This window comes from Dipodomys merriami, unplaced genomic scaffold, assembly GCF_024711535.1.
Source record: "Dipodomys merriami isolate MVZ:Mamm:240054 unplaced genomic scaffold, mDipMer1.0.p SCAF_17, whole genome shotgun sequence".
Lineage (NCBI taxonomy): Eukaryota > Metazoa > Chordata > Mammalia > Rodentia > Heteromyidae > Dipodomys > Dipodomys merriami.
In genome coordinates this window covers 14352612-14865000 of record NW_027203048.1, presented here as the reverse complement: position 1 = coordinate 14865000, position 512389 = coordinate 14352612, and the positions used below count along the sequence as shown (strand labels likewise).

Sequence of the window (512389 nt, the reverse complement as noted above, 5' to 3'; positions counted from 1 at the left end):
CTAGTTTAGTAGGGTGGCATGGAGGGCAGAAGGCAGGTTTTCTGTATTTAAAATCTGAGCAAGAGAAGGGGAAATCAAGGAGGCCTGTGACAGAATGAATAGGGAGGATTCAGGATTCAGGCAGAGAAACCAGAGGCCAAATGGGTAACTGGATGAGGCAGCTGAATCAGATGGTTCTGGGTGGGGATTTTCATGTCTAAGGAATGTGGACAGCTGTAAAGAAAATGCACCAAATAAAGGCTAATGACTAGAAGTGGAGGTGTGAACTCAAGTGGTAGAGTACCAGCCTTGAGCAAAAAGGCCAGTGAGAGTCTTTGTGCCAGCACAAAAAATAAAACAACCAACTTCTCCCATATATATATATATATATATATATATATATATATATAGAGAGAGAGAGAGAGAGAGAGAGAGAGAGAGAGAGAGAGAGAGAGAGAGAGAGAATGACGGATTATAAATTAAGTATAAAACCTAGTTCTTTTCTCTAAGCCAGGTTCCCTAGTTTTCCCACCTTCCCTCAGGAGACCTGGGCAGTTCTGCATAAACCCCTTTCTTACATCACTAACATACTAGCCTTTTCCTTTTCCTTGTTTCCTCTTATCTCTCAGCCACTAATTATTATTTCCAGAAAAATCTTTCCCTATTGGAAGTCAAAAAGATCTTAAGCATAGCTACATATTAACAACAGTATTAGGGTTACTCCCTTAAAGAAAAATCAACAATAAAGTTTGGAAGTAAAATTAGACATGAAAAACTAAAAAGCTGTAACCCTTCTGTACAGTATTTTTCACAAAAATAAAAATAAAAAAAGAAAAAGAAAAAGAAATTAAAAAAAGAAAAGCTAAAAAGCCTTCTCCCCTAAGAGTCACATTCTTTTACAAAAGAATTCCATCTATTTCCTCTTTCCTCTTTTGTGAATTTGCTATCCTATCAGCCTGCATGGACAACATAATTTTGATTTATCTATTAGACTTGTCCCTATACCAAGCCTATTACTGGGGACTTCCTGGGGTCTCTACTAGTACTTGTTACTTTGGCTGCAAGATGATCATAAGTTTAATATATGATTGATCTAATACAGTTAACATCAATTGAGTATGATATATTGAACTAATGTAAAATAATACATTAATCATATTTCATTGTAAATGCTTTGTAAGAATTTACTAATATGTATTTAATAAGGAATAACTTACTAAGCAAGAATCTAATAAATTGTAAACACATATAGCATTGTAATAGCTTTCTTATAGACATATGGCAGTCTAGATACACAGACCCAGTCTCTATTTCTGGCTAGGTTTCTGTGGGGGAGAATGGAAAGTGAATTCAGACAAGCCAAGAAAACTCCTAAGGCTTTGGAGCATTACCAATCTGTAAATCATGCAATGAATGGTCATTATTTATATTTTAAAATGTTTTTAGCTTTCATTTTGATTGTGTTAACTCTAGCTTTACAATCAAGCACTCGTGGGATAAGAAATGGAACCTAGAGATGGTTGTTCCCGCTGGGAGACACTCAAGCCAGGCCTCAGAGGGCCGTACTTTCAGGTTGGTTCCATTGGCTGAAGCATGGAAGCCACAGGCTCTTGTGTTTCATCCACTTCCACCAGTTCTATTTTCGTGTCTCCACATTTAGCACACAGAGCTATGTTCATCACCCAGCTGACTGGCATAAGAGTCCCCAGGGCATAGTATTACAGGAGACCATTGAGCATGCTTCCTAGCCTTCAAGTACAACAATGTGAAATGTGTAACTCACATCAGCAAGCAGTCACAATGTTGCAAGTGTGTGTGTGTGTGTGTGTGTGTGTGTGTATTTTAATTGCTAAAGTTTTCTTTCATTGAATAATTTTATGACATATAAAAACAAGATACCTCAGAGACTTTCTGGAAATTACTTAAGCTCTTCCACCAAATCTATTTCTAGACTTAAATTCACTTAAAAAAATAGGATGATAAAGTGAAGTTTTTATAAGCATAGCATTCAAAACTGAGGAATTTTAATTAATTTATTTATTTTTGGTCCTGGGGCTTGATCTCTGGGCCTGGGCACTGTCCCTCAGCTCTTCAGCTCAAGGCTAGTGCTCTACTACTTGAGCCACAGTGCCACTTGTAGTTTTCTGGTAGTTAATTGAAGATAAGAGTCTCACGGACTTTCCTGCCTGGGATGGTTTTGAACTGTGATCCTCAGATCTCAGCCTCCTGAGTAGCTAGGATTACAGGTGTGAGCCACTGGCACCCAGCTCGGAATTGTTTTTTGAACATCCACTATTTTCATTTCAATTGAGAAGGCCAGAGCTAGTGGCCTAAACGAACAGTTAGATTGTTCTAAGGCCAAATCTCAAAAACAGATAAACCTTGGCTTAATATTCAGTTTTAGTTGACATCTGTAAGAGTTGCCAGCTCACCTAGGCCTGATGGCTCATACATATAATCCTAGTTACTCAGGCGGTTCATGATTCCAGACCAGCCCAGGTAGAAAGGTGAGACGTCTCCATCTCAATTAATAAAAATCCTGTAGTGCACATCTTATTCCAGCTATGTGGAAATGTAAACAAGAGGATCACAGTCCAGACAAGCTTCAAAAAATACATGAGACCCTATTTGAAAAATACTTATGCAAAACGGCTGAGGGCATGGTTTAAGTAGTATAACACCTGCCTAGCAAGTATAAAGCCCTGAATTCAAACCCAGTACCACAAAGAACACAAAAAAAGAATTGTCATTTCCCTATATCAGAACAGAAGAAACTGAATCCTCACAGCTCAAATTTCAAATGTTATAGATGTATGTATGGGTGAGCACTACAGTTCTGCTCATATTTACACAAACCAGTACAAACCAGTGCTTAGTAGCTTTGTGTGCAAAGGTAATCTGAACTGAGATCTTCACTTATACACCAGATTTCATAAAACTTTGTACAAAAAAGAGAATATAAAACACTAAAATGTTATTCTGATTACTTATTGAAACAATAATACTCTATATGTGTTTAGTTAAATAAACTTTATTAGTAAAATTCATTTTACCTGCTTTTTTATTTTTTGATGTGATTGTTGACCAATATAAATGAACCATGCAGCCATGCTTGTGGTTCACTTTACATTTCTTTTTATTGTTGTTGCTTGTTTGTTCACTTTGCCACTACTGGGGCTTGAACTCAGAGCCTCGACATTATTCCTGAACTTTTGTGCTCAAGGCTAGCACTCTACCATTAGCGCCATAGCTCCACTTCCAACTTTGTGCTGGTTCACTGAGATAAGAGTCTCATAGATTTTTCTAACCAGGCTGGCTTCAAACTGTGATCCTCAGATGTCAGCCTTCTGAGTAGCTAAGATTACATGTGTCCAGCTCACCTTCTACTTCTATTTCCAGGTTCTGCTCTAGGTTTCCCACAGTGAGCAATCAGTAGTCTTTGAAAAGCCAAGTATGTGCAGAATTTTTCTCCATATCAGGTGAATCTGAAATGAATGTGTCTTGGAGCAAAGGCGGTTAACCGCCTGTGCATGTTTAAATCCCCATCCATGGACTCTTTAAACTACCCAGCATGGCAACAACAACCCTTTCTGAACTCTTTGTTGGTTGATAATACAGTCCTTATTTTCATCAAAGTTATTAATTATGCTTATTCCATGACATGGGAATTGGATACTGAATCATGAATTGATTTGACTTGATTTTTTTTCTTTATTATTCTTTTCTTTTTGTCCACTGCTACTAAAATGAAGGGTAGAGATCAGGAATTTGATGGCTTCAAGTTTTAAAAAAGGGACAGATTCAGTGTCTGGGCCACAGGCAGCTAATTGGAGACAGTGATTTTGTACATCATTGTTTCTGGGTGTGTGAACATGGATCCTGAATGGTAATACAGATAAAACAGCCACAAATCCCTGATGGGGGCCCACCCCAATCAAAGACATACTGGGGGTCATTGTGCCAGTAAAGAATTAAGCAACTGCTGGCAGAAACAATAGTGATTTCAGGGATATGCTAAGAGGAAAACAGTAATATCGTTGTAACCTTCTGAAATCGTTGCCTGAATAGAGTTGAGGTTAGTTCCACTACATTTCCCAGTCGGATTTGCTGACCATCTCGTCTGCCTAGAATTGTTTTCTGCCATTCATTTCCTCCAATTGTCAATTATTAGGAAAACAATTATGAAAAAAAGTGTGTGTGTCTTTGTTTCCTGTTGCCAGTGAATGCAGTGAAGTCATAGACCGGGCCAGCACATCAGAATCTTTTCCATTACAATAAATTATGCTTGTCCCAAACAGGATATTGCCCTTCACTGATCAAGGAGGCTGAAAATGGCGCTGAATTAGCACAAACCTATTGGCAGTCACAACAATAAAGAAGTAGAACAGAGATCTGGCTCTCCAGATCTTACTAAGTATTCTGGGTTTTGTTCCTGATTATAAAGCAGTCCATGTTTATTCTGGAAACTAGTTAGAAAAGAATATTCATCCTTATGGACCAGAAATTCCTACTACTAATGTTTTGGTATATGAATTTTTACCTGTTTTTTCCTCTTGGTAGTACTAGGGTTTGAGCCCCCAGCTCTGATTTTTTTTTAACTCTTCACACACACACATACACACACTTACAGAGCGAATAAGATCACACCATGCTCATAATTTTATAGCATTTAATGTAATTTAATGACCATATAAAACTAACTTGTAGGACATTATCTAATAATTAATTCACTGATGTTTGTAAAATTTATCTGTTAAAAGCCAAGACCCTTTGTTTTTCATTGGTGTTTGAATTCAGGGTTTCAAACTTGCTAGCAGATGCTCTACCACTTGAGCCATGCCCTCAGTCCTTTTTTGCTTTAGTTATTTCTCAGCTAGAGTCTCAATTCTCCCCCTCCCCCCACTCCCCCTGGTTTGGCCTCAAAACGTGATTGTCCCTATCTCTACCCCCAAGTAGCTGGGAATATAGGTATTGACCCTGCAGATCGGGTCTTTTACATGCATTTTGGTCTGAATCCGTGACTCTTTCGTTAGGATAGATTTCTAAAAGACAAACTTTTCACTTAAACATATTTATTGTGAATTCTGAAGTAAACATATAGAATAACAGTTCTAGCTGGGTGCCAGTGGCTCATGCCTGTAATCCTAATTGATATCTAAGGATTGTTATTTGAAGCCAGCCTGGGCAGGAAAGTCAGTGAGATGATTTCCAATTAACCACCAGAAAACCAAAAGCAGTGCTGTGGTTCAAAGTGGTAGAGCACTAGCCTTGAGTGAAAAAGCTCAGAGACAGCATCCAGGCCCTGAGTTCAAGCCCCAAAACAACAACAACAGCAACAAAAGATTTCTAAGAAATTATCTTAACAATAAGGACTCATTGTGCATGCATCAAAAATTTATTAACGAATCATAACATATATGCTTTTTTTTCTTTTGACAGTGTTGGGGTGGATTCCAGGGCCTTGGACATGCTAAGCAAATGTTCTACCACTGAGCTACATCTCCACCTTCTAAAAACACTAAACAAGGGAACACATTTTAATAATTGAAAAGTTAAAGACAAATCTAAAGTTGGTCTATTCAAAATGCCCCTATGGGCCAGCCATCTTCAAGAGTGCGTGTGATTTCCAGAATCTCTTGGCATAAAGCAGCCTCTAGATCCACGGAACACACAGCTGAGTATGTAGACATTCTGTGACCTTTGGCCCTAGTCTAGGGATTCCTGAGGAGCTGGCTTTGTCTAGGGCCTTTTCTGGCTGCTGTCTCCGGCCTGAGCTGAATGTGTAAATTTCCACTAGAGGGCAGCCAGGGACAGGCAGAAGAGAGGAACACCCTTCCAGAACTCCCTTCTTGCTCATGTTTTTTATGGGAGCATGTAACCAAGGAAGTTAAGGCAGTGAAGGGAAAAAAAAATATAGGTAATGGATAAATAAGCAAATAAGCAAGAAGTAGTGTGCACATAAGGAGTAAAGCCTATGCATATAAACTATTAACATTTCTTCAGAGAGAACCAAAAGGTACCGAACACTGAGGGCTAAACAAATGAGCAATATGCAATCAGAAATCTAGTTTAAAATTGGGTTATAGCTGGGTATTGGTGGCTTGTGTCTGTATTTCTAGCTATTCAGGAGGCTGAGATCTGAGGATCAAGGTTTGAAGCCAGCCTGGGCAGGAAAGGCCATGAGACTCTTATCTCCAATTAACCACCTAAAATCTGGAAGTGGAGTTGTGGCTCAAAGTATTAGTGTACTAGCCTTAAGCAAACAAGCTCTTGGACAGAGCCCAAACCCCAAGTTCAAGTCCCATGACTGGCCCAAAAAATGGGTTATAACACGAATACCTTATTCCCTTAGATATTTTTGACACTGGAGCTAGGGAATCCCAGAGCAAGATATTGAACATTCTCTGGGGAATTAGCAAGAAAAGTTCTGTTTCCCTTAATCCCTCAGGAGCTATATAGTCAAGAATCATAGACAAGTTGCTTATGTTCTCTGAACCTCTGATTTCTCACTTCTCAAGTGTGCCTAGTGATAGGAGTCCCACAAAGATCTGTAAGCATTCAATGAGACAGTGCCGATAAAAGGTTTGATATATTAGTGTTCAATGAAGGTACAGTGCTATTGCTTCCAGTCCTCACCTCCTTCCTAAGCTACTTCCAATTTCCAGCTGTTAGCCTACTGTTCATTTCTACCTATTTCACCATCACCTCAAATTTAATATGTCGGTAGCCAAAATCACCATCTTCCCCACTAACTCCCTGACCACTGTCTTTGATTGGCTATTGCTCTGAACAGATCCTAAAACTTCACCACTTTCTCTAACATGTCCTCTCCTTCCAACAGCCAATCCTGGTTAGTATGCGAAGCAGGTCAGCTTGTTCTCTGATGTGGCCAGCTCTGGAATCTTCTCTGCTTTCCCCAGAACCCAGGCCTCAGTGACCTGCTCTCTTTACCTCCAAAACTTGTGCCTCACATCAACTGTGAGTTACTTCCCCAAATCTCTCAATGTGCCATGGCAACTTTAAATTCTTAGTCTGGCATTACAGTCCTACAGCCATCTGCGGCCCAGTCTCTTTCAGTCACTTCTCAATCACTGCACATGCTCATTCTCCTTTTCTTGTCAAGAAGCTTGATTCAGAATCCAGGCAGGCTTGCCAGACACAGGAAATAAAAAATAACACAGAGCACCTAGTTAAATGTGCATGTGAGATAAACAACAAATAATATTTTTATAAGTATGTCTCATGCAATAGGCCTCATACACATTCATGCAATAAAACACCCTTGTGCTAACATATATTATTTTTATCTGAAATATACATAAGCATCTTCTGCTTACCAATATTGGTAATCCCATTCCTATCACAGACATCCCTATCACTGCCCATGCAGAAAGCTCCATTCCTACCTTGGCTGCTTTCTGGTGCATGTGTGTGTTGGCACTGGGGCTTGAACTCAGAGCCCTGTGCTAGGCTTTTTTTGCATGCTGGCATGCTATCACTTGAGCCATGCCTCTAGCCTATCTTGACTGCTCTTCTCTTTCTCTCTCTCTGTTACACATCAGATCTGGTCTCCCAGACTCAGCTCACCCATATACCTCCATGCAGCCTACCTGGGTCAGGTCTTCCTTACTGGTACTCATTAGCTAGATGATTAATTGGTTCTGTATACAGGATTCCTTGTGTTCTATATAATTCCTGTTCTCCAACTTAATGTTGAGTTTATAAAGAGTAGAGTCTCTAGCATAAGTAGGAGAACTTAGCAATGTGGTGATACAGTTTGAGGGGGGAGAAGGGCATAGAACAGACATCTTTTGAGGGCACTGATCTAAAATGTAAGGTGATTTGAGAAGCGCAAAATCAGGATGCAACATCCGCTCTCCCCTCTCCAGCCTTGGCGAGATGGCAGATGGGAGCGGCTTCCTGACCTTAGCACTGTTCTCCCTGCACCCTCTTCTACATATCCCAGGAGTGACAGCTTGTATTTGGTAACGTCCAAGTACACGCATGATCTCTTCAGTAACCTGATTTCACTTATATTTACATGTGAGCGCCAAGTCTTGCTATACCACATCAATCAAACATACAGTGATTGTATTAGCTATACTGGAAAGGAGACATTGACATGCATTTTCGAAAATTAGCTAACTAGCTAGCTACTCTGGGAACCTGAAAATGTCTAAGCGGCTTGTAAAATTGGCCTTTATTGAATACATTTTGAGGTATACAGGAACACTCACCAATTAATAAGCAACTATAAGACTTCTGCAAATGAAAAAAAATCCAGTCTTTAAATAAAATATGTAGCTCTTAATTTAGTCTATTGCTTACACTTCAGTATGAATGCTTGTACAATACTTATGAATGTGTCAAATGCAACAGTTCAATTGTCAATGCAAAGGGAATGAGTTCAACAGGAAGTAGAATCATTAGGAGCCCTCGTAACTCCATCATCAGAATCCAAGGAATGACCATTGATATTGCAGATTTCACTCTCATGGGGAATAAGATGGATTCAGAACTGACTTGGAAATCCTGGGGTGAATGGGAAGTTTAGGCACACAGAGTTAGATCTGAAAAGTCAGATCTATTTATTCAGGTTCATTTTGCTGTACTCTTTTTCTTACAACTTAAGGCCAAGCAAGAAATGATGCTCTTTCTATTCACTAAGAGACCCACCTACAATTTTTATGGAATGAATGAGAAATAATCAGGAAAAAAATAACCCCTCAATTCTCCCAGGAAAGAAAAGAGCCAATAACCATTCACACAATGTGCCAGCACCACGTCCTGGCCTCTTGCCAGGTTCTGCAGGCTCAACTCTCTGCTCTCCAGCTTTTGCTATCTTCTTGCTACAGATTCTAAACCTATCAATGGCAAGCAGGGATAAGCCAGAATAACAGTAACAGGTTTCCTTTTCAATGAGCCACCAGAGCCCGGTTTCTTTGTTAGTCATTCTGGTAACATTAAGCAAGCTACTCCAGCTCACAAACCTGGATGTTATCTCAGTAAGGCCAAGAGGAGGCATCATTTAAACAAACCAGCTTGCTGGACGGCTGGGAATGTTTGAAGAATTTGGAATGTCCCTAGAAACGTTCCAGCTTTCTGTGGGCAGCAACCACCATTCTTGAATTTCATCTGCTTCCTTTTGGCCTTTCCATTTCTAAGCCCAATGACATTTTTTTTCAAGGCTCTCAGAAAATGGATGCTTAAAGAATGTTTTGAAATCCTAAGTTAAATGTAAATAATTACAATGAACAGTTTCTCTCACCGGAAACTGCTCAGTAATTTTTTTTAAAATTATGATTTCAAAGATTGTCCCCTGAAAAGGAATGATGGAGAGAAAAATCACTGCATTAAGAAAAACCTTGATCTTCACATAATTTTACACAAAATTCAGTTACTATAGCTTTGTCATAATTTGTTTGGAGACCTGTGTATTAAAATGCATTCTAACCCAGTTTTGAACCAAGAAATGGCAGATGGATCATGGGTTAGAACTTCAAATTGCACCAATATCAAGAAAACAAGCTCTGATCAAGATATACCACACACACACATGGACATGTTAAATTATAATCCCATGTATAACCATTTGCAGTTTTAAAAAACTGAATAAAAAGTGCTTAAAAAAGAAAAGATGCTTTTCAGAAATGATCACCCATACAATTATGACATCTAATGTCTTGACGATATTGAAACTGAAGAGTCTTCTTAAGGAAACAACTATTTTAAAACACAGTTGTTGTTAGAAACTGAAAATGTCATAGCTGGAAGGTGACTTGTACACTTCTTCAGAGACTCAAGCAGATCTCACTGAGAGGTTAAATGAGGATCTGCTTCCAATGACACATACTACTGAAGTGCATTAAGATATGTCAACACACAGGCTTAAAAATGCCTTACCTTAACTTGCAGTCATGCAATCATTTAAAGCTCATGCCTTTGTCTTTTCCGCCTGATCAGCTCCTTGCAAGTGTCTCTTCGATGTATTTGAACACCTAGAAATTCCTGATTTCCCTTCTAACGTAAAGCCATGATCGCCTGTTGCCCAAATGCAGTTCAATAGTGAAGAGAAAACAAACTGAAATTTGCAAGCTGTTTATGCCTAACAACCACTGTGAAGCCAGTAAGCTTTGAGCTCAATGAATTAAAGGTTGTTTAGCTAAATGGCAGGCACACTTCCTCCTATTCTTTCCCGACTTAGTTTTCCTGCCTCCAGTGGAGCTTTTTCCTTTCCTGGGCTATAAATAGGCTAGTCGTAAGAGTACTAAGGAAAGAAGAAGCAGGAAATGGATTTGATTTCAAAAAGCAGTCTGCGTGTGTGTGTGTGTGTGTGTGTGTGTGTGTGTGTGTGTGTGTGTGTGTGTGTGTGTGTGTGTGTGTGTGTGTGTGTGTGTGTAGTGAATGTGTGTGTGTGTGTGTGTGTGTGTTAAGTGAATACCAGTAAATAAACAAGAAAACTTGCCCTCAAATAATTCAACTTTGGTATGTGTTGCATAGATGCACATCCCTAAAAGTTCTGACAAGAAGTTGTCACTTCTCATAAGTAAATCTTTTTTTTTTTTTTTTTTGGTTGGTTGTGGGGCTTGAACTCAGGGCTTAGGCACTGTCCCTGAGCTCTTTCACTCAAGGTTAGTGCTTTACCATTTTGAGCCACCACTCTACTTCCTGTTTTCTGACTGATCAATGGAGATAAGAGTCTCAGGGACTTTTCTGCCTGGGTTAGCTTTGATCCTCAGATCTCAGCCTTCTGAGTAGCTAGGATTATAGGTGTGAGCCACCAGCACCTGGCCTCATAAATAAATCTTGACTTTGGAGATGTATCATTTTCTATATAAAATGCCAAGACTAAAACTTGCTCTTTGTTTCTTATAGCAGCACTCTATAAAGTGAGTTTTCAGTAGGAAATTGCGTGTGTTGGGCAAGGAAAGCAACGAGAGGCTGGACACTATTGCTTTCCTTCTCCCCTCTCTTCTCCTTCCCTCCTTCCCTTTTGCTTCTTCCCTCCCTTCTCCTATCCCTTTCCTATTTCTCTTCTTCCTCCACCTTTTCATCCTGTTTTTATTCTCTCTTTTTTGAACAGGGTCTTACTATGTATCCCAGCTCAAGCCCCTTCAGCCCTCTGAATGCTGGAATGACAAGAATAGGCTGCCAAACCCAGCAGGTTGATTCTTTTCATTCAAAAAGATGTGAAGCACATTTTGCAGTAGGGTTAAATGAAAGGAAGAGATGATCTGAATATGAGGGAGATTAAAAACAGTAGATACTTTTGCTTAAAACAAAGTACAATGTGGTCATCCATTTGTCTACACCAGGATAATAGCTGTTCCATTATCTTGCTACTCAAAGTTTTTCAACTTCTCTCATAACTACAGGAAATGTAAGCTAATGTAAAAATTAGATACCATTTTTTTTACATTTCAGAGAGGCATATAAAACTTTGGATAATGTCTGATACTGTTGAAGTATAGAGAAATAACCATTCATATAACAGGAGGTCGAAATATAAATTGGCCTATATTATTTCAAGGTCAATTTTCAACTCTTTCAAAATGTTCAGTCAGTATACATACTCTAAGGAAAGAAATGTGTTTGACTCGGTAAAATGAGAATGCAGGTCTGGAATGAGAAGATAATTTATGGCTTACCTATCTCATGCTTTTTAAATGATTACAATTATATGTGCCATGCTTTAAAAGTTTATTAATTTTGGGATTAGCGATGTGGCTCTGTGGGAGAGCTCTTGTCTAGAATGCACTGAGTTCAATTCCCATCATTGCAAATAACAGCAACAATAATAGTAGTAGTAGTAATAATTTTATTAATTTTAAAAAGAAAATTTTAAATTGTATTAATTAGGGACCTTTAGATGATTCTATCGAATACCTTTATATAATTCTACTGAGTATCTGTAGCCATTATCTCTGTCTCTCACTGTCTCGCTGTCTTTCTCTATCTCTCCATCTTTTTAAGTACCATTCTACACTTACTTCCTAAGCAACAAGCTGCTGTTTAGATTAGGGTAACCCTTGGAGAAGCAGTATAGGGATAGTATAGTGTTTTTCTTTTCCTCTTCTTCCAAGGACCAGTCTGGACCTTGCATCAGAATCTCTTAAGTGGATAATGCCAGGAACTTCTGCTGCTCACTGAAGTATGAGAAACACAGGTCTACAGAAATATTCTGGGTGCTTGCTTATTAATAACTCGCCTTCTAAACAGGACTTGAGGCTGTAGATTTTTTTTACTGCAAGACAAGAAAACCTTATTTTTTTGTGTTTGAACTTTTTACACTTTATGGGTCTTCTTACAAAAAATGCAGATGCTCACCACAGCAAAAGAGCCATGCATCAGTGGCTCATGCCTGTAATCCTAGCTACTCAGGCAGCAAAGATCTGAGGATCAAAGGTCAAAGCCAACCTGTGCAGGAATGTCTATGAGACCCTTAATTCCAATTAACTACCAAAAAGCTGCATGTAGAACTATGGATCAAGTGGTAGAGCACTAGCCTTGAGCAAAAAGTTCAGCTCAGCAGCGAGTGCTGAGTTCAAGCCTCAGAACAGGCACACAAACAAATGAACAAAAAAAGTGCTTGCAGAATCTTTACATTGGCCTCTGCCGTCCCCTAATGTGCTTTGTGCTGTTTCCTGCAGGTCCTTTCTTCTCACACAGGCCATGTCTTGTAAATCTATGTTTGGGCTCATTTTTCGTTGTGTAATCCAAGCAGTCATAAATCAAGTGAAAGCCATCTGTCCTGCCACTACCAAAATGGTTTTTGTACTCAGATATGAAAATGACATTTGGTATGATTATATAAGAAGCAACTTAAAATAGCTTTTTTTCTTTTTAACTGAGAAATATTGACTCCTGATTTGGTCTGGTGATTTAACTAGGCGCAGGATAATTATTAGACAGACCAGATTCCTCCATTTTCTATCTATGTCCTTTATCCAGAGCAGTCACTTTGCAGCCATCTTGGAATCCAGAAAAGGCTGTACCATGTGTCAGGCAGGTATCAGTGGCTCTTATTGTACATAACCAGGCTCCACGGGAGCAATCCTGGGACTAGAGAATGTCAGATCACCTGATACCACCTCTGAATGAGGACTGTTTTAACTTTTCTCACTCCCTGACTGCCAACCTAAAGCAAATGTCTGAAGATGTACACAAGTGCTAGTGCTCCGTGCATCTGTGTGATAATGTACTCCTTTCTCTGCCCTTCAACACAACTCTTTATTTGGCATACAAAGGGGAGTAGCCAGACTTGACATGTGGAATTTCTGGAGTTTGGGCCTGGATCAAAATGATAGTTTTAGCCTTTGTACATGTTGCTCATTTTCCCCCCTGAATTCATGTCTTCCCAGGCTGCTATTGGGTGCTGTTGCCTGCTCAGGGTGGAGGACATCGATGACCATTGCAAATGGTCATGAACTTTCTGGTCTGGATAATTGCAAGTGTCATTCATAATGATGGCTGCTACTTTAGCAGCAGGGAGGAAAAACTCAAACAACAACAACAATTCTTTCCACTAGTTACTCCTTTCTCAAAAACTGAAAAAGCTCCTATATATATTGATAAGAGGACACACAGACTTCCCAGCAGTTCCCAGGAGAGCTACCTGCATCAAGGCAATAATGCAGAGGAAAGAATAGCTAATGGTCCCACGTGGTAGGTAACTGCGCTAAGTAAAAGGGAATTCGAATGAGCTTTATGGATACATACATCTGGGAAATCTGAGTTTCCTGAAATGAGACAAAACCAAATAAATAGTGAAGAAGCTAAAAATCTCTCCTGGAAATAAAATGTACCACCTCTCTCTCTCTCTCTCTCTCTCTCTCTCTCTCTCTCTCTCTCTCTCTCTCTCTCTCTCTCTCTCTTTCTCTCTCTGCATTTTTTCTTTCTAGTGAACTTAGAACTTCATACTTTTATACTTGGTTTTTTTCCTAGAGACTGGAGTGCTACCACTTGAGCCAAATCTCCACTGCCAGCCTTTTGCTATTTAATTGGAGATGAGTGTCTTATAAACTTTTCTCTGCTTAAGCTGGCTTCAAAGAGTAACCCTTAGAGCTCAGCCTTTTGAGCAGCTAGGATTACAGGCATGAGCCACCAGTGCTCAGCCTATGCCCTGTGTTGGTTTAGTGTTGAATTACTGTTTGTTAACCTGCCATTTTCTCAGCCTTAAGGAAAGTCCTTATAATAGAAACAAGAGGTTGAGCTATGAGATTAGTAAGAGGAAGTCAAGAGTTCCATATCCATCACCCTGGTACAGATGGGAGTGGGGAGAGGAGAGAGGAAGAGGGAGGAATACACTCCTTGTAGCAGCAGAAAGGAAGAAGGGAGTGATAGCAGTCAGGAAATGACATAGGTAGCAGCTGCAGAGGACTGAGCTGGAGGGGAGATACAGGAGTTGATATTGGCATGGAAGTGAGAGACAATGGGATCCCATATTTGGAGGAGCAAGCTAGGATCCCATATGGGGAAAATGAAGGCTTCTAAGAGAATACAAGTACATTTATTTACCAGATTTTCATATCATCTGCATTTGTTCCTTGTCTTTTCACAGGGAACTATTTTGCTGGTCAAAAAGAGCAGCTTTATAACTCTCTCCATATAGCCCATCTCTAGCAATGAAGCATTAAGACATTCAAAGAAACAGACCGGCTCTCTATCCTTAATCTATAATGAATAGCAGAATCTTTCAAAAGGCAGAGGAGGAAAAAGTCTAAAGGCCTTGTCGGGAAAAGTAATGTGTGACCTGCTTCAACTATTTTGGCTCTGCTAACTGAAGGAGATGTTTCTTATTAGAGCCACCTAAAGAGAATTTCAATGTGTACAGGTCTAGAAGCAACTGCAGATAAAGTCCTCAAAGAAAACACAGAACATCTGTATGTGATTGCTCAAAAGAGCTGAGTGCATTCATTGCATGTATGTACCAGAACCTTTGGAATTTTTTTTTTGAATAATGGTTATCTTTGCCCACAAATCTATTGCGGGAGCCCTAAGGGGAATACCAAAATGGCGGGATACATTGAGATCCCTTGACTGGATTGTTGGGTGCATGTAATGAAAACAAGGGGCGCTGTAGGAATGACTAGTGCAGAGGACTTAGGTTAGAGACGGGCCTTTACACTTTAGCAGGAATGCTTGAAAAGATGGTTGAAAGTAAAGGGAAGTTCCCATTCTAAAACAAAATATCAGAACGAATGGAGTGTTTACGTTCCCTTTACAAGATAGGTACTGTTGTAGCTGGCACAAATACAAGACCCCATGGTATCTCCCAGGAGAAGCGTAGCCTCGGCACCACCGACGAACAGGACTAAGGCAGACTGTCTCTGCTGCCTTTGGCTTCTGTTGCTCTTCTGTCACTGTGCCATGCACCTAAAATAAAACACAACGAGTTTCTATGTAGCAACGAGAGCAACAAATTATCTCAAACTCTTGCACAAGGAATGCCCAGAACTCGTTCTGTTTGTCAAAGCTCAAACCTGATGTCATAAGAGCTACAGAACATGCTAATCAGTGCTGTGGGAAAACATTTCTCTATTAATCCTGAAACATGGACACTGGTTTCATTGCTTCTTGCCAGCTGTGGGAGCCTTTGGGGAAAAGCCTTTGGACTCAGGCATAAGGTCGGTGAGGCTAATCACTTGTGGGCCCCAGGAAGAGGCAGAGCCATCACAGAGTAAAACATTTAGGAAGGAAGACAGATGTGAGTGGAGAGACAGTGCATGGACGTGTGTGAAGGCAAAAGGGGAATTCCACAGGCTCCAAGAGCAAAGAAGCCTCTACAGCAACTTGCCTTGTGTGGTATTTCGAGGGAAGGAGGGAAAGACGGAGGAGAGAACATGGCAGTGAAATAGATTTGCCCCTCACTAATGAAACTGTATTGTTTTGGTGGTCCCTCTTGTCTAGTTTTAAAAAAAAAGGAAAGAAAAATCCACTGTGTAGTTTGCTTACTGATTTAAAAGTTGATCTAGGTCTTGCTTAAGCAATAGAATCGCTTAGATGGTTGCTACACTAGACAATATAGTTCCTGAACTTTAACTTTATTCGATTCATGAAAAAAAAATCTTTAAAAAGCTGAGTTTGTAAAGAGTGGCAAGGTGAACACAACCATAAGGTGTAAAATTTGAATACACCATGGGGTGCAAATTCATCCTGACTAGATGCAGAAAGTTGAAGTGAGGCCAGTTTTCTGGTTGGGCCAAGTATGACCAAAAGACTCTCCCGCTCTCTTGCTGACTTTGAAGAAACAAGACACTACGGTGTGAGCCGCATGCGCAGTCAATCCATGCCTCCCCTGCAGCAGCTGGCTTCACCTGACAGCTCCTAAGTCACAGGGTGCTGCAAATACCAACAAACACGGAGAAATAATCAACCCTTACGGAGCCTTCGATGAAACCAAAGCCCCAGGATCTTGCTATGTAGCCCAGGCTGGCTTGGAACTCACAATCTTCCTGCTTCTGCCTCCCAAGCACTGTTATAGGCATGTACCACCTTGCCCAGCATTTCTCTTTTGAAGAGTATGAAGCTGTGGCTCCAGCTAGAGAGATCATGTCTAGATCCATGATACAGAGACACATGCCTAGAGAGATGTCCTAGTAATGTGGTTTGCAATGTTGCATAAAGCAATCGTTTTCCTGGGCCTATGCACCTTGTGTCACCTTTGCTGCCTTCTATTGGCTAGAAGCAAGTTAGAGGTCCTTTCCATTCTCAAGGGGAGGGATCAGAGGAAGATCACTGCACTGCCAGATGCTCGGTACCTGTGGATAACCAACTTAGAAGGAAGAAACAAGTCCCGGTGATTCTGAATGAATTTAAAGACAGTTAAAGGTGCTACCCAAAAGGAGAGTAGACAAAACAACCCACTGCTCCCTCCTTCAGCTCAGTAGGGAGAACTTCCTTCCACAGGAGAATTGAGTTATTTCTCCATCACTCTGCCCTCTGAAGCATTTAAGTAACCTACATGTCCTCATGCTCCGGCTCTGAGGCCCTTTCAATTCTAAACCTCTGTGACTTTGGACCCTTTCTAAATCTTTCAAGACATTTTCCCCCCTGAATCCTGGCTGGACCTAAGCAAAGCATTTTGGCAATCACTGTGTTACTGCTGACATCTTGGTACAGAAGTACCTGGGAGAAAGAGAGTGTATGCTGTAGTCTCTGAGAAAATCTAAAAGCCAAATCTGTTGCATATTAACAGTCTGATCCAATTTCTGATTTTTCCCTTGGATTGTTTATATTTCTAAAACATGATATCATTTTTTAAAAATATACACAAAACTATTATGAAATGCTCTTTGTACAGGGAAATATGGGGCTAAAAACCTCTTTCCTCTCTGAGGAACAAATTAGCTTTTGCAAGACATCCAAATAATATGGCATGCATAAAGAAATGACTGTAGCAGTGTAAACCCTCAGGGTGAGTGAGGGTCTTTTTGGTTATCCCCTGGCCCTTCATCTGCTGGGGAAAAAACCATCTACATATGAAGACACAGTACCTCATTAATCTTTAAGTAAAAATGGGTAGATTGTCATTGTACATCCTTATGATGGTTTAGATATTAGTGAGCCCATTGAAGAGACTGTGGCTCAAACATAGCCTGTCTTAGTGAGTGTTGAGTCTTGAGTTCAAACTCCAGTACCAACAACCACAAAAAATGCTACAAATGAGATTGAAATTGAAAATCCTTCATTTCCATTTAGTGCCTGATTTTTTATTTTTATTTTTTTAAGATTCAGGAGGGGCTGGGCTGGGAAGATGGCTCAGTGGTAGAGCGCTTGCCTTGCATGCATGAGGCCCTGGGTTCGATTCCTCAGCACCACATAAGCAGGAAAAAAAAGCCGGAAGTGGCACTGTGGCTCAAGTGGTAGAGCGCTAGCTTTGAGGTGAAGAGCTGAGGGACAGCACCCAGGCCCAGAGTTCAGGCCCATGACCGGACTCCCCCCCCAAAAGAAAATGATTCAGGAGGGGGACTGGGTGTGGGGTGGGACATGCTTGTAATGTCAACCACAAACAAGGTGGAAGAAAGAAACTCAGGGTTCAAGTTTGGCCTAGGTAAAAAGTTAATGAGACCATATCTCAAAAAGAAGCAAGGTATCTCCAGGTGCCTGTGGCTCATGCCTGTAATCCTAGCTACTCAGGAGGCTGAGATCTGAGGATCACGGTTCAGAGCCAGACCAGGCATGAAAGTCCATGAGACTCCAATTTATCTTCAATAAACCACTCAGAAACCAGAAGTGATGCTGTGGCTCAAGTGGTAGAGTGCTCGCCTTGAGCTGAAGAACTGAGGGACAGTGCCTAGGCCCGGAGTTCAAGCCCCATGACTGACAAAAACAAACAAAAAAGGAGCACTCTCAGTCTTTATTGTTAAAATGAAGCCTCACTAACATTTTGCTCAGGCTGGCCTTGAACTGAAACACTCCTGATCTCTCTCTCCCAAGTAACTGAGATTACAGGCATGAGCTGGCTATCTTTAGAGGTTTCAAACAATGATAAAGCAAATTTTAAAAATGCCTGCCTTTTATCTTTAACCCCTGCGCCCGCAAACACGAAAGCCAGGGCTGGGAAGGTGGCTCAGTGGGAGAGTGCTTGCTTTGCATGCATGAGGCCCTGGGTTCAATTCCTTAGTACCACATAAGCAGAAAAAGACAGAAGTGGTGCTGTGGCTCAAGTGGTAGAGCACTAGCCTTGAGCTGAAGAGCTCAGGGACAGCACCCAGGTCCAGAGTTCAGGCCCCACAACCAAAAACAAAAACAAAAAACACCCAAAAAACAACAACAACAAAAAACAACTACAAAAGCCAGATTTCTGGGGCTAATATCATGCCATGGCTTCTTAAGCTGTTATGATTTTCTCAGGTGTCAAATATTAACGCACATCTGATTATAAAAAAAAAATCACATGTTACCAATTGTATCTGATCTGGATATGTCCAGCAAAACATTTGTTTTATTCTACTTCTTTTCCCCTTTTAGTTATGTGTAAGTTCTTACTAAGTACAAAGCTCAGGACTTATGCCATAAGGGAAAAAATAACATTAAGCATTTGATCTTGTCTCTGAAAGTAGAATTTTCTCTAAAGCCAAATTTTACAAGTTCAAGTCTAAGAAAAGTGTCAGAATAATGTAGACAGTGATTGTATACATTTCTGGACTCAGGACCAGGGATTTCTAGTTTAGGAGGTCTAGGGTAAGCCTTAGAGTGTGCATTTATAAATATGCCTATGATTGCTTTTGCACACCAAAGTTTCAGAACTAATGGTCTGGTGATATTGAGGTGATTCAACGGTCAAAGTAGACATTCATAAGTAACCCAAGACAGTGACCTGAGAGAGCCAGTTATGCAAGTACTGACTGAGTTCTGATTGTAGCCATGGCCAACATCAAGATTCTATCCTGGCACATGTGAAGTGCAAACTTCCTTTCAAGTCAGTTCAAATCTGTGTCTAATAGTGGCTGACCCAGTTTGAGATTCTCAGAAGAGTACCCCCACCCTGCCCCCCAAGTGGGAAGACTGTATTTTTTCCTAAATGTCAAAACAATTTACTTTTTGCTTTTAAAAATTTGTAACAAAAAGCATCTAACAGAACTGATTGTCTTAACAGTTGCTCGCAGAATGGTTCAGTAGCACTAAGGGTATCTACCGCATCATGAGGCAGAGTTCCAGAATGTTGCAAAACAAACTATATACTCTTGAAACCACTCCTCATTTCCCTGTCTCTGCAGCCCCCTAGAACCGCCATGATACTTTCTGCTTCAAGGATGAAGAGTCCATTTTGAAAGCCAATACATGACAAAGGGCCAGCCCTGAAAAAAAGAACCCAAATATCAACATCAGAGGTTTGATTTCAGAAATGCGATCATCCAGTAGAAAGAAGTATGGCACAGACCAAAGTATGCAGAGGCAGCTTTTAGAACACAGTAGGTAAGATTTTGGCCTCTGGCTATGGATAGTGGAGAGGAAACCATTGGGCCCTCTAAAGCCAACTATCTGTGAACTGTAGGTCTCTCTTAGGACATCAGATCGGTCTTCTTTTTATATCTTTGAGGGATTAATAACTGTAATTAAAGTAGATTGGAGGTAAAGGATGAAGACTGGAGCTTTTATTTTGTTTGCATTTTTTTAACTGTATGGTGTTCTTGGTGGTGGTCTTTTCTTTTTTGGTACTGGAGAATGAACCCAGGACACACAGGATGTTGTACTTGCTAGGCAAGTGCTTTGCCACTGAGCTATATCTTAGCCCAAGACTAGAGAATTTAAAGGGTATGTATTACTACCAAAATGTTGCATAGGGCAAGGTGGTATTGGGCTGTTATGAGAGCACTTGGAAGATGGAGTGAGGAGAGTTGTGAGTTCAAGGCTAGCTTGGGCCACATAACAAGATCCTGTCTAAAAGAAAAAAATGTTGTAGACATGGTTACTCACTAGGCTAGGCAAGGTTGAGGTAGTCCTCAGGGCCATGGTGGATCTTTCTGTGATCTGGACACAGATATAATATTACTAATATTTCAAAGGCCTCCAAGTTCTGGAAGTGTGGTTAATGCCTCAAATGAGCCATGATAACCCGGTAGTATAGGGAGATGGCCTTTAAAAGGCTAAGGACTTAGAGAATGGCATTTCCCAAGACACCAAACTGGCCAGTCTGGAGGACTGGACATCTATTGCATAAGTTGGGGTAATTCTGAACCTCAGCAGTCTCACACTAGAAATGGAAAAACTAGAAAGAGAGTAGGCTTTGAGTCAGACAAGCCTGGCTTCAAGTGTGATTGCCTTTTACCACTGGGAATCCTTCCAGGGGTGGGGAGCTTTCTTTCTGCCAAGGGTCATTTGGATATTTGAAACATCATTACAAACCATACAAAATGATCCACACAGGCTGACAGGCCTCAGGCAGCCGACAAGCATTACAAGCCTGTCTCATCAGGTACCAAATATTTCACTAGCCTCATATGGTCCATGGGTGGGGCATTCCCCACTGCATCATCTGCGTATCAACCTTCTGATCTATACCCCAAGTCAGAACTGAAGCTGTGCTTTAGAATTAAAGGTACTAGCACAGTGTTCTAGTACCATTGCTGACCCCAGAGCAGTCTGTATGTAGTTGCAGTGGTTATAAATTCCATAATTATGATCTTTCTCCCCCTTGCTCTCATTAGCCGAGAAGCCTGAAAAGTGATCTCTGCTACCTTCTATTATTCTCAAGTGCAGGATTAGAAGGTGTTTTTCCAGCTTTTTTTTTTTTTTTAGCTGTTTAGTCTATAATGATTGTAGGATTTAAAGATGGTGGGTAAGGAAAAAGTGGGAGTGAGTCGCATGTGATATATATATATATATATATATATATATGATTCATATGCATGTATGAACTAAATGTTCTTACAGTATCCCATGCATTATATTCAGAAAATGACCAAGACAATAAAATGATCACATCCATGATCAGACATAGATGCACCTAACATATAGCTTAAAATTTATTGTTTCTTTCATCTGTCCAAGCTTCTATAACAAAATAACCACAGAGCAGCTATGTCATAAACAACAGAAATTTATTTCTCACCATTCTAGAGACTGGGAAGTTTAAGTACAGAAAACCTGAATGCTCTAATAGCATTCACCTGGGTGCACTTATAGCCTGCTTTCTCATAGTGGTGCCTGTCCCACTGAGTCTTCATCTGGCAAATGGGAAGAAGGAAGAGAAAGGTATGGGACCTCTTTTTTTTTTTTTTTGTCAGTCATGGGGCTTGAAGTCTGGGCCTGGGCATTGTCCTGCAGCTCTTCAGCTCAAGGTTAGCACTCTACCACTTGAGCCACAGCAGCGCCACTTCTGATTTTCTGAGTGCTTTATTGGAGATAAGAGTCTCATGGACTTTCCTGCCTGGTCTGGCTTTGAACTGTGATCCTCAGTGCTCAGCCTCCTGAGTAGCTAGGATTACAGTCATGAGCCACTAGCACCCAGCTGGACCTCTTTTATAAGGACAGTAATTCAATTCCTGAGGGATCTATAGAAATGACCTAATCACCTCCCAAAGTTCTACCTTCTAGCACTACCACTTGGGTATTTTTTTTTTTTTTGTCAGTCGTGGGGCTTGAACTCTAGGCTTGGGTATCCTTGTGCTCAAGGCTAGTGCTCTACCACTTGAGCCACAGCACCACTTCTGGTTTTTCTGGTGGTTTATTGGAGATAAAAGTCGCACAGACTTTCCTGTCCAGGCTGACTTTGAACCATGATCCTCAGATCTCAGCCTTCTGAGTAGTTAGGATTATAGGCATGAGCCACTGGTGCCCGGCAGTAAGTAGGTTTAAACAAGGCAGAGCACAATTCAAAAATTCAAAATCTAGACAATGTTCCTGTCTTACAAAAAGTACTAGAGCGTAACGCTAGGTGTCAGGGACAAGGGTATGGATACAAGCATGTATTCAATTATCTGGGATAATTGGGATCTTTTTCTATTTCCCAGTCCCAGGGCTGGATCTCAGTTGCATGGGTGAAATCACTTTCTTGATATTTCATCTATATCAATTTCTTTAGAATCTGTTGCTAGATACCTCTGTTCTTTCAGAGACATCACATTATCTTGTTCTCGTATTTTTAGCGTTCCTTTGTTGATATTTGCACATCTAGTTGATTAAATCTCCCTACCACTTTATCTGAGTGGCCCACCTCCCTAACAAGCATCTTTCCCCTGAAGATGTGTCATGGGGTGCCACTCTGTTATACAGCAGGGTATCATAGTTTAGTCTCCTTATAGCTTCTTTGGCTGTGATCAGTGGTTTAGAGCACAATGTATACCATACTGGAATCAAGAAACCCACCATCCCTGGGCTATGCAAGAGGGTAATTACTGAGCAGTTCAGACAGGTAGGTGTGGAGTGGTCACTGTGTGGCTACTCCTACAATGGAAGAATTGCCCATTGTATGAAGAAGGCAGTGAGGGTTTCTTCAGGTCATGCAGGTGTTACCTCTGCTTCTAGAAAGGGCAGGAGGTTCTGACAATACCAGCAGTGGTGGGGACAGGAAACATTTGACTTCTGCCAATCAGTGACCAGGACTTAGATGCTGCATGGGGAGAGGTGGTGGCAGATACCATGTCTTCTACTCTGTGGCACACACACCTGTCCTGTCATTGACAGCAAACAGCATGATCAGAGCATACGTGTGGGCCACGTGGTGGGAACCACCAGGGTTCAGTAGTTAACCATGCTGTTTTCGCTCCTACACAGTGCCTGTGTAGGAATGGCGCTATGACCAGGTACAAGCAAAATGCCTTGTTGGCTTCTTTGTCTGGGTATGCTATAAGCAGAAAAACCCAGGATTTTTCTTGCCTGGGGTCCTTTGACAGTAATGCTTGTCCAGGAGCAGTTAGAAGAGGCAGACACTGGAGCCAGGCAAAGTTGCATGTCTTGACCCTTCCTATCTATGTGCTAGGGGCATGGCTGGAGCACCAGAATTACTCAATACTCCTGTAGCATTCACCTGTGGGTGCGGCAGCAGCTTAATATGTTTGTATTCCTTTTCTGTGAGCGACAGACCTCTGGGCACAGTGCAGGGAGCCCATGGTGGTGTGCACTGCCCTTAGTCTTGAGACCCAAGTGTGTCCACCTGTGGCTTCCCATACTCTTGGTCTCAGAGGGCAAATGTCCCATGCCCTGGTTCTCCAGGGTGGCACCTGCCCTGCTCTCTGTGCTGCAACAACACCTGTCTCCCTCACTTCAGGGCCTGGAGCAGGCTATGTTGCAGTCACTCTGTGGAGCTGAATTTGAGAGGTGCTTACCCCCGATTAATGCAATGGAATGTGTGTAGAATCCTCAAGACGGGGAAAGTGCAGGGATTTCGGACCTTTACAACAGACCAAACTCAGATAATAGCTGGCTCTCTCAAGATGGCCCTTGGTTGTAGCACCCTAGGGCTTTGCCAGGAGATGATGTCAGGTCTGTTCTCAAGCAAGGTCGATATTACAAGTTTCAGGTTACTTTTCATAGTGGGCTGCTGGCTTGTGAGAATTGTGAGACTTTCCAGTAGCTAGGATTGCCAGAGCCCACACAGAGAAATTGTTGACATTCATCCCTGCAAAACAGGGACCTCCCTGGCCTTGGCTATTGGAGAGGGGTGGCAAAGATTAGGGTTTTTTCTGTTTCTGTGGTTTTCTCAGGTCTTGGAATTTTTCAGGGTTCTTGAAGCTTACAAGGTTCTAGAACCTCTCCTTTGTTTCCAGTGTTCTACCTTAGTTGTCTACCCCAGAGTGCAGATATTTGCTACTTTGTTTCATTTTTGTGGAAGAGGATAGGGGAAGAGTCTAGCTCTATTCTGCCATCTTGGATGGCTCAAAGAAGCTATTTAGACTTGAATATTGTGTTCTCATATAGTTCATCTCCACAAACACTGTATAAGGTAACTTCCTGACTTTTTGACTGAAATGACACATTAATAAACCTCATGTTTTATACAAATCAGAATTTCTGGAGCCTGCATTTCTGTTAACATGAATATTTCCCAGAATTAAAGCACATTTTAGGGTCAGAAATTCATCTCTTCATGTGTGAAAGTTGTACAAATGGACATATATATATGTATATATATAGGGTTAGTTTGTTGGATTTGTACTTAGTACTCAGGTTAGATTTTGATAGCATACAAGGATTTCAAGAGGATAAATTCAAACTATAGAGGTTTAAGTCAGAAAGCTTCGTTTATGTTTTGTACAATAGTAGTTCAATTTATGTCAAAAGAATATGATCTTACAACAGCATTTGAAGGTACAGAGACCAATCCCATGAATGAGAAGAAGAGTCTAAGTGTCTCAGTGCTTGCGTATATATGAGGTACTAACATTAAAGGTTTGTTTGTTTGTTTGTTTTTTTGGTCATAGAGCTTGAACTAGGGTCTGGGCATTGTCCCTGAGCTCTTTTGATGAAGGCCAATGCTCTACCACTTTGAGTCCTCAGTAACTTCCAAAGAGAGCTAAGAAAATCATGAATGTTACCAAAAAACCCCCCAAAACAAAAAAACCCCACTACTTTCAAGGTCTGTGAGTATTTTGCCAACAGAACTCCTAAGTAGCTGTGGTCCTGGGCATGCATCTCCTTCATAATATGCTCCCTCTGGCAATATTAAGCTTCCTTATGAAAATGACAAGAGAAATTGATATGCGTTAGCCCAGATCCTTCCATTTCCTAAAAATGTAACTGAAATGTCCTAAGTCATTACAGTAGACTGTAAGATGCTCATTTCTTCTTGGGATGGGAACTGGTCACACAGTTCTACATAAACATTTGAGAAATTTTGGTATAGTTCTATTTTAGGCAGTAAGTTTTTATGAAGCTTTAGTATTGTGTTAGCTTTGTAGTGCTGTAAATTCAGTGGCATCAGGCAATACACATTTAGCCTAGAATTCTATGGAAGCTGGACTAGTATCACAGATTGCAATTGAGGTGTTCCGATGAGGATGGGGCTGTATGTATGTGCTTTTGGATGCTCTAGAGAAAGCCCGGCTACTGGCCTCTTCCAGCTTCCAGTTGTGTCCCACGTTCCTTGGCTCCTGCCCTCAGCCTGATTCCTCCATAGTGAAAACTGGGCAGGTTGAGTATTCCACATTCTGATTTTCCCCACGCTTACAACATCCTCTGAATCTGCTCCTCTACATTCTTCTTCCACTCTAAAAGGGTCCCCTTTCTTGTAAGGCCTCCTATGATTTCACTGGGCCCACCCAGACAACCCATGGGAAGATACTCTTCCCATTTTAAGACCCAGCTTCTTTTCCCCTGGGCAAGGGGATAAGAACATGAGCATCTTTGAGCGATCAGGATTCTGCTTGCTGATACTATAAATCGAAAGTTCATTTTCCAAGAAAAATGTAAACTAGGCAAACTTTCTGTTTAGTTTTCTTAGACATTGTTAAAAACAACAACAAACAACTCAGATGTTAGGCAAGCGGTGACTCACACCTGCAATCCTAGCTACTCAGGAGGTTGAGATCTGAGGATCACTGTACCAAGCTAACCAGAGTAGGAATGTCCATGAGACTCTTAACCAAAGAAAAGCCAGAAGTGGAGCTATGGCTCAACTGGAAGGGCGCTAGCCTTGAGCAAAAATGCTCAGAGACAGCAGCCAGGCCCTGAGTTCAAGTCTCAGGACCAGCACAGAAAAGCAAATAAACAAAAATCCTCATTAAGTAAGAACCATATTAAGTAAGAATGAATTCTGAGTGTCCATTTGTTATAAAACAATTGCATTCCTGTGGATGTATATTAGGTACGCAGAGACAGGAAGCTATTGGAAGTTTTTGTTCATTATTCTTGTGACATGTCTGAGTAGCTGGAGGTGCTATACAAAGTAGCACAGACTAGGTGGTTTAAACAACAGAAATTTATTTTCCTCACAATTCTGATAGGTAAAAGTTCAAGGTCAAAGTTTTGGCAGGGTTGATTTCCTTTTCTTCTGAGGCCTCTCTCCTTTGTTCATAGATGGCCACCCTGTGTCTTCCTGTGTGTATCTGGGCTCTGGTGAGTCTTCTTTTATGTAAAGACACCAGTCCTGCTGGATTACAGTTTATCCCCGGTGATCTCATTTAACTCTTAATTCCCCTTCTAAAGATCCTATCTCCAAATATAATCACTGGGGGTTAGAATTTCAATATATAAATTTTAAGAGGTAAAAATTCAATCCATGACAATATCTAACAAATTACTAACTTATAAAAAAGAAAGTAATAGTAATAGAGGAGCATTTTTAAAAGCAGGAAGATGAAGTGAGGAGCCAGATTTGTACACATGTACTCAGTGACAATCACTCTCAGGTAGATTATTTTTTTCCTACAAAAATGGTGATTCATTTTCACTTTGACATACAATGGCAACTATACTGGACATCAAGTTTTTGCTGGGTTTTCTTTACATAAAAGCTCATTTCAGTTCTTCCATTTTGTTGAAGAACAGGGATCCATTGGAAACCAGCTAGCAGCTTTGGCTAAGAAGGGGCCTTTAAAAAAATCAGAAAACATGCTGAAAATATAAAGTTTTTTTTTCTTTTCCTCATATGGTGTATAAAAGTACTGAAACAAAAATCACTGCCTGCTCCACAGGACAGACAATATCAATTTGAAAAAAGGCTCCAGACCAAAGAATCGCATAGCCCTGTGTCACAATACTTACTATACAGTTTAACAATATTTTATCAAAGACTTTTGCACTTGTGATTCAAAAAAAAAATCTGGAAAGAGAAAGAAAAAACAGGAGGCAAGGAACTGCACAACCAAAAAAAAAAACCAAGAGAAAATTATATAAAACATTTCCACCACTATTTAAATGCCAAACTTAAGCAATAGTTAAAAAAAAAAGAAACAACATAATAATACAACCTTCTGTTTAAAATAACAGCACTGTCCTCTGCCTCTCTCCCACTGAATTTTACATATGAACAGACTATATATACTGGCTTTTCAGAGAAATGTCCATTTGGTCTGTGACACCAGTCAGGTTCATACTGAATCTTCTCGTGGTCTTCAGAGAATATGCAACTCCATGCTGTTTCTGAGTTTCCAACATTCTGGGTTAGGTGCAATGTCTCAAGTATAATACATTTCTCCCTTTTCCTTTACACAGTGCAGAGTATATGGGCTTAGGTTATGTAGGTTCTCTCTTACTCCAGGTCACTGTCTTTCTCTAGACTCAAGGCGGTATTCAATGGAGTGCAGTAGTTGGGCTTGTCAGAAGGTACGAAGCCTGGCAGACACAAACATTTGTAGGAGCCTTCGGTGTTAATACACTTGGCATTTTTGCACAGGGACATCCGGTTGTTCAACTCATCACATTCGTTGACATCTGCAATAGACCAATCCGTGCAGGTCAACAGTGCGCACCATTAGAAAACACTCACTTGCACTCACTGATGCCCATAATCCTGACTGCTGGCCACTCTCTCCCACCCTCCCTATCCCCTGCCAAGTTGCACCAGCTTTGTTGTTAGTGCTGTTTCAGTCATATGCAAGATAAAGAGGAGCTTTTACAACGGAAGGAAAATAACATCAAGGAAGTTCTAGGTTTTCGTTCCCTATTATTGAATACAACATTGGCATTTTATAGCCAAACATTAGGAAAGGAGAAGCAGCATATTACTCCTGAATTCCTTCCACAGTTATAAAAGATCTACTAGATTTGGCCAAGCAAGTTAAGCAGATTGCTTGCTCTCAGAGCAGCTTCTGGAGAGCCTTTAGTTCCATTCTTAGATGTCCTTCACACGAGATCCATATAGACTTGCACCTGCTGGGGTTTCCTGTAAGAGCCCTTGCTTTCTAGTTCCCGAACCCATCAAAAACTGGGATTTGCAAAACCCAAAATGGACAGAAGACCAGCTAGAGGAGGGAGGAGAAAAATAACCCTTGAACACAGTCAAGGATCTTTTACAAAGCAGCAACATAGGAGTTCCACAAATTAGGTGGAGTAGAGGTCTGCCATGAATCATGGCAGAGGGAGGATGGACTCCAGATGGTTCTTTCCACACCGGTGACAAAGCAGGCTTCTATTTCTAGATGTCTGTATTCCTTTCTGCTGGTCACATATACAAGAAAATAACTACTTATTGCACAGTCAAAATCTACTTGTTTTAATTGTGGTTATAAACAGAACATAGCTGGGTGCTGGTGGGCTCACGCTTGTAATCCTAGCTACTCAGGAGGCTGAGATCTGAGGATCATGGTTCAAAGCCAGCCCCGGCAGGAAACTCCGTGAAACTCTTATCTCCAATAAACCATCAGAAAACCCGGAAGTGGTACTGTAGCTCAAGTGGCGGAGGGCTAGCATTGAGCTGAAGAGCTGAGGGACAGTGCTCAGGCCCAGAGTTCAAGTCCCACGACCGACAAAAAAACAAAAACAAACAAAAAAACATAGAACATAAAACTGACCATGCTAATTTTATATATGTGTGTGTGTGTGTGTGTGTGTGTGTGTGTGTGTGTGTGTGTGTATGTGTGTGTGCATCAATTGTGAGGCTTGATGAACTCCAGGGTCTGGGTGCTATCCCTGAGCTCTTTTTGCTCAGACTAGCATTCTATCACTTTGAGCCACAGCATCACACTTCTGGTTTTAAGTCTCATAGACTTTGCTACCCCAGCTGGCTTTTAACCACAATATTCAGAACTCAGACTCATGAGTAGGTAGTATTATAGGCATGAGCTACCAGTGCCTGGGCATCCTAATAATTTAAAGTGCATAGTCATAACACATTAAATAAGGATATATATGCATTTATGCATTTATGTTTGTATACATACATGTATGGATATGTGTGTGTGTTGCAGTGCTGCAGACCAAACCCAGAGCCTTGCAAGACTAGACCAACACTATCACTGAGCTACATCCCCTGCTCCTTATGGTGGATTTCTGCAAAAGTTCTCATTTCCCAAGTTGAAACCTCACAAAAATCTACCTAAAATGGACTCGGCTAACTAGGTCTGGCTACAGGAGATCTCAGGAAGAGACCTCAGGGACACGTTCACATTCCATTACTCTTACCGACACAGGTCATCTTGGCCATATCCAAGTGGTACCCATCAAAGCAGTCACAGGTATAGCCTTCCTGGACCCTCACACAGCGACCATTTTCACATCCGTTCAGGATGCCACATTCCTCAGCCTGCAGCTCCTCAAAGCTATTCAAAAATCCTGAAAGGAAAAGGCAGGAGCTAAGTTAGAAATATGTTCTTCCTGTACTCTTTAAGACTACATTAGGATGAGGAGTTCAAGACTACTAGCCTAGGCTATGTGATGAGATATCCAAAACAAACAAAAAAGGATACATTTATACTAAAAATTATGGATATAGTATATAACACATATATGTGTATATTTTATATAACCTTTATATATGTATATTTATTATCTGACATTAAAGTTAACATTAAAATTTAAGTCAAGTTGGGCGCCAGTGTCTCCTGAGAGCTGAGGACTATGGTCCAAAGCCAAGACCGCAAGAAACTCTGTGAGACTCTTTTCTCCAATAAATTACTCAAAAAAAACCCAGAAATGGCCAGGCACCAGTGGCTGACTAAGATCTGAGGATCACAGTTCAAAGCCAGCCCAGGCAGGAAAGTCCGTGAGACTCTTGTCTCCAATAAACCACTAGAAAACCGGAAGTAGCGCTGTGGCTCAAGCGGTAGAGTGCTCACCTTGAGCTGAAGAGTCCAGGGACAGCGCCCAAGCCCAGAGTTCAAGCCCCACAACCAACCAAAAAAAAAAAAGCCGGAAGTGGTGCTGTGGCTGACGTAGTAGAGTGCTAGCCTTGAGCAAAAAAAAACTCAAGGACAGCTCCCAGGCCCAGAGTTCAAGCCCCAGGAATTGGGAAAAAAGTAAGTGAATACCAAAAATATATATATGTATATACATATATTTTTTAATTCAGCATAAAAGTATTCAAACATTTGTAAGTGTTGTAGAGATTGGCCCCACATCTTGAAGTTAGGTATATTAAAATGCTATCAAAGGAAAGCAAGGATGGGTTCTGGTTTCTCTCTTCATTATGAAAAATATTTATTTATTCAGGGCTGGGAAGGTGGCTCAGTGGTAGAGCGCTTGCCTCACATGCATGAGGCCCTGGGTTCGATTCCTCAGCACCACATAAGCAGAAAAAAGTGGGAAGTGGCGCTGTAGCTCAAGTGGTAAAGCGCTAGCCTTGAGCTGAAGAGCTGAGGGACAGCGCCCAGGCCCAGAGTTCAGCCCCCACGACTGAAAAAAAAAAAGAAAAAACAATATTTATTCAAAATGCCGCATTTCCTGCAGGCCAGAGTTGGGACGTATTTGGGGATGGCAGCTATGGAACTGCAGTCACATTTCAGGTCCCCAAGAGTCTGAGGACTCTTCTTTTGGAACTGGACTTTGCAGGCCCAGAAAAAAGCCCGGTTGGCTTTAGCCTGTGAAGTCTGTTTGCTCTGGCTTTGAAATGAGCTTTATACAAGGGATCAAAGCACAAAAGCAGTGAAAAAGCCTCAAAATATCCTGATTAACGAACATGCATCACACTTGCGTTTAGAAAACCAAAAGGCTTTTGTTTTTAAGAAAACAAAGGATCTCTTGTTTGGTTCTTTTTATAGTTTAAGAACCAGCTTTGAATCCCTTGGACAACATTTAGAGTTTTACTGACATGTAAATAATATCACTGGGTATGGAGATTAGCCATTTTTCAAGGGCGGAGGAGGTTGTAAATACAAACCCATAATAACCTGTCATATGTCATCTATACAACCACACCACAAATTGGCTTAAGAAAATAAAAGATTCAGGCTGGGCATTGATGGTTCATGCCTGTAATCCTAGCTACTCAGGAGAATGACATCTAAGGATCATGGTTCAAAGTCAGCCTGAATCGCAATCCTCAGATCTCAGCCTCCTGAGTAGCTAGGATTACAGGTGTGAGCCACTGGTGCCCAGCTCAAAATACAATCTTAAATTTCCTATACAATCTTAAACTTCCTATATTATCTGGACTTTGCAGTAATCCTTCGTTGGAACTACAGGGGGCAGTAAGATACTATTGCTAGTCAGGGCAATAAATTTGGGATTTTTAAAAATTAAGCATGTCACCCAAGATGGCCCCTTGTCAAAATTTTAAACAGGAAATATGACCTATTCTCAAGAATATAATAGCAGATACCCAACACCAGCTCGAGAAATATTAACCTAAGGAAAGATTTTCTTAATTGGTGAAAACACTTTAAATTCCCATACATTCTTAACAAAAGCACTTTGACTTTATATCTAGGGATGTTATAGTTTTATTCACATGAAGGAGAGTTCTCAAAATACTTCTTTAGGACTATAAAACAGGGAGGCCTGCAGCTCCTGGTCTGAATCTGACCTGGGACTTATTTTGTGAATGGACACAGGCATATCCTTCACTGACAACAGTGTGGCTGGCTTTGGAGAGAGCAGGGAGGAGGCCTAGAGTAGTGACCACAGACACAGGGCTTACAAAACCTAAAGGTGTTACTGTTTGGATCTCTGTTGGAAAAAATGGTAATCTCTGCTCTCATCTCCAGTTGTAGAAATACTGTGTACACTGAAGTTTATGGAGGTGGTGAGTCACAGTGGCAAGGGGTAGCTACATCAGCCTCTCCTCTGTGTTCCATTCCTACCTGCTCAGCATGGCCAGGGACCTTGTTACTGGTCAGCAGCCTGGCTGGAACAGGGAGATGTTTATGACTCATAAGACTCTGGAAGCCATTAGGGAGTGAAAGTGGAGGTCTAACTTCCAATGTCGCTACACAGGGACCTTATGCGACATCAACATGTTGACTTCTTAACATTTGCAGTGAATTCAAAAAGAGCTTTAGAGCAATGTTGGTATTTAAAAGAGAGTATATAAACCAGGGCATTTCAACAGTCAAATTCCTGGACTCAGAACCATAATGCAATACAGGCTTTACCCAGCTATGGCTTAGGACAGTGTTACATACCTAGTGCTTATGGACTTATAGGGCATACCGGGATTTCCCCCAGTCTTGATATTTCTTTCTCTTCTTATCTTTTTTTTTCTCTTTCTTTCCTCTGTATTGCCACTTGCACCATGACTCTACCTCTTTTTACTTCATGCTTGGGCCTGTCTAGAGTGTGATTCTCCTATTAACACTTCAAGAAAGCTGGGATGACAGGTGTGGGTCACCATGTGCAGCTTTTCTTAGTTGAGATGGAGATTTCTCCAACTTTTTCCTTGGAGAGGCCTTAAACAGTGATTCTCCCACATTCTGCCCCCTGATTAGCTAAGATTACAAGCACAAACCACCAGACCCAGCTTCTTTTTTCTAAGTAAATGTTTGATGAAGTGTAGATATACAATGGTGAATACAGTATGAGAACATAGTTTAATAGCTGTGAGTACCTTCAGATCTCTTTTAGGAAGTGATGTGTGGTCATGTGTTGTTGGGTAAAACAAAGTGTTTCTAATCTATTAATGTTAGAAATCAATATGGTAGGTAATGCCCTTGGGGATGGGCAGCAGGAACTTTGCAGAGATTGGCCACTTTATTGATCTGGCTGGGGTGGAGGGTGAGTATCATTCACGTGTACTCTAATTGACCTAGCTGAATTGACAGAATATTGTTTTCCTTCATGATCATGTATATTTTAAAACTTTTTTTTGTCAGTGTGGGACTTGAGCTCAGGGTCTAGGCACTGCCTCTGAGCTTTTTCACTCAAGGCTAGCTACCACTCTATCACTTTGAGCCACAGTGCCATTTCCAGTTTTCTGGTGGTTAACTGGAGATAAAGAGTCTTATGGCTTTTCCTTCCAGGGGTTGACTTTGAACTGTGATCCTCAGATCTCAGCCTCCTGAGTAGCTAGGATTACAGGAGTGAGCCACTGTTGCCGGCTGACATTCTAAATCTTATAGATCCTTCTACCTAATTAAACATAACATCTTTTGAAGGTGTGATGGATATACCATCTCAAATGATACCAAATTGGCATCTGATTTCAGGCTGAAATCACTTGAGGAACTGTAACTTCATAACAGGCCACATGGCCCTGTCTTTCCCTATACCTAGAAAACCATAAAGATTCTTTAGGGAGGGACGTTCTCCACATACTATATCTAGAAGCCTGATCCCCAGAGACTGGTCCCCAGGGCTGCAGTGGCCCTGCATGAGCAAGCTCTATGGAGTAACCTCACCTTCCACTGACTTCTACATCCTCCCCCCCCCCCCAATAGGCCTAGTCCACATGCCTCTTGTCATTCTCCCAAATTTATTATCTAATATTTTTGTCAGAAAAATATAAAAGATCACCTTAGGCCTTCACTCTTGAGATGGGATAGATATTATGCTTTTCCTTTTACCTTTTTTTTTTCTCTTTCTCTCTGCACTAGTATTAATTTGGTCTTTAAATACAAAGAGTCAATGTAGGATTAGGAAACAGAGAACCTCTGTAAAAAAGAAATAAAGAAGGCAAGGAAAGAGGTGGGATAGAAAGAAGGCAAGAAAGAAAAGAAAGAAAAGAAAGAAAGGAAGGAAAGGAAGGAAGGAAAGAAAGAAAGAAAGAAAGAAAGAAAGAAAGAAAGAGAAAGAAAGAAAGAAAGAAAGAGGGGGGAGAGAGGGAAGAAGGGAGGGAGCAAGCATAGTCTACAATTGCATTCCCCATCAATAGGGTTTGTTTGTTTTTTTAAGCCCCTCTGACATTAACAACCATCTGCCCAGATCAATTCATTATAGGAAGATAAGTGTCTCCCAGGGAAAGCCTGGAGGGACCCGGATCACTACTTAAGGTGTAAGGACATGAACCGCTGCCCACACTGCCAGGGCCCGGCTCAGGGCAGGGGGGCACGTGGAGATGAAGGAGGAGGTTGCGCAGGCGCAGCAGGGCGCAGGCGCAGCAGGGCGCAGGCGCAGCAGGGCGCAGGCGCAGCAGGGCGCAGGCGCAGCAGGGCGCAGGCGCAGCAGGCGCAGGGCCCGTGGGCCGTCCTGGGGCCTGCACAGCTGCATCGTGGACAAGTGCCCCTGGAATATGTTCGGAAAGCATGGAGCCGTCTTTACAGAGCCTTGGTTTAGCTTCAAAGCAACTGAGCCATTTTGCTTACGGTCCTGGATGAAGTAGGGGTCGGCCTCCGGGGCGTACTGCTCGCTGAAGTCCACCAGGGCGTCGCGGCCGTAGGGCTGCCGCCGGCCGCTCACCGGGATGTTGCACAGCTGCGCGTAGTCGTCTGCGGAGGAGAGAGACGGGCCAGGGTGAGAGCCTGTCCCCCTGTCCCCCGTGGGCCAGCCCCAGCCCAGAGCGCCATTCCCGCCAGGGCCTTCCCTGCCTGGACCTCCTCCTACAGCCAAATGAGGATTCCCAGGTGAAGACCCCATCCAGCCAGACGATTCGCAGCAACACATCCTGGAGCATCGAAGGCCTGAATAAGATGGTCCTTTGGGCCTACAGAAGAACAGCTTCATCCAAACCTCTCCGGTGTTTTTCCTCATGGACAGGTTACTTTTCACACGTGGAAACAGGAAAAAGGGCCTGCAATCCTGGCTACTGAGGAGGCTGAGACCTCAGGATTGTGGTGCAAAGCCAGCCAGGGTGGGAAAGTCCATGAGACTCTGATCTCCCATTAACCAGCATAAAAGCCAAAGTGGAGCTGTGGTTCAAGAGGCAGAGTTCTAGCCCTGTAGTGGAAAAGCTTATCAAGAGCATGAGGCTGCATTCAAATCCAGCATGCACACACACACACACACACACACACACACATACACACACACGTTCCGATAAGGTGGAAGCAAATGCCAGATCCCTCTGGATCTTTTGCATGAAACAATGTCATTAAGAAAATATTAATTTTGCTGGGCACTGGTGACTCAAGGCTGTAATCCTAGCTACTCAGGCGGTTTGAGATCTGAGGACTGTGATTCAAAGCCAGCCCAGGCAGGAAAGGCTATGGGACCTGCATCTCCAATCAGCCACCAGAAACCAGAAGTGGAGCTGTGGGCTTACAGAGTGCTAGCCTGGAGCGAAGCAGCTCAGGAACAGTGGCCCAGACCCTGAGTTCAAGCCCCCTGGCTGCCACCACCACGATCACCCGCAACAACAAAAGAAAATATTAATTTCATTCAGGAAATAGCTGAAACTGAGAACAGCTCCTTGATTCAAAAAAGAAAGATTAACCTTCAGGAAAATACAAATGCTTGTCAGTTCTGTTTAGGGTTTGAACGCAGAGGCATTAAGCATTTCCCTTAGAGGGTAAGATTGCTCAAATGTTTGTAAGTCTTAGCAGTTGAGCTCATCTTCTCTCCTAGCTTTAAAATAAAAAAAAAAACATTTGTTGTACATCTGAAAAGAAGATTTTTGTCAGTATTTTATAGCCATGCCACAGTATGATCAGGATTAACTATGAAAAATGAAATAATTTGCCTATATAAGTCTGTAAAACTAAACCTAGAGATGGCTGAGCAGGTCTTGAGATGTCAAGAGGGTCAGAAAACTCTGGCCTCAATCCTGCGTGCTCTGTTTCAACCATAGAGAAACCATAACGTTTCAAGTTCTCACAACTGAGCAAGGCTGAAAGAGGGAGCGGATGGTGGAGAAAACAAGTCCTGGACCATGTCCTATTCATAAACAAGCCTTCCTGAAAGAAAGGCTGCACTTGCACTGCAGCAGATGACCAGGAATTATGTGATGGAGAAAGTCATGGATTAATTGTAAAGAGCTGATGCACTGGCACAGATAAAGGATGCTAAGTTGTGTCTGGAAAATGCCACAGGCTTCCTAAGGAAGCTTTGACTTGACCCAAGCTGGTCAAGTCTGCAGTTAGCAGAGGGGATTATGGGTACCTCTGGGGCTTGCTGCAGCTTCACTTTTTTTTTTAACTTTTAAGAGTCCTGAGCTTATTGTCCTTTGTGCCTTTGGTTCAGTTATCGAAGCCTCGTGGGGCATTACGTGTTCTCTTCCTGTTTGAAGGTGAGCTACATGGATCATCACAAAGACCGTGTATTCTGAGTTATTTTCCTGGGAGCCTGGACGGCTCTGGACGCATTGGTCTGTCCCACATCTCCTGTCACACACATCTGCTCTGATTCAGGGCTAGGATCAGAAGCTGGGGCTCAAGACCCGACAGCATTCCTCACTTTGCACCTTCACAAGTTGGGCCAGCCTCAGTTTTCACCTCTTTCATAGAGTGATAATAAATTCTGGCCTGTCTACCCCATTAGTGGCATCTGAAAAAGGACGTAGTTCACATTGGACATTGTTCACAAATTTTGAAAGGTTATATATTCTTTCTCACAGGCAAAGATCACTAAGACCCCTCGGAACAGCTAGAAACAGATGTTCATAGAAAGCCTTGGAAGATGGAAATGTTACAGAAATGTTAATTCTAAAATCCAAAGTTATCAATGGGCCAAGAGCATTGGAAGGGAAGTGTCCATGTGTTTTGTTTTTAATTTTCTTCTAAGAGTAGTTGGAATTTTACTTCATTTCCAACAACAAGGCACAGCATTGGCTTAGCAAATGTAACTTCCTGGTTGGAGTGTAATAAACTATAACCAACAGCATCTATAACCCTAGGCCAGTACAATTCATATCACATGAAAAGATGCTCAACAACTTTTAGCATAAGCTTGAATACATTAGAAAGGTTATGAGTACACAGTAAGTTAGAGGTAATGGGAGTTTTCTGTATCTTTGGGAGAGCAAGAGGTTGCACAGAACACTGTCATCAGTCTTAGACAAGGAAGGTATCCTCTTTAGGATCTTGATCTAGGCAAATTTCTATCCTGTGCCTGACCTCCAAGCATACCAAGGCACCAGAAGACCCCATTCAATCTTAAAGATGCTTGGCCTTGCTTGTCACTAGAGTTGGGTCATGCCAGAGTCTGGCTTGGGGAGCAGCAGTGAATTATGGTTGGTTTCAAGTACAGAGGATAGCAGATCTCTTAGCTATTTCCACAGCTTCCCCTGAGAACCCCTGAGACCCTTTTGGCGGCTACTTCCTCTAGCTCAGTGTGTGGCATGTCCAACTTATTTTCTGTCCTTAGAATCTCTTTCCTGTCCAAACCCCCTTTACTTACATACGTCAGCAACAATGAATCACCTGGCACTCTCAGGCTAGGTACAAAGGAATGGGCTTGTTTTAGCAAGGACTAGTCCTGGGAGGCGTACTCTGTACAGCAATGCCATTTCTGAGGCTCCAACCACATGTCCATCTGGAATCTAGCCGAACACCAATGTGAAATCAATAGGAAATGGAAATATTCACACCTCACAGCCTCTCTCCCAAAGCGCAAACGTTTAGCTCTTGATCAAAGCTACAAAAGGGACATACGAGGGGGTATGGGACACGGTCACTAACAGGGCTAAACAAGATCCAGGCCACTAATCACACTAATTTTCCTGGTGTGACAGATCCAAATGACAGATGGTGTTGCTTTGATTTTCACTTTAAATGGGGGGGAAAAAGTTTTTAAGTCCCCCCCCCCCCCCCCCCCCCCCGCCGGCTGAGGAGCTAACAGGCTCAGGGACCCCTGCTGTCAGAGCCATGGAAAGCACATGGCCGCATCCTGGCAGGAAATCTCCTGTTGATGACAGACACATCTGCAGGGCTGCACTGGGCAGTCACATGCCCCGGGCCCCTCTGGCGCATGAGGAGGACCACGAGGAGGGGCTCCCCTCCCCCTTTGGCAGATGAGGCTCAGCTGCTTTTAGAGATTAAGCAGCTCACTGGGGCTGCTACAGGGCGAGGCCGGAAACTCAGTGCTCCGGTGTTAGAACTCACACACAGAACAGCAAAGAACTCTTCCACACGAACAAAAATGGGTCCTGTTTTACTCAAGATTCTTCACCAGGTGTCTGGCCTACAGGTCTGAATGTGGATTATTAACTGATGTGGTGAGCTGTAACACACACACACACACACACACACACACACACATACACACACACACACACACACACAACTAGGAAGTCAGGGAGGAAATGGAATGGCAGACTTATTTATCCAGTGCCTAATTCTTTTCCTTTGTGGAAACTGGCAAATGATATACAAAATTAAAAAAAAAATGCAACAGATTTGATTGTGTATGGAACATTCCTTCCAGGATGGCTGGAGGAGGTGATCAGCTACAGATGACATCTATACAAGATGGTGCAATTGGACGTCTGTCTGTGTGTCTGTCTGTGTGACTCCAATTCTACTCTTGGCTACAGAATAAACTCCTACTACCTGTGCAGACCTGTGGTCTTATTACCTGTGCAGAATGGGTAGAATTGTGTACCTGTGAAACTAAAATGTGTAGAGCTGGAACAGAAAAATAGAACACAAACCAAAGAAAGGACTTTGAGTCTTAGGTTCTAGTCCTACTTTCTCCATTTCCTAGCTGCTTTGTCTGCATGTGTAGGAGTTTTGGTTCCTCTATCTATTGAGCAGGATCTCATCACTCTTCACTTCAGCTGTACGAAAAGTGAATCAAGCCAGGTGTCAGTGGTTCACGCCTAGCTATTCAGGAAACTCTGAGACTCTGATCTCTAATTAACCACCAAACAAAAAGCTGGAAGTCGAGTTCTGGCTCAGGTGACAGAGCACCAGCCTGGAGCAAAAAACGTGCAGGGACAGAGCTCAGGCCTTCAGTTCAAACTCCAGGACCAACAGTGCATCCCCCCCCCCCCCAAAAAAAGTAATTCATCCCTTGTCTCATAGAGTGATTGGTAGGTTGGTTCATTCATTCACAGACCCAGAAGCTGAGAATAGTCTGAACAGGGTAGATGCTGGGAGGACAGGAAAAATAGAAAAGATTGGGGGAAACTTCATTCTGTATGGATGAGTACCAGAGGAAGAAGAGGAGAAAAGGTAACAGAGAAGGAAAGAGAGTCATAACCATACAAAAGAGATCAAAAAAAATTCAGGGAAACCAAAGTCTCACACTATGCAATGCTGGCTACTGGAGGTCCTTGATATACAACAGTTGGCATAAGGAAATGAGCAGGCATGCCCCGTTAAACCCTGACATGCCGCACATTGCCCGCGAATCTCAGAACAACCCAAGAAATAACTGTAATTAGCTCTTTGATTTCCCATAAGAAAGCCAGGGTTTACCACATAACTGGCCTAGGTGAGGTCTGAAAGTCTTGTTCCGCCAAGCCATCCACATTCTTTCTATTCCTTGGCCACCTCCTGACACCCTCAGAAAATTATTAAATGCCTTCCCCAGACCTCAAGTCTCAGGTAAGCACATTGAGCATTTGTGACTCCAACTCCAGGGAGAGTCATAACTTTGAATGCTGATGAGCTCAGCTCCACCAGGGTCCACTCTATCATTAGCAGGATTTATGTTTATTGAATTTGCTCGATTTATTAGGTGAAAGAGATCAAATTGCTTAATGTTCAATTAAATTGTACTTGTCACGGACAGGGAAATAATGCAGTCTAAAGTCTTGGCAAGCGTTCCCGGGACTTTTGTAAACGTTGATGCTCTAAGGGAATGCATGGCCATTCACAAGTCAAGCTGTCCACCCCCAGCCTTCACCTAACGTCTCCCTTCCCAGCCCAGTCATTCCCAATCTTTCCCACCACATGGCTGCTTAGCTAGCCAGATGCACTGATGAAGATGTGTGGGGTACCAGCTGCCAAAATGTAGAGGATCCTTTTGTGTTCTGAAACCTGGATTCAAACATTTAGATGCTTGTAATAGTACGCCACACAGGAAGGTCCTAAAATAATGAGTGAGAGCTGGGAGTCAGTGGCTCATGCCTGTCATCCTCACTACTCAGGAGGCTGAGGTCAGAGGATCGTGGCTCAAAGCTAGCCTGGGCAGGAAAGCATGTGACATTCTTATCTCCCATTAACTACTAAAAGAGTCTGAAATGGAGCTGCAGATTAAGCAGCAAAGCACTAGCCTTAAACAGAAAAGCTCAGGTACAGTGTCCAGGCCCTGAGTTCAAACAACAGGACTGGTACACACACACAAAATAAAAACATTGAGAGCATGAATTTCCCATGAAAGAGTTCATGAAAGGATTTCTCCTCTTGTTTCTAAGTAACTGGGACTTTGGAAATATATGACTAAGTTTAATATCCAGACAATCTCAAGTGAAGAGTAAACCTAGATTACTTTATAGGAGAAGAAACGAAACGATGTAACACAGAGGCAAATAGGACTACATGCTAATTCTCTAAACTGATCCAGCTTTTCAGCTAAAGGACAGATAAGACATTTTTCCCCCTTTTCTTGCTCTTAGAAGTGAGTAAGAAGTCAACAATTAGGAAAAAAGTAAGGAATTTCCATAAGGACTATATTTCATTTTTTTTCTTTATTAACTATGTAAAAACTACTTCAGTGCTGGGTATGGTGATACACTCCTATAATCCCGTGGGGCAAAAGTAGGAGGATCACAGTCCTAGGTTGTTCCTGGGCAAAAAGTGGGAGACCTTATATGTAAAATAATGAGAACAAAATAGGGTTGGAGTAAGACTCAAGCAGCAGAGTGCCTGCCTATCAAGTATAAGGCCCTGACTTCATAGCCTGGTACCTCCAAACAAATGAGAGAGGAAAGAAAGATTCAAAAGACGGAATTGAGCATGAGGTTGTATCACATTGTGAACAGACTCTCTAAACTGTGAATGTTCTCTCTAAAATCACTGATTTTACTCTGTGTGAATTTCACCTCTATTTTTTGAAAAAGAAATTATGATACAAGGGAAAATGTGCTGTTTGTATGTTGTCTGGATTTCATCTAAACTTTCTATTTTTAACTGGTAAGCTGAAGAAACAAGACTAGGGGATCTCCAAGGACCCTTCAAAGCATGCATGGTTTATGACTCTAAACAGAAAACATTTTCACTACTAGGCTGGAAAATCCTGGGAAGAAAATACCATTGAAACTTTAGGCTGCAGTGCGAGGTAACTACCACTAGATGGTACTGTGCCTAAGGTGCTGTCATTTGGACATTAGGACTGAAACGGGCATTTATTTGACCGTCAGCACTAGCAAGCCAGCCTCCTGGGTCTTCCTCTATCCAGGGACTGTGGGGCTTAAAGAAATGTAATAGTTTGGTCAACTTAAATTCTCACTTTCCTTTCATTAAAAACAAACTGTTTTCAGGCACAGGCAGCTCACACCAGTAATCCTAGCTGCTTTGGAGGCTGAGATCCAAGGATCAAGGTTTAAAGCCAGTGTGGGTAGGAGACATTTATCTCTAATAAACTACCAAAAAGCCAGAATGAGTGGAGCTGTGGCTCAAGTGGGTAGAGCACTAGCTCAGGAATAGTGCCCAAGCCTTGGACCTACTCAAGCCCTAGGACCAACACACAAATAAATAAATAAGCTGGGTGCAGGTGGCTCACACCTGTAATCCTAGCTACTCACAAGGCTGAGATCTGAGGATCACTAAAGCCAGCCCAGGCAGGAAAGTCTGTGAGACTCTTATGTCCAATTAACCACCAGAAAACTAGAAGTGGTGCTATAGCTCAAGTGGTAGAGCTCTTGCCTTGAGCTGAAGAGCTGAGGGACAGAGCGCAGGCTCAGAGTTCAAGCCCCATGACTGACAATGAATGAATGAATAAGTAAGTACAAATAGAAATAAATCATAAGGAAAAGCCAGGCAACAGTGGCTCACACCTGTTATCCTAGCTACCCAGGATGCTGAGATCTGTATATTATAGTTTGAATCTAGCAGGATCAGAAAAGCCTGTGAGACTCTTATATGCAATTAACCACACACACACACACACACACACACACACACACACACACACATGCATACACACACACATGCATGCACACACACACATACACACACACACACACAATGCCAGAAACAGAACTGCAGCTCTACTTTAAGCTTTTTTGGGGGCAATTACTGAAGAGTCTCAAGGACTTTTCTGCCCCGGCTGGCAGAAATCCTCAGTACTCAGCTTCCTGAGAGGCTGTGATTATGGGCATGAAGCTACCGGCGCCCAACTACAAAACATTTTAACATTGCTTTAAAAAGTTTTACAGAAGAAAAACGATTCTAAGATTTGTTCAAAAACTACTGGAACCATTTACCATTATTTGAAGAGCAAGTTCTAAGTAATTAATGAAATATTAAAATGCCTCAAAATAGTAAATAAGAACATTCAAGAGCATGTATTCCATTCAGTTCTAGGAAGTAAGACATCATTGCTAAGGAAACAACTGGAACTGTTTTAAGATCTCTGATTTTATGCTTTCTCCATATGCTGGCTCTTTACCTTGATTTGAGATGACTTTCCTCTCCCCCCAGGGACTGTTCACAATCAGATGCAGTCCTAGCAGCTCTTACTTCTCGCTGGAATATCTCTGGCTGGCCTTGGGGGCGGGGGCGGGGAGGGTGAGGCTCATAGATCACCACGTGACTGGCATCTTGCAGGGTTGAGCAGTCTGCAACCATGATAGCTGTTCACGACAGTTCTGCTTGTCTCTGAGACTTGAAGCTCAGAAAGAAGCACTTTAAAAGGCTTCCTTGTATCTGCTGCTTCTTTCCTTAGGAATTGGCCATGGATGCTGAGCAAAGCCACGACCTTCCTGGGCTCTGTTCCCTGTATGTTTGTGCAGATACACAAACCTGGTTGTGTGTGTGTGTGTGTGTGTGTGTGTGTATGTGTGTGTGTGTGTGTGTGTGTGTGTGTGTGCATGCATGCATGCTATTTTTCTCTAGTGCTGGGACTTGAACTCAGGGCCTCTCACAAGTCCTCTGCTTCTGAGCTACATCCCCAGCCCTGGCTATTTTCCAGCCTCATTCTAGCTGCCTTTCCCTCAGTGAAAGGAGACAGGCCAGCTCTCCCTACCCTCTCCTCTGCCATGCTGGCCTGCTCCGGCCACGAGGTCAGCCTTTGAAAGGCACAAGCCGACAGCTTTCTTCTAAACCACAGTTCATTTACAAAAAGTGAATGAGGCAGATATCAAAACCAACTCAACCGTATCTGAATTCAAAACCTGAAATGCAGAACAAGGCTTTAGCATTCTTCACAATGACCTGTCTCCTGTCCCCCATTACAAGTGGACACTTACACCTGGTGCCTTTATCAAGGACAAAGAACCCCAGCAAATGTTATTTCAAACACACAAAAGCGAATTTCCCTGAAGGACAAAGGGCAAAGACAGTACAAGGTGGTGCTGGAAGGGCATTTCAAGAGAACAGAGTCGTTTTTCATCAGCTGATTTCAAAGCGGAAAACCAGAACAGCCAAGATGGTTACTTTCAAGGTACATTTGGTTACTTGTTAATTACAAACCAAAGAGATTTTTGTGTGCGTGTGTGTGATCAGATTATCTCCCATCACAACACCATTAGTTTCTCTACTTTAGCCCTAAATTAGATTCTGCTATGATGTCTGTGAGATTATCATCATAATGAAATTAATTTTATGTAACAGAATATGGCCAGATATTTTCTCACCATTTCCATGCAGACCAGCTTAGGAAAATGAACATGAATAACATGGAGACTCCAAAGTCCAGAATGTACCACAATTAAAATGTTGAAAGTGCTCCTGACACCAAGGTTGTCACCTGTCAATCAAATTCCCCTCCCTGGGAAGTGAAGCCTGATTTCTCTTCTCTACTGTCTTCTCTGTCTTATTGATTTTGATAGGATTGATTACAGATCTTAATTGGATAGGAATTAAGAGAATTTAATTAAGTTGGTAAATACCATTTATGTTTATTAGGGGATTCAGTTGGTTGTATTTAAGTTGACTTACTGAGTTCAAAAGAGTTCATTAAAGGCCATGTGCTGGCGGGGCACATCTGTAATTTCAGGTAGGATCACAGTTTAAGGTTATTACCAGCAGAAAACTCTGCACGACTCCATCTCTACAAGCCAACAAAAAGTAGGGCCGGAATGTATTCATTACCTCACTTACTGTAACCCCTCTGTACATCACCTTTATAATAACAATAATTTCTTTTTAAAAAGTAGGGATGCAGGCATGGTTCAAGTGGTAGAATATCTGCTAAGCAAGTATGAAGCTTTGAGCTCAAACCCCAGCACCATCAGAAACAAACCGATGAAAGAGAGAAAAAAAGGAAGGGAGCAAGGAAAGAGAAAAGAAAGCTGCTTAAATATTGAAGAAGAAAACATTTATAGCACAGTGGACCCTTTGAGGACCTTCAGAGAAAATCAAGCATGTAACACTTACCAATAAAGACCAACTGTTTATGAAGTTGCCAGAATATTGTATAGAGAAATAACTCAAATCTCTCCCTTGAGTAAAAATTGCTCTGTGTCATAGAAACTTAGTGAATTTAGGCCAACAAAGTGTCTAATGGACTTAGTATCTGAAAATCCAGGATTTCCCGTTTAGAATCAGATGCACTGGGTGTACATTTAAAACCCAACACTGGACTGTCCCTTCCAGGTGCTTTCCTTCTAGAACATGAATCACAGTCAGGGTCTGGAAGCCACTGGAACCCACAGAAGCACTTCAGAACTGCACAGTGCAATTAGGCTCCGCATTAGTTCCTGAACCCTGGCATCCTACATTGGTTCTGATTCTTGGCTGCCTTTGAAGAGACTCCTAGCACTGCATTACAGGACAGACATGTGGACTAAGCATCAGCTCAACTTATTCGTGTAATAGGAGTTATAATAATCTTTGCTAACATTTAAGAGCATTGACCAAAGGTCAACAATCTCCTCTGCACTACAGCATTTAATTGTGAGCACCCCCTGGGGGCAGGTGTTGGTACTGCCATTTCACAAAGGAGGAAACTAACAAGGCAGGTGACATGTGCATACTTCACTATTGAATATTATTTTATAAGAATCACTTTTAGGAAAAAACAATGTCATTCTCTGGGAAGAGTCAGAGGAAATTTTCTAAATCAATCAATCAATCAGTAAATCAATCCTTTCCATTGCCTATGATACTTGATTCCAATCTATTTCCATGGATACCAACACAGTTTCAAATTAACTGGCCTACCTGTTTAGAAAACACCTAGTTATGCACACAATACTCCATTCTGTCTGCAGCATGATAGCTACTCTACCTAGGAGGCCCCTTACATTTTCCTAGCTTAATATTCATTTCCTATTACAATTGCAATTTTTCTTTTATCATAAGGCCCAGAACTTAGGATAAAAAAGATAAAAGCTTCCATACTGAGACAGTGTGAATGACAACAGCTTCACACTGGGGTCTCAGCTTGGGATAATGGAGGTCGAAGGAACTTGCCCAGCCGCACCAGACAGAATCAATGCCAAAAGGACAATCAGACCGTTGGACTGCTTCAACCAAAGGCGGCCACTATTTCCTCAGTCTCACATGGAGGGTGTTACAAAATTATTATTAACATTCTTTGGAAACATATTTCTTGGAAAAGCCTTTAAAACTCTAACTGCTGAAAGGCCTTTTGCAGTAACTGCCCAGTTACAATATTATTTCAAGTTCAGTCCCCGAGTCAAATCCCCGTCTTCCTTCACACCTCTGAGGATATTACAAAACATTCTTACACAGACATCTCTGGGAACGTGTAAGGAATCACTGGCTCAGCTATCTTAAGGCAGACTCCAAATGCTTGTAGTTTTGCAAAAACTGGACGGGTAAAGATGGACTAGATCAGCTATCACAATGTCTGACACGTTTTTTTAGTATAGCAAATGGTGACTTCTTTAAACCAGATGATCGTGTGTTTAGAACATCGCATAATGTTTGTTTAGTCACAAAGGATCCTAGGTCTGAATTTCATCTTACATTCTGTTAAATACAAAACACTGGTTCCATCTTTTTTCTTTTTTTTTTTTTTGGCCCAGTACAGTAACAGGTGTGGACTGGATTGAACAGTGAAGGAAGGAATATGTAAATGTCTAAAACTGAAAACAGGTGAGCTATAAATATTCAGATTTCATTTGAGATACTTCTCTCTCCTTGTAAACCCCAATGTGTACATAAATGTGCACAGTGATCATCTTTAGCACCAAGAAGAAGATGAGTAGCCTCTTCCAAATAACTGCCATTCCAGAGAGTGGGGGAGTAAGCAGAGTAGAGGGAAGGCAGGCAATATGTAGTTACTTGCCCAGCAGGCCCCACTAGCTGCACAGTCCCAGCATGCCTTGCTGCTGCTTCCTTGTATTGGTCACTCATTTGACCCTTGTATGGAGGCAGTGATGGGACAGTCCTTGCCCAGTCAGACCCTTCATTTAATTGACGTGTTTCATACCAGGGGTGGAGCCATCCATCAGTTGCATTCACCTAGAACACTCACAACGGAGAGCCAAGTCTTGATTTCCTATCCAGAGCTCGAGAGCCTTCTTTGCATGAGTGATTCTAATGAGCACTTTACAAGTAAAACACTTTAAGCAGGATAAACATGAGTGAAGAGTAAAAGGGTATACGCACAGAGTTAATCTGCCTATTTAAAATATATTTTCCCTTCAAATTGTTGAGCAAGTGATGTTTTCTTACACTTGTTTAAGAAAATGTTTTTTAAAAATATATGGCATAGATATTATTTTATATAAATCAGGTGGATAGTTATGACTCTATCTATCTATCTATCTATCTATCTATCTATCCATCCATCCAAATATTATATGGCCATGAATGTGCATAAGTATGTATGTGTTAATACAGGAGATCAAAATCTGGGCTTCGTGTTCTTGCTTGCCTTTTTCCACTTCAGCTGACACTCTACTATACCTCCACTTTTAGCTTTTTTTTCTGGATAACTGGAAATAAGAGTCTGTTAGATTTGTACCGCACTCACTCTGAACTGCTGTCCTCAGATCTCTGCCTCCTGATTAGCAATGATTAAAGGAGTCTGTGATAAGTGGGCATGCCCACTTATCAGCCAATACCCAACTGAGGGAAGTTACAGCTCATTTTCCTTGTAATGCTGTCATTCAAGTACATCTAGTTCTGCTGAAGTCCTAGAATGAGGATTTTGCACCAGGTGTAGGTTACCTCTACATGTTCAAACCCTTCTCCTTGCAACATGGAAGGCACTGTATTCTGACTGGTATTAGGGTTTTACTAAAAATGGAAGACTTCCCAATTTGTTTTGTGCCACTTCCATTTTCTTTGGGACACACACACACACACACACACACACACACACACACACACACACACACACACACACACACACACACACACACACACACACACACAGACAGACAGCATATTTCCACATAGTCCAGGATGGCCTGAAACTTGCTATCCTCCTGCCTCAATCTCCCTAATGCTGAAATTATAAGCATATACTACCTTACCTCACTGGGACAGATTTGATACTTTTATGTATACTAACGAAGTAGGGGTTTCATTATTACATTCCTATATATGTATATGGTATAACTTCATCATAGTCACCCCTCATTCCCTTCCTCTCCCTTTACTTTTTTTGGTGCTGGTTCTGGGGTTTGAACTCAAGGCCATGAGCTCTTTTGCTCAAGGCCAGTACTCTATCTAACATTTGAGCCACTGTGTCACTTCTTTTTGGTGGTTATTTGGAAATAAGAGTGTCAAGGATTTTCTTGCCTGGGCTGGCTGAGTAGCTAGGATTACAGGTGTGAGCATCATCCAACTTCCCTATACTTTTTAAAAGCTATTCTTAGCTTGTTACACTGAAACTCTCTCAAGACTTTCAAACCTGAACATTGTCCTTGGTTGCAGTACATGGGCATACCAACAGGTGGAGCTCTCCCAACACATTTTTTTTTTTCCCTACAAAGTACTATAAAGATTCTCTCACTAGCTCATTCATTATGTTCAGCTTACTTAGGTCTGCAACAACTATTTATTAAAGGTAAAATTATTTTTACAGTATACCAACAGACACTAGTATCCCTGAATACTTTTGATTATCGTATTCAAATGTCTAATTTTCTTTCATGTAGATCAGAGATGATTATTTCCATGAGATAACCTTAAATTTTATTCATATTTATGAGACAGAGAGAGAGAGAGAGAGAGAGAGAGAGAGAGAGAGAGAGAGAGAGAGAGAGAGAGAGAGAGAGAGAGAGAAAGAGAAAGAGAGGGGGAGGGAGAGAGAGAAAGAGAAGGAGGGAGAGAGGGGATACCTAGTTCAACGGCTTGAACTGAGCTTCACATGGCTTTTTGGTTCACTGCTGGTGCTCTACTACACAGCCTGTTTGGCTTTTTGACTGGTTCATTGGGCGTAGAATCTGCACAGGCTAGCTTTAAACTAAAATCCTCAGATCTCAGGCTCCTGAATAGCTATAATTACAGGCGTGAGCCACGGGTGACCAGTTTAAGTTTATAGTTTTAAGAGTAGCAATATATGCAAACATCAAAAAAATCATTTTAAACTAAGTGATAAGCATCATCCACAGTTTTATTTACCAATAATTACTGGCTTGCTTTAGTTAACTATACAGCTGTGTCGGGGGGTAGGCACAGACTAGGGGGTGCACTGACTCTAATTTTACTATGCTCATCGTTAGCTCTGAAAAGGTAGGTGTTCTATCTCCTTACACATATAAGAACACATTTAAATTTGTTTTAATTCTTCACTTGGTTACTTTTGCATTCTAGGGGAGACTACTTATTAAAGATAAGCTTGGAGGTCTTGGGCAATGCGGAGGTGGTTAGATCACAGAGCCCGGGGTTGGGATGCTGGGATCCACCTTGCCGCCTAATGAGAGGTGTGAGCATTTCAGAGCTTCCGCCTACCACGCGTGACCCGTGTACAGGTAAGAGGGCAATCCTGGAGAACTAGATGGCTCCACACACAACTTGTGAGCAGCATCTGGGACTGTGCTACATAGACGTTCATCAAACTACCATCATTTTATTATAGCTGAAACTCAGCAGAACCAAGCTATAAGAAGTCTCCAATAAATTCCACATCCACAAAGATCTGAGATGCTTCTAGCCTGGTCCAAACTGCCTAGATACGTCAAGCAATGATCACCCTCTTGTTTGTGACATGAACAGAGTGATCTGCTTTGCTTGGAATTGGTTGACTTAAACATGTTAGCTTTGTTTCTCAGACACTCACGTGACATGATGATTTTTTTTTTAAAGACCAAATAGGAGGATCAGCTGCCAAAAACACCTTGGGAGTGGGCAAAAGTCAGGGGCATTGGGCAAAGGGGACAAGAGGAAGTGGCAGGAAAGGGAATAGAGCAAGGCAGGCTTATAGAGCTGTAGAAGGGGAGGGCTGTTCCCACCCATGACATAGACGCTTCTGTTATGTCTGTAGTATTGTCACAAATAACATAGTATGCTGCCAAATTAGCCTGCTGTTTGGCCTCTGTGACTTCAGCTGAGGACTGACATGAGATCTAACTGACCCAGAAATGTCCTGAATTAATAGATTAATGCTGGGTTACCCGAATGCAACCCATCCACCTGCACTCACTGCCCCAGCCCGTGGTCCCAACCCACAAGATGCCACTTAACCATTTAAGATGCCCCTGTGCACACATCCCCTTCCTACCAGTTCTCTCAGATAGACTTTGTCAAGAACAGATGCCCAAGGCCTACCGGACCAGAAGTGTGAACTCCTACTCTAGAGTTAGGACTTACTGAACAGAACACTGTACTTTAGTGTTCAAAGCTGATGAGCAGTGGTTTCTCCAGCACCATTTCCATCAGTGACAGGCTCTGCCCCACAGCAGCGCTGTGCTCCTGGGGAGCCGAGGAACAGCCCAGGGCTCAGATTCACAGATACCATGCAGTCCCAACTAATCATCAAGATGTCCATGTTTAAAAGGTTCAAAGACAAAAGTCATGAGGGAACCTGTTTTTACAATTCATACTCTCTTAGTAGGTTTTAACACAAAGGTTATATGACAATGTTATCTATCTATCTATCTATCTATCTATCTATCTATCTATCTATCTATCTATCTATCTATCTATCTATCTATCTATCTATCTATTTGAAGCAGGGTCTTGCTATATAGCCCAGCTTAGTTTTGGTCTACCTATCCTTTGCCTGAGTCTCCTGAGTTGCTGAGATTACAGAAGTGTACCATCACAATAATTTTTCTTATGCATTGATAGAAATGAAACCCCGAACCCTGCACGTTAGGCAAATGCTCTACCATTAAGCTTCATCCTGAACCTTTTCTGTGTGTGTTGGGGGGGGGGGCAGGTTCTTATTCTGTAGTCCAAGCTGTCCTCAAACTTGTCAGTCTCCAGTTTCTACATGGCTGGGATAACAGGCCTGGACCATTCATGTCTTTCTTACGTAACTAGAGTATTTCTTATCCTCACATGCTTAGGATCCAAAGTGTTTCATATCTGGGACTTTTTAAGAGTTAGGTAGACTTTACCAGGTAAGTATCTCAAATAAAAGAAAAAAATCCTAAATGCTGCAAAACCAAACCTTTTTGGAACATTCCAGGTTTCTGGATTTCCCTCTAAGGCGACCCAGCCCATCTGGCTCATTCAGAGGTTGACATACAAATCTGGATTTTGACCTACAATGATTTTTCTTTTTTGGTCTAGAGTCTAGGAATCTTTGTTCTATGTAGAAACCATGAAGAATGAGGGCTGCAGGGTGGTGAGGGAATGAAGAGTCAGGAAATATAAATTCTCAAGAGCTATGCCACCGATGGCTGAGTTAGGTTTCTTCAGGTCGTTTATCATTCTTTAGGGAAATGGAATAACAGTTTCAAAAATTAATGGCAGGGTCTGGCTTGGAGGTAAACCAGGAGCCAGATGTTTCTATAATCCAGTCTCCCCCCAACTTCCCCCAAACCTGCGACGAAATAAGATCTAAAAGAAGGGCCAGGCTCCAAAGATGGCGAGAGAGCTGTGTCCTGCCGGCCCCCTGCAGGCCAAACAGGCTCACCTGAGTCCTTCATGGGGCAGAGGGCACACTGCATGCCCCAGGCCTCGCCGTACAAGCAGCAGCACTCGGTGTACGTGGTCTGCTTGCCCACGAGAGGACGGCTGCACACGTACTCATCACTCAAATGCTCCCAGCACAGATCCTGGTAGACATCCGTTTCTTCTATTTGTTCTAGAAGGGAAGACAGGGTTCCATGACAATCCGTCTGTGACTCCTATGTCATCCATACTGGTAGAAGCCAGTGAGCCTCCGTTTCCATCCCTAGTTCTAAGTCTGCATCTAGCCTGGCCTTCCCGTGGATCAAACCAACCTCTGTCATCTCCAACTGAGAGTCACGCCTTCCCTCCATCAGCTGAAATCCAGCCTGCCCACCGCTTCCTGGTTGATTCCTTTCCTCCGTAGTGTCCCCTCATTACAGAAAATGCTCCTCACGCTTGTCAGTCCTCAGTGGACTTCCCTTTCTTCCAATCTCCACCTTTTCATATTTCCTGCTCGGTCATATCTATCATGGTTTTCAATACCACGTGTCTGGATTCACACACTCATCATCTCCTTTGACAATGCCCGGGACTCCTGACCATCTCTCTAGTTCTAACTCCATTCTAATTTGTCTGTCATTCAATTGACTTTATCCATAGCAATCTCCCGAATGTGATGATGGATTCATTTTGCCCATAATCCGTGTCACGCATCTCCCCAGAGAGGAGCAGAGAATCTAATCAATCAATGAAGTTCAAGGCTTTCTATCGCCTTGTTGAACTCCATAGTCTATGCTGTTAGCCTGCCTGCATCCTACACGAATTCCAGACAAATCATTCTCCCAGGCTGGAGCTCCTCCTCAGCTGTCCCTGAAGGTCAAGTGTGATGAACCCTCAGGCCTGGGACAGCTTTGCCATTTGCTCAGCCGCTCAGTATTTTGCTATCGGTTTAATCATACATGCAAAATATTAAATCTCCTGTATAGCAATCATACGCATTGTTTTTAATTACTTAGAGACATACAAGAAACTTGTCTGCCTATTTTTCAATGGTGCACAGTTAATTGAAAGGAAAACCTTAGGATCTTCATCTAAACTTAAATTTGTACCTCACATCTAAACCTACCATTTGATTCTGTTGGACGTATGCATCTCTTCTCTGAAGCATCCAGGACCATGGGATGGGTACAGAAGCAGTTGTAAGAACCTTCTGTGTTCACGCACTGGCCATCAACACAACTGTTGGGGTCTTGACATTCGTCCAGATCTTAAGAGAGGTAATACAATGACTAAGGAAGATCAGCAATCCATTGGACCTCATAGACATCCCAAGGCTAACACATTACCACATTGAATCCAGATTCCGGAGGCTGGCACTTTTCACATTATTTACACACCATCATCCAAACGAGAACAGCTCTGACTAAAGCCGCAAGTCATACTTATTGGGAAAAACCAGTGTTACTGCTACTGCTATTGCTATTAAATATGAAAGAAAACATCTACCCACAGGATACACTTAGAAATTTAAGGTCATGCATTTTTATGATAGTTTTAAAAGTGATTTCCTCTTGCTGCTGAGTATATATGGTTTTCTGCTTAAGTATTACAGCCAGTGTCAGAATTTTAAAATGACGTTCACTTCCATGGGATAAATGATGAAACAGGAGGTTCCGCAGACCAGCAGGTTCAGTCAGACCAGTGACCTGAATGAGAATTCCACACAGGGGATTCAAAGCAAGAGCTCTAAAAGCCATTCAAAGAGGAGACTGGATGGATTATTTCTCCTTCTTAAATCTTGCTCAAGGAGGCGACCCATAAAACATGAACGTATCTTTTGGAGACACGATTTAGATGCGAAGGCATCGCTTTTCTTACAGAGCATTCCTTATTTCTTCCATCTGGTCTTAGCACAGCACAGCACAGGACAGCCTCTTAGCGCTTACCGAAACACTGCAGTTTCACAGGATCATAGTACGTTCCCTGCTTACAGTAGCATTCGTACCCAGGCTGAGTGTTCAAACAGAAACCATTTTTGCAGATTTCCTGGCCAAACAGTACACATTCATCAGCATCTGTGGGGGAAAAAAGTATTTTTAAAAAGACAAAGAAAAGCTAGTTTTGATTTTCCACATAGAAAGAAGTCTCTAACCAATATTAGACTTCAAGTGAACAAATATACATCATATCTATACTCCAAAGAATCTTATAGACCACAGCAATATAAATGTGTTAAACTTAAGTCTAATTGGAAGATGGAGAAATGTTATCAGATGAGGTCTGTTTATGGAACAATGACCCAAAGGGTTCTGGAGAAGGTGTATTTGTAAGTAGGGTTTCTGAGATTGATAGAAATAGCCTATGGATCCATAGAAGCATCAACCACATTCTCTCAAGAATATACTTTAGCTGGGAAGGTGGCTCAGTGGTACAGCACTTGCCTTGTAAGCCTGAGGCGCTGGGTTCGATTCCTCAGCACCATATAAGCAAAAAGAAAAAAACCGGAAGTGGCACTGTGGCTCAAGTGGTAAAGCACTAGCCTTGAGCTGAAGAGCTGAGGGACAGTGCCCAGGCCCAGAGTTCAGGCCCCACAACCGGACCCCCCCCCCCAAAAAAAAGAATATACTTTATAGCTGGGTGCCTGTGGCTCATGATCTGTCATCTTAGCTACTCAGGAGGCAAAGAACAGGAAGATTATGGTTTAGTGGTAGCCTGGACCAGAAAGTTCATGATACCTCCTCTTCTCAACCCATAGCTGGGTATCAGGTATCCCATGCTACTTGGGAGGCTGAGATTAGAAGGATCATAGTACCAGGCCAGCCCAGGAGAAATGTTCAAGAGTCTCCATCTTCATTGAGGGAAGCTAGACTCCAATGAACACCTGTTGGGGAAGCTTAAAGCAGGTGATTACAGCTTCAGGTGCACACTTAGGTGAGAGATGAGACTCTACTCTTAAAACAGCCAGTGACAAACAGGGTTGGAGGTGTGACTCCGAAGTATCATACCAGCCCTAGCAAGCTTGAGGCCCTGAGTTCAACTGTCCAGTACCACCAAAAACGAACAACCCAGTTCCTAGTTGAGATGTACAAAGTATGAGGAGTTTTGACAATGCAATCAAAGGCAAGCAAAGAAAACCACAAGTTGTTAAGCAGGGTCTGAGAACTCATGGCCTTCCCAGATCACTCAGTGATAAATTGGATATAAAGGTACGCCAGTTCAATAAGAGTCAGAGAATCAATGGAGATAAGAAGACACTCCAAAGTTATTTATACCTCTATTAGCATCAGTGCTGGTGCTTTAGAGCAAATGCCATATAGCACTCACGCTAAAACTTGGGGACTCCACAGATGACTGGCTCAAATTTACACAGATGGAAAAAGGCAGAGCCAAGAAAAAAAACCCCATACAGCCATTTCAATCTGAATCCAATCTCCCAGCCCCTTTGCAGGAGTGTTAAGGCAGAGTAAGGAGGAATTTATTTTTATACAGAAGAGAAGATGGCTTTATGGTGAAATTGGGGTCCTGTTCATAATATGAAGCAAAATTTAACTACATTCCTGTAAAAATATAGTACGTGATATTTATGAACTTGAAAACCATTCAACACGTAGTACAAACCAAGTCTTCTTATGATTATTCAATGGTTCTAAATAATAGATGTATATTAAAAACACAAATGGAATTTCTTACTAAGCTACTGAATAATTCCATATTATTCAAACACTGCTTTTCCAAAAATGAGCAGACAATAAAACCGTATTTGTAGTTCTCTTTCCAGCCACTTAGCAGTTTTTAATATTAGACTATAACGGTAAAATGTCATATGTATACTAAAGTTTACTCTCATAAGAATAGGCAAATTAAGTAGTCACTGAGGAAATATTCATACATGTAAATATTTGCCCAAATTAACAGGCTGCACATTTTAGAATAGTATAGTAGTAGAATTAAACATTGAAAACATCTGCTTTAGGTTTTCTTCTTTTCCATTTCTCATTATGAATCTGCAGCCATTAAAAATGGCAAGATAACTTCTATAAACATAAGAACCGTAGCTTGATTGAGGATCACAAAAAAGACAGGATAATGGACAAGTCTTTATGGTCAAAACCTCTGTGAATTCTAATAACATGCCTTTACAATATCAGAATAAAGTCAAGTAATTGTTGAGGACAGACTTTTGTGGCTAGCAGTGTAACACAGAGGATCTCATTTAATCTTCATGTTAACCTTTAGAACATTATTCCTACCCCAGAGCTGAGCAGATGGGAAGTCAGAAAAATGAACTCCCAAGATTATCTCAAAGTTGTGATTGCAAGTCACGGATCTGTCCAGATTCCCTGTGGCCTCCTTCCTGTGGCAATTAGGGTTTTGCAATTCATTTTTTTTCTTTCTTTTCCTTTTTTATTTTTTTGTCAGTCCTGAACTCTGGGCCTGGATGCTGTCCCTCAGTTCTTCAGTTCAAGGCTAGAGCTCTATCAGTCGAGCCAAAGCACCACTTCTGGCTTTTTCTTCTTACATGGTGCTAGGGAATCAAACCCAAGGCCTCATGCATGCAAGGCAAGCACTCTACCACTGAGCCACCTTCCCAGCCCCTGCAATTCATTTCTATGGCCCAGAAGGACACCACAATTCTGTGTGACCCAAGCTATGCCACTACCATGATGTCTGAGGGGTGTTTCCACTTGATTCTGACCTTTGTAGTTCTCACCACCCGTGTTGTAGGATGATTCTCCTGCGGGGACAAATCCTTTCCCTCCAGGACACATTTCCGTGAACTCGGCTGATTTTAGGAGAGGGAAAAGAAAAGAGAAATACATTGAAAAAGGAGGGGGGAGGGAGGAAAAGTCCCCCACATCTTTCCCTAAACTCAGGTTTTAATTCAACTTTGCTTTTCCAGGTTCTGTCACTTAAATGCAATCCAGGCAAATAAATTCAACACAATCTCAGAGCTACAGTTAGATGCAAATATAGCCAATGACTTCATAATTTTACTTACACACACACACACACACACACACACAAAGTTCCTGCTTCCTCCACATTTTACTTGATGATTTTTATTTCTGTACTACCATGGTATGTAATATTTTTTTTAAAGGTTTAGTTAAGAGTCCATAAAGGAAAAATCTTAGCTTAACTATATTTCAGGGTAAAGTTGTGTCATACACAGTAAAGGTTGATCTTCATATAAAAATGAGAATAGAAATGAATTATCTTTTTTTCCCCTCTAAAATATCCTATGCAGGAACAGGACCTCCTGGGATGGGCAGAGTTTAAGAATTCATGGTGAGATGTGAGGGATGAGGGAGTGAAGCCAGCTCACCACAGAGGAATTTCGCCTGACCTCAAGTCCCTACGTTAGGCCATGTCAACCTCCAGGTCTCAAAGTCATAAAGTCTCAAGGGCATTTCCAGGCCCACGGCCACCCCATGTCCCCGTACCAACATGACCATCACACTCAGCAGATCTTACCAGTCCCCGGGACTGGACAGGGGAAGATCTCACAGTTGTCCCCCCAGCCAGCTCCTGATGTACAGCAGCATTCTTGTTTGGTGACGTTGGGGGCCAGTACATTATCACAGAGACTGGCGTCGTTGAGGTTATAGTAGCATTCTTTCTTTTCCTCTCTGGGTTGATCTACGTCTACATCTAAACAGAGAAGAGCAAGTGTTGACCAGACATCTCGGATTTACCTTATCCAACACACAACACAGTTTACAGCACAATGGGAAATGTGTTTTGAAAAATAAAGGGAAAAAAAATAACCACGATAGGGAAAAGAGCAATGGATGTGTCCCCAGCTTTTCCATTGTCAAGGTCCACCTCCTCCATTTCAATGTGAACCTCGAATATTGGTGGGTTTCTAATGCACACCAAGAGCGTAAATCTGTCAAAACCATTCCCTTTTACATTAACTGATTTCTTTATTCCTTCTAAATTTTGCTGTGAGGATAGTTTCCATATCTGCTTTTAGTGCCATTCTTTACAAAGCTGTAACACCTACTTAAATCAATGAAAATATTCCCCAACACTTGAGCAGAGATCTAGGGCTACACACAATATTTAACCCTTTGGTGGTTCCTGAAATTAACTGCATTCTCAATCCTTTCTGAGAAGGCCACAAGTAGGAAAATTCTTCAGTTAACTCAGAGACCATAAAACAGCAGATGATTGCTGAAAACCCAGATACTCAAATGACTGCAAAGAGCTGACTCTGAATAAAATAACATGGCTAATTGAACTTTGGAATAAAATTTCCAGTTGGGGTTCTGATCACTGTTCGCATGGGTCCTAGGAAAAACTTCTGCTAACAGACTCAGCCTCTTAGAAAGCACAGACTGGGGGCTTTAGAATAGGAGTGTAAAAAAACAAAAATCTACCCACTAGCAGGTAACACAAATGACCAAGTTCTATCCAACTTGACATTTTGAAGCACGCCTTTTGGGTCACTATTTGGGGATGAGGCTAAGAAAGTAGTCCAATTCGTTTTCTACCAAATGCTAGGGCCCAAATGACTGCCTATGACCAGTTACAACTTATTAATAGTTTTCATTTGATGATAAAACTAATGAAATGCTGACTACTGCTATCACAGCTAGGTAGACTAATTCTAATGAAACGTTTCATTGGCACTTTATTGTTTCCAGATTCTTTGGCCTGAAGGAATGACAGGGAATTAGGAAAGCACTTACCAGTGAGGATGAGGGAAGACATGCTATTTTCCCCCTCATTGGTAGATAAACATAGTTCAGAAATTCAATGAGTTGTTTTTGTAATAGTTTCCTGTATTGTCAATCCACTGTGGGAACTTGAGCAATATATTAAGTAATACAGACAAGCCAGGCACTGCTGGCTCATGCCTGTGATTCTAGCTACTCAGGAGGCTGAGAGGATTGTGGTGTCCCGCCATCCCAGGCAGGAAAGTCCATGAAACTCATCTCTAATTAATAACCAAGAAGCCACAAGGGGAGCTGTGGCTCAAGTGGTAGAGCACTAGCCTTGAATGAAAATGCCAAGAGAGAGTGTAAAATTCTGAGTTTAAGACCTAGTACCAAAAACAAACTACAGGCCTTTCTAAATTAAAAGTTCATAAAATTTAATCAGAGAAGCTACTAAGATTCTGTCTTTCCTCTTATGGCACTGAAAACAAGCAACGTTGGCAGCAGTAGTCTCATCTGACTCTCAGAATTCACAGCATCAATGAGAGCACCAAGACCCCCGTGCCACGCTTTATTTTACCTCATCCTCTGACAACACTGTTTTGGACAGCTTGGGCTTGCACTCCATAAGCTGGTTGTGATCAATGGGTGCTAAGTCCAAACCCAGGACAGGTGTCTCAGGAAACCAGGAAATGCTGACGTCTACACAGCAGTTTCAAATCATTTCCTCATGGTTCGTGAAGTGCCTAAGACACGCCACTGCACTCATCTGGCCTAGCTCCCCACCAGTGTGCATAGGACAGAATTTCACTAGGCCCTCTCTCGTGGAAGGCCCCTTTGTGAGGAGTGCCAAGCCCTTGTACACGGAGCTACTTGGGAAAAGTAAGGTACATATTTACATTATTATTCAGTCATCCCAACAGCTGCAGAAAGTTGTATATCTCCCTCCCCCAACATGGTATATACATTGCCCACATGCTAGGATAAACAAGTTATTATTATTGCTTTCATTACTGCTATTATTATTACTTTTTTAAGTTTTGGTGGTACTGGAAATTGAACTCGGGCCTTCACACTTGCTAGGTAGGCTTCATATCACTTGCGCCATGTCTCCAGCCCTTGTTTGCTAGTAGTTCTTTTTCAGAAAGGGTCTCCTGGATTTTGCCCAGGGTCAGCCTTAGATGGTGATCCTCCTTCCTAGCTAGCCTTCTAGGCACCTGCGATCCCATCACCAGACCTGAGTTACTAATTCAGACGGAGTCTTGCTCATTTTTGCCTCCAAATCGCAGTCCTCCTAATCTCTGCATCCCAAATAGCTGAGATGATGGTCAGTCTCTTCTCAATTATTTTAGTTTGCTGGAGAAATATAAGTCAAGAAAGCAACAGAGCGTTTTGTAAATCATGTTGACTTTATAGTCTGTGGTAAAAAAAAAGATCCTACTTTTTCCTTGTGCATGAAGATACAACTATGTTTGGTATGTATTACAAAATGTAATTCTGTGGAGTATGGGCTCAGTGAAGATGGCTGTATTCATAGGGAATCAGAAATCTTAGGCTTTCTTTCAATGAAAGCATGTCAAGAGCATTGCATAACACACGTGTATGTAACTACATACTTAGATATTTTATATATGGTAAATAGTGTCTTGTTTTTCTACAATAGTTATTAAATTCTCCTGGTAGAAACTGAGAAGAAATTACCTTTTTGTTTTTTGCCCTTTTTTGAGGGGGGAAAGGATACATACATTATTTTCATAAGGGAAATAATTGATGATGTATTTATATTATTCAGGTTTTACACTGTATGTGTGCGCATGTATGTGTTTTAAAGTTTTGCTCTTATTTTCTTTCCAATCTATTTTAAAGCTCCATGTTTACACAGCTGAAGTGGAGGCTAGGCAGGCTCTCATCCGTGCTTGGAAAAAGACACACATTCTTTTTTTTTTTTTTTAAATAAAACAATCCATAAAGGTCATTCTGGGAAAAACTATTTCCCTATTATCTCCCAAGCTTTAAACAATCAACTTCTTTGAGTATTTTTCCATTGGGGAAAACCTGATCAGTACATACACAAAATATAATTTCTTTGAAGAATATCTATTAGTTTGGGACAATGCTGCCAAGAATAGAGGATTCCTATTGGAAAAATCATTTCTAAAGAGCAAATCTATTGTTATGAAAAGTGTTAGAAATGGAAAAGAATGGAATTTTATTTCTGTTGAAGATTTTATGAATAAGATTAGCTATACCACATATCTTCTGCCATAGACCTTTAAGAAATAGATCTTTTTTTTTTCTTCTCTGGAATTTTCAGATTTTGTTCTTCAATTTATATTCAGAGGTTGGCTTAACTTCTGGGTATAAGCATCAGTTTGTACATTTTAATTCTATTGGCTATAACCAGTAGGTGAGTTTTAGCCAGGCAATTGTGGCTCAAGCTTATAATCCTAGCTACTCAGGAAGCTGAGATCTGAAGATCAGGGTTTGAAGCCAGTCTGGGCAGGAAAGTCTTGAAGACTCTTATCTCCAATTAACTATCAAAAGGCTGGAAGTGGAGCCATGGCTCAAGTGGTAGAGCACTAGCCTTGCGTGAAAAAGCTGAAGAACAGCACTCAGGCCCTGAGTTCAAGCCTCAGTGCTGGCATACACACAAAGAAGTGACTTTATATGTGGTTGTTCTTTCTTTCCCCTAGGGATTCCTTTCTGTGGGGCTCATTTTGGTGCTGGGAACGGAATACCAATACCATATCCAACGTATCACCCAACAAATAGGTAGGAGTACAACACAGCTGCCTGTCGTTCTGAAAAGAAGTCAGTTTCTAAAGCTCTGCAGTAAGCACCGTCACAGGCTCTACTTCCAACAGTCTCCCAGGAGGCTTGGTTCTCCTCTGTTTCAAAATACACAACAGGAACAAATGCTTTCTATCACCTCACACTTTTACAAGGGAAAAAAAGGATCCTAGAGTCATGCTTCAAGATGTAACATGGATCTTAAAAATTCACATGGAATTTCCCCCGCCACTTGTTTTCTCTTTTAAGAGAAATGTACAGTGAAGAACAATGTGTTATTTGTTTCTTAAAGTGGAATGCAGAAGAAAGCTAGGGTAAGTTCTAGGGTACCCATGCTGGGAATGGGCTGGATATGAAGGGCTGTGAACAAAAAGGGAGAGCACAGCAAGTTGGTAACTTTGGATGGTAACTAGCTGGGAAGACTAGAATGAAGGTGAGAGGGCACAGGAGTAAAATCCCCTCGAAAGAGGATGGCCCACACACTTCCTGCTCTGAGGAGCTCAGGAGAGTCACAGCAACAAACTGGGCATGCTCCAGACTGAACGGTCCACTCATGGACACATACCCCAACGTACAGTGCAGGGGGAGGTGGACGACAAGATAATCAAGGAAGGCTCCCTGGCAGAGAGGACATCTGAATTTCTGAAACATAGTAAGAGGGGGATAAAAGGCTAAAAAATGAGTTGTGAAGTGCATACTGAGGAGTAAACTTAAGTCTGTGTGGTGGAATGTGTGAAGGGTGAGGGGTCTCTGGAGGACTTAGTTATAACTAGGAGCCAGGGTCCCAATTAGGAGATCTGTTGGGTGGGCAGTTCCACGGTGTGGCGCTGAGACCTGAGTGTGTTGACAGATGAACCCCACGTGATGTATGGGTTTGGGTGGTAGACACAGGGGCTTCTGCCCTCGATGTTGGGGTAGGGGGTGATGTCATTCTGTACAAAGACAGGTTGACTTAAGGCTTTGCACTTCAAAAGTACATGTTAAGCTGGGTGCCAGTGGCTTTTGGCTGAAATCCTAGCTACTCAGGAGGTTCAGAGCTGAGGTCTGAAGCCAGCCTGAGAGTCCATGAGACTCTTACCTACAATTAACTACCCCCCCCCCCCAAAAAAAAAGAAAGAAAGAAAGAAAGAGCTGTAAGTATAGAAATGAAGGTGTAACTCAAGTAGTAGAGTATCAGTTTTGGTGAAAAGCTAAGGGACAGTGTCCATTCCCTGAGTTCAAGCCCCAGCACTAGCACACACACACACACACACACACACACACACACACACACACACACACACACACACACACACACACACACACACACACACACACAGAGTACATGATAAATACTCACCAGAGTGAACAAAACTTTATTTTTTAATTTTTCCTGATGAAGACATTAGCAGAAAATAGGGACATTCTAAAATGTTGGTCATGCTTATACAGTATAAAAGGATCTCTCACCCTGCTAACGGATCTGGACTTCTTGCTACAGACTTCATGAGACACACTTGGTTTTTTTGGTACGGGCCTTAGAAGAAAGGTGAGCCTGGGCTAGACAGAGGTTGGGGGACACAGTAAAATATGATCATATTGGTGGTTATACATTGTTAGACACTGAAAACAAAGTTAGCAGAAAGCAAAATGAACATAATAGATGCAGTTGGCTCCTGAGAGCAAAGTACTTCCGAGAAAGACAGCGGGGGTTGGGGTGGGGGTGGGAAGGTATGCTGAAGAGTAAGAACCAGACTCGGAAAGCAGCAAGAAAGAAGAATGAACAGACAGCGCAGCATTCCAGCCTTGTCTGTAACCAGAGGGCCATATGGCCCTGTAGGGCCTGGATGCTTGAGTGTGAGGTGAAGGACGTTTTTAACGTCTGGAAATGTTTAAAAGGAGGAGCATAAGACATTCCTTTTCAGGTCTCATTTACAGCTGCTCCAGGATCTACTCTGTCACTCACCCAAGGCATTAGTGTGTATGTACCTTACCGTATTAGGAATATACAAGGATTTATAGAGAAAATTGGAACCGGTCACTTTAACTGATGGGTTGGCTCATTAAAATATTGACAAGTCTTTATCTGAAACTTGAGCCTCATTTTAGATTCTTTCTATAAGTAGCAGGAAAAAAAATGAAAAGCATGGTTTGGTAATTAGTGATTTGTTCTATCCTCTGTGGATGTGGATGTAAGCTGATTTCATTTTTCAAAAATAACACAAATGAACATATTTTCTTCCTTCTCACCTACATTTATGGGACAGGTCCACTACAAATACACAGTCAGACCCCAGGAGTTTTCTGGCATTTTACAATGTTTGCATAATAAACACTGTGGTCTCACCATCTTTAACTTGTTTTTTCCTACCAAAGGTATTTGTGTGTGTGTGTGTGTGTGTGTGTGTGTGTGTGTGTGTGTGTGTGTGTGTGTGTGTGTGTGTGTGTGTGTGTGTGAGATCAAATTATCTTTCACAAAGTCTTTCAATGTCCATTTATTTTACAGGTTAACTAAACACATTAAAAAATCCCAGCTCTGCCAGATATAATAGCTGCCTGTTGTTCTATGTGGTTTCCTGTCTTTAAGAATATATGTTCATCCACCGCTCTGGCTTGTCCCTCTCCAGGAAGAGAACAGGAGTGCTGTTTGATTCTATTGACAGGTGTCCCCTAAGAAAAAGGAGATATTTCTTCCTTTCTTTCCTTTTATAAACTATGCCAAAATAAGCAAAAGAGCCAGTCCCCACACAGATCTGAGACTAGACATCTTCTCACTTAAGCATGTCTCTATCTTTCACAAAATGATAAAGTAGTTTCCTTCTAACAGAACTGGGTGGGAAAAGGATGGAAGAAAAGGACTAACTGGAAAAGAATACAAGGTGGAGCGTAGACATTTCCAGTAAGTGGCCATCAAGGGTCTTCTTTATGGCAGGCAAGGTCTCCTTTATGCTAGGCAGCAAAACAAGTTCCAGGGGACTAGGTACAGACAGAACCATGGCACCCAGATGGTGGGCCACAATGAACAAAGCATCATAAAAACCCCAAGGCAGAACCTAGCAGTCCCACCTTGGGACCAGTTGAGCAGAAGTTTTAGAAAACATGAGTAAGATTTTCAGAAGCACATCTGCAAGGGAGGGAAGGGTGGGCAGAAGAGTTAACAGGGCCAAGGCACAGACTTGAGAAAACATGGATTTCTCAAGAGCCAGGGCTGGCCAATAGATCTGGCGAGCATGGAAGATGATGCGATGGAGGTTGGTTACATTGGAAAACAAAGGCTTTGTTGATAGCTGCTATTGGATTTGAACTTTATGCAGCCCGATGAAGGACTGAACACCGGATTAGTCTTGAAAACAACTCTGACAAAGTATGGGACGAGAACTGGTGAGTGCAGCCAGGAGAGAAGTCAGGAGACTTGAGGAGTTTGGAAAGTCGTGCGGATGGCCTGGTCCATGGCAGCTGTCACAGGAGCAGGGACAGGTTCAAAGGACATTTGGGAAGTGGCATGGGCAGGGGTGATGATGGTGATGATGGCTTGGATATGTTGTATGACTGGGTAGAGAGAAAAGTGAAAATCAGTGCAAACAGAGGAATGAGAATCATTCAGTTTGGGATAATTGTCAGCTGCGGACATTTACAAGACCATCTTGCAGAAAGGTCTGATAGGTGGCGGAAACAGAAGTGTGACCTTCAGACAGATGGGTAGAAGCTCAGCAGCAGGCAGCTCCACTGCTGAGATAATTAACCGAGAGCAGATGAAATGCCCCAGCAGAACACAGTGCCAACCAGACGCCTAAACTCAGGTCGCCTGGGGACAGGATGATGTAAGTGGTGGGCAAGAGAAGAGCCTAAGGATGAGACAGGAACAGAGCAGGCCAGGGTAGGAAGACACAGGGAAGCATTCTGGCCAGACATCAATCACAGGGAAAAGAAAAGGAGAGAGTTCTGTGAAATGTTACAGAAGATGATAGAGCAGGCAACAAACATGGCCAATGGCTTTAGTTTTAACTGCACGATGTAAGGGAAAGCAGTCTTAAGATGTTAGAGGTTGCCTGGTGTCCCTTCAAAGTCTTGAGAGGCCAACATAGTGACAGAGGCTGTCCCTGCATGATGACACCGCAGGGGACTGCCATTCTGATTTAGATTTGTATTTAACATTTTCTATAGTGAAGGCAGGTGTGTGTGTGTGTGTGTGTGTGTGTGTGTGTGTGTGTGTGTGTGTGTGTGTGTGTGTGTGTGTGTGTATGTGTGTGTGTGTGTGTGTGTGTGTGTGTGTGTGTACTGGGACTTGAACTCAGAGACTGGATGCTGTCCCTTTCCCTTAGCTTTAGCTTTAGCTTTTTCGCTGAAGGCTGGTGTTGAACTACTTGAGCCATAGCTGCCACGCCGACCCCAGTAGAGTCTACTTAGCATGGGAAACCATCTATCAGACCATGATAGGGGCTTCGAGACCTATCTCTGAGTTTTGGGACTTCACCGAAGTCTACCTCAGAGAATGGGGCTTTACAGAAACCTATCTCCAAGTTTTGGGACTTCACCGAAGTCTACCTCGGAGAATAGGGCTTCTAAGAGGCCTACTCCTGGGAAAAGGCTGGAAAAACCCCGGGAAAAGATGTGTTTCTGTCTTTCTTCTCCTCATAAGAGTGCCTATCAATCTTTTACTGTTTCTGCTGTTCATTGTACTTACTCATTGTCAACGTTCCCTTATTCAAAGCTCTTTCTTAAGAGTGTTGACGACTCCAATATCTGATGAGTGTCTTAAAAATATGACTAACTCACCAGAGTTAAGTGCTACCCTGAAACCCCTCTTATGGAGGCTAGTAGACAAGCCATAAGCAAATATGAAAGTATTGGGGGTTTCACAAAGTCACTCCAGCAGAAGGAATTGTAAGAAATTTACAAGAAGCTGTAGGCGTGGCTAGAACAGAAGGAATGTATGGCAATTGCTGAGATAACTACTTAGGAGAAAGAACTTCCTGGTACTCTCATTTACTAAGAGACTTGCTAGATCTAGGCCTCCGTGACCTTACTATTAAAGAAGGAACAGGAAAAATCTTATGGGATAATTAAGGCCTCTATAGAAATAAGGTAATGGTGAGATGGTGACAAACGTCGAAACCCATTATATTTCTTAGAGATAAGCCGGAAACAAGTGCCTTTCAGGCGACCAGCTGGTGACCACCTAAGAATGAAGCCCTGCAGCAAGATTGTGTAACCTTTTGCCCCTTTCTTATGAAGACTTCTGTTATAAAAGTTTGTTATCCTCTGCATTAAATCGCACTCAGCACTCAGCATCCACTCCTAATGTGTGTGAGCTGTCTGTTTGCCATCTCCCCATCCTATTCCAGGTTCCTCCCCTAGGTATCCTCCGTCGTCCCCGACAGAACCCGGTCTGCGGCACATAGCTTCACTTCTGACTTTTTGCTGGTTAACTGGAGGCAAGAGTCCTCTGAGTTCCAGGGACTTTTCTGCTTAGGCTGGTCTCAATCTTAAACTTCAGATCTCAGCCTTCTGAATAGGCAAGATTATAGTGCTCAGCTTAAAGGTAAATCACTTTAATGATGGGAGAAATGTGAAAAAGAAGTCAAATTTTACAAGAATTTCGTGTCTTAGAGTCTGGGCTCTGATAAGTACAATTAAGATGAAAACTCCACAAATTAGTTTTCTGTGCCAATTCAGCCCCACATTTGGTATGTGACCCTAAGAACAATGTTCAAGACTTCAGCCTGGGCCTCGGTTTCTACCTATAAATGATGGAGCTTGGCTATAAAACTAGCTAAGCTGGTTTCTAAATGTGTACATTCAGGATTTGGCTCCTGATGCAAAGATCAATTCTGAAATAAACTAGAGAAATCTGATGAAGGGGGTCTATTATAAATTGTCAGGTAAAATGAAAAACTTCTTTATAATACATCATCCCAAACCTACATGCGTTGTCATTTCTGATCGTGTCTAATTTGCTTTCCTACAACCGTAACAATCACAATTTATGAAGTGGTGACCATCACAATTTATAATTGATATAATCTCTGTTGTGTTCTTTTCATTATACCTTCAGTTCTAAGACTAAGACTCCGGTCCTACCACAGAAGCTGCTCTGTCCACCAATCAAGAAAGGGAACAGCATTTTGTGGGTAAGGTCTGAAGGCTGCAGTTGCCAAGACTTTATAAATATTTACTACTTCCTCCAGAGTGCCCAAAGACATAAAGTTTTTATTGAGCAATTATCACAGGCACTAAGGAAATAAAAGCATCAGGCTATATTTCATATCCATTCCCTCTTAAATGTGATGAATGGGTATGGATTTTTTTTTTGTTATTTCTGTTTCAGATGCTTTTAGGCAATGTTGAGTAAGGTAAATTAATAGTTCCAGTCACAGGCAGTGAAAAATACTAGTTGAGACCTAAAAAGAAATTATGTAGGAGCCAAGAAGGAGTTAAAAAATAAACACTCTAGGCAATTCGAGTTTCAAAATACCTTAAAGAGGCTATCTGGGACCCCATCCTGTGGAAGGGTGATATCTTTCTGATAGTGGGAATTGCCACCTATTGGATCTCTCTGGAGGTCACCCACCTCATGGGACAGCTACTTGCTGACCAGCTTCTGGTAGCTGCTGGGTAGCCCTTCTGGGCACGGTTCTGATATCCGCCATTCTGAAATCCCATCCCTCAGGCCCCGTTCTGAACTGGACATAATACAAAATCCAGTGATTTTGCTACTGACTGTTGTTGCGATAGAGATTCTCCTGGTCAAACAATATGTCCGACATTGCACATCTTTCCGTTCCTAATTACTCATTGGGAAAGAGGACCAGTGAGTATATTATGTTTGTAATACAATTCATTTCAGTCGTACATTAAAACAGTTGCTGAGAATTTGGTACCAAGTGTTGAACTTCGTGAAACAGTAGATTCTTGGACTGATTTTCACTTAGCCAACGTGTTGGGGTTCAGTGATGTTCTCTCCTCTGAGAAATACCCGCTGTCACCCTAGCAGGGAGTAGCTCACAGGCAGTTTGGTTCCTGCAGAAGGACACACATCCCTGTTCCTGTAGGTTCCACAATATGCCAACCAAGACCCTGTATGTAAACCATATGAGTGTGAACACAGATTTGTTTCTAGAACAAGTGCTTTAGAAGGACCAGATGAAGAAAAAAGAACGCTATGGAACTGGGCATGATCCTCCTGCTTCTGCCTACATGAAACAAAAACTGTAAAAAATAAAAATCTACGGTGACTTTTTCGTTCATTTGCTTTGTAGAGGATTTAAAGCTGCTATTCTCTTGAAACTAGGCAGCTCAGATGATAATTTGTAGGCAGGGTTTATGTAAAACAAGCCATATCGAACTTGAAGAGTGGGCTTCTTCTCAGAAACAGACCAACAGATGCAGCTTATTATAATATTCATATTGTGCTTGATTAACAAATGACTTCATTTCAAATTCATAAATCTGTGACTAGAATTTTTCTCCCTAGTTCCAGGTGAGAACATAAGAGGTGGAGATAATGAAAGAACCAAGCTTACACAGCTAGAAAGTGGACCAGAACTCTTATCTTCCCATTTAAAGAATTACAGAAAGTTTGGAAAAGAAAGAAGGAAATATCAAATTTCCATGAAGCCCTACAATGACTTCCTTCAGTATTCCCATTCTCCCTGCTTCTGGAGACAATGATCACTAGAATACCTTGTTTTCACTTAACAGCATATCATATACGCTTTTTCCACAACTACCCAATCTTTACACACATTGTTGAATGACTCTATAATAGCTATTCAAAATACACGGTAAATGAACCACTACTCTTTGGAGCCAAGGATGAAGAAGAAAAATGGGCTCTTACTTAGACAGTTGCTTAAGACTACCAAGTTTTCATATAGTTTGTTATTGTGGTACAATAGCAAGATACAGAAAAACATGGCAGTTCTTTTTTTGGGGGGGGGGGTCTGGTCATGGGGCCTGAACTCTGGGCCTGGGCGCTGTCCCTCAGCTCTTCAGCTCAAGGCTAGCGCTCTACCACTTGAGCCACAGTGCCACTTCCAGCTTTTTCTGCTTATGTGGTGCTGAGGAATCGAACCCAGGGCCTCAGGCATGCAAGGCAAGCACTCTACCACTGAGCCACCTTCCCAACCCCAGTTATTCTTTTCTTTATAGCACAAGCATAGTGCCTTGACCACTTGAATGAACAGCAACCTTTCCTCAGCCACAGCCCACCTCTTCCTCACCAGACAGAACATTTCTCAACTCTGTTCACTTAATTCATTTTTGTACTGCATAACTGAGGGGAATAATAGACAAAAATGCTTTTATATTTTATTTCTTGTGACTTGCAAAAAATGTATCTCACATGTAGTGAGTGTTCTGTATGGAGTACTAGTAAAAGCCATAGCACATGTGCGGGTAACATCAAGATTTAGGAAGACAGTAAAATGTTTTATTTGGCGCTTTCATTTTACTTGTCTTTTTCTTAGAAAAAAAAATACAACCAAGTTTGTGCTACATGGCACAAACCTAAAAGGGTTTGTGAGCTGCATCTGCAAGCTGGAAGTTGATTAATTTGCCTGGAAATCCATTTCACTGTATGCAATGACGCACAGCCTCAGTCGAGTTTTCAATGAAGGCAAACAGGGAACTCCTGAGGCCAAAATTCTGGAAACACTCCTGAAGAATTCCAAGTGGAAGTCTTTGTAGACCCTGAGAGGCCCGTATGCTGCTTTTCATTTTGAGAAGTGTCAAGATACACATCTCCAAGGGCCAAGAAAGCGGGATTTATGCAATTTAACGAGGCCATATTGAACCCTGGCTGATTGTGCTCTGAGTTTTAGACAATCCTCAGCGAATGTTCTCACTCATTTGCTCCCTGTGCTCATGCTACAAAAGCATACTAGAGACTATTTAGCCCAACCAGTGATCACCTGCTTCCTAATTCCACGGCTAAAGCAGGCAGAGAGGAAGTACCTAGATATTTCCAGAGGCAGAAATAGGGCATGATATTTGGCTCTCTCTTACCATACTTACAGAGTGTCTAGGCCACACTTGGGCAGCCCAGATTCTGAGAAGAGCCCTCCACCCATCCCATGCACGGTGACCCTGGTACTTACCCTCAGACACCCGTGAGCGGCACTGCCCGGTCATGGGGCTGTACTCCTGGGTTTCGTCTGCACACACACATAGGAAGGACCCTTCCACGTTCTCACAGAAGGCTTCTCCACACACACCACTGAGCAGTTCACATTCATTCACATCTGGAAAAGGGAGCACAGATCAAGTGAGATAGAAGTCCAGCTCCTGATAGCTCTTTATTCTTACCAGGTATTTCTCAGTGAGCAATCAACTCCTGCCCCTCGAGGGAAGAGACGTAGGCCATACAAAAGGGTAGAGAACACAGAAAGCAGGGGTTCCAAATCCCAATTCTTGCTTTAAGGACACCCTGGAATTTTGCTAGAAGCATAGCAGGAGCCTTTGACCAACTAAGGTTTGCTTTCCTTGACTTCAAGATATCAGAATCATAAAATGACCCAACATTCTACTCTCAGTTCTTAATTTAAGGAGGAATTCCAAGCATGGGCACTTCAGTAATCACAGAATCGTTAAGTTCATTAAAAAAAAATTCTTTAAAAGGCTATTCACATGTCAGAAAACAGTTTTCTAGCAGCTCAAATGTCCATAAATTGACAATAGAATTTCGTTGAGGGTGTTATAAATATTTATCTGGGCATAGTAATTATTCATGGGAACTAAACTGCTTCAGAAATTAATCACTTATTTCACTACTTCTTTGCAAACTCTGCTGGTATCCACAGTGTAATTTCTATGTTGCTAAATATTTTTGTTCTGTGTTTAAATAACTATTGTTAAAATGCAGTCAAAGAGTCTGTTTTATGAATATGATTTATTCAGCATGGGGTCAGTATCTAGCCCTGAAGAAAGGTGTATTGTTCAGTTGACCTCACTCAGCAGTACTTTTTACCTTTTATTTAAAATTTTTTTATTAATAACTTTCCTGTCCAGCAAGGACCTAACTTTACTTTTAAATGTCTGTGACTCTTAGGTATTAAACATGTATAAACATCAGGTTTCATGAGGATATTCTGAGATGGTTTATACAAAGTTTAAAATGTGACCAATTATGCATCTCATTCACCCTTGATTCCCATTTTATTGGACAAAATATTCATGGATTATTGACTTACTTGGAATAATTATCCCAGCTTTCCATTTCATTTTATATATAAACAGACACAAACCCAAGGAGATGGTTTTGTTGTAACATCCAATAAAGTAGAATTAGGATATTTAACCAACACGGTCAGATATAATTTAGACCAGAAACGTTGACTTTGGAAATTTTCCAGTTCTTATTTGTCACTTTTAGGTAAATGTCACATGAAACTTCCTTGTTTCCAACTCCTATTATTTACATGACTATTAAAATTTCTCCCACCAGATTACATGCATTTCTAGATTACTTGTATGGCACAAACTATATGTGAGGACAGGCAAGCCCAACCTCTGTCTTCATGGAGCTTAGAGTCAAGTCAGGGTAAGAATAAAGAAATCTCACACACAGCCTTCAGCAAGCGCTTAGGATGAAGAGCACAGAGCTCTGTGGAAGCTGGGAACGGGCATCCTTCCATGCAATGGTGAGTTAAGAGTCTTGCCCTGAAGGATGTAAGGGGCTGGGTGGGCAGGCCTAAGCAGAGATGTAGCAGGGCCAAAGACTGGCCTAGTGACTGACTTATCTCTGAAATATCACACAATGCAGAGTATGAAATACATATGATAGCTACTCAGCTCATCTCTTTTGAAAGAATGACAAAAATCCAAGTAAAATAGCATTGGTTGAGTCCACAAAACAACAGCCCACAATCCCTTCTCTAAGGATGTGTTTCATGTGCTGAATGAAATCCCAACATGAGTCGCTTCTCTTAACGTGGTTATAGGTAGGTTGCAATGAGCATGAAGCAGGGACTCAAGTAGTACAACTCATGTTTCAACAGTGAATGGAATTTACTCTGTCTACAAAAGGCTACTTTCAAATCATGTGGAAGTTATGACTTTGAAGAGGAGGGCTGTGAGCAATACATGCATGTTATTAAACAATTCTCTCAAAGGTTGTAAGCACTACAAGAGCATGTGCTCAAGGTGTTCTGGAAGCAGGGGGAAGGTCACAGCCCAGCTGAAGAGCAATGGGACAGAGTAGGAGTGTCTGAGAGACAGCATCTAAACTCAGTCTTCAAGAGTGAGCGGGGTGGATCTGACACAGGGAAGATGTTCCCAGAAGGAGAAAATGCCAGCTAAGCAATTTGTCCTGATAGAAGCAATCCTAAGCAGCCAGATGTCACAGGAAGGTAATAGGTGAGGAAAGAAGTGTTGAAAGTAAGAAGATAAATAAGGGTCATATCAGGACCCATTTAGCTGAAATATAGCCCAATGTCAGGTAATTTTATCAGCTGAATTTTGGTGGGAGTTGGTCCTATATATTGGGACAATCATGACACTATTATGAATCGTGAATCATTCTTCTTGTGAATAATTCTTGAATTAGTTCATTTGCATTTTAGATGAGCTGATACTTGTGCTTTAAACTATGTGGCTGTCTTAATGAATAACATTTGGGATTAGGAATTAAATTTCATAATCGATCTCAAAAGAGCAGTTGATGATTCAAGTGATAGCAAACTTCTAGATTTTGTTTGCAAATGAACTAATGCTTTAATTGTGAATTTTCAAACCAACAAGTTACTGACTTCATCTCAAGAACCATCTGCTTTATAGAAAACATAGTTCTTTTTTTTGTATTAAGAAAAAAAAACCTTGTGACCTCTAAAGTTTTCAATTTAGTTGACCTTTCTTCTCTTTCCCATGAATACTGCTCTAATTGCAAGTGTGCGTCATGTGATTTGAAGTAATCACTGTTGATTAGAAAATGCAGCACAAGTTTGCTTCCTTATGACCATGTGTTGGACTTGATGTTAAGACATCTGATGACATTCAAGATTCTTTCCAGCCCCACCAATCCCAGAGCATACTGAAGAAATATAGCTGCACCCACAAATCTTCAAGGTTACTGGTGTCATTAATAGAAACTCAAGTGTTCTCCAACAGGTCTCATTCAGCGCACAGTGTGAGGAGGTACATTTCATACACAGAGAAGCTGCACCTCATTGCAGACTCTATTTCCTGCATAAGAGGACAACAGAGCTCTGCATATCAGCTGAACGTTTAAACAGATGTCTGATTACAAAGCCTTTCCAATGTAAGGTTGTGCTTCTAGAGTTCTTAATGTCCCTATCCATTTCAGAAGCCGTGAGATATGAAATTAGCCTCATCTTTAACTATGTAACCCAATCAGAGTATGATGAAATTCTCCCCAAGTCTCCAGCTTTAAAATTCTCCTGCTATTGACCAGTGTGGTTTTTTTTTTTGAAAGGAACCTGTGAAACACGTTGAGGAAGAGAAAAATCTAGAAACTCACCCACACACCCTTGCCCATCCTGTGGGGCTTGAAAGCCCTGATAACAGAGGCAGCGGAAGGAGCCAGCTGTATTGTCACAAAACCCGTGACTGTCACATATAGTGTTGTTTACACATTCATCAATATCTGCAAAAAAGACATGGAACATCAGACAACAAACACCGGCTGACACACACCAGGAACTAATGGGTAAACAGAGGCAGTCAACACATCTTGATTAGTATGAGATGACGATGTTGATAACAGGAAGGACTATGAAAACACTGTATGTATTAATAAAATAGTTCGATGAGAATAGTTTAGCAGTGACAATGCTGGACTCCATGAGAAAAACATTTGCTTTTCCTCAGGAAATGTTTTCACACTGAAGTGACTGCTAGCATGGCTCATATGTTTTCAACTCTTCATGTCCAAGGACTGTTATGTTCTCGCAGAGGTAATCCATGAAAATACTTTGACCTTTTGGGTTGCAGTAAATGCTAGAAACAGTTTTGACTGCAGAGTTATGGGTTGGAAGACAGAAAGGTTTACGCAACCCTGAAGATAACCTTGGCCTTATCTACACAAACTATGACCTCCCATGAATGGAAATCTGGTAAATTTGGAAGGGAAGGCAATCAGTCCCAATTACTCATGAAAAAAGAGATTATTTTTTTGTATCATCAAGTTATAGGCACTCAAGGCCCTAAATGTCAACACTGCTCAAAATGATTAGCTGATTTGGAGTTCACTCTGTTCTCTGTAAACTTGATGATAATGACCTTGTACTCATTTTTCCTCTCATTAATAAAATTGTTCTCATAAAAGAGATGTCTTACTTCTCCAAAAAAGAAGTATAAATAGTTAACCTCTTCACCCTGCACCTCTACTAAAAGAAATGCTCAACATCCCCTAGTCATAAGAAAATGCAAATCAAAATGACACCTACACACCCCCTCCCTTCAGTCAGAACAGTTGTCATCAAGAACAAATCAACAAATGTTGGTGAGGATGTGGAGACAAAGGAACCATCATATACTTCTAGTGGGAAGGTAAACTAGTACAACCACTGTGGGAATCAGTATGGCAGGTTTCTCACACATTAAAAGTAGAGATACCATATGACCCAGAAATATTGTTACTCTTGGATACTAATCTGAAGGAATGCAAGTCAGGATGTCACAAGAAAATTGCATCCTTAGGTTCACTGCAGCACTATTCACAAAAGCCAAGTTATGGAAATAGTCCAGATGCCCTACAACTGATGAATGGATCAAGAAAATGGGGCACATAACACAATGAACACATGGAATAGTATTAAGTGAAGGAAAGCTCCAAAGGACAAAAGTTACATGTTTTCTTTCCTCTGTGGATGTTAGATCCGAAATCCAAACCTATATGTGGGCACATAGGTAAGGATCATAGGTATGTGTGCATGATCGATCTAAGTATGGTATATGCATGTCCACCACAATGAAGCCCCTTTTAACAATAAACATGCACTTCATTTAACATTAAAGAATACTAGGAAGTTGAAACTTGTTTGGAGTACAGGGTGAAGAGAGGGAGAAAGAGGAGGCATATAGTCAGAACATTTTATGTCCATGTGTAAAAATAGAACACAAAAATTTGGAGACCAGTTTGGGAAGGATGAGGGAGAATGATAGATCTTGATCCTCAAGATGTTTTATACAGCCAGGTGCCAGTAATTCATGCCTGTACTAATTACTCAGGAGGCTGAGTTCTGGAGATCCCAGTTAGAAGCCAGCCCAGGGAAGGAAATGTCCCTGAGACTCTTATTTCTAAATGCCAAGAAACCAGAAGTAAGGCTGTGGCTCAAGTGGTAGAGCTCTAGCCTTGAGCACAAATGTTCAGGGGTGGCACCCAGGCTTTGAGTTCAAGCCCTAGAACCAACATACACACACAAGAAAAATGTACTATATGCAGAAATGGACATGTTAAAAAATAAAAGCACCTTGTACAGCTAATTAATGCCAATCTGAATGGGAGAGAAAGAGAGAGAGAGAGAGAGAGAGAGAGAGAGAGAGAGAGAGAGAGAGAGAGAGAGAGAGAGAGAGAGAGAGAGAGAGAGAGAGAGAGAGAGAGAGAGAGAGAGAGAGAGAGAGAGAGAGAGAGAGAGAGAGAGAAAGTTTTCCTGAAAAAGGGAGGGAGGATTGTAAATGGAGGCTAGCCTGGGTTAAATAGTCAAGACCATGGCAACCAATTAAAAAACTACATGGGAAGCATGAATAAAAGGGTTACAGTTCAGATTGGTCCTAGTAAAAGCAAGACTATTCAAAAATAATGAAAGCAAAAGGGCTAGTGCACTTGCCTAGCAAGTCCAAGGCTCTGAGTTTAAACTGCAGTAGAGAGAGGAGAGAGAGAGAGAGAGAGAGAGAGAGAGGAGAGAGAGAGAGAGAGAGAGAGAGAGAGAGAGAGAGAGAGAGAGAGAGAGAGAGAGAGAAGGGAGGGAGGGAGGGAGGAAGGGAGGGAGGTAATAGAACTCTGTCTTCCTCTCTCCCTCCTCCAACACTTCCAGTTCCTGGCCTTGTTTTCTCTGCCTCTGAACAGTCCACAAAACACACGTTTTCAGAGACACAAATGAAGGAAGTACACAGTATGTTAAAATAATGAAATCATAGCACAAACAATAAGAAAATTACAGGTTAGACTTCGCAAGACAAGATTTAACTTGGAGGAACTGCCCTTTTGCAGCCTGAAGAGAGTTATCTGCCATACTAAGCAGATCTTAAGAACTGCTGTATGCACAGTACTTCCCACCCTCCTTCACAGCCTTGCTCCAGGACCACAGGCCTGGGGATGAACCAAAGGCTTTCTCCTCAGCCACAATCCTTGGAGTATATTTCCTTTTCTTTCTTTTTTTATTAATAAGTTTTTTTATTGTGAAAATACCATACAGAGGGGTTACAATTATGTGAGCAAGGTAATGAGTACCTTTCTTATCAAGCATTGTTGCCTCCTCCTTTGTCTCCCCCTCCCATCCCTGCCCTCCCATCCCCCCCCCAATGTTGTAAAGTTCATTTTTCGACATAATGTCTTATACATCTCATTGTTGCAATGGATCCACTTGCATCCCTTTTGAAACAATTTGTTTTTTCCCTTCCCCTCCCCAAATTATACCAATTTCTTAATCATTTCTATTTGAACTTCTCTGGTATAATCTTGAACAGTTATCAAGTCTACCCCTGAATTCACTGTCAATCTCCTAACCCCCACTTCTTGTACTTAGTGACAAGTTCCCTCACTTCCAGTGTTTCTACACAAATGAATCTCCCTTGCAGCATCAAATACGAAGAAGACAACAAATTTGATCTGGATGCTTCTGAATGTAAGACAGGGATGATCAATAATTTACAGATTATTATCTACCAGGGAGCTATGTCGACAATGACTTAACTCAGATGATTGCTAATTTTAGACTTCCTGAAGAAGGGCATTTGTCAAAGAGATCATGCTAGTCTTTGAAACAAAGGCTTTCAGGGATACAAACTTAAAAAAACATTTCAATTACCAACTATGTACTAATGTTTATCTAATCTCTCTTTAAGATTGACCTGTGTCCTCTAGAAGTGCTCTTCTGGGACCGATGGAGATGTTCGTCATAAATTAATAGATTATCGCTATTGTCCTTGCCTTAACTCCATTTCTCCTATACACCCGTCATCAACAAATCCAGCCACCCCGCCAGCGATGTTGACATTACCCCTCCCTTTCTTCAACTTCCCTTTCCACTCTACTTCTGATATTACTCACACTAATTGCTCTCCCTATCTCCATCTTGCCTCTCCCTCTAATTCATTTTCCACCCACTGTTGCCAAGATACTCTTTTCAAAAGACAAATCCATCAGTGCTACTCCCTTGCTCAGAATCTCTTCTTGGCCACCACCACACTGCTTGATAGAGCATAGATCCTCCTTTGTCCTTTGGCTGCTTGCTATATATGTGTGGTCACAGTTCTCAGATAACCTCCTTCTCATTTTCCCAATGTTCCTTGAAAATCCCTAGTCTGGAATTGCTTCCTCACCTAGTACATCCTCCTTGCTCCACCCTAGGCCTTGCTCAGAAATGAATCTTATTCCTTCTGGAGCTAGCCCAAGATATTCCTCCTTGCAAGCACTATCTTCTGCTACTCCAGGCCCATTTTGGGGCCCCTCCTCTGATCCCAGGGCAGTTTGTGCCCCTGCTGTGCTTATGAAGGTTACTACCCAGGATGGGAAATCCTCTACAAATCCTTACCAGAAATTTCTCTACTACAATGTCAGGAGGGAGAGAAGAAAGCTACCAGAAATCTGTAGGTTCTTCAGTTCAAATTCAAAGTAAAATCTCTGGCAGAGGATAATGTTGTAATACTGTTCACCAGCACAGGAATGGAATAAATTCATCTGAAGGTGAATAAGCCCCCCAGCAGGTTATGAGTTCCTGGGCACTGTGCAAACAAGACTTACTGCAACAATGATTCACTGAGAAAGTTCAGATGAGCAATACTTTGGATTGTAATGATAAGGGGAAAATCATGTGAAATGTCTGCTGGAAACCAGCTCTTCTAATATTTTATGAAAATGATATAATATAACTCTCCACAGTGTCATGTTTTCAACAATGAGATGAGGTAATAGTGTAATAAAGAGGACATTTGTTTCCCTTCTTAATGACCATGGTAAAAACTGGAAACTAGATCAGAATGTTCTTTGATTGTATGAGTTCTCACAGATTGTTTTCTAATTGTTATTCTGGACAAGTGAACACCATGCTATTTTCCTAAAGATGAATTTGGAGGATGAAACTGCATTCCAAATCATCCAAATATCAAGTGGGTTTTTTCCCCCTTAATGTTGAAATTAACTAAAGCTAATTAAAATTAGCTTTAAATTACTTAATTAAAAGTAATTAAACTAAAGGGATTTGTGAAGGGCCATACATGACAGTGTTATCACGAAAAATACTTAGTCATCTGCTGGAGTGTCCAGCGATCTTTCAAATGATTGGTCCTGACAATTAGGTATGTTTTTATTAGACTTGTTCATTTTTCATGAGTGTGGTTGCTCTGTAGAGGTAGGTGTAGGGGTTGATGTTTCCATGAGGGAAAACATCAAGAAAGAATTGTAGAGCAAAGATAGTGGGTCACTGATGTGGATTTCCCAACCATACATTGCCTGAATGTCAGAAAGAGGAACAGACCTCACTTCTGGATTGTTGGAACTGCCTGTAATTCCTAGTAAGAGACAACATCATTAACAACCAACAAATCCATACTTTTCAGGGTCTTACCTGTTGGTCTGTTTCATAGGTCAGTTTTGCTTGTTTATGTGCCTTTTTTTTTTTTAAACTTACTATGCTTTCACAAAGATCTAAGTTTTTCCCAAAACCTAATGGTTGTTATCCATGTTTCTACATAGTAGAACAGAACTCAAACCATTCACCCCAATTCTCAAATCAAGGTTAAAGCCAGACTCTTGGTGTTTCCCTCTTACTTAGGTAAGTTAATTGGAATTTGAAAAAGTACGAACAACAGTCATGAATTTCCAGAAGGGGACAAATCAGGCCAACTTTGTGTAGTGATCAAGAGATTAAAGCTGTGACCAAAAACCTTGACAATGAAATTGATCACAATCATTGAAATCAAGGTATTTTGTGTCCATTTTGTTGGTCAAATGTCTTGTTTTCTTTTGTTGTTGTTGGTAGTTGTTTTGAATTTAAAAATAAATGCTTCTCTTAGTGTTGGGACCTGTTCTGAAAATAAAGTATCTTGAAATAATGAGGGAAAAACGTGCTTTTGCTGGGTACCAGTGACTCATGTCTGTAATCTTAGCTACTTAGGAGGCTGAGTTCTGAAAATTATGGTTTGAAGCCAGCCTGGGAAGAAAAGATTGTGAAGCCGGGCGCTGGTGGCTCACGCCTGTAATCCTAGCTACTCAGGAGGCTGAGATCTGAGGATCACGGTTCAAAGCCAGTCCAGGCAGGAAAGTCCATGAGACTCTTATCTCCAATTAGCCACCAGAGAACTGGAAGTGACACTGTGGCTCACGTGGTACAACACTCCTTGAGCTGAAGAGCTCAGGGACAGTGCCTAGGCCGAGTTCAAGCCCAATGATGGACAAAAAAAAAAAAAAAAAAAAAGAAAACAAGAAAACACTGTGAGACTCTTACCTCCAATTAACTACTAAAATGATGGAAGTGGAGCTGTGGTGCAAGTGTTAACCTTAAGCAAGAAAAGCTCAGAGACAGTGCTTAAGCCCTACACACACACACACACATACACACACACACAATTCATTTCCTCAGTTGCTTAATACCAACCCTTGTTTCATCAGTGCCCTTTTTCCAAATTAGGGCAGAACATATCAACCCATTAGGGGAAGGGGGAGTGACTTGTAAGCTCCTCTGTTGCCAGGACACCTGACAGGGGATTGTGGGAGTGGGATGTCATTTTTGGTCATGAATAATTGACACACATATTTGCAGCTACTTCACCCTTGGGAGAGACGTGGTCTTTCTGATGTCTGAACATTTTTAGATGAACCATACGGCCCATTTTGCCTTAAGGGAAATTTTTGAGGATTATCCTGTTCAGTATCCTTTTTTTTCTCTCTCTCTTTTTTCTTTTTGTCAGTCATGGGGCTTGAACTCTGGGCCTGCGCACTGTCCCTCAGCTCTTCAGTTCAAGGTGTGTGTTCAACCACTTGAGCCACAGTGCCACTTCTGGCTTTCTGGTGGTTTATTGGAGATAAGAGTCTCACAGACTTTCCTGCTCTAGCTGGCTTTGAATCTCGATCCTTAGCTCTCAGCCTCCTGAATAGCTAGAATTACAGGTGTGAGTCCCCAGCGCCCAGCTAGCATCCTTATTTTAAGAACCAGAAAATGGATGCCTAGAGAGGGAAACTTACTTGCATCAAGGTTACTCAGCAGTTAGTGGCAGAGTTGGCAAAGGACTGGTCCTCATTAAGGACAATCTTCTCAACCCAAGTTAGTCGGCTTGCCTCTTAACTAGTGGTGGTTATAAAAGATCACCCCTACCTTGGGGATTGATTGAACCACATACTGGTATGTGTTCACTGAGAGACGGAAGTCAGAACACACTGCCCGCGACCCATGGACTCCTCACATACGAACGGATAGTTTTGACAAGGACTCGCCTCTTGTCCTAAAAAAAGACCTCGCATCTTTGACCTTAAAGCATGAAGCTTCAACATAATTGATATCTAAGTAGAACAGGTGATGTTGCTCTAGGGAGACTCTCAGAAGAAAACGCATCAGGCACAATGGGCTGACAGAGTCAGGAAGACCCAGAATGCTATCTGGCATAAGCATTCTTGGTTGGCTTTATTCATTGTATATATCAAAAATTAAGATAACTAAGGGAAGGGGAGGGGCAAAGGAGGTAGTAAGAACCAAGAGGGTGACACTGATCAAGATGCACTGTATTCTTCAACTGCTTTGTGGCACCTCCTTTGTATAACTACTTAAAGATAATAAAAAATAAAATAATAAAATAAACATTAAGCTTTAAAAAAAGAGGAAATGACCTACTATTTCAGCTGCAATTGGTCCAAAATTTAGTGCCAAATGCTTGGAAAAACAGATACAAAAAAAAAAAGAAAGAAAAGAAAAGAAAGAAAAGGTCCTAACATTGGAAAGGATGTAGAGTTCCTGCTCAGAGGAAATGCAGACCTCATACTCCTGACTGAAAGGAACAGAGGCCTACCAGAAGACAGCAAATCCTAGCCAAGAAGTGGGACTGAAAGATGTTAAATGACTGCCCAAAGGAATTTGAAAATGGCATGGCTGTTGGCCCAACAGAGATTAAAGTTTCTCTCATAGCATAGCGGAAAAGCCAGCGTTAAGTAGAAGATGAGCACAAGACTGAAAAAAAGAAGTGAAGTGTAGCCAATAGGAAATTAAAAACTGGATTTGGAGATAGTCCAGACAATGCAATAGGATATTGTAGAACTTAAAAAAAAAAAAAAGGTCCACTGAGGTCTGGCAACATCCACAAGACTGGAAAACACAAGCCTATATGTTACAGAGAAGGACTTGGTTCTTATCTCGTCATTAATAAAAACATGATGCTCTTTTGTACAAGCTATCACGTCGTTACTTGACATAGATGGGAGAAATAAAGCCCCAAAATGTGAGAACCTGTGATCGCTTGTAGCCTAAAAGAAGCGGACCCATTGCAACCATGAGACATACAAGTCTTTATGTCGAAAATGAACTTTACAACTTTGGTAGGGGGTGGAGGAGGGCTGGGTGGGGGGGTGGGGGGCGGATGTGATGGGAAGGAGAAACAAAGGAGGAGGCTACAATGCTTGATAAGAAATGTACTCATTATCTTGCCCATGTAATTGTAACCCCTCTGTACAGTATTTTCACAATAAAAAGTAAAAAAAAGACTGAGGCCGCAGTCTTACAGCTTACAAGTGTATTCCAGAAAACAAAGATACTTGATGAGAGACAAGCATCTTAAGGTGCTCAACAGTCACAGAGGTTTATTTATACTATTCTCCAAAAACTAATGATATGAGCATCCCAGTTGATGTCTGTAAGCAGGTCTGAGTTCCAGAAAAATTAAAAGAAATAATCACTGTGATTTTTTTTATTTTTTATTTTTATTTTTGCCAATCATGGGGTTTGAACTCTGGGCCTGGGCGCTGTCCCTCAGCTCTTCAGCTCAAGGCTAGCACTCTACCACTTAAGTCACAGCACCACTTCTCATTTTCTGGAGAATTTAATGGAGATAAGACTCTCACGGACTTCCCTACCTGACTGGCTTTGAACTGCAATCCTTAGATCTCAGTTTCCAGAGAAGTTAGGATTACAGACATAAGCCACTGGCACCTGGCTCGCTGTGATTTTTCATTAACCATGAGCTAGACAACACGTTTTCTTTAGTCATAAAGCCATTCTACTGGAATTAAAAACAACAAACATCCCTAGTTAATGTCTTCAAAAAGTGAGTGGGAGGCCTCTTTGATTAGTTCTACACATCTAATCTCTCCACCCTCCTGATTTTCTCTCTTGGCTAGATCTCCACAAGACATCAGCCTCACCATTTCACATCTGAAGTTCTGCAATGGCTTTCTAAGTGGGTTTAGTATTTTCAGTCACCCATCTGAATGCCAACTTCATCACCCATAATGACAGAATGACTTACCCTTGAAACATTCCTATAAGTAACTCTCGACTATCAAGTAACACCTCTTTAGTGTTTCTCCAGAGATAGCAGAAGGGCCTAGCCACATGCCCTCTGGGCTTTGGCCATGATGGGGTTCTTAAGGTACTTGCTATTCTACCTGGCCCTCTTCTCTTGTATGTTTTACTTTCCTCCTTCTTTGTCTCCCTATTGGGCCATTCTGTCAGGACCAAACATTGCCTGTTGTTAATAATGGAGAGTCTCCTGCACCATAATCTTTTTAGTTACAAACAGATTTAGACCCCTTCATCAGCCAGGGTTCTTGACTTTTACACACATGCTGTGTTTCCTCTTCAGTTCTCATTTCCTATTGGATGGCGCCTCTATATAAGATGCAGCAGAACCAACTCTTGATAGAGCCAATACACCTAAATGATTCTTCTTGGTTGTCATCTTAATAGAACTCACAGAAGTTGACCACATTGTTTTTGAAGCATTCTCTCAGTTTTGGTGGTCCTCTATTTCATGGGTCTCCAATTAGTATTTGAACCATTATTTGATCTGTAAGTGCTGAGGTCTCTCAGGGCTTAGTCCTGTGATTTCATTTTTTCTCCTTCTATGATCTCTCCTGGTGCTTTTATCCATTCCCATGGTTTCTGATACCATCTATATTTGATGGTGTCCAGTTAATTGCTCCAGCCTAGACTTTTTTAAACACTAAACCCACTGTGATCCAATTGCCAACTGATACACACACACTATTTAGTAAACGAACATCATTCTTGATTTTTTTCTTTAATGCCAGTATCAGGGCTTAATCTTATAACCTTGACTTTACACTTACTTTTTCCACTCAAGGCTGGGGAGTGAAAAGCAACCAAGCTGAGCCAACCTTCCATATGGCATTTTGCAGGTTAATTACAAATGAAATATTACTGATTTTTTCTGCTTAGGCTGGCTTTGAACCGTGATCTACCAGGTCTCAGCTTCCTGAGTATCTAGGATTACAGGCATGAAACACCAACAACAAATGGGTCAAATCACTAGCATTAAAAAAAAATAATAAATTGCTTCACTTTTTTTTTCTGTATCAGCAAATACCACCACCAAATAGCTACTTGCTAAAGTCAGAACCTATGATTCGTCCATTTTCCTCCTCCTTCATGCCATACAGTTAGTCCAGGATTACCTTCAATCTAGTTTATCAGCATCTGCCTCTTAAAATATTTAGTGAGCTGGGTGCTGGTGGCTCATGCCTGTAATCCTAGCTACTCAGGAGGCTGAGATATGAGGATCACAATTCAAAGCCAGCCCAGGCAGAAAAGTCTGTGAGACTCTTATCTCCAATTAATCACTAGAAAACCAGAAGTGGTGCTGTGGCTCAAGCGGTGAAGCACTTGCCTTGAGCTGAAGAGCTCAGGGATAGTGCCCAAGCCCAGAGTTCAAGCCCCACAACCAACAAAACAAAACAAAACAAAATTTAGTGAGTCATTCATTTCTTTTCTTATCAGCACACTATTGGTACTGGAGCATCAGCACCCCATGTTTATCCTGAACTAACTATCCTGGCAATATCCTGGGAGACACTCTGTGATTCTCAATTGCTCCACTAGTCCCACTTCCAAACAGCATTTTGCATTAAATAAGCCTTTAAATATAAATGCCATCGATGCGCCTAGAAACTAGTATGTTAAGTGAAATAGTTACAGAAAGCCGAGTGCCACATAATCTCACTCATCGGTGGAATTTTGAAAAGTTGATTATGTGATGCAAAATTTTACTTCCAAAATCATAAAAACAAAATGGGGGTGAAGTGATGGGGAGAGGCAGAGCACTGCCTAGCAACTCAAGGCTCTGACTTCAAACCCCAGTGAAAAACAGAACAAAGGACTTCTTACAGCCTCACAGTCGCTGGCATGCACACCGCTCTCCCATGGTGCTATCACTACAAATTTTTTCTGAATCATTTGAGGCTAGTTGTAGACATGATGACCCTTGACCCTAATAATCGTCAGTGTGTGATAACCCAAAACAAGGATCATTACTGTGTGGCAATGATGGATTAACCAATGTCAGGAGCCTTTTGTGCATGAGCAAGGCACGCCCACTGCTAACAAGAACCTACCTCGCATGGCCAGAGAGCATCCACCAATGCCAGAAAGTCAACATGGATAGTGTGCCACCTTCCAAACCACACAGCTCGTCCACACATCTCCAGTGGCCTCAAGGTGGTTCTTTACGATCATATTGGCAAAGTTTATAAAAATTATTAATTACTCACATACCTAAGTGAAGATACCATAGTAATTCTTAACAACTGCAATTACAAACAAGCAAGCAAACAAAAATTTAAAAACCTAAGCCCCCCAAATCCCCACATAAATTCTTCCAAACGCTTCTTAAACTAGCCAAGAATTTTTGCATATAAAGGCATATTTGTTTTCATTCAGGAAACTCTGGAGATTCAGGCCCCAAAGTGAAAATTTCTGAATATCAATTCAGAGACTGTACTGAATGAAAATGAAAAGTACTTTGTTCCCAATCCTTTCCTGAAATGGGGAATCATCTGGGGGAAATGGGGACAAACTTTCTCCAGTACACACAGAGAAGTCGTCCACAATTCCTTTTTATTATGTGAAAGTCAATCCTGCGTGAATGTTTCAGATTCTAAATAGAACTTCTGGTACATTTTATTTCTTCTCATACATTGTTAAGTTAAACATCATAAATAAACAATGGGGGCTATAGTTCGAAACACTAAAAAAAGCAAAAAAAAAAAAAAAGGAAATGAAAAAGCACAAAGGACAGATAAAAACAAAGGGTGAGATTTGGACTTGACCCTCCCCCCCCCCAATACTAGTAATTATATTAAAGATATAAGATTAAATATCCTAATAACAAAGTTTGACAGTCTAGATTAGAAAACAAAGCTTGCAAGCTACTTAAAAAGAGAAAAAATCATTTAGTATAATAAGCAGGCAAGGTCAAGAGAAAGCAAGCTATAGTTTGCTATAAGAAGAAACAAACAAAACAAAAAAAGACAATCCCCTGGGGAAAAATGACAATTCTATAATTAAACCTATTGTTGGAAAACATTTAAAATTAAAGCAAGCCAACTGAAATAAGCAACTGATAAAGCTCCAAAACTAATTACTTATGTAATAAGTGGACAAAAAAAGATCAGCAGGGACACAAACACTTTTCAACTGTATAATTATGCAAATTGGCACCCTAATTGACCCTGTGCCTAGCCACATAATAGACATAATTTTAGGTGCAGATCTAAAAGTAATAGTGTTCTGAGCCCTAGCCAGTTTCATGGACTGAAGTTAGAAGACACTGACTAAGCACAGTACTAGTAAGGCAGAAATCAATAATGAAAAGGAGACTAGAAAGTCCCCAAATATCTAAAAATAAAGCAAAATATTCCTAAATAATTCAATGGTCCAAAGAAAAAAATAGATATGGATCTTTGGATTTTTCAAGGTGTGTATCAAGAACAATAGAGTGCCAAGATAGATACTGTCTGGATCCCAGTAACATAGACTGACACTATCAGCCCCTACACTACTGTGCTTCGACTGCTAGAAATCTAGTATAGGTAAAGTCATTATATTAGCAGAAATATTGAGACAATATAATTAGTTTAACAGAGGCAGAAAAGGCATCTATTAAAATTCAAAAGTATTCATGATTAATGAAGCAGAAGTGGAAAGAACATTTTATAAAGTTTCTATTTTAAAAGAATCTATGGAAAACATCACACTAATAAAAAAATTAAGTCCATGGCACAAAGGAAGTGTAGAGTGCTTTCTCTAGCAAGTGCAGAATCCTGAGTTGAAATCCAGGGCCATATAAGAAGTGGGAGATGAGGGAGGGAGGGAAGGGGGAAGAAAAGGGAAGAGAGAGGGAAGAAAGGAGAGAGAATGAGAAGGAAAGGAGGAAAGGAAGAGAAAGGAAGAAGGAAGGAAGGAAGGAAGGAAGGAAGGAAGGAAGGAAGGAAGGAAGGAAGGAAGGAGGAAGGAAGGAGGGAGGAAAGGGAGGTAGAAAAAGATTAATCTTTTCCTTGTTAAAAGCAGGAATGACAGACTCTGATTAGATATAGTAGAGATCCTAGACAATGTAGTAAGGTAAGAAAAGGTAGAAGGTATAATCACTAGAAAAGAAATACAAATACTATTACTTGTATAAAATAAGACTACATACAGAAATTCTAAAAGAATTTGCAGATAAACAAATAGAAAATAACAAGTAAATTTAACAAGGTCATATATACAAGACCAATGTTCAAAAATAAAATTTAGCCCTATTGAAAATTGTAAAATGCTATTCATAGTAACATAAAAGTACTGAATATCCAGGAATTAAGCTCTCCAAAACAATTTTACACAAACAGTATACCAAATGTCAAATAAAAAAACCTAATGAATAGAGAATATATCGTAGTTATGCATTAGAAGACTTGATATTTGTAAAATGTCAAATTATATCAAATCAGTCTACTGAAATAGATATGAATATTCAGAAATAGACCATACATATCAGACTACATTGTAAATCCCCAAGTCACAGATCAATGGGAAGGACACACTTGTCAGCAAATAATGATGACTTCCTGTGACATCCATTGATGAAAAAGGAAAGCTCAGCCTCTTTTTTATACCAAAAGCAAAAAAACTAATCAGCGCGTGGGGTAATAAATACGAATGTAAATGTCAAACAATATAGCTTTTAGAGTACAACATAAAGTAGTAGCTTATGGACTAAGGTTTGCAAAGGGTTTGGGCTAAAGTACTTATCTCAAACATCACCCCATTTGTTAGGAAATGGTAAGACTTGGAAAAAATAATATTAAGTGAAGTAAGCCAGGCCCAAAGAAACATAGGTCCCATGGTTTCCCTTATTTGCAATAACTAGCATCTGTGTGGGACAAGCAGAAAACATCAGATAAGATGATGTTAAGCGAAATGAACCCCTCAAGATAGAGACACAAGTGGTTTTTTCATTCTTGCTATTGTTTTTAAAAACAAACTTTACAACTTGGGGGGGGGTAGGGTTGGTGAGGAGGTGGGAGGGAAGGGATGATAGGGGGAAAAAAAAGAGGAGGCAACAAAGCTTGATAAGAAATGTACTCATTTTCTTGCTCATGTAACTGTAACCCTTCTGTACAGTATTTTCACATAAAAAACTTATTAAAAATAAACAAATAAAATATTGAACTCCCATTAAAATCGTAAGTTATACTGTTGAAATTGATAATGCCCCTGTTAACTTTGTCTGGTGGTAGTAGGTAAGTAACTAGTTATCTTGGAGATTCATCAGTGGCTTAATTTAGTTGGCTGACTTAAATTTTTAAAGTTTTCCAAAAGTAGAATTAAATATAGAATTTTCCTATCTCCCTGGTGGATTGCCCTTTTAAAATTTTATTGTCAAGATGATGTAAAGAGGGGTTACAGTTACAAATGTAAGGTAATGAGTACATTTCTTGTCAACCATTGTTCCCCCCTCCCTTGTTTTCTCTCCACTTTTCCTCCTCCAAACTCCCTCCCCTCCCCCAAGTTGTAAAGTTCATTTCCAATATAGTATTTTGTGAGTATCTCTGTTGCATTGGTTCACCCTTTGCCATTTGTCTCACCATTTTGTTGTTCCCCTTCCCTTCCCCCAATCAGATAAATGTATATACAAGACACAGAGTACCAAACCAAATAACAGTGACAACAGGAGATAAGCCAAAGGGGAAAAAAGAAAGAAAAAAGAAATAACATCTCACACACAGTACATTTAAAAAAAAAAAAAAACAAAGAAAACCCTCTTGTTTCCATATCTTGGAGTTCATTTGGCTTAGCATCATCTTTTTTTGTTGTTGTTATTGGTTGTCAGGCTTTAACTCTGGGCCTAGGCACTGTCTCTCAGCTCTTCAGCTCAAGGCTAGTACTCTACTACTTGAGCCACAGTGCCACTTCCAGTTTTCTGAGTGGTTTATTGGAGATAAGAGTCTCATGGACTTTCCTGCCCAGGATGGCTTTGAACTGCAATTCTCCTATCTCAGCCTCCTGAGTAGCTAGAATTACAGGAGTGAGCCACCATTTGGTCATACGTACATAGCTATTGAGCTATTGTGATCCTCTGTTAGGACTATACTAGACATATACTAATTATTAAAAATGAGGGAAACTATGAAGCCTATGTGTTTTGGGGTCTAGGCTTAATTCACTTAGTATGATTTTTTTTCCAAGTCTTTCCATTTCCTTATGAATGGGGCAATGTCATTCTTTCTGATGGAAGCATAGAATTCCATTGTGTATATAGACCACATTTTCTTGATCTTTTCACCTACTGAGGGGTATGTGGATTGGTTCCAGTAAATAATGCTACAATGAACACAGTTGTGCTGGGCTTTAGTATGGTCTTGTTTGTGGTCAATTTGGGTAAATGTCCAGGAGTGGGATTGCTGGGTCATAGGGGAGCTCTTTTGAGAACCTCCATATTGCTTTCCAGAGTGGTCGAACCAGTTTACATGCCCACTAACAGTGGTTTTCCCCTTTGGCCACATCCCTGGGGAGAAGATCTTCACTAGCCATACAACAGACAAGGGTCTCAGATGCCCCTCAGTAGATGAATGGATCAAGAAAATGTGGTATATATACACAATGGAATTCTATGCCTCCATCAGAAAGAATGACATTGCCCCATTTGTTAGGAAATGGAAAAACTTGGAAAAAATTATATTAAGTGAAGTAAGCCAGGCCCAAAGAAACATAGGTCCCATGGTTTCCCTTATTTGTAATATCTAGTATATGTATGAGTCAAGCGGAAAAGGTCAGATAATGTGATGTCAGGAAAATGAACCCTTAGATGTGTATTTTAATGTTTTTTTCTTTCATGCATGTGTTTCTAACGCATTTATAAGATTATCTCTTTGTTGCTTTGTATGTCCCTCCCCCCACAATATAACCCCTGCTTTCACTATATTTGATGTCAGTATAACTTGTGGAGGAGATGGGGAAAAACCAGTTGTTTAAGGATACAGGTGGACCTGTTGCAACAATGAGAAGTACAAGTTGTCATGTCCAAAACTAGCTTTACAATGTCTGTGCGGGGGGGGGGGGGGGGGGGGAGGGGAAAGGGGGGGAAGGAGAAGGATTGGGATGGGGGGGAGGGGGGAGGCTGGGAAGGGATGTGAAGGGTAAACAAAGGAGGAGGCCGCAATGCTTGGTAAGAAATGTATGCATTATCCTACCCACGTAATTGTAACTCCTCTGTACAGTATGTTCACAAATAAAATAAAATTAAATTTAAAAAAAAAATTAAATCCCCTAAAAACAAATTCTCAAAGAAACAGCCACCCCCTTAACAAGTGGGCTAAAGACTTAAAGAGAGACTTCTCTGAAGAGGAAATAAGAATGTCCAATAGACACATGAAGAAACGCTCAACGTCTCTAGCCATAAAAGAAATGCAAATCTAATAACAACAGATGTGGATTCCTTTTTTAATAATCTTTTTTGGTCCCTACCAACACATTTTGCTGTCTCTTCTTATTGCGGCTGTCAGTGCTTGCTTTTTCTTGACTCATTTTCTCATTATATTACATGATTTTTTTTCTCTTGTAAGCAGCTCTCAGGTTTTGTTTTCTTTCTTTTTTTTCTTTTCCTTCCTTCCTTCCTCCCTCCCTTCCTTCCTCCCTTCCTTCCTTCCTTCCTTCCTTCCTTCCTTCCTTCCTTCCTTCCTTCCTTGCTTCCTTCCCTTTCTTGCTTCCTTCCCTTTCTTTCTTTCTTTCTTTCTTTCTTTCTTTCTTTCTTTCTTTCTTTCTTTCTTTCTTTTTCTTTCTTTCTTTCCTTTCTTTCTTTCTTTCCTTTCTTCCTTTCTTTCTTTCTTTCTTTCTTTCTTTCTTTCTTTCTTTCTTTCTTTCTTTCTTTCTTTCTTTCTTTCTTTCTTTCTTTCTTTTCTTTCTTTCATCATTGGTTGTGGGGCTTTAACTCAGGACCTGGGCATTGTGCCATTGCTGAGCTCCTTTGCTCAAGGCTAGTGCTCTGCCACTTTGAGGAACAGCACCACTTCTGGTTTTCAGGTGGTTCATTGGAGATAAACATTTCACAGGGACTTTTTAGCCTGGGCCAGCTTTGAACTGTGATCCTCCTGAGTAGCTAGGTTTACAAATATGAGCCATTGGCACCTAGTTGCAAGTTTTGTTTTCTAATCCAGACTGTCAATTTTTTAAAATTTTGTGATTGTCTTAAATACTTCAAACAGTCCTATGTTTTATTTTAAGTATTTTAATTCTTTCTAGTTCTCATTTTGGAGAAGCTTTTTAAAGACAAGCAGGATAAATGTACAGAAGATCCCCTCTGTATTACTCAAATGAAGGCCAGTATGAAAGTTCTCATGAATGGAGTCACATTCAATTTACCGGTTACAATAAAAGAAAAAAAAATCTCAAACAGCACATCAGGTTTTACATTTCAAACTGAACTGACAAGCTCATTCTGTGAATGACCAAGAAAATGGGGAAACAGTCTTTTCCTTAGTGAAGGAACTCTGGAGGCTGAGTGTTTGTATCTGGAAAGGTCATTTGTGTCACTATGTAGTTTGGAAAGCATAGACTTTGTGTTGGGCAAATATCTTCTTACCCTGAAAACAGAGATCCAAGGTGGACTGGAGGGGTTCTCTCTGCATGGAGAGTCACTGCACATGCCAGGTGTTTATTCAATTGCAAAAAACTTGATCTTGCATATTAATATTCAAAGCTGAACATATGAAACCCTCAAGGAAAAAAATATAGAATGGGCCAGCAAGGAGGATATGTTTTCTGAAACATAAAATGCTCTGCTTTGTTTTTCAGAAAAGCAAAACCTTTAAACATAGTATGCCATCAGAGATATGTTAGAGAAACAAAAAAGAATCCAAAGGGCATTTCTGAGCTTATAAAGACATGTTCTTCCTGTCTCTTCCCACCAAGGTGACAGAATGCTATAAAACATGCCAGGTGTGTGGCACTGGCTCTCATCTATAACCCTAACTACTCAAGATGTTGAGATCTGAGAATCAGTTTGAAGCCAACTCTAGCAGGAAAGTCTCTGAGACTTTCCAATTAATTTCCAATTAATTGCTGAAAAGCCAGAAATGAATGGAGCTGTAGCTCAAGTGACAAAGTGCTAGCCTTCAGCCAAAATGCCACAGGGACAGTACCCATACCCTAAGTCCTGTCCCAGGAATGGCAGGCATGTACACACACACACACACACACACACACACACACACACACACACACACACACACACACACACACACACACACACACACACACTCACTCACTCACATACCCAGGAAATGCACGTGAAGAAAAAAAAGATATGAGAAGGATTTGAATTTGCTGCAGGAAAGAAATATTTCTAAAAATTTAAAGGAAAAAAAAGAAATCTTTAAAAATAGAAATCACTTTCCCAGGCTAGGAATTATAATTATTATGTAATGAACCATCTCCAAAATGTGACCTTTTATCTCTATTATTAATAAATTCCATTCAGAGAATATTCTTCTTTTTTTTTTTTGCCAGTTCTGGGGCTTGAACTCAGGGCCTGGGCACTGTCCTTGAGCTTCTTTTGCTCAAGGCTAGTACTCTACCACTTGAGCCACATTCCCAGCCCAGGCAATGTTCTTTAGAAAATGAATAGAAAATGAACCAATTGCAAATTTCTTCTATCACAATTACTCACAAGAGATAATATATATGAAATTTACATTATTTTTATGCTATTACCAATTTTAATGATAATTACTTTGACTTATATTTATTTATGTTTGTATCATCTATATCAGTTTTATAGTTTTACATTTTTATATGGGGAGGCAGTTAAGAAAATAAACATCACTGGGTGCTGGTGGCTCATGCCTGTAATCCTACCTACTCAGGAGGCTGAGATCCAAGGATCGAGGTTAAAGGCCAGCTGGGCAGGAAAGTCCATGAGACTACCTCCAATTAATCACCAGAAAACTGCAAGGGTGCTGTGGCTCAAGTGGTAGAGCACTAGCTTTGAACTGAAGAGCTCAGGGATCACACCCAGGCCCAGAGTTGAGGACCCACAACTAAAGAAAAGGAAGGAAGGAAGGAAGGAAGGAAGGAAGGAAGGAAGGAAGGAAGGAAGGAAGGAAGGGAGGGAGGAAGGGAGGAAGAGAGGGAGGGAGGGAGGGAGGGAGGGAGGGAGGGAGGGAGGGAGGGAAAAAGGGAGAAAGGGAGGGAAAAAGGGAGGGAGAAAGGGAGGGAGAAAGGGAGGGAGAAAGGGAGGGAGAAAGGGAGGGAGGAAAGAAGGAAATAAACATCTTGCCAGGAGCTGGTGGCTTACACCTGTAATTCTAGCTACTCAGGAGGCTGAGATGTGAGGATCGCTGTTTAAAGCCTGGCCAGGTAGGTAACTCCATGAGATTTTTATCTCCACTGAACTACTCATAAAAACCAGAAGTGGCTCAAGTGGTAGAGTGCTTGCCTTGAATGAAAGAAGCTGAAGGATTGCACACAGGCCCAGAGCTCAAGCCCCGGGACTGGCAAAACAAAACAAAACAAAACACCAGAAAACCCAAGATTAAAAGAAATGTCTATTACAGATTCAGAGCTTGTTACCCAATTTCTCATTTCTTATCGTCTTTCGTATGCTAAGAGGTGTTGCCAGTGACACTGGAAGAAAGCCCTACCCACAGGCCAAGTGTGTCAAACTCTCGATTCATCTTTTTGACACACCGATCCCGGAGGCAACATAAAATCAGCCAAAAAAATTCTCATTATTTTTTCACTATTCTAATTTTTCTCTCGCTTTATTCAAATAGAAAGCCAAGAAAGATCAATTATGAAAACCACAGAAAATATACAGTATAACTCTAGAAATAACAGCTCCAATATCCAAGTGCAAATAAGTGTTGGTGCTGGCCAGTAGTTTACTAGCAGTGCATACACGATTTCAAACTTCAGATATTTCATTTGTGAATGGAGAGCCAGTCATATGAAACTCTTAGAGAAACATCCACGGTGAAGAATAAAAATCGAATTATATATAAATGAAGTATCACATTCCATGTGACATGACTTTAAGTGAATTTGGGGCTTATGGTATAACTCACTGATATCCAGACTTGGAATTACTAGACAATTTCATTTACAAATGCTTACTATATGTCGCATATCCTGTGAGCATTGATACCATAAAGATAAACAGGTGAGCTGGGCACTGGTGGCTTATGCCTGTAATCCTAGCTACTTAGGAAGCTGAGATCTGAGGATCAAGGTTCAAAGTTAGCCTGGGCAGGAAAGTCCCTGAGACTCTTATCTCCAATAAACCACTAGAAAACTGGAAGTGGCACTGTGGCTCAAGTGGTAGAGTGCTCACCTTGAGCTGAATTGCTGAGGGACAGCGCCCAGGCCCAGAGTTCAAGACCCATGACCAAAAAAATACATAAACAGGTGATACATGCTCTCTCCTTGTAAGTGCTCACATACTAAAGAATGAACTTCGGGAACCAATGCAAGAAGTGCTGAAACAGTGACATGAACAGGTCTGTAGCATGTCGGGGGGGGAAGGGATAGGCTGCATTGCAGATGATGCATGTCAGCCCCCATCAGCTCAGGTCGGCACTGTTCCCTTCACACAGACACGGGGAGAGGACGCACTCATACTTTGATAACAGGACCTTGACATCCTGGAGCAAGAGTTCAGATCAGTGCTCTAAAACTTCCTAACTACTGCTGTGCAATTAAGAAAGGATTTGCTTTAAATAACTATGTCTTCAAAAAGAAGGGAGGGCTGTGCAAAAGTACACAATACTCATTGTTCTATCTATCTGTCTGTCTATCCCCCTCCTTCCAAAATATCTAGTGTCTAGTGCCAATGCTGAAGCTTGAACTCATGGTCTGAATGCTGTCCTTAAGCTTTTTCAATCAAGGCTGACACTCTACTACTTGAGTTACCCCTTCACTTACAGGCTTTTGGTAGTTAACTGAAGATAAAGAGTCTTTTTTTTTTTTTTTTTGTCGGTCGTGGGGCTTGAACTCTGGGCCTGGGCGCTGTCCCTCAGCTCTTCAGCTCAAGGCGAGCACTCTACCACTTGAGCTACAGCGCCACTTCCAAGATAAAGAGTCTTACAGCCCATCCTGCCCAGCCGGCTTCAAACTGCAATCCTCAGATCTCAGCCTACTGTGTAGCTAGGATTAAAGGAGTGAGCCACTGATGCCTGGCAATGTTATTACAAGTATTTCTTAATAGTCCAAATTTGTCTTCCTTCATTATTCACCAAATATTCATTGTGGCCTAACTATGCATCATGGCACACAGCGCTTGAAATGACAGAGAAAATGACCTGAGTCCTTCAGTAAAAGTGACATGAATTACTAACACAAACAGGTGGTAATGAAGAAAATTGCAAAAAGCAGGAAGGGGAAGTGAACAAATTCACTCATTAAGTGGGGAATCTGAGGAATGGAGGTTGGGAAAAGGCTCACAGAGAAAGTGTTTGAACAAAGATCTGCAGGATGTGAAGGTGACAACCTTTGTGCTTCTTATCAGCGTAATACATTTCCTACTTTTGTTGCAGCCCAAAGCACTCCAGTTGATACTTCATGTATGTACAGTTTGTCTGTGAAGATTAAAATCAAAGCAGGTACCAGGCACTGAGCATAGGAACTGGATCAAAGCAAGAACTCTATGAACAACAGCTACTATTATTACAGCCATTATTTTAATAAAGTCAGGGAATCAGATATATGAACTATCTAGCCCTAATCCACTTATACCAGGAATCCAAATTTCCTAATAGTTCATCAACTTGATGCTTACATTAAGCAACTTTCTGGAACTGACATATAATTAAGGTCTAAAATATTAAAACACACACTCCCCGAAGAGCCTTCCATGACCTGGCAAGAACTCTAGTTGTTGATGATATGAAATAACACCCAAATAGATTCAGGAAACCCAGTGTCTGGGGTAGGAGTGGCTATCAGTATAAGGAGTATAGGTCAGCTGACCTGTTCATGGGCTTTGTTTTTTGGCAGACTTATGCCTGGTATTTTTTGGCTGCTAGGAAATAGATGATTTTCCATAGCTCTTCAGTTGTAAAAGGTCAGCAATGACCAAAAGTGGGAGGGCCAGGAAGAGAGGCTTAGAAAGAGCTCTTGAGATTTTTTAAATTGCTATTAGGAATTTCTTTATACAAATGCTGATATATAGAAGATCATCAAGCCATGCATGGAAAATCTGGACTCCAGGTCCCAATTCCAGCCCCAATTTCCTCAGCTCACTCTCTAATGACTTCACAATCTTGCCATCTATTGCCACTCACTTTGTAGACGCATTCTCACAGGGAAAGGAAGGGTGAACAAGTAAGGGTGCACGGGGACAGGCACTTCCTTTACCTGATTCTTTTTTCTTCTTTCCTTTCTTCTTTTAACATGTGGAGACAGTGAATCCAGACATTAGAATCAATACCCTTCCATTAGAGAGGTTAAAAAAAAAACTACCCAGGTTTGTTTTCTTTCAGTAGATTTTTCACCTCCAGCTTTTCAAACTACTAACACCTTGAAAAATCTCTGGGCCAAGTAGGCAGATGCAATATATTACTGTGTCAAGGGATCTCAGTGTCCTACTTGGTTCAATCATTTTCTGAACTATTTCCTCTTTGATGATGGATAGAAAAAGTTTCCTCTCTTTACCACAAAACTCCCAATTTTCTTGGGACACTGTCACCAATGGTCTTATACTTTTGTTCTACACCGTGTATAGAAAACGTTTAGAAAGGTCTCACCAACAACCACACTTGCTCGTGATTCATTTATTCTTGGATTTGGTAATGTTGCCTTTCCTGTGTTTTGAAGGTCTCTAATGAACATACAAATAGGCTGCGTTTGAAGCCATCTTCTCTTAGTCCTTCTGGTATTACTATAAGCTTCAAGAAACTGGCTCTTTTGCTAGGTGCATCTGTTACATTTTCCCTTTTGGAAACCAGGAGTGGTTTACAGTAAATACCTAAAAGGGTTATGGAATTAAAGTCTCTACAGCTCTTTTTTTTTTCCAGTCCTGGGGCTTGAACTCAGGGCCTGGGCACTGAGCCTCTTTGTGCTCAAGGATAGCACTCTACCATTTGAGCCACAGAGCCACTTCCAGCTTTTTCTGTTTATGTGGTACTGAGGAACTGCACCCAGGACTTCATGCATGCTAGGCAAGCACTCTACCACTAAGCCACATTCCCAGCCTCTCTATAACTCTTTCACAATAGATTTTCAGAGAACTTTGGGTAAATTGCTGCACCAGTCAGTGTTCTGGCTAGATATTACAAGAAGTTCCCTCTCAACCTTGTAGCTATAAAATTCTCAATTCATATTAGAATTATTTTGAAAACTAGGAGCAGAAACTGTTCATCACGTACTCCCATCCCGAGGATTATTTTGAAAAGTGAGAAATAATATCATCACTCCGGCGGAGAAAAAATGCAGGAGAGGAATATAGAATTTAAAATGAAAGGTTATGATTTTTTCTTTTCCAATGAAAAATAAGTAATGCCAGAAATGTGTCTGAGTATTAAAAATAGACTTTTTCTTAAAGAGCTGTTTCAGATCCCTAGCAAAATTACACAGAGTTTCCATATGCCCACTGACTCCTCATTCTTGATTCCTCTACTTCTTGCTTTTGAATTCCTGATTCCTAATTCTAATGGTGACACTGATGAACTTCCATGGACTCATCGCTATCAACCAAAATCCATGGTCTGCATTGGGCCTCACCTTTCATTTGTACTCACTCATTTTTCACTCCCCAGTCTGGATAAAAGGATTCATGCTGGCCGTGGGGAGACCACTTTCTGGTGGCCATTTCATGCTTTTATCTACTAAAAGACAGATTTACCACTTAGCCAGCAGAAGACCATTTTGTGAACGAGAGGCACTTCTTATAGCACATGTACATGCGTGTGTATGTGTGTGAATATGTGTGTGTGTGCCAGTGGCACTGGGGCTTGAACTCAGAGTCTGGGTGCTATCTCTTAGCTTTTCTGGCCAAGGCTAGCACTCTACTAGTTGAGCCACAGCTCTACTTCAGGCTTCTTGGTAGTTACTTGAAGATAAGAATCTCACAGACTTTCCTGCCTGAACTCGTTTTGAATCTCTATCCTCAGATCCCAGTCTCCTGAGTAACTAGAATTATAGGCATGAGCCACCAGTACCTGGATATATATTTTTTAACTCAAATACTGTAATACTGTAATAATATTTTAAATCTACTTATAGAGGAAGAGAGCCAATTCTGATCACTATAGTTCATTTCCTACCAGCTTTTCTCTCTCTCACTTTCTCTCTCTCTTTTCCTATCCTTAACAGTTCTCTCAAATTTTTTGTCGGTCATGGGGCTTGAACTCTGGGCCTGAATGCTGTCCCTGGGCCTAAACATTGTCCCTCAGCTCTTCAGCTCAAGGCTAGCGCTCTACCACTTAAACCACAGTGTTACTTCTGGTTTTCTGGTGGTTTATTGGAGATAAGAGTCTCACAGACTTTCCTGCCCAGGCAACAGTCCCCTTATTATATGCTACATTTTCCTTTTCTCCTGGGGTTTACAGTTTCTAACATACTTTTTTACTTACCTATTAGTTTATTTCTCCAAAGAAACTGGAGTTCTTTATTGTGGTTGTTTTTGACTGACATAACCCCAGGGCTTAGGACACTGACTGGCACACAGTCTATGCTTAATGAATACATTTTTGTAGAATGAATGAATGAGAATGCTTTCAAAAACACAGGGCTTTTGGATATGATTTTTGCACATGATTTGGTGATCCAATTAGCCACAATAACCAGGAATGTCTGGGTCCCCTAGGCCGCTGGTGCTCCCCACACCCAGCGATGTTACTGACTCCCTTGGAAACCCGCTGAGATCAGTATGGCTGCTCTATCATGTGAGTAGACTGGAGCGACTCAATTCCAATGGGACACAAACTCTCAGTCTGGACACCTGATGAAAGAGCAGAGTTGCTTCAAGCTGAGTGCAAGACAGTCTGAGACAGAAATGATGCGACATCAGGGACCCGGTGGCGTCTCCTGAGGGGCCAGGGACAGGTGAGGTGACCTGGCCCTTGAAGCCTGACTGCCTCCTGTTTCTCTCCTCTCCCATATGTTCTGAAGAAGAAGCCAAACCCACGGCAACGTACAAAAATCCCTCATGTGAACTAAAATTCCACGTTAAAAAAAGGGAAAAGTAGACACATCGAATAATTATGAATGTGTAAATAAATGCGTAAAGAAAAAATAGGAGGAAACACAGTGAGAGAGTGAAGGAAAACAGGAAAATGTTTCTTTTTATACACTAGATTAAAGCTCTGGCAAAAAGCGGAATAAAAAGTGGCAGAGATGGGTAACTCGGACACCATAGGCAAGCACAGGGGAGGCTGCCAAACAAAACAGTTCTGTTCCCTGCAATGCTGACATGCAGCTGTGAGATTGGAGAACACAACCTGTGCATTGCATTATATGCTGCATATCAGTGTGTTACATCCTGCATTCACCTCTATCTAGAAAGGGCAACTGTATTGTTTGAATGTAAATGCATTCAATATCCCATTTATATTATTTATATAATCCTGATTCCTTTCATTCATTGCAGGTGACACTGGGACAAAAATATTCTGTGTGTGTGTGTGTATGTGTGTGTGTGTGTGTGTGTGTGTGTGTGTGTGTGTGTGTGTGTTCTGGTACTGGAGCTTAAACTCAGGGTTCTATGTTCTTGCTTTGCTCACAGCTGGGGCTCTACTATTTGAGCCATGCCTCTATTCTGTTTTTTTTTTTGTTGTACTTTTTCTTGGATTTGACTGCCCTGACTGGCTTCAATCCACTATTCTCAGATCTCAGCCCACTGAGGAGCTAGAATTATAGGCACGAGCCACCGGCACCTGGCAAACAACTGTATGTGTGGTGTGTTGCTTCCAAAACAGTGCCAGGTACTAGGTAGGCATGCAGTAAATATTTCAGGAAATGAACGACAAGAAGTTGCTCGCCCCCTTCTATTTCGCACTCCACCAAAGCTTCAAATAACACTGTTCTTTTTCTCATATGGGAGAAATAAGCAAGGGACTCACCTTCTCGACGCCATATGATAATAAGGGAAGGAAGGAAGCAGAGGGACTCCTCTTCCTTTGTAGAACCAACCATGCCATGGCAGATTATACACAGAGCCTGCCTCTTCAATCGTGGTTCAGGAACTATGACCAGATGCTGAGAATTTCCAAGCCCTAGGAAGTTGGGAAAGCCCCTTCCTTCTGCTGTCTTGGGGTCCCTCACCCTCATTGGGATGTTTAGGTTGGCACCAGCATCAACATAGCTGATTTAACCAGTGGTTCAGAGGGAAGCTGGTGAATGGGAAATGTGATCAGGGTACCAGCCACTTCTCAGTAGGAATTCAAGTACTGTGCACACCAGCGTTGTTGCTAAATCCAGATCACATGAGCTGGCTCTGTCTTACACCACAGCCAGGGGTAGAATCAGGACAATGCACCAGAGCCCTAAGTTGCAGGCTAAGTCCAACAAAAGAAAATCTGGACCAATTTAGTATATTGGATTAAGCTCTACCAAAAGAGAGAGAGAACTCACTGTATAACTTATTCAAGAAACAGAATAACATCCCTAACAACTAGGCAGATTTCTTATTATATTACCATAGATCCACACAAGATTTTAAATTACCTATTTTATTACTTGTAAAATTGACCAGTTTTTGAAATAAGATCACATTAGCCCCATATCAAAGACAGCAAACTCAACGAGCCCAGAAACTTACAAAGCATTAGCAGTTTTCTAAAAGCACATTTTTTTAAAAATACAAGTCTTTGCCAAGTCAATGACTAGCAAAATTAGAGCTGTAATTACATTAGAGCAATTTTATAACTGTCCAGTGGTGGGCTCTAGTCTTTTAGGAAGTTACAATACTAAAGAAAAATGGGTAAGTACAAAAGACAAAATAAATGTGCATGTCTTGCATGTGGTATATTTGTCAAGAACAACAGCTTTGATGAGTGAGCACTTGGCACAATGTCCTACTTTTTCTGAATATAGCCTTTGATGGCACAACCCACCAGCCATTGTCACTGGCACTTTCTCAGTGGAGGACTTTGCCCACCCATGACTTACAGCAAACCTGTGTCTGTGTGAAATGTGGGGATTCTCCAAACCTGCTCCATTGGTGACTGAAGTTAGCACGCTCCATGGCCGGAGGAGCGCGCCATAAGAATGTATGCCTTCATGCAGTGTCTTTTCTAAAAGCTCTAGTCTTGGAGCTCTAAATATAAACTTCACATAAAATGGGAACCACTGGAGCATGGATCCCTTGTAAATCTCTCATCGCCCACATTATTATGCTGCCTTTCTCCATTTCCCAACTTCTGACTCCTTCCAATCCCCCCTCATTCTGTGTGCTTGGACCCCACCCACTTCTATCTCTCTTCCACTCAAAGCCAAATCTGGCTTCCATGTTTTGTCTGCTCAGCAGGAGAGTAATTTCAACAATCTCCTGCTTTTTATAAGATCAGTTTATTCCTCCCAATAGAATAATTGGTTTCAGCTGAACCTGGTTGATGGTCCTTGGCGTGACTCCACTGGGGTGCTAGCAAGGACAGCAGACACTTCCTGTTGCAGTATTTCTTAGAGCAAATAATCTTAGGCCTAGAATGGGACTTTCACTGTAAGACTTCTTAAAATATGGTTGGGTTTTAATAACCTACATTCTGAAATTATGATTGTAGGAACTTTCTCAGTTTACTTTAAAAATGGTTTGAATGAGATATTCTTCCCTTTATTAAACCACGCTAGATCATCAAGAATGTGAATCTCATGAGAAGATCAGTTCTGTAGTCCTGCACACATACAAGGACTGCATTGGGAATGGGAAGCAAAGAGTTTCTTCATGCCCTGGACTTGATGACCTTTTAGGGTATCATCAATACTGATAGGTAAGAAAATAAACTAGCTTAAAGCTAAGGAGATTAGAGAAATTCTAGAAAATCGCCATTCAATACAGGTGCCTCTGGCTCACCCCTATAATACTAGCTACTTCTCATGAGCCTGAGCTCTGAAGATCCTTGTTCAAAACCAGATAGGATAGGAAAGTCCATGAGAGTTATCTCCACTTACCAACAAAAGGCCAAAAGTAGAAGCTGTGACTCAAGTGGGAAGCCCCTGCCTTGAGCTAAAATGCTTAGGCCCTAAGTTCAAGCCCAAGTACTGGCACCAGAAAAAAAGAAAAGAAGAAATCTCTGCTCACAATGCTATGGAGAAATCAAGCAAGCCATTAAAAAAATAAGCAGAACAATCAAGATGCTGTACACAAAGCACAGTCAAAACAGGCAGGGCCTGTTACAGCAAGGACGGTAACACGGTGTTAACTTTAACATGTACCTGGAATCCCCAACTCCCATACATTTCCCCGTGTTAATTTAGTACCAGCATTGGAACCATCAGTAAGTATTTTTCACCATCATAACCTTGCATCATCCGATTTGTAAATCCCACCATCTCCCATGCTATGCTTTCTGGCATGAGTCTCCTTGAGTTTGAGGACTTGAATTATGAATTTTCTCTGAGCGTCTTCAGAGCCTTTGCTGGTATAAGTAGAAAAGCAATCTCCTTGCTACTTTATCACACATTAACGATAGGTTTCTGATGGTTTATCTTACCTTCACATGTACGGCCATCTGCAGAGATGGAAAAGCCCTGTTCACAGACGCAGTGGAAAGAGCCCTCTGTGTTCAGACACTCCCCTTGAAGACCGCAGAGCCCTGGCTGTTCACATTCATTAATATCTGGAATTTAAAAGAGAGTTTCAGATGCTTGAGAGAAAGCGCTTCTGTTTTTCATAAAGATCATATACTGTGAGGAAAATCTACTAGGACATAACTGGACATTAATTTTGTGGCCCAACTATCTAGGCTTTCTTCAAAGAAGCAACCCCAGGAGAAGTTCAATTGCCATGAGACCGAACCTATTTACAAGGTGACATCTATAAAATAGCCAATGTTCAACCATTTCTACCGACGAAGGCTCTACCCAAGGCTGCCCTTATTTTATGTGCATAGGAAGCTTAACGAAACTGGATTAAACTTGGAAGAATTCTCATCAAGGAGAACCGTGTTCTCTGTCCTCTCCCAATGTCCCTCATAGCTCTGCCACAGCCCTGTCACATCCCGCCTCTCCACTGGACATAGACTTCCTAAGGATAAGACAGAACGTTCTTAGTGATAGTATTTGACTCATAAGTATCTGAATCAGTATGTGAGGTAGACTTTGTATTTCATTGGAAATGGGCTAATAGAAATAACGTACAAGAAAAAGAAGGCCTTTAAGACCAGAGAAGTATGTATTTGTATGGTTCTGTGATAATGAAATTTATGGATAAAGGATAGGCCCAGAGCTTAACCTGTAACTAAAACATGGCAGCCATTATTATGAAGACTGATGAACAGATCAAATGAGAGATGACCTTGTGTGAACATCTCATGCTCTGCTTGTCCTCAATGTAAATGTTTCCTGAGATAAGGGGCATAAGGTTTCTCTAAACACAGAGAGATCTTGATGTCAGTGACATGTTCATTCAAACCAGTTCTAATTATGTTGGCTAACCATGCCCAAGATTACAACCCAAGGACCCTAAAGAATACTTCCCCTATACACAATGCCAGGCCTCCAGTGGGTGGTCTCAGTTCTCAATCCATGCTGCTCTACATCAATAGTATCTGATGACTGGCCATGCCCCACCACATTTTCAGTTACATTCCTTCTCTACTAATTAAAAGTAGTCTGGATAGGTTCTCTTAGTTAACAAAAAAATGAGCACATAGCTCTGGACAATGAGAGGCCCACACCAGAGCAGTGGAGACCCATGAACAACTAAAATGCTTACTGAAATCCCAGTAGGGGCACAGATCATGAGTTTACTCTAGCAACTTCTCGATCAAGTAGAGCCCTCAACACTGTGGTCCTTTCTTCAGTAAAGTCACCCCTTTCTGTGGTATCCAGAATTCCTTGGGGATTCTCTTCTCACCCTGGTGCCTTCATTGTGCAACAGAAATCCTGGCAATTGATGATTTATCCACCTCTCTTTCTCAATTCTTAGCTCTCCACCCTTCCATCTGCCATGTCATTCATATTACTTGGCCTAACTACCACTGAGTTTAAATAACAAACTAAGCAGGAATAATATCTGTTTTGTTAACAAGTCTCCATTGCTTGTTATTGTCACTCTTTTTGGGTAGCTCAAGGAAGAACAAGGAATCATTTCCCACTTAGCTGTTTGCCAACATGAGTTTACCCTATGAAATTCATCACTTCCTTTGCAAAACCTCTGCTGCTTGTTTGTTCTCTATCTACTGAAAACCCCTTAGACTGGCAATATGAATTCTGATCTCCTCCTGTCTTCAGTTCTATTCTTTCTTCCAACTTGCTATTTTGAGTTACCTCCATCTGGGCAAATGGTGCCCAGAAACTTGCTATGTCATATACATATGTACATACATACATTCATCTTTTCAACCTGATTACTTTCAACACTTCCTTCTTATTTGAACCTGTGTTTCAACATTGTCCTTTAAAAACTACCTGCCTTGTAAGTGCACGAGGAGGTATGTGCACAAAATTCTCACTACAAAAGAAGTCCTTTAAGGGAGAGGAATTACGGGAATATAACAGAGGGGGTGAACTTGCTCAAAGAACACTATATGCATCTATGGAATTATCACAATGAAACTCCTTGTACTTTTAATGTATGCTTTTTTAAAAAGTCTAAAAAAGAAAGAAGTCATTGATTAACAAATAACTGTCTAAAAAGTTTGATGACAGAAACTGAAGACAAATTCCCAGACTTTTTTCCAGGAAACTGCTAAGAAAGAACAACATGAGTCTCTGGACCCAGAGAAACATATGCATTCAATTTGGATTGCACTTATTGAAGCATTTCTCAGCTATGCAGCTAGTAACTCCGAGCCGTAAGCCAGACTCTATTTAAGTTGGGTTTTTTTCATGGGTCCGAGATTCCACAGAAATTCACCATTTGGCATATGTAAGTCAAAACGTGAAACTGAAGTGTGTTCCGAATCTCCGATGTATGCTGCCACATTCCTAAAGAGACTATTAACACGGACTTTCCATACTGTCTGCACATCATCATGAGTTTCTCGGGGCAAAGAAAATCTTAAACACACTTGTGACTGGAACTATCTTCTGAATATTGGGCAAGGCTGCTAGAGTGTAGGCCTGTCACACATGGTTCCTCAAACATGTGGCAAGGTTATTAACACAGCCATCAATTACAGCTTCAGTATGAAAACCAACTCTGAAATCTGCACGTATCTCCAGAATGCTGACAGAGTCATAGGATTAGAGAAAAGTAGGCTACTATCTCCAAACAATGTGGAACCGACAAAGCCGCCTTGAGTGATAGAGCAAATAGAGACCTTCAAAGCAAGGATAGGGTGTGGGTGATGAAATAATCCATAAAGGTCAATTTTCCTTTCTTTTTTTTTTTCCTGTCGTACTAGGGATTGAACCTAGGGCCTCACACTTGGCCACTCGAGCTACACCTCCAGTCTTTTTTTCAAATTTGTTTTTTGAGATAGAGTCTCTCTAACTTGGCCTAGATTGGGCTCACACTTGCAATCCTCCTATATCTAGCTCCCAAATGACTGTGATCACTGGCAATTTACCAGGCCCAATGCATAGACCCATTACTATTCCAACAGCACTAAGAACTTTCTCATTGATGCCTATCATTTATTTGGACACACAGTTTTCAAACTGACATGGTATTTTATTCTGGAAAATAGGATAATAAATGTGACAGAATGAAGTCAACTTATTAGCAACTGATAGCAGTAAAGGCACATATTTTTGGAACAGTCATATTTAGGAATCTATATCAACCACAGATAGACACACAGTTCAATGTACTGGGAGAACACAGTACATCAGATGACCAAGTTAGCTCCAGGCAAGTTAAAAGTTAAATAACAGAAACTGCAATATGAAAGCTTGGTTCATTTATATGAAGACATGGTTTTACCTTTAGTTGGCCAAAAGGAATTAGAAAAGAAAATATCACTTTTAAGCCAAAAAGCCTATAATAAAAACCAGGATTCAGGTTTCCTAGTTTTGGAGTATTTTTTTCATCTCTTGGCATTTTTATATAAATCAAGATTAATCTTGTTTAAAGTCCCCAAATGGAAATGTTCTCACAGAAATGTACAGTTCAAGTGTTTCTTTTCTACTGCCTAAAATTAAAGCACATTTTATTTCTATACTGGGAAAGTTGAAAATTTTAAACTCACTGCATTTTGGTATCAAAGAAACATATCAATGTATCTAGATATTAATATCTCTCACTGTATATGCAAAGAAATATATATCAATTTCTCTTATAGAACATTTAATCTTGAGATCAGTGAGAAAATAAAATTTCCTCTCTACTCTTTATTAAAGAAGAACTTGCTGATTAACTTTTTTGAGCAGTTACTCAGGACAAAATGAATGCAGAAAAAGGTACCTCTTAAACTGCTGCAAGAATTAAAAGAAGTACCAATAGTACTCAGTACATAGTAGGTATTCAGTTTAAGTTATTGTGAATGGCCCACTTAGGACCTAGGTTGTATTGTTCTGCAATTCCTGGGTCCACATCATTCACATCTCTGTGATATACAGACATAGATAGTGATACATTATTTTAATATCCATCTTATATAATAAGCTCATCTTCTTCTAAGACATGGTAATCCAGGACACACAAGAGCAGGTATATTTTATGGCAATTCATTATCTTTAAAAAGCTGTTTGTGTTCAATAGAAATGTATAAAGAATATCTCAAACAATCTTTTATTTATTAGTAGTTTGAGGCACACTTGTGCTGCTGTTTTGGAGAATAAATGCTGGTAGCACAGGAAAGAAATATATAATCTTGTCTCTCTAATTTTATTTACATTACTGGTAAAGCATGTTAGGAAGCGCTAAAGGAATTATGGGTACTGGATAAGAACAGGGATTAGGAAGAAGGCCAATATTACTTTTGGGGCAAAATGAAATTCATCCATAAAGGCTAGGCCATAGAAAGCTAGAAAGATAATTTATAATCCAGTCCAAGGTTGGCCCATGAAAAGAACAACCTAGTACAGGTGATTTTATTAGAATCATACAAAGCCAGGCCAGGGTTCTGACAGGCATGAGCTTGATTAACATGTTTCTGTTCAAGCAAAACCTTCCTATACCTGATGTAGACTTAAGAAAGATACTTTAGAGTATTGTTACCCTTGTTCTTCCTCCCTCCTTTTCCTTCCTCCCTCCTATTTCTTCCTTCTTTCCTTCCTTTTTTTGTTTTCTTTCTTTCTTTTTTTGGGGGGGAGGGGCAGTCCTGGTGTTTAGACTCAGAGCCTCACACTAGCTAGGCAGGTGCTTTATCACTTGAGCCATGCCCTAGTCCTTGAACAGATACCTTAATAATACAAAATGGGCTGCTACTTGAGAGGCAGAGATCAGGAGGACGATGGTTTAACATAAGCCTGGACACACTGAGATTCCATCACCATTAAGTCAGATACAGAAGTGCTTAGGTAAGAGAGTTGTTGTCCAAAGCCAGCTCTGGGCAAAAACAAACCAAACAACCAAGGCAACAAACAAAATCCCAAACAATCCTACCTCAAAAATAAAGCAAAAGAAAGGACTAGGAGCAGGGCTCAAGTGGTAGTACACCTACCTAGCATACATAAGCCCTGAGTTCAAACCCTAGTACTGACAAATATATATCTATGTATTCACACACACACACACACACACACACACATATAGCAGCATAGATAATTGAAGAATGATGTCAATAATGTCTGAGAAAGCAAAAGAGTGGGAGGGCAGTACCTTGACATTGTCTATTGTCGTTTATCTGGAAGCCAGCTGGGCAGGTGCAGTCATAGGACCCCGCAGTATTAATGCAGTCCCCTCCCTGGCAAACGCTCTTATCCTCCAAGCATTCGTTGATATCTACAAACCAATTCAAATATTTTTTTACAAATTAAATAAACTATAAAACAAAGATTAGACCTTGCTTTCTTATCATTACACACACCCCAAAAATCGCTTAAATGTTCATTTTCTTGTATCATTCATAATGTATGATTTTCAATAGAGGACAGAGCTTGTTAGTTTTAGAATTTTCCTCAAAATAAAACATGCTGCACTTCATTCAGGAGAATGCAGTCAGGAACCCAATGTATATCCTACAAAATTAAAAGCGAGGGATTGGGTGAGTAGGTGATGGATGAGTGAGAATGTTGAACAGGATGACATTGATCAAGATATATTATATTCATAAACTGCTTTGTTAAATGGAAACTCCTTTGTGTAACTACATAAAGATAAAAGAAAAAAATAGAAGGAAACAAAGCATTCTGACAGGACCATAGATTTAAATAATACACAGAAGTTTTATTTGTTTTGTTGACATAGGTTCTCACTTGCTATGGAGGCCGAGATGGGCTTTGAATTCCTCCCAACTCAGCTTCCCAAATACTACACTGAAGTGTCAAACATCAAATCCAATTAATTGGGAAAAAAAAAACATTTAAAAAGTGCTTGGCAAGGTCTTCATTGTGAAAAAGAAATGTTTCTTTAAGAAAATAAATTGTATTAGTAAAAATAAACACATAAAATGTCAAATTGCATTGTAAGTTCAGAAGAAATTCACGTAAGAGCTGACAGAAATGATAATTACTTGACCAAAAAATGGTACTGATTTTAGAGGTCACAGGAATTGAGAAAAAAGATACAAAGGTTAAAACAAACGGCTTCCTGTAAACAGTAGGAATGGACTTAAAGTCTTGGCAAGAGAACAGAATAAAGAGAGATAGAGGGATGCCTGGAGAAAAGAAATCCAACATGGCCAAAAATTAAGTTGAAGTCATCCAGTGGCTGTCCCTAACAGTGTCATATGGGTTTGTTTTCAGTGACTATATTACAGAGCCTGTGTGTAACTAGAAGCGGTTTCTGTATGGAAGAATGAGCACTGGACACAATTAATGATGGCCCTCTCACCAGGCAAGTTTTTCCCAGGGGCTGCTTATTACCGCATTGTCCCCTAGTCAGAACTCATTAATTCTAACACACTCCATGAGTCCCCCCTTCCGTGGGCTGTGTGTCTGTGCAGAATTTCGATAATTAGCCCCGAAGAAAGACAAAGAACAAAACTTGCTCTGTCTTCTCAGACTTTGGCAGGCTACGACATTTCTTGCAAATAATTATGATGGCTGCTAAAATCCGTGAGAACTTCCAGGAAGACGTGAACATGGACACGGTTGTGGTCTGTTTATCCTCCTTGCTGTCTGGTTCACATGATGTTGGATTAAAGATTCCTCGCTGATTCCCATCCACCCAGTGAACTCACTACTGTACTAGTCACAGGACAGACAGAGGACTAGGGGAACATCTTACCCTTCTTTCCACTACCACAAAAACACATTAATATGATTTAAAATGGTCTGAGTGCTGGTACACTCAAATACAAACTGATGTGACTATATCAAATAAATCAACTCAATGCCTTTCTGTTCATGAGTTTTCCCAACTTCACTGAATTACAGTCTCTATCCAAGAAGTGCATTTACTTTGAGCCATATTCAAAGAGCTTTAGCATTTGAACACACATTCTTGTGACCACTGTCATGGCTAAGGTTAGAGGCCCTTACATCATCTTAGCTATATCCCTTGTGTTATGCATCGACATCACATTTCTGAGATTCTCCTACCACGGTCTGTGTACCATTATGGTTCACTCCACTTGGTGTCTGCATAGTGTTTCATGGTTTGGATATACCACAATGATTTAACACTTTGCTTTTCCATGAGCAATGTGGGCTGTTCCACTTTGGCTATGATACTGACTTTACAAATACTCATGTGTTTTTGTCTTCCTGTAAACATATGCTGTCATTTGCCTCACGTAATTCTCTACATGGATAATGCATACAACACACGTATGTTCATATGTTTTCTAAAGAGGCTGTATCACTTCACATTCCCACCAGCAGTGGAGAAGTTGTATATTAATTCTAGTAGCTCCATAACCAAGCTTCTGGGTGCATAGTAGATCAGATCTGAGATGCATCTTTCTTTCTTTGCCCCTTAGGAAATGGAGATAACCAAGTGGGAAGGGGCTACTTGATCACCAGCTTTATATCCTTTTTTTAAAATCTCAATTCAAAACACATCGAGACCATCAGAACCTGGCTTTCAGCAAGCAAGCAACACTGACCTGAAGATGTGTGTCTTGTAGCCATGAGCTTTAATAAAGGTTCATACATTTGTTACAAGAGACAGGCCAACTCCAACACTACTACTATCAAGTGATTTTATTGTCATCCATTTCCCCATACCTAGGGGGTGATGGAATGCAAGAAAAGCAGCACTACCTTAAGTATTTATAAATGACTGTATAGGTTTTTAAATGGTATACATGGTTAGTGTCAAGTTTAGTCTAACCATTTTTGCAAGATCTCTATCTACCTTCCAAGCAGTTCCTCCTCTTGTCCCCTTTGCTGGTCCCCAACTTCCTCACTTCTAAGTATTAAAGGGAAAACATCCTCTGTGGTATTCACTATCATGCACGGGAGCCTTGACAGTCACCAAGCAGTGGCCTTGTGACCCGTCTTAACTTGATTGAGAATCGGTGTAGAAGAGTCATCCGAGGGTCAGTGTAGATTTTCAGCACCTCAGCATATACCTTCTTCTACTCTCTTCTAACAGGTGTTTCTATGACGGGCTCCACACCAACTGACCCTTTACCTCAGCATGCCAGTACATGAGTTGTGTCATTAGCATCTACCCATATGTTGAGAGTTTAAAGTTAAGACGTGGTCAATAACTGCACAATATTGCTGTGCAGCTGGGGGGAGGGTGCCTCAGAGAAACACACACAAAAAATAGTTCTTCAAAATCTTCTAGGTGCTGGGCACCAGTGGCTCACATATGCAATCCTAGTTACCCAGGAGTCAGAAATCTAAAGGATCACTGTTTGAAGCTAGCCCAGACAAGAGAGTCTGTGAGAAAAAGTCAGGCTGGAGATATATCTCAAATGGTAGAGCACCTTCTCTGAGTTTTGGGTTTTATTTTTGTTGTTGTCATTTGGTCTGGTATTGCCCCAAAATGAATAAACAAAACCTAAAGCATCCAGTTGTCAGGAAAATGAAGTCGTGTTTAATGTTGGAAGCATTTGGAAGTTCTACATATGTGAAGTGTCATACTACAGAACTTCACCCCAAATAAATGATGTGTAACTGGTACAGGGAAACTGGTTCTTCAGCCTCTTTGGTGCCTCCCTTCTAAAAGGCAGATCCAAGCAGTGCAAAGAACATCTGGATTCTGTTCCCTTCTTTGGTCTTAGTTATGTGGCCCTGGGAAAAATACTTTGCAGGGATCCACCATCTTCAACTCTGGGGTTAAAGGTTGAAATGATGGACTGAAAAGCAACTCCAGTTGCTTTCAAATCCTGTCACTCTGTGGTTCTGAAGCCAGGCACAATTCTCACCTTCACAGTGGTCTCCGAGCACTGACGCTCTGTAGCCCTGGTCACACACGCACTGGAAGGAACCTTCTGTGTTCCTGCATTGCCCGTGAGTGCACAGGTGCCGGTACTGGCATTCGTCAATATCTGCAACAATATAGCAGGGAGAGGGTATACTCAGTCAGCTGTATGAAGGAGGGTGTCTATAATCTCTCTGATGTACATGGAAATTAAACAAGAGCTTTTACTATGTAGCTTAAACTGACCTCAATGCGAAGTTAACTCCCCAGTAGTAAAGATGAACTTAAAATTTCATCCAATGAGCCAAGCACTGATGGTTCGAGTCTATAATGCTAGTTACTAAGGAAGCTGAGATCTGAGGATCTCCCATCAAAGCCAACCTAGGTAGGAAAGTCTATGACTCTTACTTCCAATTAACCAGTAAAAAGCCACAAGTGGAGCTGTTACTCAAGTGGTAGAGTACTAGCCTTGAGTAAAAAAGCTAAGAGACAGTGTGAGGTCCTGAGTTCAATGCCAGCGACAGCATTGAAAAAAAAAACTTTCTACGAATTAGGAATCCATATACATTGAATACATTGCTTCTGCTATTAACTCTCAGGAGTAGCCAAGTACATTGCTATAATCTGTGACTCTCATTCCAGCTTCTTGTGTTTTTCAAAACAGATCAACTGCAGCGCTCTGGATATAAAAGCACATAGTCCTGTAGTAAGTAGTCTAAAGCATGAGTCAGAAAAATATTGCTCATTGGTCAAATCTAGTCCACTGTTGATTATTATAAAGTTTTATTGGAAAACATAATACATATCCAATTACTATCTGGCCCTTCTCAGAAAAGGTTTGCCAATGCTTGACCTAAAGTATTACAGTACTTGTCTTCATTCCCTTTACCAATTTTACCAGTTGGTCTCCTTGTGAATGGTCTTCTGTATTCAGCCATTCATTCCCATTCATTCTCCCTGTTCTAACAACAACGATCTTCTGGCCCAAGCTAGTGGTCTTTCCCCTTCTCTTTCTATTGGCTATTCCTTATCACCACTAGTCACTTTTCTTCAATGCTCCCCACTCAATCCCCTCATCTGTTTCCTTCACACCACTCTGAGTTCAGATTTACATGGTATGTATCATACATACATATAGGTGGCAAAAGCATACTATATAAATTCAATGATTGTCCCTTGATGGTTGGGTTTTCTGAGGGCAGGGATTAATGCCTACAATAATATCCTTTATTACTCCTTAGCTAACCCAATGTTTCACAAGGAGGCATTCAATTCATATTGTCTGCTGAGGGACACTAACAATTCTGAACACCTACTTACTAATTGTTTGATTCTGTAAGCCCACACAGGGACCTGAATTAGTGCCCACTCTCCTCTTCTCTGGTCACAGTTTCAGTATCACTGCATTTGGCACCTAATACGGTGTTGCTGCTTTTTTTTTTTTTTTTGCAGGGGGGATACTGGGAATTAAATTTAAGATCTTACACTATATATTCTACAACTTGAACAACATCCCTAGTCCTTTTGTTTTTGGAGTTTCATTTTTTTTAAATCTCCAAATAGTAGTACAAAAGGGTTTGACTTTAACATGTCCATTTATGTATACAGTCTTTTTTCAAGTATCACAATGTTTATTGATAGATACAAGTATATAAAATCAGGGCATGAACATGACTTGATAAATTAAGTAGACTTAATTTCAATACTATAATAAGAGGGACCAATTCAAATTCTCACCATTTGTTTCACATCCACAAAAACCACCATATGTATACAGTCTTGATCTGTGTCAGCCCTTCCTTCATTCTCCTCCTCTTTATTCCTATTCAGTTCCTAAAATTTCATAATTCCATTTTCACATTTGAATATTGAGTACTATGATTGTATTTTCTCTCCATCCATCCTGCCACAGAACAAGATCCTCCTATCTCTGCCTCCCAAATAACTGGGATTATAAGCATAGACCAGCACACCCAGTCTAGTACTCGTGAGTGGTTCTGACTTTTTGAAAGAGAAGGCTGTGACTATTATAGCCTGTTAATATTAGAGGTAGATCGCTTATCCATTAACTTGCAATTTCCTAGGCAAAGTAGTAATCATTTATAAATACTGAGGTACATGAGATCAGGAGAAAGAAAATAAAGGTAAAAATGTTGGCGGGGATTCAAATCTAGAACAATGTGCTTGATCTATCTGTGCACACACTGGTATTATCACTGCGTGTATTACATATGCCTGTGTGTTTTATCATTCTCCACTTCCAGATCTGGTATGAGAGAAAAATCTGTGCTCTAGAAAAGGAAAATGAGGAAGGCTCAGTAAGGATGCTTTCATGATTAGCCCCTATTCTCATTTAAACATTTGAAATTTACAAACAGATATGATTATGATTTGGTTCCATGACATTTTCTTTTCAAGAACACTGGACACTTGTGTCTGTAACAGATGGGAAGGGAAGTATTTCTCTCTGAAATTCATTGGAAAATGTCTTCAAAAAGTCAATCCCAAAGTTGAACTACGTAACTTACAGGTTGGGATGGAAGGGGGGGAAATAGGGAGAAAACAATGGAAGGGTAACATTGATCAAAATGCATTGTCTCATAACCTGACTTACAGAATTGTAGCCTCCTTGTACAATTACTTAATAAAATTAGATTAAAAAGTCTATCCCAGATCTAAAATAACATGACACATTTCAACAAACTATCTCTAAAGGCAAAGGAGACACTATTTCAATCTCACTGAAAAGCCATCTTTAGAGGCATCCCAACAAAATGGCAAAATAAAAAAGTTAAAGCTAAGTAAACACAAAACTAAAATCATGAACATTCCACAGCATAATCTCCAACCCAATATAATGGCTTGGTATTTGCAGGAGTGTCAGTCGATAAAACCGTTAAATGAATTTAAACGTGTAAGTGGAAATTACTTTCTGTAGTAAAGAATTACATACAGAATCCAGTGCCGTAGTTTTCAAATTTCACTTTCATTTTCTGTTATTGATTTGCCTTGCTTTTGCTTAATTCATTGGTTTTCTGGCACTGTAATACATTATTTACGTAGGATGGAACTAGCACACTCATCTTATGGAGTCTACCAATTTTCAGACTAAGTACCTTACAATGAAATCTCAGAAGCTCACACGACCACGCTCCTACCTTCACACTGGTCTTCAGCTGCCGACAGCTGGTAGCCCTGGCCACAGGTGCAGCGGAAGGAGCCATCCGTGTTCTTACATTGCCCATTCATGCAGAGGTTCCCTTGCTGGCATTCATCAATATCTGTTAACACAAACAAGGTCAACTGTTTTGAGAAAGAGACTCCTAAGTTGAATGTGCTATCTGCAGAGCATTCTGAGATTACTGTCACAGAAATAATAGTGCTTCTTTTGAAACTATCAATTGTCAGATATGTCAGTGTAGCTTGGGCCAACCACAGTTTGGTTAGATATAGAAAAGAAATAATTTCAAATAGGCAATAAACTTCTAAGTAAAAACTACTTCTGACATAACACCAAGAAGGGAAGCCTTTTCTCCTTCAGACTTTGGATAGAAACACACTATGAAAACAGAACCTGAAGCATAAAATAATGGCTTCCAGGAAGTCTCTGTAGACCTGCAGAGTTGCATAAAAGGCAAAAAGTATCAAGATTTTAAAAAACATGCCAGGTGCCAGTGGCTCACACCTGTAATCCTAGCTACTCGGGAGGCTGAGGACGGGGAGGATTGCAGTAAAGTCCATGAGACTCTTATCTCCAATTAATCACAAAAAGCCAGAAGTTGAGCTGTTAGTCAAGTGGTATAGTGTTAGCCATGAGCTCAAAAACTCAAGGCTAGTGGTCAGGCCCTGAGTTCAAGCCTCAAGACTGGCAAAAAAGAAAAACAAAGAATCCCAACGTGTAGGCAAGTCAAAAGAGGAAGTAGAGACATTTCTACTTTCTTTAGGAGTTGAACTAGGATATTAGTGAGCTGCAGTGGATAACATGAAGCTTCTTCACAGGGTAACAAAAACAACCAAGAACAATGGCAGAGATGTGATGCAAGTACAGAGGAAAAAGGCTAAGTGAGGGTTTTTTTTTTTAAAGGTCTTCACTGAACTAGAACACTTCTGGTAACATTACAGTTACTTTTTTTTCCCAGTCAGTCATGGGGCTTGAACTCTGGGCCTGGGCACAAAGCTAGTGCTCTACCACTTGAGCCACAGCTCCACTTCCTGCCTTTTCTTGGTGTTTAACTGAAGATAAGAGTCTTACAGATTTTCCTTCCTGGACTGGCCTCAAACCACAATCCTCAAGTCCCAGCCTCCTGAGTAGTTTGGATCACAGGCATGAGCCACCAATCCCCAGCTATAGTTACTTTTCCAAATAATTTTTTCCCCCTTGATCATAGCACTGTTCTGTCCTTATTAGAGAACTGTGATTTGCCTGGTGTGGGCAGAAGTGATTTTAACATGATCCGAGGGTTAGCCAGCTAATTTATAAGAGTTTGTCATTAAAATATGATAGGCGTGTTCTGCATTACAAGCACACAGGTTTTTTTGTGACGATCACAGGAATAGACGTAAAACACACTGCGCCCGTGCTCACAGAAAAGAAATCCAAATGGAATAATAAATAAAATGAGTAATGTTTTAAAGAAACTACTTCCTCAAGATCAATGTACAACTGTTGTTTTCTTCTAAAAATATCTTATTTAACATGCATCTAAAAATTTCTTTTTGCCAGGAAAATTCATCTACTCTCCAGCCTTTTCCCTCAAGTATTACTGACAATTATCTATTTTTGGAGCCAAGTTGTATTTCTTAACCTCAAATGAGGTATTAATCTTTTGAATTTCATCTTGAGAAAAGCAACACGTCAAGTTATTCTGAGTTTCCCGAAATAGCTTGCACAAACTATTAATGTAACTGGAGCACAACTGTTCCTTCTTATTTTCCTTACATCTTTTCACAACATTCACTTAGTGAACTAGAAGCATTGAATGTGTTATTGTCTCTTTTACTTACAAACAATTACTGGTTGTCCATAGATAAATACAATAATTAAGTGAAATTTCATCTTACCAAACGTTTCACACCTTTCTGATATTGTGAAACTATTATTATTAGGTTTGAAAAGTGTTGTTAACAGAGATTCGCTCCCATTATTTTTTTTTAACATATCCTAAGATGTGCTCAAGGTGTCAGTTCACAAATTTGAGGGCAAGCACAGCTCTTGTAGCTGTTTGAATCTCACAGAAGATCTGACTCTGGATCCCCTCTGTCCTTCCCATGAAAGATGACGTGTTAAATATTCCCTCGTGCAGATGTCTCCAGCAAGACTGCACCGTCCAAGTACTGTCCGCACAGATCAGGCACCATACCTAGTGACTCATGCCTGTGGGGAGCCTGTCAGGAGTCATTTATGATTAATGACACACACCCTGGGAATGACCTGGGAACCACTGGATTTCTGATCAATAAGGTGAGCTCTGTGTCTTCAAAATGACCACAGAAGAAGTCTTCAAAAGGACCATAGAGAAGAAGCTCAATTCTAAAGCTACAACGTATTTTTCTTTTCTGTCTTTCTTTTTCCAGTCCTGGGGCTTGAACACAGGGCCTGGACACTGTCCCTGTGCATTTTTGCTCAAGGCTAGCGTTCTACCACTTGAGCCACAGTACCCCTTCTGACTTTTTCTGTTTATGTGGTACTGAGGAATCAAACTCAGGGCTTCTTGCATGCTAGGCAAGCATTCTACCACTAAGCCATATTCCAAGCCCAGTATTTTTCTTTTCTAATAAGGGACAGAAATCTTCTTTGGGAGGAATTGGAAAGTTTTCTAAACAAAAATATTCAAGGCAAGCAGGACAAATGTCTTCTTTCCTTTTTTGTGCCAAAGGACAAATAAAAAACATTCAACTCTCTGTGTGACTGGAAGCAAATTTAGAGCTCAGTTAAAACAGCCTATCTCTAGGTATTTATAAATTGAGAACATACAATGGTAAAGATGTGCAGATAAAAATCATTTTAAGAGAAAGAAGCCATGAATGAGTAAATACTGTAAATAATATGTTTACAGTTTGAAAAAAGTCACTAGTACGGTTAATGAGGTGAAGGCAAAGTTTATGTTAAGGACTACCAAGGTTAGACCAGCAGAGTCAATATGATACTGGAAAAGTGACCAATTTATGATCTGGATTAAGTTTGACAACCATGGACTGTGGTTTGAGAAGGGATGATGAAAAATTTAAAGAAGATGTTATTAATATGGAAAGGTGGAATTAGATAGGGGAATTAGGCAAGTATTTAGTATATAAATAGGATTCCAAAGCCATGTCCTCTTATCCCTCACTGTAATGGGAGACACCATTAGAAATCAGAGAATCCAGCCAGGCGCCAGTGGCTCACACCTGTAATCCTAGCTACTCACGAGGCTGAGATTTGAGGTTCATGGTTCAAAGCCAGCCTGTGTAGGAAAGTCCATGAGATGCTTATCTCCAATTAAGCAACAGAAAACCAGAAGTGGCACTGTGGCTCAAGTGGTAGAGCACTAGCCTTGAGCTGAAGACCTCAGGGACAGCGCCCAAGCCTAGAGTTCAAGCCCCATGACTGACAAAAAAAAGAAAGGAAGAAAGAAAGAAAGAAAGAAATAGGAGAATAGGAGAATCCATCCATGTTCTCTATTCCCTCCCTTTCTTCCTGTTGTCTTTTCCCTTTCATCTATGGAAGACAACAATCCTTTCCTACCTCCAAGTCTTGTCATGTGTTGTGTCTTCTGCATGCTAAGTCTTTCTGCTTTTGAGTTCAGCGTTTCAAGACCAAGTTTAAACTGCAATACCCCTGGGACACTTTGTCAGATGCACACAAGCAGAATGTACTTCTTGGTGGTAACCAAACTTCATTCACACTCCTAATGTCACAGCCACGCTGCTATCCTGTGTCACACTCTGCCCCCATGTTAGCCCATTCTCCTCTCACTACCTCACCACCCCACCCCGCCCCATCATCTTCCACAGTCTCCACGCTGACCCTGGTAGGGACCACTGTAGTTCCATCTGCAGATGAGCGGAGCTCAGGGGAGTAAGCTGACTTTCTAAGCATGAACATCTTCCAGGTGGAAGAGCTAAGATCTGGTGTTTGGTTCTGTATAGTGGTGGGATGTGACCTCTGTAACTGAGCTAAATCTCCTGGTCCCAGCTTTCCCCCCAAGTTAAACCTCTGGACTTATTTAGACTTCATGAATTTTGTTTGTTTGTTTGTGTTTTTGGTGCCAGTCCTGGGACTTCAACTCAAGGCTTGGGTGCTGTCCCTGAGCTTTAGTGCTCAACCCTAGAACTCTACCACTTGACCCACAGCTCTACTTCTAGTTTTTGGTGGTGAACTTGAGCTAAGAGTCTAGAGATAACTAGAGATATGAACTTTGCTGCCCAAGACTGGCTTTGCTCCTCAGCTCTTATCCTCCTAAGCAGCGAGGATTATAGTAGGCATGAGCCATTGGCACCCAGTGACTTCATGGGTTTTTCCAATCATGTCCTCTTTCTGCTCTAAGATCCAGTGTAGGGTTCTACTGGACTGAAGCATCTAGCTGTCCTGTTTGCCCAGTTGGCCTTCCTCTACTTTTTATGACTTAAGAAGAGGAACCCATAATCCTGTAGACTCTTTGCCCTGAGCTGTTTCTGTCTGTCTTCCTCATGATTGGACTAGAGTTATGGGTTTTGGTCTGAGACAAGTGCTTAAGGAATTAGGAAGAAAGCTGCAGATATGTGCCTGGAGAGAAAGAACTAGAAGAAAACAGAGATATTGTAGAAAACATGATATTGCAGGTATTCTCCTCGAAGCAGGCATCTTTCATGAATAAAAGCAGCAGGTGCTTGCAGGTACCATTGAATTCCTTACTCACAGTGGGAGGTCCCCACTCTTACAGAACACCAGGATGCTCATTTATTACTTTTCTACTACCATGGGGGTTATCTCCTTAACTCCTCCACTTACACGGCAACATGGATTTAGGAAAGAAGGAAATTTTAAATATGCTTTTAGCATATTTAGCAAAGAGAAAGCAACCAATTATTTGATCATAAGAAAGAAGTAGAACATTAAAAATAATTAGAAAGAAACATTAGGGACACCATCAACAAATTACAACAAGGTACCACAAAAAAAGGTATAAATGATATATGAACATGTGGGAAAACTTACATAAGTATCACAGATAGAGGTCATATACAGATCTAAAGAGTGAAAAACCTGATAAATTTACAAAAGAAGAAACACACTAAATGGTTAATAAACCCATGTGAAATAAGCATTTGATAGTTAGGGTGCCACCAGCACCCAGGCTTGCTGATTATTTTTCAGACAGTCTCACTTCCTGTTCTGGCACCCCAATCTGCCTGTGTTAGGCTTCCCATTGTTGCCGGTATCACAGGTATGTGATATGGCACACAGCTTCTCTCTTCAGAGATAGAATCTTGTGAACTTTTCTGCTAGGATTAGGCTGACACCAAAATCCTCCCCATCTCAGCCTTCTGCATAGCTTGGGATGACAGATATGTGCTACTGTGCCCAGCTACGGGTTGGGGAGGGGTCTCATGAACTTTTTTACCCAGGTTGGTCTCCAACTGCAATCTTCCTATTCTCAGGCTACCAAGCAGGTAGGAATACAGGCTCGAGCCACTGATACCCATCTCCAGTCTCTCTGTCCTTACATGGTGGTGTGATCACTGCATTTACCTTGACAGTGCCTGTGGTCTGGTGTTGGGCTGTAACCCCGGTGGCATGAGCACATGTAGGATCCTTCGAGGTTGGCACAAGAACCGTTTGTGCAGACGTTTGGCTCCAGGCACTCATCCACGTCTTGAGCATGTTGCGTAATGGAAAGGAAAGAGAAGGCGGAAAAGAAAATAACGAATAACATTAGATTGGGTTAGAAATAAAATAGTAGACCTTCAGAGAACCAAGCAGATGCTTAAACTTCCCAGTTGGCCCTGAGGAGGAAAAGCAGCTGTGCCTGGAGCTCCACTGATGATGGTTCAATGCCTGAGCTCATTTTTCTGACAGTGATGCAAAACAGACCAAATCTACTGCAGGAATAAATTCGGGAAGGATGGAGGGCTTGTTTTAGGAAGAAGGGTAACTCGAGAGCTATCCTTCCCCCTGCAAAGTAAAACTTCCAAAGAATCAAAGATTTAGGGAACTGATGGGTTCAGTGGGATGAGAGTGCTATAAGCAACCTGAGAGGGTAGAGGCAATCTCTAACAGGCAGAGGAGAAAGATTCTAATGAACACCCAAAGACAGTAGTGACACCATGAGAAAATCCAGTCTAGAATTTAAATGACCAAGTGCAGTGGCAAACAGCTGGAATCCCACCCACTAGGTGGTGAGATCAGGAGGATCATGGAAAAATGTTTAGCAAGACTGCATGTCAACTAACCAAGAGCTGGATATGATGGCACACCCTTGGTTCTCTCAGCTACATGGGAAGTGAAAATAGAAGAATTGTGATCTAAGCTATCTCAGCAAAAATGCAAGACCCTAGCTCAAAAATAACCAAAGTGAAAAAGGGCTGGAGGCTTGACTCAAGTGGAAGAGTGCCTGCTAAACAAATCTGAGGCCCTGAGTTCAAGTCCCAGTAGCACCATCAAAAACAAAAAAAAAAAACAATCTAGGGGACAAACATACATGTTTGGGGAAGCTTGACGTTTCAGGGTGGAAAGTAGAAGTGGTAAACCTATAATGATAATAATAATAAAATAAAAATAACTAATAACTAATAAAATAATAAAGAATTATTCTAAAGTCCTTTTCCTTTAGGTAGCCTCTGAATTGGCTACCCAATTGTTTCTACCAGTTGGATGCACATTTTTATCTATACCCCCTGCTCTTGGGTCTAGAGTAGAGACCTTGAAGAGAGTCATGAAGCATCTAGCTGACAATAAGCAGTGCACACAGTTTTAAATCAAGATTTGGAATTTAACATTGAAGCTGAGTATGCTGGGATAAGCCTGCTGTCCTATTTACTTAGAAGCCAGGAGGGTGAGTGTCAGCAGCCAGGACTACATAAGAGAATTCCGTTGGAGAACTGTAAGTGGAGAACTGTGGTGTTGAAAACATGAAAGGAAGGGTCTGTAAATCAGCAGCAAGATTGAAGTCCACATACTGAAAGACAGCTGGCTGACTGGATATTCTGGCACAGAAAATTATAAACATGCCCATCACTTCAATACATTTCTATAAGCCAAACAAATAAATAATAAGACAACAATGAATAATGATAAATAATGAATAAAATAATAAATTTAGTAACAAGACTAATGGAAATAGCTACAGAATATCTAACAGTCCCAGCTCCTTGTCTCTTCTCAATAGGCACATGGAGTTTATTCACTTTTCACTGCATTTTATTAAAATTATCCTCTCTGGCTTCCAATGGAACCCAGCAACAGGGTTATGGTAAAACATGACAGAGGGTAGCTATGCATGCACCCATTTGTGCATTCCGTGTGCATATTAGAAGAGGCAAGGAACTAGCACTGCCTTGTTATTCTGCTGCTCTCATAAAACAACAGTAATTATGGTTAACTGATCCTAGGCCAGGATGACAAAAATAGCACTTGTAGCCTGGCTGGTTGTCCACCCGGTCTTTGGTTGTAGGCATCTATATTTTGTAAACATGGAAAGCAAACAACTTGGAAGAAGAAGCCAAGTTCTGAAGCCAAAATAAATAATGGAAGAGAATGAGCCGAGACACTAGACATGGAGATTCCAGACAGCAATGGGAAAATGCCAGGTCTACTATCTGGTTGGATTTCAAAAATGTTATCAAGTTCTGAAATGTACGGATTGTTCCCTTGTCCTTCAGGCATGAGAAATAGGTGATTTATAGGACTATAGAATATAATGTCTAAAGCTCCTACTTTCAAAGACTACATTTTTCTCTAAAGTAAGTGAGCAGGCACTGAAAATAACCATTTATGAGATACTCATAAAACTTCTATTCCTTAGGCTCCTACCACGATGAATGATGAAGAATGCCTGGTATGTCTACTCTTTACCTATTATAGACAAAAATCACCAGATCTTACCAGGCCAACCATCTACAAGTGTTTAGAACATGACCTTCATGATGCCATGCTCTGTGGGAAGGCTGGGGGGAAACAACCACAGAGCAAAACTTCAGGAAGGAATTTGTATAAAGAAGGATGGGAGAACCATCACACCCTGGTAGATATACATGGAGTGAAACAAACAGCACTGTGTATCAGTCCAGAAGTCACTCCTAAAGTACAAACCATGCATCCAGGTAGGTCAGCCCACAGGAGGTCCCTTGTTGTCCGATCCTGTGAGTCTGTACTACCAAGCTCATCCCTCCCTTGCCCTTTCTCCATACATACTGACACAGTTACACCTCTTTCCACTCAAAAGCCCAAATCAGAAATGGGGAATCAGCCCTTCTATGTTCCTTCTCTCTCCTCACATTCAACTTATTACGGAAAAGTAGCAATCTACCTCCCAAATATCTCCTGTGTTCCCCACTTCTTTCATTCCTACGACTTCCATTTACTCTCACCTGGTTGTATTGTAATGTTTCGACTTGATTTTCCTAAGCCTTGACGTTTGGAACCCATTATCTAGCTTATAAGAATAAAGTCTCTAAAATACAACTCTGATCAATGGCTACAGCTTATGTACTTTAAAAGCATCCAAAAAGTTCCCACTCTTCTTCCATACAGTCAAAAACAAAAACGTGTGCAGGCCCTAGTGGTAGCAAGAGTAAAAGGCCTCATCCCTGCAGTTCTAATTTAGAACCCTTGGCAAAGTCTCCCATCACGGGAGAACAACTTAGCAGGAAACAACTTGGTTTCTACCTAACCCCCGCCAATCATGGTCACCTCAGGCCTTCAACAGAGATCAGAGACGATTATGTAAATATGCAATGCATAGTTTCCATGGAAAATAGAGTTCTATACTGGACTTTAAGATACAGTCTTATAGAACATTTTTTTTCATGGTCACCTTAGGCCTTCAACAGAGATCAGAGACGATTATGTAAATATACAATGCATAGTTTCCATGGAAAATAGAGTTCTATACTGGACTTTAAGATACAGTCTTATAGAACTTTTTTTTTCTTTTGTGAGTCATAGGGCTTGAATTTGGGGCCTAGGTGTTGTCCTTGAGGCTATTTTTCTCAAGGTTAGCACTCTACCATTTTGAGCCATAGCTCCACTTCTGGTTTTCTGGTGGTTAATTAGAGATAGTTTCATCGACTTTGCTGCACAAGCTGGCTTTGAACCACAATCCTCAGCCTTCTGAGTAGCTAGGATTACAGTAGTGAGCTACCAACACCCAGTTTATATAGAACACTTTTATTGCCCACATTCTTCTACAATGAGTTCAGAAAACCTCAGTGTTGTATCTCACAGAAAACTTACCATGTTGGTAGGATAGTAGATTCCAAAGTCCAACTGTTCACCAAGGGAGTGCAGAGGAAATAATGACTTGATAATTTCCATTCAAGGAATTACTTGAACCTCCCAGAATAAAATAGGTGCTAGAGGTTTGTAAGGTCAGACTTTGTGAATCAATTCAAGATTTATACAACCTTCTCCTTATACGATCACCTCATCCAAAATGATGACTGTGATCCACAGAGAAATGTCCTACTTAAAACCAGACCTGCTACTCATGCTCACAGGATTTGCTGGACCACCCATCCTTAATAACCCTATCTGAACAAGGACAGTCAGGACAGTCTGGCGCCATTTGTCCTTACAGATCCCTGACAGATTCTGAGATCATCCCTTCTTTTAAAAAATGCTTCCACATCATTGTTGGAATCACATGTTCTACAATTCTTTGACAAGATCAATATAAAGGCCATGGGTCAAGATTTCCCCAATTCCACCTTTTTTCCTCTTTCAAGAAAAATGAGAACATTAACCTCCCCAGAGCCTCTGGCAACTTTCCATTCTTCCACAATAACACAGAGATGTCTCCCAGATGGTTAGCAATCCCACCTTGCTAGTTTTCATTGCCTTGAGATGCAATTCATCTGTGTCAGCAATTTTTTATTTTAGATTTCCCTTCCTAATAACCTGCAGATCTATCAGACTGTCTTGAAGATCTCCTCAGAGGGACGGGACCTACTGGGGTCAGAGGCCTTCAGGTGCAGTGTTAACCTCTTAGTGCTCCCAGGGAAGTGTCTCCTTAGGCCTCACCTATCATTTCCTGGGAGTTGCCTAGAATATGTACCAAAGTAACATTTCACATGCATTATTAGTTCCTATACTTTCAAGAGATGGATCTGTGAGCCACATAAGACAATCTGAGATTTGTGTCTCTGAGATCATCGAACCTCAATTAATCCCTTTAGTCAGCAACACAGACTTTGATGAGTGAGTATATTTGAGGTAAGAATAAGGGATCTTATTCTAGTACCTTCGTGTCATAGTGAACACCCAGGATTAGTGCCCATTACACCTGGACTATGACTTCAGTGCCTCCTTTTACATGAAAGATGATGGAGAATGTATTTGACAGAAAGCAAGCATGGGAAAATGAGAGGCAGATGCTGAGCAGGCTAGCATGGTAAAAGCACCTCATCTGCACTGGAGGTGTAGCAAATCTAGGATCTCAGGCCCTGCTGTCAGCTCTGATGAATTGAAATATGTAGTAGCAGAGCTGCTGGCAAAAGTCTACCTAGAAACATCACTGCTTTGAGCATCTGGAGACAGGCCAAGGCTGAATACAGCTGCCATAAAAAGCCAAGGATGAGCTCACAGAATTTGTCCACAAGGGCCACCAAATTACAGGCTTCTAACCTCACCTTTCTTTCCAAAGGAACATTTTGTCTTCTAGAAAAAAAAAATCTCAGCTGCAGTTGCCTATGGGGTAGGGCCTGCCATCTAAAACTTCAGAATTCCCGGGTCATAATTCTCTCTGCTTACAACTACTGGATCATTCCAACCCACTGAAGTTTCTCCCTTCTAGAATCTTTTCTTGACCTTATTGTCTTTGTTATAGTTGTTTTGGTCTCTAATGTTCTCATTTGTGTGAGAGTGTCACACTCATATTACACAAGAGAAAATGCTGGAGTCACAGATAAAAGATCTGCTTCTGCCATTTGTTACCTGTGGTCTTGGATATGTCCATTGACTCTCTGAGAATCAGTTTTCATAGTGTCTTACAGGGCTGACTGCTGGGAGCAGAGCACCCAATGAAACAGTCAAATCAAAGTCCTTTGCAGACTATAACATGAGAAAAAGGTTTTCTGAAAATAATTATTGTTCAGCATAAGCACTCTCTTTGCCATTAGAAGCATTTTACATTGTTGTTGTTGCTTCAGCAAGTTTCAGGATTTCTTTGGCACCTGGTACAAACACAGCTAAGTGACTGATGAGCAAATAGTTATTTAGGGATAAAGATGGCTTTTGTACATATTTTCAAAAAGGGTGCTCAGTTGTCATCTATCTAAAGATGAACATGGGATAAAAGTCTTCAATTTGAGTAGCTGTAGATTTTACAAAGGTTCATGCTGAATGCTGAATCTGGTAAATGATTCTTCACATAAAAAGACCTCCTAGAACGATAAGCTTTCCATGTTTACCCTGCAAAAAAGAATCTTGTTTTGGCCCATACGACAGCCAACCAGTTGTCAAGTGGACTGAATGACCAAAAAAACTCTTCAAATGTCCAAGACCTGTCAAATTTAGAAAACTTAAATGGAAGCCAGGATGATCTCCATAACTAGGAAGTTCTGATAAAATCGCAGACATTGTACTTCCGGGTCACATGGTCTGTCACAGCCTCCATGACAGAGTAAGGCAATTGAGAAAAACATCAAAGGGCTGACGGCCTAGACAGCAGGCCCCAACAGTCTTCTTTGTGAAGGTGTGCAAGCAAAGGGAAGTCAAAGAAACAGCAGCATGATTCCAGAAACCTAATTCTGTGTTAGGAGTCATTAATGACCCTACAGAGCAGTATCATGATTCCCAAGGATATTCTAGCTAAGTTTAAAAAAAAGCCAAGAAGTGAAAAGAAAACCACAGAATTATTTAACTTCATAAAAGAAAGCTCCCATGATGGACAGTTAAAAACTATATAGCCTGAGTTTAAAGAAAGATGAGCAGAATAATTATATTAGGGAAACATGATATAAAAGTTACTTTAATTTGTATCAATTTCCACTGCACTGGGGGAAAGTAGCGGTACTTGGGTTTGAACTCAAGGTGTGGTGCTTGTTTTCAAGAAGGTATTCTACCACTTGATTCATGTCCCATTTATGATTTCAGGTTGAGTCTTGTGTGTATTCCCCTGGATCATGATCCTCCTCTTTATACTTCTCCTGTATCTGGAATTCTTGGCTTGAACTACTATACCCAGCTTTTATTAGCTGAGACAGGGTCTTGAGAACAACGGCTTAGACAGAGATTCCTTTCATCTCTCACTCCTGAATAGGGCATACGTTACTATTGGATACAGTATTAATGGCAGTAAGAGATATGTGTTGGAGAATGAACATGATGGATATTTGAAATGGACAATGATGTACAGAACTAAACACAAACTATACAGGAGGAAAAGGTGTGCTTCCTCCAAATAGTACCTGCTCACATGTTACTGTTTTCACGCACAAACTCTGTTCTAATTCATAAGCTGCCTCAGAAGAGGCAGCCATCAGTAAGACCCAACTTACACAGTGTGATCCCAGTGAAACCATGAGTCCAGCAAGTCCATCCCTTAGAAGAGAAACAGAAAGTGTGACTGATACCCAATTCTGGCAGAGGATGAATGATTCTCTCTTGAGACAGCCAAACATTCTTGCTTGGCTTTTCCAAGGGAGGCCAGTGCATTTACTACCCCAGCCACACCTCTGCTTTTGACTCTTTGCAAATCAATTGCACATAAGAGTTTCACAGTGGCTGGTTTCAAACCTCAATCTTTAGATCTCAGCCTCCCAAGTGTCCCACTGAAAGAGATATTTCGTGTGTGTGTGTGTGTGTGTGTGTGTGTGTGTGTGTGTGTGTGTGTGTGTGTGTGTGTGTGTGTGTGTGTGCTGGTACTGTGGCTTGAACTCAGGGCCTGGGTACTATCTTTGAGGTGTTTTGTTCAAGGCAAAAGCTCTACCACTCGAGCTACAACTCTACTTCTGATTTTTTGCTGGTTAATTGAAGATAAGAGACTTTCCTGTCAGAACTGGCTTTGAACTGTGATCCTCAGGTTTTAACCTCCTGAGTAGCTAGTATTACAGGCATGAGCCACCAGTGCCCAACTGCAATAGCCTTTTTTTATTTTTATTTTATTTTTGTTTTTGGACGTGGGGCTTGAAATTTGGGCCTGGGTGCTGTCCTCAAGCTCTTCAGCTCAAGGCGAGAGCTCTATCACTTGAGCCATAGAACCACTTCTGGTTTTCTGGTGGTTTATTGGAGATAAGAGTCTCACGGACTTTCCTGCCCAGACTGGTTTTGAACTGCAATCCTCAGATCTTAGCCTCCTGAGTAGCTAGGATGACAGGCTTAACCCATCGGCACCTGGCTAAACAGCCCTTCTTAATGGCTATATAGTAGCAGAAAAGAAAGTCAAATCAACATGAAGACAGATAAGCTTAAAGAAAAAAGCATAATGTTGAATTTAAGTCACATTACATGCACCATGAATGTGTTTGATTATAACTGCGTAAAAAGTCCCAAGGGCTGGTGGCTCATGCCTAGTCAAAGAGGCTAGATCTGGAGAATCATGTTTCAATGCCAGCCCCGGCAGAAAAGACTGAAAGACTCCATTCTCTAAAATAAATGCCAAAAAGTTGGGCTGGAAGTGTAACTTAAATAGTAGAGCTCCAGGGGGCTGGAAATGTGGCTTTCTGGTAGAGTACTTGCTTAACATATATGAGGCTCTAGATTTGATTCTTCAATAAACAAACAAACAAACAGCAACAAAAGAGTAGAGCTCCAGGGCTGGGAAATTGGCTCAGTGGTAGAGGGCTTGCCTTGCATGCATGAGGCCCTGGATTCGATTTCTCAGTGCCACATAAGCAGAAAAAGCCCTAAGTGGTGCTGTGGCTCAAGTGGTAGAGTGCTAGCCTTGAGCAGAAGAGCTGAGGGACAGCACCCAGGCCCAGAGTTCAGGCTCCACAATTGAAAACAAACAAACAAACAAACAAAAAGAGCTCCAGCCAAACAAAGAAGCTGAATGTGCAAGAGGCCCTGAATTCAAGCCTCTGATAACACAAATTAATTAATTAATTAAAGGCACATGAAAGGATCCTTCAGGATCCTCCCCAGGGACCAAGAGGAGGCAGGCAGCACAGAAGAAACATTATTGTAAGGTTTATTACGGGGGGTCATATCTCCCAGGGAGGAGGAGTATATGGAGTCAGCCCCCATCCATGTTGCTGGTGGGTCTGGGGGAAGTGAGGTAAGTGCTTGCACAGGTGGGTCTGGGCAGAGAGAGGGAGTGGCCAGTTGTGGGGCAAGAATTCCAGGGCAGGAAGGAGCTCAGGTCTGGGTGGAGCTGAGGACCAAAGGTGAGGATAATACTAACAGTACAGCCAGTGACAGGAGAGGTCTAGAGAAAAATATTAAGATATCTGGAATACAACAGCCCTGAAAGGTGACAATCATCATCTCCATAGATGACAATGAATAAGTTTCCAATGTAGAGGTTTTCTCCAAAAGACAGGATTATAGGAATTCTCAAATTGTTCCTCTTCTTCTATAGAATTTTCCATTGAAAATGAGAGAGAAAAACAATCTCACTGATCAACGTTAAATATCTTGAACTCAGTTGACACAAAAGCTCACACCTGGTGACAGGTAACTATTAGAGATGGAAAGAGATACCTTGTTAAAACACCTGACCACCACAGAACCGGCAGTTACCTCCCCACCTCCCCACAGCCCTTTCCTTTGCCTTCATGGCGCTCATGATACCATCACCTCCATAGTTTCGCTGGTTTCCTCGCTAATCCAAACGCACGAGAGCAGCAGCACAAAGAGAGAGGACTTTCTTTGGCTCCCTTTCATGGTCTACAGAAGGTACTCCATATAACTTGTGAAATGAACAAATAAAAGCTAAGTTGTATTACCAACTCGCTCTACTCCAAGATAAGCTTGACATGGCAGCTTCTAAAGAGTCCTTTAAGGGCCAAAGTCCAAAGGTGAGAAATAAAATGTTGAAAGGAAGGAGAAGAGGGGCCAGTCATTCAATAGCATGATCAGCATCGAGCAGGAAAATTCAATCTACTTGTTGGCTCAATGTCAGAGGAAAGGAATGTTGTAATAGGTGCTTTTGGTCACAATCAGCTTTAAATCACTTGAAACTCTATTACCATAAAAAAATAGGATGGAAAGTCTATTTCATAATAATGTCCAAAGCCCCCATAAGAAATTTTGAGCTTCAAGTTCCATATAAACAAGAACTGCAATGGCCAATTCTGCCACAGAAGAGCGCCTTGATGTACAGATTGGAGACATCTTTATGATGCAAATTCACAACCTTGGCAACACAGAAAACATAGAGATTGCATGGAACCAAGGGGTTTAATGTGTGCCTTTGTTTGAGTTGAGCACCTGGGGTCCTATGCGTGCTGATGATTCTATCCAGCTGGTTGTCAAAAGCAAAATTACTTTTCAGTGAGATGCTGCTTCTGCCACTACGTTGAAACAAAATGTGTGTGCACACACATATAAGAACTCATTTAGCATTATTTACATTTGAAGAACAATCATTTGCCAATCTGGCCAGTCACATTCTATTAGTAACTTCATGCATCAAGGTTGAGTTGTTACAAACTATAGTTAGTTAAGGGAACTCTCGCGCCCTTTCTCCAAGATCATGCCTTCCTGTGTAAAAGGAAGAACACAAACAAAATTCTGACAGGCAGCTATGGACTTTCATGCCAAATGGCAAAATTAAAAACAATGGCACTTTATGACTAGCATAGATAATGCTTATCAAATAAACAACTAATGAATAAACATCTTTTCTTCTTTCCCCACAGACCTACAGTTACTGTAGATAAGTTGGTAGACATTCTTGGGGAAGGAATAGGGGTCAGGACAGGGACCATTATACCTGGTGATGAGTCCAAAACTTTGATGTTGAGAGGGGCTCTGCCACCTATTTATTCCCATCCTCTAACATACCTCAATGTTTTTTCTGAGTTATTGCAATGAAATCAACATTTCTAAGAGTCGACTTCCCAGGGTCCATCCCTTTGTCTGTAGCAATCCTTCCCTGCTTCTCTATGCTCAACTACACTGGACTTGTGGACTATGACCTTCTTCCTCCCTCCCTGATCGCTTGCATGCGCTGTTTCCTCAGCCAAAATAGTCTCCCCTTCTTCCCCACTTAATCCTCAACTCAAGAATTTTTTTTAAGGGCAATGCATTCTATCATGAATTCTCATTACAGCACTTGCTCCATTTCAGTCTTCTTTGTGACATGTTTGGGTGCAAACCAGTGCATCTCCCTTTAGCACTTCCAATGTTACCTGGTTTTGGTTACTGAAAATCATATTAAGGATCACAACGTGACTCAATGAGAATTATTTATTCCTTCTAGAATCTCACATCTTGGATACCAACTCACTGTCTTATTTGTTCTACAGTTAAAATTACTTAGAGCATTTCTGAGACTGCTATAAATTAATATTTTTTTCTTTTTATTGCAAAAGAGGGCTAAATTGGCCTTCCACTGCTCAAGCAGGAAATAGAACATGCAAAAGAAATAGACATCTAGAAGGGATGGAACATTGTGGCACCTACCAACACATTGTCCATTCCAGCCTCGGAAGCCTTCCGTGCAGGGGACACACTGGTAAGACCCTGGGGAATTCACACACTGCTCATCTGGACAAGTACTTGGTGTCAAGCATTCATCAATATCTGAAAGACCAAAAAACTAGGTCACGGACATTTTTTCCAGAGAACCAAAGTGAAATACTACTTGGAGAAAGTACATGATACCTACATTTCACTTCAGAAAACAAGAATTGGGTGAAAAGTTGGGGCTAGACTTTAACGCATGGCGTTAATGTGGTTATTACAGGTATACTGGCTGCTTGTGCCTGGATTAAAGTTGTTTTGCACATTCCAAGGAAGAACTTTGCCCCAGTTCTTCAACCAGCAATGACAGCTCTCTCCACTCTGGAGTCAGTCTTTGGAGATCGGATCTGTGTGTGTGTGTGTGTGTGTGTGTGTGTGTGTGTGTGTGTGTGTGTGTGTGCGTGTGTGTGTGTGTGTGTGTGTGCGTGTGTGTGTGTGTGTGTGTATGTGTGTGTCTATGTCAGCCCTGGGGCTTTAACTCAGGGCTTGAGCTTTGATCTGTGTTTGTTCAAGGCTAGTGCTTAACCACTGGAGCCACAGCTCCACTTCTGGCTTTTTTGGTAGTTAAGTGGAGAAAAGAGTCTATTAAGACTTTCCCAACCAGGTTGCTTCAAACTGTGATCCTCAGATCTCAGCCTCCTGAGTGGCTGGGTTTACAGGCATGAGCCATCAGTGCCCAGTGGAGATCAAATCTTTTTAGGTAAAGGCATAGTTTGCCAGCAAGATACACAAAGCCTGGTTGGTGATGGATGTCAGCTATCTTCTTGGTGACAGGTTTTCTAGCAGACTGTGAATAATCTTAGGAAGCCTGGCTGCTTTTAAGAACATCCCAGGGGGAAAGACACCTGAAGTATGTTGGGGCTGTGGCAGAGGTAATAATGGCAGCAACTTTAGAAGAGAGAGACAGAGAGAGAGAGAGAGAGAGAGAGAGAGAGAGAGAGAGAGAGAGAGAGAGAGAGAGAGAGAGAGAGTATGTGTGTGTGTGTGTGGTGTGTGTGTGTGTGTATGGTAGTCAGAGGCTTGAACTCAGGTCCTAAGTGCTGTCCCTGAGCTGTTTTGCTCAAGGTTATCACTCTACCACTTGAGCCACAGCTCGACTTCCAGCTTTTGTAAATAAGAGTTTTCCAGATTTTCCTGCCCAAGCTGGCTTCAAACCATGATCCTCAGACCTCAGCCTCCTGAGTAGCTAGGATTACAGGTGTGAACCAGCAGTGCCTGTCAACTTTAGGTCTTTTTTCCCCCTACACAATTTTTACTTATTGTAAAGGTGATGTACAGAGAGGTTATAGTTATATAAGTCAAGTAATGAGTACATTTCATTTTGAACAATATTACCTCTTCCATCCTTTTCTCCCAGTTTTTCCCTCCTAGTCCCCCTCCCCTACAAGTTGTATACTTCATTTTCAACATAGTGTCTAGTGAGTATCACTGCTACATTAGTTCATCCTTTGTCCCGCCATTTCTGTGCTACTGTTACCCTCCCCCAAACCAATAAACTTACATACAAGACAAAGAATTTATATTTATATTTACTGTGGTAAGACATATTAAAAAATTCTATTTGACCATAGTACCATCTATTTTCAGAATGATTTTTATCTCCCTAAATTGAAATTCCATTCAATAAACAATAGCTGACTTTAAGTCTTTTTTTAAGGATGATTAAAAGCAACAAAATGGGAAAAAGCATTCTCTAGGAGAAAGTTCAGTTTGAACTATGTGGTAACAATTGGCCAGGCAATTGGAAGAGTGGTTTTGTAGATATCAGGTATAAGTTTTCCCACATAGACACAAAGCACAGAGATCCTCTGAAATACCACACATAAATGGAAAAGTGAAGTAGAAAAAAATATCATTGTTTCACTAAATAACCACAGATATCCTATGTTTTCATTTGGATCAACTGTTAACCCTTATCTCCTATTACATTTTCATTAGACATTTGAGAAAAGATGTTTAAGATGAAAAAAGTTGAAGATAACAGCAACAAAATAAGTTTCAGGTCAGTATTTTCATTTTTCTTTTCTATCAGTTGAAAAATTCTTGCCAATAAACAATGACATACTGTCAAATGTTCTGGAACTTCTTGTCCTCCCCCCCCCAAAAAAGAAAAAGATGTCTACCGATTTCATTTTTCCAAAGAGCATGCCAGCATCCTCTGGATAGAAATGTGACTGTTAAATGAGAGAATGTCACCAAGCCAAGTTGGGACAACACATAAGCCAGGAGATGAGCAAGGTAAGATACCAGCCCTGGGTTTCCTGCGACTTATGCCTGTCCCCTGTAAGTTAGGGACTGCCTTGTGACACCTCAGTCCAGCAGGGGGGATGTATGAGATAATGTCTGTAAGTTACAATGGGTTCCTTGGAGACCTGCAATGTTTGAATGCAGCTTTCGTTAGTGACAGCTGAGAAAATCTTTGGTGAGCCAGAAGCCCAGGGCCCTTTGGTTCTGGTCCACAAGGAAATTAGAAAACAGTCGTATTGTTTGGCTCTTCCTCTTTTCAAGATTTTTTATGAGAATAGAATGATGGATTACTTATTCTGAAAACTAAGGATAATTTCTATAAGTGTGTATTATTGGATAGGCTACCAGTGTTCACGATAGAATTTTACAATTTCTTGTTTAGAGGTTTCTATCTTTAATAATATATACTACCTTTTAGGATCTGATTTCTTTGTATCGACATGCTCAAATTCAGCACCCTTTTATGTTTCTGGCACTCTCCTCCATAGGTCTAAAGGACTAAAAAGCTTTATACAAAAACCAAAAAAAGTGAGAAGGGAGAAGTATAAAAACAAACAAAACAAACTAGAACTTAGCAGGGCACTGGTGGGCATACATCTATAATCCTTGTAATCCTAGCTACTCAGGAAGGTGAGATCTGAGGATCACACTTCAAAGCCAGCCCAGGCAGGAAAGTCCATGAGACTCATTTCTAACCACCAAAAACTGGAAGTGGAGCATGGATCAAATCTGCCTTCAGCAGAAAAGCTAAGGGAAGATACCCAGGTCTTGAGTTCAAGCCCCAGGAGCAGTGTACACACACACAAACACACAAAACCCTAAACTTGGGCCAGGCATGGTGGTTCCTGCCTGTAATCCAAGCTCTAGGTGGCAGGTTTGAGGCCATCTTGGACTACATAATGAGATTCTGTCTTAAAAAAACAAAACAAAACCCAACAATGACAGCAATAACTAAAACTTGAGAACAAAGTGATGGGTGCCCCAGCAGAGAGCGCCATTCACATTTATGTTCATGACAGTCCTACAAGGTAATGTCATGGCTGCCATGTTCCAGGTGATGGGGGTTCACAAGGACTCAGAAGTATACCTGGATCAGGTATAAGGGCTGTCAGGTGATTCCAGTCCTTATTGGCCCAAGCCACCCTACAGCACAGGGAGAGTCCAGCCGAAGAGGACAGTGGGACATGTTGGCCCTTGTCCCATGGTCCCTTAGTCCTCAGGAGAGCATGAACGCTCTCTTCTGATCTGACTTGATCAGACATCCAGTAACCTAAAACCTTCCCACTTGTCTCTAGCTTAGAACCCAAGGGGCTGAGGCAGGGGAGGAAGGGATGGACTACCAAAAAAAAATTATCTAATTAGCTTTTACTCCAAGCCTGGGTCATCAGACCTGTGAAGAAAAAGAAGCCAAGCAACAGCTGAGATGAGGCAGGCCCACTGAGTCTGGCCTTTCTTAGTTTGAGACACCAGGTTACAGAAGACAAGAGACAGGTCAGCAGGCAGCCAGACAGGGAACCCTGGACCCCCTCCACGTTCTCCTCACAACTCCAAACTACTCCCACAGTGCTCCCTGTACCCTTGGCTGAAGCTGATATACAAATTCAGGAACACGTACACACAAAAAGTACCATGATGCTTTCACAAAGAACTTGGACAAGCAGCACAGCTACAGGAACAGGAACATTAATTAGGAAATAATCCTGGCCATGAGCACGATCGCCTGGTTTGAGTGAGTAATGAAAGCATTTTATCCAGTACTAAGAATTCGTCAGGCATTCTTTCTAAATGGAGTCTGCACAATAAAACAACAAAAAAGTCTCAGAACACATGTCAAAGGAGACAGTTGAGACAAAAGAATGCATCAAAGTGGAAAGGTTAAAAAAAATATAAAATGAGCAGTGGTCACACTTGCTCTGTGTTCGAGAAGCACCAAACCAGCCAGGTACCCTAATGAAGTCTGGGTTATACTAGATACTAAACAATTAACTGTTCTACGGTGATCTCCACTAAAAATACCAGCAGAGACAGATAATGAAGTGACAAGAAGGCCATGATGGAACAAAATCTAGACAGAGCTCCAGAAAAGTAGGCCAAGTCTGTGACTCCAGACAGCTGGAGGAGTGAGGATGCGCTCACAGGCTTTCGCCAGCCTTGCATTCCACCATCCCGTGTGCTCACCATGGGCGGTCACCACCATCTCCCAGTCCTCTAGCACACTTACCCTCACAACGACCCCTCCTGGTCATCCGGTAGCCGCTGTCGCAGTATTCACACCGGAAGGCCCCCATGGTGTTCACACAGTGGCCGTCCCCACACACATCGGCCCTTAGACACTCATCCACATCTGCGTGAAGAAGAAAACAGTGTCCAGGTTTACTCCCCCAAGGAATCATCTCACATCTCTCTTTGCTTCGTTCAAATGCAATAAAGAAGTAAACGGGAGCCAGGAGCCAGAGGCTCCCACCTGTCATCCTGGCTACTAAGATCTGAGGATTGTGGTTCGAAACCAGCCTGGACTCTTCTCTCTAATTAACTTCCAAAAGCCCAGCAGTGGAGCTAGGGCTCAAGTGGGAGAGTACCAGCTCTGAACAAAACAGCTAAGGGACAGTGTTCAGGCCCTGAGCTCAAGGCCAGTATGACACAAAAAAATAATATAAAATGTGATTGATTTTGCCATCATCCCTTTGATATGTTTGGTATATTCCAAAGTTAAAATAGTTTTGATTCATGAGGTGGGGAAGAACCATATTTCACTCTTGTCTTCAATCCTCCTTCAGAAATGTTGGAAAGCTGGATTCAGTGGCTTATGACTGTAATCTAAGCAATTTAAAAGGTAGGATTGGGAGAATCACAGTTGAAGATCAGCTTAGAAAAAACCTTTCCTGAGATCCTATCTCAGCCAATTAAAAAGCTGGACACAGGGATACATGCCTGTTATCCCAGCTATGTGGAAAGTAGAAATAGGAGGACCTCCATCTGGGCAGACCTAGGCATAAACCTGAGACCCCATCTCAAAAAGGATTGAGGGGCGTGATTCCAAGGGCAGAGCACCTGCCCAGCAAACCAAATACCATAAAAAAGAAAAGTATTGGCTAGAAAAATATCCATTTTCTATCTCCCAGTGCCTAATCAACTGCTATGTCAGAATAGGTGTTTAATATAAACATGGCTGGGTTCTCTGAGTAGGCCATAAGCTTGATGGGGTCCTCAGGATGGAAACACCAGATCTGAGCATGCATATATCAGGAAGAGTACTGCCTTTACCTATGCAGTTAGTACCCGCCTCACTGGCCATAAATCCTGCTGGGCAAATACACAAGAAACTTCCTTCGGTATTTTCACAGCGTCCCTGGGAGCAGAGGTGTTGCACATGAGCACATTCATCAATATCTGTGAACAAAAGTGTGTGGGAAAAGATTAGTAGTATGCAACAAAAACTCAGGCTCCCTTTTATAAAGACAAACCTTTCTAACTGAGGAGAATAGGAAAAGGAGACAAGACCTATCTATCACCCCCACCAAGCTGAAGGACTATTAATAGAAAGAGGAAAGAGGCCTATTGTGTAGAGCTGTAAAAGCTAAAGCTAAAATAACCCAGGATGATGGGGCGTCACCAAGAGCTGATATTTTAAAGGGCTGAGTTTCTCAGTGGGCTCATCTAAGCACTTGGTGATTCATTGTTCGAAGGACCTCAGGGACTCTTCCACTATGCATACACAGCGGACAGGGGAAGGGCTGGATCAGGTCATCTCTGTGGCCTTTTCTACTTAATATTTTAGCAGCTAAAGGTGAGTATATGCAAATGAAGCAGAAATAGCAGTGTGGATGCTGCTTTAGCCACCCATTCCCATAAATACACACAATTAATTGTCACACACATATTAACTACTACTATTTTACCAATGTCTTAAATCTTAGTACTGAATTTTCACAGAAAGATTAAATACATTAAAATTATTTACTTAATTCCGTTACTCTCTGAGATACTTTCCCTCCTTGCAAAAAAAAATAAAGTCTGAGATCCCTTATTTATAAATGCATTCATAGTTCCATGCTAACATAGAGAGATCTTCCATCTAGAAATCTCTTAGAAATCTTATTTTATATACCTAGATGAATTCTTTGTTACAGCACCTATAAGTAATAATTTTGTTTTGTGCAGTACATATTGATACCTATTGTTGCAGCTTGTAATTCATTTACTATATCTAAAAACTTTTGGTAAATGATTCTGCCTTTATGTGAGTGATTTGCATAAAGCAAATAGATAAGAGTATTTGTACATTGAAGTATGAGAATCCCAGACATTTGGAAAACATTTTTTGAGTTTCCTTAGCTCCAAATAGTAAAAAAAAAAAAAATTTAAAGTAAACAGTCATATATGCCCCGCAAATACTTAAACTAGTTGAAGAAAAAAATGATCTAAGCATACAAACATTTTGTATTTAATAGTATGGCTATCAAAATTGTATCGTACTGGGCACTAATGGCTCACAGTTGTAATTCTAGCTACTAAGGAGGCTGAGATCTGAAGGATCTTTGTTCAAAGCCAGCCAAGGTAGACAAGTCTATGAGACTTGATCTCCAACTCACCAGAAAAAAAAATCCAGGTTGACAGTGTGGCTCAAGTGGTAGAGCATTAGCTGAACAAGCAAACTGGGTGTGCACAAAGCCTGGAGTTCAAACCTCACTATCAGCATGAAAGAACAATGTATCTTACCAATGCATTTCCTCTGCTGCTCACTGAACTTGTAGCCCTCATAGCAAATGCAGGTATACCTCACAGGCAGGTTAATGCAGTGACCTGCTCCACAGATGTCAGGGTTCACAGTGCACTCATTGATTTCTTTAAAAGGAAGCAAAAGTAATCTGAGAAACCCAGAGGTGAACATAAAGATTTTCTTGCTATTAAAGACAGTTACTATGTGTTTCCCAGCTAGCCAAGTAAATTACCGCTAGGTATGCATTTAAAAAGACAAATATGACTATGAAATTGACTACAATGTCTGATGATTGCTTTACGATTGATTAGACAGTCCCTAAGGTCATCAATGGTCCCTAATGGGATAGTTTCTGAGATTAATCGTAGTAGAAACACATAAGGAGGCCACGTTGAAAATGGTAAGAAAATCAACTGGGTTTTGTTTGGTGGTTTTATCTTTTTGGGGTGGTACTGAGATTTGAACTTGATCAAAACCTTGCAAACACCAGTAAATATCACGTGACCCCCACCTCCCACCTCAAAAAGAATAACGATAAAGAAACAGTACATTGTGATCATTCAGAAACCAGGGCTAAGAAAGATGCTGGCATGAGGGAGATGTAAGAACCCGGGGGTGAATAGATTGGGGCCTCCAAGCAAGACAGGCAGGGAACACAGCTTTATTAGAAGGAGAAAACAGGTAAGCAACTGCCACTGACAACCCGCCATGCCCTCCGCAGAGGGGGATGTGAAAGACTGCTTTAACAGAGATCCCCCAAGAAGATTGTTAGGTCCGCGGGGACAAATGGCCTTTTCCCTTTGCTCTCTCTCCCTGTGTGCCTGCATGAGGCTCTGCTCTAGAAGTTTCTGCCCAGCACCTCTAACCCAAGCAACTGGCATGCCTGGGGGCAGTGGACGATCTTCCAGGCTCTGAGGTCACTTCTGCAACCTCAATGTTCATTTCTACATCTGCTGAGGCCACACCCCTCCCAGGCCACACCCCCACCCAGGCCCCCCCCCTCCCCTTCCCTCCCCTATATAAGCTCTCCCAGCCATAATCCCATGATCTCTCTCTCTCTTCCCCCCTTCCCCCTCTCTTTCCCCCTCCCTCTCCTCTCTTTCCCCCTTCCCTCTCTCTTTCCTCCTCCCTCTCCTCTCTCTCTCTCTCTTTCTCCCTCTGTCCCTCCCTGCCCCTGCCCCTGCCCCTCTGTATCCATCTTGTGGGGGCCAGTGCTTTGGTTCTCCTTAATAAACTCTCTTCTGCTTGACCGTGGGGGGGGGGGTCGTTCTCCTTTCAGCAACCCTTAGCAAAGGTAACATAACTTGGGGCCAAAGCTCCTCTCCAAAACCAACGCCATATTCTTCACTTTTCAATATAGTATTTACTGTGCTAGAAGTTTTAAGGTTTCATATGCAAATTCTCCCCCAGGGCTCCCTTATGCCTCATCAAATCGGTTTTAGCTCCTGAGGAGGCTGAGACCCGGAGGACTGCATGGCAAAGCTTGCCAGGACTGAACATTTCCAGGGACTCCCTTTCCAAAATAACCAGCCAAAAGCTGGACTGGAGATGGGGCGCAAGTGGTAGAGTGAGATCTGAACAGTCAAGCTGTACAAGAGCTACAGGCCTTGAGTACAAACCCTTGTACAGGAACATTAGAAAATACTACTGGAAGTGGCACTGTGGCACAAAGTGGTAAAGCGCTAGCCTTGCGCAAAAAGAGCTCAGGGTCAGCACCCAGGCTCTGAGTTCAAGTCCCACAACTGACAAAAATAAAATTGTTTACAGTATACTATCAAATTCTAGAAAAAAATAATTCAAAAGACTGAAAACACAGATGATTAACATGAATGTTAAGGGACTGCCATAGTAACAAAAGGCAATGCATTACAGCATAAATTAGAGAGAACTGTTTATTTGCTAAAAAAAAAAACAAAACAAAACAAAAAACAACAGCTGGGTAAAACACTATAGGATAGCCTATGACTTCAGTCACACAATAGTATACACAGGGAAGAAGAATTGAAGGAAATCAATCTCAACTTTGCTATTTAAGGGTTGGCATTTTCTTATTCTTATTTTTCCTTATTTTTAAAATTTTCTAGCCAAGTACGCCAGACCCAGAGAAACATAGGTCGCATGGTTTCCCTCATTTGTGGTAACTACAATATGCCTAGGAATCTACAAATAAACATACTGGGTGGTAAACAAGGAGTTACAAATGAACTAATGGAAGTGTAGTAGACTCTCCGGAGAGCACAAATAGTATTTCTTTAAAAAGATCAAGTCAAAGCCCAGCAAGATAAGTACCAGTAAATGGGTACTTGCAAGAGGCAAGGGTGGATACGAGTGGATAAGAGCCAAGAGGATAAGAGTGGAAGAAGGAAGGGGGAGAGGGGAAGAATGCAAGCGAGAATTCACTGTAGGTACTACAAAATTGAGAAACTGAGACATAGAAGGGAAGGAAGGGGTGGGTCAAAGGGAAATAAAGACGTGGAAGTGGTGACACGGATCAAGATGCATTGTACATATAAACTGCTCTGTTAATTGGCAAAAAACTCAATACATAGCCTAAAATTAAGGTAAGTAAGGGAAGGTCTGAGTTAAGAGGGATGGGTGAGAATGTGGAAAGGGGTGACATTGATCAAGATGCACTGTATTCGTGGTGACTCCTTTATACAACTATTTAAAGACAATAAAAATATTCAAAAAAAGATATTTATAGCATTCCCCCAACTCTCTATAATGAGCATGTACTAGTATTTCTGCAACCAGAAAAGGCTCCCTTAAAATATTATTTTTAATATTATATATCTATATCATCTATCTAACTCTATCTATCTACTGAGAGACAGAACAAGACAGAGAGAGAGAGAAAGCTCTTACTAGATTATGTTCTTAGACTCTTAGGTAGTAACTGTCTTTTCTGTAGGAAGTTCATAGTAGAATAGTGTAAGAAATGTACCTTAGCTAAGTATTGGTTGCTCATGCCTATAAGCCTGGCTATTCAGGAGGCTGAGGTTTTAGAATTATAGTTAGAAGTAGGCCCAGGTAGAAAAGTCCATGAGACTCTTATCACCAATTAACTATCAAAAGCCAGCAATGGAACTGCGGTTCAAGTGATAGAGCAAAAGAGCTAAGAGAGTGTCCGGGCCCTTAGTTCAAGCCCCAGGACCAGCGCATGCACATGCATGCTTGTGCATACACACACAAATGCAAGGAAGAGATACAGAGATACAATCTCTATCTTCCTTATAAGTAAATATGTCTTTCTAAAATAATTGAAATTTAGATTTCTGGTTTCCTTTGGAATGGCTAACTTTTCAATATACTTTCCTCTGTCATTTTGATTATATTTGCAAAAGGAAGATGGATTTGTTAGAAGGTGAAGTTATATCTAGGGGCTAGGATAGGAACAAATCAAAGGCTTTTAATCTAGTCTTCTGTGAGGCCGATGAGCAGTCACATTGCTTCCTCCACACAAGACAATTTCTTCATCTCTAAATATTTGCTGTTTCACAGACCAGCTTTATGATGTAAATAGGATGGATTAGAAGTCGTCAAAAATGTATTGCTTAACTCAAGATACATTGCTATGTTACAGTTTACTCATGCATTTGGATTGTTTTTTGGAAAGTTGACTGCAACATAATAGTCAAGAATTACAACTCTTTTTAGTGGGAGGAATATAAATGCATAACAAGGGCTTTCTTTCAGATCTAGAACCTTAATTCTTGATGAAAAATGGTGAGGAATTGTAGTTGATTATCTCCTACATAGGCATCTCCACAGAGATGAACAGCATTGTTCCTAGCTGGCAAGGCTTTAAACCCATAAAGGGAGATGTTGGGTTGACCCACAAAGTGACATCAGTATGGAAGGGGCAGGTTTTAAACCATGCTTCATTTCTCCATTGGTTCTCTCATTTTGCACAGCGATGAGCTACATATTCACTTCAGAGAACCCTTTCATTCACTTGCCATGCAAGATTTACCCTAGTAAGAAGACAGAAGTAGCCACAACATCATTTTCTGATACCTAGTCTTCAAATGGATCATCGGTTATTTCAATTAAGGTAAAAAGAACCAAGTTATTAGTACTCATCTTTTAAAACTTTAGAAACATATTTCTCAGCTTTTCTCTCTTTTCCTATAAGGTTTTCATTCCCAAGCACAACGTCAAGTACACAGAAAGGAAAATCTTAAAGAAGCATTTTTTGCTCTTTCCATTTTGTTGTTGTTGTTGTTAGGACAGGCAATGTATGTTAAGTTTTTCAAGGACTGGAAGGTGGCTCAAATGGAAAGCATCCAATAGTCTATCAAACCAGTGGCCTCTATGAGACCTTTTCACACATCCCCCATAATGCCTACTCATAGGCCTCTTGGCTCACAGGATGATTTACCCTTTCTTGCTACGTGCACCCTGAGACAATTTCCCCTAGGCACATCAAGAACCCTCTTTCCCTTTTGACAGAGTTCACTTGGAATTTGGCAAAACAGCCATAGTCAAAAGCCAGTGGAAAACCAAACATTATCTATTCCAACACAAAAGCCAAGAGTGAATTTAACAGTTTGATATCTTTATTTTCTAAAACTAAATGGAAAAGAAAGCCCTTAGCAAAATGAAGATGCGCCTGTTGACCATGTTTCTTCATCATGTAATTACGGAGTGAATGAATGAATGAATGAGCATAAAATCAAGTCTGACAATCAACAGCAAAGCATGATGACTTTACATTTAATGCAGGTTTGTTTTTCTACCCCATGCATCGTGATTTGAGACTGTCATGAGCCTAGAAATAATACTTCAGGGACAAGGGGTCAATTCTGAGTTCTGGAAAAATTGGATAAGCAACTAGTTCTGAAAATGTTTGGGCCATGATAATTAGAAAGGTTTCCATAAGGCAGTCATGGAAGACAAAGAATGATTTCTGGCCTGTCTGTAAAAGCCATGGAGAAAGTTCCAGAAGAGCTGGAGCAACCATCGACCATCAACTCATGGAAAGGTTTACAGAAATGCTCTGGCTTTCCTAACTGCCCCCACAAAGAGCATAAATTGTCCCCCAATAATTGACACAGATGTTACAGATGTTTCCACTTTATAAACATTTGCCAAAAAATAAAGGTGTTTTTTTCAACCCTATCTTTTAGCTATTAAGACACTATGCTAAATCAAGAATTCATATGCTGAAATGTATAATTTATTTGGATAATATGCCAGTAATGTGGCAAGCCAAGTGAGCAGTTAGGAGAGAAATGTATCACTCTGATGAACTACAAATCTGTAGCTCACTGTCTAATTATTGCATGTCAAGGGTATTTGTAGCTCACTATCTAATTATTGCATGTCAAGCTTAAAAGGGCTACTTCCAGTCTCACATTGGTTATAAAGATATCTATCATCAGTTAGCAATTGTCAGCCAATTGTGCTTATTTTAGGTTCTTAGTATTCCACTATTTTCTTTAAATATAATAGGGAAATAAGAGTAACAAGTAATATTTATTTCCTCTGTATTACAGAGGGGATAAACACCACATAACTTTTTTTCTTTTGGTCGTGGGGTTTGAACTCTGGGCCTGGACACTGTCCCTCAGCTCTTCAGCTCAAGGCTAGCGCTCTACCACTTGAGCCACAGCACCACTTCCAGCTTTTTCTGCTTATGTGGTGCTGAGGAATCGAACCCAAGCCTCATGCATGCAAAGCAAGCACTCTACCACTGAGCCACCTTCCTAATCCCATATAATGTTTCTGAGAGAACTAGTCAAGATTAAGTCTTTGTGTCTGACCCTCACATAAAACCAATGGGAACCTGTACATTCTGAATAAAATTCCATTTGATACACAGCAGTAGTCCTCAGCTAATGTCCATCACTTTATAAAGTAGTTCTAAAGCCGCAACCTCTTTAAGTCAGACCTTATTTCCAATTTTCTCCCCTATGTATTCTTTCTGAAAGAGTCTTTCATTAGAGGAAGAGTATCTGTAAATGCTGATGAAGGAAGCAAAGGAAGTAAGGGAAAGAGAGAGAGACAATGGGAGGAAAAGAGGGAGGGAGGGAGGGAGGGAAGGAGGAGGGAGGGAGGGAAAGAAGGAAGGAAGGAAAGAAGGAAGGAAGGAAGGAAGGAAGGAAGGAAGGAAGGAAGGAAGGAAGGAAGGAAGGAAGGAAGGAAGGAAGGAATTCAACATCATTTGAACATATGATGACAGACTTTAGCCCTGATTTTCTGTAGGTCTGAAACCTAGCTCTCTTTAAGGAAACCATAAAGATTCCCCACAATCATATTAACTGGTAAATAGTTGAACACTTTGATGCATTTTCTTACTGTCTCATTTTCAGTATTTGCAGACATTTAAAAATATAATTGGAAGCAGGGTGCTAGTGGCTCACGCTTATAATCCTAGCTACTCAGGAGGATTATGGTTCAAAGCCAGCCCAAGAAGGAAAGTCTATGAGACTCTTATCTCTAATTAACCATTCCAAAACCAGAAGTGGTGCCGTGGCTCAAAGTGGAAGAGTACTAGCCTTGAGTGAAAGAGCTCAGGGATAGTGCTCAGGCCTTGAGTTCCATCCCCATGACTGGTTATTACCTTGTGTTCTCTAGTTCTTAATAAACATTAGGCCTCAAACATATCTTTGTGACATTAACTATTCTTTTGAACATTAATAGCTATGTTATATTCTACTGCATTATATAATATAATTCATTTATGCATACTTTTCCTTTTAGTAATATTTTTATTATTTCCAAATATTTGTTATTATGACCAGCCCTGTCATAAGCCATCTTATTATATTAGATTCTAAGTGAGGTACAGACCCTTTTCCCCAGCACAGAGAGCGTGGCAAATACCATACCGACCTGTTACTTGAGTAGGCGCGATCACTTGGCTGGCACTTGAAGTGGAAGCTTCAGGGGCGATTTCCACGGGCACTGGGGGAGATGTCTTTTCAATTACTACTGCATGAGGAAGTAGGGGATAAAAGGAAAAATTAAAGCCTTTTACATACTCTGAGATCTAATTTCACAGTGCAAGCATAACTTAGTCGAATCACACATCATACTAGTTCGTGGATATAAAGAACTACAATAGATCTTGAAAGCTTATGGTATTAATTCATGGCACTGGTTTCAATATTTAGCAAAAACATTATACTGCAACTCAGAAATTTAAGAAAAATGACCATTCAGCAAAAAAGTGACTTTCGAAGTTCAAATAATTGATATTACTCCTGGTCACAGAAGACAGTAGAAACCTTGCTTTTCCCGTTGGAATGCTTGTAGTACTTTCTAAGTACCTTTTTATGGTACCACAAGGCAGTATGGGAACTTACTAAAGTGTGTGTGCTATTCATAATTCAATTGCAAATTCTAATTATCTATTAAATACCATCAACCACCCACCCACCCACACACCCACACACACACACACACACACACACACACAAATCTCATCTTATGCTTTCATTAAGAATACTCTTATAAACAGAACAGAGCAACACAAGTTACCTGGATATTGTGGGTGCAGGTGAATAGTTGAAATGCCTGGAGAGAGCTGGGGTTGCCCAGGCTCAAGTTTGGTTTTCTCTTGATCCAGTGAAGGTATTTCCTGCAGGTTGTATTTGAGACAGTGGGAAGTAGGGAGGAAAAGATGGAGGGGGGAGAAAGGGAACAGAAAGGAAGGAGAAAAAGGAAGTAGGAAAAGAGGGAGGGAAGAATTTAAAGTAGGAATTATTTTGCTTCCCACACAGTATTGTTATTATTTAATAAACTACACGCTTAGACCAAGAGATATCATAGGACATTAGATGCAGCCTGGATAATCTTTTAACATAAGCCTACAGTGCTGTTACTACAATGGTAATCCTTTGACTTTGCTGCAACCCTGGTGTTCACACATGCTCCCATCCACTTTCCTGGGGCTCACAGGCAAACCCTTCAAGCAATGGCCTTGGCTCAGAAGTTGATATCTGATCTTTGACAAGGTCACACGAGCCCCAAACGAGGACTCAAGCTTCATGTGCCCCACAGCCACCCTCTCTGCAGATTAAATCATAGATGTCACAGCTGAATTATGATAACATGCACACATTAAACTGGACTATTTGAAAGCAGTTATCAGGGCCTCCATTAACCTCGCATCTACTCCAGGTCTCTGACAGTGGCAGGCAGCCACAGCAACAAGAACTGTGGTTTCCAAAGAGGACTCAGAGGTTCCTAACATATCCTGTATTCACTCCTGTCCCCTGGACCTCAAGAAAGAACCAGATCTGTTCACCATGGCTCAGGCCAATTGAATGAGTAGTATAGTGAAGAGTCTTTGCATTTACCCACCAGTGTGAGGACAGAGAATTCATACCAGCACTTCATTAAAAGTGTTCATATCAAGCTACATCTTCACTGTTTCCCTTCTTCTTCCTTTTACCTTCCAGAAAGCTCTCTCTCCTGTTCTACTCATGTCCTCCCTCCTGGCTTCAATTATCACCTCTTTCCTGCTTCTAAAATAGACAACCTGACTGAATATTTGATCAAAAACCTGATTTTATAACCATGAATGCATAAAGGATAACTCTGTTGAGATATTCCATGGATTCTTCAACCCACCACCTTCTTCCCCCTCTACACACACACATACACACACACACACACACACACACACACACACACACACACACACACACACACACAATCATCCAGCCATTCATTTCTGTTAATCCACCGTCATTAATCCATGCCATTCAGATTGTAAGGTCCCTTTTCTAGTCCTTAGAGCTATTCACTCTTCCATAGCCACAGACCTTGCCAGCCCAGGGTGGACTCATTCCCTCGTGCTGTTTACTGGAACCAACACATTGGCTTCTCAGGCTGCTTTTGTCTCTTCTTCATTTCATCCTGCCATGATTCCTTTGAGCACTTTATTACACTTCCCCTGTGTCCCCTCTTTTTAGGAATAGAGACTGGCTTTCTATAACCTGTTAGAGAGATGACTTCAGTCTGTCTTGATTGCACCCCATTCCCTGAAGCCCCTGGCCAACATCAACAGAAAAGCAGACCATGATCAAGTGTTAATCCACTCTCGCAGTCTGTAGACTGAGTGTCGCCCATCAGCAGGAGCCGGCAGACTTCCTGATCAACACTTCTCCACGTGACAGGTAGGATCCTGTTGATTAGCAGGGAATTTCCTCACTGCTTTACAACTGAAGTTGGTATTTCTCACATTCCAAAAACAGCTCCCCAATTCTCTTTCTAACCAACTCCTTCATCACCCTTGTTACTCTCCTAGCCAGTCTTTGTGTACATCTTTCACATCATGAGACCCTTGAAAAGTAGCAAGAACCCAAAGACCAGGATTCCATGTTTCCTCACTACCTCCTCTGATGAAGACCTAGCACTCCAAAATTAGAATTTCTTCCTTCTAGCTTCTCTTAGCACCATAAGATAATATTTGTGCTACTCTATCTTATAACCTAACAAGTTCAAAAGCGATATGCCTGTAATCTCAGCTACTCAGGATGTAGAGAGAAGACTAACATAAGTAAAGTTAGCAAGACTAAATCTCATAAAGCAAACAGAAAAGCAAACAACACAAAACAAAAACAAGAGAGCTGGGGGTATGGGGCAAAGTGGTAGAGCATCCACCTAGCAAGTGAAAGGCCCTGAGTTCAATTTCCACTGCTGAAAATAAACAAATAAGCAAGAAAAAAACTACTTACAATGGCTTTTGTATCATCCTCATCTAAATCTATTACGTAATGCATTCTTATTAACTGAAGGACATATAAATGTATAGATATTTAATAAGTACTTAATTGCCACATTACCTGTCAAATAAAGATCCAAGATTCAGAGAAGGTATAAGCTTACATAAATAGAACTTGAGTCCAACAAAGGTCTGAATTCCCTACTAATAAATCTCACAAATCATAGTCCCATATTATGCCCCTAAATAAAAAATTGATTTTTAAAAGTTTCCTAAAAATTCTAAAGAACAGTGTTTTCCAGTATCTGATTATAGCTTAAGATTAAGCTCTGTACACTAATTAAACTCTGACATGTATGTTCAACTTCAGTGAATTAACAAGAGCTTCACTTATTTTTACATGCACTCTGAAAACACACAATTATATAATCACGTCAGATCATTTCTTTCTTTCCAGCCAGGCAACCAGCTGACTCTCAGAACTTTACTTGTGTCTCTGGTCTGCCTTCCTTCCTTCCTGTTTCCTTTTCATTAGAACTTAAGTTCCACAGGAATGAGAGTCGTGTCTGATGTGTTCTCTGTTATTTTTCCTTCCACTGTTCTCTGGCAGGTGCCCAATAAACATTGTTTGAGTGAATGAATGAATGCTCTATTTCTTTAAACTAAATGATGCATGACATACCTCTTAGTGTATTTAAAAAACTTTAAATCCTATACATATTCCCTCAAAAACATATTTTGAAGAGCAAAAGAAAGAAGATTTGAAAACAGCGAGACAATTACCTTCTCAGGGGCTGCAGTTGCCACTAAAACCAGAAAAGAAAGAGGGGATTAGTACAATTTAAGATAATTTACTCATTATAGTTCAATTTTTAAACAAAATCAATAATAGTCCAAAAGGATTAAGAAACAAGCTAAAGCAAACACAGAATCACCTGTCATTTTGGAGAATGTTACACATGACTGGCTGAGAACTTTCTGTACTCCTTCTTCAAATTATAGGAGTGCAGAGGACAATCATGGGTAAGCCTCTCAAACTTTCATAATTAAGATAATTCAACTAACTCTCAATGAACATGAAAGAGAAATTAAGCTAAGAAAAAGACATAATCATTTCCTGCCTAATCTTCACTTTTCTGAAGCTCCTCATGTCTACGGAAACAATTAACTTCAGTAATGAGTCAAGTACTTATCCTGAACTGAACTAGTACATAATATTGGAAGTGCTATCTGGAGTCAATGTGAAAAAATACTGTCACACATGGAAGCAAGACACATGACAGCAGCACCGTCTAGATGTAGACCAAATTGTAGTGACGCTGTCAGGAAGACACAATAACTAAATTATGGGTGAAAAGAAAAATCGTCTAAGCCAGTAAGAGCCAATTAGAGGTTAGCATCAATATATTGAGCAAATGAACCAGTATCCAGTCAGAAATGTTATTGGGGTATGGGTGATGTCTTTGTATTGTGAAAAGCTTGCTCAAAATGAGTCCTCAAGCCCTGGGTCAGTGCACACTGGGAGTTTTCTACTGAACCAATGCCTCCCTAATCATTTGTAAATAGGCTCCCTGGATGCATCAATTCATGATAACAATTCAGGTACCAGATAAATGAAATTACTACTATACTATTATTGGAAATATCCTGTCAAACACATTCTCAGAAAAGTCTTAAGGCAGAATTGGACCAAAGCTAGTTTCCTTCTGCCTATGCTGAGTGATAAACAGTTGCAAAGTCTGGCCGTGACACTTTATATGAACATAGGCAATTCCAGGTGAGCACCTACCTGTTCTGTCTAACCTGGGAAGAAGTGCAGGGAGCAAATGAGGAGTGTAATAAAATAGGCCAGAGCACACAAATGCTCACAGCCTGGGGAGCAGGGGGCGGGGAGTAACCCTGCCTTCCCAAAAGGAGGCTCTTCACTATGCATAGCCTGGGTACCCTATCTGCCCACGAGATCTGTAATAGAATGGGCATTCCAAATTCTAACCTAAGAATCAACTGCAAAAATCTGGCAAGAATTTTATTAGGATTTAGATATACACACACATATATATATAATTAATATGGAATATACACATATTCCATATATATAAATATATTCCAAACAAATCTAAAATGTGCGTTCCTTCTGTCTGAAACAAAAGTTTTTAGCAATCAAGATATTAAAATAGAATGGAAATTCTAGCTTATATGAGAAGATAGGGATAGAAATAATCCTCCTTCTTCCTGAATACCAAAGAGACAGTCAAAGGCAACTGCCCCTAGACTCCCTTTATCTGCTTTCTGGTCAGGGATCCATTCTAAATCTGTATGACATGGGGTGAGTCCTATTTCCTCTCTAGTCTCAGGGTCCTCAAAAGGTTAATACAAGGGCTGTACTAGATGTCTCCCAGATCCCTTCGGTTGACTAGTCCTACTTTCCTGTGTTCACTCTCTAGTAGCTCTAACTGCTCAATAGTCCTGGTGCAGGAAGCTGTTAACCCTTTCACTTTTCTTTTTTGCCAGTCTTGAGGCTTGAACTCAGGGCCTGGGCATGGCCCCTGAGCTTCATTTGCTCAAGGCTAGCACCCTACCACATGAGCCACCGGGGCTTCATGCATGCTAGGCAAGCACTCTACCACTAAGCCACATCCCCAGCCCCCCTTTCACTTCTTGAAGCTAGTAGCCTCCACTTTGTAAAGCAATGTTTACTAAGTGGCTCCCTAGACTGGGAATTGAATGAGGACTATCCTCTTAAGGCTCTAAATCACTATCCAGGCATCAACATCCACCAAAAACAGCCTCCAGGCAGCAAGACGGTGTTCTGAATTACCATGGAATATTACTGCCTGCTAGGTACAGTGATTCTTTTTGCAGCCATTTTGGAAATCTCATTCAGGGATGTTTGCAATTTTTGTTTTTTATGGGGAAGGGGTACCACTGGCATCTGGAGATCAAAGGCCATAGATACTGCAATACACCTGGTCCTCTCCCCTGTCGGTGAAAAATGGTCCATTTTCGAAGGCTAGTAGGGCTGAGGAGCCCTGTTCTACAGGGGTATAACCAGAAAAACCAAGACACAGATGCACAGAGAGAAGACTTAAAACCCACAACTCAGTCCCCCTCTTACCTTCAGGCTCTGCCGCTCCTGGCCTGTGTTCCCGGGAGAAGGTCAGGGCCTCCACTGGCTCTTCCTTGGCTGGGAGAGGTGGAGGATGAGTACTTTTAGCAACAGGTTGAGTGTTCTTTGGCTTGACAAACAGAGGTCCTTTACCTACATGGTGATGAATTGGCCTGCGTCTATGAACGCCAGACACCGTATAACCCAGTCCACCAGGACAGGTTTCCTTAAAAGCAGCTAGATTTGGGATGGGAAAATATTCCTTTTAAAAATCTAACAGTGCAAACCTACACAGAGGAAAATATCATGATGAATAGCTCTTAATAAATCATCATTCACATAGGTACATTTAAAAACTTCAAGAACAGATACGAATGTGAGCAAATTGCTTAAAGTTCTAATAAACTTTCATATTTACATTTTTTAAAAAATCCCCCCTTTTCTTTAAACATTTATAGCTAGCTGTTCATTTGTGATCCTACCCAACTCTCTCTCTATATACATATACATATGTACAATACTGTCATATAGAAATATATATCAGTATAATATATATCAATATAGTAGATAGAAATATATATTTTATCAGTGTATATATACTGGCACATATATACACTGATAAATCTCTCATAAATTTAGCTTGTATCTTATGCATCACATTACATATATCAGCAAGCAACTTGATATTTTATGTATATATATATATATCATATTATCACACTATAGATGTAAAAGGTAATGACAAAGTATGTATGTTAGAAAACATTTTATATACAGAAGACAATAAATACCTATTACATATTTCATTCTGGGTTTACTTATAATATCAGAAAAAAATCAGGCTTTATTCTTCTCCCCTTGCTTTGTTGTTGTTGTTTTAGTTACAAGGAGTTCAATGACATCTCAGTAAAATGAAAAAGACAGAAAAAGAGAGGGAGGAGTCAAGCAGATGCGGGGTATCTAATCTAGGAGAAGAGGTGCTGAAATCCTCATGGTTTGTTTCCACTCAAAGAACTCAAAAGGCTCAGCCAGAAGAGTATATCTCCCTGTTTTCAGTCAGGAAGGAATGAAAATGGGCATGGCTTTGATAGTAAGGAGGAAGGCCACGAGAGGAGACTGGCTAAATTGATAGCTAGAAATGAAGAATAAAAGAAAATAATTTTTTCAAGCCATACCTATTTCAAGGACCACAGACAGGCAAAAGCCTGGCCAGGACCAAGTTGGCTGAACTCTGGGGAGAAGGAAGGATTCTGTGCTCTGAAATCGTTATCCTCACCAGAGAAAAAGCGTGCTTGGAAGGTGATTTGCAAACCTCCACTGCATAATCCCGGTGAATTAACAAAGAGCACTGACAGGTGGCGGGGAGTTGTGTGGCCTGCAGGGGGAAAATCCACCTAATCCCTTTGCTGTTGGTGTTGGAGGAAAGTTACCAAACTCAGACACCAAAGAGGGAGCTCAGAGGCATTTTTTATGTCTACTTCTAAAATTGAAAGTAAAACAAGTCATTTCTCACTTTGACCAAACAAGAGATCTTCTATTGAATGTTCTGAACCTAAAATTAGCTCTCAATAAAAAGGAAACTCTAAAATACACTTTAAAAGCATGCTAAAATGTTGCTTTCCTAAGGATCTCACACTAAAACGTGGAAACTCATTCTTACGTTGAACTGGGAAAGAGAATTCTTCTTTGAAGAAAGGATGTTTGCAGAAGGCAACATGTGTTTAAACTAAGCATTTCTTTTAATTAAAAAAAAATCACCCTAAAACCAAAAGTGAGTTAAGTGCAAAAATCATTGATCTTTTACATTATTTTCAAATTTAAGCATTGCACTATGAGAGGGTCTGAGTTACATTTACCATCTTGATTATGACTATGTAAGGATTACAAAACTGAACTTAAATGTGTTCGTGAACCTGAGATATTTTCATTTGATTATTATATTTTAATAATGAATGCCTAGAAAGGCACAGGAAGTTAACTGGGGCCAATTGGAGGTGTCTAAAGTGATCTCATCTACCAATTAAACATCAACTTTATATTATCTTTGCCCTTAGTTTCTTCCTGATTCTAACTACCAACAAAGGTGGATCAGGACTTTGGAGCTTTCCAGATCCTGTCCACTATCACATTATATAGTTAGACCTTTAAGATACCACATAACTCTGTGAGACAGAATGCTGTGATTGCCTAATTAGGAATTAATCTACTTCCTCATATGACAAGTATCAACATCAACAACAATCCAGTAGACTCTTTTATGTCCACCATAAGCCAGTAAAAGTAGAGGCTATTCTTGCTTTGGTCATAGCATGCCTAATATTTACTTCTCTTCCATCTCACTCCATAAGCCCCTGCTTGTGAAGCTGCTAACTCTTTGGGAGAAGGTACTTAGAGAAAATGTATCCTTTCAGGTCACTAGGCAGTTATGTACCAATCAGAAGAATGAAGAACCAACTTCCTAATGCTAAGTTCTCCTGGAAATTCATAGGGGTGTGGGCAGGATCTGCTTTAGAAGCCACTGATCTTCACAGCATAAACTCAATCATGAATATAATTCCTTCTGATTTTATTTTATTTTATTTTTGTCAGTCATGGGGCTTGAACTCTGGGCTTGGGCACTGTCCCTGCGCTCTTCAGCTCAAGGCAAGCACTCTACCGCTTGAGCCACAATGCCACTTTTGGTTTTTCTGGTGGTTTATTGGAGATAAGAGTCTCACAGACTTTCCTGCCTGGGCTGGCTTTGAACCTCAGATCTCAACCTCCTGAGAAGCTAAGATTACAGATGTGAGCCACCAACACCCAGCTCCAATTTTATTAAAGGAATTAAGCATATTGTTCAATAAATTAATGAGTCAACCTGCACATAGTCCAATTACTGTGAAAGGATCGGACACTAATCAGAATGAGAGTAGAAGGCCCAACAGGGATTTCTGGTCTTTATACGTAAATATCCCAGTAAGCATCCATGAGCATGAGGCTAAAACAATGGCTTTTCTTATTATTCAGGAGGGAATCTAATGTTCACCAGAAAAATAGGAAAAATCACTTTGCACATACTTCTTTTCCCCTAATACATTCAACTTGGTTATGTCCAGGCTTTCCACAAACATATTTAAAAAACGAACATTGCACTGACTATCAAAAAGTAAATTTAATGTCAGAAATCCAAATGCCCCAGGCTGTAAAGACGATTTTGCCGACTCCTGTGCCTGGGAAGGTTTGTGAATATACATCTGAGCACGCCTTACCTGTGCCTGGAAGGGGACATTTCTCACAGTGTGGGCCCCAGGCCTTGCCCACACTACAACAGCAGAGCTGCTTGGTGAGGTGAACAGACAGAGGGTGCATACACTGCCTGCCGGAACTGACAAGTCGGTAGCAGGGCCCTTTCTCTTCTGAGATCACAGGGGGATCCGCTGCAGCAGAGAAATAAAAGCCCAACATCATACAAGAAACAAAAACCAGACGGACCTTTCAAGCAATACGAAGATGCATCTTCAAGTACAGAATTAGAAGCTACACTTCAGACTACATTCCTCCAGAACAAATGTACCACTGTTCTTGGTTAAGTCCTTTGCCAAATACATTTTAGACTCTGATCATCAAATACCATGACCATGATTGTTCTTGTCCCTCTATGGATCCTTCTGCCATTTTAGCAAGCATTAACATGTGGGCAGACTTCATCGTATCTATTGTAGGCCTTAGGAGAGAAGAGGCTCTTCTTCAATATGAGGAAATTCTTACAGCAGACCCTCTCTTGATGGATGCTGAACCATCAACCCTTTCTAGTCTGCTGCCTGTCACTTGCCTTGAAAATGTCTGACTTGCTAGCTTCCAAAATTACATGAGCTGATTTCTTGAAATAAATACCAACTCCCTGTCTTAAGGGAGAGGTGTGTGCATGTGTGTGCATGTGCTCTTAGTCTGCAGTTGAAATCTCACGCATTGCACAAAGAAAATGTAAACATTTCAGGTACGTTATCATCTGAAGGAAAAAGACAAAAGTCTAGCGCGCTTATTCTTTCTCGACATCTTGTCCCTGGAGATCTGCTTTGTTGTTGTTTTAAATTTCATTGTCAAGGTAAAGTACAAAGGGTTACAGTTACGTAAGTAAGGTAGTGAGTAGATTTCTTATCGACCTTGTTACTCCCTCCCTCATTTTTATTTTGGAGATCTGTTTTATAGGCTTCTTCCCTCCCATTATTTCCTAAGCCAATTATTCACTCTAAGTTCTACAACTATTTGGAATACTTTTTTTTCCCTCCCCACCCTGCCCCCCACCGCCCCTGAACAGTGCCTCCAACAGAGGGAAGGCAGGGGCCTAAGAGGAAATGGCCGAAGAGAAGAGGGAAAGAAAAAAGAACATAAGATAAATGATGAAGATTCAGTGATGTTCTTGGACACACAAGTGAGGTGCTGGCAGGCCCACTTGAGTAGCTAAGAAAGCCAGGCTACTGTGGGCCAAAATCACTACTCCAGGAAGGAAAGCCCAACTTTAATGAGAAAGCAGGAGTGTTAGCTCTAATAGACTCACGATGCTTTAAAAATCATCTAGAACCATAGAGTCCAGGGCAGTAGGCACAAGCCATATGCTGCTACTTGGATAAAATTTAAATGAAATGCAATGACAAATTCAGCCTCATGTAACCAGTGGCTTCTGTATTACGCAGCACAGATGGAAGCCATCTATCTCATCCTTACAGAAAGTTCTCTTGGGTGATGTTGACTAGCTTACGATTCAGGGAGTGTTTTCTGCTAAGGGCCAGAGAATAACTATTTTAGATTCAGTAGGCCATATAGTCTCTGCTATAACTTCTGTTGTTTCTTATAGCACACAAACAGCCTCATACACTATACGACTAAATGAATGTGGCCATGACCCAATAAAACTTTATCCATGAACTGGAATGAGCCAAGTCTTGATATAGAACCTTGAATCTGGAGGCACAAGTCTTGGTTTCCAATTTCAGGTGTCAGTTACTAGCTGTATGGAATTTTTATAAACTCTCCTAGCTTCGATTTTCCCATAAGTAAGATGCGAATAACAATTCCGATTTCATAAAGATTTTAGAGAAATTAAAAAAGAAGTCAAATACATAAATATAGTCATGCCCCTTGAAAAAAATTCCCTTCATTCATCTTGTGGTCTCTGGGCACATCTCTCTAACCTCCTTATTTCTGTGAATAAGCTCTACATCTACAAGTTGAGAATATCATACAAGAATGAAGGTCAGAAGCTCTGTGCCCATGGCTTACATCTGTGATCCTATGCACTCAGGAGGCTGGGATCTGAGGATCCTGGTTCAAATCCACCCCAGGTAGGACAATCTGACTTTGAATTAGCAAGCAAAACCCAGACATGGAAGTATGGCTCAAGTGGTAAAGCATCCGCTTTGAGCCAAGGAGCTTAGGAACAGCACCCAGTTCAAGCCCCAGTTCTGCATATAACAAAACAAAATACAGCCAAAGTGAGGCTGAGATCTCTTTCTCTGGGTGTCTTTACTGAACCTACAGATATATCTTAACAGCACTCACCCTGGTGAAGAAATCTGCAGCTCAGAAGGTAAAAAATCTTCCTACTGAAATCCCAATGGCTATTTGACTTCCCTTGAATTTGCTCTGTAAGACCCCAAGCTTTCCACCTTTCCCTATAAGCTAGGCAGAAGCAGGTTGGGAGAACACTGTCTCAGCATCTTCAGACACAGACACAGAGATGAGGGGCGGCAAATGTTAGCATCCGCCTATCCCCTTCCTTTCGAGGTCAAAGTCCAGGACAGTGAGGCACAGGGGAAAAGGGAAGTAGGTGCAGCTTTCAGCTGGAGTTAGGAATTCTGAGGGTGTTGGGCTTAGGTGCACTGAGTACCGAGAAAGCCTCTCAGGCCCTAGACCATTGCCAAATGCATTGTTTCTGGAGGTCACACAGTCAACCACAGCTCTTACGGCCTGGACATGCCTATGTCACGCTGCCTAAGCAAATCCAGCCCTTGGCATCAGGAGATAGAGCTCTACCTGTGGTTTATACCTTTTGAGAATATATATTACATACTGAACATAACTCATCTGTGTGTGTGTATGTCTGTATCCCCTACTCTCCTGCTACTTTCCCAAGACTATGTGGGTCACCACATCTTTCCAGATTTTTTTGTTTGTTTTGCTTTACTCTAGGAATATCACCTTCTTCCATGACCCCTTCCCAACTATCTTCAGACTTCTCAGAGTTCACCAATAATCAGGCTGGATTGCTTCCAATCACAAATTCTAAAGTAACTCTATCTCTATCTCAGTGATATCCTGGGTAGTAAATTTAGAGAGGGAACCCCATCTGCCGACTGAGAGCCAGTATAGAGCCCAGGTTCCAACTAGTTCCAGTTCAGAAATGAACAAATGGCTCTGAATACTTATCATTTCAGCTCTTGTAGCTGAACCATAAAATCCAATTATTTATTTTTCAAATAAGAATGGATGGTTGTTGAATCAGTGCAAAATTAGTTGGGCAATGACAGGGAAAATAAATGCTAAGGAAATGTGCAAGTGTTTCAACATCCCCATTGGCAGGTTTCTACAATCTCATTAAAACCTGGCTATCTGCCCTGAGCTCTAGACATCAGATCTAGTCCATGTTTCATAAAACAGTCCACAACCAGTTCTCCAAGTTAATTAATCTGCAACCTTCAATGTAAGCATTTTAAACAGACTGTAAGTCAACTTACTTTAGAGGGGGAAAAAACAGAGAGGCATTTACCACAAATTTTATATCCGCACTCTACAATCTTTTATATTTCAATTATGAAACTATTTAGAATATTTATTTATGTAGTTCCAATCTGCCAAAAAATCATCTCTAAATTTTCTGGATATTGTCCACTCTGTGATTTTTGGCCTCAAATTCTCAATTCCTTTTTTCAAATGTACCTTATGAACAAACTTTAAAGTCTAATTTTACCACTCCTCCCCCTCCAGAAAAAGCCCTATAATTAACTGTCTGCCTGCTTTCACATCAGAGCTGTCTGAAAATCTACACAGAGAAAAAAAGACTTACCTGAAAATTTCCTAATCTGCATTTGACAGTTTTTAAAGGAAAATAGTAGTAATTAGTAACAATGTTTCAAAAGATTAGACAGATCCACCAAACAGCAATAAAGGGGGCTGCTTTTTCATTTTACTACTTTCGTCTTCATATCATCATGGCCATTATCATCATCATAGTCGAAGGTCAAGTTTAAAACAGGGTCAAGGAGAATGCAGCTTTGCAGATACCAAAGCATAAAAGCAATTAGGAGGACAGACACAGACAGAATTGCTCTCAATGTTACCCTGTTAATGTTAACAGTATGAAAATCTGTAGTGTTTTAGCTACTTTCATAATAATAGGTATGGTTACATGAAAAAATATATAGAAAACTTGAGCTGGGTGTGTGGCTCAGGTGGTAAGAGCATCTGCCTAGCAAGCACAAGCACAGAGTTCAAACCCCAGTAGAAGAAAGGGAAGGGAAGAGTAAGGGAGAGGAGGACAAAGAAAAGGTGAGAAGGGAGGGAAGAGAGAAAGAAAAGAAATCTGTGAAGTAACACATTAAGTACTCAGGCATTTGGTGTTTTTGGAGGAAGATAGGGCAGGATATTTGAAATAGAATGCAACCAGAAAATCTAAAATCTAAAATGTGAGTGTTCAGCAAGTGTTCTCCATACTTTTCCAACTGACTACAGTGAAACCTCATAAAATTAGAGTCCAGTGACTCAGAATTTGGAAAAATTAAAGACAGAAGCTGAGACAAAATTTAATCCAGATTAAATCATGCCTATATATTTATGAAGGAAAAACCCATGTTTTATCTCCCAGGTATACCTATTATATTTGTCTTTTCCTTCCTTCCTTCCTTCCTTCCTTCCTTCCTTCCTTCCTCTTCTTTTCTCTCTCCCTCTTTTTCTTGTCCTCGTTCTTCCTTCTTCCATCTTCTTTCTTTCTTCTTCCTATTATTATTTTTTTTGGTGGTAGCACCTAAGTCATATGCCCAGCCTTTTGTGCTTTTTCAAATTTTAATTATTTTCCATATAGGGTCTAATACTTTCTGACAATCCTCCTACCAATTCCTCCTGTGTGGCCAAAATTGCAGGCACAATCTACCACACCAACTTGTTTGTTGAGATTGGTCTCACTAGCATTTTGCTTGGTTGGTCCAAGATGTAGATCATCCTGATCTACATCTCTCAAGTAGCTAGGATTATTGGCATAAGCCAATGCCACTGGCCATGGACTCTTTCTTTTGTTCTCAGCTGTGGCTATTTCCCATCTGAGTTTAAGCCATTACATTTTAACAAATGCAATAGAAAGCTCTCATCTATCCATTATTTTGGCAGACAGGTTGGCTGGTCTTCTCTCTCTTGTCATTTAAAGAGTTGGTCCATTTCATTTATGTTATATATTTGAAGGCACAAGGTTGGTATAGCTTCACAGGACTTGTACCCAGCACACACAGGGTTGGGGTTAAGCCCCCTGCTAAGCCCACCCCTCAAAAAATCAAGGGTATAGAATTGTTAATTATCCTTCACATGATCATGGAATTTATAATAACATTCCCACTTTCATTTCTGATTCTAGCAATTTGTGTATTTTTGTCCTTAATTAGCTTGACTAGTGGCTTATTGATTTTATTGATACTTTGAAAGAACCAGACCAGCTTTTGGTTCATTGCTTTCTTTCTGTATTTCCTTATTTTCAATTTCACTGATTTCTGTTCTGGTGTGTGTGTGTGTGTGTGTGTGTGTGTGTGTGTGTGTGTGTGTGTGTGTGTGTGTGTGTGTGTGTGTGTGTGTGTGTGTGTGTGTGTGTGTGTGTGTGTGTGTGTGTGTGTGTGTGTGTGTGTGTGTGTGTGTGTGTGTGTGTGTGTGTGTGTGTGTGTGAGAGAGAGAGAGAGAGAGAGAGAGAATATATGAGCATATGTAATAGTCCTAGAGCTTGGACTCAGGGGTGAGGTGCTGTCCCCAAGCTATTTTACCCAATGCTAATGTTCTACCACTTGGGCCACAACTCCACTTCCAGCTTTTGGTGGCTAATTGCAGATAAGAGTCTCACTGACTTTTTTTTTTTTGGCATAGGCTGCCTTCATACCAAGATCCTCAGATCTCAGCCTCCTGAGTAGCTAGAATAATAGGCATGAGCAAGTGGCACTCATCCTCCAGGCTGATTTTTTAGGTGTTTTGATGTTGTTGTTGTTTATTTTCATTTTTTTTTGGCAATATGGGGGATTAAACTCAGGGCCTCATGCTTGCTTGACTTCCATAGCTTGTGCTCTACCACTTGAACCATGCCTCTAGCATATGATTTTGCTGGCTCATTGGATATAGAGTTTCATGGAGTTTTCTGCCTAGGCTGGCTTTGAACTGTGATCCACCAGATTTCCTAGGTAATTAAAATTAGAGGCATGAACCACTAGCACCTGACCTTCTTGTCATTATAACTGACATATTTACCTGCATGGTTGTGATATTCAATTGACAACTGATTATTTTCCCTTCTTTCAGATAATCAAAGACAACTGATAAAGAGCAAGCAAGCAAGAAAGAAGGAAAGACAGAAAGGAAGAAAGAAAGAAAGGAAGAAAATCATAAGTACTTACGAACACAACTTGAAAAGGTAGCATCTGGCCCAAATCCTCTTTTGCAGGTGCACCGATAGCTGCCCATGGTATTCAAACACTCACCATTGGGGCACACGCCTTGCAGCTGACATTCATTAATATCTGTTGGAAAGCAACAACCCTTCAGAAGAGCAGCAAACCACACAAGTACGGTCTACTAACTTTCTTTTTCATTACAATAATCTCCTATAGTACATACACACATACATACATACATACATACATACATACATATCTAGAGAGTAAGAGAGTGGGAGAAGAGAATGTGGCAGGTATAAGTGACCTATAATTACTGAATATTTATTGAGCATTTACAATTTGAATAAACTTTCCTGTACACACTAAGTCTTGTATTATGAGCAATAAAAATGATAAAAGATGGGCCTTGCCAGACAGAGTGTACCTGGCAGTCTTAGAGTAGGTAAGACATTATAAAACACAGTCATAAGGTAGAGTTTCATCTTAGATGTTCTGAAAGCCTAGCTGAGCACTAAAATATGGGAGAAACATTCAGGTTAAAAAGTCCAGCACAGTTGTTGTTGTTTTTTTTTAAAGGAAAGTATAGTTTATCTCCCAGAGAACTGCATAACCTGAAAATGTCCTATTGTAAAGTTCTCTAAAAAGACAGTCAGAGTGCTAGAGGATGCTAACTTCAGCACTGAAGAGAAGGTAGGACTTTGGGGTGGGCATAGGTTGAATGGATGGCAAGGAGAGGAAGAGATATTTGTTGAGCGGACACACAAGTGTAAGCACGGCAATTTGCCAGGGAAAAGCACACAGGGAATGGTGAGTCAAACACCGGGTAGAAACAAAAGTTCAGGAAGGTGAATAATTGGAGACAGATCTAGTAAATGCAAAGCTAAGTTTGGATCCAATTTTTTTTTTTGGTGGTCCTGGGGCCTGAACTCTGGACCTGGGCGCTATCCCTCAGCTCTTCAGCTCAAGGCTTACACTCTACCACTTGAGCCACAGCACCACTTCCAGCTTTTTCTGCTTATGGGGTGCTGAGGAATCGAACCCAGGGCCTCATGCATACAAGGCAAGTACTCTACCACTGAGCCACCTTCCCAACCCCTGGATCCAATTTGATGTAGCATGGGGAGTTACGCTAAGAGTCTGTGAGCAGAAGAGGAATGCAATGGAAGCCAGACTCTAAGGGACATGCACCTGCCCAGCACGTGACTCAACAAGACTATGTCACAAGTCTCATCACTGAAGCAGTGGTGACAGAGAAATTGGGAAGCTAAGGACAGAATGATTCTTCTTCAGAACAAGTAACAAAGCATAGTTTCAGACAAGGTGACACGTCACCAGAAGATAGGGGAGAGGACTCAGAGGTGGTGGAGGGGCTTCAGAGGAAAGAATGAACACCACTGGGTTTGTGGAAGGAAGTCTGAAGGGAAAACAAAAACAAAAACCCCAAACTCCAGAAGATGAAGAATTCAGTGTTGTAGATCAAGATCATATCAAGATATTTGAGCAGAGTTTTCTGAAGTGGCAGAAGATTCTGGAAGAAACAGAAGAAAGAAGCATTGGCTGGAAATGGAAATTGGGATGATCCACTTACACACAGAGGTCCAGAGGAAATCAAAATGACACAGGGGGAAAAGATAAATGTGGGGACTTTGGAAACAAACTGTATGGCCACATGCAAAGAAGATTGAGATCCAAGAAAGAATGGGCTTAATTAACCACTTTTATTTGATCCAGTGTAGAATAGTTAGCTTAATAGTTAACAGACACTGGTCATTAATACCATAATTTAAAATATAGTTACATTGTTATACCATCATTAATTCTCCTACAATTTACTAATTGTCTTTATTATTATTATTATTATTATTGCCAGTCCTGGACTTGAATTCAGGGTCTGAGTGCTGTCCTTCAGGTTTTTTCTTTACTACTTGAGCCACAGCTCCACTTCCTGCACTTTGGTGATTCATTGGATAAGAGTCTCACAGACTTCTCTGTGCAGGCTGGCTTCCAACTGTGATCTTCATCTCTCAGCCTCTTGAGCAGCAAGGGATGAACCACTGGCTCCCTGCTTAAAATACTAATTTTCTAAATTAAAATTGAACACAATGGTATAAAAAAATTCCTAGCAGAGTCTACACAAAAGAAACAAATATATAGGCAGACATCTGGTTCATGCTTGTAATTTTAGCTGCCTAGGTGGTTGAGATCCAAGGATCGCAGCTTAAAGCAAATCAGGGAAGGAAGTCCATGAGACTCTTAACTCCCACAAAAAGCACGAAGTAGACTTGTGGCCCAAGTGGTAGAAAGCTAACCTTAAGTAAAAAACAGCTAAGGGATAGCTACTGGCTCTGTGTTTAGCCCTAGTACCAGTACAAAAACAAAACCAACACCCAAACAAACAAACAAAAAAGACAAGTCCCAAATAAATTATTAATAAGCAATTGTTATTTAAACACAAATATATCATATTCTAAGAAGGTATAGTTTCTGTGTATACCTATTTTATCCACACCACTCAGTTTTTGAGTTAGCATCACTAATGACTCTATCTTCATGACACGCAGATGATAGATGAATGCATCTTGGCCCTATCAGTTCTACTGCTCCATCTTTTTTTTCTAATTTAATTTAATTTTATTTTTGTGAACATACTGTACAGAGGGGTTACAATTGCATGGGCAGGATAATGCGTACATTTCTTATCAAGCATTGCAGCCTCCTCTGTTTACCCTTCACATCCCTTCCCAGCCTCCCCTCCACACCCCCCCACCCCCCCCACCCAATCCTCCCCCCCTCCCCCCCGCCCCCCACCCACACCAACGTTGTAAAGCTCGTTTTGGACATGACAACTTGTACTTCTCATTGTTGCAACAGGTCCACTGTATCCTTAAACGACTTGTTTTTCCCCATCTCCTCCACAAGTTATACTGACATCAAATATAGTGAAAGCAGGGGTTATACTGTGGGGGAGGGACATACAAAGCAACAAAGAGATAATCTTATAAATGCGTTAGAAACAAATGCATGAAAGAAAAAAACATTAAAATACATATCTAAGGGTTCATTTTCCTAACATCACATTATCTGACCTTTTCTGCTTGACTCATACACATACTAGATATTGCAAATAAGGGAAACCATGGGACCTATGTTTCTTTGGGCCTGGCTTGCTTCACTTAATATAATTTTTTCCAAGTTTTTTCATTTCCTAACAAATGGGGCAATGTCATTCTTTCTGATGGAGGCATAGAATTCCATTGTGTATATATACCACATTTTCTTGATCCATTCATCTACTGAGAGGCATCTGGGTTGGTTCATATCTTAGCTATGGTAAATAATGCTGCAATAAACATAGTTGTGCTGGTAGCTTTTACTGCTCCATCTTGAATACTGAGGGAAGCTGGCTGCTGGATGGATGACATTTGGCAGGACATCTGGTCCAGTGTTGGATCATCTGATTATCTATCACGGGTGAATCATGCTGTGATGCTCATTGATGTGTGGCATGTAATTGAAAATACTTCCCTATAAGTCATTCTTCTTAAGAAAACCACCATGAAGGGCCAGGAAGAGGGCCAAGCCCAGTTGGAGCTTGCATGATACAAGCAAAGCCCTTATCATGTTCCAAGTGAAACCTCAAGTTTGGGTAGTCAGCCAGTTGTGGTCAAAAAGACTGGACAAAAATCTCTGTTTCCCCACTTCCTCTCCCATTACCACTAGTGTGAGACTGCTCTCTTCTTTCCCTGTTTGCTCATAGTGCACTTCACATATCATGATCACCTCTGGGGACCCTCAAGAATTCCCTGTTAGAAGATTTCTAAGACTGCTCCTTGCCAGTCTTGGTGCTGGCCCACAGGTTAAAGGCCTGGTTTATAACCTCTGCCTGGAGCCCTCTTCTGACGCCTCCTCTTTGGCTTACCTCAATACAACTCACAGCTCAGAGCATGATGCCATGGGAATGAAAGTAGAAATTAATATTTTTAAAATAACAGCATCCAATCACACCTCTGGGTATGGACAGGAAAGTCCACCAAGAATGGGAACCCTATAAGATTCAGTCTAGTTCCACTTCTCTGATCATAATCACTACTGCCCCCAACTGGCTCTAGGAATGTGGAAATATAGATGATCTTCCTTCCTAACACATATCAGCGTGTCCCCCCAAACCCTTCCAGTGGCTCATGCCTGTCATCCTTAGCTACTCAGGAGGCTGAGATGTGAGGATCCTAGTTTGAAGCCAGCTCAGGCAGGAAAGTCTGTGAGACTCCAATTAACCACCAAAAAACTGGGAGTAGAGCTGTACTAGTCTTGAGTGTAAAAAGCTACAACACCCAGCTCCTGAGTTCAAGTCCTAGTACTGGCACAGAAACCAAAACCAAAAAGCCAAAAACAAAAATAAAACCCAAACAATAACTTATGAATGTTCTCAAACATACATACATATTTGGAAGGTCTCAGTGCTCACTACTTTGTATATATCCTGGGTCACTAGAGAAGACCTTGTATTTACTTTAGAAAACTCTCAAAAGTGTTCACTTCACTTTCCATTCCCAGGACTCGTCACCATGCTGGAATGCAATGTCATCTCCCTGTGCCTTTCATTTACCCTTCGGTGGGGTGAGGGGTGGTGTGAGGGCTAACACGTGCTCCTATATTTCTTGGCCTTCCAACATCACAACTCCCTAGTTTACACTATGAATACCAACAGGAATGTTCTTGCTCTCCCTTCACACTCAGTGGGAACCAGTCTGAGACCCCAGGGGGAAGTGTGGTGGTCTTGCCTAGGACATATTGGGTTGACACAGGGCTAGGGGATGTGAAGTGGATGGGTGGATGGATGGATAGATGGATGGATGGATGGACACCAGGGAGTGGTCTTCACCATCCTGAAAATGTGATTGTCCTCTGGGAAAGGAGTCTTCTCCTCAAGGCCAATAAAGTCCCCACTGAGAAGCACAGGCTTGCTTAATTGGAAAAAGGCTCCTCCTGATGGAGACAGGAAGGGTAGGTAAATACAGTCACAATGCTCCATATATATAGGGCATAAATGGAACCAGGGAACTTGAGGAGGGACTGGGCTGGGAGAGATGGAAGAGGATGATGCAGGAGATCTCACTGATCAAGATGCATTGTAGGGGGAAACTGTGGGAAAGCAAAGAAAGGGGTGACAGTGTTCAAAAAAAGAAATGCAACTCGTGACCTGATTATGAAATGGTAATCCCTCTGTACGGCCTCTTACTAACAACAATAAATTTATATTTTCAAAAAGATGCATTGTATTCATACACTGAGATGTTGAACTGAAACCCCTCTATAGAGCTACTCAGAAATAATTTTTAAAAAGAAAAGAAAAAGAACTTCATTACAAAAACACCTTCTTTCTGAAGCCAGGAACAAGAAGAGGTGGAGGTGGAGGTTTAGGATAGACTGGAAGGATTTGGTTTACTTGATACAGTTTCTGTACCAATAACTTATAAGTTCAACTCTGACAAGCATTCCGTTCATGAACTGTTGCCATCTAAACTGTACATAGAGATCCTCTGCATTTTTGTCATTGCCTGCTTTGTTTTGGTTTATGAGTGGCTAACAGTCAATATCCTGAGTGCTAAAAGAATATTAAAACCAAAAAGCTCCTCCCTCACGCAGAATCTCAGAAATGAGTAACATGAAGTGAGGTCGTCAAGCTCTCTAAGTCCTTTCGAAATAAACTGAAAGAAATTAGAGATTAAGCATAAAACAAGACTTAAATGGAACATGTAAAAGAAGATGGAACCAGGCAGATCTTTAACTATCCTAGGAAACATAATTAGCAAATTGTGAATTAGGATTCTCCTCAGATTTCAATTCTTAAGGCTATGCACTTTGCTAAGAACAGCTTCCACAGCAGTGCAAGAAAAAGAAAGACTTCTAACTTGATTAAAAAACTTATAACTTCCTAAATAACTTCCAGCTGCAAAATAGAATACAGTTTCCGAGGTCTCACATTTTATTGGGTCAATAATATATTCTGATTACATCAAAAGTACTTTAGTATCAGGTTTAAAAAATAAATAGGTAAATAACAATGGATTCAGTAGCTCCTTCTACAGAGACTACTGAACTTCCCTTGAAAACTGCAGTTCTATTCTTGGCAGAAATGGCATGACCACCCCACATAGCTGTGCACTAGGGAAAAGAATAAAGGCTGAAATGCAGTCTGGAGAAGCTGTACCCCAGACTCCCTATTTCCACCCCAAGAACTGCCTCAGGCCAGGCAACAAGTCTCCAGAAACAAGGAGAGAGGCTCCAAGCTGCTTTTTTTGTTAGTTAGTTGTTTGCTGGTCATGAGGCTTGAACTCTGGACTTTGGACTTTTTGTGAGTAGTTTATTGGAGATAAGAGTCCTACCGACATTCCTGCGTGGGCTGGCTTCGAACTGCAATCCTTAGATCTCAGTCTCCTGAGTAGCCAGGATTATAGGCATGAGCCACTGGTGTCTAGTCCAACCTGGTTCTCTAAAGGAAGCAAAATCCCTGGGCCTGGGATTGAAGGGAAGATTCACATCTGCCTCAAATGTGCTAAAAAGTGAAAGGTGGCTCATCTATAGCACCTACCACATATTAATTTCAAAAATACAACATTAGCTGAGTGTCAGGAATCCTAGCTACTCAGGAGGCTGAGATCTGAGGCTTGCAAATCAAAGTCAGTTTGAACAGGAAACTCCATGAGATTCTCATCTCCAATTAACCACACATACACACACATAAAAAAAAAAGAAAAAAACCAGCACTATCCTCAAACACAAAAGTTCAGGGACAGTGCCCAAGCCCTGAGCTCAAGCTCCAGGACTGGCACTCACACACACAAGCTAATACAACACTGTTCTTAACCAAGAACTAGTGGCTCATACGTGTTGCCTTAGCTATTTAGGAGGCTAAGGTCTGAGGACTGAGGTTCAAAGCCTGCTCAGGCAGAAAAGTGTATGAGACTTTAACCTCTAATTAACAAGCAAAAAACTAGAAGTGAAGGTGTCGTAGAGTATCAGGCTTGGGTAGAAAAAGCTAAAGAAGAACACAAGTCCTTGAACTCAAGTCCCAATACTGGCATTAAAAACCAAATAACCAAACAAAAAATCTGTTCTTAAAAGTCTAAAATGGTAGAACAACTTTTTTCAATGGACCTTGTAAAAATTCTAGATTGTCACCAATACCAAAATAGTCATTATCTTTTTAGAGAGACAATTTTGCCCAGTACCAAACTTTTAAAAAGGATTAAGAAAGTAAAAAGAATTAAGAAAGTAAGGAATCTTGTGGGAGAAAGATTCCACTCATACCTAAGTTTTGATCTAACTAGGATTAAAATTTGTTATGTGAAACAATTCACTGAAATTTTCTTGACTTCAGTTTCCTTTCCATGTAACATGAAGTGGCTAAAGCAAATAACCCCCAGGGGTACTTGAAGCTTAAATATACTCCCAAACAATCTGCTAGTTTCCAGGGTTGCAAATGTTAAGAATAAATCAAGTAAGGCACTTAATGCATGATATAAACAGTGTAAGTGCCCTTATGGGAAATAAACATACTTTATGCATCTATTCTCCAACAGGAAAGTATGTGTGTTAAAGAAAATGAGTAATAAGTTACTGTCTTCTAGCGATACAAGTTCATACAGGAAATGGGGTACGGTCATAATTAAGAAGAATTAGGAAATTTTATCTTCCTTCCTTTCTAGTTTTGAGCCTTGAACTCAAGGCCTGGATTTTGTCTCTAAGCTTCTTTTGTTCAAAGCTAATGTTCTACCACTTGAGCCACAGCGCCACTTCTGGATTTTTCTGTTTATGTGTAACTGAGGAATCAAACCCAGGCTTTCATGCATGCTAGGCAAGCGCTCTACTACTGAGCCACGTTCCCGGCCCCCAGTAGTGAATCTTGACATATCATTCTGATTTACTTTTTAAATACAGATACCAACTTAAACAGGTATTTCAAAAATTATTTAGGAGATAAATGAACCAATGTTCTAGAACAATTTGACCACCAATATTCTAGGGCAATGAAGCACAAACTCTGGACAGGCTTCTGCTAAAGGAAAGACCCTACAGCCATATCTGTTTGGGGAAACTGCACATTCTGTATACACAGCACATGAAAGACCCAAGAAGTCTTCTGGCAAGGACCCCAGTTTCTTTTTGTTTAACTGGGTGTTTTCTACACATCTGGCTGTGGAACTGTTTTTCACACACAATTCATTAGCATCCTCTTGAGCTGGTGGGCTGTGGGATATGTGTTGGGCAAGGTTGCCCTCTAGGGCTGGGCCTCAAAACTAGGGTATAGGTTTACAAAGACGTGGTTCCAGATGCTTCAGTCTACAACTCCCAATCCATAACTGTCCGGACAATCTGCCACAGGATGAACTCACAGAGGAGCTGAACGATGGGCGCAATACCCTTTCCTTTCACATCAGAATGATCAGAGAACAGCTCACATTCATTTTGTGATTCATAGGTGCTAGTCCAGGCAGAGGTTCATAATACAAGCTTTCCTCTATTGGTTCTAGACTTCTACTGACATGTGATTAATTTCTCCTTGAAATAGTCACAGTAACCCAAATCCATCATGGACTCTCCTCACCACCCAGACAACAGTCAGCTTCTTGAGTTTATAATCACAGAGATTCAGGTCAAAGAGCTGCTGAAAATATAACGTGATAATGACTCCCTTCACCATGCCTTTCCTGAGGAAACATGAATAAAGTCAACAGATATTTCCTTTTGAATCCAATCCCAGTAATTTGTACACAGTAAAAGGATACACCAGGAATGTTTTAAAAATGCACAAGAAAGGGTCCCCCTATTGATTTGCAAATGCTGAAATATGATGCTTAAATCCTGATTAAAAAACAACAACAAGTGTTGACATTCTTCCTGAAAACCCTGTGTGGGTTTACAGGATGCTTAAATCCTGATTAAAAAACAACAACAAGTGTTAACGTTCTTCCTGAAAACCCTGTGTGGGTTTACATTTGAAATTACAGCAGTATTTCTAAGAAAATGCCCAGCTCAGTAACATAACACCTCAGAGGAGAAAAATCTCTGCCTATTTCCTCTAGGCTACTAACTATTGTAAAACATTATTCATCATTATATTAAGTATAAGAACTTCTTAGATTAATCCCTCAGTACAGCCAGACATTATGATAATCTTTTGATAGATGAGACACAAAATAGGAGATTAAATGTTTTAAAGTACTAAATTATTAGGTGTGGGTGATCCTAGTCTTAGTGCATAACCACTGATTCTCCACTGCTATTTCCCAAACATATATATAGCAAGATCCCAACGCAGTAGATTACTGCCATAACTATTTTCTATTTCCTGCTAGAGATAAACAGAAGAATTGCCTACAATAATGAAACTGAAACAAATTGATAATTGTGGAGCAGTTCTGCATAACCACAAAAGTCAGGAAAGAACATGAATAAGGAAGGAAAATTGAGACATTTTTGAATAAAAATATTGATATAGTTAGGCGTTATGGTACAGTCCCACAATCCTTGCTAACTCTCCTCGAGAGACAGAGGTAGGAAGATCACAGTAGGAGGCCAGCTAAGGCAAAAGTTAATTGAGACCTTAACTGGGTGAAAAAAGCAAATACTAAACCAAAAGCAAAAGGGCTAGAGGAATGGCTCAAGTGGGAGAGTACTTCTTTAGCAAGCTAGAGGGCCTAGTTTCAGCCCCCAGTACGGCCAAACAAACAAGCAAGCAAACAACCAGAACCACATCTCACTGAATAATACCACTTCACTAAGTCAGAATTGTGGACTTTAAAATGGCATTAACCACAGACTGTTAGTGAAGGAAGGAAGCCAGATACTAAAGAATGCACGGGATTTGAAAATTCATAAAATGAATAAAGCCAGTCTGTGGTTTCATGAGGTAGGGTCATGATTACTTGTAGAAAAAGTGGAATGAAATAAAGATTAGTAAGGGAAAAGAAAAGAATCCTGAAGTGCAGGGAATATTCAACTTGTTGAGCTATAGATAACTATATAGATGTGTTCACTTTGTAATAACAAAGCTATAAAATCCTCCAAGTATCATCTATACTTTGTGTACTAGACAACATTTCTAATATAATCACCTATCTATAATCTGTGTACTATACAACATTTCTAACACAATCTAATATAAAAATTACATTTATCCTAATACTTTTAAAATATAGCTCTCAAGTTTACATATAAAGCAATTTTGCCATCATACCAACACAAGCCTTTGATTCCTTTTTCTTAAACAAAACCCACTTATTATCACTAAATCAGTATAAATCATCCAAGTATGACAGACTCATTAGTAGACTGGTTGTCAAGATGTGTCAGTTCCTGTCTCCACGGTCCTGCCCTGTGTCATGTGACTTTGTAGCTCCACCCATAGGGTCATAATTCCTGGCCCTATGTCTCTGGCTGGACTAGCCTTGTGACTTTCCTCTCAGTCATGAATACATAGCAGAAACGACTTGTGAAAATTCCAAGCCTGGGTCTTTAAAGCTTGAAGGTTTCCCAGTCTTCCTTTTAGAACCTTGCTGCCACCACCAAGCTGTTTGTCCAGAGGATTTGAGATCTTGGCGGAGAGCTGAGTTATCCCATCCTGGACCACCCAGCTGGACACAGATGCTTGGCTAAGTCTTGTCACACTCATCTACACCTGATCTAGCTCAGCAAAATCACTGCCCCTGCCTTGCCCAACATGCTTTATTGAAGACATCGTGGAAGACAGAATGGAGAGGAAGTGAGAGGAGAAGGAGGGCTTCAGAACCCAAAGGAATTCCCTCCTTGACAAAAAGTCTCCAGGACTACAAATATCCTTCAGGTTAAAGATCTCAAGATAAAACACAGGAGATATAATAACTTGTAAATAATGACAGAGAAATCATTTTAACAACAAGGCAGACACGTAAAAGAAGCCCATTTGCCATCAAAACAAGCAACAAATTTTAGAGAACTCCATGGTTCCAAAGCAAACAACTGAAGCAGGCCAAGTAAATGTAGATAGTCATGCACCAGATAGCATCTAACATCATTCTGCTGTTCACTGAGCTCTAAGCTGTAAAAAGATGCCTGTAAAAATGTGGTGGCTAGACACAGTGGCTCATAGCTATAATCCCAGTTTCTCAACTCAAGCAGAGATCAGGGGGAACATGGATCAAGGTCAGCTAGGGGAAAAAACAGAGAGAACCCCATCTTGACCAGTATACTAGCCAGATGTGGTGATGTACATCTATGATCTCAGCAATTTAGGAGGTGATAGGTGAGAAGACTGTTGTCCATGGCCCATGTGAACCAAAGTAGAAGACCTGGAAAAATAACTAAAGCTAAAAACAAATAAAAAAAACCAGGTGTGTGGTCCAAATGGTAGAGAACATGCTTAGGAAGTGTAAGATCCTGAATTCAAACCCCAGTACCATCAAGCAAAACAAAACAAAAACAGTAGATGAGGTAGTTATGAGAATCAAGTGAGACAAAAATACATGTTGAAAGTACACTCATAAAGGACACACTACTGTACAAATGTAAGCAACAGGGAGGAGGTGGTGTGTTTTTTGTTTTGTTTTATTTTGTTCTTGTTTGTTTTTTTGGCCAGTGGTAGGGCTTGAACTCTGGGCTTGGGCGCTATCCCTATGCTCTTCATCTCAAGGCTAGTGGTCTACCACTTGAGCCACAGCCCCCACTTCCAGTTTTCTCGTGGCTAATTGGAGATAAGAGTCTCACAGACTTTCCTGCCCAGGCTGGCTTTGAACCACAATCCTCAGCTCTCAGCCAACTGAATAGCTAGGATTACAGGTGTGAGCCACCGGTGCCCAGCAGGAGCTGGTGTTTAATGCCATTCATCTGTCCTGTGATCTCCCAGTATTTCATTTCTTTGAGAAACTCTTATTTATTAGCATAAAAAGGAAAGCCAGAGTTGGGTCACAAGCAACTCATTCCAATGACATTACAAATAAGCGTTTAGTAAAAACTAGCAAAATATGTAAGTAGGTAGATTAAGAAAATAGTCAATAATGGGGGAAAATAAGCAAAATTCATGATATTAAAAAAGGAAAATGATCAAGTTTATTTCATGCAAATAATACCATTTAAAAAGTCTGATAAGCCAGTCAGTGATGGCTGACGCCTATAATCCTAGCTACTCAGGAGGTGAGATCTAAGGATTGCTGTTCAGAGCCAGTTAACAACCAGATAACCAGAAGTGCTATGGCTCAAAGTGGCAGGAGCACTAGCCTTGAATGAAAAAGCTCACAGTGCCCAGCCCTGAGTTCAAGCCCCACAACAGATTTTTTTTTAAAAAGTCTAACGAACAGAGAAGATGACAATCTACGCTAGACAAAACAATCCTGGGGTTCAAGTACAAATTTCCATAGAATTTGGTACACAGGAGGATGTATATTTCTAGCTCAAGATTCTCATGGTCAATTAAAGATTCTCACAGTTGTGTGGTTGGGGGGTGTAGCTCAGTGTAAAATACATGCTTGGCAGTCATCCTTTACCCTGCAAACACACACACACACACACACAACACACACACACACACACACACACACACACACACACACACACACAGTTCTATACTTGTCAATAATTTGCACAGGAATACTCTCCAGATAAGAATAATTTTAACAAGAATTATGCTGAGTCGGTCCATCTGGATGTCCCATCCTGGATATGTGGCTAAGCGCCCTCAACCCAGGTGAGGTTTGCGTGCCTAACATGCCTTCAACAAAAGCCACGTTCAGGTCAGTATAGCCACAATCCCACCCCGCCCCCCAAGCCCTGACACCCAAACTTCCCCTTGTGGTTGGAAATGGCAGCTTTTCTTTGTTGTATTCAAAGTTGAAAAACCCCACTATGGTAACACTGCACCTGCTCTAATAGTTAGTTAGATAAAACCTATCTTATTGGTCATTTTTACATGTTTCATTTTTGTATTTTGTGTGTACATATAGAAATTATATCTATTGACTGGGTGTGTTGGCTCACACCTGTAATCTCAGCTATTCAAGAAGTGAAAATAGGAGGATCACAGTCTGAAGCTAGCATGGGCAAAAATGCTGTGTGAAAAACTAAAGCAAAAGGATTGAAGGTATGGCTTGAGTAGCAGGATACTTACCTAGAAAATACAAGGCCCTGACTTCAATCTCCAGTATTACCACACATTCTCTCTCTCTCTCTCTCTATCTCTCTCTCTCTCTCTCTCTCTCTCTCTCTCTTTCTCACACACACACACACACACACACACACACACATTCACACGCATCCACACACATTTATGGAATAAGAACAGTGTTTCAAAATTATCAAATACTTCATGTATTTACATGAACCTAACACAAGGGCCATGATAATCTCTGTACAGATTAGATTTTTCTACATGTGCTACCCAAGCTTTACTGTTCTAGAACAAATGTTGTGAGTAATGTTTCTTTAACACCGTGTTAAGATTGATAGTGTTTTGCTTAATATGTGGTACACAGCCCATAAATTGTTGCAAAAAATGAATGCAAATATTGTCTGCAATTAATCATAGGAGTTTCTTTGCAATGCCAAACCACTTCACCACACTAATGCGTGTGAAGCCAGCACTGTGCTACAGGCCACACTCCTGTCTGTAACTGAGTATTCTTTGTGGGATTCACTTGTACTCCTTTTGTGTATATGCTAGTACTGGGACCTGAACTCAGGTCCTAGGCACTGTCCCTTGGCTTTTTCATTCAAGGCTAGAGATCTGCCACTTGAGCTACTTCACTACTTTTAGCTCTTTGGTGGTTAATTGGAAATAACAGACTCATGAAATTTCCTGCCCAGACTGCCTTTGAAATGTGATCCTCAAGTCTCAGCTTTTTGAGTAGCAGCTATCACTTATACTTCCAAGACCTTATCTATCAGGTCTTCTTTTTCTTTTTTGTCAGTTGTGGGGCTTTAACTTGGGGCCTGGGTGCTGTCCTTGAGTTTTTTTTCACTCAAGGCTAGCATTCTTAACCACTTTGAGCCATAGCACCCCTCAGTTTTTTGGTAGTTAGTTAGAGATATGAGTCTCAAGGACTATCCTGCCTGCATGGCTTCAAATCTCAATCCTCAGCCTCCTGAGTAGCTAGTATTACAGGTGTGAGCTACTGGTGCCTGGCTCTTCCCAGTGTTCTTAGCGCACTGAAAGACCAACCTGTCTCTACCTACCACCATACTGTAGTCCCTACTCACTACTTATGTAATCATGAAGAGCCCTGAAGTACAAGAAAAAGTCCAGGCAAGCCCTTCCTAAACAAAAGTCCTATATGCTGCTTACTTAAATAGCATATTAGTGAAGTATGCAGTATTTCATTTACTTCACACATAAGCTCCTGACAAAAAGTGCATTATCTTTTCTCATGTCCAAATGAAATATGTATTTTTAGGGAGCCTTCTGCCCAAAAAGGAACCCTTCAGTGAAAACATTTGGTAATGAGTATTACACTGCCCTGATGTAGGCATTCGATAAATGTATTCTTTTTACTAAACAACCTATCTACTAGTGCAAATGTATTTAGGTCTCCCACTATTACTGTGTTGGGTTTTATTAAAGAAAAACAACCAGTATAACAAAAGGATGCCAAAAGAGTGTGGACAGCTTTCTTATTTCCTTTTTAAAGTTCATCTGAAGTCAGCAATAATTCAGTGAACTGGGGGGAGAAAGTAAGGCCAATGACACGATGCTGGTTCAAGCAGCTTAACTTCACTCCATTCAAAGGGCTAGAACAATGTCTTCCTCATTGCTCATCTCGTGGCATCTGACCGCAGCTCAAGTGGCCCCTACCAATTAATGCTATGAAATATTGCATCATTTAAAACACTGAAGACTATCTGTGGAAGATTAGTCTGCCTAGGTGCAAAAATGGAACAATGAAATTTGTGGATATTGGTTTGGAAAGATGGAGAATGAGGAAGAGTGATGGAAGAGTTTAATTTGAGGTACATGATCTGTATATATGGACATATTAAAAGAAAAGTCCCTTGAATGACTAATTGATATTAATAAAAAATTAGTAAACATAGAGTAGGTTATAAAGGTGTCACTAGCTTCTAGTATTTTAGTATTTCCCACCATATACACAAAAACATAGAAAGCACAAATAAAACAATATTTAATATCTATAAAGTTATGAAACTGAAAAGCAACCTTGCTATCTCAAGAGATATTTAGATAGTTGTGGGGTTTTGGGGCTGGTACCAGGGCTTGAATTAAGGGGCTTAAATGATAACTCATCTTTCTTTTTCCTCCCAGCCAGTGCTTTACAACTGGAGTCATGCCTCTAGCCTGGCTTTTTTATATTATTATTAATTGGAGATAGAGTTCAGCAAATGTTTCTGCCTGGACTGCCTTTGACCTAGATCCTTCTGATCTCAGCCTCTTGAGCAGTTAGGATTACAGGTATGAACCACTAGCAACCTGCTATAAATTCTGTTTTTAAACTTTGATTTACATGTAACTTTTAAGAATTCACTATGTCATAGTAAATGATGGTGAAAACAGAGATGGCTTGATCTTTAGCAAGAGGAGGCGTTTCTACTGTTATTTCCATGTGGAACTGGTTCATTTAATGCTAGTTTATATCAAACTCTCCATACTAGAATCAAATGACAGGTGGCACATGCCACCCTAGATTCACCAGCAAATACGGCAGCATTATTTGTTACTGTGCGTGAAACAAATCATAGTAATTCCACATCATGAGGCTAGAGAGGCAGGTTTCTAAGTCCAAGTCTAGGAAATACAACATGCCTTTGAAAAGGTAATTACCCCATTGGAATGGGAGGGAAAAAAAAACCTAACTTTGAGGGCAATTACCTAAAAGCTTCTCAAATTAACTTTGTGCACAGTTGGTTCTTTGTTATTAAGCCCTGATTAGTAGGAGTTGCTTTGGGACATGAGTTCACTTCATTGAAGGAAATAATGTAATCGTAGTTATGAATCACTTTAACTTTAAATGGGCTTTGTAAACTGAGAAGATGGTAGGCTGTAAGAACAATGGAACGCACAAGTAATTAGATGTTTAACGAGATCCTTTTGAAATTTTCTGAGGCTTAGTTAACGCCATCACAAAGCTTCTAGGTCCTAGAAGAACAGAAGAGAGGACAGACATGTAATGTGAAGTCCTATTTCATTTTGCCAACCACAAAGGCACAAGTGAAGCCCTTCTCTCAATAGCAACTTTAATAGATTGTGCTGAATGAAATCATATTCTTTTATGAGTCAAACTTGTCTGTAGTGTAATTGAGCAGTGCCTTCCACAAAATAGAATTTTCTCAGATACTTCAATTCCGGATCCTTGCCAAAAGTGTAACACTGCTTTGCAAATGGACCCCTGAGACCAGCAAATGCCAGGATTTGGTGTAACTGGCTGACCATCCTAGAATCGAACGAGGCAGAGACATCTGCTAGGCACAGCATGAATAAAACTAAGGATCACTCAGCCATTCCAACAGAGGAAAGGAGAAGAGCTCAAAGCTTTTTCTTGTGTGTCTATTCTGGGACTTGAACTCAAGACCTAGATGCTGCCACTTTTTTTTTTTTGCTCAAAGCTAGTGCTCAACCACTTTAGTCATAGCTCCACTTCCAGCTTTTTGGCAGATAAGAGTCTCATGGACTTTTTTGATGGGACTGGCTTTGAATCTTGAATTCCTTAGATCTCAGCCTCCTGAATAACTGGAATTACATGAGTGAGCCACTGGCACTTGACTTAACCATCTTTTTCTTTTTCTTTCTTTTTTTTTTTTTTTTTTAACACTTTTCCATTCTCTTTTGTGAAGAGGTTTTGCTAGGAACTGTTTACATGCACATTTGGCTCTCTATGCACCACCATGCTCAGCTTTCACTTCTAAAGTGGTATTTTTATTTATGGATTTTATGAACTTTGACCCAGCCAACAAAAAAGATAACAGAAAAAAAAAACTGGTACTAGTTTTTTGCACTGGCACCAGGGTTTGAACTCAGGGCCTTATATTCCTGCATGGCTTGCTTGTTCATGGCTAGTGCTCTACCACTGAAGCTATGCCTTTAGTCCAGTATGTTGCTGGTTAATTGGAGGCAGAATCTCATAAATTTTTTTTGCCTGGGCTGGCTTTGAACCTAAGTGGCTAGGACTAGAGGGGTGAGACAGTGATGCCTGGGGATAATCATCTTTTCTTTAATTAAACAGATCCAATCATTGTTTTAACTCCTGGCTCTCACAGGCAGCGTGTCTTCTATTCTACTTGGTTCATCTGAGTATTAGTAACACTTTACAAGTCTGTATAAACTTGACAAGGGGGCAGATACATATGGGGTTGAGGAGAACAATCCTTGAGATGCTTCTTAGTGGGCACCTGTCTGACAGCAGAAAGCCAATGACTCTTCTATGTCTCAGCTTATAGCTGGGACTAACATTGTGCAAATCTTACAGGCCCATTTAAAGATGAAATGCAGTGCACAGCAAACCTACAAAGACATAGTAGGTGAACATTACATGCAATCCCTCTCCTACAGGAGGACAAGGTGGTTCACAATATAAGTCCTGCCCTCAGTCTACCTGGGTTTGGGCCTCACTTCTGATCCTTACCACTTCTATGTGATAAAAGATACAATTGTTTTAGAGTCTCAATTTCTCCATCTACAAAGTGGGGTTAATAGTGCCTGCTTCTCGTAGTCTCCATTAAAGACTAATAATAAATTTATAATAATAGATGTATCAGTTAAGTGTCACATAATAAATTTTGTTATTAAGGTTATCTACTTTAACTCTTGAGATAATTATTTATTACATTCCAAGTTTATAAATGCTAAATTTTGACAAAATATCTGAGTTTTGTTTTTAAGGCACTGATACTTGACCAATTAAAGTAAATGAGTAACTCTTTTTGTTGTTATTGTTTTAAATCACTAGTGGAGTGTGAACTCATGGCTTTGTGCTTGCTAGGCAAGCACTGTACCACTTTAGCCACACCTCCAGTCCTTTTTGCTTTAGGTTACTTTCTAGATAGGCTCTCATGTTTTTGCCCAGGCCAACCTCAATCCCCCTCCCCCCCTCACCTTATGCCTCTTAAGCAGTTGGGGTTACAGAAGAGAACCAGCATGCCTGGCTTCTTTGTTGAGATGGAGTTTCTGCTAACTTTTTGTCTAGACTGGTCTCAAAACAACCATAATCTAACTAATCTCTGCATATCTGGGATTGCAGGTGTGAAGCACCACACCCAGCATAAATCTCTTACCCATAACAAACAGTTCTTTATTTGCATGAATTTTTTTAAAAAATCATTCATGTGTTCAGGTCTATCAGAGGAAGAATGATATAAGCAAATATTTAACATATAATGTGAACAAATAATTTCAAAGCCAAGTAGGAGGAGATACTAGTAGGGTACTCAGAAGATATCAATGAAGACAAGGCATAGACTTTAAATAAGATATGGAGCCCAGGGCAGAAAGAGGGCTGATCTGCAATCAGGCTTTCTAGATTCTTTGTGAGGTGGTTCCATGAGCAAGCTACTAAACCCAAAAATGTGCATTACAATTCCTACAGAAATCACTTAGCAGTAATGGGAAAAGGCAAGAGAGAAATTCTTAAAAATTTTCAAATAGTCTAAAAGAAAGGCAGAAGAAGGAAACAGGAGAACAAAAATGCTGACAAGACAATCATTTTAGGCAGGCTTAAATCTAACTGAATCCATAATTAGGGAAGACTTTAATACAAAAATATCAGGCTAAATATCAGAATGCAAAATAAAAGCAAGAAGTGCATGTTATCTATAACAGACCAACTGCAAATGAAAAACACACACTGAAACAAAACCACAAGGGAGGGGGTGACTGTATAGAGATATTAGAAAGATATAGGAATCTATTAAGCATACACTTCAAATAAATTGGTAATCAACACTGGCTACATGAACAATATTATCAAAACTGGCCCACAAATAATGAGAATTATGCACAATGCTATTACAGAAATGAAGCTGACCATTAAAATACTTTCTGCAAAGAAGACTTTAGTACCAAATGTCTTCTTCAGTGAATTGTTCATCATAGGTAAAGGAAAGCTAAAACTATAAAACACTCCGAAAGAGTTGGTTTCCAGTCTTCAAAGGTCTCTAAATGGTAATAAATGACAAACAAATGCACAGAAACACAGCATACCAAAAGAACCCATGGATCCTTTTTCCACCTGACCTTTAGAGACATCTAAAGTGGTGGGCATATGGGAGCTGGGTCATGATCATCGATGTAGGTGCAGAACAATAAAGGATGAGCAACGATGCTCCAGTCCTGCAGTTCAGTGGCTCACAGAGATCCACAGCACAGGAAGCTAAGTACCCAGGGCTAACACCTGCATGAATGATTACATGCTATTTCTCTGCTCTTATGCACAGCTGCTGTTCCCAAATGCATCTCCGAACTGCAAAGCAGCCACAGGAACCTGTATACTATATATGGTGTAGGACAGAAAGACCCTAGAGCATCCCTGGCTGACAGCTAGGGCTTACAGACATGATCTACTAGTGCCTGGCTAGCTTCCTTGTTTTTAAAATTATAGACACATGGGCTCTGAGTTTCCCTTGTTTTTACAGCTTGGCTAGGGTTCTCAAAATAAATGTAGCTCAAGTACTCAGGACAACTGACATTTCACTCTAGTTTTTGCTATGGCCTAGAAGTATAGTCACACTGATATTTGGTCCCTAAATATTTTTAGATGGCCAGCGTTGTCCTTATAGAACAGAGAGCTTTGTCAGTGAAGTGCTTCTGCTAGGGCTGTGTGTGTATCTGTACCCATGCTCTGATGGGCATGAGCAGCAGTGGGAACCACTGTGTTACATCACAGATGAATCACAGATCATCGAAGGTCAAAACAGGTCCTAACGTTTCAATGGCCAGAAGGCAATTCCACCCACTGCACATTGAATGTCTATGCTCCCCTCAGCTGTAGACACAGAAAGTGGTTCCTCATGTGACCTTTACATGCTGGCCTGCAGAATAACACGTGGCAAAACAACTCAAGTCTCTAATGGCCCCAAACAAGCTCCAGTCCACACCAGTGAATTAAGTGGGTCTTACCTTGACAAAAGGTGTTGTTAACCCGCTTATAACCTGGTAGGCATTCCATCATTTGACTATACGCATGATAAGCTGGAAGAGAAGAAATAATTCTTTGTTAACTGCTTAGTTAAGATGGGCAATCCTAAACAGCTAGATGTGGTAACAAAAAGACATTAAGTAATCAGTGAACATTTTTGTTCATCTAGAAGCTATCACTACCCATGCAGGAGTCTGCAACTATTCTCCCTTTAAACCTTTTTTAAAGTCTATCTCATATTTTGTCCCTTTTTTAATATTTCAAAACATTTTACTGTTATATTCATTGTACTGGGAAGGAAATTCCATTGTGGTATTTCCCTATACACATACAATGTATCCTGATCAAATTCACCACCTCCATCATACTCCAAATGTTGTCATAGCTCTAGTCTTCAGAAGTTGCCAGTAACTGAATCATGAGACTGTTTTGTGGTTCCTTCCAATTAATGATTAAATATTTCTGATCACAAAAGGGTCTATTGCTCCTTGGAGATTTGCTTCAGGGAATGGTAAGTTAAAAGAGAGAACTTGCCACGTAGGACTTGCCCATTCAGTTTCTGGGCTTTAGGTCCAGTTTGGTCCCACAGCTTTATAAATCATAGGATTTCTGCTCTGTGAGTTATTCTTAGACAAAAGAGGCAAGAACTGGTTTTATAAGTTTCAACAGTCATCTAGTTCAAGGCCAGGAGCCAGAACAGATGATCTTCCAAAGTCCTCTTTGGTTTAAAGTTGTTTGTTGATTTTCTTCTAAAAATGAATACAGGACAAGTGACTTGTTCACACAAAGCACATTTCTAACAGATGACAGCCTCATAATGAAATTATTTGCAGATCTAAGATTAAGTTTTCACAGCAAAAAATGATCAACGATGAAAGTTCTTTCTGGATATGGCTGAACAAAAACTTTATACATTACATTAAAGCCACTTGAAAAAAAATGAAGTCTGAAATACTTTGAATAAACATGTATGCATATATAAATATACATATAATAAAATAAATATAGAGGCATGAAACACAAAACCGTGGCATATAAAGCCAAAGAGAACTGCTCTCTTCCAGTATGAACATGATTGAGAGCCAGTCCCCACCAAGGGAAATGACAGAGGAAGAATGTGGCCTTGCGTGTGCCTCTGAGGGCCCAGTCACTTAAGACAACACAAACAGAATAAATGTCAAAATGTTAAGGGTTTACTTCATTCATAATCCACGTTGCCCTTCCTAAAATGAAATCAATCTCTTCACTTTTCTCCAATAAATGAGCCAACAGAGGAATTCACTTCCAACAACATGTAGTTAAAAGTAACAGCAACTTTGTACGCACCCACTGAAATCGTCAAGATTAAAACAGGACACTGATAAAAAATAATCAAAACATAGAAAGGAGAAAATGAAGCTCAGCTAATGTAAGTCTAGAGAAAAATGACAGAAAGGCAGGAATCTGAGTCTTCATGTCTGCTACACTGAGATCTAGGAAAGGGAGGAAAAGGCACTAGATAAGCAAAAGATAACACACACACAAAAGGGCACAAATAAAAAGGAAAAGCGTTTAGAGGAGAAGAAAGTATCAGGAAATATAAACACCAAAAAATAATCTCCAATTAACCATCAAAAAGTTAGAAGTGAAGCTGTGGCTCAGATGGTAGAGTGCAAGCCTTGAGCAAAAAAACTAAGAAACAGCCCAGTACCTGTACCAAACAAAAAGAAAGAAAGAAAAGAAAATCAAAATAACATTAGCTTTAGACATCTAGAGAACTTGTAAGTTTACACAAACTCAGGAATTCCTTCTCCAAATTGGGAATTCTAAATGAATAACAATTATTTAAAATGAATTATTTATGAGAGAACAAATGTCAAGATGGCAGATTTCAGACTGAAATCTAATTGAGAACATCAATCTAACCAACAGCCATGTAAGAAGGGCAAATAAAAATTACATCATAAAAGCAAATGAAAAAAATCCCTTGTAACAGCATCATGAACTAAAAAAATAATTACAAAAATCTAGCTCGGCACCAGTGGCTCATGCCTGTAATCCTAATTACTCAGAAGGCTGAGGTCTGAGAATCCCAGTTCAATGCCAGCCTGGGCAAGGCAGGAAAATCCATGAGAGACTCTTATCTTCAATAAACTACTCAAAAAAAGCCAGAAGTGGCGCTGTGGCTCAAGTGGTACAGCACTAGCCTTTAGCAAAAAGAAGCTCAGGGACAGCACTCAGGCTCTGAGTTCAAGCCCCAGGACTGGCAAAAAGAAAGAGTTCTGCTATTCAAGGTAAAGGCAGATGGTTCAGAAAACATCACTAATCTTTTGGTAAAAATATCATGAGTAACTATAAGATATTCCAATGTAAAACGAATTATTTATGCTTTACTGAGGGGTATTCCATAGAAATCAGTTTTCCAGATTTAATACTATATTGAAACAGGAAAGACACAAACTACTGTTGGGAAGAAGGAATACAAAGGTATAAAACCTAACTTGATTTAAGTTAACAGTTTCTTCAAAAAAAGACAAACCAAATCCTGTCAGTGTAGCTGTGGATTGATGACTCTGAGGACTGTGACAGTATACAAATAGTACTAAGGATAAAAGGACTGTGATATCCCTGTAATTATAAATCTTTTTTTAGAACTAAATGATCAACCTATCATCTCTTCATTTCAGCCTTTCTTTCAATGAAATCTGAAATCCTGTATTCTAATAAAAACCATAGCATAAGTTGTGACTATTCATAAATTTTGTCATTTAAGGAACTTAACCTAAGAAATAATAACTGCATTGACTTTTTAAAATTATCTTTATTGTACAAAGGAGTTGCCATTTAACAAAGCAGTTTTTGAATATATCATAATCGATATCACTCCTTTCAAAATTGCCATCCATCCTTCTCTCAATCACCCCTTCCCTCATCTTCTTAATTATGTGGGATATACATTGGATTATTTTTTTATTATTAAGTTTTTTTATTGTGAAAATACCACACAGAGAGGTTACAATTACATGAGCAAGGATTGCTCAAGCATTGTTGCCTCCTCCTTTGTTTTCCCTTACCATCCCTGCCCTCCAATCTTCTTGACTACATTCTCCCTCTCTTCTCTTCATTTGTCTACCCCTTTACCCTTTACCCCACTCTGCCCCACCCCTTTTGAGTATGTGTTTCCTGATGTTTTACCTTGCTGAACTTTAACTTTGCCTTTCTAAGGAATTACACAATTTGTGTCCTCCCTTGAATCCACTGTATTTCAGTTAATACATTGCATACACTTGCATACCAACCAACGTACTTATTTATAAATTTATAAGCTAAATCTAGCTTCCACATATAAGGGAAAATATGCACCTTTTGTTTCTCTGAGTCTGACTTACTTCATGTAATATAAGTTTTTCCAGGTCTTTCCATTTCTTTATTAATGGTACAATACCATTCTTTCTAATAGATAGGTAGAATTCCATTGTGTGTGCTTGTGTAGATAGATAGATATTTATAGATATAGATATAAATATAGATAGAGATAGAGATCACATTTTCTTGATCCATTTGTTCACTGAGGGGCATTGGGCTGATTCCATTCCTTGGTTTTGGTGAATAGTGCAGCAATAAACATGGTTGTGCTGGTGGTTTTACTGTATCCTGATTTGTAATTTTTTGGATAAATGCCCAGGAGTCGAACTGCTGGATCTTTTGTATAGGGCTTAAAATATTCATTTCTCTTTTTAAAAGATAGCTAAGATTTTTCTCTTCCCCTAAAGGGAAGAAGTCTGTTTTAGCTTATCTCCTTAAAAGACCTTTTCCTTCCTAACTAATCCAATTAGAGAAGAAAATTAATCACTATGATTAATTTAAAAAAAAAAACAGAACTAACAGCCTTGTGAGGTTTCTGGAAGTACATACGACATAGAATCACGTTCTTGAATATAAGAAGAGAGTTCTTTGAAGGTCTCATGTGGTACATCATTAGAAGAGTAGACATAAGAAAACAGACATGCTCCATTGATCTACAAAGAAAGAATGAAACATTACTTACATGGCTTCTTGGGGCATTTCTGGCATTTGTTAAAGCCCCAGGAGGTACCCACAGTTCCACAGCAGTCCTCTTGCTTTGAAAGGCCAGGAAGAGCTTTGCCACACTGAAATGATTAGATGTGAAATATGAATGTTAATTGAGTGATAGATGCTCAGCTCTGGCAAGCTGCTGTGCCTCACAACCATGTTGTAAAACAGTTCCCTTATTATCAACACAATTAGAGAAGAAGAAAAAAGGCCTATAAAATCTTGAAACTAAATACCAAGACAGAATCTATGCAACATTAAAATGAATGGGCACATTTCCAAAGAAGAGCTCCTTCACATTTTTTAAAGTCTCGTGGAAATCTGTCACTGCTCAGAGCTCTTTGTAAAACTGAAGTTTCCGGGATCTTTTTTGTTTTTCTTAGTAATGACTTTATCATTCAAAAGATCAATACAAACTTTTTTTTGGGGGAGTAGAGTTGCTAGAGATCAAACCGAGGGTTTCACACACACTTAGCTCTATCCCCAGTCCTCTATATAAACTTTCAAAATGTTGGTTAAAACTAAGTCTCTCTTGTAGATCATTGGGGAGTTGTGCTAGAAGGGTGTGGTGGCATGTGTATAAAACAAAAGAATGTGACACAGATCTGACCTGCAAGAGGATACTGGACTTCCCATAAGCCAAGGCCTGAGTAGGGACTGAGAGAACAGTGCAAAAAATTATCCTGGGGTGAGGCAGATCCTCCTGATAGAGACTAAGGCTCCAGAACCCAAGCAATCTGACCTAGGGAGGTGCTGGCAGCTTTAAGCAAGACCAGACTGAACCTTACAGGAGGCTCAGAGATATGAGAAGAGTCCTAACCAAACACAGGAGGCCAGATGAGGCTGAGAGACAGGAGTTTGAGAGAGAATGGAGAAAGAAAAAGCCTAGAAAAGCCGATCCTGTCGTGTGAACCAATCCAAACACCAGTTGGTCAGGGAAGCCTGCCCGATTACCATACACCCCAACTGGACAGGTTCAAGCCTACATCGCACATGTAAATACACCGTATTGAAGGGGCCCCTCTGATCTGCTCTACATCAACCCCTACACAATTTCCAAGTGGTTTCCAGAATCAACTTTTCAAAGATAAATCTGATCATAATTACTCATGCAGCCCTCCAGTGACTTTGTCTGCAAAGGACACATTCCCTAAGCATGAGAGAAAAACCTTTCCACCCCTGCCTGAGGCCACTTTGTAACCCCTGCACACGTTATCCTTCAGGCATGCCACAGACCTCTGCATTATCCATCCACAGGAGCCATGTCTTTTCCGAAGCTGTGTCCTTTCCCTGTTGCCCTGCCTTTTCTCTTCCCCCAAACCTTTTCATCTAAGCCTCCTGTCCCTCAGCATCACTGATCTCTCCCTCTATACCACAGCTGGTTGTGTACAGTTCCATCACCTCTGATAGGCATTGTTGCTAAATGCAGATGTAACTTATCCTAGGAATGATTGCGAATGCTCCACAAAGGCTGAATGATTGAATGAATGAAGAAAACAACCAAGGAACAAACACCGAAAGAATGGAGGAACAGACGAGTTGCAGTTCACTCAAGCAAATAATTGCAACATGAACACTAAAGGGAAGTGAGCCTGCCTTCCCTAGCTGGGAGCAGCACATAGTACCAGGAAGCTCTGGCCAGGGCCACCCTGAGAAGGACAGTGACAGGAGACAAGGGTCTCCTGGCAGGGCCCCCATCCATTATTTCCTTTCTGTGGCAGGCCTGCCATGCTCTCACTGAGGCTCTAAGTCCCTATGTGGCCACACCATAAAGCAAAATCACCCCGGGGAGGCCCTCCCCAGCTCACGGGGCTTCAGAGCATCCCTCTGGAGCCCTTAGGTTTCTAGGATTTTGTAAGGTGACACGAGGCTGTGCCTTCCAAAAGCAGTACACTATTGCGCCTTTAAAAGTGACCAAAAGTGGGGCTGGGAAGGTGGCTCAGTGGTAGAGCGCTTGCCTTGCATGCTTGAGGCCCTGGGTTCGATTCCTCAGCACCACATACGCAAAAAGAAAAAAGCCGCAAGTGGAGCTGTGGCTCAAGTGGTAGAGCGCTAGCCTTGAGCTGAAGAGCTGAGGGACAGCGCCCAGGCCCAGAGTTCAGGCCCCACGACCAGACCCCCCCCCCAAAAAAAAGTGACCAAAAGTGACACGTGTCTCTAAGTAACTACCAAAAAAAGCCAGAAATGGAGTTGTGACTCAGGTATAGCACTAGCAAGTAGGGGGAGAGGAGGAAGAGGAGGAGGAGGAGGAAGAGGAGGAGCAGGAGGAGGAGGAGAAAGAAGAAAAGAAGAAGAGAAGAAGGGGAAGAAGAAGAAGGAGGAGGAAGAGGAGGAGAAGAAGAAGGAGGAGGAGGAGGAGGAGAAGGAGGAGGAGGAGGAGGAGGAGGAGGAGGAGGAGGAGGAGGAGGAGGAGGAGGAAGAAGAGGAGGAGGAGGAGGAGGAGGAGGAGGATGACAACGACGACGACAACAACAACAACTACTACTACTACTACTACTACTACCACTACTACTACTCAGGGACAGCACCCAGGCCCTAAATTCAAGACCCATGACTACTGGCCCATGACACACACAAAAAAGTGACTGAGAAGTAAGAGAAGCCTAAAGACATGAGACATGAATTAGATGATGTTCTAACCAAAAGCTTAGAATGCAGACCAGCATCTTTCTCATCATTGGAAAAGTGAGGACAAAATGCATGTCAATGATGAACACTCTGCTTCACACATAGAAGGCCTGAGCCATCATCACCATTATCATTTATTGATTGATGTTTTTAATTCTAGATAAAAGTGATTTGCTTCAGATGTCTCATGTGACATCCCTACTGTCACATTCCCCAGGAAGCAGAGGCAGATGAACTCTAAGAGCTCTGTAAGACAAGCACTCAAAGTACCACCAGACCCCACACAAAAAAGTTAATGAATGTCCCTGGAAAAACAAACTCAGTACGGAAACTGGGGACCTGTGGCTCCCATCTATAATCCTAGCTACCCAAGTGACTGAGATCTGAGGAGCATAGTTCAAAGCCAGTCCTGGAAGGAAAGTCTGTGAGACTTTTATCTCCAATTAACCAGCAAAAGCTGGAAGTAGAACTGTGACTCAAGTCCCTAAGGGCCAGCCTTGAGTGAAAAAACTAAGGGATAGCACCCAAGCACTGAGCTTAAACCCAGTCCTGGCACCTCTCTCAAAATGAAAAGTGTTGGAAAACATTTGGAGTTAGGTATCCTCTAGATGAACTTGAAAAGATACCATTCTGGGTAAGACACGGATAAGAGTTCCAGAGGAAGTGAATCAGGCCACGGTCGCCACGCTGCCTGAAATGTGTACAGCCGCTCCCTCAAATATGCAGAGATGTGATCCAGCCTGCTTTCCTTGAGACAAGGGCTGTCCTACAGAACAACTCAGCTGGAGAAACAGTGCCCAAGTGACTCTGTGAGCCAGATATCACTGCCCTGTCTCAGCTAAATGTGGATACCACCTGCTAGGTGAGAAAGCCACCTTCCAGGCCTGGACATGTCCCAGGGACACAAGGAAGTAGTTTAAGTTGTGACAAGAACACTGGAGAAAATTCCATGTTGAAGAGGTAGACAGGGAGAGACATAGAAACACACCTACATCCACACACCTGAGAGAGAGAAAGACAGAGAGACAGAGAGATGGCAGCAAGAGAGAAGGCAAAGAACCAACTTAAAACAAGCTACCTGACTCTAGCTAACACCCAGACTCCTTGAGCTTAAGCAAAAAAAGCCTAAACCCAAAGCATGAATGAAGGAAGGAGGAGGAAGGACAATGATTCCAATGTAAGACTCGAAATAGTAAAACCTCTGAAGCCCCCACTGTTACAATGTGGCTGCCAAAGCCAGCTTCACATCTACTTCCAGTTTTATAAATCATCTAGCATCACATCAGATGCACATCGCTACTCTACTGGATTCTAGGTTCTTCCCTTAATCAAGCGAAAACACTCAACACTTGCTGATTTTTATATGCTCAAAATGTTATTAGCAGTTAAAATCCAATTTTCACCTTGGGTTCCTAGAATGTTTTATTTGGTAGGGCAAAAATAAATCATTTCTCTCTACAAAGTCTCCAAAAAGGTACAAGGATTTCATTACATGATTCAAGCCACTTTATCCAATGGCTTTGTTTATGCGGGGCCCCAGCCAAGAGCAGCACAAGCCATCCAAAGCAATGGAATAAATGGCAGGGTAGGTGGGATCACAGCCCTGTGTGTTCGTCTCAGAACCGGGTCTGCACAGGACAAGAATGAGCTGCAAAGGATGAAGTCATAGGTACAACAACGCACAATGCTTTGTAGAAGTCCCTTCAGCCATTACATCATGAAGAGGCTTCAAGGTGCAGCCAGAAATCACACCTGAGAGACCACTGTGCTCATACTCCAGGCTCCCATCCAAGAGGCCGGGGGACAGCACGAGGTCTCACCTGGATGTCACAAAGCCCTGGAAGAAAAGAAGCTGGAGCAAGGATCATCTTTCTCCTATACCCAAAGGCAACATTAGGAAAATAGAAAAGGATGAAGTTCACATTCAGAACATTTTCTTCAAAGACTGGTAAACTCTGCTTCTCTGGGAGACATGGACTCTCCTCACATGGACACAGATTCACGGTAGCTACATTTCTGTGCGCAGATCAAGGTGATGTTTACAAGTTTGAAACACAAATAGATTTGGGAGAGGAACACAAAGGCATGATGTCTAGGTGCATCTGCTCATATAAAAGAATATGTATGGAAATGAACTTCAGGAAGTGGAAATGAGGTATTTTATTTTTTACCTTCATTGCTGTTTTTGTTTTCTTTTTGTCTAGTTTGTTCGTCGATCTGTCTTTGAGAGGGGAAGGGAGGGTTCAGAAATAGAGGGACAAAGGATGAACAAACGCAGCAGTGGTCATCACTAGGAATTACATTGAAAATGAACTATACAACTTGTGGGTAGGAATGGGAGAAAAGCGAGGGAAAGGGTGACATTGTCCAAAAAGAGATGTATTCTTTACCCGACTTATGTACCTATAACCCCTCTGCGTATCACCTTTATAATAACGATGAAGAAAAATTTAAAAACAACTCAGAGCCAGGTACAGTTGTACATAACTGTAATCCTAGTTCTGTGGGTGCACAGCTCAGAAAAATGGTGTTTCAAGGCCAATCCCAGGCCAAAAATATATATTGAACCTTCATCTCAATAAATAATAAGTTAGGTATATTGGTCATGCCTGAATCCTGGCTACATGAGAGATATAGTTAGCAAGATAGTGATCCAAGGCTAGTCCCGGCCAAAAGCACAAGATTCTATCTGAAAAGCAACTAAAGCAAAGGGATAGAAGTATGATTCAAATGGTGGGGCACTAGCACAGGGCTTCACCACAGTTGCCTCCACAAATGTCCATGTCAAGCCAGGCGCCAGTGGCTCACGCCTGTCATCCTAGCTACTCAGGAGGCTGAGATCTGAGGATCACAGTTTAAAGCCAGTCCTGGCAGGAAAGTCCCTGAGACTCTTATCTCCAATAAACCACTAGAAAACCAGAAGTGGCGCTGTAGCTCAAGCGGTAGAGCACTCACCTTGAGCTGGAGAGCACAGGGACCACACCCAAACCCAGAGTTCAAGACCCACGACTGACCAAAAAAAACAAAAGGTCCACCCATGAAACTATAGCCACAAAGAAGTGTGATCAGAGGCCAGGTGAGGGACCCAGCCTATGGCCTAAGGTGCTCTGGCTCAAAAGCCAGCAGACTCATGAAAACTCCTGGCCTATAAGCACTGAACACTTGGTCACACACCCCTTGCCCCTTGTGTCGCATGTTGACAATACCCATATTCTTACTCAAACCAGTCTGGAAATTCCCCCAGGGAGATATCATTTGCAATCCAGGCTTGCAATGCTTGCCAATTGAAAACTCACTATTAGAGTGGCTTCTGAGACTTGTTAACTGAAAATGAGGGCACCGGGTCCTGGAAGGAGGTTTCCTAAGATTTAATGTTCACACTGGAAAACAGCTGGTACCTAAAGTATCCTTATTCCAGGAGCACTGGCTATACTGAGCAGGGTTCTGGTGAGGGAAAATCCAGTAGTCAAAGACAGAAAAGAGTGCTGGGTTGAAATCATGAGACTTAGACCAGAATCCCAACTGCTTACGAGCAGTTCCACAGATCATCCTGCTTCTCTGGGCCAGGGTTGAAATAATGACCGCATGTTGACCTCAGAGGTCATGAAAATGAGCAGTACACATCCAAGAGGCAGTGGGACTGTAAAGAGGCAACCCTTCGGGATGTGATATTGGGTTGGCTGAGCAGAGCTTGCTTATAGACCTCAGCTAGTGACCTGCATTGGTTAAACCCTAAAACCAGAGTTAAAATGCTGGCCATCTTATAGGTTCTCTGAAGACATTTGTCAAAAGTGTTCAGGGGGTTGAGCTTGTAATCAGCTACTTGAGAGGCAGGGTTAAGAGAAAAGTAGTTTAAAGCTGACCTGAGAAGTATGAGACCCTGCTGGACATACATGGTGGCTTATAACTGCAATCCTGACTACTCAGGAAGTGGAGATCAGAGGGAAGACTGCAGTTTAACACCAGTCTTGGCAAAAAAAAAAAAAAAATCCCAGTTTCAAACAATAAAAAGATGAGTGTGGTGGCATAAGGCTATGAAGAATGTATAAACAGAAGGATAGCAGTTCAAGCCAACTCAGACATACATTTAAGAACCTATACAAAAAATTACAAAAGCAAAAAGGGGTGGGGCCATGGCTCTAGTGATAGAGCAAGTGTAAGGCCCTGAGTTCAAATTTCAATACTGTCAATAATAATAATAATAATAATAAAACATTCTACAATGAAACATAAACACTTTCAGCTCAAAGAAAGAACATTTTTTTCTCAAAAATAAGAATAAGGCACTAAGCCAAAGGAGCAAATAAAAACAAAACCTAAAATGTTAAAGTAACACAGATTCTTAAGAGATTGCACTGAGAGAAAACAAGGAAGAAAATAGAAGTCTGATTCATGGTAGCCTTTGCAAAAGCAAGCAGACTATGTTTAGGCAGGAAGTAAAACAAGGAAATGACTCAACAGCAGTACAGGGGGAAAGGATTCTGGAGGACAGAACAGAGCAGGAGGCCAACCACACTGGGAGAAGGACAGAGGAGGAGAGGCCACGTGTGAAGGAACACAGGGAGTGGGCAAGGAAAGGCAGGGCACAGGAGGAGCAAAGCCAGGAAGTGGTTTCCAAATTTGGAATTCGATTTGTGGTTGGATATAAAAATCATCCAGGAGACAGGGAAAAGAAGCATCATAGGTCCTCTCTCTTCCAAAGGTGATGAAGTGTTAGATTACTGCTAATTAAAGCAGTGGCATCTTTTAAACAATGGTCTAAGCAGAAGTATCAACAAATAAAGAGGAGGAAAGGAAGAACGGATTAGAGGTTCTTATGAAGGTGGAGTTGTCTATATCTAATACATCTCCTTAAATGTTAAAAAAAATTGGCAAGGATAGAGTATATCACTTATGGGGAAAAGAGAAGAAAGTACATTGAAGATAAATACAGTCAGGAATTTCCCCTAACAAGTGCTGCCCAGACAGAGTAAAGAGGTATTTTAACACAAAGCAAAACTTCCAGCCACCTGCCATATACCTGCACTAATCTGCCAGAATTCATACATTATAAATGGAAAGGAAGGTCATCTCTCCTTCTTATATAATTAAATGCCTTGTATGCTCTGTAAAAAAGCAAGGTAAGCCGGGCGCTGGTGGCTCACGCCTGTAATCCTAGCTACTCAGGAGGCTGAGATCTGAGGATCGCAGTTCAAAGCCAGCCCGGGCAGGAGAGACCGTGAGACTCCTATCTCCAATAAACCACCAGAAAACCGGAAGTGGCGCTGTAGCTCAAGTGGTAGAGCGCTCGCCTTGAGCTGAAGAGCTGAGGGACAGCGCCCAGGCCCAGAGTTCAAGCCCCACGGCCGACAAAAAAAAAAAAAAGCAAGGTAAGTGTGTTGGTTAGACGTTGCATTACTATAACAAAATACCTGACATAAACAACATAAGAAGGGAAGGAATTCTTCTGGCTCATGATTTTGGAGGTTTCAGTCAGTGTAGAGGCCATGGCTCTGTGATATGGGTCCACAGTGAGTCATAGCCTCATGATGTAGGAAGCAGGTGGCAGAGGTTATTCACCTCATGGTGGACTGGAGGAGGAGTGAAAGGGAAAAAACCAGGGACCAGGTATAACCTTCAAAAGCATACTTTTAGTGACCTACTTCCTTCAGTAGATCCACCTCATAATGTTTCCCCTGTCCCTCAAAACACCACCACCACCAGTTGGGGACCAAGCATTCAATACTTTAGTTCATGGGGCTACTTCATAGCCAGACTATAAACAGTAAGGATGACCCATAACTGAGTAAATGGCAAAGCACAGCTAAAGATAGACAAATGGAAATTCTTCACAATTACCACCTACATGGCAGTCATGAAAAAACTCTTCACCTCTCCCTGCCTTTCTCCACCTCTATGAAATGAACTAAAAATGCCCATTCTCACAGAGCTCCCAAGAGGACTGGGACCGTGCATGGGACACAGACTCTGCATAAGAAAGTCACATAGCCACCACCTCCAGTCTCCCCATCTATATTTGGTTCCTTTTCCAAGGCCCTCCTTTAAAACCCTGGGATTATAGCAAAAGGAGCACATAATCTAATAGTTACTCAATATTCAATGCCCCAGATAACATTTCCAGCAGATTTTTGTATGAAAGCAAATAATTTAGTTCGATATAGTACTGAAAAGAAGGTACTCTTAAGATCTTCCTAAAACTACTCAACTTTTCTCAAAAGGGCTGCCTCTCATAAAGAATCAATGTTCAGTGAATGAATGCTATGGAAGCTTTGTATTTAATTCTGTTCAAGAAGTGCAGCATGGTATCACTGAGTTACAATAATTCCACTTATTTATTAATGTCAATGTCCAAGAGCAGAAAATTTCACTCTGAAGACATTAAGGTCATGCTGCTGTGCTTTGATGCTGGAGGCCCAAGACCATGAGCTCTAGACACCTCCATCTTCCAAACCCCCACATCCCGATCACAAGGCACAATAGCCCATGGCATTGTAGCCAAGACATGTCCTTGAGTATAACGGTCCTTTTGAGTTCTAGTATCAACAGTGGGTTGGGAAGTCTCTATCCGGAGAAAAGACAGCCTAAGAGTCAGGGTAGAATGGTAGAAAAAAAACTGGACTAGTAACCAGGAAGCTTCTGTGAGACCCTGCCTGCTGTATACTCAATATAGGCTATTTAACCCAATTGCCTCCCTGAATGTTACTATCATTGGCAATAACACTGTTAAGACAGACTAAAACTGCCAATCTTCATTGACAAATGAATTGAATTAATGACTTCCTGACAGCTTTAGTGCAGGGAGCCTTAGATGCTCCTGGTCTTCAGGTTGACATACTAGAAGCCATAATGCATTTTGTCTAGTCCTAGCCTCCAACTACAGCCTGGACCAACTTGACCAGTGTTGACCATAATGAGCCTCCTTTGCCTCCTATTCCTTATCATCCCTTTCCTGCCAACCTGGATACACAAAAAAGGCAACTCTCCCCTCTTTGAAAAGAATTGCGGCTATTCAATATCTCCTTTCTGGTTCTAATAAATAATCATAGTGAATTATGTTATTATTAATGAGAAATTATCCCATATGGTGATAGACCTTCAATTTTTTTTTCTTTCAGTCATGAGACTTGAACTCTGGGCTTGGGTGTTGTCTTGTGCTCTTCAGCTCAAGGCGAGCGCTCTACTGCTTGAGCCACAGCACCACTTCTGGTATTCTAGAGGTTTATTGAAGATAAGACTCTCACAGACTTTCCTGCCTGGGCTGGCTTTGAACCATGATGCTCAGATTTCAGCCTCCTGAGTAGCTAGGATTAAAGGCGTGAGCCACCAGAGCCCCGCTAGACCTTCAAATTTTGTCTGCATGAAGTATGTATGTGTGTCACATGGTGGCCATCAACCTACACTGCACAGATGTCCTCCACATCATCCCCAAAGCAGGTGGCATCCTTGCCTTCACCCACATTCAGAAGCAAGCTATTCTAGCATGTGGGCACAAAATCTTGAGGATTACGAGAGGGAGAAGAAAGCTATACCCGCAAGACTGTAAATCGGGTTGAGGAATGTGAATCCCATTCTGGACATCTGGATGTCTTTCTGCAAGCACCAGCATGAGGCCCTTCATGGGGAAATCTCGTGACTGCACATGCGGGATTTGTCAGATTCACCCAGATTTCATCACAGTTCTTCTTTGCCTCCCCTCTCAGTCTTCCACTAGGATAGAAACATCCCCCTTCGGCAAAGTAACTCCTGATCACCTTCTGAGTAAAATGGCATTCTAGCTAGTGGTTCTACTTGGGCTCCAAATTAAAGTAGAAAACCTCAGGAGAGTGCTACAGTGCCAGTCTACTAGAACATGAAATATAGTGACTTCCATGTGCCAAGAAGAAAAGGGTCCATATCTTTGAATCCTATCACTAATGGAACCGGGGAAACATATCTGATTCATTTGTCCTACAGGTCCATTGTCAGAAAGAAAATTTTGTGGGATGGAGCCCTGCTGGCTAACAGGCATTGTCTCATAAAAAAGAAGAAGAAGAAAATGCTTAAATACTTCCAGATTTTCTAAAAGAAGTTGTAAAAAAATTTGTTTTGGCTCAAGCATAACATTCTTTATAGGCAAAGGTTTTTAAGGTTTTTTTTTTTTTAAGTCCACTCAGCTTTCTTTTATTAGAGTAATTAAAACAATGTTAGGCATTTGGGGTATCTGATACAAGCATAATCCTGTGATATTTCAGGCTATTGATTTTATAAAATATCTACTATGACTAGGGCATTAGTTGTTGGAAATATATCCACATCGATTTCTGACAGTGTATTTGTTTAAAGCCTCCTCAAGCCAAACCATGGGCTTCAAGGAATTCCAGACCACTTTCATTTATGAAATGGTATTTTTTAAGTTATACTAAGGCAAAAGTGGGTTTTTATGTTAACATACAAAAGGAAAAAAATCTTCAGGGTAAAACTTAAGATTGTACTTGACATCTTTCCTAAAGAAGCAAACCAACCTGAGCTGACTGCTTTCTCCACCTCTACAGCAATTTGAACATGTCACCAGCCAAAAATCTCCAGGTTGTAACCTGTGTATGTAGTGGCTCTTCGTAAGTGGCTAAAAGAATAATTATCATCATGATTCTGTTCTGACATTATAATTCCAATTGGTCTTACTAATGAGGCAAAACAACACAAATCATAAATCTCAGTCGGAGGCAGTGAGTAGGTCAATTTAAGTTTTACTACCAAGGTGATACCTGAAAATAAAAAGTTCTCATGTTGAAATAGGAAACAAAGATGGGCAATAAATAAAGGAAATAAATAGAAGCATGGGTATTATTGCCTTGCGGATCAATATTCTGCAAAAGGATGAACCATCAAGGCATTTGTTTTCCCACAATGATTATTTCTTTAACTACTGAGAAAATGTTACTATGTGTAGCTTCATTGCTCACCAGTTCCTTTTGTCTACATAGAGATAATGAAAGGAATAAAAACACATTTGAGGCTTCCAGGGACCATGTGAAATTATGACACGTGCCACACATATGGTTAAGGGTTCCATTTTTCTGTCTCAACCAAGCACACAGGACTCACAACTGCTAATTACCCATGGTTTGGATGGCAGTCACAGAGAAAAACAAAAAGCCACAAATAAAAGTAACAGGTTCATTTATATCCCCGGATGTCCCCAGAAGAGGGACAATTACTGCCTACCAAAGAACCATTTGTGTGCTTTCATTTGCAAGCTCCCTAACTGTCTCCACTCAGGTTGAGCTGAACTGTCCCATACCCTGGATGGTCTTGACGAGAGATGTTTACCTCTTCACAGTCCTAGGGCCTGAAAGACCATAACCAGGGATCAGCATAATCCATTCCTGCCTTATCAACAGTAGTCATCTGGCTGTGTGCTCACGTGACCTCTTCCTCATGAATGTGGAAAAGTGATGGAAATAGCAAGTTCTCCTCTCTCCTTTCTTCTTAAGACATTGACTCTAGCTGTCAGGATTCTCCCCTATGACCTTATTGAACCCTAATTTTCTCCTTTCTGGCCCTATCCCTCGTTATACTGGGGAAAAGAGGGAGAGTTCTTAGAAGCAGTTCTCTTCCCTGTGGGAATTAAGAAAATCAGGTAATCTGAATTGCACATCAGTAAACGTGGCAGAAAGATCCTCTGCTCCAGTTCCTGACCAATTGGCAATGCAGAGCCTTCTGTTCACCTGTATTCATCTAGTGCATGAAAAATGTTAAGTTCTGTTAGGTTTATTTGTTACTTCAGCACAACCTGTCCTAGTATGATCAGTATGAATGCAATGATAGATGATTCATCTGTGCCCACAACTGAGCTCAATCCATAAATGGCCTTGCACCAGAGAACACAGGCAGATGAAGGAGAGCAAAGAGACACAAAAGAAACACTTAAAGATGATTAAATTAAAAATAGTCAAGTTTAGATACTAATACAGTAAGAATTCGTAGAAGAAGAAATATGCATTGAAGAAGTACTAGAACACTGCTTTCTGGAGAATGTGACACTTGAGGGGAATTTCAAGTCAGGCTGGGTTTGTGAGATCAAGTCTGGTAGTCCCTGTACTGAGATTTTTTTTTGAGCATTTGTTCTGTGTATATATTCATATTGGTGGTAGCTAAAATTATGGAAAGGAAAAAAGATGTCAAAATTGTCATAGAGTATTATTATAGGACTCAGATGTCTGGGTAGTCTTGGCCAATCCAGCTATTTGAAAAATGATAAAACGCAGGCCAAGTTTACTAAAATGGAATGAGAGTGAACGACTTGAGTTGGATCTAGTACAAGCTAGCCCCAGCCTTTCTGAACCTCAAGTTTCACATAAGCACATAAGAGACAAGAATACCTACTTTTCCTGTCTCTCATATTGTTTTGAAGGACGAATATGGTCAGAAATGTGAAAGTACTCTATCATCTATCAATTTTATAAAAATGCACTGTTTTCCTAAGAGGTTTGCCCCAAAGCCACAGAATCTTAAGAGTGTATTCTTAACTTTGTCAAAGCTTGCCCATTCTAAACAAGACCTCTGCAAAAGTGGTCATCTTGGAGGCATTGTTGTCTTTGTTCCAATGTTTAGAACTTTTCTGTTCAAATTTCAGACTTCTTTTCAGAACTTAAGCCATATTTTAAATATCCTCCAGGGTGGTAAATCCTTGCTCACGGGAGTTGACTATTGAAAGCTTTCAGAAAGAAAATAGTAAGGGCTGGAGTATGGCTCAAGCAGTAGAGTACCTGTCCAACAAGCAAAAGGCCCTGAGTTCAAGCCCAATACTTCTGGGAAGGGGCGAGGAAGAAAGGAAAAATAAGTGAGCTAAAGAATAATTTCTTGGCTTTGAACAATTCTCATGAACTGACCTCATAGAACAGAATATTCAATTTTACACACTTTTTTTTCTTACATAGACCAAAGAAGACATAGAAGAGCAAAAAAGAGAAAACAGAATCATCTTCACATTAAAGATGGAACAGGGCAGTGATGGGGAGAATTTGTCATTCTCGGCATAGAGCCGCATACCTTCTCTCACTACTTCATAGAACAGAGTCCCAAGGATTCATTTTCTAGGAAACCAGATGATTCTACTTCACTTTAACGAATCTCAATTTCAAGGTACTGAAGAGCCCAGAAACAACAGATCCTAGAAATGCCAACTGTCTGTCTTTATTAAGCACATCTCATAATGTATACAGCCTAAAACAATCATCAAGTCAAGCCGTGGTGTCTTTAAACTACTTTCAACGTGCTCAGAATTGACATATTCAAATACAATAACCATAAAACATTGTTGATTTGCCAATCAGAAGTTTCTTTAACCTGTCTTCACTCTAAGCTGGTCCAAAATTGTCTTCGACATCAAAAGAGTCTAAAAATTCATAGGTAGATTATTTTAGGGTGTCCAAGCAGTATAAAAATGGAAAGCTGATATTCCATGTCCTGATAAAGCTATCTCCACTACCAATAAAATGGGAAATAAGAGACAAGGAGTCAGGGAGGAAAGCAAAGAAAACGCACAAGTCTGTTTCTCTGTTGAACACACGAGGGAGAGCCAAGCCCAAAGCTCTAAGACCCTTGGTTTCCCAGGAGATGTGTGTCTTTGTGAAGATGGGACATTAGGCTAAAGGAAGGGTCCCATCCGGGTCCCACCCATGCTCTGAAGGGGCTCCACTCCAGTTCTAACATCCTAATGTCTCAGTCCCACATCCATCATCCAAATAAAACGAGCAGCTCCCTCTCCACTGGCAGAAGCCCAGTGATAGGCAGACATGTTGTGTTTCACATGCGGTGTTTTTCTCTTTCGGAGCTCACCCCTGTCTTTACTGATCTTCCTCAGCTCCAGGCAAGAGGTACTTGCATGAAGTGAATCTGGCAGAGGTTGCTGGAATGAGACCAGCAGTCACTGCATCTATCATAGAGATGCTTCAACACCTTCAGTGATTCCTTCTGCTGTTGACACAGGTAACGTTTGGCAAGGGTGGCTATGAAGGACAGTCATGTGAGAGCCACTGGGGACAACCAGACTCACTAGCACTCAATTAAATATTTCTTACATTATGCCAAAAAGAGTACTTAAGAGGGACACTGAAGAAAAACCCAGATGGCAGAGGAAGTGGCTGGTGTTAATGACTTATTCCACCTGAAGGAGGCCAAACGTCAGTAAATGCAATCAGCACACTTCAGCTGAGCTCTGCTTATGGAGGTGATGGGTATCTGGGAGATCTAGTCCTGACTTCCCCAATCTCTGCCCAGCAGCACCTCCGAAAGACAAAGACCACTGCCCTGACCAAGCTCATACCACTGGAGAGGGCCTCTAAGGTACAGAGCCTCAGCAAACAGCGGGAGAGAGAGCCCATGACTCTCTCTGTTCACCACCACCCTCTGCTGACCCAGCCAGCTGACTTAATGCTTCCCACTTAAATGACAATACATAGGTGAACAGTCAAAAAAGCTCTTGGTATCATCCAGTGCCAGTAGCTCACACCTGTAATCCTAACTACTCAGCAGGCTGAAATCTGAGGATCATGGTTTGAAACCAGCCCAGGCAGGAAAATCCCTGTGAGACTCTTCCAATAAACTACTCAAAAAAGCTGGAAGTGGTGCTGTGGCTCAAGTAGTAGAGCACTAGCCTTGAGCACAAAGAGGCTCAGGGACAGTGCCTAGGCCCCAAGTTCAAGCCCCGGGACTGGCAGGGAAAAAATGCTCTTGGTAAAATGTTTATCTTTTTTTATTCTTCAGACTTCTAATCTATTTAGGTAGCCCATGGGCTCTGTTTTGGGGATGAACCAATGTGAAAATGGGTACAATGATTCTTTCATGTATTCTGTTAGGATAAAACTAGTATCCAGGATAGCAGGGGAAAAACAAAGGAGGGGGTAACAATGCTCGATAGGAAATGTACTCATTGCCTTACTCATGTAACGGTAGCTCCTCTGTACAGTATCTTTACAATAAAAAACATATTAAAAACTAGTATCCCATGACTGCTTAAGGTCTCACTCTAGTAATGTTTACATAGACAGGATAAAACAAATTTTATAGTGATTCAAGAGCAGGTTAGATTTAACTGAGCAATAAATCAATTTCCCATCATTGAGACAAGATTGTTCTTTTGTCTGCAGCAGATCTTATCTACATCTCTATCTATGGAGCCATCCAGCTACTTGTCCACCCACCCACCCACCCATCTTTTCCTTGCCATGATGAATTAGTAAACACCACATCTATGTCCCAGGTTTCTCACTGATCAATACACAATGGAAACCAAGAAATACTTTTTCCTTTAAAGTACTGAGACTGAGAGTAATTGGTACTCTCAGCCATGCAATGAAGATACTTTCCAATTGAGCTCACATTTTCCCATCAATTTTTCAATAATGCTTACTATTTAAACAAGAGTTAAGTGCCTTTTTTTGTCCTTTTACAATGTTTTTGTACCTTCATAGTGAGGTGTGTGTTTGTGTGTGTGTGTGTGTGTGTGTGCGTGTGTGTGTACGTGTGTACATGTGTGCTTCTGTGAAAAATTTTAGAGCTTGATTTATCTGCCAAAGAGATGTATCTCCAAATAATCTTTTTTGTTTCTCCAATAGTCCCTTCTGTTTCCATTTTTTCTTCCCAGGAGAACCACTGAAACAACTTTTGGCATCCCTGAGAGAATCTCAACCAGGTTTTCTGTCACTTTAATTCACTTTTGCCCCATGACTTATTATTTATCTGATAAATAATTAAAAGAAAGAGCTATCCAATGACATCAGGATTTCACATCACAGACTGTTCCTTTCTGTTTTCTAATTCTCTATAAAGCTTATTTTCTTCTGTAGAGTATACATGGAAATCTTTATTTTCAGAGTTTGTTTCTTGCAGTTTTCCCCCCTTTCTGAGAGGCTGAGAGTTGCAAACTATGAACATAAATCCATGTATGATTTGAGCATCTTTATCTCTGCCAGAGTCTTATTCTCTCTGCTTAATTCTACTTTGAGTTTTGTAGTAATGCTGTACTTCTTACAGCAGAAAACTCTGGTGTTTAAATGTGAAGGCTCGGCTCTTTCAGCATTTGCAATAGGAAGTTCTTGAATTTTTCTTTCTGTCTCCTCTGTAACGCCTGGGTCTAATTATAGGGTATGCTTCCGCATTCCACGAAGAGCCCCTGGCCGTACAACCAGGCAATGGCAGAGCTGGCATAGACGTGGGACCCTGGGCTCTACTCATGATCCTTTCTATGCAAACTCCTTTCCATACCTTCTAGCAGGATAAGGTCACTGTAAGATATTTGCTGCCAGCAGTTGGGCAATAAAATAACACATAGTTGAAACAACCAACTCAGATGCCAACTAAGTTTCAAATTTAGGTCACTGTGAAGTGAACCAATTTAAAACAAAGATGAACTCATGACAAAAAAAAACACCTGTATATATTTAATGTCCCTGTGATACAGTAATAGATCTGAATAGTATTTTGTGAAACTCAGCCTCTCCTCAGAGATGGAAAACAGCATGGAAAGATTCAAGTCTTAAGCTCATGAAAACATAAGATTGCCCTGAAAGGAGCCAGTAATTATAACCACTGGAGTTGTAATTCTAACTTGATCACAGTGAACAAACTCACAAATGTTTTCAAATATATATGGAGAACCACAATTATTCCAAGTAGCACAGAAACCTAAGTCTACCAAAACTACAACTTGTCAATTATTTCAAGCTTGATTTATGTGCAAGAAATACATTCCTTACATGTGGAGGAGATGGGGACAAACAAGTCGTTTAAGGATTCAGGTGGACCTGTTGCAACAATGAGAAGTACAAAATGTCATGTCAAAACCAGCTTTACAATGTCGGTGTGGGGGGGGGGAGGGGGGTATGATTGGGTGGGGGGGAGGGGGGAGGCTGGGAAGGGAGGTGAAGGGTAAACAAAGGAGGAGGCTGCAATGCTTGGTAAGAAATGTATGCATTATCCTGCCCATGTAATTGTAACCCCTCTGTACAGTATGTTCTCAAATAAAATAAAATAAAATTTTTAAAAAAAAGAAATACATTCCTTTTAGATACTTGGCATGTTCTACTCATTTCTGTTCTTTAAATTAATTAAGTGGTGTTCATAGGCATCTTGATTCACATAAAAATATCAGTACTTTATATGACCTTAAAACAAGAAACAAGTTTTGATCCTGTCATCGCTTGGATATGAAATGCACCCCCCGCCCCCCAAGGCATTTATGCTAGGGACTTGGTCTCCACCTCATAGTGCTATCCTAGGAGATTCTAGGAACTTAGAAAGCAGGATCTAACTGAAGGAAGTATGTCACTGAAGTGGGTCCCTGGGAGGTGCCTTTGATCCCTTCCTATGGCTCCCTTCTTAAGAGTGACCTTGGCCCTTTCCTATGTCTTTCTTCTTCCTGTCTACCATGAGGAAGGAAGTTCCCCTGCCACATGCAGTCATGGCTAAACATGTTTTCTCCAAAGCATGGGGGAACCAAGAAATCATGGATGGAACCCTCAGACACTTTGAGCTTCAGTTGTTCAGGTCCATTACTCTGGTCACAGGATGAAAAGCTAACTAATACAGAGTCTGTACAATTAGATATCACTCCTGACACTAGTAAAACATTTATAATGATTTTTCTCCCCACATCCTGGCACTCTTCTCAAGGTGAAAAATACTATACAAATTTCCAATCTTATTATTCTCATTCTTGTCTCTTTATAACACAATCCAAAGAAATGTCATCTGTTGTCATGAATGTAACAATCATCGCTGAGTACTAAAATTCTCCACTAACTTCTGTCATTAATAACTTGAAAACAATCTTGGATTCTATTATATACAAGAATACAGCATTCTTCACATCAAGGATGGAGCTGCTTATCACAAAACTGCAGTCCTGCATTATCTGTTCATGGTCTTCCTGTGAGAGTCAACTTGTTAATCACAATGAACATTTATCTGATTTCTGAAGCAAGAATGTGCAGAACAGTCTAACTCATCATCATCTGTTCCTTCACAACAGCCTATAATCAAGTCCTGATACTTCACTCTTCATAAAATACCTTATATTTATTAATTTCTTTTCAACTCTACTCCTATTTGAACTACCCATCATTGCATGCTTGACACAAGGCCAATTTCCCTTCCCTAGCCTTCTCGTGTCTACAGCCCTTATACCCAGCCCATTAAAAGTTAAAACTCTTAAAATTCTTCTTCAAAAAAATATATTAAGGGGCTGGGAAGGTGGCTCAGTGGTAGAGGGCTTGCCTTGCATGCATGAGGCCCTGGGTTCGATTCCTCAGCACCACATAAGCAAAAAGAAAAAAGCCGGAAGTGGTGCTGTGGCTCAAGTGGTAGAGTGCTAGCCTTGAGCTTAAGAGCTGAGGGATAGTGCCCAGGCCCAGAGTTCAGGCCCCACGACCGGACCCCCCCCCCCAAAAAAAAAATATATATATATTAAATGAGCTGGTGTCAGTGGCTCATTCATGCCTCAAATCTCAGGAGGCCAAGCTTCGAGGATTGCAGTTGTAAGCCAGCCTGGCAAAAAAGTCTATGAGGAGCAATCTCAAATTACCTAGATATATGCTGGACAGGGTTATGGCTCAAATGGTAATGCCAGTGTGGATGAAAAAACTGAGCTAGAACGCAATGCCCTGAGTTCAAGCCACATACATAGAAAAGATATTAAATGAATTAAGTCTGCATTTTTAAATTCGGTTTAAAAGCCATATTATTATAGTTACAAATCTAGGAAGTTTTCTTATTTTCCACTTTCTTTGTTTTATAGGAAATTTTTAGATATGCTGATCTGTTCCAAGACTACAACAATGATCACCTGAATATAGACCTCACTTAAAAATTGTTGCTGTCTTTTCATTTTTAATGGGTGAAATACACTTGAAAATAAATTGTAGACATTAACAAACTTCACCCCCAAAATTTTTCAGATTCAGCTATCTGAATTTTTGTTTCACAGAAGAAACGTGATTATCCCCAAATACCATTTAATAACTAGTTCTTATTCAAATTCCACCAATTACTCTCCAAATGATCTCTGGGTTGGTTTTTTGTTTTTTAAACCCCAATTTAATTAAGATTCATACCTCATATTTGTTGTTGTATCTCATATTTTTCTTTTTCTTTTGGTCATTGTGGGGCTTGAACTCTGGGCCTGGGTGCTGTCCCTGAGCTCTTCAGCTCAAGGCCAGTGTTCTACCACTTGAGCCACAGCGCCACTTCTGGTTTTCTTGTGGTTAATTGGAAATAAGAGTCTCTTGGACTTTCCTGCCTGGGCTGCCTTTGAACTGTGATCCTCAGATCTCAGCCTCCTGAATAGCTAGGATTATAGGCTGAGCCACTGGCACCTGACTGTTGTTGTATTTCTTTAGTTTCTTTCTAGAAAAGTCATCTCACTTTTGTTTCTAGTACAAAATTTTTTTTTGTCTATATGTGACATTTTTGGCTTCTTTCTTTACCCTCAGTGTTCTTGTTCCCTGACAGATGTAGGCAGGTGTAAATATTTGATTAGATTCAGGTTAGATTTTTGTTTTCTGGTGGTACTGGGGTTTGAATTCAGAGCCTTGTGCTTGCTTGGCTTTCTTGTTCTACTACATAAGCCATGCCTTCAACTCTGCTTTCTCATGGGATTTTCTGCTTGGCTTTGAATCACCATCTTCCAGATCTCAGCTTCCCGAGTGGTTAGGACTACTGATGTGAGCCACTGATGTCCAGCCTGGATATTTTTGACAAGAACACTTTAAGGGTGATGTTGTAAAAATCATCTTGGTCACGTGAGGAGGCACATAATATTAGGTTGTCGCTTACTGACAGTGTTGAGCTGGGATGCTTGGTCAAGGAAGTTCTGGAACTCTTTGATCTGGCCACCAAGTCATCCCTACTACTCTATGCCACAGGTGTAACAGGATTACCATTTATGCAAATGTTGGGAGGACGCCCAAGCTGTCTTACGTCTCTGACCTCCTCTGAGTCCTCTTTCATCTACTTCTGGCAATATCCTCTTACCTCCGTTTAGCATTCACCCTTTTCTCTATGTAAATTTCATTTCCGTACCCACTGTTCATCATCTTCCATCATCCAAACAATTATGACATTCTATGCATTTAAATACATTCATCACAGTATGTATTCTTTCCAATCCCAAGTTAATGATTTTACTTATTAGATTGTACCACAGAAATAAGGACTATTTCTGCCAAGTTTATTTTGCATATAATCTCTCACAGGAACACATCAACACAGGTGCTTAGTGGTTACCATGCCATTACCGGGTTCAATGGTTACAACCTGCAACAAGTAAAAGTGCTCTTAGTGAGGAAAGCAATAGTGAGTATGTATGTAGATTTGTTTGAATGGTGGTGGTGGTGGTGGTGTATGTGTGTATATATGCATGTGTGTGTGTGTGTGTGTGTGTGTGTTCTACTAAAATCTCCCTGTACATCTATACAGTGCCTATGTTTGCAAACCAATGACAGAAAGCACAAGTGTTATCTACCATTTTTAGGACATATGCAATTGGTATATGCAATTCTATAGGCAATTGATGGTTGTTTATGAGTAGTATATTTAAGTGCTTGTCCTAATTGGACAAACTACCTCAAGTAATCATAAGGATTTAGCAACACTTCTCACAAACATGAAGACAAACAAGCAGACATGAAAATGCATCCTGAAAACAGGTCTTATTTTGAAGCTGTGTGTTGGTAACCACACATGCAAAAAGAATTAAGAACTGAGATCACTGTCTGGACCATTCAGACCAAAAGTCAGAGACATATCCAGATAACATTGCAAGTATGAAGGATTTGGTTAACTCCATTAATTATACAATTCAAGGGTATCATCCAGTTGAGATTTATAAGTAAATAATTTGCTCCCATCTAGTTAGCACCAGCTGCCTAATATTATAGAAGAATAGCAAGTTTGCTATGTCTCATTTTCATGCCTTGTATCATCTGTGTTCCAACTTGGAAACCGGGGAGAAAGGTACTGGGCACACAGTTTTAAAAGGATCTGCTTTTTCCCTTCACTCTGAGCAACCTAAGCTGGAATGACTAAACAATGCAAATGGCACCAAATTCATCCTCTGACTCCAAAGTCAGTCTGGGAGTACATCACGAAGTTAAGGTTTAACTTCAGCTTCACAGTTCTTGTTCATTCTCTATCCTTCCTAGGCCCTCAGCAGAGATATCTAGTAAAACAAAACAAAACAAAAACTAGATGCACGTAAGGGAATGATGCTCCTTCTCTTCCAAAACATTTGTTAATTTGGAGTCCAGTGGAGAAGTAAAAAAGCTATGTCAGACTTCTTGTCATGGTGACAAAATACCTTAGCAAATAACTCAAGGCAGGAATGATTATCTTGGCTTATAGTTTCAGAGGTTGCAGTCATGGTAGGCTGGTTCCATGTTTCTGAGGGTCAGGGAGGTACAGCGTGGCAGCAGGGCATGGCAGCTAGGAAGCACTGATAGGAAGGGGCCACGGCAAGACACACCTCCCAAAACCACACCCAATGGCTTACTTCCTCCAAGAGCCTCAGTTCCACAGTTCTATCACCGCCCCCTAGTCTATTCAAATTTGTCCATCAGGGGGTTCAGTATTTGATTAGGTCAGAGTCCTTGTGATCTAATCTTCCCTAGAAACACCCTCACAACATACCCAGGTCCGTGCTTTACTAATCTATGAGTTTTCCCACCCAGTGAAATTGAAAATCAAGATTAACCACAGCCTTCCATGTGATGGACATTTCGGGTATCCACAGGCAGAGAAAGACTGCATCTGGAAGATGGAGGGCTTCCTTTTCTCACTGAAGTTGTATGACATAACTACAAGCAACCACCTACTCTGACTATTTTTTATGCATGACTTTATCAGTGTCTTCTAAGCTACTATTGGCATTGCTCCATGACATTTACAAAGTAGGACTTCACATTAATTATTTTGTTTAATCTTACCTCATGAGCACTGTTATTCTTGCCTCTATTTTGAAGATAAGAAGCTCGTTCCTTGCCAAGTGCTAGACTCAGGGCTCTAAGTAGGGTCTTGAAGCTCTCCATAATCCTCTTTACTTTCCCACTTGCTGCCCTACTTTCAGGTCTAACAGACCCACTTTCCCTGCTACCTTTAAGGAGTTAAAGGTAGTAATACTACATCAGCTTACTCAATATGAAAGAGTATTTTCCAGGCTTCTAAAGCAGGAGCAATTGCTTCTACTATCCTCACGTATATCCCCTCTCTCTGCGCGTGTGCATGCACACACACACACACACACACACACACACACACACACACACAGAGTTATAGTAAGTCCAATGACTATTAAAACACACTTCAAACAATCCATGCAGCAGGGCACTGGAGGCTCATTTTGTAATTCTAGCTACTCAAGAGGGTAAGATATGGAGGGTCAGGGTTTGAGATCAACCTGGACAAGTGAGTCTGCCAGTCTCCATCTCCAAAATAACTAACTAAAAAGCAGAACTAGAGGCATGGCTCAAGTGGGAGGGTACCAGCCGAGCAAGCAAGCTGAGCAAGTATGAGACCTTGGGTTAAAAATAAATCTATGCTTTGCTGTTTTAGTTATACATTTTTTCAGAAGAAAATGAAAGAATTAAGATTGAAATCTTAATTCTATGAATCACTACTGCCTAATAGGTTCAAAATTCAGATGTATCTACTAACATGTAAATTGTGACAAAATGTGCAAATATACGCTAACATCTTTGCAAGATGTACCTTTTGTTCTTCTTGCCTGGCACATGTTTTCTACCCAGTTCACCCTCACTAAAAAATAAGAATAATCATAAACTTTAAGCAATATCTCTGAAAGTTCACTACTTACTGTTACTCTACACATCATAGATCATCGATTTTTCCATTCTAGGGGCCACAGAGTAAATATTTTAGGTGTTACAGGCCATGTGACTTTACTGAAACTATTCAGTATTATCATCTCAGCATGAAAACTGCCCATTAGACAATCTGTAAGTGAACAAGCATGGCTGTATTCCAATAAAGCTTTATTTAAACAAACAGGCCTATGGCTCACTGTCTGCCAACCCCTTCTCTAGAAAATCATTTTTATGAGGTCTAATTGGTTTTGGTTTTTGTTGTTTTTAGTGGAACGATCTAGAATTTACCACTGAAACAGGCTGAGCTGTGTTGCTTACCTGTGACCCGATGGTTTCCTGGAAGCAGCGGCCAAGCTGTGTCTTGGCAGCCACCGGATAGACGTGTGGGAGGAGCTGCTGGTGAGGGTATGTGGAGTGCGCCGTCTGGGTCTTCTGGGCAGGGAGCCCTTGGTATGATACTTGGGACTGGCCTGGCTGAGATTCCTTTACCTTCTGTCCAGTGGGGCCATCAATTCTTGAAACCTGATGTATCTGGACGGAAGCCTCAGGAGGGTGCTTCACGTGGATGTTAACTATGTTGGGAGGAAATTTCACTGAAACAGATTGGGAGGAAGTTTTGTCAGTCATGGCTAAGTGTGAGACAAGTCAGGAATTTTTTAATGTGAAGTAAGTTCTACGTAAGGACACATAGATGCATGTATAGGTATGGCACATGGGATAAATTAGGTGAATTTAAAGTGTATTTTTTTGTGTGGCACAATGGTCAAAATGAGCAAACAAGGGCTATGAAATCAGCTCTTCACCTTGAACCAGAGCTATCTGTGCCTAGGTTCATTACTAGACTCTTATCTGACCACTGGCAGTATCTTTCTTTACATGTTTCTATTCTTGCCTTTAGACAAGGCCTCTTTGAACCCTGAGACTGCTTTCATCCGTTCTTAGCCATTTCTCTGTGATCTGAAAGTTCATATTAGTAATCAAGATTAAGATAAAGAACCTATGTTGCCAGTGGCCTAGCCTATCCAGTGGCCTCAGTAGGACTTGGCAAATTAATACCAACGAAATTGATGTAGCTTGTCCATTCATTGTTATATAATTAATTTTGAAATCATGAGAAGACAAAAAGAGTCAGAAGATATATACAATATGGCCGTATACCTTAATTTGTGAATTTAAAAATGAAATTGCATATGTTGGAAATGAACTTTACAACTTCAGGGGTGGGGGGAATGGGGAGAGGTGGGGGAGGGAAGGGATAGTAGGAGAAAAACAAAGGAGGGAGTAACAATGCTGGACAAGAAATATACCCATTACCTTACTCATGTACCTGTAACCCTTATGTCCAGCATCTTTACAATGAAATAATTTTTTAAATGAAATTGCAATTTTAGAGATATTAAAATCTCAAACAAGGCTGGCATGGTGGCACACCTTTGATTCAGGCATGTGGAAGGCTGAGATAGCGGACAAGTTTGAAGTCATCCTGGGCTACATAGCAAGACACAAAACAGCCAGGAGCCAACAACTCACACCTGTAATCCTTGCTCAGAAGGTTGAGATCCTCAGGATTGTATTTCAAGGCTAGTCTGGGAAGAAAACATCTGAGAACTACAATCTCCCAAATAAGCAGCAAAAAGCCAGACCAGAACTGTGGCTCAAGTAGTAGAACACCAGCTGATCTACCATAAAGCCTTGATTTCAAACCCCAGTACAAAAAAAAAAAGACCAAAAAAACTTCTTGCAGAAACATACTTATGAAACAAAAATATCCATTTCCCTCAAGTAATAAAATTCTGAAATGTATGCTGCTTATTAACATAGATAAGTAATTCTTATCAAAGGCATCAAAACTCTAGAATTTAATTATTTATTTTCAAAGATTCCCCCACTGTGGAAATGACAATACTTGCATTTTTCCAGAGATTCAGGCTTACCAAGCACAATTCTCTTGTCCATAAGAAAAACACAATTTCTAAGTTCTTTTGTGCTAATGACATGCACACATAAACTCACACACATACACACACACATACACTACCAAAAAAAAATGTGATTTTTATACCTGTAACCAGACTGAATCTCTTCCCATTTAAAACAAAATCTCATTTTCTGATACAATTCAGGTTTTAAAGAATAAGAGCCAGTAACATTTCTCTGACCCCCACCTTTAAAAAAAATTGTGTACTTATAAAGATGCCAGGTTTAAAAAAATGAATTAGTCACAGGATTTCTGAGCTCCAAGTGACCTAGTTTACCTTCCTCTACAGATGAGCAGAGATCATGTGACCATTGAGCACTAAAACCAACCTCTCTTCAATTACAACTCATGGACGGACCGGGGCTGAATGGCCCCACTACTTTATTGGTACTGTGGGGGTCACCCTCAAGTTGCTCCTCTTTGTTCCCCAGCCACATCAAGGCAGCATTGTGCAATCCCATGTTAGTGGTAAGAGTCACTAGAAAAGGATAGACTCTTTTTCATTTTCTTATTTCCAACACTGTAGTCCTTCATGGCCAAGCAAGTCCTGTAACCACATGCTTGGGCCCCCATGCTGTCTCTATTTTGAGTCCTCAGACACAAGGTTGCACACTCCTTTTTGTTTCAATACCAGCCCTGGCCATTAAAGAGACCTCGCTTCTCTTTGGCTTTGACAGGTTCACAGGGGTCTGTGGGCTCAATGGGCAAAAGAACAATAACAAAAAGCTTACCTTTGACTCCTTGTTGGCTGGTCATGGTTAGAGGCAAGGTATGTGTGGAATGGATGACATGTGTGCCCAGTGCTTTACCTGGCTGTTGAGAATGTTGGTAAAGTTTAGGCACACTGGCACCATGGACTGGGATCTGACAAAGCTTTCCTGTGAAGTTTGGAGGGCATTGACATTTGTCCCTTGAACTGCACTGTCCACCATTCATACATGGAAGATGGCAGATTACTGCAAGGGAAGAGGAAATATGGAGAGTTAGTTTCTCAAACCAACCAATCAAACCCTCCAGACACACAAGCCATTAACATTACAGCCATTACATTCCCACTGGCTTTAGAAATGGTAAACTCAGAGTAAATACTTAGCTGAAGAATTCTTATTATTCATTACCTACTCTTGGTTGTCAGATTCTTCACTGAAAAATGTTTGTGTCTGTTCATCAAAAAATTGGTATCTAGTTTTCATTTTTGGTTGTATTTTTGTCAAGTTTGGGTGTCAGGTACTCTGGCTGCATTGATATGTTTGGTAGCATTCCTTGGCTTTTTTTTTTCAGTACTAGAATTTTGAACTCAGTGCCTCAACCTTGTTAGGCAGGCATCCTCAGTGAACCACGCTTCCGGTCCCATGTTTTGCACTGGTAATTTTGAAATAAGATCTTGCTTTTTAGCCAAACCCACAGCTGGACCACAGTCATACTATTTTCTGTTCCCTGCCCCTGCAGGCATGACAAATGTCCACCACCATGTCCAGATTCTTCTACTGCACTGGAGTCTTGCAAACTTTTCATCCAGACTGTCTGGAATCACAGTTCTCTTGATATCAAACTCCTTAATAGGTTGGAAATATCAGGAACACTACATTGCACTCAGCTACTGGTTGAGAAGGGATCTTGTGAAACTTATGCTAGAACTGAACTCAAACCCAAATTCTCTCAATCTCTAAAGCTCAAGTAGGTAGGATTACAGGCATATCCACCAGGCCCAGGCCTTTGTTTTCTACTCTGGGTTCTAATTTGAGATGCACTGGTATTTGGTTACTCTTTGAAGGTCTGGTAGAATTCATCATTAAATCCATCCAGTCCTGGCTTTTCTGTGTTGGAAGACTAATCACTGCCTCACTTTCATTGCTCATTATAAATGTGTTCAAGTTGCTTACATATTCTTGTTTCATAGGTCATGTGTGTATATAAATTTTTTGTTTCTTCTAGATTTTCCAGTATATTGAAATACAGTTTTTTAATAGTCCCTAATGATTCTTTGAATTTCACTGCTGTTTTTTGTTATAATACTTTTTCATCTCTAATTTTATTAATTCTAGTTTCTCTCTTTTGGTCAGCTTCAATAAGGGTTTGTGGATCTTGTTTTTCTTTTCAAAAAATTTATTTCAGTGATTGTTTGGATCATTCTTTAGTTTCCACTTCACTAATTTCAGTCATGGTCTTTACTATTTCTTACTGTCAACTTAGTTTTGGCTTGACTTATTCTTGTTTTCCAAAAGGCTTGAGGGAAGTCATTAGTTTATATATGGGCAATCTGATGTTTTTTAGTCAGGTAAAGAATTTCAGCATTCTTCTTATCCTTTAAAAACTATCACATTTATCTGCTTTAAACACTGTCAACTTTAAAAAAAGTAAAGCCTCTTCTCAATGACGATTTCTTCCATATCTTACTCTTATTAAATCCCTACTATGACCATATTTTTTCAGAAAAACAATTGCTAACTTCCCAACACATGATAAGGGAAAGGTAGGCTATGACTTCCCTTCCTCTACTCTTCTCCACAGAAACTATTCTTAGTAAGGTCACCGGTGGTCTCCATGTTCCTAAATCCAATGGATTTATTTATGTGGCATCTTACTATTCTGTTCCTTCGTTCTTCCCTATCTCACTTTAATATTCATTAAATATTGGTAGATTTCATGATTCAATCTTAAAAGTCTTCACTAACTCTCCACACTCCTCTATGATTTCATATGCTCAAGTCACTCAAACCTCTAACAGTTTCCTGCTGAGCTTCCTGGACAAAGCTTTCTGCTGGGATTCAAACTATCTAGTACTACATATTTCCATGTAGATGTCCCACAATACCTCAACTTCAAGATGCCTAATCCTTCACTCATCATCTTCCTTCCCACACTGTAGACATTTCTATCTACTTCTTTTCCATTCCTAGGCTTTTGTTCTTTCTGCATCTTCATCACTTATGAATATACCTCATTCTGCATAACATAATCCACTAAACTTTACTCCATATCCTCTTACAGTCTTCACCTTTTTCCATGTGGAATCCTTCACCTGGAACACTTCTTATCTGGCCCCCTTCAACTACCTAACTTCCTACTTAACCCTCACTTCTGCATAGGAGTTCATTCATTACCATCATGCCACATACAAATCTTCCTATATAACAACTGTCCAGCTGCATCTCTGCATGTATCATCACTCCACTAGAATTAAACGAAGTCAGAGAATGTGTCTTGTAATAATTTACCCGTAGCATGTACCTCTAGAAGAAATAATTAAGGCCTGAACTATTTGTGCCTATCACTTTATCAAATGCCATTCTGTAGTAGAGAAGTCTCTACCCTTCAAATGCTTAAAAAGCATAAGAGTTTAGACAATATATAACTAGAAATACAAATCAGAGAATAACTCACACTTGGAAAATGTGAAATATAAATGGAATATGAAATATAAATAGAAGTTCTGAGAAGAGAAAAGTTGTTTCTAGGAAATCCAAAAAGCACTTTCCAAGGAGAGAGGTCATCTGGGACAGGTCCTTAAGACTGACAAGATTCAGAATGCAGAAAAGTGCATGCTATGCTATGGAGACACTAGTATAAATAAAGGAGGGAGAAGATAGTGAATAAATCCATCTTGCTAAAACTACAGTTCCTCAGAGAAGGGAAAGGTATCCAGTGATAAACTGGAAGAAGTAGGTTTGAGTCAGACTATGGAAGTTACTAATGGCCCACTAAGTGGTTTAGATTTTATTCTGTAATGAGTGAGCTACTCTCTGGACTTCAAGAAGAGTATTAAGCAAGGTTGATGAGTGTTTGGAAGGATTACTCTGGGTGTGGCAGCAGGATTAGTTGAAAAGGAAAGTGACAAAGATAGTTTAAGTCAGTTAGGAAACTAGCATTATAATTGGCAGACAAGTTGAAAACCATAGGCATGGAAAGAAATATGAAGTAATACAATGCCGAGGGAAAGACCAGTAGAACCTGGAGACAGAAGTAGGAGGGAAAAGGTTGGCCAGGAAAGAAGAGAGGGAACAGAGGAAGGAGAGAATTGGAAAATAAATTAACCATGGTCACAACCCAGAAATTGTCCTTGATGTTTCCCATCACGTCTAAACCATTCACACTGGGTGTGGTCTAGAAAAGACTGTCAGGTCTGCTCTGTGAGGTTCTGGATAAAAGAACAGGAAGTCAAAGTTTGAGTCAATGACTTCCAAAGTCACAGTTCAGTTTTGAGTTGAATTTCTCAATCAGTTTGGCCACATTGGATGAGCTTAGTGTATACTTGGTAAAAAGCAAGGGGAGCTAGACCAAGATTTATATGTGCTATGAATGATTGATCACTGGAATACAGGTACTCTTCACTTCCAATATGCCTGAATTTCAGGGACTGTAGTATATTTAATACAAACGTCATTGCTACCTCTTTGGTCCACAAATTATTTCATGAGTAACAGGTGAACATCATGACCAATGGCCAATCACATCAATACTTTCAAACTCCAATGGTGATTGGACACTGCATGTCAATTTCATAATTCAGACACAGACAACAAAATAGTGTTGTCTCCTCACTCAGAGTGATAAAATCCACAGGACCTTTTTACAAAAGCAGATAAGCAAGAGCACGGGACTCTACAAACCAACGTGTAGCCAAGAAATGAAAAGTGATAGCCTTAGACATAAAATTGTAACAGCTGTGTCAGACGCTTTGCAATTCAAAATTGACTTCTCTAAATTTAAAATGGAACAGTTTCACAGAAAGAAACCATATTCTATATTATAAGGTACACAATAATAATGTTATCATGTACAAATTATTCTTGATTAGTTCCACTCAAGATGCATTGTATTCATAAACTGCTTGATTAAATGGAAATCTTTTAGCTCCTTGCTAAAGATAATTAAAAAAGAAATAATGAACAATTATTTTTTAATTGTGAAACTACTGTATAGATGGATTATAATTGCATAGGCAAGGTAATGAGTACATTTCTTATCAAGCATTGTTGCCTCCTCTTTTGTTTCCCCTTCCCATCCCTTCCCGAGATCCCTCCCTCCCCCCCTGCCCCCCCCCCCCGCCGCCAAAGTTGTAAAGTTTGTTTTTCGACCTAAAGTCTTGTACATCTCATTGTTGCAATGGGTCCACCTATATCCCTATTTAAACAATTTGTTTTTGCCCTTTCCCTCCACAAATTATACCAACATCAAATACAGTGAATGCAGGGGTTATACTGTCGGGGAGGGACATACAAAGCAACAAAGAAATCATCTTTTAAATATGTTAGAAACAATTGCAAGAAAGAAAAAACATTTGAATCCTTATCTTGGAGTTCATTTCGCCTAACATTACCTTATCTGACTGTTTCTGATTGTCTCAGACATATACTAGTTATTGAAAATAAGGGAAACCATGGGACCTATGTTTCTTATTCTTGGTATTTCTAACATTTTTAAATGATGGACTGCCCAATAAACTTTAGAGCTGGGCACCAGTGGCTCATGTCTATAATCCTACTTACTCAGAAAGCTGAGATCTGAGGATTGTGGTTCAAAGCCAGCCCAGGCAAGAAAGTCCGTGATACTCTTATCTCCAATTAACCACCAGAAAACTGGAAGTGGTGCTATGGCTCAAGTGTTAGGGTGCTTACCTTGAACACAAAGAGGCTCAGGTACAGCACCTAGGACCTAAGTTCAAGCCCCAGGACCAGCAAGAAAAAAAAATGTTTTTGGGCAAGTTATAAATATATATGGAAATGGAAAAAAGCAGTAAAGCTAAAGTTGTTTTTGTTGTTGTTGTTGTTGCTGCTGCTGCTGCTGTTTAGTTTTGTTTTTTATTTTTTGTCAGTCGTGGGGCTTGAACTCTGGGCCTGGGCAGTATCTCTGAGCTCTGCAACTCAAGGCAAGCACTCTACCACTTGAACTACGGTGCCACTTCTAGCTTTTTCTAAGTAGTTTATTGGAGATAAGAGTCTCATGGATTTTTCTGCCAGGGCTAGCATCAAACCACAATTCTCAGATCTCAGCCTCCTGAATAGCTAGGATTACAGATATGAGCCACCAGCACCTGGCTTGCCCTAAAAGAATTTTTAACATTCTGACAAAAATATTTTGAATTTTTTGATTACCTTGCAATTGCCTTGTAATTACAATTTAGTTACCTTGTAACTCTTCCATCAATTATTAATATGCAAATGAAGACTATCACCTACAATTTCCTATTTATAATCACCTTTTAAACAAAGACATAGCAACCAATTCATTTTTACTAGACATTTCCAGCATCAATCATAGACTTTAAAATGTAAATAAAGCAGGTACTGGTGGTTCACAACTCTAATCCTAGTTACTTAGATCTTGCTCAAAAATCAACCCAGATAGAAAAGTTTAAGAGACTCTCATCTCTAATTAACCAGCAAAAAACCAAAAGCAGAACTGTGGCTCAAGTAACAGAGCACTAACCTTGGGAGAAAAGGCCAAGTAAGATCACAAAGGCTTGAGTTCAAGCCCCCAAACTGGCAAATTAATATATAAATCTAAATAAAATTAATTATTTTTCTTTAAATCTACCTTTCAACTCTGAGATCACTTTCTTGCTTCAAACATTGCCCTAGCACAAGTGGATACAGCAATAATTCATTACCTCCAATAACATTGTATCTCTAAAGTTATAAAGGAAATGGTTTCTACTTGACTTATTTTAACCAGTAACCATTCATGAATGAAAAAAATACCCATTCTCTTTTTCTAGCATTTTCTAAAAATCTAAATTCCAACATATAACGCTCTATGCCTCAGCTCAATAACTACATGTTGAGTCTTTTGTGGCAGGTCTTTGTACACCCAAATCACCTTTTGTATCACAGAAAACATTTAAAGCCAACCTACAGGATTTAGGATTTAGCTATGAATAGTCTCTTTCTGTTTCAAAGTTCATATCAAAGCACCACCATATGATATATTACCTATGCCCCTACTGTTCTGTAAAAGCTTCCCAGAACATAATGTGGGGAAAGAAAGAATTAGGTATCTTTCAGGTTGACTTGAGAAGCTTGTGTTATGCTGGTTGTGAATCTGGTTATGGCCCATATAGTTTAGAAACTCTAACAGAAAAGGTATAACATAGAACACTGGCTGAGAAGTTCCATAACCTTGTCAGCAGGACATTTTGCTTGGACATCACCATAATTCACCAGATTGCATCAGTGATCCCCAGAGCACAACTACAAATAAGAAGAGGTATGTGGGCCTTCATCCTGTGATTGATTCCAAAAAGTATAACTTCATGACAAAACAACTCAAAGTATCTTGTGATCTCTACTATAAAAGGTGGAAAGGAACAAACAGATGGAGGCTGGAAGAATGAGCTGGAGATTTTAAACATGCCAAGCATACCCACTGCAATCCACCGTTCACTTCAGTTGTAAAACAACTCATGGGACTCAAGAAACTGGGCTGGCAGAATAAGAGTCCTATTCTAGGTCAAAAATCATAATCCAGTTGCAATGAACAGCTACTGCTGACTTGTGTGTTCAAATATGCACACTGAATTTTCTAAAAGTTTATACTCTCAAGTCACATTCTCCTCCTTCTTTTCTGCTATCCTGACTACAGAAAACACTTCTACCATTCATTTTCAAAAGGAACTTCTCAGATGTTCTTGACTCTGCAGTGCCAGATCCTGGCCATTCTGCCTGCCCACAGTTCCTGTGCCAGCAGACAGACCATTTCATTATTGTGGAACAGGAAAAAAAAAAACCAACTACCTCTGAAGACAAACTATAGCTGTCATTTCACAGAATGGGTACATTCATTCATTTGAATGGCTAATTCAACTTTCCCGCTTTTTCTAATTAGAAGAATAATGTTTCCTGAAAGGTCTTCAGAGTATTGGGGCAGGGTTGGGGGAAGGAATAGCATTTTCAGAAAGCAAAACATCACTTTCTTTCATTGTTCAGCCAGAAAGTGGCGTGGGGTGGGGATGTAGCTCAGTGGTAGAGCACTTACCTAGCACAAGGCCCTCCAGTCCCATCTCCAGTTTTAATCTCTCCTTCTCTCCCTCTCCCTCTCTTCCTCTCTTCACACACACACACACACACACACACACACACACACACACACACACACACACACGATGTTTCAACAAACTACCACTCACACTAAGAATGTAACGAGCACAATGATGTGTTTGCCTCTTCTTTTCTGTGATTAGTGTATATGGATTGCACCAGGGTATTTTGTCATCGTGTCTCCACACATGGTGCTTGCCTATTAATTCCACATACCTCACTCTCCCCAAATAGTAAGTGGGTCTGAAGGCCAAGATGCTGATGGCCGATCAGATCTGAAAAGGCCAAGTCCTATACACAAGCAGGGGAGGACATATGCCATTGGCTTTTTCCCTATGGAATGTAGAGATTTGATGCTGGAAAATGGCCTATTAACAAGTCTGCATTCTCTGTGTAACTTTCACTGACATGGAAAATGAATGCAAAGAGCATATGTGGTAGGGTTGGTCTCTAACAGCCTGACCAAGAGGTGGCATTTAAGCTAAACTGAAAAGGAAAACAATCCAGTGACATAAGAAGTTAACAGACGAACAATTACATGAGGTAAGCTCTTGATGTGAGACCATTCAGAAAGGCCAGGAGTCTGAAAGGAGGCTGGTGGGGCTGAAGCATAGGAGACAGGAGGAGGAAAGTTGAGATCAGATGGGCTGCAGAGAGAGGCTCGGGTTACAGTCCTGTTTCTATCTGGAGAGGTAAGGCAGCCTATGCAAGTAGATACAGAGAAATAGAAAACAGCAAATGAAAACATAGTAACAGAGCAGAGGAAATCAAGGAGACAGAACCAGTGCATAAACCAGGAGCTACGATAAGTCAGCTGTGAGATCCTTCACTGCACACACACTAACTATGTACTGTATGGGCTTTGAGTTTCTGGACGTAATTTGCAATTTTTACACTGACTACTTAGCCAGATTCAAGTGAAATTTCTGGAAGGTTAAAATTTCAAATACATTGAATCTTATAACCATTCTGAAAGTCAGAGAAATTTTCAAACACATGTAAAAAACGGAAAACAAATTTCCATAGAGATTTAGGGGCAAAAGAAAAATGCTTCCATAAAAAAGTTAAAAATAAGCCGGGTGTCGGTGGCTCATGCCTATAAAGAAGGCTGAGATTTGAGGATCACAGTTCAAAGGCAGACCAGGGAGGAAAGTCTGTGAGACTCTTATCTCCAGAAAACCAGAAGTGGCGCTATGGCTCAAGCACTCACCTTGAGCTGAAGAGCTCAGGGATAGTGCCCAGGCCCAGAGTTCAAGCCCCATTACAAAGAAAGAAAAAAAGAAAAAAGAAAGAAAGAGAAGAGAGAAAGAGAGAAAGAGAGAAAGAGAGAAAGAGAGAAAGAGAAGAAAGAAAGAAAGAAAGAAAGAAAGAAAGAAAGAAAGAAAGAAAGAAAGAAAGAAAGAAAGAAAGAAAGAAAGGAGAGAAAGAGAGAAAGAAAGAAAGAGAGAGAGAGAAAGAAAGAGAGAGAGAAAGAAAGAGAGAGAAAGAGAGAGAAAGAGAGAGAGAGAGAAAGAGAGAGAGAAAGAGAGAGAGAAAGAGAGAGAGAGAGAAAGAGAGAGAGAAAGAGAAAGAGAGAGAGAAAGAGAGAGAGAAAGAAAGAAAGAAAGAAAGAGAGAGAGGGGGGAAGGAGGAGGAGGGAGGGAGGGAAGGAAGGAAGGAAGGAAGGAAGGAAGGAAGGAAGGAAGGAAGGAAAGGGAGAGAGAAAGAAATCCATCCAAAGAAAGGAAAGAAGGAAAGAAAGAAAGAAAGAAAGAAAGAAAGAAAGAAAGAAAGAAAGAAAGAAAGAAAGAAAGAAAGAAAGAAAGAAAGAAAGGAAGGAAGGAAGGAAGGAAGGAAGGAAGGAAGGAAGGAAGAAAGAAAGGAAAGAAAGAAAGAAAGAAAGAAAGAAAGAAAGAAAGAAAGAAAGAAAGGAAGAAAGGAAGGAAGGAAGGAAGGAAGGAAGGAAGGAAGGAAGGAAGGAAGGAAGGAAGGAAGGAAGGAAGGAAGAAAGAAAGGAAGGAAGGAAGGAAGGAAGAAAGAAAAAGAAACCCATCCTAATCTCCTTACCAGTGAGCATTGTTTTTGCATGCAGGATATTTGTAAATGATAATTGTTGTGCATGCTGGTCCTGAGGTTTTCACTCATGTTTCATCTGTATACCTCTCCCCTGTGTTGCTGTGGTTGTTGTTTTGGTGATAGAGCAGCTTGAGCTCAGAGCCTTAAGCTTGCTAGGCAAGCACTCTACCACTTGAGCCAAATCCTCATGCCCCATTTTTCATCTTTTCCTCAGATATGGTGTCATTAACATTTTGCTTGGGTCAGCTTCAAATTGTGTCCCTATCAATCCTAAGTAGCTGGTATTACAGGTGTCCATCACTATGCCTGTCTTTTGGGCCCTGTCTTTTATATCATTTCATTGCAGCTATTTGAAAGGACACACCATCATTTCAGTCACTGTAGTCTAGAATTTTCTTTAATATCTTTGCAAAATGCTGTCTCCAAAACCAAGTAACACCACTTAAGCACGGCTATATAAAGTAAGATTAAACATAAGCTTGGAAACCTTTTTTAAATTTGTTTCACTGCTACAACTTGAAACCTCTGTCTGCAGTGTTCTCTCCAGAGACTAAGTTCCTCCTCCCACTAAGTTCATTAATATCCTCTTGGTATTTATTTATTCCTCAGCCTCAGTAAAGGACTGAAGATAAACCTATATTTGGAATTTTTAAATATTTGCAAGGTCAATGCCTCAACACACATATCTAAGTAAAGGGGGAAAAAACTGCAATAAAACCCTATAACATGGGAGTCAGACAATGCTTGTAGTCTTTAAAGTCTGGCCCAAATACAGGCTCCAGAAGAGAAACTTTCTTTCAAAGAAGAAAGGAAGATGCTGAATAGTTAGAGAATCCCAGAGACACCTGCAAACTTGTCTGGGGTCATCGGACATCATTTTGAGGTCATTAATTCTTCCATTGTGGGTTTGTATCATTCTGTTCCCTGTCCTGCTGTTGGGTTCTAAGACATAGGAAAAGAGATCATGATATGTTCATTTTACACAGGAGTTCATCATAAAATTATTAACTTTTTTCTAAAGTTCTTTTCAGATGGAAAAAAGCACAGTATGTCTTTATATTTTACAAAACATAACTTCAGTTCCTATGGTCTGTATGTCTGTCTCTTCCAAAACTCACACTGAAAACCTTTATTTTTATGCCTGTAATGGGACTTGAACTCAGGGCCTGAGAGCTCTCCCTTAGTTTTTTGGCTCAAGTCTGGCACTCTACCACTTGAGCCACAGCTCCACTTCCCATTTTTTACTAGTTCATTGGAGACAGTCACAGAATTTCCTACCTTGGCTGGCTTCAAACCTCCACCATCATATCTCAGCTTCCTGAGTAATTGGGATTACAGAGATAAGTCTCTGCAGTGCCCAGCTTACTAGAAACTTAATCTTCAAAATCAGATGTTGATGGTATTTGGAGTCAAGCCATTGGAGAGACAATGAGGATGAGGTAAGGTCAAGGGGGTGGTGCCCAGGATTGCAATGAGTGACTTTGAGAGAAGAGGAGGAGAGACTCAAGTGAGCGAGCTTGCTTTGTCTAGCCATGGGAAACACAGCATTACCTTGAAACGGCAGAGAACTCCCAGGAGAAAGAAGACCCTTACTCGAAGTCAGCCAGAAGCCAGAGTCAGGCTCTTGGATTTTCAGAATTGCAATCTTAATAAACTTCTTTTCTTTATCAATGACTCTGCTTGTAGCAGTCAGTTACAGAACCAGAAAACAGACTAAGACATCTGCACACCCTAAGGAAGTAGTTTTCAAACTATGTCCATGTGGTACCAAGGCTTTACAGAGATGTGCCAGGTTCCTGTTAATTCATCTAAATCAACAACCACCAGTAGAATACGGCAGGCAGAGTGAAGCATTGAGATGATGGCCACTTAGGATGTCATGGCCTAGTCAGTGACAGACAGCTGCGTTTCCTCAACTCTGTTCTGTCATCTTTCCAACACCCCTCCTATGTTGGGGAGGGGCAAAGTGGACTCAGTGTTCTTCAAATCTCACCATGCAGCCTGTGTCAGGCCCTTTCTCAGGCTCTGCAGCCACCAGTCTTTCATAACTGGTAAGAGGATATGGAGGCAGAGGGAACTCAGATCTAGGTTTAGCTAGATCAGATTGATTCAGGATCTTGTTCAAGGATCTAAAACCACAAGTAGGTTCCCTTTACTTTCAGCTTATTAATAGAAGGATAAAGACATCTAGGACACAGACACTGGAGGAAGACTAGGATACAAGAACAACCAAGTGAGAAGAGAAACATTTGTGGTACAGAGAGTGCATTTCCATCCCTGGAGAAGTTCTGCCGCACAGTGTTCATCCATCACCTGTCCTCTTGGGCTCCAGTGATAGGAGAAGCGAAGGCGGGAATCACTCCAGTAGTGATTGCCTTTTCAACCAATAGTGGTTGTCTGTCTGCTTTGAGACATACACTGTTGAAACACTTTAGCAACCATCAGCAAGCAAAATACACAAAAAGTCTCCACCCTCTGAGCACCTACTTTCTACAGTCTAATCATTTCTGTAAGACTTTGGATTGGCTAAGGAAAAGGCTATTGTCCCAATTCTTTATATTACCAAGTATCTCTCTGACACTTCAGTGGAACCTGATGAGGGGTCAGGAAGGGCAGAGACTAAGTGTTCTGGGAAAGGGATCCTCTGGGGACAGTGGTAAAGCACTTAAGGGATTCCATTGGCAGTGGTCCCTGAGGGTATGGCCAGGCAGACCTGGGGGCCAGTGTGTGTGACAGTAGCTCACCAGCATTGGTGGGGAGTACCCTATGGATCCCCTCTAGAATTCCATCTGACAAAGACGAAGGCAAGTACACAAGGGCTTGGGTATATCTGGTTTATCATGATTATATTATGTATATCTACAAACTAGTAGCACCAAGAAGCCGATTGAAGTCACCAGCTGTTTACATTTGCATTCGTTGGTAAGTAGATAGCTTTCATACATGGATGAGTTACAGATAGCTAGAGCCTTCATAAATAATATTTGAATATCTATATAATATACTGCTGGGAGCAGAGCTGTGGCCCAAGTGGGAGAGTGCTAACCTCAAGCAGAAAAGCTCAGAACAGCACATAGGCCTTGAGTTTAAACCCCGGGACTGGCACAAAGAATAACAACAACAAAAATATATACTGCTAGGTTGGCAGATTATATAATCATGCCTCTATGGCTTTTTGTTGTTGTTGTTGTTGCTGTTTTGTCAGTCGTTGGGCTTGAACTCTGGCCCTGGGTGCTCTCCCTCAGCTCTTCAGCTCAAGGCAAGCCCTCTATTACTTGAGCCACAGCGCCACTTCCAGTTTTCTGAGCTGTTTATTGGAGATAAGAGTCTCATGGAATTTCATGCACAGGCTGGCTTTGAACCACAATCCTCAGAGCTCAGCCTCCTGAGTAGCTAGGATTATAGGCATGAGCCACCAGCACCCAGCTACCTGTATGGTTTCTAAATTTACAATGCTTTTTCTTTTTTCTAATATTACCCAATTACCTATACAGAACATCCTCAAACTTGCAGTTTTATTCTTCTTAGTAATTATCTTTTCATATAGTCAGCTAGGAGTTATTGGTTCCTTAGTATGCTCTAGGCAGTATGATAGGAGACACAGGGAACAAGACATAGAGGATCCCATTAGTCTAATCTAATGGTTTTATCCTGGATCACGAGGTGGACACAGAACAAAAACATTAAGATCAATAGGCTTGAACTAGACTACCAGGAGTTTAAATCCCAGACTCATCATTTCTTAGTGGTAGAACCTTGAGCAAGTTATTTAACCCTTTTCTATTCCATGTCATCACCTGAAAAAAAATGAGGATAACAATAACAGCCAATTCATATGGTTATTACAGGGCTTGAGTGGATTGTTATGCATTCAACGACTTGGCGTACAGTAAGCACTCAGCCAGTGTCAGCCTTCACCATGGACTACAAGATGATGATGGAAGGGTGTAATGGGAGCAGAGAGAAGGGGAAGCCAAACCAGCATCTTGGCAAGGGAGAGAGGTGCATGTCCTTCAGCCAGCCAGACACTGCTTTGTTGACTGCAGGGCTGTTCAACTGCATGAACCAGCACAGTGCATGAGCCTAACAAATTCACCTTTAACTTGTCATAATTGCACTTTAATTCTACCAACTTGCTAGTTTCCAAATGATAACTTCTGAGCCCTAAATATTGCATCCACACTCTGATTATATTATTACACTGATTTGGCATGTGTTCGTTAAAGATTGTGACCATTTTCCACATGTGTTCGCTGCTTATATTTTCTCCTTTTCTCAACTATCTTTCCCTCCATCTATTTCGGCTTCTCTCTTAGCATCAAAATCAATTTTTAATGACTTTCAAGATAGATTTTATGAATAGATTATTTTGGGGGAAAGTGCCATCTTTATTTATCCTAATTGAATTTTAAATGTCTTTTTAACACAAAAAGGTATATACATAACACAGCTATACAACCTTTTACAACTGGACAAGTGTCAAAACCCTGTGGATGTATAGGGTAAAACAAGATTGGTCAGGAAAAGAATTGTTCCTATAACTGGATATCTGACACAATGTCCTATTTCCATTAAAAAAAAAAAAGGTCCATTTTCAGTTTATTCAAGTTTGTTTTCATCCCTCTTGATAAAAAAAATCAGACTTTTGTAATTTGTGTATGCTGATCTTCATCAAAAGGTTCATTCTCTGGATCAGAGTCAGTGGTGTCAGAATATCTATAATGATCAGGTTCATTGTCACTAACATCCGGTGTTACAGAAGTTGAACTGCTAGCCTCTGGATTATGAATAGATTTTTAAGATCTTATTTAAACAACTGTTGAGCATATCTTTGTAGATCTAAATACAGATTTATTTTATGTATATATAAAGAAGTTTATAAGTACTTTTTCAATGCATTTTTTGTATTGTTCAATCCTTAAAAAGCTACTGTCCAAGTATCTGATAAGTAATTTATTTCACGTTTCATTAGACTTTCTTCTTTTCTTACTTAACTAATCTTATCTGGAGTCTTTGCCCAATATACAAATATGGGGTATAACTATTTTTGCTTCAAGTTGTTATCTAAATATCTTAATACCAGTTATTAAATAAAACTTCCTCTTCCATTCTTTTTTAAAGATAAGCGGCTATTTTTGAATAGAAGGCTTCAAAGGGCAGATGGAGACATAATGTGTTGGAAAGAGAAACAAAATTTGGCAGTGTATGGTAGAGGAAGAAATGGGAGAAGAGAGGAAGAATGCAAGATAAAGAATTACAGAGAGCCCTGTGAGGACTCACACAAAAGGACAGGAACATTTCCTGTGAGACATGAAAGAAGAACTGTGCTGGGTAATAAAATGAAATGGGGTCTGCAAAACTCAGTCTGATGCCAGAAGGCATAAATTCTGGGTGGAGAATGTTTGGGAACCACCACTATTATAAACAAAGCTCAGCATGGACCGTCTGCAGCTCTTTATGCCCACCCTCTACGCATCAATGCTTCCACCATGGTTCCCACCCAATACTACCACAGTGGAAGAATTTTTCCCTTCCCTTCCTTTTCCTTCCCTTCCCTTCTTCCCTTTCCCTCTGCTCCTCTTGCTTTTCATATCCCCTTTTCTCCCCTCTTAATATTTTCTCCCTCCCTCCCCCCGCCCCCCTCTCTCTCTCTGATGCTGGAATTTCAATTCAACGTGGCATCTTGAGTTTACTAGGCAGGTGTTCAACCACATAAGCCATGCTCTTTCTGCATTTGTTTTTGTCTCATATTTTTGGCCCTGAAATGCATTTTTTTAAACCTGGACTGCAATCCTCTTATAGCCTCCTATGTACCCGTGTCATGTGGCGAGGATGACAGGTGTGTGCCTCCACATCCAGGTTTGTTTTCTTAATGATTGAGTTGAAAGTCTCACAGACTTTTGCCCAGGCCGGCCTTGAACCGGGGTCCTCTTAATAATTCCCACCTTCCAAGTAGCTAGGATTATAGACATGAACTTCCACACCTGAACCTGACCTTTTCTTCCTTTTGAAGGGCAGGTGTCCCTTCAGTGGAGGCTCTCTTCTGAGCAGTGAACTTGTCATCAACAAGTATCTACAGAGGTGAGGCTAGGCTGAAGCCCATCACGGCTTGGGAAGTATCTACTCTAAAGAATATAGCTGTCAGAGAGACGTGAGCCAAGAAGATGACACTCAGATCTTTCTAGATATTTGAATGGGAAAAAGCCTGAGATGAGAATTGAGGCTTTTCATGCCTTCTTCGCATTCTGAAGAGCCCAGAAGATTGTGACCATAAAATCTCCATGTCACACAGAAGTGCCCAGGGAAAATGGTCTTAGGGGCCTCTCAAGGCTGGTAGATGAGCTCTCCCAAATACTAAAGTGTCTCAAAGCGTCATGACTAGATATAGGTAGACAAAAGTCTAGATAGACATTGCCTAAACTGCTCAGAATCAAAATGGGCTGAACCACCACTACCTCAATTAGTAGGAAACCCGACAAATTTGGAATTCTCTGCCTTTCGACTCACAAGACTTCATTAGTGAAATTAAAATCAGTGGTAAAAGAATGAATGGCTTGTCAAGAATGTGAAATATTAAAATATTTCAGGCCTGCATCATATTTCATTTCTACAACACTGTGAGATTTAAAAACAAAACAAGAAAACAAAAAAAAAAGCCAAGTTGGTGGTGGCCCACACCTGCAATCTTAGCTACTGTGAAAGTTGAGATTGAAGGATCGCATCTGGAAGAGAGCTCAAGCAAAGAAGTCCTAGAGACTCTTATCTCCTATTAACCAGGATAAAGGTGAAAGTGGAGCTGAAGTGGTAGAGCAGGTATAAGATATTTTAACATATAGTATCTTAATATAATATGTATATATATATATATATATATATATATATATATATATATATATATATATGTCTTGTCTTTAGGACTTCACTTTCTCAGTCTGGTACCAATCCCTATAGCTGGTCACAAGGTATGTCCCTAATAAATGTTTTGGGGATGAATAAATGAGCATTTTACTCCCTACTTTTTAAACTAGAATACTGTCATTCTGAGTGGCCCATGGCAGATTTGATAATTTGCCAGACCTTTCAGGCTGTCTTCCTAGCCCTCAAGTCAGGGGTCATTGAGTCATTGAGTCCAAATGATTTACCTTCATTTTCTTAAAAGTGATTCTCTGGTATGCTCTCATTTTTTATGTGTTTATGTAACATTTAATTACAGAATGCAATTTTGTAGGGTCAGGAACTGAAGAACCTGCTATGGCAGGAACACAGCTTAGGCGTAGAGGTCTGAGAACTTTGGTGAGAACCAAGGAGTAGCCATTAACCGGGAGCACTCAGCACACCCTGAACGTCAGTTGGTGTATTTTTGAAAGGTAGTGGAGGGCATTGGTTAGTGTGAGAAGTTGACTATACAGAATTATTTTTAAAGCTTCTACTGTACACAGCAGAACTTTCCAGAGCCAAATATAAAAGCTATTCAAAGAAAGCCATGTGACTCATTATTGACTGATGAGATGAGCCAAGATGTCTCCTTTCATTTACCTTAAATAACTTGGTATGTCAAGTTCAGGTTATTAAAATCTGCTTCTTTGTTCCTTGGGGCTCCATACATACTTCCTGAGCCTGGAACATTCCATTAAATCAAGACAATATGTATCAAAACTGGCTTCCTGAAGATAATTCCCTCTAATCCACAGTATCGGCCTGAGAATATGGTTATAATTAACTCTCTTGTGAGATGTAGCTCAGAAGTAGACTAAGCTGACTTTTGAAACATCCTAGAGTATACTCTAATACTCAGTTACCACTGCGAAACAATCAGAGGGCTAGATTGTGCACAGGATAAGAATCAAAGACATGGAGAAAAAGTAAATTAAAACTACCATCATTAATCAAGACTAAAAAAAAAAAATTCCAAATCCATCTGGCCACTTTCCTAAATAAACCAAATCACCACAGAAACTACTTGGATGTGCAAGGAAGAATTTTAGAAACTCTTTCCTAGTTTTGTTTCTGTTTCTTTCTCCCTCCCTTTTATGGCTAGACATTGAACTTCAGACAACTATATAAGGCACTTAAAATTAAAATGCACATATAATGAATTCCTTTTACTGATATAAAATGAAATACTTTTACCAACTATAGTCATTTTCTAATTCACACCAACTAAACAACTTACCAAGTTCATTTCAACATGATGTTATACAACTTGATAGCATATTTGAGCCAAACAATAAAAAAAAAGAAATCTTCATGTTACTCACAGAGAATTATATATGGCCTTTTAGAGTTAAGCTGCTGTGAAAGAAGTTATTTCCAAATCTGAACTAGTAATTTTTTAAAAAGCTAATCCACAGGCATTTCGCACCTTTTTGGCCAGCTAATCAGCCATACCATCAAAGCTTGAAATCAAGCATCATATAGATACATGTTTCTACAAGCCATTTAGAACAAGGCATGTCCATAAATCTCATGTATTTAAGCAAATTTTGCCACATGACTCGTATTTTCTCCTCCATTGGTTTCATCAAGGAAGAGCCTCAGCCTGCTAAAATAATACTAAATCATTCCTAAATGTAATAAAAATCACCTTCTCCACAGATGTATTTCACTATGCAAGCTTAAAAGTCTTAGTAAGTCCAACAATGCCTGGGTTGGTCATTCGATCCCATGTGAGAGCCAAGAGTACTCCAATTCAGTCTTCGGCTCCATCACAGCAGAATGGCTTTGGGCCATTCAGTTCATTTCTGTAGTGGCTGGTTTTCTAATTGGTAAAATGATAGGGCCGATGGACAATTTCCTTCTCAATGCAGTTGTTGTTATGGCCCAATAATTGTCTACATTTTAAAGAATGGGTTTTAGGAGCCTATAATGGGTTTTGGTGCCTATACTCTTCCTGGTCCTGCATCGGTATGGCCAAGTTCTACTGTTTCTCACTCCTCCATGTCTCCAGCTTTCTTCTTCCTCTCCTCCACCTAGCCAAGTTCAGGGAATTGCATCCTTCAGACTCTTGTCTGGTCTCCTTGTCAGCTTCTTTATATTATTTTTCTTATCTCCCTCCAATATGATCTTTCCTTGTCATTTCCAGAACGGACTTATATACTCATCCCTTCAGTGCATTTCTCCATACAATCTTTTTATGGTGAGAATTATAGGTTTGGCTCAAGTAATAGCTGGTTAAATGCCAGCTACTGCCCTTTTTATTCTGCCATGAAAATGAACTAACGATTTCTGGGAGGTTCCACACTCTACATCCTGAGTTTCTACTAGTGCACTTGTCGTTTTTCTGGTTAGGTTTCGAAGGAATTCTTCTTCTTTAGTTCTTAGCTCCTTTCCATGACCTTTCAAAGAGTGAGACCCTCTGCTCTCTGAAGGCTCTGGGACCTGCTCCTCTCTACATGGAAATTGTCCACATGCAAAGGTCAAGGATGCATGGCTTCTCTTTCATACAGAAAATCTGTTTGGGACACCCTAAGTAGGTGCTAAAGAAATATCATTGGTTTGAGAGAACTTCAGTGGTGCCAACTGTCTACCCTTTTGCAGGGCCCAGAAGACCCTACATTAAACACTCTCCATCTTATTGTTTTGTTTTGCTTTGTTCTTTTTAGAAAGGTGGTGTTTAGAGGGGTTGCCATTTCATAAATCAGGAAATGAACACATTCCTTTTGGGACAATGTCACCCTCCACCTTTTTATTTATGGACTGAAGAAGGAGAGTATTTTCCACAGTACAGCATTTGTTGCATTTTATTCAGAATAACACCAACATATAGTAATAATACTTCAGTGACAGTTTTCACCTCACACTCCATAGTATTTCCAACGGCTTCCAATGTTTTCCACTCCAAGGGAGGGAGCTTTAACAGCTCTACCATCTTTGAAGGAAGCCTCCAATTGTCTTCATATGGCTAATACTATGCCCACAATACTTTTAAAAGCCTATTTTATATTCTTTCTATCTTTGTTAGCATACTGAGCTAGTTCCAAGATCCACTATCAATTTTAAGTCTCTTAAAGCTTCCTGCCTCTTAGATTTTAAAAGAACCCTCTCTCAGTTCTCTATCCAAGCTTCGTGCCTTTGCTTGTACCACATACTTGAGCCACTCCTGTTGGCTGTGGGCCCTAGGACAATGGATCCTGATACTATGCAGCAAGTCTCTTCTGAAACCTTCCCACAAAATGTAACTAATTGCTCACTTACACTTTTCATTTCCTTATTAAAAGTAGGAAAAAAAGATAATAAAATTACATCATTCATTCCCTTCTTGAATAAGAAGCTTCTATTCATACTGGAGTAGAAAAGCTATACGTGTAGTAAATTCACAGCTTCTTTTTCTTCATGAGTGATTTGTGAGTAGACATTCCAGCTGCTAGGAACTGACCACCAGCCAAGGAGGGGAAAGATAGTGAATCTTACTTGTCAAGTCTATGTGTTATCAATATGGTCTAGATGAGGCAAGCTTAAACTGAATTTGAAGACAAGAACAAAATGTCTGCTTTCACCATTAGCACAAAAGCTGTTCAGCGCCCTTAGAATTAAAATGGAAAAATTCTGGTTTTCATAACCCAATACCCCATGGAAAAAAGGAAAAACCAGAGATTGACAGAATTTTCCAAATCATTATTAGATATATGGTCATGATATCCATAGAATTTCTAAAGCAAATGAGAAAAAAAATCATTTAAAAAGAACCTAATTTGGAATTTTTTTTAATACTAGAGCTTGAACTCAGCACCTTGTACTTGTTAGGCTGGTGCTCTGCTGAGCCACACCTCAGACCCTTGATTGAACTGGTTATTTTCGAGATAGGGTCTCACTTCCTGACTTGGCACGTGCCGTTAGTCCAATCCTCCTGTTTTTGTGCTTCTTTCCATAGCTAGGATGACAGGCATGTGCCGCTATTCCAAGCAGACTGTTCTACTCAAGGTAGCCTGGAACCATGAGTCTCTCTATCTCAACCTCCCTTGTTAGGAGGATTAAAAAGTCTGCATCCCTGAACCCAGATAGTAATTAAAATGATGTCTCATGAAATTCTTGCCCAGGCTGGCCTTAAGATACCATGTCCCTGGTCTTTTTCTCACAAGTGGTTAGGATTATAGACATGAGCCTCGGCCTACTTTTGATTTTTAAGATGTCAGTTAACCACTACTTTTCTGCTCATTAATGATACACACATCTACTGACACAAGTATGAGCCAAGAGACATGCACAATTGATATGCTATACCCTTTATTCTGCTACCATAAACTCAACACTTGAGCCAGAAAAAGTAAAGAGGATGCTATTTCTTTATCTCTAAATTTGCTTCTGAGCCAAATGCAACACAGAAATGATTTATCTGTGCCTGTCAGTCTATTGTAAAAGAACAAATCGTGTCAAGCAAGTGTTTCTCAGGCTCCTGTGGAGCCATCAAGGAGAGTTAGCAAATCAAGTCTCTCCGTCCTCATCTGCAAGGAACAATTCAAAGCAATGGGGGATAAATTGTGAGCTGAATAAGAACTTTCAGTAAGTAAAAAAGGGACTGTTTAGTCACTAACCAAATGATTCATAATTTCTAAGACTTGCTCATCAGTAAAAGCTATCATCTAAATGTTTAGTCTACAATAAAGGTTCTTGAATGGGCACAAATGAACATGTTGAAAGGTTTCCACTTAAATTCTTTGTTAATAAAATATATTAACCCCTTGATGCCAGTATATGTGGGACATCAAACGGATAGAAGTAAAAATATATCTACTTTAATTTTTAATTTTAGTTTTTTATGGTTTTGTGTGTGGGTACTGGAGCTTGAACTCATGCCTAGGTTTTATCTCTTAGTTTTTTCACTCAAAGCTGGCATTCTACCATTTGAGCCACACCTCCACTTCTGCCTTTTGCTGGAAATCCTTTCTCTGCATTTCTGGGATGGCTTTGAATCGTGACCTTCAGATCTCAGCCTCCTTATTACGTAGGATAATAGGCGTGAGCCACCAGTGCCTGGCAAAACATCTACTTAAAATACTTTATTGCCAATGTTAATCATTCACCAATATGAAAATCTTCTTAATCTATGTACAGCACACAAGGCTGACAATACAGTATGGAAGCTGCCAACCTGAGCTCTCCATAAGAGATTTCCTGTTTCTTTTTTTAAAGCTGGGCACAGGGCTTGAACTCAAGGCCTGGATGCTGTCCCTGAGCATTTTTTGCTCAAGACTACTGGTCTACCTCTTGAAACACAGCTCCACTTCTGGTTTTTTGAGTAGTTGACTAGAGATAAGAATCTCCTGGGGACTTTTCTGCCGAGGCTGGCTTTGAACTGTGATCCTCAGATCTCAGCCTCCCGGCTTACAGGCATGAGCCACTAGCACCCAGTTTAATTTCCTATTCTTTTACAGGTACTACACTCATATGTCACATCCCCCTTCATCAATCCTTTTTCCAGCATTTTACAGAATTTTTACAGAAAAAAAACTGGGACGTGGATATTCTCAAAACACACCAAACAGAGCAATGTCAATATTCAAACTCTCCAACTTTCTCACCAATGTGTGCACATCTTCCCAGTAACCATGGAGAGATGCCAGGAGGGGAGAGAAAGAGCCAGCCTTCATTGCAATGACTAGTAGGTGGCTGGAATCGCCCAATGGAGCAGCAGCAATGGAGTAGGCATTACATTATTCTCTCATCTAATAAAAACCACTAACCTAAGTCAGACATTCTTGATTGCTATCTGTCATCCTAGCTATGTGGGAGGGTGAGATTGGGAGAATCACAGTTTCTGAACATCTGGAATGGAAAAGTGTACAAGATTTCATCTCATCAGAAGGAAGTTGTACGTGGTCATCATACCTGTTAACACAGCTAAAATAGGTGGATTGTGTGTGCCGGAGCAGAAAGCAAGGTCCTATCTCAAAAATAACCAATGTGAAAAAAGGATTGCAGGCATGTTTCAGTGGTAGAGTGCCTGCCTAGCAAACACAAAGCACTGAGTTCAAGTCTCAGTACTGAACACAGTAGCAACAATAACCACTAGTACTAGTCTATGATAGTTCTTGCTGGACTAATAGGTAGATTCTGAATCTTTCTCAATGAAATGCCAATCAGCCAGATACAGAGTTGGTCCATAAAATAAAATTCACTTTATGTCTCTAAATTAAGCACCAATAAATAATAATATGGAAGAAATGATGGCTACTAAGCATAAGGATCAAATAGCTAATTTGGTTGCATTCTGTGTGTGTGTGTGTGTGTATGTGTGTGTGTGTGTGTGTGTACGCGCGCGCACGCGTGTGCCATTATGTGCCCTTGAACTCAGGGTCTTGTGTTCTCACTTGGCTTTTCTGCTTATGGCTAGTGTCCTACCACTTGAGTCATGCCACCAGACTGGCTTTTTGCTATTTAATTGGAGATAGAGTCTCATAAACCTGTCTGCCTGGGCTGGCTCCAAATGGATCCTCTAGATCTTAGCCTCTTGATTGGCTAGGATTACAGGCATGTTCATTCAGTGCCCAGTTTTGTATTCTTATTTGACATATCTAGTTTCTCTCAATAGAACTAAAAAGCCTGTTTCTATAGTAAGTCAACCAATCTGAGTTCTCATTCTACTGAATTTATTGTAATGATCATTGTTACGGGAACAAAATTAAGAGACAATGTGATTCTTCATCTGTAAAAGCTTAGACGCTGCTAGAAGAAACTAAAGTTACCCAGGCATTCAGGCTCTGGGGAGGGCCACCCAAGGACGCTGACACAATCAATCAAAATATTCCCTTGGAAGCAGCATTGCCTTAACCACATGAATGATCCACTCAAAACCTCTCCAAGGCACTTGGCTTCCATTAAACTCCAGTTTTGCTATTCATCTCCCAACAATTAAAAGCATGATCCTCCTCAAAATCCCACTAAATTTTCTCTGTGTGGCTACAGCAATGGAAATAGTCCACAACAGACATTTTTAGTTGAATATTCTACTCAAAGAGGATAGACTTCCATTTTCTAATAGCCAATGGAAATAATACACCTATGGGTTTTTTCTTCAGGATAAAGAGAGCGTGAAATAGTAAGTAAAAAGCATACTGAGAACAAAGAAGGTACACAGAAAACATTGTCTTCCTTCTCAAGACTTCTACCACTGAGCCAGATCTGACTTCGAGATATTCATCTCTATGAATCCGATGGATTATAATACAGGAAGACAAAGAAACCTAAACCCAACCATTGGTGGATCCAAATGGCTTCAAAAAGTCAGTGGAGAACCATTTACCTATGTTCCTATCTTTCTATTATAGAAAATATTTATGTCCATATTCTTATATGTGCCTGTTTCTTGTCCAAAGTGATTCCATTACACTGTGATTCTATTCATAAATATTAGTCAAGGACTTGAACAACCAAGCATACAGGCTGAGAAATGGAAAAGAGAGAAAAGAGGAAGAGCAATCCTTTCCCTGGTGATGTAAGTAGGAATGTTACCTGTAATAGAATACAAGATGCATGAAATGCAGCTTGGTGGAGCAGCTCCTGGGCCAGTTGGTCCTTGCCTTTACAATACGCTCTCAAGCTTGGAAATACCCATCTGTTTCATGATTTGCAATAGAACAACCTTCAATTGGGAAGGGTCATAGTGACTAGCATCACTTCTGTGATGACAAGCAGGGCTAGGTGAGGGTTAAGGAGAGGAGGACAGGCTGTGTGCTGCTGTCACTACCATGACCTAGCTCATCAGGCTGTTCACTGTCCCTCTGCATAGAAGCAAACTTCATGTTGAGATTAGGCAGCCCCTAAGCCCTTACATCCCCACGGCAGTGCATTCTGTCTGCGCGTGAGACAAAGCAGAACAGTAGACACTTCCATCTCACCTTAGCTGAGCCCTGAGTAGTGTTTTCCAGCACCTTATACAAGGTGCTAATCTTAAGTGCTGTAGCATAGAAAAAGAGGACACATTGTGCTTTTGCCATTTTGAAGATGAATCATTTGGGGCATCCCAGCTACCTAACACTACCATCCATGGAAGTGAACCAGAGGTTCGAGAGGAAGAAAGGGTAAGACTCAGGAGGGTCAATGATTTGTAGTGTTTAAAACTTATTTCCAAGAGACCTAAGTTTATATTTCAAATTCTAGGAAGTTGAAGTGTTTAGGGTAATACATATGAATCACTGCAAAGAAATCTTCCATTTTTCTGGCTAGAAGAGGCCTTCACCACAATGTCCATGAATCATAGATTCTTTATAAGTTGGCCTCCTTTTCAGTGATCTAAGGAAATTTCAGTCAGGCTCAGGGGAAAGTAAGTCTGTCTGACTTGAGCACACCTGGGAAGTCCCGTCTCAATTCTGCCTTGGGATGAACTCCAGAAATGCCACAACTTGGCCTTCATGCTTCTCAGGCCCTATAGAAGCTCCTGTGGACAGTAAGAAGTCTCCAGTGGCTGAGCAAAAGATCACAAGGATCTACCTACCTGCCCATGCCCGGTTATGTTTTTTCTACAGGATTATTTGCATTTGACATTCCTAATCCCTGGATATGTGGAGTTGGTAGTCTACACATTTGTCTCCATCTGAGATTTACACAGCATCATCTACTCATCCTTTTGTTGAAATAAGGTTTCTATAATAACTGAAGAATAGTCTGCCTTACATATATATTCTCCTTCAAGCATGGCCATCTCAGCATTTCTTGGTTACCTAATGGCTCTCACCCCTCACCTGGCCTGGATGGAAAGGAGGAAAAGATACTTACATTTCAGCAGCTGGGACAAAATTCTTTGCTAATGCACTTCACTTATGCATACAGAGTGCATTGGAAATCTCACAGTTGTAAAATCCTAGACATGCCACTTTAAAACTCTCTAGATATAAAAACCTTATGAACACAATCTCATGTGCAGTAGAGCAGAGTTCAAAACCTGGGTCTGAATCTGAGCTTGGCGACCAACTGTGACCTAAAGGTGGTCACTTGCCGCTCTGGGCCTCAGTTTTCTAACCTATTAAATGAGAAGGATGAATTAATCTCCAAACAACTCCATGGGTCTCCTGTTCACTTCTCTAAGCAATTTGCCATAGATTTCCATGCGACATTTACTCCTCTTGCATGTGGAGTCATCTGGTCAAACTGTACAGTCCAGCTTTGGACTTGGCAGGAACTGGCCAGTGACAGGCAATGAGCCATATCCAAAATACTGCTCTCTTCTCTGTGCAGTAATTCATTCCCACACAGGCAACAGCTGTATTTCAATTCTACCTGTGATAACCATAGATTACAGAGAGTCTCTAGCATCTAAACACTTCTGATACACTTTAAGCATATCCACTTTTAAGGTTAAATTGAATATTATATTCCTGAGTCCAAAAACTCTAAGGAAGGAAATCACACGCACTTTTCTAGGCTTGCTTTAAGTCCAGACAAAACCTCTGCTCCTAATCTAAGGCTCACCATTCAAAGCTAGCCTGGGCAGAAAAGTCTCTGAGTCTCTTATCTCCAACTAATCATCAAACAGCTACCAGAAGTGGAGGTGTGGCTCAAGTGGTAAAGTACCAGCCTTGAGTAGAAAAAGCCACGTGAAAGCTTGGGGCCCTGAATTCAAGTCCCAGTACCCAGTTTTCAAGCACTCATGACTACAAATTGTGTGAAACCTGTCACCTGCTGAACTGTCAACCTTTAAGTTCTTGATGACAACTCAAAGTAGCAAATTAAATGGAATCCAAATCCTTTGGGTTCTCTTAACTCCTGTTAAAACTGTGTATGCTAAAAGACTTATAAGCTGTTAAAACTATGCGTACTACATGTCTACTATAAGATAATTCCTTTAAATCAGATTTTAAGCTGTAACTAAATGACACAAAAATGGTGGCATACTATAATACAATTTTATTAATTATCTTATAGACTATTATGCAACAGCTACCACTGATGATATTTTTAAGTTTAATGCAATATACACAAGAAACAAAAAATATTCTAGGTATACCCATCTCTTCTATCTTGGAATAGTGTGAGACATTCAGTGTTAAAGATGAACAAATTTGCATTTTAATTAGTTAAATGTATGATTATGGCCACCAATTAATAATAACAACAACAACAACATCTAGCATATAGATGTTGCTCTGCTGCTCACAATGTCTCTGGGGATACTGGGCAGGGATGCTTTCCAGCAAGTGTTGGCTACACCACATTTTGACTATTGAAGGCTATTTATGTGTGTATAGCCTTTAGTTCTACGAAGAAAAACTATGCAAGGAGCTATTATTAATCCAAGTAAACCATGATAAACTCTGGGAATTGGCAAGGCATAAGTGAACTCAAAGATGTATCCAAAAAATCACCTCTTCAGTGACTATGAGAACGATTTTCCTAAAGTTGAAACACTGGCTTTTGACTTGTCCTCACAAAGTGATTGAGATTCTTACAGCTCAGTCTTAACCCTAACCCTGCCATGTGCCATAATTTGGGACAAGGCTCCAGCACATTTATTGCATGAAGGTCCTCATTTCAGCATTCAAAAAAAACAAAAAAAAAACAAAAAAAAACCTCAGCCCTCTCCAGCCCTATTGGCCCAACCCAACTCTGTCCTTTCATCCAGCTCCAAGCTAGCTGGGCCGCCTTCAGGCCACCACGGAGCCATTCTGTTTCCCGCCAAACTCTTCTGAGAACTTGGATTTTTTTTTTTTCAAATGGAGCAAGAAAAATACAGAGTCATTTGTAAGCTTGTCCAATGTTTCAAGGTCTCTGAGTTTCTGATCAAAGTTGTCAGGCTGATGACACCATACGATATATCATCAGCACTGAATAAAATCATCCTCTGGTTCAAATTGGAAAAGAGAGCCAAGGAAAGTACAAAAGAGAGCACACTGTACACACTTGGAAGTTACCATCAGTACTTTCAGAGTAAAACATACTAAAGATACTCTAATCCCCTTTACAACTCTTCACACTCCTCAGAGACAAACCTGGATTAGCAAAATAGATGTTAAGGCTGCCAGGTTGGTGAAAGTCCACTCCTTTCACAGATGAAGAAATTAAGACCCACATGAGTCTTGTACAGGTGACAGGACCAGGACCTGAGCCCAAAAGATTCACAACCAGTATTAGCTATAGATGATGCTCTGCTTAAGTACTTAGCCTGGTAAATGAAAGTTTCAGTTTGGGGGTTTTGTTTGTTTATTTGTTTTGAGGGGTTTTTTTGGCGGGGGTATTGGTACTGGGGCCTCACATTTTTGCTCTACCACCTGTGCCACCTCTCCACTTCTGGATTGATTTTTCTTTGGGTTAATTGGACCTAAGAATCTCTCAGATTTGTCTAACCTGGGCTGGCTTCAAACTGAGATCCTCAGATGTCAGGAAATTCCAGTCTTTCCAAAAAAAAAAAAGAAGAAGAAGAAGAAGAAGAAAGAAACAGCAAACCAATTTAAAAATGAGGCAAAGGACTTGCAAAGACATTTTGCCAAAAAAGATACATAAAAGCACATGAAACAAAGCCCAACCTCATCAATCACTGGAGAAATGCAAATCACAGCCATCGGGTATCACTTCCCCACTACTAGGCTGGGGCTGTGACTTCCAGAAGGGAAGGAAGGAAGGAGGGCCAGGGCGTGGAGGCTGGGGAGAAGCTGGAACCCTGGATGCGAGGATGGGAATCTAAGGCAGAAGGCCTCTGTGGAAGGGCCTGGCATCCTCCCCAAATGAACACACAACTGTCACGTGGCTCAGCACTTCCCTTCTGGGTCAGGGCTGAATCTGTTCAAATGCTTCGAGAGTGTTTCCAACATGAGAAGTGTAGACTTGAGGCGTTGAACATCCATACTGAATCTGAAAATCTGCAATGTCCCCAATTTTTAAGTATCACATGAACACTCTAAATTAAAGTATGATGGTTGGATTTCAGTTTTTGCTTACATATGCTGAAAACTTGTATATATCCCTACCTATATACATGTATCCGTTAGATACGTGTGTTTAGCATTTTTTGGCAATAGCGGAAAGGTAAAAGCAACCTATATCAACAAATTCATCAACGGAATGCATTAACAAAAGGCAGGGCTTGGCAAGGTGGCTTAGTGGTAGAGTGCTTGCCTAGCATGCATGAAGCCCTGGGTTTGATTCCTTAGTACCACATACACAGAAAAGGCTGGAAGTGGTGCTGTGGCTCAAGTGGTAGAGTGCTAACTCTGAGCACAGAGAGACTCAGGGACAGACTCCAGACCCTGAGTTTAAACATCAGGACTAGCAAAAAACAAACAAAGAAAAACGGCAGCTTATTCACCCTATGGATTATTAATCATAAAAAGGAAAAACAAGGGAGTGGCACATGCCCACAATTCCAGAACTCAAGAGGCCAGGGGAAGAGTGAGTTCAAGGCCAGCTTGCGCTACAGAGTGAGATCCTGTCTGAAAAGAAAATAACAATCAGAAACATGGTATAATATAAACAGGACTTGAAAATATCATGCTAAGTCAAAGAAGTTAGCTACAAAACCATAAATGCTTTATGATTGTATTTGCATGAAGCTCAGAATATGCAAATACACCAGTGTCAGAGAATGGGAGAGAAATTACCAGGGATTTGAGGAGGAAAGAATAAGGAAGTTTATTTTGATGAAAAGTTCTCTAACTATACAGGAATAATGGAAAACCACTGTTAATTTCCTCTAAGGCCACTGAAAGTGACTATAGGAAACAGTTAAAATGATAATTTTTATATTCTCTTTATTTTACCACATATTAAAAAAATATATAATTGGGGAGAGGCTGGGAAGGTGGCTCAGTGGTAGAGTGCTTGCCTTGCATGCATGAGGCCCTGGGTTCGATTCCTCAGCACCACATAAGCAAAAAGAAAAAAGCTGGAAGTGAAGCTGTGGCTCCAGTGGTAGAGTGCTAGCCTTGAGCTGAAGAGCTGAGGGACAGCGCCCAGGCCCAGAGTTCAGGCCCCATGACCGGACCCCCCCCAAAAAAAAAATTGAACAAAAATATATAATTGGGGAAAAACCAGCCATGCAGATGATGGGCCTTGAGGATTTATGAGGATAAACAGTAACAGAAAAACTCTCCCCTGGACATTGGTAACTCATGCCTGTCATCCTAGCTACTCTGGAGGCTGAGATCTGAGGATCATCGTTTGAAGCCAGCCCAGGCAGAAAAATCTGGGTGATTCTTATCTTCAATTAATCACCAAAAAGCTAGAAGTTCTATATGAGGTTTCAGGCAGGTGAAGCCATGTCTTTTCCTTGCCGTATGAATGCTCTAGGAATGTGCACTACACTGGGCACCTGTGGCTCACACCTATAGTCATCACTACTCAGAAGGCTGAAATCCGAGGACCATGGCTCCAAGCCAGCCAGGAAAGTGTGTGAGACTCTTATCTCCAATGAACTACTAAACAAGTTGAAAATGGGGGCATGCCTCTAGAGGTAGAGCAAAATAAGCTTAGAGACAGTGCCCAGTGCTTGAACCTAACTTCAAACCCAGGACCAACACACACACACACACACACACACACACACACACACACACACACACACACACACACACACACGAATGTGAACTACGTCACTGCCCCGCTAACCCAGAATGTCTTGGCCACAATGAGGTTTTTCTTTCTCTACAATGCAAAGACAGATTTGTCGATGCTTACTTTTATTTTTATTTTTTTTCCTTTCAAACTTGGCAAAAAAAAAAATGACCCTTCAAACAGCACATAAGATGTTTGGGTTAAAAATAACAAACCTGCCCTCTCCCCAGGTGTGAGGTTTATTTGAACTTGCAATGATGTTATCTTTCATATAAACATTCTCAGCTTTTCCCTTGGAACAACAGCCCTAGCTCAGGGCTGAGTCCACAGTAGCCATGGTTAGCATTGAAAAGCAGTTTCTGTTACACAATCACTCCGAGATGTACATAAGATACCTCCTGGGCTAAGTGTTTTCCCATTTGTTATTTCTTGGTTTTGTTTCCAGAGAAACTCCATCACAAAGGCCACTCAAGCTGGCTTGTGGAGGGAGTGACCCTGGGACACTCAAACTATGGCAATCCCAGTTCCTTTGCAGCTCTACATGATCATCTCCTGCAAGCTGCCAAATGTGAACCATGACTCCAGCCTGAGCCCTAAGCATATCTCTGAAGGACAGTATTTATGACAAAATCCTCAGAGGTTTCCTCTTGAGAACAATCTTGGGGATGGGAGGGAGGGTTTCCCAAGGACCTAGGGATAAGAGATCCTGAGTCAGAAGTGTCTGGAAGAAATCATGGCGGTCCTTAGAACAAGTTTTCTCAATTTTGGTACATGTGACATTTGGGATGTGACACAGGATGTCAAAATAATTCCTTACTATAGGGATGTGAATTGTAAGATGTTTGGATCCCTGATCTCTATCCACTACATTCTGGAATCTTCCAAGCCAACCCTGCCCAAGTTCAGACAACCAGAATTGTGCCAAACAAATGTTTTTCCCAGTGGGGGGTTGGGGGGAGGAGTTGGTAGAGACAAAGCTATTGCAGATTGAATTTTTTTTTCAGTACTAGGGGTTGAACTCAGAGTTCCCCACATTCTACCCATTGAGCTACACCTTCAAGTCTCTTGTTCTTATTTCTTGAGAGGATCGATGGCTTTGTGCGACTGATCTCAAACTTACCATCATTCTGCCTCACCTCCCAAACTCTGAGATTACCAATTAGTCAGGCACTCAGGCCCAACTCCAATTCACAACTATTACAGAACTAGCTATTCACCTTCCAATCTGATTACGGGAGCGAATTGTATGTTTTGATGGGAGTTTGGATGTGGCTATGTCTGGTGGATGTAGGTAAAAAGGAACAAGCAACAGGACCTAGGAGTCGGTGGGTCACGTGAGAAGAGGCCAGAGCAAGAGGAAGGAAATGCCATGGGGTCTCAATGGGGCATGTAGCAGGGAAAGTTTCAGCTTTGCTATAGTAGCTACTAAAGTCCTCTTTATTCTGTTTTACTGTCTGGTAATTCAAGTATGCATGTTCCAAGTGCTCTCAAGTTTCTTGTTCAGAAGCTGAAATCTGGCTACTCTAAGTCCATATGTTCAGCAAAGAAGTTGTGTTATCAAAAAGCAATGGTGGGCCCGGCTCCAGTGGCTCATGTCTATAATCCTAGCTATTTAGGAAGCTGATACTCGAGGGCTGCTGTTCAATGTCAGCCCAGGCAAGAAAGCCCGTGTAACTCTTATCTCCAATTAATCAGCAGAAAGCCAGAATTCGAGCTGTGGCTCAAGTGGTAGAGTGCCAGTCTTGTGGAAAAAAAATCTAAGGGACAGCACTATAGCACTCAAGACCTGAGCTTGAGCCCTAGTACTGACACAGACAGACAGATAGACAGACAGACAGACACACACACACACACACACACACACACACACACACACACACACACACACACACACAAGCAATGATGGGAGCATAGCATATTCTTAGACCTCTGTGACTCAAAAGGTGACTCACAGGCAAGAGCACCATGCATTTTTGACAGATGCTGAAATATGTGGAATCCCAGGCCTCCTACCCACAACGCACAGGATCAGAATCTGCTTATTAACAAGACCAAAAGGGTTCCTGTGGACAGCAAAGAGTGATGAACACCACCTAGAATGATGGGCTCTCTACTTGGGGCTATTCAGGGCAATCATCTGCATCATTTCTCTTCAAAGTACAGAAGAAAAGTAGAAACTCTGATGCAGGGGTCTTGGGATGCAGATTGAGCATCTATGTCATTGAGAACCAGAAGCAAAATAGACCAGGGCCTACAATATTCTCTCCAGAACTGTGAGGAATCCCATTCAAAATGATCCCCCAAAAGACAAAAATCCACTCGGCCAAGGAAGACATACCAAGCATAATGGGTAGAAATGAGCCTGGAAGTCTCCGACTTGAACCCCAGACTCATCTGCCTGGGCTATGTCAGCCTGACTCTGAAGGGACTCCTCAGAAGGGCTTGTTATTTGTGAATGAAGATGAAAGGAACCATTCACCACTCACCACCAGATTGTTAGGTTTGCTTGTCTAGCTCTTGTCTTGAGGGAAGGAAGAACCAGGCTTGATTTAAATCAGGCCCTGACTTTGCTGATGTTATTGCTGCATACCCAAATAGTTCCAACTCAGCCACCATCACAGCAGGTCAAATTCCAAATAACCAGCTAAAACACAGCCCAAGCGTTCTACCTTCCCCACAACCTGACTTCAAGGGTCAACTATTAGGCAAATTGGGTACTATTGGTTCCCATGTTGCATGGTTTTAAGAGTTAATTTCCTTAAATGACATTCCTCTGAATTCTAAAAATTTCAAGTAACTGCCAGGTAAAAAATACGAAATACTGCTTGTGGCAGGAAAAGCTTTAAAATATGATGAAGTTTGACAGAAAGGAAACGATAATTACTGCATGAACAGCAGACACAGAAGTTTCTTTTACCAAATAAGGATGCGATTTGTGCAATGAGTGTATTTTAATAAAGAAATATTTTTCAGCCTGAAGTGTTTAGCTTCTTTTTTGGAAAATGGTATATAATGCAAAGTAAAATTTTGTGGGATAGGAATCCATTGATTTACCAAGTATACAACTTTGGCACGAATGTTATTTTTCTTCTCTTTTCCACACAATGTCATGGTGTTCTGATCGCATTATGAGACGCTCAGATGTTTCCAATCACTCTCTGTATACACCCAATAAAACAGCTGGCTTGAGATGTTATTAATCCACAAGAAGGTTCAGAGGACTCATAAATCACCCTTTCCTCAGAAACAGACAATGCAGTGGCCAAAATAAAGTGACATATTTTAATCTTGCTAAATAAGATTTTAGCTCAGAACATTCTAGTGCATTTTCCTAATTCACCAGGAAAGGATCCGTGGCTGGTTCTCTTCAGTGCAGAAGATTTAAACATCATTTCCCTTTTACCTCTTTGAGAGAAAAATCTGATGAAAATAGGCCGAGTTTCTGCATGAAGAAAGCTTAGAAGATCCCTACAATCCAGAACAAATTCTTATTGAGTCTGATGGCCATCTGATGTTTGGTTTCAAAGTGAAGAAATCGCTCCTTACTGAATAAAGTTGTTTTTCCACCAAATCTTAGGAGAGGCCAATATTGAAGTCATGCCAGGTTTTCAGTAATAGTTGCATGAGTCTAAATTCAAGATAATCAAGTTGAGCAGGAGGCTATTCCTTAAGCCTGTACCATTCAACTAAATAGAAAATTCACATTTTAATAAGTATATCAATGACAGCATTGCATTACATTGGCAATGGGAGGGTATATGACTTTCCTATTTTCTTCATTTGTGATATAACTTTGGAGACTACTTCCCTCACTAACTATATCCTTCTCCATTTGGTAGTTATTTTATTTTCCTGGACTGCTTAGCATGAAGATGATTGTGTGGCTGCCCTCAAAAACATTCTCACATCATCTGCGATGTTAGTTCCAGGCGGTTTTTCCAACAATATACAGATTTATTATTGCTTCTCTGCTTGGAAAAGAAATTTTCATCTATACCTTGATAGTTTAAAAAGCTGATACAGATATTTCATATGTCTCATTGACACAAATTTGAGATATTCATAGGAGCAGAGAGCTCAATAGCTCCATGCATACAATCCCATAAAATAATATTTTATGAAATGAACTTTAAGACATGGAAGCAAGAGATTGTGTTGCTGTTGTAAAAAACAATTGAGCTCAACTCATCTGCCAATAAATGCTATGTATGCTGTATGGAAGAAATAGGATTATAGTGTCTTACTTTATGTCCAGTTTCTTGATATTTAATCTAGAAGGCCAGAGGTCAATTCGCTACTGACAGCAAAGGTAGCCCCGATGTTACAGTCAGACGTCTATTCATGCTGATGACTTTTCCTCTCAACCACACTGTTTAAGTACTTTTACCCTTTGCCAGCAGTTTTGGCAATAAGCAAGGGTTTCCTTTGTAACAAGTGAGATGCTCAAGGAGGAGCAAGATCCAAGGCAAAGAGGACATGGCACTACTACACCATCCTGGAAGCCACAGGATAAATGATACCTGATAGTGCTGTGTGCAAAGCTGAACCTGCCCAGAGCAAGCCCAACTGAGAACAAGCACAGTGCCTTCTGTGCTGTGCACAACTACTAAGGAATGGAAATGTCTTCCTGATTGGCTTGATGCCACCGAGCCTTCGGGATCAGTAAATGAAGAAACACAATCTTTGGGGTACATAAGTAACATACCCTGTTCAAGCTCGAGAAACAAACACATGTTCCTCCCACCTAAGACCCCTATTCCATAGCACAGGACAGAGTCTGTATATTAGCAAAAGGATGTTTCGTCTTCTGAAAACAAAAACAACAATAACAACAAAGGTCTTCAAATCAAGCCAAGGAGCCAACCTTTACCTTCAACCTGTTCCCTTATGCGAGCCTCAGTCAGGACAGCCATCCAAGGAAGCTCAGAATATACCTCATTCATTGTACCAGCAAAGTAGCTGAAAATCAAAGAGGTAGAAATGACAGCCCTGGAGGCTGCCTACAGACACCTGAGCTAGACCATGCATACTGTAATGCTTACAGGGATATCAGGGAAGGAAGTGTTCAACACATAACTTAACTTAAGATTGTTAACTTAAGAACATAACTTAATATTCTTCAAAGATGGTTATGCCATACCCAGGTGTTGGTGGCTCATGCTTATCTATAATCCTAGCTACACAGGAGGCTGAGATGTAGTGATTGAGGTTCAAAGCCAGCGAGAACAGGAAATTCCATGAAACGCTTTACCTCCAATTAATCACAGAAAAGGCTGGAAGGAAAAGTAGGAGAAAATGAGGGGAGGGGTAACAAGTTTCGACAAGAAATGTGCTCATTACTATGTAACTGTAACCTCTCTCGTTGCCTTGATGCAAATTTTTTAAAATAAAATTGAAACTTAAAAAAGCTGGAAGTGGAGCTATGGCTCAAATGGTAGAGCTGTAGACTTTAGCAATGGGTGCTCAGAGATAGCACCTAGGACCAGAGTACAAGGACTGGGGGAAGGAGGAGAATGGTCATGGCTGGTACCAGTGGCTCACACCTGTAATTCTAGCTACTCAGGAGGCTGAGATCTGAGGATTGCAGTTCAAAGTCAGACTGGGAAGGAATGTCTGTGGAATTCTTATCTCCAATGAACCACAAAAAAGGCAGAAGTGGAAATATGGCTCAAGTGGTAGAGTGCTAACTTTGAAAAAAGCAAACCAGGCCATGAGTTCAAGCCGAAGGTCCAAAGAAATCAAAACAAAAAAGAAATCAAAACAAAACAATTTTTTAAAAAACACCTCAAATGAGGATTCTTATCCTTCAAAGGCTCGATCCCTCCTCCATGCCCATTTCTCCACCATACTCTGATCCTCAGGGACAAAAGGGCCTGTCTACTCTTAGTGCTCCAGAGCCTGCCCAGTGCTTCAGCTTGGTGATGTTTAATGTGGTCTTCTTGGAGGTGAATTGAGTTATAATAGTGTCATGCAGAGACCTTCCATGGAAGCGTTCCTTAGGAAGTCTTAGGCAAGTAAAACTCATAGCAGTAAAATCAACTGGGAAGTGCTTATTCCGTTTAGGGGCACCAGAGAGAAGCTATTTCATGACCAAATGCATGCAAAAGGGCCTCATCAGAACACAGCTATGGAAGTGTTAGCAGTGACTGCCCTGTATGACTAGATTGCCATACCTTCAGTATGGCTGTACTAAAAACAAGTCCATGTCCTCCTTTGCATCTATGGAAATACCCACCATCTTGTTTTTATTTTCCTGCTTGGGCTGGCTTCAAACCATGATCCTCAGATCTCAGCCCCCTGTGTAGCTACAATTACAAGCATGATCCACCAGCACCTAGCTTGGTTGAGATTTGAAAACGAAGTGGTGACATCCAGGAAGACACTCTCTAGGCAGAGGAAGCAGTGTGAAAATAGGTGCAGAGGGCTGAGCATTGGAGAGCTTTGGTGCCCCGAGTCTCAATCTGGCAGGAGGAAAGCATGGCATGGGTGAGGTGGCACACTTTGAGGTAAAGGCTGAGCAGCCAGGCAGCAGTTGCTCTGAGAAGCCCTAGGTGCTAGGCTGAGCAGTCCAGACTTCCAAAGAGCTCTCCATGTGCCCAAGCTGACAGACTAGGAAAGAACACACACTTTGGGACACTGTGTTACAGACTCCAAGGAACTCCAAAAGGTTATTTATTCCAGACTAGCCTGCCTAGTACAAGCCCCAAAGAAGCTCCCCTCCACACCCTGAGACAGGCCAGACACCGCTTACAAGGAACAATCTATCACGCATGCCTGTTATAAAGATGCAGCCAACTGCTGAATTCTTGCTTACCTAAGGCTGCATTTGGAAAACTGTTCTGGGCACAGACAGACTTTCTTATACTACCACTGGGACACCATCACCTTCCGCATCTCAGACTTCTTCCTCTTTGACCAAATAGGATATCATTCTCTTTGAATTTTAGCCCTTACAAGTCAACTGTTTAAGAGCTTAAAGGCCCCACAAATGTACTCATTACCTTGCTCATGTAATTGTAACCCCTCTGTATGGTATTTCACAATAAAAAAAAACTTATTAACATAAAAATCTTTTAAAAAGAACTCAATTTTTCCCCTGCATTATAAGCATTATAAGTTCTGCTTGTACTTTTATCTACTCAGGAGGCTGAGATCTGAAGATCACAGATGGAAGCCATCCCAGGCAGAAAACTGCATGAGACTTTTATCTCCAATTAACTAGCAAACAGAGAGACGTGGGTCTATGTGAGCTGTGGCTCAGGTGGTAGAACACCAGACATGAATGAAGATGCCAAGCAAGGCAGAGAAGCTCTAAGTTCAAACCCCCAGTACTGGCACAAATAAATAAATGAATAAATAAAGGCAAGCTCCATACCCAAATCTGTGATCTGTCGATAAATAAAAGAATATTAGGTTAAGTTAACATAGTTTTATAACTTTTTTTACACAGTCTTTTTTTAATTCTTTTTATATTTTATCTTATTTTATTTATATTGTTGATGGTGGGGCTTGAACTCTGGGCCTGCGCTCTATCCCTGAGCTCTTCAGCTTAAGGCTGGTACTTTACCACTTGAGCCACCACAGTGCCACTTCCGGCTTTTTTCTTTTTGCTTATGTGGTGCTGAGGAATTGAACCCAGGGCCTCATGCATGTGAGGCAAGCGCTCTACTACTGAGCCACCTTCCCAGCCCCAAGTTTTATAACTTTTTTCACACTAAAAACCTTTCACATTTTACTAGAAATCATTGAGACTCCTAAACTAATTCTAGAACCATTTCTTTTCTTATTTCTTTTCTTTTCTTTTTTCTATGTACTGGTCAGGTCTAGCTTGCCTCTATCCACAATACTTTATACATACTATTTTATATCCTAGGTTCTGCTTATATGGGTACTAATTTTCTTCTATGACACAAAGCAAGTCACTGAACTCTAACTCAAGAAGATACACTAGAAAAGTCTGAATGAAGGCTCCTAGGACCAGTTTTTGTCCATGGTCCACAGTTTCAACAAAACAAAAGCATAGTCTGCCAAGTGGTTCTAGCTTATAATCCTAGCTATTCAGGAGGCTGAGATTTGGAGTATCTCCGTTCAAAGGCAGCTCAGGCAGAAAAGACTTCCATCTCAACAATAATTAAAAAACATACTGGAGGAGTGGCTCAATTAGTACAGCACCAGACTAGCAAGCTATGAGTTAAATCTCTCTCCTAAAAACAGCACTGTCTATGATACTTACTGTAAAGCTTCCTCTTCATTTCATCTGTTTCATGTTACTAACAAGGCTTTCCATGAACTGTCAAAATAGCATACTATGCTTCCCACCAACATTCCACATTTTCTCTCCCCTCAGCTCATATTCTGGTGCTACACATTCAATATTAACATACATAGATACTATTTATTTCTATTTTTTATTTTTCATTGTGTTAAGGCACATAAAATTTATCACCTTAACCATTTTGGGGGGGGTCAGGTCATGGGGCCTGAACTCTGGGCCTGGGCGCTGTCCCTCAGCTCTTCAGCTCAAGGCTAGTGCTCTACCACTTGAGCCACAGCACCACTTCCAGCTTTTTTCTTTTTGCTTATGTGGTGCTGAGGAATCGAACCCAGGGCCTCAGGCATGCAAGGCAAGTGCTCTACCACTGAGCCACCTTCCCAGCCCCCATGTTTTTTAATTGTAAAGCATTTAGTACATTCACATTCAGTCTCCAGAAATTTTACCATCCTGCAGAACTGAAACTCTATATTATTACAGGACAGCACTCCATTGTGCCCTTCTTGTAACCCCTGGTAACCATCATCCTACCTCTGTCTCCATGACTACTCTAGGTACCTCACAGACACGGACTCACACAGTGTTTGTCTTCTCATGACAGGTTTATTTTGTTTAGCAATATCCCCAGTTTCCATCCATTCTATTGTTGCAAAGTTACAGAAGGGCCAGACTTTGTCTGCTTAGTTCATTGCTACCTCTCAATGCCTACACCAATCTTGGGCACCCAGCATATTACTGATAAATACTTTAAATGAATGAGTGCTCCTCTGAGGGTGCTCCGTAGCTCAAGTAAAAGTAAAAAGGAAATGCTCCACCTTATTATATTTATCCAGTACTTTAAAACTAAGCAATTTGATAGCAATGAAAATATTCTGAAGAGGTTTCTTCGACACTTTTGTAGGTACTGTAATTGCCCAAATGAGGAAGGGGGAAGAATGGAAAGAGGGAGATTATGAGCAAGAAGCACTGTATACACGAATGGACCTGTTAAAATAAAACCTTCTTGTATAACTAATTTGTGTCAATTAGAATAATTAATTAGTTTAAAATACAACAAATTCCCCAAATGGAAGCTAAGTATTTCCTTTTGGTGAAGACAGGCCTGTACAATGCATTCAGAGGAAAATGCAAACACCCATTGGCCCACAACATTTGCATTCATTTCTGTGCTGCAGAGATATCAGGAGTCCTGAAGGATGACAAGTGGTTAAAGATGAATAACTCCATGTTTCAATGAAATGGAGGTGGGGGACCCTCCAAATGCTTCCCCGACCTTGAGCTGTTGTGTCAGACTATTTAATGCCTCATTGAGAGGAAATTTTCTTCCTTCCTTGTGGGGAGAACTTACAGAATGAGTTTAGTAATGAATGCTTCTATTCTACCTAAAGCAAGTCATACAAGGTCAGCTTTAGCAGATGGATGGGAAGATTTCCTATCAGAGCATCAGACAAAACTTGGAATGGAAGAAGGAGGCTAGAGGCCTACATTTATTCCACGTGGAGCCTCTGAAAACATCCATTTCCCACCTGAAACACCAAGATTTTTTAAACTAATCAATGTCAACATCTCCTTAAAAGAGATCACCATTAAGATGCTGGCAGAGAGTAAAGTCCAAATTCAAAGAGTCTCTATATCGTTGTCCCAACCTCCCCTCCACACTTATCTACTGTTATTAAGTAAAATTATCCCCAGTTCCCAAGAGTCATCTGTGCGTCCTTGTCTCCTCAGTTCTAAAGGGTAAGTTCTTCCTTTGCCTTATCAACTCAATTCTCTCTCCTCACTACCCCCATCCACCTTTACTCTGGGAATTTCAGATGCTCCCACCCTTCCAGCATTAGGCAACATGCAATGACATCTCTGTGAGACATGATAAGGAGAGGGACTCCTAAGCATGGGCTTGGGTTAGGGTTAGAGTTAGAGTTGGGTGAGGGGTTAGGGTTAAGGATTATCATGGGAGGGCAGCATGTCATGCCTTTCTTCTCATATTATTCTCCTGTGGGTTCCTGCTTGAAGTTTCCTGCCTTATTTTTTAGGATTAATTATGTTGGCTCTTCATCTTCCCCTCAGGGCATAAGCTCTTTTAGGGAAACTTTATGATTTGATTGTCATGTAAAATCTAGTGCCACCGCTCTTCTTGTAAACGGCCAGAGGTGACCTGTAAAAATGGTTCGCAACTCTCCAGAACCAAAAACCCCACAAAATCATGTAAGTCAAGAGGTCCCAATCTTCATGTTCACCTTAAGATCACTAGAGATACAGCCCAGCCATCAAGGGTAGGCATATCCGAAAAGCGACTAAGTATCTGAAAGAAGCAATGTGTGCCATTCCGGCGTTACAATGGTGGAGTTGGCAGGTATGCCCAGGCCAAACAGTGAGGCTGGACACAGGGTCAGTGGCCCAAAAAGAGTGTTGAATTTCTGCTGCACATGTTTAAGAATGCAGAGAGTAATGCAGAACTGAAGGGTTTAGATGCAGACTCCCTGGTCATTGAACACATCCAGGTGAACAAAGCACCTAAGATGCGCCGTCGAACTTACAGAGCCCATGGTAGGATTAACCCATCCATGAGCTCCCCTGCCACATTGAGATGATCCTTACTGAGAAGGAGCAAATTGTTCCTAAACCAGAGGAGGAGGTTGCACAGAAGAAAAAGGTATCCCAGAAGAAACTGAAGAAACAAAAACTTATGGCACGGGAATAAATTTAGCATAAAATAAACACAAATAAATTAAAAAAAAATCTGGTGCCATGTTTCAGACCTAACCACTCACAGGAGGTAAGCATAACACAGCTTGGAGATACTGTGACCAGAATAAGAAAAAAAAATGAAAGACTAAATTCCCACATTTACAAAAACCATGGCTACTACCATTGGCTACTAAGAGCAAATACAATAACACACAGGAACATTTTTAAAAGTTTTAATTTATCAAGTACTTTATTTATACTTATTCAGTTGGTGCCATGAAACACAAGTCCTTGTCGCTCCTCAGATGAAATAGCCTCTCGTAAACTGAATACGTAGCAGCCATGCCTTCATTCCAGTGTCTCCAAATAAAGTATGTCAAGTGACAATACTGTTGTCATCAAAATAATCTACATGGGACACTACAAATTCTAATGTTCTTGTCAGAGGAACTTTGAATTTATAAACAACTTAAAATTTCCAGAAGGAACAGGCATCAGTGGCTCATGCCTGGAATCCTGACTACTCAGGAGGCTGAGATCTGAATGGTTTAAACTGGTTTGAAGCCTGTCTAGGCAGAAAAGCCTGTGAGACTCTTATCTCCAATTAGCCAGCAAAAAGCAGAAATAGAGCTGGGGTTCAAGTGGTAGAATACCAATATTGAGCAACAAGAAAACCTAGGGGACAGCGCCCAGGCCCTGAGTTCATGCCCCACTACTGGGGGAAAAAAAATCTCAAGGTCATTTTCCTTATGCTACTATGTAATTTAAGAATCCATTGTTCTGGAAAGGAGGGGGTAACAATGCTCAAAAGGAAATGTACTCATTATCTTACTCATGTAACTGTAACCCCTCTGTACAGTACCTTTAAAATAAAAATATATATTAAATAAAAAAATAATCCATTAAAACAGCCATGATGAGCTGGCCAGCCTTTCTGGGGATAGGTTTCCATTTTTGAAAAAGGCAGGGGTTAGGGAACAGGAAACAGAGCTCAGATTGCAGCAAAAATCATTATAATTAGAAATCATGCTTCATAAAAAAAGAACTTAATGTAAATATTCTGTTACAGTGTATCAATATCACCATTCATAAAAATGAGTTCATTCTAGAAGATTGCTTCCCTTAGATATCCCTTCAGTGCAGTTTCACTGTTAGAGGCTCATGAAGAGGAAATTCTACCTACTATTTCTCTAACTGAATACTCCAGAACAGAGCCTGTTAGGTTTAAGGGTCATAAGAGAAGTACCTACTATGTCTCCCACCTGGAGAGCTGCCAGCCCACAGTCCCTACAGTACCAAGGCCACCTAGAACCATCAACGAGGGAGGGTCTATCTGATAAGCCTGAGAAAGAACAACCCTTTTCATGTCTATTAGTGACTACATGGAGAAGATGACCTATGCCTAGAGAGAGTGCAGTCAGAGCCAGACAAGTGGCCGTAGCAAGGCCAGGAATTAAACCTGAATCTACCAGACTCACTTGTGTTCCTCACTCATAGCCCTGCCCCTTCCTTCTCTCTCCCCCTCACCCATGAGGTCCTCCACTGTGTACAGTTTACATATCACTGTCCAGTCAGCCTCCAGAGCAGCAGGTACGTAGATGAGAGGAGACCTAGGTTCCAATCCAAGCTAAGAGACTCAATGTGTACCTAAGGTTCACTCACTTAACCTGCTGCCTAAGTTTCTTTACTAGAAAAATGGATGGCAATAAGATTTGTTCCACTTCCTAGAATTACAAAAGGAGTCAATCACCATGCGAATGTTCAAAATTATTTCTGTTGTTCTGATTATAAAAATAAATGATTGGTTAGTTAGGGCCCCCTGACTATGAAGGCCTCATATCATTTTCCTTGTATCGTTTTTGTCTGCTTGGAGCAGTGTTAGCAAATCAGGGAACTCATGACAAACTCTGCCTATCAACTGCCTTGGTGGTACAGTAAACTTGTCTTTACCTACTATCCTGGCTGTTCCAAACCACTGGCAGAGATGAAGAGTGGCCACAGAAACTTCAGTATTTTGTCTGGCTACAATGTATTTTGTCTGGCTTGTGACAGAAAAGTTTACCATCCCACTCTTAATAATCTTAAGACAAAGACAGTTACAAACAAGCTGTAATAATCTGAATTTTCCTCAAATTTTGCATGTACACACACATACACAAGTCATTATCAAAAGATATACTGTATTGTGAATAAGTAGATGAGAAGAGGTAGTAATTTTTTAAAACTGCCCTCATAAGGAACAAAAAAATAGATAAAGTAGGATAAGTCAAAAAAGATGCATTCAAGTTCACTTTTTTAACTTTCTGCATTTTGAAGAATAATAACCCATGGGTTCCACAAAAATTTTTACTCTTCAGTAAAGTAAAACCATGCAACTTGTTCCATGAATATCTCCTATTTTAACCAAAATAAAGCAGGAGAAATAACTCAAGGTACAAGTGTGAAACCAGTGTGAAACCCACATTGTAATAGGATTTTTGAATGTGCTTTTAAGCTTTTTAATTAAACTTTGTAAAATTAAACTACTTTGCCAATCCTTTCGTGGAGAGTTGGATTCTAATTTTTTAAATACTGCAGGGACTAATTTTTGCTGCACTTTGTATTTTTGAATAGGCCGTGTGTATTCTACTCCTGAACACCTGGTTAAATGCCAGAAAGGAAAATGTGCAGTGTGTTTTCACAAGCAGGCTTCCTCTGTTTCCGAAAGCCTTCAAATATTTCATTTCAAAATGAATATACTGTAAGCCAAAAATTACCACCCTTCGATTACTTTGTCACTGCTACTGTAAAGATTCACCATAAATGCAAGGAGGAGCAGACAATGTTGCTGATGACCAGCTCCCAAGAAAACTAAAGTCAGAAAAAGTCACTGAAGTCCAGAATAACCTACTGACATCTTCATTCTCCTACCTTCTCTTTACCTCGAGCCCTCCAAAAATAAAAAAATCGAAAACAAACTAGAAAATAATATCCATTATTGTTGCTAAGAAAGCCATAGATTTTAGAAAGTGGACTAAATTTCAGAGTTCATTAACTAGAAGCCCATTTGTTTTCTGGAGAGGGAAACACTGAGACCTAGGAATATTGACTAGCATCCCCTGTAGACTGGCTAGTTAGTAACTAGCCCAGGACCGGAGTCCAGTTTCTGGCTTATCAAGTTGACACTCTGCCATGAGATTCAGCTATCCTGCCCCACTAAACATAAATATACCATTTGGCACTATATAGCCAATGTCTTAAAATATGTCCAAAGTACCATTATGCTAGCCACAAAAGTCAAAATATTCTTTTAGATCATATCTATGGGTGTGCGGGATTTGTTTGTTCAGATTACAGAAGGATCAAGAATATGGTTGCAACCTCATAAAGATCAGCAGAAAACATAAAACAGTAGAATAATCAGAGAACTAATAAGGACTTCAAAATGCCCTTTGTGTTTTGTCCTGATGAAAGTCAGTATGAAGTAGACACCCTATTCCTCCCTGCCCCCATTCACACACAAAATCCTAAGACTAAACAGCAGTATTCCATAAAAAGACCCGATCTAGCCAGTGTTATTATCTGTCTGACATTTGGGTTATTCTTGTGAGTAAGTCGTAAAGTAGCATGGGTGTCTGGATTATTTGAGTACACATGGCAAGCCATAATTGGTCAAGGAATAATAAAAGACTTTTTTTTCAGTGACAAAAATACTATGCTGCATGACAGCATAGCACGGTAGCAGTTTTCAGTAGACCACAATACTTTCTCCACGTACCAAAAAAAAAAAAAAGCACTAAAAATTTAAAAAGAAGCTAAAAGCCTTTTCTTGTATGCAGTGAGTAGCTACAAGTTCATATTTACAAGTTTTTGACTGCCGACAGTTATTCACTAATACCCCTTCCCCAGATCCCTCTTACATATTAATTTATCATTCAGTCTCACCTTCCAAACCTTCCAAACCATGGGCTTTGATAATTTTTAGAGTTTATTTTCAAAGTGCAGTTTAAAATTTCATCACCACCTTCCAAAGAATGAGTCAAATCTAATATATATTCTATTTATCAGTGAGCCGATCATATAACTTACATATCAGTGTCCCCACCTAAAACCTGATCTCTTCTCTTTCTCTGGCCCTACCTCCCCCTTGCCACACAGCTGGGGGAATGCTAAGGAATCCAGGGAAATAGTCTAGTTGCCATTTCTCTCAGACACAGAAGATCAGGTTCAAAATGATTCCAATTGCAATTTACAAGGTCTCCAAAAGGAGCCTACACTTGCTGATACACAGAAAGCTATTCAGGCAGAGAGAGAAGTCGCTAAGGGGCAGAGTGGCCAAAGGCTATAAACCCAATTCAGTGAGGACAGCGAGAGATCGTGGAGGAACTCACCCACTCGGAAGTTCGTGGCTGTCAGGGTGTCGGCAGCATGGCCATTCTCACTAATGAGAGTGGTGGTGTTCCCCTTCTCACAGCTGTTCTGACAGCTGCCCTTGGTGCACGTCACTTTACAGATGCTCGGAGTAAAGACCACCTTGATGCGGCCAGTGTGGTTACTCACTAGGATCGGAGGCAGAGAGAAAAAGAACAACAAACACATCAGCTTAGTATCCATGAACTTGCCTTGAAAGTTTAAAAAAAAAAAGGATAAAGGAAAAGAAAGGAACAAGGGGGGAAGAGAGAGAGGGAGAGAGAGAGAGAGCCCACAGCCCGACAGGTTTAAGGAAGAGGAAAGTCGAGTGCTCGCTGCTCTCTATCCAGTGGTGTTTCTGAAACAGGAGTAGGAAGCTTAGCAAACAGAACTCTGGGATGCACTCCAAAACCACATTTGAAGTCGAGTCACTGGAGTGGGATTACTAACCACAATGCTGCACTTTATTTGTGGGCAGACAAAGAGCAATACGGAGGGCACTTTCAGATTAAAGAGCCAACCCCGACAGGCAGATGTAATGCAAGAGAGGTTGGCCCTGCACCTCATGCTGAATAAACTCTTGTGTCCTCAACTTGCATACTTTCCCTGTTTCTCTGCTTATTAAGTCACTATTTGCAGCCCGACCCCTGGAAATGTTTTAGGCATGCCGCATGTCTGAAAACATCTGTCTCAACTCTCCTGGCACTCCCAGCCAAAGTGATCAAATCCTGTGACGCAGCTGCAGGGACCTGATTCTTTTTCACAACTCTAGGGAATTATTTCTCCATAGGAATTTGTGCAACCTATATTTTGTTTTGCTAGGTACAGATCCCATACGAAAAAGAAGTTAGGTTAGGTCCCATGGATAAGGGGTTGCCTCTGTTAAAATACCTTCATAAAGCTCGAAATGCACCAACCAATCACCTGAAACAGATACCTCCACCCCTCTTACTCATGCCTTTGTGCTGGTCTCCTAGCCTAGACATTGTCCCTGAGGTTTTTTACCCAAGGCTGGTGCTCTGCCACAGCTCCATCTCCAACTTTGTGGAGGGTAAGAGTCTCAAGAACTTTCCTGTCTAGACAGTCATTGAACCAGAGATCCTCAGAACTCAGTCTTCTGAATATCTATGATTAAAGGCATAAGCCACCAGTGCTCAACGCAAGACCCTATCTTAAAACTGAATGCTAAGCCAGGTGCTTGTGACTCATGCCTAAATCCTAGCTATTCAGGAGGCTGAGATCAAAGGATCACGGTCAAAGCCAACTTGGGCAGAAAAGTCCATGAGACTCTTATCTCCAACAAACTACTCAGAAAAGGCCAGAAAGGGCACTGCGGCTCAAATGGTAGAGTACAAAATGGTAGAGCATTGAGCACAAAGAAGCTCAAGGACAGCGCCTAGACCTTGAGTTTTAAAAAAGCAACAACAAACAACCCTGAATGCTAAATTGAAATCTTTTTATGCAATTTTAAGATAATAATTTTTTAAATGCTATAACCTAATTTTGCAGCTGAGGTAGTATAGTGTCTAAAAACTGAGCACTGGATTTAAGACAGTGTCTGAGTTAGAATTGTAGCTCTACTCTTGTGTGATTTTGGACTTGTCATTTCACCTTTTCTTCAAAGCATAAGAGAACTGCCACTGACTTTTATTTTTTTTTTTTGCTCAGTCATGAGCCTTGAACTCTGGGCCTGGGCACTGGGCACTGTCCCTCAGCTCAAGGCTGGTGCCCTACCACTTGAGCCAAAGCATTACTTTGGGTTTTATGATGGTTAATTTGAGATAAGAATCTCTCAGACTTCCCTGCCCTGGCTGCCTTTGAACTGTGATCCTCAGATCTCCGCCTTCTGAGTAGCTAGGATTACAGGTTTCACCCACCAGCACCCAGGGGCACTGACATTTTCTAGCCCATTATAACTGGTATTTCACTCAGGGCAGACAAAAAGCAAAGCCAGTTGTGGTGAGGGGCCAGTAAATTATGGTCTGTAGCCAAACTTAGTTCAACTGCCTGTTTGTGTCAATGAAATTTAATCAGAACGCAGTCACCCTCATTTGTCTATGTGATTACTTCTGTGCTTGGACAGTACAGCAGAGTTGCACAAAAACCACATGCTGTCAACCATATAACCGGATTCCAATCTGAACTCTGACAGACTGCCATCGACAACTCTGTTTTGACTGCTACCAGTGTGATAAGTACTCGACCAGGTCATCAGGTCAGAAAGCACTGGCAGTAGAAGCAGTAGAAGAGTGATGGATGGTACGAGGCTTTGGGTCTGGTGGGAGGCAGTGCTGTCTTACCAGCAGTGGCCAAGTCAGGAAGATCAGACCAACCACTGCCATCTCTGCCCACCGGAAAAGCTCCTCACGCTCTAGTCTAACACATACTATATTTTCAGCCAATCATCCAAGATCCCTCTAGAGACTGACAATAGATAAATTTAGTTTGAGTTCAAATCGGAGCTTGGAAGCAGACAACTTTAACCAAAGATGCCGCTCCAATTGCAAGGCTGGGGTAGTAGCTCAGAGGTCTTTCTACACAACGATCTTTATCCGGTGCCTCCCTTCCATGCACTCAGCAGTGTCTCACCTTTACTTGTACCTGTCTGGGCCCACTTTGGTATAGGCGGTTCCTGACACATGATTCCTTTCTTGAACTGAATGGACCCTCGCAGTTAAGCCTCCACACTCAGTCCCAATGGAGTCTCACACCCTAATGCTTCTTCCACATGGAAAACCTTCAGTGCTCAGACAAATGACACAAAGTCCCCCCCACAAAAAAAAATGCTAAAATTAGATGGATTTGAAGTTATCAGCCAGATGGTCCTTCTTAAAGCGAGTCAATGGGAGGAGAAAAAAAACTGTCTGTTCTTGGAGTGTTTTTATTAGGGTTCTCCTTCCCCAGTGGTTCTAATACCAGAGATCAAGGCAATGAAGAGGCAGCTTCTATCAAGACATTAAGGAAGAGGCTGGCAAGCTTTCATTTTCTGTTTGTTCCATGCTGGCTCTCGGGCTTGAACTCACAGCCTCTTGTTCCTGCTCACAGCTGGCACGCTACTTGAGCCACGCCTACACTTCCTATCTTTTTCTGGAAAGGGCAGAATAGTAAATGTTGTAAGATTGCAGGCCAAGAGGACACCACTGCAACTATTTGACTCCATCTTGGTAATTGGAAAGCAGCCTCTCAAAAACAACATGTAAAGGGACAACAGTGTTTAAAAGAACCCTTTATCTGACTTAAACAATTGTAACCCCTTTGTGCATCATCTATACAATAACAAGTAAAAGAAAAAACAGGAAGCTCCAGCAGTAGAGCACTTGCCTTGAGCTGAAGAGCTCAGGGAAAACTTCCAGGCCTAGAGGTTAAGCCCCACAACCAAGAAATAAATAAATAAATAACAATATGCACATGAATAGGCACAACTATGTTCCAATAAAACTCTATAAAAATAGTTTTGTTGCCCAGTGCTTTAAATGCTTACATGACATTTCCAATAATCTGGACATGTGCCTAGAAATCTAAATTTAAGATGCCATGGAATACTAATTCTACAAATGGATAAAATCCACCTATGTTGGTATTTGGGTCTTTTCTTAATAGCACAAACAAATCAGCTTAGGCTATATGTTGTCAGAACATACAAATATCTTAAGGATGCTTTGGGTATACAAGTGTGTGAAGCCCAAGAAAACAAGAGACCATCTTCCCACTTAAAAAAAATACAAACTTCAGCCAGGCATAAGTATCTGATGCCATGGTGGTTCCTAATCACTCAGGAGGCTGAGATCTGAGGATTGTGGTTTGAAGCCAGCATGGGCAGGAAAGTCTGTGAGATTCTTACCTATAATTAATCACCTAAAACCCAGAAATGGAGCCGTGGCTCAAGTGGTAGAACATTGTCATTGAGTAAAAAAGCTAAGAGACAATGCCCAAACACTGAGTTCAAGCTCCAGGACTGGTAATATATATAATATGTAATACATTTATATTGTATTTATATTCACACACATACTCATATATTTTTCCATATTTATACTTCTGTTTCTATTTATTCTTGCTCTTGATACTTTAATGAAATTAGAAACCATATGTCAACAATATTGGCTACTCGGACATTAACTCTTAGCACCAGCAGCTGTCATTCAGATTCAGTCACCTAAATTATGTTCACTTAGGCAAATTATGACGTCCAAAGAAAGTAAGCACTTCAATATAATTCCCATTCATCTCCCAATAACAGTAGTCGCTTTAGAAGCATTTGAGATTCTCCAGGCCTATTGTTTAAAAAAAAAAAACCACAGCGTTTACTTCTTTGCCAAAGAAACAAGTTTTTTGGCCTGGATTCACTTGGATTTTCAAAAGGCAGTGACAGTTTCATATGACTTAATTCTGATTTTTACAACATCCACATCTTCTTGGAAGCAGAAGACACATTTTATCTCTTATTTTCCCTGGTGTTTTACAAGCATTCTGCTACAAAGTAATCTGCTTCAAACACAGACACCTGTATTCCTGCTGGGTCCTCTTATCTCTTCATGAAGCATTCAATTCTTCATATAATCAGTGATAGCTTCCTACCTCCCTCTCCAAAATTAGCAGTGAAAAACTACATTGATTCTAAACTACCACTGAGATCTCTAATAGGATCTCCATAAATATTGAATCGATTAGAAAATACACTCTCCTATCCCCAATTCTATGTTCATCTATCTAGGGCATAGTAGAAAGACTCTACATTTTAAAGTAGACAAAACTACAGCCTAACTACTCAGGAGTCTGAGATCTGAGGCTGTGGTACAAAGCCACCCTGTGGCAGGAAAATCCATGAGACTCTTACTTCTAATTAGCTACCAGAAAACCAGAAGTGGTGTTGTGGCTCAAAGTGGTAGAGCACTAGCCTTGAGCAAAAGAGCTCAGATCTTGAGTTCAAGCCCCATGACCAACAAAAAAACTAAGAGCCTATTGTTTTGCCCTTCAATTTCCTTATATGTGCCAAGCTAGACAGCAGTCTTAAGAAGTCAACAGGAATTCACAAAGGGTGGATAGACGTGGTCTTTCCTCCAGAGGTCACTGGTTTATAAGAATCATGGTCCTAATGGAATAGAATTGAAAACCCAGAAATGAACCTACAGACCTATAGCCATCTAATCTTTGATAAGGAAGCTAAAACAATAGAATGGAAGAAAGACAGCCTCTTCAGTAAATGGTGCTGGCAAAATTGGTTAACTACATGTAGAAAACTAAAGCTAGATCCTTATATATCACCCTGCACCAGAATCAACTCCAAATGGATCAAAGACCTTGAACTCAAAGCAGACACTCTGAAAACATTACAGGATGGAATAGGAGAAACCCTAGGTCTCCTTGGCTCAGGTCGAAATTTTCTGAATAGAGACCCGGAAGCACAACAAATCAAAGAAAGGTTGGACAAATGGGATTGCATAAGGTTGCAGAGCTTCTGCAGGGCAAATGACATAGCTGGCAAGATCAATAGAAAGCCCACCGATTGGGAGAAGATCTTTACTAGCCATACAACGGACAAGGGTCTCATATCTAAAATATACTTGGAACTCAAAAAATTAAACCACCCAACAACAAATCCTCAAAGAAACAACTGCCCAATAAATAAGTGGGCGAAAGACTTAAAGAGAAGCTTCTCTGAAGAAGAAAGAAGGATGGCCAATAGACACATGAAGAAATGTTCAACATCCCTAGCCATAAAAGAAATGCAAATCAAAACAACATTGAGATATCACCTCACTCCAGTTAGAACAGCAAAAATCAAGAACTCTAATAACAACAGATGCTGGAGGGGATGTGGACTGAAAGGAACCTTACTTCATTGTTGGTGGGAATGTAAACTTGTTCAACCACTTTGGAAAGCAGTATGGAGGTTCCTCAAAAGACTTCACATAGATCTCCCCTATGATCCAGCAATCCCACTTTTGGGCATTTACCCAAATGTTTACAAACAAGACCACACTAAAGCTACCAGCACAACTATGTTTATTGCAGCATTATTTACCATAGCTAAGATATGGAACCAACCCAGATGCCCCTCAGTAGATGAATGGATCAAGAAAATGTGGTATATATACACAATGGAATTCTATGCCTCCATCAGAAAGAATGACATTTCCCCATTTGTTAGGAAATGGAAAGGTTTGGAAAAAATTATATTAAGTGAAGTAAGCCAGGCCCAAAGAAGCATAGGTCCCATGGTTTCCCTTATTTGCAATATCTAGTATAGGTATGAGTCAAGCGGAAAAGGCCAGATAATGTGATGTTAGGAAAATGAAACCTTAAATATGTATTTTAATGTTTTCGTTTCTTTCATGCATGTGTTTCTAATGCATTTATAAGATTATTTCTTTGTTGCTTTGTATGTCCCTCCCCCACAGTGTAACCCCCGCTTTCACTATATTTGATGTTAGTATAACATGTGGAGGAGATGGGGACAAACAAGTCGTTTAAGGATTCAGGTGGACCTGTTGCAACAATGAGAAGTACAAAATGTCATGTCAAAACCAGCTTTACAATTTCGGTTTGGGGGGGGAGGGGGGTATAATTGGGTGGGGGGAGGGGGGTAAAATTGGGTGGGGGGAGGGGGGAGGCGGGGAAGGGAAGTGAAGGGTAAACAAAGGAGGAGGCTGCAATGCTTGGTAAGAAATGTATGCATTATCCTGCCCATGTAATTGTTGCCCCTCTGTACAGTATGTTCTCAAATAAAATAAAATACAATTTAAAAAAAAAAAAAAAAAAAGAATCATGGTCCTCTAATAAGCTAACATCCAAGGGGATCTGGTATCTTGCATATATAGTACCCAAGAAGCATGGACTAAATGAAGTAGCCCAAAAGTGTTCATGGGTCAAAGGTGACAGCTGGACCCCAGACCCTCAGGAATCTCAGGATGCTGACAGCCACTATGGTCTAAGGCCCTGCATCCGGGAGGAAATAAGCTCAGAACCAACAGCAGGGCACCTTGAGGCTGATTGGGAATGACACTCTAAGAAGCAAGAGCTAGGCCAGCCAGGAGTTAACAAGGAAAACGTTGGACAATTTTCATGCATGGTCTCTCTGAGGGAAGAAAAAAAATTGTTGATCTTTAGATCTTTATAGGCAAATCAGCCCCAAAAATCTTAAGCAAGCACTTTTAAACCTTGGGTTTTAGAGGTCTGTCTAGGAACAGAGATTGCCCTCAGCCATGTAGCACCTCAGCCAGGCCTCCTACTCAATCAAAGACACACAAGAGTTAACATCTTGTCTCCAGCTTCTGCTAGAACCCTGTGTGGATTTATACCTCCTAGAAGAGGTACTGGCACAGGGTCAAAAACAAACCACAGATATTCAGAGTGAACGGAAGACGGGCTAGAAGCAAAGCTGATACCCTTCCAAGAATAAATACATAAATAAATAGATAAATAGATAAATAAATAAATAAATAAATATCTTTCTCCTGCATAATCATTAATAGTAAAAAAAAACTCAAAAAGGCAAGATTGTTTTTGACAAGCAGATTGCAGTCTAGTGAAGAGTACAGCTGCTATCTTTTAGTCATTAGTCCACGATGTGTCAGAAGCAAAGGCATCCAGAAGAGATATGCATGTAAGAAGTTCAAGACTCTGAAAAAAAAATCCAGTCTCCTCCACAGTCAGCCAGAGTGCTGTGCCAGCACATTAGTAGTTAACCAACCTCAACTGTAAGGACCAGTGAGCACAGGCATCTCTTCTGGGAAGAGATGTTTCTATCTGTAGCAGTCCACAGCCAGCATCAGCCCACCATTGGCTGAAATCCATTTCCTGAGACCTTCAGGTTGCTTTAACCCCCATCCAATGTCCTACCTTCTACATGTGAGGAGAAATGAGCCAAGAGCTGTTGCTCCTGCTTGTAATCCATCACTTGCCCTGAGTCTAAGAATTCTTTGAAGAACAGATCACAAAAGTATTAAATAAGGCTTAGAACAACAATGCTTTATTATTCAGCTCTCCAGACTTGCTTAACTCTCCTCTGGACCATTAAAATAATGCCATAAAGCGCTCCATGTTCCTCAAGGAAGGTGGTATGTAAATAAAAATTAATATCAAATATGACTTCATAGTATTGGCTGCCCTGGTCCTGAAAAGCTTTCCAAGAAGGAATCTCAGATGAACTTCACAGGACTGATGCAGACAGTTCTCCTCAATCTAGCTCCACCTCCAGAGGTATTCAAGTAAGAGTAATCTAAAAAGAAGACCAGCTATTCCATGGGTGCTACAAAGCTAAGTGACAGCTGAGCTTTTTCTCTGTCCCAATCTCCCCTTCATAGTCATGGAGAATGACAAGTCAGTTACTCAACTCTCTGTCATATATACATATATGATTTCCTCACATTTATATCCATTTAAGAACATAGTCTTGGGGACTAAGAGAAGGGCATATTGAATCTTTTAACACAAGAGTAAGTTTCTGAATATATTTTGAGTTTCTTAAGAGATTGCTTATCACTCATGGAAAAGCAGAGATGAAAAGCATACCATGTTTTAAAATGTAAACCCATCCCCCCAAACATCTATTTCAAATGTGCAGTAAATAGTCACCTAATATCTCCCTCTCAGGTATGATCATGTTATCTCACTGAGAAAACCAAAGCTACAAGGACACACACCTATAACCTGATCTGTAGCTAGCTGTCCCACCTTCTTCCTGACATAGGACATGGGTCTATCAGAGGCAAATCCCCTGCCAGGCAGAGAACTCTCTGCACTCATGCCTAAAGAGACCTCCTCTCCATTTGTTTCCATCAGCACCAGGTAGGCTGGGCTGCTTCCATTTCTTTAAGAAAAACCCACTCCGTTCTATTGAGATAATGTTGTTCCCCTTACAGCAAAACCGCTTAAAAGCTCTGTCTCCACATCCAGGACATCCCAGTGGCACTCTGATTGTGACCTGTTTTCTTCACTTGATTTCTAGGTTATGCTATGCTCTTGTGGTTCTTTTCTACCTCATTGGCTTCTCCATCTCATGATCCAATCCAAGGAAGGGTATCTTGGACTCCCAGTCTTTGTAGATTTTTCTGTACCAACCTTCTAGATGATGCCATCCTGTCCTAGCTCACAGATTCAAGTACCATCTATAAACTTCTGTAGAGGAAATGTGTCACTACATCTTGTATCACCTTTGTCTAGTACATGTGTCTATCCAAATGTATATTGGAGATGCTGTAAATATATGTGTGCATCTCTAGATGTATATATGTATATATATATATACACACATATACATATATATGTATGTCTGCATGCATATATATATAGACAGCTAACAATCCAACATTGACTTTGCTAAGTCAGTGTTCAAAGAATATCTCAAGCAAAATGCATTAAAAATCAAGTTTTCAGTCCTCTCTATTCATACATTCAAATGTGTTCTCCAACTCTTCCTCAAATCAGCTCTTCCCCTTTTTGTTCTTTCTATCAGCTGACAGTCAGTACATCAGCAATGGCAGCTTCTTGCCCCCTGCATGGCAAAGGCCCTGGTGCAATGCACTATGCATCACCTTTTGTTGAAGTTACTCAACGATCTTCTTTCTGGATTCCCTGTTCCCACCCATCCCTGGCCACCATTTGTTCTCCTCCTAGGTATATCCATTAGGTCACACTTCTCCTCCCTCTTATGGCTTTGATCTCAATCAAGGCATAAGATGAAGGTCTCGTGACCACCTAGGAAGCTCCCACTGACTGGTCCTATACTCCCCGCTCAGTCCTACACCTGTAGTTGTCCTGGCTTCCTCCTGACACAGCATCTGGGCCTACCTAAGGCCAACCTTCTCCTGAGGTCAACTCCAGCTCCTTCTATTCTGGCTTCCTTCTATTTCTCAAACAACAGCATGTACCTGTCTCTTACTTCCTGTTCCTTCTGCTAGAATACCTTTCCATAGACACACAGCTTTCTCCCTCATCTCCTTCAGTACTTCCACCAAACGTCATATCAATAGAGAGGCTCCTCCTTACTAGCCTAGCAAAATCATAATATTTCCACATATGACTTATCTGCCACTTGCTTTGTAATTCCTATTTATTGTAAGTATTTTTATTATTGTCATGAAAACAAACTCCATGAGAACAGGTATCTCATAGTAGATAATAGTAAGTGAAAATATTGTTTTTTTCATATAATGAAGGAATGCACTTTCCTGATAGGGAACTAAATTAATGCAAATATGTATCTGAGGAGTAACTGACAGCATGCCCAACTGAGATAAAACATCTCATATCGTTGGGTGCCGGTGGCTCACACCTATAATCCTAGCTACTCAGGAGGCTGAGATCTGAGGTTTGCCCTTCAAAGCCAGCCTGGACAGGAAAGTCCATGAGATTTATCTCCAATTAACCACCAGAAAACCGGAAGTAGCACTGTAGCTCAAGTGGTAGACTGCTCTCCTTGAGCTGAAGAGCTCAAGGATAGTGCCCAGGCTGAGTTGAAGCCCCATGACTGACAAAAACTAAAACAACAAACAAAAAACTCACACAAGTCATATTGTCTTGGAAACCCTACAATCATTACGAAACATCTTCCCATAAATTATTAAAATTTCACCAAAATGGCTAATGATATGAAAAAGTGAAACAATTCTGAAATTAAATAGGCCAAAGAGCATAATGGAGTAAGCAACAGGAAACAGCAATTTCTTAAGTACTTTTTTCAAAAGAAAAACAATTATTTGCTACCAAAATTTCGTAACATGTTATGCAAAAACCATACTGACACGTGATGGAAATTTCCTTTCATTTTGAGAAAAAAATCCATGATAATGTGGATAGTGCTTTAGTGCTTAATTTTGAACATATTTCTGATTCACTAAGTATTCATTAATTTAGCCTAGTTAAAAAAAAAACCCAAGTATAAACTTTAACACATTATCATTGCCCAGATGCAGTTACTCTTCTAGAAAATGCCACCAAGGTATATTCACCCAAAAAGGGAGGAGGAAAAAAAGACTTTGGTTCCAAGATCAAGAAGTCTGGCCAAGTCTAGCAATGAAGATAGAGGCTTCATCCTGATTTTCCACTTGTTTCAGGTCCAGTTCCTATCTCACTCATTCACTGTTCACTTTACCTTGACTTGAGATTTCAGGACTATGATTTTCACCTAGAATCAGCCATTTTGTTCCCATCATCCTGCCCTGCCAGACAGACATCACTGTCACCATGAGGACTTTGAAAAGCACATTGTGAGACTTTGGCATTGTTTTCATCTTTCCTTGGAGTTTTCCCTCTTCAAATACCAATCTCTTCTCTATAAATATAATGACAGGTCTTATTTTTATCCCTGGAACAAAATTCAATATTTCTGAAGGTGTAATATATTTTCTAGTCAATAGCCTCAAACTTTTACCCAATAAATAGTTTACTCACCCAGCAGGATCTGACCCAGCATTTGGAAGAAGAAAATATAGTTGGCCATAAAAGTAAAGAACTAGCAAAACAACACTAATGGCTTTTTGACATTTTCATTCTCTGGCCTTTTTGTAAAAATGTTTTTCTTTGTATTCATTGACCCTGAAAGAATCCAACAGTCCAGACATGCTTCTTCAGTGTAGGGAGGGGAGTTCCCAGGAAAGTTCTGGAAAGGCTTTGGACTGCTGTCTAGGGTCAGAGGTCATAAATGGCCAGCCTTCCCCTAAACAGAGGTAAGGATGGGGTTTACACCTATGCCTTGGTGGTTCCCACAACCTCATAAAGGTAGGTACCCAATGGTCCCTTTAGAACTCACCTGTCTGGGGCTAGGAATGTGGCTTAGTGATAGAGTGCTTGCCTAGCAATCATGAAGCCCTGGGTTCAATTCCTCGGGACTACAAACAGAAAAGGCTGGAAATGGATCTGTGGCTCAAGTGGTAGAGTGCTAGCCTTGAGAAAAAGAAGCTCAGGGACAATGCCCAAGCTCTGAGTTCAAGCCCCAGGACTGGCACAAAAAAAGAAAAAGAAAAGAAAAAAGAACTCACCTGTCTGAAGATATCTAGAAATCAAATTGCTCCTTTACTCCTAACCCTGAATTCTTTTTTTTTTATTTTTTTTATTGTGAGAATACCGTACAGAGGAGTTACAATCACATGGGTGAGATAACGAGTACATTTCTTATCAAGCATTGTTGCCTCCTCGTTGTTTCCCCTTCCCATCCCTTCCCATACTCCTCTCCCCCCTCCATCCAATCCTCCCCCCACTCCCCACCAAAGTTGTAAAGTTTATTTTTCAACATAACGACTTTACATCTCATTGTTGCAATGGGTCCACCTGTATTCCTAGTTAAAGATTTGTTTTTTCCCTTCCCCTCCACAAATTATACCAACATCAAATACAGTGAAAGTATGGGTTATATATACTGTGGGGAAGGGACATACAAAGCAACATAGAAATCATATTATAAATATGATAGAAACAATTTCATGAAAGGAAAAAAAAAGACAAAAAAGCATTTGAATACTTATCTTGGGGTTCATTCCACTAACATCAACTTATCTGACCTTTTCTGCTTGACTCAGACATATGCTAGTTATTGCAAATAAGGGAAACCATGGGACCTATGTTTCTTTGGGCCTGGCTTACTTCGCTTAATATAATTTTTTTCCAAGTCTTTCTATTTCCTAACAAATGGGGCAATGTCATTCTTTCTGATGGAGGCATAGAATTCCATTGTGTATAGAGACCACATTTTCTTGATCCATTCATCTACTGAGGGACATCTGGGTTGGTTCCATATCTTAGCTATGGTAAATAATGCTGCAATAAACATAGTCTTGATGGTAGCTTTAGTGTGGTCTTGTTTGTAAACATTTGGGTAAATGCCGGGTCATAGGGAAGCTCTATGTGGAGTCTTTTGAGGAACCTCCATAATGCTTTCCAAAGTTAACCCTGAATTCTTAATGAGACCTACTACTGTGTTCTAGTCAAAAAGGAAGTGGGACATGAAATGCTATGACTCATGAGTGAAGGAAACACATCATTTAAGAAGACAGGATTCCATTCAGACAGCAAAAGTGGAGGGAGAAAGGGAGAGAGGAATCATAGCCAATAGGGTCAGGTAAGTTTCTCATGGGCAAGAAGCAAGTTGCATCATGGTTCAAGATGTTACCTTTCTATACACTTGCCTCCTGGAAGGAAAAACCATTTTAAAAAGGTTTTGTTTTGTTTGCACATGTGAAAGATCTCTACCTCCCTCAGAGGTTCCCTGCCAGTCCCTGCAGTGCTCAGCTTTAGGTACCACAAGGAGGCCCTGAGGCTGGCAAGAGGCACATGTGCAATTGAAAGATGGCGGCACTGTTGTCAAGAAATGAAAGAACCAAGTGCAGAGCAGTCTGGTACCTACGCTGTAATGCCCACATGGTGTGGTTGGTCAGTAGGGACTTCTGATTTTAAAAAAATGCAGGTTAGATATGCTTCACATCCCTCAGATTTCCTCTCCTTTAATTTGGGATTGGAATTAAGTTTTTATTAATCCCCACATTTGTTGCTTTGCAAAGAACAAATAAATAGAGGCATTTGCTCTCAGTCTATCAATCACCATTTCCATAAATAACATGGGCTGCTTGGATGTGAAGAACCCAATCTAACTAAATGGATAGATAGCTATGTATTTACTGAGGAGATTTCATGACTGATTTACAAGCTTAACTGGGGACATTTCCCTTAAGAGTCTCAGATGAGCTCTACTATATGCTTTGAACATTTGGATTTTACATAATCTATACAGACAGTAGGGCTAATGTTTCTGACACAATCAAACTCTTTGAAAGGAAATGAAAATCTTTCCTATCCAGACCCAATCCTAGGCCCATTTCTGACTACATCTGCATGTACAGTTAGGTCATTGCCCAGGTTAAAGCATCTAACTGTCCTCACGCTCAAATCTTGTGCCTCTCATCTACCTCCATCTCCCCAGCTTCCACCCTTTGACTCAAGTGCCCACTTCTGTGGCTCTCAGTGCCCTAGACATGGCCAAAGGTTCTGTGAATGCTCCTCTCCTTTCTCACCTTTTTTCTGGCTTCTTTCACACTAAAGAGAAGAGCTTGTATTCTTTTCTTTCTTTTCTATTTATAACAAAGATCCTATCTGGTGACTTTCTCTCAGAAGAATTCAGGAAGGGAATTCAGGGATAACAAATGAGCAGTGAGCAAAGCTGATGGCAAAGAAGCTAGGAATACATGGGGAGAGAGGCCATGGAAAAGGAAGACGTGATTTTCACTATAACAAACCAGCAAAAGCTACAACACATGTAAGGATATGAGCACCTTGCTTTTACTTTCTGAAAGGGGCCTGGGAATAACCACAACCCCTCTTTCCCAACACTAAAGGCAAATACTAGGATTTAATATACAAAACTTAAATGCTACTACAAAGATTTTAAGAAAATGTCAAAGACCAAGCAGAGAAGGAAACCCAAGCCCCTGTGGGCTCTCAGCAGCCACCCCGAGTAACTGTGGGGCCACAAGTCAAGGCCTGAATGTGTCTCTGAGAGATTCCAAGTCCCTCATACAGACTATAAAAATCTGGAGCAAACAACAATAACATCCTAATTTGAGAATATTTTCTTTTCAGAAGAAATTATTTAGCAACTGCCAAACTCTCATTTGATGGACTCAACTGCCAGGAAAAAAAATATATTGAACTAGTTTCATAGAATCGTACAGAAAATTGGCATTTTACAATCTCTGAATTAATTGAGAATTATAGCATTAGGACATCTAACCTTGCAGGTGACCAGTTCTGTCATCTGCTGCAGTTCTTTTTCTGTACAAATGTCTCTTCTAATTCATCTTTCTAGTGTCTCCATCAGATGACCCCAACTGCAAAGTTCAATAGGTCTCATCAGTAGTGAAGACATCCCTCTCCTCAAAGTCATCATAGGATATCTAGCTCCTGTATTGTGTGATAAATTGAATTTGGAAATGATTATTTGCCAATAAAAATGTGTAAGTATGATGTGTAAGTATGCATTTGTGGTTTTCCAGCTGTCAGCTAATTCTTTTTAGGTTACTCATCTTCAACTTTATTTCTTTCTCCTTTGACTCTTATCAAGACAGTACCTCCCAAAGATATGAACCAAAGTGTTGTATTCCCAGGGGAGAAGTCAAATGGCTTAACGCCTTAGAAATAATAAACTTACAGTCCAACGAAGTATGAGGAAATAGGACCTTGAGTTGCTAAAAGAGGAGGTCAAGGGAGCGGGTAGACAAATGAATAGAGAAAGGAGGTGGTGAGTATGCAGTCATATATTCAGTGCCTGTCCTATGGAATTAGGAAAACTGAAGGGAGGGGTTGTGTTGGGAGAGATGGAGGACAGTGATGAAAGGAGTGATTATCGATCATGATGCATTGAACTCATACACTGACATGATTGGTCACGATGCATTGTACTCATACACTGATATGATCGATCATGATGCATTGTACTCATACACTGACATGATCCATCATGATGCATTGTACTCATACACTGACATGATCCATCATGATGCATTGTACTCATACACTGACATGATCGGTCACGATGCATTGTACTCATACACTGACATGATCAATCATGATGCGTTGTACTCATACACTGACATGATCGATTATGATGCGTTGTACTCATACACTGATATGATCGGTCACGATGCATTGTACTCATACACTGACATGATCGGTCATGATGCATTGTACTCATACACTGACATGATCGATCATGATACATTGTACTCATACACTGACATGATCGGTCATGATGCATTGTACTCAGAAACTGACATGATCCATCATGATGCATTGTACTCAGAAACTGACATGTTGAATGGAACTCCTTTTGTACACCTACTTAAAGGTAATTTTTTTGGGGTCCAGTTGTGGGGCCTGAACTCTGGGCCTGGGTGCTGTCCCTCAGCTCTTCAGCTTAAGGCTAGCACCCTACCACCTGAGCTAAGCGCCGCTACTGGTTTTTTTCTTTTTTGCTTATGTGGTGCTGACAAATCGAACCCAGGGCCTCAGGCATGGAAGGCAAGCACTCTACCACTGAGCCACCTTCCCCGCCCCAAAGGTAATTTTTTTTTAAAGACAGTGCCTCCCCTGTGGGCTATGTAATGATCTTAGAACAGTGTTGGCAAATTCCTTGGTACTTCTTCAAGATGGGCAGTCTAGAGCATGGAAGAAGATGGAAGTGATGATGGTAACGTTAAAGACGAGGTCCTGAAAGCTACTGACTTGTCCATTCTGTAGGTCACTCCACCCTGTAAGAACACTCAAGTTACCATAGAAAAGCCCACAGGGCAAAGAACTAGAGTCCCCTGCCCATGGCCAATGTGAGAGGACCATTTTGAAAGCAGATCTTCCAGCCCCGGCCAAGCCTGGGCATCACTTGACCTTCTTAGTGAAACTATAAAAGAGCCTTAGCCAAGGCCAAGCAGCCAAGATACTTCTGAATTCCTGACCCACAGAAACTGTGAGTTAATGTTTGTTGCTTTGACCTATCAAGTTAAGGAATTTAAAATGGATAATACACACACATACATGTGCACTTCCACTTTTCTTTCTGCCAAGAACATTAATGCAAAAATGATGGCTTTGTTGCATTGTCTATAAGAAACATGTATGGATTGAAAGGCTACTAGGCTATGGGGCTGAAATGTGCACCCCACAATCATTCCATCTACAACTGGAATCTGTACAGAGATGGAAACCACAGAGATGTTCGTATTAAGCTTGGCTAAGGTCAAAATGTTAGGAAATGGGTGAAAGCTGGGTTCCGAATGTGATCACATTTTCTTTGCTCAACACTTTCTCTCCCTCCACATACCTACTCTGATGTCTCTTCTACACTTGTAACTGAAAACATTCCTTTGAAAATTACATGACACTAGGCATTTGGAATGAAAGAGGAAAACAAAGACAAACAGCACAGAGCATCTCAAGATGCTTGCTTTCCTGACTGTAACTATTATTTGGGGCGGGGGAAGTTATAGGATAAAGTAAGATTCCGTTGTAGACTTTGGCTCCTACTTGATTTCCAGTTATGATTTAATTGTTTGACTTTGGGTAAAATCTATCAAAATGGACTCAACCAACAAGAGGAACATACTGATTAGAAACATTTATTTTCTACTTGAATAACTTGTGTTAAATTAAACAATTCTTGTCAGGAGCTCTATATTCAGATAAATTTTAAATACATTGTTTCAAGGGTTCATCACATAATAATAGAAATGACAAATTTTAAAAACATAACTAAAGTTTGACTTCCTACTCGCCTAAAAATAACTTTTACAAAAAGTTAAAGTGGCACTTTTTTTCTATAAAGGGGTTTGTTTTGGTAATTTTGAACTCCTAATTTTGGTACCTAAGATAAACTTACATATATAGCATGACAGATGCATTTTAAATACTCAAAATAATGTACAAATAATATGGTCGTGAACTCCTTGTTGGCATTGTATTCATTGATGGACCACATATATGCAAGTGGTCTCATTAGATTATAATGGAGCTGAAAAATTCCATCACCTAGGCATGTCATAACATCACAGTGCCATGGATTAGTCGATACATATGGACACACTGATGTGTACATATCTACTATTCTACCAATAGTATAAAAGCATAGTACATACAGTTACACACAGTGCATAATAATTGGTAAGAATAGCATACACCTGTTATTGGCTTACGTGTTTCCTATGCTATAGCTCACATTATTTAGTAATCTATTTACAAATAGTTCACTATGCCCCTACATATGAGGCAGCCTCTACCTCCTGTGTTTCCCACATCTCTTGATTGCATCAAGAAGCCGCAAGGAGCCAGACACTGGTGGCTCACACCTGTAACCCTAGCAACTCAGGAGGCTAAGCTTTAAGGATCCCAGTCTGGGACTCTTTATCTCCAATTAATCACCAAAAATCCAGAAAGGGAGTTGTGGCTTAAGTGGTGGAACACTAGCCTTGATCAAAAAAAGCTAAAGGACAGCATCCAGGCATTGAGTTCAAGCCCCAGAACTGGTATGGGGAGAATTGTGAGTGACCAGTCTATGCCTTGGGGTTTGTCTAAGCATACTCTACAACAGTTGTCCGGTGTTGAGTTCACCAATGACATACTTTTCAGAACATATTCCCATTGAACAAACACATGCATATATTACAATACAAGTTGAATGAATGCATTCCAAGGCTATACAGAAAGTGCTCCACAGTTGCAAAAGAGTCTATGTCTAAGTCTCCCAACTACCTTAATGTGTAATGCCCAGTGACACCATTGGCAATTCCTTTAGCACATTCCCCCTCTAGGTATATCCTTTAAAAACCAGGGTCTCTGATGGGAAGGGGAAACAAAGGAGGAGGCCACAATGCTTGATAAGAAATGTACTCATTATCTTGCCCATGTAATTGTAACCCCTCTGTACAGTATTTTCACAATAAAAAAAAACCAGGGTCTCTGACCAAACAAACAAACAACAACCAAAAAAATTATGAACCCCATTCTCCAGTAAGTCTTTCAGAAGATCTTTTAGAAAGAATCATCTAACTCTGCTATTTTTCTACATTCAAGACAGACATGGCAGAGCATGCTTGATGGGTCTTTACACATAGACCGCATTGTGGTTGCCAGTAAACCCACACCAATAAAGATGGATAAATAGGAGGTCTGACGGGATTTCAGAAGTCATATTGATAAAGCTCCCTTAGCCACACTCATAAGCAAACTCAAACTGGACATCCTCCTTTCCATGTGAGCAAGAATCCCACCCCCTCAACCCTAACTCTTGGATGTGACAACACACCACATGCTAGTGACCACCTCCAGGCCAGACAGAACACTTCTCCAACTGCTCCAGAGTCTGGGAACTGTTAGAATGGAACCATCTACTTCTCCCCCATCTGCCAGCCCATCCCAGGCTTTCTTAAAAATCACAGGGTGTGGGCAGGAGTTAGAGCTATAAAGAGGATGATGGAAAGAAGCCGAGCAGCTGAGTTTTCCCTCTCTACAGCATAATCTTTCTGATGCTCTGAGTGATTGGGACACACAGCTGTTCAAGAGCTGGCAGAAATAGAACATGTGTTAGCTGGGGTCTCTCATCTACAAAACAATACCAAGAGTGTACAGCATCTCAAGCAACAGGGGTTTACAGTAAAGCTGTGAGCAGGAGATGGACGTCTCCAGAACGCTCAGTCCTGTAGCCTACACCTCCTAGAGACCTGGACTTGTTTCAGTAAGTAGAAAGATGTTAGGACATCATAGTACTGGTAGCAATTTCTTTGAGTTCTACCCATTGCCCTCCCTTTTCAGAGTCGTGGTTCAATTTCCTACACCCAACTTGCATGTGACAGGAAGCTTCTGCCTAGTAGCTTCTGTTTTCTTGTGATACTCCTTTTCTCTCCCAGGTACTTACAGATCCTTTCAGAGAGATGCTGGTGATTTTCATTTAGTTAGCATCACTTCTGCTAGGCTACCTCACAGGCAGCTGGCCAGCCCAGACTGGTTTTTCTGGGGCCAAGTACCCATCCATCTTCTAGTCTACTGTTGCTCAAAAGGTGAGGTCATCTATACTGACATTTTCTTACCCAGCTATTTCCTGTCTAATGATAACGGCATCATCTGCTTTACTGTCACCACTGATCTGTCCAGACTGTTCTAAATGCTCAACCCCTAATCCTGCTAAAATGATCGTCAACAACAACAGCCGATTTCAGAATGTTGGCATGTCAATAGACAAGAAGTACACCCTTTCCAGCAGGAGAGAATGGAGCTATGGAGACATTCATGCCTCTTTTGAGAGCCCGCACTCTACGCAGGCTCACCACCCACTCCACTGCTCAAGGCAAGTCCAAGTCAAGAGGAGAAACAAGAAAGCCATAGCAAGAGAGGAGAGGGAAGAATTATACATAAATCAACATCATCTACTATTCTTGCTTTTTTATTTGGAGATGAATACAATATTTTTAAAAAGGAATGAAATAGGTCAGGGAATCATTCTCCACTAAAATGTATCCGCCACCTTCTCTCCCTATTAAAGAAAAAAACTACATCACATGGAAATACATCATTGTTTGTACAACCCAGCTATCCTTACTAACCACAAAACAATTCAAAACAAAAAGCAACCTTGAGCCAGAAATGATCTGCCCAAGTGAACCACAAAAGGTGGATATAATATTCTTGATTGATGAATAAAGGAAAAGAACATAAATCACAAGACTTTGTTTGGGGAGTATTACCCTGTAAACCCCTAAAGAGAAGCAGACACAGCAGGTTCTTGCTGCTCAATGGAATGCAGGCTGAGAGCGTGGGAGGAAAAGCTCGGGTTTATGCTGGATTGGAGTCAGGCGGGTGCAGTCCTGAGATGCACCTGTAGCCATTCATGGGCGTTCACCAAACACAGAGCCCAGCTGCTGGTGTCCTGGCTTTCCAGCCTCATTAGCAGGTCAGGGGAGCACTCAGTCCCACACAAGATGCCCGGAGGCCAGCAAACACCCTCATCTATTCTATGCATAACTTTGCTTTCTTCACCAAAGCTTTTCAAATCTGTTTCTAGAATCCAAGGATTTTTAAATAAGTATGATGTTTTTCACAAAAGCAAGTTCTGCCTATTTGAAATGCTCTTTTTCTTTTAGAACCTTGAAAAAGCACAATTAAGGACTACAAAAATGTTTTAGACACTAGATGCGGACAATGAGAAAAGCTTAAAAAATGACTGTTCAAAAAATACACATATATATATTCTCTCTATGTGTGTTTCATAAAGTTTTCCTGGCTTAAAAAAATTAACCAATATACCAGGCTGCAATGACCTCATTGGGAAAAAAAAACATAGACAATACAGAACTAAACTCATATTCCAAAAAATCATTTAAAATCTAGCATTTCATTTTTTTTTGTTGGTCATGGGACTTAAAGTCAGGGCCTAGTCATCATCCCTGAGCTTTTATGCTCAAGGCTAGTGTACTGCCACTTTGAGCCCAAGCACCACTTCCATCCAGTCTTCTGGTGGTTGATTGCAGACTTTCCTGCCTGGACTGGCTCTAAACCACAATCCTCAGATCTCAGCTTCCTGAGTAGCTAGGATTACAGGCTTGAGTCTCTGGCACTCCTATTTGAATTCTACTAATAATCTGTTCCCTAAAATTTTTCTCCTACTGAAAGGAAAAAAATCTATAAAAACCCTCACTTTCTGAAGAAACTGGAATGTAAAGGCAGAGGAGTAACTATCTTTTTTTCTTTTTTGAATACAGGCTACCCTCTCCAGGTCCCCTGTGCAAAACACAGGTTCATTTGTGCTAATATTTTTTCCTAGTGGAGGAAAAAAATCACTGATTTTAAAATATTCTGATGTTCAAAAAATTCTTTTCTGAAAATCTTGAACTCAATATCCAGAAATATCCTTGAATTTCATCATTGTTATGATATCTTGGGCCTTGGGAATAAAAACCTTTCTCTGGCATTAAAGTCTGCCCATGGAAGAATTTCAACTATATAATCCCTCACTGTGAATGGTTTTTCCCCTGTCACCATTTGTGTCTCACTGGATAAACTTCTAGGGAGAGTTTGCAATCAATCTATGTCTACTATTTCTCAGCTATCTTAAACTTTGTGTATCCAATCAGGCAGCAGAAAACATCCATGTTCACATTCCTTCCCAGACTGGGATTTGAGCCAACAAGTCTCTGATAAAACATACTATTCCTTCTTCTCCCATTCCTCACCAAGGATGGGACTGCTCAAACTATTTTCTTTGCAATAGGTTACATATCCATCCTTCAGTGAAGTCTGTATTTTCAAGGAGCACAGTTCAGCAAAACCCTGTTCATACATAGTCACGAGAATGTGCTGGTCTGTATACAGAATGTTTTACTGTCTATGCTTCCAAACCAAAGATTTTTTCCAGGAGTCATCAAAGAGTGGTTGATTTTCTTTTAACTAGCTATACTGCAATACAGCTGGGAAACTGGCTCAGAGTTTTAAATTCCCACATGAAATTGTATGTAGGTGAACAGGTAGCTAGAGGAACTTGTTGATTTGCAAAGAAAAAGGTACAATTCGTGACCATCATTCTTTTTTTTTTAAGTAGTCTGTTTTTCATACCTACTAATCCTCTTCAGTGTTTAGTAATTCTTTATCAACTGTCATCATTATAAAATTATTTCTGGCTGGTCCAATTCTACTACCATCCAGTACCTAAAGTTGGTGTGGACCAATCCCATATCCCAAAGCTTTTATTTGTTGAAAAGTGTCTCTGGAAGTCTTCTCTCCCTTCAACTATGTATGGGGTCCACCTACAAATCTCTGCTCTAAAGAGCATTCCATCTAGCTATCATTCTCCAAGAAGTGGAGGTGCCAACACGCACCGTAGATCCCGCTGCTTTTCTCTCTTCACCAGATATATAATACCATCCACATCCTAAACGTCAACATCCACATCAAGGCTGTGGTGGTTTTCAGAACCAGCCTCTTCCTCACAAACATTTTGAAATGTTCTCTCCACATTGTAATCCACCCTGTGCCCAAGAATCTGTCTCCAGTTCTTACCTAGACAAACTATTCCTGCCTGTGCCATTAGCCAGTTGCTCCACCCCCAGGCCAAAGAGCCATTACATAGAAGCTGAATTTGGCTTCCCATGCCCTCAGGCCCACCGCTCAGCTGCACCCAAGTTCCTCCCTGTGAGCATTCTGTAACTGCACCGGCCTCATGGGATGCCCTTGCTGACCCCTCCTTGAAGTGGCTGGCAGCAGCAGACTTCTGCAGGCCAAATGCTGCCTCTCTCTTAATACTCACATTTATTTTGCCAAAGCAAAAAATGTTGGCTGTCTCCTCTAACCACGTGCAAAAGCACTTTCTCCTCTCTTAGTCAAGGCCATGAGGAAGACCTAGACAGCACTAGTAAACTCTGTGCTCATTCAACCTGCAACCACAGAGAATCTCTCTCTCTCTCTCTCTCTCTCTCTCTCTCTCTCTCTCTCTCTCTCTCTCTCTCTCTCTCTCTCTCTCTCTCTCTCTCTCTCTCTTGCTCTCTCTCTCTCTCTGTCACACACACACACACACACACACACACACACACACACACACACACACACACACACACACACACACAATCCCTCTCCCTAACTCCCCAACCAAGAGGAGACATGTACTTTGCTGTCACATCCTAAGATGCTTTCTTGTCTGCTCATGCTCTGTGTATCAGCCTCAACACAAGCAGGAAGGCCGACGCCATCACACACATACAGAGTCAACCATCATGTCATTCAAAGTGTAAAGAAGTGGTCTCTTGAGGCCAAAGTATATACACATCCTTCATAGTCTGGGCCTATGCACTGTGCTCCAGCCATAACAAGGTCATAAGGGGCTCAGGCAAGCACGATGTTGGTATGAGAACAGACTGAGGAACCCTGGGGACCAGTGGAGGAGGGAGGGAGATTTCAGTCTGCTGACTGCTGTCAGGAAACTGGAAAGACTGGGAAAGATCAACTCAGACCCCCCACATCCAGGCTAAGAGCACCTCTCTAGGCTGCCTGTTTCCTCCTGCCAGAAGTGGCCCCAGAGAAGCTGTGGCCCTGCCCGTCACCATTTGGGTAAAACAAAAGAGTTGTGTTTATCACTTTAAAATATGGTACTAGCCTCATCCTTTTAAGAAAACAAAAACAATTAACCTTTCTTTTTTCTTTTTTTATTGTGAAAATACTGTACAGAGGGGTTACAATTACATGGGCAAAATAATAAGTACATTTCTTATCAAGCATTGTAGCCTCCTCCTTTGTTTCCCCTTCCCATCCCTTCCCATCCTTCCCCCCCCTCCCCCCCCAACACCAAAGTTGTAAAGTTCGTTTTCGACGTAACGACTTGTACATCTCATTGTTGCAATGGGTCCACCTGTACCTTTCTTTTTTTCTTTGCAATTATCAGTACTGTATATTTGCAGTGCTAGTCATTCCTCCACTCCCCCCATCTCAGCACATCAGAAGATAAATCAGCAATTATTTTAGGAGTGTTGAGTTGCATTTTAAAACCTTTAGGAAGTTAATGTGCAAAACATGCCATCTGCCTTCCATGAACTCTAAAATATCTGCTTTGATAAAATTAAAGAAACTAAAATTTTAGATGAGATGTTGAAACATAAATAATCCATCTTAGCCAGGCACTGACAACTCATAACTACAATTACAGTTACTCAGTAGGCAAAGACCTAGAGGAAGTAGTTAAAAACAGCCAATTAGAAAAGCCAGCAAGATTCCATCTCCATTTAACCAGCAAACTGTAAGGGTAGAGCCATGGCTCAGGGGGTAGAACATCAGCTGTGAGCAAGAATACACTGAGTGCAAACCCTGATAACAGCAAAAAGAAAAAGATAATAAAATATAAGTAATGCATTTTAAACCTAAGCTCATCTCCATAGGAAAACAGTTAGAACTGGCAAGGAGAAAGTCAACTCATACAAGTTCAGATTTCTAGACCTCTCTAAATACTAGCACTAAGTTATGAAAGAGGCCTAGAAGCCAGGCACTGGTGGCTCATGCCTCTAATCCTAGCTACTCAGGAGGCTGAGATCGGAGGATCGTGGTTTAAAGCCAGCCCAGGCAGAAAAGTCCCTGAGATTCTTATCTCCAATAAACCACCAGAAAACTAGAAGTGGTGGTGTGGCTCAAGTAGTAGAGTGCTCACCTTGAGCTGAAGAGCTCCGGGACAGTGCCCAGGCCCAGAGTTCAAGCCCAACAACAGACCAAAAAAACAAAAACTACAAGGCCTAGGATGGTGGGTATCCACATTGGAGGCCTCCAATCTCTTAGTACTAGGACTCTCCCTTTGCAGTCTGGAAAGCACTAGCCCAGGGGTCCATGCAGCCAAGCGTGTGTTTCTGCTCAGCCCTAAGTGAGCAGTAATTCCACAGTCTAAACAAGCCTGGAGTATCTTATCACTCTAATGGGAAAACTGCCCTACCATACACTGGGATAGAAGTATTTTGGCATTTTAATATTATCAGGCATCCTGTGGTATGCTTAGTGCATGATGTGGACAAATGATTCTCAAGATCATCTATTCATGGCTTGTACCAAGCTCCTCTCTTCGTGTGTAATTGACCCCTGAGTACATGCTATCATTCCATAGACCCATGTTTATAATATTGACTTTCAAATGTTATGGCATTTCCATTTTTCTTCCTCTGGGTTAAAAATACCACTAAACCAAGAACTTGGTTTACATGCTGAACTCTTTCTTGGCTATCACCAAGGAAGATGCTGGATCAAGTCCATTCATCCCCACCCTTCACTTTCTAGAATGCTCTGAGGAGCTTGAGAACCATTCTTTGGAGTTGATGCTTAGTCTTGAGAACTACCCACTTGGCAATTATTCTTCTAAATGTGTTTTACTTTTAAGTATTATACAATTCACATACCATGGAATTCACCCCTTTTTTAAAGTGATTTGCCCCTTTTAGTGTATTCCCAAGACTATAAAGCTATGGTGATCATCTAGTTCCAGAACCTTTTCATCATCCCAAAATAAACTCCTTATTTATAAATAATCACTCTCTCCAGCCCCTGGCTGCCACTAATCTCTGTCCTTGTGGATTTGCTTCTTCTAGACATTTCACATAAGTGGAATCCTATAGTATGTGGCTAGTCTGGATTCTTGTGTGTCTGGATTCTTTCACTCTGCACGTTTCAGAGGACGGAGCAGGAATCAGTGCCTCATTCCTTCGGTGGCTAATATTTCACTGCATGCAAATACCTCATTTTGTTTAGTCATTCATCATTTGATGAACATTTAGTTTGTTCTCATTGACTGGGTCTGGTGAGTAATGCTGCTCCTATCATTGATGCAGGAATCTTTGTGTAAATTATGTTTCTAATTCCCTTTGGTGTATCCCTTGGAGTTAGAATGTCTATATTTAGCTTTTCTGCAGAATTCAAGAGATATTGTGATAGTCTTCAGTCCAACCTTATAGCCATGACGAGCTCATCTGATGAAAATGCTGTCTGTATCAATGTCAAAGGGTTTTCTGTAAACACCTAGGACTAACCCACTATTCTCCAAATTGCCCTTGGCCTGCCGCACTAACATTCAAAGAAAGAAACTAAACTTAAGAGGTGAGTGGTTTCATGTTAGTTCATGTTCTTCTACTGCCTCCAAACCTAATTAGAGAGTGGTCAGGGTATGAAACGGGGGGGGGGGGGGGGGGGTGAGGACTGTGAGTTTGTTATGGGCAGAGTCTCTCTGACAACATTCAGTCCAGCTATCAGGTTCTAGGCATCCAACAGACCCAAATCTAGACCTGTTTAGTAGACTGAGAAGTTAAGAGCCTCCACATTAAAGACTGGCAAGCTACATAGCCCATTTCTCACAGTAATCTGTGAGAAATATTGTGACATTGTAAAATAATAACATGCAACATCCTCAATTTTTCTCTTGGGTCCCAATACTATCCAGGTTTACTATCCAGTCTTTTCAGTGCATGCCCTTAAAGGTTGCAACCCCTAGGCTAACATGATAGCCATTTGAATCAAGTTCATTTAGAACTAATAAATAAAGAATAATACCAACTTATTAATTTATCACTAGAGAGATCTTTCACCAGTGACCAGAAAAGACCCAACCTAGGATGTCAAGTTACCTAAAAAGTCATTCAAAAGACTCATAATGACTCTAGGAAATCAAAATACAAAACATAGTTATGTACATTGGACATGAATTGGGGGATTATGTTAATAAACCTCTTAGAAATATAGAATATCCATTCCTCCCCAAAAGAGAGGCCTTCACTAGCAACTTGATGTTCGGTCTCCTCCCACCTCTGCCTTATCTAGCTCCATGCTTGACACATTAAGATCTTTTGCTGAGTCTCCCATCCCATCTTCATTCTCTTCCCTACTTCTTTTTAATGGTGTTCTTTATTCTTCTCAGGTACCAATAGCATACCCATTTCCGGTTCGGTTTGTAGAACTAATATCTCCTCCTATAAAGGGCTGTTCAAGTTACTCAACACTAAGAGCAAGGTATCAGTTTTCAACAAACCATCTGGTAACTAATTACAGTCGATCACCTTTTTTGTTGTTATCATCTTTAAGTAGTTGTCCTAAGGAGCTGTCAGTCAACAAAGCAGTATATGAACACATTGCATCTTGATCAGCATCACCCCTTTCAACATTCTCACCATCGCTTCACATATATGCCTTCCTTCATTTTTTTTAAGTTTTTAGGATATATGTTGAATTTTTTACTGCAATCTCCCCCCACCCTTCCCTGGACTGCCTTTATGAAGAAGAAAAAGAAAAGTCCATTTATTTATGGTATCAATAAATATTTATTGGGGCGTACATTTTTAGTAGCTGCATCAAATTCATAAACTGCTTTGTTGAATGGCACCTCCGTTGCACAATTACTTGAAGAAAATTCCTTTTTGAAAGAGTAAAATACCACTTGTTCTTTACCAGCCGAACTGTGTTCTCTAGTCCTCACAACTCCCCTAAAGTAATGGCAGAGGAATGCGATGATGACACAGAGCAAAAATCTTCCATTTCATCCCAGTCTAGAGCCGGTCCATGTGACCTTGCTCTCTGCTATTTTTCTAGAGTCAGAATTATGTTTCTGTTTGACCGCCCCACCTTTCAGCACAACAAAAGCTAGTCGGTTTGGATTTGCGCTCTTCCCTAAAGATGAAAACGAAGACACTAAGAGCTTCTGTAAGGTTTCCGTGGAGTGTGTTCTAGGTGATGTACAGTGGGGCTGTGAAGAGACAGAATACTTTTGTGCCCTTTCCCAGATTTAATCTTCCTAATGTTCTTCTCCATTTTCCTATTTCGGCATCCTCAATGGTCTTGCCAAATTACCTCTTTCTGAAACTTTCCAATTAGACCTCCAGCTCACAGTGGAGCTCTGGCCTCAGTAAAAAATAGCCGCATCTCCCTTCTTCCTTTCCATAGGCCTAATTGTTTCAGTCGGTTCCTCAGCTTGGTTTTGAACAAGGGCCATGTTTTGAAGAGTTTGAGCAGAGAGAGTTCCATCCCTATGATAATATGTTACATGCTTTTACCAGTTCTCAGGGATGCAGAAAACACAGACAGGAGAATAGGAAAGTTAAAGACATCCCAGACAAGAAACTTATCTCTGTAGTCTACTATAAAATCTTCCAGAAGATAATTCAATAAAGAATAAAAGTTTAAGAGTTTGAACAAGCATACACCACACATACACACACACACACACACACACACACACACACACACACACACACACACACACACACACACACACACACACACACACACAGTGGGAAATTCATTCCAATCACATTTTGTCAATAGCCTATCAAAACCACAGTCTTCAGACTTAATGCTAGTGATTCTCAAACCATCTTTTCTTGAAACCTACATGTAGTTCAGAATTCTCCTCTTTCATCAATATGATTATATACTTTCAACAAGAAAATTCATCTCATCTAACTTTGGAGAGCTTCTAAAACTACACATCTACATAAGACCCCAAGGAAATAAGAAGTACCTATTTTTTTCTTATTTTCTTAATTAGAATTTTAAAATGTTAAACAATTCAGGGGATAGTCACATGGAAGGGACATGCTATTAAGCAAATAAATCAAAGGATCTTTAAAAGACACATATATACATATATATGTTTATATATATATATATACATATATATATATATATACATATATATATATATATATATATTCTTTTGTAACTGACTTAGAAATGATCTTCCCTAAGGGTAAGGACATGATTTTAATCATCTTCCCTGAGACCAACCTCCCCGCCTCTGCTCCCTAGGCTTCAATAAACCACATCAAAGGACTGCTCTGAGGTTCTGGCATCAGCCTCTTCACAGAACTTTCTGGAAAGATGAAGAGTGGACTGTAAACTCGCTCCTAGATACTCTGCGTCAAAATGACTCATTCTGAGGGAAATGTCAATTACATGGGGATGGACAACAGCAGGGAATCAAATCCCCAGCAGAGCCAGACTTCTCAAGTGTCAAACAGTAGCAAAAGTCAGCATTGGCTATGCATTCTGTTCTGTTGGGGGTGAGGGGGCCGGCGGGGGGGGGGGGACAGTGTGTGTAAGACAGTAGTTTCTTTCCACCGCACACCTGGCATCGCTCTTCCTCATTACTGAGGGTTCAGGCCATCCGTCAGCATGCGCCACAGAGCATGTGTGGCTAGCTCTTCCCTCTGAATGCTCTGTGCCTCGCTCCACAGCGTTTTCTACAGAGGCTGCCAGCAGACGCTCTGTAATACCTAAACCACAAATCATCACATTCCCCATCCTTCCAGCCAGGGCTTGTGTCCTTGAGAACTTCCCACATAGCAAGCAAGGCACTGGCCATGCTGGCCACGGATGCAATCGCCCTTTATAAATGCTTCATAAATCTGCCCCATCATCAGGCTTGATAGACTAACAGTAGACAGACCTTCTCACAGAAAAACGAGCCCCTGTAGGTGAACCTCAGACATAGGGCACTTGAGACATTTCACAGGGAATAAATCTTGGCCAGCTTCTAAAGAAAACATGATCAATGTAAACATGTCAGAGGTACAACTGGGCTTAAAATTAGAGCAAATATGTCTCTGATGGAGGCCATCTTGCAGAGACAGAATCACAGGCGGACCACAGCATATTTATTCCCCAAATACAGGAAAATTGTCTCTCCTCAGACTAATGAAGCCATGCTAAAGTATCTACTGTCTAGTTGTGTTAAGAATCAATCTGGGTTGTTTTCCGGTTTTGTTTTTTTTTAATGATCCTTGGATTTTATCTATTGTGACCCATGAAACTCAAATAAGCCAAACAAAGGGTATCCAAACTCTGACACCATAGTTAGGAAAATGGTTGAGGGGATGCTACTCACAGTGAAAAGGGGATGCTACTGGATCCTGTCCGTATCTTAATGGGAGCAAACTTTCCATGGCCTGTTCTCCAGAGATGAGCTTCTGTGCTGGGAAGTACTTCGGCTTGAGTACATACTCCTGTGTCTGGCCATGATGGATCATCACATTCTGAGAGGAAAGACGTGCCACTCTAGGAAGAAACAGAGTGAGGACAAGAAAATAAATAATAGAGTTTCCCAGCACTGACAAGGAAGGAAGAACAAGAAATTAAACTTCTCAAGGAGCTTTGTACAAATTCCACATGAGGCATATTTGTTCCCTCGCATACCATAACCGACTGTGTGTGTATGTGAGGGACTGTGAGTTCAGCAAAATAAAAACATCAGGAAGTGGGTACTCCAAAGGGGTGGGATGGAACCAAGGGGAAAGGAGTAGACAAATAAAGAGGGGGGGAGTGGGGGGGGGAGAATGAGGTCAAGATTCTAATTATCCTACAAAATTAAGAAGAGTGAGAGAAGGGGTGGGCAGGGTAGGGATGGGTGAGACGACACTGATCAAGAGATATTATATTCATAAACTGCTTTGTTAAAGGGCAACTCCTTTATACAACTGCTTAAAGATAATAACAAAGAGGAGAGAAAAAAACAGAAAGAGACTCTGTCTGGCTAGTCAAGAAACTTGACAATGAACAGAACATCACAAGAGGATTTTTATCAGAAGGTTCAAAGCTTAACTACCACAAGCCTTCATACAACACACAGGACATGCAGATTTAAGACAGATCTAAGATGGGCACTAGTGGCTCACTCCTGTAATCCTAGCTACTCAGGAGGCTGAGATCTGAGGATCACAGTTCAAAGCCAGCCCGGGCAGGAAAGTCCATAAGACTCTTATCTCCAATAAACCACTAGAAAACTGGAAGTGGCACTGTGGCACAAGAGGTAGTACACTAGGCTTGAACTGAAGAGCTGAAGGACAGTGCCCAGGCCCAGAGTACAAGCCGCAAGATCAACAAAAAAAGGAAGGAAGGAAGGAAGGAAGGAAGAAGGGAGGGAGGGAGGGAGGGAGGGAGGGAGGGAAAGGAGGAAGATCTAGTCATGAACAGAAGTATAATAAATAAGTGGGCAACACTTAATGGGAGAAAATAAATTAGAGTATACAGGAAGGAGATAATGCAAATAATACCACACTTGGTCAGTGAAGAATAATCAACTACAAACATTCCATTCCTACCTAAGACTAGTTTATTTGTCAGTCAATGTTACTGAGACTCAGTTTCTGGCTCTGCAGCATACAGAAGCTCTGTCACAAACAGGTGAGAAGAAAAATACTGGTGAAAGTAGGAAAACACTAAAGTTGGGCTCCAATGGCTCATGCCGGTAATCCTAGCTACTTTGGCGAATGAGATCTAGAGGACACAGTTCAAAACTAACCCAAAAAGGAAAGCCTTGAGACTCCATCTCCAAAATTAATAACAAAAAGTCAAGCTGGAAGCATTTCTTAAGTGGTAGAATACCAGCTGACCAAGAAAGCCAAGCAAGTGTGAAGTCCTGAATTCAAACTCTGTACCAGAAAAAGGAGAACACATCAAAACTGGAAAATGATAATAATTTGATACTTGTTTTGAAATATTAGGTATAATGGAGCATTAGAGAAACATTTATTTTTTTTGAGGTATTTCATAATATAAAGTTAGTATTGAGGTAAAATGTTTTATACTTACTAGTTCCTAAGAATAGTATGTATAAGAATAAATAATTATGGACTTGTCATCTTTTTTGCCAGTCCTGGGGCTTGAACTCAGGGCCTGGGCACTGTCCCTGAGCTTCTTTTGCTCAAGGGTAGAACTCAATCACTTGAGCCACAATACCACTTTCGACTTTTTCTGTTTATATGGTACTGCACTCTATCACTAAGTCACATTTGCAGCCCCTGGACTTATCTTTTTAATAATAGAAGTCAAGACTTCTGGGACTTCTGAACAGGATTACTGTGAGTTCATTACTTTCCCCCATTCCCACCCTTGGCCCAATCCCCAATCCTTTATTTTTCTATCATAGTTCCCTTCTACTTCATGTAATACACACACACACACACACACACACACATATATATATATATATATACATATATATATGTATATATATATATGTATATACACATATACTATGTAATATAATATTTATATATACTGTAAAATAACATGCCTTTGCCTAAGTAAATCATTCTGTGAGAGACAGAAATTAAGTTATTAACTGTGTAAGGCTAATCAGTAATAAAAATCATAAAGAAGATATACCCATCAATTCTAGAATAAACAAAACTACTACTGAAATTGTTAGGCTAGCACATTACAGCATCAAACTAAGTCCATGAGAATGAACCTGTTCCACAGTGTGACCTGATCTAAAAAGCTAACCCTCTAATGACGGACACTCTGGACAGAGGAAGAAATAACACCAGGGTTGCTCAGGTCAAAGGGTAAACTGCCAAGCCACCCAAACACCATCAACCCACTGAATTAGTTCATTCTAGGTGAGACTGAGATAAGAGCTATGGCATTAAACAAAACACTCAGAGAGACAAAGGGAACAGAAGAGATCAGGGTGGAGGTGATCACCCTTTTAACCAAGGTGTCTGCTATATCATTACTTAAACTGTGGTCTCCGAGGGGCTGGGAAGGTGGCTCAGTGGTAGAGCACTTGCCTTGCATGCATGAGGCCCTGGGTTCGATTCCTCAGCACCACATAAGCAAACAGTAAAAAGCTGGAAGTGGCACTGTGGCTCAAGTGGTAGAGCACTAGCCTTGAGCTGAAGAGCTGAGGGACAGTGCCCAGGCCCAGAGTTCAGGCCCCATGATGGGACCCAAAAAAAACAAAAAACAAAAAACCGTGGTCTCCAAAAGACTAGAAAAATCTACCTCGGGGCCTGGATCTTTCCAGATTCAGTGCTTGATGAGGATACTCCCTTTGTCACCAGACTAAAGACCCAATTACTAAAAGCCCAGGGCTTAACATGGTAAACACTTCTGTTTTGATGATGTAAGTGTTGTTTTGAACTGTAAGCCTGTTGGGTTGGGAAGGAGAAGGTAGTGAAACAGCTGGGTCCATCTGGTGGTCACAAGACTCCACTCTTCTGTGAGCCTCGTGGAGCAGAAGAAGCCCTCCTTCCTCTCCTCTGCAATTAGAAGCAATTTGCTCTCCAGCCATCCTGTCATCACTGTGTCGCAGAGAGCGCTGAGAGACATAAGACCAGGACCTGTGCAGAACAGGAGGGCCCAGCACTCAGGAGAGCTGGGCGCCTCTACTAGCTCCTAGTTCCTCTCCTCTCTGAATCCAGAAAGCAGGGACGCGCAGACATGAGCTCCAGAATATAAATGCATGTGCTCCTCTGCCCTAAACATGGCGGAACATAAATAAATAAATGAGATCAAACTGTATTCGGTCTAGATGTTGAGTTAGAATCCCTAGCCCACTCACTTAAGGAAATGAGGATGAAAGTCCCACTACTGTGTAAATTTGTTCCAAGTTACCAACACTGCAAGGAGAGTAAGACACAGCTGCCCCATTCCTCCATCTCTACCCTCTGTCCCTGTTAGACAGGCACGGATCTTGCAGTCAACAAAGAAAGGCCACTCTACCTCACAGGCCCAAGAAAAAAGCAAAGCCGTGAGCAGACTCCACATGGAACATGCAGAAAATGGGCCACCCACACTCTGTAGCCTTACCGAAGGGCAGCCACCACACCACTCCCCTCCTCCTTCCTGGCTGCCATTTATCTCTTCCTCAAGTTTCATCACTTACAATTACTTCCACTTTCAACTCCTGGGCCTTACTAGTATATTTCCTCTTAAACACTTCTTGTCCTTACCTTTTACCATCAATTTCAGTGGTTTAAAAACAACCCTCCATGCTAGGCTCCCTGGTGGCTCACGTCTGTAATCCTAGCTACTCAGGAGTCTGAGATCTGAGGATCGTGGTCCAAAGCCAGCCTGGGCAGGAAAGACCATGAGACTCTTATGTCCAATAAACCACTAGAAAACCGGAAGTGGCACTGTGGCTTAAGCTGTGGAGAGCTCCCCTTGAGCTGAAGAGGTGAAGGATAGTGCCCAAGCCCAGAGTTCAAGCCCCAGGACCCACAAACAAACAAACAAAAAAAGCTCTCCCTTTTTTATTATTTAAATTAGGACTCCCTCTTCCCTGCTCTCTTTCCAAGGCAAAGGCTTAATTGATGATCACTCATGAACATCAGTTTAGCCACAGCAATGTAACTGCAATGTTAGAATGGGAGACACTAAGGTTTCTAAGAGAAAATTAGATTTAAAATAAAAACTGCAAGCTCCCTAGTTCAAAATGGTCTGGGAGGAACCCATGTATCTTTTTTCTTCCAAAGATTCCTTTAAAAATGTAGGTAAGGGGCTGGAAGTCTGGCTCAAATGGTAGAGCACCTAGCAAATACAAGGCCTTGAGTTTAGTCCTCAGTACTGTAAATAATAATAATAATAATAATAATAATGTATTGAGTAATGAAATAATTTTGCTAGGTGCCCATAGCTCATACTTGTAATCTTAGCTATTCAGGAAGCTGAGATCTGAAGATTGCAATTCAAAGCCAGCGCACACAGAAAAGTCTAAGAGACTCTTATCTCCAATTAACCACCAAAAAGCTGGAAGTGGAGCTGTACTCAAGTGGTAGTGTGCTAGTCCTGAACAAAAAAAAAGCTCAGGGACAGCCCCCAGGCCCTGAGTTCAAGCCCCAGGACTGCCCTCCTCTGCCCCCAAATTAACCCTATGGAAATAACAACCAGAACTCCAGACTCAAGGATTAGATGAGCAAGGGGAGGAACTAAGGAAAAAGAAGTTTGGTAAAACTTGAAGGTCTAAAGTGTGGTTGACTGGAACTGTACTTCTAGGGTAAAGCCAAGGGCAAACATAAGAACAAAGATAGGTGCCAAGTCAGAATAAAAGACTAGTCCATGGAGAAGATGACTAGAGAAGATGTTTAGTTTGGTTTGAGAGACAGAAAGGTGGGATGGATCTCTAGAGAGAGATTAAGGAAATCCTCCAAGTTATTGAAGGGCCAACATCTTCAAAGGCCAAAAATGATTCAGAAAAAAAAAAAGACATGGAACTATACAGTCTTGGAAGACATTCACATTTAAAAGGAGGGACATAAAGAGAATGGAGATAGGTCAAAAGATTAAAAAAATACCATATTCTCAAAAGTGATGAGTGGAAGAATATTCTTAGGTGGAAAGGGAAAGGAAGGCAGGGATGTAAGAAATTAGAAAAGGTCACCAGGTTTGGTTGTAGGTCACAGGCAATAAGAACATCAAAATGTTAATAGGTTTAGGGTTAAGGCCAAAGACTTGGTAAAGGAAATAGCAGTGATACACAGAAAAGACAGATGAGAGGCTCCGGAGTTGACTGGCCACTGGAAGACATGAATCTATGGAAACCTCTTTAATCTTTGTAAACAGAACAGGAACAATTGCACTAAAGTGCTTTCCTTAGAAGAAAGGATTAATCACACACTTTTTACGCTGCTGCCTTCCTGGTGGCAATTTTTGGCAGGGGAATGAGCTACACTTTTCCTACTTCAATCTAAATCTATCCTTTGACCTGTGAGAGGGTGGGAGGATCTTGCAAAACACACAGCCCTTTCCACTTCAGAAAGGATCTTTGGACCTCCCAGAAAGGACCCCCCCCCCCAATCAGGTCAATGAAGTTTCTCCCATAAGGCCAAGGTTTCCCCTACATAGAGCATCCTCAGGTTTGTGGGCAGAAGTGTGAAAACACAGAACAGGAAGGAGGGATGCAGGAGGGAGGTTCCTCCTTCCTCATCCCTCAGGGCCATTCAAGACCCACTAGCTGATACCTGCAAGTTGTGAGGGAAACATAATGCTAGTCAAGGAGAGGGAAGAACACCAAAACAAATACAAAATGTCAGTGATGATCTGGAAGAGAAAAATCCCTTACCCTTGAAGTCCACAAGACAATATCTACAAAGGAGGGTCAGGGAAAAAAGAAAGCCAATGGGGAGATGCCATAAGGTAGCCTAACACACAAAGCATACAAAGGAAGCAAGTGGCTGTGACCCCATCCATGCAGAATTACCTGCCTGACTAACGAGAAATGAGGTGGTAAGAGGCTGCTGTAGAAGGGACTGAAGGACACACACAAAAAACAGTTGTGTGTGAGGATGAAAGTACACTAAGGAAGAGGAAAGAAGCCAATATAGAGCTGGGAGAGTAGAGGGAGAACAGGGGTTAATACACGAATGACCTGTGCATTCAAAATGGTTAAAAGCATGTTTCAATGGTTATATGTTTTGCTTAATTGTTTTGTTAAATTCCTCAAAACCTGTGCTAGAGGGGAAACTATAAGAAGAAGGGAGAACAAGGCCTCATTAATATTCTATTAACAAATTCAAAATTCAAACTGCAGTTTCTATTGGATATGTATAGCTTTCATGTTATCATAAACACAAAATAAATCAAAAGCCAAACCATTTTCAATTGTGTTTTCAGTGCATTTTCACCAGATATGCATACATCCTATTAATTCTGTTTCTCTGAAGACCCCTAATAATACCTCTTTCTCTATAAAGCCTGAAACTCAACCAAATAGTGGAAAATGGGAATTTCTGTTTAGAAAATAAGAGAAGAGAATGTAGAGAGGGAGGGAAGGAGGGAGTTAGGGAAGAAGGCTGAGGAAGGAGGGACGGAGGGAGGGAGGGAGGGAGGGAGGGAGGGAGGGAGGGAGGGAGGGAGGGAGGGAGTTGCTGATGGCTCATACCTGCAATCCTAGCTACTCTGGAGGCTGAGATCTGAGGGTGGTGGTTCAAAGCCAGCCTGTGCAAGCTAGCCTGGGGAGGAAAGTCTGAGACTCTTATTCCCAATGAACCACACAAAAAAAAAAAAAGCCATAAGTGGGGCTCTGGCTCAAGTGGTAGAAAGCTAGCCTTGAGCAAAAATGCTCAAGGTCAGCAGATAGGCCCTGAGTCCAAACCCAGATCTGGCCAAAAGAATAAAAAAAGCAACAAAAAACAAAGAGCTACCATAAAAGAGTTGCATATCATCATTAGGCAAATCCTAAAAATATCCAGACAGTGGCCATCTCTGGCTGCCAGTATCACGGAAAGACAGACAGGACATCACACAAGAAAAACTCACCTACGCTTATAATGTAATCCAGCCAAAATTCAAACCCTTTTACAGAAATACCCTACATACAGGTAATCCAGGGCACAGAGTACATCTTAATATCATAGGCAAAATCTACTTTCTTCAGTGAAGAAATGACATGGGAAGAGGGAACAGGGACCCACAAACCAAATTCCAGTGGTGTTATAACCTACTGTAATGCAAGAATATTATTTTCATACTCACTATTAATTTTTTCCTTAAACTTTTTGAAAATTTGAGTCCCTAGATATTTTTTCACAGGTATTAGGACTTGAACTCAGGGCCTAAGCGCTATCCCTTAGCTTTTTCACTCAAGGCTGGCACTCTACCACTTGAGCCACAGCTCCACTTCCCACTTTTTGATTGTTAATTGGAGATGAGAGTCTCATAAACTTTGGGCCATGATCCTCATGGGTCACCACAGCCTGGCTGAGTCCTAAGCTTTTAAGAATATTAGTTTAAGTTGAATGATGGTCTTGAAATTATTTACTAACAGTCCTTATTTTATATAAGTCCATGGTGAAATACTTAACATTCTGGCTTCAAAATAATCTTGGAAAGAGAAAATCAGATAGGAGTGGAAATTACTAAATCAGAGAGGAGTAGGTAAGATTCAAGAAAACAACTTCATGGTGTCTTTCTATTCTTTTCTCTACATTTTTTTAAATGTTTAAACTAGTCTATCTGAAGAGTTCACAAAACATAAACTATCATATGTAATTACCTGTTGTCATTTTGAGATCATGTATTCAAAAGTACAATGTATGGTAGAAAGCAGCATATATGTATATGGTGGCAATATTACTTACAAAGAGAAAACCTGCAAGTTGATAAACAATGAAGGGGAATAGAATGAAAGAGAACATGAGAAATTTCCAGAAATGTATTCCTCATCTCTCCTATTTCTAATTATCAAACAAGGCAGAAATCCTATTTGCACAGGATGATGTAACTGTTTTCAAAAGCTCTCATAAACAGAGAAGTCTGAAATCATCAAATCCTTGAACTGAACATTATTTGACAAATAACCATTGTAGGAAATATAGTTAATAATTAAGATCCTGCTTTTATCAAACATAAGCTGCTACTTTGGTTTACTTGGAACAGCTTCCCTAAACCCAAGTTTAAAAGAAAGTGTATTCATCTCCGATTTATCCAAACTCAGAGGAGCCAGAGAAAACTTTTTTTTAAAAAAAAAAAAGGCCCAAATTATAAACAGTTGAACAAATAATTAAGATCTCTAGCCTTGTGGAGAAATGACAATTGCAAAGGTTTTGAATTGAACCTTACCATTTATCAGGGAAGGAAAGGGAAAACTGCTTCAATTTGTTTGCAATATAAAGGTAATGTTGTCGCCTTGCAAAAGGAATGTAATCACAGTCATGAACTGTGATTTAAAACCACACATGTGTCAAGCAAGCTGGACACTGGGGGCTCAGTCCTGTAATCCTAGCTGTGTAGAAGACTGGCATCTGAGGATTCCAGCTCAAAACTAGTTAAGGCAGAAAAACTCCATGGGTCTTATCTCAATTAACCAGCAAAAAGCTGAAAGTGGAGTATGGCTCAAGCAGTAGATTACCAGTGAGAGTAAGAGGTCTTGAGCTCAAGCCCCACTAGTGGCACAAAAAGTTTAAATTAAAAATAGAAACATAGAAGTGTGAAAACACCCAGCCTGACCCTAGCCACACAAAGGTGTTAAATTCTGTCACAGTCTACTTCTCTGATAAAAGTTATATTTCATACTTATCGATTGTCTTAACTAAAAGCAAAACAAAGTTTATTAAGTTTATTATTTTATTCAGTATACTCTTTAAGCATTTTTGGGTGCCAGTCCTGGGGCTTGAACTTGGGGACTGGGGGCTATCTCTGATCATTTTTTTTTTTTTGGTCATGGATCTTGAACTCTGGGCCTAGGCACTGTCCCTCAGCTCTTCAGCTCAAGGCAAGCACTCTACCACTTGAGCCACAGTACCACTTCCAGTTTTCTGGTGGTTTATTGGAGCTAAGAGTCTCATAGACTTTCTTGCTTGGCCTAGCTTTGAATCGTGATCCCCAATTCTCAGCCTCCTGAGTAGCCAGGATTACAGGCATGAGCCACCAGCACCCGGCTTTTTTTTTTTTTTTTTTTTTAGTGGTTTATTGGATGGCTTCAAACCACAGTCCTCAGATCTTAGCCTCTTGAGTAGCTAAGATTACAAGCGTGAGCCATAGGCACCCAGACTATTTAAACATTTTTGAAACCATTTATAAACTATGAGTTCACAATGTGTAGCCTTCCAGTTACCAGCCTGAAGGTTAGTTGTTCATACTGCTTATATATTGCAAAGAAGCCAAATAACGCACAGTCACTAGGGAGCACAGTTTTACAGTTCCTCAGAAGCTGTACACAGAATTTCCAGGATTCCACAATTCCACTCTAGTGATACCCCCAATGAACAAAAAGCAGGGACTCAACATGCTTAACCACCACTGCTCACTAGAGTACTACTGCAGGGCAGAGCTGGCAGTGAACCCACTGTCCCCAGACACATGACTAGATAAACAAGTTGTGATATGTCCAGACAATGGAACATTATTCAAACACAATAAGGAGTCAAACTCTGAGAAGTGCTACAACATGCATGAATCCTGAAAATATTATGTGAAGTAAAATTTAAAATATTAAATATTGACCTGGGCCAGGCACCTGGTTCATCCCTGTAATCTTAGGTATTCAAGAGGCTGAGATCTGAGGATCTCCATTGAAAGCCAGCATGGTAGGAAAGTCAGTAAGACTCCAATTAAAACACCAAGAAAGCCAGAAATTAAAATGTGGTTTAAGGGGTAGAGCACTAGCCATGAGCAAATAAAGCCCAGGGACAGCAGCCAGGACCTGAATTGAGTTCAAGCCCCAGGACCTGCACAAGAAAAAAAAGGAAAGAAGGAAGGAAGGAAGAAGGAAGGAAGGAAGAGGAAGGAAGGAAGGAAAGAAGGAAGGAAGGAAGGAAGGAAGGGAGGGAGGGAGGGAGAGAAAGAGAGAGGAAGGAAGGAAGGAAGGAAGGAAGGAAGGAAGGAAAGAGAGAAAGAAAGGAAGGAAGGAAGGAAGGAAAGAAGGAAGAAAGAAGGGAGGGAGGGAGGGAGGAAGGAAAGCAAGGGAGGGAGGGAAGAAGGAGGGAAGGAAAGAAAGAAAAAGAAGGAAGGAAAGAAGGGAGAAAGGGAGGGAGGGAGAAGAGAGGGAGAGAAGGAAAAATGTTTGAACATACTGATATGCTTACACTAATTTGAATATCAATGTGCATATGTACTAAAACATCATATGGTTGTGTGTATTGGTCCTAGGCCTTGAAATCAAGGCCAGGGCACTGTCCCTGAGCTTTTTTCTCAAGGCTAGCGCTCCACCACTTGAGCCACAGCTCCATTTCCAGCTTTTTGGTGGTTAGTTGAAGAGACAAATGAAGAAGTGGGATGGGAGGAATTACAGTCAGAAAATTGAATGCATTGTCTACAAACTTAAGAAAATTGAGGGAAGGGGTGGGGTGGGGTGGGGATGGATGGGAAGAATGGTAGAAGCAGCAACATTAATCAAGATTCACTGTATTCATATACCACATTGTTAAATGGCAACTCCTTTTTACACTACTTAAAGATAAAAATACTTAAAAAAAAAAAAAAGTCTCATAGACTTTTCTGCCCAGGCTGGCTTGGAGTCAAGATTCTCAGATCTCAGTCTCCCGAGTAGTTAGGATTACAGTCACCAGTGCCTTTCTCTAGATTTTTAATATTTGTTTAAGTTGGATAATGGTCTTGAAATTTATTAACAATCTTGTATAAATCCATCCTGAAAATGTTTACTTTCTTGTTATGCTATGCTAACATGCATAATTTTTATTTGTCAATGAAGAATTAATTTTTTTGAGCAAGGTACTTGCGGGTCATGCCCATAATCCTAGCTACTTGGAAGGCTGAGAACCAGAAGATCAAGACTCAAGGCCAGCATGGACAGAAAATTCTGAAAGCCATCTCCATGGAAGGGAAGCTGAATGCAATGAAATGAATCTGTGATCCTGACCATGATGGGCAGCCTAAAGTAGCTGGATCCCAGTTGAGAAGCATGCCTAGAAGCAAGATCCTGTCCTAAAAATAACCAGTAGAAATCAGGGCACAAATGGTGAGGCTTAGCTAGTATTAGACCAGCCTAGCAAGTATTGCAGGGCTGAATTCAAACCCCAGTACTGCATGGATTAATTGTTTTGAAAAAGAAAGATAGCATCGTGGAGAATGAGGGATAAAGAAGGCAGGTCTCTGGCCTCCCTTTCCCCATCTTTCAGTATTACAGGACGATACAGAGTAAGACTTGTTCATGTCTTCCGCAGAATGACTCGCTTGCTTCATTCAGATGCCAATTCTAGTGGAGGAGCGAGGTCCATCTCTCCATCCTCTGATCGTTACTTCAGGTTGACTTCCTGGTTACCATACCACATGTGGAAAGCAAGCACAAATTCCTCCACGCCCAACCTTACTCTTCTCCAAACTCCTGTCGCATACTGCCTGGCTGCCCACCGCATGGCTGCAGGGATTGTCCTTCAGTGACTTTGGAAGTCAACTTGCTACCGTGGACCCTTGGGGAAGCAGGAAGAGCCGCACATGGGTCTGATGCTTACTCTGTGCCTTCTTTCTCATTCCCTGTGGTATGGAAGGATGAATGGAAAGGGCTGTGGGAACACACTCTGTAGAGTTGTTGACCATATTCCCTCTCACCGGCTGCATCTTCCTTACACAAAGCATTCGAAGAGCCAAGAGAGAATATTTGCCTTCTCCTAGCAGTACTCATTACTCCAAGACAAGCACCCAAGCAATGTTCAGAGCTGACTCTGGAGACAGAATCAACAATCCTAAGCAGAATCTGGGACATTCAAATCATACTTCTAAGCCTGTGCCACCGAACTGTGAACCCTGACTCAAACATTTCCAAGGCTCTGTCAGCCTCAGTTTCCCATTGTGTAAAGCATAGGACTCTGTGACATGTGCCCCAGCTTTCACAGTTTAACCAACATATCAAGACCCTGGCCTCCAAAACTGTTTTCCAACCACGTGAAGACATACTGCTTCTACATTTTTGAGGTACTATGCATGTAACTATTTGTCCAAAGTAGGAAGTGAGGCACTCTTGGGGGTTCTATTTTCCTATATCTGGGCTCAAAGAAATAAATTTAAAAAGGAAAAATTCTTCTGATTTTTTAAGGTGAATGCAATAAACTCTGTTTTCCCCAAATGGCCTTGTTTTTTTTTCTATTACAATTGCTGCTAAACTAGGTCACCTAAGTCATAAATATTGAAAGCATTTAGCCGAACTCAAACATCTGCTCCAGTCCTCTTTTAGGGCTCGATCCAGCTGAAACAAAACACCCACTGCCCTACAGGACCTGTGAGATCCTGGAACACTGCTGGAAGCATTGTGTTTGTGCCTGAAGTCAATAGCCATGGTGAGAAACCATGGCTAGTTCAGTATGTCTGTAGTAGAATGAGTACAAAACTGAATGGAAAGCAGCAGAACCCAGTCTAGGAAAAGCCCTCCCAGGCTGGATTGTCTCTGGTGGACCAATGGAGTTGACGGTCTAACTTTGGTTAGGTATGGACCTAAATTTATGCCTCAACAAGTGTAGGGATGTTTAGATACTGCTCTCAAGTTTTCATTTGATATTGGCTGAGCCTAACTCTGATATAACCTGCTCTATTTTGCACTACAATTTGTAAGGAATTCATCCAAGTTTGACTGGGGGAAAAATGAATATTGACTTTATAAAATAATAATGGTCTGTATGAGCCCACCCAGACTCAGTGGTTCACACCTATAATTCTAGCTTCTTGGGAGGCTGAGATTGAAAGGATCACAGTTTGAGTCCAGTCCAGGCATACATGAAAGACTGCTTCTCAACTAATAGCTGGGTCCAGTGGTGCCCACCTGTCATCCCAGCTATGATGGTAAGCACAAGGTAGGTAGATCACAATCCAGGTGTGGGTAAAAGCCTATCTCAAAAATAACCACTGCAAAAGACTGGCTAGACATGTGACTCAAAGGTAAAACACCTACCTCGCAAATAGAAGATCCTCAACAAAATCCTCAGTACTGGCCCCACCAAAAGACAAAACAAAACAAAAAAAAACAAAACTTGTGTGTAAAGAAGACACCAGAAAGTCAATATATAAGTGACTGAAATATCTTCAATGAAAGGCAAAGGGCATAAATTACAAATACCTTCCTAAGCAGGAAGAGCTAAAGTGATAAGAGGATCATAACTTGCAGTCAGCCCCATTAAAAAATGCATGACTCTATCTGAAAGAAATAATTGAAAACAAAAGAGCTGGAAACATGGCTCAAATATTAGGCCTTGAGTTCAAATGTCCACCTACTACCAAGAAACAGAGAAAGAAGTAGAATTCTAACTGATAAAAAAAAAATGAGAACCTCAAAAGGAGCATAGGAAAATGGACAAAAGACGTGGAACATGTGATTCAATGAATAGTCAATCCAAATAATTATGACAGATAAGAATTTTTTCAGGGGCTGGGAAGGTGGCTCAGTGGTAGATGCTTGCCTTGCATGCATGAGGCCCTGGGTTTGATTCCTCAGTACCACATAAGCAGAAAATGCCGGAAGTGTCGCTGTGGCTCAAGTGGTAGAGCACTAGCCTTGAGCTGAAGAGCTGAGGGACAGTGCTCAGGCCCAGAGTTCAGGCACCATGACCGACAAAAAAAAAAAAATTGCAACTACATCTATACTCCAGAAAATATAAACTTAACAAGACTATGAATTGCTAATTTTTTTCAACTAGCAAAATTTGAAGAAAAACAAGAATTATTGCTAGAAAGAAAGATACTATTAGTAGAAATAAAGTATACTATTAGGGATACCTGGCAGAAACATGAAGTATAACAGACATTGGAAACCATCTAAAAAACTTAATACAGGGCTGGAAAGGTGGTTTAGTGGTAGAGTGCTTGCCTAACATGCCCTGGGTTCAATTCCTTAGTACCACATCCACAGAAAAAGCCAGAAGTAGTGCTATGGCTTAAGTGGTAAAGTGCTATCCTTGAGCAAAGGAAGCTCAGGGACAGTGCCCAGACCCTGAGTTTAACCCCCAGGACTGGGGGGGGGGTGGACTTTAAATACAAAATAAGCAAACCTATAGACCCACTCACCACATTCCTTATACTTTATTCCAAAGAAGTAAGTCTGGTATCTACAGGCACATATTTAGAATAAACGTTTTAACAGCCAAAAACTTACTGGAAACAGAGTGTTTACTAGCTATTACTCCATTCAATAAATCAGCATATACAAAATAAAGTATTACGTAACCATTGAAAATAAATTTAGCTGAGTGCCAGTGGCTCACACCTATAATCCTAGCTACTTAGAAGACTGAGTACTGAGTACTGAGGATCGAGATTTGAAATCATCCTGGGAAGAAAGTCCATGAGACTTTAATCTCCAATTAATCACAGAAAAAAAAACCAGAAGCACACTGTGGCTCAAATGGTAGACCACTAACCTTGAGCAGAAAAAAAGGAGCTCAGGGACAGCACCCAAGCCCAGAGTGAAAGCTCTAGAACCAGCAATAAACAAACAAACTCTATCAGTATTATGGAAGGATATCCTATTGTTAGTGAGAAAATCAAGATGTAGAAAATTTAAATACAATTATCCTATTGTTTATTATGCAAATTAAAATCAAATGTTTTTATTCAGTTTCATTTTCCTCAATTTCTATGATGTGCTGTCAAACATGTCTTGAAAATATTAAATAGAAAATCCCATAAACAGTTTGTAAGTTCAGTAACACCAACTATCATGTTGGTATAATTGTTCTTTTTTAAGGTACAGGTTTTTTATTGCAAAGTCATTCTCTGAAGCCAGAATTACTTGGCTGTCAGTCCTTCAGGACTCTTTTGCTAAGGAGTCACATCTTATTAAACAATATGGCTTTAAATACACGTTTTTCTAGTGAAGCTGTGTGAGGCACAGCTGTGCATTTTAAATCAGCTCAACTGACACAGATTCAATGATACCCATATGCTGATAAGGACATGATTTGGATATATGTGTGTATACATATATATGTATACATACATATATATTCTATATGCTTCAAATATAGATATAATATAGATATCGTATAATCTATGCATATAATATATAATATAGTTATAACATATATAATGGAATATAAATAGCTATAGAATATACATTGGAGATAATGCTAGGTAGGTATGCTACATTTGAGTCATACATCTAGCCAGTCTTTTGCAGTGGTTATTTTTGAGATAGGGTTTCACTTTTTTTTCTTGAACAGGGCCCACACCTGGACTGTGATCCATCTATCTTGTGCTTCTCATCATAGCTGGGATGACAGGTGTGCACCACTGGACTCAGCCATTAGCTGGGAAGGAGTCTTGCATGTATGCCTGTATCCTTTCAATTAATGGATAGATAGATACATAGATACATAGATAGATACATAGATTAAAACCTGTCTAACTCTAAATTGTTCTGTTTTATTGGCTTTAATTTCTTACTGTGCTCATTTATAAGCTAAACTTCATCAAAGGACTATACATATGGGGGAAATTGTGGCATGTACAATGTACAGCACTATCTTAGCACAGTCTTCAGTATCCACTGTGGGTCTTAAAATAAAATTTCCTGAATACAAGGGGATTGTTGCAAATAGATTTCAGAGGAAATAAAAGGTGACCTACCAGATTTTTATAATTAGTTATTTGTGAATTGAAGTGGTAGAAGGTGGACAGACCCTAAAAAATTAATTGAATTTTATAGATGTCTATGATCTTTTTAAAAATATCATGGTTTTTTGTTTTGTTTTGTTTTCTTGGCCAGGAGCCAGTGATGTCTCATGCCTACAATCCTAGCTACTCAGAAGGCTGAGATCTGAGGATCGTAGTTCAGAGCCAGCCCAGTTAGGAAAATCCATAAGATTCTTATCCCCAGTTAACTACCAAAAAAGTTGAGAGTGGACCTGAGTGGTAGAGCATTAGCCTTGAGTCAACAAGCTCAGGCATAGCACCCAGGCCCTGAGTTCAAGCCACAGGACCAACACACACACAAAGATAGATAGATAGATAGATAGATAGATAGATAGATAGATAGATAGATAGATAGATAGATAGATAGATAGATAGGCATTAGCATGTTCTACTTATGTGAAATTATCTAATTGATAAATTATATGTCTAAAGAGATGATCATAAAGTACCAATTCTGTTCCATCTCACTCCTCATTACAGTGATCTTCCAATTAGGCGCCATACCCAGTGGGTACAATGTACAACACTGGGTGGGATCCAAGAAGAAACTACTAGAACTTTATATATCTATTTTCATTTTTATGTTTGTTTATATTTATTTTAAATCACCAGTTTTATCTTTTTAAAAACAATTGCTACTGTGCATTAGCCATGTGAGTTGTATGCAGATGACACTCCCATACATGCATACATACATACATACAAGCATGCATGCATACATGCAGACAATGTACTCCATCACACTTCCTCACACTTTTCTCCAAATTTATTTTCTTTCTTAAGGATGTTTTATAATCTTTTCTACTTTGCTATTAAAATTCATAACTTTTTGCTTTATTAGGGCCATTTTCTTTTTAAGTCCTGGAGCATACTCAGAAGAACTGCTGTTAAAGACTTTCTGTACCAATTCCAACATCCAACATCTTGGGGTTATTTTCTATTGGCTGGTTAATCTCTTGACAATTAATTTTATTTTTTCTCCTTCTCAGGACTGTGATTTGCATAGAACACTGGATTGTGGAGACTGAATTTTCTTTTGAGGAATATTTTCATTATGCTGCATCAACAGCTATTACTAAAACTCAAAAATCCTGCTCCCCTAGCATGTACCAGGGCTGGAAGGGCTCAGATCTTTCATCTTTCCACCTACTGCTTCTGATTGGGAACTCTGAAGTCTCCCAAAGATCAGCCAAGAATGTGGACAGAGTTTATACAGAGATGTGTGAGCCCTCATTTTTTAAGAGTCAATGCCTCCCGTGCCTTCAAATACTTTTTTCCAGTGTATATGAATGTTTCCTAGAATGAAATTAATTTGGCAACAACTTCTCTATCTTCTTTTTAAGAACATATTTCTTGCTGGATGCCAGTGGCTCATGCCTGTAATCCTAGCTACTCAGGAGGCTGAGATCTAAGAATCATGGTTCAAAGCCAGCCCAGGCAGGAAAGTCCCTGAGACTCTCACCTCCAGTTAACCACCAGAAAACTGGAAGTAGCACTGTGGCTCAAGTGGTAGAGTGCTTGCCTTGAGCTGAAGAGCTCAAGGACAGGGCCCAGGCCCAGAGTTCAAGCCTCACAACCAACAAAAATAAAAAGAACATATTCCTTTTATTTAAGATAAGTAATGTTTTATATGAGAACATTTCTTTTCATTTTAAAGGAGCATAGAATAGAAGCATTCATTCCTTGGTAATTTTTGAATCATAAGATTGCCTAAGAGTATTAAAGACCTGTTACTATTGCATTTTAGTCTCATAGCAACTATTTCCTTACAGTGCAACAAAAATATGGGGTATAAATTTGGAAATGCTTCCACCTTACTATGCAAGTTTACATTTGGTAATGGAATTATTTTTATAGTAGGGAAAATATGTTCTCTTTACAGGAACTGGTATGTGTCTGTGTGTGTGTGTGTGTGTGTGTGTGTGTGTGTGTGTGTGTGTGTGTGTGTCTGAGTGTGTTTTCATTTGAAAGAGAACATTACCTCACATATTAGCTCAGAAATCCATGGGGTTTATAACCCCATGTTCAATGCAACTCATGAAAACTGTCTGTTGCCAAGGCCAAAGGGATTCATCACACTTCTGGCAATGGGAAACCTGTGAGACTGCTCTCACGGAACAATAAAACAGTGTTGTTATGTAGAACTCACAGAGAATGCACTGCAGGCCAGTTACAGGAATCCCCTGCTCCTCATCTGTGCCTCATATGATAATAGTTCATTATTCACATTCTCCAAAAGGACAATTATAAGTTCATTGATGAAAAGCAGTGTTCAAACAGCTCAAAGGAACTCAGAATAGCATCTGTTCCAATTACTTCATACTACAGATGAAGAAACTGAAGGCCAGAGAAATAAAGTAATTTTATTCAACCAAAAACAATTAACTCAACAACAGTATAAATAAAATGTTATTTAAGCTAGCTGTTTGTTCCAATATCTTACATGATCCCTCCTTGATTGAGAAAAAGAAAAGAATTGAAGGGAGAGAAGGGAAAGGGAAATGAGAAGGGAGGAAAGAAGAGGGGAAGAGAGACAGGAGGAGAGAAAAGACAGGAGAGGAAAGAAATGTAAAGAAAAAAAATTCACAGATAAGGTCTTAGGCCAAGAAGGAAACGCAATCAAATACCCATATATTCTTACTCTCTTAATGATTGACATAATCAGCATGTAAGCCTCTTAAGGAAGAGAAATAAATATATATATATATATACATATATATACACATACATACATACATACATACACGTGCACACACACAAATATTTCAAATAGGTAGAAAATGTTAAAAATAAAACCTATGAAAGTTTAATTGAAAGTTACACACACCACTAACCTGCAAACCCACACAGGACCCAGCAGGGGCTAAGTTCTAAGGGTCTGTTTCTCTGCTGAGATGTTGAAAAGAAAATACAGAGATGTTCTTATCTCTAAAATGTGCAGCCATTGGGAGACTCTCTCTCTAAATACTAACACCAGTCTGTGAATCAGCATCCTCATCGTGAATTGGATGATGGTACAGGTTCCTCTTGGGAAAGTCAACTAGCCAAGGGCTCTGAAGCTTCACTATTTCTCCTTGAAAGAAATAACCGCACCATTAAACCAAAGAAAACAAGAGCACTTTGTTTATACACACACACTCACACACACACACACACACACACACACACACACACACACACACACACACACACACACACATCACATACACACATATTTTATACTCGTTGCACAAAGGTCTTCAGAATGAAATCAAAAGAACAATTTGGAAACAGTTACACTGACAAATGCAGAGCTCATGAAAGTAAAAAAAAAAAAAAAAAGTTTTGAGTGGGAGTAAAAGAGAGAAAAGAGGAAGGAAAAAAAAAACTTCCAAGCAAATGTTTCAAAATTCTTGGATTGTTCTAACTGCTTTTTTCCCCTAACTATTTCCACCATGTAAACTCCATCCGAGTCCTTGGACACCAAGTTATCCCATTGAATAGGAGGGAGGGCAGAGGAAGATCGAGGGAGGGAAGAGGAGCAAGCCAGAACCTTTGCATTTAACCATCGTAACTGCTGTAAATCAATATTTGATTTTGCTCACTTATTTCCCTTTGAAAATATACGGATGTGAAACAAAGCCTCGATTCAACTATACCAGAGTCTGTTGGACTCTTGGGCACAGAATGCTGGCGTGTGGAAAGCTATGTTCTACTTCAGAAAAGGTCTGCTACAGTCAGTGTATATACCATGTATTTTCCAATGCCCTGAATGTGGTCTCCTCCTACTCCTTGTGTTTCCTGCTTTCCACCTGAGCTGATAGGAATGAAAGAACCATAGGAACATTAGAAAAACTGAAATCTTTCCCCTAAGAAGCAGCAGCCCCATAAGGGTAGGTGGATTTGTCCAATGAAAAACTACAAATAGGTTAAGGGCTTGGCTCAGTGGGGGAGCATGTACTTACATGCATGAGATGCTCAGCTCACTCCTCAGCACCAAAAGAAAATGAAGACAACCTACTGGTAGAAATGTGTCTAGGGGTGTTGGGAGGATGTGGAGGAGAGGTGGTGAAAAGAATGTGGAAGAGTTCAGAGGTAAAGAACGTGGGGACTCTGGAGATGTTTGCAGGATGCTGCTCAAGAGCAGCAGCGGGTGGGAGTGTCACATTTCCCCATGGAATACAGGAGTCTGCCATATGCATTCTCCATTGATTCCATTAAAACTGAAAATAAATGACCAATGCCTTCTAAAGCTAATGTTCCACCTCCAAAATAGCTATTTTATCATTTGTTAGTTTGTTTGTTTTTTGTCGGTCGTGGGGCCCGAACTCTGGGCCTGGGCACTGTCCCTCAGCTCTTCAGCTCAAGGCTAGCACTCTACCACTTGAGCCACAGCGCCACTTCCAGCTCTTTTCTGCTTATGTGGTGCTGAAGAATCAAACCCGGGGCCTCATGCATGCAAGGCAAGCACTCTACCACTGAGCCACCTTCCCAGCCCTTTTATCATTATTTCTATTAAAATAAAAATATTCAAGGGAACAATCCAGAATTCACCCTGGGAGTGGTCAATGTGTACTTGAGGATAGTCAGCATCAGAATTCTAAATCTTCTTTATTTGCTTCAGATCTCAGATGGAAAGGTATGTGAATACTGCAAGTTCTAATGTTGAGACTATCCTCTCAATAAATTTTGTGATTAATAAGTTATCACTGAGTGCTAGTGGCTCACACCTGTAATCCTAGCTACTTGGGAGGCTGAGATCAGAGGATCACAGTTCAAAGCCAGCCTGGGGAGAAAAGTCCATGAGATTATCATCTCCAATTAACCAACAGAAAACCAGAAGGGGCACTGTGGTTCAAAGTGGTAGAGAGCTTGCCTTGAACAGAAACACCCAGAGGACAGCACTCAGGCCCTAAGACTGACCAAAAATAGTTACCATGATAGGTCATTATTAGGATGGTATGGTTTAGTGACACGCACCTGTGCAGATGTCTGAGAGGTGTGTGCAGAAGACGGTAAATGAAGAGGAAAAGCCCTCCCTGAACAAGGGCCACACCATGCTTAGGATGGAAACCAAGATGGACTAAAAGCAGAAAGGAGAAAGCCTGGAGCAGTCTGACTGCTTCCTGCCCAAGGCGAAGCGAGGAGCCTCAGCCTTGCTCCCCGTACCAGGAAGCCCTGCTTCCCAGAAGACCGATGAACACCTCTGAAACTGCGAGCAATTAAATTCCTCCATTAAATTGCTGTGTCAGGTAGTCTGTCACAAGGACAACTGTCTAACTACAACATATAGACTGTGAAAGAGCTTTTAAAACCCAATAAAGAATCAACATGTTACATGTGAGGTAATTAGGACATGATTGGAGGGGGTGCTGTCTCTAAGTCCCTTGAAATTATATAACAATTTATTCTCTCCCACTCCTCCCTCCCTGCCACCCCTCTCTCTCTCCCTCTGTCTCTGTCTCTGTCTCTGTCTCTCTGTCTCATGTGTGTGTGTGTGTGTGTATGTGTGTGTGTGTGTGTGTGTGTGTGTATACAGGTGTATGGGTGTGAGAGAGGGAGAGAACAGAGATATGTGCAGGTTTTTATTAGATTCTTATGAAGGTACACACGTTTAAAAAAAAGCTTGCAGTGAACTCTAAAACTACATTCCCTGTTATTTCAAATCCTTCATATTGCAGATGAGAACTAGAAAATGCATCATGGCCACTGAGACTGCACAGTCACCCAGCTAGACGCACCCACACCCAGCCAGAGCCATTCCTTGATGAGGGGTCAAGTGTAAAACCTCTCTCCCTGGGGCCTCGGCCCCCGGGGAGACCCCACCAAGGAAGGTCAGGATGAAAAATCACAGTGAAGGTAAAAGTCCAGCAGCATCAAAGAAAGCTTGGAAAGGATTTCTGGAAGAGCTCAGAACTGGTAAATCCAGACTCAGGAGCATTAAACAGGGCAGAGACCCTGAGAACACAGGACTTTCTTCTGGCCACCAGGCCAACCACCAAGGACTCTCATCACTGTCTTGGAGCATCTTCCATCTCTGCATTTGCTATGGTAGAGTGATGCTTGGCTTCCACCTGGGCATGTTCACAAAAAGCATTCATTCATTCATTTATTCATTCAACTAACAGTGAATGACATACAAAAATAGAAGAAGAAGGCACAGATGTGGACATCTGGTTATACCATGGAGAAACCACGGCTCTCCACTCACAGACTAAATAACCTAACATCTATTTACCCCTCTACCCAGCTGCTCTGTCAGTAAAGCAAAGAAAGCCCAGAACACAAAGGATCTGTTGCTACTCATATTAACGGCCTAGTCCTTGAGTTTTTTATAAGCCAGAAAGAACTAGAAACAATTCATTGGTTGCCAGCCCTTATTTCCAGAGTAGAGATACAAACGTTCACACACGTACACACACACAGCCAAACTTTAATCTGAACAGCTTCCTCGATGTGGACAAATGTGCTATGAGATACAACAATCCTAGGCACAACGGGAGCAGCAGGTGGTGGGAAAGGGTTCATGGAAGCCAACGGAAGCTGCACCTGACTCAAGCAGCTCCTCCTCAGGTCATGTGTGTAGTTATATTCTACTCTGGCTGCTAGCAGAGGAGAAGGAAAGTGACTTAAACTCCCTAAAGCTGGCCCCATACTACAGCAAGTGCCTTCTCTCCTTACAGAGCTATACACAACGGTGTCCAGTTATACTTCACTAATTGAAAGAGAAGGTTGGATTTCTCTGTGTGCTATTCTGTCTTCACTCCACCCCTTTTTGACAAAATCTAGAAGAGTAACAACCTATTTAGGGCCCTCCTAAACACTGCTTATACAATCCGGACAAAACACTTAACCATTTCAAACATCCATCTCTGATCAACTTTGTGATACTGTGAGAACAACATGGCTAATTCACAACACACTTAGTACAGTGCCCACACAAACTGAGCCCTCCGTGAATGCCATCCTTTTTTCTGTTTTTTGTTTTGTTTTGTTTTGTTTTGCAGGTGGGGGAGGTTCTGGAGATCAAATCCAAAGCCTTGTATGTGTTAGGCAAATGCTCTACCACTGAACTACAGCTCTACCCCAATACCATCAAGTTTCATCACAAGAAGCTACTTAATAGAGCACTAGAGTTGAGAATCATGTCACAAGCATTAAGCCAGATTTGGTGTGTATAAGATCTCCCAGTGAGAAACTTCAAACCACCATCAAAAACATCTATGATACCACCAAATGATGTGCTGATGTGCCTCATGAAATGTCCAGGGGAAAAGGGTCACCTTTCAAGCCAATGAGCACAACCACGGAGAATATCTTTAGTCTTTCCACTCCTTACAATTATTCAAACATGATATATTTCATAATGTCTAAGTGAGAAAGTATGTGAAATAATGGAATTGACCTAATTTTCCAACTCTTTTCTGCCATAAAAATTCACAATATTCTTCCACAGGAAATAGAAATATTTTTACTGTTTACAAGAAAAGCCTACCAGAGGATACTTAAAATGGGAGGAGGGGGAAACCAAGAGGAAAGGGAAAGGAGTAGACAAATGAAGGGGAAAATATAGTCAAGAATCCAATGTATATTCTATAAAATTAAGAAGAGTAAGGGAACGGGTGGTAAGGAAGGGATGAATGAGAATGTTGAAAGGGGTGTCATTGATCAAGATATACTGTATTCATAAACTGCTTTGTTAAATGGCAGCTCCTTTGTACAACTACTTAGAAATAATTTTTAAGTACTAGATCTGAAATGCAGGCTTTTGTATAAGAGACAGATAGTATCAACTAAGTTTGATTTCAATACCCATCAGTAAATTAATCAAGTATATTTTGATCAAACTCCTGGCAAGTTAAGAGTTCCATTCTTGTATAGCTAATACAACTGTTTCAAATAACTGTGCTTGCTGGATTCAACAAGGACTTTTAAACACAAATATTGCTGCATATCAATTTTTTAAAAACCACCCTTGTTGTGGATAGAAACCATCACTGAAAAGTAAAACCGAGTTAGTACCAAGAAATTAGAACACTCACTCGTTAACTATGTATTAAGACTTTAGTTAGTAAGTAATCTTTTTTTGGTCAGTTATGGGGCTGGAACTTAGGGCCTGGGTGCTGTCCCTGAGCCTATTTGTGCTCAAGGCTAGTGCTCTACCACTTGAGCTATAGCACCACTTCTGGTTTGCAAGGGGTTAATTGAAGACAAGAGTCTCATGGGGACTTTTCTGCCTGGTCTAGCTTCAAACCTCAATCCTCGGATCTCAGTCTCCTGAGTAGCTAGGATTGCAGGTGTGAGCCACGGGCACCCGGCTTAGTTAGTAAGTAATCTTTAGCTCAATATAAGATGTGCATGGTACACACATGCTTTTCATCTGGCTCAGTCTTCTCTTCTTTTGGTGGTGTTTTCAAGCCTTACAAGTGAACCCAGGACTTCACACACCTATGTACACACAATACTACTTAGCTTCATGCCCCACCCCTCTATATTTAATATTATACATGTACCTGTGGCCAAGACAAGGTTTCTCAACCTCAGTCAGCACTTGTTCTGGATAATTCCTTGTTATGGGGGCTGTCTTGTGCATTGCCACATCTTCTATCTCTACCCACTACATTACAGTAGTACCCAGCTCCAAGCAATGGCAATCAACAATATCTTTAGACAAAAAAAAAACCATGATTGATAACTATTGATAAACAACATCATTATTTCCCTGTTTCACATCAGAACACTAGTGGGAACAAGAAATAACTGCTTTATGCTGTTATTATGTGCTACAGACTCATCCCCAATCTTACAACCTCTTCTGCCCCATATAAAAAGATCTGGTCACAGAGCAACCTTCCTAATGCCAAACTTCATGCTTTTCCACTCTTTTGTGAATTCACTATGTATTGCTACCATATTCTTAAATGATCTATTGTGTTAAGTGATATTTTTATCATTATCATCATCATCACCTAGTACACGAATTACTAACTCTTTAATTTTAAGTTATACTTCTTTATCACTATAAAAACCTACCTTCACTTTGTCCCACCATTATGCACCCATTCATTCATTTACTCCACAAATAAAGTCACTAACTTTAAACTCTTGGAGATCAAAGGATCCCAAAAGGAACATGACTGACAAAGTCCTTGCCATCACAGATCTGACAGTCCAGAGAGACATTTCCAAATGGAATGTATCACCGGAAGGCATCAGCACAGACAAATCAAGCATCATTTGTGGCCCCTTGTCCTTCATGATGTGATCTACACAGCAATGCAGCATTTTACATTGATGGAGAATGTCTTTTCTGATGTTCTATGCAATGAGGAGAATCACTTCTAATCTCACTTTTACAATTTGTAAATTAACATCCATTCATGATATAAGGGGGTTTCGTTATGACAAGTCCATAGATGCGTACAAGGTAGGCTGATGAAGTATACCCCGCCATCAAATTCCCATAGATGCCTCTTCTTCCTCCCCTACTTTGCCAACACTGTTTGGTGGGTTTCATTATACTGTCTTTATATAATTAGTAACATACCTCTATCCTCTTCACCCCTGCGTAACTTTTTCTTTCCCCAACCCCTCCCCTTAATTCTCCCATGTCTCCATTATATTATATATCCGTGTCCTATCATCATCATCATCATCATCATCATCATCATCATCATCATCATCGTTGTCGTCGTCATTTTAGGTTTATATTCCACAAATGAGTGAAAACGTACTATTTGGGTTCTTGAGCTTGGATTATCTCATGAAATGTGAAGATTATTACCAGTTCCATCTACTTCCCTGCAAAGGATATAACTTCATTTTTCTTTATGTTTCAGTAAGACTTCATAGTATACATACACATACCATATTTTCTTTATTCATTTGTGGGTTGTTGGGCATCTGGACTGATTCTACAGTTTAGCTATTGATCAGAGCTGCAGTAAGCAGGGGTAGGTGGATATGTCTCTTCTATATTGATTTACATTATTTGGCTACATGCCCAAGAGTCGTATGGCTGGGTAATAAAGTCATTGTATTTTTAAATTTTTTGAGGAACCTCAAAAAATGACTTCTACCGTGGTTGTGCTAGCTTACATCCCAACAATGGCAACTAAGGGCTTCTCTCTCCCCACACTTCCTCACCAGCATTTCATGTTGTTGGAAAAATCTATTTTTCCTTTTATAAACAGAGCTCCATCTCAGAGGCCAAATGCTCACAATCCTGCTTTCTATACCGGAGTCCTGGGATTATAGGCATGTGCCATCACCACTTTGCTTACAAAAACTTTTTAATAGCATTTTATCTTTCTGGTACTATTGTTACAGGAGTAAGCACCAGCCAAACTCCAGGGTTTCATAGATCACATATATCCACTCATCGCTTAAATAAGACAGGTTATGGTGGAGGTTAGAGGAAGATTTCATTGACACAGACGGCATGGGCATGCTTTGGGAAGAGAAAAGGTATTCATTTCAGCCCATCTTCCCTGTTCAGATATTTGCTTCAGGTTTAAATAGAGAAGGACAAATTGGAGAGCAGGTGCAGCTATAGGTGTGCTCTGGCCATCAGAGGTGGGGACCACATGTTGGGCCAGTAGTTCCTTGTCCTTGGATCAGCTAAGAGGAGCCTTGTTACAATAAGAGACATTTGCCTGTCATGTGATCTGTCCTGCACAGGCCCCGATTGGTCACTCATTCCTCAGTGGTGGTTTCCATTGTAAAGATATTATTGGGTCAGTCAATTTGTCCTTCCTGTAACCCAAGGTGATTACAGGGGAAAAGGGAGAGAGAGAGGAAGAGTAGGAATGACTCAGTAAAGAAAACTGACACAAAGTATGGAGGTTCCTCAAAAGACTCCACATAGAGCTCCCCTATGACCCAGCAATCCCACTTTTGGGTATTTACCCAAATGTTTACAAACAAGACCACACTAAAGCTACCAGCACGACTATGTTTATTGCAGCACTATTTACTATAGCTAAGATATGGAACCAACCCAGATGCCCCTCTGTAGATGAATGGATCAAGAAAATGTATTATATATACACAATGGAATTCTATGCCTCCATCAGAAAGAATGACATTGCCCCATTTGTTAGGAAATGGAAAGGCTTGGAAAAAATTATATTAAGTGAAGTAAGCCAGGCCCAAAGAACCATAGGTTCCATGGTTTCCCTTATTTGCAATATCTAGTATATGTCTGAGTCAAGCAGAAAAGGTCAAATAAGGTGATGTTAGGGAAATGAACCCTAAGATACATATTCAAATGTTTTTTTTCTTTCATGCGATTGTTTCTAACACATTTATAAGATGATTTCTTTGTTGCTTTGTATGTCCCTCCCCCACAGTATAACCCCTGCTTTCACTGTATTTGTTGTGGGTATAATTTGTGGAGGGGAAGGGGAAAAACAAATCATTTAAATAGGGATACAGGTGGACCCATTGCAACAATGTCGTTATGTGGAAAATGAACTTTACAACTTTGGTGGGGAGGAGGGGGGAAGCGGGGAGGATTGGGAGGGGGCAGGGTGGGGGAGGATGGGAAGAGATGGGAAGGGGAAACAAAGGAGGAGGCTACAATGCTTGATAAGAAATGTACTCATTATCTTGCCCATGTAATTGTAACCCCTCTGTACAGTATTTTCACAATAAAAAAAAAAGAAAGAAAACTGACACAAAATGGAAGTTAGGATGCCAAGATTTTATCCTGCCTTCAATTAATTGATGAGCCTAAGTGAAGAGTCAGTAGTTCTCAGCAAAAGCAGTTTAAGAGTCTGTGATACTATTCACAAATTTTACCAGTGCCAATGCCTAAATATTGAAGTTTGAGCACCAAATTTAAATTTTTATTGGGACAGAATTTCTTCTAATGCATCAAACAAAAAGTCCAGTTGTAATCTGCATTCCTGCACTGTATTCTTTTTTTTTTCCTGCACGGTATTCTTTACCTTCAAATGAGTCCTCTAATTTCTCAAAATAATCATTACAACTCTATGGTATAGTTTATAAACTAAACTGAGTTCATTTGTCCAAATTGGAAAGAATGTAGTTAACAAATAATTAAAGCAAAGCAAATTCTGTTTAGAAAAACAAAGTGACCTGGGCCAACTTTCTGAAAGATTTTTTAGGACACTGCTATCACTTACATGCTACTTTCCCCACAACCCTGAAATTGAGGGCTAGGCAGAGAAAGGGGAATTAAGTGTTCTGAATGCAAAAGAATCAAGAGATTTCTGGCTTCAGGTTTATACTGACCAACTACTGACCAAATCGCTTCATCTTAAAATTCATTCCCACAAGCTTATGCATGTAATCCTAGCTACTCAGGAGACTGAGATCTGAGGATTGTGGTTCACAGCCAGCCCAGGCAGGAAAGACTGTGAAACTCTTATCTCCAATTAGCCATCAAAAAACTGGAAGTGGAGATATAGCTTAAGGGATAGAATGCTGGCTTTGAGAGGAAAAACAAAAAACAAAAACTCAGGTACGTGTCCAGGCCCTGAGTTCGAGCAAGCCCCAGGACTGGCACCCAAAAAAGGGAAAGGAAGAAAAAAAAAAGAAAGAAAATTAATTCCCTCACTTCATATTCTTTAAGTCTATTTGGAGGAACAAAGGGATCATCATTTGTGAGGATTTAAAAAATGCTAAGCCGGGCACTGGTGGCTCATGCCTATAATCCTAGCTACTCAGGAGGCTGAGATCTGAGGATCACTGTTCAAAGCTAGCCAAGGCAAGAAAGCCCATGAGACTCTTATTTCCAATTAACTACCTGAAAAGTAGAAGTGGCACTGTGGCTCAAAATGGTACAGCACATTCCTTGAGTGAAAGAATTTAAGGGCAATGCCCAGGCCCTGAGTTCAAGCCCCAACCCCAACAAAAAATAAATAAATAGGTAAATAAATAAATGCTACAATCACAATATAACAGCAGAAATGAGACTATGCCTTGCTTATATGTCCAAAATCTAGAAAGACTTGGCACAAATGGAAGCCAAAGAAACCAGAAACCACATGAATTTCTATTCCTATAGAACATGAAACACCATGTATATAACCACAAGATGGTGACATTCTCCCACCTTAAAAAAAATGTGTTACTTTGTTTTCCTTTGTCTCAAGTTCACAGAAAATGGCACAGGGCCCAAGGAGACAAGGAAGTAAAAGTGATTTCTGGGTGCCAAACCAACAGAAACTAGTCTTTGGGGAGAGTGGGAAAAAGAATGCTGGGAATCAAACCCATGGCCTCCTGCATGTTAAACAAAGTACTGAGCTACATCCCTAGCCTGAAACTTGTCTTCTTAGTGCCCCTAATGAATTTTAACAATAAAGCCAGTAGAGACAGTAGTTTTATTGTAGATAAAAGTTACCCAAAGGATTACATGATTAACTTTCTGTAACACATACGGTATGCAATGCCCAGATATAGCACAGCTGAATCCTCCCCTCCCTAGTTGCAACAGAGAGATAAATCAGAACAGAACACACAGGCATCAAGGACTCATCGGGTATGATTCAAGATTCAGGTATGTCATCATAACCCTGGGAGCTAAGGACACATTCTTCCCAGCCTCCCCATCACTGGGGACCCACACCCTTCACAACAGGTGTCCACGGACCTCTGGACATGGAAAAGGTCATTCCTGATGTCTGGCTACAGCCTCCTCCCTAGTAACCAGACTTCTGCTTCTCTACGCAAATGAGATTTCCATCCTGTAATCCCATTCACCAGTTTCTTACCTGATATCTCTTCTTTTGGTGACATACCTATCACCTCTTGTTCTTGAACTTATTTGGACCTGAATACCCAGTTGGTCTGTCTTGAAATAGAGCGATCCTGATAGCTCGGCTGAAAGTTCAGGAGTGAGAACCTCACTCCTAGTAACAACAGACTTTCCATTACAGAGCTAATTATGTGCCAGGAGCTATGTATATTCACCTATTGTGAAGAAGGTTTGCAGGAGGAGACCACCAATAAGTAAGTCAGGATCTTGGTTTCTTAATTTTCTTGTACGATCTCATACACAAGTTCAGGAGTTAGGATGCAGATATATCTTTTTTTTTTTTTGAGGGGGCGGGGGAGGGTCAGTGACATCATTCAACCCACTAACAGCTAGCAACAAGAAACAGCCAGCCTGTTAAACACACACTGTGGCCCTTAGTGGTCTAATCCACAGCTGTGGGAGGGACTAGGCTGGTTGCAACTGTGGCAGGATGGCAGGAGAGGAAAGGAAGCTGTCAATATGCTCGTCCTTTGTCTTTCCATATTTTTGTATCATCTTCCATTTGTTCTGTTAGTGTTCCATCGTTTTCATGGCAAAGATTAGTCACTTTACTGGAACTGGTCAAATGTATCTGTAGATGTTTTCATAGCGCTTATAAATGGAATACTTCCTTTTTACTTCAGAAAACTGACACCTAACAATGTTTCCCCATGTTGATTTTGTATCCTAGAACTATCTAAATCATTTTACTAGTTCTATTTTTGTCTTGTTTTGTTTTGGGAGATGCCCTTGGAGTTTTCTCTGGATAAGCTTACATCACTTTCAAAGGTGACTCTGACTTCTTTCCAATTTAGAAGCCCTTCATTTCTAAATATTCTCTGACCTGATTGGTCTGGCCAGGGCTTCCCAAAGTACCTTGAATAAGGTAGGAAAAGTGGACATCCCTAGCTTGTTCACATTTTAGAAAAGACTTATCTTCTATTTCCACTATATATAGCTATGTGATGATGACATACAGCCTGGGTTATGTTTAGATACATTCTACACATGTTAGTTTTTACCCTCAAGGGATAATTCATTTTAACAACTGTCTTTTCTGTGTCTACTGAGATGACCACATGTTCTTGTCCTGTGCTGTGTTGCTGTGATAGACCACATTTATAGATTTGCCTATGTTCCTTGGGAGTAATCTCATTTGGTCATGGGAATAAAATTTTAATGTGATATTGGGGGGGGGGGGTGAGGAATAATGGCGACCCTTGCTTTATATGTCATGCCCTACTGAATAGATCAACTTACTTCCACTGGTTTGTCAGCAGGCTATAGAAGAGTTCTCCAAAGCCAAATTGCTGCCACCACCTGAGACGCAGAAGCCCCCTGCATGAGCAAAAGCTGCTACAGAAGCCATGAGGATAAGCATGCACAGAAGCCTCGAAAACAACCCCCAGCCAGCAGTCCCTTACCAGCCCCGCCTGGAGGCTTTGTCTGTTTCATGGTCCCTTTCCTGACTTCAAAGCCTCTCTCTCCTGCCTGTCTCTCCTGAAAACACCCATTTGAACGAATTAGGTAATCAGACACAGCTGAAATTTTAAACCCATAAATGCCCATCTGGGCACACACACAAAAATAATCTGATACATATATGTGCTGTAAATGTGCACCCCTCGAGTTTTGCCAAGAAACTTTCCATGTTTCTTTATTCTACAAAAGCCTTCTTTGTCTGCTATTTTCTGAAGAGTCACAAAGAGGGCCTTGGGATCCACAAGTTCATGGAATGGGAAAGAACTTTGAGACATCAGATTCCTCCACCTGTAATGCGAACTTAATTAGCACTCAGCAAGATCCCCCTGAGTTAATGAGCTCTTGTCTATCAGGGACGCCCACAGTCTTACTGGAGCTGATTTCTCTTTTGGGGTATCCAATGTCCTTTGAGGTCAGGGCATAGCATTAGGCATGGGGCCGATCTCCTCCTACGTCCTCCCTGCAGTGCACCAGGCCACCATGAAATGAGACTATTCCCTCCATGAATGACCTTCTGAGAGTAATCAGACCAGAAGGTCATTTTTTGGTCATGAACTTTTTTGGGGGGGTCGGCTTGAACTCTGGGCCTGGGCACTGTCCATGAGCTCTTCAGCTCAAGGCAAGTGCTCTACCACACAGACTTTGCTGCCCGGAGCTGGCTTTGAACCATGATCCTCAGATCTCAGCCTCCTGAGTAGCTAGGATTACAGGCATGGGCCACTGACATCCTATTCAAGCAGAAACAATCTGTAACAGGAGCATCCCTGCCTTAAAATAATCTATAAACAAGAATTAGTTTTCATCCATGGATCAGGCCCACCAGGACATGCATTGTTCTAACCATTGCATTCTACATAAAGGAAATCACCCATGTGCAGCCCAACAGAGACCCAAAAAGAGCCTCTCTAGAAAGTTCCCTGAATCCAGACTCTTCCTCTCCTGTGTGCCTCCCTTGCCATTCGGTGAATTTACCCAGTGTCACTCCCCACTCAGTCATTCTAGACTTCTTCCTCCCCAGTGGAGGCTAGACCCTGAAATTTATATTTCCAACGCTCTCAAACTAAGAGCCATCTTGTGGGGAAAAGACACACGGCAGTTTTGAGGCATGAACCTATTTTCCCCCACGGTAGACCCTTCTTCTTTCTTCCTTATTCAATGAGGCTAGGTCTATGTGCTCATTGTCAGTGGACAGGAAAGCAGCTAGAAAGCAACAGAACTGGCCTGTGAATATTCTTGACTGCTTTCCAGAAGCCTCTACCACAGACAGGAGATGGCTTTCACAGGTAGATCAAGTTACCTGGCCAGAATTACTAACTTCTGGCATAACTAAGAAGAGACCATCAGGCAAAGAGGAGAAGAGGTGAATGGGTTTCAGGGTTTGAGAAATACAGCCGCCAGAGAAGGAACGAGACCTCAAGAGGAGTTCTGTGGTAGGTCTCAGCATCCAGCAAACCTCACAGATTCGCATGACCCATCTGAGGACCAGCAGGCCCGAAGGACTGGGATGGTTTATGTCTCAACAGTAACTTCCACGAACCAACGACACACCTGATGACTGGGCAAATGTCAGATCCCAGAGCTACGGTACCACACAAGAGAGAGGAACTCCAAAAGGAATGAGAAGCTTCCTACAGCCTGGTCAGAAGTAAGTCTAAAATATAAACTAATTACACAACTAAAAAGAGAACATACTTCTGGCCATGTCAACTGATGGGCTGAGATTCCACCCCACCACACCACCTCTCCAGAAGCTCTCTTCTGCCTCACAACTCTCTCGCTTAGAACCAATGTACTAGTGAGGCCAGGTCCCTCTGGCCATATCTATGCTGACATTCCCTAACTAGTGCAGATAATGATGGGGGTTTCTCCACAGCAGATGCCCTTCCCATCATCCTGTTTAATCTTAGCCACACCCCAATTCCCAGCTCAAATACATATGTGTACCTGTGTCTGTATACATATGCACACAAATATAGGCCACATACCTACAGCTATGTGCCCGCTAGTGAACATTAAGCTACATCTACAGCCCAGGACAAATTCTTTTTTTTTTCTAATAGATTGATATTTCTTTTTTTATTTTTTTAATTTTATTTTATTTTATTTGTGAACATACTGTACAGAGGGGTTACAATTACATGGGCAGGATAATGCGTACATTTCTTACCAAGCATTGCAGCCTCCTCCTTTGTTTACCCTTCACACCCCTTCCCAGCTCTCCCCTCCCCCCATCCCAATCCTTCTCTCCCCCCCCCAGGACAAATTCTTAAAGGGCACTTGGCCTAACTCTTTTCAGCTGAGAGCTTAGTACACAGTACTGCAATAATTGATGCAGTAAATGAATAAACAAAAATAAGTTGAAAATACTCATAAGTATAAAGAATCAAAGGTTAATTTCTATGTTAGAACAGTCTAGCAACACTGCTTTTACATATAACACATAATAATGGAAGGGACTCACACCTGTAATCTTAGCTGCTCAGGAGGCTGAGATCTGAGGATCGCAGTTCAAAGCCAGTCTGGGCAGGAAAGTCCGAGAGACTCTTATCTCCAATAAACCACTCAGAAAACTGGAAATGGTGCTTTGATTCAAGTTGTAGAGTGTTAACCTTGAGCAGAAGAGCTGAGGGAGAGCACCCAGGCCCCGAGTTCAAGCCCCACAGCAGACAAAAAAAAAAAACATTTACAGGGCTTGGAATGTGGCTTAGTGGTAGAATGTTTTCATAGCATGCATGACGCCCTGGCTTCAGTCTCACGGACAGTGCCAAGGCTCTGAGTTCAAGCCCCAGGAATGGCAAGAAAGAAAGAAAGAAAGAAAGAAAGAAAGAAAGAAAGAAAGAAAGAAAGAAAGAAAGAAAGAAAGAAAGAAAGAAAGAAAGAAAGAAAGAAAGAAAGAAAGAAAAGAGAGAGAGAAAGAAGAGAGAGAGAAAGAAAGAAAGAAAAAAAGAAAGAGAGAGAGAGAGAAAGAAAGAAAGAGAGGGGGGAGGGAGGGAGGGAGGGAAGGAAGGAGAGAAGGAAGGAAGGAAGGAAGGAAGGAAGGAAGGAAGGAAGGAAGATAATTTATATTATCTTTATTGTTACTAGTCATGATGGGGAGATTTTCTTAGCCAATCTTTGGAACCCAGAAACAGAAAGACTTGAAGGGCAAAAAAGAGAGCGCCAAGGGATGGTAGGGGGAAAACAAAGGGTAACAATGCTCAATAGGAAATGTACTCATTACCTTACTCATGTAACTGTAACCCCTCTGTCCAGTATTTTTACAATAAAAAATATATTAAACTAAAAAAAGAGAGAGCCAAAGAAAAGGACAAATAGATTAAGAAGAACATGCAAAGAAGTGGTCTACTGAAGAATTAACTACATTGCAAAGTAAACAGAAGAAAAGGACAAACAAGTTTCCTAAAGAGCAAGTGAAGAAGTGAAGGGGTAGCAGGTGCTACCACTAATGCCGGGGAACCACAGCGTGAATGGGAGGGGAACTCAGAGTGCGGGTGGCTATTTCAAGCACGGATCCTGCTTCCTCAGGGCCTCCTACCTAGAGCCATGCTCTCACAACTTCCTCTCCAAGCCTCCTGGTGATTGCAGAATACCCAATAGTATTAGACCTCCTAGGATATCTCAGGGAAGTGTTTAATTCATGGTTTTGAATATTCATGTTAAAACACTGTTCAGGATAAATTTTCAAGACTAATGGATACAAAATTAATAGACTAAGACTTTTAAAAGCATTGTTCGTGGGAAGGGAATGTAGCTTAGCGGTAGAGTGCTTGCCTAGCATGCAGGAAGCCCCAGGTTTGATTCCTCAGTGCCCCATAAACAGAAAAAGCCAGAAGTGGTTCTGTGGCTCAAGTGGTAGAGTGTCAGCCTTGAGCAAAAAGAAGCTCAGGGACAGTGCCCAGGCCCTGAGTTCAAGCCCCAGGACTGACAAAAAAAAATTCTCAATATCATAGCAGGGAAAAAATATTCATTTTTTCAAGCTGACTACATTATATCAACTGTAACTTAATGTTATACTACACTTAAATTTCCTACCTTACAAGTTAAAGAAGTTCATTAAAATCAACTCATATTTATTTTTAGTTACATTGTGACTATAAAATCTAACCAGATTATAAAAAATACTATTGTACAACTTTGTTTTCAATCAAAAATGATCATCCCTATAAACAATTCGTTGCTCCTCTAACATTTTTTTCCTGACAATTACTCTCACAGTTATTCCTCTCATATAAAGACATGCGTGATTAAGCATATCTTTACCAATATTATTCTGGTCACATTATTAGTTTATTATTCATGTATCTAAATAACAGTACAGTTAACTCTAGGCAAGATCTAACTGCTTCAAAACCCAAATCTTCTAGCATGTGTAAGGCCTTACATCCCCACTACAAACAAAATTCAAATCTACAGTTCTATGCTTCACCAAATTCTGTCACCTTTACACCTCAGAATATTTACTCATGAGGTCAAAGATACAGGCTTTCCATTTCCTTGAGAGAAAAGGCTGGTTGTTTTCCCACCACTTAATATGACCTAATAGCATTGGTTGGGGTGAGTAACACAAAGTTCATGCTCTTACAACTGTGGTTATCAGGTTTCATGATAAATAAGCAGTCTCAATCACCTCTAAGGCTTCAGTTACAAAGATATGTCTCCAAAATTTACACCTCTAGGTGTGAGCTCTCTCCAAGGTCTGTGGCTGTGCACTGAACTGAAATCTTCGCCTGAACGACCATCCTAAAGACCACTCAGTCTCCAAATCCCCACCCTTTACCTCCTCCCAAATACCTCCCTCCTTGCAGTGAGCTGTTACCATGGCAACACAACTTTTCTCTGCCTGAACCTCTTTGCTCACACAGCCAAAGGGACACTAATCTAGTTAGAGAGAAGGCAGTTTATCGGTATTATGATTTCAGAAAGCTTTTGTTACAGAGTTGTTTGTCTTTAAATAAAATCAAGGAATAACAATAATACTTTCTATCACTCTTCGCAATTCTTTATAGAGTCTAAATTATGGCTGGGCTTGAGGAAATCTAGCAACGCAGCAACTTTCCCAGGGAAGAGAAGCAAGGAAACTTGCCATGAGTCTGGGGAGCTTCTAGGGGCATCTACCATGGCTGATCATGTACTTTGTTAGTTCAGGATTGATTATCTTTCCTACATAACTGGAAACAACACCTCCTCTCTACACCTCCATTGGTAGGAGAGGACAGATAGACTCACCTCTCCCAACAACTCATACCCAAAATAGATAACTCTAACCCTATCCCCCCCAGTCCTTTTTGTTATTATTTTACTACTTTACATAGGCAGTAACAATATCAACAATTCAATCAGAGGTTTAGTTAACATTGCACTAGGAACTGACAAAGTTTTGATTACCTATTTCTGCATTTTGAACAACATATATAATGATGCCCCAAAAGGTACAGTGCCTGGGGGAGGGAAGTAATGCTATTAATTAGGGGGAAAAAAAGAAAATGGAAGCCAAAGAAGCAATTGTCTACTCAAGCAATTTACTCAGAAACAAAAGGACTTTGTATTAGAATACCATATGTTCTACAAAATATGGATTACATAGCTTACTTAGAGTATTAGATTTAATAACCCACACAGAAAAACACACATAATGCCCAGTAACATAGGGAAATTAGTAACATGCTGTTTGGTGACTTCAAAGTCAGACATTGGTTCCAACATCCATAAGGCTCATAAAGGTTTATTTTTACAATCTATCTTTCTTGTATCTTGCCAAGAAAGTAGGAAGGGATTTTTCATGAACATCATTCAAGTATAACTCTCATAGCTAAATACTATCAGTATCTTTGATAGAATCAGCAAATAAATATTTGTGGCAGATATAAGACAATTCTTTTTAAATTATACTAATAAACCCACTAAGTTTTACAGTTTGAGTCTTAAAAACTGCAATACCAAATTAGTAATAAATCAAACTATATATAGCAAATATGTGCTTTTCAGAAAATTTTTCTCTCCACAATTTTTTAAATTATTCATATGACAGATCTCAATAGGTCACCAAAATATGCAATGTAGGGGCAATTCAAAATATCTGAATCAATTCTTCCTTGCCATCCTAGGCCATTCTGTTCAAGGTCAGTTTCCAAAGGAGTTACAGGCATTTGTCAGAAATTTTAAAGGTGCTCAAAAATCACTTTTTCTGTTACCTGAAACTCTATTGTACCTAATTCAGTACTCAGAGGAAGTAAAAGAATAATCAGTTGAAACTTCTAGAGGAGGAAGTAGAAAGAGTCAGAGGAGTTCAGAGTTTGTGCCAATTGTTACACATGGGCAAATGGGCCCTCATGTGTACCTGTAACTATTTTCTATGAATTCTTCAGTGTTAATGAAGCACCAACTTACTTAAGTACATAATTCACTACATAATACATTTTATCTACTTTTTTAAATTGTGTAACATTAAGAGCTAGGAATTTAACTTAGTGTGAGAATGCTTGCCTAGCATAAGGAAGACCCTAGGTTCATTCTCCAGCACAGAAAATTAAATTAATAAATTAAATTCTGTGAAGTCAAATATATGTCTCCATTCTAATCTGGATTATCCAGGTTTTGACTTCAGACCATTAAATCAAATTAGCTCACCGATGAAATGGACATAACATTATTATTTCACCACAAGATTAATGGGACAGTAACAAAAATATTGCTTACAAACCTCCAAAAAACAGTAAATAAAACATTTAAAAAATAGGCAACAAATGCATAGGAAGTTTCTTCAAAAAGTTTTGTAGCTTGCACAATAACCTAATTTGTTTGGCCTATGAGAAATACCATAAAAAAAAGAATGGTTGTTCATTTATGTATGCTACTAAAAGAACTTGCAAAAAAATTCTTTCAATTCAGTCCCACTGGTCATTTCTGAAATTATTGTCAAGGCATAAATTGAGTAATTTACAGTTAAGGAAAAATGTGCTGACATGTACCTAATGCATAATTATATCTAATTTTAAAAAGTTAAACCACCATGACTACCGTCAATGGCTAAATTAAAAAGAATGCAGAAAGACTGGCAATTCAAGCTCCTTTCTGCCTGATAAAAAGAATGTCTGAAAGTTTTTCCTCCTAGCTCTCTCAACTTTCCTGTCTCCACATTAAACTCTTCAGCTCACTAAAATCTGGGTGTGCATCACCTCCCACAACCTCTGCCTTGGCCAAAACCATAATTAATGACCAATGACTGCACCACTTTAATGACCAATGACTGCACCCTCTTGCCAACTCAAACACCTTGTTCAATGCTCTTGCATGTTCAGCCTCTTTCATGTAAGCTGACATACTGACTACTCTCTCAGGGTTGTCATGTATCTCTGGCTTACCTCTCTTGGGATGTGCAGTAGAGATATACATCTTCACCCCCATTAAGGTGGGGACAAGCTAGATGATGTAAGTTGGCCAATGAAATGTGAAAGGAAATAACAGAAGTTGATTGTGAACTTTTTAAGAGCTAATATATGCTTCTCCATCACTTTTTCCCCTTTGCCATGGCAACCAATAGTATTTCAGATCATGGTTGCTCTGTCACCTTGGGTCCCACAGGGGAAAATCCCACAGGGAGAATAATCCCCAAATGACCTGCAAGGAATATATCTCAGGAGTAGTTATGTGATACAGAGCCCAAGGCAACCTGTACCAAGTATATGCATGAGGAAGAAAAAGTCTGTCACTCTAAGCCTCTTGGGTTACAATTTATTGGTTACCATGTTCTTACCTACTCTATACATTAATCCCATGATACTTCTATTTTCTCCAATTCTTTGCTTATCTTTCCACAATCCTTACTCTTGCTCCAGAACACGTTCTCCAGCTTAGATGCTATACTGTCATCATCCAAGATGGCTCCCAATAATCCCCATTACTGGCAGTCCAAAGGCTCTTACATGATCCCATGTTCTAGAGTAAGGGCAAACCAAATGACTGATTTCCAATGATTGGAACATGACAAAAATGATGGCTAGGACGAGACTTCACATGTTGGGGTGCAAAGGACTGTGCTTCCACTGTCCCTGCACTTGCTCACTCTGGGGAAAGCTAGCTAGCTTTGGGGCTGCTTTGTGGGGAGGCCAAATTAGTGAGATTTAGATGGCACCTTTAGCCAGTAGCCAGGAACACACCTCAAATCAAGGCTATGGGCTGGAAAGTGGCCTTAACTCTTCAGTCTTTACAGCACTGCACATTTAGACAGTGGTTAAGTGAATTCATAAAGATCCCCAACCTTAGTCACAAGGAACTCTGGGGGAAAAATATCTTCACTCTCCAAGCTACACTCACATCTGCTGAACTCCACTTGAGATAGGACAATCACATGTATTTATAGAATTAATAGGTTGGGCATAGAGGCTCCTTTCCTAATAGTCTAATTACTTGGAAAGAAAAACCAGCAAGATCATGACTTTATGGTTTCATGGTTCAAGTTCAGGCCAGACAAAACATTATCAAGACCCCATTTCAACCAATAAACCCCATCTGAAAAATAACTAAAGCAAAAATTATTGGGGGCAAGTAGTAGAATATCTGCCTAGCAAATAGAAGACCCCACTAGAACTCCAGAATCATCTAACAAAAAAAGAGAGAAACAGCAACGAGTTATGTTTCTGCTTTGGAGAAATTATCATTCCAGCCTGGTAATTAGAAAACAAGATATTCAAAGAAATGGATTATCTGGGCCAACATCCTAAAGTTCATGGTCAGCTTGAAGTTTTGACTGCCAAACTAGTTTCACTCCACTCCACCTTCTCTAGTGGGTCGCCTCTGAGCTAAGCATCATGGGAAATAGCATAAGATAGGCCTGTCTCTGTTTCCAAGAAGTTACTTGCACCGGACATGTGGATTAAAAACAAAAGGGTCCTACTCTTCCCACAGCATATACCTCTCCCATAAGCTAGCAGAATGAGCCAAGAATAGTTAGGGGCTCCATTTCTTCTAAGTGAGGCGTAGCCCATAGGTTTCTGGGAAGCTCCTAGGATGAACAAGCAAGTCTAGGCATTTTCTTGTCACAAAATCAACTCAACAGTAAAGAGTTACCCATTAGGGTGAGTAACTGGGCAGGCATCACTTAAAGACCTCAAAAGACTTCTTCAAGCAAATCCTAGCCACACTTGAAGAGAGATCCTGTGGCTACCAGCCATGGCCAGACAACCACCCACTGCCTAGCACCAGTGTGGCCGACAGGCACACTGCCCCAGTTTATGTCACCCTTCCTGCAGGACCACAATCACCTTGCCATGGCCCTGAGCAAACTGCCCTTGGCAGAGCAACTATATCCACCACCAGATGGGGAAATGACAAACTATTCCAACAATCTTTTTCAAGAGGAAAAAGAAAAAAACTCACAGAGATTTCTGAGTTTGTTTTTTGTAGGCAGTTGGAAAAAAAATAATAAATCCAGCGAATACCAACACCTCTCCAAAAGGTTTCTAGCCAGGGCTATGATGCCTGGTGCTAAGAATGTGAGTTTCCGGCAGAGAGAATGTGACACATCACTGAGTCAAAGGCAAGCCCAGCCCTGGCTGAAAAACCTTTGTCCAAAGTGGGTTATGCCTCCACTGCAGAAGTTTAAAAGCAAGCACAGTGAGATCACCTCCATGAGTCATGTTCTGTCCCACATGCTGCACTCACTTTCTGAGCACAATCGAGAGACCGCACACTCCCAGAGTTTCTTTTGGAGGTTAAGCTGTTGGGAGGTCTTTAGAGAAGAGTGGCCTATGAGTAACCCAGAGAGATTGAGGTGGAAGAAAATAGTTGCATTTATGGATACAAAAGGGAAACAGATGAGGAATAGGGACAAAAATAGAAGCTTACCTTACTCATTATTGTTCTCTACAACTGTTCTATGAACAGACATCTATGTGCTGTGCTAGAATCCTAAAACTAGAAGGCCTGAGAAAACTCTCAGCTCAGAACTTCTAGTATGTATGTGTGTGTGTATGTGTGTGTGTGTGCACGTGCGTGCATGTATATACACAACCAAGGGTTTCCTCATTGCTCCATCTCAGAAAGCAGCAGAAACTCTGAGGCAGACAGTCTGACTTACTTATTATCTCTTTAGAAATTAACATTCTCTTCTGGATTGAAAGAGATCTGGACACTTGTCCAGAAGAAATGACAAGAATGGGTACTTGATCTGCAGATGGTTGAGAACCAAAGGATTACAGATAATGCCTAAGAGCAGGCAGAGATGGTAGGATGTTTGCCTAGTAAGCAGGAGGCCCAAGTTCAAACCCCAGTACCAGAAAATGGGATGGATGGGTAGATTGGTTGGGTGAATGGATGTGTGAAAGGACATGACTGCTACAAGAAAAACAACATCCTTGGTTGAAAATGAAATTGTTCATCAATTTCATCAATGGCTATGTATTCCATAGCCATTCTCTTCACCTTCCTCAATCATCGGTCTAAAGAAAGGACTGGTCCCCACCAACTCCAGTGTCTAAAATGACACACCTTTGCTGATGTTCTGTGAACTCCTCTGGTTCAACCAAGTACATAGCTCCAATTCATTCATTCAGCTGTCTACAAGAGCTATTTGAGAAGAGAGTATCAAAATAATACGTTTCAAAGCTGCCAAACAAGAAAATTCCCATTGCTATGAAACAGCAGTTTAGTAAATACTGTATATTTTTGGTGTACAAACCGGCAACCATCCTGACTTTTTTAAGTAAAAATAGAATCCATTCTATTGCTCACCACTTTGCTTTTAAAGCCTACACATATTTTTTAAATGCCTTTGTTCAAAGGGTAAACCAATGCAACGTAAGTCGCTTGATTGGCAATGAACTCTATAACTTGGGGCGGGGGGGTTAAGGGAAAGCGGGAGAAAAATGAGGGAGGGGATAACAATGTTCAACAAGAAATGTACTCATTACCTTAATTATGTAACTGTAACCTCTCTATATATTACCTTTACAGCAAAATAAAACTAATTTTTTCTTTTTTTTTTTTTGTCGGTCATGGGGCCTGAACTCTGGGCCTGGGCCCTGTTCCTCAGCTCTTTAGCTCAAGGCTAGCACTCTACCACTTGAGCCTCAGCACCACTTCTGGCTTTTTCTGCTTATGTGGTGCTGAGGAATCGAACCCAGGGCCTCATGCATACAAAGCAAGCACTCTACCACTGAGCGACCTTCCCAGCCCAAAACTAAGTTTTTTAAAGCCTGAAGACCAAAAAAAAAAAAAAATGCCCTTGTTCCCACACCTGGACAAATCTGCATTTCAGCTTCAGTGAAGTCAACAGCACTTTCTATTTCTCTCCCTCCCCTTGTATGCCCCATCCACATTGATCTCACACCTACACCCCTAAAATAACTAAAGTGTAACCCCAAATGATACCATCATTTGCCCCTCACCTCATATTATCTTCAATATTGATTAAAAGCAACATACTACTAAAGTCAAAATAAAACTTCCATAAATGTAAATATCCCTACAGAGATAGAGAATCTAGGATTCCAGTATGTTCTAAGGGAAACAGGAGAAATTAAAAAGAAAAATGAGCCCCCCCACTGCACCATCATCCCTGAGTCTTCCCGCGATTATTTAATTCCCCTCAACCTGCTTCTGCCACAATCTCAGACTCCCAAATTTTCAGGCCAAGTCTGTCACAGCATGCAAACTCACTTAAATAATACCTGTTTTTAGCACCTGAACAGTAGAAAGGTAAAACAGGTAGCAAAGAAATCGAGCATACAATTTTAAATAGATCCATGCGTTGTCCAAGAGAGATGTTGGGAAGATTTTGTCAAATTGCCTGAACCAACATCTAGAAGAATTTGGATCTCATATTCCAAGGGTCTTTTGCCTCTTTCCTTCCTTCTTTTCTTTCTTTAAAGAACTCGGTGCCAAGGGAAGGGATGACATTGACCAAAAAGAAATGTACTCTTTACCTGAATTATATAACTATAATCCCTCTGTACATCACATTTATAATAACAATAAACATTTTTAAAAAGAACTGGGTGAAAGGTGCTTGTGGATAACACCTGTAATCCTAGCTACTCGGGAAGCTGAGATCTGAGGATCACATCTCAAAACTAGCCCCACCAGAAAAATCCATGGGATTCATCTCCAAGTACACACCAAAAAGCTGGCAATGGAGTTGTGACTCAAGTGGTTGAGCTCCAGCCTTGAGTGAAAAAGCTAAGGGACAGCACCCAAGCCCTGAGTTACAACCCCAATACGGTCACAAAACAAACAAATAAATGACTGAATGCAAGACCAGTCTGCCAAAGGGCTGGGAATAACCTGTCTTCCTATTGGTGAGTATGGGTCTGAAGTCTAGTGGCCTTTCTCCGTTCTGAGGGATGTGTTTAGTGTTTTCTCAAAATGCATAACAGGTCTCTTAGTTGAAAAGCATTTGTGTTCAGAAAGATCACCCTGAAGTAAGTGTGAACAGTGCATTGTAATTACATGCTGAGTGGAAAACATTGTGCCCCTTGCATAGTCTTTGCCATAATTGCCTTAGATAATGTGTGCTTGGTCTTTAAACATCCATCCATTTCTACCTCTGTAAATATGGACGATTAAGAGAGAGCATGTGTGGCTTTGTTGTGTTAGCCCAATATCTATTCTCTGTTTATATCTAGATTTTTTTTAGCTGTGTCAGGGCACTAGAGACTGTGGTTGTAGCAAGCTTAAACCAAAAATAAAAATAAAAAAAGGAATCCCATTAAGGTGCTTGAAATTAGATCTCAAGGCTCATTTGGAGTTTTCCATATTCATTCTTCTGATTTATGAGTCTCATGGCTGGGGAAGGCTGGAATCATTCTTTTTTTTTTCCTCAGTGGCTTCAAAGCTGTGTATGCTTGAGTACTCAAGTACATTAAAACTAATTTAAATCATCTTCTTAAACACCAGTGGACTCAACAAACCAGAAAAAGACCAAGGAAACCAAAATATAGGGTCACATTTTATACTTAATAGGACACAAAGTAAGAAAATAAAATAAAATCCACCCACATAATGGTTTAGCTTTTTACCGACACTGCTTCACTATACTTCTTAAACGTTGTATGATCTAACATTGCCTTTCAGAAGTGAAATGAAATTCACATCACCCTTTCTCTGCTGCTCTTGAAGCACGAATTAATAGCTATCACTTGTTAAGATAAATTCACGTAGCAGTGGTCCTCACTGGTACACACTGTACTGAAAATGAACCATACAATTTGTGGGTAGGGATGAGAGGGAAAAACTAGGAGAAAGCAAGGGAAGTGGCAACTTTGTCCAAAAAGGAACGTCGTTTTTAACCTGACTTATGTAACTGTTACCCCTTTGTAATAATTTTTTAGAAGCACATTCAAAGACAAGAAAAAGATAAGTCCAAGGGGTGGTAAATGTGTAGCTCCGAAAATATCCAGAGAAGTTCCCATGATTGTGTAAAGTCCAGTTACAAGTACCACACTGGCATGGCATACTTTCCATCTTCAACTTACAGCATTCTTTTCAGATTATGAGCTTTTTTTGTTGGGGGACCCACAGAGGGCTTGCGAGTCCTGGGGCTTAAACTCAGGACTTCGGGCCTGTCCTGAACACTTTTGCTCAAGGCTAGTGCTCTGCCATTTGAGCCACAACTCCACTTCCAGCTTGTTGGGTGGTTAGTTGGAAATAAAAGTCTCGTCGACTTTCCTGCCTGGGTTGGCTTTGAACAATGATCCTCAGGTCTCAGCCTCCTAAGTAGCTAGGATTACAGGTGTGAACCACTAGTGCCTGACTTAGATTATGCACTTTTTGAGCTTAAAAGTCAGTGTGGCTGAGCACAGGTTGCTCATGCCTGTAATCCTAGCTACTCAGAAGGCTGAGATCTGAGGATTGCCGTTCAAAGCAGGAAAGTCTGTGAGACTCTTATCTCCAATTAACCACCAGAAAACCAGAAATGGTGCTGTGGCTCAAAGTGGAAGAGTACTCACCTTGAGCTAAAGAGCTAGGGACAGCACCCATGCACCCATTCCCAGAGCAAGCCCCACAACCAACCCCCCCCAAAAAAGTCAGTGTGGTCTCTCTTGTTGCTATTATATTGAACTGTTATTCTCAAAAATAAACATCATTGGATTAGCACCACTGAAACAGAATTTCTAGCATCAAAAGTATAACGAAACAACAAAAATGTCTATTCTCTGCCAAAAGCTGTATCAAAAGCTGAAAGTTAATAGTGATTTTATGGGCTGTCAACAAACAAGCTAAAAACTACCAACCTGAAATGCAATGCAAGAAGAACTGACTTTTTTATTCATTCCCCACTTCATAACAACTACAATTCCATATCTGGAAAATAGTCCACAACGTTCATTATATAAAAGAAGTAGAAGCCAGGTGCTCATATGTGTAATGCGAGCTGCTCAGAAAGCAGAGAACTGAGGATCCTCATTTGAAGCCAGCCCAGAGAGACAAATCTATGAGATTCTGAGATTCCAATTAACTAACAAAGTACTAGCCTAGAGGTGTGGCAAAAATGTCAAGTGAGAGTGAAACCTGAGTTCAAGCCCCAATACAAGCACACAGAGAGATAGACAGACAGGCAGGCAGGCAGGTAGACAGGCAGACAGACAGACAGGCAGACAGGCAGGCAGGCAGGTAGACAGGCAGACAGACAGACAGACAGACAGGCAGGCAGGCAGGCAGACAGACAGACAGACAGACAGACAGGCAGGCAGGCAGGCAGGCAGACAGACAGAGGCAGAGTGACAGAGAGAAGAAGGGGGAAAATGAAGGAAGCACAGAAGGAAGAGGAGGAGGACAAGGATGAGGATGAGTCAACCTGCATTCAAAGATGGATTCCCCCATCAGTCAAGTCAACGTCATGTGTGGGTGGAGATAATGACTTGTGCTCATCATAGGCACCTAGGAGGCTTTGTTTCCCAGCATTCCATGATTTTAGGTTAGAACCACATGCCTAAGTTCTCCCTAGTGGGAAATGTGAGCGGAAGTAACGTTCAACTTCTAGCTATAGACAAGTAATGAGATAACTGTGAATATAATAATTAAAAAAAAAAACAGTGAAGTATTTTGTCAGATGTGGGGCTTGAACTCTGAGCCTGGGCACTATCCCTTAGCTCTTCATCTCAAGGTGAGAGCTCTACCACTTGAGCCACAGCACCACTTCTGGTTTTCTGAGTGGTTTATTGGAGATAAGATTCTCACGGAGTTTCCTGCCCGGGCTGGCTTTGAACCGCACTCCTCAGATCTCAGCCTCCTGAGTAGGTAGGATTACAGGTGTGAGTCACAGACACTCGGTGAAGTATACACTTTTAATGGGTGACTTATGGAATGTTAATCATAGCTAGATAAAGTCATTGCAGAGGAATGGGAAGAAGGAAGAGGGAGGAAGTGAGTCTCTAAGCTCTGTATCTCCAGAATTTAAAGTTGGAAGTGATGAACTTCAAATTGGGGATTGCAATATGGAAGCCACTGAGCCTTCTGATTCACTATTGAAGGAGTATTACTATAGTAATCCAAGTGTGCCACACTCCATTGTAAATTTTTTTTATTAATCACAATATCCTTCCTTTATCCTAGCCTAGTTAATCTAAGAGCATTACCACAGACATTAGTCCCTAAGCCATCCCTCCTCCCTGGAAGAGCAGTCTACCTACCTCTTCTCTCAAGCCCTAACTCTCAACAGTTCAAGAAAGAAAGGAAAGACAGGTACTGGTGGGTCGCATGTGTAATTCTAGCTACTTAGGAAGCTGAGATCTGAGAGTCAGAATTCAAAACCAGCCCAGGTAGGAAACTCTAAGACAGTCTTAACTCCCATTAACCACCAAAAAGCTCTAACTGTGGCTGTGGCTCAAGTGGTAGAGCAGCAGCCTTGAGTAAAAAAGCTCAGAAAGCACCCAAGCTAAAAAATTATATTAAGTGAAGTAAGCCAGGCCCAAAGAAACATAGGTCCCATGGTTTCCCTTATTTGCAATATCTAGTATATGTATGAGTCAAGCAGAAAAGGTCAGATAATGTGATGTCAGGAAAATGAACCCTTAGATATGTATTTTAATGTTTTTTTCTTTCATGCATGTGTTTCTAATGCATCTATAACATTATCTCTTTGTTGCTTTGTATGTCCCTCCCCCACAGTATAACCCCTGCTTTCACTATATTTGATGTCAGTATAACTTGTGGAGGAGATGGAGAAAAACCAGTTGTTTAAGGATACAGGTGGACCTGTTGCAACAATGAGAAGTACAAGCTGTCATGTCCAAAATGAGCTTTACAACGTCGGTTGGGGGGGGGAAGGGGGGAAGGAGAAGGATGGGGATTAGGGGGGGGAGGGGGGAGGCTGGGAAGTGATGTGAAGGGTAAACAAAAGAGGAGGCTGCAGTGCTTGGTAAGAAATGTATGCATTATCCTGCCCATGCAATTGTAACCCCTCTGTACAGTATGTTCACAAATAAAATAAAATTAAATTAAAAAAAAAAGAAAGCACCCAAGCTCTAAATTCAAGCCCTAGGAGCAGAATAAGAAAGGAAAGAGAGGAAGGAAGGGAGGGAGGGAGGGAAGGAGCAAGGGAGGGAGGGAGGAAGGAAGGGAGGGAGGGAGCAAGGGAGGGAGGGAGGAAGGAATGAAGGGAGGGAGGGAGCAAGGGAGGGAGGGAGGAAGGAAAGAAGGAAGGAAGGAAGGAAGGAAGGAAGGAAGGAAGGAAGGAAGGAAGGAAGGAAGGAAGGAAGGAAGGAAAGAAGGAAGGAAGGAAGGAAGGAAGGAAGGAAGGAAGGAAGGAAGGAAGGAAGGGAGGAAGGAAGGGAGGAAGGAAGGAAAGAAGGAAGGAAGGAAGGAAGGGGAAAGAGAGAAGGAAAGAGAAATAGAGGAGAGAAAGAAGGAAAGAATGAAAGAAAGGAAAGAAGGAAAGAGAGAAGGAGGGAGGAAAGAAGGGAAGGAAGAAGGGAGAGAGGAAGGGAGAGAGGGAGGGGGTGGGAAATTTTCCATTCAATATGAGAAGAGAGTTTCAAAATTAAAAGTGACTTGAAAAGCATGGAATCTGACCAATATGCCAGATTTTGGCACAGGAAAATTCCCAAATGGTGTTTCGAACAAATAAAGCCATTTCTTTTTCAAACCTCCTCAATAAACCATTTTGCCTGGATATTGCAATTCTTTTTGCATTCTCCTATATTTTGGATATACATTCTTATAAAACACTATACATTCATTGCAAACAAGCAAAAAAATTAAAACACAATTGCCAAGCAGAAAAGCAAATCCCTGGTCTCCCTGAAACATAATACTAGACATTTAACTATTGGTGATTTTTTAAAAGTTTATTTCTCCTAGCTTTCAATCATTAGTTTTGTTTGCTTTATCTAATATTTTCCCAGTCAGTCTTGGGTAGACAACATTTAAACATGCTGAAGTAATCTAACTGAATCTTGGCTTCTATGAGCATCATTAAACTGGGTCCACAATTAGGAAGCAGGACCCTTACAAGACTTGTCAAAGACTTAGGGCATCATAAACTAACCTTTCACCTAAAGTTTTCCAGATACCGCAAATTTGTGTCCCTGGCAATGAGTAAGCTGCAGCCTGAGAGATGGTGGTACTTCCCGCTGCAGTGCTCAAATGCTAGGAAACTCCACTGGACCAAAGGGAGCTCTCCTGGCCCCCTGCTGGGGTTTCAGGGCTCTGGATGGAACGGCATGCACACAGCTAGTCTACTCAAGGATGACCACCGCACCCCTAAAGTCAGTCACTGCAAAGCTGGACTAAGTCCTGCAAGGCTGACTCCCAGTGGTTCACACACATCTGTTTAAAATTCAAACCGCTTGTGCAAACCATGGATCGGTATGCAAATAAAACTTTTAAAGAGACTGTATTCATTTAAAGAGGAAATGAAAAAATGTGCCTAGGTCTTCGGGTTCTACATTTCCTGAGGAGAGTGGATAGGCCGTCTAGGATTTAGAGGGGGGTTTAAGCCCAGCAGACTGACATGGGAGCAGAAACTGGCTTTTTGATCACGATTCAGCAGCAGCACCCGGGGACCCTCCACAAACCACGTAAGAGGCCAGCCCTGCACCCCCACAGCGGTGGTGCACACATCACACAACTTGGCAACGCAAGATTTGAGAAGCCAAGAGTGTCCCCGAGGGTAACTGAGCCATCTATTTTAATACATACATCTAGCGAATTCTCAGTCTAGGTGGCGTGGAGCCAGCAGGGCAGCAATGTGCCTCGGTCTCGGTCAGTGCTCCCCCAGTGACAATGTGGCTCTCCTTACTGCACTTCACTCACTTGGTGACCAATGAGCACAATCATCTCCTAACGGAGCAAAGCCAATCAAGAGGCCTGATGATATAACAGGCTTCCAACCTGAATCTGAACCCCAGTGTGCTGATCCCAGTTCAGGATTTGCATCCTAGCCAGAGCGGTGGCCGCTGATCTCATTGCCATACTCAGGGGACAATATGGGTCCCCAGGGATCCCCAATCTGTTCTGAGTGGCCATCAAGAGACAGAAGTGGAATTTCCCTCCACGTGGAGAATTTAGAGGAAAACTCAGAGATTCTAGGACACGGTGGCACATGCAGGCTTATATCATCTGTGTGTTGACTACCCAAAAAATTATATATATATATATATACATATATATATATATACATATATACATATATACATATATATATATATGTATGTATATATATATATGTATATATATATATATATATATATATATATATATATATATATATATACCGGTCAGTTCATTGTTATGCATTCCTCAGAAACGTGTGTGTGTGTGTGTGTGTGTGTGTGTGTGTGTGTGTGTGTGTGTGTGTACTGGAGCTTGAACTCTTGAATCATGGTCTCATGCTCTCCCTTGACTTTTTTGCTCATGGATGGTGTTCTACCACTTGGAGCCACATCTTCACATCCAGCTTTTTGCTGGTTAATGGAAGGTAAGAGTCACAAGGATTTGTCTGCTGAGGTTGTCTTCCAACCTCAGTCCTCAGATCTCAGCCTCCTAAGTAGCTAGGACTCCAGATGTGAGCCATTGACATCTGGGCTCCACTAATTCTTTTTCAGTTCTCACCACAAATATGTGTCTCACTGGCTGCCACACGGTTGAATTTATTCCATTACCCTTTCAAAAAACCTTCACTTACCATTTTATGATGCACAAATTTAAAGGTCTTAATTCGAAACTAGTCCGTACTTAGTTTTAAAAGCTGAGCTAGTAAAAAAAAAGAGAGAGAGATCTGACACACAGAAGCAAATGGAAGAAAGGCACTCATAAAGTCTTAACACTCAAGATTCAAGCTAATACAGTAAGTGCTCAAAGACATGTTTGCTGAAGTTAGTAGCTTTCCATTTTCTCTAAGGTCAGTAGGTTGGCCTCTCAAACTACTTAGAAAATGTCATGTTTCTATTAGGTTTAAAACTCTTTGTTTGAAAGACTTTAGTCTGTTTCAAAATTTTAAAGTATGTAAATGTAAGTTTTTACATATATAATTGTTTTCTACAATAAAAGTCACATAAATGGAAGTATACTTTTATTCTTGTTGGTTGTTGGCCCTGGGCACTGTCCCTGAGCTCTTTTTGCTCAAGGCTAGTACTCTACCACTTTGAGCCACAGCTCCACTTCCAGTTTTCTGGTGGTTAAGTATACTTATTTTAATACTTATTTTTAAAATGCTTCCTTTCTCTGTAGCATAGGTTAGGTTTTTTATGGAAAAATAAGCAAACTTGCTCTGGTGATACTTAAACGTATCTGGTAATACTTAAAAAAGAAATACATGGGAAGCGGAGCTGTGGCTTAAATGGTAGATTACTAGCCCTGAGTGAAAAAGCCAACCAAGAGTGTGAATCCTGAGGTCAAAAAACTCAGTACTGGGCTGGGAAGGTGGCTCAGTGGTAGAGTGCTTGCCTTGTATGCTCAAGACCCTGGGTTCGATTCCTTAGCACCACATAAGCAAAAAAAAGCCGGAAGTGGCGCTGTGGCTCAAGTGGTAGAGCGCTAGCCTTGAGCTGAAGAGCTGAGGGACAGCGCTCAGGCCCAGAGTTCAGGCCCCACGACAGGACCCAAAAAAAAAAAAAAACCCTCAGTACTGGCACAAACACACACATACACATACAAAAAAAAACAAAGCAAAAAAATGTAATGTGTTCTTTCAATATAGAATATAGTGTATATTATAGAATATATTATCTATAGTAACATATGTTGTTATATGAAACATTATATATTGTTATATGTGATATTAATATATGTGATAATATATTATAAATTTTATATAGATATTATATTATATGCCATATTAAATTATAATTATACATAATTGTCATATACTTGTAACTATATATTACACATATTATATCATACAATTATAATTATACTGTAATCATATTGTCATATTTATTATCTATTATATAATATACTTATTACATATTATATGTGTAATAAAAAGCACAAAATACTACCAATTCTGAAATGCATACCTTTTGCAAGAAAACTGTAATTCCTGTTCAACAACTCCTTTAAGGAATTCATTCTAATTAGCATCTGTCATATAAAACTTTATTAGGGTGACTGTATCTTATTACAGCACTGTAAGATGTCTTGGGTACATGAGACTCTATCATCTGTAAGTGTACTGATTCTGGTAAAGATAAACCTGCCTTAACAGAGCCAGCCCCATCTATCAAGAGACCATGTCCCTCAAAACGCTCGAGCTGTGGACAAGGCTCAGTGGCACCTTCTGGAACCTGGACCACATGTGGTCACTGGGACTCTCCACACACTCATTCCCACGCTCAGGCAAATGCAAAGGTAAACAGAACATTCTTATGTTTCTCTTGCCTCTCCGTGGACCGCCTCACACCCCTTAGGGTATCAGGACCTTACCTCAGATTGCACTGCCATTAGATACGGACACGCCCACCCAACATTCAACTCTACTCTGGTTACTGGATTTTCTCTGCTATCAGAAGAAAAGTGAATGGTTCTTCTCCAGGAGAAATCAGGAGGATTTTTTCACAGCCCTCTCAGAATCGGTTGATGGTTGGAGATGGTTCTATCACTCCTGCCACAACTTGGCTAATACTTGTAACAAGAATGGGTTCTACGATGTTTAGACCTCTCCTCATCTTAAACAACTGCTCTGCAGCTTGATGAAGATCACTCACCCCTGCTCCTGAATTCCTGCTCTGTTCCTCTTCACAACACATCTTGAGACCCTCAACTCCAAAGTGGCACCATGTAACAACCACATAATGCCACACAATGCCACAACACAGTGGCTCCTAACTTGTTCAGGGTTCAACTCTGGTGACTTAAAAGAAAATCTGTTTCCTTTATCAGCTGTCTCATACAAGGTCCAAATGGTTTCCTTCTCAACATTAAAAAAAAATCCTATGAAAAAGGGATAAATCTATATTGCAGACATGGAGTGTGAATGCCGGCAGGGTCACCTGACTACTGCCCCTCTCCTTCCACAGGTCCAGCCCCCTCCTGCCCCTCTGTGAGCTCTCCCAGCTCGCCTTCCTCCCTTTCCTCCCCTCCCCTCCTGAGCAATGTGACTGATTTAGCTACTCAGTTCTCTCTGTCTCTCTCTGTCTCTGTCTCTGTCTCTGTCTCTGTCTCTGTCTCTGTCTCTGTCTCTGTCTCTGTCTCTCTGTCTCTCTGTCTCTCTGTCTCTCTGTCTCTCTCTCTCTCTCTGTCTCTCTCTCTCTCTCTCTCTCTCTCTCTCTCTCTCTCTCTCTCTCTCTCTCATATCTCTTCCCTTCACTACATCATATCTGGCCCACCACGGCAGATTAACTTTCCCACACTGTCATCTTACCACACGGCCCTCTCTGCCTACCCTGCCGTTTCCCCAAAGGTTGCTCCATGTGGAGTGTGCTCTGCTTCCTCCTCAGAGCAAGGGCTCACACCTGTCTCCTTCTAATGCCACTTCATCTCCCTTCACCTGCAACCCATGCCTTCACCCATAGCCAAAGCTCACCTGCAATGCCCTCCTCCACCACCGCCCTCGGGCTTCATGCTCTGTGTACCTCTGCTCTTGCCAACACCATACTGACATGGTTCTACCTTCCCTAACATGTAACATGGACCACCCTGTGCACTGCATCAATTTTTTTATTAAACATAGATTAGGAGGGTAATTGTTTTAATAAATGAAAAAAAAACAATTTCTTAGCCAATCATTGTAGATATATTATGTTAGGAAGAGAATCAAAATGACTTACGTCATAGCTCAAAAGATCTGGGTTCCATACCATAGCTTATTACACACCTCATTTGATCTCACACCAGACTTCCTGCTCTGAGGTGTTCAAACTGGAACATGGATACTGATGGTCATCATTGTGGAGGGAGTGCCCACACACCAGCCAGCAGAGGGGTTCACAGCGACTTTAATACTCAAATGTCCAAAACTGTGTACAGTGGAGGGGCCAGAAGCGCTGAAGGCCTCTAACCTTATGAGAAGTCTGGGTTACGCTTGCTTGTTTGTCCCCCTTAAGTGCACAGGGCCTTGAAGTGAAATGAGAGGAAGGAAGGGAGAGCTTTGGTCTTTCACAGACCTTCCTACAACAGTTTTTATATAGCCAGCCATTTTTTGTTTCCTGTTAAGAAGTATCAGTTTGAGGTTCTTTGGGAAGAAAGCTACCAGCAACAGGAGGAAGGGCTAAGAGAGAGCGGGGATGAAGGTGGTGAAGCAGTTTATGTAACCAGAGCAAGGAAACCGCTTTTAATTATTTAAGAGAAGTGGGGTAAAGATCCATGACATTGGGGATGAGTTTGAGCTGAACCATTGTAAACATATATGACACAATGAAATCTCCCTTATACAACTAATGTATGAAAGAAAGAAAGAAAGAAAGAAAGAAAGAAAGAAAGAAAGAAAGAAAGAAAGAAAGAAAGAAAGAAAGAAAGAAAGAAAGAAAGAAAGAAAGAAAGAAAGAGAAAGAAAGAGAGAGAGAGAGAAAGAGAGAGAGAGAAAGAGAGAGGGGGGAAGGAGAGAGGGAGGGAGGAAAGGAGGAAGGAAGGAAGGAAGGGAAAGGAAGAAAGGAAGGAAGGAAGGTGGGAGGGAGGGAGGGAGGGGGGAGGGAGGGAGGGAGGGAGGAAGGAAGGAAGGAAGGAAGGAAGGAAAGAAGGAAGGAAGGAAGGAAGGCAGGCAGGCAGGCAGGCAGGCAACCAGCTTAGCTACAGGAAGGAAAAATGGGAAGATTGTGGTTAAAGGCCAGCATGGACAAAAACTATTAGCAAGACTTTATCAAAAAAAAAAAAAAAAGCTGAGCAAAATACCACATGCTGTGGTTCCAGCTACACAGTGGAGGTAAGAAGAGCAAGGTCCAAGGCTCAGTAAACTGAAAATCAACACTGGAAAAAGCGTTTCAGTAAGCTTAAATGCAAAATGGACTGGGGTTGTGGCTTAAGTGATAGCAAAAAGCCCCGAGTTTAATGCCTGATGTTGCAAAATTGCATATATATTATAAATACCTGGCATATATTAAGGCATCACTATCCTTCTTTAAAATATCCAATATCTTCTTAGGTCACTCTAGAATTACAAACTAACCTGACCTTTCCTAGATCAAGACCTCCTATTGATCTTGCCTCACTCAATTCTGAGCTGTGAAAGATGAGCTTTCCTAAGCTTCGTGGCATTTCTTCTTGTCTGGCTGCTTACGCCATCCTAGTAAACCATTCCTTTGCACTTCTAATCCTTCCAGCTTCCACTGGCAACTAATGGAAGCCCTGTTTTCCTTTAGAAACCAGAGATCAAAGCCCCTCCTGTGTTTCTGGTTCTTATTTCCCTCTCTCTTCTCCATCTTCCTATCCAACACCACATGGGAGAAGGGCTTACAGTCTTCACCACGCAGGCCCCAGTCAGGATCAAAGCGCCTTCGAGTTGTCCTTGGCAACCACTCCTCCAGCATCTTCTTCGAATCACTTCATAAACTTTTTATAACAAATGCACCGAAAATCTAATTAACAAGTTCCTGAAAAGGAGGTTCTGCTAAAAGTCAGTAAATGACCCGATTAAACACATACGCTAAAGATCCAAACCCAGATGGAAAGAATAGATGTGAAAAGATTGGGGAAAAATTCACATTAAAAACCACAGTGAGCTCCTATTAGACATCTACTGGAATGGCCCAAAATGAAAACAGACAATAATAAGTGATGGTAAAGCTATGGAGCAGGTAGAACTCTCACACCCTGCTGATAAGAACAGCAAATGGCACCAATTGATTGACAGCATCTTATAAAGTTGAGTATGTTTACATAAAACCCTGAGCCACTTAGCCTGGTCAAATGGATGTGCCAGATGCCATTCCTATCATCAGATTATTTTATTGCCTTATAAAAGTTGTGTGTGAGAGAGAGGGAAGGGAGTCTATGAGTTCTTTGAGGGAACCTTCTCCTGTCTTATTGTCCATTTATTCACTAGTACAAACCTTGATGCATGATAGGGGGTATTCACTCAGTATGCAGAATAAATAAAAGAATGAATGATACTTACCAGGTGTTCCATTCTACATCAGGCACCAGAAACACAGGAAAGACATGGTCTGTATCTTCAAAGAGTCACCAAGCTAGAGAAACAACTTCCTCCCACCAGAAACACTGAGCACCACAAGATTCCCCAAGTAACAAATCTCTGTTTACATGGTAGCCAAGAGCTCTTGCTTGTTCTTCAGGCCTGGCAGGCTTGAACTCAAGGTCTCACTCCTACTTACTACTCCAATGCTGGCAAGTTACTTGGGCCTTTCTAAAATTATTTTCTTAATCCATAAGAAAAAAAAAAACTATTATTTTCAATAATTAGTATACAACTAGGATAATCTTATCAGATAAGCAGAAAAGCTCAAAAGCTATGTACATATGTATATATGACCATATAAGCTGAACTAAGTGAAATGAATCCCAAGATATGGACACAAGAGGTTTTCTTTGTTATTGTTGTTTTTAATGTACTATGTGACTTTTTTCTTTGTTTCTTTTGTATGTTCTTCCTCCTATGGTATATCCCTATTGTGACTATATTTGATTTTGGTACCCTGCATCTTGCATATACATTTATCTAATTTGGGGAGGGGAAGAGAAATAACAAAATGCTGAAATAAGGACACAGGATGATCCACTGCAACAATGAGATTCACAAGACACTATGTTGGAAATGAACTTTACAACTTCGGAGGTCGGGGGGGGGGAGGGGGAGTGGGAGAAGTGGGGAAGGGAAGGGATAGTAGGAGAAAAACAAAGGAGGAGGTAACAATGCTCAACCAGAAATGTACTCATTACCTTACTCATGTAACTGCAACCCCTCTGTACAGCATCTTCACAATAAAATAAAATTTTAAAAAAGAAATTATAAAATGGTTGGATTGCTATGAGGAGGTATGGCCATCCACTGGTAGGTACCACTACAGTGTTTCCACTTTAAAACTGGCAAAGGCCTTCCATAGGAGATGGTAAAGACACTTCCCTGAGGCCTGTGCCACATCCCCCTTGGCCTTCCCTACAATTAAACAGCAGCATTCAAGGAATGACCCCCAGGACAGCAGATACCCTATCCTGCAGCTGGTCTGTCCTGATTGCGCTATGCTTGTGCTAGACAGTAATTCAATTATCTGAACATCACCATCAAGATCATGTTTGAAAAATGCCTGACACATTGCAAACATTGTACATGTCCAGTAAAGGTGAGCTATTTCGTGGAGCTGGGGAGATTTCTGAATTGAGTTGTGCTTACAACTCTCAAGGGAGGTGACAAGAATGCAAAGTGTGGGGTGGGCAAAGAGCACAGGGGATTGGCACAGCTCAGCCTAGGCTGGAGAGTAGTGAAGGATATGAAAAAGTAGATAGCAAATGAGCCCATATTGTAGAAGGCCTTTGATGGAGCAGGAAGTGGTACATCAGGTTTCTTGAACCCCCCCCCAAAACACCTGCTTGCAAAGCTTCTCTCCTTACCATTATCACAATGAAATATTCTGTATGTGTATACACAGACCATCCACTGAACCTGACTGCCCTAACAGCAAAGAATGGACTCCAATCATCACAGGTATTGGAAGCCAGCTCTCTCCAGAGCTGGAGAATCCAATCCCCACTGCTCATGTAGACCCCACTGGGTCTATATCCATCCTTGTGCCCCATGAATTCCTCTTAACTGAGCAGCAATCCCCACCTGCAGGTCCTCACTTAATACCAATCATTACCTCCAAGAATCAGTACTCAAGCTCACCAACCCAATGCTATTCCTTCAAGTAACCTATGTCATGTGTTCCCCCATGCCAGGTGATGGATTTCTCTAGATTCTGCTTGCTTGGCCTTTGCCAAGCACTCCTGGGCATCAAAGTCTATCTTTCTAGACCTCTCTCACCCAGCCTTTCCTTGATGCCACCCCATACTCAAGGTCTCTACACCTGCTCAACTTCCTCATCTTGTATGCAGTGCCAGTCCGAATCACACAAAGAGCCCGGCCTTTGTCATCTAAAACCTCAATGCTAAACAACCATTATCAGAGCTTTCCCTTGCCCAGAACTTGCCTTTCCAAACCCATTATCACTCCGCGATTGACCATAATATAACAAACAGATGGTTATCAAATTCCAACCCAGATTCCAGAAAAAGAAATAATATAAATTTTAATTGCATTTATTCCCCTGATTGCCTATGATTATGTTATCATCACCTTCCACAAACATTACCCTAACCTCTCAATAAGCTAGACAAGTCTAGGGTTAGAATTTGTATATTAAAAAATATACCAGGTGACAGGTGATCGTTACAAGAGATGATTCTAGATCCTAAAATGGAGCATTAGCAACGACAAATTAAATTCTTGAGCTAAGAATCACCCTCCAAAGAGACACAATATCATTTCTATTTACAGCTTTATAGGACACCAAAATCAATACAGAACTATTCACAGTTTTAAATACACATGTGACTTCTCCCCAGAAGAACAATTGTGGGTTTTTCCCCATCAAATGCTACTAAATTCAAAGTAACCACCATATTTTCCCCCTTTTCCTGCTCCCAAATTATTATCTCTCTCCCAGAGTAATAATAAAGAAAACTTCCTTTTTTTCTCATCAAACCCTTAAAGGGAAGAGTGGATTATGACACATGAAGGCTAACAATCTCAGAACACACTAATCACTACTCAACAAAAAAGCCCATGCTTGTGAGAGCACAATGAAGAGTTAGGGACACAAGGTTTAGCAGCGCTGGGAACAGAAGCCCAGGAACAGACATAGGAGATGCTTCCCAGGAATCTCCTGGGTTCTGTGGTCACTTGGTTGGATGACACACCCTCCCCCTTACAGGTTTTCATTAAGATTCCCAAGGACATAGTGATCAGGTAAAGAAAGTTTGAGTTTCTCCAAAGACCCGAGAGTCTACTTACTCAACTTGCTATGAGTTCCTAGAAGCACAAAGAAACTTTATGGTATACCTTCCAAATCTCTTCTATTTCTGAGAAATAAAACTCTTTACAGTAAATTATCTAAGATCTCTACTTCTGACTAAACAGGGGATTAGATGTCCCAGAGAAAATCTGCCAGGATAAAACAACTAAGATTGCTGGATAAACGACAGCTGAGCTGAGGGGAGAGTGAGAGGCTCAGAAGCTAGAAGCGCCAGAGAGCATGAATCCAGGGAAATGAGCTGGCAGCACAGGAGGGATTTTCACTGGAGGGACCTCTGCCATCTCTGGACACTTAGATTACAGGCTTTAGTGTGTTCTACAGGGGCGGTGGGGGAGTGCATGCGCGGGACGGGGGGCATGGTTCTTACAAAAGATAAAAGATCAGAAGAGAGATCCTCATCCGAAGTTTTCATGAGTGAACCATGGAACAAATCACTGTACAGTGAGAGAACCTGAGAAGGTGTAACCATCTTCACTTGGGTGCTGGGTAAACTTGAACTCTAGCAATGACATGACTCAAGTCAGCAGTCTTCACCAAGAAGGTGCCCTTTGTGCTGATCTGGCATTCAAACAAAAACCACCTGAATGACTACAACCATTTAATGAAAAATGAGACCAGATGGGTAGACCTTCTCAGCCCAGGAATTTCAAATGCTCTCAGATGACTAGATAAGGGAAAGTAATGGGAACAGGAGAAAGAATGATCAGAGAATGTAATATATATGTGTGGAAATACCACTGCTTGTATGGGAAAAAAACTCCTGTGTGCTGTTAATATATGCTAATTTTAAAAATGAAACCAATTAGGAGGGCTGGGAAGTTGGCTCAGGGGTAAAGTGCTTGCCTCTCATGCATGAAGTCCTGGGTTCAATTCCTCAGCACCACATAAGCAAAAAATAAAAATAAAAATGAAACCAATTAGGAGAAAAATCCTAAAAACTATCTAAATAAATTCTAGACAAGCATGAAATTCCAACAAATACACGCAATCAGAAATCTCAAAATGAACAAAAAAAAAAAAAAAAAACAGCCCGAGTTAGCAGAAAGAAACAAATAAACAGTCAGTTCAGGAAATGGTGACTAGACTGGTTTATAAGACACAGAACACAAATTCCATAAGTGTAAGTAGATGTTAAAAGTATGATTAATAAGGTCTGAGAAAGAAAGGAAAAGATTCAAAAAATGAGTATCACTTGTAACGAGAAATTCAAAGGGTAACCACAGTAATAATAGAGCTGGGTAAAGAATGAACAACCTAAAAGAAACGGGTCTGAGCATAGTGCATAAAGGCAAGAAAGAAGAAATACGAGAGATATTAAAAGTCACTAAGAGAAGAAAGAAGGTATGAAGGCTGTCTAATCACACTTCTCAAAAGAAAGAGTTAGGAAGTGTCATAGTCCAAGAAAAATATGGCTAAGAATTTTCCAAAAGCATAAAACATATGAATCCTCACATCAGAGTCCAATAAAGCCCCAGCAGGATAAAAAATTTAAGGCTAAAGGAGAGATTGCCTTAACAAAACAAGAATTAGACCAACAGTTAATTTATCCTCAAGGGAAAAACAAGGAGAACCAGTTGATTAGTCACTAAAAGAACAAGAAAAGCCATAAGACAGCGGAGTAAGGGCTTCAAAATATATTGGGGGAGGAGGGGAAGAAGAGGGCAAGATGTCAAGCTACAATTGTACACTCAGGAAACTTCAGTGAAATAGCACTAAAGACCCTTACCACAAGAGATGCTAAAATGAGCACTGTTAAGACAAATTGTCCCAGAGAGGATGGCAAAAGAGCAAGTAGAAGAGTAAACAAAGAAAATGTAAATATATGAGGAAATCCAAATAAACACTGACAATGTAATATCAACTTTCTACGAGGAGAATTTTTTAACTGCTAAAAAATTTTGGAGCACATAACTCTGAGTCTAATCAGAGTTCAAGTATCTTAAGTCCTTATGTTGTCAGGTCAGAGGTAAAAATATAGAATAGCATTTGCTTGTGTCGATTTAAATATACGTGCTAAAATTCCTGGGATAATCACTCAGATGTAATCCGATTGCATTGATAAAGAAGAAAGGAGGAATAAAAAGTGGGAAGAAAATATACAAGGAAAACAAAGAAAAAAGCCAAGAAAGAAAAAGGAAGGGCAAGAGGGAGAAAAGAAGAGTACTAAGTACAAATAAAATAACAACAAAAATTAAACTTCCTATAGAGAAACTTTCATAAAGTTTTATTATAAGTGAGTTCTACTACGCAATATTACATAGAATTTTCTTTTTTTAATTTACTTATTTTTATCACTAAGGTGATGTACAGGGGTTACAGTTACCTAGATCGGGTAATGAGTACATTTCTCTTTGAACAGTGTCACCTCTGCCCTCATTGTCTCCCAGCTTTTTCCCTCCTGACCCCCCACTACAAGTTGTATAATTTATTTTCAGCATAGTGTCTAATGAGTGTCACTGCTGCATTTGTTCACTCTTTGTCCCACCATTTCTATGATTCCCATTACCCTCCCCCAAACAAATAAACTTACATATAAGACAAAAGCTATGGAAATCAAAAACACCAATAAAGAGGCAACAGAAATAAAAACAAAATGCAAAATAACAAAAATCCTCTTGTTTCCATTCTTGAAGTTTGTTTTGATAAACATCATTTTATGTGATCATATGCATGTAGCTATTGAGTCTTTGTCATCCTCTCCTAAGAATATCCTTCTTTGGTTTCACTGTGTGAATAAATGTTCAGAGTCCCGTTTAATTTATCATGTCCAAGTGCAATTTTTTTTGTCTTTTACCATCTATTATGTTTACTTGTAGATTTATAGACATAATCTAATTATTACAAATAAGGAAAACTATGCAACCTATGTTTCTTTGAGTCTGGCTTACATTGCCTAATATAACTTTTTCCAAGTCTATTTCTTTATGAATGGTGCAACACCATTCTTTCTGATGAAATCATATTACACAAAATTTTCTGAAGAAAGGAACAAAACCAGGCACTGGTTGATATGACACAAGGATGACATGTCTGTCACATTAGCTACTCAGGAGGCTAAAGTCAGGAATATCAAGGTTTAAAGACAAACCAGGCAGAAAAGTCTCAAGACTCCAGCTCCAAATAAGCAGCAAAAGATGGGCTGGAAGCATTTGCTCAAATGGTAGAGCACTAACCTAGCCAACAAACCAAACATGAGTAGGCCTTGAGTGGGGGGTGGGGGAGAGAAAGGGACAGAGGGATAGAGATGCACTCTGTACTGGGGAAGGAAGTGAAGAAGGAGGCTGGGAGAGAGGAAGAGAAGGAGGAAGGGAGGAGGAAAGGGATATCCTTGACTCATTCTATTAAACTAATATGGCCTTAATACCAATTCACAACAAAACAGTGGGAGGAAGCAAAATTCTATACCATGCTCACTCCTGCTTACAGAGCAAATCAAATCCACTGAAAGATAAGAGACATCTAAGCCAAGTGAACTTGGTTATGGGAATGCACAACTGTTCCAACATTAGCAAGTCTTTTAATATAAATCACCACATTAAAGATAAAAGGAAACCATATGATCAAACCAACAGATCAAATTATCACATTCAACATCTGTAATAGATACTCCTCGCAAGCTTACAGGAGGCTTCTTTAACTTAATAAAGGATAATCTGTAAAAGTCTACAGCAAATGTAATCTTTGACAATACAAGACTAACAAAACTCCATTTCAAATAAGGGACCATGTTACTATCACTACCTTTCGTCTTGTGTGTGTATGTGTGTGTGCCTGTGTGCCCATGTGCACATTTCTAGGACTGAACTCACACAGTGTTATAATACAAGCACTCTACCACTTGAGCCATGACCCCAGTCATTTTGCTCTTAAGTTTGTTTTAAGATTGGTTCAGGCACTAACATTGCCAGGGCTGGCCTCAGATCCTTCTGTGTCTACTCTGTGAGTAGCTCATATTACAAGCATGAGCCACCATGCTCATGACTTTGGTACTAACACTTCACACTGAACAAGAGGTACCAACCAATGCAGTAGACACAAAAATGACAGCTATAAAGACTGAAAAAATTATCATCATTATGCATAATTCTCTACAGAAAAGCCAAAGGAATATGCAATATACTAGATTAAGTTTATTAAAATTCCATCCTTATTCCGCTAAGAACCTCATTTCTCTAAGAAAGCATGTTTAAACATAAAATATTAGAAAAGATTTCATTACAACTACAATCAAGTTTACTAGCTAATAGATCTCACAAGATATGTATGCAATCTAATTGTTAAAAGGTGAGCCAAGCAGAGTACCAGTGGCTCACACCTGTAATCCTAGTAACTCAGAGGCTGAGATCTGAGGATCACAGTTCAAAGCCAGGTTAGGCAGTAAAGTTCATGAGACTCTTATCTCCAATTAAACCACCTGAAAACCAAAAGTGACACTGTGGCTCAAAGTAGTAGAGCACTAGCCTTGAGCAAAAATTATCTGGGACAGCCCCCAGGCCCTGAGTTCAAGCCCCAAAAGAAAAATAAATAACTAAATAAGCCAAGTACCAGTGGCTCATATCTATAATCCTAGATACTTTAGAGCCTCAGACCCAAGGATCAAAGTTCAAAGCCAGCCTGGAAAGCTAGACCTGAGAGATTCTTGCAGTACTTAATCAGGTATAAGCCATGGTTTAAGTAGTAAAGCACCATTTATGATCCAAAAATAAAAGAAATGAGAGTGGGAGGCCCGGAGTTCAAGCCTTAATACCAGCACAAAAAGAAAGAAATTACTGAACTGTATTGAAAGCCATTGAATGCTACAGTCATACATATATATAGTCATGATATTCAATGTAAAAATGGAACCAGGTAACTGGCTGGGACAGATGGTGTCAAACAATGGAAGGGTGACACTGTTCAAGATGCACTGTACATACAAATTGACAGGTTGAATTGTAAGCACTTTGTACAACTACTTGAAGATAAACTTTTAAAAATGGGGGAAAACTTGTGTTGAGATTGGTTTGAAAAGGGGAATAAGGAGGAGTGGTGGACGGGACAAGGATGACGAAAGTACATTGCATGCATCTGTGGCAATCACATAAAGAAATCCCCTTGGACCACTGATCGAGCCTACCGCTACAAAGTGGGAAAGAAAACACTTAACTCAATGTATTACATTTATGAATGGGAGGTTTTGATATTTTTTTAAAAAGCATGCCTCAAAACAGTATATTGATTCAATGCAATTCCAGTCAAAATTCCAATTGGGTTTTCTTAAAAAAAAAAAAAAAAAAAAGCTAGCCAGATGCCAGTGGCTCACACCTGTAATCCTAGCTACTCAGGAGGCTGAGGTCTGAGGATCGCAGTTCAAAGCCAGCCCGGCAGTTAAGTGAGATTCTTATCTCTAATTAACAACCAGAAGTGGCACTGTGTCTCAAGTGGTAGAGAGCTAGCCTTGAGCTGAAGAGCTGAGGAACAGTGCCTAGGCCCAGAGTTCAAGCCCAAGACCAACCCCGCCCACCAAAAAAAAAAAAAAAACTAAGAAGTTGATTCTACAAATATAAAGAAACGCAATTAGAGAGATAAAGAAGACAGACTTTCCACTGATATTTATTATACAATCATAGAATTTAACTAGCAGAGTACTGACTCAAAGATTAAGAAAGATCAATAATACAACAGGATAAAGAACTCAGAAATTGGCCAAACATACCCAGCAACATGCCTACAACAACTATAGCACAGACCTTTGGGGTTTCCTTTTGGTGGATGGAAAATTATTCAATAAACAGGGATAAGACAATAATATGTAAAATAAAATCATACCATACTCAAAATCAATTCCAGGAAATGTGAAAGGAAAAGCTTTAGGAGAAAAACTATAATAGCAACAAGATAGGGAAGAATTTTTCAAACAATGTGGTTTATTAAGAAAACGCATTCAGGAGGCAGGAGGGGTGAGAAATACAGTAATTATACTCAATGTACATTATGTAAAAAATTTGAACTACTTGAGGGTAGAGATGGGAGTGGGAATAGCTGGAGAGAATGATGGAATGAATGACTTTGATCCAAGTTGCATTGTACTCATAACCTGATATATGCATTTGTAACCCCTTTATACAACTACTTAATTTAAAAAAAGAAAGTAAGAAAACCATCCATTTTACTACCCTAGACATGAAGTGTTCCAACTTGGCTAACAAGAGTTTTCTGTAGGGAAAGGCATTTTGCATAACACAGTATGTATTCTTAAAATTAAAACTTGCCCTTAATATGAGTGAAACACCTTGATATTCCTATCTACACCCCTTTTGATACTTTTATCCCATTCTATAAAAACTATTTTAAAAGGTGAAACAGAAGGCTTGTACAAAAAAGTTCACCACACTGTTATCAGAACAAAAATAACAGAAATGACCCAACACCTGTCAGTAGAAGAAAGGATAAGAAAACACAATACATTAATAAGATGTGAAAGCAAGCGAGGACACATGAATCCAGCCATCAGTATGGGGATAATCATAGTTCTCAAATTGTAGTCCCTCAGTCAGAAGCATGGACATCATGCAGGCTCTCTGTATCAGCATCACCCCCAAAACTGAACACAAAACAAATGGGGTATAGCAAACCCAGTTCAGGGCGCCCCCCTCCCAAGTGATTCTAATCCAGGCTCAGGCTTGAGAGCCACTGTCACTGTTATAGATGAAGCAAGTCTCTGAATAATACAAGAAAAAGAGGCAATAAAAGACCTCTCATCCAAGGAAAGCCCAGGGCCAGATGCATTCACAGCCAAATTCTATAAGGCTTGCAAAGGAGAACTCACTCCAATAGTCCTCCAACTCTTCTGTGCAATTGAAAGTGAAAGATCACTACCAAACTCATTCTATGGGCCAGCATAACTTTATCCCAAAACCAGAGAAGGACCCAGCAAAGAAAGAGAACTATAGGCCCATTTCTTTGATGAACATCGATACAAAACTTCTCATTAAAATTCTGGCCAAGGGGCTGGGAAGGTGGCTCAGTGGTAGAGTGCTTGTCTTGCATGCATGAGGCCCTGGGTTCAATTCCTCAGCACCACATACACAGAAAAAGCTAGGAGTGGCGCTGTGGCTCAAGTGGTAGAGTGCTTGCCTTGAGCTGAAGAGCTGAGGGACAGTGCCCAAGCCCAGAGTTCAGGCCCCACTACTGACCAAAAAAATAAAAAATAAAAAAAATAAAATTCTGGCCAAACAACTTCAATAACTAATCAAAAAATTCATATACTGTGACCCAACAGGATTCATTCCAGGGATGCAAAGCTGGTTCAATATACACAAGTCAATTAATGTATTTCAACATATCCATAGGAACAAAGACAAGAATCACATGATAATCTCAACAGATGCAGAAAAAAAATTTGACAAGATCCAACACCTCTCTATGATGAAAGCTCTAAAGAAATTAAGAATCTATGGAACATTCTTCAATATAATAAAGGCTGTATATAACTAACCCACAGCCAGCATTATACTTAATAGTGAAAAGTTAAAACTGTTTCCTCTAAAATCAGGAACAAGACAAGGATGTCCACTCTCTCCACTCCTCTTCAATATAATATTGGAATTCCTAGCCTAAGCAATACGGCAAGAGACAAACATAAAGGGGACCCAAATAGAGAAAGAAGAAGTAAAACTCTTCCTCTTTGCAGATGACATGATCCTGTTACTCCCTAGCTACTCCAGCTGATCCAAAACTTTGGCAATGTAGCCGTGTATGAAATTAACCCACAAAAATCAATAGCATTTCTGTATGTCAACAATGAGAAGAGCGTGGCTGAAATCAGAAAAGCAACACCTTTTGAAATAGCCTCAAAAAAAAAAAAAAAACCTAAGAATTAACTTAACCAAAGAGGTAAAGGACCTCTATGTAGAAAACTTTTAAAACCTGAAAAAGGAAATTAAAGGAGAACTAAGGAAGTGGAAAAACCTCCCAGGCTCCCCAATTAGGAAGATTAACATTGTAAAAATGACAATACTGCCCAAAGCTATCTACAAAATTAAATTCAATACCCGTCAATATCCCAACAACATTCTTTAATGAAATAAAAGAAGCAATCCAAATATTCATATGGAATAATAGAAGATCCTCAATAGCCAAAACAATCCTTAGCAGGAAAAACAGTGCTGGAGGAATATCAATACCAAACTTCAAACTCTATTATAAAGCCATAGTTACAAAAACAGATTGGTACTGGCATATGAACAGGCCTGAGGACCAATGAAATAGAATTGAAGACCCAGACATGATCCCACAGACCTATGGCCACCTAATCTTTGATAAGGGAGCCAAAAGTATCAGATAGATGTAAGATAGCCTCCTTAGCAGAACTGTCTATACAGGTGTAGAAAACTGAAAGACCCTTATATATCACCCTGAACCAGAATCAACTCCAAATGGATCAAAGACCTCAAGGTAAGAGCAGAGACCCTGGAAATATTACAGGAAGGGATAGGGAAAACACCAGGGCTCCTTGACACAGGTCAAAACTTTCTAAATAAAGATCCAGAAACACAACAAATCAAAGAAAGGCTGGATAAATGGCACTGATTGAACTGCAGAGCTTCTGCATGGGAAAGGACATAGCTAGCAGGATAAATAGAAAGTCCACACATTGGGAGATCTTCACTAGCCATACAACAGACAAGGGCCTCATATCTAAAATATCCCTAGAGCTCAAAAAATTAAACCTCCCAATAACAAATCCTCAAAGAAACAGCCACCCCATTAATAATTAGGCTAAAGAATTAAAAAAGAATCTTCTCTGGAGGGGAAATAAGAATAGCCAATAGACACATGAAGAAATATTCAACATCTGTGGCTATAAAAGAAATGCAAATCAAAACTACAGTGAGGTTCCATCTCATCCCAGTTAGAATGGCCATTATCAAGAAAACAAATAATAGATGCTGGTGGGGATGTGGCCAGAAGGGAATGGTATTACACCATTGGTGGGAATGTAAATTGGTTCAAACACTTTGGAAAGCAATATGGAGGTTCCTCAAAAGACTAAATTTAGGAGCTCCCCTATGATCCAGCAATCCTACTCCTGGGCATTTACCCAAATGATCACAAACAAGGCCACATTAAAGCTACCAGCACAACTATGTTCATTGCAGCATTATTTACCATAGCTAAGATATGAAACCAATCCAGATACCCCCTCAGCAAAAGAATGGGAAAGAAAATATGATACACACACACACACACACACACACACACACACACACACACACACACACACAATGGAATTCTATGCTTCCATCAGAAAGAATGACATTGCTTCATTTTTAAGGAAATGAAAAGATTTGGAAAAAAATCATATGAACTGAAGTAAGACAGGCCCAAAGAAACTTAGGTCCCATAGTTTCCCTAATTTGTTACAATTAGCATAGGTCTAGAATAGTCCTAGCAGAGGATCAGAATAGCTCAATAGCTATGACATATGACCATATAAAATTATACTAATTGAAATGAACTCCAAGATATGAAAACAGGAGATTTGTTTTTTGTTGTTGTTGTTGTTTTTAATGTACTGTGTGAAGTTATTCCTTTTTTTCCTTTGGCTTTTGTTTTGTTTTTTATTTTTTTCTTTGGTTTATCCCTTGTCACTGTTTTTGCTATTGGTACCCTGTATCTTGTATACATGGTCATCTGATTTGGGGAAGGGAAGGGGAATAACAAAATGGTGAGACAATGGACAAAGGGTGAACCAATGCAACAGCGATACTCACAAGACACTAGGCTGGAAATGAACTTTACAACTTGGGGAGGAGCCAGGAGAGGGAAGGGAAAGTAGAAGAAAATGAGAGAGGGAGTAATAATGCTCAACAAGAAATGTACTCATTACCTTACTTATATAATGTAACCCCTCTGTACATCACCCTTACAATAAAACAAAATAAAAAATTTTGCAAATACAAGCAGTGCCTGGGAAGGTGGCTCAGTGGTAGAGTGCTTGCCTTGCATGCATGAGGACCTGAGTTTGATTCCTCAGCACCACATAAGCAGAAAAAAGCTGGAGTGGCTCAAATGGTAGAGCGCTAGCCTTGAGCTGAAGAGCTGCTGAGGGACAGCGCCCAGGCCCAGAGTTTAGGCCCCACGACCACCAAAATAAATAAATAAATAAATAAATAAATAAATAAATAAATAAATAAATAAATAAATAAATAAATAAATAAATAAATACAAGCGATAGACTTTTTCATTAGGAGTCAAAACCTGGCTAACTAAAATACTGTAGCACTGAAATACCAAAAAATATATAGCAATGCTATAAATAAAAGCAGTAAATGAATGATATGAATAACTCAGGGGAGAGTGAGAAGGTGAAGATAATGGGATGGGAGAAGACCATATAGCAAGTTTCAAGGAAAAGGACAAGTTATTTATATTCTCAGTTAGGTATAAGAATTTGGGTTTTTTTATTATTATCTTTAAACTGTTTGTGTTATATGTTCTGCATCTATTGATGGATATGTTCAAACAAGAAAAATTAAAATGCAAAAGGCTAAAATAGAAACAAAGTGGAAGAAGAGCATTAAAAAAGAAGAAACAAAATATGTTCCATGTGAACTCAGTTCTAACAAAGGCCTAAGAAACATAATTAAGTACATAGCAGGTGTTCAAAATTTGTACACTCAAATGTTTCTAGAGCTTGAAATGCTTCTCCATTATACTCTACACTTTCTATTTTTCACAATACATAGAATAGAAACCCAAAAATTGGTTTTTAATATAAAATATTATAGTGCCTAGCTCACCAACACACTTCTCTTTAAGCTTATTTGTCTATTGAAGACTTAAGGTTCAAATCCTAGGGCTTAGAGTATTGCTCTTGTCTGTGCTGGTATTATTCTAGCATAAAATTTTGTATTTATGACTTTTTTTTTTTTGGTCGGTCGTGGGGCTTGAACTCTGGGCCTGGGCGCTGTCCCTCAGCTCTTCAGCTCAAGGCGAGTGCTCTACCACTTGAGCTACAGCGCCACTTCCTAGCATAAAATTTTGTAAATCAAAATAAAATCTTGAGAAAAATAAAACATAGTATTGGAAAACAAGTTTCTAATTCTTGCCATGAAATATATTTTCTTCTCTAGTTTTTCAAACATATTTTCATAGAACTCTGTTCAGTTTTGTTTTACTGGCATTAAGCCAGTTTGCCATGATTTTTATTTCAAAATAAGATATGTATACATATACAAAAATAGATATATATTAGTTCTCAGTATAAAGCAAAACTGCACAACCAAACCTTTACAAATCACACAGAGACCGTCCTAAAACACTCAGTTGTTTCTAATTTATTTTCTCCATTAGGAACATGTTGCTAAAAAGTCACAAGAGAATAAAGCATTGCTCATATGAATCAGTTCCTATCCATCCCTCTGCACAAGGGGAAGTAAAGGTCGGCTGCAGCATCCAAAGAAAGCCAAGTCCCCACAATGAGCAAAGGAGGAGGCTCAAGGCTACATTGCCAAGAAGTGACATATTCCAGTGGACTCAAACCACCCTCTTCAAATTTTGGCATCCTGTGGTACAAAAATAAAACCGAGCAACATTGAAAAGCAAAGTTTGCCACCTGCTGCCCAGTGGTATAATCGTAAATGTTCAAGTAGTGTCCATATATTTTTTTATTCAAGCCGATTTCCCAGTTGGTTGGTATGAATGTTTTTGTATATCAGGTATATGTCCATTAGCCCTCATCACAGTTTTTCTGTTAAGAGAAGATAGGAATCCCAACGTGCTGTTTACCAGCTGCCATTGCAAGCCCTACATTTAATCCTCTCCAGCCAGTGTGCCTCTAAGGAGGAAAAAACAACTTCAAACCATTCTATGTGTTATGTATATAATAAAGCAACCAAACTACAGTTGCGTGTGTGTTATGGTATCCAGACAAGAGAGGAATTCCTTTGAAAATGTGCCATCATTGTACCATGAAATGGAATACTAAATCCATTTTCCAATCTGTATGGACTTTAGGATCCAAACATCCATAGCTTAGCTGCATTAAGGTAATCTGTAGTTTATATACATTCATATTACAAAAACTTTAAGTAGCATCCAGCTAAGCAAAAGGAAGAAAAAAATCGATGATTTCATCATTAACTGTTAGCTGTAAACATCTAAACTTTCCAATTTCTTAATTATATTAATACTAACAAAAACTTTTTTCAGAGGTTCCCAATATCTCCAATATTCATTCTCATTTTCATTTATTCTGAGACAATCTGAGAACTAAATAAATGTTAGCCAAGAAATAAAGAAAGAGAGAGAGAAAGAGAGAGAGAGAGAGAGAGAGAGAGGAGAAGGAAGGAAGGAAGGAAGGAAGGAAGGAAGGAGGGAGGAGAGAGAGAGAGAGAGAAAGAAAGAAAGAAAGAAAGAAAGAAAGAAAGAAAGAAAGAAAGAAAGAAAGAAAGAAAGAAAGAAAGAAAGAAAGAAAGAAAGAAAGAGAAAAGAGAGAGAAAGAAAGAGAAAAAGAAAGAGAGAGAGAGAGAGAGAGAGAGAGAGAGAGAGAGAGAGAGAGAGAGAGAGAGAGAGAGAGAAAGTAGCCAGGCACCAGTGGCTCACACCTGTAATCCTAGCTACTCAGGAGGCTGAGATCTGGGAGCATGGCTCAGAGCCAGCCCAGAGAAGAAAGTTCCCATGAGATTCTTTATCTCCAATAAACTACTCAAGAAGAGCCAGAAGTGGCGCTATAGCTCAAGTGGTAAAGCACTAGCCTTAAGCAAAAGACGCTCAGACACAGCACCCAGGCCTTGAGTTCAAGCCCCAGAACTGCCAAAAAGGGAGAGAGGGGGGAGCAGAATGGAAGGCAGGGGAGAAAAGGGGAAGGGAAAGCAAAAGAAGGCACCAGTGGCTCATGCTTGTAATCCTAATTTCTCAAGAAGCTGAGCTTTGAAGATCAAGGTTCAAAGTCAGCCCAGGCAGAAAGGTCTATAAGACTCTTATCTCCAATTAACCAGCAAAAAGCCTGAAGTAGGACTGTGTGAAGACCAACAAAATTTTTTCAGAGCATCTCAATATATATTAAGATTGGTAGATTGCCAATCTTGAGCGGAAAACGTTCAGGATAGCACTCTGAGTGCAGGCCCCAGTACCAACACACACACACACACACACACACACACACACACACACACACACACACACACACACACACACACACACACACACACACACACACACACACACACACACACACACACACACACACACACACAGCTACCACCTCTCAAATATTATGGTGTCTTCTAACCCTATCCACACACACACACACACACACACACACACACACACACACAGCTACCACCTCTCAAATATTATGGTGTCTTCTAACCCTATCCATGCTGCCAACCCCTTAAAAACAAGTCAGAACACTGTTAAGGGAGAAAGTAAAATACTGAAATAAGGACCTGAGAGAGACATGCCCTGAAAGGTAACCCCAAGCCTGAAGAGGACAGAAGATGACAGCGGAGTTCCCGGGAGATGTTGGGAGGAGGCAGAGCAGCAACTCCGCAAGACCCACAAGAGAGATTTATAGAAAGCAGTCTCCTCACGGCACACAGACAACTCCTGAGGCCCTTTGAAATACAACTTTAAAGGCTTCCTCCCACTCAACTTGTCCTTATGCAAAATAGCTAGTTGAAATATTTTAGTTGTCTGGGAACTTCTATAAAGCAGACAATAAAAAATAATTCATTTTTAAGACAGATGGCACCACAATGTTGTGCTGTTTTCCAGTGCGCATGTGTTCTTAGACACGAGGGCAGCGTCTTCATACAAAAGGAAGGTAACTCTCCCAGCTGCAGTCAGTTAGCTTGGGAAAATTGTTGTTCCTGGAAAATACTGCACATACTTAAAAAAAATTTTTTAAGTCCTTCCTTCTCCCTAGCTCAGTGGTTAGTTTAAGTCTTTAAGTCTTTCTCCAAAAACTACAAAAACTGTAAATCTAGGAACTACTCTTGCATCGTGCTTTGATCTCTTGCCCTCTCTCACCTGATTGCCCATCCTAAGAATATCTAGAAGCAATTGGAGTCTGTGAGGCTGAAAACTTAGATCTTCCCTCGTGCTATGCCTACAGTTCAGAACAGTGCCTGGTGCATACAGGCTATGATACAGTAAGGGGCTCATTTCAGTAATTCATTCCAGGCCCATCAAAACCAGAGTTAGACTTTGACTGAATGGGCCAAATATATGACTTCACATCAATCAAAGGAACAACAGTCATATATTTTGTCTTTAAAGATAGAGCTATTACAAATGCAGGTATGGTATTCAGTAGACACTGTGTGGAAAATAAACTATGCAACTGTGGACAGGGATGAGATGGGGAAACTGGGAGAAAGCGAAGGAAGAGGTGACATTGTCCAAAAAGGAAATGTACTGAAGATCTGACTTATAAAATGGTAATGCCTCTATATAACATCTTCATAGTAACAATAGAATTGTACTTTTTCAAATGGAGTTATTTACCCAAAAAACTCACTTTAGAAATAACCGAAAAGAAAAAAGAAGGAAAAGTATATTCAAGGTATTTACTGAAACTAAAGAGTATTTACATTAGATGCATTTAACAACAAAAGATGTGAAAGTCAAGGTCTCAAATCATTTGTCAAAGACTTCCCAAAGGAAGTAATTTTAAGGAACATCCTAAATGTTTTTATGAATATAAATGTTATACTTTTATTAAAATGCTGTGTGAATGTTTCAATGAGCATCCTAAAATTAATTTGAACATAAAGATGATACACAATTCAACATTATAGGAATGAATACTCCACAAAGCAAATCACACATACATTAAAAAAATAAAATAAAACTTTCCTAGAAATGTTAGCCAAGCCGGGTGCTGGTGGCCCATAATCCTAGCTACTCAGGAGGCTGAAATCTGAGGATTGCAGTTCAAAGCCAGCCTGGGCAGGAAAGTCCATGAGACTCTTATCTCCAATAAACCACTAGAAAACCAGAAGTGGCAATGTGGCTGAAGTGGTATAGCACTCCCTTGAGCTGAAGAGCGCAGCAACAGTGCCCCAGCCCAGAGTTCAAGCCCCACGACCGACCAAAAAAAAAAAAAGAAATGTTAGCCATTAAACAGCTAAATTAAACAAATTTGAAACAGAAACTGCTCTTCTATGAGAATATTTAATATGATACAGTAAATAATGTGATATATATTCCAGAATATATTCCAGAATTTATTGTTGCTTTCGTTTCAGGTAATGATAACTAATGAGAAAAACAATCCAACTAGAGATATTTGGAAAGTAAACAGCATGTGGGCTGTAATATGTATGTGTATATGGGTAAATATGCTTGGCTCACTGCTATTTCACCAGAAAACATTAGGAAAGATAGAGGTTTCTGTCAACCAAGGGAGAGGAAATATACCTGAGTAGAACATTTTTAGATTAGTATAAAACAAAAGAGAGGATGCACAGAAATTATGTTGGGAGCCCAGGATGGGGGGGGGGGGCAAAAATAAAGTAACTATGAAGCAGTTGCAGCAAAAGCTATAAAGTCAGCAAAGATCAAAAAATGTTGAAAATCAGTCTGATGAATGTCTGAGACAAGAGGGAAAAAAAAGAGACAATAAATTCCTACCAAGTATGTTTTGATTAACACAGAAGGAAAAAGAATGTGGTTTTGATTTGGGTTTTTTTTTTTATTTGAATCCAGGGATAGAAGAGTACAAGGAAAATAAGGCATTCAAGAGAACCCCCACTTTACCATTCCATTGGACTTATCTAGAGAGTGAGAGATGAATGTCTAAAAGACTTCACATAACTCCTTAACCTGGTACCAAAGAAATTGTTTCCTTTACTGGTAATATGAATCCTTTCTGTCCTAAAGGAAATTAGATTTCCTCTCCTGTCTAGAAGTTCCTGTGAGAGGCAGCGCCTTCCAAAAACCCTTTCTCAACTGCCCACCAGCCACCTGGGGCCTTCCTCCCTCCCTGGCACAGTACCCTGCCTGACCTGGCTCCCTCCAGGAGAGGTGTGCTTTTCCTTTAGTGGCTCTTCAAGTTGTCATTCTGTGGCTCTCAGGCCCCTCCTCCAAAGTTTCTCTACCTGATTGGCAAGGATCTCCATCATCTGGACCTCCCCACCCAACCTCATTTCTTGCTTTTCCTCAATTCCTCCTAAAGAGGTTGATCACCTAGCAGGCCTCCAGCAACAGGACCATTCTGCCGAGGCTGACAATTCTTCCCTTACTCTGACGCTCTGGTCCCCAAACAAGACTTTCTAGTCATTGCTTTCCACTGGAGTTTATAGTTTATAAATTTATCATTTATAATCAATTAGGCAGTGAAGTAATTGTTTTAGTCATAATCATTTTAGACTTGCTACTGGAAGGTTCTTATCTGGTATGTGATTAGCACTCATTATTATTTCTGGATGGAATCAATGGATGAATCCACTCTTGTCCACTGAAACTTCAGGTTGTGGAGGAAAGGTCTGAGACTCATTACGGTGAGCCAGAGATGAGGCAACAATTAGAAGTGTACCAAGAACTTTCTAGAATTGGGAAGTTATGGTGGCTCAAGCAGTGCCCAAAGATTTAGGTCTGCATACATCACTCACTCTCCGAGAAGACAAAAAAAGTCTGAAACAAATGGTACACTCAATGAGTGATAGATACGAGTCATGGCCTCATAGACCAATAGGGAATTTCAAAAGTATAATTTAAGCAAAGCACGCCTATTACCCTGACTACTCAGGAGGCTGAGATCCTAAGGATCACAGTTCGAACAGCTGGGGAAGAAAAATCTTTGAGACTCCACCTTCCAAAATAATCAGCAAAAGGCAGGACTTGGAATGGAGCCCAGCAAGCAAGCTGGGCAAAAGCATCAGGCCCTGAGTTCAAACCTAGTATGGTCAAAAAATAAAATAAAATACAATTTTGTTCCCATGTTGGGTACAAAAAGGCCAATCAATAAGTACTAATAATGTTCTATCTACAGATAAGTCCCTTTCTTGAAAAATATCTTCAAAGGTTTGATAAGAAGGATCTTCAGTATGAAAAGTGCTTTTATAAATAAAAACAATTGTAAGAACATGTAATAAAAAATAGAATGAAGCCAGGCACCAGGGGCTCATGCCTGTAATCCTAGCTACTCAAGAGCCGAAGATCTGAGGATCACAATTCAAAGCCAGCCTGGGCAGGAAAGTCCATGAGACTCATCTCCAATTAACTACCAGAAACCCAGAAGTGGAGTTGTGGCTCAAAGTGGTAGAGCATTCACCTTGAGTGAAAAAACTCAGGGACAACACCCAGGCCTGAGTTCAAGCCCCATGACCAACAAGAAAAAACAAAGAATGATTTACAAAAGGAGAAAGCAATCATGCTTCCTTGTTTAAAACATTAAAAATCACAAATTATAAAAAATCAGACTACATTCACCTAAAAAGCAGTAATTTTTATTGATTAAAACTGACATAAAGAAGCATACTTATAAGTTAATCAGGCAGATTGCAACATATTTCAGCCTCATGGAAGATATTCCTAAAATGTACACTAAATTTCCCAAATATTTACATGCACGGGTCATGTTTCAAAACAGCAGGGCAATTAAGTTGTGAAATGTTTGCCTTGTTACAAGGAAATTAGTTTTCTAGGATGTGTGTGTGTGTGTGTGTGTGTGTGTGTGTGTGTGTGTGTGTTTGTGTTTTCTCCTTCAAAATAGCTTAGTTAATCCAGGAGATAAATAGAAGCTATTGGAATGAAAGATGAATAGAGAGAAAAGAGGTTCAAAAAGTGGAGTGGGGGGCGGGGAGGGTGTTTTGCCCAGGGAGTAAGAAATAGGAATAGAAGAACACTTCCTTTAGAATTTCTTTTCTTAAAGTGTCTCCTAATCTCCTCGAAATGTCTATGTCATCTTCCTGTTTCAGTTAAGAACATCCTTCCTAGAAATGTAATTAGGAAGGATTAGCTGCTGCATAAGGAGGCTCCGAAGAAATTAAGAAAGAATGATGTCTCACTTTAGATTCTGTCCATCAAGTCTGCAATACAAGCTCTTGGCAAGACACCAACATCAGACGAAGAAAGAAAAGGCAGCGCTGGGAAAGCAGTAAAACTAATGCCTTGTCAAAGAACACCCTGAAATGAGAAATCTTCCTCTCAAAAATGAATCCTGTATCTGTGGCAGAAGCTGGGGGGTGGGGGGAGGGGGCCTTTTGACACTAGTAACTTATTCATAAGGTTGCCTTGTTCCTAGATGAAACGAAAGATATTTTTTGTTTGTTTGGTTTGTTTTGTTTTTTGTCAGTCGTGGGCCTGAATTCTGGGCCTGGGCGCTGTCCCTCAGCTCTTCAGCTCAAGGCTAGTGCTCTACCACTTGAGCCACAGCACCACTCCTGGCTTTTTCTGCTTATGTGGTGCTGAGGAATTGAACCCAGGGCCTCATGCATGCAAGGCAAGCACTCTACCCCTGAGTCACCTTCCCAGCTCGAATGAAAGATATTTTAAGGGAATCTTAAAGCAACTACATTTTTTTAAACCCCATTCCACTTTTTATTTGTATTTTCGGCTTCACAAGTACTCTTCAAGCCAAGCGTGGTGGCTCATGCCTATAATCCTAACTACTCAGAGGCTGAGATCTAGGATAGAAGTTTGAAGGCAGCCAGGGGCAGGAAAGTCTGTGAGACTCTTATCTCGAATAAACTACTCAGAAGAGAAACAAACAAACAACAAACAGAAGTAGCTCAAATGGTAGAGGTGCTAGCCTTGAGTATAGGACAGTGCCAAGACCCTGAGTTCAAGCCCCAGGACCAGGGGGAAAAAATATTCTTCAAGCTGGGTACTGATGATGTAATCTTAGCTACTCAGGAGGCTGAGAGCTAAGGATGGAGTCTGGGAGGCAGCCCAGGCAGATCAATCCAGACTACACTTATTTCCAGTTAACAAAACAAGAGAAAAAAAAAACAAGAAGTAGAACTGTGGCTCACGTGGTAGTAGAGTACCAGCCATGAACAAAAGAGTTAAAGGAGAGAGCCCTGGCCCTGAGCTCAAACCCCAGTATCAGATACACACAAAATAATAAATAATCTCCAACTTGTATGGATTGTTTTTGGTGTGTGCGTAAGTGTGCATGTATGCTTATCATTATATACTGATAGTAAAAAAAAAAAAATGTGGAGAGCATAGAGTAAGAGGTCAAGAAGCCTGGTTCAAGATAGAGCTGTAACTATTCTTCTGGGTAACTTGAACAGAGCAGTGAGCTTTTGAAGATATAAAACTTTATGGTGTACATCAGAAGAAAATTCCAGAAAGGTGGGGAAAAAAAAACTGGCCCTAACTCTTGTTCTATTTTCTACTCTGCCGCAATAATAACTTTCTAAGGGACAAGTACCCAGGATTAATTCTATTCAGAGGTACTAACAGAAATAACACCTTTCTTCCATATCTTAGGAAGCATTAACTCCACTAAGCCACATGACTCTAGAATTATATGAACGCAGGTTTTTTTTAATCATCAAAGTTTGCATGAGCGACCCTGTTTGCTTTTCATGAACCCTTGAGCCAAGAGTGTCAAGGTTCAAATCAATATTGAATTTAATACTTACAAGAACAAGGAAGTTTCAAGCTCATAAACTGGATTTATAGTGTCAAGTGTCAACAGTTTTCCCAAGAGACCAGCTGACGGGGCTCTGCTGTCATCCTGTGCTTGTAAATCTACCTCATGTCTTCAGAGGCAACACAGGAGGCACAGGAACAGGATGACTTTGCACTGCAACTAAGAATGGAAGAGCCGGAAAACTGCGGTCTGATCCATCAATCCACAAATAGTCAAGAACTGAGTCCTTCCATTACCTAGAAGTCTCAACAGAATGGGAAAGGCTGCCTGAACTACCCCCTGCCCTCGAAAGGCCACTTCTACCTCATTTCCTCATGACTCTATGGACTGGATTTCTCTCATCACTTTGGGGACACTGAGGAGTGAGAAAACACTGGGCACCATGACAAAGCCTTGCAGGGAGGGGGGAACTGAGGTGTCAAGAATGTTCTCTGGAAACTGAGATCCACGGAATTAGTGGGCATTAAATAGAGAGGAAGGTGTGGATGGCAGACAGAATAATATTTGGTCAAAGACAGTGTGAGCAGGGAGCTGAGCAAGTCAAAGAGCTGCCTGAGACCACAGCAATGACCAGTGAAAGGAGCACAAGGCAAAACCGGGGAGCTGAATCCTGTAAGTGTGGAGAACTTTGATCTCCACCCACAGATCGTGGAGAAGCCATAAAAGGCATTATACAAGGTAAGACTTGCCTTTTTAAAAGATCCCTCTAGTTATGGACACAGATTTAGATTTCTTTTGTTTCTTCTTTAACTTTTACTTCATCTTTTATTGTACAGAATATATTTGAAGGGCTGTCAATGTGGCTTAGTGGTAGAGTGCTTGCCTAGCATGCATGAAGAAGCCCTGGGTTCAATTCCTCAGTACCACATAAACAGAAAAAGCCAGAGGTGGCGCTGTGGCTCAAGAATACATTTTAAAATTCTTTTCTTAGCCAGGTACTGGTGGCTCATGTTGATAATCCTAGCTGATCAGGATGTTACATCTGAGGATCAAAGTTTGAATCCAGCCCAAGCAGACTCTTATCTGCAATTAACTACCAAAAAGCTAGAAGTAAAGCTGTGGTTCAAGTGGTAGAGTACCACATTGTACATTGAGATGTTTCTACATATACATTCAATATACACTGATCAAATTTACCCCAGCTATTAGTTTCTTGTGCTCCTTATTCTCTTGTATTTTCCTCTTTAAGATATTTTGGCAGCAGTAGGGTTTGAGCTCAGAGCACCATGCTTGATGGGCTGGCCCTCTACTACTTGAGCCAGGATCCTTTTTTCTTCAGTTTGTTTTCAGTTTTGTTTTTGTTTTTTAAGTTAGTGTTTCACACTTTTGCCAGGGCTGGCTTCAGACCATGATCCTCCTACCTCTGCTTCCTACCTCTGCCAAGCAGCTAGGATATAAGATTACCACCATACCTGGCCAGTTTCATTATTATTTTTTTTAGGGGGGGGTCCGGTTGTGGGGCCTGAACTCTGGGCCTGGGCACTGTCCCTCAGATCATCAGCTCAAGGTTAGTGCTCTACCATTGAGCCACAGCGCCACTTCTGGCTTTTTTCTTTTTGCTTATGTGGTGCTGAGGAATCGAACCCAGGGCCTCATGCATGCAAGGCAAGCGCTCTACCACTGAGCCACCTTCCCAGCCCCTAGTTTCATTTTTTTTTTTTTTTTTTTTTTTTTTTTTTTTTTTTTTTTTGTCGGTCGTGGGACTTGAACTCTGAGCCTGGGCGCTGTCCCTCAGCTCTTCAGCTCAAGGAGAGTGCTCTACCACTTGAGCTATAGCACCACTTCCGGTTTTCTGGTGGTTTATTGGAGATAGGAGTCTCACGGTCTCTCCTGCCCGGGCTGGCTTTGAACCGCGATCCTCAGATCTCAGCCTCCTGAGTAGCTAGGATTACAGGCGTGAGCCACCAGCGCCCGGCTAGTTTCATTATTTTTAATAGCTTTCATTTTGCTATTTCCATGCCTACATACAATGTGCTTTGATCAATTCATCTCCCTATTAACTTCTTTCCTTTTTCTTTCTCTTCTGGCTCAGTATGTATCTATAAACACATGGATATCTACAGGTCTGGATTCTATACATGGAAGAAAACATGCGATATTTGTATTTCTGAATCTGGCTGGTTTCACTTACCATGATAATCTCCACTTTCACCTACTTTTTTGAAAATGATACTACATTCTTCTTTATGTCTAAAAACTATCAGTTTGTGTATGTCTCTGTGTGTGTGTGTATGTGTGTGCGCGCGCGTGCACGCGCATGCCACATTTCTTTATCTACATAGACAGACACCAAGGCACATTATACCACTTGGCTACTGTGAACAGCTCTGCTGTGAAGATGTGTGTGCAGGTGTTTCTATTGCTCCCTGATTTGTATTCCTGTAGATTTCTGGCCAATTTGTATGGTAGTTCTACTTTTGGCTTTTGCTAAGTTTCCATACTGATTTCCATGGTGGCTACACTAATTTACATTCCCACTACAGTCTCACTATGTAGCCTAAGTTAGCCTCAAACTCAGAATCCTCCTACCTCCGCCTCGCCAGTGCTTAATGTGCAAAGAACTACAGGGAGGCTGGAGATGGCTAGAGCCTCCCCACCCCCCATCCATGGTAAATTCGAGCCCCATCTACTTCCAGTGGGCCAAGAAACATTTTCCAGTCCATTATTTTAATCCCACCTGGTCTTTCTGGATCTTACTGTCACATATACACACACAAATCTCACATCCAAAAATAGTGCTGAATAATGAGAGACATTTTTTTTCCTGGCTTAGCAAATCTAGAATTTCTCTACCGCATAAAGTTTAAGTAGATATCCTTCCTATCCAGGAGTTCTTGTCCTGAGACCACGAGACCTGCTGATCACATGGGACATCGTTGAGAAATCAATGAGAGATAAAGCATATACTCAAGAATGTTGGGAAAATTTTACCACAAGGTTATTGAACTTTTACTCTATTTCCTACTTGCTGCACTTTTTGTGTAATATAGGTATACTTTTCCCCTATCTCACAAAGACTCACCATTTAGGTTCCAAGTAACTCTGAGGCAGAGAACTGCTATGCATTTTAGTTTTAAATTTTAGTGCATACATTTCTCAAGCTATTGAATGGAGAAGGAAAGAAGAAAAGAGGAAGACTACTAGGACACAGCAGAACACAGGGAAAAAAAATAGTCCCACAAAGTTTCTAATGTCCTACTCTTAAAAACCTGTGGAAGTGTTAGGTTACATACACAGGGGAGCCAAACCTGAAGATTAATTAAGGTTACCCATCAGCTGGTCTTGAGATAATTATTAGGAAGATACAATTTAATCCTAACAGTCCCTAAAAATAGAAAAGGGGGGCTAAAATATGACAATAGGAAAAAGAAAAGAATGAGAAGGACTTAGCCCAACATTGCTTGTTTAGAATATGGAGGAAGGAACCACAAGACAAGGGATACAGGCAGCCTCTTAGAAGTTGATTCTTCCCATTGAGCCTCGGGAAAGAATGCAGCCCAGCTGACACCTTGATTTTAGTTCATGAAGAACCATTTTAGATTTCTTTACTTCAGAATTATGAGATGACAAATTTGTACTTTTTAAAAAACCTTTAAATATGTAATTTACTCCTTCCATGAGAAGAAACTAATACAAATGCACTGTTTTAGAAGAGGCAATATACATCTTATAGATAAACTTTAAAGATCACCTAAATTTGAATCCTGATTCCACATTCAACAGGTAAAGGAGCAATAGAGCTATGGTTTGCACGTGATTCGTCTATGCCAGAACTCATGTTGAGGCTTAATGTTCCAGGTATGGTAGACTTCTCATTGCTTTGACAAATACCTAAGAAAATCAAGGTAAGGGAAAAAAGATAAGTTCAGGCTCCTGATTTCAGAGGTTTCTGTCCAAAGCTGTCTGAGTTCATTGCTTTGGGCAATGTAGCAGCCAAGAAGCAGAGAGAGAGGAGCACAGGGTAAGATACAGCTTTCCAGGGTAGGCCCACACCAATCCACTTCCTTCACTAAGCCCCACCCCCTACTTTCCACTACCTCCTAATAATTTACCCATCAGACCTGCTCAGTGGCTTGTGCTTGTAATCTCTGCTCCTTAGGAGGTGGGATGGGAACACTGTGGTTTGGGGTTAGTTCTGGCAGAAGTTAGTGAAATCCTATCTCAAAGAACAAAACAGGTGGGGGCATAAGTCCAGCGATTTGGAAGACAGAATGCAAGAGAAAAGTCAGCCTGAACAAAAAGCTTTTGAGATTCCAATTCAACCCACTGGGTTGAACTCTCCTTCTGAGAGGAGGAAGAGATGGATGGGAGGAAGGGGCAGGGTGAAGTGCCTTTCTGGTAATGAATGTTCTGTTCTCAAACCTGAGTGTCTTTTGCTGGAGTATGACGTTACTTTGGAATGATCATTATTAGGCTATGCGCACTTCTGTTTTTTTTTGTTTTTTTTTTCTCATGGTTTTCCTTTTATAATTTCCACCTAACTTCAAATTTTTTAAAGCTTGAAATAAATGTATATATAATGATTTTTTAAAATTACTCATTGGTTCAAAACTTGAGTCCTTATCCCATCCCAAAGGGATGGTGAAATCAGCTCTGAAATCCCTGGCTTCAACATTCCAATACTTTGCCTGTTTTCTATAATCATAAAACAGAGACTGAAAATGCCCCCTACCTCATAGACTTGCCAGGCAGATCACACACAGGAGGAGTGCCAAGTTGTGTGTAGAATGCTCAGGGCTTAGGCAAGGCCAGTGGTATTATTGCAAGAAGAAAAGCCATTTCTGAGATGTGAGTGTCCATGAACAGTCTACAGGCAAGTCCTCAGTTTCTAGTGCTACACTTTTTTTTCTTCTAGGCAAAACTCAAAAAATAAAAATGCTATATAAGTATTAAAGAAGAAATGCAGGGGAGGGTTGCAGGCTGAGATGAGGGGTCCTAGTTAGTCAGTAATCCCTCCCAGAATCTGAGAGATCATTCAGGGAAAGTGTCAGTTCAAGGATTGACCAATTCCTTGGTTGCCTTAACATGTTCATTCAAGGTCCCAATATCAGCTATTCACAATGATTAAGAAAAACAACAACAACTTAAAACCTATTCCTAAAGTCTCAACTATTGGTGTGGCTTTAGCATGCGCCTACTATCTTTTATGAGAAAATATGATGTTTCTATTTGGTTGTTATTATTCATCAGGAGAGCAGAACATATAAGGGAATATTCCAAGTCTTCCATCCTTGTAGGCAGCATAGCATACAATCTTTTTTTGGAAGTTTCACTAGAATAGTGACAGGAAGATAAAAAGTAGGCTAAGGGGCTAGGAAGGTGGCTCAGTGGTAGAGTGCTTGCCTTGCATGCATGAGGCCCTGGGTTTGATTCCTCAGAACCACATAAGCAGAAAAAGCAGGAAGTGGCACTGTGGCTCAAGTGGTAGAGTGCTAGCCTTGAGCTGAAGAGCTGAGGGACAGCGCCCAGGCCCAGAGTTCAGGCCCCACAACCAACCTCCCCCCACCACAAAAAAGTAGGCAAAGTCCAGCACAGTGCTCAGGCCCTCCTCCTTCATGGTATGGACATCACTAAATACTCTTCCATGATAAATGCCAAGAACACTCATTTCTCAAGAACTTTAAAAGTAGAACCCTTCATCTCTGTGTGGAGTTTGTAAATGATCTTCTATATTTAGAAACTATCTGGCACACTACAAACTCACTTGATAAATATAGAACTCATAGGAGTTGTTCTTGTTTTTTGAAAAGAAGGTTCTCATCTGCTTCTTTTACCTTTACCATATGCTTTACCATAGGTAGATAGATAGATAGATAGAGAGAGAGAGAGAGAGAGAGAGAGAGAGAGAGAGAGAGAGAGAGAGAAGAGAGAGAGAGAGGAAGGAAGGGATGGAGAGGGGGAAGGAGATGGGGAGAGAGAGACAAAGAGAGACAGAGAGAGAGAGAGACAGACAGAGAGAGAGAGAGAGAGAGAGAGAGAGAGAGAGAGAGAGAGAGAGAGAGAGAGAGAGAGAGAGGGAGAGAGAGAAGAGAGGAAGGAAGACAGAATCCATGCCAGTAAGTAAATTTACTCCAATGATTTGAAAAAGAAAAGGTTGTTTTTCCCAGAGACACTAAGCAGTCTCCTTTGTCATGACACCAGAAGATGATGAAAATGGACATCACCAGGAAAGCAAGAAAGACTGGATCCGTGTGAACTCTCTAGATACAGTTGACATCCGCATCCTGAGTAAAACCAGACTTCCTGCTGAAGCACGATGAGAGCAGACTGGGCACATTGTCTCCTCCAGAAGCACTTCCTCCTCACGCTGTACAGATAACAGCTCCCATTCTGCAGAGCAGTGCTCACTGTACCAGTATACCCCAACAACCAACAGACGTTAGCAACTAAAGAACGTCCTTATGGCTTCCATTTTACAATTTCACAGTCAGTGCCTACAGCATCCATCAAAATTAGCAAGGATAAAATAGGGCATTTGACATGAATCTACAAAGCTTCTCTTAGAGCTCCTGAGAACTGGAAACAACCTTTTAGGAAGGACTCCAATACACGTGTGAATAATGAGAGAGACAGAGAGAATAGGCTCTAGAAAGGTGAACAGATGTGAATTTTGCTCCTTTGAATTGTTCGGGCAGTAAGGCAGAAACAATCACATCACCCTTGGATGCATCTGCAATCTTAAAGTAACCCATGTAGAGTGACACTGACAACTAGACTTGGATAACTTCTAAAGGATTCAAGTGTGATGATAACTTGAACTGTTCATATGAACTTTCTAAGGACTCTGATATTTTACAGTGGAGGAACCATTTAAGGAATCCCAAAACAGACTGCATACATTTGTATGCCAGCAGTTAAAACATCATTTGGTTTTTTTCCTTCAGGTACTGGAAAACAGCCATGAAATAAACTTCAACAAAAACCATTAATGAAATTACCAACTACAGTAGGTACTTCTCCCCAAAATAAACTGGACAGTGTTTCCAAACCAGGAAACTAGCCTTGTCCTACTGATATCCATTTGTTTTTGTGTCTAGCAGAGAACAGGGAATGATCAGTTACTCTACCACAAAGCTTTATCACCAAGTATCACATACCTTCAAAGACCCTGGGCCCATGGTTTTTCTAAAGCAACCTTCAAGGATCAGCAGGATAAAAAGACATCCACATCCTCCCTTTCTCCCACAGTCCCAGGCTTGACTTTCTTCCTTTGCTTTCCATGTCCAATTAGGTATCAAGATTTTTCCTGACAGCACCTCCTGAGTTAACCTCCTTCCTCTCCATTGCCGTGATGACCTGTTATAGAGCCATCCTCTAATTACCATCATTGCCGATACCCTGGCTGGATCAATCTTCTAAAGAACAAGTAAACCAGGTACCATGCCTGTAATCCTAGCTATGGAGGAAGCTGTGATCTAAGGATCACAATTCGAAATGAGCCTGAGCAGGAAAGTTTGTGAGACTCTTATCTCCAATTAACCACATAAAAGCCAGAAATGGAGCTGTGGCTCAAGTGGTAGCATGCTATCCTTGAGCAAAAAAGCTCAGGGTCAGTGTCAGGCCCTGAGTTCAAGCACTAGGCCTGACACACATACACACAGGCAGGCACGCACACACACGCGCGCACACACACACACACGTACACAGAGAGAACAAGTAAAACTGCAGAATTCTCCTACTAAGAAACTTTCTTTAGTTCTTTGTTCAATCAATAAAACTAATTTTGTAAGAAGCCCCCCCCCGTATCTGTTCTCCAATCTCCAGAATTATTACAGCACAACTGATTCTGTTACATCTATTCCTCAACCCATATTAAACTCCTAACAAAATTATATACCTAAATGTGGTCATTGTTGAATAATTCCTCCCTATTTCTTCCTTCAGGCAGTGTGGCTTACTGCTACTTCCCGTGGCTGGGGACTCAACTTCGTGACTCAGCTGTGATGAGCAGTGGAGGCATGGCATTTTCAAGACTACCCACTACAAGGACCCTGCGGCTTTCTCCTTGCTCTTCTAGTCTGGAATCACTGGCTGTGGGAGGAGCCAGTGCTTAAGGTGTAAGGACACTCAGCTCTACACAGAGCTCCACAAGGCGAGGAAGTAGAACTTCCTGTGTCGGAGCAGAGGCCTCCTCCCAACCACCATCTTGGAAGTGACTTCCCCAGCCCTTGAATAACAGCTGCCCTGCTGACTGCTTGACTGCTATCCCAGAAGAAACTCAAGCCAGGGCTTAAAGCTAAGTGTCTCTTGAATTCTTGACACATGGAGACAATCAATAAATGCTTGCTGTTTTAGGCTGCTAAGTTGTGGGGTGATTTGTTATACAGCAGAAGGTAACTCACACACTAGGCTACACAATCCTACTGACTCTTCTGGAAATGCTCCGTGGTTTCCCACATTTGTAATAATTAGTGTATGCCTAGGATAATCCTAGCAGATCACAATAGCTCAATAGCTATGTACATGTGACCGTATAAAATGATGCTAAAGCAGAAATGAACTCCAAGAGATGGAAAAAAGAGGATGTGTGTGTGTGTGTGTGTGTGTGTGTGTGTGTGTGTGTGTGTGTGTGTGTGCAATAATACTGTATGGATCAGAAAAATCAACTAGTAAGTATGACTTAGAATTAAAAATGAAAAGCTGGGGTCAGTGGCTCATGCCTGTAATCCTAGCTACTCAGGAGGCAGAGATCTGAGGATCACGGTTCAAAGCCAGCCCAGGCAGGAAAGTCCATGAGACTCTTATCTCCAGAAAACTGGAAGTGGAGCTGTGGCTCAAGTGGTAGAGTGCTATCCTTGAGCTGAAGAGCTGAGGGACAGTGCCCAGGCCCAGAGTTCAAGCCCAACTACTGACAAAAAAAAACACAAAAAACAAAAGAAAGAAAGAAAAATACTCATTACTTGACTTATGTAACTGTAACCCCTCTGTATATCACCTTTACAATAAAAAAGAACTTTCCTGGAGCCATGTATGGTGGAGAACATCTATAATTCCAACATGTGAGAGACTGAGGCAAGAAGATCTCAAGTCTGAAGCCAGCCTAGGCTATAGAGCAAGACATTAGTGACAGACAAGGAAGATGAAAGAGGAGGAAGAAGAGAGGTATAACTTTGTTGGACCTAAGTCACACACTCTCTAAACTCAACTCAACCAAAGGTAAACTGAATTCAAATCATACCTACTGACCTAAATTGTGTCTTTTTTTTCTGTCAGTCATGGGGCTTGAACTCTGGGCCTGGGCGCTGTCCCTGAGCTCTTCAGCTCAAGGCGAGCACTCTACCCCTTCAGCCACAGCGCCAGTTTTCTGGTGGAGATAAGAGTCTTACGGACATTCCTGCCTGGGCTAGCTTTGAATTGCAGTCCTCAGATCTCAGCCTCCTGAGTAGCTAGGAATACAGGCGTGAACCACCAGCCCCCAGCTAACTGTGTCCACATTTAACAATACTGTTCTATCAAACTAAGCCATCCCTCCAACATGCCAGGCACATCCCTGTCTCGAGGCCTCTGCCCACAGACATTTGTGTGGTTCCTGCACTCCAATCCTCAAACTTTGACTTAACTGCCACCTTCCCACCAGGGCCTTTCCTGACAGCCTATTCCAAACCGCACATCCCCCACCCGGCCCAACTTGCTTCTCTCCTCGTTCGTCCTCTTTTCCACAGCACATCTCACAACCCCAAAATGCAGAGGATGGCATCATCCATCCATCCATCATCTGGCCCTCTCCAGTGGGAAGCAGGCATCCGACCTTGCTCACCTGACTGCAGTCCCTTCACACAGGATGTGCTCAGTGAAGACGGGCCGAGTCAGCGATGAAGACTGAAGCAGTCTGTATTGTAACACTGAACATCTGGCACTTCAGGAAACCTCGTGTTTATAGTAGAACAACTTCAGTAGGCTAAATCCACCTCCCCTTCACAGGTAAAGCACAAAGCAAGACTTTGAAACATCTCCAACAGGCAAGATTCTTTTTTTTTTTTTTTGTCGGTCATGGGGCTTGAACTCCGGGCCTGGGCGCTGTCCCTCAGCTCTTCAACTCAAGGCGAGCGCTCTACCACTTGAGCTACAGCGCCACTTCCGGTTTTCTGGTGGTTTATTGGAGATAGGAGTCTCACGGTCTCTCCTGCCCGGGCTGGCTTTGAACCGTGATCCTCAGATCTCAGCCTCCTGAGTAGCTAGGATTACAGGCGTGAGCCACCAGCGCCCAGCCAGGCAAGATTCTTAAAAAACAACAACAACGAAAAAAGCAAAGAGAGCCTATCATACTTGATAAGGTGATTAAACACGGATGAGATTATGTCATAGTTGACTAACAGGCCAACTGTGCCTTTCCTTTTTACTCCACTTGTAGACCAGCCATCAGCTCAGAATCCCTGTAAAGGCCAGGACTGCATCTTCTATGTCCTAGTCCATCCTGTAGGGACCACTAAGTTCACAACTTAGTATCAGGATTCATGGCATCTTAGCCCCTAAGTGGGCACACCCACAACCACAAAGCTACCATTAAAAGCATCTCAATTCAACAGAGTAGGTCTCCAGAGCAAATTACCTAATGATCTTTATTTTCGAGTCAAGACTGAAACTGTAGCCTCCTCTTTGACTCATAACATTCTTGTCCAAACTACAATGCTGCGACCCAAAGAAGGTGGGGGAGAGGACGAGGCTGCTCCTCCATCTGACAAGTAATTCTTTCACAATCCATACATGCGCAATGCCAGAGCTTCAGATTCTAACCATGGATGGTGATACAATGTTGCTTGCACATTACAGTTTATGTAAGAAATAAAGGTAGGGGAGAAATACTAAATGCAATGCTCTATAATCTAACTCTTGATCACTGAAGCATAGTTCAGCACAAAATTGTTCTTTGTTTTCAGGATCAGAACAATGCTAAAAGGGAGATGCCTGGCCCTGATACAGTCAATGGTTTATATCACTGCAAGGACACACACAGCTACAGTCATGTTCTAGCACCAAAACAGTACCATTTTCCTTCAGAGCAGGGGTGAGCGAGCTACAGCTCATGAGCAACTACAACCCACAGCCTGATTTTGTAGGGTCCAGAAGTTAGGAAGGACTGTTATACTTTTAAATGGCCAAGAAAAAAATCATAAGGAAAAGGAAATTTCAGGACACCAAAACTCAAATTTCAACATCCATAAATAAAGGGTTTTTTGCAACATAATAGTGTTGTTAGTGCACTGTCAAGAGTGCTTTTTATGCCACAAATGCAAACCTGAGTAGCTGCAACATAAACCACACGTCCCCCAAAGCTGGAAATATTTACTATCCAGTCCATTACAGGAAACTTGCACTAGCCCCTCCCTTCAGGGTATGGATGCTAGGACTGACCACCTCTGTTTAACCCTGTAGTTCATCATTTGGCCATATGACCTTGAAAACATACTTAAACCACTCTGAATCTCAATTTTCTCATCAGTAAATGAGGCTAATAAAAGTAGCTACCTTGTTGTGTCAGTTTAAGTTGTAAATTAATGATCTCTATGAAGCATTTAAAGAGTTGCTGGAATATAGCAAAATCTTACTAAGTTTTCATTAGAACTGCAAAATGTGTTTTCTAACTGAAATCTTGCAAAGTGGTTAGACTTAAACCTAGCTCCCCAAAGTATTTATCATGGTAGAATCGAAGGATTGTTGCTGATGAGAGAATAATGAATGATGAGATGAGAGAATAATGAAGAAAACCAGCAGAAAGAAAAGAAGATTGAGGACAAAATAAGAAGGGAAAAGAAAAGTTATTAGGACCCCACAGGAACTATAGGTGGCCTATTCCAATAGGAAATATAAATTAGGGTAATTCCATCTACAGTGACAGATTAAATAACCTCAGTGGGCTACGTGAGTACTAATCAACATGTGGAAATAGTCCCTATGAGGGGAAAAGCATTCTAAATTCCAAGCAAGTGATTTACCAGTGAATGGCTAGGTCAAGTTCTTTTTAAGTCGGGGACTTCCTGTACTTTACATTCCCAGGCAAATGACAATTTTAGCTGAAGCCAATTCTCTATCACATTATCCATGTCAAGTGGGATTTTTTAAAGAGGAGAAAATTTGTGTAAGAACCCTGTGCATCTGAAGGGCTGTGCTTCTCATATAACTCACAGAAGGTCAAGAGTAATCTCTCTTATCGCTGACTTCTCATTGTGCACAGCATTTACCACCTAACACCCATGGAGGGTAGGGAGGAGGGGGCTGAGCTCCCATAAATAGAAAGCAAGCTCATGTACCCCAGAAATTACCTTCATGATTACAGGAAGGTTAAACGTGATTTTAAATCAACATGCACATGCCGGGTGCCAGTGGCTTATATCTGTAATCCTAGGTACTTGGGGGGACTGAGAATGGAAGAATTATGGTTACAAGCCAGACCAGGCTGAAAAGCTTTTGAGTGCTAGCCTTGAGCTGAAGAGCTGAGGGACAGCGCCAGGGACAGGCCCAGTGTTCAGGCCCCATGGCTGGCAAAAAAGAAAAAAAAAAACCCTCATTCTACAACACTAGTATTACCCTGATTCCCAAACTAAGATAGGATATAATAAAAAAGAAAAAGAAAAATTTCATGTTCATAAAGTTCAGCAGAATTAATATTGAGAAAATAAATATATCACCAAAAACAACCTACAGATTCAATTTAATTTTCCCAAAAATCCTCAATAAAATACTTTTTGTTGTTGTTGTTGTTGCTGCTGCTGCTGTTGGTGGTGGGGCTTGAACTCTGGGTCTGGGCGCTGTCCCTCAGCTCTTCAGCTCCAGGTAGAGCTAGCGCTCTACCACTTGAGCCACAGCACCACTTCTGGTTTTCTGAGTGGTTCACTGGAGATAGGAATCTCACGACCTTTCCTGCTCAGGCTGGCTTTGAACTGTGATGCTCAGATCTCAGCCTGCTGAGTAGCTAGGATTGTAGGTGTGAGCCACTACATCCAGCTCCTCAATAAATATCCAAATTCAATAACATATTTAAAGGGATCCTGCACCATGCTCAAGCAGGCTTCATTCCAGGGATGCAAGGCAACTGATATAAAACAGCACAGAAATACAGTCAAGAACAAAAATCTAAAAAAAAAAAGAAAGAAAGAAAGAAAAAAAAAAGAACAAAACCTACCTATCTCAAGAGATACAGAAAACACCTTTGACAAAATTCAGTGCCTCTTTATGATAAAAAGTCCCAAAGAAATTAGGAACTCACTAGCCACTCTGTTGAAAATAAATTATACAACTTATGGGTGGGGATGGAAGTGATAAACTGGGAGAGAGTGAGGGAAAGGGAGACATTGTCCAAAAACAAATGTACTTGTTACCTGACTTATGTAACTGTAACTCCTCTGCACATCACCTTTTTAATAATAATTCTACAAATGGAAAAAATAAACTAGGAAAAGAAGAATCATAGCTCAACAAAATTAAAGCCGTAACAACAAAACTATACTGAATTATACTGAATGCAGAAAAACTGAAAGTCTTTCCTCCTTAATCAGGTATGAGATAAAGATGTTCATTCACTCTATTTTTATTCAACATGCTGCTTAAACTCTTAGCCAGTGCAATAAAACAAAAGAAAGAAGTAAAAAGGAATACAAATAAAAAAGAAATCAAATCATTCCTATTTACAAGTGATATGAATTTATACTTAAAAGACCCCAAAACACCTGAGAACTACCTTAGATTTGATAAACACTTTTAGCAAAGCAGCAGCAGATTGTCACAGTCAATAATTAGCTAATTAATAATTAGCTTTCCAAGTGGGGCGCCAGGAGCTCACACCTGTAATCCTAGCTACTCAGGAGACTGAGATGTGAGGATCGTGGTTCAAAGCCAGCCCAGGCAGAAAAAGTCTGTGAGACTCTTATCCCCAATAAACCACTCAGAAAACCAGAAGTGGTGCTGTGGTTCAAGTGGCAGAAGACTAGCCTTGAACGAAGAGCTGAGCGACAGCATCCAAGCCCAGAGTTCAAGCCCTGCAACTGACAATAATAATAATAATAATAATAATAATAATAATGTTTGCAATAACAAACATGCTGAGAATCAAGAAAACAATTCCATTCACAACAGCTTCAAAAAATATAGCAATACGATGCTCGATAGGAACTCATTACCTTACTCATGTAACTGTAACCTCTCTGTACAATATTTTTACAATAAAAAACATTAAAAATATAGCAATAATGGAGAAGACATTAAAAGATGAAATCATATTCCATATTCATGGATCAGTAGTAAGAATACTGTGAAAATAACTTTATACTGTCATAAGCATCTACAGCTTCATGTAATTCCCAAGAATATTCCAATGACATTCTTCACAGAAAAGAAAACACAGGAAATACTTAAAGAAGTTAAAGCAATCCTAAATAAAAACAGCAATGCTGGAGGTATCACAATACCTAAATTCAAATTATACTACAGAGACACAGTTAAAAAAAAATCATGATACTCACACAAGAACTAACTAAATCAATGGATTAGAACAGAAGACCAGTTTTTAAAAAACACATAGTTTCAGCCATCTGATTCTCAACAAAGGCAGCAGAAACTTTGTTAGAGAAAAAACAGCCTCTTCAACAAATGATGCTGGGGAAATTGACTATCTACATGTAGAAGACCAAAACTAAATCCCTATCTCTTGGCATGTATAAAAAAAATTCAAACTGGATCAAAGACCTTAACATAAGAAATTCTTAAACTTCCATGGGAAAACAGGGAAAATACTTGAGGTTTGAGGCATAGACAATGCCTTTCTGAATAGAATTCCAGTAACTCAGGAAATGGACAATAATTGACAAATGGGATTGTGTCAGATTTAAAGGATTCCACATTGCCAAAGGACACTAGAATGAAGGGACGGCCTATAAAAGGGGAGGGGGAAAAAAGCCAATTCATGATCTGAAAAGCCACTAGCATACAGACTATATAAAAAAAACTCAAGGGCTGGGAAGGTGGCTCAGTAGTAGAGCGCTTGCCTTGCATACATGGGAAATTGGGTTAGATTCCTCAGGACCACATAAGCAGAAAAAGCCAGAAGTGGCACTGTGGCTCAAGTGGTAGAGCACTAGCCTCGAGCTGAAGATCTAAGGGACAGCACCCAGGCCCAGAGTTCAGGCCCCAGGACCAGCAAAAACAAAAACAAAAAACTCAAAGATTTAAATATCAAAATAATAAATAACCTAATTAAGAAATGGACAAATAAATTGACCAGATAATTCTCAAAAGAAGTACAAATGGATACTAAATACATGAAAAAAATATCCAATATCCTTCGCTATCAGGAAGTGTAAATGAAAACTACACTGAGATTCTATCTCACTTCAGTTAGAATGGCTATTTTCAAAAAACAAACAAACAAACACCACCAACAAATTCTGTTTTGGAAATTAGGAAAGCAAAAGGACCTTATATACTATTAGTGAGGATGCAAATTAGTCCAGCCACTAGGATAATTAGTGTAGGGACTCCTGAAAAAACTAAAACTAGAAATACGATGCTGCCACAGGCCACTCCGGGCTATATTTCTGAAGCAGTCTAAGTCAGCATACAATAAAGACACCTGAACACCCATGTTTATTGCAGTGCTCATCACAAATAACCGAGTTACAGAATGGCCATCAACAAATGAACGGATAAAGCACGTGTGGCAGATGTGCACAATGCAACCTGAGAGTAGAAGGGAGACTGTTTAAGAAAAAGGAGGAGGTCATCAGGAGTGGGGACAAGGGAGGGTAATGGGAAGAATAGATCAAAGTACGTGATATGCATATAAAAACTGACACTGCGCTTGCCTTGAGCTGAAGAGCTCAAGGACAGCACCAGGCCGAGAGTTCAAAACCCACGACTGACCAAAAAGCAAAAAACAAAAAAAAACTGACACTGAAAACCCATTGTTTTATACAATCAATATATGAGGATAAAAATGCATTTTAAAAAAAGAAGAGACATTGGACCTGCTAGGAAGTTAAAGAATCATTCTCATCCCAGGAATCACTTACTCTTAAAAGCATTCCTTGTGCAAAAGTGAGTTCCTACTTTTTCCCTGATCTTTAAATGTTATGTTGTTTCTCTTCTTAAGTGGTTGTTTCAAAGCGGGACACAGTGGCTAGGGTCTGTAATTGTAGCTACTTGGGAGACAGAGACTGGGCAGTTCAAGGACACCTGGGCAAAAAGAAGTTCATGAGACTCTATCTCAACTGACAGCTGAGCACAGTGTCGTACACCTGTCACCCCAGCTGTGGTTGGGTGTGGTGGTGTGTGCCCATCATCCCCTAGTGACAAGGAGAAGCACAAGTAAGCTGGATCACACCAGGCCTGGCCTGAGAGTAAGATGAGACCCTACCTCAAAAATAACCAAAGCCCCCAGGCACCAGTGGCTCACGCCTGTAATCCTAGCTACTCAGGAGGCTGAGATCGGAGGATCACGTTCAAAGCCAGCCCAGGCAGGAAAGTCCATGAGACTCTTATCTCCAATTAACCACCAGAAAGCTGGAAGTGGCACTTGGACTCAAGTGGTAGAGTGCTAGCCCTGAGCTGAAGAGCTGAGGGATAGAACTGAGGCCCAGAGTTCAAGCCCCATGACTGACCAAAAAAAAAAAAAAAACAAAAACAAAAAACACCACAAAAAAAAAACAAAAAGAATTTTTCAACTCACAACTCTACGAAATAACTATCTTCATTATTCCCTTCCCACCTTGATCCCTATAATCCTGGTTATTGTTATAGTTTATACTCATAGTTAATTTACCTTGTGGAACTAAATGAATATATCAAACATTCTGAAGAACTGTGATGTGTAAGCCTGGCAAGTAAACCCTTGTGGAAAGCAAAGAAAGACATCATTACCCAAGCAGTCTCTGCAAATTGTGCCAGAAAGGCAAAGTGGTTTAATGCAATGAATTTAAAGATGGTTACGATGCTCCTTAGTTGGAGGCAAGTTTAAAACACTCACTGAGAATGTATCTGCTGGGAGAGTCCTATGGCAGGCTTCGGCTTGAGGGTCAAGGTCATCTGGGCCACGGGACTGACTCTTGGGAGAGCGTCTGCCTTCTTGGATGAAGTGTGCTTTGCTGCTTGCTCAGAAAGGACCCAAGAGGAGACAACCCCAGGATTCTGCCCTCCAAAGATTGGTGATGAGGTCTCCTGGGCAGCCGCTGTCTCACAGGCTTTGCCCTGGGTTCCCGGTTTACACACACACAGCTGAGGCCGGAGGCACATCCCTCCATTCTGGCATGGTGGGACACAGCTTGCTGCAGAAACACAACAGAAGGCACAATTTTGAAGGAAAAATGAAGTCGATCTCACTAATTCTTCCAACAGTTTAACAATAGCAATAAAACAGCATATCAGCATTCATGGTGATGATGATGATAGTGCTAAGGACAACACCTATCTAATAACTGTGGCTTATGTTACAGGCGCTGTTCTATAATAGCTCAACAAATTGAATCCCCTAGAAACAGTCTGGGGTCATACTTTATTCTGCCTGTTTTACAGATGAAGCAAAGGTTACGTTGTTTGCCAAGGGTTACACAATCATGAGAAGATCCAGGATTCCAAAGCCATGGTGCCTAGCCACTTTCCTGTAAATGCCTCCACAAATGCATCTGAACCCATAAGGGAAATCCTAAGAAGTTCCCTGCCATTACATCCGCATTCTATACCCTGACTTCAAATTTTTTTAATTCTGTATATCTAAATGTTTTTGCCAAGACTTGAAACCACCCTGCCACACACACACACACACAAATCCACACTCAAAAAATATTTTCCTACAGACTTGTAGAGACTCTCAGGGCTTGGAGAGATTGTTTTGAAATTGAGTTCCATCTTTGTTAACCTCTGAGAAAACTGAGGGACCTAAGTCTGAGCGTCACCCACTCTGACCCTGCTCATTTTGATAAACATCCAGCACACAGGACATCATCTCTAATCTTACGATGAAAGGCAATCAAAACAGAAACAAGCTCTTCATCTCCTGTTTGCTAGAATGTCTAAACTTTGAGTCACCAGACTTGAGGCCAAGTACAGTTATAAGTCAGCAGAGCTGTGGGTCACGGGTGAGGTTAGTGGATTTCATCATAGGCAAGTCCCCTCGGGAGTTGAGGGGTTGTTGACTTAGGTTTTATTAGGTAATGTCCTAGGCCTGTGGCCTCAGTCTCTTCAGTCCCTTCCTGATTTGTTGTAATACATTTGTTATCCTGTTCCTTCTGCTGTCAGCCCACTTCAGCTGTAAACTTAGGGTCCTGAGATCACACACTATCAAATCTCCCCCCAAATCCAAGGTCAGCTACAGTCCACCAAACCATCACAAAATAAATGAGCGATGTGAACCACAGGAGACTTAGTTACTTAGGTCCAAATCAGCAAGACCTAACGTCCTGAAACTTACTGAGGAAAAAAAAGGGGGGGGGGGACTAATCCCTGGGTGTGTCAGAAATTTCCCAGCATTTTTAAAAATTTATAATAAAAAAAAGTTGGGAAAGATTCAAAGGGAGCCAGCTTCCTAAGTGACCTCGGAAATAAGACAATTCACTTTGACACCTGTGCGCTTGTGCATATTTGGGGCCCGTGATGCGCACAGGTAGCTGGCCTGTTCTCAAATGGCGCTGAGACCTGTTCCCTCCCCCAGCCTTGTAGAAGACAAATCCAAAAGCTATACACTTCTAAAACTTAGGATACTTATTTGTCCACATCTCTAACTGACTAAGCAAACTTAGTTCCATAGATGCTGCGATCCACGTATGAAATGTCACAGAGAATGAGCTCCAGCAGAAGTGGACCGGGCCACACTTGTCTTACTAAGTCTCTGCCAGAGCTCAGCCCAGGCATTTGCATGCATACATTCTCTTCGTGCTTTCAATTAGAAACATCTTCAGATGAACATCTGAGAGTCATTTCTCATGCTCCGAGGTATACTGAAAATGTCTCTTAATCTACTGGAAGGCTCCATGGTACAGCCTGCCAAAGCTGACAGAAATCATCCAGCACACTTCTCAAGTGCCACAAGAAGCTGTCTTTAAAAGGACATAAACGGCCTAGAAATGTAAAGGGAGGGTGGTGGTTTTTAACTCCTCAAATTTTGCATTCTAATAGGAGGGCAGGTAGAGAATGATAAAAGGAAAAAAAAAACTACTAAAAATTCACACATATTTTTCACTAGAATGAAAAGAACATACTGTGTTATAGAATGAATATGTGCAATATCACCCTTCTATAGGAAATTTTAAAAGGCTGGAATGGGAGAATAAGAGGACAATTTTCCCTTCCTCTTACCCTACTGAGGAAGATGCCCTAAGATGGCCAAGTCAAGCCCTTGTCTGGCAGGAAAAAGTAAACCTTGGGTCCCCTGATCACGCTATTTTTCCTGCCATGCATTAGGCTACTTACCCAGCCTGGAAACCAGCTGTTCACAAAGTCTGGCGGGTGGGGTAGCAGTGTGACATCACTTAGGAATGCTGTGGAAATACATATCCCTGGGCTGCCCCTGGCCTGTTATATCTGAACCTGGAGCCAAGCAATCTGATTGCACCTGCTCCGTTGAGAACCATTGACCTAGCAGTATTTGGAAACTGGTCACCTTCTACTAGCATTTTTTTTGAGGATTTATCTTTTTATAACCTGCTTGTATGTATTTTCACATAACAGTTGCTTTTATTTTAAGGAATTCTTGGCTATGACAAATGTGTTTTGCTTTTATGTTGCTCTTTTATTTTGGGTGCAAAAAAAAAAAGAGGGAACATTTTCCAAGTGACCAAACTATTAGGATCACTTAGGAGTCTCTTCCAAAACTCTATCTGTCACCACCTACTTCATGGTCAGCACAAAAAAAAAAAAATGGATAGGTATTTATGAGAAAGCTGTGATTACAATTGAGGTGTTGAGCTCTGTAGACCATCATAAATAATGTTAGAAAAGTGCTTTTTAAATGGAGTGTTTTCCCGCAGGCAGATGCCTAGCCAGCTGTGTTTGGATTCAGCACAGTGAGCAGAGGTTGCAGTAGATCTGATCAAGATACTGGGCAGGATTTCTTGAGCTATACAGTACCTGCGGAACTTTGAAAATGCCCCAGACTTAGGCCTTAGGTCAATGCACGCTAAATCAGACTCACTAGGGAGGGACTCAGTATCAATCAATACCTTTCTAACACTAAAGCAATGGTAAAGTATAGCCAAGGCTGAGAAAGGAAAAGCCTAACCCATCCAAGTCTTCTAAAATACTGTTCCTTCACTCAAAAGCGTTCAACTCATTTCTGCTGCCCATGGATAATTTCATAACCCTCCCTATACATCTGACCCCATCTACTGTGCCCCCCCTCACCTTGGACTGGCTCATCCCTATGACGCTCCATGTCCTCCTGGGTTCCTGTCGCCTTGCCTCTGCACACGGGTGCTCCATCCAGGAACACAGGTTCTTTAATTCCATGAGTGCACAGGAAGCTTCCGGTCCTTCCTTCTCTATGTCTTTCCAAGTACCTGCCCACCCCTTCTAGAATCCTCACTCCATCTCACGTTTTGTATTAATAGTCAATCCTTTGACAAAGTTATCTCTTCTCTCCTAACTAGATTACCAACCATAGCATCAGTATAAATGGCTTATGTGGAATAGTCTATGCCCTAGGACAGGAGGGCTTGAACATTCACCTTGGGGGATTGACCGATTTCAATGTAGAGCCACTACTCTCTTAAGGACGCTGGGGTTTCAGGGCATCTCTGTAGGAAAGAGGCAATGGGGTCCTACTCTGTCACAAAATAATGTCTGCATCTCTGGACTTAGCACACTGTACCAGTCATTCAAAGTAGATGTGTTTCCATCAACATCAATATTCAAATATTGATATATAATTCCCAAGAGAAAATGAATAAATGCCCCATCCAACTAAAAGATCCTTCCCAGAGGATCCCCAACTGCTGTGTCCCACCCCACCCCCTCTTAGCTGGAAGCATCTGTGGCCATCATTGTCCTCAACCCATAAAGGCAGTTAAGGGTACCATCCAAGAGCAGGCAGTGAGGGAGAGTTGGGCTTTTTTAGTTAGGTACACAGAGATAAGAAAATGGTAGACATGACATGGTAGGTAACGCTGGAGCTTTGTCCTCCAATAATGCCCTGGGTTTTCACTCAAATGCTTATTTTTCCCATAATGCTTTGGGTTCCCACTCAACCAATTAAAAAGTGCCTTGGGGCTGGGATTGTGGCTGAGTGATAGAGTGCTGGCCTAGCATGCATGAAGCCCTGGGTTCGATTCCTTAGTGCCACATAAAAAAATAAATAAAAGAAATTAAATTAAAAGGGAAAAAATTTTTAAGTGGCTTGGTGGAACACACGCAAGCGATAAACCAATCTGCACAAAGCCCAAGGCGGGAGGTGTGAGATGGCCCCCTCCCTCCAAAGAGAATGCCTTCTTTTCTCTTTCAAATAAACTTGCTCTGTTTTTTTTAAAAACTAAAATAAAATGCATAAGTAACTCATAATTATGAACAGAACTAGCAAATCATTGAGTGTCAAAGTTTCAGAAACAGAAAGGTAAGTAGAATTAATCCAGAAATTCTAGGATAGTTCTAATGTTAACAGCCCTAACAGTGTAATTCCCCGTGTTAAAAAATAGATGAGAATTAGCTAGAGGAATCTAGAAAAGCTTCCAATAAAATTCATCATCTACTCATGGTAACAAACAAAAACTCTTAGCCAACTATGATACAAAGGGATTTCCTTACTCTGGTAAATTGTATTCACAGCAAAGCCCACAACAGCAAAATCTACAGAAAATGTAGAGCATGCTATCAACGTTGGAAACAAGTTTAAATGCTCACAATTGCCTCTAAGAAGTGATGTACTGTAGGGCCAAGAAAATGTAACAGAATGAGCTAAAGTATTAAAATATTGTAAAGGAGGGAGGGAAATGCACCAATACTTACAGTTTTCCTAATTTTCTACCTAATATGACAAGAGTCTACAAACTGTCAACTAACAAGAAAAGTTACCAACATTCTCACCTTCTAAATAAGTCTAGAAAAAATGCACAAGATTCCTCTAACAAGCAATACATAACTGCCTAAAGGTAACAGAAGAATTATCAACACATTATAAATCATCTAACAAAAATATACAAGATTTTTTGAAAGAAATTACAAAACATTTAAGAATAAAAAGCTCCAAATAAATATAAAGATACATCATATATGCATGCTATAATATTTAGTTCAGAGCTGGCACTGGTGGCTCATGGCTGTAACTCTAGCTACTCAAGAGGCTGTGATCTGAATCAAATCTAGCCCTGGCAGGAAAGTCTGTGAGACACCTATCTTCACTTACCCACCAAAAAGCTAGAAGTAAAGCTGTGGCTCAAATGGCACCAACCTTGAGCAGAAAATCTAATGGGCAGTGCCCCAAGTTCAAGTCCCTGTACCAGCACATGCACACTCACACACACGTGTAATTATCTCCAATTTTTTCTATCGATTTAACAACATCCCAGTAAAAAATCTTTTTTTCTGGCCCCGGCGCTTGAACTTAGGGCCTTGGTGCTGTACTTGAGCCTCTTGTGCTCAAGGCTAGCACTCTACCACTTGAGCCACAGCACCACTTCTGGCTTTTACTGAAGATAAAAGCCCGGGCTGGCTTCAAACTCAGATGCTCAGATCTAGCCTCCTGAGTGCCTCATTACAGGCATGAGCCACTGGTGCCTGGATTCCAGTTACAATCTTAATAAGATTTTTTTTAGAAAAATTAATCATCTAGTTCTAAAAGTAATCTTGATTCATTAAAAGCTAACAATGGCCAAAACAATGCTATTGAAAAAAGACCATGGGGGAAGTCTACCTTACCAGATAGTAAGATTTATTACAAAGCTCAGAAAATTAAGAAAATGTAGCGTTGGTGCAGAGACAGAAAACCAGATCAGTGGAATTAACTGGGCAGCTTAAAAACAGACTCAAAACTGGGAAATTCTAGAGAAGATACATACATTGAATCTATAGCAAAGATATCATCTACACAATGGTGTAGGAAAAGAAACCAATATTCATCCAAACGCAGGATAAGATAATTCTTATTAAAAGAATTAAACTAAGATTCTGACTTCATGCCTCCTAGAAAGAAGTGATTATAACTACCTGTGGAACTGTTGGGAGGAAGAAAATGAGAGGGGAAGAGAATGACGTGCAAAGACATTGTGTCTACATACGGAGATGGCACAAGAAATCTCACTGAAAGCTGTTGTACAGAAAGAAGGAAGCAAAGAAGGGGAAAGAGTGCAATAGCTCAAGTTAACAGAGCCAAAGTATAATATATGTGCACTGTGAAATATGCAATTCAAAGGCAAAAGAAAATAAGCCACGAGAAAGTAAAAAAGGCTGTGGCTCAGGGCCAAGGGAGATGGTGAATGAGGGTGATTATGGTCCAAGTACCTACGAAGCATGTAGGAAAATAGAACAGCTGCCCAGCACTGGTGGCTCACGCCTGTAATCCTAACTACTCAGGAAGCTGAGATCTGAGGATCACAGTTCAAAGCCAGCCCAGGCAGTCTGTGAGATTCTTATCTCCAATTAACCACAAGAGGCTAGAAGTGGAGCTATGGTTAGTTGTAACTGGCCTTAAGCACAAAAGTTCAGGGACAGCACCCAGGCCAAGCCCCAGGACAAGAAAAAGAGAAGGAAAAGAAGGAAGGAAGGAAGGAAGGAAGGAAGGAAGGAAGGAAGGAAGGAAGGAAGGAAGGAAGGAAGGAAGGAAGGAAGGAAGGAAGGAAGGAAGGAAGGAAGGAAGGAAGGAAGGGGAAGGGAAGGGAAGGGAAGGGAGGGAGGGAGGGAGGGAGGGGGGAGGGAGGGAGGGAGGAAGGAAAGAAAGAAAGAAAGAAAGAAAGAAAGAAAGAAAGAAAGAAAGAAAGAAAGAAAGAAAGAAAGAAAGAAAGAAAGAAAGAAAGAAAGAAAGAAAGAAAGAAAGCAGGGAGGGAGGGAGGGAGGGAGGGAGGGAGGGAGGGAAAGGGAGGGGATGAAACTACTCTCTACGGCTCTCTGTTGCTCAGTCTCTGTCCAGATGTGGCGCCACGCCAGAGGCCGGTCACCTCCGAAGCTGAGGACGCTTGGTTTTGGGGGCTTGGCCATTTCTCTCTAGAGGGCTCTGGGGGAAGTCGGGATGCCACTTCTGCCTGGTCAGCTCTCCTTCACTCACCAGACTGACTCTCCTACACATTTAGTGGGGTGCTGCGAGTCATGCCTGAGCCGTGAAACCCCTTTGAAATGCCTTCTGCGTTCCCTGGAAAGCCAGAGCGCCTAATTTTATGCCATTCTCAGATGTAGACAGTTTTTGCCACTGCAATGGTGAATGGTCGGAAGTCTGTTTACTTTCAGGCTGTCTTTGCTCTCTCTGCCATTCATGTCCAACTTTCCCTATCTCTCCCTTTCTCTTTTCTACAACATTTTGGCTTGTGCCCTGAAGAGTGTGATGCAGGCTGGGTCCCCGTGACCCCTCTCTAGGTTCCCTCTCAAAGGCTAGCCAATGTAGGCTTGATCTATTTGTTCAGGCTTTCTTTGCATTTTTTCAGAAATTCGCCATCTTGAGTTCTTATCTTGGCCACATGGTGGGTTAAAGGTTTGGCCTCATCTGACCCTTAACCTTCCACCAAGCTTACCACTCCATCCATCTATTCTAAGGTGCCTTGCTAATAAGTTGCTCTTTTCACACGCCTGGTAACTGAGGCCCAACCATCTAATGTGCTTTGTTTTATAATATATATATATATATATATATATATATATATATATATATATATATCTCACATTTTCTTGATCCATTCATCTACTGAAGGGCATCTGGGTTGGTTCCATATCTTAGCTATGGTAAATAATGCTATGAATTATAAAGAATTAGTTCTAGCATCTATACTCACTAAGGAAATAAACATAGCAGAAATGGATGAAATTTTGGAGAAATACAAATTGCCCAGACTAAACCAAGAAGAAAGAAATCAACTAACTAACCTAATAACTTACAATGACACAGAGAAAGCAATTAGAAGTCTTCCAATGAGGCAAAGACCAGGACCGACGGATTCACTACAGAACTCTATAAGACCTTTAAAGAGGAACTAATACCCATACTCCTCAAGCTCTTCCAAGAAATAGAAACAGAGGGAGCAATCCCAATCTCATTCTATGAAGCCAATATCACACTCATCCCCAAACAATAAAAGATCCAACAATAAAAGAGAACTACAGACCAATCTCTTTGATAAACACAGACACAAAGCTCCTCAATAAAATTTTAAAAAATAATAATAATGCTATGATAAACATAGTTGTGCTGGTAGCTTTAGTATGGTATTGTTTGTGATCATTTGGGTAAAATGCCCAAAAGTGGGATTGCTGGGTCATAGGGGAGCTCAATGTGGAGTATTTTAAGGAACCTCCATACTGCTTTCCAAAGTGGTTAGACATGTTTACACTCCAACCAACAATGTGGTAGGGTTCCCACAAAGGGTAATTTTCCTGTAGCTACATACAGCAAGAACTACAAATCAATAGGAAAATAACAACAAAGAAAATTGTCATAGAACATAGAATATGAAGCAGCTATTAATAGATTATGAAATTTAAGTGCCTAATCAGCACAAGAAGATTCTTAAGTTCAATCATCAAGTGACTGCAAGTCCAACACTGAGATGAGAGCCCACCATGAAGAGACTGACATAAAGTCTGTTAGCAGGGAGTGTTAGCTGACACAGGGTAATGGGAACACTTACCCACTGCCAGTATGTATACAGGGTTTATTACTAAGCCCTGTGAAACATAATCTGGCAATACCTTGTAGTTATAATGTGCAAACCCTACTCATCAGCAATCTGGCTTTAGGCTATCAGAACATTCATAAAATAATTATAGCAGAAAAATACTGACAATGATCAAGAAAATTACACCATAAGCAAACTATGGTTCATTCCTACAATAGAATTCTCTATAGTTGTTTAAAAAAATGTGATCTAGCAACATGGCTAGGTATCTTGACTGAAGAAAGAATGCCATAGATGTTACTAGCTAATACTAGCTAATGATGATATTATAACTGCCTACTTACATTTCTTGAAACAACACCATGTGTTTTTATGGATGCATATGAGATCAACAAAAGTATAAAAACATACTAGAAAAAATAATAATAGCTCAAAAGTTATGTATATATGACTATATAAAATGAGGCTAATCAAACTAAACTACAAGATATGGAAACAAGAGTTGTCTTTGTTTTTGTTTTTGTTTGTTTTTTGTTTTTTAATGTACTGTATGCAGTTATTTCTTTTTTCTTTCATGTTTTTCCTGCCCTTTGGTTTAGCCCTGTTGTCACTGTTGTTTTTTTTATTTTGATACCCTTTGTATTATATATAAGTTTATCCGATTTGGGGATGGGAAGGGAATCATAGGAATGGTGAGACGAAGGACAAGAGTGAACCAATACAACAGTGATATTCACAAAACACTATGTTGGAAATTAACTTTACAACCTGGGGGTGGGGAGGGAAGTCAAGGTGAAGGGGTAATACTGTTCGAAAAGAAATGTATTCATTACTTTACTTATGTAACTATAACTCCTCTGTACATCACCTTTACAGTAAAAGAAAGAAGAAAATAATAATAAATAAATAAAAACATATTAGCATCACACTAAGTTTACAACAATAATCACTAGAGGGGAAAGGGAGGAAATAAAAAAAAAAGGTCACTTGATCAAAATATTTTTTTCCAGGCCTGGGAAGGTGCCTCAGTAGTAGAGCGCTTGCCTTGCATGCATGAGGCCCTGAGTTCGGTTCCTCAGTACCACATAAGCAGAAAAAGCCGGAAGTGCAGCTATGGCTCAAGTGGTAGAGTGCTACCCTTGAGCTGAAGAGCTGAGGGACAGCACCCAGGCCCAGAGTTCAGGCCACATGACCAACAAAAAATAGAGAGAGAGATTTTTTTTCCTAAAATAAAACAAAAATATAATAAAATAGATGGCAGCCAGGATAACGAGTCAGGAAGTTGTTTGCTATTATATCTTTTATATTTTGTAAGTATTTTCAAAATACAACTATTGTTTAACTAATGTCACAACAGACAACTAACATGAAAAGATAGTTAAAAATCTGTCCCTTGTTCACAGGGTTGAAGTAGAGATGAATCAGTGGAGTTGGTCCCGAGTAGCAGAAAGTTCCACCAAAACAGTGATGCAGAAAACTACTGTTGTCAAGATCTGGGTAAGCAGATTAGGCAACACAATCCTCCCCATCAAGACCCACTGGGTAGTCTGAAAAACATTCTTTTTGTTGTTGTTGTTGTCAGTCCTGGGGCTTGAACTCAGGGCCTGGACACTATCTTTGAGCTTCTTTTGCTCAAGGCTAGTGCTCTACCACTTGAGCCACAGCACCACTTCTGGTTTTCTGGTAGAAATAAGAGTCTCATTAACTTTCCTGCCAGGGTTGGCTTCGAACCATAATCCTCAGATTTCAGCCTCCTGAGTAGCTAGGATTACAGACGTGAGCCACCAGCACCCACCTGAAAATACTCTTTCATCATTTCAAACGGTGCAAACTGAGTTCATTTTCCATTCTTGGCCTGGATGGTAGTGTCAGATTTCCTCTCCATGTGAATGTACACTCTAGTTTGACAAGCCGATCCTAAAGTTCTTTAAAAGTTCAGCCGACTGTATTTTTAGGAATCAACCCATGCCCTGAAGCTCAGCCTCCAGTGCTTTTCATTCTAAAAGCGCAACCCTGAGTTATATTTAAAACTTGCCCCAGACCACAGAGCTAGCCGTGCGACTCTGCCCCCTTGCCTTTTTCTGCAAACAAGTTGCAGCATGCCTACGGCATGTGGCCTGGGGAGAAATGTGAGCGGAAGCTGCGTCTTCTGTGATCAGAGACAGCAGGTGAGAAATCTGCTCTGCTGTGCGGCTCTTCAGGGCACTCCCCAGCTGCCCTTTGAAGGGATTCAATAACAAGAATGGAATCAGATCACAAGAGGCCTGGTGTGAGGTCACACACTGGGGTCTACTGCTTACTGTCTGCTCCTTGTGCCAAACCCAAACACACGCTGTCCTTTCTCCTTATAAGCGGCTCAGGGGGTCAGCATCCTCTAAAATCCCTAAAGACAAAGAGAATATTAGCGTAGCATTAGGTTTTTCCGAACGCTGCCTTTGGAAATGATGAAGAACGCCACAGTAACAACTAAATTTCCTAGATAAGTAAACCAGGCCTGTGAAGCACCATTTCTCATGGTGGACATTCACTGGAAATATTTGAGATGTCTATGTGCTTTTGCTTTCCTTGTCTGCTGTTCCTGCCAAATCAAACTGTCAAGGAGCACAAGGTTTCCTTGTCCATTTTTTTCCTAAAGCCTGAGCTTTTAGGATCTTAACCCTCAAGCCATACCAAGCAGATAGTCAAGCAGAGCAAAGATGACAAGAAGCATAGGCCTCATAGGTGGTGGGCACCATTTTGTACTTTATCCGGGTGTTTAATGCCCTTTTGCCCAGTTCTCAGCCCCTCAGCTGCCTAATGGACTAAGCAGAGTCTGCTCTCTGGAAGGCTGAAGATCCCTCAGCCTGAGCTCAGCAAGAGGGGCAGTCACCATGTGATTTAACTTAAAATCGGCGATCAGCTGGGGCCAACCACACTCCTGACCCATCAATAAATGAGATCACCCACAGAATAGGTCACCACTAAACCAAGTCGAACAATGCAAAATAATCAGATTTCTTTTTTTTTCTGGATTCTGTTTCTGGTCTGATTAATGTTGTTTTAGGAAGTTGTTTTAAGTCACGGACATTTGATTTTTTTAAAAAAACTAAAGATCTAGAAGACTGTATAAATATTTAATATTTAATTTAAAATAGCAAAAGAAGGGGAAAATGTCTTCACAAAATACTAATAGATGCTTTTTGTTAACAAAACAAAAAAAGGAAAATGGAAAGGCAAGAGAAAGGGAAAAGGGGCAATTAGTAAATAAACTGTGGGGTAATACTCAAATTAAGGGGCTATGGAAAGAAATGCAAACTAACACAAAGAGATATATTGTAGCTACTTCACTTTTAAGAAAAAGTGTAAAATCTCCATACAAACTGTGGCAAAGTTGGGAGTAAATACAGGAGCTATCTAGAAATCAGTAGAACAATATGTTTCCTAGACCTCTAGAAATGAACCTGCTAATCAAAAGAAAAACACCATGTGCATACAGATATTCATCTTCTACCGCAGTGTTATTTATTCCAACAAAAAATTCAAGAGAATACTGAAAGGTTGGGCAACATATGGTTATTATAGACCCACCCAAAATTAGAATTATAGAGCAATAACAAGTTTTCAATTATTGGATAATACTACCATGAATACAAATGCAACTGTTCCTTCATTCCTTCATTCATTCATTCACTCATTCCTCAAGCATCTTCTCTAATATCAAGCTAAATTTGTCCTGACATGTCTTCACACTTGAATCCTTAAAAAACAAACAAACAAACAAACAAACCTGCCCTTTAGCTGGGTGCCAGTGACTCACACCTGTAATCCTAACTCCTCAGGAGGCTGAGATCTAAGAACTGTAGTTCAAAGCCAGCCAGGGCAGGAAAGTCTCTGAGACTCTCATCCCTAATAAACTACTCAGAAAAGAATAGAAGTGGCACTGTGACTCAAGCGGTAGAGCACTAGCCTTGAGCAGAAACAGCTCAGGGACAACACTCAGGCCTTGTGTTCAAGCCCCAGGACTGGAAAAAAAAAAAAGAAATCTGAATTGTTGAAATCAAAATGCTCCAAAATCTGAGACACTCTAAACACGAGAACTTTGTAAGTTCAAAAATGACACTATCGGGATAAAATTTTTTATTTAGCTGAGTGAATGTGATAGATCACACTGTAGGTGCACTAAAAAATATTGTATAAAATTACCCTCAAGTGATGTAGATATGAAGGTGTATGAAGCATAGATGAGCGCTGTGTTTCAATATGGGTCCCATCCCCAGGGTATTTAATCATACATATGCAAATATTCCAAAACCTAGAAAAGTCCAAACTCAGAAACCTTTGATTGCAAACATTTTGGATGAAGACTGCTCAGCCTGAACTCAACTGGCTCAAAGCTCTTGGGAGTGTAATCCTGAATTGGACAGCTGAGTCTTGATGGCAACAGCTGAGCTCCAGTCTCAGGCATAAGGGACAAGCTGAACCCAAGCCTCCCTTCTGCTACCTGCCACCTATCCACACGGCAGGCAAGAGTTCTCAAAGTCCTTCCAGAGCTGAGGGCTGCCAGCCTGGCACACCATGCTCTGCTTGATGTAAGTCTGTGAAAATGAATTTACCTGAGGTTGACTTTTGTTTATATCTATGTGTGTATACCAGTCCTGGGGCTGGAACTCAGGACCTAGGCGCTGCCCCAGATGGTAGGCTAGCATTCTACCACTTGAGCCATAGCTCCACTTCTGCTTTTGGGTGGTTCATTGGAGATGGGTTTTCCTGCCTGGGTTGGCTTTGAGCTACGATCCTCAGATCTCAGCCTCCTGAGTAGCTAGGATTACAGGCATGAGGCCCTAGCTCTAAGATTCACTTTTTAACACTATTACTCCTATAATTATCCTTTGGGCTTTCAGACTAGTACATATGGAGGTAAGGATTATAAATCAAGTGTTTACCAACTCTTGGCCTTTAACAGACTTGTATAGTATTGTATACAAGTACATTTGCATACTTGTATAGTATTGTAATAGATAACATCTTTATAGTTCATTGGAAAGAAGATGATATATTTCTGAAAAATAATTATAAATAAAATTAATAAAAATGAGTAATTAGTCATGTTCATCATTAATCTTCTTAATGAAGCTTGTGAGCTTGTTTTAATACCATCCACACTAGCTTCATCCATTATTCAAACACTGAGCCCCAGCATGGCTTGAATAGTAGAATGTCTACCATGCAAGTCCTAGGACTTGCCATTTCAAATCCCAGTGCTTCCAGAAACCTATGGAATGTTAGAGTAATTTATTGACAGGATGGTGGCTCATGCTTATAATCCTAGCTACTCAGGAGGCTGAGATCTAAGAATTGAGGTTTGTAACCAGGTTGGGCAGTCAGATCCATGAGACTCTATCTCTAAACAGCAAAGAGCTGGAAGTACAGTTGTGACTTAAGTGATAGAGCATCAACATTGAGTGAAAAACCTAAGATTTGAAGTCACCTGGGAAGACAAATCCATGAGTCTCTATCTCTACCCACAAAGAGACAGAAGTAGAGCTGTGGCTCAAGTGGTAGACCATCAGCCTTGAGTGAAAAAGCTAAGGGACAACACCAGATCCCAAGTTCAGGCCCTATATCGGCACAAAAAGAAAGAGGGAGGGGAAGAGAGAGGAAGCAAAGGCCGGGGAAGGCAGCACAGGGGAGACAGAGTCTTTATAGATACCAACAATGTGCTAAGAATTGTGCATAAAATATAGAGGCAAATTTCTTTTTGTCAAGATCAGCGTCAAACAGCAAAGGCACAAAGGTATATGGGAAATAGCACCATGAGGTTATGTGTTATAATAATAAAAGTATGGAGAGAGGTGAGGGAGCCCTAATTGGACAGGTGACTAATATTTGCGAATTGTTATATTCATGAGATCACAAAAGATACAAAGAATTCTTAGGGATGGGTTGCTGCCTACAGGAGCTTCTTCCTGAGGAAGATAACTACAGCTGTGACTGTGACCCCCCAACCCCCGCACTCCCCCCAGCCCTGGTCAAACCCATCCACTGGTGAGCAGGTGAAGTGCCACGATTTTGGTTTGATTTTGTGCCAGGGCTGAGGGCCTCACACCCTCACTGACTAGGCTCATTCATGCCACCAGTTCAGTTTTTGCTAGTTAATTGGAGATCAGAATCTGACCTGTACTTTGTCACTATGCAGCAGAAGAGAGCTGCAATTTTTCACCATGTTTTGTACATTTCACATGCTCTGGGATTCGAACTGGGACAAGAAAGCATGCTCTCTAGCCAGTGTCACACCCAGCCCTGATGACCAACCAGGAAATCACTGCAATGCTGACAAGCATTCTGAGAAGATGTCTGTGAAGCTATGAACTTAACAATGAGAGAAATAACACACACCCAGCCTCAGAGAGTGAGACCAAACGTTAATGCTAAAACCTGCCACACAATGGAAATAGATGGCTGAGGCAGGATTTATATTTCATCAGGTTGAAGTTAGAATATGTTTTTAAAGAGATGTGTCTAGTGGGCTTAGTACATCCCCAGAGACAGTATTCTATAAAGCAAGAACAAAACACGGATGCCGCATGAGTTTGCTGGGGACAGAACAAAGTACTGCACACTGTGTGAAAAAGAAATAGCATCTCATGTTGGATAAAAGCAGGAACAAAAAGCAGGGAGGTAAATCATGTACTACGATGAGAATCTCCTCAGAACAGGTACAGTGGAGCATTCCTGTAATCCCCAACACTCGGGAGACTGAGACAGGAAGGAGGATCCCTACGTCAAGGTCAGCCCCGAGGTACAGAGTAAGACCTCCAAATTCTTATGTCAAAGTGATGGCGTCCTCTGGAAGGGTCTATGGGGGTGTCTGAGACAGAGCCTCCATCATGAGATCAGTGCCATTCTAAAAGGAAACACAAAAGCCCCAAAGATACTCCTTGCCCATCTACCATGGAGGTTCTGGAATATCCAGCAATCTAGAGCACATGCCCTCACTGGGTCATACTACCAGGACCCTGAACTTTTTTTTTTTTTTTTGGTCGGCCTTGGGGCCTGAACTCTGGACCCTGGGCACTGTCCCTCAGCTCTTCAGCTCAAGGCTAGTGTCCTACCACTTGAGCCACAGCACCATTTCTGGCTTTTTCTGCTTACGTGGTGCTGAGGCATCAAACCCAGGGCTTCATGCATGCAACGCAAACACTTAACCACTGAGCCACCTTCCAAGCCCAACCCTGACCTTCTTAACCTCCAGAAAGGAAAGAAATTTCCGTGGCTTATAAGGCTACCCTATCTAAGGTATATTGTTACAGCTTCCTGAGTCAACCAATAATTTCAAATCGAATCCATGTGGTTAACAAAGCCAAGGCCCTAGAGATTTTCCTGGAGAGGATGCCTATGTGTACGCAGGAAAGCCACACAGCCCAGCAGCTCATTGCAGGGGGCTCAGGTTAGGATTCTGGCTGCAGGAGGTAAGCCAAATTTTCCTTGTCTATATATGGGGAGTCCAGGAGGTGTATCCTGTAGATGGCACGAGAGGAACAGGAGACAACGTCTGAGCTAGACTACATCCTGAGCAGAAGGCTGGCACACAGGAGAAGCACAAATGTATGACTATTCTCACAAGAGCTGCTTTAGAGTGGATGAACTTTCCAGAGTGCCCTTCATCAAGCCTGGAAGCCGTCCCTGCTTGACCCCACAATCCTGAGCACCACAGAACCTCACTCTACCCGGGGAGCAGAGATCTGATCCTGCACTTCCTTGGGACCCCAGCATGTTCCTCTGCACATACTTTGATATTCCACCAGTTGTGATTTACAACATGCTTCTCTGCCTAGCTGAGAGCCACAATATATCTGAAGAACTTTGAAGTCTGAAGTTTGCTCTGAAATGCAAGGTGCTATTCACCAGGATGATGACGCTCTGGTTTGGGGTGCTGTTTACAAAAAAAAATGAGAGCTTGGTAAAAATCCCCAAGTAGCACGGGGGAGGGTGGTGCTTGCTTACAATCCCAGCATTCAGGAAGCAGAGACAGGAAGATCACCAGTTGAAGGCCATCCAGGGCGACAGAAATCAAAAGCTGGGACTAGAGCTCAGTAACAGAGTCCTTGCCTAGCCATGCCCAAAGGCTCTGGGGTAGAAATTTCCCAGCCAGGAAAACAAAAATATTCCCAAGAGATGGTAGTACTCATCAAGACTGAGTAAATTTGTGTAAGATGTGCGCACAGACCAGCTCTGGGGTCAACTGAAGGGGTGGAATCTACTTTCTAGCCGTGATATCTTGGGCATGTTCCTGAACCTAGTGTTTCTTCAGTTTCCTCATCTGTCAAGTTGCTATAATAACATTGCCACCCTTAGAAGACACTGTGAGGCTGAAGAAAGACATCATCCACAAAGAACACACTGAACAGTGCCAGGCACACCATCTGGCCCCAGGGAAATTGCTCACCGGAGCAGGCGGACACAAAGTGCTACCTGAAACCCACCAGAGGACACTTGTTACAAAGGCTTTGTCAACTAAAGTCTGAGGATGTTACAATAAACATCAAGGTCCCACTGCTCTGTAGCTGGCAGTCCCTGATTCACACACACACACACACACACACACACACACACACACACACACACACACACACACATTGGAGTCCCCACTATCTAGACCCATCACGTATACAAGAGTCTAATAGGCCTAGCCTGGAATAAATGGGTCCCTTCAAAGGACAGGCCTCTACTGAGCGGTGTGATCTGAGCCAGCCCTGCTGCCCCAGGTCTCAGGTTCCTCATCTGCTACCCAAGAAGCTAAGAGCAGGCAAGCCATCTGGCCCTTCCAGTGCCTCCTCGTGTGTGTGTGTGTGTGTGTGTGTTGGTGGTCATGAGGCTGCAACTTAGGGCCTGGGTGCTGCTCCTGAGTTCTTTTGCTCAAGGCTAGCACTCTACCACTTTGAGCCACAGCACCTCTTCTGGTTTTCATTGGAGATGGCTCTCCTGCCCAGGCTGACTTAGAACCAGAATCCTCAGATCTCAGCCTCCTAAGTAGCTAAGATTACAGGCGTGAGCCACCAGTGCCCAGCTCCTTTCTTAAGTTCCTATGGCCACAGTGCCAGAAAGAAGCTCTCAGCAAGGAGGGAACTGTTTTTAATCTCATGGTCTTCAATAGAACAACATGTCCATTCCATCTAACTGATGCATGGGTTACATTTCCCCAGCCTCCTGATGACAGATAACTGAGTACAGGGTATTTAACAACAGGCTTTCTCTCCAAACCCTCTAAATATAGTCACATGCCCTGGGAGGGCAGAGGATTTCCTGAAGGAGTTTTCTAAGGAAACGTACAGCCCTAAATAATAGAGGGTGTTTGAATTGATCTTGTATATGCAAGTGTGTGTGTGTGTGTGTGTGTGTGTGTCTACAAAAACAATGAGATGTTTTATTTTCCTGATACATCTCAGCTACCAGTAGCCATGTAGCAGGCCTGCCCTCCAGTCTTGCTTTCACTGCACCCTGGAATACATTCCTTCCTCAGTCCTCGGATGAGTTCCACTTCCAAGCTGGCTCCTTCGCCACACACCAAGCTGGACTCCAGGCTTGGTGTAATCCAGGACCTCCCTCCCTTGCTCCTGCTTGTGTTCCTAACAGACTGCTCCATTCTTCCTCCTGCTTGCGCCCCCGCCTCCCCCGCTTACCCTTCAGGCCCAGCTCTCCTTCCCCCTGAAGACAGGCTAGCACCTCCATCGCATCAGGCCCAGCACTCCCTACCCTCTTTCCCCTGCAACACTGGAGGATAGCTCTGTGCAACTCCTCCTCTCCTCCAGCTCTGCTGACTTGAACTCCTCATGGATGGCAGCCCTCATTGCCACTCCTCCCAGCCCGCACTACAGCCCTACCTCGTGCGATTACACGCATGGGCCATCACCTTCCCTGTAAATTACCCCATGCTCATGAAGGACTGTTCCCATGGTCCCTGCTCCCCCGGCTCCCCTGAGCCTGTCAGGCTCAGGAATGAGACATATACATATATATAAATATCTACATATGAATCTATATGTACATACATCTATATGTGCACATATATGTACATACATATGACATATAGTACCACAATATCGTGTGCAGGAATATACACACAAATGGCAGGAGGGGAATATTATCCTAACTCCAGCAATATTTCATTTTCTCTTTAATACAATTTTATTATTATCATTAAGGTATTATACAGAGGGGTTACCATTTCATAACGAAGATAATGAGCACAATTAGTTTTTTAAATACTCTTTTATTGTAAAGATACTGTACAGAGGGGTTGTGGTTACATGAGCAAGGTCATGAGTGCATTTCCTATCAAGCACTGTTATCTCCTCCTTTGTTTTTCTCCTACCCTCCATTCCCTCCCCACCTCCACAACTACACTCCCTCCTTCCCCCCTCTTCCCTTCCCTCCTCTCCGCCTAAATTGTAAAGTTTGTTTTTCAATATAGTGTCTTGTACATCTCATTGCTACAATGGGTCAACCTGTATCCCTATTTAAGCATTTTGTTTTTTCCCTTCCCCTCCCCAAGCTAGAGAAATGTATATACAAGATGCAGGGCACCAATATCTAATACAGTGAAAACAAGGGTTATACCATGGGGGAGGACTATACAAAGAAACAAAAAAAAATCACATGGTACCTTATAAATACATTAGGAACAATAGCAGGGAAAAATAAACCACTTGTGTCCCTATCTTGGAATTCATTTCACTTAACATTATCTTATATGGTCATATGTACATAGCTTTTGGGCTTTTCTGCTTGTCCCAGACATATATTAGTTATTGCAAATAAGGGAAACCATGGGACCTATGTTTCTTTGGGCCTGGCTTACTTCACTTAATATAATTTTTTCCAGGTCTTTCCATTTCCTAACAAATGGGGCAATGTCATTCTTTCTGATGGAGGTATAGAATTCTATTGTGTCTACATACCACATTTTCTTGATCCATTCATCTACTGAGGGGCACCTGGGTGGGTTCCATATCTTAGCTATGGTACATAATGCTGCAATAAACATAGTTTGAGCACAATTCTTTTTTAGGACAATAGTACCCTTTCCTTTGCTTTCCCCCAGTTTCCTCCTGCTCCTGCGCACAATCTGCATGGCTCATTTTCCACAATGTCCACTGAACAGCATGCCTACGTTTGTTCATTCTTCCTCCTTCCATTTCTGTACCCCCCTCTTACCTCCCCACAAGACAGAAAAAATAATGAACAAAATAAAACCAAAGAAACAAAAAGCAAAAACATACAACAACACTACCAATAACAACAACAACAAAACAGAGTATGTTTCCATTTCCTGGAATTCATTTCAATAAATAGTATTTTAAATGTTCAGAGGCATTAGGCTTTTGGGTTCCTCCCTTTCAAATATCTTCTTTTAGTCTCACTGTTTGTATGTCAAAGCCTACAGTCCAGTATAATTTATCATGCCCCAGTATATTTTAGATCTTGTTTCTGCAGATGAGAGAAAAACGTGTCATTTGTCTCTCTGAGCTAGGCTATTCCAACAATATTTTAAAGAGTCTGTTATCAACATGAAGACCTATTTTATCTAAAAATAGAGACCCAAGAATATAAACATAAAGGAGTAGAACTTTTAAGAATATTCCTTCAAACAAAAAAATCCATTCTATGCCTAGCTACAGCAATAAGACAAGATGCAGACATAAAGGGGATCCAAATAGGGAAAGAAGAAATAAAACTCTCCCTCTTTGCAGATGACATGATCTTGTATTTAAAGAATCCCATAGACTCCACTCCCAAATTACTCAAGCTGATTCAAAACTTTGGCAAAGTAGCAGGTTATAAAATTAACCCCCAAAAATCAATGGCTTTTCTATATGCCAACAATGAGAAAAGTGTGGCTGAAATTAGGAAAGCAACTCCATTTGTAATAGCCCCACAAAAAATAAAATACCTAGGAATTAACTTAACCAAAGAAGTGAAGGACCTCTATGATGAAAACTTTAAAATCTTGAAAAAGGAAATCAACACAGAACTTAAAAAATGGCAAAACCTCCCATGCTCCTGGATTGGCAAGATTAACATCGTGAAAATGGCAATACTTCCCAAGGCTATCTACAAATTCAACGCGATACCTATCAAAATTCCACCCTCATTCTTCAAGGAAATAGAGGAGGCAATCCAAAAATTCATATGGAACAATAAAAGACCCCGAATAGCAAAAACGCTCCTCAACGGAAAGAACACTGCTGGAGGAATATCAATACCAAATTTCAAACTCTACTATAAAGCCATAGTAATCAAAACAGCTTGGTATTGGCATAAGAACAGACCTCAGGACCAATGGAATAGAATTGAAAACCCAGAAATGAACCTACAGACCTATAGCCACCTAATCTTCGATAAGGAAGCTAAAACAATAGAATGGAAGAAAGACAGCCTCTTCAGTAAATGGTGCTGGCAAAATTGGTTAACTACATGTAGAAAACTAAAGCTAGATCCTTATATATCACCCTGCACCAGAATCAACTCCAAATGGATCAAAGACCTTGAACTCAAAGCAGACACTCTGAAAACATTACAGGATGGAATAGGAGAAACCCTAGGTCTCCTTGGCTCAGGTCGAAATTTTCTGAATAGAGACCCAGAAGCACAACAAATCAAAGAAAGGTTGGACAAATGGGATTGCATAAGATTGCAGAGCTTCTGCAGGGCAAATGACATAGCTGGCAAGATCAATAGAAAACCCACCGATTGGGAGAAGATCTTTACTAGCCATACAACGGACAAGGGTCTCATATCTAAAATATACTTGGAACTCAAAAAATTAAACCACCCAACAACAAATCCTCAAAGAAACAACTGCCCAATAAATAAGTGGGCGAAAGACTTAAAGAGAAGCTTCTCTGAAGAAGAAAGAAGGATGGCCAATAGACACATGAAGAAATGTTCAACATCCCTAGCCATAAAAGAAATGCAAATCAAAACAACATTGAGATATCACCTCACTCCAGTTAGAACAGCAAAAATCAAGAACTCCAATAACAACAGATGCTGGAGGGGATGTGGACAGAAAGGAACCCTACTTCATTGTTGGTGGGAATGTAAACTTGTTCAACCACTTTGGAAAGACTTCACATAGATCTCCCCTATGATCCAGCAATCCCACTTTTGGGCATTTACCCAAATGTTTACAAACAAGACCACACTAAAGCTACCAGCACAACTATGTTTATTGCAGCATTATTTACCATAGCTAAGATATGGAACCAACCCAGATGCCCCTCAGTAGATGAATGGATCAAGAAAATGTGGTATATATACACAATGGAATTCTATGCCTCCATCAGAAAGAATGACATTTCCCCATTTGTTAGGAAATGGAAAGGTTTGGAAAAAATTATATTAAGTGAAGTAAGCCAGGCCCAAAGAAGCATAGGTCCCATGGTTTCCCTTATTTGCAATATCTAGTATAGGTATGAGTCAAGCCGAAAAGGTCAGATAATGTGATGCTAGGAAAATGAACCCTTAAATATGTATTTTAATGTTTTCGTTTCTTTCATGCATGTATTTCTAATGCATTTATAAGATTATTTCTTTGTTGCTTTGTATGTCCCTCCCCCACAGTGTAACCCCCGTTTTCACTATATTTGATGTCAGTATAACATGTGGAGTAGATGGGGACAAACAAGTCGTTTAAGGATTCAGGTGGACCTGTTGCAACAATGAGAAGTACAAAATGTCATGTCAAAACCAGCTTTACAATGCCGGTGTGGGGGGGGGAGGGGGGTATAATTGGGTGGGGGGAGGGGGGTAAAATTGGGTGGGGGGAGGGGGGAGGCGGGGAAGGGAAGTGAAGGGTAAACAAAGGAGGAGGCTGCAATGCTTGGTAAGAAATGTATCCATTATCCTGCCCATGTAATTGTAGCCCCTTTGTACAGTATGTTCTCAAATAAAATAAAATACAATTTAAAAAAAAAAAATAATAAAAAAATAAAAAAAAAAAAAAAAAAAAAAAATCCATTCTAATTTTTTTTAGAATTTAAAGTTGTCTGAGAAAGAAAAAGATTTTCATGAATGAGTTTCCTGTCCCTGTGAAGCCTCATGTCCAGGTAAAGTGGCCGCTGGCACAGACACCCAGAGACTTCCTGAGTTAGAGCAAGCATAGGTTAGCAAGATGAGGTGACAGATTTCCTAGGTCATTTCCAAGTCAGATTCCAAAACCACCCCTTCCTGATACAAGGACACCCACACAAGATGCTCTGCATGCCCTGGCACGTTGTAACAAGTGAGAACAGTTTGCTGAAGCTTCATCCCATGTCACCAAGCATCTATGTATCACATGCCCCATGTGGTGCAATCATCCAAAGGCAAAGAGGCTAATGGCTTCCATCTCCAGACCCTTCTTAGCAACAAAGTCTATGTGTGACTTCAAAACATTTCCCCAGGGCTGGGAAGGTGGCTCAGTGGTAGAGCGCTTGCCTTGCATGCCTGAGGCCCTGGGTTCGATTCCTCAGCACCACATAAGCAAAAAGAAAAAAGCTGGAAGTGGTGCTGTGGCTCAAAGGGTAGAGCACTAGCCTTGAGCTGAAGAGCTGAGAGACAGCGCCCAGGCCCAGAGTTCAGGCCCCACGACCGGACCCAAAAAAAAAAAAAAAAAAACAAAAAAAAAACCATTTCCCCAAACTGCCAAAAGCTATCTGAAGATTTAGATAAGTGAAGCGGTGGGTTATGTTTGCAAAATTTAATGAAAAGCTAAACTACACAACAATAATTCAAGAAAGAAAAACAGGGCTAGGATGGTGGCTCAGTGGTAGAGCGCTTGCCTTGCATGCATGAGGCCCTGGGTTCGATTCCTCAGCACCACATAAGCAAAAAGAAAAAAGCCGGAAGTGGCGCTGTGGCTCAAGTGGTAGAGCGCTAGCCTTGAGCTGAAGAGCTGAGGGACAGTGCCCAGGCCCAGAGTTCAGGCCCCAGGACCGGACCCAAAAAAAAAGAAAGAAAGAAAAACATTCAAGTCATTAGAATCCTCAGTTTATCCATAAGTAAAAATGATCCAAGCGTGGACAACTAAGATCCATTTTTAAAAGGTAATGGCTTGACCAGATGCCTGTGGCTCACAACTGTAATTCTAACTACTCAAGAGGCTGACATCTGAAGATCAGGGTTTGAAACCAACAAGGGCAGACAAATCTGAAACACTTTTATCTCCAACTAATCACCAAAAAACCAGGAATGAAGCTGTGGCCCAAGTGGTAAACACTAGCCTTGTATGAAAAAACTAAGGGACAGAACAGCCCAGGTCCCAAGTTCCAGCCCCAGTACTGGTATGCACGCATGTGCACACACACACACACACACACACACACACACACACACACACACACACACACACACACACACACACACACACACACACAGAGGCAGTGCCTTGACCCCTCTGTAAATGCAGGTGTTCTCATGAGCAAATATTGGGAGAGCAAGATAAGGTGAAATGAGATCATAGTTTCAGCAACAAATTCTGAGGTATGAGATAAAAATTACTATATGAGTAGCAAATCCAAGCAAAAGAAAATAAGCACATTCTTTCTTTTTCCTCAAGTCAAAATATTGGTCATCCTTTCGAAGATTTGCTACAGCTATCTTGAACTGTGTCATCCTATTTGGGAGCAGGGGTAATGGCTACGATAATCTTTAAAACCAACCTGCAAATCTCGGAGAGTTGAGGCATGAACAGGGAGCAAGAAAATGCCCACATTTTTCTACAGGACAGAGTGAGTGCACAAAAGCCCACAGTTATTCACAGAAAACATGTAGGTACACCCAGTGCCACTCACACATAATTTAAATTGTTCCCACCCAAAGTAAAACACTGTGCGGACAAGTAGGCTCAGATAACAAATGTAGTCATAAAAATTACTAATGAGGCATGGAACTTTGCTTCCTCCACACAGCTGCTCTGCAGGGCTGGGCTGTGACTCACACCGGTGCTCCCCTAACATGCTCTTTGCTTTCTAAAACCGTCATCAAACAGTATCTGTTAGAGCCAGGCCTGGTGACTCATACCTTTAGTGCTTGCTACTCAGGAGATTGAGATCTGAGGCTTGTGGGTCAAAGTTAGCCCTGGCAAGACAAATCTGAAAGACTTTTATCTCCAATTAACCACCAGAGGAGAAGAGGAGGTGTAGCTCAAGTGGTAGAGTGCCAACCATGAGATAAAAGGCCAAGCAGGAGTGAAAGGCCCTGGGTTCAAGCTCCAAAACCAGCACAAAGTAATCGTGAGGGGCACCTATTAGAAAAGTATATGAAAACTATCCAAATTGATCACAATGTGTTAATTACCCCAATGCCATCATTCCCTGAAATCCATTCTCGTATATCTGAGGTAGGATAGGGTTCCAAGGCCTCAAGTGGTAACAGTATTTTTAAATGAGACTCCATTAGTAATGCACAGAAAAGTTACAGAAATGACCTACAACTTTAAAAAAATATTTACTGTTTTGTTTTTGCAGACAGGTCTTACTGTGTTGCCCAGACTGACCAGAATACCTTGGACTCAAAAGATCCTCCTACTTCAATTTCCTGAGTATCTAGAATAAGAACAGGTGCAATGCACACATGCAAGTGCATGTACACACACACACACACACACACACACACACACACACACACACACACACACACACACACACACCACCTGTACCCTGCTTTAAAAAGCAAAAGAAAACAAACACACCAAACTGTCTCTCCATGCAATCTGATATGACTATTCATCACTAGGTTAAAATGTGGAGCCCTAGTGACCATTCATTCTTGCAGGAAAGGGTCCCTGGACCCTCTGAGGATTAACAAAATTCTCCAAGTTTCCAATGCCTTCCATAGAATATCAGATTTGCATGTACTCTCCTGGGTACTTTAATTCACCTTCCATTACTCATCACAGCTAATACAAGTTAACTGCTGCATAAATAGCCGGTATACTGTATTGTTTAGGGAACAATGACAAGGAAAAAAGTCTTCAAGACATATCTAAATATCATCAATTCAAGGTGAGCTGAATTTAATGATGCAGGGGGTGTGGATCCAGAGAGCTGACTAGGCTCAGATCTGCAGAATGCTCAGACATCATAATAACACCCAGAAAATAACAGATCTTGTGAGCTTATTGGCCAGAGACCACTACCCCATTAATTACACACAGAATATTATGTTGAGACACCATTACTATTGGATTAATAAAGCAGCTCCAAAATACAGGAGTTAACAATGGTTGTTTTTCCTTCTTAGAATTTAATAATAGCTAACGATTACTTAATGCTAACTGTGTGTCAAGTGCTATCTGTTGCTTTACAGATAACTAGCTAGACTGGTTAATAAATGTTAACTTAATCATTCAGTTCCCTGACATCCTATGATGTAGATACTGCTATCTCCATTTTACCAAAGAGGGAACTAAGGCACCAAGATGATATGCAGCTAGGAAGGGCAGAGGCCAAATGTGAACCCAGATGGGCTCCTTGCTCGCTGCAGTATTTGACCTTTCAAAAGGAAGCACCTTTTGCTGGTGGCTCATACCTGTAATCCTAGCTACTCAAGAGACTGAAAGCTGAGGATTGGGGTTCAAAGCCAGCCAGGGCAGAAACGTCCATGAGACCCTTTTCTCCAATTAACCAGAAAAGGCTGGAAGTTGAGGTGTGGCTCAAGTGATTAGAGCATCAGCCTTAAGCAAAGAAGCCAAGCAAGAGTACAAGGCCCTGAGTTCAAAGTTCCCGTCCTGGCACCAAAGGGGAAAAAAAGGAGAGGGAGTATCAGTCCCTGCTGGCTGGTCTACACAGCCTCTAGCCTCAGGATGTAAGAAACTGGAAAGACCCAGTACTGAGAGGAAAAAGGGATTTGTTCCCCAGATACCTCTGTCCCTTTTCCCAGGAGAAACTGAGGGTGACGCCAGAAGAAAGGGTTGACCATCTCAAAAACAAACAAAAAAACTGTGAAAGCATTTTAAATGGGCCCCCAAATATAACTGAATGTGAATACCCAGGGCCCCCTGTGCCAGCTAACCCCGCCCTCTCTACCTAGAAGCAATTTGCAGCCCTAGAAATTTTTGTAGAAAACTCATAAAAATGCAAATGATCCATGATCATAAAAATGCAAATCACTAGTCTGTGAATCCCAATTGGTTACTGCCCTGTGGGAAGAACCACTCCACATCTATTTATAAACTCATTCCAGCATTCCTTCGAGCTAGTGGTAACAGCTCACTGGTTCCCTCATTAATTAGTGCCTTCAATGAAATCTTCTGACTCCAATTTATTTTGTATGAGCCTTGCTGACAATGATTCTTTAACATAGATTTCTGAGGTGAGAAACAAGAGACCCAGTAACCGCCATGTCCCATTGCCTCGCTATCAAGGTCAAACACCTGCTGGCTGGAAGGTCTCATGATCTGAGTCTCAGGCCAAAATCATGCTCTGTTTTCAAATTCTGAGTCTGATCCATGCCACAGTTACTTAGATGGAGTATGACAGTTACTTAGATGGGGGAGGTCAGACAGGAGGATCTTACAGGTTCATACCTCTACACACTGGGAAATCAGATATTCAACTTCCACCAATAATGTCCAAAAGTGTGAATGGCAAGGTCAGATGATTGACTCTCTGTAACTTAGTAAGGATCTGTATTCCTCACCCAACCTCAGATCCACCGAAAAGTACATCAGCTCAAGTCTACTCTGCCTCAGTGCCAAGAAGCTGCCTCCAAATGAGCTGAAGTGTCCTGGGACTCTCTAAGAAGAAATGCCATGGGCATCTGCCACCCTGAAACAGTCTTGTCTGACTCCTTCAGAATTGATCCTTTAGCCAGGTAAACCCAGAAACCAAGGCTTTTCTAGATACAGGTGGCTGTCAGTATTCTCTGGCTTGTGGAATTCTATGCCTCCATCAGAAAGAATGACATTGCCTCATTTGTTAGGAAATGGAAAGACTTGGAAAAAATTATATTAAGTGAAGTAAGCCAGGCCCAAAGAAACATAGGTCCCATGGTTTCCCTTATTTGCAATAACTAGTATATGTCTGAGACAAGCAGAAATGGTCAGATAAGTTGATGTTAGGCGAAATGAACCCCAAGATAAGGACTCAAATTTTTTTTTTCTTGCTATTGTTTCTAACATATTTATAAGACATTCCTTTGTTGCTTTATATGTCCCTCCCCCACAGTATAACCTGTTTTCACTGTATTTGATGTTGGTATAATTTGTGAGTGGAAGGGAAAAAACTAATTGTTTAAATAGGGATACAGGTGGACCCATTGCAACAATGACACGTTATGTCGAAAAACAAACTTTACAACGTTGTTGTGGGGGGGGAAGGGGGCAGGGAGGGGAGAATGGAGGGGGGGAGGATGGGAAGGGATGGGAAAGGGAAACAAAGGAGGAGGCAACAATGCTTGATAAGAAACGTACTCATTACCTTACCCATATAATTACAATCCCACTGTATGGTATTTTCACAATTAAAAAAAAATAAGAAAAAGAAAAAGAAATATGGCCAGAAGCATTCTGGAGGAGTGGGGGTGGGGAGGGATGGTAGTGCACAGAGTGACCTCCACTCCCTGAAACAAATACTAACACTAACCAACGTCTTCCTTAAGTATCTGCTTCAATCCTCTAAACAGGCACTGTATTGGTTCACAGCAGCTGTTTGGGAACAATCATGGTACCCACACTATAAGTGACAAAGCTGAAGCATAGTTTTGGCCCCACAGTGGTCCAAGATCACAAATGACAGAACTCCAACTCAAGAATTCAGGAAGGTACCTGAAGGAAAATCATCTGATTCTCATCCTCATTAACTACAGGAATGCCTAAAACCAAGCCGGGTACCTGCAGTTCATGCCTGTGATCCTAACTATTCAGGAGGCTGAGATCTGAGGGTCACAGTTCAAAGCCAGCGTAGGCAGGAAAGTTTGTGAGACTCATATCTCCAATTACCTCAGTCAGAAATGAAAGTGTGGCCCAAGTTATAATCTTCCACTAGTCCTGAGTGGAAAAGCTAAGCAAAAATGTGACACCCTAAGTTCAAGCCTCAACACTCACACACACACACACACACACACACACACACACACACACACACACACACACACACACACACACACACACACACACACACACACACACACACACACACACACTCGTAAAACCGGCCCAGGGTGGCAATTAATGACTTTGCCCTACAGGAATGGTCTCTAAGGGCAACCAGTCTGACTCTACAGACCACAGACCCCAAGGTACTTCTTCCTTTGTGCCTTCATTCTAGGATTCACTCTCCTTACCCCTTACCTTTGTTTCTAGACTCTTTCAACTCACACTTGGTGAAGAAGTCCTGACATATACCCATTGCTTTGCTCACAGAATGCAAGATGACACAAGGCAGCCTTTATGTCTCTTTCTTTATCCCCCATTCCTTCCAGGCAGGATTTTCCCTTCCCAGTCCAAAATGCTGCCCAGAAACACCTAAGGCCGAAGTGGGGCTGACTCTACTTTCCCATCTCTACAAACCTACCTTCCCATCACTACCAACCCAGCCAATCAGAGCATGCTCAGCCTCAGGCCATGTGATTGGTTCATGAATAGAAACCTGACCAGAGCTTGGCCAACCACCTATTAGAGTTCTTTCTCAGAGAGACACAATATTTTTACTACCTCTAGTATCAGTATTTCTAAGAATAATTCAGGTCAGGGGTTTGTTGGTGTTATTTTGACGTCACATGGAGAAAGTCTATTTGGAAATAAAAAAAACAATCACAGTTGGCAGGGCTCTGTGTGTGTGTGTGTGTGTGTGTGTGTGTGTGTGTGTGTGTGTGTGTGTGTGTGTGTGTGTGTGTGTGTGTGTGACCTGTTGAAAGAGGCTGGCTCCTAACCACAGACAGCTTGGCAGGCCAAGGATTTGTGCAGCCACACAAGGTGCTCTGCTTAGAAGAGTCCTGTGCTTGATGTCATGTTCTCTCACCATCCTAAAATCCATACGTTTACAAAGATTCCATAACATGCACTGGACTCTGCAAATGATAGAGCTGGATGTGGTCCTGACACCTCCCTTTTGATCCAATCAGGCCTGAAGCCAACACAAACCCCAGGTCTCTCAGTTATCTGGAAACATATCCCTTTCATGAAGCCAGTCTATACACGTATGCTCCACACACAATCAACAAGTCTGCCTCCCACAGCCTCCAAGTCCCAGCTCCCCTATGCACACACATGCTCCCTTCAGCCCTGGCCACCTCTCTGTTAGCCTTCAGCCAATTCATTTCCTCCCAAGCAGCATCCTGAAAGCCCCAGTTTGAGCCTCAGCCCTGGCAGCTACATCTGAATCTCCCATAGAGTACAAACAAAAATCTAATACAATCATTTCTGTTTAAAAGGCTCACTGAATCTACTCAACAAGGCCAGACAACATGATGACAGATCAGTTCACTCAATGTTAAAACTATTTACAGAGGGGGTAGGAATGTGGCTTAGTGGTAGAGTGCTTGCCTAGCATGCATGAAGCCCTGGGTTCAATTCCTCAGTAGCACATACTCAGAAAAAGCCAGAACTGGCACTGTGGCTTAAGTGGTAGAGTGCTAACCTTGAGCAAAAGAAGCACAGGGACCATGCCCAGGCCCAGAGTTCAAGCCCCAGGTCTGGTGGGGGACAGGGTGGGGGGGGGTGAAGACTGTCCTTTGGAAGTAGCGCTGTGGCTCAAAATGGTAGAGCACTAGCCTTGAGCTGAAAAGCTCAAGGACAGTGCGCAGACCCAGAGTTCAAGCCCCAGGACTAACCAAAAAAAAAATTATGTAGAACCAAATATTTTATCTTCCCCATGTACCAGGCACCAGGGAAGAGAAAAGAAATCTTTCTGTACCTGAAACTGATAGCAGAAAGCACCCTCAGGAAGCCTTGAGCCAGCATATTCTTCCTCCAAAATCAGAAGGAAGACCATCTAGGTCTTCCTTGTAGTTTCCAGAAGAAAAAGGTTAACTAGGAAACTCGAGGGGACAGGTAGGGTTGGGACAGATGTGAGAGGGATCATGATAGGTCAGGGGACACTGATCGAAAGGCATTGTTCACAAACATGGATGTGGTCAACGGAAACTGTTCTGGACAACTATTGAAAGATACCTTTAAATTTATTTTTAACAATGTTAAGGATATGAAAAGGAACATATGCAAATAGAAAGTGTCCTGGAAGGCTCCACGGGGTCCCCAAGCATCCTCATTCCCACACTTCCAGTCCCAGCCAATCAGGAGCCAGGAGCCTTGAGGGAGAGAGGGTTTCCTTAAGTGTTTAAACTCAGATAAGCCTGCCAGCTCCTACAGAAAGATCTGGATCTTCATGAGGACAACTTGTACATGCCTGGTTAACCAAATGAGTATTGCTCAAGCTTATGAGGGTGGGCAGCTGTGCAATCTTCCCGCGTGAGAATCCCCAGTGAGAACCAGGAGCTCACTTTCCCATGAAAACATCTCCAAACATGGCAGCCGGCTGTAGGGAGGACACACAGAGGACAAGTCCCTTCTGTGACCTCCTCGCGATGCCAGAGACAATGACAGGCTGTAGGAATGTCTCCCTTCTCCACGCCAGCTGGCTCACTAGAAGATGGAGGCTTAGGTGGAAGGTGATCAATCGTGGGCACGCTGTGGGGTTTCCTGAAACCATCCAGGTAGCACAGCTAGCACCAGGAAGATACAGCGAGGATGCAGCAGACCATACTGTCCATTGGACCCAGGCCCAAGCCACCAACAGCCACTGAAAGGTCCTTCAGAGATAGGCCTTATTCAGCAATACGAGTCTGCTCATGTTCCAGATTAAAGCACCTTTGCTTTTCCATATTTCCCCCAATGGTAGTTTTACATTGCACTTGTTGAACAGAGTGAATGCAACTTATCCCAAGTATAAGACTAATTACAGTCAACACTTACAGAAAGCACTTTTTCCTTCAAGTAAATGTAAGCTGCATCTTGCAGGTATTTATCAAACCCCTAGGATAATAATGGGCAGAATTCTTTAGAGGCTAGAGGGGCAAACAGAATCCACAGAGCCTGGAAAGTTGGCTCTCTTCCTTTTGCCCTTACTCCCCTGCTCCTCAGAATAGGTGAATGAGAACACGTGACCCTTAAAGATTCTTGGGGCTCTCTCCTCCTCACTCCACAGGCCTACAAGTCAATCCTACTGCTGTTCATGCAGCTGGACTCAAATGACCCAAGCAATGACTCTCCTGCTCTGTAAATTCATCAGGAGAGGCGATTCCCCAACAGCAGAAGGCATGGGTATTGAATGATGAGAAACGTTAGGAGGGAAGGTAAAATGGGGATCTGAAATGTATTGGAATCCAAATCAAATGCCAAGAAAGAGAGAGTAAAAGACTTGGCCAAGGCCACTGGAAGGGTAAGCAGTAGATAAGATGACCTCCAGCAATAAAGCAGAAACAGCCCTGCGTTTGTCAGGTCCATTGGGAAGAAGGGAGACACAGGGGCCTCTATCTGCTGATACAGATAGAGCTCTATGCAGAGCATGGAGATTCCCTGATGCTAACACTACATTATTATACAGTAGGTGCTACTGGGGGAGTGAGGAGAAGGAGTACTGGGGTTTGAACTAGAGTCTTGTGCTTGTTAGGCAGGTGCTTTACCACTTGAGCCACATCTCTAATCTTTTTTTGCTTCATTTTTCAGATAGAGTCTCCAAATTTTGCCTAGGGTAGGCCTCAGCCTACAATCCTCCTACCTAGGCCTTGCCTCCCAAAGTAGCTAGGAACACAGGTGTGCCCCATTCTACCCAGCTTATTTGTTGAGATGAAGTCTCACTAAATTCTTCCAGCCTGGTCTCTCAATCATGAATCTATATTGAGACTGAAAAAGAACTCAAGTCCTTTTAGTCCATATTTCTAGCAATTCCTCAAATTTCAGACTTTTCATAATTTTAGCATCCTTTTCTAAGATCATAGCCTTTCATTTTAAAGTATTAATATTAAACATTAAGATATTTACTTTTAATGAGATCTAGTCATCACTATAATAACACAATTTTTAAATCATCAAAAAAAAACTATCTTTGCACTTAAAAAGGAGCAGACTTAGGCCCAAGTATCAGTGGCTCAAGCCTGTAATCCTAGCTACTCAGGAAGCTGAGATATGAGGGTCATGGTTCAAAGCCAGTCCAAGTAGGAAAGCCCATGGGTCTCTTATCTCCAGCTAATTGCCAAAAAGCTAAAAGCAGAGCTGTGACTCAGAAAGCTGTGACTCAAATGGTACAATGCCAGTCTTGAGTGAAATAAGCTAAGGAATGGTACCCAGGCCCTGAGTTCAAGGTCCCAGTGTACATACACACACACACACACACACACACACACACACACACACACACACACACACACACACACACACACGCATGCATGCACGCACGCACCTGTGCAACAATGTATTTTGTAGAAAGCAAGCAAAGACACACAGAGAGAAAATAGTGACTATTTCACAGAAGTAAACCAACTACATCGCCAGTTCTTGCTTCAAAAGGCCCTAGAGTCTAAAAATAGCAATTCCTTTCCTAAATGTGCATCTAATAAAAGTAAGTCTCACTGGTGAAATTCTTAGGCTGGGCTGTTCGCAAACATCTCGTGCACTCTGGGGACTTTCAGGGCTGAACAGCTGGGCCCCTGGGAAACAGACAGTGCCACCTTGTCCCCTCCATCCGAACTGCCTGGCTCTGCCAGTGCTGAACGTACAGACTCACTCTTGTAAGCGCTCACTCCTCTTTTTTCCTCTCTTAAATTGTTTTAGAAACAAGCAAGGGCAGCACCTATCTCTGAAGTAAAACATCATAATCCCTCCTCTCATACATTTTGTTTGTGCCTATCCTGGGTCTTGAACTCAGGGCCTGAGCACTGTACCTTAGTCTTTTTGCTCAAAATTGACCCTCTACTAATTGAGCCTCAGTCCCACCTTCAATTTTTTGGTAATTAGCTGAAGATAAAAGTCTCATAGACTTTCCTGCCTGGGCTGGCTTTGAACCTCGAGCCTCATAACTCAGCTTCCTGAGTAGCTAAGATTACAGGCGTGAGCTTTTGGTGCCAAGCCCTCCACTGATACTTTTTTTTTTGGGGGGGGGTCCGGTCATGGGGCCTGAACTCTGGGCCTGGGCACTGTCCCTCAGCTCTTCAGCTCAAGGCTAGCGCTCTACCACTTGAGCCACAGCTCCACTTCCGGCTTTTTTCTTTTTGCTTATGTGGTGCCAAGGAATTGAACCCAGGGCCTCATGCATACAAGGCAAGCGCTCTACCACTGAGCCACCTTCCCAGCCCCTCCACTGATACTTTTATGCAGCTCATAATTCCATTCTCACCATTCCTTGCCTCTGACATCTTTATTACAGGACACGCACTTTAAAGCCAGGATCACCGAGCTTCCTCGAGGAGCCGTCTGAGCACCTGAGAAGATGAGGGCCGTGGCAGCGACCATTCCAAAAGTCTGCAGTCACACTTCACCATCTGCTTTGGTGGGAATTCTGGTCCAGGAGGTCTGGGTACCACACCACCCCAAACACAGCTTTGAAGGATCTGAGCAAGTGTTCTGAAAGCCTCTTCCACATTAAGGAATAGAAGGAAAGTAGACGATGTAACGATGTAATGATGCAACATTCACACTCAGAGGTGTATTTTCAGAACAGCAAATGTGTGCTGAGACTCTGCAGGAAGCACACAAGTAACACATGCAGTGTGATGTGCTTGGACCATGCAGACCCATCATTAAGCAGAAATGAAGGGGGGGAGGAACACACACACACACACACACACACACACACACACACACACACACACACACACACACACACACATCTCCAGTTGCAAAGGCATGCAGCCCAAAGAAGCCATCCTTCAGCCGCTAGTAATCATTATAGAAAGGAAGGATATGGAAAAGGAGGAGGGGACAGATCATCTAAAACACCTTTGGCTGGGCCCAATGCCACAGTTCCCAACTGCTAGGCCGGGGAGAACATTGCAGCAGATGCTTTTCCACTTTTTTTTTTTTTTTGGAGGGGAGAGTGCATGGCTGTATATGGGACCCGTGGCCTTGCATCTGCTAAACACAAGGCCTACCACTTAGCTCTGCCCCTCGGCCCTTGGAATTTGCATGGAACAAGTTCCTAGCCAATGCTGACACACGGGTCCGGGAACTCCTCTTGGAAAACCACTCTGCTAATGGTCTGTGGAGTGCATTCAGGCAGGCAGCGTGTATTCGAGGAAGGAATGAAGCTGGTCCACCATACAAAGAACCTCTAACACTCAAAACCTAGCATTTCCAACTATTTTTTCCCGAGAAGTCTGTTGTAATACATGATCTCTTGTAACAAAAGGAACTGCTTCATGACATAATCTCAGTATCCATTGATGTAAATGAGTGTCAGCTGGTTTTTCACTCAGAAAAGAACGGAGCTTATAGTGCTTATTAATCAAGAAACCTCACTGAAGGTCTATTGTATATACAGGACTGCCCAGCAGGCCAACTTCCTAATGGATAAAAAAAAGTAAAATAAAAACACAGTCCCTGCCTTCAACTTACTTATTGTCTGTAATATTTCACCTCCAATTACTAGGAAATCATGGCCTAAGAAATCTAATTTAACCTCTTCACCATCACAAAAAGAAAAAAAGAAAAGACTTTCTTGAAAAAAAAGGGGGGGGTATCTTTGCCTGTACTCTCCTTGTAGAAGAATAAAGCAAATTTAGGGGAGAGAGGATTAAAATGGAGAGGTGCATAGACAGCATCAGGAAACCTGACCAAGTGAAAGCCAAGACATAGCTCTTTCCTCATCAAAACTGGGGGGATTGTATACATTCTATTTTTCAAGTCAAGAAATAACCAAGACAGCAGCTAGGCATTAGTGGCCCAGTGTAACCCTAGCTAGGCAGGAGGCTAAGATCTGAGGATAATGCTTTGAAGCCAGCTAAGGCAGAAAAGGACGCTAGACTCCATCTCTAGCAAAAAGCTTGGCTGGGGGTGTGGCTCACATGGTAAAGTGCCAACTGAGCAAATGTAAGGCCCTGAGTTTAAAATCCCAGTATGGCAAGAAAGAAAAAGGAAAGGAGGGAGGAAAAGAAGGAGTGAAGGGGGAGGGAAAAAAGAGAGAAAAGAAAAGAATCTACTAGGAGTAGTTGCCCAGACTATAATCTGAGCTACTTGGGAAGCAGAGACCAGCAGCCATTCAAGGCCATCCTGGGCAAGAAGTTTGTAAGACTCCAGCTCAACCAATGGCTGGGTATAGTACTGCACACCTGTCATCCCCAGTGACAAGGAGAAGCAGAAGTAGGAGGTTCATAGCTCAGGCCAGCTGAGGAATAAAGTGACACCCTACCTTGAAAATAACCAAGCCAAAAAGGGGGCTGAAGACCATGGTTCAAGTGGTAGAGTTCCTACCTAGCAAGTAAGTAAGTACAAGGCCCTGACTTCAATCCCCAGTACACACACACACACACACACACACACACACACACACACACACACACACACACACACACACACACACAACTAATACACCCAGACAGGAAGAATTTTCACACACAAAAATAAGCTCTTATTAACATCATCACCCATGCCCACATGCACATACACACACATGCACATACGCACACATGCACATACACATACATGCACATACACACACATGCACATACACACACATGCACATACACACACATGCACATACACAACTCACAGCTCTCTGTGCAGCGTTTTATCAATCTCATTTAACCTTTAACACAAAATAGGTGGAGTTCTAGGTGCCAATATATCACGCCTGTAATCCTAGCTACTCAAGAGGTTGAGATTTAAGGATTGTGGTTAGAAGCCAGCCGGCAGAAAAGTCCCTGTCAGACTCTTATCCCCAATTTAACCACTCAAAAGCCAGAAGTGGCTCTGTGGCTCAAGTGGTAGAATGCTAGCCTTGAGCACAGAGAGGCTCAGGGACAATGCCCAGGCCCTGAGTTCAAGCCCAATAACCAACCAAGAAACAAAAATAGGTGGAGGGGCTGGGAAGGTGGCTCAGTGTTAGAGCGCTTGCCTTGCATGCATGAGGCCCTGGGTTCGATTCCTCAGCACCACATAAGCAAAAAGAAAAAAGCTGGAAGTGGCGCTGTGGCTCCAGTGGTAGAGCGTTAGCCTTGAGCTGAAGAGCTGAGGGACAGCGCCCAGGCCCAGAGTTCAGGCCCCACGACCGGACCCAAAAAATAAATAAAAATAGGTGGAGCCAAAGGTAAACCCTGCTTCTAAATTAGATGTTATGGGGAGTGAAGAAAACTTCAGAAAGTTGCTCAATGAACCCCAGCATTGCTTGGCTCTCTCTTTTTCATATCCTATATGGTCTCTGAATTTTCAATGACCAGCAAAATTCAATCTTTTATCATTAGTTTTTTAAAAAGATTTGACTTTTTTTATTTGGTGCTATGTGATGATCCTCACAAATCTGACTTTTTCTTTGAGGCAAGGCCTGATTTTAACAATCCTCCTGCCTGTCACTACAGCCCTCAGTGACAACCTTAGTACCCTGCCTAGCATTGCCCCAGAAGCCTGGCCTCCTCCTACCCCTGAGCCTCTTCTCTGGAGCTAAATCACTCTCCCAGTGTCACACCCGCCTCACAAGGCCCTTTCTGTGATTATGCTATCAGCCTAGTCTCCTACCTTGCTTTACTGCTTGGTAGCACTTAACACCTTCTGTGTCCCACTATCTAGTGTACAGGGACTCACTAAAGCACAGCAAGTGAATCTAATCATTCCCTCATGTTTTTCTGTAAAATATGTGTTTACAGGCCACAAAGACTAAAAGTGACTATGGTAAGATCCTCACCCTCACAGACCTCATAGTCAAGCCTGGAGCAAAAACCACACAAATGGCCAATGTAAAACACAACTTGTGTGCCTGGCTCAGTGACCTGAGGGGGGCTGGCACTACACGGGGGGAAGCCTGAGAAAAGGGTGATGGGAATTAGCTGACCTGTTGGAAATTGCACAGCCAATGAAGAGGCCAAATCTCCCCCTCCTGAACCAATGAAGGAAACGATTGTCACAAGGAAGTGATATGTTTCGGCCGATGTCAAAAGCTTTTAAAACATGCAGATTTAAAGATGCCAATGCAAATGGAGGAATTAAGAGAAGACAAATGCAGCAGTGGCACTCACTAGATACAATGTTGAAAATAAACTACACAACTTGGGGGTGGGCATGGGAGGGAAAAATCGGGAGAGAGTGAAAGAAAGGACGACACTGTCCAAAAATAAATATACTAAAATAAATGTACTAAATATGCTAATTATCTGACTTATGAAACAGTAGCCCTTCCATAGATCATCTTAATAATAACTATTTAAAAATTAATTTTAAAAACAATAATAAATATACCAATGCAGGTGTTAAAATACATACATGGCATATGAAAGAAAGAATGAAGATTTACATTTTAATTAAAGACCCCCAACAAGCTAGGCACTTTGTGATTCACATCTGTAAATCCTAGCTACTGAGGAGGCCAAAATCTGAAGATGACTGTTCAAAACCAGCCCGGAACAGAAAAGTCCTTCATTTCCAATTAACCAGCAAAAAGCCTGAGGTAGAGATAAAGTTCAAGTGGCAGAGCATCAGCCTTGAACAAAGAGGCCAAGCAAGAAGGGGAGGCCCTGAGTTCAAGTTCATGCATGAAAGTCACACTGAAATTGTTTAGTGATGACTTAGAAATTGTTCTGTTTTCCTTTACTCTTCTTAGCATTTCCTTTGCTGACTTCTTACTGGTTACCTGGGCCAGGAGTTCCCTTCAATTCATTACCAAAATCCCTCTGAAGTTTCTCCTGCAGACACTCACTTCTCATCTACAAGCAACAGATCACAGGAGTTGAGACAAAAGGACCCCATCAGCTCCGGACAGCACACCACTGTCCAGTCCATCTTCCCACCCACTGACCAAGCTCCTCTTTTCGCTGGCCCAGCAGAACCAAGCACATGCATTTAAAAACCAGCCCATCCATCTTCTAATTTACCAAACACAACATTTCGCAAGCTGTTTACTTACATCCATGCCAACAATATTACTCAAATGTGGTGGAGTGAAAAAAGCCACGGGGAATAGGATCGGTGGCCAAGAGCTGTATTTAGGGATCTAAAATTACAGGGAGGGGGAAATCATACAACATTCCTTTTACTTTGTCCTAAATCTCGATCATATGATATGGAGCAGAAAGATTCTAAAATTGGCAGATATAAAGAAACAGTCATCTTAAAGTGTGAGCCATGCTGGGTCAGCCTGACAGCAAGAAAGTGGGAGAAAACAGAACCAGGTGTGTGGCCCCTGAAAAGTCATCATGAGAGCGAGTGTCTGGTGAGCCAGGCTAAGCGCATGGAGAACATGTGGAAAAGAAGAACAAATAGACGAGCCAGGCTCTGGTGGCTCACACCTGTCATCCTCGCTACTCAGGAGACTGAGATCTGAGGAGCAAAATTCAAAACCTGCCCAAGCAGAAAAGTCCCCACAAGATTCTTATCTCCAATTAACCACTGTGGCTCAAAGTGGTAGAGTACGAATCTTGAGGAAAAGAGCTGAGGGACAATGCCCAGGCCCTGAGTTCAAGCCCCAATAACAACAACAACAACAACAAAACAAACCCAGATATTGCTGCCCAAAGGTAAAAGAAGCCAGATATTTGTGACTCAGGCCTATAATCCTAGCCACTCAGGAGGCTGAGATCTGAGGACTGAGGTTCAAAGCCAGCGTAGGCAGAAAAATCCATGAGACTCTTATCTCCAATTAACCAGCAAGGAGCAAGAAGTGGAGCTGTGGCTCAGGTGATAGAGGCTAGTCTTGAGGGGGAAAAGCCAAGGGAGAACGTAAGGCCCTAAGTTCAAGCCTGGGCATTAGCACAATATAAAAAATAAAAATAAAATAAATAAAAATGAGAGGAAAGCCAGGTGCTGGTGGCTCATGACTATAATCCTCACTACTCAGGAGGCTCAAAGCCCACCCAAGCGGAGAAGTCTCCATGATACTCATCTCTAATTAACCACTCAAAAACCAGAAGTGGAGCTGTGGCTCACAGTGGTAGAGCACTAGCCTGGAGCAAAAGAGTTTAGGGACAGTGCCTAGGCCCTGAGTTCAAGCCCTACAGCCAAATTTTTACAACATTGATCAAGAGGCAGATGGCCAATCACACCCAGGGTCAAGAGAAAAATCAGAGCACCTAGGAGCAACAAAAAGAGAGCTATAATTTTCATTAGGGAACCTGAGGCATATATAACAACAGTGGCCAGGAGGGGGCAGTCCTGAGCAAAGGGGAGCACCTAAGATCCATTATGTCAAGTGTGACCACTCAAGGGACTGTTCTCCAAGAACTTCCCTTGTGTTTCATCATGCAGTCCCCCAGCAGGCCTTGCAATGATGGCTGCAACAGTCATCGCTACATCTATTTTGTGATTAGAGTCAACGAGAGACTCACAGCTTATCTGGCCAAGTCACAAAGTGCAGTATGAAGGTCAAGTTAGCAGCCCTGGCTTCTTACTCTAAAGACTGGACTGAACCACACTGTATCTGCTGCAAGGCAAGTCAAACGGAGCACACATAAAGGGAGGAAGAAGGTAATTGTATGCAGTAAGCTGACAGGGGATGGGGAAGCAACCAGTAGCTCTTCCATCTTATGACCACCTGGTTTGGGGTCTAAATGGCAATTCATGCATAGAGCCGCCATTCCCACTGAATGACATCACTCAAAATGTTGAATCTCTAACAATAAGCAAAATAAATGAACAGGTGCTTATAAACACAGTCCTGATGTGTCTCTTCCGTAGCAACCAACTGGTAGCATACCTTAGGTCTTATTTTCTCTGCACCCTAAAGGCAAGAACCATCATTAATTAAACACTCATTTAGAGCAAAGTAAGACCAGAGTTTCTCCTTCATCTGTAAACCATTGTGCTTAATTACCATTGTAATTAAGGGAACTTTTAAAAGCATAATAGATAGATCAATAGATAGATCAGTTTCTGCTCTAATACATTTAGTGTTAATAATTTAAAAATAGATATTTAAGTTTCACACCAGTGGCTCACACTTCTAATTCTAACTACTCATAAGGCCAAGATCTGAAGGTCATACATAGTACAATGCCAGCTTGGGAAAGAAAGTCTATTAAGACTCTTATATCCAATTAACCACCAAAAAAGCCAGAAGTGGTGCTGGGGCTCAAGGAGAGTATCATCATTGAGTGCAAAAGCTAAGAGACAGTGACTAGACTCTGAGTTCAAGTTCCAGTACCAAAACATACACACTTACACACACACACACACACACACAGAGTAGCACAGACTTCACACTTCAAGTTGCCCTATTCCTTGCTAGGAAGCATAGCAAAACAAAAATCCATACTTTAAGAAAATACCTCTACACACTTGAATAGTTGGGGTATCCAGACATAGAGAAGAGGTGAGAAAGATCTAGCAGGTCAGAAAGTGCGAAGTCCTGTGGTTGCTCAAGATCCTTTAAGCATGCATGCTTCCTGAGGGCTGAGCTTCAGTGAGCAGCACAATCTTTCCGAGCACATGAGGCTAGGAGCCCTGAGCTGGAGGCGGGCTTCAGCCTGAAGGTTTAAGTACTCTCCCAACTCAGAATTTATGGGTCCTCGTTGTTTATTTGAACTAGTGTTGAGAACACACAGGTGACCCTGTGTGACCTTGACCTCTAGGCCAGTCTGTCTGTGCATGTGATGAAGATTTTGCAGCCTCTCCACCCTATCCCCACACTGGGGCCAGACAGAGCTGGCGACCCTCCCAATATCGGCCATGGGAAACCTCCTGCAGATCTACTGGCAAAGCAGCTGTCAATGGCACTAGCAGGCATGCAAAAAAAAAAAAGTGTAATACTCCTGGGCCTCATTCCCAAGCCTTGCTAGCACCAGGCTGAGCCAAAGGGCAGGGAGACAGGCTGTGGGCATGCTGTGGGTCACTGGAACTCATGCCACGCTCCACCCTCTTGGGTGATGCCACCGACGGCTGCATCTCTGGCACCCAAGGTACAAGTCACCATGTCTCCACCACAGATAACTGAAGAAATATTTGTAGGGTTGGCTTGGGCACTGTGGGCTGGAGGCCAATGGAAAGGCAATGGAATATCGATTTTCTGTTCCTTGCTTGCTAAGGAGAGAACAAGTCATTTGATGTGCCATGAGCTACGTGAGTAAAAACAGACCCTGCGCTCCCCACGGCTGGCTGCATTTCTCCCCTATTCATAGAAGCTGGCACATGGTAAAAGCTACACAGATAGCCGTCTGCTAAATGAAAGAACCATGCATGCAGTTACAAAGGGCCTACCATGTGCCAGGCCCCCACTTTGGAGTCGGGGCTCCACCTTTCCTTCCCCCCCACCCCCGCCCCAACCCCCCGGGACTGCCAGCCTGACCTCACTCTCCCAGCTTCTTTATTCCTTTGTGCTTTCTAGCCCCATGCCCACCACACCAGCACTGAAAGAGGCACAGAAAAAGACTGGAGTGCCAATTGAAGGAAAGAGGATAATTTAGATGGAGGGGAGGGCGGGGGGGAATGTAAACATGGAGAGAAGCAAAAATAGTACATATTAGGGGTTTGTTCCACTCAGAAGACAAAGTCCCAAAGGCACAAAAGAACCTGCATATGTCAAGTCTTTAGAAGGAGAACAGAGGGGCACCACCACTTTTGCCCCAAAACACATAGCACCTATCACCCAGTAGAATAAAAGCCACCTCATATTCCTAGCTGGCATCAATGGGCTCACACCTGCAATCCTGGCCACTGAGAAGGCTGGAAGGTGAGGCGCACAGTTCAAAGCCAGACCAAGCAGGAAAGTCCATGAGACTCTTATCTCCAATTCGCTGGCAAAAAAAACAAACAAACAAACAAACCAAGAATGAAGAGACCAGCCTTGAATGAAAAAATTCAGGAATAGTACCTAAGCAGTGAGTTCAAGCCCCAGTATTATCACAAGTTAATAATAGTAATAATAATAATAACAGCAACAACTAGAAAGATTTATTTCAAGCTGTAACTTCAGCACACACACACACACACACACACACACATACACACACACACACACACACACACACAGAGGATGCTGGGAAAGCAATACAGTTGGCATCTCTCTGTGGGCCCAGGGTGGCTAGTCTCTGACACAGGCATTCTGTTCCCCAGTGTGGTCTGCCACCCACTTCTTCCACATTTCTGCTCTGCAATTAGAGCTTCACTAAATCTTCCGTCTCCAGAAGCATTTTTCCTATGGCATGTTTCCTTCCAGTGTCAATCAACTCCAAACAAGCCAAGCTGGCCACAAGAACACATCATTCTCTTCTCTAGATGAACCAAACACTGAACACTGTGAACATATCCAATCGCTTACACGGAAATATTTTCTGCATCCACTGGATATTAGTTCAACAAACTGAAATAATGCCGCCAAACCCTTTACATTATTCTCCAAGTCCAGTGAGAATTCTTCCCTGCTGGGTTGGATACTGAAGTCAAAGCATACATTTTACATCATAAAACTATTATCTTACAAGGAACTCAAGATAGATGTATTGCCGGTGTTTATATTCTAATGTGCAATTGCTCAGTCATGGAGTAGTAACACTAAGAGAAGAAGCAGCTCATATGTCAGTTCAGTTGACCATCTCAACATCCCTGTTATTCATGGAAGAGGCTACAGTGACAAAAAAATTGGAGAAGTGATATGTTCTATTATTTCCCATCAATATCAGAATAGTCAGAAAGTATTGCCCTGTAACCTGGAAGCTTTTACATAAAGAGAAATTGAGTTCTGCTAGTAGTGTCTTTTAAAATAAACCATTTAGAGCCAGGCATGGTAGCACACACACACCTGTAATCCCAACTACATGGAAAGCAGAGACAGGGAAGACCTTGGCTGGAGGCCACCCCAGGCAATAAGTTAGTGAGTCTCCATCTTAGTTAATAAGCCTAGCATGGCGGCACACATTTGTGATCCCAGCTGTACAAATGGGGGGGGGGGGGATGGATTGTGGTGTGAGATTCACCTGAGCAGAAACACAGACCATATATGATACATAGCTAAAGCAAGAATGGACATGAGAAAGAATAAAATCATGTCATTTGCAGGGAAATAGATGGAACTAGAACAAATTGTAGTAAGTGAGGTAAGCCAGAGACAATGGCACAGATTCTCTCTGATATGTGAAAATTAGATCTAAAATGCACTGTGATATGATAAATTATGCAGGATTCTAGAGTTAGACTGAAAGAGGATACTCAGGAGAGAAACACAAATGTGCAATGCCTAAGCGCCTCTTCAGATGTATATAAAATAATATACATACTGAAACAAACTCCAAGATACGGAAATGAGTGACCTCTTTTGTTTTCTCCTTCCTTTTTTTTTTTTGTTTTTACTTGCTGATGATTCTGTCTTCTTTACCTTATGTGTGGTGTATTCAAGTGTACATCTTAGGAAGGGTTAGGGGAGGGCACAGAACTTGAGTGGAAAAGGATGAAAAATACAGCAATGGAGCTCACTGGACACTGATGAAAGTGAATTCTACAACTTGTGGGTGGAGATGGACGGGAGGGAATGGGAGAGAGAGGGGGAACATAAGACATTGTATGAAAGGAAGTGTTCTCATTACCTAACTCTTGTAATTGTAATCCCTCTGTACATCACCTTTATAATAATAAAATCAAAAAAGAAAGGGCTGGAGACATGGCTCAAGTGGTAGAGTGCCGGCCTAGCAATCACAAGACACTGAATTCAAACCACAGACTTACAAAATAAAAATAAAATAAAAATGATTCAAAGATACAAAACAATCCAAACCACTTTGATGGTATTCTGATGGGGCATCTCAAAATCCCTAAACCTAAACTTTTTAAGAGCCAACAAGACCAACTAGAACATTCCACACCTGATACCATGTGACCAGCTGCAGTTAAAAGGTAAGGAAGCTAAAAGTAATTTGTAACACCACCTTGGGCGATGGAGCATATGAAAAAAATAATTTGAATGTTTAGACTTGGGACTCATCCTCAGGATATCTCATTATGTGTATGCAAATATTCCAAAATCCAAAAATAACCAAAATACTGGCCCTGAGCATTGCAGATTAAAAAAAAGATATACAACTTATAAAAAAGATATCCATATCTACCTGATTTAAAAATAAGCCACCATGGGCTGGTGGCTTATACCCTCATCTCACCTACTTTAGATGACTGAGATCCAGAAGTTTGAGGTTCTATGCCCACCAGGGCAAAAGAGTCACAAGACACTACCGTGTCAACTACAACTTGAACACAGGTACAGAACAGGAGGATCACAGTTTCAAGCCAGCGGTGGCAGAAAGCCCCTGAGACTCCGACTCAATGGAAAGAAGCACAGTAGTGCACACCTGTCATCTTAGCTACACTGGGAAGCCTAAGGTAGGAAGATGGTGGTTTAGGGGAAGGATCTAGGCAAAAATGCAAAGCCTTATCTCAAAAATAATCACAGCCACTGGGCACTGGGGACTCACACCTGGAATCCTAAAGACCTGAGAATCACAGTTCCAAGCTAGCCAGGGCAGGCAAGTCCATGACACTTTCATCTCCAATTAAGCACCAAAAACAACAACAACAAAAAAAGTGCAAGGAGCAGAGCCGTGGCACAAGTGGTAGAGCATTAGCCTTGAGCAAAAAAGCTCAGAGGCAGTGTCCAGGCCCTGAGTTCAAGCCCCAGAACCAGCACCAAAAAATAAACAAATAACCAACCAAATCAAAAAAAGGGGGGGTGGCTGGAGGTGTTGCTTCAGTGGAAGAGCGCCTGCAAGTATGAGGACCTGTGTTCAAATCCTAGTTATGTGCCAAAAAAGAAAACGACAACAGGGGTACATACCCAGGAAAAGAAGGAAGCGAAATGATGTTCAAGGAAGACAGCATTTACTGTGCTGAATCCTGTACATATCTGGGGTTCCCCCAAGGAATGGCACCCATTCTTTCCCAGCTACACACCTAATATCATCCCATAAAAGGGACAGTTGTTTCTAGAGTAGAATACACAGAATCAGGGAGGACAAGTGTATTTCTCAAGGCCACACTGCAAGTGACACCTGCACCATTGGAACTCAGGTCTTCTGAACCAAAGGCCTCATACTGCTTGGCCATATGCACATAGGCAGAGGATCCTTGAGCTCTACCTACAAGATACACATGGACTAAGGCCCCATTAGCCGGCCACTCGTGGCTCACACCTGTAATCCAAGCTACTCAGGAGGCTGAGATCTGAGGATCAAGGTTCAAAGCCAGCCTGGGCAGAAAAGTCCCTGTGAGGCTCTTATCTCCAATTCACCACTCAAAACCAGAAGTGGTGCTGTGGCTCAAGTGGTAGAATGCTAGCCTTGCACACAAAGAGGCTCAAGGACAGCGCCCAGGCTCTGGGTTCTAGCACGAGGACTGACAGCAAAAAAAAAAAAAAAAAAAAAAATCCATCTTAGCTCCATGCCAGTGGCACACACCTGTAATCCTAGCTACTCAGTAGGCCAAGATCTGACAATCACAGTTCAAAGCCAGCCCAGGCAAGAAAGTCTGTGAGACTCTTAATTACCAAAAAAAAAAAAGCCAGAAGTAGAGCTGTATCTCAAGCAGAACAATAGCCTTGAGCAAAAGAAGCTCAGGGACAGTAGCCAGGCCCTGAGTTCAAGTCCCAGGACACTCTTTCTCTCTCTCTCTCTCTCTCTCTCTCTCTCTCTCTCTCTCTCTCTCTCTCTCTCTCTCTCTCTCTCTCTCTCTCACACACACACACACACACACACACACACACACACACAAAATCCATCTTAAGGCAGGCATGGAGGAAGGCAGCTGGTTTCATCTTAACTATCTGGGAGGTGGAACACAGGACTGAGGCCTGGGGGCCAGCTTGAGCACAGTTAGCAAGGCTCCTAGAAGACCAATGCTGGGTGCATAGCAGCTCAAGTGATGGAGAGCTTGCTCAGCAAGCACAAGGCCCCACGTCTGATCCCTGGCACTGCAAGAAAGTATATAAATAAAGCCATCTCGTAACTATTTTATATTGGACTGAGCACTAACCCACCCAGCATCCCTCTGGAAAATGCACTTATTCCTGAAGGGAGCTGTGATCTCCGTTTCCAGCCTGAAATCCACTGGTCGGAACCGCTGATCTTTTGAATGCTCAAAGCCACAGGCAAGGAAGCCTGGCCTGCTTCCATCCATGCTGTCCATGGCTGACTCTCAGGGCTGGGAAGAAAGCTGAGATCAATCCCATGCAGCCACTGACTCCGACACCCCAAAGTAAATGTGTGACCCTAGCTCTTCTCGCCACAGGCCTCTGGGGCCTCTCCCATTATCAGGGGCAAACCTAGCTCCAAACAGCAACTCATCTTGGCTCCCATCCCTGGAGAAAGAAAAAAGCTCTGAAGCCAGGAATCAAAGTCTGGATTTCTCCTTTCAAACTATCTCTGATCCCCAGTCCTCAGACAGTGGGGGCTGAAGAGATGTCCTCTCTCCAGAGAAAGCTCACAATTGACAAGCAAATGTTGGTTTCTTTTTTCCCCCAGTACTAGTTATTGAACCGAGGGCCTTGTGCTAGCTAGGCAGGCGCTCTACCACGGAGCCATGCCTCCAGCCCAGTTTTGCACTGTGTATACTTTAAGGTAAGGGCTTGATTCCTGTCCTGATAAACACCTGTAGCAGAATCCATGCCACTGAGACTTCCCATTGCAGCTGGGATGTCGGACATGTGCCACTACACACATCCAGAAACTTCTATTGAGACCAAGTTTCAAGGGTTTTTCTGCCTGGGGCTGGTCTGTAACTCTGGTCCTCCTCATCTTAGCCCACCACAAAGCTAGGATGATAGATTCAAACTACCATGTCCAATGGGCTGAGAAGGACTCTGAAAAACTCTTCAGCCAAGACTGATCTAGAACTGCAATCCTCCTGTTCTCTCTGCCTCTAAAAGTAGCTAGAAATGAGAGGAGTTAGTCACCTATGCCCTGCTTGGGTCTCAGACCTTTTTCCCAAGGCTAACCTTGGGACAGTACCCTTCTACTTGTGGCTTCTCATGTAGCAGGGATTAGAGGCATGCACCACTACACCAAGCCCTCCAAGAAAATTTGTTGAGATCTTCAAGCATTCTTTCTAACAGGCATGGGGAAGCTCAGGGCTCAGTGAAGTCCTGCCCTGTTGTATGTTTGGCCTTCACACAGCAATGTCTCACCGCTAGAGTGTTGTCACAAACGGAATGTCCCAGTTATGGGCAACCAGACCAGATCAGGTTTTGAGCAGATGTAGTTACTGGGAAGGGAACGTCATCTGACCTGAGCAATTCCAAATTCAGGAAAATCATGATACATGTCTACCAAGTGTAACCTGAGAAGTTAAGAATGGGGGGGGGGGTGTGGAATGATGAATTAATCTAAAATGTGTACAACCCCGAGTATTTCTGATCCAGTGGTTTGAGTTCAGCAATCCAGAGGCTGCTGAAGTTTATTGCTCTTCCTAAAATGGCAAAATCCTAAAATGTGTAGATAATTCCTTTTTATAAAAGCTTAGCTAGGCATGGTGATGCATAGCTATAGTCCCAGCATTCAGGTAGCTAATGGTTACATAGTGCGCTGCAGGCCAGCCTCAGCTACATGGAAAGATCTTGTCTCAAAAAAAAAAAAGTGAAGCTACTGTGCCAGGACCAACACAAAAATAAAATAAAATAAAGGATTAAAGGCATTAGATCATTAGAATGATAAAAAAAATCATTTCTGTTTTAAAATCTGAACTACCAGTAAGACAAATAACTTTTATGTGTGTGCATGTGTGCCTGTCCTAAGGCTTAAACTAGGAGCCTGGGCGCTGTGCGTGGGCTTTTTTACTCAAGGCTGGTGCTTTACCACTTGAGCCACAGCTCTACTTCTGGCTTTTTGGTGGTGAATTGTAGATAAGAGTTCACAGACCTTTATGCCTGGACTGGCTTTGAACGAGATCCTTAGACCTCAGCTTCCTGAGTAGCTAGGATTGTAGGCATGAGCACCAGGGGCTGGCTTACTTTTACTTTTTTAGGCTGAAATTTTGGACATTGGAATTGTTGTTCTTTGCACAGAATAACACATGCCTGATTTTGTTTTGCAGAAGACTTTTGCTTTCTAGTTAGTTGCAGACTTACCATCAACTTGTAAAGAGGAACCTCAAAGGACATTTTAACTTAATCCTCAACTTTGTAGCACACAAGAGAAATGTTTTAGGATGCTCTCCTGCCTGTAGGCATGACTACTGCGTTGCTGAGCCAGAATACCAACTGGAGCCACAAGGTAGGAAAGCTCAGTGGTCAGGATATCTGGAGAACAATCAAGCCTCATGGACGGAGGAGTCTGGTTGCTGTTTTCAGGAAGCTTCAAAAGCTAGCAATGTCTTATTCCAGAAGGAACTCCCATGGCTTGTTCCTTCCCTGCTATCCATCATTTAGAAGAACATTTTCCATTAGTTGGTATCCTGTTTAAATCAATCCTATGGGTTCCACCATACCACAGCTTTCCTAGCTCCTGATGGACAGGTATGACGGAGTAGCGAGCTCCTACAGTGAGGGCAGGGGAATGGAGCATAGGCAGTATGGCTTTGCCGGCCCATGGCTGCTGGCCCTGACCCAGCCCCTCACGGGTGTTGTGACCCCTGTCAGAGGTAGAAGGCGGGTTGTAATTCAGACTGCAACATCCCCAGGGCCAGAGTAGCCCTTTCAAGTGAGCCCGTGGGACCCGTGCGAACACAGGCCCGGTGTGGACAGGCCCACTCTGCCTGCTGCCAAGGTGGCAACTTACGTTTGGTGCACCTCTGGGAGCCGGGAGCTTTGCTCCAGCCGTGACAGCACTGCCCTCCGCAGACATTGACCCTGAAACGAAGCAAGATTGTGAGCCCAGCAGCAGTGGCTCCAGAAGCTTCCTGGAAGGCCAGTCCCTGGCTTCCACGTGCCTTTGGATCTGAGAGAGTCAGACCTAAGGATACCCAGGGATGCCCAGCCCAGAGCTGGCCCAGGAGGACGAGTGAAGACAATGCGACCCAAATAAATAATTGTCTGAATCCCAAAATGAGAGCCAATTTTATTCTGCGTGTCATCTGGGTCCACAGCTGAAACGGACTTTCAGAGAGAAGTATTTTTTTAATTAAAAAAAAAGTGATATCACAACTCCTGATGCACACAAACAAGCAAGCAAGAGGAATTCCCTGCATAGCCCAGCTTGTGATTCATGAGGAAGAGAGCCGCACAGAGAGAGAACTTATCAGCGCCTGGTAACTTTCCAACCCAAACTTCTGTGGGTGCTAACAACCCCTAATCCCCTCCCTCGGCCTCCCGCCCTCCCCTTGGCTATACAGGAGAAACCCACAAAAGCCCAGGGAAAACCCAATCACCTAATTTGTAGGATGCTCAAAAGTTCCCAAACCATAGAACCGGGGCTGGGACGGGACGTAAGCCTTCTCCCAACACGTTTGTTTGTTTTTTCTCCCATGAGTTAGATACAAACTAAAAGTGGGCTGGCAGGGAGAGGTTTAATTGATGCTGGGGAATGAGGCTGGAGTGATCTCACGTCGTCGGCGACGCCCACCTTCGAGGGAGCGGTCGGGTAGGCGCACAGGAGGTGACGCCCGGGGTGGGGGGGAATGCCTTTTGTGTTGGCCCGGGGTAACAATGCACCCCCCCATCAGTCAAAAGGATGGGGCGGGAGGGGAAGCGTGAGGGAGCCCCCATCCCGGGGCTCCCCCATCCCAGCGCCCCCCCCTCCTCCCCGGCCGGCGCGAGCCCGGGATGGATGGGTGGATGGGCGCGCAGGGGGCGGGGGTGTGCGCTTACCCCTGCAGCTGCCGCTTCTGGTGAACCTGCAGCCTGGAGCCCGCGCCGCTCTGGGTCCCCTGAGCCACTTTGGAGCGCACGACTGGGCGGCCTTGCTTGGTGAACGGGGTGGCCGCCGGATGACCGCCAGGCTTGGGGCTGCCGGGGCGCTCGGGTCCCTGCAGGGCCGCGCTGCCCGCGCTGCCCGTGCGCCGGGTGCGCTCGGAGGGGGGCCCGGCCGCGGCGACGCTGGGGGCGCCCGCCGAGCTGCGGCTGTACCTAGCGTTTAGGGCGACGTTGAAGGTCCGCGGGCGCGGGGGCCCGCCCAGGGGCACGGCGCCCATCGCCGCCGCCGCCGCCGCCAGGCCGGGGCCCGGGCGCACCACGTAGGTGATCCTTCGTACCCGGCCGTGAGCGGACGACGCGGACGCGAGCAGCACCGCCCAGAGCACGAACCCCCACCTGAGCCAGGCCCCCGCCATCGCGGGCCTCGGCTTCCCCCACCCACCCCCCGACCACCCCCGGCCGGGCGATCGCCCCGCGATTGCGCGCGCGCGCGCCCGCCCGCGCTGTGTGCGCTGGGGGAGAAAACTGCCCAGCGCCCTGCAAAGGCCGGGGAAGAGAGGCCAGCCCGCCCGCCCGCCCGCCCGCCCGCCCGCCCGCCAGGGAGGAAGTTCTGCCTGGCGGCTGAGCGGCCGCGGACCCCGCTGCAGAGTGGCGGGGAGGAGGGGGCGGGCGTGGGGGTGGGGAGCGCGAGCCCGGCAGGGGAGGGGCGAGGGGCGCGGGCTGCGCTAGGTGAGGGTGTCCCCCCACACACACACACCCCGGGGCGCCGCGCCCCGGTCCTGGCGAGCGCGCGCGCGCGGGGTGGGGGGCGCTCCGCTCCCAGGCAGCGCCGGCCCCGCTCGCAGAGTCTTTAAAAAGTTCCTCTCGCCCGGGTGGAAGCCAGTGTCCGAGCGCAGCAGCCAATCTCGGGCAGACGTGACGTCAGGCACTCAATCCTAATTGGGGGACGCGAGGCCACCTCCGCACCCACCGAGACTGGCACTGTGGGTCGGACCGGCAGGGTCTCCATCCCCGACCGCGACCCTCCCCCCACCCCCCACCCCCACCCCCGGGAAAGGACACCCCCCCCCCAGGTTGGGGGACCGATCGCCCTCCCGGACGCCAGCCCTAGAGGAATCCGATGACATTGTTTGGGTCCTCGTATGATGCAGGCATCCGGATTAAATTGCCAGATCGGGGTCCCGAGAAGACGCTCTGAGGGTCACAGAGCTCTCCATCGCCCGTCCCGAGGAGGTCGGCGTCCTCAGGGCTGTAAATTCCTGCTGACCCGTGGCTCCTCGGGTCCGCAGCCTCTGGTACCCTCTACTCCTGGCTTGGCAGGTGGGATGGCACGGGGTGGGCAGCAGGGGGCGCTCGCGTAGATGGGGAAAACCGCTACAGGGGCCAACCTTTGGTCCCGGTCTACAGCAATCATCCAGCATCCCTGCAACTTCCAGAGCACTTGTTTTGTTTTGTTTTCTAAAGATCATTACCCAGGACCCTGGTCGGGCGGATGAAGATCCCATTCAAGAGAGATGGCAGGTGTTCTTTGTAGAAATAATGACAGCTGCACGTCTACATTTGGATCTAAAAACAATGTCACCGGCAGAATGCCTGACTTTGATTATGTACATGCAACAAAATAAAACATGATTGTAGTGGTCCGTTGAAAAAAAAAAAAAAAAAACCAAGTCTCTAAGCCAAGCACGCATGGTCCATTTCCAAGGCTTTAGGTTGTTCTCTCTCGGGTTTATTTGCAACTTTTCCTTTTTGGTGTTTGGTCTGCCTGCATTGACTTAGGACAAGTGGTAGCAGGTGAGTGGTGCAGAAGTATTCATGGAAAATCATTTAAGGTCTATTTTTCTCTGTACCTTGGAAAACTACCTACAAAGTTTGACTTGGCGGAAGCCCTCAGCCCAGCTTTCTGTGAGAGCCACTGTCACAGAATGAATAGCGTTCCAGCCTCACACGGAGACTTAACAGCTGAAAGACCCAGGCAATTCACTCCTCTTCTCCTTTCTTCTTTCTTCCCCTCTCCAGTACTCCCCTCCACTTTTCTCCATGTCTCTCCCCTCCTCTCCGAAACTCAGCTTGCTCCTCCCAAACTGGAGGAGTTACAGGGCAACTGTGCTCACCAGCCCCTAAGCGTCTGTGGCTCTAACAACGCCCAGGGGCCCTCTGGACAGGATCATTCCAGGTCAGCCACCAGGAGCCAGGCCAAAGTGAGCCAGATGGAGAGGCTGAAGAAGCTGCCTATCCTATGGCAACACATTCTATATGAAAAATACAAAGCAAAGGCCTCTGGGTCGCCACCTGCCAGCTCGGAAGAAGGCACACAAAGGACCCCCTGGATAGGCCAGACCTCGCCAGACACAAGGCCTTTGCCTTTGAGAAACCTCAAGCTTGAATCTAAGTAAAGCTGGAAAAATAGTAACTTAGTTAAGCAACACGTCGAGAAAAAGTGGAACTGTCACAAAAGAACTCTCTTTTCTGTAATCCTGTGTCATCATAGAGTTCCTTCTTGTCCAGTGGACATTCTCCCCCTGCAGGGAAAACAATGCTTCCCTGCAGCTCAGATCAGCCCATGAAGATTTCAGCTCCAAGGCAGAGCTGCTGTAAGAGCAGACGCGGATGAGGGGTGGGGAGGGATTGTCAGGCAGAGCTCAGCACTGTGCAGAGCCAGCAGAGGAGCGGAGAGGGGAGAGCTGGGCAAATGGCGCAGGATGTCATTACCTTCGGGCGGGACTTTACCAGTCTTCAGGGGTGTTTGGATTTTGCAGGTGCATCTTTCCCAGAACACATAGGCTGGAGGCTCTCTCACTGCTTGCTGCTTGACTTCTGATGAGAACCTGAGCCTTACATTCTGGAGGACTAGGGAAATTTGCCTAGAATCTTGGTATTTTCAGTGAAATTTACCTTTACTGTGTTTGATAGCTCTTCAGAAAAATGTCTTCTGTGATCCCAGCTACTCTGGAAGTGGAAGCCAGGAGGAATGTAGTTTGAGACCAGCCGTAGCAAAAAGTTGGCAAGATCTCATCTCAACCAACAGCTGGTTGTGGTAGGCTATACCTGTCATCCCAGCTACGCAGGAAGCATGAAATAGGGGGATCGTAGTCCAGAATGGACTGTACATAAACTCAAGACTATAGCCCAAAAATAAAGCAAAAAGGGATGGGAACGTGCTTCAAGTAGTAGAACACCTGCCTAACCAGCATGAGTCCCTGAGTCTCATCCCCAGTACCACTGAAAATAGATATATGTCCTTGTAAGTATAAATACAGATATATGCACTCTACGGGTTGTATATATTGTATATGCATAATGCATACATTGTGTAGTTACACATATGCCATAGGGTGGATATTTCCAGCCAATTACAACCTGTCTTCTGACAGATTCCGATATAGCACAGTCAGAAAAATCTCTTGCGTGAAAGTTAATCCCACCCATAAAAGATCATGCACATGTTTGAATATATGTGTGTATATGCGCAACCATTAATATGGAAACCTGTGTGGGCAGGCAGCCCCACTCCCTCGCAGGGAGACGCCAGCAAAATCACAGTTTTCCACATAAGTCTCTCACTATTGACCTAACTAGCGAGATAATCCTGGAAAAATGTGCTACACTCCCCACGTTGTATCATAGGCCATGGTTGCTCATCTACAACACTGAACCTACTATTATTTTGAAAGTGAAAGCCCAGTTTCTGTCAGGCACAGAGAGCAACCCTGGCCAAGCCTAGACCCAGTTTAATGCCATGGATCGGAGACCCGAAGCCCCCTAGGGTTCAAGGTCCATTTATATTGGCAGAACACAACTTCCTGGTTCAAAAATCAAGGCTTTAAAGCTCTCATAAAACTTCTTGGACTTCACATGGTTTTTAACAAAACAATACTCAGATGAGCTAAGTGTAAATGAATCAGAAAAGAGGATTATGTTTCCCATAAAAACTCATGAGTTTGAGGATTAGGGCAAGAAAGAAAGGCTGACAAATGCCAAGCATTTTAAAGCACTTTGAGACCATTAGTCAAACTCAGAATGCAGCCAGGTTCCCTCATCTTTACACTTTATGAGTTTTGTAATTGAAAATCTTTTCCTACATATAAGATCAGCTACAAATCAAATTTAGTGGCTGCCTGTGATCAGAACTGCTTACACCACGCTCTCCTCCAGCCAGGGAGAACATGGGGCCCCTATTTAGTCCTTTGTAGCTTCATCAAGAAATTCTTAGAAAGAGAAAAGGAAGAGAGAAAGCAAACAAGACAGCATGGAGGTTGTACACAAAGAGAAGCTGGAGGGGACATTGAGATGTGGAAAGGAAAGCAAGAAGATGCTATGGTATGAATGCCAGAGGGTCAATGCTACTGTAAAGGCCTTTTCTCCGCTGAGATACTATTGGAAGGTGATAGAAATTTAGGAAGAGTTCCTTAGGTCATGTGGAGTGTGCCCTTGCAGGTAGCTGGAAGGCCCTGGTCTCTTCCTGTTGCTCTTTTTACTTCCTAGGTTATTTGCTCTACCATAATGTGCTGCCTCACAGAAGCCTAAAGAAGGCTGAAACCTCCGTAATCACACACTAAGTAAATCTTTTCTCTTGTAAGTTAATTGCCTCAGGTATTTTGTGATAGTGGCAGAAAGTTTGACATGGGAGAAAGCGGGAAAGATAGTTAGGGAGGAGGGGGGAAGAGGGATGGGATGTAAGAAGGAGCAACAAGGCAGCTGGAAGACAGAAGATGACTGAAGTGGAGGAGGGGGAAGGAGCCAACAGTGAATAAGAAAAGGGAAAGAATCAAAGACATATAGGAAAAACAGACCTGTGGCTACACTTTTCTCTGGCTGTTCTTTAGAATGCCGGCAGGTTTTTCTGAACCTCAGCTAGTTGTGACATTAGCTTGTCCTGGTTTGGGCTAGAATTATCAATAACTAGCGACCCACACCTCATACGAAGTGGTAGAGTCAAGAAGTCCCACATAAACAGGCCTTCCCAAGAGGATTTTTGAGCTTGAGACAAACCTAGAATAAACACCTCATTTCACTCTCCCCGTCCTCTGCCTTACACTTCCAACCATTTCATCCAAAAAGACGGAGAGAAGCCTGCCACTGGTGGCACACAATTGTAATCCTAGCTGCTTGGGAGGCTGAAAATGGGAGGATTATAGTTTGAGACCCGCCCGGCCAAAAAGCCAAGGAGACCTCTTCTCAACCTACAGATGGGCACCATGCCATGTCCTGAGCATCCCAACCTATGTGTGAGGCTGAGGTCAGAAGATTGCAGTGCATGGATGGGTGAGGCAGGGCACTGGTGTATTACACCTGTAATCCTAGCTACTCAGGAGGCTGAGACCTGGAGTATCAAGGTTTAAAGCCCTGGCAAAATGTCTATAAAACTCCCTCTCCAATTAACCATCCAACACCAGATTGAAGGTGTAGCTAAGCTATAGAGTGCTAACCATAAACAAGCAAGCCAAGGCAGGTCAAGGCCCAGAGTTCAAACCAGGGTACTGGCACAAAATAAATGTTGAAAAAAATGTAAAATTAAATATGAACAGAAAGACAGGAGATCCACCAGGCTTGAGGCTTGGTTCAAGTGTAGAGCACTAGTCCAGCAAGTGTGAGGCATTGAGTGCAAACCCAGTACTAAAAATAATAAGTAATGGCGTGGTCGTGCATGCCTTAAGTCCAGTACTCATGAGGGTGAAGCAGGAAGATCCAAAGTTTGGGGTTTAAAAATAATTTTTTAAAAAATGGGGCAGGGAAAGATGTGAAGCATGTGACTTCTTCTAAACCTGACTCTGTTTCCAGAAATAACAACACCAAGCTTTACAGATAAAAATGAGGGCAGAGAGCTTCTGAAGGAGGTACCTGTGTCTGGGTGCTGAGCTGTGTGTGCTGGCTGGAGATGGGTCTGCCCTGGGGGACCAATCAATGTGCTTTGAAAGAGAGGAGCAAGTAGAGCTGAGGGTCCCCAGCATTTCTCATCCCTTACCTCATCTTTAGTCGTTCAAGAAGCAGGTGTTGAATGCCTACAGGGTCCTGGCTAACCTGGCAGCAGTTCCAAAACAGGCTTCCATTTAAGTAGGCAAGTTAAAATAAATATGTGGCTGGATTATGAAGAAAGTCACTGAAGAGAACCTAGCTGTGAGCCCTGTCCACAGGGCTCACAAGGTCTAAAGGGGGCTCCCAGACCAATGACCACATGTTCACGTACCGCCGAGCCACTGTGCCATGCAAGACCACCCCCAAGACGAAGAAGAGCATCCCAACCATGGTGTGCCCACCTACAATCTTAGAGCCAATGGATGAAAAGGGACCTCCTCAAGTTTTCCTCCCTTGCTAACCATTCTGGTCCCCCTCACAGATCATCCCTAGAATCAAGGGGGTTTTTTTACTCCATAAAATTCAGAACTTTTGAACACGTGGCAGCTCATACAAATTAATTTCCTGCCAGGGCAATTTTAGTCACATGCATCACTGGCATCCTCCACCTCTGATTGGACCAAGGAAGTACAAAGGCAATTGCCCCTGCTGCGAAGAAAAAAGACACACTACACTGAGATACACCTCCACCAAGAGACCTCTGCAGCGCTGGCTTCACGGCCCTGAATCATTCATTCTACCTTGGTCTCTCTGCTATAAGCATTTTTTTACCTTCCATCCAGTCAGTGAGCCTTCCTCTACTTTCTCTGCTGTAAGCTCAACATTGGCTGAAAGCAATTCTGGGGGGCGGGGGGGAGGGGGGAAGAAACAAGTAATGCTGGTGGTATCATAATCCCAGACCTCAAGCTCTACTACAGAGCTATAATAACAAAAACAGATTGCAGCTGGCACAAAAATAGACCCAAAGATCAATGGAACAGACTTTTGAAGGTCTGGAAATAAAATTATGTATTTAGAATTATCTGATATTTGATAAGGGAGCCAAAGATATATAACAAAAAAAAGATAGTCTTTTCAATAATTGGTGTTGAACTGGGCAAGAGAAAAGTGAAATGGATCCCTGTTTGTTACCATGCACTAATACCAACTCAAATTGGATCAAAGATCTCAACATCAGACCTGATACTTCGAAAATACTGCAAGAAGGCACAGGAGAAACACTAGAACTTATAGGCATGGGCAGAAACTTTTTGAAGAGTTTCAGCAGACACAGCAGACAGGAGAGAGATTTGACAAATGAGATTATACCAAAATAAAAAGTCTCTGTAGAGCTAAGGACATAGTTACTAAACTAGAAATACAGACAACAGACTAGAAGGTCTTTACCAGGAATACATCTGACAAAGGCCTACCATCCAATATATAAAAGGAGCTCAAGAAACTAACCCCTTCAAAACCTAATAAACCAATCACTAAATGAGCAAAGGAACTAAGGAGAGATTTCTCAGAAGAAGAGGTAAGAATGGCAAAGGAACACATGAGGAATGCTCATCATCTCTGGCCATAAAGGAAATGCAAGTCAAAATAACTCTAAGATTTCATCTCACCCCAATAAGATTGTCCAACATTGTGAATTTGAACAAAAACAAATGCTGGTGGGGATGTGGGGGAAAAGGAACCCTATTGCACTGTTAGTAGGAATATAAACTAGTACAACCACTCTGGACAGCAGCCTGGGAGTTCCTCAAAAAACTAAACAAAGACCTTCCCTACAATCTAGCCATACCACTCCTGGGCATCTACCCAGAACATTACAAGTCAGGATACAGTAAAGACAATTGCACATCTCTGTTCATTACTACGCCATTCACAACAGCCAAGATATGGAAACAGCCTAGATGCCCTACAACAGTGCGTTTTAAAAATGGAAAACACACACACACACACACACACACACACACAAAATGGAATTTTACGCCTTTATTAGAAAGAATAAGATTATGTCATCTGCAGGGAAATGGATGGAGCTAGAACCAATTGTGCTAAGTGAGGTAAGCCAAGCTCAGAGAAACAAACAGTGCATGTTTTCTCCCATGTCTGGAAGTTAGTTCTAAAATATAATTGGACATGATCATTTATGCAGAACTCTGGCATTTGCACATACACACAGTTAAAGGAGAATTAGGGGAGAAACACGAAGGTATAACTGAACATTTAAAATACTAGTTATTGAAATAAACTTCAGGAAATGGAAACATGGGGGTTTTGTTATTATTTTTGTTGGTGGTGGTGGTAGTGGTATTCATTTTTGCTTTTCTTCTGGGGGTGGGCAGGAAGGGGAAGCACAGAAAGGGAAGGGGAAGGGTGAACAAATGTATTCATGCTCTTCTGTGTACACTATGTGGACAATGACCTATGTAACTTGTAGGCAGGTTTGGGCAGGTAAAGGAATGGGTGACATTGACAAAAAAGAAAAAAAGACAGACAGACAGAAGAAAGAAAGAAAAGAAAGAAAGAAAAAGAAAGAAAGGAAGGAAGGAAGGAAGGAAGGAAGGAAGGAAGGAAGGAAGGAAGGAAGGAAAAGAAAGAAAGAGAAAGCAAAAAGAAAGAAAGAGGAAAAGAAAAGTGCTCAATATCTGACCTAGGAAATGGTAGCCCCTCTGTACAACACCTTAATAACAAATTACTTAAATTAAAAAAAAAAACAAAACGAGCTGAGAACAGGTGAGCAGCAATGTCCTCTCACACACAGCTACTCAGAAATCCACATCTGGGTCTAAACAGGCTCTCTGCCTGTTTTCCTGGTTACTGAGTTGCTGAGATTGCCTCTTCACTTGAATTTCAGGACATGAATAATTAGAATAATTAGAAGTGTCTTCTTCTGTCTGTCTACCTTGGAGCTTTCACCCAAGCCACTAGAACGTGAGACTGCTTGAGGTTAACACTAAGAATTTGTTCCAAAATATATTCTTTCTTCTTCTTCATCTTGTTCGTACTGAGGTTTGAACTTGTACTCTTGCCTGGCTTTTTCACTCCAGGCTGGCACTCTACCACTTGAGCCATGCCTCCAATGCTAGCTTTTGCTAGTTAATTGGAGATAAGAGCCACTCAGATTTGTGTGCCCTGGCTGGCTTCGAATCTTGATCCTCAAATCTTAGCCTCCTGAGTGGATTATAGGTTAAGCCACTGGTAACAGGTCCCAAAATATATTCTTACCCTTCCTCAAATTGATGAAGACATTGTATTCAGCGGCCGGGGGCGGGGGGGGGGGGGGGGTGGACAGGGAACAGTGTCAAAGCAACCTACAGAAACAGAAAACAAGGAGTGAAAGTACTGCACCTCTCCACATATCAACTCCTAGCTTTCTGCTTTCCTTTGCAGATTGCTTCCTTTTTACTTTTCAAACCAGTCAGCTACTCTCCCAAACAAACCTGTTCTAACTCATTCCTTCCTATTTGTCTTCCCTTTTTTTGAAAGAATAAAAGACCCTCACCAGCCAGGAGTTGGTAGAAACCTGACACCCAGACTCCTGCTTCTAAATCCGCCCCCACCCCCTCCTTCATTTGCGATACCTTTATCTCTAAGGCCTTCTCCCCTCAAAATCCAGCTCAGGATCCACCAAGCTCTTTGGACTACCCAGGCCTTCAGTTCACGCTCTTCATCTGAGCTCAGGCAGTACTTACTATCATCTCCCAGCATGCTTTGTTAGAGAGCATGCCCTGCAGGTGAGAACTTTCCCAGGGCTCCATCAGAGTCAAAGAAACCAGCACAGAGGCAGGTCGCCGTTCCTAACAGAGGAGGTGCAGGAAGGACATTCCAGCTTGTCACTGAGAAGTGACAGAATTACCTCATTAAAATAATCACTGCTGTATAACCTCTCTCCCTCTCTTTTCTTTCTTTTTTTTTTTTAACTTGCCTGGTTGTTGGAGAGCAGGACAGACTCAAAATGAGACTAATAAAAGTCGACAGAATCTAGATGAACAGAGCAACACACAGAAGCAACTCCCTCCACCAGACATGGGGCTCAGGAGGAAAAGCCTGGCCTGCTAAACAGAGGAGGGAGGCTAGTAAAACCAGCCTGGGGCCCAGCTAGTCCTCCAAGTTTCCTGCTTTTAAAGCCCAGGTTTAAAAAGCTACTGCAGAGTGGGATCAGGTTACAGCTGCCAGCTGCCAAGACCTCTACTCTTAACCCTTTGCAGCCCATCGCCTGGGTGTTCTGCTCAATTCTCCCAGCAGGACTGGGAAATTGCTCCTTATAGGTCTCCGTGGTTCAGTCTCTGAGTATCTGGCCCCACCCCAGCCTCTTCCCCCCCCCCCCCCCCCCCAGATACCGCCAGTGTCCAGCTCGGAGACCTGGCGTGTCAGATCTCCTCCGATGGGACACCATACAACGCATTTTTAAAATTTATTATCCTTACATAGTTGCACAAAGGGGTTTCAGTTCAACTGAACAGTTTGTCATACAATGAATCTTCACTCCTTCCATCTCCTCTCCCCTCTCTCCCAACCCCACCCCTTCCTCAAGTTACACAGCTTCATTTGAAGGTTGTGACTGTGTTGTCCTACCCTTCATCTCTCCACTTCTATGGCTCCCTTTCCCCTTGGTCTCCCTTCCCCATACACACAGGGGAGGAGTCCAGTGCTACCATTCCTTTGAACAGCTAACGTACAGGTTAGCCATGCATTTCTATTTTTTGGTCATAGGGCCTGAACTCTGGGCCTAGGTGCTGTCCCTCAGCTCTTCAGCTCAAGGCTAGCACTTTACCACTTGAGCCACAGTGCCACTTCAGCCTTTTCTGCTTATGTGGTACTGAGGAATCGAACCCAGGGCCTCATGCATGCAAGGCAAGCGCTCTACCACTGAGCCACCTTCCCAGCCCCCTAGCCATGCATTTTTAAATGAACAGGTCTGCCCTTCATGCTGCCTAATTGTACCTGGTAGTCCAGCAATAAGAAACCTGCCAACTAGCTCAGCCTTTTTAATTTCATGATGAACATGCATCTCGCCCAAGATTCATGAATTGTCACAAACCTGCAGGGTCATTCAATCATTCATTCATGTATGGACTCATTCATCTATTCATACATTAGCTTTTTGGGGGTGATGTTGGGAAATCAAACCCAAGGCCCTATGTATGCCAGGAAAACTGTCTACCCTTGAGCTAAGTCCCCAGCCCTGTGTGTGTGTGTGTGTGTGTGTGTGTGTGTGTTTAATGAAATTTTATTTATTTTTTTAGTCAGTCATGGGCCTGAACTCTGGGCCTGGGCGCTGTCCCTCAGCTATTCAGCTCAAGGCTAGTGCTCTACCACTTGAGCTACAGCACAACTTCCAGCTTTTTCTGCTTATGTGGTGCTGAGGAATCGAACCCAGGGCCCCATGCATGCAAGGCAAGCGCTCTACCACTGAGCTACCTTCCCAGCCCCCCTTTGATTATTTGACAGGGGTCTCACTCTGTCAGTCAGACTGGCCTTAAACTCAGGGTCCTCCTACCTCAGACTACTGAGCGCTGGCATTGCAGGTACGGTGGTACTCACTAACTAGTTCTGAGGAACATTTGCCCTCTAATTAACAAAGAATGAGAAAAGGATTTTAGACATTAGGGCGTCTAATACTGATGAGATCAAGGCTGATTTTCTTTAAAGACATGAGAAAAAAGGGAGGAGGGGGAAATCCTGCGTGGATGTGACACAGTAGCATGGAAGCAGGTCATCCTGGGTGTTTGTGCCCCCAGAAGGAGTACAGTATTACAGCAGAAGTCTCAAACTTTGCTGTCAGTAGCCTGGCCTCAGATCCCTGTTTGGTTCTCATGGGTGAGAGTCGAGGTGGGGGCAAAGATCCATGGTCTGGGTGAATCAGGAAGCAGCTGGGTGGAGGGTTGGGATCCAGGACTCAAATCCCCTTGAACAATCACGTTCACCAGGGAATGGGGGTGGATTTCTCAGGACTTCCCAGCTGGAAGCAGTTGGAGCTATATAATCTCTGCCTTCCACTGGAAAGGGCCTGTTGGGGACCGCCATTTCAACTTTATCATTTTGTGATTCAGCACACAGAACATTTCTCAGAGACCATGAAGGGTTTCCTGTGGCTAGTTCAGTCTTTCCAAGTTTGTGGCCTCAACTCTTCTAGTAAGAGAAGCTATCCTGGAAAAATGGAGCTTCCTCTTGGAGCTTATAGCCTAGGATGGCTACTAGTAGTGGATGAGCCTCTGGCTCAAACTGCAGGTGCTCCAGCTTCATCAACCCCCACGCCAGGGGTGCTCATTAGCATGTGATGTTATCTTTCTCACATGAATGTCAGTAGCACCTAAATGCTTTCAAGTGAAGATAATCTTATAATCTTTTGTGTGTTGGGACTGGAGCTTGAACTCAGGACCTGGATGCTTTCCTTTAGCTTTTTCACTCAAGGCTGACACCCTACTACTTGAGCCACACCTCCACTGCTGGCTTTTTGTGGTTAATTAGAGATAAGAATCTCATGGACTTTACCACCCTGGCTGCCTTTGAACCTCAGTCCTCAGATCTCAGCCTCCTGAGTAGACAGGATTACAGGCATGAGCCATGGATGCCCAACCATACCATCTTAGAGCCAGGGAAGTGGTTTGAAACCACCACCCCCATTTTCAACAATAGCATCATTGAAGCCAACTGTAGTATTTACTTGAATTCACTGACTTAATGTTTAACATAACCCATTCAGCACAGTAATATGATCCCCATCTTAGTGATGTGTAGATTGATGGTCAAAGAGGTTCTTTTACTCACATGAGGCCATAGGTGTACACACTTAAAACTGAAAGGCCAAATCCAAGCCCCTGCTTGATTTGGTAAATAAAGTTTTATTGAAACACAGATCTATTATACATTATACAATTGATGTTCATTCCTATAATACAGAATTGCGTTGTTGCATATGGTCCATAATACTTGCCATTTGGCCCTTTGTAGACAGAATGTTTCCACTTTCACCACCAGCAGTGGTAAGTGGCAGAGTTTGGCTCCCAACCAAGGTTGTCTCGTAACTCAGACATCAACACACTGTGTGGAGACTTGGGCCTGGTAGGATCATCAGAACGCTTTTCCATTTCCATTCTCCTAGTTATGTATCTTTTCTTTAAATTTTTCTTGATGTTTATATCTGCTAATCTGACAAACTTTATCCTAAAATAAATCCTTCCCCAACAGCATCTATTAAATGTTGGATAAAATGAACAGTGACTTGGCAACATAGTAAGTCATCTTAATTCCCAGTGGCCAACAATGAAGGAGAAGCCAGAATCGGAAATGAGCATGGACAACACACGCTCACACAAACAGGGGACCGTCAGGGCACTGCTGGCGATTTGTAAATTCCATCTTTCAATCTTTTTTTATTTTATTTTATTTTATTTTGGTCCTGGAGCTTGAACTAAGGGTCTGGGCTCTGTCCTGAGCTTTTTTGTTCAAGGCTAGTGCTCTACCTCTTGAGTCATAGCTCTACTTCTGGCTTTTTGGGTACATAATTGGAAATAAGTCTCACGAACTATCCTGCCCAGTGTTGGCCTTGAACCATGATCCTCAGATCTCAGCCTCCAGAGTAGCTAGGATTACAGATGTGAGCCACCAGCCCAGCTCCACCTTGGCAGAGGGGACCCAGGAAGCCACCATGGGCAGTGTAGTGTCCTTACAGAGAAGTTACAATGAGTCCCCACAGGCCTACATTCCCAGTAAAAGTGAACTCAAAAATATTTGCCATGTAAAGGGAGCTGGCAAAGGAAATGCTGTGCCCCTGAATTTTAATTTTGGATGGAAGAAAAAGTAAAAGTCCCTCCTCTCCTTACCGGAGATACTAAATCAAGCCTGGGTTCAAACTTAGTTTGTGTACGTATTCTGTAAATATTCTAAGCCGGAAAATATTCATTTTAAATGGTTGAGCACTTGACAAAAGCAATTATAATAGAATATTCTCTCAGTCCATGCTGGGTAATGTTCTTACAGATAATGCTCAACAAAATGACTTCTTGATATAAACCATACGACCTCACCTAGAGTAAGATGTTATCAGTTAACAGAATCAGAATTTGGAGTTGTGCATGTGCGATTAACACTTAAAGCAGGACTTGGCAAAATTTCTTCTTCAGAGCCAGATGGCATATATTTTAGGCTGTGCACCATATAGATCCTCTCTGGGACTCAGTTTTGTTGTAGCAGTGTATAAATGAATAGACTTGTGTGAGTTCCCAAAAACTGTATTTACAAAACAAAGGAACAAGCCCAATTTGGCAGGCAGGCTATTGTTTCCAAAATAAATATTGTTTCCAAAATAAATAGAATTAAAGAATTTTAAAACACAAGAAGTAAAAATACTATCAAACATAAAGGAAGATTTTTAACTTCTGAAACTGAAACACAGAATGGAAAACTTTACAGTTCAACATATGAGCTGAGCATGGTGGCTCATATCTATAATACCATATCTATATCCATATCTATATTATATCTATAATATAAAATGTAGCAAGACACTTCCCCCCATCCCCTTCTCAAAAATTAAGCCAGGTAGTACATAACTGTGATCCCAGCTGGGTAGAAAGCGTGTGATCTGAAACTGGTCCTGGACAAAAAGCAGGAGACCCTATCAAAATATAATAACTAAAGCAAAAAGAAAGGGGAACAGTTAGCTGGGAACTGGGGGCTCACACTGTAATCAGCCGATCTTAAGGATAATGATTTAAAGCCAACCAAGGCTCGAAAGTCCATGAGACTTTATCTATAAGTAACCACCAAAAAGCCAGAAGTGAAGCTATGGCTCAACATGGTGGAGTGCTGGCCTTGAGAAAAAGAATCTCAGAGACAACACCCAGGCCCTGAGTTCAAGCTCCAGGAGTGGCACCAAAACAACCAAAAAAAAAAAAATCAAAACAAAACAAAAAAATAGTAGTAGACCAAACGTGTGACAGTAAAGTAATGGGGAAATAAAAACTACATAAGGCAAGTGAAATTTTCCAACAAGCAAAAAAATAATATTAATACCTGCTTGCTCTCTGGTGTGATTTTTGTATAACTTGACACAATAAAACTAGGAAAAGGGTTAAATGTAGAGAGAGAAACAAGAAGTGATCTAGGTTCAGAATAAGTAGTCTTCTATAAATCGAACACTGACAAAATTCCATCAGTGGGACACAAGGAATTCAAGCCATTAAATATTAAACCTGGTGCTTAGTTGGGCAAGTCAAAATTAAATACGACTCACCATTACCCAAATTTGGATCAAACTTGTTAGGAATGGACTTTCAAAATAATTTGTATTTGGATGTCATTAAATTCTACTACCATCCTTCTTTGAAATACATGAGACATTGCAAAGTTCAACTTTTCCAAGGAAAAGTCTAAAAATAATTTTGAGATGTAAATGTAGTTGACCATTTATAAGATTCAAGTACAAAAATTAGGCCTAAAGATGGAAAATTGTTGCATTAAAATAGAGAAATGGGTAACATGAAGTTGTGTCTGTAATGGAATGCAATTAGTTATATGTGGGAAATGTCCATGATATAAGTAGTTAACCACAAAATAACATCAAAACTATAAATACACAATAGCAAATAAATTTAAGTATAGTAAATTGTGTCTAGCAACTTATTGGGGAAAAATAATAGGATATTAAGAACGACAGAATGAGACCTATATTACCTACTCATATTCTACTTGTATTCTATTTCTTTTCAAGTTTTTACAATCACTACTTTCATAACCAGATAACAAAATGATAAATCTTTCCCGGTATGTGTTGCATGTATTTTGGTGCAGAATTCCAGCAGATAAAAGAAGAATGTGGACAAGGAACTGTGCGAAGAGAAAATATAGCCAGCCTCTAAGGAAATGTTTGAAGAGACAGGAAAATTTCAGCCTAATTAGTAGGTAACTTGATAGAAAGTAACTTCCTCATTTAAAGTTGCAAGAATGTGCAACAGAGGAACGCCCAGTGGTTGCTATGGTGATGGAGGTACACCTGATTAGGCTGGCATTTGCTCAGCTTTCCAAGGTGAGGCTATGAATGAGGCAAATCTCCTGTTCAGTCCTCTGTCTTTTCCCTCACACTTGGCCCTCCTGCTCCCTTCCTCCCCACCCCCACATCTCCTATCACCCCCAACACCAGTTCTCCCCTTCTCCCATTGCTTCCTCCCTACTTTATAGCCAAAACTATAGTCAACACTACCAGACCAGTGCTTCCTGACTCCCCTCCTTTCTGAGAGCAATGACTCATATTTTTCCAGTGCTCTCATCCAGAGCATGTCTATGGAAAGTGCCTGGCAAACATTGTTGGCTGTAGAATGAATGAATGAATGAATGAGTGAATATGAGTGAATGAACGCAGTCTCTCTTACCTGATCACCTTTAAATGAGAATATTCTCCCCATTCCATGTTCAGCTCCTCTCCTTTGCATCCTAGACGCTTCTCTTGGATGGTTTTTTCTTCACCTTCTATCTAATGTTCCTAATGACACTGAGCCCCCGCGTCTCAACTCCGCCTCATCTTTGTTTTTTTCTCTCATCTATATTCCAAATAAACTGTCTTCTGTCTGACCCACAGATACCGCAGATTCAACACGTCCAAAAACAAACTCAGCCTTTCATCCCGTTCCTCCTGTGAACTGCTCCAACCCAGTTGACACAATCCTCCTCTTCACTGTTCAGGACATCAGCTCAGAGGAAGGTGAGGTGTGGGAATACACGCCTGTAATCCTAGCTCTCAAGGCTGAGGCAGGAGAATTGAAAGTTGAAGAGCTACCTGGCTGCGGCTTGAGATCCTGTCTCAGAAAAACAACAAAAATCTCAAAGAAGCCTTATTTCCCTCTGATGCTCCCCACTCCTATCTTATATCTTTCTAGAACTGCACCCCTCCTTTTGGTTCCAACTCTAGATCTCACATGTCCTACTCACCATCAGCAGCAAACCTGAGAATTTTCCTGGGATTTAATCTGTACTTCATGCAAATTTTGCTGGATAGATATAGATATAGATATAGATATATAGATATAGATATAGATTTTTTTTTGTCTGTTGTGGGGCCTGAACTCTGGGCCTGGGCTCTGTCCCTCAGCTCTTCAGCTCAAGGCTAGTGCTCTACCACTTGAGCCACAGTGCCACTTCCAGCCTTTTCTGCTTATGTGGTGCTGAAGAATCGAACCCAGAACCTCATGCATGCAAGCCAAGCCCACTCTACCACTGAGCCACCTTCCCAGCCCTGCTGGATGTATTTCTAAACCATGAAACTCATCACCTGCCCATCTTCCTTAAAAAAACAAACAAACAAAAAACAACTATTTTTGTGCCAGTTCTAAGGCTTAAGGCTTGAACCTTGGGCATTGTCCCTGAGCTCTATTGCTGGAGGCTAATGCTCTACCATTTGAAATACACCTCCACATCCAGCTTTCTGGTGCTTAAATGGAGACAAAACTTTCCTGTTCAGGCTGCCTTTGAACCTCGATTCTCAGATCTCAGCCTCCTGAGTAGCTAGGATGACAAGCGGGAGCCATGGCCACCTGGCATGAACCAACTCCTTTTAGCAGCACCAGCTGTGACCCTTTGCCAGTGATGTAAGCAAGGCGTTAGAAAGCTATGTTTAGAAGAGATCCAAGGAGGCGTGGGCCTGGCATTTTCTAGGCTTTTCCAGGGGAAGACTACTGACAGGGTCTTCGGTTTAGGCACTTGAGTGGAGTTGTCTGGCCAACATGGAGAGTTTCTCCTCCTGTTTCCCCTTGAACTATCCTCCAGGCTTCTCTACAGTGCTCAGCAGAAAACCTTCAAGAACTACATGAACTCAGTTAAGTGCTATAACATGCAGAAAGGACAGTCCTATAGAAATTGGTCCAGCAATTGACAGGGCTAATCCATAACACATTCTCCAAGGACCCTTTTTATATTATTTTTGAAGGTACTGGGATTTGAACTAGGACTTTGCACTTGCTAAGAAGCAAACTCTACTACTTGAGCCACCTCATCAACCCACAGATGGTCCTTTGTAAGGCAGTCACTGTCTATTATTTGGGCATCTGTCATGAACTAGGTTGACAAGTCCAGGAAGACCTATAAAGTCTATTTTCAGGCACAGAGGTTGAAGACTGATCTGCCCAGCATGGCAAGCAACATCCATGGGGGACAGCTAGCCAGCCAACCCCTCACCACTTATAGACACCACCCACAGATCCTATTCAAACTGCTTCAGACAAGAGTGAACTAGGCTTGGTTACATCTCTCCCACATGACCAGAGATTGGTAAACCTTTTGCAAATAGCCAGTATTTTAGGTTTTGTGGGTCATTAGATCTCAACTCTGTCTTTATGGGAGATGCTATGTAGCCATAAACATTATGTCAACAAGTGGGTCTTTCCTAATTCCAATAAAACATTCTTTACAAACATAGGTGGTAAGCCAGATCAGGCCCACAAGCCACAGTTGGCTTATCCCTGATTCCGGCCATGAGTTTTTCCGAACAGCAACTGTGGATTTCCTTTTTAGATCCAGCAGCATCTTTCTGGCTTGAGGGCATCTTGCTGGCTCCCTGTGTCTGTCCAGTGTGTGGAAGGCCCTCCTTTGAGATGTACCTCAGCTGGAGCACAGGAATAGTCATAGCCAATGCATAACTACCCTTCCCATCTGAAGAAGTCTTAGACAAACGCTCCTCCTCAGAAAAGAGGTGGTACCCTTCACACATGGCATCCAGGAGACCATTTCTGTAAGATTTCTGCTGTACTGTAATCATCTCTGTACCTAACCTGACAAGCCACAGGGACAGTTAGCATGTCTAGGCTGTGGGCACAGAACTGGGAGAACAATGCATCTGTCTTGTGCTGACTTCCTTCCAAGAATCATTCAGTGAATACTTGTTGGGTGACTCTCTGTACTACTGGACAATGGTGAATGCATTTTGACAAAATCCAGTTGTTTCCTGTAGAAACTTTAAGGAAACAAAAAAAAGGATAGAAAGCCAAGAAGACATATTATGGACTGCAAGCACACTGTGGGGCTCTCGGTGTCTGCAAATTCACCTGTGAGGCCACTTGCCTCCTGCTGGTGGGATGGAAGCTTCTGCCTTGCCATTGACCCACGGGGTCTGCCATGGCTACTATACCTGCAGAGTTTTCTTCATGTGGCAAGGTTGGGGGGGGGTTGCTACCAGGAGGTCTTGCAGGTCTGTCCAACACTCATGACAAATCAGGCTTTAGAATACAATGTAAAGTCTGGAGCTTCTTCAGCTGTGAGCTCCAAAGCACCAGGAACAATGATTGATTTTCAAAACTTCCATAGGAACTAGGCAACAATGGCTCACACCTGTTATCCTCACTGCTCAAGGAGGCTGAGATCTGAGGATCACAGTTCAAAGCCAGCCCAGGCAGCAAATTCACAAGACTCTTATCTCTAATTAGCCACCACAGTAGCTGGAAGTGGAGCTGTGGTTCAAGTGGTAAAGTACTAGGCTTGAGTACAAAAGCTCAGGAACCACACCTATGCCCTGAGTTCAAGCCCTAGGCAGGTCTGGCATGCGCGTGCGCGCGCACGCACACACACACACACACACACACAAAACCTAAATAGGTAGAAACGCTTACACTTGACAGGTATGTAGCAGAGCTGCTGCCTTGGAAGGGGTTTTTGTATCCTGTGCACAAACATGCTTCTAGCTGCACTAGGTTCCAGAAAAGCTCATCAATAATGCCAGCCTTTAAAATGTGCAAAGTACTTCAACATGGTCTTCCTCTGTCTCAATCCACCCTAAAACCATATAAGGTACAGATATCTCACATATCCCCTGATCACACCAATTTGTGAAAAATAATTAAAATCAGACTCCACTTACCATGACACAATGGTTCATGCCTTTGATCCCAGTTATTTAGGGGGTGGAGATATGATCATCACAAGTAAAGACCAGCTTGGCAAAAAGTTAGCAAGACTCTACCAGAGAACAACACAGGCATGGCAGTATAGGCCTGCGATTCCAGCTGCTTGGGAAGTAGAGGTAGGAGGATCACAGTCCAAGGTCAGTTGGGGAAAACATGAGAGACTCTATCTGAAAACAGCTAAAAAAGAGCCAGGAGTTAGCTCAAGAAGATAGAGTACCTAACTAAAAAGTGCAAGGTCTTGAGTTCAAACCTCAATACAATACTACCACCAAATAAGGGGGAAAAAGAGAAAGAAAGAAAAAAAGAAAGAAAGATGAAAAGAAAGAAAGGAATAAGGAAGGAGGGAAGATAGGTAGGAAGGAAATGAGGGAATGAAAGATAGAAAAGAAAAGAAAGCTCAGATTCTAGGACTACAAGCCCTCAGGAACCCTGATTCACTCTAGCTACCCCGTGTCCCCAACTGAAGTTGTCCCTAGTGACTTTGGAACTTCCAAGCATCCAGAAGCTGTCCCCACTTAATGAATAATGAAGTCTGCATAATCCACTGCTTTTCTGGCTTCAGAATAGAACAGCCATGGCCCACAAGCCATCAGAGAACATACTCTTCAGCTAATATCTGTCCTGAGCCTATGGCTACCACATGGGTTTGGATGGAATAGAAGCAGTGGTTCTGCTCCATCTTTAGGTCGCCGGAGCCCAAAGCCCTGCTCTACTCCAAGTCTCATTTGATTAGGTTGGGGGTGTGGTCAGGAATAGGGAACCAAATTAAGATGAGGGACAAGGGCAGGGGACAGAAGCCATGCTGCCCTTCCATTGTTCTCCTGTTACCTCTTGCCTTTCTCTCATTGAAGGATGCCTGGGAAAGTCCCCCTTCTCTTCCATCCAAAAAAGGAAATTCCTTCAACATTTTATCACATTCAAACAAATGGCTGGAGGGAATCATCCCGTCTGCATGCTCACATCTAATCTCAGCCAAGCCTCAGCCAGCCCACTATCTAGGCATTATCTCCCTGGTTTATGGTCAAGAACATGGAGATTTACACCTCATAAAAGTGAGTGAGGAGAAGCACGGGGCTGTACCCCAACTAGATAAGTGAATGCTAACATCTTCTCCTCTATCAACAAGATGGTCCATTTTGTTTAAAAGGCCAGAGTTCAACTCTGGCGCATTCCTGGATGTTTCTTCCTCCTTCCTGTGTCCTTGGGTGCCACAGTTATTTATTTGGCAGAGTTGAGAAGTAGGAAGTTAAGTTCATTGGCTTCAAGACAAGTCATTGCTAGGAGCAGTGAATGCAAAAGCATTTTCTTTGCAGAAGTAATTCTGGCAGAGGCTGGTTGCTGTCTCTGTAGGCGGTTTAAGCAACCCAAACAAAGATCGTGATTGTATTTCCAAACAAGCAAAAGCTGTCTCCGTTTAGCTTACCTTCTCCCTTCTTTCTAGAAAGTGGAAAGTTTTATAGCAAAGTAATTCCAATCCTTTTTATAGCAAAGTAATTCCAATCCTTCCATGTTCTTCATGGGCAGCCCCTGTCCTAGCCTCCGCCTAGAGTCAGAGAGCACGTGACTAAACAGGACTGAAGACTTGTGTGCTGGAGGAAATAAAAGGCAAAAAACACAGTATGTTCAAGTCACTGTCTCCAGTGTTTTGGATAACTCTAGTCTTCAGGGAAAAAAATCTGAAACAGGACAATGGCATCACAATTGGATCATGCACATGGTTTCTGAGATAGGAAAGCATCTGATGATAGCAAAGGCTGTGTGATTTCAATGAGATCCAGGCGGAACAGTCATTCCACTAGCTACAGATCATCGCAGAGAAGGGATAAATGGGCCCAGGACCAGAAAAGGAGCAATTAAGCGCCCTGGCTTGTCCCCACTGATGCGAGCTCCTCTCTGACTGCTGTCTTCCAGCTGCTCCTCCATCTTCTTTTCCTTCCTGCACCTCCAGGTTCTTCCATCCCCAGAACTCCGGCTTCCTCAGGTCTGGGGAATAAAATGCTCAACCCAAGTCTTATAGTAGCAACAACTCTGAAGTCTTTGCTAGCTCCGAGCTCAGGATGGAACTTGTGTGTCTATGACAGCACTACAGTCTGGTGTGGTCATTGGGCCATGGGGGAAAATAAGGCATAGAAAGAGTATCACAGAAATGGAGGGACAACAGGTGAACAAAGGCAGCAGTGGCACCCACTAGATACAATGTTGAAAAGGAACTACACAACTTGTGGGCAGGGAAGGGAGGGAAAAACTGGGAGAAAGCAAAGAAAGAGGTGACATTGTCCAAAAGGAAATGCACTCATTACCTGACTTACATAACTGTAACCCCTCTCTACCTCCCCTTTATGATAAAATTTTAAAAAATACAAAGACAGCATCTCCTTCAATAGCACATGGCTGAGGAGAGGCAAACCCAGCTCTCAAATGTAATCCCAAACAGTTGCATTAACCAGTAGGCTCTACCTCTCCCACAACGGCAGTTAATTAGGGATATAATTTATGGTGCTCATTTATCCCACGTATCATCCCACAAGTCAATGCAAATGGTAGATTCCCCTTTATGCATTTTATAGACAAGGAAACACTGACACATCGGTGGAGCGGTGGAGCAAAAACTACAGCCAGAATCCCTGTATTGTCTGTGTGCACAGTTAGGTAATAATCTTACCCGCTGTGATGAAGTAACTCCTTGGAAGCAGGCAACCCTTGGGTGAGAACCCAACTTGGCCCGTTTCAAGTTCCAATGCCTCCACCACACTATCCATAAGTGGGCCTTTTAATGAGCCTCCAAAAGCGCATGCCAGCTCTCAGGGGTGTGTCCTCAGGTTCAGTGGATGGGCAAGGCGAGACAAGCAAGGATGGCAGAGGGAATTCACAGGGAGCAAAAAAAGGAGGGTAGACGGGAGAGGGGCCTGGGTGCAGGCTGGGCAATGCTCTCCTGAGGCAGGAGAGAGGCTACCAATGCACACAACACTGGACAGTGAGAAGAGGGGCGAATCTCAGCAGGGAGGACGGGAGAATGGGACAATCTGGAAACCATCAGTCTCGTGTAGGTGATAATCTCATGTGTTAGTCTTCTTTTAAAAAGCAAAGAAGTCAGATTTTTTGATTCATTTTGTGGAGGGAGGGGGAGTCAAAACTTACACCCACATCTGTTGAGCCACATTTCCAGGTCTTTTTTGAACTGATCTTGTTGTTGCTGCTGATGTTGTTAGTCTTGGGGCTTGAACTCAGAGTCTGGGCGCTGTCCCTGAGCTTTGTCACTCAAGGTGAGCACTCTACCACTTCGAGCCACAGCTCCACTTCCAGTTGTCTGGTGGTTAATTGGAGATAAGAGACTCCTGGGCTTTCCTGCTGGGGCTGGCTTCAAACCTCGATCCTCAGATATTAGCCTCCTGAGCATCTAGGATTATAGGCATGGCCACCAGCACCCAGCTGAATAATTTTTAATATAGAGTCTCACTTCCTGCATGAGTTCCTGCCTAGACAGTGAACCCCCTCCTTATTTTAGCCTTCCAGCCATCGCCAGCTCACGTGTTATTCTTTGTTGAAATTAAGAGACTCTAGCAAGAACAACCCCAATACATTCAAATACCTCTGACACAGACTGGCAGACACTGGATGGTGGGGGGTAAGGGGTTGGAACTTAATAAGCATAAGAAGTATAGCATTGTCAGGTAGGTGAGGTGGAACTCCGGCTGAAGTACGGCCTTGAAAGTGATCATTTCAAAAGAAGCGGGGAGAAGGAGGGTGCACAGGAAGGCAGTCAGAGAGCGAGCTACCAGCCTATCAGGGCAAGTGCCAGCCAGAAACCTGTGGGGTGAGGGATTGCCACACGCCCCGGGGCAGATGGGCTTCTGAAGGCAGACACCTAACCACATGCAGGATTCTCAGGGCCAAGAACTTGCACTCTCTTTACCTCTGCTAAAGCAGAGTAGCTTATGAGATGTCTTCTCACACCTAGCTAAATAGGTTCAGCTCTTAATTGAAAGGAAACACTGGTATTCTGGATATAATTTTAACCAATGAGAATATGGCTTCCGTATAAAAGAGTATAGAGTCTTTGGGAGGAAAGAGAACATTACTTAAATTCCACAATAATGCAACTGCAAACAATCCCGGTGGACAAAAGCATAAGTAAACTCACAAGCCAATATAACCACTAAACAAACTTTCTCATAGGCTCAATTATTTTTTAATTTATTTGTGTATTTGTTTAATTTCAGCCCAGGGCTTTGTGCTAACTCAGTTCGCTTTCCTGGCTGATGCTTACCACTTGAGCCATGCTTCCAGCCTCAAAATATTGCTTGCTGGCTATTTTGGAGAAAGAGTCTCACAGTCTTTCCTGACTGGGCTGGCTTCAAACTTCAATCCTCTGCAACTCAGCTTCCTGAAGATGAACTACCAGTGCCTGGTTCATGGCTGTGTGTGTGTGTGTGTGTGTGTGTGTGTGTGTGTGTGTGTGTGTGTGTGTGTGTGTTGTCTTTAAGGACATGTTCACAGGCAATAACAAATAACAAAGGGCATGTACCCGTCAATACCATTCTGGAAAGCTAAATCCCCAAGCTAATGGAAAATCCAGGGAGTAAACAGATTAATTAGATACCATTCAGTTCAAAGAGACAAAGAACAGAGTCAGAAAAAAGGAAGGTAAGAAGGGATGGAGACAGGAACAGAGGAGAGAATAAAAGAAGATAGACTAGAGAAGGAAAGGAGGAGGGCAAGGAGGAGGAAGAGTAGGTAATGAGGTAGATCCAAGAAAACGCTGTGGTGCCAGTGATGATTCTTCTGAGAAAGTTGAAAGCCACACCATGCCAGGGGACATGGTGAGATGTACACAGTACGGAACTCAGAATAAAGACATATTTCCAAGATTGGAAATAGGAGCTTGTATATCAAAGCTATTGAGCTACTTAGATACTCTAGAAAATGAGAACCAATAGTAGAAATTTTAGGTTGGCCAATTTTCCTTGAATCTTCAAAAGGATGTTCTGCTCATTTTCTATTCATTCAACAGTATTTGTTGAGCATTTACTTTGTGATAAATTCTGTGTGCAGCACTGAGGATGCATGATAGATATGGTTCATCTTTACAAGAGCTTTATCTCACGGGAGGGAAGAGGACACGTAATAAACAAGCAGCATACTTACAGACTGTAGCAAGTGCCAGGAAGGAAAGATAGAAAACAGAAAATAACAAAGTTTTCTTTTTTATTTTATCATTTCATTTTAGTTCATTGAAGGTATCTGAAGATGACCAGGGAAATTTTCTCTGAGAAGGTAACTTTGGGCTGATAGATTTCTGTGAACAGTTTAGGACCGAGAGAAAAGCAAGGTACTAAAAGCTTTGAGACTGGAAACAGCTTGATTTGTGTCTAGAACTTTCTGAAAAGTAGTAGGACCATATCTTCCAGGAGGAAAAATAGAGAAATGTGAGAACATAAGGTAAGGTAGAAAAAAAGACACAAAAACCAAGGAATTAGCCAGGCTCGGGTGGCTCATGACTGTAATCCTAGCTACTCAGGAAGCTGAGATCTGAGAATCACTGTTTAAAAATAGCCCAGGCAGGAAAGTCTCCAATAAACTACTCAGAAAAAGCCAGAAGTGAAGCTGTAGCTCAAGTGGTAGAGCACTAGCCTTTAGAAAAAGAAGCTCAGGGACAGCACCCAGGCCCTGAGTTCAAGCACCAAGGCTGGCAAAAAAAGGAATTGCACACTGCTGTTGTAAGGAAGTCAGAATGTGTCTAAAAGATATGAGAAGTTAACACATGTTTGTGCAGTACTTAGATTTGAACTCAGAGCTTTGTACTTGCCAAACGATTGCTCTACTACTTGAGCCACACCTCCAGCCCTGTTCTTTCTCTAGTTATTTTTTTAGATAAGTTCTCACTCACTTTTCTGCCTGGACTGTCCTTGAAACTGTAATCATCCTGCTCTCAGTTGCCCTAGTAGCCAAGATGACAGATGTAATCTTACAGGTAAAATGTCTGAGCCACAGCCAGCCATTGGATGCTTTGAGCCAGAAAGTCCTAAGACCTGCTGCATGTGTTTTGCAGATAACTCCAGTGTCTCTCTAACCAATGCATCATTGAGGGTTCAGAGGGGTAGCAGAGAGAGCATTAAAGGGCCTTACAGCCTCCATGCAAGAAGTAGCAATGGTACCAAATGAGGGCCTGGCCTCCACCTGGATAGGACATTATTTGAAATGCGGCTGAAGTAACAGAAACAGAATGTATTGATGGATCAAATATAGAGTTTGAGGGACAGGAAGACAAGTTACTAGAAGGAACCCCAACTGGACTTCCAGGACAGGCATTGATGGCTACTTCTGAACACACAGCAAAGTGGAGCCTGGAACTGGATTGACGGAATGGACTGCAGACAAGGCTGCCTTTGATCCAGAGCTTTCGAAATCTCAAGGCAAGCATCAACCTCACTTTTTTTTTAATAGATGTACAAAAAAAAAACTTCTAGAAAATAAGCTTTGGGCTTGGCACAATTTGCAAACTATAAGCAGTTATAAACTTGTGTCACAAACACCAATAAATCACATGTATAGAAATGTACACTGCTCCCAGCAAAAACACGGAAATCAGCAAAGTTGCATACCCTTTAGGTTGTATGCATATATTTACATAGATGATATATGGTGAGTTTAGAAAGTTGTAGACATTTTCTCATAGCTTAAATTTTCTAAGGCATCCATGCTTCCAAAACACATACTATATGTTAATATCCAACAGAGACAAAGACCACATGTCTTACTAAACGCAAGCACAAGAGCATTCTCTTCTTGCCATATCACCAGGAAAACTATGGCTTGAAAGAAAAGGGTTTCGAAGTGCAATAACTTAAGGGGTTTTGTGACTTTAAGAAAATGACAGAATAAATCCAGAACTAAATTTCTCCTGTCTCTAATCCATCCCCAATAGGTGGATGTGATAATCTCACCATCCACCTATGGGAAAATTCCAGTCCTCACGTCTCATCGATATTGAGTACTAACAGCAGAACACACAGGCATCTAACATACAGGCAGTATTCTTTGTGGGGGGTATAGATTGATCTTTAAAAGATCACCAGGTTCAAACCACAGATAGTTCTTAAGACTAAATTGTTGGGTTATGACACATTGTGCAAAACATCAATCTGATTACAATGAAATAAAAGGATTTCAGCTCCATATCACAAACAGCTTCAACTAAACCCTGTCTATAGCTTTTATAGAAAATATCAATGACTGAATTAAGTTTACATGTGCTCCTCACCCTGAGTCCTTTTCTCAACAATAAATTCATTTTGCATTGAATATTCTCTGTGGAAAAGGAAAAAAAAAATATGCACACTGTTGTTGGCCAGCAGGTGTGATTTTACATAGTTCCTATTCAGAGACCAAGGCTGTGGTTTTGACTCCCATGTGTGTTTTGTTTGCTATCTGGGGTTTCACATACATCATCATACATAAGAACTGCATATTTAGGGGACAAAGACAGATCATATTATCTGGGAAAATGTGCTACTCTTCTTATAATCATTGGCCACAGGTAATTTCTTAGATCAAATAGCACGAAGCCATCAGAACTTTGTACCCATGGGGTAGTGGTTGATAATTTTCTCAGAGAGAGTCATCCAGGAAGACATGCATGTGAAAAATCACAACATAAGCTGAGTGGCATGGCTCACACCTGTAATCCTAGTTACTCAGGAGGCTGAGATCTGAGGATCATGGTTCAAAGCCAACCTGGGCAGGAAAGTCCCTGGGACTTTTATTTCCAACGAACCACCAGAAAACCAGAAGTAGTATTGTGGCTCAAAGTGGTAGAGCATTAACCTGGAGCACAAAAGCTCCACTAAACCACCAAAAAGAAAAGCTAGAAGTAGAGCCGTGGCTCAAATGGTAGAGTGCTAATATTAAGCAAAAGAAGCTCAGGGACAACAACCTAATCCTGAATTCAAGCCCAAGCACTGGAACAAAGATCAATCAATCAATCAAAATGAGATTCCCAGAGGGGAAAGGGGAAAGATGGAAGAAAACTAGGCTGGGTCTCCTCAGGAAGATCTTTTTTCCTGGTTTTCCTTTTGCTGTGATAACTGTCTACAATGCTAGAAACAGTGAGTTCTTATTTTCATTGGTGAACAAACAACCCCACTGGGAAAACAATTTTAGGGTAGCTTTAGACCAAAGAGAAGAAAAAATTCTTAAGATCTAGAGAAACTAGGCAAACACAAAGGGGAGAGGGGACCCAGCCATGGGCACTTTGTTCCAAGCAAGGCGATTCCTTGTCTTCGTTCATGGCCACCTGGACACCAGCTTTCATCTTCCACAGGAGTGTTGAAAAATATGTTTGCTTTTGAGGTCAGCCAATTAAACAAATCTGTACTGAGTATTTACTACAGCCTCCCTGCAGATTTAGAGAGCTGTGTGGCATGGGCAGATTTTCTCAGGCAGCGCCAGCCCTTTGATCTAGGGGCTCTGACATCTGTTCCTGTCATCTGCACTTTCATATACCCCCTAGCAAGACTCTCAGCGAGGCCCTGGAGCAGCGACCGGAGGCCCCAAGGAGTGAAGCGACATGTCCCACACTAGCAGATTGGGAGTTGGGTTTAGTGACGTAATGATCGTATCTCATGAATGGATGACAAAATATTCAATGCGCTGCTGAGCAGAGAATGTTAGTTTAGAAATAAATCCTAAGTTCTCTAGGCTCTCTGGTCCTTCGTACAGTAATAGAATGGCACAAATGATTATAGCTTTTTAGCCTCCTCAAAAGTTTTCACCAAGCCAAGTGGCGGTGTAATCCCAGCTACTCCAGGAGACTGACACCTGAGGATTTTAGCAGTTTGAAGCCAGCAGGGCAGACATATCTGATGGACTTTTAGCTCTAGTTAAATAGAAAAAAAAAAAATGAAGGTATAGCTCAAGTGGTAAAGCATCTGCCTTTAGAGAAAATGGCAAGCAAGCGTGCAAAGCCCCAAGTTCAAGCCCCAGTACCAGCACACACACACACACACACACACACACATACACACACACATACACACACACATACACACACACATACACACACACATACACACACACATACACACACACATACACACACACACACACACACACATACACACACACCACCACTACCACCACCACCACCACCAGACAAAGTCAAATGCCAAACATGACTCCATTTAATTGAATGACCAGAATAGGTAAGTCCATACAAATGGAAAGTAGATTACTTCAAGTTTTTTCTTGCCAGCTACTACAGGCTCATGCCTGTAATCCTAGCTACTTGGAAAGCTGAGAATAGGAGGATCAAGGTTTCCGGCCAGCCCAGGCAGAAAAGTTCATGAGACCCCATTCTTAACCCACAGCTGACACAGTGGGGGCACACCCATCACCCTAAGCTCCATGGGAACCTGGGATCGGGAGGATGGCAGTTCCAGGCAAGCCTGGACAGAAAAATCTTCTGGACTGCATCCCAATGGAAAAAAGCTGGGCGGTGTGGCAGCCAAGAGGGGAGGCTTAAAAAGAGTAGATCATGGGGCCGGGCACATGCCCTGGCAGGAAGTAAAATCCCTACTCAAAGATAACCAGCATAAAAATAGGCTAAATCACTGGGCACCAGTGGCTCACACCTTCGAGTCCAGACTACTTAGGAAGCTGAGATCTGAGAATTCTTGTGCAAAGTCAGCCCAGGCAGGAAAGTCTGTGAAACACTTATCTCCAATTAACCAGCAAAAAGCCGGAAGTGAAGCTGTGGCTCAAGGAGTAGAACAGTAGACTAAATTGAAAAAGCTAAGGGACAGCACCCAGACCCTGAGTTCAAACCCCAACACCACCACCCACCCACACACACACACACACACACACACACACACAAGCTGGAAGAGGGGCTCAGTGGTAGAGCACCTGCTTTTCCTTTTGTCTGATTGTATGCTATGGTTATTCCACACTGTGTTTATCATCTGGGGTTTGTTCACTGCAAGCATCAGTAGCAGTGATGGTGTGACCACACACACACAAGGTTGTGTATGAATCTATGTCTTCGGCTCTCAACTACACACCCAGGAGTGCGATCATGGAGTTACGGCGTAACTTTATGTTTAACTTGGTGAGAAACTGTCAAGCTGTTTCCCAGGTAGCTGTTCATTTGGTATTATCCTCAGCAATGTAAGCATTCCACCTCCACATCCATGCCAACCTCCAGGCTGACATGTTTCATTTTCTGTTGTAAATTTTATCATAGTATATGATAGAGACAAAGTGGCTTTCTTTCTTTTTTTCTTTTTCTTTTTCTTTTTTTTGGCGGTCGTGGGGCTTGAACTCTGGGCCTGGGCGCTGTCCCTCAGCGATTCAGCTCAAGGCTAGCATTCTACCACTTGAGCCACAGTCACTTCCAGTTTTCTGAGTGGTTTATTGAGGACAAGAGTCTTACGGACTTTCCTGCCGGGGCTGGCTTTGAACCTTGATCGTCAGATCTCAGCCTCTTAAGTAGCTAGAATTACAGGCATGAGCCACTCACTGGTGCCTGGCTCCAAGTGGCTTTCTTAGGGGCTTTGGTTTGCATTTTCTTCATGGCTCATGGTGGAAACTGCATTTTCATATGCTTAGTGGCCGCTTGTGTATTTGGAGGCGTGTCCATTCCCTAGCTTCGCCCTGCTGTCAGTGGTGCTGGCAGCTGGTCACGTCTCTCCTGCTGAATTATAATCATCCTTTGCCTACTAGCTCTTATCAGATACAATATTTGCAAATATTGTGTCTCACTCTTTAAGGAGAAATACTTTCTTGACAGTGATCTTTGTCACACAATATTCTTTTAAATTTTGATGAAGTCCAATTGAACTTTTTCTTGTTGTACTGGTTTTTAGTGTTTGTTTTTGATTTTTGTCTAAGTAGTTATACAAAGGACTTGCTATTCAACAAAGCAGTGTATGACTACAATGTGCTTTGATCAGTATCACCGCTTTCAACGTTCCCACCCATCCCTCCCAACCCACCCTTCTCTTACTTTTTTTAATGTTGTAGGGTATACAAGGAATCTTTTACTGTATTGTCCCTTTCTTCTCTTCTTCTACTCCCTCTTCTTGACCCCACCTCACTCCTTTCAAGTATCCTAGTGTTTGTCTTGTTGACCTTTGACTTAGCCTTTCTAAGAAATTACACTGTTGATTACACTGTTCTCCCCTGAATCTACCGAAATCCTCTGAATGTATTTCTTTTAATACACTTATGTATCCTTATATACCTCTCAAAGTATTTACTTACATATTTATAAGTTAATTCAACTTCCATATTTGTTTGATTTGTTTTGCCAGTCCTAAAGCTTGAACTCGGAGTCTGACAATCTTGTTTGTGGCCAGTGCTCTACTTGAGGCATGCCTCCAGTCCAGCCCTTTGCTAGTTCATTGGAGATGGAATCTCATGGACTTTTCTGCCTGGGCTGCCTTTGAACCTCAATCCTCCAAGTCTTAGTCTCCTGAGTAGCTAGGATTACAAGCATGAGCCACTAGTTCCAGGTTTGTTTGTGTTTTGATATCATATCTCAGAAATGATTGCCAAATCCAAAGTCCCAAAGACTTACACCTATATGTCTTCTAAGAGTCTTACACTTCTATATACAGTCCTGTGGTGTATGTGTGTGTGTTCGATAAGGATTATATATGCTTTCATGGAGTATATCTGTAATTGATGCACTTTTTGTGTATGGTTTGAGATAAGGTTCACATCTTTGTTATCAGTGAATGGTTCTAGCATAATTGCCTACAGATATATGGTTTATTTCTGGGTTCTCAGTTCCATTCTGTTTTGTCTATAGGCTGACTCTATGCCAACACTAGCTGGTTTTGGTTGCTGTAGCTATACAAAGCAAAGTATAATTAGGTTTTAAAGTTGGAAAGCATATATCTCCATCCTCATTCTTTCAAAATTGCTTTGGTTATTTTACATTTAAAATGCATGCCGGGTACCAGTGGCTCACACCTGTAATCCTAGCTACTCAGGAGGCTGAGATCTGAGGATCACAGATCAAAGCCAACCTTGGGCAGAAAAGTCTGTGGGACTTATCTCTAAAATAAAATAAAAATAAAACAAACAAACAAAAATAACCTACTCAGAAAAAGCCAGAAGTGGTGCTGTGGTTCAAGTAGTAGCCTTAAGCATAAAGAGGCTCAGGGACAGCACCCAGGCCCTGAGTTCAAGCTCCAGGACCAGGAAAAAAAAATGCTTACTATACCTTCCATTCGTTTGAACTTTGATTCCCTGCGTCTCTTTCCCCAGCTCTCTCAGAAGCCAGTGGCTCACGACTGTAATGAGGGAAGCTGAGAATGAGAGGATTACAAACTCCAGGCCAGCGCAAGCAGGAAAGTCCACCAGCTCCCATCTCAGTGAGGGAAGGTGGAAGCAATGGCATGCAGCTGTCACCCAGCAATGACAGGAAGCCTAAAATAGGCAGATCACAGTCCAGGTGCTTGTCTAAGCAGGAAATAGGATCCCATTTCAAAAATAAGCAGTGAAGCTGAGCACCAGTGGCTCACGCCTGTAATCCTAGCTCCTCAGGAGGCTGAGATCTGAGGATCTCAGTTCAAAGCCAGCTGGGGCAGGAAAGCCCATGAGATTCTTATCTCTAATTAACCACCAGAAAACTGGAAGTGGCATTATGGCTCAAAGTTGTAGAGTGCTAGCCTTGAGCGGAAAAAGCTCAGGGACAGTGCCCAGACCCTGAGTTCAAGCCCCACAACTGACCAAAAAAAAAAAAAATAAAAGTAAAGCAAGAGGCAGGGCTCAGTACTTGCCTAGCAGGCCCAAAGGTCTGAATTGAATAGGACTGCAAAGAAACATAGGTGAAAACTACCAACAACACTATCATAAGATCCTTATGTTTATATTCTCACTTCTCTGATTCAGTTGTACTGTTTGCTCTTGAAGTAGAAAGGCTCTCTCCTCCTCCCCCTCTCTCCTGGCCCCTCTCTCCATCTCTGTCTGTCTGTCCCACAGCCCCCCATTCCCCTCCTCTGTCCCATGGGTTTGTATGGCATTTCCCTGTTTGTAAAGCTCAGACTCCACGTTTATATAAGCATGCTAAAGGCACCCAAGTTCCCTTTCTGCCAATGTCTTGCTTCCTGAGCAAACCCTATGACGGCTCTAAAAAAGGCTGGAGTCCCTCCGAGTCTCGTATTCCTCATAAAGAACAACTTAGGCCTTTGGCCAACTCTTTCCACTGGGGGTTAGGGGCTGTAAGAAGTTTAACTCTTTCTAGAGAATGAAAACAAATAGCACCCAGCAGTTACAAAGTAAAAGCAAGAAGAAAACGACGTGCAACACACATAAGGCTCAGAGGTGATTTTTTTTTCATTTCTGAAAAAGAAACTTGTTTCTTTTGTAGCATTTAAGATCAAGCTGTGGTGATGCTGGCTACCTGTACACTGCTACTTGAGCTACATCCATAGTGCCTTTCTGCTTTTGCTTGTTTTTTAGTCAATTGTTTTTCAGATATCATCTTTTTTTTCTTTCTTCTCTCCCACCCTCACAGGTGGGACTCAGACCTCGATCCTCCTACCAATGGCCTCCTAAGTGGCAGGGATTACTGATTCACACCACCCTACCCATCTTATTTGACAAGATGGGTATCTCACTAACTTTTTTACCCAAGGTAACCTCAAACTTCTAACCTGATCTCTGACTTTCAAGTAGCTGTGATTACAAATATAAGCCCTCACACCCAACCCTAGCTCTTTCTGTTTCTAATCAGTACATTTCGGTAAACTAATGCAAATGCAAAAGTAGCAGGAACAATCTGGTACTACAGGGGCTCTCTAGTTATTTTACAGTTACATTGAGGGTCATAGATTTGGTGCTAAGGGTCTGTTCTGCTTTAACTAGCTTTCTTAGATCATGCCCAAAGGTCCTCGTAAAAGAGGAGAAAGTCTCAGATGAAAATAACCATAGCTGAGAAACTTTGGAGAGACTGGATGTGTTTCATTGTAAACAGAAAGCATTATAGATACCAGGACCCTATAAACCTTTTGCTTTGCATGGGGTAAAATGCAGCCTAGCTTTCATTTATAAATGCATTCTTCAAATACCAAGCCAAGTTCAAATAGACAGAGTCTACCGTGCGATGTGGAATTTAATATTATTACCTAATTCCCTAAAGTGAAGTAAAAAGGGGCAGCTCTGTGTGGCTGCATCTCCAGTTGTGAGCTTACGGCTGATTTAGAGGGAAAAGGGTATATTTTTAGCGCATGTTTCAGAGGATATCCAATAATATGGCTGCCATTGGGGTCAGATCTGATGACAAATAATACCGGCTACAAGGAGCAGCAGGTGGTGTGGTGCTAAACATGGTGTGGGTGTGTCTCATTATTAAAATATTCTAGAATCACAAGGAGAGGTCAAGAGATGGACTCACCAAGTCCTGTTTCATTCAAGCCCAAGACGGTGCTGCTCTAATCCACTTAAACTCTTCTGCCTGATTTTTTTCTGTAAGATTCCCTTTCTTCCTCCCAGCTTTGATCAACCACAGCTTCTTTGAACCGAAGTGGGGGAGGGGACAGCCCTTAGATGGCCACCCCCTGTCTGGATCCTTCTCCTTCCTCAGCTTCAGTCTGACTTTCGACCATGAAATCCTTCCTCGGGAGTTTGTTCTTCCTTTGTCCTTTGTAAGATCACACTCCTGGAGAAAAGGTCAGAGGTGCCTGGCCCCCCTCTCCCACAGGCTGCCTCTTGGGAATGACCTTCCACTGTGAATGTCAATCACAACAGGGCTCCGAACAGCCAATGGGACGGTCAGCTTCAGATGGACTCACATCACAGGAGAGCCTGCAATTGCACACAAACCAGGAGCATCCCAATGACGCAGATTTGTTTCGATGTCACCCAGAAAAAGCTCTAGAACTCTCTCCCAACTACTGACACAGGGCAATAGAGCCTAAACAAGCACAAGGATTTTAAGACGAACAAGCAGGCAACGGGGGAGGTATCTTATAGGTTAACTTTTCTTACACCACAAAGTACATCCCTGCCTCTCACCCATGGCATTGTTCGTTTGAAATTTGAAATTGTTCATTGGCCATTGTGACCAAGGAGCTGAATTTTTTTTGTTGAGATTAAGTGATTGCATAAATTTCACCGCATTGTGGGATAATGATACTCAGTTAAAGTCACACACACATTTTAACCTGCATGAGACACATTATCATTACCATGGTCTATACAGCCTCTGGACTCTACAAACTTTGACACTACAGCTATTTCTTCTACATCGGGTGATATGTATATGTCTTTCCTTTTGCTTCCTGTCAGCTGTTCCCTCTTTCCCCCTCATTCCCTCCCTCCCATCGCTGCCTTGGGTTGCTTAGATCATCTTCACCAATGGCTAATGCAGCTGATGAGCCCCTCGGTTGCATTTCCCGTTTCCCGCTGATTCTCCCAGCTTCCCTCAGATGTGCACATGTATATACATATGTGAAATCCAGAACATGAGTCATCTAGAAATGATATGACAATTTAAGACATACAGTTCCTTAGCTTCTTGAGTCCTGTTTTCTTTGTCATACCTTCTTGCAATTTGAATTTAACATATCAGGGACACCATGTGACATTTGTCAGTCTGATCTTGGCTTACCTCGCTCAACATGATTTGTTCAAGTTCCATCCATTTCCCTGAGAATGCCATTATTTTGTCCTATCTAATGGCTGTGTAATATTCCATTGTATATAGGTACCACAATTTTTGGATCCATTCATCTGTAGTGGGACCTCTGGGTTGTTTCCATAGCTTGGCTACTGTGAACAGTGCAGCAATGAACATGGAGGTGCGGGTGTTCTTGTATCCTGGTTCCTGTTGCTCAGGGTAGATGCCTAGGCCATAGGGGAAGTCTATATTTAGCTTTCTGAGGACTTCCAGAGTGGTTGTATTAGTGTACATTCCCACCAGCAATGCAATAGGGTTCCTCTTTCTCCGCATCCCTGCCAGCATTTGTCATTGGTTGATTTTAGGTTATAAGCCATTCTGACTGTGGTAATGTGGTATCTGAGGGTTGTTTTTATTTGCATTTCCTTTACAGCCATGGTTGATGGACATTTCTTCGTGTGTTTCTTTGCCATTTTTATCTCTTCTGAGAAGTCTCCCTTTACCCATTTAATGATTGGTTTGTTATATTTGGGAGGGGTTAGTTTCTTGAGTTCCTTTTATATAATGGATATTAGGCCTTTGTCTGATATATTGCTGGTAAATATCTTTTCCCAATTGGTTGGCTGTCTGTCTAGTTTGGTAGCTATGCCTTTAGCTGTGCAGAAACTTGTTTATTTTAAGATAGTCCCATTTGTCGAGTCTATCTCTAATTTGTTGTGACTCTGGGACTCTGTTCAGGAAGTTCCTGCCTGTGCCTATAAGTTCTAGTGTGTCTCCTACTCTGTCCCGCGGTAGTTTCAGAGTTTCAGGTTTGATGTTAAAGTCTTCAATCCAGTTTGAGTTGATGTTAGTGCGTGGTGACGGGCTGGGGTCCACTTTTAGTTTTTTGCATGTGGCTGCCCAGTTTCCCCAGCACCAGTAAAAAGGCTGTGTTTCTTCCACTGTATGTCTTTGGCTCTATAAGTATGTGATTTTATTTCTGGATTTTCTAATCTATTACACTGGTCTTTGGGTCTATTTTTGTGCCAATACCAAACTGTCTTCGTTATTATGGCTCTATAGTAGAGCTTGAAATCTGGTATCCTGATCCCTCCCGCATTGTTTCTTTTGCCTAAAATTGCTTTGGCTATTGTGGGTCTTTTGTTGTTCCATATGAATTTTTGGATTGTTTTCTCTATTTCAGTAAAGAATATCATTTGGGATTTTGATGGGAATTGCATTGAATTTGTATATCATTTTTGGCAATTTGTATATCATTTTCACAATATTGATTCTACCTATCTCTGAACATGGAAGATCCTTCCATTTCCTGGTATCCTCTTTGATTTCTTTCTTTAGATTTTTGTAGTTTTCAGTAATTAGATCCTTTGCATCTTGGGTTAGGTTAATTTCTAGGGTTGTGTTTTTTTTGAGGTTATTGTGAATGGAATTTTCCCCCGATTTCTCTTTCTGCTTGCATATTGTTGGTGTACAGAAAGGCAACTGATTTTTGTGGGTTAATTTTGTATCCTGCAACTTTGCTGAAGTGGTTTATAAGTTCTAGGAGTTTAAAACTAGATTTAATATCATTTCACTTAAATTAAGTCATTAACCTATTATTTTATACAATTAATACATGTTAATAAAAATGCTAAGACAATTGATTTTATAAAGGCATCAAAATACAGATGTAAGAAACTCAGCAAAACCCAAGTAGGAAGGTAAAAATCAAAAGAAGATGATTGTTCAAGTATAACATAGTCATTGAAAGCAAATGGAAAATGAGAAAGTCATGAAGGAGTTAGGAGGACATGAATTTTATTTTATTTTTTGCCAGTCCTGGGGCTTGAACTCAGGGCCTGGGCGCTGTCCCTGAGCCTCTTTGTGCTCATGGCTAGTACTCTACCATTTAAGCCACAGCACCACTTCTGGCCTTTTCTCAATATTTTATTGGAGATAAGAGTCTCACAGACTTTCCTGTCTGAACTGGTTTTAAAACAGATCCTCAGATCTCAGCCTCCTAAGTAGCTAGAATTAGGAGTGAGCCTCAGGTGTCCAGCTGGGAAATGCACCTTGCATTTGGGGAAAGGAGGTGGGAAGGTAGAAGAAGGAATGTGAATGACAGCTGACTGTCATCAGAAATGATGGAATCTAGATGCCAAAAAGGAAAATCAGAAACTCAGCCTAGCATTCTATCAGTGAAAATAAAGTTCCACATGTGGGGGAAATCAGTGTTTAGTGATACAAAAACTGAGAAAATGCATTATGAATAGATCCAAAATATAAGACATGGCTGTTTGGTTTATACATGATTGAGATCTTTAGAGGTTTTGGTAAATTAAAGTTATCCTAGATGGAAGCCTAAATCTTTAAAATGAAATGAAGGGCACTAAGAAAATATAAATATGGAGGCAAATATACCAGGCCAGTTTTTTTTATTTTCTTAGAAGTTTAACTGATTAAATAAAAGTAACAGAAATATCCAGGCACAGTGGTTATGCCTGAGGCTCTAGCTTCTCAGAGGCTGAGATCAAGAGGATTGTGTTTTGAGACCAGTTGGTAAAAACATTCAAGAGATTTTAGTTTAACCAATAGCTGGACACATAACCCAGCTGTCATCTCAGCTCTGTGAAAAGTATAAATTGGAGGGTGCCAACCAGGGCTTAAAGGAATAGCCTATTCAGTAAATAAGACAAAGGAATGTGGTTCAAGTAGTAGGATATCTGCCTAGTAAGTTCAAGGCCCAGAGCTCTAGTGCTACAGGGTCACAAAAATGTAGTATTATGAGACAAATAACATACATTGGGAAAAAAATCACCAAATAGCACCAAGAAAAGAGAGAAGTAAGTGGAGGAATTGTTATATTTAGGCTATTTATGAGCTGTTATAATATGTTTTAGCAATGTCAACTTAAAGTTTCATATTGCAATGATTAGAGCTACCATTAAAAAAAATAAAGCAAAGAAGCATAGCTAAAAACTAGTAGAGAGCCAAGTGTTGGTGGCTGAAATCTGAAGATCATATTTTGAAGTCAGCCCAGGCAGGAAAGTCCATGAGACTTATTTCCAACTAACCAGCAAAAAGCCAGAAGTGGGGCTCAAGTGGTAGAATGCCAGCCTTGAGTACAAAGCTAAGGGACAGTGCTCAGTGCTTGAGTTCAAGCTCTTGTAGAGCCACAAAAAATCATTAAAAATTTTAAGTGGTAGAGGAGATTTTAAAAAAAGAACATGGCTGGGTATCGGTGATGGCTCACGCCTGTAAGTCTAGCTACTCAGGAGGCTGAGATCTGAGGATCATGGTTCAAAGCCAACCCGGGCAAGGAAAGTCCGTGAGACTCTTATCTCCAATAAAGCACTAAAAAACCAGAAGTGGTGCTGGGGCTCGAGCGCTCGCCTTGAGCTGAAGAGCTGAGGGATAGTGCCCAAGCCCAGAGTTCAAGTCCCACGACCAGCCAAAAAAAAAAAGACAAAGAACATGAAAATAATTATTAGTCTAAGAGAAGACAGAAAAGGAACAAAGAATATACAGCAGAAGTAGGAACAGAGCAAGAAGATTCATAAACCACCAGAAATTTCATCCACTTGAAGAGACTACACACTACACTTAAAAGGTAGAGATTTTTAGACAGGACTGAAAAGGACCGGCCACATTCTCTTTTTCTTTTTTGGTAGTGCTGGAGTTTCAACTCAGGGTTTTCATGCAGGTGCTCTACTGCTGAGCCAGGCCTCTGGCTTTCTTTCTGCAGTGGTTACTTTCAAGACAGGGTTTTGCTTCCTGTCTGAGTGCTCACCTCACACACCTATTTAAGGCCTCCTATCATGGCTGTGATGACAGGCTCCAGGAGTCTCCTGGACTTTTCTATTTGGGCTGGCTTGGAACAAGATTCTTCTGACCTCAGTCTCTCCAAGAAGCTAGCATAACCAGCATGGGCCATCAGCGCCTGGCAACGGCCAAATTCTATGTGCCACTTAGAAGCTATGCACTTCATGTTGTGCTTTGGAGGAGGAATTTAGTCAAGTTTTCACTCTCTTCCTACTTGCTACTTGCTACTTCCTTTCTCACAGAAACTTTCTCCGTAAGTTTCTGTGAGAAGAATATTGAAACCTCCAGTTAAAATAGAATAGAATATTCTCACAAGTGTTGAATTTTCTAAGCTACCTAGTGTGTTAACAGAAGCACAAGGTAATGATGAGGGAGAGCTATTGAGGTGGGAAAGGGGCTCCAAAATCTTCGTAAAATTTTGTTGTAAGTAATATAAAAGCCATTTAATTAATTTGTGTTAAATAGTGGGTAGTATTGTTCTTCTCATGCATTCACTAAGCAATAAGTTTTTTTATTTCTTAAGTAAATAAACAAATACAATGTTCCATTCTCTATTCTTCCAATTCTCTTTCTGTGGTGTAGCTGTGTATTTCAAAGCTCTGTCATTACACTTGCATACATTAAAGACTGGTGTGTCCTCTTGATGGGCTGGCATGTCTATTATTATAAATTTCCCTCTTTCTCCATGGTTATATCCATTTTTATGAACCCTGCTTTGTCTAATATTACTGCACCTGCTTAGCTTTCTCTTGATTCTTGTTTGATTGGTAGATGTCTAACCATCTTTTCAGTTCAATGCCTTCAAGTTTTTTGTTTTGTTTTGTTTTGTTTTGTTTTGGGGGGGCTTGACCTCTGGGTCTGGGTGCTGTCCCTCAGCTCTTCAGCTCAAGGCTAGCGCTCTACCACTTGAGCCACAGCACTGCGCCACTTCTGGTTTTCTAGTGGTTTGTTGGAGATAAGAGTCTCATAGACTTTCCTACCCGGGCTCGTTTTGAAGAGTGATCCTCAGATTTCAGCCTCCTGAGTAGCTAGGAATACAGGTGTGAGCCACTGGGCAGCGCCTGGCACCTCCAAGATTTTATAGATAAAGTAATTTCTGATATGCACAGCATGTATTGACTCTTGTCTTTTATTTCACCTGAGCTGACATGCATGGCCTTCAAATAATTAATTGCCACTTACAGTGAATAAAACTGTGGGAGCAACTAAGCATCCAGCATTTTTCCTACAATATTTTCTATTTTTTCCTTCTGTTCTTTGTTTTCTTCTTCCCTGCTATCCTATTAGCCTGACTGTTTTATTCCAGACAAACATAAAGCTTTAGAATCACTGCAGAAAAGTCCTGAAGAGCAAAAGAGTACTTGGATACCCCCTTCCAGCCCCCACTGTTCATGCCTTACATTACTGCCAGACATTCAACACAACCAATAAACTGATGCTACAGGCGATTAGTGAAGCCCCAGTTCACTCAGGTCTCCCTGGGGTCTCTTCCTGACATCGCTTTCCCAGGGACTTACTTGGGATGCCACATTATCCTGACACTTTCCTTGGTTATGACAGCTTCCCAGGCTTACCTTGTTTTGATGACCCTGGCAATTGGGAAATGCACTGGTCAGATGTCTCATAGCATGCTCTCCCAGTTGCTTGTTGTGTGTATTTCTCATGGTTAGACTGGAATTGTGGGTTATTGGAGGACCATGCAGGGCATCCTCAGACATCTCACACACACACACTCACAAACACACACACACACACACACTCACTCTCTACCAGGATGAGTTGTTACTGCTGACCAGCTGGCTGAGTGTGTCAGTTTCCTCAAGATCCCGCTCTCTACCTTCTGTCCATTCTGCACTCTGGAGGGAATCCAGGCACAGTCCACATGTAAGGGGTGAGGTCATCTCCTCAATGGGGATTCGTCCGGAAAAGACATTATCTTGCTTATTTGCTTGTTTGTTTGAACTCAGAGTCTTGCACTTGCTAGATAGGGACTCTACCCCTTCAGCCCTTTTTGCTTTAGTCAAATTTTTTTCAAAAGGTCTCCAACATTTTTTTTTTTTTGGTCCATAGTGGGGCTTGAACTCTGGGCTTGAGCGCTGTCCCTGCGCTCTTCAGCTCAAGGCAAGTGCTCTACCACTTGAGCCACAGTGCCACTTCCGGTTTTCTAATGGTTTATTGGAGATAGGAGTCTCATAGACTTTCCTGCCTGGGCTGGTTTTGAACCGTGATCCTCAGATCTCAGCCTCCTGAGTAGCTAGGATTACAGGCGTGAGCCACCAGCGCCTGGCTTGATCTCCAACATTTTTGTCTGAGCCAGCCTCCAACTGTCAGCCTCCCGCCTACACCTCTCAGGTAGCAGGGATGATAGGTAGGAACCCTCACACCTGACTTGTTTATTGAGATAGGATCTCACTAGCTTTTTCCCCCTGGTTCTCAAACTAGATTAGAATCTCCTCTCTAAGCTAGTGCCTTAAGCTACCTCTATCATTCCTCATTCTTTTGTTGGTTATTTATTGAGAACCAACTAGGTGGTATTCATTGACCTAAGTACTGCAAGCCTAGTAGTGACAAGAACAAAATCCCTGCCCTTATGGTCGTGATATTAGCCAATACTAGGCAGTGTGTTAACAACGTTTGTGTGTCTATCAAGTGGCCTCTTCCATTTAAGATCACAAGAGATTGCTTTCCTTACAGATAATGTTAGCATTAGGCCAGAGGCAGCCTGATTTTCACCTGCCTTGGCAGAAGTCAAAGATGGAGATGGGCATGTCCCCCTTAAGAGCTGGGGTCCCCCTGGTCCCCACTGTACCTGCCCTTCCTCCTTTCCTCGTGCCTCTCTCTGTCTTTCCACCTTGAGCTGCCCACCATGGCAGCTGGCTTCCATCTGTCCCCAGCGAGAACTCCAGACGCCCTATTGGATACACACTTGTCCAATCAAGGTTAAACGGAGCCCAAGCCACTGCTGAGAAGGGACGTGTTACTCAGAGCTGCTGCAGGAAGAAGCCAACAAGGAGAAGACAGCAAGCCTGGGAAACCACAGAGAAGGAGCACTTTGTGCACCCCGGGTGGAGCCCAGCTGCTCAGCATGGGGTGTCTCACGCTTTGATCCTAGCTACTGCAGAGGCTGAGATCTGAAGATTAAAGTCAAACCCCAGCCTGGGCAGACAAATCCAACAAACTCTTATTTCCAATTAACCATCAAAAGGGGAACTCAGCAGTGTGGCTTGAGTGACAGAGCACCACACTTGAGCAAAATGCAAAACAGCTCAGCCCAAAAGCAAAGTGTGAGGCCCTGAGTTCAAGCTTATGTGGTTATGCAACATAATTGCCTTGGGGCTTAAGCCATGCATAGTCGTAACTGCATCTGTAGTTATTTGTAGCTAAAAGCGTCCTCTGTGACAGAGCATCCCAAAGACTCCTCGTGATTAAGACGATGCCTGGGAATCTTTGCAATAAACCACCCCAATTCCCAGAGCTTCCAGCCAAGAAATTCTTCCAGAAACCAATGAAATTCTCACTCTTTGTGGTCGGGTGCCCTCAGCCTGCCCTCTCCTTTTCCTCAGCTTTGTCCCTTCAGACAACAACTCAAAGACACTTGGTACACTGAAATCACGCTAGCATTCCCAAAAGCATTTTGTAAAGCTATATGAGATACTTGAGAGAAACGGTGCTTTGAAGTAAAGCATGTTTCCTAGTGTTGAATAACACACAGGACCCACTTAGCCACGTACCCCTGGTGTGTCATTCATCAGCAGCGCATTGCTGAGTGCCAACGGATTTCTCTCCTTTCCCGTCCCTTCCCTTGATTACATTCAAAAGAACTCAAAACAAACAAGGAATGTTAATGACTGAGGATACTCATGCTTTTGTCCAAAGCCTCCAGCTCTAAAGAATCAGCACGATTTATTTTCTGAATTCACCCACTTAAGAGTGTCCCAAGCAGATGACATGGAAGGATCTTTGGGGGGGGGGGATGTTCTTTCAGTGTAAGCTATATGCCCTGAAGCAGCGTTGCCCACATGGTTCTGTGAACTGGGTGCATCCATGAAGTGTCTTGGAAAAAGTGAGCAGCTATGACTGCATGGAATGAAGAAGCCCCATCAATTCCCCCAAAGCACAGAGAGTAAAAAGCATCACCCCAAGGCAGAGAGGAAGTGTGAGCAAATGCAGTCGTACGTTCAATGTTCATCCATGACAATTGACCTAGGAAAACTGAGGGGATGGGTGAGGCTGGGAGAGAGGAATAGGGGAAAATAATGGAAGGGGTGGCGCTCATCAAGACGCATTGTGCTCACAAACTGACGTGTTGAATTGAAACCCCTTTTAATGACAACTAAAAGGTAACAGAAAAACAATTATAAACCACACAGACCCATGTGGCAGCCAAGATGACTACAAACGCCAGCACCTTGCCATCGGCGCCCATGTATACCCACGGATAATCTACGTCTATCTTCGCTGGACTCACAAGATACATTGTTTCGTGAATGCCAACAGTCCCATTGCCATTTTTCTGTTTAAAGGTTATTTACAACTCAACTTTTCCACGCTGAGCTGTTTGCAATCATGGATGAGGCCAGGCCAGATAGAGTCATAAACACTCCAAATGGAACTGTAACCAAGTTGCACTGCCACCTGGGTTGGGTTATGGCTGGTGAGAGAGGCTGGGTAGGGTACCTACTGGGAACATGCTCACACACTTCAGGGGGTGGAGAGCAGAATTCTTACTGTCATTCAGATCTGTGGCGGTTTTATTTCTTTATATGTATGTATGTATATATACATATTTTGCAATTATACTCCTCCACTTTTTGAGGGTAGAACTTTAGATACTGAACTCTTATCTGTTCCCTCAATTGACCCACACAGGCAGAGTTAATCATGGTGTGGCATGAATAACTTTCTTCCAAATATGAACATCATAAAGTTTCCCACATCTCCCCTACCAGCCATATGGTCCCGCTGACATCTCTTCCTAGAGCGTTTATAAATTTTTGCCACTTTCCTTAGCTTACAGTCATCCAAGAATAAAAGTAAAAGTTCAAAAAAAGGTAAAATACAATATGTAGACAGATACCAACAAACTCAATGAAAGCTAGCCTACGGAATATTCTACCTTCTTAGGCAGGAGGAGAGCAAGAAAAAACCATGATCTCTGCAAAACCATATCCTTTCTCTTTTTTTTCTGTTATGATTGAGAAGCTTCTTGATTTTAGCTTCTCAATACTATATACTGGAGACGCTTAAAGGATTAGAAATCAGTCAGGTCCCAGTGGCTCACATCTATACTCCTAGCTACTCAGGAGGCTGAGATCTGAGGATGGTGGTTTGAAGCCAGCCCAGACAGAAAAGTCCCTGTGAGACTCACCTTCAATTAACCACTCAAAAACCAGTGGTGCTGTGGCTCAAGTAACAGAGTGTTAGCCTTGAGCACAAAGAGGCTCAGGGACAGCATGTAGGCCCCGAGTTCAAATCCTACAACTGTCAAAAAAAACAAAAAAAATTAGAAATCAAACCAGAAGCTGGTGGTTCATGCCTGTAATCCTAACTACTCAGGAGGCTAAGATCTGAGGATCAAGGTTTTTTTGTTTTGTTTTGTTTTGCTTTGTTTTGTTTTTGTCGGTTGGTCATGCGGTTTGAACTCTGGGCTTGGGCGCTGTCCCTGTGCTCTTCAGTTCAAGGCGAGTGCTCTACCGCTTGAGTCACAGCACCACTTCCTGTTTTCTGAGTGTTTATTGGAGATAAGAGTCTCACGGTCTTTCCTGCAATCTTTCCTGCCTGGGCTGGCTTTGAACCACGATCCTCAATCTCAGCCTCCTAAGTAGCTAGGATTACAGGCGTGAGCCACCAGTGCCTGGCTGACGATAAAGTTTTAAAGCCAACCTGGGCAGGAGAGTCCTTGAGACTCTTTTTTTTTTTTTTTTTTTTTTTTGGTCCGGTCCTGGGGCCTGAACTCTGGGCCTGGGCGCTGTCCCTCAGCTCTTCAGCTCAAGGCTAGCGCTCTACCACTTGAGCCACAGCGCCACTTCTGGCTTTTTTCTTTTTGCTTATGTGGTGCTGAGGAATCGAACCCAGGGCCTCAGGCATGCAAGGAAAGCATTCTACCACTGAGCCACCTTCCCAGCCCCAGTCCTTGAGACTCTTTATCTCCAACCAACACCAGCAAAAAGTCAGGTCGTAGAACATGGTAGAACACCAGCTTCAAGTGAAAAAGCCAATGAGAACATGAGTTTAAGCCCTGGCACCAGTACACACACACACACACACACACACACACACACACACACACACACACACACCACACACACACACACACACACACACACACCAAGATTCAAAATTGTGTTCTATAAATAATGGTGCTTTTTTTAAAACAAAACAAAACAAAACAAAACTGTGAATGTACTTAGTGCAACTGAATTGTATATTTTAAATGGTTCTAATGGAATTTTATGTATGTTTTACCACAACAAAAAAGTTTTAATTAGAAAAATCACAACATATTTAAAATAGTTGCAAATAGAGTCAAATAAAAATCAACATGTAGACTAACCTTCTATCATGGATTGTGGGCAAACAAAGCACTTCCAGAGTTGACAAGATGGAGTTTACGAGAACCACACATACCTCTGTTTCTCAGACGCCTGTGGACAGAAGCCACACATGCCTTTTGCTTTCTCAACCAGAAAAAGAGCGGCATATCTGATGATGGAAACAACCAGGGATCCCAAATTTCAAATGTGGTTTCACTCTGCTTCTGGACTCTGCTTCTTCACTGGCTTCCCTGTAGATAGCTCCAGTCGCAGTTATCTGCTTGCCTACATCTATGACATTATTTTAGATTAGGAGATACAATTTTGCCTGGTGCTGGTTGCTCGTGCTTGTAACCTTAGCTTCTCAAGAAACTGAGATCTGAGGATTGAGGTTCAAAGTCAGCCTGATGAGGAAAGTCCATGAGACTCTTATCGCCAATGAACCAGCAGCCAGAAAACTAGAAGGAGAAGTATAGCACAAAGGTAGAGTACCAGCCTTAAGGGAAAAACAAAGTTGAAGAACAGTGCCCAGACCCCGAGTTCAAGCCTCAGACTGGCAAACAAAAAGCAAAAAGACAAGAAATACAACTTTAGTCTACGTTAGATCATTATACATTATACATTTCAAATGGCTTTTCCATAAACACATCGTGCTAATCATATAGGGTAGTACAGAAAAACTCTACCAAAGCAGTCTATAATTATTTTATTAAGTGTTTAGCATCTGGTTCCCAAAATGTCCCAGTAAAGGATTCGAGAGAACTAATGTGAGGATCCTGGTCATAGTGTTCCAGGGACCTTCTGCTGGAGAAATGTGTGACTCATGTGCCCCTAAAATGCCTGACTCCAACCAGATAGGAAGAGAAACCGTTGGACTTTCTGCCTGACATGGCCAGCATATGATGAAAGGCTACACTCCCTTTCCACATAACTGATTTTTCCAACTAAGAATTGTTCCCAGCTGCCCTGGCCCAGACGCGCTGGCGGCCGTGCTGGGGAGGGCTTTCCCAGGTGATGAAGCCTCAGCCCGTAAAGTTTACACAACGTGTGCACAGCTGCTCCTCCCATACAAGGCTGGACCCCTAGCCTGCTCTCCCCACACCGCACCACCACCAAACAGCAATGGTTTCCTGACACTTCACATGGGCAACACAGTTAAAAGAGAATTGAGGTCCAGGGCCAGTGGCTCACGCCTATAATCCTAGCTACTCAGGAGGTTGAGATCTGAGGATGGTGGTTTACCCAGGCAGGAACATCCGTGAGACTCATCTCTAATTAACCACCAGAAAACCTTGAGCTGAAGAGCTCAGGGACAGCACTCGGGCCCAGAGTTCAAGCCCCACTACTGACAAAAAAAAAAAAAATCTTTCATGATGATGACAGTGAACATTACCCAAGCTTGGCAGGACCTTTTCAACAAAGAGGAAGACCTTGAAATTCATTCAGTAACAGCCACGTGGGGAGAGGCAATGAGAATTGTAATAGCACAAGGTTTAATTTTGAAATTCTATACTGGTGTCCTGTAAGGAGAACATTTTGATGGCTCCTATTTTTATTTGGCTAAATTTAAATTCTGCCCTGGAATAGAATGTAATTGAGAAGGCGAACCATTCAGAAGAATTGTAAATAGAGACAACTTCTTGGCAAGTTGTACGTAGGCATTTTTATCAAAGAGAAGCTTCCTGAATAGAGGCCAAAATTACCTGAGAAAATATTTGGATTGAGTTATTTATGCATTTCAATATTTTAAGAAACACAATTTGGGATCAGCTTTATTTTGTAGAATTATTCTTAGTTTCAAAGGTATCCACATCTGTAGAGGATTTTCTCCATTCAATATATTATAGACAACAGAGAAAAGTCAGCTGAAGAATCAACAATTTCATATTGATGAGGCTCAGATTTGGGAGAAAAAATTAAGTGTGCCAGTCCTAGTCTGGGTCCTGCCCCTGAGTGTTTTTGTTTTGTTTTGTTTTGTTTTGTTTTTGTCTTGCTCAGGGATAGCACTCTGCCACTTGAGCCACAGCTCCACTTCCAGCTTTTTTGGTAGTTAATTGGAGATGAGAGTCTCATGGACCTTTTCCGAGCTGACTTCAAACCATGATCCTCAAACGTCAGCCTCCTAAATAGCTAGGATGATAGGCATGAGCTGCTGGTGGCCAGCCATTTGAAACATTTAAAAAGTAAACTGGTGAAAAACACATACTGAGGAAAAAGGCCATGACAGGCCAGGACACTATCCTGAAGCACATAATTAGAAATTCTACCTGCTTGTTTTGAATGTTCAAAGAGCAAAATAAAGAAATTTTGTTTTAGTGTACTCCAATATGTTATTTTCTTTCTTGTAAAGAACTTTATCTTTCAAAGTAACTTCTAAACAGAACCACTTCGGAAGTCCAACAATTCAAAAGAAAATCACAATAAGTAAATCTTAGAAAGTTATCATGTAATCATTTCATGTCCCCTTCCCAGGGATCCTGATTTTTTTTTCATTGCTATAAATATTTCATATGATGAGAGGCAAAGAGTCATGGCTCTTTTACGTTCCTCTCCTAAGCCTATCCTCCTTTGGTGTCACCGTGTTTGAATGCCTACAGTCCTGCGTAGCATAGATTTGGATGGCATGGTACCTGATGACAGGTAACATAATAATCAATACCAGGTCCCAACTTACGAAGGTGCAAGGTTGCACAAGCCACGTGTGATTCTGAATGTTGCTCACATGTCTCTGGGGCGCACAGTGTGCAGTCCCATCCTCTCTGGAGCTGGGGGGGGCGGCAGCTGCGATTACTGAGGCCCCCTGCCCGGGTAGTGGGGGTGGGGGGAGGTGGGGCTTGGCCAGCGCTGGCTGCTGAGTACCATGCTGCAAAGCTCAGTGCCCATGCTTACTACCCAAGGTGTATCTGTGTCTTTTCTTCTTCCTTGTTTTTCCCCTCACCATTGAGTGTTGAGCCCAGGGTCTTGCACCCCTTGAGTCATGCCTCCAGTCCTTCAGTGAATTTTCTACATGCTAGATGTTCAATGTTCCCTGGGTGAGTTGGAACAGGAACTATTGTGGTGGCACTGGGATTGAATTCAGGCACTCGCACTTGCCAAGAAGGCGCTGTCCTACTTGAGCCACTTTTGTTTGTTTGTTTCATTGAGACATTGTCTTGCTATATGTTTGGGCTGGCTTGGACTGCACTCATCCTCGGGATTCCCTGGGTGGCTGAGATGACAGGCACGTACCACTGAACCCAGCCATGGGTTGAGGCGGAGTCTTGCAAACAGTTTTTGAGGAGGGAGACCATGTGGTCCAGGAACTATGATGCCCCAATCTCTGGCTGGCAATTAGTTGGGATGTAGGCTTGAGCCACTGTGCCCAGCTGACAAGACCCATTACTAAGCAAGCATCTGTGCTGAGTATGTGGTGACCCCAACAAATTGCCAGCCTTCCTTCATCTGACCCATAAAACAAGCTTATGGAAGGAAGGAATGTCAATATCAATCAGTTCACCAGTTCATCCACGGCGCCTCTGGGGAGCAGCCACAATGGTGACAGCGCTGCAGTGGCTCTGGGCTCAGGCCTCAGCTGACTCCCAGGCCCTATGTTAACTCATCTATCAGATGATTTCACCAAGATGTTTCCTGAATGAACCCAGATCTCAGATGGACCCATCAAAAGCCAACTCATTCATTCATTCATGATCTATTCATTCCTATCTCCATTCTCTGGCTGGGAATGTAGAGTCACAGAAAAGTCTACTCCCTCTCCAGCCGTCACCAATGCCCACCTGCGCTTGCATAAGCCCAGTGGGACACCAAGGGAAATCAGACATGGCTGGTCCCCAGACAGCCCCAGGAGTGAGGAAGCAAGCCAGGTGACATTTCAGTTCCCCAGGTGATGGAGCTTTACCATCCCTGGTCTAATATGGCCACCCTTCCTGCCAAGGAAAAGTTGGGAGAGAGAGGGGGAAGGGGACAAGACAGGGAACTGCAGGGTCCAGTTCAAACCTGCTCAGATTTGAGGAGTATAAGGTTTCTGACCTCTGCCATTGATGTGACCCTGGCTTTGTAAAGATACCTGCCCCCAAACACCCAGTCTGCATGCTGCAAAAAGACGAAAAGTATCCGGGCGCTGGTGGCTCATACCTATCATCCTCTTCTCAGGAGGCTGAGATCTGAGAGTTGAGGTTCAAAGCCAGCCTGGACAGAAAAGTCCATGAGACTCTTATCTCCAACTAACCAACAAAAGCTGGAAGTTAAGCTGTGGCTCAAATGGCAGAGTGCCACTCTCTAGTGAAAAAGCCAAGTGAGAGTGCAAGGCCCTAAGTTTAAGTTTAAGCCCCTGTACTGGTGTACACACACACACACACACACACACACACACACACACACACACACACACACACACACACACACACACACACACACACACACACACACACACACACACACACACACACACACACACACACAACCAAAAATGCCACCACACTTTCTGGCAGGAAAAATCATCTGAACTTAGGAAATTTCTTAATGTTGCCAATTCACTGTTATGTGCTGTGAGCTGAATCTTATTCCTTAAATAAAGGCAAAGTGCCATTTGGATGGCTGGCTAAAGAGTTTGCTCCAATGAGACCCATGAGTGAGGAAAATGCATGCCATCTGTGAACTGATGACGGTGCAGAAACATTCTTCTAGAAGGAGACGGGACATCACTTGTGATGCTTGTAAATCAGACTACCCGGAATCAAGTTTACATAGGGACACCAGGCTCTTCGTCAGGCTGTGCAGCGCTAGACATTCACTGGGTGTCTGGCTTGTGGGCTTTCAAAACCCCACATTTTGTCCATATGCTGTGCGGAGAGGAGCACCACTGACCCTTCTAGAGAGAATCAGCATCTTGTCTGGATCCCCAGGGGCCTGGGCTCAGCTCTCCAGACCGGCAGAGGTTTCTGAACAAGTGCACCGGCTTGCTTTCCCACACGCAGAGCCACCGCGCTGGCAGCTCAAGAACGTCAGACGCCACCACTCACTTCAGGCAATCCTCACCCAGGGCACCGTGGGGCTCTTATGTGGAGCTGGCAAAGAGATTTAAGAAATTCCCTTTCGCAGATACGTATTGAAAGAAAAGATGATCTATTGTTTCTCTCTCCTCACCCCCAAATTAGCTGAGCCAGAAGATGAAAATGGATCCTCTTAAAAAAAAAAAAAAAAGGCATCGCCTTGGCTGGATTCTCAAGCTGTTCCTATGCCTGGGCCCAATGTGGCTCCCATGTGGGGGACGACACATCCGTGATTAATCGCCTCCCCTTTTGATGTCCCCTTCCTCAAAGCCAACCGAACAACCATGGCTGTGGTGGACTCCCTGTCAGTACAGAGCGCCTGGTCCCCCAGCTGGGCCCCCAGCTGCCCACGCGCTCTGCCTGTCCTCAGGGCCTGCCCTGCACCGGAAAAGCCGTCCTGCCCAAAGTTCCACCCTCTGTCCTCGCCAAGAACATTCGTGCAATGCCTAGCAGGTGTGCTTGTAGATTCTTTTAGGGGCCAAGATTCAGCCCAGTGGTTTACAGCTGTAATCCCAGCTACTCAGAAGTGGACATTTGGAAAACTGTATTCAGTCTGAGGCCAGGCTAAGCAGAAAGCTAGTGAGATTCCCCACCCCCATCTCAACTAATAGCTGGGTATGTTGGTGTGCATCTGTTGTCTCAACTATTTTGGAGGTAGAAATACAAGATCATATATGGTAATATAACTAAAGGATTGGGAGCATGGCTCAAATATCAGAGCTCAGCTCCCCAAACGATCATCTCACACCTCATCACAGTTCAGATTCTCCTTCCATCTACACCTGCATTCTTCCCAGCTCACAGGCACCAACCCCATGAGCACTTCCCAAAGTTTGTTTCCTAGGTCACCCCACCTAAGACAGTGACCATGGACAGAGCACCTGAGATGTACCAGGCACTCCATATGCTTTATATCTAGCGTATGCAGGATCTCAGAGACTGTGTTCATGGCCCCAAATCACCCAGTTGACCTATTCAACATTCACAGGAGTCCTGCCAGCCCTGTGACTTTATGCCATCCAAAGTTTATGATTGCTATGGCACTACTCCATTCTTATCATAGATACTTTTAGCAAGCATAACTTTAAAATAAAAAGATGAGTGTTATATAGCTATGAGGACGTAGCAGGGAAGTTTCTGTGTGGAAATAAAATAAGCTCTATATTTAGTTCATAGCACTGTGTTTATGTCTGTTTCCTGATTTGGGTAATGTGCTACAATTATGGAGGACACTATTACTGGGAGAGGTGGTGTGACAGAGACAGAGGAATTCACCATGCTGCTTTTGCAACTGTGTGTGTGTGTGCATGTGTGCTGGTCCTGGGGCTTGAACTCAGGGCCTAGATGCTGTCACTGAGCTTTTTTGCTCAAGGCTAGCACTCTATCACTTGAGCCAGAGCAACACTTCCCTCCTTTTGCTGTTTAATTGGAGAAAGCACCTCATAGATTTTCCTCTAAACCATAATCCTCAGATCTCAGCCTCCTGAGTCGTTAGGATTATAGGTATAAACCACAGGTTTCAGGCTTTTGTTTTTGCACCCTTTGAAGGTAAAATTCTATTTCAAAATAGTAAGTTTAAAAACATTAAAGAAAAAAAGTAAGACATAAGGAATTCTGATACCACAAGAACAATAACCTTGGAAATTGAACTGAAAAGGTATTGCACAATAATTGCTGAAGAATAACATTAGTCAGCTGTCAATAAGCAGCAGCATGAGGGCTTCTCAGGAACTTGCTGAAGTCTGAAAGAGCCCTCCCCTGTCTCCTCCCCCCACTGCTCTTCCCCCCTCCCCCTGTTCCCTCTCCCCCCCACTGCAAACTAAAGATGTGAGATTATGGGGGACCCTATGTTGTAAGAATTGTAGCTTCAAATGAAAACCACCTGCTGGATAAGAGATCTGCACTTCCCTTCCCCCAAAGTGGGATCAAAGGCCTGTGCTATCCCTTCACCTTCCACCATGCATCCCAAAGAGGGACTCCAGGCAGGAGGAAGAAGGCCCTGTGGTGTGGACCTACTTGTCATTTCTTCCTGCCAGCTACGGCATCAGCTGCCCTCCCTCCTGGGCTGAACTCATCCCCCCCACACACACACACTTACAATCCAACCAACATCCCCCCCCCAAGCCAAGGGATCAGCCAGCTGGCAGGGTTACCTCCCTGAGGCTGTAGGCCAGAGGCAGCTGGACTGGATGAGCCCAGCTCCTCCTCCAGGGTGACTCCCACCTGTCAATCAGTGAAGCTCCTGAGTGGGGGATGGAGTCCCCACAGCAGATGGGGGCAGGGATGATGGGTGAGAAGACATTGCTGTTGGGACCAGGACTGCCAGGATTGGAGAGAGGGAGCTGTGTGTGAGCAGTGGTTTCTGTGCAGTGGGTTCTTGGAGAGGACCCCAAAAATCAGAAGCATTCAAAGGCAAAAAAAAAAAAAAAGAAAGAAAGACTCGAAAGCTCCTGCATAGCATAGGCCAGGCTGCAGAGACCATCTGTAGATTGGGAGAAAATGCTTGTAAACCATGGGCTGATCCCCAACATACATCAGGAACTCAAACAACTCAATGGCAACACATCAACCAACTGGCCTGGAAATCAAAGGACATGAATACACCGATTCTCATCAGAAGAGAAATGAATGGCCAGCAGATGTTTCTTTTACGGCTCAACATTAGGGAAATGTGTATTAAACCACAATGAGATATCACCTCCGACATTTTAGAATGGCTATTTTCAAAAAGACAAAGATGGGGCTGGGGATGTGGCTTAGTGGTAGAGTTCTTGCCTAGCATGCGTGAAGCCCTGGGTTTGATTCATCAGTACCATATACACAGAAAAAGCCAGTGGTGCTGTGGCTCAAGTGGTAGCATGCTAACCTTGAGCAAAAGAAGCTTAGGAATAGTGCCCAGGCCCTGAGTTCAAGCCCTAGGACTGGCCACAAAAAAAAAAAAAAGACAAAGATGGATGTTAGCGAGGATGTAAATCTGTGTAGTTACTGTTGATGGGACTGTAAGTTAGTGCCATCATTTTGGAAAATACCAGTAGAGGACCTATTGGCAAAGGACTCAGCAATCCCACTATTATGTATGCATCCAAAGAAACTCAAATAGATGCATTGACAAGATCTTTCAGCACTGTTTCCAATAGCCAAGCTATGCAAACAACAAAATTGCCCATCAGCAGAGCAAAGGATAATGTGCTATGTATGCACTGTGGAATACTATTTGGCTTTTAAAAAGGAGGGAAGGCTGTCACTTGGGACCACATGGCAGAGAATCAAGGCAATTGTGTTAAGTGAAATAAGCCAGGCTCAGAAAGACAAATCTGCCTGGTCTCTCTTACGTGTGAAATTAAAACTGTGAAAACAGAGTAGAAGGGCAGCTACCTAGGGAAAGGCATGGCAGGGTGGAGGAGAGATGCTGTCAAAGGTTACAAACTCTTGGCTTGACAGGAGGAATAAGTTTTCATCTAGACCCACCATGGTGACCATAATTAATTAATATTAATACATAATATATCAAATGTGCCAAAAGAAAAAAAAGACTGAACATTCTTGTTACAGACATGGTAAGCAGGTAAGATGAGGGATATGGTTATTATCTTCATCAGATCTTTTCATAACATATACACATATAAACTATCACATTATACCTTATAATGGTACACAAGAATTACTTCATTTAGTTACAAAATTGGAGCCTAAGATTCTGGCTCCTTTGGTGAATAACTCCATTTACCAGATGGAAAAGCCATTTGTGTTTTCCACAATTCTAACTTCTACTTGAAATTTGAAGTTTTATCTTTAACAATGAGTATGGAGAGCTATTTTCCTTTATGTGATGGGTTTTCTTTGTTGTTTAAAAGAAAGAAAGAAGAAAACTCCTGTCCAGTACCTAAGTCTGGTTATCACTTGTTCCATCAAGCATAAATGATACTCCATGGAGAAACGCAGCTAAGTCAGCTGCAGGCCGTTCACAACAGGGCTTCTCTGAGACAACTGTGCTAGTCAGCCTTCCATGACTATTACAAGTAACTGAGACAGATTAGCTCATAAGAGAAAAGGGTTATTTCGCCTCACAGGTTTGGAGGTTCTGGTCTGGTTGGAGCAATGTGGGCACATTGCTTTATAACCTCCAATAGGCGTGTAGCACATAATGGCGAGAACATGGGGCACAGCCAGTTCACCCCATGTCTGAGGCAAGAAATAAAGCCATCCTCTATACCACAAGGGCACGCCCCCGATGACCAGATGACCTCCCAATAGGCACACTTAATCTTTGCCCAGGGAGATTCTAAACACTCGTTTAGTCTTTGAAATAACCCAGTGGAGTAGGTACAATCATTATCATCTCCTTCTTCCCACAAGGAAACTAAGATGAGAAAAGAAGACATGAAAGAACTTCTACCAAGTTGGATGTTGGTGGCTCATATCTGTAATCTGAGGATTGTAGTTCAAAACCAGCCCCAGGCAAGAAAGCCCATGAGACTCTTATTTCTATTTAAACCCCAAAAAAGCCAGAAGCAGCTCAAATGTCAAGAGGGTCAACATGAGAGAAAACGCTAAGTGAGAGCATAAGGCCCTGAGTTCAAGTCCCAGTACCAGGAAAGCAAGAAAAGAAAAGGAAGAGAGAGCTCTCCCCAGATCCCACATGTCACCAGTAACACAGTGAAAACGGAACACAATGGTTGACCTCCACAGTCTACCATGACATGCCGCCTTCTCATGAGGGAGAGAGATTCCTCCTGGCTTTCTCATGGAGAATCCCAGTTGGCTGACTCCAGCACATGCCCATCCCCAGGACCAATCCTGCTAGGAACCACCTCTTTGTGTCCAATCATAATGTCTCCAATCATGAAAGGCCATACAGGGGTCGTTCTCAAGCTGTGCAAAATTATCAATACAGACAGAGGAGCCACAGGCAACTGAGAAGAAACATCAGGGTCTGTCCCATCCTGTGCCAAGACAAGGCCTGATGTTGCCTGATGAGAAAGAAGGACGAATGACATTCAACAATAGGGGTGACAGTCTCCCTGATGCATCCTGTATAGCAGTGTATCTCAGTGCTGTGACCAAATACCTGCCAGAAACAACCTAGGGGAGGAAAGAGCTCACAGCTGCAGACTTTTCCATCCATCATGGCAGGGAGGCTGTGGCAGAGCCCAGGAACTCGTATCATGGTGGCCAGGAAGGAGAAAGAGGAGAGGAGAGAAGACAGAGGGGAGAGGGAGGAGAGTGGGAGAAGGAGAGTGGGAGATGGAGACCGGTAGAGGGAGGGGGGAGAGAGGGAAGGAGGGAGAGAGAAGATGGAGAGGGGAGAGGAGAGAGGGGAGAAGGGAAAGGGAAGAGAGGAAGAGGGAGAGGGGGATGGGGAGAGGAGAAGGAGTAGGGGAGAGGGAGAAGGAGGGGGAGAGGGGGAGGGGGAGGGAAGGAGAGGGGGAGGAGGAGGGGAAGGGGAGGGGGAGGGGGAGGGGAGGGGAAAGGAGCAGGCTTTCTCCTTTGCCCTTTTATTCCACCCTGGCCCCCAGCCTATGGGATAGTGCCACCCACATTCAGGGTGGGTGTTCTCCCTTAATTAATCTCTCCCTTAGCTAATCACCTCTCAGACGCTCTCAGAGGTGTGTTTTTACTAATCTCTTAGGTGCTTCTCAATCCAGTCACCTGGACAAGATTAGCCACCACAGCCTTCTGTAGGACTCCACTTTCACGAAGCTCAAACACAAGCCAGCAAAAGGCGGGTGGTCGTGTTGGACTGGTCAAGTTCTCTTGGTAAGGATGCCATAAGCCAAACACATGCACTCGTTTTGGGTTTTTGGTTTGGTTTTTAACGAGTGTATTTTCACTTTCATTCATGTTTACGTTTTATTAAGTCTGTCTTATTAAAAATAAAATTAGAAAGTCGGAAAAAAGACTCAGCAGGGGCGCAGAGTGGAGGGTGGGTGAGCACCGGGTAAGGATGCGTGAAGAGCAGCGCAGGCCCACGCAGGACGGCAACGGCTTTCCAATGGTTTTAATGAACATTTGTTCAGGTTTCACTCATTAGCACTATAAAGCCAAAGGAAGGATCTGGCACACAGAAGCGCCCTGTGCAAATGCCAGCTTTTTCCAATTAGGCAGCCTTGGTGGGTCCCAGCGGTGCACCGCCACCTTGCGGCTGGGTGGGCGCCTGGGGGTGGGGGTGGGCACATGGGGGTGGGTGGCAGTCTCGCTCCCTGTCCCCGTCCCTCCCCCCCAGCCCCACCCCACCCTGGGGAGCCTGGCTGCACTGCACAGCTTAGAGATGCTTTCCCGAGCTTTTTAACCCGTGCTCAGAAACATCTCACACATTTTCCTCTGATGTTATTTGAAATTTCAAAAATGGGTTAAATAGTATGACGGAAAGCCAAGCCGGGCCACGGGACAAAGCGCTGCTTTGTTTGGAACTGCCTGCAGGGGGGGGGCAAGGGACTCCCCCACCCCCAGTGTGTGTTCCCCGTTCACTCCCCTCCCCTGGACCTCCCCCCCTTGAGGAACCTTGCTTTATAAATGACAAGCCTTTTCATTTCCTCCCGGGTTTTGATGAGAGGTTTGGGGACGCAGCCACCAGATGGACGGACGAGGGACTCCACATTTATGAGCTCGTGGTCCTGGGGGCACACGTGCACACTTTGTGCTCAATAAACTCCACAACTCCTTACTTATTAGGTAAGTATCCTCGTCGGGTGATAGCTGACTTTTATTGAGTGCTTCCCATGGGCCACACACAGTAGGCTCTGTAACTCATGTCTTACCGGCACCCTGGGGTGGGATGGGGTGGGGGGCAGGGGTCTCATCAGCTCTGCTTCATGGCAGAGGAACCCAGCTCAAGTGGCTGCGCGACCCCTATGGATCTGGGTCAGCCTGGCCCCAGAGTGCTTGTCCTGAGCTGTGTGATCACTGAGGCAGAGCCAGGATGTGACCCCTTGCTGCTCACAGGTAGGACTTCTTTGCCTTATACTAGTCTTGTAAAATAATAACTCGTGATGGCTGGGGACAACTCCCGATCAATGTCTGTAACTGACCTCCCCAGTCAGAAGGGACTTGTTATAAAAGAGAAGGGAGAGGCATGTCTCTGGCCCCAGATCTAATGCTGTGTGACAGGTACGGATCTGGTGGGGCCTCTGAGTAGTGTGGCTGGGCTTGGTCATCCACCACCATGTGGGGCAGGGGCATCCAGGCTTGCCAAGGGAACCGTTCAATGTCCCTTTCCACCCTATCCGGGGAGGCTCCTGCTGTCCATCAATTCCTCTCAGCCTCACGAGGCAAAGCCCTGAACCACGGCAAAAGTCCCACGTGACATTGAAGCTTGCTCACCTGTAGAGAGCTGCGTGCAGCCGCACCTGGAAGATGGCGCCGGCTTTTGCCCTCCGTCTTCCCGATGGCGAGTGCTCTCTGTGGTAAACAACTCCTTATATGGCTAAGGCAAAGAATCTGGCTTGCTTTCACGCACCTGAACCTATTGGTGGTTCCCACGTGGCGTATCAGGGTTGGCTACCCAGCAGGTACTTAAGGCTGTGGGGAATTTTCCCCGGGGTTGGGGTCAGAAGATTACTCAAAGGTCCTGAATAAACTGCAGAGAGAAGAGTTCAGTGTCGCGTCTTCCTTGGTGGTCGAGGCGGTAGCGACACTCACGGGCTAAGACCTGCAGGTTCTGGAAACCAAGATGAGGCTTAGACCAGGCAGAATTGTGCACCTGCTCCTCCAGTACTGGGAGGGTACACTCAGTGCTCCAGCCTCCTCAGATAGAGCCCGAGCTAACTTCAGAACAGAGACAAGGAGGGTTAGGGCCAAACGTGCAAATAAGCAGCCTGGCCTGGCTGTCCCAGGAGAGAAAAGGAGGGTGACCCAAAATGCCCTTGGAGGTGGATGGCAGATCAAGTCTACTAATTTGAGCACTAAGAGAAATAGGACTCTTATGGTTTAAGACAATGGAGAGGGACAAACATTTCCCCTATACTTACCAATTCACAGCTCAAATGTGTCGATGGCCATGCCCCAGGGAGAGAGCTCAAGCCCAGCAATCCTGGTTCGCACAGAGGCAAGAAGAGCTGACACAAAGGGCAGCCAATATCCCAGGCACAGACGGCCTCAGGCAATGACAGGAAGTTCTCAGAGCCATGGAAAGCAGTTGTATCGTTCACTTTGTGTAGCTGTGACCAAAACACCCAGGAGAACAATATAGGAAGGGAAGGATTTCATCTGGGAAGGCTGCTCGGGCTTCAGAGAGCTCAGACTGTGCCCATGGAGCCCTGGGCACTGGGGAAGAACATGATCGTGTTAGGAGCATGTGCAGAAAAACTTCTTTACCTCATGATGGACAGGAAACAGAAAGAGACAGACAGGAAGGAACCAGAGACAAGACACCACCAATGACCAACTATCTCCAGCTAGGTCCCACCTCCTCAAGTTTTCAGAACCTCCTAGAACAGCACCAGCAACTGAGGACCTAGCCTTTAACATATGAGCCAAAAAAAGGGGAGGTGAATATCCTGCAAGACCTACCCCAAATGTTTCATTGTGTATTGCATTCCTACTGCCCACCCAGGCTGACCATCAGTCCCTCCCACACAGAAAACTCTAGATACTGCTGCAGGATGGCTCGGTGATCTACCACCTTTGCACACATTTCCTTCCTTTTTTGATGTGTCCCAAAGCTGCTCTTTTACATGCCAGACACAGAAGGGAGGTTTCTGGAACCATGGCAGGGCACACTTTCCTGTATTCTCCGTTCTCCTCCATCCACATGGAGGGAGCAGGCTGTCATGAGGGATTGGCTGCAATTTATACACTCAGAACGACTGTTCACACAGCCTCCTGGAGACCGTGTCAAGACTCCAAGGGGTCAAGTTGGAATCTAAATTGGAAACAAAAACCAGTCAGACCCACACGCTAGCTTCCTGCAACATTTAGAATGAATCCTGATCTTGGGATCTTCAATCCTCACCAGCTCAGCCTCCTAAATAGCTAGGATGACAGGCATGGCTCACCATACGCAGTCAGAATGAGATTTTGAAGTGAAAAGCACTTTGAAATACTTTGGGTCACATTATCTCACAGAGTCACTGCGGAAATGGAGCCAAGGTGAGCGGGTCTCCTCCCTGCCCACGAACCAGCATGGAGGTCACCTGGGAGCTCGTTGGGAATGTGGAGTCCCAGGACCTGCCCAAACTTAACAAATGCAGATTTCCATTTTTGCAAGCTACCGTGCAGTTTGTGCACACACACACACTAAAGTTGGAGAAGTCCTGCTCTAACCCAGAGTCCCTTTTCCCTGGCCAACATGGCATTCTTTGTCAGATTCAGTTCCTCTTATCCCCCCTCAACACACACACACACACACACACTGCCTTGGGAAACAAGTCATTTCCTTCCACCATGAGAGGTCCCACCTACCTTCCTAGTCATCTGTACACTCTCTCTCTCTCTCTCTCTCTCTCTCTCTCCCCCCCCCACCAGTCTTGGGGCTTAAACTCAGGGCCTGGTTGCTGTCCTGATAGTTTATTGAAGAGTCAGACTTTCCTGCCAGGGCTGACTTCAAACTCCAACCCTCAGATCTCAGCCTCCTGAGTAGCTAGCATTACATCTGCACCCAGTTCCTTACTCTCCCTTCTCTCCCATCTGTCTCCCTCCTACACATCTATTACCTTAGCCATTCACCGCACTCTGCCTCTGGTGACCCTCAGCTGATCTTTTCCCACCGCCCACCACCTGGTTCCCAGTGCTCTGCTTGGAGTACATTAAGCTTCAGCTCACCACACTCCTCTTCCAACACTTGCATGTACCCCATCACCCTTCTCTGCAGACTTTGCTCATATCATACCTCCATAGCCTCACCACCCTGCAGCCCTGGCTGAAAAGCTTCCTCTTGTGGTTTTCCAGCTCAGGTAATCTGTGAGCTGCCCTGTCACAGATTTCTGTCTACCTCCTAGAGTTATGGTATATTCACTTCCTGTCCCTGTCCACAGTGAACACCTTCAAAGCAGGAATGCAGCCTCATGACACCTCACGCATACTGTTCCTAGCAAAGTTCTAATACATCGCTGAGCCAAACTCCAAACCTGGAACACATAATTCAAATTGCACCTTTATTTTCCTAATTTGTCAACTTAGACGAATCCCAAGCATTACAGCTGTATTCAATATAGAGTTAACACTCTCTAGCCATAAAAGAAATGCAAATCAAAACAACACTGAGATACCACCTCACCCCAGTTAGAATGGCTAGAATCTAATAACAACAGATGCTGGAGGGGATGTGGTAAGAAGGGAACCCGACTGCATCATTGGTGCGAGTCTAGACTTGTTCAACCACTTTGGATAGTAGTATGGAGGTTCCTCAAAAGACTCCACATAGAGCTCTCCTATGACCCAGCAATCCCACTTTTAGGCATTTACTCAAATGAGCACCAACAAGACCATACTAAAGCTACCAGCACAACTATGTTTATTGCAGCATTATTTACCATAGCTAAGTTATGGAACCAATCCAGTAGATGAATGGATCAAGAAAATGTGGTATACGTACACAATGGAATTGTATGCCTCTATCAGAAAGAATGACATTGCCACGTTTGTTAGGAAGTAGAAAGACTTGGAAAAATTTATGTTAAGTGAAGTAAGCCAAAGAAACATAGGTCCCATGGTTTCCCTTTTTTGCAATAACTAGTATATGTCTGAGACAAGCAGAAAAGGTCAGATAAGATTAAGTTAGGTGAAATGAACCCCAATATAAGGATACAAGTGGTTTTTTCTTTCCTGCTATTGTTTCTAATAATTTATAAAGGATTGTTTTGTTGCTTTGTATGTCCCTTCCCCATGGTACAACCTCTGTTTCACTGTATTTGATGTTGGTATAATTTGGGGAGGGGAAGGGAAAAAACCAAATTGTTTAAATAAGGATACATGTGAACCCATTGCAACAATGAGATGTACAAAATGCTAGTTGAAAAAACAAACTTTACAACTTTGGCGGGGAGAGTATAGTCATGGAGATGGGAGGGCAGGATGGTAGGGGAAAAACAAAGGAGGAGGCAACAATGCTTGATAAGAAATGTACTCATTACCTTGTGCATGTAATTGTAACCCCTCTGTACGGTATTTTCACAATAAAAAAAATTAAAAATATATAGTGTTAACATATTACCTTTATGAAAAATATCAGAAATTCTTTAAATAAGGTATCTTGGAAAATCCAATCTATCGGGCCTGAGATAGATGTTCAGAATTGGTTATTGAACACTGAGACCAAACTAGTTCTGCTTAATGTGGTGGAGTGTTCATCTTAGATCTCCACATTGCGCCAAGCTACAGGCTGAGTTTGGAAATGAGGCAAGTGGGCAGCGTAACACTGATGGCCCAATGAAAGGAGGATCTTACCCCATAGTGCTCACGCCTGTGACTTGAGTGACTGGTGTCCCCGAGAGCTGACGGACCTCCTTTGGTTGCGGAGCAATCCACGCAGGAATCCTGTAACTCTAGGGAATGTGCTGACTGCAGACTTCATTTCTCAAACTGATTTAAGTTCTACCAACATCTGAGCCGCCACTGAAGCTAGGCCATTGGCACGCAGGGAGCAGGAAGGAGGAAGAATGGGGCTGTGGATCCAGCATCTTGTGGAAGGTAGAGGGAGCCACTGGAACCACCTAGAAACAGGGACAGCTGGGGTTCAGGGCTGTGAAGACTCAGGCTAAACCCCAAGTCCCACTCCTGGCTGTGGGAAATCACTTTATCTGTGCCTCCTTAATCTTTTGGACTATTGGTTGCCTGACCTGCTTGAAGAGCCCTTTTGAAAACTTAGGAAAAAAAAAAAAAACACAGAGTTAATCCTCAAGAATTAGCAGATGTAAATATCAGATTTTTCAAAAGCCAGAGTCTTAATAGAATAATGAAATGGAAAAATGTTTGCTTTACCTTTTTTTTTTTTTTTTCCACTTCGAGGTGCTAACTTGTCTTTTAAACATCTTTCTTCTCATCTCAGCAGCAGATCCAGGATGAGCCCAGTAAACAAAATGCCCTTGGCATTTTGTCATTGGAAATGCAGCAAGAACACAAAACAAAACTCAAGCAGATTTAGCCTGGGGTCACTGGCTACACTCTGGTTTTGATTACGAACACTCTCAGATTTGAGGATTTGTTATTTGAGGATTTGTTTCTAGATGCTAAATGCAGTCAGAGCTAGGGCCGGGTGCCTGTATTAAGGTCTGTATTAAGCAGGGATGAGGAGAAAGCCACAGAGCCTGCCACCTGAATCCCACTCTAGCCGCCGAGGTGCTGGCTAATTAGTCTGGGACTGTGTCCATTAAAACCATCATGCAATTCAAATCAGCTAAATTAACAGCTACAGACACAGCCACAACTAAATTGCGCTCCCCTGTTTCCAATTAGGTTAGAAACCTTGGGTGCGGTAACCACCAACCTCACAAATTTTGGAATCGATACCAGAGATAAACCCTTCCATCATTCTTCCACCATCAGCAGCCTCTGCTAAGAGAGTCAGCTAACTGAACGCGTGCAGAGAACTAGAGATAAGCAAGCTGCTAAAGGCATTCATGGAGTCACTGGAGCATTTCATACCACAGGCTGAGCTTAGGTCCGGGTAAGACTTGAACTACAGTCTGAAACGAGAGCCCTCTGTTTCTATACTTGTTACAGGTCTATTTGGCTTGGGTTTCTATGTTGTATTTGGCTTGGGTTTCTATGTTGTTTCTATGTTGTGATGCATGTTCTCCATCCCAGGCAGAATTAAAATGGGATTCAGGCAGGCCAAAGAAAAAACAGGGCCTAGTAGGAATGGCAGTCCTACTATGCTTTATTTAAAGCTCTGTCCACGGCCTCAGCACCAGCAGCAGTGGCATCTGTCTATATTCCTCTAGACAGACCTGTTAACACGGCCTCAAGGTCACCTGATGTGTGTGTGCGATCTCAAGGTTACGTGGATAGATATGCTGAGCCAGTGGAATTGAAACATGCACTCCGAAAGCCTTCCAGAAGTTATGGTGAGGGAGGGAGCCTGATGTACTCCCTTTTTTATTGGACCAGCTCTAGTCATTCATGTCTTTCCAGCAATTGGTCCAATGCGTTGGTTTTAATCTAATCCCATGCAGTTGTTCACAGACTACCTTATAATTCTTTTGATTTATGTAAGGTTGATAGTAATATTCCTGGTTTTATTCCTGATTTTATACAGTTTAATTTTCTCTACCTTTTTGGTCAATTTAGCTAAACATTTTGTCCATTTTGTGGGCCTTTTCAAAGAACCCACTTTTGATTTTGATTTATATATTTTTTTATTCTATTCTATGTATTCATTTCCAAACTAATCTTTACCCCTATAATCTGGCTTTATGTCTCTGTCTTTCTCTCTGTCTTTGTCTTATCTCTCTGTGTGTCTCTGTCTCTGTGTGCCTCTGTCTCTGTCTCTCTCTCACTCTCTGCCTACACCAGAATGCCAAGACCCCACTTCTGTGTGTACTGTCAATTAAAGAACAGGTTTTTCACTTACAGTTAGAGTTCATAGCTGGTAAATACAGTCCACCAAGTAAAAAGGCATAGCTCCTACTGACAAATATCACTACAGCTCACATTTCCCAGTTAACCTATTGAGAAAGGATTTATATTGGGTAGAAATTTATAGACCAAATTAAGGCAAAATAAAAATTTACATGAATCTTTTGAGCTTTACCAAGCACAAATAAACAGAAAATGTCATTACACCTTGCCAACTCTCTCAGACAGAATTTAAAGAGAAAACTTACTAGTTGAGGTGGAAAGGAAATTGGCAAGCCACATACATGGACTGAAGCATGCAGAACTGAACATCCTTTCCATTAGCTCCCTGATGCGAGCACCCTTCCACACCCCTCCTCCACCCCCGCCCTCACATTCCATTTCTTATTCTTTGACACCCCTCCCAGCTCCATAACACACTCATTCATCTTGCAAGGTGTCCTGTGAGACAGCCACGGCCGTGTCTGCTCCAGACTTCTTCCTTGGGATCCACTTCTTCCTTGGCTCCAACCACAAGGTTCTGGTGAGGACTCTAGCCACCTGCGCTCCAGCGTGTACTTTTGACCTCACCCTTCCCTAGAACATTTTGGCTTGGAATTTAGGAAGGAGAGGCAGCTCCTTATCAATAGTGAAGCGTAAACTGGGATGCTAAGCTTCTCCATGGCTTTGTTTTCTGTTGTGTGAAGAAAATCCTGACACCTGTGTGCAGAGAAAGGGTGAGGTGAGCAGTGTGTGTGTGTGGGGGGGGGGCGCTATGCCCTCCTGGATCCAGGGGAACACAGACAGCCACACCCTTCCTCCCTGGAGCCTGGCAACAGGAACTTTGCACATCTGCCCCGCTGTCCAAGCTATCCACAGCTGCAGTTCTGCTTCAGGGTTCTAGTCCACAGTGAACACAGAAAAGTAAATGGGCATGTTATAGGTGGACATTTTAAATAGAGGGTGTAGCAACATCTGCAGCCAAGAGGATCCTGGACTGAGCCTGAAGAGGAAGCACATCTTGGTTTCTCTTAATCAACATGTCTTCCAATCTTCCTCTCTAGAATGGAACTTTGATTTCCCATAACCCAAGGCCATTAGGTTGGCTCAGAAAGTACCACTGAAGCCTGGAAGGCCCTTGCTTGCATGAGCTGTGGGGGTTGAGGGTCTCTCAATTTCCTTCCCCAAACCTGGGTTCTTGAGATCCCTTAGGAGATGTTCCAGTTCTAGATTTTTCAGGAGAGATGGCAATCAAGTTGCTTAATTAGCTGACAAGAAAGAATTAGGTTGGCAACTCTCATATAACCAACCGTCTTTGACCTAAACACAGACATATCATTGTCCTGTAGTTTTCTCTCTTCCCAAGCTTAAGAATCATACTACATGAAAGCACTGTGCACACACCTAATTTCCACCCTTTTTCTTCAGATCATTTTTCCTTTCTTTTGGATCTCTCTGTATTAGAGATCACTTCCATTCTGCTGGACATTTCTGATAGGCAACCGAGTTTCGCTTCTGTGCCAATGCCAGGCCCTTCCCTGCTTCAGTGAAGGAAGGCTTGCGGGGCATTAAAGCAGTGCAGGTCTCTGTTGCCTTCCCAAGTTCCTCATCCTGCTAGGTTACCCCCCCCGGCCCCCCCACAGAGAGGAGGAGCTCATGACTGTCAGGAAGCCCCATGGCTGGCCAGGGAGGATTAGGAGCCCCCTAAGAATCATGAGCATGAGCACCATCAACAAAATGAATCAGGTCTGGTTTGGTTTCTTTGGGGAGTCTCAGTAGATTCCTAGAAGGTTAAAAGTGCCCAAAGAGGGTATTGAGCACATCTAAGACATCAGAGACACAAGGACAAAGTGAGTGGTGACATCCTCACCCTCCCACAGAGCAAGGCCAGAGGAGCTGGGAGAAATGGGATGTGTGTTGAGATTTTGTCAATGACGTTGAAAGCAAGTAATGCAGTTGAGTTCCCACTTCCATTCTTCCATTTACCCTGGGTAGGTCAGATACAAAACTGCTACTCGTCCAAAAGACAGTGCGAAGCGGATCCTGGGAACCAGGAATTGCTTCTCCATCCCCATTTTCACTCCTGCTGCTGCTGCTTCCAAGGGCTCCGCGCCCTCCTCATGCATATTGTGGGAGTCTTTATACTTCAAAGAACTTTGCAGGGAGTGTTTCCACACCTAGAAAATCATTTACCCTGAGTCTAATTCAGACATTTTCCATTCCCTTCCTTCCATTCCTCTTTCCTTCTGTTCTTTGTCTTTACATCCAGAGGATTTCATTTTGACTCGCCCATGACTTTTGTTTACACGCAGCAAGGTCTATGACTGGGGATGTTCATTTGGGATGCAGTTGAACCAGAGAAACACACACAGACATCTTCCTCTGTCCAAGTTCCAGTCCTTGGTGTGCGTGGCACTCTGCCTGTCCCAGCTCTCTCCTGATGGCTCCTAGAGGGCTACAGGGAGGAGGGATACAGTTTTTCAGAGATGGAGCTTGGCTCAGGCTCTACAAGGTTTTCTGTCTTTGCACTACGCCTGAGCGAGTGAGATAAGCCACTCTAGTGAGCCAAGTCACCAGGAATTTTCTGAAAGGGTAATTTTTCTGGTTTTCTTTCTCATGACCCAAACAGAACATGTTAATTTCAAGAAAATTAGAGAAACTCTCAAAAAGACACCCAGAATTCCATTCTTCTTAGGGAAAAATCACTATGAATATCTAGTTAGGAGACTATCTAAAGGAGCTGTCCTCTCATCTAACAATGGAGCTAGTAACTCAGGGAGGGGCAGGTGAGGGGTTGTATACATCACGAGTGGTTTGTATGCATCATGAGGGGGTTGTATACATCATGAGGGGTTTGTATGCATCATTCATGTAGTCTAGTCACTCTGCTGTGGTGGCCTCCTGTGGGGTGGGGGTACGTGGGCTCTGAGCAGCCCCACGAGGGCACCCTGTCCCTCGAGGTGATTCACGGGTGGGCTTCCAGGTCCTCACTTGTCCCACTGGAGTCACAATACATCTGTGTCCCAAGGGCTGTGAAGAGGCTTCAGTGTGCAACGTGTAAAATGTCTAGTGTCTAATGTTTGTTATCTCAGCTAAGGGGAGTTCCTCTGAGAAATACTATGTTCGTATGTGTTCAGAAGGACGGTGTGACAGAGCAGGTTGGAAATGTAAAGCTCTTCAGAGTCCAGATCTTGTGTGTGTGTGTGTGTGTGTGTGTGTGTGTGTGTGTGTGTGTGTGAGAGAGAGAGAGAGAGAGAGAGAGAGAGAGAGAGAGAGAGAGAGAGAATGTGTGTGTGGAAGAGACAGCTATACTCCTTATTTTAAGGGCATCTTTTGGTTACCCTGCAATGCTCACGGCCCTGACCTCATCTTAGTAAAGTCACAGAAGGGCTGGCAAGGGCATAGCTTCACACAGAGCACAGCAGGGCCACTGGAGCTCAGGTGTCTGTGTTAACATGCAGATTCACAGTCCCTGGGTCAGGGCGGGGCAGACACTGTGCATGCTCACAAGTCCGCAAAGGGTGCTGATGCTGCTGGTGGAGGAACTATGAAATGCTGCAATTTCTAGAGTTCTGGCCAGTGAGTTTTCTTCCCCCCACCCCCGCTCCCCGTGGCTGCCTCTCGTAGCCTGTGATCTCCCTCCGTGTCCCAGGTCAGATGCTCTGGGTTCACTCCTGTGGTCCATGGTGACCGGGGTGGAGTTCTGGACAAACACTGCGCTGAGCTGCAGGGATCCCAGTCAGGTCTCAGCATTGTGTAGGGGGTTCCTGCTTTCCACCAGTAAGTCTTCCCAGTCTAAAAGCTCTGTGGCCTTGAGGCCAGCTCTGTCATGCGCTGGGCCCATTCCTACTTTCTCAAGGTTTTCCAGCTGGCATGCTCTGGAAGGTCATTCTAGACACAGGAGGGCTGTGGCTTGTGTGTTGTCCCACCACTCAGCTCTATGCGGTGAGCCCCGCAGGAGACCCTTAGCTAAGTCGGGGAGGGAGCGTGCTCAGGAGGGACAAGGGGACCCCAGGCTCTCTTTGGCTTCCTGTTTTGAGAGGTCATCCTTCCTTATGTTCCCCCCCCCCCCGCCATCCACTGTGGATTGTTAGCCTCCAGAACTCAAACACAAATAAACCTCCTTTTCTTCCTAAGTCTGCCTGCAGTATTCCATCATCACAACAACGTAACAAAATTATTCCAAAAGTGAAGTTCATTCCCTTGGATAGTGTGTGTGGAAATTTCCACATAGGAGTCAGATAGTACGAGAAACAAACTAAGAATTCTGAGTGTGGCAATGCAGAGTGGGTGTTTGTGTTAGTCTATTTTGTGCTACTCTAACAGAATGCCACACATTGGGAGAGATTTATTTCTTACAGAGCCTCAAAAGTCCAAGATGGAGGAGCTGGTGACTGCAGAGACCTTTTTTTGGTTATCATCCTGTAATAGAAGGCATAGGGGTTAGAGGATACATGTGCTAGAGAAGGGGACCAGCTTATCTTTTTATCAAATTCTTTCTATAACTAACCCACTCCAGTGATAAAGGCATTCAGGAGGACAGAGAACTCACAATCTACTCATCTCTTTTGTGTGTGTGTGTGGGGGGGGGTGTGTGTGTGTGCTGGTTGTGGGGCCTGAACTCTAGGCCTGGGCGCTGTCCCTCAGCTCTTCAGCTCAAGGCTAGCGCTCTACCACTTGAGCCACAGCACCACTTCTGGCTTTTTCTGCTTATGTCTTGCTGAGGAATCAAACCCAGGGCCTCATGCATGCAAGGCAAGCACTCTACCACTGAGCCATCTCTTAAAAAAGGGGAAGAATGCAATGCACAGCCTATAGTAGGGAAGGGATGGGTGAGAATGGTGACATCAATCAGAAAGCACTGTATTCATAAACCGCTTTGGGAAAGGACAGCTCCTTTGTACAGCTACTTAAAGGTATTGAAAAAGCATAAGTAACAATAAAAAAACGATCCCCTCTTCCAACACGGCTGCCTTTGCCTAGAGAAGCAAGTGTCTAACATGTGAGTTTTAGGGGGCACAGGAAACCACAGCAGGGTTTGTTCTCAGATGTGAAAGAATCCCAGCCATCCAAACCCCAGACACAAAGGAAAATTCTAGCTCAAAAAGATCTTTGGCCGTGCTTTTCCATGATGCGACCAGCTTTTCACTCAGTTGTTTTTCTCAACAGATGCCACGTGGAGTCCTCAGAAAATGAGAAGTATGAGGAGACATACCGGGGACTTGGGGATTTCTGTGTCCTCCGTCCTGTGTCTTCTTCACTGTTTCCTAGTTACTTTTGCTGTTCTCGCCATTTGGGAAGGAGCTCCCACACGCCTGGGGATTTTCCATGGAGATACAAATCCCTATGCTTCATGCTAGCAAAGTGTACTCATTACTACCTCAATTAGAACAAGAGGAATAATCTGGAAATTCCCATGGCCTGGGCCAAGACCTTAACAGGGTTAGGTTTTTAAAAGCTCCAATTGCCTTCTTTCCATGCCAGCTAAGGGCACAGTTCCCTGGCACAGCATCGCACCTCCTCAAAAGAGAAACCCTTCTGATTGGAGGCTTCGGTGGAGCTGGCCTATTTAAGTCCTGAACACCGCTTGAGAATACTCCATGGACAAAAATAAGCAGAGCAGGAAGATAATTTAGGAAACGGAGCCTCTCTTGTTGGAGGAAACTTCCTGTTACTGGGTATCTGGGGCTGGACATCTTGTCTGAACTGTCTGATCCTTGTGACCAGGATACTGGTTCTGAACCAATTGCACAAAGAGGAGTCAAACTTGGGTTCAATGTCAGGACTGCTCCTCCCTGGTAGGATAGCCGCTCAGAGGCAATGTTCCTGTAAACTATGGATGATATTTTCTGCATTGACCTATTCTCAAATAGTGTTTAGGAGTAAGGTAACATATTTGAAATTGATTTGATTGTGTGTGGGGAGATGTTAAGGGGGTATGCTGTTTCTGGGGCTTGAACTCGGAGCCTGGGCAGTCCCTTAGCATTTCACTTGAACCACAGCTCCACTTCTTTTTCTTTGTTAATAGGAAATAAAAGTCTCGCAGACTTTCCTGCCCAGACTGGCTTTGAACTGCCATCCTCAGATCTCAGCTTCTTGAGTAGCTAAGATCACATCATATCCCATGCATACAATCTGGGCTTATTGTGACGATTAAATTAAGAATACATATGCATAGATGCACAGTGATGATCCAGTGAGGCTTTCTGGAGCAGAAATTGTGATTTTTAGTGTTCATCACCTTTCATGGTGTGACTGTTTTCCATCATGACTGATTTCACTGCCTCTGGAAGGCTGAGCCAGCCCAGGCCCATGGCTGGGCCCCATTTCCCCAGCCACATAGAAGACGCTCAGTGCAGTACCTGGACACTCTGTGCTGACTTCCTCACGCAGCTCTGTATGTTCCCCAGTTGGAAACCACAGCCCTGCTTTTGTCCTCCATGGGAACCTCCTCGTGCAACGTGTTGTAAGAGCTCTTACAACACCCACAGTGCCCCTAAGGAGTCACAGCTCCAGGATTCCAACGCCACAGGAGCTGCGTAGACTGGTGACCATGGCAACCCTGGTCCCAGAGCAGAGCCTGGCTTCAACTGACGCCTTCCTGAATGAAGCCATGGAACCTCATTCTCTTTAGCTAAAAGAAAGGGACCCAGCACAGAGATGGGTGAGGGGTTGAGTGCTAGGCCCTGCCACCTACCCTGAGTTTCTCTCCATCTTCTACACTCTAGTCCTCCTGACCCCGGCCATTTCTTAAACACCAGTCATGTCCCCATCACTACCATCCACCCTGATTCTGCCACTGTCCTGTCCTTCTTCATGGTGCATTCCACTCCCTTGGAATCCTTGGCCCAGGCTTCTTCCTTCTCCATGGAGCACACAGCTGGCACCTCACCATACAGACTTCATACTGAGACAAGGGTTGAGGGCCTAAGGGCGCACATCCATCTCTCCACTTCCATTGTCCCCTTCATCCCTAGCAAGGCCTGACGTCAGTAACATCCTCTGAATAAAGAAAAACAAAGCCATGGAGAAGGGACCACAGGAAGGGAGGAGAGGAAGGCATTCCTGGTGAATTAATTACTCCAGGAAAGTCCTCAGGTAATTGGGGCTTCTTTGGCCTGAGTATAATTGCAAAGGAAAATTGATTTCTAAGCCAAAATGTTCACATATCCATTCATCACTGAAGACAGGCTCCACCCATTTTTATGTTCTCTCCCACTCATGCCTGCCAATGCAAACACCCTCTCCCCTGCCATTCTCAAGGAGAAAATGAGATGTGCTGCTCTAAGAATGCAGCAAAAGTGTCCAGAGCCTCTGTTTTAGCTACAACTGCCAATAACCCACTGTTCTCAACTATTATGTGTCACAACTGCCCTTATAGGGAGAAAGGAACAGCCACATTTAGCCTAGAATATTATAGAACACTGGCCTTTTTTTTTCTTGTATAGGGTTTCTTTATGTAGCCCTGGCTAGACTCAGGCTCAAGATCATCCTGCCTCAGCCTCCAGAATGGATTACAGGTATGTACCACCATACCTGGTTCAGAAATATAGTATGGTTTCAGAAATATAGTGGTCTGGGGGCTGGGAAGGTGGCTCAGTGGTAGAGAGCTTGCCTTGCATGCATGAGGCCGTGAGTTCGATTCCTCAGCACCACATAAGCAGAAAAAGCTGGAAGTGGCACTGTGGGCTCAAGTGGTAGAGCACTAACCTTGAGCTGAAGAGCTCAGGGACAGTGCCTAGGCCCAGAGTTCAAGCCCCATGACCAACCAAAAAAAAAAAAAAAGTAATATAGTGGTCTTTCTGGCTGAATGTCTCAGCTGTAAGTTAAATGTCTTCCTCATATACTCAGAACAAGTGTGGGGTCTACGATTTAAAGAAAAGGAGGGATTTGTATTTCTTAAGTGCTTTACATACATACTGTTTAGACAGTGTGCTCAGCACATGGACTCTTATCTATATACACAACCCCAGGAATGATTAACTTCTTAGCCTGTTTTAAGAGATGAGGTGAATCTGAGCCTTAGTAAATGCACTAAGAGCAAAAAGTTCCTGAACAAAAAACAGATTCTCTAGAGCACACAATAAGTGATTGGGATCATCAGAGCACAACAGTGGGAATACTCCTGCTGTAATAAACTAAGGGCAAATTCAAGGAGGCTAGGCGCAAGGGTTTTTGTTTTTTAAGACAAAATTGAGAGCAGTAATATCAGAAATGCCTAGCAGATGGTTGCTGGACAGATGTCCTTGCAGAAGAATTTTTTTTTCATTATTTAGAGAATACTTTATTAGTTTCTGTAATCAAACCCACGTAGATAAGACCTTACATATTTAATACAGTGCGTTTACCCCTGTACAAATGGAAAAAAATTAAGTTTAACATTTCTAGACCAATATGGCTATTAATTTCTGTACAATGCCAACTCAACACGGTAAACTGAGATACTTTTTCCAAAGTTGACAGCACAGCTAAAGTTTCCAAAAATTCAAATTATATATATGTATATATATATATATATTTATATTTATATAAAAGACCAATAATCGCAGTATGTTATGCATCAATAGCAGCAACAGCTTTTCCAGGTTCAATTTGCAGAAGAATTTTTGTGTATGGTTGTGGTGGTCTTTGCAAAAGCTTATGGTTCTGGGATAGTTCTGACAAACATGCAAAAGAATCTTTCTACCATAACCTTCTGGCCTTATTTATTTTGTTGTAGTTGTGGTTAAGGTTGACTCAAGTGATTCCATTGATTCTGCCAACCTTTACATTTCACAGGCAGCAGGAGAGACGTTGGATGTGGAGAAGGGTGGGCTGAAGCTTGGGGAGGGGTCAAGTACCATCCTCATGCTGAAGCATGAGGCATTCGTGTGGAATGGTGTGAGAGGGAAAAAGCTTGGGAAGATGGTTGGGGGGGGGAGGTCACATGATCAAGCTACAGGAAAGCGTGTCCCCTGGAGAGCTCCAGGTCTGAAGGCCAAGGAATGGAACCACTACATTTCTGTTGTAGACTGTGGAGGCTTCATAGCACTGTCAGTTCATGAATAACTCAGGAGATGATGGATTTTTAGGGCAATACAGCATTGAAAGCATATTAAGTTTAACTTGCATATCTATAATCTTTAAAATTACAAAATATGCCCAAATATATCCAAAGAAGATATATTTTGCAGAGTTATTAAAAGGAAAAAGCAAATATCCTCATTACCTGACAGGTAACTGTAACCACTCTGTACATCACCTTTATGATCGTTGACAAATGGAATCTACCTGTGTTGGTTATCTATTGCATCACAACAAATGCTATGGTAGGGCATGGCTCAGTGGTGGAGCACCTGCCTAGCAAGCAGAGGTCCTGAGTTCAAACATCCAGTTGCTAAGATAAACTTAGCCATTTTAGACCATATACGTCTATTATTTCAGGAGTCTGGGTACAAGCAAGTTAGTTCTTCCTTCCAGGCCTCTCACACACCTTCAATCAAGATGGCAACCCAGGAGAGGGTCTGGTTGGAAGGCTCAACTAGTCAAAGATTTGCTTCTAAGTGCTTGTTGCAGGATATAGTTCCTTGAAGCTTGATGGACGATGGGACTTCCTGGTTCCTTGCTTCTTCAGGGTTTTAGAGACTGCTGGCTGAAGGCCACCCTCAACCCCTGTCCAGTTGAACACGAGCCTTTCCAACATGGTGGCTTGCTTTATCAAAGACAAGCAGGGAGAGTCTGCTAGGAATGCACTGTCTTGCATCACTTCCTTACAGACATAGCATCCTTTTAGGGATACCAATAGTTTAAGGTAGCAACAAGGTACTTAAATCAGAGATTACATAAGGCTGTAGACACAAGAGGCAGCAATCATTGGAGGCCCCATGCATCACAAAGAGCCTAGGACAGAGAGAGGAAACTGATGAGAAACTTGCAACACTTAAAAAGAACAATGTTCCACATGAACTTGTTGAACTTGGGCTCTGTGCAGGGAAATGCTTTATTTGCTGGAAGGTGACAATCAAGGAAAAATAGCCTTGTGTCAACCCTTTGTTACTGCTCCCTTCCTAAGATGGGACTCTTGGGCTGGGAAGGTGGCTCAGTAGTAGAGCACTTGCCTTGCATGCCAGAGGCCCTGGGTTCGATTCCTCAGCACCACATAAGCAAAAAGAAAAAAGCCGGAAGTGGCGCTGTGGCTCAAGTGGTAGAGCGCTAGCCTTGAGCTGAAGAGCTGAGGGACAGCACCCAGGCCCAGAGTACAGGCCCCATGACCGGACCCAAAAAAAAAAAAAATAATAAGATGGGACTCTTATGATCAGAGTAATGGTGCCCTCTCCCCACCCACACCCCCGCCACATCTGTCTCGGGGACAAAGCTCAGCTAGTCTGCTTCCATTCCATTCCTCGGAGGAGTGCAGGCTCTTATAAGAGAAAGAGACAGTCTTTTGTTCTGGGCAGATGAAATAAGATACTCTCCGCTCTGTCTGGTTCCTACCCCTTCCTGGATTGCCTCCTTCACAAAAGGAACGTACCAGCTACATTCCTGAAGATGAGAAACCAAATGCTGTCAAGGCTGATTTGTGATTCTTGGAGGAAGAAAGTGAAGACAGACGGGGGAGGGCCCTGGGTGACATTTGGAGTAGGACAGTAGGATTGTCGGGTCAGGAGACAGCTCATAAATATCACGGCTTTGATCTGTGGGTCACTGGTTTATTCGGGGTTGTCCTGAGATATCCCCTTGAAATATACATTTTTGGAATTCTTTCAGAAATGCCTCAAATCTTAGACTTTTTTTTTTCTTTTTTGGAGGGTAATAGGTTTTGATTTATGATGCAGATAAGATTTTGCCTTTATTTTTATTTTTTTTTCAAAAGCAATGCAGGCACAATTAAGTGCTAGCCCTGTAACTGGCAGTATGTGGATCATGCCAAGTGTGACATTTTGTGTTTCTATGACAACTTAGACAGAAATCGCCAAGCCAGCCAGAGCTGTGAAGTAGAGGGTCTCTAGGCCTTGCTATTCAACTTGGCCTTCAGACATTCACAGGGACTTTTTTTTTCCCTCAGACAAGAGCTTGGAAATGCCACAGGATTTTCCACATGTCAACACAATGCTTTTCAAGAAGAAATGTGAGAAGCTGGCTTTGGTCACTAAGATGACCATACTCTATCAATGACTCGAGCTGGCCCAGGCTCTCTGAAGTTATCACCCCACTATTTATTCAGACAGCAATGTGGAAAGGCACAGAACCACCTTCACAGTAATGAAAAAGTGAAGAATTCAGAGTACAACATCAAATGCGGCACAGTTTTGCCTTAGAGTAAAACCACCTCAGAGCTGTAAACCGTTGTTTTCTTGTTTGAGGAGGTGGTTGGGGGTGGGGATAGATGGGGAATTAGTTATGTGGGGTAACGTTTGGGCTTCAGGTGCCTGATTTCACCTCAAATAAACAGCATACTGCCTCAAAAGTCAACTTTGTAACTTGCAGAGAAGATCACTTGAGAAGAAGGAGCAGCTTGCCTCAAAAAAAGAAAAAAGTCAGGCTAGATGGTCACCTCTGTAATCCAAGCTACTTGGGAGGGTTCAACCAGTGAGGCAGAAAAGTTCGAGTTTCCTCAACCACTGCTGGGCTTTTCATCATAGTTTCATGAGAAGCTGAGAACAGGAAAATCACAGTTCCAGGCCAGCCCCTACATAAAAACTCCATCAAACTCCAGCTTAAGAATATCTGTCGAAACATTACCACGGAAACAACCAAGATTCAGAACATTATAAGGGAATACTTCTCAAAACTTTATGCTAATAAGTTTGAGAACTTGACAGAAATGGACCTTTTCCTAGCAAATATTGACATGCCAAAACTAAACCAAGATGAGTTAAACCAGCTTAACAGGCCCATATCAAGCATTGAAATAGAAACAGCAATAAGAGACCTCCCAGCTAAGAAAAGTCCAGGACCAGATGGTTTTACAGCGGAATTTTACAAGGCCTTTAAAGCAGAGCTCACACCAATACTCCTCCAACTCTTCAATGAAATTGAAAGAGAAAGCTCACTACCGAACACATTCTATGAAGCCATCATAACCCTCATCCCAAAACCAGGCAGGGACTCATCAAAGAAAGAGAACTATAGGCCCATTTCTTTGATGAACATTGATGCAAAACTTCTCAACAAAATTTTGGCCAATCGACTTCAACAATTCATCCAAAAAATCATACACCATGATCAAACAGGATTCATTTCAGGGATGCAAAGCTGGTTCAATATATGCAAATCAATTAATATTATTCATCACATCAACAGGAGCAAGAATAAGAACCACATGGTTATCTCAATAGATACAGAAAAAGCATTCGACAAGATCCAACACCCCTTTATGATGAAGGTTTTGGAAAAATTAGGAATCCATGGAACATTCCTCAATACAATAAAGGCTGTATATGACAAACCTACAGCCAGCATTATACTCAATGGTGAAAAACTAAAGCCATTTCCTCTTAACTCAGGAACAAGACAAGGATGCCCACTCTCTCCACTTCTCTTCAATCTAGTATTAGAATGCCTAGCTACAGCAATAAGACAAGATGCAGACATAAAGAGGATCCAAATAGGGAAAGAAGAAATAAAACTCTCCCTCTTTGCAGATGACATGATCTTGTATTTAAAGAATCCCATAGACTCCACTCCCAAATTACTCAAGCTGATTCAAAACTTTGGCAAAGTAGCAGGTTATAAAATTAACCCCCCAAAATCAGTGGCTTTTCTGTATGCCAACAATGAGAAAAGTGTGGCTGAAATTAGGAAAGCAACTCCATTTGTAATAGCCCCACAAAAAATAAAATACCTAGGAATTAACTAAAGAAGTGAAGGACCTCTATGATGAAAACTTTAAAATCTTAAAAAAGGAAATCAACACAGAACTTAAAAAATGGCAAAACCTCCCATGCTCCTGGATTGGAAAGATTAACATCATGAAAATGGCAATACTTCCCAAGGCTATCTACAAATTCAACGCAATACCTATCAAAATTCCAACCTCATTCTTCAAGGAAATAGAAGAGGCAATCCAAAAATTCATATGGAACAATAAAAGACCCCGAATAGCAAAAACGCTCCTCAACGGAAAGAACACTGCTGGAGGAATATCAATACCAAACTTCAAACTCTACTATAAAGCCATAGTAATCAAAACAGCTTGGTATTGGCATAAGAACAGACCTCAGGACCAATGGAATAGAATTGAAAACCCAGAAATGAACCTACAGACCTATAGCCATCTAATCTTCAATAAGGGAGCTAAAACAATAGAATGGAAGAAAGACAACCTCTTCAGTAAATGGTGCTGGCAAAATTGGTTAACTACATGTAGAAAACTTAAGCTAGATCCTTATATATCACCCTGCACCAGAATCAACTCCAAATGGATCAAAGACCTTGAACTCAAAGCAGACACTCTGAAAACATTACAGGATGGAATAGGAGAAACCCTAAGGTCTCCTTGGCTCAGGCCGAAATTTTCTGAATAGAGACCCGGAAACACAACAAATCAAAGAAAGGTTGGACAAATGGGATTGCATAAAGTTGCAGAGCTTCTGCAGGGCAAATGAAAGCCCACGGATTGGGAGAAGATCTTTACTAGCCATACAACGGACAAGGGTCTCATATCTAAAATATATTTGGAACTCAAAAAATTAACCCCCCCAACAACAAATCCTCAAAGAAACAACTGCTCAATAAATAAGTGAGCGAAAGACTTAAAGAGAAACTTCTCTGAAGAAGAAAGAAGGATGGCCAATAGACACATGAAGAAATGTTCAACATCCCTAGCCATAAAAGAAATGCAAATCAAAACAACATTGAGATATCACCTCACTCTAGTTAGAACGGCAAAAATCAAGAACTCTAACAACAGCATGAGCAATTTTTAAAGAGTTGCAGTTACACTAACACATGGGATGAACAGCCATTTTACTATCAGTCAAAGTTTTAACCTTCATTTCTTTGATGATTTTGAACTTTTGTTTTATATTTTAACTTAGCTATGTTTTTTTTGGTTTTTTTTTGTTTTTTTTTTGCCAGTCCTGGAGTTTAAACTCAGGGCCTGGGCGCCGTCCCGAAGCCTCTCTATGCTCAAGGCTAGTGCTCTACCACTTGAGCCACAATGCCATTTCCAGCTTTTTCTGTTTATGTGGTTCTGAGGAATCAAACCCAGGGCTTCATGCATGCTAGGCACGCTCTCTACCACTGAGCCATATTCCCAGCCCCTTGGCTATCTTTTTTGCATAATAACCAGCCAGTTAGTTGGGTTGTGTTTTATCTTAAATGTGACCCTCCTCTGCACAATGTTAGCGAGGCCTGCTTCAGTAAGAAAAAAAATGTTCTTTGTTTTCAGAATATTCATTTGAACTCACAGCCTCATGCTTGCTAGGCAGGCACTCTACCACTAAGCCATGCCTCCAGCCCTTAGTTTTGTTTTTTTTTCCCCCTTAATATATATTTTTTATTGTAAAGATACTGTACAGAGGGGTTACAGTTACATGAGCAAGGTAGCCCTATTGTTGAAAAATGTTGAAACAATGTCATAACAATGTCATAAAAGGAAAATGCAATTAATACAACTCATGTGCTAGCATCCCAGCTTACTAAGCTACTAGCAATGACGCACAGCAGTCAGGGCCCGTTCACCCCTGTGAGCACATGGCTGTGCCAGCGCAGAGCTCCCAGGACACAGTATTACCCACCTGCATAAAGATCAAAGCTTCTACTCAGCTCATTACCATAGAATGTGTATCGCTTCTGCCCCACCGGAAAGCTGAAGAACCACAAGCTGTGGCCCACATGTACATTTACAGAAGTCTGGAAGAACAGATAGGAAAATATTCATATTATCTTCTGCAGGGGGAACGTGTGCTATTTTTTTCTTATTGTTTCTTTGCATCTTCTAACTTGTTTGTAAGGAAGAATGAAACACACTGGAATTTATTTTATGAGGAAGGTGAGCCAAGCAACAGTGGCTCATGTCTGTAATCCTAGCCTCTCAGGAGGCTGAGATCAAGGATCACAGTTTGAAGCCAACCCAGGCTGGAAAGCACAGGAGATTCTTATCTCCAACTAACCAGCAAAAACCTAGAAAGGGAGTTGTGGCTCAAGTGATATAGCACCAGACTTCAACAAAAAGGCTAAGTGGAAGTACCAAGGCCCAGGCACTGAGTTCAAACTCCAGTACTAGTGCACATGCGTGCACACACCCAAAAGGTGAACATTAGTCAGAAAATACAACCCCATGCTCTAATGACTAGAGGCAGGCGTTCAAGCTGGCATACAAGGTTAGTTAATGAGCTGGCGGCCAGCTTTGCACTGCATGAGAAAAAACCAAGGCGCGAAGCAGGCAGCTGTAGAAATACCAAGACGCTTTCTCGGTGCAGCCCCAGACATCCTAAAGCCAAGCGATTCAGGAGGAAGTGATGAGGGCACACAGGAGAGAAAGATGTGCAGCACTGTTTCTCAAACCACAGGGTTCCGACCCCATGGGGATTACAGGAACTGGAGCCAAGCTGTCAGATGCCCCCATCCAGGGACTCCACAGCCCCTGGGAACTGGCAGAAGGTCCACAAAGCCCCTTTCTCTTGGTCATAACAAGAACTAATTGTGCGCAACTGCTCACAATAGTTCAGATCCATCGCCTGACAAAGCCTGTGCGCCCTGCAAAGGTGGCTACTCGCATTTCCCAGCTGAGGACACTGGGGCTCAGCGAGGGTCCAGAGCTCAGCTGTGGTCACACCGCAAGTGGAGATGTACGGAACTTCAGTCTCTTGGTCCTCAACAAATCCTAGTGAATTCCTTACTTCATCATTTAACAATTATTGTACTGACCACGCAGCATCCACTTTCACACATACTGTGCTTTGACCATGCCCTTCCTCCTATCCCGACCCCCTTCCAGGCATTAATTTCCCTCTTCTACTTTCCAGTCATTCCAAACTCCTTTTCTCTTTCCTTTTCTAAACTCTGATAGGAACTTTGCTCTTTTTCCTTACTTCATACAAATTCACCGTACTCTTTCCTTTCTCCCTTGCCTCCCCTGCAGCCCAGAAATGGGAAAGAAGAGCAGAGACTGACAACATTTGGCTGTCCAGGACCAGCAGCACAGATGCCAAATGAGAAACAGAGATGGTGACAAGTTTCTTTCTTTCCTTTCATTCCTCTTCATTTTTGTGTGTGCTGGTACTAGGGTTGGACTCAGGGGCTCATGCATACACTTGGCTTTGGCTTTTTGACTCAATGCTGGTGCTCTACCACTTGAGCCACAGCTCCATTTCTGGTGTTTTGGGTGGCTAACTGAAGGCAAGTCTCACAGACTTTCCTGCCTGGCATGGCTTTGAACCTTGATGCTCAGATTTCAGCCTCTTGAGTAGCAAGAATTACAGGTGTGAACTACTGATGCTTGCTTGGCATCAAATGGTTTCTAAGATATCCTTATTTTCATCCTATATATATATATGATGCTTTTTTTTTTTACATGAATCTTCTGTTAATTTTAATACCTCTAGGATTCCCACAGTAAGAGTATTATGAAACACATGAGTGTGTGAACAGCACTGTGTCTGTCTAAAGATACTGGAGAAAGTCAGCAAGGCTTGGGTTAGCTCCTTAACAACATTAACACCATTTATCTCCCCCCACCCTCCTTTCTTGCAGTAACATACAAGAGATTTTTTTTTTAATGGCCAATACTTACTGTTCAGAAGCTCACTTTAATATAATATCAGCTTTCCGCCTCATAGCCTCAGGCAGGACTTCCTTTTCATAGATCACAATGTTGGGCACAGGGCCAGGAGATGGTGAGGTTGACTCACAGGCCACTGCAGCTTAGAAGAAGTCAGAATAATAAAAAGGAAGGCAGATCTGACGTCACTGGCAAGGGAAATTTTGTGTGTGTGTGTGTGTTGTGTTAAGTGAACTAATTACAGCTAACTCT

General features: G+C 41.7%; 2 protein-coding genes and 1 long non-coding RNA gene across 9 annotated transcripts in view; 1 reads left to right on the top strand and 2 right to left on the bottom strand.

Annotated features, from left to right (window-relative positions):
- The window catches only part of Rasgrp3 (RAS guanyl releasing protein 3), a 104189-nt gene extending 94115 nt beyond the window's left edge, over positions 1 to 10074 (bottom strand). For both annotated transcript variants that reach the window (XM_070025349.1, XM_070025351.1), the window contains exon 1: positions 9883 to 10074. The gene's annotated coding sequence lies outside the window, so the exon portion shown is untranslated. The remainder of the gene's footprint in view (positions 1 to 9882) is intronic.
- A 16252-nt stretch (positions 10075 to 26326) lies between these two features.
- Positions 26327 to 431615, bottom strand: Ltbp1 (latent transforming growth factor beta binding protein 1). 6 transcript variants are annotated; one of them, XM_070025342.1, is made up of 34 exons: positions 431151 to 431615; positions 430123 to 430193; positions 380508 to 380805; positions 285368 to 285537; positions 255492 to 255659; positions 210324 to 210548; positions 207933 to 208207; positions 184103 to 184205; positions 180057 to 180128; positions 159965 to 160087; positions 153596 to 153763; positions 150357 to 150584; positions 148025 to 148047; positions 145051 to 145150; positions 144403 to 144501; positions 137565 to 137690; positions 136110 to 136235; positions 135067 to 135189; positions 130539 to 130658; positions 119505 to 119627; positions 113953 to 114075; positions 110799 to 110921; positions 107138 to 107260; positions 101922 to 102047; positions 73101 to 73226; positions 69724 to 69867; positions 56670 to 56846; positions 55891 to 55977; positions 53141 to 53269; positions 52321 to 52461; positions 51217 to 51387; positions 34536 to 34658; positions 29485 to 29634; positions 26327 to 27795 (listed from the first exon to the last, which is right to left on the bottom strand). In XM_070025342.1, exons 1-34 carry the CDS (start codon positions 431609 to 431611, stop codon positions 27614 to 27616), a joined length of 5127 nt encoding a protein of 1708 aa, XP_069881443.1. In that variant the 5' UTR covers positions 431612 to 431615; the 3' UTR covers positions 26327 to 27613. The 6 variants fall into 6 exon arrangements, with proteins under 6 accessions (XP_069881443.1, XP_069881445.1, XP_069881444.1 ...); XM_070025344.1 differs by having other exon boundaries at positions 150357 to 150425; XM_070025343.1 differs by lacking the exon at positions 73101 to 73226.
- On the top strand, positions 363664 to 371812 carry LOC138829189 (uncharacterized). The gene is made up of 3 exons (XR_011372506.1): positions 363664 to 364231; positions 370785 to 370928; positions 371438 to 371812. It is a non-coding gene; the product is annotated as an uncharacterized lncRNA (long non-coding RNA).
- Positions 431616 to 512389: the final 80774 nt, after the last annotated feature.

Coding starts and splice junctions, on each gene's coding strand:
- Ltbp1 (XM_070025342.1), bottom strand. CDS start 431,611: ATGGCGGGGGCCTGGCTCAGGTGGGGGTTCGTGCTCTGGGCGGTGCTG. Junction 153,764..159,964: donor TACCTTTTCAAGTTGTGTTC/GTAAGTACTTAT, acceptor TCTCTGCTGCAG/CGGATCCCCCTGTGATCTCA. Junction 110,922..113,952: donor AGCTGAAGACCAGTGTGAAG/GTAGGAGCGTGG, acceptor ATATTGTTGCAG/ATATTGACGAATGCCAGTAC.